At 38.1% G+C, this 498383-nt stretch overlaps 5 protein-coding genes and 1 long non-coding RNA gene across 11 annotated transcripts; 4 read left to right on the top strand and 2 right to left on the bottom strand.

Moving 5' to 3' along the window:
* Nucleotides 1–18095: 18095 nt before the first annotated feature.
* Nucleotides 18096–167959, bottom strand: LOC133101528 (uncharacterized). Its single transcript, XR_009702654.1, has 4 exons — nt 167800–167959; nt 149293–149457; nt 50188–50282; nt 18096–18151 (listed from the first exon to the last, which is right to left on the bottom strand). It is a non-coding gene; the product is annotated as an uncharacterized LOC133101528 (long non-coding RNA).
* Nucleotides 167308–289399, top strand: LGR5 (leucine rich repeat containing G protein-coupled receptor 5). Of its 5 annotated transcripts, none has more exons than XM_061206411.1 (18): nt 167308–167801; nt 225166–225237; nt 240841–240912; nt 248301–248372; nt 263540–263755; nt 265529–265600; nt 268390–268458; nt 269842–269913; nt 273495–273566; nt 273715–273783; nt 273925–273996; nt 277373–277438; nt 278601–278672; nt 281613–281684; nt 282511–282636; nt 283655–283800; nt 285502–285585; nt 286798–289398. In XM_061206411.1, exons 1-18 carry the CDS (start codon nt 167590–167592, stop codon nt 287883–287885), a joined length of 2724 nt encoding a protein of 907 aa, XP_061062394.1. In that variant the 5' UTR covers nt 167308–167589; the 3' UTR covers nt 287886–289398. The 5 variants fall into 5 exon arrangements, with proteins under 5 accessions (XP_061062394.1, XP_061062393.1, XP_061062396.1 ...); XM_061206410.1 differs by having other exon boundaries at nt 273925–274002; XM_061206413.1 differs by lacking the exon at nt 240841–240912 and having other exon boundaries at nt 273925–274002.
* A 14589-nt stretch (nt 289400–303988) lies between these two features.
* Nucleotides 303989–357484, bottom strand: ZFC3H1 (zinc finger C3H1-type containing). The gene is made up of 35 exons (XM_061205524.1): nt 356634–357484; nt 352487–352903; nt 346036–346100; nt 343297–343495; nt 342824–343047; nt 341302–341425; nt 339071–339168; nt 337570–337779; nt 337205–337369; nt 336140–336277; nt 335404–335525; nt 334843–334992; nt 332887–333061; nt 332514–332645; nt 331595–332137; nt 331400–331509; nt 330409–330540; nt 330181–330302; nt 329113–329214; nt 328789–328908; nt 327699–327882; nt 326056–326242; nt 324512–324700; nt 323632–323869; nt 321217–321322; nt 320935–321133; nt 320255–320349; nt 310201–310311; nt 309827–309931; nt 309530–309695; nt 308305–308405; nt 306010–306111; nt 305334–305373; nt 305007–305069; nt 303989–304877 (listed from the first exon to the last, which is right to left on the bottom strand). Exons 1-35 carry the CDS (start codon nt 357229–357231, stop codon nt 304740–304742), a joined length of 5970 nt encoding a protein of 1989 aa, XP_061061507.1. The 5' UTR covers nt 357232–357484; the 3' UTR covers nt 303989–304739.
* A 158-nt stretch (nt 357485–357642) lies between these two features.
* On the top strand, nt 357643–367402 carry THAP2 (THAP domain containing 2). Of its 2 annotated transcripts, XM_061205449.1 has the most exons (4): nt 357643–357682; nt 357999–358193; nt 364027–364222; nt 367006–367402. In XM_061205449.1, the coding sequence occupies exons 2-4, from the start codon at nt 358123–358125 to the stop codon at nt 367393–367395; spliced, it is 657 nt and encodes a 218-aa protein (XP_061061432.1). In that variant the 5' UTR covers nt 357643–357682; nt 357999–358122; the 3' UTR covers nt 367396–367402. The 2 variants fall into 2 exon arrangements, with proteins under 2 accessions (XP_061061432.1, XP_061061431.1); XM_061205448.1 differs by lacking the exon at nt 357643–357682 and having other exon boundaries at nt 357696–358193.
* A 6680-nt stretch (nt 367403–374082) lies between these two features.
* TMEM19 (transmembrane protein 19) lies at nt 374083–389692 on the top strand. Its single transcript, XM_061205065.1, has 6 exons — nt 374083–374774; nt 376590–376703; nt 384048–384185; nt 384572–384826; nt 385680–385889; nt 387872–389692. Exons 1-6 carry the CDS (start codon nt 374582–374584, stop codon nt 388036–388038), a joined length of 1077 nt encoding a protein of 358 aa, XP_061061048.1. The 5' UTR covers nt 374083–374581; the 3' UTR covers nt 388039–389692.
* Nucleotides 389693–419224: 29532 nt separating this feature from the next.
* On the top strand, nt 419225–449446 carry RAB21 (RAB21, member RAS oncogene family). The gene is made up of 7 exons (XM_061205066.1): nt 419225–419646; nt 432210–432269; nt 433022–433129; nt 436360–436423; nt 442718–442772; nt 443279–443367; nt 446155–449446. The coding sequence occupies exons 1-7, from the start codon at nt 419494–419496 to the stop codon at nt 446295–446297; spliced, it is 672 nt and encodes a 223-aa protein (XP_061061049.1). The 5' UTR covers nt 419225–419493; the 3' UTR covers nt 446298–449446.
* Nucleotides 449447–498383: the final 48937 nt, after the last annotated feature.

Here is a 498383-nt window from a genome sequence, read left to right as displayed (position 1 = left end):
CTTTTGATATCATTAACAGAGACTAGACTGAGAAATGTGTGTATGTATGTGTCTATATGCTCATTTATAAAAAGCATACTCATTTATTTAGCACCTACTGTGTGTCTAGAATAGTGCTTGCCATGTAGTAAATGTCCATAAATATTTTTTTTAAATGAATGAAGACTAAACCCTCAAAGCACCATCATAATTTGTTCCTAGGTGCTTAGTGATGATGCCCTGCTTTCCAAGGAAGGAGTATGGGTATCTGTTATCACTGACTTATTCACCCCTGAAAAACAACTAGAAGTGTCCTGTCTACCTTCCAGCTTGCCAACACAGGCTTCTTCTACATCTAACCACCTCTCATTCCCTCTTTCCCTCCCTCCATAAAACCTTCCTGAAGCTGTCCAGTATTTCACCACAACTGAAAAATAAAATTCCTATTGCTGCAGGTGTCCATGTGTTTGGGGCAAAACGAGCCACTGCTTGACAATTGTAAAGAAAGAGAGAACAGCTGTTTGCATCTGGATATGGGGTAAGAAAGAGAGAACAGCTGTGGCAGATAAGAAAGTGAGCAAGTGAGCAGCTGCTGGTAATTCAGAATCTACCAGACTGCCCAGAATAATTGAAATCCAGAAGAAGCATGCAAGACTCGACTTAACTGCTTTACTGTATCTTGCTCTTCATTAGATCCTACTTGTCCTTCGTTAGAGACATTGCCCTGAGAGCCACAGGAGGGCTCCCAGCAGGAATATCAACCCCCAGCTCCCCATCCATAACCCTTTGGAGAATCAAAGCAAGAGGGTTAAAATGGCACAGACTTTTCTTCCAGTAAGTCCATACTTACTTTTACGAGAAGAAAAGTCTATGGTTGGCAAGGGAAAGAATACTAACCGATGATGGATCTATCACAAAATGGTGCGAAAAGAATTCTTTGTGTATTACAAGAGGTTGTGGTCATTTTGATGATGATCTCACATTTTAGAATTCAGTAGGCTAACAAAAATATGTGATAACTTAAGTATAATTTATACTTCAAGAAAAATATTTTAAAACCCTGTCAATAGTTTCAATGTTTCTTTTTCTGTGTATATATAATCCTATGAATGTGTATACATAGAAACCTTTCCCTCTACTTTCTTTTTTATTTTTAATAAAATGAAGAGGATAACATCTTTGTATCATGCATTGGGTAACAAAATGTTGAGTTTGGTTTTCTGCTTCACACTGGTTCTTCTAGTCAGCTGCGATTCTAGGACAAATTGAGTGACCCAAAAGTATGTCAGTCTATTTCTCACCTTCCTCAACACAGAAGAAAAGCATCTCACCACTCCAGTTTGTAGAATTTCAACTCTTTAGTTTCTGAAAGGCACAGTTCAAGAGAAGAAAAAAGCTACTGCACAATGTTATTTATTACTGAATTATATACAACTACATGCCCCAAGTAAAAGAATAAACAAATTATATGGCAATCTATACATATTTAAAGAAATCATTTTGAAGATAGTGATGGAGAAAATGTTTGTGATATAACATTCATGGAGAAGACTCTGCTAAGATGATTCATAAGTGAAAAGTTGAATGCAAAATGTACACTGTGATTACAACTAAGGTATCAGGAGGGACCTTCAAGATGGTGGAGGAGCAAGACATGGAAATCAACTTCCTCCCCACAGATACATCAAAAATACATCTACATGTGGAACAACTCCTACAGCACACCTACTGAACGCTGGCAGAAGACCTCAGACTTCCCAAAAGGCAAGAAACTCCCCACATACCTGGGTAGAGCAAAAGAAAAAAGAAAATACACAGACAAAAGAATAGGGATGGGACCCGCACCAGTGGGAGGGAGCTGTGAAGGAGGAAAGGTTTCCACACACTAGGAAGGCCCTTCGCGGGCAGAGACCGCGGGTGGCGGAGGGGGAAGCTTCGGAGCCTCGGAGGAGAGCGCAGCCACAGGGGTGCAGAGGGCAAAGCGGAGAGATTCCCATACAGAGGATCGGTGCCGACCAGCACTCACCAGCCCGAGAGGCTTGTCTGCTCCCCCGCCGGGGCGGGCGGGGGCTGGGAGCTGAGGCTCAGGCTTCGGTCGGATCGCAGGGAGAGGACTGGGGTTGGCGGCGTGAACACAGCCTGAAGGGGGCTAGTGCACCACGGCTAGCCGGGAGGGAGTCCGGGAAAAAGTCTGGACCTACCGAAGAGGAAAGAGACCATGGTTTCGGGGTGCGCGAGGAGAGGGGATTCAGAGCTCCGCCTAAATGAGCTCCAGAGACAGGCACGAGCCACGGCTATCAGTGCGGACACCAGAGACGGGCACGAAATGCTAAGGCTGCTGCTGCCGCCACCAAGAAGCCTGTGAGCAAGCACAGGTCACTCTCCACACTGCCCCTCCCGGGAGCCTGTGCAGCCCGCCACTGCCAGGGTCCCGTGATCCAGGGACAACTTCCCCAGGACAACACACGGCGCGCCTCGGGCTGTTGCAATGTCACGTGGGCCTCTGCCACCGCAGGCTTACCCCGCTTTCCAATTATGACTATGATACCCTCCCCCCCACCCCACCCCCACTCTTGAGCGAGCAAGAGCCCCCTAATCAGCCGCGGCTTTAACCCCCTCCTGTTTGGGTGGGGAACAGAAGCCTGAGGGCAACCTACACGCAGAGGCAGGTCCAAATCCAAAGCTGAACCCCAGGAGCTGTGAGAACAAAGAAGAGAAAGGGAAATTTCTCCCAGCAGCCTCAGGAGCAGCAGGTTAAATCCCCACAATCAACTTGATGTACCCTGCATCTGTGGGATACCTAAAGAGACAATGAATCATCCCAAAATTGAGGCAGTGGACTTTGGGAGAAACAGTAGAATTGGGGTTTGCTGTCTGCGACTGATTAAGTTTCTGATTTTTTTTTTCAGTCTTTATTGTATTTGTTACAATATCGCTTCTGTCTTATGTTTTGTTCTTTTGGCCGCGAGGCATGTGGGATCTTAGCTCCCCGACCAGGGATCGAACCCACACCCGCTGCATTGGAGGTGAAATCTCAACCACTGGACGGCCAGGGAAGTCCCTCTGATTTTTATGTTTATCTTAGTTTAGATTTTAGCACTTGTTATCATTGGTGGATTTGTTTATTGGTTTGGTTGTTCTCTTCGTTCATTTATTTATTTATTTATTTTTAACAAAAAAAATTTTTTTTTATTTATTAAAAAAAATTTTTTTTTCTTTCTTTTTTTCTCCCTTTTCTTCTGAGCTGTGTGGCTGACAGGGTCTTTGTGCTTCTGCCGGGTGTCAGGCCTGAGCCTCCGAGGTGGGAGAGCCAAGTTCAGGACATTGGACCACCAGAGACCTCCCAACCCCTCGTAATATCAATCGGCAAGAACTCTCCCAGAGATCTCCATCTCAACGCTAAGACCCAGCTCCACTCAATGACCAGCAAGCTCCAGTGCTGGATGCCCCATGTCAAACAACTAGCAAGACAGGAACACAACCCCACCCATTAGCAGAGAGGGTGCCTTAAATCATAATAAGTTCACAGACACCCTAAAACACACCACTGGATGTGGTCCTGTCCACCAGAAAGACAAGATCCAGCCTCATCGGCCAGAACACAGGCACCAGTCCCCTCCACCAGGAAGCCTACACAGCCCACTGAACCAACCTTACCCATTGAGGGCAGACACCAAAGATAATGGGAACTACGAACCTGCAGCCTGTGAAAAGGAGACCCCAAATACAGTAAGTTAAGCAAAATGAGAAGACAGAGAAATATGCAGCAGATGAAGGAGCAAGGTAAAAACCCACCAGACCAAACAAATGAAGAGGAAATAGGCAGTATACCTGAAAAAGAATTCAGAGTAATGATAGTAAAGATGATCCAAAATCTTGGAAATAGAATGGAGAAAATACAAGAAACGTTTAACAACGATCTAGAAGAACTAAAGAGCAAACAAACAATGATGAACAACACAATAAATTAAATTAAAAATTCTCTAGAAGGAATTAATAGCAGAATAACTGAGGCAGAAGAACGGATAAGTGACCTGGAAGATAAAATAGTGGAAATAACTACCACAGAACAGAATAAAGAAAAAAGAATGAAAAGAATTGAGGACAGTATCAGAGACCTCTGGGACAACATTAAATGAACCAACATTCCAATTACAGGGGTCCCAGAAGAAGAAGAGAAAAAGAAAAGGACTGAGAAAATATTTGAAGAGATTATAGTTGAAAACTTCCCTAATATGGGAAAGGAAATAGTCAGTTAAGTCCAGGAAGCACAGAGAGTCCCATACAGGATAAATCCAAGGAGAAACACGCCAAGACACATATTAATCAAACTATCAAAAATTAAATACAAAGGAAAAATATTAAAAGCAGCAAGGGAAAAACAACAAATAACACACAAGGGAAACCCCATAAGGTTAACAGCTGATCTTTCAGCAGAAACTCTGCAAGCCAGAAGGGAGTGGCAGGACATTTTTAAAGTGATGAAAGGGAAAAACCTACGACCAAGATTACTCTACCCAGCAAGGATCTCATTCAGATTTGACAGAGAAATTAAAACCTTTACAGAGAAGCAAAAGCTAAGAGAATTCAGCACCACCAAACCAGCTTTACAACAAATGCTAAAGGAACTTCTCTAGGCAAGAAACACAAGAGAAGGAAAAGACCTACAATAACAAGCCCAAAACCATTAAGAAAAGGGTAATAGGAACATACATATCGATAATTACCTTACATGTAAATGGATTAATGCTCCAACCAAAAGACAGAGACTGGCTGAATGGATACAAAAACAAGACCCGTATATATGCTGTCTACAAGAGACCCACTTCAGACCTAGGGACACATACAGACTGAAAGTGAGGGGATGGAAAAAGATATTCCATGCAAATGGAAATCAAAAGAAAGCTGGAGTAGCAATTCTCAAATCAGACAAAATGGACTTTAAAATAAAGACTATTACAAGAGACAAAGAAGGACACTACACAATGATCAAGGGATCAATCCAAGAAAAAGATATAACAATTGTAAATATTTATGCACCCAACATAGGAGCACCTCAGTACATAAGGCAAATGCTAACAATCATAAAAGGGGAAATCGACAGTAACACAATCATAGTAGGGGACTTTAACACCCCACTTTCACCAATGGACAGATCATCCAAAATGAAAATAAATAAGGAAACGCAAGCTTTAAATGACACATTAAACAAGATGGACTTAATTGATATTTATAGGACATTCTATCTAAAAACAACAGAACACATTCTTCTCAAGTGTTCATGGAACATTCTCCAGGATAGATCATATCTTGGGTCACAAATCAAGCCTTGGTAAATTTAAGAAAATTGAAACCGTATCACGTTTCTTTTCTGACCGCAACGCTATAAGACTAGATATCAATTATAGGAAAAAATCTGTACAAAACACAAACACATGGAGGCTAAACAATACACTACTAAATAACCAAGAGAGCACTGAAGAAATCAAAGAGGAAATCAAAAAATACCTAGAAAGAAATGACAATGAAAACACAAGGACCCAAAACCTGTGGGATGCAGCAAAAGCAGTTCTAAGAGGGAAGTTTATAGCAATACAATCCTACCTCAAGAAACAAGAAACATCTCAAATAAACAACCTAACCATACACCTAAAGCAACTAGAGAAGGAAGAACAAAAAAACCCCAAAGGTAGCAGAAGGAAAAAAATCATAAAGATCAGATCAGAAATAAATGACAAAGAAATGAAGAAAACAATAGCAAAGATCAATACACCTAAGAGCTGGTCTTTTGAGAATATAAACAAAATTGATAAACCATTAGCCAGACTCATTGAGAAAAAAAGGGAGAAGACTCAAATCAATAAAATTAGAAATGAAAAAGGAGAAGTAACAACTGACACTGCAGCAATTGAGAGATTACTACAAGCAATTATACGCCACTAAAATGGACAACCTGAAAGAAATGGACAAATTCTTAGAAAAGCACAACCTTCTGAGACTGAGCCAGGAAGAAATAGAAAATATGAAAAGACCAATCACAAGCACTGAAATTGAAACTGTGATTAAAAATCTTCCAACAAACAAATGCCCAGGACCAGATGGTTTCACAGGCGAATTCTATCAAACATTTAGAGAAGAGCTAACACCTATCCTTCTCAAACTCTTCCAAAATATAGCAGAGGGAGGAACACTCCCAAACTCATTCTACGAGGCCACCATCACCCTGATACCAAAACCAGACAAAGATGTCACAAAAAAAGAAAACTAGAGGCCAATATCATTGATGAACATAGATGCAAAAATCCTCAACAAAATACTAGCAAACAGAATCCAACAGCACATTAAAAGGATCATGTACCATGATCAAGTGGGGTTTATCCCAGGAATGCAAGGATTCTTCAATATACACAAATCAATCAATGTGATACAGCATATTAACAAATTGAAGGAGAAAAACCATATGATCATCTCAATAGATGCAGAAAAAGCTTTCAACAAAATTCAACACCCATTTATGATAAAAACCTTCCAGAAAGTAAGCATAGAGGAAACTTACCTCAACATAATAAAAGCCATATATGACAAACCCACAGCCAACATCGTTCTCAATGGTGAAAAACTGAAACCATTTCCACTAAGATCAGGAACAAGACAAGGTTGCCCACTCTCACCACTATTATTCAACACAGTTTTGGAAGTTTTAGCCACAGCAATCAGAGAAGAAAAAGAAACAAAAGGAATCCAAATAGGAAAAGGAGAAGTAAAACTATCATTGTTTGCATATGACATGATATTATACATAGAGAATCCTAAATATGCTACGAGAAAACTATTAGAGCTAATCAATGAATTTGGTAAAGTAGCAGGATTCAAATTAATGCACAGTAATCTCTTGCATTCCTATACACTAATGATGAAAAATCTGAAAGAGAAATTAACAAAACACTCCCATTTACCATTGCAACAAAAAATAAAATACCTCGGTATAAACCTACCTAAGGAGACAAAAGACCTGTATGTAGAAAACTATAAGACATGATGAAAGAAATTAAAGATGATACAAACAGATGGAGAGCTATACCATGTTCTTCGATTGGAAGAATCAACATTGTGTAAATGACTATACTACCCAAAGCAATCTACAGATTCAGTGCAATCCCTATCAAACTACCAATGGCATTTTTCACAGAACTGGAACAAAAAATTTCACAATTTGTATGGAAACACAAAAGACCCCAAATAGCCAAAGCAATTTTGAGAAAGAAAAATGGAGCTGGAGGAATCAGGCTCCCGGACTTCAGACTATACTACAAAGCCACAGTAATCAAGACAGTATGGTACTGGCACAAAAACAGAAATATAGATCAATCAAACAGAATAGAAAGCCCAGAGATAAACCCACGAACACATGGCCACCTTATCTTTGATAAAGGAGGCAAGAATATACAATGGAGAAAAGACAGCCTCTTCAATAAGTGTTGCTGGGAAAACTGGACACCTACATGTAAAAGAATGAAATTAGAACACTCCTTAACACCATACACAAAAATAAACTCAAAATGGATTAAGGATCTGAATGTAAGGCTAGATACTATAAAACTTCTTAGAGGAAAACATAGGCAGAACACTCTGTGACATAAATCACAGCAAGATCCTTTTTGACCCACCTCCTAGAGAAAGGGAAATAAAAACAAAAATAAACAAATGGGACCTAATGAAACTTAAAAGTTTTTGCACATCAAAGGAAACCATAAACAAGACGAAAAGACAACCCTCAGAATGGGATAAAATATTTGCAAACAAAGCAGCTGACAAAGGATTAAACTCCAAAATATACAAGCAGCTCATGCAGCTCAATATCAAGAAACACAAGCAACCCAATCGAAAAATGGGCAGAAGACCTAAACAGACATTTCTCCAAAGAAGATATACAGATTGCCAACAAACACATGAGAGGATGCTAAACATCACTAATCATTAGAGAAATGCAAATCAAAACTACAATGAGGTATCACCTCACACCGGTCAGAATGGCCAGCATCGAAAAGTCTACAAACAATAAATGCTGGAGAGGATGTGGAGAAAAGGGAACTCTCTTGCACTGTTGGTGGGAATGTAAATTGATATAGCCACTATGGAGAACAGTATGGAGGTTCCTTAAAAAGTTAAAAATAGTACTACCATACGACCCAGCAATCCCACTACTGGGCATATACCCTAAGAAAACCATAATTCAAAAAGAGTCATGTACCACTATGTTCATTGCAGCACTATTTACAATAGCCAGGACATGGAAGCAACCTAAGTGTTCATCGACAGATGAATGGATAAAGAAGATGTGGCACATATATACAATGGAATATTACTCAGCCATAAAAAGAAACAAAATTGAGTTATTTGTAGTGAGGTGGATGGACCTAGACTCTCTCATACAGAATGAAGTAAGTCAGAAAGAGGAAAACAAATACCATATGCTAACACATATATATGGAATCTAAAAAAAAAAAAAAAAAAAAAGGTTCTGAAGAACCTAGGGGCAGGATAGGAATAAAGACCCAGACGTAGAGAATGGACTTGAGGGCACAGGGAGGGGGAAGGGTAAGCTGGGACGAAGTGAGAGAGTGGCATGGACATATATACACTACCAAATGTAAAATAGATAGCTAGTGGGAAGCAGCCACATGGCACAGGGAGATCAGCTTGGTTCTTTGTGTGCACCTACAGAGGTGGAATAGGGAGGGTGGGAGGGAGACATAAGTGGGAGGGGATATGGGGATATATGTATACTTGTAGCTGATTCACTTTGTTATACAGCAGAAACTAACACACCATTGTAAAGCAATTATATTCCGATAAAGATGTTAAAAAAAAAAACAAAACTTCCTTTTGTATTGTTGTCCTATGTGTACCTTTTTATTGATATCTTAGTTTTTTTTTTAAACATCATTATTGGAATATAATTGCTTTACAATGGTGTGTTAGTTTCTGCTTTATAACAAAGTAAATCAGTTATACATATACATATGTCCCAATATCTCTTCCCTCTTGCGTCTCCCTCCCTCCCACCCTCCCTATCCCAACCCTCTAGGTGGTCACAAAGCACCGAGCTGATCTCCCTGTTCCACGCGGCTGCTTCCCACCAGCTATCTATTTTACGTTTGGTAGTGTATATATGTCCATGCCACTCTCTCACTTTGTCCCAGCTTACCCTTCCCCCTCCCTGTATCCTCAAGTCCATTCTCTAGTAGGTCTGTGTCTTTATTCCCGTCTTGCCCCTAGGTTCTTCATGACCATTTTTTTTTTAGACTCCATATATTTGTGTTAGCATACGGTATTTGTTTTTCTCTTTCTGACTTACTTCACTTGTATGACAGACTCTAGGTCCATCCACCTCACTACAAATAATTCAATTTCATTTCTTTTTATGGCTGAGTAATACTCCATTGTATATATGTGCCCTGGCAAAAGGGAGTTTTTTAAACAGAGGAAGTCAAAAGAGAATACCAGAGAGGGAATTTTTTATTTCATTTCTGTTATTTTTCTCTTTATGCTATTACATTTTATATAATATAAAAGATCTAAATAATAATTAAATTATTATAAAAATTACTAATAAAATCACTTAATTATAAGCTCCATAACAACCTGGTCCTTCCCTGTTTTTGATCACTTTTTATCTCCAATGCCTGCCACAGTGCCTAAACATGAATAAGTATTTGTTAAGTGAAGAAGTAAATGAAATGAGTGAATCAGCTACATTTTTAAACCATGGTTGTAGAAGAAAGAATGAAATCACTTCTACCAATAGCACATATGCGACTGAGAAAAGAAGGCCTGCTCTACTCTAAGGATCAATTAGAAACATCTCAAAAGGCATGCACTCACAGTGTTTTGAAACTGGCTCTTCCTTGGTGATATATGTGGCCCTGAGTTCCCACATTCTGAATTGGAAGAGACAGAGAAATTAGCCAGTCTCTAAATATGCCTCCAACTCTTAAGATATGATTCTGCGACCTGGATTAGGAGAAAAGTGAGAGAGAGTAATCGCCAAAGGACTAGTGTCCCAAGCACCTGGCCCTTGATTTACCAACCAAGAATGGCCTGTGACAAAGTTCCCAGATGTTTTGCGATCCAGGTAAGTAGCTTTCCTCAAAGCAAATTAGATTAATGTTTCTATCCACAGCTCACCTCACAGGTCCAGGCTTTGTTCCCTGGTCTGGCACTGAAAGAAGTCCTTGAGCTTTAAACAAGGTGGAAAAAACATGAGACGTCGTCCACTCTTGATTTTCCCGTCGCGTACTCCTGCAACAGTAGACTCCAAGGTTTAAAGACTTTTTACTATATCAAAGTTGCCTCTGAATCAGCCTCGTGTATTCAGCTGTTCCCTGGGGACATTGTGATAGGCTCGTCATTACAGTATGAACATTTTTATACAAAGTCTGTTTTCCGGATATTTTGAAACTTCCCCAAGCCCTGCTTATGTAAAGTGTGAATGTTCCATATTAACATAAGGTACTCCTGCTCTCTGAGCATGGAGTAACTCAAGACCCTGACAAACTTGTATGTTTTCCAAAATATGTTTGCAGCATTTCCCTCTTGCCTATAAAATAGCATTAAAGGAAATGTCTCGCTCCATAAATATAACTGTCAAGTACTTAAGTGACTTGCACTTCATCATCATCATCACCAAAATAGTAAAGTGCCTTTTTTGTCCAGGGCTAGGATCATAGTGTACTGGGCATATTCCACAGATATTTGAGTAACACATTGAGAAGATGCAGCCACTGGGTTTTTATCAAACTTTTCTAAAGGGACCACAACATCCAGTTGTTTCCAGATATAATTTCTATATTTTAAGTGTGATGGCTAATTTTATGTGTCAACTTGACTGGACCATGGGATGCCCAGGTGTTTGGTCAAACGTTATCCAGTGTTTCTGTGGGGTGTTTCTGAATGAGATTAACATTTAAATTGGTAGACTGAGCAAAACAGATTGCCCTCCATAATATGAGTGTGCCTCATCCAGTCAGTTGAAGGCCTGAATAGAATAAAAAGTCTGACCCCCCGCCAAAGTGAGGATTCTTCCTGCCTGATGGCCTACATACCAGTATATTGACTTTTTCCTGCCTTTGAACTTGAACTGAAACATTGGCCCTTTCCGAGTCGTGAGCCTACTGGCCTTCAGACTGGAACTACACCATTAGCTCTACTGGGTCTCCAGCTTCACCCACTCATCCTGCAGATCTTGAAACTTGCCAGCCTCCATAATTACACAAGCCAATTCCTTACAGTAAATCTCTATCTCTTTACATACACATTCTATTGGTTTTCCTTCTCTTGAGAACACTGACTAATAGAACACATAAGAATCAACATATTGTTCAACATGGAAGATTCTGTCCACTGACAGAGGATTCTGGGAAGATAGTGGAGTAGGGAGCACCAGGAATCCGTCTCCCCATGCAAACAACAATTGGCAGAATCTCTCTGATGTACTTGGAACTCTGGAATCTGTTGAAGGCTTGCAATTTCTAGGGAAAGCCTTGGATGGTAAATTGCAGTTAATTTTAGTCAATTTCAGCTCTTAGCACAGTAGCAGCTATCCATCCCCCACTCCCAGCCCCATGGCAGGCAGCTGTACTGATGTTCCTGGAGCAGCTTGCACACAGCTTGTGGGAGCCAGGGCAGGCAAAAAGGATCCTGTCCTCTAAATATTGGAAACCTATGCACTGCTCACTGATTGCTGTTTCTGATCACAGAGGTGCAGACAATAAGGCAGGCAGCCATTGTTACTCCTCCACACATTGTTGCAAGCCCTTCCAGCTGAAATGAATTCCAGGGAATTTAAAGGGCCAGCCTTCTGCCCCTACCCCCTTCATTTTTCACTTTTCCCTCTTCCAGAAGCCAGACATTAAAGATTAGGACATTCAAAAACAACTACATATATGGGGAAAATTAGAAAGTGACCATGCATGACCAGGGAAAGGCTCAGAAAAGAGCTGATAAGACCTTAAGTTTACAACTCAGCCTGACCCTCAGCATAAAGACACCTGACACAATTAAAAACAAACATATAAACAAACAAAAACAAAAAACAAGAATAATGGCAAAACCCAGCAAATCCTGGGGAAGAGGGAGAATCTGATTTCCAGAGTTACCACATTATTAGATTCAAATGTCCAGTGTGCAAAAAAAGCACATGGCATACAAAGAAACAGGAAAGTACAGCTCACTTAAAGGCAAAAAATAAATCAACAGAAACTCTCTCTGTAAAGACCTAATGGCAGATCTCCAAGACAGACTTAAAACAACTGTCTTAAAAATGCTCAAAGAATTAAAGGAAGATATAGAAAAACTCAAGAAGATGATGTGTGAACAAAATGGAAATATTATTAAAGAGATAGAAGATCTAAAAAGAAATCAAAAGGAAATTCTGGAGCTGAAAAGTACAGAAACTGAAATGAAAAAATTCACTACAGGTAAAGGCAGGTTTGAGCAATCAGAAGAAAGTATTGGCAAATTTTAAGATAGGAAAATGGAAATTATTAAGTATGAGGAACAGAAAGAAAAATGATTAAAGGAAAGCAAACGAATCTATGTTATTGCAAATGGCAAAATTTCATTCTTTTTATAGCTGAGTAGTATTCCATTGTGTATATGTACCACATCTTCTTTATCCATTCAGCTATCGATGGACATTCAGGCTGCTTCCATATCTTGGCTATTGTAAATAAGGCTGTAGTGAATGTGGAGGTACAGGTAACTTTTCAAGTTAGTGTTTTCATTTTTCTTTGGATAAATACCCAGAAGTGAGTTGATGAATCCTATGGTAGTTCTATTTTTAATTTTTTGAGGAACCTCCATACTGTTCTCCATAGTGGCTGTATCAATTTACATTCCCACCAACAATGTAGGAGGGTTCCCTTTTCTCCACAGTTTCTCCAACACTTATTTCTGTACAGCACAGGGAATATAGTCAATATTTTATAATAACTTTGTATGGAGTATAATCTATAAAAATATCAAATTAGTGCATTTTACAACTGAAACAATATAATATTGTAAGTCAACTATATTTCAATAAAATAATAATAATAATAAAATAAAATATAACCATCACCAATTAAAAGAAAACAAGTGAACAAGGCCCAAGGAACCTGTGGGACACCATAAATCTAATCCAGTAAAACTAAGATGTGCAAAAAAAATATATAACATCTTTATTTTCTTATCCTTATAACTCAATCTCTTCCAGATTAAACAATCTATGTCTGGTAAATGCTCAGTCTTTCAAACTTCCTCTTTGCTCCTACAGGAAGTGTCATCTTGGGGTACATAGGCACTGATGTGACTTCATTATGGCAAGTGTTGGGAGGATGGGGGATCTTGGATCCCATTCACCATCTGAGTTCTTGCTGGTTCCTGCTGTGGGACTATATCTAGGTCCTGAACTGATATCTGCTGAAGTGAAAATGGACTTATCTGTCTTTGGGGCATTGTGCTGGCATTCGCTGCTGAAGTCAATAAGAGCAGCCAATTATCTCTGGTCTTGAACTCTTTCCTATCCCCCATTATGTTCTTTGACTAGTCCTCAGACCTCCATACAATCTAGTCCCACTCCATTACCTCTCTGGCCTCTTCTTTGTCACTCTTCCCTTTGCCTAGCCTTCCCCAAGCACATTAATCTCCTTGCTGTTCCTTAATGCACCTGGCATGTTTCTACGTCAGGGTCTCTGTACCACTGTTCCCTCTGTTTGGAAGTCATGGCTTGCTCCCTCGCTGTATTCAAGCCTTTGCTCCAATGTCGTCTTCTCTTTACACATTCCTTAACCATCTTATTTAAAACTGAACATGACTCCTGAGCTCCCACACTCCCTTCTTGCTTTATTTTATCCATGACAATCAACACTATCAAATATATCATATGCTTTGCTTATTTGTTTGATTTATTATCTGTTTCCCTCCTCATGAATGTAGGTTCACTGTAAAGATTAGGGCTGATAAATAGTGCAGAGGACTCAGAATTGATATGGTATCTGCTCCATGACTTTGGGATTCAATGAAGTGCATCAATGCCTTAAGTAAGGATGAGCACTGAATGGTACAATAAACACCTCATATGATTTGGGGTGGGATCAAGTCAGTATCAGGCCACCCCACATCCATTCATGTCCTCCACTTTTCAGATTTCCATAACTGTCCTCTTCTCAGCCTCTACTGGCTTTTATTTTAAAACTCCAAAGGTACTAACAAATGACAAAGATATCTTATTTTTTTATCAAAAATTTATTGAGGGCATACATACTTAAATTTTTGTGTTAGTGAAGGTAATTCTAGCTGCTATAACAAAAACATTTCAACCAAATAGAACCTATTTCTCACTGAGATGATCAACCCAGGGTGGCTGGTGGGTGGGGTTTTACCCACAGAGGGATTTAAGAGCCCAGGCATGTCCCATCTTATGGCTCCACCCTCCCTGTCAGTTACTCAGCATCCAGTTAGGAGAGGAAACAGAGGAAACAGAGGATGAAAGAGACAGAGCAGTTGCCTAACCACCTTGACCACACACATCACTTCTGCTCACATACCATTGGTTAGAACTAGATCATGGAACAACTGGACGCAAGAAGCCATGGAAATTGCCGTCTCTGCCTGGGCAACTCTTTCTCTGTCCCAATTCTATGCCATAGAAGGAAAAGCACAGATCTTGGGCAGTTAGCTATTTCTACCACATGTGTTGCATGATATGTAAGCATTTTCACATACATTGCTTCATTAATTCTTTCAACATCTTCATAAATTACTAAGATCATTCCTACTATACAGAGAAGGAGACTGATACCCAGAGATAAAAACTGAGGCTTTAGAATGTGACTCCATTTTTGGAGATTTGCATTTTTAATATAGTCTTTATGGAGATATAATTCACATACCATACAATTCACTAATTTAAAATGTACAAAGCAATGGTTTGTAGTATGTTCACAGAGTTGTGCAACCATCACCATGATCAATTTTAGAATATTTTAATCACCCCAAAAAGAAACTTTGTACTCTTTAGCATTTCCTTCCCATTTTCTCCTCAGCCCCTTCAGCCCTAAGCAACCACTAATCTACCTCCTGTCTCTATAGATTTGCATATTCTGGACATTTAATATAAAGGAAATCAGGGGTTTCCCTGGTGGCACAGTGGTTGGGAGTCTGCCTGCCAATGCAGGGGACACGGGCTCGAGCCCTCATCTGGGAAGATCCCGCGTGCCGCGGAGCAACTAGGCCCGTGAGCCACAATTACTGAGCCTGCGCGTCTGGAGCCTGTGCTCCGCAACGAGAGAGGCCGCGATAGTGAGAGGCCCGCGCACCGCGATGAAGAGTGGCCCCCGCTTGCCACAACTAGAGAAAGCCCTCGCACAGAAACGAAGACCCAACACAGCCATAAATAAATAAATAAATAAATAAATAAAAATTGAAATAAAAAAAATATAAAGGAAATCATACAATGTGTGGTCCTTTGTGACTGGCTTCTTTCACTCACTTTCATGATTTCAAGGTTCATTTATGTTGTAGCATGGATCATTCCTTTATCTCTTTTTATTGCCCCAAAATATGGCACTGAATGGATAAAGCACAAATTTGTTTATCCATTCATCACGTGATCGACACTTGGATTGTTTCCATTTTGCCTATCATGGATAATGCTGCTATGAACATTTGTAAACAAGTTTTTATGTGAACATATGTTTTTATTTTTCTTGGGTATATACCTAGGAACAGAATTGCTGGGTCATATGGTAATCCATGTGTAACCTTTTTGAGGAACTGCCAGACTCTTTTCCAAAGTGGCTGTGTCCTTTTACAATCTCCCTAGCAGTGTAGAGGGTTCCCATTTCTCCACATCCTCCCCCCACACTTGTTATTATTCCTCTTTTTTATAGTGGGATTTGCATTTTGAGAGATGACTACTTCGGTCAACTTCAAGACTTAGAATTATGGTTCAGTTCCCTCAGTAAGAAACTAGATAAGGAGAGAGGGGCTTAGGAAACATTTGAAAGGGTCTGTCTTCTGTGCTCTTTCTCCTAGGTACACATACCTTATCCTGCCATCTGGATGCCCAGGAACCTAAAGTGGTGGCACTCCATGAATGCTTGCCCTTCTTGGGTTTACCCCACGTTCCAGACTTTTCCTGACCACTCCTTTCTTGACACCCCACAATAAATAATTGGATGCAGAAAGTTTTAAGCCTTTTTGTTTTGACCTATCCATGTCGACCCTGTGGACTTTCTGATCTGAGAATATTTTGACCCCTGTGTTTGGGAGTTAAAACTTTACATTAAAATTCCACATACATAGATTAAAATACTCATTAAGAAAGTATTTTTAGAGCCATAGTAATTTCTATTAAGCTACTATAATTCCTTGATAAAATTTTTATTCCCAGGCATTAAGATATTTCTAATTTTTTCCATTTTAATTTTTAATTTACTGAAATTCTTTTCATTGGAATCAATTATTTTCCACATAAGGTTTAAATGAAAATGTTATTCCATGTGGTTTTTCTCCTTATTGCTCATATCAAATTTTTACTGATTATAGTTTCTGCAAGTGCAGCTTTTCTTTTATAGCCATTATTTGTACCAAATCCAATTGTCTCAGGTCAAATTATTCATACCTAAACTTAGTCAAAAAACTGGATTCTTCTGTCTATTTTTAGGCAATAATAAATTTTAACATGTGCCAGTGTAGTTGTTGGCAGTTTTATTTAGTGTTGATTACTTCTGCCAAGTCTAATTTTTCCCTGTTTAACGTTTGCATGTTCCAATGTGAGCATCAAGGCACGATTCTTCAGATTTTCATCTCTAACAAATTTTATCATGTGCAGTTTTCACCACTGTCATTTTCTTTTGTACTGATTATTCCTGCCAATAATATTTAGTAGGAAATGGATAAAGGACTGATAGTTGGAAATTTTTTTCTTTTTAGCTAATTAATGAGAAAACTGTGAGAAGTTTCCCTCAGCTATTTCAAAGTTGTTCTGCTGTCTGGAATGTCTCTGTATTGATGACTTAATTCTTTAACATATTTCCAATCAAGTTGGGTATTCTGTACTAACCACTCATGTGGATGGCAGAGCAATGAGCAAATGGTGGGATTATCATATCCTTGGGTCAAACGTCCCTGGATCGATATAATCCTGGGTCACAAAATTAACCTGTTCAATGTGTTCTATACCTGATTCATCATTGGAATCAGCTGGGGAACTTCTTTTAAACATACAGGTTCCTAACCCACCTCTTCCATCCCTATCTGCCCCAAGTCAGCAAAGTCTCACTTTACATGTCTGAGATAGGCTCCCAGCAGCTATTTAATTTTTTCTTAATTCCTCTAATGATTCTCATGTCTATCCATGGGAGTCTTCTGGGCTAAGCCATACCCAGAAGGGGGCTGTCCCCATGAGCCTATGTCAGAATACTTTTATAACTTACCAAAAAAGAGAAAAAGGACATTAAGGAGGAAAAGGAAACTGCTGGTGACCAAGAAACAGTGGATGGCTGTGCTCACTGGAAGGTCCTGGTAAAGATATAAGAGGCATACAGGCAGTGGTCGTCAATTTGGAGGTCAAGAGAAGGAGATGGAAGTAAAGCAGCAGCGTTCAGAGTCTAAGTTCTCAAACCTTAGGCACTATTGAGTGTTCCCTCTTTTCTGGTCCTTGTTCTGCTTTGCTTGGTTTGGGGGAGACTTTTAAGGCTGGGCAAGATGGTGCCCTGTTCAGTGACTAAATTGTCAGTAACCTGATAGAGCAGATGTGAATCTCAGTCTACAACTCAAGGTGGGAAAGAAATAGAAGTTCATTTTCTGTGATTCAACTTATTTTCTATTTTTGAGATGCCCATTCATTGCAGGAAGGAAAATAAGTTCAGTCAGTTCAAGGTTTTCCTTCTCTTACCCCAAGGTGGGTCAAAAGTAGGGTAGTGGACCAGTAGTTTTAGTGCCAATGTGTTTTGAATGGAAGGCTACCATGTCACCTGCAGAGGCAGATGGATCCACACCCAAAGTTTGGTTCAGATGTTGCTACTAATGCTGCCACACATACACACCAAAATGGTATAAAAAGGTTTATTACTTACATAATTGGTGTCTGTGTCTGGGGTGAGCAGGATAGGCTTCTTAAGCAAGTCTGAAATAAAAAAGCAAGGAAATGAGACTGGCCTGGGTTTTTATTGTGGTTAGGGTTTGGGGCTGGGCATGAGAGTCCCCATGCAGCAACGTCTTGTGGTTTGGCTGGTGCCAAAATGGTGAGCACCCAGGCTTTTTTATCAGCTTGTCCAGATGTGGGGCAGAAAGGGAAGAGGAAGAGGTAAGGCTTAGAAGGTGTCAGCAGTCAAATATCAAAATATGAAATCAGATTCTTCATTAGAAGGGCATTTGTCTTTGATTTCCCTTGTCCACACAGAAATCCTCTAAAGCAACCAGCATCTCGTCTGATCCTTGGTATTTAAGAATAATTATTATTACAGTTATATTTATTGATTATTTACAAAGTCCCAGGAACTCTTGTGTCTTACATGTACACTTCATTTAATCCTGACTGCAATCTTATGAGACAAGTACTATTATTATCCCAATTAAAGATGAGGAGAGTGAGGCACAGAAGTAATGGCATCTGGGACTTCCCTGGCTGTCCAGTGGTTAAGTTTCTGTGCTTCCACTGCAGGGGGCGTGGGTTCGGTCCCTGGTTGGGGAACTAAGATCCCGCATGCCGAGTGGTGTGGCCAAAATAATAATAATAAATAAATAAATAAATAAATGTTAAAAAAATAAAAAAAGATGTAATGGCATCTGCCTGCTGCTGGACTCAGGCTGTCTGGCTTCAGACTCTGTGCTCTAACCTCTGCATTATACCTCTCTTTCTTGTCTTCCTGGTCCCTCTCATCCTACCACTACATGATAAAACTGAGCTGCTTTGGTGCACAGGAAGTTCCAAGAGGCTGTCTCTACCTCTAGAGCTTCCTGCTTCCATGTGAATCTAATCCTGGAAGCAGGGCTCTAATCCCACTCTCCAGAAATGGGTCAGCCAGGATCCGGGCAGAAATCAAATGGCACTTTCAAATTGGGTAATTTAAGGAGAACTCATAAAGGAACTGTTTACAAAAATGTGGGAAGAGTTTAGGAAAAGCAACAGAGAATGGGACAGGGATCCATCACCACCCTACACCCCAGCCTGAATAAATGAGGGGAGGAAGTGGTTACAGGAACCAAGAAAGTGAGTTGTGGGGAGGAGGCCATCTGAGAGGACCTGTGGCCTTTAGTTGAGGAGCACAGCTGGGAAGACGAAGGAATAAATATCTTGACCTTACTTTCCTCCTGCTCTCCAGATCTCTTGCCAATGTCTTCTACTAGTCAAACCCAATGGAAGAATGGAGGGAAAGGAAATTGTTGATGCAGTCCATATGGACAGCCACCCAGGGCACCAGGCAGGATGAAGGATGGGAAGTGGATCTGGGGGGTAAAATGGAAAATGTCCATCATAGGCTTACCGATATCTATGCTTTTATCACTCCTCCTCCCTCTCTTCTCTCCCCAGTCCAGGTAAAAAACAAACAGACAAATATATATATATATATTCAGGAAGCTGGCAGGAGCAGAAAGGAAGCTCTTTTCTCTCTCTCTCAATTTCTCTCTCTCTCTCCCTTTGCTCACCCTCTCCATTTCTTAGAAACCCATTCAACTGCCAATATTAGAGGGTCTGCCATATATTGGCTTAAATGCAAAAAGGTTTACGTGGTTCACATAAGTAGTTTTATGACCCAATGAGCCACCGAGAACCCATCTTTCAGCTCTACCATCATTGACATTTTCGCTTTCATCCTCACTCTGGTTGTCTTATGGTTCTAAGATGGCTGTTACTGCTCCAAGTATCACATCGGTACATCTGTGTAGTAGGCAGAAAGAAGGACAAAGGAAAAAGAGGAAGAAAAAGCCCCCCAGAAATGCATCATTTATATCTCACTGGCCAGATTGTGTCATATAACCACCTTGAACCCTTGGACTACAAGAGAATGTGTCCAGCAATTGTCTTTAGTTGGGAGAATTCGAGTTCTCTTCAAAAGGATGGAAAGAAAATAGATACTGGGTAGGCAGCTATTGGTGCCTGACATACTTAACATTCATCTACATTAGAAATCTGCTCTGCTCCCATAACTCTTTAGGCCATTGGAAATCAAATGTAGGAAGAGACTTATAGACACTCAGAGAGAGAAAGAGAGAGAGAGGGAGAGGTGGATAAATAGATGGATAGATAGTTAGAGAGATATAAAATTGAGCACATGACTGCTCAGCTAGTACACATTTCTTAGACCTTCCTGCAGCTAGATGTGAATGTTTGCCTATCTTCTCACCAACTGAATGTGAGTAGAAGAGGTATGTTCCCCTGTGTTTAGGCCTTAAGACACAGGACATGTGTTCCTATGCAGCTTCTTCCCCTTCCTACAGTCTAAAAGCTAGTGCCTGTGACCAGCTTCTGCTACGCTCTAGGGGATAATGGACCAACAAGATGGCATATCTCTAAATGTCTACATGGATCAGAGACATGGCCAAACCTGGACTGTTAAATCCAAGGCTGTTATGAGAAAGAGATAAGAGCTTCTTCGTTCTATAAAGCTACTTCTTTTTGAGGTCTCTATGTCACAGCCACAAATACCTTCTGTTCTAAACATGATTCTCCAGGATGGTTACTACCTCATGCAAAGCTGTGCCTGGGTTTATTTGTGATATTTTCCCAGACTCCCCAACGCAGAATTCAGATGGGAAGAAGGGGGATTATTCTTGTGGATTAGCAGCCATTCTTTGGGCAGTCTGGATGTTCTCAAGAAGGATGAAGACAAACAGGAGCTAAAGTTATGCATAAGAGGGGTACAGAGGAACAGCTAAAGGAGACCAGGACATAAGAAGGCCACAGTGGAAAATTCTCACAGTCCTTCCTCTAGGTCAGTGGGGAGACTGAGTCTCATTCAACCAAATCTTGATTTGTTCAGTTTTCTAGGTCTATATCACTTGAGGCAGTTATAGTCACAGACTCATTGGTAATGATGCCATTGGGGTTTTTCTTAACATTGTACCTCTTTTTCCTGTCTTCCTGGTAAATTTTGCCTGTGTGATTGAATTTTAATCATTTGTCAAGTGAGTGGCTGAAGTATTTAAAATTCTAGAGAGAATATAGCAAATGACTGTGGAGACAAGTATTGACATGAGAATCATTAGAAGGCCTTGGACAATGCCTCTTAGCCAAGATCCTGCCCCATCTGGGATTATCCAGGAAAACAAATCCCATCTCCACCCTGAGTCTAGAGCGAAGGGAGGTTTGACCTAAATAGGTTTGTATAATACTTGTTCATCCTCCTGATTTATCCAGAGAAACAAAACTATGGAAAGAAAGTTTAAGAATCTCACAGATGGTTATGAAAAGAAGGAGATGAAGGAGGATGTGGTAGTTTGTTACTTTTAGGGTACATGAGGTCTTGAACTGAAGATCTTGGATAGAAGCTATCCATTTTGAGCAGCCTGCTGCTTTGTCCAAAGATCTTGGAAAAGCTATCACCTTCTTGATGTCATCTTCTGGAAGATTCCAAGGGATTCTGTTTTGGATCTCCTGTTGATATAGAAGTCTAGGAAATAAATGTATGATAACTTTTTTACTGGAAACAAGGATCCAAGGGTTGATTCCCTAGAGTTTTACTGCAGTGTTTATGGCTAACAACACTTGATATGATCCTTTCCAATGAAGTTTGAGAAGAGTCTTATGTTGTTGTTGTTTCCTGTAATCCAAGACTTGAGGCTGAAGGTCATGCAGGGGTTCCTGTGCTTTATCATTGAGAGAAGCTGCTTGGACCTTTTGATTATGAAATTGAATATGCTGCATTCATTTTCTACAGTATTTGCCATGTTGGACTGTAAAAGAGCAGTCAAGAGAGGGGGTGAGAACCCTATAGGCAATGGGCATCTAGTGACAAGTTCATATGGGGACAGTCTATGAGTTCCTGTTAGACTGGCCCTAATGGCCATGAGAACTAAGGGCAAAGCCTTTGGCCTTGGCAACTAAAGTTCTTCAGATAGCTTTACAAGTCTCAGTACCTCAATCACTAGATAAATAGGTGGGTATTGCCAAATGGAAAAAACAAAGTCTAAAAGTTTCTTTGCTACTATCAAAGGAGTTGCTTTATGGCAATGAAAGACTTCTAGAAGACCAGGAAACACAAAACACATTAGTAAGGACATATTCATAACCACATGAAGTGAGTAACTGAATGAAGTCCATTTGTAGATAGATTTCCAAAAGGTCCTAAAGGTTTTGGCTTGTCTTTATGCCTCAGCTTTACAATTCTCTCAAGATAGTAGGTTTGACAGATGGGAAATACATCAGAGATGTACTTTGAGATCTTATTGAAATGTCCCTACCAACGTTTATTTTTGATGTTTTTTAAAATTTGCCTTTCCATAGTGGGTCACAACATGTAACACTTTTTGAGAAGATTCATTTCAGCATCTTGGGGCAGACCAAGAGATCATCTTGGTGCCACTATAGCTTTCTGGGAGAAGAAAACAATTTGACTTTTTTCAATACACTTTTTCAGAATCAAATGCTTAATATTGGAGTTAACTCAAGACCTGATGCCAATAGTTAGGAGTCAGTTTTGCCTTTGACTCTTGGACTTGCTGGACAGCTTGGAGGTGTTAAAGCAGCTCATTTAGTGTAGTAACCTGCTAAAGCATTACCCTTTGCTCCCTGAGTCTGCTTTTTACTGTGGGGCTCAACCCTAATATAGCCAATTCCTTTGGCAAAACAAGGCATCTAATAGGACTTTTATGTGACTGCCATGTTTAATTGGAAAACCAGATGCAGTTAAGAAGCCATAGTGCTTCCAAAGCATATCAAAATCATGAATTACTCCACACACATATTTGTTAATGTATAGATATTTGCTCTCTTATCTCTACCTAACAGGCAGGCTGCAATTGTAAGTGCTGCAATTTCAGCAACTTGTATAGATTTTGCCTCTGGGAAAAGACAATATTCACATAAGTCTGAGTGGGCTGCAATCACACACTAAGCTTGATAGCCTCTTCGTTCAGTTCTCAAATGGGCTCCTTCCAAAAACAGTTCTAAATCTGGGTTGTCTAAAAGTGTTTCGAGGAGATCAGAGTGAGGCAAGGAAAATTCCTGAATACGTGCATCACAGTGGTGAGGTTTTCCTTCTTTTGAGAGAGGAAAAAAGTTGGAGGGCTTTGGGGACTACAGCAATGGATAGAAATATGTGTGAATGAGAAGAGGAGGATTTCATAGAAGGTCAGTCTAGAAACAGAAAAGCACTGAGTGTTTTCAATAAAGAGTAAGATCTGCATGACATGAAGGACCATAAGGTTAAGTGGAGATCTTAAGACTAAGTCAGTAGAAGCCTCAGTTAACTTTGCTGCTGCTGCCACTGAACACAAACAAAGAGGGTAGGCTTTTGGTGTAGGGTAAAATGAGAGGCTGTTTAAGTGATGGGTGTTTGAAACCCATTGTGCTGTTGAGTTAGAACCCTCAAAGCTTGTCTTTGGATCTTTTGTATACAAACAGAAAGAAAGGTCTATGGTAATTGGGGAGTAGAAGCATAGGAGCTTCTGAAAGGCATTTTTAAAGTTACACAAGGCTCTAGGTGAGTCTATCCCAGACAGGGGCTCAGGTACTGGAAAATCAATCTGTACCAACACCAAATGATTCTTGTCTTCTATAGAATTCCAGAAAGACGTGGTCCAGCCATGGCACATTTAAGAGTGGCACCACATTAGCAAAGTAGCTTTCACTCCAACAGATTCACCATATTCATTCAACAGATTCATTACCCAGAAGAGAATGCTGATTAGTGAGAGGAATATCTGAGATTCCTACCACTGAAATGTTTTGGTTACTCCAAGGAAGGAATGATGGAAAGCTGGGTTGATGGTAGAAATGTGTACGTCTGGTATCAAAAAAGGAAGATCCTAGATTTTTTTCATGATTGCATGGAAATTTCTTCTTTTTGTTTTAAGGGCAATTTTAGAAAACCAGAGAATCTACTTACTCAAAGAGGAGTCATTGTGTTAGACAAAGTTGGTACTTTGTCACTTTAGAGTCTGTCTTTCAATGAAAGTTAAGGCAAAGCAAGTGTTTTTCAGGGTCCTTTTTCCTTATGATATCCACATGTATCTTTGTCTAGACTAGCCATAGAGATGTTTTTGTTCCTGGATTTATCTAAGTGCTTAATCTGAAAAGTTATTAAGTTAATCTGTAATTTTTTTTTTTCTGAGCCAAAGTATCTTCAAAGCGCTCACCAAGCTCTTATAATTCAGAGGGAAAGCAGTCTACAATCCTATATTCTGTTTTCTAACTAAATCTGTCACATCAGGTTTAAGACCATCAACAAAGAGGTAGTTAAGGCAGCTGTGATATCTTCATTCCTATTGAGAAAAGAATGTTCTAGAATGTGGTAGTTAAGCTGTTTCTGAAATCAGGGATGGATCTATTTCTCTCCCTCCTTACATAACTGGATTTTTCACCAATGAATTTTGACAGGAAATACCTCAGGAATAGCTGCTAAGAGATCTGATCCTATTTTTATACTTTTTATATTCATTTACAGTTAAAATTTGTCCCTTTTTTTTTTTTGTATCATTTTGGTAATCAATCCATCCTGCTTTTCAAATGAAGTTCTACCATCTCTGGTTTCCCACAAAGAGATGAACTAACTGATAGAGATCAGGGAAGCTCAGACTCTAAATTCCTAAGACAATGCTTAAAATCTTCAACTTACTTCCATTTTTCCCTAGGAGGAGTCAGAAAGTCCCTTGCTACATTATGAAAATCTGATCTTGACCAAGATTTAAAGCTGCAGAATCATTTCCATCTACATTAAAAGATACTATGAGGAGACATTCTCCAGTGAGAGGACTATATTTAGGAATGGGCAGTGGAGGATAGAGAAGGGGGTTGAGAGATGGTGCAAGAGAAGGAGGGAAGGAGCAGAGCAGGGACAGGAGGAAATTGAGATACAGGGGGCCAGGAGGAAAGCCAATCCAAAGATGGAGCAGAAGTGGAAAAAGAGAGCTTAAGTTTGGATTTTTAGATCCTTCACATTTTTATTAGATTTTCCTAAGGAGTCCTTAAGAGAAGTAATTTTATAACTTTGCTGTCTTTTAGAGGTTTTTTTGTCTTTAAATGTCCTCTTCATACCAGTTAAAATTTTGTTGACCATTGAATATTTGGAATCTTTGAATCTTTTCATGCTAAGGTGCCATACAAAGGCATTGTCTTACTCATATCCCAAGTTCCCCAGGGTGGTCTCTGAAGTTCTAAACTACTCCCAAAGCTTCCAATGTTTACTGCTATTGGCTTTATAATGTTAAACCTATATTCAAGTGGCCTGAACAAACTAACGAAACCTCCTTGGCACTATGGCCCCCCCATGACTATGAGAACCTCTATTAGTAGAATGAATCAAACCAAGAGATGTATACCAAAGAGAATAAAGAGGAGGAATAAAGGCTTAGGCAGTGCTTCAACACCAAGAGAGCTGGGCACTGGTGTGGTCCATAGAAGGACTTGCTCCTCTATGAAGTGGCCTGGGCTGAGCAGCAAAGGGGCCAATCCTGCCTGAATCTCAGCAGCAAAACTGTGGAAGAAATCAACTAGAGAGCCATTAGCATAAGGCTCTGAAGGAAGGCTCCAAAGAAGCATTCTACTTGAAGAAGGACAACGGAAAATTTTGCATGGCTTTAGCAGGAGGGGGTTGGCTGAAGTTCAGCTAGACCTAGCAGGATAAGGGGTTGGCTGAAGTCCAGCTAGTTTTGGAAATGGGAATAGAGGGATTGTTCTTGCGGAATAAGAGTCATTGTTCGGGCAGGCTGGATTTTACTGAGCGAGGTAAAAAGGAAGAATTAGGGGTTAAAGTCACATGTAAGAGGGGATGGGAAGGAACAGCTGTGGGGTGAGAGTGGGGATACAAGGACTTGTAAAGGCCAAAGTGGAAAATTCTCCAGTCTCAATTTGTTTGCGTCTCTTACATACAAAAGCAGTAAAATTTGTTTTCACGGGGGCCTTCAATGCCTTCATTCAAAGTGATTTCCAACAACGTGACCATGTCAGTGGGGACAATGTCTTGTAGCAGAACTCCCTTGACTAAGTTTCTTTAAGCTTCTGGACTAGGCTGTGGATTGGGGGATTCTGGGAAAATAAGAGGAACATTTCCTTTGATGGCCTCTTCTTTTCACAGAGGATAATTCAGATTTGTCAGGAATTTTGCAGGGTAGGATTCAAATGGAAAAAAGGTAAATCCAATGGATAAATTCCTCCACATTATTGCATGTACAGATAAATGTGAAAACCTTTTAGAATTCAGCAGTGTTCTTTTATTCTGTCAAGATCCCAGAATAATGAAACATAATTTTGAGGAAGAGAATTCAAAGTACTTGGATGTTTGCTTATTTTGGTTCAGGGGAATGCTGGCACCCTTAGAAGACTAGCCCTTAAGTATGCGATATTGGAATGGAAGTCAAGTAGGAAAAAGCATTGGTTCTTCTTACATAAACTTCAGCTGAATATAACTTTCTCATGACATTTCAGCCTTTTTTCCCCTCCCATCTTGGATAGAAATAAGTGAAAAGATAGAACCAAAAGAAGGGACAATATTAAAGAGATTTTCCAGATGTTTTAAAACCCTGGAAAGCATTCAATTCTGGTTTGATGTGGGGTATAAGTTAGCCCACTTATTTTTTTTCTCTGAATCATACAACTGGTTCCTGAACTGAATGTTCATCTGTGCCCTTGTGAACAAGTTCCACCACAGTCAGAGGTGAAAATATTGGAGAGGCTTCCACAAATCTGAGTCACTGAAGGGAAACCGTGTGACTTTTGTCCTCCTCTTCATGATTAAACAAATTGTAATAAAAGCATTGTTTTTGCCATAATTTCAAAGGAGGTCATAAAATTGATGGATCTTGCCAGAAGTGGATCATTTAAGTAACTATTTATTCCAACTTTGCCACAGATGTAGAGTAACATGCTGTAGGTGTTACTTGCCTGTACTTGAGTCTCATGAAATATAAAACCCATTCATTATTAAATTTGTCTTGTTTGAGGTTTATTTGAACTTGTTTTTTCAATGTGCATGGAATGTATAAAAATTGACTTTGTCCAAACCATTCATTTAATTGCTTTTGACTGCTTGGTGAACGTACCATATACCAGGCGTTGACAGTGTTTTGTGCTAAGAAAGTGTAATTCTGAAATAGCAGAAAACCAAGGATACTGTTGTCATAGTTTAATATAAAACCCATCAGGGCCAGGACACTGATGTTCATTATTTCATTCGTGTATCCCTGAAAAGCCTTAACGATGAATCATGTTGGTTCTTTCAGAATATGTATTTTCGGGCTTCCCTGGTGGCGCAGTGGTTGAGAATCTGCCTGCCAATGCAGGGGACACGGGTTCGGGCCCTGGTCTGGGAAGATCCCACATGCCGCAGAGCAACTGGGCCCGTGAGCCACAATTACTGAGCCTGCGCGTCTGGAGCCTGTGCTCCGCAACAAGAGAGGCCGCGACAGTGAGAGGTCCACGCGCCGCGATGAAGAGTGGTCCCCGCTTGCCGCAACTAGAGAAAGCCCTCGCACAGAAACGAAGACCCAACACAGTCATAAATAAATAAATAAAACTTAAAAAAAAAAAAAAGAATCACCAACAATTGTTAAATAATCACAATTAAAAAAAAAAAGAATATGTATTTTCTTCTCTTCCATTTGCCGTTCAACTACTACATTCTGCTAAAGGCAGTGTTTAGAACATTTTTCAATTGTTTCAAGAACATATACTGTAGATATTCTATAATTTTTAGTGCTATGCTTTAAAATTTTTCGGAAAAAGATAACTTTTTTCCTGTACCTAAAAGGAAGGGTCTGCTTAAGGAAATTCAATTTAATAAGCTTATGTCAAATTAAGTGACTGGCATTGTGGTAAATCCTGTAAATATACTTTTTTTCAAAGATAAGATTTGTATATTTGCCTATGAGTACAGGGATATTTAGAAAAAAGATATACAAGAAATTAGAAAACAAAATAAAACTTTACAAGTGTTTCAAATTAGGGGTTCAGGTAAATCTTTGGGTAAAATTGTTACATAAGTAAGTTTTGTCTTCCTTTGCTCTCCTTATCCTTCTTAATGCTATTTTCTCTCAGTTGTGTATGCACTTTTTCAATCAGTTGTATAAATTAATTCACACTAGAGTAATTTTGATTGAAATCTCTAAATATTTGTTGGACATCTCCCCATGGATCAAACTCTGTACTTGGGACTACAGGCGTTGTTTTTTTGATCTTCAGACTATCTCCTAAAGCATCAGTATTACCTGCAACCCTGTTAGAAATGCAGAATCTCAGACCAACTAAACTGAAACCTGCATTTTAACATAATCTCCAAGTGATTTGTAAACACATTAAAATTTGAGACAGTGGTCTGGAGCAAAGGTTCTCAAACTTTAGCTTAATCACATTCATCTGGGCGGCTTGTTATGAGGTCTACATTTGAAGAACCTCTGGTTTAGAGGATATAAAAGAAATCCTTGCCTTTAAGCATTTTATAACAGCTGGGAAGCAAATTGATCATGCATTGAATAATTAGAGAACAGTTGAGTGCTAATCTATGTGATTTTGAGTTTAATGCAGTGGAGTTTTGAGAAGGGAAAGATTAATGTGGAGTTGAGTTGTCAGGAAAAGTTCTATTGCCTGGGAAAGGTGGTAACACTGATGAAATTGAGAAAGGCAGAAAGTATGGCCAATTTGTAAGAAAAGATGATATGTTTCATCACAGATATACTGAGCTAGATGGACTGATGGACCAAAAGAAAGTTCATATCACTGACACTTGGAAATGCATGATTTTAGTGCAGCTCAAGCTAAGGATCAAAAGACCATTTGCATTGTGAGGGCAGGAACTCTCCCTTATTCTTCCATCCTCAGTGCTCGTGGTATACCTGACACACAGGAGGTGTTCAGTAGCTTTTTGCTGACTTAATGAATAAATGAATATAGATTTAGATTCCCTAAAGCCATGACCCTTCACAAATTTTCCCACTTAGATGCATTTAGTCTTTGAAAGAAGACAACAGGAATAACCAAAAAGCTTAAGCCAAAACTATAAATCTTTAATAGTGGATTTTCCAGCCCTGAGGAAGCCAGAAGAAAAATATTTTTGGTGGGAAACATTGAACTTTCTACATTACCTATGAATAAGGCTATTATATAGGGAACTCTATATACATTCATTCTATTTTTTTTAATGTTTGTCATGCGTTTTGCTAGGAGAAAAATTGTTAGCAATCTTAAACACTCTCAGAAAAGTTTTAAAATTAATTTGAACCTTATGATTTTCCCATTATCATTACTGGAAAGCATTGGGTGTTACTGCCTGCAGAATCTCCTCCGAGCCAAGAAAAACCTGCATATTGTGAGAAGTCTTATAGAGAGAAATGTAGTTTCTAGCCAATTCTTCTATAACCATCCATCACATCTCTTGATTTCCAGTCTTTCTCCTTATATAAACAAGATTGAATTTGCTTTACTGCTACTAGGCACAACTGAAGTTGGTGTCAGGGGGTTGGTATGTTCCATCGCTGTTAAACTAATTCTTCGATCTTAAGGTAATATTTACTGACTTGGGGAGCTTGGGACGTGATGTGACATTACATCCGGGTCATTCAACGTGACTAAAAAATGATTAAATGTGTGATCCAGTTTTCAACAGAGTAGAAAAGGGGATAGAAGAAAGAGAGAATCATAGCACCCTCTCCCCCACTGAAACATGTTGGATGAATTGCACATACAAAGAGATAGCTTTTATGTTGAGTTTTAATCAAACGTATCATGCTTTATTATTTTATAAGCATGTTGTAGTATATAAAATACTTATGTAACAAATCAGTTAAACTTAAACCTCTTTGTAGGGGTTTCTGATTTGGTAAACAGCTTTCCCCTTTACTCTGTTATGATGTATGATGTCATACTTACATACAGTTGCCATACTTACAAACACATGCCATATATTTCACCCATACATAGAAATGACTATCCCACCCATGCCCTACCTTCTAAACCAGAATCCCCCTCAACTACTGCTTTGGAGTCATTATGAAAAAAAAGCTGTGGCTTTTAAATACCTTATGGGAAAAAGTGGAGAAAAAAATAAATAAAACCAGCTTAGGGGAGCTGACCCTAACTGTTTTCCTCATCGGAATGACATTAATCCTAGATTCATTCAGGTTAGAAAATCACCTTCTCTTTAAACTGTAAATACCATTTTGAAGGTTACTATCTTCCAATTACATTTTAGAATGATTTGCTTGACCCAGTTGCTTTCCTCTTAATCATGGGTTGAGTGAATTGGGCTCAGGATTGGGGATAAAGGAAGGCAGATAACCATGGCATATGGAGCCATTGGTGGGGGGAAAAGGGATCAAATATTAATAGCATGTTGCAGTGGAGCACTGAGGGTAACATAGAAGTACTAAGGATTGAGACTAGATGGCAGGAAAGAGCTATAGAAAGCAAGGTGAGGCAATGTCAAAATTAAATTTCATGTGCTTCAAAATTTTGTTTTGCTAATCCAAAATTAGGAAGAGAAACTGTTTTGTCCTTCTTCACATATCCCAAAGATCCTTTCTCTTGGGATCCAGAATTCTGGTTAGTATTGATTAATAAAAAGGGTTTTTGTCTTGCCCATCTTTGGTTGGTAACCTTTTAAGTACACAAACAATCATTTCGAGTTTCTGTTTCTTGACAACATGCCTGTTTCCTACCTCAACTACCTTAAGTGCAAAAAGCTCCCTCTCCACAGTATTTACAGTTCAATTATGAAATCATATACATAAAGGTAGGGAAGATAATTGTTTGGATGCAAACACAAACTTAGAAACTTCAAACCATCAATGACACTATCACGATTCTGATTACAAAGTTGCTGAGAATAGATTCTATCATGAGTTTTCTATCACTTCCCAAAAGGTCACCAGAAGAGTGTGCTGTTTTCAGTCTAAGCACTGAAATAACATAAAGAAGCAAAATTCCAAGAAAGATTAAAATCAGTTGCATTGCTAAATTAAAAACTAATTCAACAGGAGCCAATTGCACATGAGACAAGGTTCCTCCCCACCACTCTACCCTACCCCAACCCCTGAAACATAATGAACAAGTCATTTGGCTCAAGAAGTCATGGTACTATTCACAATTGCCTTATCACCAGGGAAAAACTAGGGACAAACTTTGTTCTTCTAAAAATCAGAAGTCCGTTTTGTACCATGTTAGAAGACCTCACTATACCCTGCAGAATGGATTGCCCATGGCTTATTGCCCATTGCCTATTGAGTTGAGTTAAGCTGAAAAAACTGGGCAAACCCACTGTTGCATTATTTTACAGTTAAACAGAAAGAAAACTAAGAGCTTCAAAGAACCTTAGTGTTCAGAAAATTAGTTGCAACATATATATTATGAACATATATTCATATATATTATGTATGTATATAGTATAAATTTGTATAGTATAAATGAATATAATATATATTAAAAATCAGGTTAATAAATACAATTCAATTTCCTGTCTTTAAGGCATGATTTCTGGTTTGACCATGCAGCCTTCAAACCAGATGTACTAGTCACGTAATTACTTTAGCCAGCCGGTAATCTGGGTTGTCCATGTGATGGAAAACAAATGCTTCGTATATAAGCCTTTTCTAGTTTTGACAGGACAGACCAAATAATTTTTTTAGAGAAATGTTTCATTGTGGGCTATGGTCAGGCAATAAGAACCCTGCCAGTCACCCACATTCACTGGCATGCTCTATGCCCTTTCCAAAGCCATTTGTTTGCTTTTATGAAAGCACAGACTGAAAACAGGCTGAATATTAAATCCAAAGAATATTAAATTATTATTTAATGAGGATGTTTGTGGGACATAAAATTAAACCATAGCAGTATTCTACAAGACTACATGATTACAGAGAGAACGAGAGAGAGAGCGAGAGAGAGGGAGGGAGAGAAATGATCGAGCTAGTTTACCACTGTTGGAGTTTAAAGTTATCACAACCAGTTTCAGAAGCATACGGTATGCTTGAGGGTCTAGTGTACCTGAGAACATGATACTCCCAACAGGAATTTATTTAGCTTCCAAATGATCCATTAAGAAAGTTATAAAGTACAAGAAATGTTCCCAACTACTGTTTAGCAAACAAAATTTTTAGTACTTGTAGGTGAGCCCAAAAGACACTAGTGTATAACTATAATAAAAGTTTTGTGTTCCAGAACCTTTTGCCAAGATCATTTATGTCTTATTTTGTTAACCATACTTTTCAGAATTGCCCGGGTTCTTTGCTTTCTGCACTTACTTTTCCCCTCCAAAAAAAAAATGGAGACAAACATGCCCTCCAAGAAAGAAACTTTCTCCCCTCCAACAAAGAGGCTAACATCTTATGCATACATATATTCTCTTCCACCTAATTCTAAAGATGTGTAAGAATGGAACATAAACTCATTTATCTGCTAGGGGTCACTATGTTTAAAAGATAGTAAAGATGTTTCAAACTGGCAACATTTAAAATCATCTCTGTGTCATCTATTTATGTGTATCCCTTGGAGATAATAAGTAATTGTTTGTTCTTTTAAAACATCTTTCTCATGATTATCAACTAAATCTTGAAACTCACTTTAGGGCTGTTAGAATTGCATAACTAGACCCAACCGTTTTTCATCCATCTGGGGAATCCCAATGGATAACCTAACTTCTTGTTATTTAGAATGACTGAAATTTCTCTCCTAAAGCAAATCACAAATCTCCATTTAACTAAGGCCAAAAAAAAATTCAAAAATTTACTTAAAATAAAGATGGCAATGATTTGATTAGCATTACATAACAACAAATTGCCAAGAATGTTATTATATGAATATACAGCATTTAAAAATCTATAACTGATTCCTTCCTGCCAGCTAGTTTCTGCAAAAAATGGCATCTTCACTTTAGCTACTCAAGTCAGAAGTCTGGGAGTCTGCCATCTCCCTTTGCTGCCCACATCTCATTCCCAGGTCCTTTGGATTCTATCCCCTAAATACTTCTGGAATGTGTTCACTGATACAATGCCCATCCAGGCCATCACTGGCCCTTATCTGTGTTATTCCACCAGGTCTGTGTCCAGGCTTGCTCTCCTTTAAGCCATTCTCCACACAGCAGCCAGAATGATCTTTCTAAAATAAGTATCGTCATGTTTCTCTTCTACTGAACAACCATTAAATTACCTCCCATAGTCCTTGTAATAAAAGCCAGACTCCTTAACATGGCTTAAAACCCTCCAACTTTACCTTCTTCTGCCCTTTCCAGTCTCATCTGCTGGCTCCATTCTCCCATTTCCACCTATTTATCCAGCTACAATTCCTTGATCTCTCTGTTGAGTTAGATGGCCTGTAAAGAACACCAATAGCTCCCTGTTATCTGATTCCCTAATCTAGCACATATCATATATTTTTGATAACTGCTTGTTTAATTTTCCGTTATTCCTGATATGCTGTAGAAGCTACAAGAGAGCATGGATTGTGTCTGTCTTTGTTTAAAATTGAATCCTCAGCTTCCAGTACTGAGCCTAACAAAACCTAAGTGCTCAGTAGATGCTTATTGAGCATTAAGAATGAATAAGGCGGGCTTCCCTGGTGGCGCAGTGGTTGAGAATCCGCCTGCCAATGCAGGGGACACGGGTTCGAGCCCTGGTCTGGGAAGATCCCACATGCCGCGGAGCAACTAGGCCTGTGAGCCACAATTACTGAGCCTGCGCGTCTGGAGCCTGTGCTCTGCAACAAGAGAGGCCGCGATAGTGAGAGGCCCGCGCACCGCGATGAAGAGTGGCTCCCGCTCGCCGCAACTAGAGAAAGCCCTCGCACAGAAACGAAGACCCAACACAGTCAAAAATTAATTAATTAATTAATTTAAAAAAAAAAAAAAAAGAATGAATAAGGCTATGGACACCAAGGAGGGAAAATGGCGGGGGTGGGGGGTGGGGGGTGATGAACTGGGAGATTGGGATTGACATATATACACTAATATGTATAAAATGGATAACTAATAAGAACCTGCTGTATAAAAAAATTAATTAAATTAAATTAAAAAAAAAGAATGAATAAGGCAAAACACAAAGAAACAGAAAAGAAGGTACAACCAATTGGGGGGAAATATTTGATGCCAATATCATAGATCAAGAGTAATTTCTTTATTAGCTGAAGGCTCATACAAATAAGGAAAATGCTCAATGTATAAATGTGTAATAGTTCACAAAAGTGTAAATAGGGCTCAATAATAAACATATAGGCAACTATTTAACCACACTTCAGTGAAATATCCACTTTTCCATGCAAACTGACTTGGAGATTTTGTTTTCTAATGCTAGCATCCTAGCAAGGGTGTGATGAAAGGAATAATCTCATATAATTTCTGTGGGAGGTATAAATTGATCCAAATGTTTTTGAAACAAATTAGTTAATGTGTAACTTTAATGGGTACACCCTTAGGAATTCATCCTAAACAATTATAAATATGAGAGATTTATAAAACTACACAAAGCAGCATTATTTTCAGCAGTAAAAAATTAGAAGCAAATTAAATATTCAATAAGATAGACAATGTAAGACATGACGTATCCTCTAGTTAGATTATTATATAATTTTGTGAGAATGATTAAGAAGCAATAGAAAAATAGCTTATGATATAAGTGAAAAAATAAGAAATATAAAATTTTAAGTACAGTATGATTAAGTACATAAAAACTATGTATAATAAAAGGGCTGAAAATATTTCATTTAACTAGCAGTCATAATTATTCTGCTAATTCAGTGAAAACAGAACTTGTGCCCTAATTAGCCTTAAATTTCCACTTTACTTTGTTCATGTGAGCTGGTCTACTAATTACATCTTTGTTAAAAAGAAATAAAAAATACTTTCCATTGGTTTTGCTTTTGCTATTTTGATGGGTGTCCTGGGAGGAATAAGAGAAAGAAATAGTCACAATGACGCGAAACCATGCCACTTATGCATGTTTCCTTTGTTTGCATGTTATCCTTATTATTCTTAGGAGGATAGTTACTCAAGTTCTTTTGAAATAGTATCATAAAAAGCGTCAGATGTGTTCCTGACAAACCATTCTTATAATTCTTAAAGAAAATATTTAACAGTTGAAAATGTCTGTATTGTTATATGGTATAAAATAGGTTATTGCTTATGCCCACGTAAATGGATACTACAGATTGATAGGGAAACTTAGCTACCAAATTACAAAACCATAGAAAAATCTCACAATGTATTCTCAAAGGGATTGTCCTTCAAAAAGGTATTGTGTAAAAGCAGATGTCAAGATGGGATTAGTTATGCAAAAGATTTAATGGAGGAAACATCTATGAGGGAAAATGATGAAGGGCTCCAGGGGAGGCTCAGAGAACTGTCAGACCATAATGCAAGTCTGACCCCTGTGAAGGAAAGAGGAAAAGATGTGGGGTTGGGTAAAAAGCATCTGAGACTGCAATGCAATTTGAAGGAAGTTCAGCGAGGTTGCTGGGAAGTCCTTGAGACAAAGTCTCCCACCAGAGGAGTCCTTTCTGTTCAAGAAATGGCCCTCTCTTAGTAATCCTACCGTATTCAATCACAGACTTGAAGCAGCCCGTGGTAAGTGTGGCTTCCATGTGACAGCAGTGGGGGATTTAGAGTGAGGCAGCTGGGACCATCTGTTAATTATGCCTTCTGCAATAGGAGCTCTGAGAGGCTCTTTTTCATGGCTGCACAGGTAGTATTTAATCACACTCAAAATAGAGCATCTTATTTTATAACAGAGCATCTATTTCAGTGTTTGCTCAAAGTAGCCACCTAGTTATTTGGTGGCATTTTTTGATGTAAAATGACCATGAGTTTCTCATGACAACAGCCTGGGAGATAATTAGGAAAGCGTATATCTCTATTGTTTTGGTGGGGAAACTGAGGCATGGAGAAGCAAGAGGACTTACCAAAGTTCAAAATAAGTAACAAACCAGAACCCAAATCACTGTTATTTTAGTATAAGAAGGCCCCTTCTCTTTTATATTCATATATGTAGAAATATAATAAAAATTTCAGAATGTTAGCATAGATAACATGTAAATATCCAAGACCACATGGCTCTCTAGTTCACTGTTATATAAGAAAGGAGATTTCACAGTTAAGTACATTTATTTCAGAATGAAATCAAAGGGCTCAGTGTCTATTTACAAACTTTCCTGAGAGAAATGATTTTTCACCTATTACTTTTTTTTCTGAGTCATCAAATTAGGGAGAAATATTAATATTTTCCTAAATAAGTCTTGAGAGTACATACTCAATTCTGAAATTCAACCAAAGGAAAAGAACCTAACATGTCCTTCTGGCCATCGGGCACAAAGAAATTAATTAAGACCTTTAAAACAACTCCTAGCTCCAAATATTCCGATCCACATAGAAAACAGGTTTCTCTTTTAATTCTATGCATGTAAAGACCCAAATTAACCTTAAAAATAAATGTTTTACTCTGCCCAACTGTTATGAGAATGGTCCCTTGTACTTTATTAAGCCAAATTTTGAAGTGAGCAAAATGAGGACGTTAGAAAGCTGAATTAAATCATTAATGCAAAATAGCTATATCTTTCTTTATGATGGTCTATTTGTCAAAAAGAATTTGTTTATGCTCAAGGGGTAGTTTATTGATGTGAGATGCTTATATCACTTCAAATCCCATAAACATCTTGAAGAAAGAATTTTACTTTCCAAACATCAAGAACATATCTGTCCCAACATATGAGTCTCATCAGAACCAGCTCTAACCTTATCATCCCTATTGGTGGCTGCTTTTAGTTCCAAATGTTAGGATTTAAATATCTCCCAGGATCTTCTGAACATTACGTAACAGGTTTTGGGGCAAGGAGGGGGATGTATGTTAAACTTACTAAAAACATCATTTCCAAGGCATCACTTGAATGATATCCAAGGTTGGTTTGTCTTGGATTTTTTATCTTTTCTTCAACAATCCGTAAGTTTTATGAGGCAGCGACATGGATTCAAAATGATGAGCGACATTAGTAATCTCCACTCAGGTACATTATTTTAAAAATAAAATTCATTGCCATAGAAATTTTCTCTTTCCCCGGACTTTGAAAAATGAAATCCTCTGCTTATTTATAACAACAGTTACAGCAGTCCAAGTTTTAGGGACCATCATTGCCAGATTTTAAATTGAGCCTGAAACAGCCTACCTCAAAGACCTCTCTTGGGCAGCTTAGTAACTTTATCTTTTTTTACTCTAGCCATCTACATAGTTAAACAGAGCAAACTCACATCATTTATTTTGCACATTTGACTCCACTCCCTTGGGGCAAATTCATTCTCTGGATGAAATGGAATTGCAAGGGGTGTTAGTGACACTTGATCATTTAGAAGGAAATAGAACATACACTCCCTGGTCAATATACATTAGGTCATCGGTATTTTTGCATAATGATTTCATAAAAATATAACCATGTGCATGCCTGAACATAAATTTAAGTTCCACTCAGTAAAAAAAAAAAAAAAAAAAAAAGCATTCAAGGAAGTAATTCCAAAAGCTTAAAACAATGATTTGCCTTTTTCAAGTCAAAATTACTCAAACATACTCAAATTCCAAATCAACTAGGGGCAAAATAATCAGAGAATTTTGGAGCTTGAAAGACCTAAGAGGTTGTTTTAATTCAGGTACAGCTTTACATGTGTGTAATAGAGACCCAAATTAAAATTGGCTTAAACAAGATAGAAGTTAATTTTTCTCTCATGTAACACTACTGAAGTAGTGAACTGCTAATAGGGATACTCTGCTCTATAGAGTCATCTAGGGACCCAGGATTCTTCCATAATGTTGTTCTGTCATTTCTAGCGTGATATCTTTGTCCACATGGTCCTAGATGGCTCATCACCAAATTCCTATTTCAGGCACAACCTGAATTTTGTACACATCACTCTGCTCCTATCCCATTGGCTAGAAATCAGTCACATGGCTATACCTAGATGCAAAGGATGCTGGGAGCGGTAGTGTTTATTCTTAACATTCACATGCTCAGCTAAAATTCAATTACTATGGAAGGACAGAAGATATTTGAGAGGATTAGCTAAAAGTCTGTGCCCCAGAGGTCATTTTCGATCCTAATATATAAAACAAATAAAAACTGAACTCTTTGCTTAAAGGTGGTGAGAGGTTGGACCCCTGTTCCCAGCCTCTTGATTCCTCATAAGGTTCCTTTAATGACTAGGGCTCTGTAAGACACATTTAGAAACCATTGCTCTAGACAAGGGGTGGAAAACTAAAATGTCTAAAAAGGTCAGGTGGGTAAAGTAAATAAATGTAGTGAGTTGAATGGGTCCAGTGGCTGGCAATGGGACAGCCTAAAGAGAACATTCCCAATTAGATCAAAAGGTATCTGATGCACTCAGTACCAGCATATTTTTGCTCCATAAAACTGTGGGTCCTGAGTTACCAGACCTTCCAATTTTTCAAGAGAAGCCAGAAATCTATGTTTTAGTGAAATGTCCTGCTTTTTTAATATTGGTTACTAGTTAACACATCTTGTGATACTGCAAAGGCCAAAAGTACATCTGCAAGCCAGATTTACCCAAGGGCCACTCAATACAATTTATAATCATCTAGGCCAATCACATCATTTTCTAGACAGGGAAACAGAGGCTTCGAGTGCTTAAGTAACTAGCCCACGGTCACGTAGCTAACCACACCTGGTCAGGTTTTTAGTCTTTGAATTTAGTACTCCTTACACTATACCATCATAAAATGCCACAGTGAAGTTCAGAATAAGCAAATAAGAAAAAAATTTCTTTAAAAGTAACAATTCTATGCTACAATTTAGTGTTCGGCTTTGAAATAAAATATTTGACAGCAGATCAAATGTGTGTTCTATGTCCCATTGCCTCTCAACCCCATAATTGAAAGTAAAATCTGTTCTGTTTTCTACCTTCCTGGCCTGGGTTTGCCAGATCCCTGGCTGCCTGATCAGGAACACATGAAGCCAAGAAGCGTCAAAGGATACCACTGGCATCCACCCAGTAGCCAATCTTTCCTTTCTCCAGCATGGCCCATTTAATTGCACACTCATATCATATCAGTGGCAGATTCATTGCAAAACACATTTTTTACTTTTGTGTGTATTTTTTTTTCTGTATGCTGTAAAGTTATATGGCTAAAATAGTTTTGGCTGAAAATTTTAAATATATAGAAATGGATAACATTTACCTTCTAAATGCCTGAGTGGAACTAAATTGTTCATGGATTAGTTATATGGTACTTACATAAGCTGTTTTATGAATATTTCTATTCTTTAGAAGCTTCTTGCAGAAGAATCTTATACTAAAAGTGTGTGTCAAGCATGAAAAAGTCCCTCATACATTATTTCTACCTTATGGTGGGGTCTTTTAGTCCAAAACTTAGATGAAAGGATGTGCTTATTTTCTGCTTTTATTCCTAGAACTTTTGTTTTGCTCAATCTTTCCAACACTTAAATTAGATTTTTTTGGGTGTGGTGAATGTTATCCTAAATGTATAACAAGAGGAAAGGTTAGAAATATAAGTAGTCTATACCCAATAATAATTCAAAAAGTTATTTAGTTCTCAAATTTGAATTTTCTTTAATTTAAAATCATTAGGGCTCTTTTTTTTAATCTGAGGTTTTCGTGGCTTCTGTGATGCTAGCAGTTGGTAAAAGTAAGGTCTATAGGGGGCCAACCTCAGAAAATAAGAGCTAAGGGCTGGGTTTGGTTTGGCTGGAAAATACATTATTTTTCCATTCCCTATTTCTAATGTCTTAAATCATCAGATTTTATTAATAGAATAAATAGAACCACATGGAGCAATTCCAACAACTATTAGAAAAACACAGACATAAATGCACAAACAAAACTACTCTATTTCCTGGTCACTTTCTGCAGTCTTACTTTTTTATTTTTTTTTTAATCTTCTAGCTTTCTTTATTCTTCATTCTCTTTCTCTCTTCTATTTATTTGCATTAACTTCAACCTAAATAGTAAAGCATTACATTTTCACTACATTTAGGGTAAAAGCTTATTTTCTTTTTTAAAAGTGGACTGTTTTGCTTCCTGTGCTAAAGAGAACAGCCTGGCTAGTGTACAGGTGGCAGCTTTCATTACATTAAACGGGGAGCAAAGGTAGGAATGTGATAGATAAAATCCCAAGCAATGAGAGTCAGAGAGGAAAGCTTACGTAGCAATGAGGCGAGAAGGAAGATGATTCAAGAAGCACAGAGAAGGGCAAAAGCAGTTTTAAAGTGGTTCAGGGTGAATCACTTCATACACATGACACTGAATCAGTCATAAGTCAATGGGTTTAACTAAATCACTAATGATTGAACATTCATTAGTGAATGTTCTGGGTCCTTCCTTGCCTCAATGTCACTTACCACCTTCTTCAGTGACAAGGAGGATGTCTAAGGTAAGAAGTAAAGGAGATAAGAAGAACTTATCAACAAGTCCACAACTTGGCAAAGACTTTTCTGGTTTGATCTCACTTGTCTTACTGCAGTACTCTTCCCTTTTTAAGAATACAAAGAAACTGAGGTAGTTATATTTAGGAGAAGGAAGCAAAGGAAAAACTATTGAGCGTAGTTGCAAGGGCAGAGTTGGGCAAAGGAAACAAAAAGTAGAGCAAAGATGGGAAGTAAGCAACAGGAGGGATTCTCTCTCTCTCTCTCTCTCCCCTATCCCCCTCTCTCCCTCCCTCTCTCTTCCTCCCCACGCCTCCCTCCCTCTTTTTTCCCTCCCTCCCTCCCTCCCTTCCTCTCATCTTCCATTTGCTTGATCTCTTCATCTCCTTTGAAGCTTCCAAGCATCTATCCTCCACTTAATAACCTAGATCCTTAGGCTGTTCTTGTTCATTCTTCTGCTATTTTCACACTTTATTTATGACTCAGAGTGCTTTGGAACTAAGGAAGGGGGAGATGGATGGTTTTTCAAAACCATAACGTTTCATCTAAATTCCTATAATTCCTAACTGATCTCTCTGCCACCAAGCTGGCCTCTCACTAATCTGTCTGCCACACCTCTGCCAGAAAGTTCTTCCTAAAGTGCAAATAAATCACATTGTTACTACACTGGAAGCCTTTTGAAATGATTCCTGAAGGTGTAAAGAATGCTGTCACCTTAATCAACTGAGCATGAAGACCACCAACTATCCCCAAATACTTATTATTCCCCAAACGTGTCATGCAGGGTTTCGTGCTGGGTGTCTTTGCACACACAGATCCCTTTGCTTCTGGTTATTTCCTACCCATCCTTAAAAATTCACCTCGAGCAGTCCTTCAGCAGGAAGTTTTCCCTTACCCATATGATTTCGTTTGCTCTACATGTATCACAGCAAATTTTGTATGGAATTATAAGTGGTAGATTTATTTGTCTGTCCCCTGCTCTACAAGACCCTAAGCAAGGAAGCAAAGTATCAGCAATAAGGGAGGTGTTTGGTAGTGGGAGGTGCTCTCACGTAGCTCCGATCCCATCACATAGAAGTGATAAAGAGGTTATGAGTCCGGAGGTCACACCATTTACCTTCCTGAATTGACCTCAATTTCATCATCAATTTCAGGATTCATCTAAAACTGAAAAAGCCCGGCTAACAGTAAACACTCCGAAACATGATAGGGACTTCCCTGGTGGCGCAGTGGTTAGTACTCCGCGCTCCCAATGCAGGGGCCTCGGGTTCAATTCCTGGTCAGGGAACTAGATTCCACAGGCATACCAAAACTAAGAGTTTGCATGCCACAACTAAGGAGCCCGCCTGCCACAACTAAGACCCGGTGCAACCAAATAATAAAAAAAAATTACAAAATATGATGATAGTTTTGAATATCTGTATCTGTTTATATCTGTAGCTATAGCTACATGTAAATCTGTGTATCTGCCTAGGGTATTAGCAGAGTCTAAACCCTGTTGTCACTCTTCCTGCAGGCGTGTCTAAAGGCTGCTCCCTCATGTAGGCTGGATTCTTTTAGAAATGTGCTCTAGAAACCAGTGTTAGACAAATGTATCAAATACTCTTAAGACTAAATATGTTCAATGGATACATAAAATGTTACAGATTTGAAAAAGACTCCAAGCCAAACTTTTAATTTTATTCAGCCAGTACACACATTACTCTTTATTTATGACTGGAGTGACCATACCTCCAAGTTTGCTTGGGATGGCCCCTGTTTATGCCTCTCATTCTGGCATAATTTTTAATATGCTCATTTCACCCTCCACCGTGTCCTGATTTGGACAGTTAATTATATGGCTTCTCTACTTGTGGCTCATGAACCTTCTGATTGATTACAGTGTTTTTTCTAATTGGTCAGTGCCCATGCCATACCAGTTGTTAAATATTTTTAGTATCAGATATGCTTATGAGGTAATTAAAGCATAGAACAGTGACATGATTTCTTCTCCTATACGTTGAATTAAATACAAATACATTAAGTCCCTAGAATAAGAAAAGTGAGAAGAAACACAAGACAGGAGAGCACGTAATTCACCCCCCAAGGACTGACCTAAAAAGGGAAGGAAACCTGAGCCATTCCGAGTCCCACTGGTGATGCTTTCTTCGGTTGCATTCCACCCTCTCCAGCCTCCCTCTCCCACCTGGACCTTCTCTCTTTCCTGTGTTTTTGTTTTTTCAGTTTCAGTCACTGTTGAGAAGAAAAATTAGTTTCTTCCCTTTCTAATCCCATAAAAATTTAAGATGCTAACCTGGTCATGCCCAGTTGTCACAGACCATTTTTGTTCAAAAGTAGAAATTCTAGCTATTGTCCCTCTTTATATGAGCATCCTCCACTGATTCGCAGATGACTTAGTTAGAAATGTCTTCTACTTGGCTATAGAATTTCTTCAAAGAGTACATTTCCTTGAAAGGCAGAGTAGGGAAATTGAGTTCTGTAGTTAAGAAAGCATTATCCTTACCATATCCAGAAGGCTGACCTCATTAGACTAAAAAGATGATGAGAATCGTACCATTCGATCATTTGGCAATGAGGAAAGATTTTCTACGGCAGAATTTCTAATGGAATTAATGCCAATTGAATTCATATGGAAAGAAAAGTTGTGCATACAGTCAGAATAAGTGCTTCCCAAGAATAATATGATCTTGAAATAGAGCATTTTAACCCTCACTAGAAAGTTGAAAGAGTTATGGGATCTAGAGCAGTGAGTAGCTATTGGTGTTTATTCCATGGTTTTCTACAGATAAAGATAGAAGTGTAGTGGTTCAGGTTGGGGCTTAGCTAAGTAATTTTAGCAGTAATAAAGATTTTCCTTAAAGGTTTACGCAGGTCTGTCCATTTATTTCCATCCATACAAAATGCATTCTGATAAACACAGTAGAATCTGGGGGATGGGGGTCGAATAGTGTTGAACTAACCCAAGTTCAAATAAGAATAATAGCTGCCATATATTTAGCACTTACTACATGTATTGGCAAACCATGTAATTCGATCTCCACTCTGAAACTGAAGCCGAATCTACGTGTAAAACAACTGCTTTGTGGTATGCAAAGTTTGCTGTCAGACAAATGGCATACTAAGAAGCATGTAATGAAAAGTTTTTATTTTGCTTTCAAGTAAACAAAATGTCAGACACTGCTGTGATTACAGAAGTCTGTGAAACCAAATCATGTGTAATAATTTTTCACTATCATGCTTCCAAGTGAGGTAGTTAAGGGATTCCTTAAAAGAAGATTTCTCGGGCTTCCCTGGTGGTGCAGTGGTTAAGAATCTGCCTGCCAACGCAGGGGACACGGGTTCGAGCCCTGGTCTGGGAAGATCCCACATGCCGCGGAGCAACAGGGCCCGTGAGCCGCAACTACTGAGCCTGCGCATCTGGAGCCTGTGCTCCACAACAAGAGAGGCCACGATAGTGAGAGGCCCGCGCACCGCGATGAAGAGTGGCCCCCGCTCGCCGCAACTGGAGAAAGCCCTCGCACAGAAATGAAGACCCAACACAGCCAAAAATAAATATAAATAAATAAATTTATAAAAAAAAAAGATTTCTCAATAGTCCCAGTCAATAATGACAGGTTTAAATTTCAAAATGGAATCAACAATTGAATGCTTATCTCCCAGTGCATCTGTCTCAGAATTACACTTCGGGATGTATCTCTTAGATCGGTGCTTCTTAAGGTGACAGTATACAAACTCTTTGCTACCAGTCCGTCATGAGATAAAGAGCTTACACCAGAAAATAAATCATCATACTGCTTCATTGATTGAGAACATCTTGCAACCCCCCCAAAAAAATTAGTTGAACAGTGTGTTTAGTGACGAAATTGGTCTATATTCTGGCACTAGTTTCTGATTTTATTGCCACTGCTAGCAAAGTCAAGGACTGACAGTAGCTTACACAACACAGTTCGAGTATCACGTTGTGAGATGTAAAGTTTTGTGTCAGTTAGAAATTGTATTCAGCTGCTGATAAAAGACCCAACTACAGAAACTTAAGTGAATTAAGAGATTCTTCTCTCACAGAAGACATGTGACAGACTATATGGGACATGCATGTCCACCACAAGCTGAGTTCTACCAGACCCACCAAACCATAAGGTCGGGTGGGCCCAGCAGCATCCCATAAGATACAAATGGTACATTTGGGATCAGGTGTAAATAAGCTGCATAGCAGCTGCCCCAGACCCTCGTGTTATCTACCACCATCACACCAGTACCTCTCTCCCAGCTCATATCTATGGCTCCATGGGGAGTCCACTATGATCAGCTAATGGAGGAGGGAAATGGCCAAGTTTGTTTCACAGCCTGATCAACTCCATATGTGAGTATAAGCCGAAAATAGATGGTTGCCGCTGTACAGCCCAATTCAGAGCAGCCCTGAAAGGAAGTGGGGAGGGAAATCCTCTCAATACATAGGGCTTTAGGCAGTCCACCTGGTTATCCACTTTGTGTGGAAAGAGAAGGGTATGAGTCAAGAATAAATACGGCTTAAAGAATAAATCGTAAGATTGAAGACACAAATGTCTGGAAAGGCATATATGGAGGCACCTGTGAGAGTGGGGAAATGTACTGCATTTTATCCATCAGAGAACACCTATCGCAGAGAAGACAATAAACAAGAAGTAGACAGAATGACTGCCAGGGGCCATCAGCAGCCTCTGTCCCGTCTTGGCACAATGTGGACATGAACAGGACAGCCACGGTGATCCGGACGGGGGCATGAGCCTAACTGCATGGGCTCCCACTCTCCAGAGCTGATTTCAATTTTGCTTCTGCTGAACGTCCAAACCTGCCAGCAACAGAGAGAAATTCTGAGCAGCCAATATGGCACCAGCTCTCCAGACCAACTTGGTGTCAAGTTGATTACACTAGACTCTTTTCACCCTGGAATATGCAGTAATTTATCTAGACTGAAATCCACACATATTCCTAATATGGGTTTGCCTTTCTTGCCTGCACTGTTCTCCACAGGCTTACGGAATCTGTGACCTACTGACTTGGGATCCCACATAACACTGAAGGGGACAAAATGACACACTTAAAGGGAAGGAAGTTAGACAGGAAGCACACGATCATGGGATCTTCTCTCTAAATACAAAGATGCTTAAACTTTCTACTCCCCACCGGACCGATACACATTGGGGTATCAAATAAGACTTGACACATTCTCTATGACTTCTCTAATTTTCGAAAGCCTTTCTCTGACGATTTGGGCCTCAGCCAGAGCACTTTCCCCAGTGCTCCACTCTACTTTCATTGTTCTCTTCTGAACATGGTTATGGTGTCCGTTTTCATTATTCCTCTCTTCTTTTCCTATCCTATCTTACTCTCACACAATCTTGCCCTTACTCTATATAGTACAGTTCTTGGAATTTATGTCCCAACATAATGTTGCCAGCAGTGTTGAATTATAGCAATGTCCTTTTGGTTCTTCTAACAGCTAAAAATAAAATTAAAAAGTAAAAGCATGTTAAGCAGATAGTACCTTCTAACAGGTTAGTGGTCACAAAATAAGAATCAGGTTGATGCATCACACAGGGAAATTTTTTCCTATACCTTCTGTTCTCCAATCCCTCTGAATAAGTGTTCTCTCTTTAATTAATAAAAATATTTTCTTTTTCCCTCAAGAGATCTTTTCTCTGCTTCTACAAAATACAGGCAGGATCAAATCTGGTTACCTCTAATTTTTTCATCTTCTCTTTATCTTATGTTTTCTATTCAAATACGTTAAAAGCCTAGAAAAAATATGTTCCTCCTCAAATCAAGATTTTTTATCTCTTCATTAAATGCAACTTTCCCTGTCTGACTTGACATGTACACATTACTATATTTAAAATAGATAACCAACAAGGACCTACTGTATAGCACAGGGAACTCTACTCAATATTCTGTAATAACCTAAATGGGAAAACAATTTGAAAAAGAATGGATACATGTATATGTATATAACTGAATCACTTTGCTGTACACCTGAAACTAACACAACATTCTTAGTCAACTATGCTACAATATAAAATTTAAAAAAAATTTTAAATGCAACTTTCCCAGTATTCTAACCATGTGAGCAAAAGTCAACCAACTCCTCAAAATTCACACGTTCATTTATAAGGCAGGTTCACAGTGGTTTCATTTATCAACATGAACTTCTCTCTGCTCCCAGAAAAAATATTTGTACATCTGGCTTTTTCTAGCCCCCATTTCTATGCCACCTATTCATATTTCCATTGTCATCTTCTATTTTATTCATCCAGCTTAAAACATCACAGTGCCTTTTTACCCACGCAACATTGTCTTCTCGTTTCTGTAATATGCAATTTTTCTCTTTTAATAAAATCTTGGTCTGCTTAGCTGTATTCCTGGAACATCAAGCCAGAAGTTCTTGTTATTTTTTTCCAGTTATTTCTTCCAAAATATATCACACATTACTTTACTCTTGAAGCTTACATCATCCTCTTTTATCCCTAGCAAGGAATGACTACAAATATGCCTCTTGGAGTAAATCTTAGTTATTTGATAATCAAAATTCCCATAACATAATCCCCAGGCAGCCCATACAGATTTATCTTTTGAATCTTTTTCTGACAATAAAACATTGCTGAAACAATTCAGTAATGTCTGTGTTTTCATGGCTTCAAATAGGTTTCCCTTTCCCATTTGGGCTTCCCCTTTCTTTACTTAGATCTCAAGAGGAATAGTAGGGATCTGAAAGAATATAAACCCTTAAGTCCCAATAACAGATGAGCCTTAAATAGTCCAGCAATAAACCGGATATTTTTTAAAAGACCACACATTCACAGATAAAGCATTAAGCATTTGAAAAATACTAGGCATATGGAGTGTAAAATATGTGTGAAATTAGCATCCAGCTAAATTGGACAGATAAATCCTTATGAAAAGGTGGAAAGACTATAACAAAACTAAAACTTTGAAAAAAATCTTCCATAATTCATCAATTTCGACATATTGACTTTTTGGAAATTTATTTTTAGAGAATTGTCCTGAGAAATTGTTTGGAGAAATGTCTAGCCTCAGTTGCTTACACATTCTTCTTCTATCAAGGTTCCAGGTTTGTGTATGGGCAACACAGCTGGTTTCTGATCCAAGACCTTAGTCTATACCTTAATGCTATCCTACCTGGTGTTGCTTTTTCTTGTGTCTTTCTCTCAAGATTTTAAGTTCTATGAAGGTTGGGAATATACATCACATCTCATGCCTCTTTATGTTCCTAGTACTTTGCACACATATATTTGGTAGCCAGCATGTTAGCTATTGAGTGATCAGGTGAGACCAGGGCACCAATCCAATTACCTCACCTTTGAGGGGGTGGTTAGGGGAACCCTCAAAAGATATTCCCTCTTAATGGTGGTTCAAAAGTTTCATCTTTCTATATGAAAGACATATTATTATTACAACTAAATTGAGAGTATTCTGGAGGAGAATAAAGTTTTCCTGCCCTATTCTAACCCCATCTAATGTGACTAAAGTCTGTTCCTTTTCTTAAGTGGAAATTGGGAAAAGGAACCATATGTTATCCTACCAATTATTGTATAATTTTCATATAATAAACTTTGAATTGCAAGAGATTTCTGTTATTGAGACTTCCTTTTAGTAGGAATTTGAATTATTTTAATAACCTGTTATTTCTATTTCGCAATGATGCAAAGCCTAACCAGAAAGCAGAGCTTCTCAAGCTATGAATCTGGGCTTCTGGCTATTTTATTATATTAGACATGCCTCCACCATTCCCCCAGATATTATAACCGCTGTCTGACCTGCCTCCACCTCTGACCCTCAGGGAGAAAGGTCTACCCATATCTGCTCGTGAGACTCCTCTCTTATATTTCAGATGTCCTGAGCTATCCTGTAATTACCTCCTGCATGTCTCCTTGATTCTCAGCTAGGGAAGTCTCTCGTCTGGTCCAGCTTGGTGCTGTTTCCTGAAACTCGTTTATTAGGTTGTTATTAAAGCCTAAATTTACCATCTTGTGAAATCTGATTAATGCCCATTATTCTAAGGTATATCTTGTTTATATGCTACCATAGCATTTTTCATATTATATTTTAATTATACTCACATCTGACGTCTTCACTATTTTCTGAACATTCATTTTTCCCCTTATCCTCAAACAGACAGTTCTCTCATAATATATGCTTTCATACTAAGAAGAGCCACCTTTTCTGCATATAAAATGACTAGATTCCCAAATTTCCTAGAATATAGTCTAATCAAATCCAAAACTTCTAGAACATAAGCTCCATGAGAGCAGGGAGCTTCCCTGTGTTCATCACCATAGCCTGCTTTACAGAACACAGCCTGGCAATGGTCAGTTCTAGTGTCAACAATGTTTGTGGTACAAAACAGTACTTGGTTAATATGCAACATTATGAAGGGAACCGTGTTATATCAGTTTCTTTAGATACTTGTCAATCATAAAGACTCTCATAATCCTTTCATATCCTACAGACAGAACATTGTCTAGGATTTTAAATTTTTCCATCGCTGATATTTTACATTCTTGTGGTTTCACAAGAACACTCTTATTTCAATACTCAAATAATTGTCATTTTTTAAAGCTTTACAGGTTCTGGGCTTTCTGCTTATAAAGTGACTGCCATATCCACCTAGAAACTCAAGCAGCTGATATTATCTTGGGTACAAAGAGCGGTCCTTCAGGATGACTTGAAGAAGCAGGCCACCCCACCCCTAGATGCCTCCTGTGTGCTCCAAGCAGGTCAGACTGTTTCCTGACATGGAATGGCCAGGGACCCTACTCTGCATAGGCCCCGGAGCTCTGTAGGAAAGAACTGAAACCTGACCAGCAATTGGAGTTTGGACATGTGCCCATTATATGGTACAAGGGTTCCCTGAAAGAAACCAGACTGAGGGAAGAGAAAGTCCAGCATTGAAAACAAAAACAAAAACAAAAATTGCCCAAATGGAGACAACAGCCTGACCAAGTGGGCAGATGGAGCTTCAAGGAAGATGGGTTCCAGGGACTGTGTTCGATCTGGGTCCACGCCTGGGTCTGAGCCTAGCGGGAGGGGAGCAGAGTGCCTAAAGGTTAGCAGCAAATGGGCAATGAGGGCGGCAGCAGGTCTGTGACTCACTGAAACAAAAGGTTCGTGGAACGGCAATGCAAAAGCAGACAGCATCAGATGGAGAGGCCACAGCTCTAATTATGTGTGAGACTCTGTCAGACTTCTTGGGAAAAACCCAATGAGGTGAGAGAGACTGGATTTCCTACCAAACAAGGCTCAGACCATTGTTCCCACCCACTACCTCCAGCTAGAGGAAAGAAACGTGGCATGAGTAAGAAGCATTAAGCTGAAAGGAAAGGAAAAAAACTTTTCAAAGTTTAAGTCATGTCACCAGTTCAGCTCCTAGCAGCTTTTTCAACAAAAATGTACATTCGTGTAGAAAGGAAAACAACGTATATTTGAAAGTCTCTGTGTCATAACACCTTGCGAAGGAAGATGAATGGATGCAGATGGTCTAGACAAGATGGAAATAGAAGTGTGGCACCAGGAAGGTGCGCTCACCATCAGGCTCATTCAGCATGAGTGTCTTAAAGGGAAATACCTCTGAAAGGAGCGATGTAGCAACTCACCAGCACCTTGGCAAGAGCTGGAGTATCCAGGTTCCGAGACGGCAGAGAGTGCAGGGACCAGAGTGCACAATGCCTGGAGTGAGGGCACGAGGAACCTGAAATAACAAAAACAACTTACTACTGGCTGGGTATGTTCTGTGTTCTCTGCATATTCTCATTTATTCATTTAGTCCTCAAGACAGCCCTATGAGGTAGGGACTATTATTATACCCTCATTTTACAGATCAGGGAATTGAAGCACAGAAAGGCTGAGTAACTTGCCCAAAGTCACATACAGGTACCAAGTAGCACAGTTGAGATTCACACCGAGACAGTCTGGTTTCTTACCCTAATGCTCCCAGAGCTCAGAAGATACTTCTCCAGCACTTACTCTGTGCCTCATTCCCTTCCAAGCACTTTGCACAGGTTAACACATTTGAGGTTGCAAGTCACGATAAAGACAGTGGAAGATAAAATTTACCTAGGGCTTCCCCTGTCATGGAGTAACTTAAAAAAAGAAAATTACTGGGATTCACTAATCTTCACTACTGCAGAATGCAACCTGAGAAGGAAAGGAACTAATCTTAAGAAAATACAAAGGCATCGCTACAGTAAAGATTCTGAATTTTAAAATCATAGGGTTCTAATGTTGAAAACAGAAAGTGAAGTTGTGTCATTAAGTCATAGAATACTGTAGAACAATGAAAGTGAATGAAAAAGAAATAGTGCTAAATGTATCAACCTGAGGAGATCCCCAAAAATAAAAATATTGAGTGAAAAAATCAAGTTGCAGAATGATACATGCAGTGTGATATCATTTCTATAGTTTTCTAACAGCTTTATTGAGGTATAATTGCTATATAAAAAGCTGCACATGGGAGTTCCCTGGTTGCCTAGTGGTTAGGATTCCGGGCTTTGACTGCTGCAGCCTGGGGTTCAATCTCTGGTGGGGGGACTGAGATCCCACAAGCCACGTGGCAAGGCCAAAAACAAAAAGCTGCACATATTTAATGTGTATATTTTAATGAGTTTGGACATATGCACACACCTGTGAAACTATCACCACATCAAAGTAATAGATATGTCCCTACTTCCAAAAGTTTCCATCTGCCTTCCTTCCTTCCTTTTGTGGTAAGAAAGAACACAACACAAAATCTACCCTCTTAACAAATATTTAAGTGCACAATACAATCTTGTTAACTGTAGGTACTATGCTGTACAGCAGATCTCTAGAACTTATTCATCCTGCATAACTGAGACGATAAACCAATTCAACAATAATTCTATAAATTTGGGGGTAGGTAAAAATATATGGTAACATTTCTAGACATGAATGAGAATGATAACCACCAGATTCCAGATGCTGGTTACCTCTGTGGAGGTGGAAGGGAAAGTGAATGAGGAGAATACCCAAGGGGCTTCCATCTGTTTTTCTTAATGTGTTATTTATTAGGCTGGATGATAGGTATATGACTGTGCTCTCTATATAAACCTTCTTATATAGGTCTGAAATAATTCTTAAAATGAAAAAATCGTTAAGTAGCCTCAGAATAGGTGGCAATGTTATAGAGAGAGATATTTCCATTCAAATAAATACCCTATGTCTCTCTTTTCATGTATGTCTTTTAGAAATCCTTTCCTTCAGTGGACCAAAAGAGAAATCTTTTGAAAGAAAGCTACAGTTGTATATAATCTTCCATTCCACTTGCCATATTTCTGCACCCTGCTCTGTGATTTTGGAGTCTGACCTGGACCAACCACATCAACAGGATTTCCCCATCCTCTGGGTTCTGGTTGGGCTCAATCAATGGTGAGCACCCAAGAAATCAAATGGAAGGGGTAAATTTAGGTCAAAATATTTATTCCTTTACCTCCCTTCTGCTAGGTTGCCTTGAATTGGCCTGCCCATCCACCAAAGTTCATTGGTCTGCTCAACACAACTCAAGATAATTCTCTCTCCTTTGTGGTTCTTTCTAATTCCAATAACTGCTCTCTGCTTCATCTCTTTGTGCCTATGAGTGGTAAGAATTGAGCTGATATTAGCCCTTAGTCCCTGTGCTATCCCTTGTAAATAGTTCATTTTTTAAATAAACTCTCCTTGAGTTGTCCTTTATAGAAATCATCAGTTTTATTCTCCTACCCTTATTTATACCTTAACTAGTTTTCCACTCCCTCAAAAACAATAAGAATCTAACGTATCTTTATATGTTCATGCAACATTTATTTAACAAGTATTTAGAATATGCTAATAGGGTTCCTAAAGATAAATAATTTTTAAAAATTGTTATTATCATGAGGCCACAGGTAATCTTCAAAGATGCCATAATAAATTAGGAAGACAAAGTCACAATCAACTGATTCTTATTTATATTATCATATTATTATATATTATATTATCCTTAAATTCTATATCATAGTATATGCAAAATGATATGAAACTATAGAGAAGGGAGTACTAAATTTGAACCTTTTATTAAAGTCTTCTTGAGAAGTGCTCCTTAAAATAAGTCAATACACTGTTTCCTTCATCAGGAAAGTCTTATTACAGTAATAATAACTAGTGAACTAATTCTGTATGCTTAATGATGTACTTGATTTGCCTTCTGATGTAAGTGTCTTATCTTCTAATGGACACATAATAGTTTGTAGCCCAGGAATGGACCACTTTTTTCATAAAATACAATAAAATCAAAAGTGAGACAAATGTCTGCCTTAAAAGTTTATCAATAACTTCTTATATACACACATTTACAAACTGGTTGACAATCCTTTTATACAATAATTCTGATGAGCTCCTATAATAAGACATGTGGCCACAAAAGGTAGAAATTAATATGGCTCTTAATAGTCTTTTTTCTCCCAACTTTATTGCCCTTCAGATAAGGGGAAAAAAGAACTCCATATTTGTGCAGTATAAAAGATTTTACCAGTTGCTGGAAGTTCAATCCAAGAATGTAGTGACAGGAGCGGGGCACTGGCACACACACAGGAACAGCACAAGAAGACTGTGATTCTTTTCACTTTAGCTTTATAGTCACTTGCTTTGGCGTGCGTGTAGTTGTACCATAAATATCTCCATTGCCATAAAGATCTGACACCATCCTGTCTGGGTACCATCACCTTAAAGGAAATAAGCTCTAGTTTCTGGACTAGAGAAAAACTTTCATAAACTGTATCAGTCAGTGTCCAGTCAGGATAAGAGAAACCACTCTGTGCATTTCAAACAGAGAGAATTTAATACAGGAAACCAGTCACAAAAATGCTGGAAGAGCTCCATGAGCCAGAAGAGAGAAGTTCACTCCAAAATCGTAACTGCAGGGAGCCACTAGGACCAGAGGAGTGAAAGAGGAAATGGTATTCCCAGAACCAAGAGTGTGGGCATCTGAGGCTGCTGAGAACCCCTACTAGCAATGCTCCACTGGGGCTCCTGGTGCCAGTGCCTCTTCAAACACCCACCGTAGCTGCCATTGGAGCAAGAATCCAGAGCCCACGCTGTCTAGTGACGTCTATCTACTGCCAGACGCAGCTGCCAGATGCCAGGAGGAAGAACACGGCTCCTGCCCTCTTCCCAACTCCTAATCACTTGCCAGTGTCTCCCATTAGCAGAACTTAATAGGAAGGCAACTGACCAGGGAATCCAGGGAAAGTGGTGTGCAGGCTTTCAGCCCCCAAAATGGAGAGGAGGATAGAGAAGGGCAGGGGTGAAACTGAGAGGTCAGATACTCTCAGCAACTAACTAAAGCATATTTTACATTTTCAAGAGGAGTTCAATTGCCTTCTCAGAAATGAAGAAAAGGAACAATTAGTTCAAAACTATATTCAATTTTTTAGGTTTTTTCTCCTGGAAATATATTTTCCGACTTTACTGAGATATAACTGACACAAAGCATTGTGTAAGTTTAAGGTGTACAACACGTTCATTTGATACATTTATAAATTGCAACATAAATTACACTTATAAATTTACAGGCCAGGGAGGGGCAAGATGGCGGAAGAGTAAGACGTGGAGATCACCTTCCTTCCCACAGATACATGAGAAATACATCTACACGTGGAACTGCTCCTACAGAACACCCACTGAACGCTGGCAGAAGACGTCAGACCTCCCAAAAGGCAAGAAAATCCCCACGTACTTGGGTAGGGCAAAAGAAAAAAGAAATAACAGAGACAAAAGAATAGAGACGAGACCTGCACCAGTGGGAGGGAGCTGTGAAGGAGGAAAGGTTTCCACACACTAGGAAGCCCCTTCGTGGGCAGAGACTGCGGGTAGCAGAGGGGGGAAGCTTCAGAGCCACGGAGGAGAGCGCAGCCACAGGGGTGCGAAGGGCAAAGCGGAGAGATTCCCGCACAGAGGAGCAGTGCCGACCAGCACTCACCAGCCCGAGAGGCTTGTCTGCTCAGCCGCCGGGGCGGGCGGGGGCTGGGAGCTGGGGCTCGGGCTTCGGTGCTAGCCGGGAGGGAGTCCGGGAAAAAGACTGTAGCTGCCAAAGAGGCAAGAGACTTTTTCTTGCCTCTTTGTTTCGCGGCGCGCAAGGAGAGGGGATTCAGAGCGCCGCCTAAACGAGCTCCAGAGACGGGCGCGAGCCGCGGCTATCAGCGCGGACACCACAGCAACAGGGCTGCAGAGGGAAAAACGGAGAGATTCCCGCACAGAAGCTCGGCGCCGAGCAGCACTCACCAGCCCGAGAGGCTTGTCTGCTCACCCGCCGGGGCGGGCGGGGGCTGGGAGCTGAGGCGCGGGCTTCGGTCGGATCGCAGGGAGAGGACTGGGGTTGGCTGCGTGAACACAGCCTGAAGGGGCTAGCACACCACAGCTGGCTGGGAGGGAGCCCGAGAGAAAGTCTGCAGCTGCTGAAGAGGCAAGAGACTTTTTCTTGCCTCTTTGTTTCGCGGCGTGCAAGGAGAGGGGATTCAGAGCGCCGCTTAAACGAACTCCAGAGACGGGCGCGAGCCGCGGCTATCAGCGCGGACCCCAGAGACGGGCATGAGACGCTGAGGCTGCTGCTGCCGCCACCAAAAAGCCTGTGGGCGAGCACAGGTCACTCTCCACACCGCCCCTCCCGGGAGCCTGTGCAGCCCGCCACGGCCAGGCTCCCGTAATCTGGGGACAACTTCCCCGGGAGAGCGCACGGCGCGCCTCAGGCTGCTGCAACGTCACGCCCGCTTCTGCCGCCGCAGGCTCGCCCCACCTCCTCCGTACCGCTCCCTCCCCCCTGGCCTGACTGAGCCAGAGCCCCCGAATCAGCTGCTCCTTTAACCCCGTTCTGTCTGGGGGGGAACAGACGCCCTCAGGCGACCTACATGTAGAGGCGGGTCCAAATCCAAAGCTGAACCCCGGGAGCTGTACGAACAAAGAAGAGAAAGGGAAATCTCTCCCAGCAGCCTCAGAAGCAGCGGATTAAAGCTCCACAAACAACTTGATGTGCCTGCATCTGTTGAATACCTGAATAGACAACGAATCATCCCAAATTTAGGAGGTGGACTTTGGGAGCAGGATATATTAACTTTTCCCCTTTTCCTTTTTTTGTGAGTGTATATGTGTATGCTTCTGGGTGAGATTTTGTCTGTATAGCTTTGCTCTCACCGTTAGTCCTAGGGTTAGGTCCGTCCGTTTTTTTTTTTTTTTTTTTTTTTTGCTTAAAAAAATTTTTTTCCCCTAATGTCTTCTTAATAATTTTTTCCTTATTTTCTATTTTTTAAAAATTAAAAAAAAATTTTTAAATAAGTTTTTTCATATTTTTTATTTTAAAAAATTAAAAAAATTTTTTTCTTAATTTTTTCCTAATAAATTTTTTCTTATTTTTAGTATAAAAAAATTAATAAATCTATTTTTAAAAATTAAAAAAAAATTTATTCTTAATAAATTTATTCTTAATAATTTTTTTTCTTATTTTTTATTATAATTGCTTTATTTTATTTTATTTTATCCTCTTTCTTTCTTTCTTTCCATTTTTTCTCCCTTTTATTCTGAGCCGTGTGGATGAAAGGCTCTTGGTGCTCCAGCCAGGCATCAGGGCTGTGCCTCTGAGGTGGGAGAGCCAACCTCAGGACACTGGTCCACAAGAGACCTCCCAGCTCCACGTAATACCAAATGGCGAAAATCTCTCAGAGATCTCCATCTCAACATCAAGACCCAGCTTCACTCAACGACCAGCAAGCTACAGTGCTGGACACCCTATGCCAAACAACTAGCAAGACAGGAACACAGCCCCATCCATTAACAGAGAGGCTGCCTAAAATCATAATAAGGCCAGACACCCCAAAACACACCACCAGACGTGGACGAGCCCACCAGAAAGACAACATCCAGCCTCATCCACCAGAACACAGGCACTAGTTCCCTCCACCAGGAAACCTACACAACCCACTGAACCAACCTTAGCCACTGGGGACAGATACCAAAAACAACGGGAACTACGAACCTGCAGCCTGTGAAAAGGAGACCCCAAACACAGTAAGATAAGCAAAATGAGAAGACAGAAAAACACACAGCAGATGAAGGAGCAGGGTCAAAACACACCAGACCTAACAAATGAAGAGGAAATAGGTAGTCTACCTGAAAAAGAATTCAGAATAATGATAGTAAGGATGATCCAAAATCTTGGAAATAGAATAGACAAAATGCAAGAAACATTTAACAAGGACGTAGAAGAACTAAAGAGGAACCAAGCAACGATGAAAAGCACAATAAATGAAATTAAAAATACTCTAGATGGGATCAATAGCAGAATAACTGAGGCAGAAGAACGGATAAGTGACCTGGAAGATAAAATGGTGGAAATAACTACTGCAGAGCAGAATAAAGAAAAAAGAATGAAAAGAACTGAGGACAGTCTCAGAGACCTCTGGGACAACATTAAATGCACCAACATTCGAATTATAGGGGTCCCAGAAGAAGAAGAGAAAAAGAAAGGGACTGAGAAAATATTTGAAGAGATTATAGTTGAAAGTCCCATACAGAGAGTCCCATACAGGATAAATCCAAGGAGAAACACACCAAGACACATATTAATCAAACTATCAAAAATTAAATATAAAGAAAACATATTAAAAGCAGCAAGGGAAAAACAACAAATAACACACAAGGGCATCCCCATAAGGTTAACAGCTGATCTTTCAGCAGAAACTCTGCAAGCCAGAAGGGAGTGGCAGGATATACTTAAAGTGATGAAGGAGAAAAACCTACAACCAAGATTACTCTACCCAGCAAGGATCTCATTCAGATTTGATGGAGAAATTAAAACCTTTACAGACAAGCAAAAGCTGAGAGAGTTCAGCACCACCAAACCAGCTTTACAACAAATGCTAAAGGAACTTCTCTAGGCAAGAAACACAAGAGAAGGAAAACACCTACAATAACAAACCCAAAACATTTAAGAAAATGGGAATAGGAACATACATATCGATAATTACCTTAAACGTAAATGGATTAAATGCTCCCACCAAAAGACACAGACTGGCTGAATGGATACAAAAACAAGACCCATATATGTGCTGTCTACAAGAGACCCACTTCAGACCTAGAGACACATCCAGACTGAAAGTGAGGGGATGGAAAAAGATATTCCATGCAAATGGAAATCAAAAGAAAGCTGGAGTAGCAATTCTCATATCAGACAAAATAGACTTTAAAATAAAGACTATTACAAGAGACAAAGAAGGACACTATATAATGATCAAGGGATCGATCCAAGAGGAAGGTATAACAATTGTAAATATTTATGCACCCAACATAGGAGCACCTCAATACATAAGGCAAATACTAACAGCCATAAAAGGGGAAATCGACAGTAACACAATCATAGTAGGGGACTTTAACACCCCACTTTCACCAATGGACAGATCATCCAAAATGAAAATAAATAAGGAAACACGAGCTTTAAATGATACATTAAACAAGATGGACTTAATTGATATTTATAGGACATTCCACCCAAAAACAACAGAATACACATTTTTCTCAAGTGCTCATGGAACATTCTCCAGGATAGATCATATCTTGGGTCACAAATCAAGCCTTGGTAAATTTAAAAAAATTGAAATCGTATCAAGTATCTTTTCCGACCACAACGCTATGAGACTAGATATCAATTACAGGAAAAGATCTGTAAAAAATACAAACACATGGAGGCTACACAATACACTACTTAATAACGAAGTGATCACTGAAGAAATCAAAGGGGAAATCAAAAAATACCTAGAATCAAATGACAATGGAGACACGACGACCCAAAACCTATGGGATGCAGCAAAAGCAGTTCTAAGAGGGAAGTTTATAGCAATACAAGCCTACATCAAGAAACAGGAAACATCTCGAATAAACAACCTAACCTTGCACCTAAAGCAATTAGAGAAAGAAGAACAAAAAAACCCCAAAGCTAGCAGAAGGAAAGAAATCATAAAGATCAGATCAGAAATAAATGAAAAAGAAATGAAGGAAACAATAGCAAAAATCAATGAAACTAAAAGCTGGTTCTTTGACAAGATAAACAAAATTGATAAACCATTAGCCAGACTCATCAGAAGAAAAAGGGAGAAGACTCAAATTAATAGAATTAGAAATGAAAAAGGAGAAGTAACCACTGACACTGCAGAAATACAAACGATCATGAGAGATTACTACAAGCAACTCTATGCCAATAAAATGGACAACCTGGAACAAATGGACAGATTCTTAGAAATGCACAACCTGCCAAGACTGAACCAGGAAGAAATAGAAAATATGAACAGACCAATCACAAGCACTGAAATTGAAACTGTGATTAAAAATCTTCCAACACACAAAAGCCCAGGACCAGATGGCTTCACAGGCGAATTCTATCAAACATTTAGAGAAGAGCTAACACCTATCCTTCTCAAACTCTTCCAAAATATTGCAGAGGGAGGAACACTCCCAAACTCATTCTACGAGGCCACCATCACCCTGATACCAAAACCAGACAAAGATGTCACAAAGAAAGAAAACTACAGGCCAATATCACTGATGAACATAGATGCAAAAATCCTCAACAAAATACTAGCAAACAGAATCCAACAGCACATTAAAAGGATTATACACCATGATCAAGTGGGGTTTATTCCAGGAATTCAAGGATTCTTCAATATACGCAAATCAATCAACGTGATACATCATATTAACAAATTGAAGGAGAAAAACCATATGATCATCTCAATAGATGCAGAGAAAGCTTTTGACAAAATTCAACACCTATTTATGATAAAAGTCCTGCAGAAAGTAGGTATAGAGGGAACTTTCCTCAACATAATAAAGGCTGTATATGACAAACCCACAGCCAACATTGTCCTCAATGGTGAAAAACTGAAACCATTTCCACTAAGATCAGGAAGAAGACAAGGTTGCCCACTCTCACCACTATTATTCAACATAGTTTTGGAAGTGTTGGCCACAGCAATCAGAGAAGAAAAAGAAATAAAAGGAATCCAAATCGGAAAAGAAGAAGTAAAGCTGTCACTGTTTGCAGATGACATGATACTATACATAGAGAATCCAAAAGATGCTACCAGAAAACTACTAGAGCTAATCAATGAATTTGGTAAAGTAGCAGGATACAAAATTAATGCACAGAAATCTCTTGCATTCCTGTATACTAATGATGAAAAATCTGAAAGTGAAATTAAGAAAACACTCCCGTTTACCACTGCAACAAAAAGAATAAAATATCTAGGAATAAACCTACCTAAGGAGACAAAAGATCTGTATGCAGAAAATTATAGGACACTGATGAAAGAAATTAAAGATGATACAAATAGATGGAGAGATATACCATGTTCTTGGATTGGAAGAATCAACATTGTGAAAATGACTCTGCTACCCAAAGCAATCTACAGATTCAATGCAATCCCTATCAAACTACCAATGGCATTTTTCACAGAACTAGAACAAAAAATTTCACAATTTGTATGGAAACACAAAAGACCCCGAATAGCCAAAGCAATCTTGAGAACGAAAAATGGAGCTGGAGGAATCAGGCTCCCTGACTTCAGACTATATTACAAAGCTACAGTAATCAAGACAGTTTGGTACTGGCACAAAAACAGAAATATAGATCAATGGAACAGGATAGAAAGCCCAGAGATAAGCCCACGCACATATGGTCACCTTATCTTTGATAAAGGAGGCAAGCATATACAGTGGAGAAAAGACAGCCTCTTCAATAAGTGGTGCTGGGAAAATTGGACAGGTACATGTAAAAGTATGAAATTAGAACACTCCCTGACACCATACACAAAAATAAACTCAAAATGGATTAAAGACCTAAGTGTAAGGCCAGACACTAACAAACTCTTAGAGGAAAACATAGGCAGAACACTCTATGACATAAATCACAGCAAGATCCTTTTTGACCCAGGTCCTAGAGAAATGGAAATAAAAACACAAATAAACAAATGGGACCTAATGAAACTTAAAAGCTTTTGCACAGCAAAGGAAACCATAAACAAGACCAAAAGACAACCCTCAGAATGGGAGAAAATATTTGCAAATGAAGCAACTGACAAAGGATTAATCTCCAAGATTTACAAGCAGCTCATGCAGCTCAATAACAAAAAAACGAACAACCCAATCCAAAAATGGGCAGAAGACCTAAATAGACATTTCTCCAAAGAAGATATACAGATTGCCAACAGACACATGAAAGAATGCTCAACCTCATTAATCATTAGAGAAATGCAAATCAAAACTACAATGAGGTATCATCTCACACCGGTCAGAATGGCCATCATCAAAAAATCTAGAAACAATAAATGCTGGAGAGGGTGTGGAGAAAAGGGAACACTCTTGCACTGTTGGTGGGAATGTAAATTGATACAGCCACTATGGAGAACAGTATGGAGGTTCCTTAAAAAACTAAAAATAGAACTACCATACGACCCAGCAATCCTACTACTGGGCATATACCCTGAGAAAACCATAATTCAGAAAGAGTCATGTACCAAAATATTCATTGCAGCTCTGTTTACAATAGCCAGGACATGGAAGCAACCTAGGTGTCCATCATCGGATGAATGGATAAAGAAGATGTGGCACATATATACAATGGAATATTACTCAGCCATAAAAAGAAATGAAATGGAGGTATTTGTAATGAGGTGGATGGAGTTAGAGTCTGTCATACAGAGTGAAGTAAGTCAGAAAGAGAAAAAGAAATACAGTATGCTAACACATATATATGGAATCTAAGGAAAAAAAATATTAAAAAAAAGGTCATGAAGAACCTAGTGGCAAGATGGGAATAAAGACACACACCTACTAGAGAATGGACTTGAGGATATGGGGAGGGGGAGGGGTGAGATGTGACAGGGTGAGAGAGTGTCATGGACATATATACACTACCAAATGTAAAATAGATAGCTAGTGGGAAGCAGCCGCATAGCACAGGGAGATCAGCTCGGTGCTTTGTGACCACCTAGAGGGGTGGGATAGGGAGGGTGGGAGGGAGGGAGATGCAAGCGGAAAGAGATATGGGAACATATGTATATGTATAACTGATTCACTTTGTTATAAAGCAGAAGCTAACACACCATTGTAAAGCAATTATACTTCAATAAAGATGTTTAAAAATAAATAAATAAATAAAGGCAAAAATTTGAAAAAAAAAAAAAAAAATTTACAAGTTACCACCATGGTATTAACTATCACCTCCATTCTATCACATATCTTTTTTTTTTTTTTTTTTTTTTTGGTGAGAACATCTAAGATCTACTGTCTTAGCAACATTCATACAGTATTATTAGCTATAATCACTATCCTGTATATTAGATCCCCAAGCTTGTTAATCTTATAGCTGGAAGTCTGTATCCTTTAACCAAATATCTCCCCATTTTCCCCACCCCATAACCCCTGATAACCAGCACTCTACTCTCTGTTTCCAGGACTTTGTTTTTTTTTGGATTCCACACATAAATGAGATCATACAGTATTTGTCTTTCTCTGTCTGACTTATTCTACTTAGCATAATGTCCTCAAAGTCCATCCATGTTGTCACAAGTGGCAGGATTTCCTTCTTATGGTTGAATAATTCCATTGTGCATGCGTGTGCGTGTGTCTGTGTGTATCACATTAGCTTGATTTGTTCCATCTGTTGACAGACACTTAGGTTGTTTCTATATCTTGGCTATCGTGAGTAACACTGCAATGAACATGGGAGTGCAGATATCTCTACGAGATCCTGATTTCAATTTCTTTGGAGATATACACAGAAGTGGGATTGCTGGAACATATGGTAGGTCTGTTTTTAATCTTTCGAGGAACCTCCATACTATTTTTCATAGTGGCTATATCAATTTAGATCCCCAAGAACAGTACAAAAGTGTTCCCTTTTCTCTACACCCTCACCAACACTTGTTATCTCTTGTTTTTTTGATGATAGCAATTCTAACTGGTGTGAGGTGATATCTCATTGTGGTTTTGATTTGCATTTCTCTGATGATTAGTGATGTTGAGCAATTTTTAATTACCAGTTAACATATGGTTTAGTTGAGAACTAGATTTTCTACTTTCCTCTACCTTCCACCTAATCATGGAACTAAAAAATATCAATATATGCGTATTTATCCACATATTCTCTTTTATCCAAGACTAAATCAGGGTCAGAGATAGTGTAATTTATTATCCTACTTATTACCCTGAATTCTCAAGGCCAGGCCAGAAAGTTGATGTATAGTGTCAAAATTTTTACTCTTACAAATAAATATTGCTCAAGTAATTATATGAACAACAAAGTATAAATATTTAAGAATGCTAAAGAAAATTTCCTCCAACTACGTAAATCATTAAAATAAGATATTTCCAAATTTTAAAATCTTAGCTTTAGTAGAGACTTTTACAAATTTCTAACATTATTATTAAATGGCAGAACCTTTTTAAGACCTCTTATTGACACTTTAATTTTTTATTCAAGGGTGTTTTCATCAAGTCTGAACTGACATATGGCATTTTCTTCCTAAATAATTTTGGAAATGACATATGTTTTATTTTCTCTTTTACTTGTAGTAAAGGCCTAAAACACCCATAACAAGGGGTAATTAAGGAGTAACTCTTCAAAGACTTAGTCCCTTGCATTGAACGCAGCCAGGAAGTTGAAAAAGATAAAGATAAGGACTGAGAATTGTTAGATTTGGAAACAAATAGCCATTGGTGACCTGCCCAGTTTCAGTGGAATAGCAGATTGTGACAGTGAGAATGTAAGTTCTGAGGTCAGACTACCAGAGTTTGAAATGTCTTCAATTTTGTTCAAGTTACTTGTTTCTCTGTGTCTCATTTTCCTTATGTATAGAGATAATACTACCTAACTCAGGGTACATTAAATACAATAATACATTTAAAGCTCTTAGCACAAAATACGGCAAATAGTAAGCAGTCATTTAATGTTTATTGTCATCAGTACTAATGCAGTGGGTTACCGAATAGTCATACACTGCTGTTGGAAGTCCCAAAATAGTAACACTCAGTGGAGATCAATTTGGCATCCACTTGTTAATTTAGTAATCCTGACTCTGGGAATTTGTCCAACAGATAAACCTGCTCACACACAGCATGGTGTGTACAATATTGGTAATTGCCTCATTGTTTGAAAAAGATAAAGATTAAAAAAAACACAGGGGACTAATTATATGCACCAGCCTACATCACCAAAGGAATACTAAGTTACTTACAAAAAAACTGAGGAGGTCTTCAGTGTTCTGAGATAGACAATCTCCAAGATATACGATGAAGTGTAAAAAGCAAGAGGCAAACAGCCATGTATCATATGCTTCCTTTTTGTTTAATAAAAGAGAAAAGGAAAAAAAAAGAATCGTTCTTCAAGGGATTTGTTATCCCATCATGGAAGTCATTCAATGATAGAATAAATTCTCCCATACCAGTGTTTAGAGGAATTAAACTATAGACCATGACATTGGCATCTGCCTGAGACAACAGTTAATTATTCCCACCATGAACACAGCTTTCTTCTACTGGTCTCCTGTTACTCCATCAATCTTACTTCCTTCCAGGTCACCCTTCCCTTTCCATCCTTTCCTTTTCTGCTGTGTTCTCTTAACTCTTATTTTCCTGCTTTTTCCTTTGCCCCCACTTGTTCCTCGTACCCACAGGCATTCCCAAGCCGCACAGGCAGCACGCAGGACCAGATACCTAATTATCTGTACTAGAGCATCTCATCCTGTAAATATCACAACAGAACCCTGGTTTTAACTTTCCACATTTATTACTTTCACATCAAATCTCTAAACAACTCTTCAGCATTTTCATCTTAAAAGCCAAAACCTGGAAGATCATCTGGCCGACAGCAACACCATCTAGTTCAACATCATTTGAAGTTCAATAACTGTGTTATAATTTTAGCTCCATTACTTATCACCTCCAATTAGCTGAAAACTCACTCCGGAGATTAAGGGCCACAGGAAAAGGTGTTATTTGCACGTTATGCTCATTTCTGTGCTGAACAGACTTCTCTGTTTCCAAAGTTGGTAGAAGAACTAGTTTCAAAGAACAAGTTTTACAGATGAAATGTAACAAATCTTGAAAGAAAAGCCACATTGCCCCTTAGCATTTGCTAAAACCTGTTAGTACACCCAGGGAGTAATACAAGGCACAGACAATACCAGTACCCAACAGGATTTTTCTTAGCCCAGGTCCAGATAGACATTTACCAGGAATAATGTTTGCTCATCTCTATCTTATCAATTCAATTTTTCATGCTCTTTTTCTAGAGGATTATAGAAAGAATTATATTCAAATTAATGGGGAGACAGTCAAAGGTAGTGTCTGATAATATAGGTTTTGAAATCAGACTTACCGGCTGCATGATTATATGAAAGCTACATAACTTCCTTGAGATTCAGTTTCATCTCAAAATGGTGATGAAAATGATTTTCATATCCATAGGGTTGTTGTGAAGATTATATGAAAAATAGGTCAAGTACTTGGCACAGAACCTGACACATAGTGGACACATAAAATTAGCTATTAATAGTATTACTACTTTTTATAACCCAGATTGGTGACTATGTCCTTATCACTGGTGATCTGCAATATGTAAAATATTTACATGGTCAACCAAAACTCATCTCTAGGGTAGAACTGTATGCCCTGACGACTCAAAAGTGCTCATTTCACCACGGCTTACATCAGAATAGGTATCTTATTCTGTGTGCTCATCGGATGGCAAACTACTGCTAGAACTATCCAGGAAACAGAGCAGCCCTCCTCTCAAAATAAGTTTTTAAAAAATTATCAAACTTATAATATACAATTCTCATTTTAAAAAATACAATCATCCCTGATGTCATCATTAAGTCTTGTTCCTCACTGTCAGACTAGCTCTTCTGTTAATATTTAAAAGATTAAATTGTAACAATTTTTAAAAAGAGCAAAACAAAATAGTAGGGGGGGAAAAAGCAAAGCCAAAGAGGACTGAGAGCAAGAGAATGAGAACAAGAGCGTAAATCAATTTAAAATGTCAAAACTGGGAAATAAAAGGAAAAGCAGCTCTGCTGAATATAGTCCAGACCTGTAAGAGCATTATAGCAAGGAGGAAAAAGATAAACCCCTCAATCAAGCTCCAATCATGCTCTAGCCCTGGCCAGATGCTATGGTCCGGGATGTGTTTACAAGAAATGTACAAGTCTGCGTTAGTTCCTAATTAGGTTAGGATGGCTGCCAAAGAAAGTAGTAGTGTTTTCAAATGTAAGGTTATGGTTACAAATGGATATCAAAAGCCTTGACACTTAAGTGGCCATGACAATAGCCACCAACTGAATCTACATAATTGGTCCTCCAAGGTTGAGCCAGCGACTTGTGTTTCATTCTCATGGGGGCCGTCCCTCAAAGAATCACAGCATCTAGAAAGTGGTACAATGTTGACTCATTAAATTAATTGACATTATTAACTTGGGTTAGGATAAAGGCAAAGAGTAATTGATTTAAAATAATTGTAGGTTTTATTATGCTATTTACCTCTACCACTCACCTGGTAAGAGGGTCCTTTGACAGTAGTTTCTTTAAAAATCTCTGAGGTGGATTTGGGAACGAAAAAAAAAAAATTAACTATTTCTATACAAAATGTGGACCATTTTTCCTTCCACACAAACCACTCTAAGACATAAAATAATTGACTGAATTCTCCAAATCAAGTTAAACTATTCTTTCAGTTTAATTCGCTTTTATTAGCCAGGTAAATAAATAATAAAAGTAGACCATTTGGAATCATCATCAGTGGCACTGTCTCCAGTGAATGGTACAGATGGAATTCTTGCAGATCACAAATCTAAATGCAATATGTCTTAGAATCTAAAAAAATGTCATCGAGAGGCTCACAGAATCCATTTTTATACTGCACTGCCAAGGAAAAAATGGGCAAAGTTCAAAGTGTCTGGAGAGCAGAGAAGTCCTGTTGAACCACTCTTGCCAATTAGCACATTAATTTTATGTGAATAATATTTTTCTGCCATCTCCTTTTCTTAGTTCAGTGTTTTGCCTTTAATGAGTCATAAAAATATTTATTGAAAACGGCATTTATTGTTAATGAAAATTTCTTCTTTCCTCCTGCAGAATTCAGTGCTGGATCAAAAGTAGCAAGTGAAATAACCTGAAAATGCAATGGGGCTTCCCTGGTGGCGCAGTGGTTGAGAATCTGCCTGCCAATGCAGGGGACACGGGTTCGAGCCCTGGTCTGGGAAGATCCCACATGCCGCGGAGCAACTAGGCCCATGAGCCACAATTGCTGAGCCTGCGCGTCTGGAGCCTGTGCTCCGCAACAAGAGAGGCCGCGATAGTGAGATGCCCGCGCACCGCGATGAAGAGTGGCCCCTGCTTGCCACAACTAGAGAAAGCCCTCGCACAGAAAAAAAACGAAGACCCAACACAGCCATAAATAAATAAATAAATAAAAAATGCACTGTTATTCTCCACTCCAGAACTATACCAGGAAGCCCACTGGAGTGGTACATGTGTGTCAGATAGGTACATTGTCAGCAATATGAAAACATGAATATTATTTCTAAAGAACACACCTAATGAAATGTTACAGAGATCCACTCCGCCAAAGCCAAACTCAATTTCACAGCTCTCAGGAAAGACAATGGGAACTATGTGATCCTACAGCTGAAGAAAGTGACTTTTGATCATTCTTTGCCTAGAACAGTGGTTCTCAACCAGGGGCTATTTGTCTCTCAAAGGACATTTTGGTAATGTCAGAAAACATTTTTGGTTGTCGCACTGGGGGTGGGGTGCAACTGGCACCTAGTGGGTAGAGACCAGGAATGCTGGTAAACATTCTACAATGCACACCATAGCACCAACACCCCCAAAGGAAAAAAAAGAAAAAATCATCTGGTCCGACATATCAATACTAGTTCAGAGAACAAAATCCCCGAGACAATGTTAGAAACATCCTAGAACTATCGTACTCTAGTTATGGGAATCCAATAATTTCACTTTTATTTTTTCAGTTTCATCATCCAGATCTTCAAAGCATTATCTTAAGATCAACAACAAAATAGCTCACATTTACTGAGCAGTCTCTTTATACCATGTGCCTTCCTAAGCATTTTCACATATTGTTTAATCTTCCCGACAGCCCAATGAGCGAGAAACTCTTGTCACCATTTCACGGTCAAGAAAATTGAGGCATAGGGAGGATGTGACCCACCCAGGACACACAGCTACAAAGGAATGAGATGCAAACCCAAGTCCATCTGACTCCAGAAGCAAATCCTTAATCCACAACACCCCACAAAATAGCCACAGAAATAGAAACCAGAGGAGAGAACTTAAAGACAATTCCCTGAAAGAGAAAAAAACAAGATTTTTTTTAATGAGCTGCTGGGTGAAACTAAATTGTACTTAATCAGCTCTACCTCCCCCACCCACCATTACCAGCACTCAATCCAAAGGAGCCCAGCACCTCCTCCCCTTTTTTTTACAGATGGGAATGACTAGAAATGGCCCAAGTTACAAATACTGAATTAGTCCAGTTTCCATCTGGGTGGCTCTCCAAATCTCTCTAGCTTCATTTTATGCTTTAAAAAAAAAAAAAGAAAAAACTATTTCTAAACTAATTCAGAGCTGACTTGTATATATAAAAATAACTAATATTTTCCATGGAATCTTGAGGCAAGGTTTTTGGCCTGAATGATGTTGAATGGGTGAGGAGCAAGCTAGCTGTTCCTCTAACTATTTTGCTTTGTGTGGGAGACCCGATTAGAAGCACTCTAAAGCAGCTGTGGCATTCTACCCCAACTTAGGTTAAACACGACTAGAGCAACTATCATTTAAATACACACACAAACACAAGTGTAACTGGAAATGGAAACTGCTAATTGTTGCCATCTGTGACTAAGTGAAGTCACCTTAGTCATGGGTATGGGTCAGAATCGGGGGTCGGGGGAGCATAGATAAGTTATGTAAAAGGAAAAGGGTCAAAAATAGTCTTCACAGAGAGCAGTAAGTGGTTGTTCTCATCTATCTGGTAAAGAGCATCCAGACAAGATAAAGAGTTCACTACCACACCATTGCTGGGCCTTCAACTTAATGGCCAATAAACCCACAATGGTGGCAATTTTTTAAATGTTGCATAAGAGTGACAAAAAGGGTTCGTAAGATTGGAACTACCTGAGACAAGTGTTTCTAAACTATGTAGGTCTACTTGACCCCAAATGGATTTTCATCATTCTATGATTATTCTACCCAAGTCCTGATTCTACCTGCATATCTCGTGCATCTTTCTAGTATTGATTTGTCTATTAATGTGTTAGTCTTCTTCCTTAGGCTGTGAGCCTCTTGATAGCAGGGATAAGCAGTTCATAATTTATCCTTAGGACATGTGTCATTTGGTATATAATAGGTACCTAAGAGAATATTGACAAGTGCAGCAATGTCATCTAGAAGGGAGATCCTAGGGAAATGCACAAGCCTATTACTGTTAAATATTTTCTATTAGTGACTTGGATGAGGGTATAGAAAGCTTGGTAATATTTTTAAATGGCACAGGGATGGCAGGGTTAGCTAAATATATTGTATGACAGAAATAAAATTTTAAAATACCTCTAGAGGCATGACTATTGGGCCAAAACTAACAAGAAGCAATTTAGCAGAGACAAATGTAAAATCCTGCACTTGGGTTCAAGCACTCAATTGCACAACTACAAGCCAAATTTTTCTCAGTTTAGTAGTACTTTATGTGACAAAAAACTTCAGGGATTTCACTGACAGAATTTTTCGTATGAGCCAAGTGCATGCTTTGGCGGCTAGAAAAGCTAGTGTGAGTGTAGGCTGCCTTAGCAGAAGTGAGTTATTTATGATATAAGCCCATTTAATTAGGAAATAGTTTGGTGTGGCCATTAGTTAGGGTGTCACACATAAAATAAGAGAATTAGAGGGCCTGTTGCACTCACTATGGTCATGCCACATCAGTGCCCTGTGTTCAGCTCTGAGTACCACATTTTAAGAGGGATATTGACAAACCCAAGTGTCTGAAGATGCTGCCAATTGGAAAGGGCTCCAGAAAACAGATCTTATGCTCCAATGCTGGACAGCAGAAAAAACTCAGAATTTTTTAAGCTGGAGAAGGAAAGGCTTCCCTTGAATATTTTGATGATTGAAATGTGCCCTGTTCTCTGTCTTGCGATCTCCACAAGATCTCCACCTGGCACCATTTTTATTCACTCATTAAATACCTCTAATGTGCACTATGTGGAAACATGAATCCTGTCTCTACTAAGGGAAAACTTAAAGAACCCTGATTTAGCAACTCACTTGTTTCAGAGTCAAGTAAAATTATTGGTGACTCCACAATGACTTTTTGGACTCTTATCCTGTGACCAAACTATAACCCCATTCCCCATTTCAGCATCTGAGTCCTTGGTGTTCTGTATGCTTTGATCATCTTCCTGATGATGTTATCACCTGTCTGCCTCCCTCCCTGGATTTCTGTGTTTGATCCATGCACAGGTTCCCTGTCACTGTGCTGGGATAGACATCACCTTGAGGACCTCCTCCTTAGGGAACTGTTGACTCTGGAGACTGTTCCACCTGTCAGACTTGTAAACATATCTCATCCCCAGGTCCCATATGCTCCCACAATGGCTTTCCCATTGCCTTCCTCGCCGATAATCTTCGTGACTCAGAAGACTGAATAGGTCAGATGTAGAGAAAATAAGGTGAAGATGTTTTTCATTCAATTACAAAGATGATGTTTCTAATAATCCAAGCCTTTTTAAAAACAAGTTGGGCTTCCTTTTGTGAGAGGAAGCTCGCCATCCTCAGGAACTCCCAAGAAGCCTGGGAATGACTGGAGTAATGCCATGAAAGGATTTCTGCATTGTTAGCAAACTGGGCTGCATTCATTCTAAGGTAGAGTCTCCCAAGCTTTGGTGTGTTAGAAATCAGCCAAGAAGCATGTTTTTAAAAGGTAGAATTCCCAGAATCCAGTAGGTCCAGATTGGAGTCCAAGAATCAGCATTTCTGACAAACCTACCCCCCACCCCAGGTGATTTCAATACATGTGAACGTGGGTCACATTTTTAAAAACACTCTTCAAAGGAGAGTAGCCAACATTTATTGAACATCCACTCTGTGTTAATGGCTTTGTGTGGTTTTTCTTAATTAAACCTCAACATAGTTCTCTGGGAGCTATGGCATAATTACTAAGGACTTGGTTTCAAGAACAAGGCTATTAAGGTTCAAATTCTGACTTCTCCACTTCCTAAAATTTTCCCCATCTCAATTTCCTTTTCTGCAAAATGGGGTTCATATTAGTAACGACCCCATAGAGTTATAAAGATTAAATCATTCAATTCATACAAAGTGCTTAGAACAGCGCTGGGCACATAGTAAGCACTTAACATTACGATTCCTTTGAGGTAGTATGATACTTCCCCCATTTACACATAAGGAAATTGAGACTCAAGGAAATGAAGTCAGTTGCCTCAGATCCTTCAGCTAGTAGTGACTTCAGTTTATCTGTTTTCAAAGATTATCCATTATATTGCTCCTCCCAACTCTAAGAGTCTATGATCTTACCAGCCAAAGACATCACCATTAATAGGACTGGGTGGGAAACATTCTAAATACGGCCCTATTCCTATAGGGAATAGACAGACACCTATCTTAAATTCCACCACGAATGATTTTACAAATGAAGAAACTGAGGCTAAGAGAGTGAAGTGATGTTGACAAGGGCTCACTCAAGAAAGTGGCAGAGTCTAAATCTGAACCCATGTTTCTTCTGCCACCTACCCTGTGATTCTAACCTACAGTGAGTCACTGCCTGGAAAATTCTTCTCATCCTAGTAAACACAAATGTTTTAAAACCAAAGGCAGGAAACAAAAGTGGAATTCAGGGGCTTCCGTGCTCGCGCAGTGGTTGAGACTCTGCCTGCCAATGCAGGGGACACGGGTTCGAGCCCTGGTCTGGGAAGATCCCACATGCCGCGGAGCAACTAGGCCCGTGAGCCGCAATTACTGAGCCTGCGCGTCTGGAGCCTGTGCTCCGCAACAAGAGAGGCCGCGATAGTAAGAGGCCCGCGCACCGCGATGAAGAGTGGTCCCCGCTTGCCACAACTAGAGAAAGCCCTCGCACAGAAACGAAGACCTAACACAGCCATAAATAAATAAATAAAAATTTTTGTAAAAAGTGGAATTCAGGGTGAAACTAGTTCTTATATAAAGACACTGCCACCCACAAACATGGAAACAGCATACTTCCAGAAAAATATTTATTTTCTATCCCATAGCCACAGCTTAGAAAACTTAGCTAACAACTGACATCTCAAAAGTAACCTCAAAAGACAGCACTGCGGGGAGAGAATCTGTCTTAAAAACAAGGCAAACTTAGTAAACTGGCACAGAAAGAATTGGTTCTTGGAAACACGCAACCTTGTTTGAAGCCTTGCCTCTGCCACTTACTAGCAGTTTACTTGACTTTACTGAAATTCTGTTTCCTCATTTACAAGGAGGTGATCATGCCTACCTTGCAGCATGTGAGATTTCAAATGGCATCATTTAAGCAAAGCCCCTGGCCACAAATCTGGACCTCTAAAACTGTCATGATAGGGAAGCACAGTGCTTATCTCCAGAGAGCAGGGAACTTGTGTAACCATGTGGCAAGAGAAAAGGAGGTCCGGGATGCTGGCATAGAGGGTGGAGAGAAAAGTTCACAGTCTGCACGCATTGCATCAAACCTTGGGATAGAGCTCTTCTTAGGAAAGAATTTGGAGGACCTAAAGTTACTATGGTTCTCTGCCCAATTCGGTATTTTTTTTGTAAAAATTTTTAGTATGACTGTCTAAATAACATGCAATCGTTTCATATAATCTTCTCTAGGACAAAGAACTTGTCCTACACATCTCTCTATTCCTAATCCTGGTTCAGCATCCGTACTCAATAAAGGTTTTATTGAATGAAAGAATAAAAGAATAAATGAATTAATTAATGTCATTCAGGCTTCCACAAAAGAAACAAAACATAAACAAGTCCTCACAGCAAATACACTAAGGAATTTTCTAATCCAGAGGACAGCAAACTTTCTCTGTAAAGGACCATACCATAACTATTTTAAACTTTGAGGAATATACAGTCTCTGTCATATATACTCAACTTTCCCATTGTAGCATAAAAGCAGCCATAGACAATGCAAGAACGAAGGGTCTGTGTGATTTATGGATACCGAAATTTAAATTTCCTATCATTTTCATGTGTCATAACATATTCTTTTTAAAAATATTTTTCAATCAATCATTTTAAATGTAAGGACCATTCTTAGCTCGTGGTCAGTACAAAAACAGGCAGGCTGTCCTAGACTCTAGTCATTTCCACAAGCATCGGTAAATGTTTCCATGCAAAGCTGTTTCCAATTAGGAAAAAGGGGCTGAATTTAAAGCCATCTCTCCAACGTGCCTAAGTATTTTTTTATATGGGACCAAACTCAAAATGCGTACAAATGGTAACTTTATTTTAGTTTTCAACCTCGAATGGTTGACCTGATATGCCTGCATCATGATATAGACACATGAGGGTCTTTACTATAAATATAAGTAGAAAAAATATACTCTGTTAAGAGATATATTGCCTTAAATGTAAACATTTCTTCTTCTAAATGATCGTTTATAGGGAAAATCAAAGGTTGTTCCATGAATATAAGGGTACCCATTAGGATCTTCTTGAGGGAGCCTAAGCTTCATTATATATTTTTTGTTCATTTTAAACTCATGCACAGAATCTAAATGAATTAACCATATATGTTTACAGAGTTCAGATAAGCATCCACGTCGTTACTTATACTGCATTTCTGTTATCTCTGGCTCTATCTCCTCTAAAATGTCACTGCAGGAAAAAAACAGGAACAGGATATCTGTGAGATTTAAATCTCTACTAATCTAGTCAGTTTATATATTGGTTATAGAAAGCAAACTGAAAACCAAAACTATGAATAATGAGACAACCTTTAGGTATTTTAAAACTCAAGCAAGTACAGTCTTATCACGTGTTCATTTTTATGTTAAAGCAGCATTATTTATGGCTTGCTGGGGGGAAAGGCATAATCTTACAAGGACTTATCTTAGTACCTAAAATTTAGAAGGAGAGGGAGAATTTTATTTAAAATGATTGTCTGGGGCCCATCTCAACTTCACCACTGACTCACCTGAACATTGGCAAGTTAGAACCTCCTGAATCACAATTTCCTCATTGTTAACTTCTCGTGATAATTATTTTGGTTAACTTATTGTGATTCAGAGAATACTTTATTTATTTTTAATAAATTAATTTATTTACTTTTGGCTGAGTTGGATCTCCATTGCTGCGCATGGGCTTTCTCTAGTTGCGGCGAGCAGGGGCTACTCTTCGTTGCGGTGCACGGGCTCTAGGCATGCAGGCTTCAGTAGTTGTGGCACGTGGGCTCAGTAGTTGTGGTGCACGGGTTTAGTTGCTCCGCGGCATGTGGGATCTTCCCAGACCAGGGCTCGAACCCGTGTCCCCTGCATTGGCAGGCAGATTCTTAACCACTGCACCACAAGGGGAGTCCTCAGAGAATACTTTAAATACCATATCTGTATACAGACGGCAAAGCTGGATGAGAACCAAGAGAACCAGAGGTTGTGTTTTTGACACAAGACTCAGGACTGATAATTCCAGATCCCCACCATTAGATAAATCTCCAACAGTCAGTCTTCAATGTTCTTTCTTGCCTGTTGCTTGCTTTTTTATATATACTAATTCAAGTTGGTCATGAATACATAGATGTAGGATATAATAACTAATACCTAATAACTAGTTACCTAGTGTTATAACAATGTTAGAGCTATGGTTTATAGGAAGTCCAAAAATACATAGGATTTTTATCATCTCTCTTCATTCCCTTGGTTCCTGAAATGCCTTTAGTGTACCTGTTTCATTTGTATGATTTATTCTTTTACTTAGATTTCCTAACTTTCTAAGAGGTCTAACATCTTAAAATGCTTTACATGATCTATTTGTCTATGAATAAATATCCATTTTGCTTGTTTTTTACTATTCTAATTATTTGAAGTAGTATGTGCTCATTTAAAAAAGTAAACAATAGAGAGGTAGTAAAAAGAAAAATTAATAATCTCCATTAACCACAATCAATCCCATCTCAAGAGATTACCAATGTCATCTGTGTGTTATCTAATCTTGTCTCTATACTCATTAAGGTATATACCAACATATATGTCCATATATTGAATTTTGCTTACTTCATATTTTTAAAAATTCAGATTGTTCTTTATATATTACTCTGCAACTTGTTTTATTTCACTTAAAAATGTATCTTGGACATGCCTGTAGATGAATATACATATTATATACACATATATATAATTGAGTTGACTTGCATCATATTCCACAAAGTGGATTTATTAAATTAAATATTTTCAGTAATTCTTTAAACTGATAGATGTTCAGGGTTTGTTTCCAGGTGTTTCTACTACAAACATCCATATACAGTTGACCCTTGAACAACATAGGGTTTGCGGCGCTGACCCACCTCGCAGAAGAAAATCTACATATAACTTATAGTCGGTCCTCTATATACGTGGTTCCTCCCTATTCTCAGCCACTGGTGGATAGTGCAGTATTGTAGTATTTACTTTTTTTTTTTTACTATATAATATTCTAAATTTTTTTTAAGTTTTATTTTATATTGGAGTATAGTTGATTAACAATGTTGTGTTAGTTTCAGGTGTACAGCAGAGTGATTCAACTATACATATACATATATCTATTCTTTTTCAAATTCTTTTCCCATTTAGGTTATTACAAAGCACTGAGCTGAGTTCCCCCATGTTTAAGTGGACCCGTGCAGTTCAAACCTGTAGTGTTCAAGGGTCAACTGTACATGTTTCCTTATGCAGTTGGGCAAGTATTTCTCTTGGATGTAGTCCCAAAAGAGGAACTTGCTGACAAATAACTTTCCTGAAGATTAAATGAGCTCACTCCAGGTAAATATGAATATTAATGTTATCAAGCTCTTTAATGTTTTCCAATATAATGGGTGAAAGTTATGTTTCATTATTGCTTTATGATGTATTTTCTTGACTACTAGTAAGTTTGATCACATTTTCAAATATTTATTGGACATTTGACTTTATTTTTTTTCTACTAGGCTTTTTGTCTTTTTGCTAATCAATGTGTAGCAATACTTTAAATGTTTGCAACAGTAACCATTTATTTGTTATTAGTATTGAAAACATTTTCTCCGAATTTGTCATTTGACTTTTTTAATGATGTAGTTCCACATATAGAGAAATTTAATTGTTTTCTATAGTCATCCATCTATTTATTTCTTTGTGTTCCTTCTGTCTTAATTTTTTTTCCTTTTTTTTCACTTTTATTTTCTTCCAGTTTTATTGAGATATAACTGACATACAGCCCTGTATAAGTTGAAGGTGTACAGCATAATGATTTCACTTACATTCATCATGAAATGATGATCACAATAAGTTTAGTGAACATCCATCATCTCATATAGATATAAAATTTTTAAAAATAGAAAAAAATTGTTTTCTTGTGATGAGAACTCTTAGGATTTATTCTCAACAACTTTCCTATATAACATACAGCAGTGTTAACTATACTTATCATGTTGTACATTACATCCCTAGTACTTATTTATCTTATAACTGGAAGTTTGTACTTTTTGACTGCCCTCATTGACTGACTTATTTTAATATATGACAACCGATAAGAATCTAACTTTGTGTTTCCCAAATAAATTGTCTTTCTGCCAGCACCATTTATTAAACATATCATTTTTCCCACTGAACTGAAATGTCACCTTCATAATATATTAGGCTCTACTATACACATGTACTCTCTATTTGGTTCTACTCGTCTACTCATCTGCTTCTGTGCCAAACTGTACAGGTTTGATTATAGATAACAGCTTTATGATAAGCTTTGATATCTGGTAATGAAAGAATCCCACCACTAATATTGTCCCAAGAATTGTTGGCAATTCTACAATATATATTCTTCCAGATGAATTAAAAATTTTTTTTCCTATTTTAAAAATTACATGTGAAAATTCTGATTGAATGTATATAACTTGATTTTATATATTCATTTTTGAGTAATTGATAGTTTCATAATATTAACTCATTCAATTCAGGAACAGGGCGTGTCTCTTCATTTATTTAGAACCTTCAATAATGTCTTATAGTTTTGTCCACACAAATCCTTAAATGTTCTTTTAAATGCATTCCTTCCATTCTAGCTGTTTACTAATATGAAGAAGAACAATCAACTTGTTTTTACAGTAATCTTACATCCAGCCACTCTACCAAACTCTAATACCTTTAGTAGAATCACTTGAATTACATGCAATTAAGGATATATGTCTCTTTTGGGACTTCCCTGGTGGCACAGTGATTAAGAATCCGCCTGCCATTGCAGGGGACACAGGTTTGATCCCTGGTCCAGGAAGATCTCACATGCCGCGGAGCAACTAAGCCCACGTGCCACAACTACTGAACCTGCACTCTAGAGCCCGCGAGCCACAACTACTGAGCCCATGCACCACAATTACTGAAGCCCACACACCACAACTACTGAAGCCTGTGTGCCCTAGAGCCTGCGCACCACAACTACTGAGCCCACGTGTCACAATTACTGAAGCCCGTGAGCTCTAGGGTCTGTGTGCCACAACTACTGAGCTCACATGCTGGAACTACTGAAGCCCACATGCCTAAAGCCTGTGCTCTGCAACAAGAGAAGCCACCGTGATGAGAAAGCTGCACACCACAATGGAGAGCAGCCCCTGCTCACCGCAACTAGAGAAAGCCCGAGTGTAGCAATGAGGACCCAACACAGCCAGTAAATAAATAAATAAGGATATTTGTCCCTTTTAATATTTATACCACTCCTTTGTTCTCCTGTCTCATTGCTTTATCTAGAACCTCCAAAACAGCATTTAATAATGAGGAAAACAGTGAGTATCCTAGCATTAGTCTTACTCTAAATGAGAATAACGCTAATATTTTATTGTTTACTTTGAGGCTTGCTGTCAAACTTTTTGATAAGTGGCTTTATTGTGTTGTGATAATTTCCTCTGTCACTATTTTTCTTAGTGTTATTTATTATAAATGCAGTTAATTTTAAATTTAATTTAATCTGCTTTTTAAAGACTATTGGTAGAATGATACTGGTTTTTTTTTTCTTTCATTTGATAATGAAATTAGTTATGTTGCTCGCCTTTTTTAATTGAACCATCCTTGCATTCCTGGAACAAAACTTACTTGATGTATTATTCTTTTAATACACTGCTAAATGTTATTTGCCTATACATTTCTAGATCTATAATTTTTATACTGTCAGTATTGAGTTTGATATTAAGGTTATGCTAGCTTTGTAAATGGTATTTGTAGTTTTTCTGTGATCCTGAATTATTGTATTATGCACGAATTATTTCTTTTCGAATGTTACTTAGAACACAGTTGTAAAACCACCTGGGCCTCATATGTTTAAAAATACTGAGTGTTCTGTAACATTTTATAACAACATTTCTAATTTCTTTTACAGCAACTAGTCTACTTAGGTTTTTTATCTTTTTTAGGGCAAAATCTGGTATTTATATTTTGCTTGTTAAATTACCTAATAAACTATGTGATAAATTTTCCAATTTATACCAGACAGTTCCATATAACATTTATAAAATTTTATTAATCTTATTAATATTTAGAGTTATATTTCCTTTACCATACTTAATATTATATAATTTTTCTTTTTTTGTTCTTAACTCAGACCTGCCATGAAATTGTCTATTTTATTTTTTATTAAACACAGCAAAAAATGACTGGGGAAATAAGTAATAACTCTCCTAAAGATGAGCTAGATAGCTTGGTGTAGTCATCAAAAATATTTGTTTCCTCACTAACAAATCAGCTCAGGCAATGAGGGCACAATAAGCCAATTCAATTCCTTAATCCAATACAATAGCCTTGGATTTTCTTTATTTGTGTGTGTATTTGTTTGTTTACTTATTATTTATTTACTTATTTACTTTGGTCAACTAGGAGGATTCTACACCATTGTTTCCACTTCATGTTATACCTGGATTAATGCTACAGGTGAGATGGAATGATATATATTTAAGCTAAAAGAAAAAGTATTCTTTCTAAATTAGACTCCAGGAATTCTTATTTTCCTGACCAGGCCTGAGAAATCTTGAGTCATGGTTCCAGAGTGTCTTCTAGGCCCTTTTTTTAACACTTCTAGTTATACTTGTTTATGCCACAGTTATTCAATATTTGTTATTCACTGTCTTAAATGATTCTGCACAGCCACTGTCCAAACAGATGATTTAACAAATAATTAAAAAATGAAAACATGTTAATCAAAGATGAAATCTCATCTTCCTGAGAATAAACAACAGTAGTATATATCTTGGCAATCTTCCTGCAGCTTTATGTGGATAAGGACCAAAATGGGAGAGTGCAAACAAAGATATTCTCACAATCTTAGGACAAAGAATGATTGTTCTACAGCTACGGTAGCAAGTAGCCATCAGAACCACTTTTACATTTATTCAATTGATCAATGACAATTTTGCTTCAATTAACATGCTTTTGCAAGCCAACCAATCAATAACAGCTCTTCGCTTCAAAAAGTCAGCCAATGAGAAACAAACTCACTCTAAGAAAAATGCCTCTGAATGCCAACCAATCAGCAACAATCTCACTTGAGCAATCATGCTTAAACAGATGATGTCAACCTACTTATGCCTCTCAAAGTAGGCCAATCCCTGAACCCCATGCGGTTCAAAAACCCTATATAACATCACCAGTCTACTCTTCTCAGGGAGACTTCTCAGGCGTAGTTCTCGCTTATAAACAAATTCAGTGCTGTCTTTTTATTTCAAATATTAAGTAGTGATCTCACCACCCTCTGACATCAATAAAGATTTATTTAATGCTAACTATGGGATTAAAGGAAAAGACAGTAAGGCAAGTTGGCTGCTCCTCTGTGAATTCAGAATAAAATGTACACTATTTCCAAGTGTGTTTAATGTCTCTAAATATCCTGAAAAGCAGTGAGGAAAGGCATAAGAAAGATACAGAAAATTCTCTGAATTGATGCATAGCTGAAATAATTCTAGTTTACCATCCATGCAAATTACTTATCGCTCATAATACCTATGATTCTAATAATGCTGACTTCTAGTACACCTTTAAATCCATTTGGGGACTAGACATATGAGGAAGAAACGGAAGGGAGAAAGAGGATAGAAAAGTGAAAAATCAGTAAAGGAGAAAGAACAAAAGGAAGAGAAAATAAGTTCTGAAAAATTATTTATAAGAAAGACAAACCTCAGTGAATCTGTGAATTGAACAAAGGGTTTCCTTTGTGCTTTCTTTCATATCCCATGTCCTCACTCCTGGCTTCTGAGATACTCTCTATTTGCTCCCAGTCTTAACTGAGGACCTAACTTACTCTCACTTAGCTGTCAACTAATCCCCATAAGAAGGTAATAAAAATTCCATTTAAAAACATTTATTGGGCATTCACTGTATGTCAGACCCAATACTGGGTGTCATTTCTCCCAGAAAGATTCTCAGTGACCCAAAGCCACTTGAAACCCAAAATAATAAATCCACTGGTGAAATTTTAAGCACTAGGATATCTGGTAGTGCTTGTATTTGGGAGCAGGGAACCACACAAATAGCCATGATAGTATTTGTGAACTTTGGTAAATCCTATAAGCCTTATTTTTTTTAATTTTTATTTTATATTGGAGTATAGTTGATTAACAATGTTGTGTTAGTTTCAGGTGTACAGCAAAGTGATTCACTTATATACATATACATGTATCCATTCTTTTTCATATTCTTTTCCCATTTAGGGTATTACAGAATATTGAGTAGAGTTCCCTGTGCTATACAGTAGGCCCTTGTTGATTCTCTATTTTAAATATACCAGTGTATACATGTCAATCCCAAACTCCCAATCTACCCCTCCCCCCTTCCCTGCTGGTAACCATAAGTTCATTCTCTGAGCCTTATTAAATTTCAACTTATTTCCACCTTTCCCATCTTCAGGATGAGGCAAGTTATGCCTTTCATATTTCTGTGTCTGTATATGGAGGGAGGGGTTAGGGAGAAGGGGGGCTTTCATTTAAAAGTTTACCATAGCCATCGCAGAAAGCAATGGATTTGGTTAATCTATCTCTTGGTCACTATCAGAAACAGAAGCATAGGCAGAATGGATCTCTGTGGTCTCTTATTTTGTGTTTTATGACTGTCATAATTCTCAGTGTAGAAGAAGAGGTATGGCAGTTATATCCGTTTTGACTTCAACTTTCTTTGCATAAAGATTTAAAAATTTATGATTATGTTAATACTGACACAGTTTTCTAATTCTATTTGCTAAGCTACTGCTGAATTTAATATCTATATGATGGTAAAGCTTTCTTCACCATGAAAATGTCAGTTGTCATTGAATTTAGTACTAAACCAGTCCTAAAATGTGTTTATCTTTTAAACTGGAAATCATTCAAAACTGCATGGGCGGGGCTTCCCTGGTGGCGCAGTGGTTGAGAATCTGCCTGCCAATACAGGGCACACGGGTTCGAGCCCTCGTCTGGGAAGATCCCACATGCCGTGGAGCAACTAGGCCCGTGAGCCGCAATTACTGAGCCTGCGCGTCTGGAGCCTGTGCTCCGCAACAAGAGAGGCCGCGATGGTGTGAGGCCCGCGCACCGCGATGAGGAGTGGCCCCCGCTTGCCGCAACTAGAGAAAGCCCTCGCACAGAAACGAAGACCCAACACAGCCATAAATAAATAAATAAATAACTTAAAAAAAAAAAAAGAAAACTGTATGGGATAGAATTAAATTTGTTTAAATATATTTAACATCTTCTGAGTAGTTAAAATTGATCTCCTTATTAAAAAACATTTGTTTTCTTAGACTATATTTACTAAGTAAATGAATTTTTTATGTTTTCCCCTAATTATTCAGCAAAATAGGATGTATAATTTCTTAAAAGAGAAAGTGATCTCCTGAATTCCAAATCTTCCAGCAGTTTTGCCCCTACTTCTTAAGTTTTCATAGGCCAGAAATTAAGGTCCAAAAAGAATCTCAGGCATTGCCTGGCATCCTTTTTTTTCCCTTTAATTTTCTCCTTTTCTTTATTTTTGAAGCATTGAAAGAACTGGTATAATTTCTCCTCTTATAAAACTGAACCACAGAAAACACTTGTGTGTGTTGTTTATTTACATATTTTTATTACTTTTTTTAATGGAGATAATTTCACTGTAATGGTTATCTAAAACTAGAAATTGCCATCTTACCAAGTAAATAAGCTGTTAACATAATGAGGTTGTTTCAAGAGGAACCAAGTTGGAGTATTTTTTGACAATTCATTATCCTGAGCTCTCATTAGTGATATGGCTCTAGGCAATCACTGAGGTTCCACTTGTCTCAGTTTCTCCATCTGTAAAAAGGAGATAATAATTCCTCTATGCAAAGTGTAATTCTTAGGAACAAATGGGATCCAACACAACAATGTAGCAAAAGCACTTTGTAGATGTTAAAAAAAATTAAACACAAATATTATTTTCCAGCACACATATGGCAAGCTTTGGCACAGCGAGTATATAGAAGGGGGATTAAAAAAAAAATTTAAGACTAAACAAATGCACAGTAGCTTCTCTCCTAGGCAGCCTGGAAAATTAGTTATACAGCTACTACTTTGTGAATGGTATTAGTGAGGAAGAATTCAGACAAGAATCCTATCAACAACAATTTTCATCAGGTCAATTTGTTACTCCAGACAGATATGCACTGAGAATTTCAGGAAATATACATCCTGTATTCTTGGATTTCTGATTAAGAGACATTATAACTCATTTTACACATCCTTCTCACCAGTAAGTATTTTCTTATTTTTACTTCATTTTACTTCTGTTTCAAATTTATTCTCATACCAAATGCACCTTTATCAAACTCTTCCTGCAAAATTCCATGATGTCTGTCTCAGCTTCCACTGCATGTTTTTACAGTTAAGTCGATGTCTACATCAGCTCTTCTACTGTGCATTTGTTTTGTAGGAGTTTAAACTCATCCATAAAAATTAACTAAGGCTGAAACTTGGCAGAGAGTTTAGAAGCACATTTTGTTTCTACCAACCTTCAAGAAAATCCATATGGCTGTTTCTAAATTCCTGTATATCAGGTTCAAATAAAATATATCCTGGCCAACACAAGACACTTATTTAAACTAATTCACATCAAAAACAGGTTTTTTTTTTTTTAATGCAACTATTCCATGCCTAGCTCTCATCTCTTCTCCAAGTCCTTCATCCAACACCCTGGATGGATGCCTGGTCACCCTGGTGGCTGGCGTGGCTGACACCTGCAGCCCAACCTTCTAACCATGAGATGCATAGTTAATGTTTCATGTTGTCATAGGACTGTGAAGTTTTCTGGAAGCTGCCAACTGAATTGACACATCAGAGGTTTCCTTGGCTCAGCCCTGTTCCTCCTCTGTCCCACCCAAAGACATGCCCCTTTTAGTACTGTGGTCACATCCAAAAGTCCCAGAAGGCAGCATTTGAAAAAACTACTTTTCACCCCTATAAGCAGAGCTGTCTCTAATCTGATGAATCAGCCCATGGCTTTGAACTGTTGGAAAAGAATTCTCCACCGGTCTCTCTTGTTTCTGCACGTCTTGCAAACGAGGCACTGAGTGCTTTTTGTTCCAGACCACCTTTTTCAGGATGTTTATATAGTGAACAGCTTTGGAAGGCAGAGACAGGGTCTCCCTCTAGGGAAAAGGGCAGGCATGCTTACTTTCCAGCATAATAAAAGATAATGTCTCTCTCCAAAATAAAGGCCAGGCATGCTTACTGCCCATTATTGTGGATTCAGGCTCCTAAACTACTAAACAGGAGCGGTCCTCTCCTGCCCTTGCAGGTATCATCTGGCCCTCTTCACATGCACCTGAGGGAAGTGGGCGTTGAGGAACTTGCACGTAAATGCTGACTCTCCAGCAACTGCTATTACTCTGAGTAATAAAATGACCTTTATCTCTGATCCAGGTGCCTCATCTCTTCTAACAGCATTCGTGAAACTCCGGCAGGCTAACTTGTTAGCTTGCAAATAGGATGAAACTCAGACTCTTGCAAGGAGGATAAAACTGAGAACATATAGGCTGTTTCTGTCACTAGAATGTAAGCTCCTTCCAAGATGAGACGATGTCTACTTTACTTATCACTGTATCCCCAGCACTTAGTCCAGTACCTAGCAAATAGACGGTGCTCGATAAATATTTGTGGAACAAGTGTGTGGTAGAGATCTAAATTCAAAAGTGAGGGGGAGCGATCCCTGGGGACTCCTTGGTGACAAAGGTTTAATGAAGGAAGTGACATTTAAGGTGTGAACTCTGATTACTCCTCTAGTCTCCTCTCGACTCTGCTGTGAGAATTTGAAAATATCATTCAGAGAAAAAGCCTCTCCAGAAACACTTTTGTCTTTTAGATTGCTAGTAGAAACACATCTTATGTCTTTACTTCTTTGCCTCTAGTGGGTCAAGGAATGTAGCCTCAGAGATTCTGTGTCCTCTGTGGGTTCTTTCCTCTTGAATCTCAGCTTCTTAAAAGTTTCTGCCCTCCCTCCCCAAATGGCAGAATTGGAGCAGCAGAGTGAATGACAGATCATTTACAGCTTATCTTAAAAACAGATCTGTCAAGGGATAATCAGGGTGTATCCCCTTAAAATACTGAAATTAATTTTTCCTGAATCTCTTTTCTCCCAAAACTTAAAAATGTTCCTCCCTGTTGGTTCTTTGATCTGACTTCATGACAATGTGTAATTTTATTTTCAGAGAAAGTTTTTTCCTAATAAGAACTTAGGAGGTTTGAGGCTAATTTGGAGACAATTTTAAAACTGAAAGGGCCAGCATGCTTATGTTCAGGAGCAGCTGCCAAGCTGGGCAGAGACAAGAGAGGGTGGAGGGGTGGATGCCGTCCACGAAAGAAAAGGACAGAAAGTGAGGACCTGCCTGGGCTGGAGCAGGGGCCCTGGTGTGGTGCAGCAGAAAAGCCGATGAGGAAACTTTATATCTTAAATATAAAACCTTGCGAGATTCCTATTGTCATCGGATCAAGACGTTCCTTAGGATTCATGGCGCAGAAAGAGCAGAATTTGTCAGTATCTCCCCACCCTATAGCACTGATAATCCTTTGTTTCCCTTAAAGCTGTTTCAAAAGGCTTCCACTCTTCACATTATTTTTACAGTCTCAGATGGAAAACCTTAAACACTCACACCTTACTTCCAATCCACAAAAAAAAAAAAAGCAAATAAAACCACCAACCATAACACACGAATGGCTAGGGAGTACCCTGGTGAGATAAAAACAAAATGTTTCAAAAATAGCACCCCATCGCAGTTAACAGTTTTACTTACAATCGGTCTCAGGTTTTAACCCTTTGCCAATGCCAACTTCAGAAGAGCAAATACCTAATGAATTCGTTTTAAGATAAAAAAAAGTTTGACATGGATTTCATGTTCATGACAGAGAAGGATTAATAGCGCTTGGCCTGAAGCACGCACACGTCCAGGCAGGTGGCAGGCAGAGCCAGCCCACCTCAGCCGGGTCCTGTTTACCCAACCCCTGGCCTCCCCTTCAACAGACACTGCCAGTTGGAGCAAACCAAGCCAGATGATGTGATGGTTTTCTAATGAGGCTAAGCGGGGAGAGAATGAACCAAGGAAGTTTTTTCTTGTGGCCAAAGCAAGGCTGAGTTATAAACTCAGACCTCCAGAGGTGAGAGGCTTGTGTACTCACCAGCTGCCACTTCTGCCTTTCACACGAAGCCTCGGAATGTGGCCACGCACTCCGTTCTCTTAAAACGGATGCCAGGAGTTCCCTTGAAAATGGCTTTTCATTCCAGGCAGTGAAGCAACCTCTGGGTGTGAAGTCACGTCTGAGGTTTACAAGCTATTACTGACATCGATAAAATGCGACCCTTGTTATTCTCCTTTCGGTGTCCTGCAAGCATACTGGCACTCATTAAATGCTTCCTAAAAATATCATTTGGGGGGCTTACCTGGTGGCACAGTGGTTGAGAATCTGCCTGCCAATGCAGGGGACACGGGTTCGAGCCCTGGTCTGGGAAGATCCCGCATGCCGCGGAGCAACTGGGCTCGTGAGCCACAACTACTGAGCCTGCGCGTCTGGAGCCTGTGCTCCACAACAGGAGAGGCCACGATGGTGAGAGGCCCGTGCACCGCGATGAAGAGGGGCCCCCACTTGCCACAACTAGAGAAAGCCCTAGCACAGAAACGAAGACCCAACATAGCAATCAATCAATCAATCAATCAATCTTTAAAAAAAAAAAAAATCATTTGGCAAACATTCTTGTTTTGTTCATAAAGGCTTATGTACATCATTGAGAGCGTCATCTTAGAAAGCTGCTGTAAAAATGTATGTGCATTCATTAAATCAAGCTTGTTTCATTTTAATTAATATGCAGAATTCTTTCTCTCTGCCCAAAAGCACAGCTTATGTTCCAAAGAACTGCTTTTGGAGCCCCCCTGTACTTCTAGGGGACTGCATACCTCTTTCAAATGGAGCCAAGTTTGCAGGTCTCGGTGTCAGGTTTCCTCAAATAATGTTTGAAATCATAAAGGGCAAACCATTTAAGAATTCTTCAGCAGGATGCTTCACCAATTAATTTGTCAGTTAGATGTGCTTGCCTACACATGCCCATCTGGTCTCATGAGGCTCCAAAACTGTCTTCTCCGGGTATAAGTAGAAAATGAAAATTGACCAGACGTGCTATTTCAACCAGGCTGAAAGGAAAGCTAATGACCACCTTTATTTAACTGGGGCCAAAAATACACTAAGGAACATTGCATTACAAGCCTAGGGATCCTCAAGAGAAAACATCAGTGGAATAGAAGAATTCCTCATTGCTGAGCTCTCTTTCCAGCCCCGTCCCAACCCAGACAGCCGACAGAGAGCAGAAGTAGGAGTAAACAGAGAGTGAGAGGAAGAAGAAAGAAGGAGAGAAAACAGGGTGATGGGTTGAAGAACTGTTTGCAGTATGCCTGCATTGAGTGACTGCCCCACTCCTTCCTGTGCAGCAGGGTCATATGCACCCAAGCTGAAGCAGAAAATTATGCTGTGAAGAAATTGAGCTATCTGCCTTAAAAGAATTAAGGCTTCCAAGTCAGGGGCTGGAGACACATAGCAGAGCCCTCATTATTTTGGCAAGTCTTGGGGGGTTAGAGTGGAGAATTTTGCTTTCCTGTTCCAAGCCTATACAGCCTGGAGTGAGATCAACAGTCAACAAGCTGTTCACGTTACACAGAGCTCAGTCACCTCTCTCATTCAGGACACAGGCTAGTAAAGTCAGGTGGACAGCAAAGCACTTATCTGTATGAGTCAAACCTCACTCTTCATTCACAAATATAAATAGAAAACCGAGGTCATCAGACACGTAGGGAAGACCAGCAAAGCCAAGGAAAAGGATCAAGCTGAATAAATAGAACTGACCCAAGAGGAAACAAAAATAATTCAGATCCAATCAAGAGAATTTTTAATTAATGTTGTCAATGACATCAAGGAAGGTTTTAATAACACATAAAGAAAAGGCTTAAAAAGGAGTAATAAGAAAGAGCGAGCTCTTGGAAAATAATAATCTGATAGCCAAGATAAATTTTCACTAGAAATCTGGAAGAAAAAGTTAAGGTAATGCACAAGTAAAGAAAAAAGATGTAATTATTTAAAATATGAGAGAAAAATGACAAAAAGATAGAGAATCAATCAAGGATATCCAATTTCCACTTAATAAGAGTTCCAGAGACAAACATAAAATCAAGAGAAAGAGATAATGAAAGAAATAATAGAATAAAACTTGTCAGAACCAAAAACAGAAGTCTTCAAATTAAACTGTCTCACTGGCTGCAGAGCAGGATAAACGAAATCACACCCATACCTAAGCGCATACTTATAAAACTTCAGCATAGCAAGACAAACAAAATGACCAAAAAGTACCCACAGGAAGAAAGAAGTTACCTACCAGGAAGAAAAAACAGATTAGTATCACATTTCTCATCAGACACACTGACTCTTGGAAACTAAGGAAACAATGCCTTCACAGATAAAACAGGAAATTATTTTCAACTTAGAATTCTGTACCTAGCCAAATTTTCAATCAAACTGTAAAGAGGTTATGAAAACATTTTTGTACCTACAGATAATCAGTAGGTGTATTTCCCTTTCTGTGAAAAAAAAACATTACTTGAAGATACACTACAGTTAAATTAAGAAGGAAACCAAAAAAAAAGGAAGAAATAAGATCCAAGAGAACCCAGAATAATGCCTCTACAGCAGGCCTAGGACACATACTGGTGTATCTAACAAATAGCATAACTAAGAAACTGAATTATCTTAGGAATATAGTTTTTTAAGGCACAAGTTTTTTTCTGAAAAAAACAAAAAATACAAAAGGCATTTAGAAACTCCAAAAAGAATTTAAAACTGTAGAAGAAATTTACAATGCAAGTAGGAAGCATATTAAAATGTCATTGTTTGGGAATTTCCTAGCAGTCCAGTGGTTAGGACTCTGCATTTTCACTGCCGGGAACCTAGGTTTGATCCCTGGTTGGGGAATTAGGATCCCACAAGCCACATGGCCAAAAAAAAAAAAAAAAGTCATTGTTTGGGGCAATAGACATCTGAGAAAGACAACCTGCTTGACTTTTATGCTTAGAGCATCTTCTTCCAAACTGTACAGATTTAGGGATGTAAGATTCTGTTTCTTTTTCTTTTAACCATTTATAAAATGTATTTGTATTTTTAAATTACTCAAGTAATACATGAATATAAACATTACAAGCATTCATAAACATTGCAAATACAGAAATAAATATTTTTTTAAAAAAGAGATAGTGCTTCTCACCCACCACGTAAATGCCACTCTCTTCTGATTCTGTTTCTTTTTCCATGGATTTTTACACATACAAATATTTACATAATCATCATATTTTAAATGCTTCTTATTAGTTTCCATTTCAAATTCAATTTACAGAAATGACATGAAAGCTCTGTTTATAACAATGGCAAAGAATTCAAGCTATAAAACTTGACCATGTAAAGTACTGGTACATGTAAAGTCCTAGTACAGTTGGCAGATTTTGAAAAGAGAAAGGAAAAGAAGAAATGGAGAAGGGGACCAAAGTGTTCATCTTATATAATTGGAAGGAAAGAGAAGTGTCTAACAATTATCAGGAGACAATTTAAGGAGGGGGAGCGATCAGATACAAATTTAACTAAAAAGTAAACAACTAGAGGTGTAAGCATAATATTTAACATTAATACTTAATAATCAGAAAAGACAAATCCAGAAATGGTCCAAAATAGTTTTGTTGGAGAAAGTGATTCTCCAAATATAGCCCAGGACCAAGTGAGTCCACAGACCCTTTTCAGGGGATCCACGGGTCAAAACTGTTTTCCTGATAATACCAAAATGTTATTTTCCTTTTTCAATCTTACTTTGACATCATTGTACAGTGGAGTTCTCTAGAGGCTACATGATGAATAATATTACAACAGATTGAACACAGAAGCAGAGATGAGAATCCTCTTGCCTTGTATTAATCCAGACATTAAAGAGATGTACAAAAACAAACAATACTATTCTTCTCACTATCATGGAAAATCTTTTTCATTATTTTTTCCTTAAATGGCATTTTTTAATGTTAATATGTAATGGGTTTATCATTATTATTTTTAAATGAATTAATAAATAAATATTTTATAATTTTCTCAGTTTCTAATGTGATAAATATTGATAGATTAGCAAACACTCTTTGGGGTCTTTAATAATTTCTAAGAGTCTAAAAGGGTCCTGAGATCAAAAAGTTTTCTCTGAGGAGTAAGACAAGGGTGAGGAAAGGGAAAATTTCCTGTTTCCATGGGCACACCTCTATCCTGTTTTAACTATTTGCATGCACATACATTACTATTTTTTATTGAGATATAATTGCCATATAACATTATATGAGTTTCAGGTGTACAACATAATGATTCAAAATATGTATATATTGTGAAATGATCACTACAGTAAGTCTAGTCACTCTTTAATAGCAATTTTTAAGTGCACATGCAAATAAGACAGTTGTGTTCAGATAAGAGAGGCACAAAAATAGTAGCCTCACACCAATGATGACTAGATTTTCAGGAAATGGAAGCATTTTTCCCAGGAAAGATTATTACACATTGGGATCAACCAACAGGTTTTACCTGTGGAAAGCCTTTAGATGAACCCAGAGAAGCCATTTCCTTGTAGACCTTAAGTATATTTCTGGGCAGAGGAGAGGACTTGGCTAGACAACTCTGGGGATTCCTTAGAGACTCCAGGATACAGTGTTCCTTGGAGTGCTAATCTGATAAACTTCATGTTCAATAACTTCAATTTAATATCTCTTTCTAAATTCTTTTACAGCATATAGATAGATGCCACATAAACACATATGCAGATAATAACTCTGTGTTTGTAATGCCAGTTTTCTTTCATGAAGCTTAAACTGCCTTACAGACACCACCTCAGCCCAATTTCTTGTCCAAACATTATACTTGTCCAGAGCCAGAATATATACTTCTCTCATGATTCCTTCTCTCTCTCTCCCTCCCTCTTTCTCTCCCTCTCTTTCTTCCTAGGTTTAAATATAGTCTTTTAGAGACTGTTAAAAAAAAAATCATGATTCTTTTGGAAATGTCAAAATTTCCTAAGTAAAATCTATTATACTATTTATTGCCAAAGTCAGGGAAGCCAATTAAACTGCAATTTTACTTTTGGCTTTAAGATGCCAGAAACTGTAGCCAAGATTATATTTCAGCAATCTAAATTAATTTAGCTTTAAATGGCTGTTCAAAAGGAAAGTAAAAAGGACAATCTTGGTGACTCCAGTGTGCTATCTTTGTAATCCACATCAGGTTACAATTGTTTTGTTTTCATATCATTGATGAGCATTGTTTATGCCATGAATAATGTTTATACTTATTTGTCTTGCTTTTTCAAAAGACCATAGACAAAAGACAAGAATGACAAGAAGCATATCAAGAAATTATACCATCAAAGACGTTGTATCATGAGACACATCTGTTTCCGAAGACATAAAGGAGTTACATGGGAGGTGTGCTCTCCAGCTAACATTTGATGTGAAGATATCTTTGGACTGGACATAACTATTTAGAAGCTTGAAATAAGTTGTTTTTACTGAAAACCTACTATGTGCTAGACACTGTGCTAAGTATTTATATACTTATATTAGTATTTCATCAGTCCTAACAACCACCCTACATTAGATATTCTTATCTAATATTATTATGCCCCATTTGTATGTAAATAAATTGAAGCTTACAAGAGGTTAGTAATTTGCCCAAGGCTTCAGGACTAGTATATGGCAAAGCCAGGACTCAACCCCAGATCTGCTTCATTCTATAGCCCACATCTTAACCACTTTGCCAAACGTGAAGAGCTTATGAATGGCATCCTACGAATATGAGACAATGAATCTTCCATAGTTTATCAGCCATCACTTAGAATGGGCACTTTACTATGAGCCCAAGACATACAACAGAGGTCATTTTAAGGAACATTTATTGAATGTCTACTATAGTCAAGACACTATACTAGAAGATGCTAAGAAGGGAATCAGAGAGACAGGTCAGGCAGCTGATCTGAATGGGGACTGCAGTCTAGTGAGGGAGAAAGCCATCCTAACACAAGGTAGAATTAAATAAATGGAGAGACATGAGCTCTCAAAGTGCAAAGGGAGGCTTCATAGTAGACGTTTAAACAGCATCTCAAAGAGTGAATGGGATTTTTTTATATGTAAAGAATCAAGGAAAGGCACATAAACTGAGACCAGGGTGTGCTTAAAGGCACAGAGGAGATAGACCCGGGGACACCCAAGGGGCACAAACGATCTACTGTGGCTGGGTGTGTTGAGACTATGAGCACGTGAAGCTAGAAAGATATTTGGGACCAGATTTCAGGAGAATTTCTACACCTTCATAAAGAAATTGGAAATCTCTTCTGGGGAAAAAAAAAAAAAAGCAAGGAGTTTGCAGGAAAGGGAAATGATGATATCAGAAGCCATGTTGGTTACTATATTAGTCAACATAGGAAATGATGAAAGTCTAAGTTTCAGAGTGACTGAGAAAAAGATAAGGAGGAGAAAAACAAAAGACAGCAAGTGAGATGTGGGATAAGAAGTAGATAGCTCCTTAGTTGACTAGAAAATATCCATAACATGTTATAGGAAAACCGAACGAACTTTTTGGCCAGCCCAATAAAATGAGAAAAGTAGAAGAAACGATATAACATATTTGGTTTGACACATCATAATCTTGAGGTACCAAAAGGAAAATCTATGCAAAGATATCAAGTAACAGTTGGAAATTCGAGCCTGGGAACCGAAAGAAATGTTGATGCTAGAGGCATATGTTAAGGAATTATCATCAGCATGAAGATGACTGGGGAGGCTATTAGGCAGGATTTGAATGAGAAGAGGACAGAGGGCAGAATTCTAGTGAACACCAATTTTTAAGGGGTAGACGAAGGAAGAGGAGCTGGTTAAGATAACAGGGCAGTAGACAAACATCAGGAAACTATCTTCATAGAAGGCAAGAGGGAGGAATATTTTCAAGAAGTAGTGAGTTATCAGTGCCATATGCTCTTGGGTGATTAACTAAAATGAGGCTGGGAAGAGACTTAGAGCCAATATGGCCCCATAATCTTTACGCCCTTTCTCATGCTCGTTCTCATGTGCAGTCACCACCTGCTTCTTCCTTGCTGCCTGTAGGTACCGTCAGAAGAGAGGCAGGTACAGTTTCACTGGTCAAAAAGCATGTGTTCCTGGGGGGATGATGCTGATGTTGATTGCCTGCAGAGGAAGCATATCCAGGATCTTCTTCTGATTTAGATCTTAAGAGTAATTTTTTTTCCCAGTCGGACCTTTGTTCCAATACAACTCACCATCTAGTGTCTATTATAAGTAATTTACAATTTCTCACCTGATCTTGGCATATGTTAAAGCCAGAAACAGATTCTTTGTGCTTCTTACTTGAAAAATTAGTATTTCCTCCTTATGGTAAAAGAGCTAATATATGACATTTTCTATTTTACCCTAAATTCAATCACTCATTCACCAACAAGCATTTATCAAGCACCTGAAGTATATATGGCTGGGGGTGCAGTCATAAGCTAGACAAACCTCCAGCCCGCGTGGAACTTACATTCTAGGGGCTGAGACAGATACTAAATGAGTGAGTGAATACAGCTGTGCAGTCTCAGACTCTCTGTCATAAGTGTTCTAGTGGAAACAGTAAAGCAGATAGCGTGGTCTACAAGGCAAGCCTTCCCTGAGAAGACACTTGAGCTGAGACTGGAATGAAGAGGGTGAAAGATCCACTCTGAGATTTGGAGAAGGAGCATTCCTGGCAGAGAGGACAGCAAATGCAAAGTCTCTGAGGCTTAGCATGGGATCTTGGCAAGTTCAAAGAATAGTATTTCCTTTGGATACGTACCCAGCAGTGAATGGCTGGATCATATGGTAGTTCTATTTTTAGTTTTTGGAGGACCCTCCATAATGTTTTCCATAGTGACTGCGCTAATCTACATTCCCACCAATAGTGCACAAGGGTTCCCTTTTCTCCACATCCTCGCCAACGTGTGTTATCTCTAGTCTTCTTGATGATAGCCATTCTAACAGGTGTGAGGTGATATTTCATTGTAGTTTTGATTTGCATGTTCCTCATAATTAGTGATGTTGAGCACCTTTTCATCTACCAGTTGGCCATTTGTATGTCATCTTTGAAAAATACCTATACAGGTCCTTTGGCCATTTTTCAATCAAATTATTTGGGTTTTTTTGTTTGTTTGTTTTGTTTTTGCTATTTGAGTTGTATGAGTTCCTTATATATTTTGGATATTAACCCCTTATCAGATATATGTTTTGCAAATATTTTCTCCCATTCCGTAGATGAGTGTAGTTAATAATACTGTATTGTGTATTTGGAATTTGCTAAGACAGTAGATCCTAAGAAATTTGAAATTGTGTATTTGAAATTTGCTAAGACTCTACACACATACACACACACACACACACACACACGCACACAAATGGTAACTGTGTGAGTTAATGGATGTGTTAATTAACTTCACTGTGGCAATTATTCTACAATGTATACATATATTAAATCATCACATTGTACACCTCAAAAAATCATGTTGTACAACATGAATACATACAATTTTTATTTGTCAGAGAACAGCAGGTTCTTCTGCAACCTCAGTAAAAAGTTGAGAAGACATGAAAGACTCAGAACTTATCAGGTCCCACTTCCTCCAGCATTGCTCTCGTGGACTTCACTAGCTCTCCTTTCACCAAGATGTCAAATTCCTCAGATTTTCTTCCCCAATAGAAATTCTGAAAGACAGAGATTCTTAGAGATCTCTCATGTCTAATTCATTTATCTAAACAAAGTAAGGGAGAAAGACTCAGAATACTTTTCTTTGGGCCCCACAAGTACAGGATGGTTAATTTGCTTCAGTATTAAAGTCTGGTGAAGAACAATTACCCTTTCCTTGGAAACAGTATGCCTGACAAAAGATGCCATCAGAAGGAAATGCCATGTTTATTTATTTCCTTTTTAGCCCCTCAGCTTACTTTTGCACAGCCCTGACGCCTAATTACTTCTGGCACTCTGCCCTTGTTCATGGGTACTTAGCTACAGATACTGTATATTTATGACTGTCCAGAGAACAGCTAACCATTGACCACTTCAGGCTTCCTCCATGGCTCCATTTGAGAAACTACTGACAGGTGGGAATGAATAATTTAGTACACGTGGTTAAAGAACAATTTGCTGGAGAGGAAAACCCAGAAGATGTTCTAATTCTGAATAAAGATAATGTATGATTTACATTTCTTAGGATGTAGATAGCTTGCTATACATTGCTTAGGACTATAAGGAAGACTATTAACCATTAAAAAAAAGAATGACCTGGAAGCAAAATCTTAAGCGTGGTCATTAGGGGTTAAAATTCACATTTCCTGGTTTTCCCATTACTACCCAAAGAGAGAAACACAAATTTACTCTTCAAAAGTCAAAAACAAGGGACTTCCCTGGTGGCGCAGTGGTTAAGAATACACCTGCCAATCCGGGGGACACGGGTTCAATCCCTGGTCCAGGAAGATCCCACATGCCGCGGAGCAACTAAGCCTGTGCGCCACAACTACTGAAGCCCACGCGCCTAGAGCCTGTGCTCTGCAACAAGAGAAGCCACCGTGATGAGAACCCCGTGCACCGCAACAAAGAGTCGCGCCCGCTCGCCACAACTAGAGAAACCCCGCGCGCAGCAACGAAGACCCAACTCAGCCAAAAATAAATTAATTAATTAATTTTAAAAAATAAATAATAAAAAAAAGTCAAAAACAAGTAACATTTCTTGTGCAACTGTCAGGTAGAAATCCTGAATAGGCGACTGAATTACTGCAGTAGGAAAAGGCATCATGAAATACTGCTGAGTTAGTATGCAGCTTTATTCCCTTACAGAAGATTACCTATCTATCTGTTTATCTATCCATCTATCTTTCTACCTATCTATCTATATCTATTTTAGACTCAAGGAATATATCTATAGCCAGATCTGTAGGTATAAATTAGTGTCGTGAAAAGCTATTTGTGAGGTGATACCTCATTGTAGTTTTGATCTGCATTTCTCTAAGAATTAGTGATGTTGAGCATCTTTTCATATGCCTCTTGGCCATCTGTATGTCTTCTTTGGATAAATGTCTATTTAGGTCTTCCACCCATTTTTTGATTGGGTTGTTTGTTTTTTTGATATTGAGCTGCATGAGCTGTTTATATATTTTGGAGATTAATCCCTTGTCAGTTGCTTCGTTGGCAAATATTTTCTCCCATTCTGAGGATTGTCTTTTGTCTTGTTTATGGTTTTCCTTGGTGTGCAAAAGCTTTTAAGTTTAATTAGGTCTCATTTGTTTATTTTTGGTTTTATTTTCATTACTCTAGGAGGTGGGTCAAAAAAGATCTTGCTGTGATTTATGTCAAACAGTGTTCTGCCTATGTTTTCCTCTAAGAGTTTTATAGTGTCTAGAGTTTGTCATACAGAGTGAAGTGTCAGAAAAAGAAAAACAAATATCATATATTAATGCATATATGTGGAATCTAGAAAAATGGTACAGATGAACCTATTTGTAGGGCAGGAATAGAGACGCAGACATAGAGAACAGATGTGTGGACACAGAGGGGGAAGAGGGGGTGGGATAAATTGGGAGATTGGGATTGACATAAATACACTACCATGTGTAAAACAGATAGCTAGTGGGAGCCTGCTGTATAGCACAGGGAGCTCAGCTCAGTTCTCTGTGGTGACCTAGATGGGTGGGATGGGGGCAGCTGAGAGGGAGGTCCAAGAGGGAGGGGATATATGTATACATATAGCTGATTCACTTTGCTGTACAGCAGAAGCTAACATAACATTGTAAAGCAATTATACACCATTTTTTAAAAAAAAGCTATTTGTGATATAATTAAAATCTGTCTTTTATCATTGGAAAAATATATAATATGAATATTAAAAATATTAAATATACTAAAAACAAAAATATTTAAAATATAATTAAATAACATTAAAATATTTAAAGTATAATTATATATAATTATATAATTAAAATATAATTATAAAATATATATATACTGAGAGATTGATCCTACGTAGGACCTACAAAGGAAATGATACTAGTTCTTCCTGAAAGCGGGATTTCACCTGACACTAGGTATGGCATGCAGTTCAACTCTTTGCCTTTTTTTTTTTTTTTTAGTAATTATATCTCTTCCATTTTTATTGCCTTTGCCCTTTTTTGTATTAGGGTCTGCTCACTATTAAAGAATGAAGAGGAGAAGAAGACCACAGAGGGCAGTTGAGGCCTTGATCGTGTGCAGTATGGCAAAACAGCCCATGAACTACAAAAGAAAGGAAAACGTGGTTACAACTAATTCTATCATTTAATATGGCCATCTCCTGACATATAATATTAGAACATCTATTTCCATAAGTTCCTAAAGAAGGGGACCTTCTATTTCCTCTCACTTTCTTTGTTGACCAAAACAAACAAAAGAAACCCACAAAAAACAAAAATAAAACAAAACAAAAACACACAGAAGCCTGCACATAAAGAGTCTTATTTGGAGTCTTAAGAATTGCAATTCGGGAGACACGGATATGGGTAAAACTGAAAGAATGTTCTGGGGAAAAGAAAGAGTCAGGTGCTTATAAAGGGAAAGCCATGAGGCTGTACTCTGACACAAGAAAAGAAATACTTGTCCTTAAGGAATAGGCTGTCATGAGTTATTTAGGGTAAGCGTTTGATAAGTATCTTGCATTTCTGGAACTTTGGACAGATCTGGATGCCTACGTTAAGACAGTAAGTGGTCAAAGGTCAGATTTCATCTGGGCTGAGATGTGCATGAGTCGCACTTCCTCAGTGGCCCCCTGGCTCCATTTTAGAGAGCTCTCTTAGCAATACCAACTCCATTTTTATTTTCCTTTCACACCTTCAGGAATGAAATGGGCATTCAACGCATTTGTCATTCCATGTCCAATCAGCAGGAATAAATGGACCAGATAGGTATGCCCATACAATGCAACTATTAGTTATAACCAGAGTGAATTAATGAGCTTTTGTAACCTTTTATGTTCAATATTATGACCCACTTTACTCCTGCAGGTTAAAATTGATTCTTTGCAACTCTGAAAGAAGGAAAGCCCTTCAGATTAAAGTTTAAGAAAGGAGAGTCTTTTTTTCTAAGATGGTTCCTCCAAGCTCAAAGTCTCCAGAAATCTGCTAGGTATTCTTTGTCTCATATGCTATGTCTCACTGAAATAAATCTTAAAATATTCAATATTTGGGATAATTCAAGCTCTTTGGAGTTTTGGATTACAACATTTCACGAGAGGGAGCAGAGTTATCTATAAGAGAAAGCCAACACACATCAAGCCTGTTTCACAAACCAGAGCTCTGAGAAAAGAAAAAGGAGTAAGGAGTGTTGACAAGAGATTTATTTTTCAGACATGTAAAACCTGAGTGTCTGAATCTCAGCAAAAACAGTACATGGGGAACTTCATAATTACTCTGCTCAGACTCACAAAGAAGTAGAAATATGTTTAGTGACCTCTAAAAGTAAATATCTCAACACAGAAAATAAGCAACTGGAAAAGAAATTAATAAAAAATATTTCTTAATGAGGTTCTTGGTCAGTAATTTCTTATGTTTTATTGAATGAAAACTAAGAAATAATGTAAAAGGTTTACAGCAAATTCTGTATTTTTAACATAGTAAAATCTAGGCTAAATATAGATATCTATAAATAACTAAATTTTATTTTTTTTAAAGTCAGAAATATTCAATTATCTCCTTGTTAAGATGATCAATAATTAAATAAGTAATATTTCAAAGAATTAGTTAAATCCTAATGGCAATCCCCCAAAAACTGAAGACCTGCTTGGGATATATATTTCATAATTAATGTTATGCTATTGAGTTAGGTATTTTTCATATAATTTTTAATGTACATTATTAATACACTAGGATGACTGTTCAAGTTTTCAGAGAACTGTCCCATGACCCAGGAAACTCCTCAGTCCTGAGCAAACAGGGATGGTTGTTTACCTACCACTAAAATCTGTATTATAGTATCTCTATATGATCTCAACAATAACTTTTATAAGGCTCCATCAGAAAACTAGGTTAAGCAAATATTTGGGGCCTGCATCCCTCTCCTGGTAAATATGTAGGCTATAGCTATGATTGGATAACAGAACTAATTTAGGTTGACAGGAGTTTAAGGTAAACTAGGAGAATAAGAAGATAGATAATGTAGACTAAGGAAAACAAATGAATTTCCACAGTAACATTCTTTCCATCAGTATTCATAAACTATATTTTAAACTGAGAAAATGTTAGTCCCAGATTCTTTAGCATGGGAATCACTAATCTTAATAATATGGAAAGAGCAATGAAAGCATGGAAATTTCCATAGGAATATCAAATTTTCCTCAATCATATTGATTTATTGAAATGCTTAACAATGGACTTCTAAAATATATTCTTACCACAGGAGATTCCCTAAAGGGAATTACTTAGAGATCAAGGTTATTCATTTTAAGTGAATTTGACAATAATAAACTGTTTAGTAGTTTTATGGTTAACATAGACAATAATTTCCAGAGAATTTTTGGACCCCCAGCTAAGAAGCATAGCCAATTTTTTGAGAAGTCTAAATAATGTGCAATTTCTTCAGTACCTGATGCCAGGGAATCTATTATTTCTCAGTTTAAAGGCTTTGTTGTATCTGCTTTTCATTTAAGCTCAGGAGAAAACATTTTGTTTCTGGAATTGTTTCTTGGAAAAGGGAGTAAGCCATTCAGTGCATTACCAAAACCTAAAGCTTTATTGCCTTCTCTTGCTACAGCACCATATACTGCTGCCTGAAAATACCCCACACATGTGGTCCCGTCATTTGGCAATAAAAGCATCGGATCCTGCAGTGACGAAAGATTCATGTTTGAAGGAAAGCAATCCAAGATAATTTCACTGCTAGCACTTAGAGAGGGTCCAAATAAACTCGACAACACATCCAATATACAAGGTACATTAACAAGGAGAATACTCAATACCACAGGGCACATTCCAACCAAGCACTTTTCAAAATGAGAAGCTTATGCCAATGAAAGTAATGAGCCCTTTCTTGCACAGAACCGAAGGGAAATCAGACGTTGATGGGAAGGACACTTACTCAGACACTAATCTGGTTTTGATTATTAACGTGTTGCTCCTTCTAAGGCAGATACGGCAACATTCAGAAAGGAAGAAAAAAGACTTCCAAACTTGAATTCTGTTTTTCTCAAATAAATTATCTGAAAGATTATTCATTCTGTGGTTTTTAACTTTTTCTGGTCCTTCTGTTGTTCTTTATATCCTTCTTTTAAGTACTTGCTGAATGCATTTCCATGTGACTCTGTGACATGCTCAGAAAACAGGATGACTCTGGGACCTAAGCAAGGATGAGCACAAAAGTTTTACTGAGGTTCAACTTCCCTCATGTTGCAAGGGGAAAAGACATATGATTCAGTTTTATCACCCATATGTAATATAAAGTCTGTACTAAAGCCAAACAGTTGTGGGAAAATAAATGTTTTAAATACAGTCTCCTGAACTCTACACATTTAATTCCAGTAGTGGTACTAGTATCTTACGTTACAGTTTCACAAAGCACTCATGTATATATTATTTCATTTGATCATCATAGAATCCTTTTAAGTAAATGGAATAATAGTATTCTTATTTTATAAATAAGGAAAATTGAGACTCACAGATTCCATACTAGGGACACATTTTAACACTTAATTCAACATCCATTCCACTACCCCATGCTACCCCTTTAACTAGAGTAGCATATATTTTCTGAGTGTCTACCATGCACTAGATACTGTGCCAGGGAGCTGTGAATACAGTGGTAAATAAGAAAACCTCAGACCCTGTCCTCAAAAGAATTTTAATAAAAATTATTATTTGATAATTTACACGAAATCAGTTATATAGTAACTAAGGTCATTGAATGGATAGAAAATTTACTGACTAGGCTGGAAAATGTGACACCAGAAAATAATTAAGATAAGAGAAGTTTCTATATAAGTATAATTTGAAACGTATTTACAAGGCTCCATTAATCCCCAAATTTCAGTTTTTTAACACAATATGTTTTTCTCTCATGCACGTAAAGCCAGTCTGTAGACTAGAGAACGTGGGGGAGGGAAGGCAGCTCTGTTCCATGCAGTCATTCATGAGCTGTATTGGCAGAAGTTCAGCTGTCTTCAACAGGGGCTTCCAGGGTTGCCTTGGACATTGGTGTCCAACTGGCTGACTAGGAAAAAGAAAGAGTGGAGAAAATCAAGTGGTTTCTGTGGGTCCAGTTATCCATCTATGTTCCATTGTCCAGAATTGTGTCTCATGCCTAACTTAACTGCGAGAGAGGTTGGAAAATGTAGATCAACTGTGCCCAGGATGAAAAAGAAACTGATTTTCTCAACAGCTATCCATTACCTGTCACAACCAATCTCTAGTTGGGTAACCTAAAAGAAATTATTTAATCTCTACAGTTGCCTCTGAAAAATGGAGATACTGTATCTCATTGCATCCAAAACACCATCTTTTTTTAAGCTGTGCTATTATTTTATGTGCCACTAAGTAAAAGAAAAAACAGTACCACCAACTAAACTAGATTCGTACATACCATCAATTCCAAAAGACATTCTGACTTAGCGATGTTAAAATATGAGGGGAAGAGAGGATGCAATGAATTGAGGAAATATAGTAATAATATCTGCCTCTTTGGATTATTGGAAAATTAAATAAAGCAGTGTGCTAAAAAATAGGTCATGTTGCAGAATCACCACAGAGTTCTAAGTTATTAGCTAAAACAACAGTCACATACAACCAAATCAAACAAAACCTACACAAAAACAAATCTTGGCTTGGAAATACACAGCAGGTATTGAGGCATTCTTGCAACTGTCAAGCAGAGTCACTACAGGGCAAACCCTGAGTGCCGTCCACCCCCTTTCCAATCTTTCCTATGACCATTACTCCCTGTTGAACCTCCTAGGCTCAGAGAGAGGAAAGGAAAGCAACAGACGGAAGCAGACAGCAGTTTCCCTTCTTGGAATGTTCCCTGGTATTGATACAGATGTTTCAAAGTCCTTCTTTGAGGCAGAACAATATAATGACTGAGATGTGCCTCTCACTCAAATTATTCAGATTTGAATTGCAGATCCTCCAAATTAACTACTCCTCATGCATGGTATGGGGATAATGACAGTATACATCTCTGGCTGTTAAATGAGATCATCTGTGTGAAGTCCTTAGCACTGCACACGGCTTATAGTAAGTACTTAATAAGCATAGCAGTTATTTGAACCTATGATTTTTACCCTACCCTCTTGTGCCTTTTCTGAGTCATTACCCATCAGAAACCACACGAGGAGCTTGCAAGGAGCCATAAAAAAACAAAACCCTATCCTCATTTTTCTCCACTCCTTCTTCCTGAAGCCAGCAACTAGAATAACAGTACTGCTTTCTCTGTAGTACTGGGTCCACCATAACTTTACCCCTATAGCCTTTCCTCAGAACTGCTGGGAAGGAGAGCCTATGTTCCTGTATTTTGTCTCATCAGCATCCTAAATCATGACAATATTGCCTCATTCCTCACACCAAAGTAAAGACCTTGAAAATAACCACTAAGTAAAAAAACACCCTAGAAATTATAGATCAGTCACTATAATTTTTGCTTTTGTTTGTTTTCCACTTTAAAACCATTACTGACACCATTTATAAACGAAGGATACAAAGAGATCTAGATCTGGATCTAGACATAGATATAATGTCATGCAAGGTCACCACAAAGTTCTAAGTAGTCACTCAACCTAAAAAGATAAAGTCATCCATCAACTAAAATCATGCATATACATGCACATTCTATATGTATAGAGTAATAATATACAACCTAATGATGTAGAATGAAGAAGGAACACAAGGGAATGTAGTTCTGTTGACCAATATCATTCATGTTGATCAGCAGAAACATCATTTCACAGAATATAGTATAGCAAGATTAGGTCATTTCCCTGAGTAAATAAATTCCGTCCCATAATTGTTGATGACATAAGTCATCATAAGTAGTTTACTAACTAGTTTATTAGTGCTTTTATTAGTAACTAACCTCACAAAGAAACTAATCCACCTCTTAATTAACCTAAGGTGTGAATCCTGCTTCAGGTAAGGAAAAATATTACGTGAAAATCAGGTGATCATTGCTAATTCATATCCATTTTAATGGATCAGTGTTTGATCTTATCTGACACAACCAACATAATGCTACAAGTAGACAGTCACATCCCCTGGTGAACTATCCGGTTATCTTTTCTGCACAGGGCAAATTCACAAAATACTGCTGCCAGTACTTCATTACTAGTGAACCTACTACAGAAGAAGTATTTCTTTAAAACACAGTACTGTTCTATTACAAATATTCTATCTCAATTTTTCTTGCTTCATTACTAGTGAACCTACCACAGAAGAAGTATTTCTTTAAAACACAGTACTGTTCTATTACAAGCATTCTATCTCAATTTTTCTGATGATTAAAGGGGATTTTAATTATACAATCAATGAGAAAATAGATAGAAACCATCTGGACATTCTTCTGTTTTCTGCCAAAGAATTTTCTTTTGTTTTACATATCAATGACTTAAGCTAACAAAGGAATTTCAGTGCCAGTCATTTGTCCTTGGAAGGGCTGGATCTTTTTTATGTTATGAAAGATCTTTTAAATTTACTGATTGAGAGTCAAATTATCCCACACGGTCAGTGAATTAACCTCAACATTTTCCTACACATAAAACTAAGAACAAAGGGTATTTTTTAATTACTTGATCTTTAAAGCATACAAACTTTAAATCATTTTGTGCTTCAATGTTTTTACTAATCAGGGTGGTCAAAACTCAAAAACACTTTCTCTTTTTTGAGATGCTGATGGAAAATGCTTAAGCAGTAGGGTACTTAAAAAAAAAAAGTACTATTGGTTTTAAATGAAATAAAAGAATGGAGAAGGACATGGCATGAAAGAAACAGAGAGCCTTCCAAAAGTTATATTGCTATAATACTGGGCGGCCAGTCTGCACGAAGTAAACCTTTAGGAAACTCTAGCAGAGAAGGTTCCTGGGGACAGACTGCCCAGGAGTCTAGCTGCAAGTATGAGGACCTAGAGGGGTGGGATAGGGAGGGTGGGAGGGAGACGCAAGAGGGAGGAGGTATGGGGATATAGGTATATGTATAGCTGATTCACTTTGTTATAAAGCAGAAACTTAACACACCATTGTAAAGCAATTATACTCCAATAAAGATGTTTAAAAAAAAAAAAAGAACAAAGGGGAAGGGAGTAGGGATAAATTAGGAGGTTGGGATTAACATACAAATACTACTATATATAAAATAGATAATCAACAAGGACCTACTTTATAGCACTGGGAACTCTATTTAATACTCTGGGGAAAGAACCTGAAAAAGAATAGATATATGTATGTGTATAACTGAATCACTTTGCTGTACACCTGAAACTGACACAACATTGCAAATCAACTATACTCCAATATAAAATAAAAATTAAAAAAAAAAAAAGTGAACTACCTGAAAAAGCAAATCAACTATTAGGTCAGAAACTAAAATTCACTTCTGCCATTGCTCCTAGAATGGAAGAAAAAGTGGCATGTTGGCCATGGACTTTGCCACATTTCTCTGGTAAGCACCATGATTTTGACTTTGAAAGGTGAGTTTTGCTTCTTAAATCTACTTTTTGTAGGGAATTGCACAAAATAGAAGGTAGCTCGTTCCATGGAGCAACGAAGCAATAAGATTTTTTTCAGTATTCTCTAGAGGCATCTCTGTAATAAGCAAGATTTGTTGATTTGATAGATGGGTATAAAAAACCAGTAGCGTCTGGGACTTGGAAATTTAGTGTCCAAAGAATACTAAAGAATTACATTACCATTTACAGTAGGGAAAAGAAGGCACTGATTTGAAAGTTTGATCCACAGCTATATATTTTAGAGATAATCTGCGGGACTAACACACAAAAGTTTTTCAAAGATATCTTAAAGATTTCTTTGGAGGAAAGGAAAGAACCGGAAATTGTTATAAGATTTATTAAACTGTCCACAGTTCTGAAAGGAAAGAATTTGACCAAGAAACATTTTCTCCCTTGGACACCTCTTTAAAACAACAACAACAATGATCTGTTTGGGGTTAGAAGTACTATGAAAATTCACAGGGAAAAAAAATCAAGGAGAGAAAATTACCTTTTATCTGTTACTAAGCTGACATTAGTTTACTATCCTCATTTTTTGAAAAACTTCACAATTTATTATAGTCAGATGAACTTCTTTGATTGTTATTACTTTCAAGAGGTGATTCTCCAAGGTGATTCTCTTAACTCCATTACTGAAAGTTAGGGGAACACAGAATTTAATGACTCAGTATGTGAGGTCGAAAAAACTGATCTCAACCTAAAGATATATTTTTATCATACTGTAAGGATTTTTGATGAAAAAATTTTAAATTAAATTTGTGAGCTTCCAACAAACATAATGAAATTATTTTGTCTTCACCTTAATATTTATAGATCCTTGATGATTACCAGACTTTAACTTGTATAACTCCCTGTAAATTAAATACAGTGTATTAAAAGGGATGATGTAGGTATTTTTAAATAAAATAAACACAGTTTCAAAAAGCTACGTGGTAAGCTGTATTTTAGAGATATCTGCAGAGGGAACACTAGAAATAGTCATATCGGAAACTGTAAATGGAAAGGAGATGATGCGGGCAAAGAAGAGATATAGCAGTGTTGGGGGAGGGCCATGGCCTTTGGCCATAAACTGCTTGGCATTGGAAACATGGCCCTGGCTTTTGCTACCTTTAGCAAGTTACTCTATAAACTTCAGTTTCTTCCTACTTCTTAGAACTGTTTTGAGGATTGTCGGGGAGGAGGAAATTTTCCTCTACCCTTCTAGGTTCTCCTGGATGATCTAAGAATTAAATTGACATGAGACAGATTAACGGGAGAAAATTAAACAAAAGTTTAATAACACATATACATGGAAGAGACCCAGGAAAACTGAATAACTCACCAAAATGGCTGAAACCTTCACCTTAAATATCACCTTCAGCTAAAGACAACAGAGGATGTTGGGAGTAGTGATTTGGAACTTCGAAGAGGAGGAAAGCAATTGACATGAAGATAGAAAAGCAAACGTTTGGTAAATAAATGTTTGCTGGGCCCTGCAGAGACAGTGGGACACAGAGAGGAATTTTAACAAGCAGACTTCGCTAGACTCCACCTTGTCTACTATACCTAGTTCATACTATAGTGAACTATGGTGATAGCTCCCTTTCTGGAATGGTCCTCCATTTAAATTCCTTAGGCAACCAAGGGGGAAGTAAAAAGAAAGACTTCCTGACTCTTCGGTTCCTTAAAAATAATCAACTTAATTGAAACCTCAGGCCAAAGAGACACATTTTGGGGTGGCAAATTTTGCTCCCTCACAGGGTTAAATAAGACTGCATATGTCATATGCCTTACATAACATATATAACTATATAAGTGCTACATACCACCACAGTACCAGGTACACAAAAGATACTCAGTAAACATGAATGCTCTGTCCCCTAGACTGAAGGAGTGAGGTAGGAGAAGGAAGCAGTGAAGGGACAGTGAAGGATGCAAGTGGATGATGAGCTAACCTGGGACAACAGAGATGCAGTGGATGCTGTGGTGTGCTGCCGGAGCCCCACTTCCTACAGCCACCAACAGTGTTGCCTGCTGACAGGTCACAGCAGAGTCCCTTTCAGGGAATGGCCTGAATGGAGATGTCTCTCCCAAAGCCATACCCCGTCCCGGAGGCAGCTGCATTCAATGGCTGGAGGAAAAGGCATCCAAAGGCTCAACTCAGGACATTCATAAAGTGCTGTCCCAGCTTCAGAGTGCCGGATGGGATCCATTGGGACTTCTGCTGCAAATGCAGCACAGATCAACTTCTCCCACTGCCCAGCACAGCTTCCCTCCTCCCTTTACAGGTACTGTTCCTGCAAACACTCCCAAATAAATCTCCCGCCTGCAAATTTCCATCTCAGAGTCTATCTCCCTAGGATAAAAGGTAATATAAGTGGGGGAGAGGGTGGTATAGTTCAACATGAAGAAGCAGGGATTTTCTGAGATTATGAATGATTAATATTATAATTATGCTAGATCATTTGCATAGTTTGTCTCTTCAACTACATGTGCAATTATCCCCATTCGACAGATTAAGAGAGGTTAAGTGATTTGCCTAATATCACAGAGCCACCAATTAACTGAAAAACTTTCAGCCCAAGTTTATCCATCACTGAAGTCTGGACTCTTTCTACTGCATCATGCTGTCTCCCAAACACATCACTTTATTTATTTTTTTTAATATCTTTGTTGGAGTATAATTGCTTTACAATGTTGTGTTAGTTTCTGCTGTACAACAAAGTGAATCAGCTATAAGTATACATATATCCCCATATCCCCTCCCTCTTGCTTCTCCCTCCCACCCTCCCTATCCCACCCCTCTAGGTGGTCACAAAGCATCAAGCTGATGTCCCTGTGCTATGCAGCAGCTTCCCACTAGCTATCTATTTTACATTTGGTAGTGTATATATGTCCATGCCACTCTCTCACTTCGTCCCAGCTTCCCCTTCCCCCCGCCATGTCCTCAAGTCCAGTCTCTACATCTGCATCTTTATTCCTGCCCTACCACTAGTTTCATCAGTACCGTTTTTTTAGATTCCATATATGTGCGTTAGCATACGGTATTTGTTTTTCTCTTTCTGACTTACTTCACTCTGTATGACAGACTCTAGGTCCATCCACCTCATTACAAATAACTCAATTTCGTTCCTTTTTGTGGCTGAGTAATATTCCATTGTATATATGTGCCACATCTTCTTTATCCATTCGTCTGTCAATGGACACTTAGGTTGCTTCCATGTCCTGGCTATTGTAAATAGGGCTGCAATGAACATTGGGGTGCATGTATCTTTTTGAATTATGGTTTTCTCAGGGTATATGCCCAGGAGTGGGATTGCTGGGTCATATGGTAGTTCTATTTTTAGTTTTGTAAGGAACCTCCATACTGTTCTCCATAGTGGCTGTATCCGTTTACATTCCTACCAACAGTGCAAGAGGGCTCCCTTTTCTCCAGCCACATCATTCTAAATGAGAGGTGTGTGAGATGCAGTATGAAGGGTTGAAGGCACAGTGGCCCAGATCAATTTCCCATTCACAAACCCCAGCTTTTGTTAACATGGCTCAGCCTCTGTTTTCAATTTCTTGTGCCCTGAGCTTTTGGTTTTTCCTTTAAGGCTATTTCTCAACCCCAAAAACGCCAGGTATTTAGTATATGAATTTTCTCTGTGTGTGTTTCTGTCTTTTTGTCCAAACATCCTATTTTAAAGGAAGACGGTATTTTATAATTAAAAGTTAAAATAAAAGAACATGAACTTTAGAGTCTGAGAACTGAATTTTAATCCCAGCTCTGCTATTTACTCGCTATGCATCTCAGAAGAATGGCTTAACCTCTTGTAGCCTCTTTTTTATCATCTGTGTACGGGAGTAATAATAGCCACCTCATATGGTTGTTGTGAGGTTCCCATGAAATAACCCACATTAAGCACATAGCACAGTGGGCATTCCATATATCCTCAATCCAATGATCTCACTCTTTTCTAAAAAACTCCCTGATGGTTCTGCTCATGCAACCACTCCATTGTCATCAAAGCAAATCACAGTGAGTAAGTGAATAATTTGCCTTCCCAGACTGCGTCACATCTCCTTTACAATATACCTATTCTGACTCACAATACACATACACATTCCAGAAGCGATATCTAGCCTCTCTAGGTCTTTATCATCATGCCTCTTACCCAGGTCCTAGACATAATGTAAAACCCATCTTGAATGGTTAGAACATCTAAGCCACACTCTCTTTTCCTGGGAAGATGAGGGCTCCTCACTTCCTCTTTGTTCAGCCCTGATGCTCAAGACAAAGCATCCCATCACACCCAAAGGATCTGGGTCTTCAGAGGAACAGAAATTATTCCTGCTCAGAAAAATAGGCTGGATTCTCCTGAATTAAATATTTAGAATCTCATATGGAGACTTAAACCCACACTCTGATTTCCAGCAAGGGACACACCCCCCTCAATCACAATCACTGTTTGGGTAGGGAAATGTTTGCCACATTTTATTTTGGACTTTGAAATACAATAATTAATATCTATTTAACACTTACTATGTGCCAGACACTCTGCTAAGTGTTTTTCTGCATTGTGTTATTAAGCCTTATGAGAAACCTAGTTAGTTATTATAATAATCCCAATTTTATAAAAGAAGGAAAACAGTGTCAAAGAAAGTATCCTTCCCCCTGATTCTAGGAGGAATGGAAAGTTGGGGCCACCCTAGTTATCAGCTCAACCAGATTGAACAGGGAGCTGAAGGACGTAAGAACTAGAGGGAACCACCAATAAGAATAAGCTTATAAGAAGAGGAAGGAGAAAAAAAAAAAAACCTTTTCATATTGTGAAAGGAAAATCCAAATGGAGCTGGTATTGCTAAGAGAGCTCTCTAAAAAGGAACCTGGAGGCCATAGAGGAAGTGTGACTTATGCACATCTCAGCCTGGATGGAATCTGAATTTTTGAGCACTTATTGTCCTAACGAAGACATCCAGAACATCAGCCAGAAACTCAAGATACTTATCAGACCCTTACCCTAAAATAACTTGTGACAGCCTATCTATTATCAGACCCTTTACCTAAAACAACTCATAACAGCCTATCCCTTAAGGAGAAGTATTTCCTTTCTGTGTCAGGGTACAGCCTTGTGGCCTTTGCCTTTACAAGCTCCTGACTCTTTCTCTTCCCCGGAACACTCTTTCAGTTTTATCCAAATCTGTGTCTCCCAAATCGCAATTCTTAAGACCCCAAATAAAGCTCTTTGTTCTTTGCAGCCTCTATATTGATTATTGTTCAACAGTGCTTATATACATCAGCTTATATTTGCACTTTTCAACTACCTATTAAGCAGTATTGATTTTACTATGGAGATATTTTCTAGGAAAGTAACGGAGTTTCCCAAAATTCCAGTTCCGTTTTTATGTAGAAGAAGAAAATGGAGAGAGTTATACAATACATTTAGTCAATCGGGATGTTTGATTTTGTTAAAAACAAAAACAAAACAAAAAACCTCTGAAGACAAACCAAAGGCAGGAAGCTAACTTAAAGTGACACAGCAAGGAATTCACTAGGCCAAGATTAAAGGCCAAAGTCCTGAAACCAGATAGTCTGCCTAATTCACCAAGCTCGATCTTTTTAAATAAATTTACTCTGCTGGGATGTTATTCCTTTCTCTCTCTAGGGCTTCTACTGAGTATTGACTAGATTTTTCCTGGATCAAGTGAAGTCATTTGCTTGAATTGGTCACCCCTATTTACTAAAAATCAGACAATTTATATGTTTGACCAAGTTTGATATCATAAGTCAAATTATGAACAAGTAAAGCTAATTTAATTGAAGAAAATGAGATCTTGCATTCTTTGATGATTCAGTGAAGTTGAATTGTTCATTATCTCACTTTCTCTCCCAACCCAAAGCATCGCATTGAGGTCATTTATCCAAGCCACTTTAAAATCAATTATTAGGCTTTTTTTTTTTAACATCTTTATTGGAGTATAATTGCTTTACAATGGTGTATTAGTTTCTGCTTTATAACAAAGTGAATCAGCTCTACATATACATACATCCCCATATCTCTTCCCTCTTGAGTCTCCCTCCCTCCCACCCTCCCTATCCCACCCCAGGCATTTTGCATATACAGTAAGCTTAGCCTCTGTCTGTGACATAAGGAAGTCAGGAATATCTTTAGCCCCGATTTCCCAGAGCTGGGAGAACCCCAGTGTTCCTCCTCCTCTAGTAGAGCAATGCAGTGAAAAGCTAGTCGCTTCCTCTGTACCCTTGCAGGGTTGTCAGGCTTCAATAGATGCACAGTCATGGCAGCATGGAGTTGGTGATGGATTCACCTTCGTAGGCAGACAAGAAATTCAGTAATGTCTACATCCTCCCTAGTGACCCTTCTACTTTACAGCCCAAAATTAGAAGCAGGCTTTCTCCATGTGGTTCAAGGTTACAGGGGCAATACTGGAGATTCTTAAACTCATTACTTTTCCTCAACACTTTTTTCTCAGTTTAACCTGCAAAGACACTATAAGCCCATCACTGGAAAGGGATATGCTTTAAGTTATTTGTTCTGCCATGTTGGAAATTTTGCATTGATTAAGTCACATGCTTTCAACCTCTCACCCTTATCACCAGCACCGTTAATGTGCAGCACACTTCACTGGCATTGATAGTTAAGTCTGTGTTCATAGTCTAGATGGTAATACCTAGAGGAAAGGTAACTGTCCCTTATGAGGATCAATAATATGGTCTTGGACTTGTTAACATGCTGTTATAACTATTCGAGCTAGCCAGGAAAAGATATTTCTTATCCAACTAAAAACTTTTTTAGTACCTATGTACTATATGTATGGCACAGTGATTTTTAAAAAATATACAGCCCTGGTGTTTTTGTGTCTTGTCTTTACTTTCCCCATCCTAGATTTACTGCTTTAGAAAGAACCTAGTCCTGGGTCAGCAAACATTTTTTGAGAAAGTCAGATAGTAAGTATTTTAGGCAAGGACCATACAGCCCCTCTGTCACCAGTACTCACTCTGCCATTGTAACGTGAAAGCAGTCCTGATCAATATGTAAACAAATGAATGTGTCTGTGTCTCAATAAAACTTATTTACCAAAACAGGTGACAGGCCAGATGTAGCCATAGTTTGATGATCATGATCTAAACCAAAAGGTTGATGAGGGCAAGAAATGATCTCTTTTTGTGTCCCTAGCACCTAGCACACTGTGGATATTCAAATCTGTTAACTAAATGAATAAAAACAAATTTCAAAGGACCAAGAAACTATCCTAGATCAATCATAATAGCAAATGTATAGTGTTTCACACCTGTCAGTGTGGAACAAAGTAACTTGTCAGTAGAGAAACATTTGCTGAATAACTGAAACTCCATTTTATTTTGCACCCATGATTAATCTCTGTCTTTTATTCTTGACTTATGCACTGGATTATCTTTTGGGAATTTATTCTTGGTTCAAAACATCATTAGAAGATGCATTAGGGCTTCCCTGGTGGCACAGTGGTTAAGAATCTGCCTGCCAGTGCAGCAGACACGGGTTCGAGCCCTGGTCCGGGAAGATCCCACGTGCCGCGGAACAACTAAGCCTGTGTGCCACAACTACTGAGCCCGTGCGCCTAGAGCCCGTGCTCCGCAACAAGAGAAGCCAACACAATGAGAAGGCCGCACACCACAACGAAGAGTAGCACCCGCTCACCAGAACTACAGAAAGCCTGTGCACAGCAACTAAGACCCAACGCAGCCAAAAATAAATAAAAATAATAAATTAATTTTTTTAAAAAAGATGCATTAAACTTGGTCTGTGGCCTTGCATATATATTTGCTCCTTTAAAAAGTGCTCCAAGTAGAAACAGTCAGATTGAAGAGCTGCTTCTTTTTCGTGTGTTCCCATTCACATGTTGTTTTAATTTTTCAGCTTCATCAGGCAGGTAGGCTGCCATCTGGTTGATTCTTGACAGTTCTCAGCGGTTTTAGCTAAAACTTTGGCAGTTGATTTTTTTTTTTTTTGTAATGAAGGCAGCCAATGTTTTGACAAAATTCAACCCTCTGTCCCTAGAGAAATTATTCAGTTTTTAGAACTTGTTTTCAGACCAACTTTTCCCAGAAAGGCTTCATATCTTCCCTCTCTTCCAGGAATTCTCCCTTTTTGCAGTCAACTGTCACAGCTGATAGCTTACTGGCTATAAAAAGAGTTTTTAACTTTCAGTACAAAGTAAACAAGGTGACATTGCAAATAAGCCTTATGAATCGATAAGCATACTATTTTTTAAGGCATTTGCACAATATCCCCTATCATAAGATGCTCAGGCAAAAGAAAGGAAATTAGAATTATAATCACCCAAAATAAATGATTTGTCCTCTGGTTAAATAGAGAAATGTCAGTATTAAGGTTTATAACAAAAATTCATCATAAGAAGAGACCTGTATAGTTTCTTTTTTTTCTGCTTAGCTTTTTTTTTAATGTTTTTCTTCCAGCTCTATTGAGTTAGGGTTGACAAATAAAAATTGCATATATTTAAGGTCTACAACATGATAATTTGATATATGTATACACTGTGAAATGACTACCACTATCAAGCTAATTAACATATCCATCAACTCACATAGTTGCCCTATTTTTGTGTGTGGTGAGGACCCTTAAGACCTACTCTCAGCAAAATTCATGTATATAATACATTATTATTTACTATAGCCACCACGCTGTACATTAGAGCTCCAGAACTTACTCATTTTTTTTTCATGGAAAGGCATTTTATTTTAAATATATTGTAGTAGTGTGTACATGTCAATCCCAAACTCCCAATCTATCCCTCCCCCCCACTCTTCCCCACTGGTAACCATAAGTTCCTTCTCTAAGTCTGTGAGTCTATTTCTGGAGAACTTATTCATCTTATAACTGGAAGTTTGTACACTTGACCAACATCTCCCCATTTCCTCTACCCCCAGCTCCTGGTAACCACTATTCTGCTGTGTCTATGAGTTCAACATTTTTAGGTTCTACTGGCAGAGGCTTATATAGTTTCTCAACCAAAAAAATCTCAATATTCAGGATAGAAAAAAATATACCTGACTTCCATTCCTTTTTCTGATCTATTTTTTCAAAAAAGTCTTACTATAATGTCTTTCTTTTCTTCAAAAAATTGTATCTAGAGGCTTCAGAAAATTAGCACTGGGAAAACTAGCACTGCCCTAAAAAAAAAATTAAAAGTTTGTAGCTACCTTATCCTATACTAGAGCCCATATATGCCTGGTTATTGAAATTATCTGGTCAGTCTTTAAAGCATACAGAGGACTGGGCCCCACTAAAGGGTCTGGCTGAGGACTCTCTTAGTTTTGATTGGGGTACTCTTCAGATGGTCCTCACGGCATTACAGATTCGGGAACCCCTGCACCAGAAGACTCTCCCAGCAAGACTGCTGCATCTAGTCGACACTTTAATGATGATTCAAGAGGCCCCAGATTCCTTTTCTCGGCAGTGAGTAGATTTTATTTTCATCCTTTTGATCTTCACCAAAAATTAGGTGCCAGCCACAAAATCCTATTTACTCTTACAGTAAGCCCAGCATCTGTCTTAACAACCACAGACCCTCTTTCATTTTGTAGCTATTCCAATCTTTGAAAACAGAGGCTGATGTTCACACACAGAAGTGTACTTTTCATAAAGCCACAAAATAAAGTGACTGTTTCTAGTTCTGACTGAAGAAAAACCATGTGTCAGTTTAGATATCTTCTGCCCTGATTACACACATCAGTATGTGAAAATATTTACAGAAGCTAAGTATGGAATTCAACGCAACAATGTGGAATTCCACCCACCACACTTGTGAAATTCAGACACACAGCACCAATGATTAAAATACAGAAAAACAACAACAACAAATATTTGCTTAGTGTCTATATGTGCCAGGCAATGGACAGATAAACAAAAACTTTCATTAAAAAAAATAGCGTTTTAGTGACTTCAGTGCCATGACTGATGAATTCCTTCATTAATATTTTCCAGCAAGTATTTAAGTTTCCCCAAAGAAATGATGTTTCAGCAAAGAAAATTATTTAGATGTGGTAACAATTGGTTTTTCTTTCCTGTATTGCTGAGATTTTGAAGATTTTTTTTTTGGCAGATTCAACAAAACTGTTGACTTGGGTTCATAGTGTATGTAGCTGATCTTATATTCTTTTGATAGTTTGATCAAGTGTCCAAAAATGATACGTTTCTTTTCTCTATGGAAAGTTTAGCATGGGCTCTTGTCTTTCAGAGCCTCCAGCCTTAGCTTATGGGAGAATTTATATATTAAGAGAGCTCAGTTAGAAACTTAATGCAACTTTTCTGAAGCGAAGTTAAGGCTGAAACTAAGATAGCAGCAGTAAAAGGGGCAGCGAGGCAGTGGAGAAGAGAAAGCGTATCAAGTGTGTCTCCAGGATTGTTTCTAGTTGGCAACCTGGAAGAATTGTGATACTATATCTACCAAGATGGGAAATACATAAGGAGCAGCTCTGGTGTGATGCAGAGGGGGAGAAATGATGACATCAATCATAAATACATTGCATGTGCAATGCCCACAGGACCAAGTACTTTCAGGTAAGCTATTGGATTGGTAGAAGAAAATAACACCCCTAGCTGAATTCTCAAGAGTAAGAGCCAAACAAGGTAGGTACAATGTTCTAAAGGATTATGTACCAGCTATCTATTTGCCACAAGGATGCTGCACAACATAACAAACAACTACATAATTCAATGGCTTTAAATAATAAGCAATTATTTAGTTCTAGATTCTGCTGGTGATTGAATGGTTCTTCTGGTCCCAGCTAGACTCACTCATGCTTTTGTAGTCAGGTACCAGCTTTCTTGGCTGGGTTTAAAGTTTTGGCTGTGACAACTGGGCTGACTCAGCACTGCGCAGCATAATCTCTCATCCTCCAACAGGCTCATTCTCAAGACAGTGGCAAGGTTCAGCCAGGGAGCGTGAAAGCTCACAAGGCCTATTGAGGCCTGGCTCGGAACTGGGCACAGCTTCACCTCTGCACATTCTACCAGCCAGAGCAAGTCAAAGGCCAACTCAGATTCTAGGAGTAGAGAAATAGATTCTACCTTTTAATGGGAAGAAATTCAAAGTCACATGGCAATGGGTACAAATCAGGGAGGGGTGGAAAATTGGGGCCATTTCTGCAATCAATGTATCATAGATCAGAATCAGATTTTTCTGATACAATCTGTTTCCTCACCTTAGGAAAGGAGAATCAGAGATGTGTAAAATTTTAGAGCTGAAAGGGAATTGAGTGATTACGCTCTCAAATCCTTTCATTTACTCTATGTGGAAGCGCAAGGAGGTTTGCTCACTTATAATCAAATAGCTAAAGAGTTACAAAGCCAAGATAAAAAGATAGATTTTCTGGAACTGTGCCCTTCCATCGCACCATGCCCTTAGTTCCCTAGAGTGTTCAGCCTCTTTAAATAATGTGGTAGTAGAAACTTTTTCATCAGGATGCACTTTTTTTTCAGAACAATATTTGGAAATGTGTAGTGTTTTAATACAAATAGTGAAATCTTCATTTGCAGAAAATATTATGAACACAAAGCAACTTTTTACAAATGACTCTATCCATCATTATCCATCATTAAGAAATATAAACATAATAGTGATTAAATACAATGCCTAAATACTATTGAAAGAAAACTATATAAATGGGTTTATTGTGATTTATAAGTTTGACTCTGTGCCACTTGAATTAATAATTTCTTAAAAGAGCAGAACATAAACCATGCTAATCACTTATTTAAGGTTTCTCAAAACACTTCCTGATCCATAAAAGGTACTCTCATGCTATTTGGTTTTTCCAGGTTTTTTTTCTTTACTAGTAATTAAGGAATTCTTAGTTAGGAGTAAAATTTAAGTTAATAGATGGCTGACTTCTCGTGCATAGAAAACTAACTTAAGAATATAGAATTTTGGTCTTTTCTATTTGAAGTACACTTTACTATATTTCATAATCAGCTTTGATAAACAGGGCTTGATGTGAATGAAATATGTTTAGAGTAGCTTTTTTTAAACTAAAAATGTGAAAATAATTAAACAGTAAATTCAGGGAAATGGTTAAATAAATTCTGGATCTTCCATACCAAAAAAAAAAATCAAATCAGTGACAAGTGAAAATGCTTTAAAGATAATGTTACAATCAAAAAGAAAGAATAGGGCTTCCCTGGCGGTGCAGTGGTTGAGAGTCTGCCTGCCAATGCAGGGGACACGGGTTCGAGCCCTGGTCTGGGAAGATCCCACATGCCGCGGAGCAACTGGGCCCGTGAGCCACAATTACTGAGCCTGCGCGTCTGGAGCCTGTGCTCCGCAACAAGAGGGGCCGCGATAGTGAGAGGCCCGCGCACCGCGATGAAGAGTGGCCCCCGCTTGCCGCAACTAGAGAAAGCCCTCGCACAGAAACGAAGACCCAACACAGCCATAAATAAATAAATAAATTAAAAAAAAAAAAAAAGAAAGAATAAAAGAAAGAAAGAGAAAGAGAAAATGTTTACATAGAACACAATTCCAATTTTTAAAATATGTACAATAAAAATACTGAAAAGACCTATAACAAAATATGAAGTGTTTTCTTCCTTTTGGTAAAAACACTCTAAGTGATTTATATTTTTTTCTTTATACTTTTATGTATTTTTAAATCAAATCAAAATAAGTAAAAAATTACATTATTTAAAAGGTTAGTAATTGAAAAACAAGAAAAGAAACTAAGCCACAATATTAAAGTGATTGCAAATGTTTAAAATGCAACCTTTTGAAGATAATATATATGAGTAGAATAAATACTAGACAAAACATTTTAAATGAATATCATATTTTTTAGTCCTCCTGCATTCATAATGAGTCTTGAAACCATAAAATTAGAATGCACAATCTAACAATCCCATCTCACAGATAAGAACTTGATTCATGCCCAGAAAGATTAAGTGACTGATTTATCCAATAATATATAGCCAGTCCACTTTAGAATCAAGACTCACAATATAGCCATCCTCTATTTTATCATTTTGCCTCTCTAAAAATACTAAAAAAGTTAATAAATTAAAATGTTGAAATTTAACATATAGTGTAGTACCATGTTTTTCAAATATGTGATTGTCTTGTTCATCTTCTCTCATTTATGAGTTCATCTCTAGAAAGAGTAGTAGCTGTTTTATCTTAAAACATTCTCACATTTTCAGATTTGCATATGGGTAAGACTTCTGATATATTTTTAATTTTTATTATTTTATTATCTTCATCTCATTTCAGATATTTCTGCTCTTGATAACAAATCACAATTTTCTTCAATGATCTTAGTTTAGGAAGAGAAAGTAATACAGAAAGTAAAAACTGAAACATCTATTCCTTACTTACTAGTAAGTAAAAGACAGTAAGCACCACAGGCCAAGTCTTGTCATTAGTGAATTTCTAGCCTATTGAGATAAAAAGATGCATATGACATGGTGCCTGATTTCAAAGAGCTTAGAGTAGAGACAGACAGATACACAAGCAACTAAGCAATACAGGGTTGTAGTTACTATAGAAATGTCTTTACAAGTTTAAAAGAGGGATTAATTATTTCTACCTTGGGGCATATGAGGTAAGGTTGTCAGGAAATGCTCTGTAAAGTCAAATTTGAGCTGAAAATTCTTCAATAAATTTCAAGTTATTAAAAAAAAAAAACTAGCAACCAAGTTTGATGACTTTACCATTCAAATGACTGCCCTATGTATTAAGAAGACAGCAAGAGATATTTCGTAGAAGATGATTTCCCTCAAAACAACGTTCAATCATCTTATCTGATATACACAATTTTATAAACATATATGCTTATGAATTGAAAAGAATGTGATCAGCCCTAGATTAAGTGTTATGGTAGGTACAAAAATTTATGAGACACATTGCCAGCCTGTGAAGGACATGCAATATTATTATAGAGTCAGTATATGAACACATGGGAATCAGACAGTGTATTAGTTAGAGAAATACTAGCATATATAATACACACAAATACCAGCAATACTATAACGAATATACCCCAAAATTCTGCTGGCCTAACCCAATAAAAGTCTATTTCGTATTCATGTAAGAGTCTATTGTGCATGTTCCTTGTTTGAAGGGGGCTGCCCTCCATTTGATGATTATATAATATCGCTGCATTGGCGTACGTTTTGTGTGGCTAAGTAGCCTGTGGGGGGCCTTAAAGTGCCACTAGCCCCTCCCTCAAGCACATGCATTAGATAACAGCCCATAGAGTTGCAAGTAGATGTAAGTTCCTGATATGCTCCCCCAACCAACTTGTGATAAGCATTCTCACCCACTCTTGGTTTGAACTGACCAATCTGGTCTTAGCCAAGGAATCCCAAACTACTCTACCCAGAGACCCTAATAAAGGCATGTGCCCCAAGTTCTGCTGTCTCTCTTCCTGTACTCTTTCTTGGCCTCCCCACAAGGTCCTTGAGGCATACCATGTACCTCCTCCAGGACCTCTGAGTAACAAGCTTCTCTATTTCAATTCCCTTGTGGCCTTTTGTTGAATCAGAGCTCATTATCCAACACCCCAGACTCTACGTAGCAAAGGTTAATTCTTAAAAATCACAACAACAACGATGCAGCAATACAGGCTCTTTCCACCTTGTTTCTCTGTCACTTGCTGGAATTCTTGTAGTCCTCTGATGCTAGCTGGTGGATGGGGAAAGATAGAATAAAGAAGGTATGCCACTTCTTAACCTCCTTAGTCCAGAAGTGAAATAACTCACCTTCCCTATTACCCACTGGTGGGAACAATGACATAGCCCCACCGACACCTGGAGGGCTGGCTAGGCAGCTGCTTCCCAGCAACAACTCAACACTAGAGAGGGTGGAGCACAGATCTCTGGGGGACACCTGGCCATTCCTGCCATAGATTTCATTTGTGGATGGGGAGGGGAATTGGCTTTTTTTTTTCCTACCACATTTAAAAAATATCTGATTGCGGATCTCATCTATGATTCTGAGTGTTAAACTTGTTCTTCACAAATACTTCTCTTCAAATCTTAGATTTCCTACCAAAATGTGTATGCTTTTGAAACTAGAATTCCTTCAAGCCATCAATTCAAATAAATTATGTTTACATTTTGTTTCTTAGAACTACTTCATAGTTGACACCTCCTTGTGTGAAACCATTTTGGCACATGAATAAATTGACACTCTTTGGGGGGCTTATTCATTCATTCAACAAACATTCATGGAACATCTACCATGTTCTAGGACACACAATACTCAGGAAACAAAGCCAAGAGAAGATCTCCAGGATGGCTAGAGAGAGAAGCTGAATTCTGTAATTAAACTGAGATTCTAGGGAGTAACTAAAACAATATATTTTTAAAAACCTGTTGCAAATTTTTAGATTTGAGGCCCAAAACCAGGAAATTACTTAGACTATCCAACATGGACAAGCAAAAGCTGTGTGACAAAGAGGGGCAGAGAGTGAGGCTGGCCCTGGGAAAGAAAAAGGCAGACTTCACAGTTATTCCAGATGTAGATTTAACAAGATTCTATGATCAAAATGATGACTCAAAGGTATCAAGATGGAAAACTGGGTGGGTGACAGTGCTCTTAATGGAACTGGAGAAGCCCCACAAATGATAGAGTTTTAAAAGAGAATATAAAGGGCTTCCCTGGTGGCGCAGTGGTTGGGAGTCTGCCTGCCAGTGCAGGGGACACGGGTTCGAGCCCTGGTCTGGGAAGATCCCACATGCCGCGGAGCAACTAAGCCCGTGCGCCGCAACTACTGAGCCTGCGCGTCTGGAGCCTGTGCTCCGCAACAAGAGAGGCCGCGATACTGAGGCCCGCGCACCGCGATGAAGAGTGGCCCCCGCTTGCCGCAACTAGAGAAAGCCCACGCACAGAAACGGAGACCCAACACAGCCAAAAATGAATAAATAAATAAATAAAGAAGCTTTCATTTAAAAAAAAAAAAAAAAAAGAGAATATAAGTTTCATTAGAGTGTGTTGAGTTTGAAATAACTGTAGATATCTATGTAAAAATTCATCTGGATGTGAGGGAAGTTACCCATGCACAAGCAATTAAATGCAGTCTAAATTCAGGTCTTACTCTATTTTTTGAGTTTTCTTAAATTAGTGTGCAGGGGAAAAAAAGAAAAGAAAGAAAAGGGAAAAAGAAAAGACAAACACAGGTAGATAATATCATTGTGTCTTTATAATATTAGATTTGGCAAGATTTAGTCCTCTTTTTCAGAGATCTTAACTGCATTTTGCAAATCAACACAATTTTTTTTATAACAAAATCACCTGGCCTGGTCTTAGTTCAAACATTGAAGCTTCATCAGACATTTTGAAACACTTACCAAAAGCCATACTGTCTTTTAGGAACAACCTACTCTTTAAAACTAAACAAAACAAAACAAAGGTGCCAGCTTAAAGCAAACCTGGATTCATTTTAGGTTTGGTATGAAAACTGTAATGCAGTGGTTCTGCTCTATTTCATCGCCTGGAATTTACACTCTGAGTTCAACTGTGCATTGTTTTCAGTTATTCAAACCCATATACCAGGATCAAAATTCAAGGTGGGGAAGGAAGTAGCCTATATTAATGACATTTTTTTAAAGAGCGTAATTTAAACTTTTCTTAACTTAGGCAGTCACGTTTGCATTGGTTTATTTTGTAATCATTCATAACAGCAATAAACACCCACGTGGAGCTTACAATGCTGGGCACTGTTCTAACGCTTCACACATATTAACTCATGGAAACTTCACAACAGCCCCTGAGGTGAGGACTCTAATAATCACCATGTTAAAGATGAAGAAACTGAGGCACAGAAAGGTTAAGTAATTTGCAAAGGGTTCCACAGCGGGCAAGTGGCAGAGGTGGAATTTAAAGCCCGGCGGTCTGGCTTTGGAACCCGTTCTCACAACTCTTCTGCTGTATTGTCTGTCCACTTTACAAATAGTATTTCTCTTTTACCATCTCTTGTATTTGAAGATTTGCTCTGAGACCCCTGGGGCGAGGCAAGACTCCACCTCACAGCTGTTTCCTTCCTTCTTTCCTGTAGCGCTAAGTAGTTAATGACTGCCTGTCAGAGGAAGGTAAAGAGAAGGAGAGGAAGGCTGGGCAGTCACCATGCTGGCAGCTTCATGCTAAGAATATATAATTATCACCTTTCACAGAGAGAAATCTGGCTCAGAGTGGATAAATAACTTGCCCAAGATAAAGGAGTCAGAATTTAAACCCAGCTCTCACTCCAAAGCCCAGGCATGTTCTTTCCACACTGTGAAGAAGCAAGCTCAGACGGGAGAGGACAATTCCCCTGATGATATCTGTACATTTCACTGGGTCTTAACATTTCTTCTATAAAAATGACATATTGAGTAATTTTCAACATTGGTTCCTGGGTTGGTATTGTAACCGAAAGTGGGGTCCGGCGGCTCCCCGCTCAAAAGCCAATAAAGAGGCAAGGTTAGTGGAAAGGAAAGTTTGCTTTATTTTGGATGCCAGCAACCGGTGTGGGGTGGAGGGGGGACTTCTGTCCAAAGGCCGACTCCCCCCAGCTGACGGTCAGTGGGCAAGAGCTGTTATAGGTGGAGGGAGGGGCTACGTGCAGAAACGATTGTCGGCTCTGACAGTCATCTTGAAATTGGTCATCGGTGGTCTGACCAGCGTCATCTTGATTATTTTAAGTACAGTTAATCTTCAGCTCCGGGTCGGTTTTTTCCCATTTCCTTGAGGCCAGTTCTCAGAATTGTGGCATCTTATGACAGTCTGGTCATCATGTAGTTAACTTTGTCCACCTGGTGGGGATTTCAGTATCTATAAGACAGCTCATAGGATATGGCTCAGAATATTATCTATAGCCCTTGAGAAGGAACTAAAGGTCCTTGACTATGCTTACTGACTAAACTATTATTGTTTTGTCCTGTTTGACTGCTTTTCTTTGCTTCTGCATTTTCTCACGTCTCTGATTAAACTTATTCTTTGGCTAAAGTTTTTCCACAGAAAAAAGGCAGCCTGAGGACATGGGGGGCAAGGACCATAGGGTCCTGCTCCGCTTCAGTATTACTACTAAATACTTAGTATGCATTATTGCAATTCATAGCTTGCAAAATATTGAGAAGTGGCTTTATGAAGTAATCTCTAGGGAACATAAAGTAAGCAAAAATCAGGATAGTGATATAGCAATAATAGTCATGTTTTATTAACTGCCTATATTGACCTGGAATTCTTTTTTTTAATTGTCTCTCAATTAAATGAACCTATGTACTTGCTTGACCGATATTTTCATTTAAAATAGTTACTTAAAATTTGAAATACCTATGCTTATTTTCTCCAGATTAATATAAATGGGTCTTTCCAACTCTTTGCTGGAAATACTTCCTAAGAAAAAACAAGCAAATAAAAAGCATCAATTTTTAAATTTAGCAAAAGGTCTGCATAGGGTTGTTGTGAAAATAAATGGAATAATATGTTTAAAGAGCATTTAGGAGATGCCTCATGGGTTATAAATGACCAATAAGTGGTAGAGATTTTTATTAGAAAACACCACAAAATTAAAATATTAAAAAATTCAGAGCTCTACTGACCACCAAATTTATTGCTTCTTAAAATGTTTTCATAATATTTTAACCAATTTAAATTATGTTTTAACTACTTTATGTAAATAGCACACTAACAGTACTTTTCCATTTATTTTTATACACAAATACATAAAGTATTTTTCAAATATTTTTATTGAATATATAAAATAAATGTTTTTTATTTGTCATTGGTACACAAAAGTGATAGCAAACAATTCCAACTGGTCTTCTTCAGAATAATATATCCTCACTTTCTACATTTTTAAAAAACATTTGCAGAGATTCCAAAGACATCTTTCTATTGCTTTCTCCTGTTCTCCAAGGCTATTAATATTTAGAAAATGCTGGTTTTAAAAGTAAGGTTCTGAACATATTTGTAAGCAAACTTATCCTTGTAATGCAATCATTAGAATCACAAGAATTACAGTGACCACACACATGCATCAAAACCATTGTGGTTTGTGGGCTGTCAAAATCACTCTTGAAGAGAAGAGAAGGAAACAAGATTCTGTTGCATTTGTGACCTCTAGAGGCCAACATGAATGTGATATATTTTATTCATTCAACAGTGCCTCAAAGTACAATCTTCAAGAGTTTAAGATTTATAGGCTTTAGAAAATAGAGCAAATTCAAGAGAAGAGAGGTTCCATTTTAGGTGGATATGTTGCCTTGAACTAACAACCACAAACCACAAATTGAAGTTTTAAATAATAATTTGAAAAAGCCTCAGACTCTTGGAGAAGCTTCATGGAAAATGAAAACCTTGCCTACTTCATGGTGGAGCTGTCCAGACTAATTACTTATTGTGAGTAATCATCATATTGAGGATGAACCTGGTAAAATGCACCCATTGGACTTTGGAGGCAAAACTGGATTCTAGTATTTGCTAGTTATATGATCTGGAAAAATCATTAACCTCTGAGTCTCAATGTCCTTATTTGTAAATTAAGTAGTCATAATAAAACCTGCCTTACAGTAATGCTTATAGATTAAATGAGGGAACATATATTTGGAATATATCTTGAAAACTGCCAGGTACTAAATCTGTAACACAAATTTCATCATGATTTTATCACTATTTGTTCAGATGCTTCCTTTTGTCTCTAAATGATAATACTTTTTTCACCACGGTGATAAAACCGAAACAAAATATTAGTCTGATAAAGACTTCTTTACAGGGCTTCCCTGGTGGCCCAGTGGTTAAGAATCTGCCTGCCATTGCAGGGAACACGGGTTTGAGCCCTGGTCCGGGAAGATCCCATATGCCGCGGAGCAACTAAGCCCGTGTGCCACAGCTACCGAGCCTGTGCTCTACAGCCCACGAGTCACAACTACTGAGCCCATGTGCCACAACTACTGAAGCCCCCGTGCTTAGAGCCCGTGCTCCGCAGCAAGAGAAGCCACCGCAATGAAAAGCCCGTGCAGCACAACGAAGAGTAGCCCCCGCTCGGCGCAACTAGAGGAAGCCCGTGCGCAGCAATGAAGACCCAGCACAGACAAAAATAAATAAATTTTTTTAAAAAACTTCTTTACATTAAAAAAAAGTTTGAAGTAGGGCTTGCTGCATTCTCCATACGTTGTGTTACTTACACAAAAGTCCTAATAACTCTGAATAGAATTTAAGCATGGAGCAGCAGTGAGTTACCTGCCCTGTTAGATTTATTTCCCTTTGTCTTAAAGATGGTAATAATGGTATAAACTATGAAATGTTAGGACATTTCTTCACTTCTCAACATGTTCAGAAGTGGTACCCACCCATTTCCCCACACACTCTGCCACTGTGTTCAGGAGCTTTCTTCAAGGGCTAAATCTTCCAAGCTGGTTCCTTTCACAGTTGGAGAGAAGTCTGAATTGTTGCATTTTGGCATGTTTGTGTAGTCCACCTACCATATAGAAAATGTCGAATTGACAGTACCTAAGTCCCCTGGTCCCTTATTTATTCCCATAAAGCATAAGTCTAGTCATTGATCCTTTACTGCGAACCTTCTTCCATTCCACAGAACACTACAAGAGGAATTCACTTGACTATTATAATTATGTAGTCTCTAATCTCAATGCCACTCCCAAACCCTTATTTATTAGCTCTCTCTCATGCCTCACAACTTTTTGTTAAATCTTCACTATCTACCTTAAACCTCAAACCTGCTCTACTAAAATCTCTCTTCTGCTGTTTTCAACAACTAATTTCTACATTTAACTTACAGAGAAAATCAGTGCCTTAAGACAGGAACTCCTAAACTTCCTACCATCTACTTAGCAGTGCATCTATATTCACAACCATTATTCCATCCTTCCCTCCCATTTCAGTGAATTAGGTTATCTTCTGCTTGAACTGAGCCTAATTTTCACACCATGCTCTAGATCTATCTATGTTCAGTCACAATTAAGTTCAACTACAAGGGAAGGAAATACACAAAATGTATTTCCCTTTTGTAAAAATTAAGACCTTACGTAAGCAAATCAGGGCTAATATAATACCTCCACAATCATCAGAGATATGGTTCCTTTTGACATGTGTCTCCATTATTCTCAACACACGGCTTCCACCTCATGGTCCAAGATAACTACTGAGCTCCAGCCAATGTGTATGCATTCCAGTCAACAAACAATGCATCAGCTTCCCTCTTGTTGGCCAGAACTTAATCATAAGGCCCACATAGCTGCAAAAGAAGCTAGGAAATTTATTCTTAATATGAACAATTAAATGAACATAGCTAAAAATGAAGGGAAGCAGAGAGAGGAAGAATGGATACTGAGGGGGAAGTAACAGTGTCAACCACAGTCCTCTCCTGCCTTCTCGTGTTCTTCAATATATTCATGTTTTCTCTCTCCTGTATCTTTTCATTTTCCCTCTAGTGCATCTTCCTCTTAGCCCTTCACACATCTCCCTAAACCCTGTCTCTCTCTCTAACTACTGCTCTACTTCTCTCCTTCTCCTCACTACCAAGATTTTTGAAGATTTTATTGTCTTTACTTACTTGCAGCATTCACTTCTCAGCCCCCTGCAACCTGACTTTGGCCCCCATTGTGGGTTAATTGTGTCCTCCCAAAAAGATATGTTGAAATCCTACCCCCCCCCCCAGTACCTGTAAATATGACCTCATTTGGACATAGGGTTTTTGCAGATGAGATTAAGTTAAGATGCAGTCATACTGGATTACAGTGGGCCCTAAATCCAATAACTGGTGTCCTTATAAGAAGGCCATATGGAAGCATAGCAACACTGAGGCACACCTAAAGAACACCATGTGAGAATGGAAGCAGGGATTGGAGTGATATATCAACAAGCCAAGGAACACCAAGGATTGCTGGCAACCACCAACAGCTAGGAAGAGGCAAGGAAGGATCCTCCGCTCCAGTCCGCATGGCCCTGCTGACACTCTGATTTCAGACCTCTAGCTTCTAGACTTCTGATTTATTCTCTACAGTGAGAGAATAAAGTTCTGTTATTTTAAGTCACTGAGTTTGTGGTACTTTGTTATGGCAGCCCTAGCAAATTAATACAGCTCCCAGCCACTGCACTGAAACAGTGTCATAATGGGCTCTTTGGAATCCAGAGGGCAATTTTTAAGACTTTTTAAATTGGATGTCTCGCTATAGCATTTGGCAAAATTTTTTACTCCCTGCCATTGAAATCCTCCTGCTCTGGACTTTTGGGCACCACTCTCTACAGGTTTCTTCATGGCTCTTAGGCTCCTCTATCTCAGCCTTCCCTTCTAAATTTTCTTTGTTTCATACCCTAAATATTCCTGTTACCTACTTCCAATTTAATATGTTAACTGAGCCAAGATACATTTAATTCCCCCCATCCTGCTCCCAAATTCCCAGTGAAATGAATAGATCAATATAACATTTTAAAAATCTATTTCATTTATGTATTCAGCAAATATCACGTTTCAAACACTGTGCCAGTATGGGAGATACAGAGATAGATGAAGAGGCAGACTAAGTATCTGACCTCACGGAGCTTTCATCCTTGTGGGGATGGATAATAAATAACCGAAGAAATACATAAGACAATTACAAGTGTGATACACAGCATAAAGGAGACAAACAGGATGATGAGATAGAGCAGGTGTAAGAGAATTTTTTCTGTTGAAGGGCCATACAGTAAATGTTTTAGGCTTTGCAGACCAAATGGCCTCTGTTGCAACGACTCAACTCTGCTATCGCAGCACAAAAGGCGCTACAGGCGAAACATACATGAATGGTGTGACTGTGTTCCAAAAAAATGTCATTTACAAAACCAGGCAGTGTGCCAGAGTTAGCCTGTGGACTGTAGTTTGCCAACCCTTGAGAGGGAGAAAAATTGCGATAGATCATTTTTGATAAAAGGGTCAATGATGGTCTCTCTGAAGAGGTGGCATTAGAATTGAAACCTGAAAGGGACAAGGCGCCAAACCTCCTTTCCTCCACCCACCAGCCTCTGAACTAGTAATGACAACAAACAAGTGTTTTATTCTTTTGTTAGCATCTAAAGGATTTGAATGGCAATCCACATAATCTACAAAATTCATAACTCCAAATGGTGGGGAAACATCAACCCCTGCATCCCCAGTGTGGGAATTTGCAAAAAAGAGAAAGATCACTCAACTTAAGACATTATTTAGTAGTTTGAAAGAGGGTTAGGGATCTGAAGCACTAGGTAAACATTTCCCTCTAAACAGACTTTTGTGAAAGAAATGGGAGACAGCATTACAAATGTTTTACCTGTATTCCAAGCAAGAGTTGAAAATACACTGTATCTATGAAAAAGGAATAACCTAAAGTATATAAATATTGTTTTATTCATAATCATTATTACCATAAGATATCAATTTTTATATGAGGTTACTATAGAAAATTGAATCTGTAAACTTGTTTTTTTAAAGATGCAAAAATAAGAGATATGGAGAACAAATCCACAAAGTAGAATTTGCTTATAATAGGAACTCTGTGTAGAAGTAGAACATATCAAGTAAATCATTACTTTATCATAGAAATTAGAAATTATGGAACAAGTTTTCCTTATGAGAAGGTTTGTTTCTTCAGCCCAAATGGATTAATGAATGACAGGTCAAATTTATGTAGAAAGAAATAAACCTAGATATTTACTGATAAAATCAATGAATTTGAGGCCTTTAGGAAAAGAAAACTACATATACCCAGACCAGACAGGGAATGGGAGGTGAGAAGAGAAGAGAAAATGCATGAAGAGAAAAATGTTTAGAAACAGACATCTCCTCTACAACACTACATGCTTTGGATGCTTTTAAAGACAAAGACTGTGCTCCAAGGATTCTGAATTCATTCACATCCAAGGACAAAAAGTTTTATAAAGATTCAGGAAGTATATCAGTTCTGTGAAATAATTACGCTAAGAAGTATTCCAACCGAGACTTGAATCAAAGTATTTTAAGGATGGAAAAAGCATAACAAAAGAATAAATGAACAACTGTGATAAGTTTTGAAAGACAGCTGCAACATTATCTCCCTTCCCACAAACTCTTCAGTGATGTGGCCTTGCTGCTCCCCGGTGATGAGGTAGAATCTATTTCTCCACAATCATGTCTCTGGGTTAGACCTGTGACTTTTGCAGCCAGTAGAACACTATAAACACGACACTATGCTCGGTCCAGACAAAGTCCTTAACTGACCTGGCAGCTTCTGCTTCCTTCCTCTGGGAGCTCTGAGTTCCCTGTCGGAAGGACCAGCAGTTCTGCTAGAGAGAGGGGCCGCATAGAGGGGCATGAGGTGCCCCAGACATCTAGCCCAGTTGAGCCTTCAAATGACTCCAATCTCAGCCTCTACCTAACTGTAAACACATGAGAGACCTCAAGCGAGAACCACCCAAACGAGCCCCATCAGCCCAGAAAACTCTGAGAGGTAATAACAAATTGCTGTTTTTTAAGACACGAACTTTTGGAGTGGTTTGTTACATAGCAATAGATCCTGAAATGAAATATAATGTATTACCTAATTGTTGTTAATATTGCCATAAAACTGTTCAAAAGTAAAAAATATGTATCTTAAAAGATATGATACAGGATGCTAAAAAACATTAGTAATAATATTCTGGATCTAAAAATCCCAGATTCTTTTGACAAAACTCAAAAGTGGGATGAGATAGGAGAAGGAATTGAAAGTGTAATACATTCCTCAACTTATATGGAGGATGAAAATAGTTACTATTTCATTCTTTACATTGTTAGAGAAATTAATACGCAATTTATTTTCAAAAGGAAAAAGGTTTATTGTGTTTCTGATTAAAAATCAGTAAATACTAGTTATAAAAGATTTACTTGATACAGAAAGGTATAAAGAAAAAAAATAAACATTAGCAATCTCATTTTCCAGAGATACAAGCCATATCCATTTGGTCCATAATCTTATTTTGTATACATATATTAGCTAAGATCCTGTTTAACATGACATTAGATGGTATATTTAAAAATGTCTCCACAAATACTCCATTTCTATTTAAAGAAATTCTCAACTTGGTAGTACCTTTCTAAAGCATAATCATCCCCATAATTGCTACAGCTCTCAGAACTAAATGGTCTCTTCACTCTCCACCTTAGATAATCGGAGAGAGAGATGGCAAACTCTGTTACTATGATTGAGAGTTTAGCAAACTCTCAAACTATGATAAATTACATTTGGTATGGTTTAAATGCTGCACAAGTCTAGAGCACTTTTACTGAGCACAATTCTATTTTGTACTAAATAGATCATTTTATGCCAGACAAGCTGATCTTATTTGATAGTGATGTAGAAATGTACTTACGCTCATTGACATTCTAATTGGGCACGACCTTAAATTTAAGAACTACTCACTAGAACCATATGGAGATTCCTTAAAAAACTAAAAATAGAACTATCATATGACCCAGAAATCCCACTACTGGGCATATACCCAGAGAAAACCATAATTCAAAAAGACACATGCGCCCCAATGTTCATTGCAGCACTATTTACAACAGCCAGGACATGGAAGCAAGCTAAATGTCCATCGACAGAGGAATGCATAAAAAAGATGTGGTACATATATACAATGGAATATTACTCAGCCATAAAAAGGAACAAAATTGGGTCATTTGTAGAGACATGGATGGACCTAGAGACTGTCATGCAGAGTGAAGTCAGAAAGAAAAACAAATTAATGCATATATGTGGAATCTGAAAAAATTGGTATAGACGATCTTATTTACAAAGCAGAAATAGAGACACAGACATAGAGAACAAATGTATGGAATACCAAGGAGGAAAGGGGGGATGGGATGAATTGGGAGATTGGGATTGACATATATACACTATTGATACTATGTATAAAATAGATAACTAATGAGAACCTACTGTATAGCACAGGGAGCTCTACTCAATGCTCTGTGGTGACCTAAATGAGAAGGAAATCCAAAAAAGAGGGGATATATGTATACATATAGCTGATTCACTTTGCTGTACAGTATAAACTAACACAATATTGTAAAGCAGCTATACTCCAATAAAAATTTTTTAAAAATTAAAAAAAAAGAACTATTCACTAAAATCACTGTTTCCCTAGTGTTTGCTACGGAATTCCAGTCCAATTAGATGTTCTAAGAGTAAAAGAAGTAGGTATTCAACAAGTTTAGAAAATTCTATCACAAACAATACTGAAAAGATTATTCTCATCCATGTCTCCTTGTTCCCCTGTGCAAGATTTCCTCTGGGGGGTATATCCAGTCACAGAAGTGTTATGGCAATGGGTTTGTACACATGCCATGTCCCTAAATCCTCCTTATGTCCCTAAATCTTCAGAATGGCTGCACAAACGTATATCCATCCAGCAGTGATGAAGGGTTCTTGATTCCCACAGCCTTGGCAGTACTTGATATTATCCAACTCTCTTTATCATTGCCATTCTCGTGTGCAGTTTTAATTTGCAGTTATCCAATCGAGCTTCTTTTCATTTGCTTTTTAGGTATTTTAGTTTTCCCCTTCTGTGAATTGTCACTTTATATTATGTTTTAATCCTTTATTGGTTGTTCACATCCCAAACATCTTCTCCCATTGTGTTGATAGTTTCTTACACAAAACATGAAATCGTTAATTTTCATGTCATCAATTACACCATTTTTTTATGGTCTGTGCTTTTTTTTTCACCTCATTTAAGAAATCCTTTCCCACTGTTTTTACAAAGACTTTCTCCAACATTACCTTATAATAGCTTTATAGTTTTGTCTTTTACTGTTCGATCTTTATTCCAATGGGAGATTATTTTTGTATGATGTTGTGGTGTGAGTTTTGGGGCTGTTTTTTCTCCAAATATTTTGTCAGTTTTCAAAATCCTGTTTCTCCCATTTCCTCAATGATCTACCAACAACTCTTCAAGTTCCCATACACACATGGATTTGTCTTAGATCATATCCTATTCTTTATCTATTTGGCATTTCTAGAACCAGTATCACACTGAATTACTATAGCTTGATAACATGTATTAATATCTGGTAAGATATTCTCCACATTGTTCTTCTTTCTAAGAATTGGTTTGGCTGTGTGTGGATTTGTATGTGCACAATTCACTGCTGATGGGGTTTTTTATTTTTATGTGTTTTTTTTGTTTTTGTTTTTGTTTCATTGAGATACAATTGACATACAACATTAGTTTTTCCTACTCCAGTCTACTTTTGTGTCCTTTAAAAAAGTTTTCAAATATTATCCATAACAACTTTTGCATCTTTAAGTCTGTTCCTATATATTTTATTTATTTCCTTTTGACAATTGTAAATATCATATTATGGTCTACTACTTTTTCTAACTGGCTATTGGTGTAAAAGGATTCTATCGGTTTTTGCTTATTGATTTGTGCTCAAGCAACCATGCTGAACTCTCTTTTTAGCGTTAATAGCTTGTCTGTTGATTCTCTTCAGTTTTCTATATAAATAATTAAATCATCTACACATATTGACAGTTTTGTCTCTACCTTTCTAGTCTTATCCCTTATTTCTCTTACTTCTCATCTTTCATTGGTCAGGACATGCAGTCCTTTGTTGAACAGAAAGGGTCATAGCAGGCGTCCTTGTTTGTTACTGACCTTAAAGGGAAGGCTTCTAAGGTTTCTCTGTTAAGTGTGATGTTTGAACATTTCTACCGGATCTGCTACTTAGGCAACACAATGTCTAATGGTGTTTTTATTAATAAAGAAATCGAAAACTTTATTTTGGGAGATAGAATTTCTTGCCAATATAACACTAAGCTCCAAACTAAACTAAAAATTTGAACACATTTTCCAACTTAAAATGGTTTTAATTGTGCTTTTACCTCCTGGGTTTTCTCATTTCCCTTTGCCAAATTTTGACCAGGGGGATAGAGAAACAGTATTATAGTCATCTGAAAAAGGGCTAAAATAATTTATGCTTTGAACTATAGATACACAAGTTCTATACCACTGTATACGAGGTGTGTAACTAGTGGAACTGGTTTTTACTATCACATATTAAGTTTTCACATTCATATTTTCAAGGAAGATCCACAACGACTGAGCCCACGAGCCACAACTACTGAAGCCCGCGTGCCTAGAGCCCGTGCTCTGCAACGAGAAGCCACCGCAATGAGAAGCCCACACACCACAACGAAGAGTAGCCCCTGCTCACCACAACTAGAGAAAGCCCACGCGCGGCAACGAAGACCCAACGCAGTCAAAAGTAAATAAATTAAATAAATAAATAAATAAATTTAAATAAATAAATTAAAATTCTGTATACATCATTTTTAAAGAGTTTTTAACAGGTAAATAAAGATAAATAAATGTTCACAGGTGGCCTTGAGCTTACCATTTTGGGTTCAAAAATCTGTGAGCTTGGAACTTATAAACCTGGCACTCAGAATATCTTTTCCAATTGTAATAATTTTCTACTTTATTTTCTGGTTCCTTGCATATACATCATCTCCCACTTGAAATTATAAACCCTTAGAAATCAAGGTCCATGTCAAATTCCTTATATTTCCTCACAAGACCTAGCACACTCAACTATACTCTACTATAAAATACAGTGTATTTTATAGTTGATGTCAGGTATCAACTATAAAAATAAGTGAATAGGTGAATTAATTAATAAACTAGCAAAAGAAACTGATTAATGATGATGAGATTTCTAGCCCAGCCCAACTTAATTCCCCAGTTAAATTCAATGAGTATTTACTGATCAACTGCTCTGAGCCAGGCAGTTAAACCTTGTAAAAATACAAGACCTACAGTGTAAAACCAAATAATCTAATCAGCATTGACTATGGGTTTGCTTGTTTTTTAATACATTTTGAGTCCCCACATCTTTGGAGTGGAAAAACATCCTTGTCAATTCCATATTTGATATTCAATATTTGCATAAAAGAAAGCAACTTTCCACATCTTCAGAACACACATCCCTCTCTGTCTCTGTCTCTCTCTGTCTCTGTCTCTCTCTCTCTCACACACACACACACACACAGAATACTAAGCAAAAAGATAACAATACAAAAAGGCATCTATTGGTTAATCATACCTAAATTTGATGTTGATTAGTTCACTGCTCAGATCTTTGTTTATCTGGCCATGACTTCACTCTCAATAAATAAAAAATAGTTTCCAATCGTATTTAAAACAGGAGGGAAAGCTCTTCCAGGAAATTTAATGCCCTTTTCACCTACCTCCAAAAGCCAGTTTAAAAAAGCAGGCATCTGCCAACCAAACCAACCAGGAACTGTAACAGAGACCACAGCACCATGTGGTCAGACATCTGAAATGCTGCTGACAACTCTTCCATTAAGACAGGTTACACTGCCATCATTAGCAAGTCATCAGTCAATCTGCTGAGAGTCATTTTCTATATCATTTCCTCTCTGAAGGCATGAAGGTCACATAGCACCATTGTGTTAAACAGCTCTGGGAAATCTGAAAAATGTTTAGGATGGAGAATATGACTTGGTGTATAATTTCCCACTTACAGTTTTATGCTATCAGACTAGCACACATGGTATTCTCATCACTAGCATCAAAAGTTCCATAAACGTATCATAAGTAATATAAGGCTCTGTGGTTGTGATTTGCTTACAATCACATCAAAAACAAAAGTTAATAGTAGCTACCTAGTTCCAGGAGTCATTTATTCTCATTAGAAAACCAAAGCCAGCAATGATATAAGCAGAGCTGACAATCACTGCTTGGGAGAAACTCAGAAAAATTGGGATGTCATTTGGCTGACTGTTAGTGGATATTGGGGTGGAAATTAGCTCAGACTTAGCTTATCCAGGTGCATCGTTTAAGTTTATTCCAGCTAAATCCTAACTTTTAGGGTGAGATTTAAAGAGAAACTCCCTACTCTCTCTAAAAGTTGAGGGATTTCTAAACACACGGCCTGTTCGTTCGTGTGGAATTACAAGACTTTTTTAAAACCTCTATTTGATGCTGTATGGATTTCAGATATTTTTCTTGGGTCTCTAGTTCTATAATCTGTTTCCTGAGAAGCTTACCACGGCCAATTTTCTCATGAGAGAAGCTCAGTTTCAGGGACTAACAAAGCCCAAGTATCAAATTGAAGTCCAAAGTAAGCAGTCACCATAAAAGAATATTGATTAATAGATCCTTAGTCATTTCAAAATTATTAGTGATAGAATTTGTTGACCACTTTTGTAATAGCCACCAGTTCTCTAGTTGTAGTCCTGGAAAAACAGTATTAATGCAGCTGTTTATAAACTTTTTAAGAACCTTAAAAGTGATTTTATGTTAAAATAAATTAAACACAAAATAAATATTTAGCATTGTTATAACGCCTCATAGGACTCTAACATGGCTTTCAGGGTAGCAATGCTACTGCTTTCCCTCTTACTTCGTAGATTCCTCCTTCGCCATTACCTTTGCAGGTTCCTCCTCAACTTCTTGATCTCTTAACACTTAACTGGAATATTGCAGCACTTCTTCTTCAGTCGTCTCTATATACATAGATCACTTCAACTTTCAGGGCTTTAAAGACCATCAAAAAGCCAGGGATGCCGAAATTTATAACACTAGTTCTAAACTCCAGACTCATACACCCAACTGCTTACTCAACATCTCCATTAGACTGAGCGCCTGACAGTTTAAACTCCCTGCCCCCCAACCCACTCCCCTCACAGTTTTCCTCATCTCTGTGAATAGCAACTTCTAGTTTCTCAGGCCAGGAACCTTGGGATCATCTTGATTCTCCTCTTTCCCTCACATCCTACATCCAATCCAACAGAAATTTTTCTTGGCTTCACTCTCCCAACTTAGCCAATAGAAAACTACTTGGCAATGAAAAAGGGCACACACACACACACACACACACACACGCATGCACACACACATACTGCAAGCACACAGGGATGAGTTTCAAAAATATTACTTTGAGCCAAAGAAGTTAGACACAAAAGAGTATATACAGTGGAGTTCATTTATGTGAAATTCAAGAACTGGCCAACCTAATCTATGGTGATAAAGATCAGAATAATCATTGCCTCTGGGAAGTTGCCGAAGGAATTGCTGAAACAACACCAAAGAAGGTTAGGAAAATTAAAATGTTCTATAGTGTGATCTGGGCGGTTACAAGGATGCATATACATGCTAAAATCCATCAAACTGTTTACTTAAAATTTATAAATTTTATTGAATGTTAATCATACCTCAAATAAGTATTCATATGTGTGTAATATGTATTGCTAGTTCTTAGAAGGGTCAAAATGTTGGAGTATTTTGAAAAATGTAAATATGTAGATCATAGATCCTCCCCAGCCAGCTCAACAAAAGCCAAAAATAAGGATGGGATTATCTAGGAAAGACCTGTGGAAGAACCTCTTGTTTCATGGAATAAATTCCAACACATACACGAGAGGCCCACAAGATTCTTGAGAATTTTATACAAACAGAACCAATCTGGACAAGCAGAACCAGTTTGGACAGAGAGAGGACAAATGAAAGAAGGTTTTCCACAAGCAGAAAACAGACTGACAAAACTATGCAGTTCCAAGTACATGCTACCCTTCATGAAAAAAATGACAGCTCCAGAGGTGGAGGCCCAAGTCCAGAGCGTGGAACCAGAAACCACACTGGATTTTTCCAAGGCCTTAGAACATAATGTCACCTGCCCTCCTGGATTCAAAATTGCTTGGGACTGGTGACCCCTTTTTTTCTTCCATTTTTCTCCCTTTTTGAGCGAGAAGGTCTGTAACTTTTATCCCATGCCTGTCTCACAACTGTATTTTAGCACCAGCTAATTGTTTCTCGAGTTTCACAGGTTCATAAATAGAGAGAAATTGTGCCTCAGGATGGATTAGAGATGAGTATCTCACATATCTGGTTAGATTATGAGATCTGGGACTTTGAGCTAATGAGAGTTAGATGAGATTAGATTATTTGGACTTCAAGTTGCTGCTATAATACATTGAGACTTTGGGGAATGTTGGGATTGGGTGAATGAAACTCTGTACCCATTAAACACTAACTCCCCTTCCTCACCCCTGCAGCCCCTGGGAGCCACCATTCTATTTTCTGTCTCTGTGAATTTGACTACTCTAGGTACCTCATGTAAGTGAAGTCGTACAATGTTTATCCTTTTGTAACTGGCTTATTTCACTTAGCATAATGTCCTCAAGGCTCATCCATGTTGTCACATGTGTCAGAATTTCCCTCCCTTTTAATGCTGAATAATATTCCATCTTATGTATGTGTCCTATTTTGCTTCTCCATTCAACCATCAGTGGCCACTCAGGTTGCTTCCATCTTTTGGCTATTGTGAATAATGCTGCTATAAAAATGGGTGCACAAATATCTGTTCCACTCCCTGCTTTCATTTCTTTTGTGTGTATACCCAGAATTGGAATTCTAGATCATATGGTAATTCTATGTTTAATTTTTTGAGGAATTTCCGTACTGTTCTCTACAGCAGCTATACCATTTTATATTCTCACCCATAACACACAAAGGTTCTAATTTCTCCACACTCTTGTCAACACTTATTATTTCTGTTTGGTTGGTTCTTTTAATAATAGTCATCTTAATGTGTGTAAAGTGGCATTTCACTGTGGTTTTGATTTGCATTTCCCTAGTGATTAGTGATGCTGAACATCTTTTCATGTGCTTATTGGCCATTTGTATATCTTCCTTGGAGAGATGTCTATTCAAGTCCTTTGACCATTTTTTAATTGGGTTATTTTGTTGTTGTTGAACTGTAGAAGATCTTCGCATATTCAGGATATTAATCCCTTATCAGATATATGATTTGCAAAAATTTCTCCCATTCCAAGGATTGCCTTTTCACTCTGTTGATAATTTCCTTGGATGCACAAAACTTTTTAATTTTGATGAAGTCCAACTTATTACTTTTTCTTTCATCTCCTATGGCTTTGATGTCATATCCAAGAAATTATTGCCAAATCCAATGTCATGAGGTTTTGCCCTATGTTTTCTTCTAAGAGTTTTAGAGTTTTAGCTCTCACATTTAGGTCTTTGATCCATTTCAAGTTATTTTTATATATGGTGTAAGGTAAGGGTTCAATTTTATTATTTCACATGTGAATATACAGTTTTCCCAACATCATTTTTTGAAAAGACTGTCCTTTTCCCATTGGATGGCCTTAGCATGCTATTTATGTCATTTTAATTAACTCACCTTATAATAAATTCTATTATAAGTATTGAATAATAAAACTGCAGTCTATTACCTGGAATAATAAATTCACTTCTTCTTTTGAGTGGATACAGGCCGTACCCACTTCTATCAACAGAGCAGAAAATCATTATACTATGCTGCTTCATGGATTTACTTTTCTAATTATTTGACTCTAAAAGGCACAGTGCACTTTGTTATAGATCACCTATACTCAATTAATATAGAAAACTTTTGAATATTATAATAAAATAGAACAAATGTTTAAAGAAATGTCCTTAAGTTTCATACAGGAGAAATAAAAACTACCTAAAATAGGGAGAATAAAAAGTATTACAAGTCAGTTGTCTGGATTCCTAGAGGAGTTAGACTCATTTCCTTAAGGTCAGCCCAAGAGTTATCCTGATTTTGTGTTTTCCTTCTTAAATTTTCCTTGCTCTACCATTCACCCCCATACTTTACCCGTACTATCCTCAGAGATCTCACTAACCTTATCAATCATAATTTGATACATTTTAGTCACTAAGTTATCTAAAGGGAAGTAGAGGGCCTCATTGTGCTCATAAAAATAAAGCTATAGTGATGAAAGTAGATCCCTATTATTTGTAATTTTTAATTGCTGCTCAAAATCTGTATATGATTTGACCAAAACTACAGATAAAAGTAATGGTGGTAACAGAAATGGTAGTAGAAGTAGAGGACGCTAACACCCTTTGACTTACAATGTGCTAAGAACTTAATATTAAATGTCATTTAATCCTCAAAATAACCCTATGATATAGGTACTGTTATCAACCCATTCTAGAGTTGAGGAGACCAGGCCTTAGAGAGAATTTCATGCCCACGTACCTCACGGATGAAATGGAAGAGACAGTATTCAAGTCCAAAGGCTGTGCCCTTACACAATTACATCAATGTTTCACAAGCTTTTATCAGTCAGATATGAGTTTCACATGGTTGAAATATTTGTAGACAATCTGTATTTCTGTATTATTATTCACTTATATTTTTCTTTAAAATCAACTCTTAAAAAAAAACTTTATTTTTAAAGGTTTAAAAAAGAACAAGAAGAAGTCTTTAATGCTACATAAATACCTGCAAAGACTGAGTGTGAGACCTAGTCCCCCTCTTCAAATGAGGGATTCAAAGTGTTAGACGTTGTAAGTGTGATTAATGCCAAACTAAGCCTTTCTTTTGAACTAATTAGAAGAATCGAAAGAAAACTCAAAAGGAATGATTTACTCACTATCTGTTTTTAAGTTCATTATAGCTTATGATCATATCAAACAGACTAAGGAGTCCTGTACATGTACCTCTTCATGGTACCTGCCCCTCACCTTGGGAAACAATCCATTACCCTCTGTTGTGCTTGGATGTGCCGTTATACCAACAGCAAGTTAACTCTCTTACCAAACAACTAGTGAGGTGTTTGAAACAGGAAGCTTCTCCAAACCCTCTTGTCTACTAAAGACAACAACAGTTAAGGAAAGAGTCTGGTGGAGGAAAGAGACAAGTTGACTTGCAAAGCCATGTAATAAGTGGTGATAAATAGGTGTAACAGAAGGCCTAGGCCTTTAAAAACAAGTGGAATTAAGAATTAAGGTAAAATAATGTCCCACCTCATGCCTGAATTTAAAAGAAAAATATATAAGATCTATTGTAATAGGTTCCTATAGATTTCATAAATTATAAATATATTAAAAATTTATACTTTTATCTTCACAAAGTATCCCAATTAATAATTTCATAGACACCATATCTTCAAGCACTCTAAGTATAAATCTATGCTACAATTTCTAACAAAGGGAAGGTAGTTCATTTGAAAAACCTAGCTCAGTACTGGCATCAATAGCTGAGAATTTCCTTCCTCCAGGCTGACCCAGCTGCAAAGCTAGAAGAGCATGGCTGCCCTCCATCCTGCCCCTGGGTCTCCTCACATCTTCACCCACTGAAGTGACACAGGACTTCTATTGTCATGCTGTCCTCTCTACCCTATGACTGTGTGGCAAGCATATTTAAGAACCTGTAAATTAAATTGTCTATTATCCAGAAAAACTTTGTATTTCTTGTTTAAATTTGTCCTGTTGAATTTTAACTATGAATAATTAATCAACTTCATCATTTAAGGGCATTTTAAGCACCCATATGTGTTGAAGATTTTGTTTTAAAAAAAAGATTTTTTAAAAATTATACTAACTAATATCGATATGAACAAACCTAAACTTACTTATAAAAAAAAGGAACAATAAAACAAACACTAGCCGATGCTAGAATTTTTTTTCTAATAGTTAAATTATTATGATTACTCAAGAGCAGAGGAATGAGTGAAAACCATAATTCATTTTAACTAAATGTAGAACACAGGCAGTTACCTGAAGCAGATGTGCCAATGGGGAGATGGGACATTTAGCCTAACTAGAAAGTACAATATTTGGAGCATTACCTGCAGAATAGGTACCCTGGGTGAAAAGGGGAAGGCCATAAAGGGCTGAGGGAGCCCATACTGAGATTTGGAAGACAACTCCGACATGGGGGCCACCCTGAAACAAAGATAAGACCCCAACATGGCCTCTAGGAGTTTACGACACAGAACTGGAGCAGTAGCCAGACGTAAAAGTAGCCTCTTTTCTGAGGCCATAAAACATGGTGCTGCCTGAAGACTTAAGCTCCGTGAAGGCAGTTGCTGTCCTGAAGTATGTACATAGTCTGCAAAGTGTCCTCTAGTGTCCAAAAGCTCTCACTGCATGTAAAAATAGAAACCTTTCTCCAGTCACAAGATCAAGGATCAGCTCTCCCTGCCCACAGCCTGATACTTGGTAGTCAATCTGGTGACTATTTTTCAAGTTTCCACATGGTTTTCCACTTAGTCTTGATAATCAGTCAACAAAGCAAACAATGTAATTTAAAGCATCCTGATTTAGTGGCCAAAAGGAGGCGACAGAGCGTCTAAGAATATGGTCTGGAGTCTGACAGCTTGGGAGGGTAAAACCTTGCACTGCCTCTTGCTGGCTTTGTGACCATGAATGAATGAATTAATTTTCTTGCTTTCAGCTGACACATCTGTAAAGTAGGGATAATAACATTATCACCTCATAGAATAACCATAATAATCCTAGGAGGTAATAAATATTAACCAAACCTGGAGCCAACCTACCTCAGAATCTTTTTTCTTATGTTATAGTAAATTTCCCCTATTCTTAAAGCTACTTTCAGTGTGTGCTTTCCACTATTATTTGCAGCCATTGCCAACCCACTGATAACACTGACTATTGTAAATGAGTATTTCAAATTACATTCTATAGTCTTCCCGTGGGCTGGATTTTAGCGTACTACAGACTGTTCAATTATACAGATCATCTAACTCACTAGTTATACAAATGAGAAAACCAAGGCCCAAAGATATTAAGTGTCTTATTCCAGGTCACACAGCTGCCAGAGCTGGGACTGTCTAAAACTCAATATGCCTGGCTTCCGGTCCGGTGCCCTTTTATCACATAATTCATTTCATTCCTCTTCTCCATCCATAAAAGTCAACACAAATCACACTCCAAATCAGAGGCAGCAGAGAAAGCAACTATTTCTGCAACACATTTTCAAGATGTGACAACAACTAACCACTTTTTAAAGGCAGGTAATGGATTAACGTGATATTATAATGAAAAGATATCGGAAGAACTACTGTGAAAGCAAAAGATCAGTCAGCTCAATAATGTTTGAAATATCACTGATCAGACCTTGATATACAGAAAAATATAAACAAATGGAGGAACCATTTTAATGTGCTTACTCACAACCAACCCATGATACTACTACCTCTACCTGCTTCCCTGCCCTCGGTCCAGCCCTGAGGTTAAACTCACTAGCCCTATTACTAGTTCTTTAATTAGAACCTGGCTATCATTCTGCCTTCCCTCCAGTTTACATCCTGCTATCTCTTCTTCTTGAGTCTGGGGGAGTGAGGAATAGAAAGATGATATTTACATTTGCTATTGCTCTGGAACTATCTTTACATAGACCTTCACATGTAAAGTTCACTGTCATTCAGGTCTCAGCTGAAATGTCACCTCCTCCTCAGATGGGTCCTTTCTCATGACAGCCTAAAGCAGCCCACTCTTATCTCCTTATCACATTACCCAGTTTTATTTTATCACAGTACTAGTTACTACCTGCTGTTTTCTTTTTTTCCATTAATTTTTGTATTTATTTCTTTGCATTTCCTCCAGCTAAAATGCATACTATTAGATACCCTGACTGTCAGCAGCATTGTAACTCCAGGAGGTAAAGCAGTGACTGAGAATAAGTACTCAATAAATGTTAGCTGAGCATTGCCTAAATTTACACTGTTAGTTCCAGAGGCAAGATTAAAATTCAGATGTCTAGCCACCAATTCTTTTCACTGCATTCTGACTTCTACATGACTTTATCTTGGAATATAATAAATTTTTAAAAATATCTTTATTGGAGTATAATTGCTTTACAATGGTGTGTTAGTTTCTGCTTTATAACAAAGTGAATCAGCTATACATATACATGTATCCCCATATCACCTCCCTCTTGCGTCTCCCTCCCACCCTTCCTATCCCACCCCTCTAGGTGGTCACAAAGCACTGAGCTGATCTCCCTGTGCTATGCGGCTGCTTCCCACTAGCTATCTATTTTACATTTGGTAGTGTATATATGTCCATGCCACTCTCTCACTTCGTCCCAGCTTACCCTTCCCCCTCCCCGTGTCCTCAAGTCCATCCTCTACGTCTGCGTCTTTATTCCTGTCCTGCCCCTAGGTTCTTCATAACCTTTTTTTTTTTTTTAGCTTCCATATATATGTGTTAGCATGCGGTATTTGTTTTTCTCTTTCTGACTTCCTTCACTCTGTATGACAGACTCTAGGTCCATCCACCTCACTACAAATAACTCAATTTCGTTTCTTTTTATGGCTGAGTAATATCCCATTGTATATATGTGCCACATCTTCTTTATTCATTCATCTGTCGATGGACACTTGTTCTGGCTATTGTAAATAGAGCTGCAATGAACATTGTGGTACATGTCTCTTTTTGAATTATGGTTTTCTCAGGGTGTATGCCCAGGAGTGGGATTGCTGGGTCGTATGGTAGTTCTATTTTTGGTTTTTTAAGGAACCTCCATACTGTTCTCCATAGTGGCTGTATCAATTTACATTCCCACCGAATATAATAAATTTTAACATGTGCTACTTACTTTACCTATATTGACCTCTACCTACCACCTTCTTTAAATTAAAAGTATACTTACCTTTTAAGGCCTGTTTTATTTTCACCATGGTGCTTTTTTCTTAAATCACACAATCAAATTTAATCAATCCTTTCTCAGTATTAGTATAACATCTTTATTATATTTCATTTTTGAAACTTAACTTACCTTGTTTTTTATCTGGCTCTCCTGACTCTTAGCTTACCTTCTTTTTTATCTAGACTATAAATTGTCTGAAGATAGTGATGGTGTCTAATTCTTTTTCATTTCTCCCTATGCCTATCAGACTGCCTTAAATATAGAAGTTATTCAATAAATTCTTGCTGAATTAAATTAAATTAAATTAATTAATTAAATTTTCTCTCTACGCAAAGATCTTGTTGATTTCCAGAGACGCTGGGTGGTCAAAATACAATAAAAAGCACTCAAGGAGGCAGAACAACCTGTTTGTTGACAATAATGATATTTCCAGGGAATATATCGGAACAACTAAGGTTCAAGGCAATATTCCACACATTCTAGAATGAATTCCATGGAGGAATAAATTGCATCTCACTGACTCAGAACCTATAAATATTTTTCAAGTAATATCTACACAGGATATTGAATTCCAAACAACTTTTGAAAACCACTAATCATTTACATTCTTCCCCAAATGTCACACAGTGTAAAACTGATGGATCTTTTGTGACCTGATGACATTTCTCTCCATTTCTGAAGGCATTATAATGGAAATGTGGTCTTCTATCATCCTGCTACAGTTGGTATAAATCCACTAGATACTTTTTAAAAATATTTTGGGAACACACAGTCATGCAAACCAATGTCTGCCTGTCCCAGCAGGGGATAGTAAAAGACTTTACAAACACCAGATGGGATTTAACAGCATTAGTAAAACATAAAATGCTCCAAGAGTGCTAAGTCACTTCACGAACAACTCAAAGCAAATATATTTGATTTCCATTATACATATTTTTCTTTCTTAAGAAATTCTAAAATTTTCCAATAAAAGTTTTATCATAGTCCTCTGACACTTAATTTCTCTTAAAATTAAATTATAATTATTTACCCTTTGGACACTATGCACAGATTATTACTCGTGGATATATTAACAACTTTCTAATTTTACCACAAGTATAGAACATACGGAGTTCTAAATAAGCATTCACCTGATTTCAATATTTAAATGCTTGCTTCACCAGAAATCCAACAGTCTAAGGTGACTTTTTATTCTTGTCATATCTAACTTTAACCTTGTAACTATGCAGGAGTTGATATTTTGACAAATATTTTACAAAATAGTAATTGCAAATCATTTAATAAAATATGACCTAGAAAGACATTACTACCTAATTTTTTTAAAAAATATGATTTTCTTGGACTTTTCTGGGAATATAATATTGTCATAAAATGGAGTCAATTTTCTATTCAAGGCGAGCAGAAGCTCAGATAACCCTCCCCACTCCAAAAAAATTACTCATGCAATTGTATTTTATTGTGTATTTTACTCAAATAACAAGCAGCCAGGTTGAGGGTAAGAAGAGACAGGATGTCTACAAATGTTCTTTACTATTGTTTTACTTAGATTAACATTAGAAAATGATTCTCTTTGCCTAACCACCTCTCAGAAATGGTTGCAATCCAGAAGAAAGCAGTTGAAAGTCAATCTGAGATTAAATTTTAGCTGCATATAATATAGTAAGTATATAATCCACAAACAAGGCAACTCAAGAAAAAAAGGGGAATTCCCTGGCGGTACAGTGGTCAGGACTTGGCACTCTCACTGCCAGGGGCCAGGGCTCAATCCCTGGTCGGGGAACTAAGATCCTACATGCGGCACAGTCAAAAAAGAAAAGAAAAAAAATGTATTTGGGTGGCCCACCCCATGGACCACAGCCACGTCTGCGAGCAGAGATGCAGCCTTCCATCCTCTGAACCACCACACTTATCTCAGATAAGAAACAATTCAAAGCAATAAAATGCTGTAACAGCAGTCAGAGCGGCGGGAGTCAAACACCTGTTAGCTCACTTGATGACAGTCCCCAAACCGAAGAGGTCAAGGTTATGAATTTGCTCAAACATGAGGTCAAGAAAGGGTCTCTGTTCGCAGACAGTATCCTTTTTTTTTTTGACCGCACCGCGCAGCATGTAGGATCTTAGGCATCAAACCCATGCCTCCTGCATTGGAAGTGTGGAGTCCTAACCACTGGACCTCCAGGGAAGTCCTGACAGACAGTATCTTTAATCTCAAAGAGAATGAACTTCACAAAAAAGCAAATCTAATTATGTCAATCTCCTATTTAAAACTCTTCAACAGCTACCCTCTGACCTCAGGAGAAAGTTCGAACTCCCTAGCATGCCATCCAAAGCCTTCAGGACCTGGGTCAGCTTATTTCTCTGGCTTGTCTCTCAGCCTTTCCCCTCCCCGCATCAAGGCTGCTCAGCAACACGCAGTTCCCCACGAACATGCTAATCCTTCAATCTAGCACCCCCTTCCCTCAGCTTCTCCTGACTTATTTCCATCCATAGCCCAGGGGTCCACTTAGAGGGCAGCTTCTCCAGGAGTCCTGCATCCCCAAAGTCTTGGGAGAGCAGAAAATCCTCCCACAAGCTACTCTCAGTGCTCTAATCCATATCCCATGGATCTCACTGTATTCAAATTGTAAGGCAGTTTGTTTGCCTCCACTGCTGGCCTGTGTTATTTAATCCTTCTGAAAACCAATGAGGTAGGCCTTACTGTGCCATTTTACAGATTAAGAAACAAAGACTCAGAGATAACTTACTTGAGGTCACTTATTTCATGGTGGGAGAAGAACTAAAACCCTGTACCTTCCCTTAACTATCATACTATGCAGCCACCCAGGGTAGAGCCTTAATCCAAGCATTATGAATTGTTATTATATTAAACAAGATTATATAGAGAGAAAATGCTTAGCATAGGACCTGTGACATATACTATGTGCTCAATAAATATTAGCCATCACCATCATCATCATCATCGCCATCATCATCATTATTAGCATTAGCTTTATCACTGTTTGGTCAAAGTTCATCTCTTTCAACGCAAAACTCCAGGAATCCTGCCAAATCCAGGATCTTTCCAAACAATGAGATCAATCATTAAGTGATGGTTTTCTCAAACTACTTCCCCTCCTTTTTTTCCTTAGAGGTCTTTAAAACCAACCTGTATTATGCTTCTAAAAAAGACAAAAAGAGGTTGCTCTCAAATGAAATCCCTTTTCACTTCCTTCCACCAGCACTCATTCCTTGGTTATTGAGGGCTACATTAAAGAGTCTAAAAAGTATGTGTTTCACATCTTTGGTGTCGTTATTCTATCACTGTTTTAGCGTGATATCCATCTTGATCCTTTTGGCTTGACCTAAGCCCATTATATGTGAGGCCAAGGTAGAGTGAATTTTTACAAAACTCTTTATTTCTTTAGGGATGTGAAACTGAACCTTGTCCCAATGGCAGCAGCATCTATTTAAAGACAATCTGATTTTGTAGGAACTTAGATGGAAAACAATGAAAACAGGAACTGTCTGCTATTAAATATGTTTCCTGTAACCCAAGCTCAGTAAATTGAGTCTCTTGGTTTTGCTGTTGCTCCACCTCTGGGAGTCCTGTTTAAATCAACAGGGTTCTGTGAGTACAGATCAATGGCAGGATTTTCAGTTTCACAGAGAAACAAAGCTTTCCAGGAGAAAGAATCGGCCAGTGCACAGCAAGTACAGTGTCTTAATTGCAAATGCTCTTTCAAGCTCTGAAAAATTGTGTTAGTTCATTGAATCTGGGATTTGTTCCTCCACACTGAAAGCTAAGTGCACAATTTAACATACTTGGCATTTTCTTTTTAAGGGCGATCCAAACTTTGAAATGCCTCTTGCATTACAGGTCCAAAGAGCCCTCATGAAAAAATAAAATAAAACCTTTGGTTATCAACGTATTCACAGTAGCAGATTGGAGTTGCAGTTTATAACTTTCAATTTCCTGAGAGTAAATGTAAGATATTTAGCCAAAAAAATTCCAATTTATAAATGATCATAAAACTTTTTCTATCAGCTCCCATATTGGAGATTCAGCCTCTTGATTTAGAATTCAGAGTTTTATTTTAAATTTATGGGTAAAAGAGTGAAGAGTGAAAACTTGGCCACATCTCCGGACACTAGACACTAGACAGTGGATCCAACGAGAGCTCCTGGTTATAGGAAGGGTAAGTCTTGCATTGTGCACACAGGGCTGGAAACTGGGCAGGAGAAAAGCAAGCAGAGAAGAATTGAGGAGGTAATAGAATGGCAGTCCAAGAGGAGGGTGGAACAGAGGAGAAATCTTGAGGTGCCATCTTCATCTACCAGCATCTATGTAAGGATGAAAAAAGTGCCTCATTCCATATCTAATCTCAACCCTATATTGCAAGTTCTAGAGATAAAGTGGGAACTTCTCAGCCATCAAGGAACGAACCCCAAAACACTAGGCACTCTCCACCTCCTCTATCCTCATAGTCTCTGAGAATCTGACAGAGCTCCAAGATCTGGGAGATGATTTTGGACTATCCCCAGATCTCCAGGCCTCTGGAAACCTCAGAAGGGACCAGAGTCCCACTCAGTGCTGCCTTCCCATCCATCCCAATGTGGAGAAAAGGCATCACATTCTCCATTCTACTCTCTTACCTTCATGTACAAAATGGTCAAGGCTCTCATAACACAGGCTTAGTATCCCAGAGTTGAGCTCAAAAATCTTTACATACATGGAAGCCATGCATTTTTCTCTGAGTATCATTTTTGTCTCTATTGTACCAAGAACTTAAGATTCATAGTATCTTTCCCTAAATCCCATGAGTATAATTTTTTAAAGTATGGGCGGGAAACGGATTGACCATTTTAATGGTGTAAGCACGGGATTTACATGCATTTTTCCAAGTTTTCTGAGAAGAATGGGAATAAATATTTTTCAAAGTAAAAAAGAATTTCAGAATGCCTAAAGGAAGCTACATAAATAAATAATCTTTTATGTCTAATGCAGCGCTTATTAACATGGACTCCTATGGCCTTCAATGCTTCAGTACACGACTACCCGGAAAGTTTATGCAAATTTAGGGTGCATACACATTTTAGTATTTTACGTAGATAGGGCTCACTGCTTTTATAAAATTTTAAATATGGTAGATGGCCCCCCAAAACAAGTTTTAGAGGAGTTAAATTAACAAGAAGTGCAAATTTTCTATTTCATACTATTTTTCAGCCCTTCAATGCCACAAAATTTTTGCCATGGTTGAGCACTTTGCATCTGAAGACAGAGGTATAGATTGAAGATTCTGCTGATTGAAGACATTGATAAAATAGCAGCCGTCTTGATTGTTTACCCTGTTCTCTTCCTGCTTTCTACAGGAGCCCCAAATTAATGAAATACCCATTCCAGGAGCAATCTCTACACCTACAGACCTATTTGTAGTTCCAGTGCCAGGTTCAGAGAGCTGAGAGTAAGATAGACTCAATAATAGCCAGTATTTACTGAGAGCTCCCGATATATGTACCAGGCACTCTGTGAAGCATTTTTTCTCACTCGGTCTCCATAACAATCCCATTAGATTACTACTGCTGGTATTCCCATTTCATGCATGAGAGTTAGAAAATTAAGTCTTTGCCCAAGGTTATGCAATGAGAAAGTGGTAAGACCAAAAATCTAAACCCAGATGGTCTGACTCCAGAATCAACAGTCTAAGTAAGCCACTGTGATATGCTTCTCCAGAAGTTTTCCAGGAATATCATTGAGGAAGCAGGCAATCAAGACAGCACTTTCGTTTTTCATCCTGACCTAATATTTCTGAGCTGAGCAAGTACTTGGACATCATCCCATCACCCATCTTTACAGGGGAGAAAACTAGAGAGATTTCACAGTACTAATGAAGAAGAGATAGATGTAGCAAACAATAAAAAAGCAAATGGGGACAATGCAAAAATACACAAGTATAATAGAAGAATGTGTAATTGATAAAGCGCATTTATTAAATTGAAGTTATCTTTATCTGAAGTACTACTTTTAAAATCTATCCAAGAGAGCATTGTGTAAGAAGGTAAAAAGGTACACCCATTTTGGAAAACATTTGACAGTCCCTCAAAATGTTAAACAGATATGACCCAACAATTCTACTCAAGTATACACCCAAGAGAATTGAAAACACATGTCCACATAAAAACGTGTACGCTAATGTTTAATGTTCATAGCAACATTGTTCATATGCCAAAAAATAGAAATCCAAATGTCCAGCAATTAATAAATAGATAAATGAAGTGTGGTATATCTATACAGTGGGAGACTATCTGCCAATAAAAAGCAATGAAACATTGGTACATGCTACAATATGGGTGAACCTCAAAAACACTATGCTAAGTGAAGTAAGGCAATCACAAAAGACCACATATTGTATGATCCCATTTACACAAAATGTCCAAAATAGGTAAGTGACAGAGACAGAAAGATTAGTTAGTGGTTGCCAGGTGCTAAGGGCAGAGGAGAATGGAGTGAGAAATAAGGAATAATAGCTAATGGATAGAAGTTTTATTTGGAGGGTGATGAAAATGTTCTATAATTAGATTATGGTGATGGTTGCACAGCTCTGTAAATATACTAAAAACTACTGAACTGTAAATTTTAAGCGGGTGAACTTTATGGCATGTAAATTATATCTCAACATGGCTGTTAAAAATTGTTTTAAAATTAGCATGTGTGCTTCCTACCTTTACCATGGGGAGTGTAACAGCGACGGTAAAGGTGTTTCATCCCCACCTTTCGGCCATACTGCCTGCACTCTCTTCATCTGTCTTCTGGTAAAAGTATCACTCACGACCAGCAGAGGGAGCTCAAACGATAGCTTTATCCGTTCTGCTCCCAATCACAAACCGCTGAGGACAGAAAAAGAATATTTTCAAATTTAGAGAAAATGAAAGATAGTTGAGTTTTATCCTTACTTATCCCCACCAAAAGGATTGAAAAGTTGATATGAGCATTCATCTCTTTAAAACAAACCCACATCGATCCTCCTACACATCTCAGCTTTTCAATTACATTATATTCTCCATAACACAAGAATATCTAGATTATAATAGGATAGAATATGATGTTTGACCGAATACTTCTGTGCTCTTTCCCTATAAATTGCTTTTAAAACAGTCAATGAAATCCAGCAGAAGAACAAAAAGTTAGCATCCTATCCATAGATTGTCTTTATCATTACACGCTACCTAGTTGCACCTCCCATCTTTGCTCCAGCTCTGGGATCAACTGATTTGTAATATTATCACAGTGCTTAGGATTTTAGTGCAAAATAGATGTTAGCTATTTTTGTTGCATTCCAGGCTGAGAAACAGCTTTTGAAAGGGCATTTATTTATTCAAGAAATTTTATTGAATATCTACTATAAGCTAGTCAGTGGTGGGGAAAAAGCAGGTATAGAAACTGTCCTCATGGCTTATACTCAGGTGGGGGAAAGGTGATATTAAACAAACATATAAATAAGATGTAATCTTAAATTATAATAAGTACATTGAAGGAAAAGCACAAGGTAATTAGAGAAATGATAACAGGAGTGTCTAATTTAGATTGGGCGGTCAGGGAAAGTCTCTGAGGAGTTAGCAATTACACTGACAATGGAAGACAGAATGTTCTAGGCAGAGGAAACAGTACTGTGTGCATCTTGAGTCAGGAAAAGACTTGAAGGAGCTTCAAGAAGGCTTGGGCTGGAGCCTAATGAGCACAGGGAACATGGTGCTAGAAGAGGTTAGAGGGTAGGGTGAGTGCCAGGTCATGTAAGGCCCTGTGGGCTCTAGGAAGGGGGTTGTATTTTACTTTAAATGTAACGGGGAGCCACTGAAGAATTGTAAGCACACAAGTGGGTTGTCAGAGTTGCATTTTTACCAGACCACTCTGGTCATAAAGTGGAAACTTGATTAAAGAGTCTCAAAAGCAGAAGTGGGAAGGGGCATGCTAGTTGAAAGAAACCATCCATTGTGTTGTGAATGAAATGTGAGGTTCAGGGGCGGTGGGAAGTTATAAGAGTCATTCTAGAAAAACGATGACATACTCCCAGGCCCATTTCATGGCAGGCTCCAGAATCCATGGCATAATCTGTGTTTACCCTAGTTCTCTACCAACACCAATCCTAGCCACATCTTCAAAAAGAATCAGCAACTATGAAAAGCATACCCAAGCAAACAGTAACGCTGCTTTTCCCTCTCTGAAGTTATGTAGAGCCATTCTTAATATAGGGGGGAAAAAAATCAATGTACACACGTTTCCCAGAGAAAACACGTCTAATTTAACAATGTATACATGCTTCCTAAAATTGCGACCCCTCGTTGCACCAGCTGTTAGAATTACAATGGTGCATCAAATGAGGGTAATCAATTTTACACAGATGAGGAAAGATATAATATTTCAAGCCAAGCTTTGGAATTAACTAAATTTACATGCATGTTGTAGTGGAAAGAGCATGGACTGTAATTTCAGAGGACGTGGGGTCAATCCTTACTCCACCACTTACAAGTCGTATCTTTGGGCAATTTACTTGACTTCCCCAAACATCTGGTTCCGTGAGTGTAAAATGTAGATAATAATAATGTCCACCTCATGGAGAGGTCGTGAACATGAAATGAGCATGTTCAATGCTCAGTGGCTTTCAATATCATTACTTTAAGAATGTATAAACTATTAGGTGTAAAATAAGCTACAAGGATATATTGTACAACACATGTAATATAGGAAATATTTTATAATAACTGTAAATCGAATATAACCTTTAAAATTGTGAATCATTATATTGTATACCTGTAGCTTATATAATATTGTATATCAACTATCCTTCAATCAAAAAAAGAATGTACTTCCAAAAATTTAATCAAGTTCCTCAAAATAAAACTTCTGTACAAAAAATAGAAATCATTCTAGAAAATTACCTTCTCTTCAATAACATTTTTTTGGCTTGTTTTACTTATTTTTTTTAAGTTTTTATTGGAGTATAGTTATTTACTATGTTGTGTTAATTTCAGGTGTACAGCAAAGTGAATCAGTTATACTTATACACATATCCACTCTTTTTTTAGATTCTTTTCCCATATAGGTCTTTGATAACATTTTAACATGATTGACCACGTCAATCAAATTCAATAAATTGAAACATTTTGAGGTTCAATTCTCTGCATCAAAAAAAAAAAATCAAACAACTATCAAAGAAACTGGTTATAAATTTTCAATATTGCAGAAGTGCTAGATATTGGGAAAATAAAGATATATGAAATAAATGGAATGAACAAAATGAAAGAATAATAGTTTCTAAAGAATGAGGTTGTTAATTTCCAAAAAAAAATCAATAGATATAACTTAGAAACAAAATCATTGGTCAGTTTAAGGGTATTATGAAAATACTTCCAACACCTCAGCTCTATCACTTACTCGTGACATGACTTTAGAAAAGCCCCTTAAACTTGGCAAACTTGAATTTCCTCACTTATAAAATGAACATAATAGCACCTAATTCATAGATTTATTGTGAAAGATAAAATCGCGCCTCTAAAGCACTTTTGCATAGTACCTGGCACAAGTAGGTGCTGAATAAATGTCAGTTGTTATTTTTTGTTTCAGTATCTGAAAGCCTGTTTTAGGTCTTTTGAACATAGAATATTTTTGACTGTTTTATTTATCTCAGACATTCTCTAATAGATTAAATAACTTCTATTTCTGTTTCAAATAGGTTAAATGAATGCACTCCAAGTAGACTGACTGTTCCCATCACTCCATCAGAATTGCTCTTGCTAAGATTTATTAATGACCGGCACTACGCTAAACCCAATAGACAATTCTCCCTCTTCATCTTAAATCTGTTAGGAGCATATTTCACTGTTGATCACTCATTCCCACTTGAAGTATTTTCTTCCCATGGCCTCCAGAACACCGTTTTCTCCTGATTTTCCTCCTCCCACACTGGCCATTCTCCTTCCTAACCTTTGCTGGTAATGCTTCAGTGCCCCAACCTCTACTGTAGACTTTTTATAGGGTAGTTTCAGAGTATTTCAGGCTTGGTCTTCAGATCTTTTCTCTTTTCTATCTGCACTCACTCCCTTAATGATCTCAAAAAGTCATTTCAAAGTGCTTGTTGCTTTTATTTTATTTTATTTTATTTATTTATTTATTCTTTTTTTGGAAAAGGTAGTCTTTTTAATAACTGCTTTTGTCACCAGGTTAAGTCATGCAGTTACAAAGTAGTTAGAAATTTCTGAAAGGATATTATTGTTAAAAAAAAGAAAAGCTCATTTTTAATGCCTCCTGTGTTCCGACAATTATCAACCTTAAATTGCCAGCCTGGTGTTCTCCTCTGAATGCCAGACATACATATTCAACTACAAACTCAGTGTTTCCATTCAGGCATACAATATGCTCTCAAAATGAACATGTCCAATTCCAACCTTCTTTTCTTTCCCCCAGAGCTTTCCTTCCTGCAGTCTTCCCCATCTCAATTAATGGCAACTTCAGTCCTTCCAGTTGCTCAGGTCAAAAACCTTGAATTCTTCCTTGATTCCTCCCTCCCTCTCACAAACCCCACATCCAATCCATCAGCAAATTCTGTCAGCTCTATTTTCAGAACATCTCCAGAATCTAACCCCTAAACCAGCCAATTGTCATCACTTCCACTGCTACTACCCTGGCCCAAACCATTACCCGGATTACAGTAGCCTTGCCTTCTGTCTTTGGGGCACTCAAGCTGCACTGGTCTCCCCTCTGTCCTTCAAACATGGCAGTCCTGCCCCTGCCACTCAGAGGCCTTGCATTTGCTATTTCTTCTTCCCAGAAAGGTCCTCTGCACCGACGCCTGCACGACGCACTCTCTTACTTCCTTCAGGTCTTATCCAGATGTCACCTCTCATTGAACCCTACCCTGGTCATTCTACTTAAAACTGCAATTCACACTGCCTGCCCTCACACTCCCTACCTCCCCATTCCTGCTTTACTTTTGCTAATTACCACCTGACATTCTATGTATTTTAATTATCAGTTTGTTCATTGTGTGCCTGTCTAGAATGTACACTCGCTCTGGAATGTAAAGGGCAAGAATTTGTGTCTATTTTGTTTGGTTGCTGTGTCTCCAGAACCAAGAACGCCATCTTGCCATAGCAAGTACTCAATAAATATTTGTTGAACAAGTGAAAATGATGAAGGGATAGTTTTCCTAGGCCAAGAATAGAATATTAATTAACCTCATAAATATAATTAAAGCCTTAAGGCTTTTGGCATTTAAGTTGATCAATTTTAAATTTTAAAAACTTGCTTATGAAACAAATTCTATTATATAGCACGCAAAATAGTTGGTCCCTTAACATCCTCTGTTTGTGTATATACTCTGTGTATATATTTATATATATATATGTATATTTACTCATAGATAAATATAAACTACAGGCAAACACATTCCTTTTATAGCACCACACTAAGTTTAGTTTATACATCAAACCAGAACTTAAACCTCAGTCATATGCTGCTCTTTTTCCTCTAAGGATTTCCATTCTTGTTTCTCTTTGGGGGTAACTACATAATATGTGTTTTGCAAAACAGCACTTTGGGGGAATTATAGTTAATATACATAAGAATTTAAATTAGAAGTCAGGAAGCAGTTCCCCTTTTTCCTAAGAGTTTTCAATAACATGAAAAGAATCCATTTCTTCATCCTAGAACCTGGAACCTTAAGTGAAACAGCCAACAGGGGAAGAAATCACAGGACATGTGAAATTCCATCACAAGTTTTTTGTTAACCACATTTTTTGGGTTTTAGTGTTTGGTTTTTGTTTTTACTATCCTCTAGTATGTCAAGAAATCCTGATTCTTATAAAAAGCCATCCTAGAGCTATGGCCCGTAAATTGACCTAAGAACTGAAGTTCTACCACCCAGAGATGGTAACTAAATATTATTATTAGAATAAATGTTTTCCTTTACTATTCTAAATTTACCATCTAAGGAATTACTCTTTTTAATACTCTTCCACCATAGACTTTTTATAACTTTTTTAAAATTCCCTTTGTCTTACCCACATTATGTAAAATAAACAAAAACTTTACTTTTAAAGGACTTTTAGTGAAAAAAAGTTGCCTATCTTGACAGTTTCTAAAGAAAGACAAGTTAATTTTAGAAATCATATTATATTTTCCATTTATACCTCAGAATAAGCTGTTCTTTTTTTTTTTTTTTCAAGATGGCCTCTTCTTTTAGCTTTTCTCCATTTCCAAAGTCTGTGATATTCACTTTTTCTTTCTTTGTAACTAATACACCTCTTCCTCTGAAAAAGATTTGCCAGATTTTTGCCACATGTTCTGTCCTGGGCTATGAGTACAAGCTCAGTGTGAAGGTTGAAAAGCATTTGGAAATGAAATGAAAAGCACATTCTCAAAGGTTTTGAATTTCCTGGAAAAACAACACCTCTTCTGACATTTCATATACAGACAAACCAACAACTCAAGCCAACATTGGAAGTCAACATTAATGTCGATCAACAATTGACTGTCCACAGTGACTTGGCACTGAAGTGGTCACGCAAGAAATTTTTTAACACTGTAGAAAACATTGATCTCTCTTTCAAGAGATTTCAACCAAGTAAGTATTTGAGGAAGTTCAGCTACTTAGTATAGCCACCTGTCCCCTTGCTGGAGATGACACACACACCTTTACAACACTCAAAGCAACCTCAAAATTGAAGTGTTAAAACTCTTATTAATACGATTCCTCCTCCATTGTCTTCACTTGCCTGCCACTAGCATGAACCTGCAAACCAATGAGCTGCCACCACAATTATACAGTTTTACAAGCAAAGGAAAAATAGAGAGAGATAAACAATGCCCAAAGGAAAAGGATGAATGAAATTAAAAGTGTAAAACTCAATTGAGTAAAACTCAATTACTCGCACTAATAGAGAAGGATAATAATTTTATTAGTGTTTGGAATACTGTTTACTTCATCTATCTATTAAAAGAGAGATTACTAAACAAATTAATGGTATAAACATCATTCTAGGCAATGCCACTCATTTTTGCATGTCATTTTTTTTTATTCTCTCATTGGTAAGTCTTGTTTCCCAAAACGATCATTCATGGCACTCAGATCAGTTTGTAAACAAGTACTTATTTGTGGTGTGTCTGTTTTTAATCAATGTCTATCACTCCCACTAGACCAGAAGCTCCAGGAGATCAGGGACCATTTCCATTTTACTCACCATTCTATCCTCAATACCAAACACAGTGCCAAACCAAGTAAGTTCTCAGTAAATATTTATTCCATAAATAAGTAAATATCCCTTTTACAGCACTCTTTGTGCCTGGCACAGCTTAAATCTGTAATAGTGGTCAATAAATTCTTATTGAATTAAATTAAGAGGATAGCCTTAAGGAAGGTGGTTCTGGAACTACAAATTTACTCATAAAACCACTGAAATAATAATTGTAAGTCATTTGTAACTTTCCTTCAGGCATGTGCTTTATTTGACGCAATTCTGTTAAACCCAATTCCAGGAGTAGTTTTCTTTTTTGTTCATACTCTAAATTAGTAAACATATTTCTTTTCAGCAAAAAGCATATGAGTCAGACTTTTCTCTCCCTCAAATGAGTTATTCCCCCAGCTATTCAAAATTATTAGTGGGTGAGGTTACGTCAGATTTCCATTAATAAGTGATTAGTCCTGGTATTGAAAACTAAGAATATGTAAATGTAGATATAGACCATGATCAACCAACCAGGTACCAGTTGCTTAATAACCATACTTCTTCTGAATATTCTTCCTGGCTAAGTAACTGAACAAAACCTTGTTTCAAACCACAAAGATGCAGCCTTAGTGTTTCACTGACACCTGCTTCATACCCACAATGATGTGCCTTTCAACAGATGTGCCTATAGTGTTTGACACTGTGCCTACCCATCCTCCTGGTGACAGCCTCTCTGGGCTTCCTTCCAATGCCCTTTTGTAACTGTTCCTTTTTGGTCTCTGCTGACTCCTCTTCCTGATTTCTCCTCGAAGTGTTGAGATTTCTCAGATTTGTCTTCTCTCTCTCTTCTCCTTGGGAAGCAGAAAGGAGAGCCTGACAACATAGGTTTAGAGTCAGCCTGCTTGAGGTCAAATCCCAGATCTAACATTCTCCAGCTGTGTGATCCTGGGCCTCAGTCTCCTCATCTATACAGTCATATCTCGTTGTATTGCACTTTGCAGATACTGCATTTTTTACAACTGAAGGTTTGTGGCAACCCTGTGACAAGCAAGTCTATCAGCGCCATTTTTCCAACAGCATTTGCTCACTTTGTGTCTCTGTGTCACATTTTGGTAATTCTTGCAACATTTCAAGCTTTCTCATTATTATTATATTTGTTATGGCGATCTTTAATTAGAGATCTTTAATGTTACTACTCTCATTGTTTTGGGTGCATGAACTGTACCCATATGAGAAGGTGAATTTAATCGATTGTTAACAAAGGATTTAGAATATTACATAAATCTAGGTGTCGAAGCAGCAGCAGGATTTGAGAAGATTGACTCCAATTTTGAAAGAAGTTCTGCTTGTAGGTAAATGTTCTCAAACAGCATTACACGCTACAGAGAAATTGTTCGTGACAGGAAGAGTCAATCAATGCAGCAAGCTTCATTGTTGTCTTAATTTAAGAAACGTCCACAGCCACTCCAACCTTTAGCAACCACCACCCTGAAAAGTCAGCAGCCATCAGTATCAAGGCAAGACCCTCCACTAGCAAAAAAGATTATGAATTACTGAAGTTTCAAATGACGGGTACCATTTTTTAGCAATAAAGTATTTTTTAAGATATGTACATCGGTTTCTTAGACATACTGCTATTGCACACTTAATAGACTACAGCATAGTATAAACATAATTTTTACATAGTGGGAAGCCAAAAAATTTGTGTGGCTTGCTTTATTGCAGTCATCTGGAAGCAAACCCATATCTCTAGGTAAAATGGGGGTATCTACAAAGTGGGGAAGTAAATAATAACTACCTCATGGGGTTGTTTTGAGGATTAAATAATACCTGTAAAATGCTTAGAACAGTGCCTGATGAATAGTCAGTAAATGTAAGATATTTATCTACAATCCCTTCCTCCACAATTCCACCAGTTCCCACACTTACATCCATCACCTCTCAATATCAGTATCAACCATGACCACCTCATCAGCTAGAATTCCCAAACATGTGGACGTCTATACCTCCCCTCTCTCTGAAGAACCAGCCTGAATATCCAGTTGAGTCCTGGGCCACCCAAACTCAACGTACCCAAATCTGGACTTTTCTTTCCCACATCTGCTCTTTTTTTAATAGCACCACCTTTCTCTCAACCAGCCAGCTTGGAAACTTTGTCTGTTGTATTGTTCTAGCTGGTATACCCAGAATATAATAGTGCCCAATAAGTATACACTGAATCAGTAGTCTTTCTGCCACCTTCTCCCTTCAATCAGCCCCAGGCCCCAATGCCAAAGTTAGGCTCCTAAGGCATAATTCCTTTCCTATCCATCCATCTACAAAGTATCTGAAATTAATTCAGTCTTCTCCTAACTTTCAATTTTATAGCTTTGCACACAAAAACTTTTTAAAAGCCCAAAAGTCAACCAAGTTTGAATTAAACACAATTTCCCAAATAGGTTCCAAGCTTTCCTGCCATCATCCCTTTGTTCATACTGTTCCCTGCTCTTAAATATCTTTCTCCAATGTCAAATTACTGCCCTTGCTTTAAGATGCATCTCAGATGCAGTCTGCTCCATAAAGCCTTCCTTAATTCTACCAGCAGGACATACTCCCTTCTGCCTCCAAACTCCTATAACCTCTGAACTTCTCCTAACGAACTTCCCATACCCTGCATTCTAGCATGGTCATTTCTCTAAATCTTGAATTCTCCTTGCCAAATTGAGAGGTCACATAGTGTATAGAACGGGGTCAAATCTGCTTCATACTTTGGGAAGTTTTTCAAGTTCTTTGAGCCCCAATTTCCTCATCTGTGGGATAGGGAGAATAAACCATCATGAAGACATAAAAAAACTGGTATTTATAAATACTATTAATGAGTGATAATATTTTCCCATTATAAGTGGAAAACTACCACAATTGGGTAAAATATATATATGTACTAAGAACACTGAAATGAAATAGGTGAAATGTTAACAGCTCTTATGTTCAAGTGGCGGGGTTGCGCATGATTTTAATTTTATTCTACAATTGTTTATTTTCAATATTTCTACAACTAGCTTGTATTCATTCCTCTTGTAACTGACTTATCAAAGATACATTTATAAAATGCCTTCAGAAACTACATTATGGCCAGCTGAAACAGAAAGATGAAGAAAAATGACAGTTTATAAGAGGAAAAAAGTTTTAATTACTTGGGTAATATCATTCATAAAAGGGGGAAAAGTCTTTTATGTCTTCAAAATGCATTAAATTTCAGCCATTATGTGACTGGAAAAAGCTCAAGTAGAATAAAGCACCTTAGAAATCACTTGCCAAAAATATTTGCCATCATAATTGCTTAGGACATTGTCACAGCTCCTGAATTTTGGGTTTTCTGAGCCTTGCATGTGATCTACCATTGGGAGAGAGCAACACAAACACAGAGGCCATTGCATCAAGCCTGCGATCAAGAATTTATGTCTGGCTTAAATCAAAGAGTCCACAAGAAAGATCTGAAGCTGTAAAATTCCATGTTATAGTCAGCAGCTTAAGTGATTTTTGAAAACTTTTTTCAACTGCAAACTTGACGTGTCCAAAGTTAAATTTACTATCTTTTTTTCAAAGCCTGATCCTCTTCTGGGGCTTAAAAGTGTGGTTTTGGAGTCCTATCGGACCACAGATTCAATGTCAACTTCGCCACTTATTGGAAAAGCAACTTTGGAAAGTTATTTAATTTCTCTGAGCCTCACTTTCCTTATTTGTTTAAAAGAGGATAATTATATTTCCCCTACAAGTTGTTGACAGGGATAATTTTTTTAAAAGATGCATTTAAGTCACCTAGCACAGCACCTAGCACAAATAAGGACTCAAAAATGGTAACAACAACAACAACAACAAAAATGGTAACAACATTTTTCAGTAAATAATCATCATCTACCCAGCCTCCCAGGCTAAAGGCAACAAAGACATTACAACCATTCTGTTCCTTGTAGGTATCATAGGCACGAAGTTGTGCCAATTCCACCCCTGAAATATCTCAGGAATCTAACACCTACTACCTCGCCATGGCCAGTGCTACATACATTTCTCACCTCTTGCTCAAATATGCATATACTGAAATCAGTGATAACTCCTGACTCCTGCTCCCACAGTGCCCCATGCTGACACTGAAGTCCTCTTTTCCCAAAGAAAAAATGTGACATCATTCCCCTGCTTAAGATGCCCTGGCCCCCTATTGCACCCAGGATCAAGCCCAAGCTTAATAAGACGGCATGTAACACCCTTTTCACAATCCTTCTGCCTTAGTGTATCTCTCCAGCTTCTCCTTATGCCATTTTCCCAAGATTCACACATGTTCACCCTGAGCTAGCACCATGCTAATCATTGTCTAAAAATTACCTTTGTCCTCATCACACTCCCAGGGATGGCCTTCCACTTCTCTTCCCTTAACAAACTCGTGCTGAGCCTTCAAGAACTTGCTCCAAATATCACCTTTTCTGTGAAGCCTTTCTGTGAGGCTGAGTTAGTTCTTCCCTCCTTTTTACCCTAGCAGCATTTTTTTTATCTCTGTTATTATCCTGCATTTTAATTTTCTGTTTTTCATGTCTGTCTTCTCAACTCAGTGGTAAATTACTTGAAAGCAGGCGCCATATGTATTTATCCCCACGTTTCCAGTGCTTGGCATCTACTGAATGTGCAATATATGTCTTTGGATAGATACATTTTAATTAAAACTGGGAATTGAGGCTTTACTAAAACTGGAAACCGAGGCCTGATAAATGTAACTCAGACGGTTTCACTAGCAAATGTTCCTGACCAAGGTGATCTCAAAATTTTGTGAAACACTCTACCTTCATGTGAAACCACAGTAAATGTTCAAAGTACCATGTCATTAGCGAAAGAAAAAGGTGAAAGAAAAAAGTGAAAGTCTCTATAGAGTTGAATAGACTTTCTCAAGGAAAAAAATTCAAGAAAAGAATGGAAGGTCCTTTATTACTACCATATATTAAGTGCTTACTGCATGGAAGTCCCTGTAACACATTAGGTCTTGTTCTGCTAATGGCTCTACAAAGTTGGTACAATTGTCCTCATCGTGCACATGAGGAAATTGGGCCTCACAGATGAAGTTCCTCCAAGTCCCACAACTTGTAAATGACAGAGCAGAGATTTGAACCCTGGTCTGTGAGAACCCAAAACCTGTACTGTGCTGCTATGTCATGCTGTCCTTCTCATAGGTGACCAAGCCAATGACCCTCACACCATTCCACACTCTCCCAGCCATCCCCACGGGAAGTTAGGGAGAAAATGGGAGGGGGAAAAACAGAGAGAATGTGAACAAAGGAGAGTGAAGGATGGGAAGAAAAGGAGAGGGATCGCCTCTTAGAAAATGTATTTAGAATATCTATATATTTTTAAAGCTGCAATGAGCTTTCTTTCTACTAAATACAATCTAAAATCTATGCAAAAGAAGAAAAATCTATGAAACTTAAAATAAAAATGTTAGTCCTTGTTAAAGAAAAATTAAAACAAACAGGCTCATTTTATTAATCCATAAACCTAACAACACTCAACAAAAAGCTTCTGTAAATTTTAATTGCAGCAATCTGGACAATGTTTTATTATGACTCATTGACTTGAGCCACAATGTTTGCACAATATATTTTGCCCTGCTTTATGAGACTGCACTTGCAGTGAAATGCTACTATGCATACTCAATGAAAATACACCAGACTTATCAAAATAAAGCATTTGGGGAAATAGCGTGCTCTGTATTTGTTTACTTTCCTTTATAAATCCTGCATGTCCATGGAATAAAATCCATAAATTTGTTCTTCTAAGTGAGCTGTACAATTCCTTCCCCTTACTTTTACTATTACTATCTGCTCAACACCTCTGGTTTTTCTTTCCGGAAATATGCTTATCAATGGTTATTTATTCTCTAGTGTTTGAGATAGAGCTCGTTCCTAACATACAGAATGGTTTCTACTAGCTACTCTACAGATATGTCTCCAGAAGAAGAGACAGGAAGTTCTGCCCTGTACTCTGCAAAGGAGAATGTGTCCAATGATGGCCGCTCACTCACCTGAGCTGACCACTTCCTTTCTCCTCTCTCTGGGTTGTGCTTTCGAAGGTACTTCCCTCTCTTTCCTCATCCAACAAGTTCTAACGCTCCTTTTTTCTGTCTTTCTTCTGAAAATTGTTTACGAGATGAATATTCCAAAGTTTGCTGATGTTTATAGGTTCATAATCCCTTTGCCAAAAATGTCAAGGTCACAGATGCTGCAAATGCAGAATTTTGGAGGATTTGAAAAATAGACTATATTGGGAATGATATCCCATATATTATATAAAACCCCCAGTGGAGTCTGAGGAAGCACCCTGCAATCAAACACATCAACATTTCTGTGGCAAACTGAGCGAATATTAACACGAAACGAGAAAAAGACTATAAACAGATTCATGTCCGTTCAGTTCACATTGTGCCACCAAGTTTGTTTCAGAAACCTTTCCTTTTTCAGAGCTCTTAGGATTTCAGAATTGCAGTTGAGAGATTGTAGATCTGAATATACTCTAGCAATGGGCCTTGGGAGAAGCATCCCTGCCAATGGGAACCTGTTAGCCTCTCAACATTTTGGAGCAAGGTGTGTGGTCTGTCTGAACCCTGACATTTAAATATGAGCATGTGGACACGATAGATGGTCAAAAATCCTAAAAAAGTGTAGTTCTAAAAAAAACCATAAAAAGATCCACCAAAATGGGCATATGGAAGAGTTTGTCTGGATACTAAGGTGATATTTGGCAGAATTTTTAAAACATGGGAATGAGCAGGAAGATCATTTAATTTTAAGTGTTTTATTATTTTTTTTCTCATTAATCTTATTCTTAGTTTGAAAAGAAAACCTCTCCCTGGTTTACATGTGAATTTGATTGGACACATGTTCCCAGGAAGCAGGCTGCATACCAGTAGAATCATGTTCATTATCATACATGAAATAAAACAAGGAGATCAAAATGAGCTAAAGAATTAATAATATCATGTACCACTGTCCTTTCTCTTAGCATGTTGTGAACATGTGGATATATTTAAAGGTTTCCTTTGTGTTGGATAATATCAAAGACAGATCCGATTGATATTATATAATAAGCTATTTCAAAGTAATGAATTAGCTGAACTAATGCTTTCTTGCTAAATAAATAATTCTGAAAGAAAATAGATCTTTATTCTTAAATCCTCCTCCTTTCTCAATTAATTAGACTTTGTAGGTAAAAGGAAGTTAAGAAATTCAGCATAAGCCTGATTATATCATGAATGTAAAATGAGCAGGGCACATAATGGGCTCTATACTCTTTCAAACAAGTTCAATAAGTCCGTAATGGCCCACCAGTTGTGTAAACACTATTTTCACTATACTTGTAAAAGAACTATTGACTTACCTGTTAACTTAAATTATCCTGGCATGCTTCAACTAAGCTTATTAGTAATTCATGCGGTGTACACAAATGTTTTTAGTTGTGGACTTTTATCAAAGATTAAAGAATTAGGAAAGCATCCGTTTAGCAAGCCCAGAAATACAAACTAGACTGTACTTTACCAGAACTGATTTTAGGAACTTGCAAAGAGTCTAAGAAGTAAAAAGGGATTTCAATCCTGGCATGAGATATTCCCATTACACACCAGCTCATTAACAGTCAAATACCTTTCAAAACCATAAATAATATGAACATCTCACCCAGACATAATACCAAATGAATCTACTTTAGCCTACTAACCTTACCATCACATGTAAGGGGTGGAGCTGTTTTGCTCTGACATCTCACCGCTATGTATTCCTGTGGGTAACTGGTTGTCGAAAGAAACTAGAAATATATATACTTAAGGGGGAAAACGTTGAATATATACTTGTCCTTTCTGTCACAGGAAAAAACCACCATTCTCTGCTCCAAATGGTTCCACTGCAGTCCAAAAAGACTACACTTTTTTTTTCTTTACCAAAATATGTGAATTTCTTTCTCAGTAAAACAATAGTAAACCCAAGATACTATCCAGTTTAACTCTCTGTATGTCTAGAATTCCCAAGGGATTTGGGAAAGGGTAAAGAACTTAAAGTCAAAAGACTCAGGTTAGAATTTGGTTGCATCACTGACTTGTTAGTCACCATTAGGAAAATGACTTGCATTTCTTATCCTTAAATTTGGGGTAAGAATAATGCTGACCTCATAAGGTTGGTATGAGGTGAGGACTGAGTGCGAACATGTAAATGTATAAAGGGCTGAGTCAATGCTTATGGTCCTTATCATGCAATTTGATAACTTGATCTTATAAATTAAATGTTATTTGCCATAAAACAGAGAGACCACTACTCAGAGCCCTTACTAGAGCTTTCTTTCTTTTCTTTTTCTTTGTAGTGCACAAGGAATCTGGTTTGCTGTATTTTCTTCTTTATTAACTAAGATAAAGTAATTAGCATATATGCATTCAGACAATAAAATCACTATTAGAAGAACCATTCTTATTTTCAACCCATATGATTTTCTATGTTTTAAGGTCTACAAGACCTTGAATTTCATCAGGTCTCACTCACGTATTCATGCTTCCTGGACTTGCAGGTTTTTACTGAGCATCCTTGATTGCAAGTGATCACAGATAAATCCTTACTCATTACCTTAAGCAACAAGACAAAACAAAATTGATTGTTCACCCAGTTGGGAAGTGATGGAGTAGAAACAGCTTTAGATCCAGATGTTTAAAAGAGGACCTTAGGATTTTGCTTTTCTCCTCACTAATGCTTATATTCAGTTCCTGGTGAGCTCTCTCCACAAGGGAGAATGACAGCTCCCTTGAGCTCCAGCTTTCCTTGTCCTTAGAACTCATGAAGCCAGAAAAGAGCCTCTCACCCCAGAGTCCATGACAATCCCCCAGATGGATTCTGATTGCTCTGCTTGGGTCATATACTTACCCCAGGGGCAGGGAAGTGGGGCTACATGATTGACAGCTCTACCAGAGTCACCTAAGGTTTGGGAGGTAGTTTCCCAAAGGAAAAGTGTGGAGTGCTCTTACCAAAAAGAAAGAGGAGAAATGTTGGGCATGTGAAAAAACAAAAAATAAGTAACAGATGTTCATTACACCTGGCTTCATCCAGCATAGCTGTCTTTCTTCCTTGTAATTGAATCAGAAATCCCTCTGCTTTACATGAATTTGTTAACAAGCTTCAATTCCTGAACAGAAGAGGAAAGGCACTAACACAGGTTGAAAATTTACTCTGCTCTAAGCCAAGTTCCAGAGATTTTCACATTTAGAACTACCTAGGTAAATGATAATCCTCCTTCACAGAGACTTAGATAGGCTCATTCTGTGCTTCTGATCAAATGCCTAAAACTGTCAAAACCTAGATTCAAATCCAGTTCTGCCTGATTCATTCCACAACCAAAGTGCTATGCTCTTTTTGGAACCCTGAAATCATAGAAACTGTTGACAAAAGCCCTCAGTAAGATGATGGACACAACCATATTTGGATGCCTGTGTTGATAAATCAGTCAGTCAATAAATATTTGTTAAGTTTCCACTACCATGAGTCCATTGTATGAGTCCTACAGGTAAAGACAAGTGGCCTACTCCCTGTCTCCAAAGCTATCACAATAAAGTTGGGAAAACAAAACACATCAGCATTCAAGAAAACTTCAGTGCTCAATTATGTGGTATTTATAACATACACTTTCAGTGAGATTCCTGGGATTCCTGTGCAGAGTCTGTGCTCCTCTTAGATTGCAAGCTCCATGAAGAGAGGTAACTTGCCTCCCTAGGTCACTGCTGTATCACGATTGTAGCTATTCTACAAAGATTTGTTGCCTGCTGATTAATTAGACTACAGTTACAGGAGGTTTTACAGAAAGAGTAAGTCTTGAACTGCTTACTTACAAAATAAGTAATCTGGGGATAGGTTTTTTAAAAAAGGGAAGGAAAATAGGTAATCAGTAGGCATTCTATAAATGTGGAAGGAATGGCTGGGAGAAGCAAGAATAACATGAGAATAAGCAAAGGGATGGTAATGGATGTGATGTTTAAAGGGACAAGTGAAGGACCAGGACAGAATTAGGCACTGCACTGATATCCAGAAATCAGGGTTAACTCACAGTTTTCAGCAGCCACTGTCAAATTTTCCAAAATCTCTGGGCTGCAGGATCTTTATTTGCAAAATGAAGAGAATGGAGTATATAAAGCTTAGCCACTTTCTCCTTCCATCCAGTCCAAAGAATCACAAGCTTGCTAATGATGGGATTATCCATAAAAAGGAACATGTTCAGAATACCGACTTAGGTCCAGGAATCTATATATTTTCTAAAGTTCCACAGGTGGTTAGCCAGCTTTGGGGATCACTTCTTAAATGAAGGAGAGTAAATACACACAAAGAAAAAAATCTTCCCAACTGTAAAATTCAGAAATTTATATGGGAAACTCAGCAGGATGGAAGAAGATTGAGAGGCCTTAAAAGCCATAAGGGTTCTCCACCTTCATGAAGCAAGGAGACATTGTGCCTGGAGTGAAAACTGTACATTTTTGTGAGTTGAAGTGGCAGGCTTGGGCCTTAACTTCTTTCAGCCACTCACTCAGGTCTGCAGACGTCGACTTGCTCCTCACCGAGGCCTTTTCTCCAAGAAAGCCCTGAGTCCTTTTCCTCCTTTCTCCTGCGGGTTCCCTGCAGGACACTTTTGAAGAGTGTGAGAACACGCATTTTGCACGGGCAATGGTTCTCACACCTGGGTGGGACTGCACGCACTTAGAAAACCCTGGGACACTTAGGATGAAAAGGCCGCCGAACAAAAGCAAACACCCATCTATCTGTCTGTCCCGCATTGCTTTACTAAAGGTGACTGACTTCCAGAGGATCCTAAATCACTTTAAAAAAACAGTCACTTCTACTTCTTACCCCGTGGATTAGACAGAATTGGAGTGCTTGCTCACGAGCTGTATTTACTTAGCGATTAGCCCAGCGTTTCGATTTTAGGGTAAAAGCGAGCCAGACAGGGCGGCTTGAGGTAAGGATCAAAAAGGCCACCCATCCTTCGCCTGGGGACGCCTGGCTCCTTACCCTGTTAGTGTAACTGTTTTTCTGGATTGAATTGTAGTCTTTTTTTTTTTTTCTAAGCACTCCATGTAGTCCCTCCATTATTTGAAGTGTTCTTAGAGGAAGCGTGCCGCATCCCTCGGCCCCTGCGCGTCTGTCTGCGTCCGTCTGAAGCAGGTCCCTTTCGGCTCTCTGACCTGGGTTGCCAGGACGCGGGAGGGAGTGGGGGTGGGGATGGGGGTCCTCTGCCCCTCCTGCGGTGCTGAGCGCCGGAATCCGCGCCCCTGAGGCAAAGCCCGAGCGCTGAGAACTCGCCTGCACCTCGCGCCGCCAGCCGCCTCTAAGCCGCGGAGTCGGGAAAGGAGGGAGGGGGTCGGAGGAGGGAAAGTGGGGCCAGGCGGGGGGTGCCTGGGAAGCCGGGCTGCGCTGACGTCACTGGGCGCGCGATTCGGGCCGGAGCGCTTTAAAAAACGAGCGTGCGAGCGGAGATGCTGCTCCACACCGAGCAGGCCGCCTGCAGCAGCAGCGCGCACGGCCCCCGCAGCGGCTGCAGCCAGGGCTGCTCCCGAGGCCCGCGTGGCGGCAGGGGCACGGCCGGGCCCCGCAGCTCTTCTCCTCGGCGCCCCCGCCGGGGGCCAGGAGCGCGGCGCCCCGTGCTGTAGGCGCCCGCGGAGCCGCAGAAGCCCGCCGAGCTGCGCCTGGCGCGCCACCTTCCGCCGCAAGCCCGACGCTGCCCTCCCGCCGCGCCCCGCTCGCGGCCCCCTGCCCGGGCACCATGGACACCTCCTCGGCCGGCTTGCTCCTGGCCTTGCCCGTCCTGCTCCAGCTGGCGGCCGGGAGCGGCTCGCCGAGGCCGGGCGCGCTGCTGCGGGGGTGCCCCGCGCACTGTCAGTGCGAGCCGGACGGCAGGATGCTGCTCAGGGTGGACTGCTCCGACCTGGGGCTTTCGGAGCTGCCCTCCAACCTCAGTGTCTTCACCTCCTACCTGTAAGTGCGCCTTTACTCCGCTCCGGAAAGGGGGCAGAGGGAGGAAAGGAGGCGGGCCCTAGGCCAGGCTGGGGGCTCCTCGGCTCCCGCCTGCTCTGGAGGGGGCGGGCGAGTTTGCAAAGGGCGTCTTGGCCAGGCGTGTTTGGGCCCCTGGGAAGTGCACGTGTCTCGGGGTAGCACGCCCGCACTTTCTGGGCCCGCAGAGAAGCGCCTTCAAGTGCAACCCGGGAAAGCGCTGGTGCGCTGCAGCTTTGCGGTCCAGCTCTAGGCAGGTCGCCGCGCGAATTCCTCCGACTGGAGGCATTTGCCTGCAGTGTGGACATTTGTGCCCCTGAGCCTGGAACCCAAGGGCAGGCTGCCCAGTTGGTCCCTGCCCCAACCTCCCCTCCTTGTCCTGTCGCGTTCCACGAAGAGATGGGCTGTAAAAATTTCCCCAAAGGAGAACTCCAACTCGTCCAGCTCCAAAGGAATTTACTCTGCATCCCTTGCACAGTCGCGTGATGTAACCTTTTTCTTTTCTTTTCTTTTCTTTCTTTTTCTTTCTCTCCCACCCCCCCCCTTTTTTTTTTTAAATGAAGTGATTATAATGTGGCAACCACAAGCCCGATAAGAGCTGCCAGAATGTTATCTTTACCTTTGGCTGCCCGAGCCGGCCTTTGAAGTGCCCGCGGCCACGGTGTAATCTTTAACCATCTCCTCCTCCGGGGGAGGAAAGGGAAGTGGGCTGAAGGCGGCGGGGCGGGTAAACAGCGGCGCAGACACCCAAGTGGAGACCTGAAGCTCTCTGTCATCCCTCGGGGATCCTCGCAGCCCGTCATCCCCCGACCACAGACTCCAAACCCCAACTGCGGAGACGAGGCAGCGGCTCATTTCATAATCTTGTCTCTGGAAAATCCAGGCCCGGAGGGTAACAGGTGGTTGGGTGGAGAGGTGACCCAGGAGGAACCCGATTCTTGGGAACCAAGTCGACAACTCTCCATCGCCCTGGGGAGAATTTGGGGCTCGCTTCCTTCGCGCAGAGAGACCAGGGGTCGGGACCACTCGGGAAAAGGGGCACTCGTGGCCACAAGGTTACATGTTTAGGTTTGAACTCGAGGCACTGCGGTGAGCCCACCCCAAACCCTGGCAATCCCAGTTTCGGCTTCTCTGATGTACCTTGGCAGGAGCGAGTTGGGATGTTTGTGAACTCGGTCCTTCCTCTGTTTAGTTGTTTTCTGGAGGGAAGAAACATGAAGAGGCTTGCACAACGCTTTACACTAGATAGTGATTCTTTTTCTAGAGACAGAGTGAGGAAGAAAAAAAATTCTTTTTTACTTGCTTTGATTTTGCGTTGAAAGGGAGGGATTATCCTGCTAGATTTTAGTGTTAGTAGATGGCAGTCCCTTCCTCACCTACCATAAAACTATTTTGGCTGCTTTCCCTATCTGAAAAGTTTATAAAATTAATTTATTTCCCCACCAGGTTTCCCTTCAGTGGCACTTAATTGCATGGTGTAGTGATATTTTTACAGTGTTGGAAATCTGCTCCCCTAAGTGATCATTCTCTAAGAAGTCACATTTCCTCCTCCTAAACAACTATCTGTACTACGAAACTGTCTGTACTATTCATCTCCAGTCTCTGGGTTTAACTGCTAAACTCAGTGTTTCAAGAATCACGTATTCTCCTGTATAGTGAATTTCTGAGAGTGGTTGGCAGTTGCACTTAAGAGCCTAGAACTATTCTTCCCCATCACCCTGAAGAAACTGGCCATATACAAGGGAGTTGTGCAATCCTCCCAAACATTTACCTATTTAAGTAATACACTTGTTAGAAAACTTGTTTAAGGATACAGAAAATAAATGTCACGACTTTTTTTCTCTCACTCATTTGTTAGGCTTCTGTTACTTGAAGTTGGCATAAAATACTGCTTCAAATCATTTCCCACATACCTCAAATGCAGTTAACTGCATCCTCCATGTGCTGGGGAGATCTGACTGCCACTGTTCCCTGTCTATCATTATGGATAACCCCTTGGAGTTAAGATACCATTAGGAAGTTAATTGTCAGCTTTTTCTCGTGCTACTTGATGACAGCCTGTGTCCTGGCCTAAGGGGAAATTTTCTCATTGTCCTATAAAATATTAAACTCAGAGTGTCTGTGAAAAGCGTCACAGTGAAATGTCAAATACTTGCATCTAATGGTTAACATTTCAGGGAATATGAGTGCTAAATGTAGAAATCAGTCCTGAAGTAAATAACCAAACTGATGTTCTTCGTGATGGGCAATTTCAGAATTGGTCTCCTTATAGAGTACAAAATGCCAGAGGCCATCGGATGCCCTGCCTTGGTGGGTTGAAGGGTTTGAGGTTGGGGGGTTTGTTTTGACAACCTCAGGAACTCTGTGCCGACATTAAGGGTAGATGGTGCCCTCTTTTGGTTACACCTAGAATTAAGTGACCATTTCTCCTTCACTTGTGCACTCACAACCTGAAAGAGAAATCTTTATTTACTCATATTCGAATAAATACGCATGTGTTTTACTGGTTGTATTATTTTAAGAGATAGCTTCTTTTTGCTCTTAAATGGGAACACGAAGTTACAGCCCCGCTCCACTGGGGCCCAGTGGTAATTAAGCTTTGATGAGAAAGTTGCAGTGTGCAAAGACTGATGTGGGTGAAAGACCAGACTACTATCTTTTATTGTTTGTAATAAGTTACCACCATCTCTTTGAGTGAAAATGTTATCTCTTAATCTTCCTCCTCTCCCCAGAAAAGAACAAGCATTTCATTTTCTTCAGATTGATGGTGGCAAGTTCCAGCTGTACACGTTTGGCAAATAGATTTGCCACAATCTGATAACTGGCTAGTCCAACTCGTATGTAAAGAAAGTTTCTTCAGTCTCTTCATAGAAGGTTAGAGCTGTTTATGTACAGCTTTAGAATCTTTCTTCCCCAGAAAAGCTAAGTCTTAAGCCAGTCCAAACATTAATATTAACTCTCTTTTCTTACTGAACTGCATTCTCCAGTGGATCTGTAATTGGACCACTGAACATGCATGGTATAAACACTGGAAATTTTCAATCTTAATCTTCCTCTCTCTCTCTCTCTCTCTCTCTCTCTCTCTCTCTCCCTCTCCCTCTCTCTCTCTGTCTCTCTGTCTCTCTGTCTCTCTGTTTCTCTCTGCCAGTGATTATGGGCTCTGATTTTACAACAGGGGCTGATAAAGCTCACTCAGCAGAAAACAAGGAACACACCAAGGTTAAGACATAAAAGCAGACAATAGTTATTTCCAACGTTTAGTACATCTCAACCTAGCAGTAGTGATCTGTCAGAAATAAAGTAGTGCTAGCATCTAATCTTATTATAGGTAAGTTATTTTAATGCATCAAATGTGGACATTTTTGCTAATAGGGTCTTAAAAGTAAGCTCCCTATACTACTTTGATGTATCTTTCATCCAGTTAGTGTGGCATCCAAATAGAAAATTAAATCCTAATGAACATCTTAATATAGTAAATATACTTTTCTTTATTGATCTAGAACAGCCATTTTATTTTTAAACGAAAACTGAGTTTTTCCCTGCTATTGCTTAAAGACATGAACATTTCATCCACAGGCAAATTTATGTCACATAAACTAAAGGAACCAAGAGAAAGATTTTTTTTTTTAATTTTATGTAGTTTGGTTACTTTTTCGTATGTAACTTTGTAACAAAATTTAATTTTACACATAACTGGTAAAACTAGTTTTAATTTAAAAAACCAATCAAAAATCTCAATTATAACTAATTAAGGATGCCCTGGTGTCATACATGTGTTCTAAGCATTTAAGATACGGTTTCAAAATTAAAGAAACTTTTCAGAATCTTCCTTGAAAATTATTTAATATATTTCTACTTCCCTTCAAGCAAAGAAAACTATTTTAAATGAAGGAAAATTTTGTACTATAGAGATGGTTACAAAAGCCTTAATTGTTACAGCAGTCTTAAAATTTAGGTTAGTTGCAAAATTCATAGTTTGCTCTACAACCTACTTGCAAAATTCGTTAAAAATATAATGATATCAGTGACTTTTCTGCGTTTTAATGAAGTTCTTTCTTTTTCTTCAGGATGCCCGGGTTTTCTTAGTAGTGTTTTTGTTATGGGGCAATTATTGAAACTAATTGACTGAGTTAGTCTGAGTGATTTCTTTTTTAAGTAGTGGCTCTGATTCAGACAATTTTGTGGTGTAGATTTAGAATAAATATTTTACTGAATATGTTCAACATGTGCATGGCAGAGTTTTTGTGACAATAATGAATTTTTACATATAGTAAGCATGATCCTCAATCAGATCTTCGATCTTTTTTCCCTTTACACATTTTCTTCGAAGTAAAGGCGGAGTTCTGATCTGCAGCGAAAGGTGGCAGTCACAAATGAGTTAGAAGATTGGAATAAAAAAAAACCTTTGTAATTAAATAAAATTATATTTTAATAATGAAACCATTTCCATTTGGATGTGCTTTAAAAAGTTCAGAAACACAAAACTAGTGTATAATTTCTCAAAGTCAAGTTTTTAACTGAACTGTTTGTTTTTAATTTCCAAAACATGTAACTGTCAAAAGCATAGACATAATAACCAAGTAAACAATTAACTATCAAAAAATTAAAGACATTGCGGAATATTTATAGTTTTACAACTGATACCTAATATCTACTTACCTTAATAAAGCATTTTTTATATTTCTTCTATTGAATGTATACATTTAAGTCATTTTAGCTATAAATTTAAGTATGTTTCCAATTAAACCAAATCATATGCCATAATATAGAAATGAAAAACAGTAGTGAGTGCTGCATTGAGCAATTTTGTGAAGTAATTCTTTTGGTTTTGTTCAGTTATTTATATAAATTTAGAATAATGCTAAATGGCACATTTCCTTGTAAACACCCACAAGTGGATATTTCTGGTAAATTGAATTCTTCATGAGAAGGCAAATTCCTTCCTATGAGATTCAACCTCCTCACTCCTGGTGCAGTGTTTTCCTTTATACAGTCTCATTTTGTAGTAGAAAAATGAATCAGACTGGCATTAGAGCCACCACTGATATATTACTTACCAAGCTGATAATTTAGTCCTATTGCTATTTTTGATGTATCTTAGGGTTTCATTTGTTAAACTACCCATGAGTTCCAGCCTACTACAACTCTTTTATTCCCAGATCTGTCAGCTTCGATATACAGTTTTATTCAGTCATTATAGACGCCAACTACATGCTCAGTTTCACCCATGGAACTCCTTAGCTATGGGAAAAGGAGACATTGCATAGGCTGTGTGGTGGAATTTTTTATAAAAATTTTCATAATTCAAAATTAATTTGGTTCTCCATAGGTGACATGGTAGGAAGCAGGCTCATTCTTGAAATCTCTGGCGTTTTCTCCCACCTTTTCAAGTTAATTTTTTTTTTTTTTTACACTGATTGAGCCCAGTGGAAATGCCTTATTTGAAAGTGGTAGGTAGAAGAACGTTGATCATTTGATTTCACAATATGGAATAATGTTATCTAGTAGTAATGCTAAAAGACGGTTAGCAAGGTGTTCAAATTAGTAGGTTAACTTTTTTTTCCCTTTTTTTAATTAAAAAATATTTAATTTTAATTGAGATATAATTGATGTATAACGTTAGTGTCAGGTGTACACATAAAGATACAATATTTGTATCGAAAATGATAGCCACGATAAGTCTAGTTAACATCCATTAACCACACATTGGGTTAGCTATTTTTAAAATGCTTCGTAAGCAGGAGTCCTTCCTCATACCCTCATTCTCAATGTTTAAATCTGGGATTGGAAAAGCTGGAATTCACTTTAAAAGTATGCAAAAGAACCAACCATTGTCCATGAAACCATCTTCCTTAAAATCAGATGGAATAATTCTCCAGGAGGTAATGATGGGCTGTCTTTCCTTCAGGGTTTATCTTCCTCACTAGACTGTGAGCTCCGCCAGGCTAGGAAATTTTCTACTTTATTTCCCAAGTGCCCACACCAGTGCCTGGCACTTAAGAGATGTTCAGTAAATACTTGTAACGTTGAATTGAATAGAATTGGCTGAACCAGCTGCTGAAATCCCAGTGGCTAAAAGAGCCCAGAGAAAGACAGATGAGAACTACTTGTCTGCAAGTAAGAGAACAACACAAGGCTACTGGTATCCCACAATTATGGCTCAGCCCCTTTGGAAATACAATTAAATTGTATTTTGCTTAAATGATGCCATGAGTTGTTTAACAAACACACCAGAATTTACATGTCTAAATTACTTTATTATTGTAATGACACTAATTATAACAGCTGACGTTTATACTGTTCTTCCTGAGTGCCAGGCATTATGCTACTACTTTACTCAATCCCACATCCCACAACAACCTTTTGACACAGGTACTATTATCATCCCTATCTTGGGGGGCCCGTTAGCTTATTGCAAGGCTATTTCCATTGCTCAAAACGTTTGGGGGGGCCTCTTTGAAATTATCTTCAGGGTCAGTTTACCAGAAACACAAGAAAACAAGCCTTCTAATGTTTAGCTATGCCTCATAGTAATTGTAATTGGTGCTGAAATACTTCTTCTTAGGAACACAGTTTATGAAGCCCTAATACCACAAATATTTCTTCAAGGAATCCTGGGAAATGCAGTTCTTAGTTTTCAGTAAAATGAGAATAATATTATATAGCTTAGGGCCAATCTTTCAAGATTAGTAGATACCTTTTCATATATCCATTTTCTTACTACCACAAAAACTATTTCTCTTGTTTCCAAGTCGAAGATAAATTGTGGTAGTGCCCAAGTATTATAAAGAGTGATCAGCTGACTAATAACTTCCAAGTTAAAAATGAAACTTCTTTTTTTTTCTATGACCAGATCTATGTGTCAAATAAAGTAGCTGAATTCTTTGGAACTATTTGTCAATTCAAAGAGACATGAACTTTCTTAATAGGCTAATTTTATTTAAGTTTGTATTTACCTTTAAAACTGATGAGATAAGATGAATTGACACATCATTTATTTGATTCAGAATGGAGAATTATTTCAAAGTTTTATCTACTTATCGATCACTCTGTAAGCTCTGCACGGTTTAACAATTAAGCCAGTGATACAGACTTCTGTGTAAATAAGAAATCTGGATAAGTCAGAGAAAAGTCCCTTCCTTCAAACAAAGAAGAACTTTTCCTGAACTATCCATTTAGTTTCTTCAGTCCTTCAGTTCATTTGCTGCTGTAAACCTATGTGTTAATCATTTATTGTATTACAAAGTCGACATGAAAAACCAATAGCTGACCAATTAATTATGAAGCATATTCAATGTAAAGAGCACTTCCTCAAGGAAGAACTGATGTTTAGAAAATTTAGGTTACATTGGGATATAATCTCTAAAAGCTCTTACAACAGTACACTCAACTGTAGTTTTCTGTGAACATTAATAATTTAAAATTATAGCAGATACAAACTATTCAATACTATATATAAAATAGATAAACAACAAGGTCCTACTGTATAACACAGGGAATTATATTCAGTATCTTGTAATAAACCATAATGGAAAAGAATATGAAAAGGAATATATATGTAAAAAAATTATTCAGCAATCCCTAATTTTCAAGTGTCTCATTTTTAACATATGCACATTTTTTCCATGTTCATTTTGCCCTTCTTGGCTTCAGAAGTTTGATTTCATCTTCCAACAAAGACTGTGATGGTCAAGGGGAAAGAAAGCCATCTCATGCACACACTAACACACACACAGCAACACACTGATAAGAAACAGTTTCCTTTGTGCCGCTTGCTCGGTGGAAATGATACATAACATTGACATGGCATGGCAGCGGAGAGCCAACCCTTTTAAGGGGAGACACCGAGGAGCTGGCTGTGAAGGCACCTTCAGTTAGCTTCAGAAGCTGAAATGCAGAAGACAATTGTTCTGGCAATGGGAGCCCAACTCCAGCTGGGAACGCGTGCACCGAGCTGACCTTCCTCGTCAGCCTGCCAGCTGAGATTAAGCTTTCCACAAGTGGTCCCTTGTTAGCCCAGCCTTTTCCCCAGTGTTGCTCATCTTTCACAACTGGAAGCCAAGTGTTTCAAACTGTTACTCAATTTTGCAGCCAAATTCCTTTATTTCCTCCTTCCACCCCCTTTTCTGCCTCTCTCTCTCTGTGTCTGTCTGTCTCTCTGTCTGTCTGTCTCTCTCTCTCTCTCTCTCTCACACACACACACACACACAATGATGACTAACCTTACATGCACGCCTTCCTTTCCAAAGTCCACACGAAGAAGAGAATCTAAGAATTTTTATGTTTCGCTAAAAAACTAGTAAACACTCTTGTGCTCCTTTTTCTTCTTGAAACCTTGATTAAGTAGAACAGGGACCTCTGCAAAAGATGTCTCTTTGCAAAAATAACCTTCCTTTGATCAAAAAAGCCACAGAAGTGTACTTCTCGGGAAAGTAGAAAACCACACATGATCTCAAGTGGAAAAAATATAAAGAATTTGCTGAATTTTTAACCTTAGCACGTAACAAAGATATTATTTTAAAGTTGGTTGGTTAATGTGGGCTGTGTTAGAACTTTCATTGTATTGTGTTTGGGTTTACCCAATGTTATTTTAATGAGCTTATTGGTTCGACACACAAAATACCACATGGCGCTGGAAGTTTTTAGGTTATAAATTTTCTTGTGAGGCACTTATTTGAAGGAACTGTGTTACATAATCAATTGGTCTTTAAATCTATCAGCACAAAAATAACCTTTTACTTTTTGTATACATATACGGTGAAGATTATTTGATTATAAAAATTTCCATGGAAGGAGCTACATTGCTTAATCATCTATTATGTGTATATATTAAGATGTTCACAGTAAACATTTATTTCACAATGTTCGTTGAATGAATCTACAGAATGAGTTTGGAGTCTTCTAGTAAAGACTGAAATAAGAAATCTTCCTCTTTATTTTCTCTTCATACTTCTTGTCCTGAAGGGACCCTTAGCAGACCTGCTTGCATTTAGCCATAGTTGTACTCTATAATTAGTAGTGTTGTCTGCCCAATAGAGTAAAGCCTAGGAAAATATGGCAAGAGAGATGGAAAGGGTGTGTGGAAATCTGCCACCTAAGAAATAGCACAGGCAGAACAGAGAGACGGTGAGACCTCCGCAAGGCATTCAGCCCCGGTTGGTACATTTCTCCTGTGTCTCTCCTTATCCTTCTCCATCCCTGTCTTCCAAATAGTATCAGAGGAGGACCGGAAGAATGCATTTTCCTTATCTCAGACACTCTACCCCCCAGGGCTTCAATCTACAAGAAGAAGGGAAGTTTAGAAAGAAGAGTCTTGGGGATTAAAGTTAGCAACTCTTAAACGCACTGAAATCGGGGTCTTTGATTTTAACGTGGGGAAGCCACCATCCCTGTGGTGGGAGACCTGAACTCACTGAAGCCCCCATCCCCCAGCAGCTGTTATTCTCCGGGGCTCAGTGCAGCGGAGTACAGGAGGAAGTTCAAGATCTTTTTTCATTGAGTCTTCAAGCTCGGGTAGCAAAAGGAAATCCTAGTTAAACCAGATTCTCCCAGGGTGTAAGCCTATCACATTTGAAGATCTCAGAAGTTTTAGCAGCATGATTAACTGAGAGCAAGGATCCACCTTCCATCTTACAGCTGCTGGCTTGAGCATAAAGTCCACTGCCCCAGGGTCTTGTAATCGTGAGAAGTGATAGGTGGATATGGTCTGGTCCTGAATGACTATTACAGAGTAATTTGAAGCCCTCTTTGCCTTAGCTGTAGAAACTCCTCAGAACATAGTTAATTGTATAATGGGAAGAGAAAGGCTAATTTTGGTAGATTTATGTTAATTACAGTAAAACCAATTCAGAGCTCGCACTAATAGCTAACTACATTTAGAGTAAGCTCTACTGTAAAGAACTAAAAGGATAATCTTTTATCCACAAATTACCAGAATGACTAAGCTGTATACCTGAGGTCACATTACACAGTGCAAAACTGAAATTTAATCATGATTGCTAGAGCATTACCCTAATTGCGCAAATAAGCGGAATTAAAATCACTTAGATGGGTTGCAGAGGTTTTTGATGAGTCAAAAGCTATGTCTACCCACAGGCTTTAGAATAGAAAAGACCTTGGAGATGACCTAATCCAACACCTTCATTTTCACAGATGATGAAATTCATGCTTGTAAGAGGTAAACAACATACCCAAAAATCACATAACTGGCAAGGATGGAATTGGAACCCAAGTCTCCCAAAAACCCCGGTTAAATGCTCCTTCTTTCCATCTTTTTGCTCCAGTGCCAGATACTCAAGTGAATTCTAAAACTCCCAGTTACTTTTCTAGATGTTACCAAGTATCCTGTTGCTTATGCATATTATATGTTCATATCTAGGTATGTGCCTGAATCTCAACCTGGTAAGATTTTGGCCCACTGTAGATACAGATAAAGTGTCTCTGTATCACCTAAAAAATCTGTAAGGCAGAAAGAAGCAATCAGTTTTAGTTTGAGGAATAAATAGTTAACTTCCCAAATTTCAGTTCATAGTCTTTAAACATGTCTTTACTGTAATTTAAATTTCACTTGGGACTTTAATTTGACCAAATTCAGGTAGCCTTCTTGTCTCTTGTGTCTGTTCCCTTTCGCCCCTAGCACTGAAATTGCATTAATTCTGGCTCTCCTCCCTTTTTGCCTGGATAACTGTGGCAGTCTCCTATATTGGTTTGCATAGACCCCCAAGACACACACACTCCCTGCCACCCCACGAGTTTGTCCAAGATGAAATTCTGCTCACGTCTCTCGTACATTCAGTCCTTCAGTGGTTTCCTGTGGCTTTCACGGTAGAGTTTAACTCCTTAGTTTAACCCACAAAATCAACTTGTCTTGCCTCATCCCTCACTCGCAAACCCTGTTGCCAATCCCTCCTCCCCAACCCCCCACGTTCTCTCCTCTCCAGCCATATCAAACCACATCCTGCAGTTTCCATGTCTCAGGCCTCCCCAGGTGTTCACATGTGTTGGTCTCTGCTTGGAATGCCTTTCTTCTTTTTCATCTTTCCAACTTCTGTGAGTCTTTCCATACTCAGTTCAAACATCACCTCCTCCAGAAAGCTTTCTGTGACACACCATTTTCGAAACCTGTCTGATGCTCCCACATCGTCCTGAGCCCAGACTGTCCCAGCACTCACCACCTGTGATCACCATGTATATGTATGATCAGAGAGTGATGTATAACAGAGAGTGTATAACAGAGAGTGAGATAAGCTGATAGAATGTATAACAGAGAGTGAGATAAGCTGATAGACTCTCCGGTATAATCTTATAATGTGGTGACCAAGAGGCCCTTCCCTCTGAACTTGGCAGACTGCGTTGTTTGTAAACTCCCCTTGAATTGTAGATTTTCTTGGACCAAAGAAGAAAGGAGTCTCACTGGATTAGAACACAGAATCCCTAGGTATCAATCATGGTTTTCATTTTCTGTACTTTATGATGCTTTGCTATCTTGGGGCCTTGCTTACCCAGGAGGGACTGCCTCGCCCAGGGCTATCCCTGGAGATAGCAGTGACTCCCCCTGCAAGTGCACCTTTCAAGTGCAAACCAAGCAACCCAAAGCCCACACCCCCAACCTCCTTCTTTATCAGGCTCTTGCAAGACTCTTACACGCTAGGTCAATATTTCCTGCCCTAATCACCCCAGGGCCAGGTACCAGATAACTCAGGGCAACACCTACACCCCAAGCCTGATGACATTATTCAAACTAGCCAATTCTAAGTCTGCTTGTCCCGCCCATTCCTTCCCATGGAAACCACAGTAAAGGCTCTTGCCCCTGCTTTCTTCCCTCTCCTTCTTCTACCCACCAAGTGGTCCTGCATGGCTGGATGTGCCCCCCTGCTCTTGGCAACTGTGAATGACAAACCATCTTTTCACTAGCAGTCATCTTGTGCTCTATAGGCAATACTATATCTGAATAACTTTAACACCTACATCTTCAAACACCCTTTACCCCTGCACGCCTGTGCCTGGGCAACTTCAAAAGCTGTTATGGCCGGGGTGCACTTAAGGGACAGCCAACACCATTTTCCCTCTCTAGGGGACACTCCCTGTTCCCCTAAACTCTACGTAAGACTCGCACATCATCCACGCCTAAGATACAAGGTGCCACCAAATGTATAACAGAGAGTGAGATAAGCTGATAGAATCTCCGGTATAATCTTATAATGTGATGACCAAGAGGCCCTTCCCTCTGAACTTGGCAGACTGCATTGTTTGTAAACTCCCAAAACAGAAAAAAAAAAAAATCAAAAAGTGCTTTTTAACACTTTTACCCCTAATTTCTCATTTGAGTCTCATAAAATAGTTATGAGTACCCCTACTTTAGAAATGAGAACATCTTTTGACAAAGCTCACAGCCCTGTCTTGAATAATCTTAGCAAGTTACTCCGCATCTCAGTTTTCTCATCAGTAAAATGGCAATAATAATGACATTTACCTCACTGGATTGTTGTGAAGATCGGTAAGATAACGTATGTAAAGAACTTTGCATAGTACCTCATATGTGGAGCATGCATGAAATGTTAAATGTTATTGGTTTTGTCGGCCATGGTGTTACAGTTGCTATAACACTAAACCCATGTTTTTCAAATACACAGTGTTGCCTCCTGTTGTTATCCCCCCAAAACAGTTAAATCAATTGCCCTAAAATTTTACAAGTGTAAATGCAATTTTCATTAAACAAGATTTTTTAATGTTAAAAATGAGGGGAGAACAAGATGCCTACTAGGTACAAGAGTAGGGGAAGGAAGAAAGGGAAGTTTGAAGTGAGTAAGCCATCACCCAGTACCTGTTCAAGTAAAAAAAAAATTAGCCTTCGTCTCTGATCCTCAGTACCAAACAGATAAAAGATTCTGTGTATTGAATGAAGTACCACATTCTCACGTGTGTGTATAGCGTTGTGTAGACGCTGCACACGTCTCCAGGGTGGCTGACACTGAGTGAAGGCTTTGTCACAGATTGTGGGCTGGTGGCCCAATGCTAGGGGTACACTCCTCAGACATGATTTCATGAATGGCCCACCATTTGTGGTCCTGGGCTTGAATTGTTTTTATCCTCTCATTTTTCATCTTACCCATCCCCACAATTCTTCCTGAGTATGTGGCGAAAATTCAGTTTGGTAACTTCTTGGGCTCTTAGAAGCTTCCGTCTCAGCAGTTGACTTGCTATAGCAGCAGCCGAGAAATGATGGATTTAGGGGGACTAAGAGGGAGATAGGGAACCCAACCTTTCCTCAGAGCCAAAGATGCACTCAGGGAAAGAAACAAAATTTCAACAAAATTAAAATGTGGTGTTTTTTTAATATTAACCACTGAAAAAATAATTATACTCTAAGGAAAAAAACTGATTTAAGGAATAGGCTATGTCTATCTGAAAATACATTCAAAAGAGTTGAACTTTCATGAGGAATTTCAGTAGCTGTTTTCAGTAAATAAGCAGTTGGTTCTATGCAATTACAGGAAGGATGTTTGCAGTCAGTGATGACAATGAGGCTAAAATTATTTCCTGAGGAATCATAGATACCAGTGACTTGAATCTGGGAGTGGGGGAGGGATTCAAAGTTAAATAGGAGGTCAGAGTACCACTCGGCTTATATTTAAGCAGGAGGCCTCTGGAATTAGGTCCAGTGGATCCCCAGCAGAGAGGGGAGATGGGTGGGTGGTTATTGGACCGGACAGTCTTTTAACTCTGCTGGATCAGCCCGTGTCACCATCTCTACAGATTCTCGGCACCCCTCTGCAGAAGAAGCAAGCTGCTTTACCCATGACCAACAAAATCAAGAGAGCAGGTCTGAAAAGGACAAGGGAAATCTCCCCCATAGGAACACTTTTCTCTCTTACTAAATGTGAAAAGATGATTCTGGAATTCTCAAGTGCCTACTGAATTACTAAAGTAGGAAGCTGATCTATTTTGCAACCCTAAGGCCAGAATTAAAGAAACTTTCAGACAGACATTATGTGTTATCCAGCAGCACAGACTGGAGAAAAGGGATCTATCAGCCTGGCTTTAGAAAGCAGTCTAAATAATCACTAAACCAAGGGGGATCGAAGGCAGCAAAAGTTGAACAACTTCAAATGAAGAGTCAGAAGGGTCTGTCTCTCAGGCAAAGCAAAGTTCTTTAGGTGGAAGGGGAGTAAGAGGAAAGTGACTATCCCGAGGAGACTGTGACACATAAGGAAGGGATTTCAGAAGTGTCGAGAGACTCAAAGGTGAGGTGAACTGAAGGATCAAAAGAAGAGTGAGGCTAGAGGACAAGCTGTCAAGTGTGGCACAGACCCTGGCTACTGTCTCTGCTGTGGGGTTGGCTCACCCAAAGGATAGAGTTCAGTCCTTCAAAGATCTACACACACACACACACACACACACACGCGCGGGCACATCTCTGCATTTACACAATGGAAACTCCTTTTGGAAACAACCTCAAAATCCTGAAATACATGTATCTACTCTATCTACAAGGCAACTGGCACACTGCTAGGAGCTGGGAAATCATTACTATTATGGTGCAGCAAAACCAAAGAAAACCAAAACATGCAAAGGAGCAGTGCCCTAGATTAGAAGTCTAGATCCATGGTTCTCAAGCTTGTCAGCATCTCAGCTCCATTTGAGACCTAATGTGAACCATCTCCAGGCCCAGATCACACACCAAACCAACTAAATCAGAACCTCTGGGGGAAGAAGCTAGGCATCAGAATGATTTTTCACTCCCCAAGGCAAACGCAATGTGCAGTCAAGTTTTGAGAACCCCTGAACTAGGTCTAGCTACCCCACTAATATCAGCCGTAGACTCTCCATAAGATGCAGCGCCTCCCTGCCTCAATTTCACATCTGTAAAGTAAGAGAGGTGAGCACATGCTCTGAGATAGCTCCTAAATCGTTCATTCTATGAATCCATCAGCTTGACGTGTGGGTATTGTCCTAGGGCAGGTGTGGCAGGATTGTAGAAAATGGGAGGTTTCCACACACCCACAGTCAAACCCATTTTGTGCAGCAATTCTGGGAGCATTGTTTACCCTCCTGCAGTGAGCGTTACTTAAAATGACTTTATTTGTTTTACAGTTTAGAGGGCCTCTGTAGGTAGCCTCAGGAGCCCATTCATTTCATTAACATTAAATCAACAAGCAGACCTTCTTTCTGCCTCTCTCAAGCAGGATTAATGGATTTTGGCATGATTTGTGCATCTAGCAGCAAAACCTCGTGCTGAGAAAGCTAGCAGGCTTGACTAATTCCCAGCAGTGCTAACTTCATAAACTTACTTTAAGCTTTTAACTTTGACTGAAGATTAAAGGTAATGACTTCACGCTGTTACATTTGAATGCATGATACTCAAGACGCATTCAAGAAACTATACAAAATGACAAACTATTTGATAAATTAACATATATGTTTGCATGTGTGTGTATAAATATATGGTTTATATGCTTATGAAAATACTCAATTTTGTGATGTAAAAAATGGATCCTCTAAAACACTGAGATTCACCTAATAAGTGATCATTACACTAAATATGGTATTGGCAGATGCATATGCAAAGTGTAAGCATGAGAACCTATAGTCTGAATATTGTAAATACGCTAATAGGAGGCCCAGTGTTGTGTGAAGCTGTAACATGATGGACTGTTGAATATGAATAATTTTCTAAGAAGCAAAATGATTCTACTCTCTGAGACCAGTTAACACCTATAAAGAATCCTCCATGCGACCATGCTTACCCTTTTTTCTTCCAGACAGTCTTAAATTCAAAATTCAGAGAAGTCTGCATGAAGAAGAGAGAGAAAAGGGAAAAATACAATATTTCCAGCCCATCTGACAAGACTACATAAAAAGCTTTTGATCAAAGGGTCTTAAGTACACTTTACTGGTGTGACAAACAACATTTTTATCCCTTTATTAGATTTATTTTCTTCTGAAAACTGCAGTGACCAGGGTATGGTTTGTGAAAGAAAGCTGGCAGGGTTGTGTTCTTTGATTCCTAATTAACACCTTCAGTCTCAAAAGAGAACCAACAGAAATACCATAAAATGTTGCAGCTGCATTGTGATTCCGCTTGGTTGGTTTGCTAAAAGTCGGCTGGGCATTGGCAGCTGCAATAAAGAGAAAGCTCAATGGATGTTTTGTATTGTGCCCACTGAAGTGAAAGAAGGCAACCATTTTAATTTTCAAATGGGCAGCTGCAGAGGGAGGTTTAAATGGAGCTAAATACAAGATTTACTGTTAATTTATAGTAAATAAAGGAAATAAAACCTAACTTTCAAGTTTTTACGGTCACATAGAAATTTTAGTGAGAAATTATGAAGGACAATAATTTGGGAGCCTTTTAGCTACTGATTGGAGGAATTTGGCAGCAAGGAATCACATTCATTATTAAAATCAAAATAGGCTTTTGGAAAGAGCTGAGTAAGCCAAAGCTTTAGAAATTGACATTTCCACTTTGAGAGGTAAAGGTCTATCTTTCCTGTCTTTGGTAATATAACTCCCTCATCCCACTTTATTGAAACCCTAAAATTCATTCAGATCAGAATTGAGTAAGATTCCCTACACACACAGCCCCACCTCACTTTTTTTAAGAGCATGGAGTTGAATTTTGCCTTGAGTAGGGGAATAAAGAAGGCATTTAACTCTGGTCAGATAAATCTCACTCACATTCAAAAATGCAATTAAGGAAATATGTAAATCTAGATGTTTCATCAAATGCTAGCTAAGGGGTGACTAGTTCTTTTCGAACACAATGACTGAACTAAAGAACTTTAGTGTGTGTGTAAGAACCATTGTCCAAGCTGCAGTCCCTGTTGGAAACAGAGTCCGGCCTGGCCGTGGGAAATACCTACATATTTGACACAGGCCTTATTTCTGAGAGAAAGGGGATGGGAGAGAAAGTATGGCGATTTTACTGTTGCATTCTAATCAGCCATGATCTGCCTAATTTGCTTTGATCAGGAAGATAAACTAATTTTTCTATGGGCTGGATAAAAGTAATTAGCAAGCCAAAGCTTTCATGTTATTTCAAAAGAGCTAAAGTAAAGAGGATCAGAAATTGTAATGGTGGGAGCTAAATACATCTTTTCGGCTCATCTGAGAGCATTGTTAGTTCAAAATAGAATACTGACACAGAAGAGGAGCTCCAGCTAAAGATAGTTTCCTGGGCTGCACAGCCATTGTAAATCCTGGGACCTACAATGCTATGTAACTAAATAGAATTACAAAGGGTGACTTATAATTGGTATCTGTCATATAGCCCTGTCCTTTTGTGGGGAGACCTTTACCTTCATGTGAAAAGGTACGATTATTGCCTCGTCCTAAAAACACTGTTGGTTTTTCCAAAAGCTCTGCATTTAAGTTGCTTAAGTGGTTGGCGTAGTTGGATGTGTCTTTTTGAATCCTAAAGCACTACTTCTCTAAAGCACACAGGCACAGCCAGCTTGGGATTCTACAATCTTAGATATACTAGAGTGAGATCTGAGATCAACCTGAAAAAGCTAGTCAGGAACCTGACTCTCCAGATGCTTAAATTTCACAGGCTGGTTCACCGGCTTTTGTGCCAGTTACCAACTTCACTAATGCCACGTCCTCCTCTCCCGTTTTTTTCCTAAACACCCAAACACATGTAGTTATTAGATGAGAAGGAAAGATTTTGGAATATAGGATTTTGTTTCTTTAAAAAATCCACTATTTAGTGTACCTTTTTTTCTTGTTGATATGACCTTTGCATTACTACCTTTTCCAAGCTGCTGTACTAGATATGGTATCTGTAACCCTACTGTAAACTTAATTGCTTTTTTGACTACTAATCTCTTTTGCTAGGGTTCTTAGTTACCAAAGTGTGCATTTCATGTCAGACTCATTGTGTCTTATAAAATAAGTAGATCTTTTAAAAGGATCTCTCCCTGAGGTTGGAGCTCACCAAGTTTCAAAGTTATATAGAAACTATTGTTGCAGAATACGGTAATTCCAAAGGAAACTAGAAAATAAGAGCGCTATTCTACCTTGTTTTTAAAATTACTCAAAATCATTTGATTTACTTTTTCTCATATCTTCCCCTTAGTTTGGACAACTACAGTCAACAAACATTTTAACTCTTAAAAGTTCTTAGTAATAGAAGTGTTTAAAAATGCAAATAAGTCTGTTTTCACTTTGTGGCTAAGTCTCATAAGGTCTAGAAAAGATGCCAACTATAAGGACCAAGAAGTCAATCTATGGCTGTGGAGGAGATCTTAATAGTGTTCAACTTCAGGTTCTCCATATTCATTCATCCATTCACAAAATTCATCGATTGCCTATTTTGTGCTAGATGATAAGAGTATTGCAGTGCCCAAGATGGACACAATCCCTGCCTTTGCAGAGGAAACAGACATTAAGAAAATGCTTATTTAAATGTATATTATTAAGATTATGAAATAGCTCTGATGGAGAATGCGAGTGCACGAAAAGAGAACCTGCCGGTCTTGGTGGTCAGGGAAGATTTCCATTAGGAAGTGACATTTAATCTGAGACTTGGAGGACGAGTTGGAGTTGGCCAGAAGAAAGAGAGGGAAAGACCATTCTAGACAGACTTTCCTGTTTAAGTCTGAGCACTGGCTGAGTTCTTCTGTATGCCTTCTGCAACTGTAACATAAAGTATGATGCCAAGGACCAGTAAGTACCTTGTACTTCGGGAGGTCTTCACACAGTTACTCCTAGGGAGCAGTATCCTCCTGTGAGATCTGACCTATCATTACTAGGAACCCTCTCCTAGGAATATATTACAAAGAGCTGTATGGCAAGGGGCTCTATAGTTGTATTCTCGTTTCGTAAGTATACTTTCTGCTTTACTAGCGTTTAGTTTACTGGGCATACAAATTCATTTTTAGTGCTGCTGAAACACAATTATGAACTCATTTATTTGCACCCCTAATAATAACCTGAAGAGAGTAGGTGGTAACATGTTGAATGTTACCATATATGTGTTGTATGCAGGTGGTAACCTGTATGTTTCTCCTGGATTCGGGAAGCCAAGAAGTAGAAGGCAAGATTTGCCCTCTGTCCTTCTCTCATTTGCAGTAAATTCTTCCAATTTTTGTTCACAAGGGGGAACTAGTCAGACCTAAGTGTGCACATTTATTCGTTCTTTCAATTATTCATCTAACATTTACTGGGCACTTACTGTCAGGCAGTTCTAGACTAAGCCTAAGAAACAGAGATGAATTAGGGAGCAGCCTCTGCTCGCTGGAGTTTACAGTTTGCTTGAGGAAGACAGACATGTAAACCAAAGCAGTAGAGTAGTTAAGAGCCTCATTCTGGGGTCAGGGGCTCTTTGTTGGAATCCTGGCACTGCCGCTTATGACCTTGAGCAAATCATTCAACTCCTGCGGCTTCAGTTTCCTCATCTGTGAAACAGAACATTTCTCCTAGGGTTGTTCATGAGGGTTATTATTTGCAGAGCACTTAGAACAGTGCCTGGCAGATAGTAAATACAAGGTGAGGTTAGTTATAAATAAATATTACAGAAGTCAGTATAAAGTCCCATGGAAACATAGAGAAGGAAACCACTCATTCCACCCGGAGTTGAAAATACTTCCCAGAGAGGGTCATGTTTGCCCTGCTCTTAAAGGATGGGGAGGATTTTACCACATGGATGGGGCATGTCCTTCAGAATGTGGGAACCCCATCAGCAGAGGCACAGGAGTGGGAAAGCTCACGGAAGGAAATTTTCCGGTTTGCTGGATGTGAGGCAACAGCAACTGGGAGTGAGAAGACCTTTGAAGAGAGAGAGAGTACAGAAAGTATCTGAGTGGCCCCAAGAAGTCACAAGAAGAGACTGCGTTTAGCATAGAGAAACTTGGTAAAGTACAGTTCTAATCATGACTGATGTCTGCCAAATAAAGTCTTGGGTCTACACATGACTGGGCCCTCCACAGGAGACCAACCCTTTAAGGCCTGGGGTTGTGATCTTGCCCTACAATTGATTAATCATATGACTGAGGGCTACCCTTTACCCTTTCTGATCTGTGTGTCATCTGCTAAATGAGAGAATCCATCCAGTGTCCATTTTAGTGCAAATATTACCCTGGATTAACTTTATGTATAGCCCGGAATGCTTGACTTGCAAATTAATGCCCCCATCCATGCACAGGCATTGCAAGTCCACAGCCCCGTGGAAAAGTAGAAGTGAAATAAGACTGGGGGCTTTCTCCACACCAGCTTCTTTTCTCAGGAGTCATCCTCCTGCCTTACATAGTGGCTTTCATTCCAAGCTGCCTTAGACTCCACTTCCATTTCCAAAAGAAGGTTAATTTTCTTCCTTCTCCACATCTTTTCCCACCCTCTGAAATAAGAATAGAGGAATGAATGATTTCTGGATGGCGCTCTCAACTCTGCTGTATCTTGAAACTCAATCCCACCTACTTCTGAGGCCATTGTTGCCTCTGCTGAAAACAGGATGATGACAGATCTGCCCCAGGAACTGCTCCTTATCAATTCTCATTTGGGGGCTGTAATCTCAACTCATGCAGCTTTTCTGGCCGTGAGCACTGCAGCTGGAATCCACAGTTTAGCTTTATCTAGACCTCCAGGCTTCTGGTGACCTATGAGTCCTCTGCACCCCACCTCCCTCTCCCTCATGTCTCAGAAGGGACATGTCCTGTCTCTTTTCCAAAGCTACCCCCAACTTGGATTTCCCTCTTATCTCCTGGGACCCATGGGTTATTTATTGAGCAGACATTTATTGAGAGTGTGCCATGCAAGGTGCTTTGGGAGGACACAAAGATAAAGACAATATCAGGTCATTTTCTTCTGGAAGCTTGAAATCGAAACGGTTGGTCTTATTCCATACTATATTAAATTTGGTAACCTGGCATGTTACCCCATAGGATTTCCACTTAAAGGTAGTTATTATGATGGCATCCGCTATTGCTCCCTCTATAGGCTATTTATCATCATGTTCCGCACGGCCTAGCACAGTGCCTGGCACCTATACGTGTTATATAAATATTTTCTATGGGTGGAATGAGGGGTTCCTCCCTCTGCTCTGCTATTTCCTCAAATTATTTTCCCTTCTTTCTGCTTCCTCTCACTGCCAGAATTCTTGAATGAGGAGGCTATATTCACTGCCACCATTTCATTACCACCCACTCACCCTTTCATTCCTTTTGAAATCAGCCTGCTACCCCCACCATTCAACTGAAATCACCCTCTTAGACACCACCACGGACCTCCTACTGCCAGATCCAAATGGTCTTTTCTCAGCCCTCCATCTTCCCAACCAGTCTGCTGGAGTCAACTCTGCCAACCATCCCCTCCTCCTTCCCTCAGCGGGGTAAGTCCTCCACAGTTCCAGCCTCCGAATGCACACACATTTTGGAATCTGCCAGGCCTGGGTTTGGCCACAGTCCAAAGCTCAGTTTCCTTATCTGTGAAACGGGGCTAATAAAGCCTATTATCTATGTCTGGCCCACACACGGATAGCCTCTTAATTGTTCTCCTTACTTCCTCTCATCTCACACATGCACTGCTGCCAAATTCATCTTCCTAAACTTCCCTGTTCAGAAAACTCCAGCCACACCCAGAGACTGGAAAGCTCCAATTCCATCGCCCCACACACAAGGTCTCCACGACCAGCTCAAATCATGCCCAGCTGTGCTGCAACAACAGCAGGGACCCTGCAGGACCAAGCAGCTGGAGAGGGTTCCCTGGTGTCAGATTGGCCTCCTTCTAGTTGTCATTTAATTTAATATTTCTTTGTCACTGGTGTCTTCATTAGCAAATTGAGACATTAGATTAATTTAAAGCTAAAGCTCCTCTTAGCTCTATAATTCTATGATTTTACCTTTTTGGCCTTGATTTTCCACACTTTCCCATTATTTCCAGGCAAATTGGACCAGACCCCATTTTCCTAACTTGCTCCTTTGCTTTCCTGCCTCTGTACCTCTGTTCATACCACTCTCTCTGGCTGGACTGCTGTTTTTCCATCTCCATGTGTGAAAATCCTTCCTTCAGGCCCTTCTTAAGCGCTGTGTCCGGTTCCATGGCCAGGAGTAATTGTCCCGCACTATGGATGCCAGTCATTCTCTTTTATGATGCATTCATGTTAAGTCCTGTTTGGACCGCTGCAGTTTTCTCCTCACACTTTCCCCTGCCCCACCGGCTCACCTTTGCACTTTGGCTAATCCTCTTCCTCTTGCCAGCTTTGGCTGTGCCACTCCTTACTTTAAAGATCCACCTTCCCTTAACATTGTCCAGTGCCTCAAACCCAACATCTTTAGCCAAGGCTTCAAAACACTTCACTAAAATGTCCCAGATAACTTTAATTCTCTCATCTGTCAACCACTCTTCAAGGCAAACTTAAGCCAATGTAGCTGAGGTCGTATGTGGAGGCCAACGTGCTGTAAGGGGCTTGAATTTTTAATATTAATTGTGTCATGGACTAGGATTATGCATTTACACATTAGTATAAAATCAGCAAATAAACAAAATTGTACTTAAAAAGACATCAACTGTGGTGATATTTTATTAAAAATCCGGTCACAGTATTATGGTGGTAGTGCACTTAATTTAGCCACTTAAAAACAGATGAGATAAAATTCCATAAATATTTGAATGTGTTTATACTCTAGTTCAATAGTTCATATCTGGGGCAAAAATTAGAATCACTCATGGAGATTTTTTTAAGTCCACATTCCTGGTACCACCCCAGAGACTGTGATTTGGTAGATCTGGAAATGAACCTGGGCATCTTTTTTGAACAGTGCCACAGGTGATCAAAATCACTGGATCACACAACTCCAGGAATTGTGCAGTGCACGGCTGCACAGCGCTAGGCAGCAACCTAGAGTAGTTCTGACTGCATATTCTCTTAGCCTCAGTCAAGAGTTTTATCCAGACTTTAATATCAAAAACATTTAGGTTAGGGATAAATTAGGAGTTTGGGATTAACAGATATACACTACTATATATAAAATAGATAAACAACAAGGACCTACTGTATAGCACAGGAAACCATATTCAATATCTTGTAATAACCTATAATGGAAAAGAATATGAAAAAGAATATACATATATATTGCACACACACACACACACCATTGTAAATCAACTATACTTCAACTAAAAGAAATAGAGAAAAAAATTTCGGTTAGGATCTTAGCTTTGTCACTTAGATGTGTGCCTGAGCAAATTACTTTTTCTCAAAGCCTCAGTTTCTACATCTGTATACAATACTGGTAGTCACTCTAGAGGAAGATAAAAATAGACTGAGTCAACAAAGCACTCAGGACAGCACCTAACTTATGGAAAGCAGTCAATAAATGTCAACTGTGATGATGACAATGATGATTTTTAAGTCTCTCTCTTCAAATCTCTAATTGGCTGAGTAGCTTCAAGACTAATTCACATAGTACTGAAGGAAATATTAACACAAGTTAATTGATTACTCAACTTGAAAAGATTACTATCTTTCTTACATTTCTTATTATTTCTCTGTAGGTTATTAGAATACATTTTAGCATATATGAATTGTATTTTGTGTATGTAATATACACGCACGTGTGTGTGCGTGCGTGTGTGTGTGTGCATGTGTGTAATCTCCAGTATATCATGTAACCATATAAAATTTGGGGCCTTGTCTGGCTTTTAAGCCAAAAGTGTTTGGAGGCCTTTGCTGACATAGGTAAAAACAAAGCACTGTGTCAGAGGTTACTTGATGTGTGAATCCTTGGCCAAAGTGATATAGAAGCCTCTGCCAGAATATATTACTATGTAGCGGACTTAAATACTAGTTTTAAAAAGATTATTCATATCATGGTTTTGTGTCAAAATATCTTATTTTGCTTCACATTTACAATTGTAATTAAATATTATTTGCATTATGATTAGTTTAATGTCTGTTTCCATGACAAATATCTCAATGTCAGACTCTAGAAAGACAGGAACTATGTCTGCGTTGTTTACTGTAGAATCCTGTGAGCCTAGCACAGTACCTGCCACAACTACTGAGCCTGCGCTCTATGTCAGACTCTAGAAAGACAGGAACTATGTCTGCGTTGTTTACTGTAGAATCCTGTGAGCCTAGCACAGTACCTGCCACATAGAAAGTGCCAGTACGGACTTGTTGAGTGAGAGGAAGAAAGGAAGACGGGAGAAAGGGAGAGGTGAATCTATATACTCCCGCATGGAGTGGTTATTACAGAACCAGGAGCAGTGCACAGAATAAACTTTGAACTGCTTGTGAAGTACAAAAAAGACTAAGACAACCTCAACCCACCAAAGTTTACAGTCTAGCTAGGGGCATCTGACATATTCAGAAATATGTACCGTCCAGTACTCTTAATAAATGTTTTAGGAAGAAGATGATGAATGTCCAGAAGGGTTAACATAAATAGAGGAGAGATAGGACTCCGGAGTAAAAGAGACAGAAAAATGAACAACCAAATTAAGAAAAATCAGAATTATATCCCATAAGCTACAATTATAGCCCTCAAGTAGACGGGCAGGAAATTGTCCTAAGTCCTATTAAAGTGAGTTTCAACAGGCTAGACAGCGTGAGGATATGTATGTTGTTTAAGTACATTCAATATCATAATTGTTTTGATTTATTCTAGTAGTGATATTTAATTTGAAATTCTCTGAGCATGAAAAATTGGCATGAGTTTTGGTTTCTTTTTTTTTTGGCTGCAGTGTGTCTTCTTTACTGCGCGCGGGCTTTCTCTGGTTGTGGCGAGCAAGGGCTACTCTTCATTGTGGTATGCGGGTTTCTCATTGCAATGGCTTCTCTTGTTGCAGAGCATGGGCTCTAAGGGCGTGGGCTTCAGTAGATGTGGCGCTCGGGCTTCAGTAGTGTGGCTCGTGGGCTTCAGTAGTTGTGGCTCACGGGCTTCAGTAGTTGTGGCTTGTGGGCTCTAGAGCGCAGGCTCAGTAGTTGTGGCGCATGGGCTTAGTTGCTCCATGGCGTGCGGGATCTTCCCGGACCGGGGCTCGAACCCGTGTCCCCTGCATTGGCAGGCGGATTCTTAACCACTGCGCCACCGGGGAAGCCCGGCATGAGACTTTTATGTTCAGAAAACAGAAGTGTAGGTTAGAAAAGAAAAGACTTCCTGGGAAGCAGGCTCAGAGTTGGAGATTTGAGTACAGAAAGTTTCCTGGGGCATGCCCTCGGGATCACACCTGTAGGGAGAGAGGGAAGTGAAGGAGGCAGGATTGGGCAGAGGAAGAAGCTGAACTTCTGGATGAGGTTGCAGCAAAGTCCTCAGCCAAGCCTCCAGGGAGCGCTACCATGGGGGTGGCCCTTCTGAAGTGTCCCTTCATGCCTCACACTGACCAGTTATCAGATGTAGGCTTCTCCCTTCCACACCCTCCCCGCCCCCCATCCCCCCACCCAGACTGTGACCTTGAGCAAGGAGGCTCACTTTAATTGCTCAGCAGGGCGACTCCCCTGGAGCTCTAGCTGGCTGGAGGAGCAACTCAGTCCTGAAGGGGGGGCATCTGAGAGGCATACCATAACATCCCCTACCACTGGTCAAGAAAGATTTAGTCTGGAAGAGGGAGGGAACCAGCCAGAGTGCCATGTTTCTTAGGAAAGTAATCACAGTTGACTTAACCACAGTGAGGCAGTGCCACTCTGAGAGTGACCAGACCTCAACAGGATCTTGGAAATTATTTCAGACTTTAATTCTCCTCCTCCTTCTCCATTTTCTTTCTCTTCTCTTCCACAGATTCCTTTAACTTTCTAGCGAGTTCCTTTCCTGTCTTAATCACATGTATTTATGTTTGTGCGTTTCTCCTGTCCCAAAGAATGTTTATGCTCTTTGGCTTTTCTCCACCTGTCTTTTAAACAAAACTCTGTCTCCTAGGATTCCTCGGAGAGTTACAAAAGAGTCTCAAAATACTACCAGACTAGCCCAACTTCATCTCCCAACCAGCTGCATAAACTTCCTCTCTTCCTCCATTTATATTCTCCTGGTCCATTGGGTAAGCCTCCTGCCACTTAACACCTGACAAAAGTATGTTTCTCAGTTCCTCTATTAGAAACTTACCTCGGAAACCCCTTTTCAGGTAACATAAACTGATTAACTGAAAATGAGAAAACAAGCAGTCTCTGATAATCCACAGCACAGAGGTTATCAAATGGCCACTTCCTAACCTCTCAGAAAAATCTAAATAAAAATAATTCAGTGAAACAACAGCAGCAAAGATGTTTTGTTGGTCTTCAACTCTGAACTCTTGAAAGGCAGTAATTACACCTGTTCCGTGGTCCTTTTCATTGCACAATGTCTAGCACACTGTTAGAAGTCAATAGAATGAGATAATTTTTTATCCAACACTGCACCTGGGAACACTGGCAGGCTGCCACCAACTAGATGGCTGGTGTACTTGAGTCATTCCTGCGCCTTTATGTAGAAGTAGAAAGTCATGAATTACAGCACCTAGACAGACTGCTATAAGGATTATCCATTGAACAGAACAGTTTTTTGTTTGTATTTTTTTAATGAGAACAAAATATACTGGTATAATCCTTCTTTATGAATCAAGGGGAGAATTGAAGGAGCAAGGAGGATTATGAAATTATGTTACTTCTGTATCATCAACCCTGAAAGGGCTTAACATTCATGTATTTCATTTTAGCAATGTTTTTCTTTTATGAAATAGAGTTTTTAAACGTTTAATTGTTCTTACTAAGCTTGCAGTAATTCAGGACTTCTTGATCGGTAAAATATTAGATGGTGTGGAATTGAGGGTATCATGCAAAGAAAAATCATCTTGCACTGACACCTTTAAAGTAAAAGGGAAGATGTAGAACCTGCTGTATAAAAAAATAAATAAAATTAAATTAAAACAAAAATGAAAAAATAAAGTAAAAAGGGAAGATGATGAAGAAATGGAAAGTAAATGTAGCAGATTAAAATTTTAAATCATCCATTTGTTTGGGGGATAAAAAGAAAGTAATACAAAAGATGTTCTGCATCTATGATTCTTCATCATGATACTATTTTGCATTTGGGTTACCTGCCAAGAAAAAACAAAATAGATTCTACATATGATTAATAGTTTCCTCTCTCTGCCTTGACCTTCTATGGGTAGTATCTGAGGAAGATCTGGCAAATTATAAGGAATTGAAAAATTAAAGGACTTTCTTGGGTATCTAAGATCTGGTTGTCATTTTCAGATTTTCCAAATTTAAGGAAACTGAGGAGATAGGAACATAACTATGGCTCTTTGGGGAGCTATTATTTAGTGAAATTGGAAATACGTCCTCCTTGGAATTAAGGAGAATGCAACTGAGTTTAACATTGCAGTGAATTTTGAGTGATAATGAGAGTCACCAAAATAGTTATTTGAGGCAGGGTCTGAATACTTGGAGGATGAGGAAAGAGAAAAGGAAAATAATGTAGACCAGATATTTTTTTAACAAAAATAGCCACCATTTATGATGTGCCAGACTGCCCATATGTTATCTTAATTACTCGTGATATTAAACCAGTGAGATTTGTTATTTCTATTCCATAAGTAAAGAAATCAAAATAGTTAAAGAATTTTCTGAGGTCACAAGCCTAATAAATAGTGGAGAGAGGGAACTTGAAAAGAGGCCTGTATGATTCCAAAGCCTATGCTTTCCCCAGGACTCCAAGAAGAATTTCCAAATATGAATTTTGCCTTAGTAAGATCATCTGTGATGAAGATTTTAACTTGCTTTCAGAAGGCTGAAGTTTTAATTAACAAAAGTTACTTTAAAAGGTGGTGAAGGTAATTGTATATTTGAGAGGAATTGTTCAAGGTTTCACTGGTGTGGCAGTACCTTTGGAGTGAATTTGGCCTGAAGAAATGGTGGCACAATAAATGCCAGGGGACTCAGTACGGAAGAATCTGTACACTCCCCATTTGTTGTCATTTTTAACATCTGCATCAGGAATGGCTAGTTGTCATTTCAACTGTGTCTCCAATTATCGTGATCTTTCCTGAGGTAATCAAAGTGGTTTTGTTTGTTTGCCAGTTAATGGTGCTGTTTCCTAAGGAGAGTGTTATCTGCATGTAACTTCAGTGTAATTAGTAATATCAAAAAATATTTGGAATGACGATAGAGATCAAAGCTGATATTTTCTGTTGGACCTGAAAGAATAGACCTGCCACTAATTTGGCAGGTTGCGTGAAAATGATGTGGACAGAAATTTTAGTTGCCATAATTCTGAATATTGTGCCTATAAACTACTTATTCTGTTCATGCCATTTCCACGACAATGCTGTAAGTTCTAGAGATGAACCTCAGGTGAAATCCCTAATTAGGTGTACTTTAACCTCATGAAAATCCAAAGAAGTATTTTATTGTTTAAACTTGTATAGCACCACTGCATCCAAAGATCTCCCAGAGCCTTATCTGAATTCTTATTAATTCTCACAGTATTTCTATAAAACTGAGATACTTGTAAAAATATTATATAGACTAAGGGACATTATGTAATAGTAATGTGTGATAAGCAGATTAATTTTCACTAGACATTATTAATTTTTTAAAATGATAATCAAATATTGTTCATGCTTTAGCCTTCATCTATTTTAATTTGTTTCTATGTTTACTTGCCAGAAGCTGTGCTATAAATGATGAACTGGTAAGTAAGGCAGTACCGAGACAGGTACATGAAGTTTGAGCAGGACCACGGGTGCACGTGGAAAAAAAGAACAAAACGTTGTCTGTTTTAAATAGTAACAATTGTAAAGTTGTCAGTCTAAGGCTCCTATTTTAACTGATTGCACTTGATAAAAAATAACAAGCTGTGATAAACAGAAGGGCAAGATTTCAGTAATTCACTAAAGAATGTCTCTACTCAAAGCTTTGTGGCAAAAACGTCTTGTTTGGGGCACAATTGCAGAGTTGCAATAACAACGCATGAATACCCTGGAGAAATGAGTATGTACCCAAGGTGAATGCTGAAGCCTTCCGTCCTGAATGAGCCTTTTAATCAAGGCATTATCTAGGCTCTGAAAAAGTCTTCAGTGGTCCCACCTAAAGATTAATGGGAAAAGCCTAAACTGAGTTGGCCTATTTGCAGAAACAATTTTAAAGATTTACTGATGGTTGACAAATGCCATTTAAGCTTTCAAAGCCAGCCATATGCTTTTGAAAAGGATTTAAAGGAAATCCTCCCACCATAGAAGACGACTTTGAAGGATCTCTGTGGTAGCCTCTGGTTTTTAGGTGTGTGGACATGCCGTTGAGTTTTCTCTTTCCTGCCTTTTTTTTTCTACATCTTTGCTGAATTCCTACATGTGGCCCAGAAAACGAAGAGAGTAAGCCTTCCTCTAATATATTCCTGTGTTCAGAAGATACCTATATATATATGTTTTTTGTCAGTGAGCATTAGACAAACTCTTACCAGGCAATTGTTCATATAGAGTATCTTTCTCAGTTACCTTTCTATTAATATAGGGCTGTGAATAGCACCCCAGTATTGAAAGTTTAGTGCAACATCGTTCAAATACACAATTAAAGGCTTTGAAAGGTGTTTAGATTTTTCTTTTTTTTAGTTTTTATGTCAATATATAGATTACTTTAGACTTCTAGAATGTCACAGACACATACATATTACAAATCAGATTTTAACGAATATGGGCATCATTGTTTTTCCACCTTCATTCTTTTGTGCATCTTGCCATTGGTTTTATGGCCCAGGTAAAATGTATTCAGCCGAAAGAGTAACCCATTACCAAGGAGATTATATTCAAAACGTTTCTCTATAGGGTAAAAACCTGCGTGCAATTTTAAAGTATTAGCCAGTCACAATGTGGATGAGAACTGGCCCCACTTTATACTTTGTCCTCCTTCTTGTACTCACTTCAGTGAGATCTTGAGGCGATTTCACAGGCAGGAAGGCTCCTCCTAGCTTTTGACGGATCCCCAGAGAGCTGGATGAGTCACTTTAGGGCGGGGTGCGGCCTGGCAGACTCCGGTCGGTCGCTCTGGTGCTGCCCGGGGCGCCAGCGGGTTCAGGAACAGCACGCTCTGGCCTTGTTTGCCCATTTCCCCAGGTCGCTGACAGTGATCTGACAGAAAGTGACACTGACACAAAGAAGCTGAGAGGGGCAGGAGATGGGGGTGAGGTCAAAGCGGAGAAACAGAAACTCCAGTGAAGTAGAAGCTGAAAGGATAAACACATGAAGGCTTAGAGCCGGTTTGTTGGCTCACTTCAGTGGGCCACACCCGCCCCCAGCCCAGGGAGAAATGCTGCCACTTAACTGCCTTGGCAACAATTAAAGGCCGGGTGCCGTGAAGGATGGGTTTGGACACATGAGCCTCCAGTCCCTCCCTGCAATAGCTAGAAAGCCTAGTAGTCAGCTTCCTGCTCTTTCTTTTAGAAGCTAGAACCTAATAAAGGCTCACCCATAACCAGGGTAGCATCGCAGGACACACATACCAGCTTTTCTTCCCTGGACTCTTGGAATGGCCCCCTCTGAGCTGACCGTCCTCCAGTTCATTCTGTAGGCCACCACCAGAGCAATCTTTCCAGAAATGTCATCTTAATGCCTTAAGTGTTTCTGCCAAAAATCCTTCAGTGACTTCCCAGGGGTATCCATACCACCGGCAGCACCTGAGTAGTGGTACTTGGTCTCATCATATAGTGGGAAAGTTACTCCCTTTTCATTCCCTTTCAGCCCTTCTGGCTTCATCAACAAGAAAGTCTCAATGAGGGCTAGTTTGTCTTCAACTCCTCTCTTACACCCACTAAACTCCCTTCTTATCACAGGGAAGACAGGCTTCAGGCTTAGCTTGACTTGGCAAATCTAACTAAGAATCTATCTAGGATTTAATAACATCATTTGGTTTTCACTGTGTATACTTTAACAATGTCCTTCTATTTATGACAGGTGATACTGGTTTTCTATTTATAGGTAGTAATAGAAATTTTTCATTTTTATTAAATTTACCTAGGTAATCTGAGTCAATATCTATACATCTATAGGTACATCTCTATATACATATATATATATACAATATATAGATATATAAAAGAGTATTAGAAAAAATAAAATAATAGTTCAGTTACTGCCCTTATATGGCAAAATAATGCCTGCATAGTTTGGGAGAAACACAGAGTTATGAAATAAAGCCCAAACTCCTTGTATGACCTGTAAGTCCCACTACAGTCTTACTCCCACCCCTATTTCCAGGCGGGCTTAGCTCCCTCCACAGCCTTATGTGCACCTAGTAACAAACCATAATAAGCATGTGTAGTATACGCTGGGCTTCCTGTAGAGCATGTGCTGTCCCTGTTGCCTAGATGGTCTTCCACGCTCTTCTCCACCTAGATAATTGCTACTCACCCCTCAAGACTCAGCACTAGGCCACCCTCCAGGAAGGCTTCCTGCACCATGATCTCACCCACCCTGCCTGTACTCCCCTTGGCTGAACAGGTCGCTTCCACTGAGTCCCACAGCATCTTGGTTATATCTTCATTAAAACACTTACCACTTCTGTAACTCTTTAATTATTTATCTCTCCTCCTATTCTATAAACCCCATGAGGACAGCAATTTTGTTTCAGTCCCTGACATACCCATCTGGAATAAAATATTTGTTTAATAAATGTTTTATGAATTAACAAATTCTTTTTACCTGGAAGGCAAACAAGCAGAATATCTAATAACCAAAACTTTAATAATAGTACAGTAAACAATTTCTAAATAATGGAGCCTACCTTAACTGGTAAGAATGTTGGCTTTACCAAAAATTAGGAACAACCCAAATGTCCATCAACTGATGGATGGATAAATACAATGTGGTATATCCATACAATGGAACATTATTCAACAATAAACAGGAATGAAGTAGTGATAAATGACATAGCATGAATAAACCTTGTGTATGATTCCATTTATAGGAAATGTCCAGAATAAGCAAGTCTATAGAGACAGAAAATAGAATGGTTAGTGACTGCTAGTGGATATAGAATTTCTTTTCTAGGTGAGGAAAATGTTCTAAAATTAGATTTTGGTGATGATTGCACAACTCTCTGGATATAATAAAACTCACTGAATTGTGTATTTTAGATGGGAGAATTGTATGGTATTATATCTCAACACAGTTGTGGGTTTTTTTAAGTGAGATCTCTAAATCAGATTGCCTAGCTTTGAATCCTTCACAATTTACCAGCTAGTGATCACAGGCAAGGTATTTAGTTTCTCTGTAACCCAGTCTCTTTTCTATCAACAGTGCGTACCACAAAAGATCATTGTGAAGACTGCATATGCCTAGCCCAGTGTCTGTGAAATAGTAGCACTCAATAAATATTAGCTACCATTATTTTTTTAAAGGAAATTTATGTATTTATTTATTTATTTTTTGGCCGCGCCACATGCGGGATCTTAGTTCCCTGATCAGGGATTGAACCCGTGCCCCCTGCAGTGGAAGCGCAGAGTCTTAACTACTGGACCACCAGGGAAGTCCATAGCTACCATTATTGCTAAAGGATTACATAGTGGATTCTGAATCAGGGGGGAAAATACGACATATGTTAACGTACTTGTAATATTAACTGTCTTAGTTCTTTCACAAATGGTGATATGCCTATAACATATATAATATTCTTGGTTGATAAGCCATCCTATGTATATTATGAACAATTCATAATAAAATGCATGCATATACACACATTATGTTGCAGTTTAATCCACAGAACAACCCTATGAGATAACTGTCATTATTCCCATTTTATAGACAAAGAAAGGGATACAGAGAGAGGGTAAGTTGCTTTTTTTTTTTTAATTTTTATTAGAGTGTAGTTGATTTACAATGTTTTGTTGGTCTCAGGTGTACAGCAAAGTGAATCAGTTATATGTATACATATATCCACTCTTTTTTCGATTCTTTTCCCATATAGGCCATTACAGAGTATTGAGTAGAGTTTCCTGTGCTATATAGTAGGTCCTTATTAGTTATCTACTTTATATATAGTAGTGTGTATATGTCAATCCCAATCTTCCAATTTACCTCTCCCCCCTTACCCCCTGGTAGCCATAAGTTTGTTTTCTACATCTGTGACTCTCTGTTTTGTAGATAAGTTCATTTGTACCCTTTTTGTAGATTCCACATATAAGCGATATCATATGATATTTGTCTTTCTCTGTCTGACTTACTTCGCTCAGTATGACAATCTCTAGGTCCATCCATGTTACTGCAAATGGCATTATTTTGTTCTTTTTTATGGCTGAGGGTAACTTGCTTATAAGTGGCAGAATGGAAGGCATCTGACCCCCAGGTCAGTGCCCTTTCTGGTACGCCAGGCTCTCCTGCAAGTGTGCCCACATATACATACCCCACAAGTAGGGTAATGGGCCATAGACAGAACTGCCTGAATGGATATGACAGGCTCCACAATGCTTTCCTTATTTAAACACATCTCCCACATCAAACTGCCACAACAAGCCCTCCTGTCTTGTCTGAGATTTTACAATAAGAAATATTCTTTTGAAATGGAAAATAGGCAGAGCTTTTGTCTCAAGAATGCTGCTAAACAAATATAACCTGAGAAAGGATAGGCCTGGGGGGTCTGTACCACACAGGCGAGATCCTTGTCTCTCAACACCAGCATTATGACACTATTAAGAATACTGGCTAAACAAGTGCTTATAACATCTGACTTCAATCATTGTAGTCAGTAGCAAAAAATGTGTTACACATGGCATATGCATACCGCAGCATGAGTTGATTGTATGAAGCACATCCTATGATCAAAAAGGACAATGCAAAACTAATCTTAAGTGGATAGCAGAATTCACTTGGAACATCTGGGAGCAAACTTTATGACTTCGGGTTAAATTCTCTCTCTCACTGAGTATTCAATGAATCCATTGGTCGAGGCTTCAGCCCAAATATACTATATTATAAATAATTCATATGTGAGCATAATCATATTTTAGTATTTAATTCTCACTAAATCGCTGCTTTCAAAGAGATTAACAATCCAGGTGGGAAAATTTTAACAGTGTCCATGTGTTACTGCATTCCCAGCACTTTTCATGGGCCTGGCACATAAAAGGTTCTCAATAAATGTTGGTTGAGTCAAAAAATGAATGCATGAGTGAATGAATTATGACTTGGGAGGAAATTACATAATGTGTTTATAAATTAACATTTATTCAACACTTTTTAAAAATGTTCATTATTAATTTGTTGAATGATAAATGAATGAACTTTAAATGAATTAATATAAGCTGAGACCGAAAAGTCAATAAGGTTTCCATTAATTTCCACTGTCCTGTCTAATTCACTTTTAAATGTTTTTAAGATATGATTAAAAAGAAGAGTAAATTTAGGATAGTAACCTAAGTCACCCTTAGTTTTCAGAGTATGATGATTATTCACTTTATCAGATTACTGGTGTTATTGTATGCAACAAATGAATTATAAAATAGTTATGCATGTCTTCAGACCCCAAAGTGATACACTTTGTGTTCATCTGCACCCATTAAAGAATCGGAGTCATACCAGCCAGATGAATAAGGCCTCCCTTTCCCAGAGGTCAGCCTTCTAGCAACTTCAGCCTCTTAAAACAGAGCCAAGAAATGTAATTGGACTCTGAGTGTCAAATATTACTGTATAAATCCCATACACTAAAGCCTCTTTTAAAAAGGAGCCTTTGACTCTCTTTCATATCCTGTTTGTTTTCTTTTACATATAATCTTGATAAGCTTGATTATTTAGCTTCTGAATGCATGCTGAGTATAAATTACAATTACATAAAAGCTAAACACCAAGACATTTTCCGCTTTTCACTGGTAACTGCAAGATTTATCAACTGATAATCCAATCAATAGCAGAAAGTAGACTCCCAAATTGGCCCAAATTAGACCCCCAAAATAAAACCAACTTATCTGCCATCATTTGGTATCCAGACAAGGAATCCTACAGACCTCACTCAATAGTCAAAAGATATTCCAGCGCAGGTACTGCCATTAAGATGGCAACCATGAATATCAAGAAAAATTTTAATTCTTCTTAAGAGGGCATTATAGTATTTTAAAAATTTAAGATTTATATGTGAAATTTTAACATTTAAAAAAGTTAGGCAGGGCTTCCCTGGTGGCGCAGTGGTTGAGAATCTGCCTGCTAATGCAGGGGACACGGGTTCGAGCCCTGGTCTGGGAAGATCCCACATGCCGCGGAGCAACTGGGCCCGTGAGCCACAACTACTGAGCCTGCGCGTCTGGAGCCTGTGCCCCGCAACAAGAGAGGCCGCGATAGTGAGAGGCCCGCGCACCGCGATGAAGAGTGGCCCCCGCTTGCCACAACTAGAGAAAGCCCTCGCACAGAAACGAAGACCCAACACAGCCCAAAAAAATTAATTAATTAATTTAAAAAAAAAAAAAAAAGGAGAGATGGAAAAGTGTTAAAAGAATATTTCCTAGTCACGGATTACAGGCTTATAAAAAAAAAAAAGTTAGGCATTTTAAAGGGTAAGATTCAACTTAGGTGGGAAACTCACATCTATGAAATATATATTCTAAAACACATCCAGTAAGTGGGGAGAAGTTGCTCGTTTTTGCATTGAAGGCTTATAAATGAGTGGTTTACTTCCAAGATCTTTTAAAATAGTGAATTAATAAAAATATTACAAAGCAACATACGTTAACACACTCTAGATTATGTCCTTGACTATGCTCAGTTCTACATGACAATGTGTGGAAAAATCAATTTACTTAACTTTAAGCTTTTCTTTTAGATGATGTTAAAACTATAAACAATGTGGCAACTGACCATGTACAAGAATAAGGCTGATAAAAAGTGAATTATATAATACTTGAACTTGGAAAAGGAGGAAAAATACATCATAGCATAGAATTACTTTAAAGCTTTAATGTTGGCCAAGGGAGATTAAATTGCCTTTGGGGTGTGCAGATGTAGAAGATTCCGTTGGTGTGATTTTCAAAGCAAAGACAGATGATATTAGGAAATAAAGCATGAGGGCTTCTGCTTTAATCTGTCCACATTAATGTTTTGATCTACGACTAATTGGAATTGCAATTAAGGTTCAAGAAGATTCTTACAGCCTGTCTGAGGCTAGCAGACATGTAAGGCTTTTAAAAATACATCTAGGAAGATTTCTTGACCACAAAAGAAAGAAAGTGTGAAGAATTGTTCTAATTGAAGCCTGTTAGTGTGTCTAATTCGAAATTAATATGGAATATGCACAAAAAATGACAAAATATTCAATGCTCGCTCTCAAGAAATAGAGAAAATATACTACACAATCTCCGAAAACAAAACATCACTCCCCTTTTAAAGTCTTTAAATAAAAGAAAAAGAACTACCACCCAAGAGAATTACTAAATCCAAAGATGATGTCATTTCTCTGCTTAAAATCCTGCAGTGGCTCTCAGAGCCTCCAGGATACTCTGAGCTTCTCAACATGACATAGGCGGCCAGCTTGGTCTGGTTCTGGCCCTTGACGCTTTTCAGGTCTTATGTTGAGTCATGTTGCAACACAAGCACTTCCACTCAACTATGCCAGCCTATTTGTAATTTCTGGAGAGCAGCCTGCTCTCTTACGCCCTGGTGCTTGCGTGCATGCTGTCCTCCCTGAGACCGCTCTTTCCTCTCACACTTCCCCTTATCCCAGCCAATACATCTCTCTAAGACTCAGTTTAAGTGTAGGATACCTCTTAGGACTGTGATAGTAGAAACATAATTACCTGTTTAATGTAAGCAAAAAGAAAGTTCTTTGAGAGTTTGGTGAAGGAAGAGATTAATTCCCAACCAGTTAAGATCTGGGAGGGATTTTATGGGGAGATTGGTCTTAGATTCATAGGACTATGAAACTTTTATTACCATTTTTATTTTACTTAAAAAAAAAGGCTTTTATTCTGTACATCTCATGTCCCCCTTGGTCATTTTACTCCTACCTTGGGACTTTGAGAGTTAGCTTGGAGATGCTTATAGGATAGAAAAAGATCACTAATATGTCGATGATTGAAACATAGGATTCCTCTATTGAAGGAGGTTGTTTTCTTTGAGCAGTCAGATGGGACTCACATATTAATGAGGGAAGAATAGGACACTGTCCAGCCACCCAGATCAGTAGGTGGACAGCAAAGTTACACAGACCCACCCATTGGAACTCCAACCACTCCCTCTGAACGCCCACCTTACCTTACTATTCTTCTAACACTAAAAAAAGCTACTGAAACCTCATCTCCTTCAAGAAGCCCTCCCAACTAATGGAAAGTGTGTTGACAGCTTTCTGGACAGGCAGTAATTAAAGACATGTTCTTTAGAGGCATACAGGCTTTTAAGTGGGATCACTCTGGGAAGGTTACTTCACTTGGGCTCAAGCTGTATCTACTCTGGGATTCAAGAATAACTGAGGAAGGGTTTATTTACATGGAGGACCCAAGACCCTTGTAGGAAGGATGTAAAAGGAGCTGTGCCCACCTGCAAAAGTCAAGAGCAGTGGCATCAGCAGTGGTGGTGGCATTGGTGATGATGGTACCAATAGCGCCCTGGATACTTTTTAGTCTCAGGTAGAAAATGCCTGGGTTGAGCATCTGGAGCCCAGCTGACTGATCACGGACAGCATTTTCACACATCACCATAGCAAGTCAGGGCAGAAGAAGGGGTAAACATAGATACCATGCTGTGGTCAAAAGAACTAGTTCTCGTCATCGCAGCCAAGGCTGGAACTTCCAGAATGATTTGGGAAGAAAATGTGTTGGGGACTAAAGTTCCTTAGTATGACTAGGAGAAAAGCCATGTATATCATGACTATTTTTAATCAGGCTGTTATGGATTGGAAAAGTAAAACATTATACCTGAAACAAGTAATATTCGAATAATCGGTATGTGGTTTCAGCTTAAGAAGAATGTCAGAAACACAAAGCAGATTAAACAGACGTTTATCTCAGTGGCAGAAAAGTAATTTAAAAAGCATAAACCTACAAAAACTAAGAGAACAGGAGAGAAAATTATAATAGGCAGGATGTGTTAACAACTTCGTGAAATGACTTAGCAGAGAAATGGCATGAACTAAGTCAAGAAGCAAGCCAATTCTTGTGTAAAATCCTAGAAAAGGGTTCTTTTGAAGGTCAAGGATTATTGAAAATAGGGAGATTCATTGAAAAGTTTAATAATAAGCAACTAAACATCTCCTTAGCTCACACAGTCAGACAACTGTCTCCTCACCAACCAAACTCCCACTACAAACAATAACCCTGATAGAAGACTGGAAATTTACAGTCTGAAGAGAGTGACCCTTGAGACATTCTGGACTATGAGATGCAAATGGTTGCCTCCGAGAAGTGGGAATCAGGGATGGAAAGGGCCACAGGGGCCTGGTGACTTTGTGTTTGTTTTTTCATTATAAGGCTTGTAGTTGTTTGATATATATATATGTACTTAGGTAGGTACAAATGTGTGTGTGTGTGTGTGTGTGTGTATAATCACTTTGACCTAAAATAAAATTTAAATTTAATTATAATTTAAAGAAGTAAAATAAAAGAATAAAAAGTTTCATATTCATGAAAACACATTTAAAACTACACACTATTGTATTAATTCTTAAAATCCTTATCTTGTTACTGATCATTTATTCCACAGGCAGCCCTGGGGATTTTCTTTTTAATAATGGCCTCCTTTCATGACACTGAACTGCCAGGGACCTAGTAAGTAGGCCTGCCACACACAGTCACACAAGCTGTGTATGCCCCAACTCCAGGGCAACTGGAATTGGCAGTGTGACAACTAATGGTAAGTTTCCATGAGTGTTAGAACTCTACTTCGTACTGTTTAATTTGTAGTGAGATTTGTAAACTCACTTGCTCGTGGTTCGTACAGTTCCTTACCTGTGTTGCTCTTTTAGCTTCATCATCAATACGCAATCATTGAGTTCCCACATCTGACTCAGTTCCCTTAACAAGATTCATTGTAAAAATACAAGCACAGATTTTACCTTTTTAAGGTTTCCCTGTTTTTTTCTCTTCCATTTTTTTCTCAGTTAATAACTGTACATTTGATATAGCTTACACTGACATTTTGAATTTCTGACTGTATATGTAGTCAGACTTGGTCTAAAAGGCTCTAAATGTTACACTTATTTTTACATTTTCTCAAGCTCTGCAACTCATTAACCAATAACAATGAATGATTACACCTTTGGTTGTTTTCAAAAGTTCATCAGTGACTTATTGGCTCTTGAGGCACTTAGAAGCATATAAATGAATGTTCCATGGCAGTAGTCAAGGAAAGGCAGACAATTGCTTTTTATGACAGCAATACTTTGGAAGGTAGATAGATAAGCCAAGTTATTGGTAGCTAAAATTAAGTCTTATGTATTTCTCAAATTAATTCAGCCCTTGACCTTTTCCTTGTTGAGTGCCTGAACTTTGAAAGTCTCTCTTCTCTAATTGTTGACTCTGCTCCCTCTACTGGAATCTTGGTTAAATTAAATGGAAAAACAGTTTATCTGAAAGTGAATAGTGTCTCTTTAGAGTTGGTCTATCAGCCCCAGATTGAAATGAAGACAAACATTAAGCTAGGATATTATTCCCCTGGCATAATTGAAAAGTTCCACTGCAACACGGAGAAACTTTTGTCTCTCATCTTTCTAATGCAAGTCAGTGTTTAGGAACACCTTAGTAAAGGAATGTTTAAATCAAACTCTTGGGTAGTTTAATTTAATTCAAATATTGTAGCATTCTGGCTTTTGGGGGAATTACATTTCTGTTTTTACTAATTTGTTTTGAGTTTTAAATGCCCTAAAGCATTGCAAAAATAACAAGAGTTCATTAAGTATATGGTAGGCACTTCAAAGGATCTCAGAATACGTTTTATAAACATTGAATTCACATTCTCCATACCGCTGAGGTAAGAACAGTAAAGACTGTTCCGTTTAATGGGAGAAAAAAATTCATTTTAGAGAAAAGTGTATGTGTCTATGCAGGCTCATAAACTGTTCAAAAGCAAAATAGGTATAGAATGTATGCCCTCTCTATTTGATTTTGAAATACAATCATGTTTCTACATCTCTCATATTCAACCAGAAACTAACTCAAAAATTAGTGAGACTTATTGGGTTTCTTTTTCTTTTTTTAATCTATTTTTCATCAATACCTTTTTGATAAATAGATTAGCACTTATAGTAGAGTTATTTTTTTAAAGTACACTTTAGCCAGCTGTCTAAAGGAAAGACAAGGTAGAGTATTCTTTAATCTGCATGCTATGCTATCCTCTGAGACTCAAAACATCCTTAGTAAAAATAATCCTCCTAGAAATAAGAAAGGAAGGGAATAATGCCAGAGAATGTGACAGGCATTCAGCTCGTCAGTCACTCAACAAGTGTGTTTATTGATTGTCAACCATGTGCCAGACACTGCACTAAAAGCTGGTGATTTAGCAGCCCCCTGCCCTCATGGCATTCAAGAAAGGAGGACAGGAAAGTAAATACACTACCAGATGTAAAATAGATAGCTAGTGGGAAGCAGCCACATAGCACAGGTAGATCAGCTTGGTGCTTTGTGTCCACCTAGAGGGGTGGGATAGGGAGGGTGGGAGGGAGACGCAAGAGGGAGGAGATATGGGGATATATGTGTATGTATAGCTGATTCACTTTGTTATAAAGTAGAAACTAACACATCATTGTAAAGCAATTATACTCCAATAAAGATGTTAAAAAAAATAAAAATAAAAAATAAAGATGTGACCAAAAACTATTCTTAAGGGAAAAGAGTGATGGTGGGAGGTGGCGGGGTGGGTGGGAGGGGAGTAGAGGGAGGCAGGAAGAAGAGCAAGGCGATACGGGAAAGGACCTATTCTAGATTAGAAGGTCAAGAAGACTTATCTGAAAAAGCGATATTTAAGAACAAAGAGGAACAGCCTTTGGAAGGGAGGGTGAGGTGCAGATGAGTGTCATGGGCCTGGAGAAGACTTGAGAAGGGAAAGCACTCGGGGTCTAGGAGGAACCACCCAGTGGCAGGTATAACCTGAGTGGGTGAGTGAGGGGACGGTGAGTCGGGTTGAGGAAGAGGAGACCTTCTTAAGAAAGTGAATATCCAGAGATTCCTGCCCAGTTTAATACTGTTGATGGTGTAAGGGAGTAGTCAAACTATTCTCAGAAGACACTTCATAACCAGTTCTGATAATTTGGAAGAACTGTCTGTTGCTGGCAGGCTGTCTTAGAGCCAACCAGCCAGGGCACTTTGAACGAGACCTTTCTTAAAGTGGGTCTTTTTTTTTTTTTAAACGGGACCTTTCTGACCAAGTGGTTCACAGACTAGACCTTTCTTGTCCTCCTGGTAGATTTTTTGACTCAAGACTGTAGGGCTCAGACAATGAGCCCGTGCATCAGATCCTTCAGTACTTTGGTGAAAGTCTCCCGGGCTAGTAGGTTTTCTGTCTGAAAGAGTGGAATTATGTTTCCAATGAGACAGTTTAATGACCTCATCCTTTTTTAATTTCTCATCTGCCAATTGTGTGTTGTGGATGGTTTTCAGACGCAGATGGCCGGACACAGCTTCTGCTTTTACTGACTCAGAACCTTATCCATTTGTATCAGAGCTTGGATGCTAGTGCTAGTGGTGATGTCACCGCTACCTGCTTAGGAGATAATGAAACCAATCTTGGATGCTGTTTCTACTAGGTGTGCTGTCTGAGAGAGGAGAAATAGCCTGGGTCTTGGGTCTAAGGTCTTGGCTTCAAAGATAAGCAGCTTATGGTAGGCAGGTTCTCAAATTTCACATCCAGCTATACCGTTGTCCTTTTAGGTATCATCTGCACCCAGCTGGGATTCACGGCAGACCATCTGGGCTACCTCAGGGTCCCCACTCATGCACTGGGCTCAGTTGAGTTTGATGGAATGTCCTCTGCTGGCCTCACATCCACAGTATGTTGGCATGGAACTTAAGCTCTGCTTGTTCTGAGGTTTCACTTCCATTTGTTTTATTGGCGCAGAATGGACCTCTTAGCTGGCCCCCAAAAGGTAATATCTTCACTGGTATTTTGGGTCACTCTAGAACCTTTCTTCACATTGTTTTTTACAGGACCCATGACTGATTAGCCTCTGTCTTCTATTGTAGAAGGAGTTAGGAGTAAAAAGATCTTTGTGGTAAATAAAAATTTCAAGGTGAACTTGAAACCAAAGATACCATTACTTACAGAAAAAGGCACACTCAGTAAACTCAAATATAAAATAATTTTTTATTAACGGTTATGGTAAATTTATATTGTACACAAATAGACTGTTTAGAATGGTTCTTAAAAATTATAAGGGAAATGCACATACAGTACAAAAATTTTATAATTGCCATACTTCTGTTTGGGGACTGGGAAATGTATTTTTACATTGCTTATAGCCAATCATTTTTGTATTTAATAATTTTAAATCCTGTGGGTCTTTTATATCTCTCTCAATGTCAAATTTTGTAGTCTTCTTTTTAAATAAACCCACTTTATTGTTCACACACACACAAAAAATGTCATGCTAAGGCATTTGGATTTAACCTAAGAGCAAACAGGAATCCACTGGGGGAATTTCAGGCCATGCCAGGGAATTAGCTAGTTCTGTTTAGAAGGGCTACGTTTGGTCACCACGTGGAGCATCTGCAGAGGATCCAGGAGTAGAAGCAGGAAGTGAAAGAGCACTTAGGAATGAAGACTGAGTGGGACACAGGCGGGCAGATGTGACTACGAGGAGATGACAGCTGCTTCCTCAGGATGGAGCCTTGTGCCAGGCACTTGACATGCAGTTTCTCTAGTCTGTGTGACTCCAACAAAGCCTGAGCACAGAAAGCCACAGGATAAGATGCTCCAAATCCCTTCCCTTGAACACAAGGTTCACAGGAAATATATCTTGTGTCCATCTAAAGGGTAAAACCTCAGGACACCTTGGGAGAATAAAAGGCAATCTGGTGTGACTGGAATATAGACTGTTTGGAAGAGTTTAGAGGGAGGTTAACCTAATCCAGTGGATCCGGACTGGACCATGGAGACTTCAGCCAACAACCAGTAAAGCCCTTTCAAGTGCCAGATGCTGAGCTAAGGGCATGTGCCTACATTATCTCATTTAATCCTCAGCATGGCAGCATGAAATAGGTGTTACAGTACCTACTAGGAAGTTAAGACCAGAAAAGCATAAAACTGACAATAAGCAAGTTGGTGGCAGAACCATCTTTTGAGACCCTGACCTCGTTTTCAAAACTGTAACCCATTTTGCTATCCTCATACCACAGCTAGAGAACAACATGGGATCCATTTTGCAGATGATGGGCAACAAGTAAAGGCCTTTTGAACCCATGGGATGAGGTAGGATGATGGGTCAGATCTGCCTTTTTTAATAATAACTCAGAGCCTTTGTGTGTGCTTCAGGATATTAGAAGGAATGTGGATGGGAGAGAAAGATTTCGTCCTGTTGGCATGGAAGGATCCCATGGTCACACCATGTTAACTGCAAGATATTTCAGTGTCTTACTTATTGCACAGGGCAGGGAAAACAATGGGCATTTCTGCCTGGGTGAAATAAAATAGATCTAGCTCCTTTCATGAAAGCTTTTGGAAGATTTTCTTTGAAATATTGCCTTGGGGGTCCTTTCTGGGTAATTATTATGGAAACATTCGGTGCAGCCACAGCTCCAGAATTGTTTAAAAGACTCAATGACACAGCCTCAGAGTCACTCCTTGGGTTATACATGAACCATATCTTATAGTCTTTGGCTCTGCTCTTTGTTTTATATTTTCGTTGTTCAATAATAAAGTAACGAAATTTTCTGCTATAAGGAATTTATGATGTGAAAGAGGAGTAGGGAGGGAAGGTTTTTCTAAATTCCCTCTTTCAAAGAAAAAAGGTCATTGGAAACTTACTTTTCCTGTCATCGCAAAAGGCAAAATTAATAGTTTTTTCTTGTGTGTAATTCATGTGTACTGGTTAACTGATTCTCAACCAGGGGCAATTTGACCTTAGGGGACATTTATTTGGCAGTGTCTGTGCATTCGTTTCCTAGGGCTGCCGTAACAAAGTACCACAGGCTGTGGCTTAAAAAACAGCAATTTATTTTCTCATGGTTCTGGAGGCTGGAAGTCCCAAGACCCAGGTGTCAGCACGGTTGGTTTCTTCTGAGGCCTCTCTCCTTGGCTTGTTGATGGCCATCTTCTCCCTGTGTCTTCACATGGTCTTCCCTCTGTATCTGTCTGTGTCCAAATTTCCTCTTCTGATAGTAACACCAATCATATCAGAATAGGGTCCACCCTAATGACCTCCTTTTAACTCAGTTACCTCTTTAAAATTCCTATTTCCAAATGCAATCACATTCTGAGTTACTGAGGGTTAGGACTTCAACATAAAAATTTGGGAGGAGGGGAGAATATAATTTAGCCCATAACAGTCAAGTTCTTGGTTGTCATCACTGGGGGAGGGTTGCTCCTGGTATCTAGCGGGTAGAGCCATGGATGCTACTCAACACCCTCCAATGCACAGGACAGCCCCCCACTATAAAGTATTATCAAGCCCCAAATGGCAATAGAGTCAAGACTGAGAAACCCTGTTCTAGTTCCAAAGCCAGTTGCTTGATTTTTTTTTCAAGCATAAAGAAAATCAATATATTCCTCAAGTGAACATTAGTATTGTGAATTATAGTACAGTCTTAGTTTGGACTCTGCAAATATTCATGTTCCAATACCTCATACAAAGACAAATTTGTGGGCATGAAAGAGCTTTGTAAACTGTACAGTTCTAGACAAATAAATGGAGTTATTGTTAAAAGAAAAATGAAACACAATATAAAATATTAGCTCCTTTATCCTTCAGGAAAAAAATGAAGATAATTCCAGATGGACTGGGAAGGAGGGAAGAATGAAGGTAGAGAGGACCATTAAGGTCCCATTGAAATTGCTTGACCTCCCCCCACCAGATGAGTGTGAAACCCAGAGTTATGACTGGAATTCTGAGATCTGGGGATGGAAGAGAGATGGACCAGGGGCTACAGACCAGGAAGCCAAGAAGGACCCAAAAGATGATGTCCAAAGGCTAAGTGGAAGCAGAGTCGGTAGTACAGAGAGGTCTGAATTGTCACTCCAAAAGTGCTGGCCAAGAGGTAAAAGCAGCCAGAAATGCCACCAACCTGTGACCAGGTTCAGAAAAGTGAGGAGCAAACTTTCCCTGAGCTATCTCCTTACATGCGTGGTAATTCTTAAGAGTGAGAAAGGTGATACAAGTATTAGGACCAGAACTTAAGCTATGGCAGCCAAAAATGGAAATGAGAACTTGGATTCTAGTATATAGTGTAGCTGAAAAGGGCTGATCACAACAGCTTTGGAGTCAGACAGATCAGGTTCAGACCCTGGCTCTGCCACTTACTGCCAGTGTCATCTTGGGAAAGCTAAAGTTCTGTGTGTCCCTGTTTCTTCATCTATAAAATGGGTTGTTATCTGAAGATTCATTAGACTGTGTGTGTGTATGTGTCAGATAAATGTTAGTTATTATTCCAGGAACATTTCAGAGATATAATCAATAGGGTTAATGACCATTTGGTCGATGAATGATAGGATGACGTAAAAAAAAAACAATAAACCTGAGGTTTCCAGCTTGGTTGCTTAAGAGAACAGTGATGCATTACTCAAGATGAGGAAACACAAGGAGAAAAGCTGGTCTGGGAAAAAGAGAGAAAACAATGAGTCCAATTTGAAATGTGTCGGGCTGTAGGTGACTGGTCAGTTAACCACATGGAGAAGTTCAAATATAAAGCTGTTAGAAATAAAGATCTGTAGTGCAGGTGCAAGTTCAAGTCTAGAAATTGTTCACAGAGAATAGAGAGAAGTAGAAAAGATAGAACCTTAGTGTATTCTTAGATTCTTAAACTTTTCTGATGATTTTTGATGATTATTCCATCCTTTAGAACATATAAAGCTCTACACTGTCTTGTGGGAGGTGCAGGGAAATTGGTTCCAAATTGGGTGGGAAGCTTTTGGAATATCTAGAACTATTACACTAGATGAATAAAGATCTATGTGTTTGATGATAATGATGATTTTAGTTCTTAAATCTGCTTTCCCACATCATTGCCAACTTTGTTGAGTCTGCCTCCCATGAGTAATTTGCTACCATGGATTTCAAAACCAAACCAAACAAACAACAAGATTGCCCAAATAAAGAATACTTCCTTTCTGATTGGGACCTTTTCCTCTGAGAAAAGTACATAAACATTCACGACTGGCTCTGTGGGCTTCTTATTCTGACTGTTCAAAAAAGGTTTGGTTTGCTATTGCTATTTTTTCCTTTGTTCATTTGTTTTGTTTTATTTTGTTGTCTGCTTGCTTATTTTTCTATTTTGGGGTGTGTTCTGAGTACATGAGGTTTTTAGATAAGTGATCTCCTCACAAAAACTGCATCTATCTCTTCCCTTATTATTGACAGAGCTTTGAGGCTCTGTCTTTTCAAAGTTTCCATTAAAAAATAATATTAATAAAGCAAAGGGACCAGTAAAACATAAGCCTACTGTCTCTAAACATTTTAAAAATTATCCTGTAACTTTTTTTTCAGGATAACCATAAATATCAGTAAGCTAACATTTCTCTGCTCTTGATACATCTGTATAGGTAAGAGTTTTAATTTGTAAAAACATAAAAGAGATTCTATTTTATAATAATAATGATAGCAAATATGTAGTGCTTATAACGTGCCAGATACTGTTTTAGGTACTTTACATACATTAGCTCAATTATTTCTCACAACAATTCTATAAAGCAGATACTATTATTAAGTCCATTTCACAGATTAGGTAACTGAGGCACAGAGATACTAAATAACTTGCTCAAGGTTACTCAGTTCAGAAATAGCAAAGCCAGGACTTGAACTAAGGCAAAATAGCTCCAGAATACATGCTCCTAACTATTACACCTCAACTATCTCAAAGAACAACTTTGAAACCTCAGAAAGAATAATACTATTAGAAGAGGCGTAAGGAGATTATTAGCTTTTTCTTTACATATCAATGTATAGCTTCACTTTTTACAACAAGTAAGTTTTAATTTGAAGGTCATCAAATAAAATATTCTTCTGGCACTTCACGAAAAAGGGTATCCTGCTGGTCAAAGTCATATGAAAAGGCACTCAACTCTCTTAGACATGAGGGAAATGCAAATTAAAACCATAGTGAGATACCATTGTGCATACATTTAGCTGAAACAACCAAGATTTCAAGAAAAATAATACGAATTTTGGCTATAACAAATGGAAACCAGTGGAATTCTAATACACTACCGGTGGGAGTATGAATCAATATAGCCACTTTAGCAAACTATTTGGCAGGATTTATTAAAGCTGAACATACGATACATATATACCTAGACCCAGCCATTCCACTCCTAGATATATACCCAACAGACATGCACTTATATACACATTCAATGAAAGGCATATTTAAGAATGTTGATAGCAGCATCATTCATAATAGCCCCAAACTGAAAAGAACTCAAATGTTCAATAGTTCAGCAGATAAATAAATTGTAGTATAACAACAAAATGAGACACATATTGCATTGAGAAGGAATTAACTATTGCTACGTGCAACACATGGATAAATCTCATAAATGAGGGAAAGAAGCTAGAAAAACACAAAAAGCTATTCTCTGTACTACTAAGTGAAAGAAGCCAATCTGAAAAGGCTACATACTGTATGAGTCTAACTATATGACATTCTGGAAAATGCAAAACTATGGAGACAGTAAAAAGATCAGTGATTGTGCGGGCCAGGGGTGGAGGGAGGAACAGACGGAGTGCAGAGGATTTTTAGGGCTGTGAAAATACTCTGTATGATACTATAATGGTGGATACATGTCATTATACATTTGTCCAAACCTATAGAATGTACAACACCAAGAGTGAGCCCTAATGTAAACTACAGACTTTGGGTGATTATGGTGTATCAGTAGGTTCATCAGTTATAACGAATGTACCACTCTGGTGGGGAATGATGATAAGGCGGGAGACTATACATGTGGGGAGGGGGAAGGGGTATATAGGGAATATCTGTACTTTCCTCTCAATTTTGCTGTGAACCTAAAAATGCTCTTAAAAATAGTCTTTAAAAAAAAAAAAAACCATGCGCTTTATGATTCCATTTATAGAAAGATCAAAATCAAGCAAAATTAATATAAAATGTTAGGAGTCAGCAGACTGGTTCCTTTCGGGGGTAGTAGTGAGTTAAGGAGCTTCTGAGGTGGTAGCAGTGATTTGTGCTGGTTTACAAGGGTGAGTTCACATTGTGAAAATTCAGTGGGTTGGACAGTTAGGATTTATTCCTTTTCCCATATATGTTATACTTCAGTAAAAAGTATTTTTCAAAGATACATTGTTTTGGAGTTAAAAACAATAACATGAGAAAAGTATCCGGACATACATTATTCATGCTGTCATAAAATGCTACTCAAGCCTGCACCTTTCCTTTTGAAGTTCACAGGAGGGCTTATCTCTAGAAATGTATTTAAAAAGTGATCAATTAAAAAGTGCTGGAATGTCTCCATCCTGGATCCATTGTTAACAAAGGTGTCTGGAAAAAAGCTAAATGCTATTGGATCTCCCAAGACAAATTTAACATGACTGTACTTAGAAGAAATAGGAATTGCACGGTGCTGCTAAAGAAGAAAATATTTGTCTTCAACTGTGGCGGAGATTAAAGAACCTTTGTTGTTGTTGCTTTCTTTGTTTAATAATCACACTATAAGGAATGGCCTCTCTGTTCACTGATTCACGTATCAAGTCTCAAATAGAGACAGTATGGCCGGATTTTAAGATGGTGGACTAAATACTTACTGCAGTCATGCCTCTCCCACAAGAAATCCATAGAAATGATAAGAAAGGTAGATATTTTTGCAGGAGAGGAGGAGAAAAGGAAAAGTAGAAGGAAAGAAGAAGAGGGAAAATTGGGAGCTTGGGATTGACATATACACACTACTATATATAAAATAGAGAACTAATAAGGCCCTACTGTATAGCACAGGGAACTCTACTCTATACCTCTGTAATGACCTATATGGGAAAAGAATCTTAAAAAGAGTGGATATATTTATATGTATAACTGATTCACTTTGCTGTACACCTGAAACTAACACAACACTGTAAATCAACTACACTCCAGTAAAAAAATTTTAAAAAAGAAGAAGAAGGGGGAAGGAGGAAGAGGAATAAAAAGAAGGAGGAAGAACAGGAGGGGGGATAGGGAGGAGCAGAAGGGTAGAAGGAGTGGGGGAGGTGGGGGAGGAGAAGCATCAGCATGAATGTACTTGACCATGAGGGTAGAAGGCGACTTTCAATGGAGGAGAATCTCTAAGGAATCCCTAGGACAGAAAACAAATAGGATTGACTGAAAAGAGAAACCACAGCCCTAATTGTGAGCAAAAGTCATTGTGGAAGGTGGGCACGACACAAAGTGTGTTTTGTTCCCAAAAGTGTTTTATACCAGAAGGATTACATGCCTCACAGTTAGGATTATGTAGCCATTTGATGAGAAACCTGGTTTTTTAAAATAGATTGGGTAAGATCATCTGCTCACTCATAGGACAGAGGCAGTAGAAGAGGGTTCAATTCAACATTCGCTGAGTATCTTCTATATGCAAACATGTGGCTAGACACTAGGAGTACTATGATGAAAAAATGGCCACTGATCATGAGGAATACATCCTACTGCAGGAGACAGACACATGAACACATCATTTCAATATGATGTCATTAAATGTATGGGGTGATACAGGAGGACAGAGAGCACATCACTTGTGCAAATGTGATAAGGCTTCCTGGAGGAGATGACATCCACCCAACCTGAGTCTTGAAGGATGAATTAGAATCAATATGCCAGAGTGACAAAGGGTTGGTGTGCTACCCAGTGGAGCTTGTATGCAATACTAACAAATGGGGATTTCATCTGGAAGGTGATAGGAATTGAGAAGTTTTAAGTAGGGTGGCTAATTCTGCATTTTTGGATAGATCACTCTAGTTGCCATTCGGAGGGTGGGCCTCAAAGGATAAGAAGCAGGAAGCTTCTGGAAGCAGGCAGCCACAGAGTTGGGAGGCAGTTTCAGATGACTGGGTCAGAGATAGTGAGGACAGAGTTAGGAGAGAGAAAAAGGGATAGAGAGGATAAAAAAAAAAAATAGGAAGACTTGAATAGTATCTAAGATTTGGGCTTTTTGACAGGAAGATGGTGGTGACATTAACTAGAAACTGGCCCCACAGAAAAAGAAATGAGTTCGGAATAGAAAATAATTATTTCCATTTTAGACACAGTGCGTTCCTGCAAGATTGGTAAATGGACATATCCAGAAGGAAATTAGATAAATGATTCTGAAGGAGAAACATTAAGACTAGGAATATGGCTTTGGGGGGTAATGGGCATCTAAGTGATACTTAAACCCATGAGAGTAAGTAACAGTCACCAAGAAGAAAAGGGCAGAGATTGCAGAACACTAGGCCAAGGGTAGAGCTCCAGAGAATACTGCCATATAAGGGGTAGATAGAAGACGATCCCACAAAGAGTCTATAGAAAGTTGGGAAAGAATCCTGAGAGAATGATGCCTTGGAAACTATAAAGTATAGAGCTTCCAGAAAGAGAGAGTCTGGTGTAGGAGAGAGGTCCAGTAAGTCATGTGTTCATTAGATTTGACAACATGGAGGTCATTGTTTCTGTGGAAAGAGCAGTTTCATTGGAGTGTAGGGATGGAAGCCTGTGTGTTGTGGGTTGAGAAGGGAATAGGAGGTGGAGACTACAACTGGAGACTAGAAACAACCCCAAAGGGAATGAGAAAGATTAGGTAACAGGTAGAGGAAGACATGAGATCGAAAGATCTGGTTTTTCGTTTGTTTTACTCATGGAAAAGACTTGACTACATTGATACATTGAAAGGGAAGAGAAAGAAATTGCAAATGCAGGAAATAGAAGGAATTGTTCATGAAATCATGTGCTGTAGCATCCTGGGGGTGGGGAGATGGGACCCACGAGCAAGAGAAAACTGTGGGTATCTTAAGCAAGGGACAAAAGAGAACAAAAATTTGGCCTATGTAGTGTTTGATCTAAAGAATCCCAGTTATTTCCACGAAGTCAGAGGGAAGGTGCCCATGATGGGAGTGGCTGTCCATTAAGAGGTCTGAGGCAAGCGGTGAAGGTTGGCAGCAGTTCCTGCAGGAGTAAACTGAGCCATAACAAATAACAGGACTGTGCAGCAGTGTAGAGAGCCCACAAAGACCATGAATTCATAGTAACTAATCTGCACATTTGTGAGTTTTTCTTTTCTAGTGGCACTCAGTCCACTGAGATAGTAAAAGAGAAGATGAATTATGGTTTTCTCCCAGAGCTGGGGTTTTGCCAGTAGAGGGAAACAAAAGACAGTTCAGGGTGGTGGTGAGATAGTGATTGATCCAGGAGATCAATGTATGATCTTAGGCTAAGACAAGGCTTTGATCCTGCAAGTATCCAAGGACTAGAGGTGGAAATAGAGAACAACTAAGCTGGAAAGAGAAGAGTTTGTGTCTGAAACACGGGGGTCTGTTAAGCACTGGAGTAGTCATTTGGAAATAGAGAGGATAATGCATTCTAGGGAAAGAGAATCACATGGGTAAAGACAGATGCAAAGAGGAACAGAAAGAATTTCAGTGTAACTGGAACACATGTTGCAGAGAGGAAGGTGGCGTAAGATCAAGGTGGAAACATGCTTTAGGCCAGGTTGTGAAGAGCCTACGAAGGTAGGGACCTTGGTTCCTCTAAGAGGCCTGAAGTCCGCCCAAGTTCTCAGACAGGGGGGTCCAAGCTGGGTATGGTTGTGCAGGCTGTGCCTGGCACTGGAGCGCTCCGTGGGGGGCTGAACTCCAAGCCAAGCTCTCTTTGCCAACCCACTCACTCTGCTCCCTGGCTGCTTCTGCAGAAGGCAAATGACCTTTTCTTTAATTTACCACCCTCCCCTCCCAGAGGGGAAGCGCTTCTCCAAATCATCTGAGGGGATGCCTTTCTTATTGGCTAGCAATGTCTCTGAGTGCAGTGACACGATTGGATGGACTTTTCAGGGTGACCTCTCTGGCCATGGTGTAGAAGATGACCTAGAATGAGGAGGCACAGTAAACTGGAGAGTAGAACAGTTATCAACAGAGCAGGGACCTGACCAAAAGTAGCAGCCAAGAAGGAAGAAGTGAGGCCAGATCCAGAAGCAAGCTTTGTAGCAGAATTAACGCTGGGTGCCTTAGGGACATAGGGACAGCAGGAAAGGGAAAAGTTGAAGATGACTCAGATTTCTTCTCCACTGTATTCCTAGACCTGACCACAATTAATGCTCAATTAATATTTTGTCAAATGAAGAAAAAAAAATAATAGAGTTGCAAGCAACAAAGACACTTTCAAGAGAAAGATACTATCTGCTTGGGTGGAACTCTCTACCCAGAGGAAACAGTATCTTTAGTTAGCCTCTTAAATTTTGAGTGAGTTGTAGAACTCAGAGCACCCATCTAGAAATTTAGAAAGAGTTATTCCTAAGCACTGTTCACAGCCTTGGCTGAACATTCAAATAACCTGAGAAGTTTTTTAAAATCCCAATGCCTATACTGGACCAACTGACTCAGAAACTCTGGGGATGGGACCCAGGCATCTATATTTTTTAAAGCTCCTGCAATGATTCCAATAGACAGTCAGCTGCTCCCATGGAACTTTGCAAATCCTATTCCAGATTTTAGATGCGGTCATTAACACAGTGTAGACAAGAGCTGGGTCAGAGACAGGGAAGAATGGTTTAACATATTTGACCATCTTGTCACAATGAATCCTCCATTTCTGATGAAATCCTTTTACCTAGTGACCAGTTCTTCAAAATTAATTTCAACATCTTGGCAAAAGATGAAAAAAATTAAAGAAATGCATTACATTGCTTCACTGATTTTAGGAAACTGAACCATGGGCCAAATGTGGTGCAAAATAGGGACTTTTTTAAAATGATAGTTTAAAAAGTAAGTAATGCACAGATTTGGAAACTATTTTAAGATCCCTTCATTCTGCTAAGGTTGTATGTGTTCCAGGGGTCAGAAAGACCAAATACTATAGAAGAAAAAATGGAAAAGTTTAAAAAATAATTTAAGAGTGAGAATGAGGATGTTCTTGTACAGAGTGGAAAATTTGTTGGAAAAAAGGAAAAGCCAAAAACCTAGGGCAAGTAGGGCTCTAGGCTCCAGCCCAGGGGCTTTCCCACTGAATTCTGCACTGTGACTTGGAGACCTCTCACCTCCGTGAACCTCATTTTCTTCCTTCTTAAGTGGGCGTCCTCGCCCTGGTGAGGGCCAGTCCTCTCTAGCAGCCAAGCATTCTCATTCTATCATGTTTTACTCAAAGTTGAACTGGCTAAAAGTAATTTTAAGTCTTGCCCTTCTTGACACGAAGGCAAGAACAGCATTGCTCAGCAAAAGGCATGGTCTGAGGACCCCTCCCAGGCCAGGGTTATTTTTTACTAATCCACAACAGATAAGGATTTGAGAGTAAAGGTTTAGAAACTTTCACAGAAATTGAATAATCTGTCAAATCACATAACAAAATATTGAGGCTTGTATTTTGTATATTGTTGTGTTATTTCACTTTTCTATTAATTAATTTTATAAAAATATAAGTCCACGGCAAAGTAGAACTTTTTTTTCATTGGTCTTTTACCATGGACAGCTTGGGAAGCACTGAGCTAGACCGGTGTTACATTTGAACGTCAATGCAAAAGGTGCACACAGACGAGAAAAGGTGAATGCGACTAATTTTTACCTTACCCACTTCGGATTCATGTTTTAAAAGTCTATTTCATTTTACTTTAGATTGTTATTATTAAGTTATTTTGTGCCATAGGTTTATCTGCATTGTTAGCAGCTCTTTAAAAGAAAACCGCCTTCACAACATTGTAAATTAACAATACTTCAATTAAAAAAAAAAAGAAAAAGAAAGTAAACAGTCTATATTAGAAAACAAGTCGTAAAGGGTCGGTTTAGCAATACAGCTGTCCCTCGGTGTGACTGGGGGATTGGTCCCAGGAGCCCCCGCGGATACCAGAGTCTGAGGATGCTCAAGTCCCTTATATAAAATGGTGTAGTTCAATGAATACAGTCAGCTTTCTGAATCTGGGATGCGAAACCCACGGTTATGGAGGGCCGAATGTACGAGCTCATTTTCTGGGAGGAACCGCAATGTCAGGTAACAGGGAGAGGTGATTAATTTCCTGTTGGGAAAGGGAGGTACTCTCCTTTTCAAGAAGCAAATTAAGTCTCTCCCTCCTGACTGGAAACAGCTATCATAGGGTATGAAACTATTAATGCAGGAACACCCTTGTTTAAATACGAGGAGGCCTGAACAGGGAAGTTCATTTTCCCAAGATCATGCAGCTAGTACATGGGGAGGCCAGGATTCAAACCCAAGACACTGTACACTAACAATGCCTGCACCCTTTCTGCTGCTCCAGCATAAAAATGCTCCAGGGGGAACCCTGAGAGTGAATGCTGATGTAAGCTTCACTTCCAGGTGCCTGAAATAGGGTAATAAATAGTAAAATAATGTGGAGTGCTTATGAATCTCCTTAAACATAAATTTCCTTGTTCTATTTAGAGCTTTCTGCAATAGACAAGATCGGTGTTTGTCCCAGACTGATTTGCACATCACACAGGGAAATACGAGAGGAGAGGAATGTCAGTGCTATCCACACCAGCTGTCTTGAGACTGGTTTGATCTAAGTTACTAATAAACATGCTCCAGAAGCAAACCACCCAGTCCTTTTAGGAAATAAGTGGGATATCAGTTAAAAGTAAGTGAATATGCCTTAGAAATATCAAGTCTTTGCAGAGATTATATAGTCACTGTAAGGAATCCAGAGACTGTATTGTTTAGTTTAATATATGCCTGTTCAGTGAACTAAACAACCTTGCTACTTCAGAGAAATATCTGCACAGGGAACTAAAATTGCGAATCAATTATCTGGCTCTCTTATCTAAACAGTGCCAGGAAAAAAAAATCAGATTTTGAATATATGGACAATACAAATTTTTTTAGTCTATATTTTTAGCATTGTTTAGTTTTAGCTTGAGAATATAGCATTTTACTCAGCTACATCATTGTCTACCAACAATGATATTAAAATTAATAATTAAAATTAATAAATATTAAAATTAATAACTGTGGGGGGTTTGCCATACTCTAAAACATTTAGCAAAATATTTTATCTTCCCTGTACATGCTCGTGACTTTTTAAAGGCACAGAGTGAATGATCCCTTAGTTCTTGGCACCACTGATTAAAAGTTAATATTTGATAAAGGTATCAAGCTATCAATACTGAAATCTGCTGGTTAGGTGCAATGGTTGTGGCCACTTCAATAATAAGAATAATCCGGATTTTTTTAAAAGCTCCTGGGTGACACTACTTGGCATATACACTGAGAAAACCATAATTCAAAAAGAGTCATGTACCACAACGTTCATTGCAGCTCTATTTACAATAGCCAGGACATGGAAGCAACCTAAGTGTCCATCGACAGATGAATGGATAAAGAAGATGTGGCACATATATACAATGGAATATTACTCAGCCATAAAAAGAAATGAAATTGAGCTATTTGTAGTGAGGTGGACGGACCTAGAGTCTGTCATACAGAGTGAAGTAAGTCAGAAAGAGAAAAACAAATACCGTATGCTAACACATATATATGGAATCTAAAAGAAAAAAAGAAAGAAAGAAAATGGTACTGATGAACCTAGGGGCAGGACAGGAATAAAGACGCAGACGTAGAGAATGGACTTGAGGACACGGGGAGGGGGAAGGGTAAGCTGGGACAAAGTGAGAGAGTAGCACTGACATATATACATTACCAAATGTAAAATAGATAGCTAGTGCGAAGCAGCCGCATAGCACAGGGAGATCAGCTTGGTGCTTTGTGACCACCTAGAGGGGTAGGATAGGGAGGGTGGGAGGGAGACGCAAGAGAGAGGGGATATGGGGATATAGGTATATGTATAGCTGATTCACTTTGTTATACAGCGGAAACTAACACAAGAATGTAAAGCAATTATACTCCAATAAAGATGTTAAAAAAATAAAATAAAAGCTCCTGGGTGAAATTGGCATAGGTGGTCAAAAGACACAAATTTCCAGTTATGCGAGAAATAAGTCCTGGGAATGTAATGTACAGCATAGTGACTGCAGTTATAATACAATATTGTATATTTGAAAGTTGCTAAAGAGAGTAAATATTAAAAATTCTCATCACAAGAAAACAAATTTTGTAACTCTGTGGTGATGAATGTCAACTAAACTTACTGTGGTAATCATTTCACAATATATACATATATCACTATGTTGTACACCTAAAGCTAATACCATGTTATATGTCAACTGAATCATTTTTTTAAAATAAATAAAAATAAGCTCCTTATCTTATCTCAACATAAATTTTAAGTATGTAGACCCGCTCTGAGATTATAATGGCATTAGTTCTGAGTCTTCACGTTTGAGCACGTCATTTTTTAAGTCAACCTTCAGCTGACTGTTATGTGGTCTTAGTTGGTCTTGAGTAGACTCTGCCTATCAGTTGGTCTTTTGGCCTCTGAGATACAGACAGCATATACCAGTGATGCTGTAGGATTATGTGGGAGACAGTAAAGAAATAGAAAAGTAAAAACAATAAAATCTAATTACACGGAGTTTCGCTTAAAACAAAAATTGATTGAGTTCTGCCCAAAGTGGCTTGTTGTTTCCTGTGCCAGGAACTACTGTGCAGGCCCAGCAGGAAGTGTGCTACAGAGCAGGATCGCATTACACCCTTGTTTTATGGTTCATTTCACTTATTTAATGCAATCCGAGAACCTGCAAAAAGAACATGTTCGAAGGAGGGAATAGGCTTTTTGTCTTGTTTTGTTTTGTTTTTTTAAGTTTCTTTGAATCAAAACATTTGTTTTTACAAGGTGCTTATAGTCCCAGAGAAACAGGACTTCCAGAGTTGCATGGTGAAGACATTTCTCTTTGCCACAAAATTTAAAGCAGGACCCGACATTGAGTTATGTCTAGGGTGGTTGAGTTATGTCTGTTCCCTTTGCTGGTCTACTCTGGTCATTTTAAACATGAAGAATTACAACCGTGCCCATGAATGGTCTAAATCATTTTGAATTCCATATCAGCTCCTCCTAGGGTCTCTGATTTGATTGAGAGCCCATGATGTTGAGGGGGGGGCATGGGAGGAAAGGAATATATTTAACGTGCAAAAGAGCGATTCATTTGTCAAGCAACAGAACGAGTTCCTTTGGCTGTATTGCTTGCAAATGTGTGAACTGAACAGCTGGACTGCCTTGTGGTGGCAGACGCCGCTCCTCACACACTGCCTCTCTTCCTCTCCAGAGACCTGAGTATGAACAACATCAGTCAGCTTCCCCCGAATCCTCTGCACGGTCTCCGCTTCCTGGAGGAGCTGTAAGTATCAGCGGAGTCGTGCCGCATCCAGTCAACGCTGGACACGTTCTTGTATTTGTCTCTCGTCCTTACTGTGGGAACCAGATAAAACAAGGCAGGAAAGCTGTCAGCACCAACGATTTGGGCACATGAGGAAACACTTAGCTGGGAGGGGAAAAGCAAGAATCGCTTAGGATTCTGGAAATCAACTTATAAAAGGGTTTACCATGAAGCTACAACTTCCTAAGGTGAGGCTGAGCCAAACAAATTAAGAGTTTAAAACAAAAGCTGTTTAAAAGAGCTGGATAGCTCTTTGCAAATAGTTAAGCAGCAGGATATTAGAAGTTTGAATACTGGTTCATGTTTATTAAAATTGCAAGTAAAGCCATAATCAAAACCAAAAATTGCCTCTTGGTTTGGCTTATGACAGGGAGAATTGAGTGCTCATTTCATAGCACCAAAACTTCTTGTCCTAATCACTTTTAATTACTGTTTTCCTACTTTTAAATTGAGCTTCCCTGAAGGCTTGAACCGAAAACCATGAAATCCACAGAGGACTTAAAACTGGTCTCTCCCAAACTCACTGTAAAAAAATAAAATTCAATTTTTTTAAAAAGGAGGAAGCTAAAATTAGCTAATGATACACAGAGGAATCTTGATTAAGTCTGGTAATCACTTTCCAGAAGATGAAAAAGAACTCTATAAACCAAAATCTGCATTTAAAAATTCATTTGATCCTCTTACTCTTTTGAGGGACGGGGACTTAGGGGAGGGATGCACCGTCGTCATAGTCTTCATGAAGAAGGTTTGGCACCATCAGCTAAATCAATCCTCTGACTGTTGATTAAAGGAATTGTTTAGACAATGACCTCTTTTGAAAATACCCCTTTATAATTCCTAGAGTCAGGGTCCTATTTGGGGAGTAATTTAAATTGTTGATGCACTGCACGATCCACCTTGGGAGGTGAAAAGAACCATCCATCACAACCAAATTACACTACATTGATCATTTTTTTTCAAGAGGATAATATTCTCAAATTTCTCCCCTTTAGAGTTGGATCTATATTTATTTTTGATGGCGTTAGCTTTCTCACAAATGTTATTATTTTACTACTGAAATCAGCTGAACATGCCCAGATTGTTATCGAGGAGTATGGTAAAAAAGCTTAGATTACTAGATTATACAGCAAGTTTTTATTATTCAAAAAATGAATTTTCACTTTGGGTTGTCCAGGCTCCTCTTTTTCCTCTTCTCTTTCCTCTCTGGCCATTTCTGTTGCTAAAAGATTAACCCTCATCAGGACTGGGACCATGTCTGTCCTAGTCTTGGCTGGTATGTAATGAATAATCAATACATTTTTGATGAATGAATGAATGAACTAATGAGAAAGCAAAACATGTAAAAGGAGCTTCTTATACTTGTTCACTACTTTAGAAAAAAGTAACAGATTTAGTTGACATTAGCCAATATTTTTAGATTATTTTTAGTAAATTTCAAACATCAGCATTTTTTTCTTGTTTACATTCTTCTCATCTGCCCTCTCTCACCATAATTAATATACAATACTTAGTCCTGTTTATCCCCATATTTCTAAAATATGCATTCCCAGTGCTTTTCTCTTTAATTTCCTTATAATATGCAATGGCAAAAGGCTTCCATTCTCCTTCAACATACACCTCAGCTTTAGACCACAAACCAAATCAATAAATAATTCACTTCCCCAAGGACTTTGTTTAATAGAGTTCCTCCCTTGGTGACCCAATTCATTCAGAATAACTCCTCTTTCTTCATGAGGTGAATGTTAATTTTCATCCAAGATCAGTTCTTCAAAAGATAATCGAGAGAAGAAACGGGGGAAAGAAGGGGAGGGAACTACCATTTGAAAAGCCTATTTTTACAAATTACCTTATTTTTATGTCTCTGGAAACTCCATCAAGTATCTTGACCATGGAATCATAGAATTCAGAAGTAGATGGGACCCTTTAAAGACTATTCGTTCCACTTTCTCCTTCTGTTCTGAAATTCCCTCTGCTGAGCTGGCCAACTTGCTGAATTTAAAAGCAAGACCACTTTCCCATATATAATTCTGTGCTGCATCTAACTGATGTTTTGAAGACATCATTATTCATTTAGTGGCAAAAGGGGATAATATTTATAGAACCTGGAAAAATGATCAACTCTGCTTGGTCTATTCCTTTCTTCCCAAGGCTAAATCTAGGGTGTTGTGGGTTTAAACACACACACCCATTTAGCAGAGCATTTTGATCATGCCTTTGTTATGTGCTGATTGTTTCCATTAGACTCAGCTATGTTTAAGTCTGTATTCTCTTCTGGAGTATAAGATCTTCGAAATAATAATATAATTATAATGACAACAGTAATAGCTTACTCTGTGACAGGCACTGTTCAAAATTTTTTGCACACGTTATCCCACTGAATCCTCTTAACAACCCCATAAAAGTAGATATTATTATTATTCTCACTTCAAGATTATAAAAAAAAAAAATGTACAGAGAAAACAAGGAACTTACCCAAGATAATGGAGTACATAAGTGTCAGAACTAAGATTCAAATTCACTTTCAAAGCCATACTCAGAAAGCAGAAGGAGGCTTTGGAATTGTACTTCATTCATCTGTGCTTTTCTTTTCCCCGATAGTACCTAGTATAGTGGTTTGCACAGCTGAACACTTTAAACTCTTGTTAAACTGAGCTTCGTAATGATAGGTGTGTTCATCTGTCTGTGGCTGGGAATATGTGAGGGAATGAAAAAGAGAGAGTGAGACAGAAAGCAAGAAAGAGCTGTCTACCCAGCAGGGAGAGATTGGATATTTAGGTTATTCGTTCACTACCCTCATATATTGGCTCTGAGAAAAGTATCATCATAATTTTCAGGTGCAGAATTTCACCAATTTCACATTACTCCACAGGAACAAAACCTTAGTTATTATTTTTACATATGCATAAACACACTTAAGCAGCATGTTTTATATAGTATTCTATTGGGTTGGCCAAAAAGTTCATCCGGGTTTTTCCATAAGATATTATGATAAATAAATGACCTAATAATAAATAAATGAACTAATAGATGACCATCCATACAGCTAGAAAGACATTTAGATATCTGTTATTGTGTGTGTTACATCTGTTATTGTATCTGTGTGTGTATCTTTTGTTATGACAAACTGTTAAAATGTTAAACTGTTCTGAAAGTATTCTTTTGTTCAGTTTACTCAGCTCATCTCTATACTTTATTCTTTATCCATTCATTCAGAACCTGCTACTGATATTCTCAATGATATTAATAAAATTCCCACCACAAAATTCAATTTTTAAAAAACACTATTAATGAAGCCAAGTTACCACTCTTCCCCTTAGCTCTAATTGCCCAATTATCATCTCCCTAGTTTAAACCATCAATGTCATAAGCTGTGTAGACAGTCATGATTCATCTCTCATCCATCACTGGTGCCATATTTCAAAATCCTCTAAGAATCAATAAAGCCCTAGAGGTATCACTAATGTATTTTTTAAATATATTGTAACCCTGGAGAAAGTGACTATGTGAAGCAAATATTTAAGAAGAATTAAAGCCATCACGATTAATGGTCTTCTTCTCTTCCTCCTGACATTCTGGAACACTTACTACCTGTGTCACATGTCTTGGTACATTCAAGTCTTGTTTGTTATTTGTTATTTATGTTTTATGACTCCGCAAGGTGACCAGGCATGCACAGGCCAAACGCCCTGCTGGTGCAGCGTGATAGCACAAGGAAGAGAGAGAGCCTTTTTCCTAAAAAAAAAAAAAAAATCTGAGTGTGGTTAGGCTGTGTGCTGTGTAGAGAGGAGAACACAGTACCTAGAAGCAGAAGCAAGGCCAGGACTCCTGTCCTGACTCTGCCACTTACTAGCTGATAATCCACTTGACCTCCCTGGGCCTCAGGGCATGATGGTGAAAGCCGCCCTTGCCTGTTTTGAGATTCTGAGGATCAAATGAAATGATGATGAAAGAACTTTGGTAAGCTATAATTTACATATTGAGTTGTGTTAGCGAAATGAAAACACTTTCAAGAGGATTCTCACTTCCTTCTTTCCTATTTCATGAGCTTGATTTTGGAGTAATCCCAGGGATCCAGGATTTGTGAAGGAAAAACTGTTTCCAACCATGAGGTTGAACGGATATAGGCAACCAGTGCAGATAGTTTTTACCAAGTTTGAACATCCTGAGCAATAATTGCATTTCTCTCCAACAGTATCTCTCCCAGTTCTGTTTCTTCAGTTCTACTAAGGACTTCATGTTGATGTTTGCGATTTGGACAAATAATAAATCCTACATTTGGTCCATCAGAGTGTGGTTCAGATGTTAGGAACTAAAAGATTGTGCCTAATGCTGACATGCTCAAGTTCCTTTAAACTTAGATTGGTAGCTTGATTAAACCAGAGGGAAAAATGAATTGTTACCATTTTAAACAGTCGAAGTTAAAGGCCTTTGTTTCCCAGTACTATCTTAAAATCTTCCCAGATTCTAATGCTATTGGAATCAAATACTCGATTTAGGAAGGAAACCTGAGATGCTCTAGGGAGGTTTGTTTTTAAGTTACTATTGTTCCCTGGAACTGTCTGCTCGTATTATGGTTGGCCTTAAAGAATCTCTATATAAATAGTAGATATCTATTATTTCAGATGAAATTAGTAATGAGAAATACCACCAAACTTCCTGAAGGTACAGTCTATGCTTGTTACTTCTACTTCCTCATCATGTTGCTAAAAATAGTGAGAGCTGTCCTGCCTGTCTTTTGAGATTTTTGTCTGAGGATCAAATGAATTGATGATGAAAGAACTTTGGTAAACTCTAATTCACCTACTGGATTGCGTTAGTGAAATGAAAACACCTTCTTGCCCATAAATAATCTCCCCGGCCCTTGGCCTTGTCAGAGTGCTCTGTCTCTCCTTTTCATAGATCTGGTAATTGATTATAAATGCTGCCTCTTTACCTTTAAAATCTGTATTAAAATTTTTTAAAGAATTAATTTAAAATATAAGAAAAGAAAAAATGCTGCCTCTTTGAAACTTTTTTTTCTCTAGTGTTATTTTATGTTCTCTTCCAAATGTCTGTTCATACAGCTGGATATAGAGATTTAGATATCTGTCCTTGTGTATGTATGTGTATCTACATATATGTGTGTATGTATATATATGTGTGTGTATCTACATATATGTGTGTGTATATATATGTGTGTATATGTATATATGTGTGTGTATGTGCATGTGTTTGTGTGTGCATGTGTGTGTACGTGTGTGTGTGTATATTATATATATATATACATACATATAATATATACAATTGTAATGGCGATTAGGGCACTGTTCTTAAAGTGCCTTACCTCTCTGCCTCCTCTTCTTTTTCTCCTTAGCCTTCTTTTCTCCTCTACCCCTAACTCCTGTAACATATAGACATTCCCTAGATTGCCTCCTTTCTCAGTTCTCTTCAGTTATTCATTCAACGTGTATTTATTTAGCCAGTGGGGACATAAGAATGAAAATGACTTGCTACGTTTCATTCATTCAGTCAACAAGTCCCCACTCCAGGGGAACTTACAATCTAGAGGGGGAGACAGATGATAAGCAAGGAAACAAACACGGATGATATTTGCTGATTATGACAAGGGTGATAAAGAACACAAACATGGTTAAGTAGAGAATAAATAACAAGGGATGACAAGGAGGGAAAGTGTCTCAAAGAAGCTGACATCTGAACTGAGATCAGGAGGATGAAGGGCAGTTGGTGGTCTGCAGAGCTAGGGTAGAGTGTATCTGGTAGGGGAATAGTGTGAGCAGAGGCCCTTAGGTAGGAAAGAAAGTGATATGTTTGTGGATCTGAAAGAAGATCAGGGTGGCCAGAGCAGAGTGAGAGGGAGGGGAGGTGACAGGGGATGGGGTTGCAGAGAAAGGCAGAGGCCAGTTCATGCAGGAACAATCAGGCTATGTATAGAATTCAAATAAGAGCAATGGGAAGCCGTGGAGGATTGTATGCAGCTAGTGCAATAAATAGGGTTTATGATTTATAAAGATTTCTCTGATTTTTGTATGCAAAATAGATTGGGGTATTACAGAAGCAGAGAGACCTGTTAGGAGGCTACAAACTCATTAGGAGACAACTACCGTTGTCTGGGAAAGAAAGTCAACATTTGAACTACCTCTGTTATGTAGATGACCCCCAAATCCATATTTCTAGTTGAGATCTCTTTTGTCTTTGACTGCTAGACCAGTGGTTCTCAAAGTGTGGTCCCTGGACCAGCAGCATTGGCACCACACGTGAGCTTGTGAGAAATGCAAACCCCAACCCATGTGCCCCACCCCAACCTAATGAATCAGAAACTCTGAGCTCAGGACACTGCCTTTAACAAGCTCTCCTGGTGATTCTGATGCATGATGAAGTTTAAGGACTGCTACTCTAGGCCAGTTCTCGAATTTTAGTGACATCAGAATCGCCTACAGTGCTTGTGAAACTGCACATTGCTGGACCCCGCCACAGAGTTTCTTCAGCAGGTTGAAGGTGGAAGGGGAGGATGTCAAGAATTTGCACTTATAACAGATTCTCTGGTGATACCAATACTGCAAATCTAGGGACCACACTTTGAGAATCCTCCACTACCCAAGTGACACCTCCACCTACCCCACCAATACTTTAAAACTCAGCAAGTGCAGAACCGGATTCATTCATGAACACACACACCATCCTCCACAACAAGATTTTTCTCCTGCCTTTGCTTCTCACCATCAGCATTCTTATTATCCAAACTTATGATCACTGTGTCTGTCACTGCTTTTGCATCTGTCATTCTTTCTCACCTCCTGTGTCAGCCAGTTTCCAAGTCTTAAAGCTCATAATTCCGCATTGTCTTTCCCATTTGTTCACTCTATTTCATCACCACCTAGTTCAGGTTCTTACTGTCTCCTCTGGATAACTGTTCAAATTTGTTGACTAATCACCTCTCCTGATTCTCCCAATAATTAACAATTGAATCATTGTCTCCGGGGATGGAGACCATGAAGGTCTCTAGGTGATCTTATCAGTATGAAACCGTGAGGACTATTTCAGAGTTTCCCACCTTGCATAGGCATTAGAATCACCCAGAGAATTTTTAAAACTACTAATTACCACGGCCTATTTCCAGAGATTCTGATTTAATGGGTCTTATTGGAGACCCAGACATCATTCTTTCAAAGCTCTACTGGGGGCTGAGACCCACTGGGATATATGGAAGCTTTACAGCAGAGGAAGAGAGTCAGGCACTCATCGTTGACTGGATCTAGGGACTGAAAGGAAGTCTGAAGGTGCAAGATGACTCTGAGTAAGGTTATAACATTAGGTGCTAGGAGACAGGTGAGGCACTGTCAATAGAAACAGGGAATTCAAGGGGAATAACTGATATTTTGGAGGCAAGAGGATGTCTGGTTCTGGGTTTACTAAGTGCAAGGTGCCAACAGGACATCCAAATGGAAATGTCACTAACAAAGTTGGAATGTGAGTCTGGAGTGTGATGATTCTGTTCTAGAGATAATGATTGGAAAGTTATTTACAAAGAGGTGATTGCGGAAGGTGCTGGAGCAGATGAGGACTTAGAGAGAGGGTAGAGGCTCTGTTTCCCAGTATGGATCTCTACCCATATTAAAATCACCTGGGCTGCTTATTAAAATGCAGATTCCTGAGTCGTTTCCCCCAGAAACTCTAAGTCACTAAACCTGAGTTGGGGCCTGCCTGGGGATCTGAATTTTTGATGACTCCTAAGGCAATGGCAATGCACACTAAACTTTGAGTGCCACTAGATAAAGGAAAAAAGACAGGTGTGAGGACAGAAACTTGAAGAACATCTATGTTTGGAAGATGAGCATTAAAAGAGGGGTGAACACAGAGAAAGACAAAAATCATATAGTATCACTTATGTGTGGAACCTTAAAAAAACAATACAAATGAACTTATATACAAAACAGAAATAGACTCACAGACATAGAAAACAAACTTATGGTTACCACAGGGGAAAGGGGGGAGAGGGATAAATTAGGAGTTTGGGATTAACAGATACACACTACTATATATAAAATAGATAACCAGTAAGGACCTACTGTATAGCACAGGGAACTATAGTCAATATTTTGTAATAACCTATAAGGGAAAAGAACCTGAAAAGAATGTATATGTGATATATATGCATGTATACGTATAACTAAATCACTTTGCTGTACATCTGAAACTAACACAATGTTGTAAATCAACTATACTCCAAAAAAAAAAAAAGAGGGGCTAGAAAGAAGACAGGGAAACAACCAGCCATAGTCATGAGAGCAGAAAGATTGTACAGGATCCGGAAGGCAATGGGAGGACTTTGAATATGAGGCAGTGAGCAGGGCTTCCCTGATGGCACAGTGGTTAAGGATCCACCTGCCAATGCAGGGGACACGGGTTCAAGCCCTGGTCCGGGAAGATCCCACATGCTGCGGAGCAACTAAGCCCGTGCACCGCAACTACTGAGCCTGCGCTCTAGGGCCCGCAAGCCACACTACTGAGCCCATGTGCCACAACTACTGAAGGCTGCGCACCTAGATCCTGCGCACCGCAAGGAAGAGTAGCCCCCGCTCGCCACAACTAGAGAAAGCCCACGTGCAGCAACAAAGACCCAATGCAGCCAAAAATAAAAATAAATAAATAAATAAATAAAAATTTAAAAATAAAAAGTAGATTGTAAAATAATATTAAAAAAAAAAAAAGGCAGTGAGCAACAATTTTCTTATGGCCAGTACCTCAAGTGATGCAGTCATTTGCGTCCTTGGGTTTTTCCTGTTTCAGATTGGTTGCTCCTGATAACCCAAGCTCCAGACCAACCTACTTTTGACCAAAGTTATGTTTTTTTGTTTTTTTGGTTTTTTTAAATTAATTAATTAATTAATTTTTTATTTATTTATTTTTTGGCTGTGTTGGGTCCTCGTTTCTGTGCGAGGGCTTTCTCCAGTTGCGGCAAGCGGGGACCACTCTTCATCGCGGTGCGCGGGCCTCCCACTATCGCAGCCTCTCTTGTTGCAGAGCACAGGCTCCAGACGCACAGTTGGAGTTGCTCCAGTTGCTCCGCGGCATGTGGGATCCTCCCAGACCAGGGCTCGAACCCGTGTCCCCTGCACTGGCAGGCAGATTCTCAACCACTGCGCCACCAGGGAAGCTCCCCAAAGTTATGTTTAAAACCTCAAATATTGGAGCCCAAATGCTATGGTTGAACCAAATTCTCTTGTGTAAACTTTTCTACGTAAGCATGAGCAAATAGGCTCAGTTTCCTTGTAAGGGGAATGAATAATCATGTCACTTGTTTAATATGATTTTTAAAATAACTAGATAACACAATGTATATAAAGTACTTCACATTGTGCCTAGAACTTGTAAGTTGTTTTACAAAAAGTACATACTATTTTTGTGACCCAAAGGGACTGTACATGGCATATTGAAAGTGCTCAAATAAATTGCTGAGTTTAAATTTGATGCATAATGAAGAAGGAATATTCTTCAGCTGTTTCTGACCTGTTTATGTAACGGCTAGCCAGCGATCTTGCAATAGTTAGGCCAGACCTGAAGCAACTCTAGCACTATGGCCAACTGTCTTTGTAAACAAGATCAAATGATCCATCAGTACATATTAATTCAGCTCCCTGCTCTAGGCAGACAATAAGATTCTTGACCTTAGGAGTATATAATCAAATCAAGTAGACTACATATAGAATGGTAGAAAATGAACCTTTATAGACAGCATTGTTTAGAATATAACCTATAGGAAAGTTGACTGTGGACTGAGGTAATTAGGAGTACTTCACAAAGGAGTTGAAAATTGAACTTCATTAGTCTGTGGTTGAAGAAACCATAGGGCCGTATAACCACTAAAGGATCTCCCTGTTGACCTGAAGAGTTCACTTATTCAGGCCAGTGGTCTTAGCCCTTAAACATTGAAATCTGATGTTTTTGATCTTATGTAATAACGAAAACAAAACGGACAGTTCATAAATACACAGTTTAAGAAGGAATGATTTGGGGCTGGATTTGACCAATTAGATATGCTTAACTTATTGGGGGAGAAAGGGTTTTTTAAAATCGCAGTTTCTTGCATATTAAGAAAGACACTTTTTTCTACACTGAGAACATCTGTGGATTGTCATAATCCTTGTATTCAAGCTTGCTGAATAGGCTTCAGCAAACCTTACCAAAGATGAATGTCAGAGGGTTAAACGCTAAGTATCTGGGCCCTTCCAACTAGCACAGGCATCTTATGAAAGAAAACCTACCATGGTGAACTTAGTCAGTTACAGTGATGAGGCATTACTGCCAGTGGAGGCAAGATTAAGAGACTACATCAGATTATGAGTTTCATCCTATTTGTGTCTAACATTTCAATGACCCAAACTCTTGGCTCCTGTATGCAGGAACCCAGAGCCAAGCTTTAGTCAATAGAATTGAATTATGAATAGTCAATCTGAATGGACTAGTATATTTACTCTCATCACTTTGTCTTTTGAAAGTCATTAATTACAATATTAGTATGGTTTATGCTAACTTTATTTTAGGAGAATTTTTCTTCAAGTGGGAACATTTTGACATTTCAGAAATTTTATGTTTAAGTGATAGTTTAACTACAATTATTCAGGTAATTATAAATCAGAAGAGTAAAAAGAAATTCAGAAATAGGAACAGAGACACTGAAATTAATATTGGAAACCACGAGACAGAAAATAGTACCAGAAAACTGGAAACAGGCAGATCTTAAGAATGGGAAAAGGGGGAAAACTACTACCGTTAAGCCTGATGTTAGCCCTTACCAAATTTCTGATACAAATTAATTTAACATGTATAGAATGTGTGCCCTCTAGATCTCATGTATTTTGTAAAAGTTGGAAAATAAAGCAGTAATTACTAGAAGCCAGCATGAAATTGCTAAGTAGTCTGAAATGTCTTCTTTTAAATCATAGGGGCTGTCATATTCAAGTTCATTTTGCTCTGATTATTTAAGTAGCACCACTGTTAGATAGCTTCCATGCTCCATAAGGAAGGACTAGATTACACTTACGTGAAATCAGGAAAGAGATGATGTTTTTCATTTTACATATAGCTTTTCTGAACTTTGGTGTCTGTATCTTCAAAATATGGGCATAATAACCTCTGATCTACCTCCTGATATAAAGTATGAGAAAGTGATTTTAAAATGTTGGTGACATGTAAAAAAGAAATCTTAATAAACAAGAAGAATAAGATGGGTGGAGGGAGGATAAGGGAGAAAAGAATGAAGGTAAGGAGGAAATGCATGTGTAACAAAAACAATCGTAGGGCAGAAAAAGACTTTAGTGGAAGAACCCTATCATTTTTTAAAAGTAAGTGAAATAAGGGAATTCCCTGGCAGTCCAGTGGTTAGGACTCAGCACCTTCACTGTGGTGGCCCAGGTTCAATCCCTGGTTGGGGAACTAAGATCCCGCAAGCTGCACAGCGTGGCCAAAAATAATAATAATAAGTGAAATAAGGTCCAGAGAAGTTAAATGACTTGTGTGAAGTCTTGCAGCAAGTTAATAGTGAGAAAAAGGTAAGCCAAAAAGGGAAAGGAAAAAAAAACCTAAGAGTTAAAAGACAAATGGGTTCTTGGAAGACATGACCTGGAAAGCCTATTAAAACTCACCAGGCCCTTTCACTTACCTCTGAAAATACTACTCAGCCAAGGGGAGCGATGTTGGACCATGGTTCCCTGCACAGTAATCTTCCCGAGGGTCCCAATCAGAGAACAGGGTCGAATACCTCTTCCACTCTCAGTGCTCATCCCATTTTGTTCACTCACCTCTCTCCCTCCAGACCAATGTCCAGAGAGGAGAAATCAGGGCCCACACCTGAGTGCTTTGCTCTCATCCCGCCATTTTACAAAACGAAGCTACCAAAAACAAATAAAAAATACCTTGGATTCCTTTAGAGATTCAAATTACTGTAGAGATTCAAAGAAACATACATTCTCAAAAATATTTTAGTTGGTTGTTACAACACCCAAACCTCTGCTTATCTGATTTATCTGAAGAGGAATGTGTCTACTGTAACTTACTGATTTTTTTTTTTTTTTTTTTTTACTTTTTATGGCAGTTAAGTCAGTAAAACTAACAATGATAGGACAATTTGAGTCTTATATATGGAGAGGTATCTTTTTTTTTTTTTTTTTTAGTTAATTAATTAATTTATTTATTTTTGGCTGTGTTGGGTCTTCGTTTCTGTGCGAGGGCTTTCTCCAATTGCGGCGAGCGGGGGCCACTTTTCATCGCGGTGCGCGGGCCTCTCACTATCGCGGCCTTTCCCGTTGCGGAGCACAGGCTCCAGACGCGCAGGCTCAGTAGTTGTGGCTCACGGGCTTAGTTGCTCCGTGGCATGTGGGATCTTCCCAGACCAGGGCTCGAACCCGTGTCCCCTGCATTGGCAGGCAGATTCTTAACCACTGCGCCACCAGGGAAGCCCGAGAGGTATCTTTAAGGATAAAAAAAAATTTATATGATATAAAAAGATATAAAAGTTTTTCCTATTAAGTTGTATCTTATTATAGAAATGAAGATGATGAAAGAGACATTTCTGTGAAATAATTTTAGAAACAGAGAGAAAAACAAAAAACAAAACCTTCCAGCCAAATGGTATGTGGGTCTCAAGGGTTGGAACATAGTTGCCCAGAGATTTGTTAGTTCAAATCTTCACAGGAAAGATTTGTGTGCAGTTCTCACTATTTGTGTACTCATTTATATAAAAGTCTTTTTTCCCTATAGTTTATATGTATTTAATTTTTTAACTGCTAAAACCATCCCACGTGGTAAAGAAATGAGGGGAAGGATGCAATGATTTCCTTAAATTGTGGTTTTGGACAATGAGATATATCTTCCACCAGCACAACAAATAACTAATAGCCCGTCATACATTCCTTTGTTTTAAGACAAATTCCCCTGATAACACAGGTCAGTGGTTATACAGATTAGTTCTGAATATAGTCTGCGGCTCTGAAAGTCCTTGACCAGAAAAGAAAAACAATTCATGTGAAGTGAGCTATGATTCAGGAAATGTAACAGAAAGGTATTTACCCTAACAATAATTTAAACTAATAAAATAAATAAATAGAATGTTTTTACTTTCTCCTTTTCATTTCCAAAGTCAATGACTCAGAAACCATCAAGCTACTCGATCACATGGCAGCAGTAAGAGTCGATAAGCCCCCATTTTCAGGCTAGGTTCTAGAACTCAAAAAATGTACTATTGAAGTCATGACTATGAACAGGATAGTTAAGGACATTTTGGCTGAAATAACAGTTCCTGGTCAGTTTAGTCTGATCAGTTAAGCCACCTGTGATCGTCAACCAAGTCTGAGTCTGTCTTAATTCAATAAGCAACTCTTTTATAGCACGGTCCTATGCAAACCATGTCCTTCAGTTTACTTATAGTACTTTGGATAACTAATCAAATGCATGTGGGTTATATAGAATATAACCATAAATATGAAATGTTGGCTACCTACGTTTCACCTTGACACAAATGGTTTGCCAGGTGGGATTTTTCTTTCTTCTCCACCGTATTCCACCACTTACCTCCTCCATCACAACTGTGTTACACCAGCAGCTCCTGTTTGAACTGCTCTAGTCGCCTCCTGTGCTTCCACTTTTGCCCCCAAAGTCTATTCCCCCTTTAAAAAGGTCCTGTCAGGGACTTCCCTGGTGGCACAGTGGTTGAGAATCCGCCTGCCAACTCAGGGGACACAGGTTTGAGCCCTGGTCCGGGAAGATCCCACATGCTGCAGAGCAACGAAGCTTGTGCGCCACAACTACTGAGCCCGCGAGCCACAACTACTGAGCCCACACGCCACAACTACTGAAGCCGGCACACCTAGAGCCCGTGCTCCGCAACAAGAGAAGCCGCCGCAAAGAGAAGCCCGCGCACCACAACGAAGAGTAGCGCCTGCTCACCGCAACTAAAGAAAGCCCACGCACAGCAATGAAGACCCAACGCAGCCAAAAATAAATAAATGAATGAATAAATAAATACATTTATTTTTTAAAAAAGGGTCCTGTCAGAAGGACCCTTTTTATTTTATTTATTTATTTATTTATTTTTTGTTAGAAGGAATGTTATCTTTTTTTTTTTTTTTTAATTTATTTTTGGCTGTGTTGGGTCTTCGTTTCTGTGCGAGGGCTTTCTCTAGTTGCGGCAAGCGGGGGCCACTCCTCATCGTGGTGCGCGGGCCTCTCACTGTCGTGGCCTCTCTTGTTGCGGAGCACAGGCTCCAGACACGCAGGCTCAGTAATTGTGGCTTATGGGCCTAGTTGCTCCGCGGCATGTGGGATCTTCCCAGACCAGGGCTCGAACCCGTGTCCCCTGCATTGGCAGGCAGATTCTCAACCACTGCGCCACCAGGGAAGCCCAGAAGGACCCTTTTAAAACACAGAACTGATCACATCACTCCCCTGCTCGAAGTCCCCACTGTGGCCTCCAGAGCCCTGTGTGGAGTGACTCTGGACACTGCTCCAACCTCACCTGCTGTCACTCTCCCCTTGGTCATTCCACTCCAGCCATGCTGGTCTTCTTGCAGTTTCTGGACCACGCCAGGCACACTCCCTCCTCAGGCCTTTTGTACCACTGTTCCTTTCACATAGGTCCCTGCATGGCTCAGTCCTCTGCTGAAATGCCCTCTCAGCAGAGGGGTTTCCCCGACCATCAACCGTCGTACCTGTAAATAATAGCCCATTGCCCTCACAACCACCGCCCATGGCTCCCTCTCTATTCCCTTGCCTACTTTTTGTATAAAAAAATTTTTTTAAAGGAGAGTTTTATTTTTTTAATTTTTTTAATATTGGAGTATAGCTGATTTACAATGTTGTGTTAGTTTCAGGTGTACAGCAAAATGATTCAGTTATACATATATGTATATCCATTCTTTTTCAGATTCTTTTCCCCTATAGGTTATTACAGAATATTGAGTAGAGTTCCCTGCGCTATATAGTATATCCGTGTTGGTTATCTATTTTATATATAGTAGTGTGTATGTGTTAATCCCAAATTCCTCATTTATCCCTCCCCCCCACCTTTCCCTTTTGGTAACCATAAGTTTGTTTTCTATGTCTGTGACTCTGTTTCTGTTTTGAACAGTATGGAGTTTCCTTAAAAAACTAAAAATAGAACTACCATATGATCCAGCAATTCTACTCCTTGGCATATATCCGGAGAAAACCATAATTCGAAAAGATACATGCACCCCAGTGTTCATTGCAGCACTATATACAATAGCCAAGACATGAAAGCAACCTAAATGTCCATCAACAGATGAACAGGTAGAGAGTTCTATATACATACTGTAAGCTATTAAGTGATTTATTGTAAAATAGGTAATTTATTATATTTCTTCTTAGACCCTTCTTTTGCCAGCTTTTTGATTAAAGAAATTTTTTGCAAAATATAACAAAACAAGGTTCTTTAGAGTTGCTTTTGGCATTCGTGGTCTGCACATAATTGTATTGCATTTTTAACAACTAAATGAATTCCACATGAAGAGAGCTATGCTTACTCTCTCTCCTCTCCCTTGAAACCCGCAGACGTCTTGCCGGAAACGCTTTGACATACATTCCCAAGGGAGCATTTGCTGGTCTTTACAGTCTTAAAGTTCTGTAAGTAAACCGGGTATTGTTTGTTATAATTCTGATTTTAGTGTCAAGTGGATGCTAATTAACTTGTAAAGATTGAGTTCCTCCAATAAACTATTTAGAGTCATGGGATAATTCATCTAAATTCCAGTCTGCCTTCCTTGATACCACAGAAACATGTGATACCTGGCTGGATTTGTGTGTGAAAAAACTTCATCTCTCCTTTTCTAACCTTAATGTCAAAACTTTGTTTGCCCCTAAATAACCAACTTAACAACTCAAACTTGTGAAAACGTATTTCCTTTCCTTTTGTGCTATGAAGTTGGGGGGAGTTTTTTGAGTCATTTTGATTCAAGTGAATAAACCACTATTATGCTGACATAATGAGATCACAGCCTCAAACCATTTGCAGAATTTGTTTCCTTGTGATGCGCTGAATAAGGATCAGGTAAAAAAAAAAAAAAAAATCAAGTTTATGTTCCACTTGTGAATAGATGTAGAAAAGCCTAGTGCATAGTAGATACAATGAGCAGTTGTTTAATTGAGAAATGTTAATTCATTGAGACTTGTAAAAAATGGGCTTTCTTACTATTTAATGTCCAACTTCCTAATTTTCTATCAGAAAACTCATTATTACTGATACCTCCTTCTTCTAGTACCCATTGTTTAATTTTCTTTCAGTTTATTCTTTGTAGAAAAGAAAGGGACCTTGGCAGAGAAAATAGATAACACAAGTTGAAATTCATACCAGGAAAGTTTTATCTCAGGGAAAACAACCTGATTTTATCTCCTTTGAGATAAAAGTTATAAATTCTAAAAAGGCATTTGATGTATTTCTGCTTAATAGAAATTGCATTTCATTGACCTGAGGGATACATAGGCTATTTTAAAAAGCAATTTTATTTAAATTTAATATTTTGTTAAAAGGTAAATTCAAAAGCAGAACTGTGATTTGGTCTTGGTCTACTTAGGTGATTGGGTTTGATCTCCCTACCCTTGAGTTATTTTTACTATTAGGTAGCAATATTTTTAGGTTGTCATACTTCCAAATCCTAATGTTAATCCATTATGTGGCGAAATTCTAGGCTGTAGCACCAATTCTAATGTGCCTATATTTCCACGAATCCAGCAAAATATTTGGAACCATTCAAAATGCATCACGTAAATCAAGTTTAGATGAGACACCTAAGATGTTTTCCCTGTGTCAAGATAGGTACCACTAAGTATTTTGGAAACTTGTTAAATAAATTATATTGGAATGAATTATTTTAATTCACTTGACAAAATGTATATTGGATATACTGAACTAGACTGTGTGTGTGTGTGTGCACGTGCTCATGTATGCACACACACCACTCAAAGTGGCATTGAACAAATTATTGCTGGAAAGACAAAGATCAATAAGTATGGCCATGCCCTTGAAGAGCTTATAATCTAGTGGTAGATTGTGGGATCAAGATAATGTGACCAAGACAGATGAACAGATCACTCTGATTCTGTGGAACTACAGAGGTTGGGAAGGACTCTGTCCAGTCTGATGGTTCAAATTCGACTTCCTAGGAGAGATGTTTCTCCAAAGAGTTGACCTAGAAGCCAAACCTTGAACCAACCATCCACATAAGGTAGCCGACTGAGGGGGCACTATACATAGAGACACAGAGGCAGGAGGAACCTGGGATGAACAGACAGCCCTACGCAGGTGGTACTTGAGCATTCAGGAGAAGGTGGAGAGTATCTGGAGAAGAGCCTGGAGAGATTGAAAAGGTCCTGGTCATCGGGATCCTGTATGTCATGTCAAAAAAGCATAGACATTATTATGTCCTAAGCATGATGAGAAGCCAAGAAAAAGATGTAAGCAAGAAAATGACACTTTCAGACTTTGCACTTCAGCTGGATCATTATCAATGTGAGGGGGATTCAAAAGGAGCAAGACCCCTGCCAGGAGTAGTATTCACTCTTCTCTTTATTTTGCTGACTTAAAGACTAGTATTCAATGAGCAAATCCAATTGTCAAATATTTGGAAAGTATTTAGTGTTAGAGCAATGCTTCTCAACCATGGTCATCAGGCCTGCCACAGAATGTTCTGGAAATTTGTGGAGACATCTTTGGTTTTCCAGGTGATTGGCATGTAGTAACTTGTCCTGTGATAAGCTGCTCAGCCCAGCATAAAGAATCCCCCTGCATCCCTCTTGACTTCTGACTGTCCCTCCACACCAAACTTCAATCAATAATACTTTCATACGTAATCACACTGAAAGGTTTTACATGAAGTTCTGCATAAGCCTAATAATCTGTACAGGAAAAATTAAATGGTATAAATATAGTCTCTCAAAATCACTGACTAGTTAACGCAGATTGTGCATCCTGTGATTTCTACCCACATATTTATTTGAAAATGATATTAGTGCAGTAGAAGAATTCCCTCAGAAACCACAAAACAAATTAAAGCTATGTAACTGTGAAGTTATAAAACGTCTTCTTAAAAATAACTATCATTAAATTAGCAGAGAAACATGAAACACAGGGCTCTCATTGAATCTCATTAACAAAGTCTGCTTTATAAATATTTCGTATATGGCCTTTTAAAATGTTGGGAGCACAATCATACAAAATCTGTGCTGAGATAACTATATAATGATTTATTTATTTGGGGGTAGCCTGTTGCATTTTTAATATTACTCTTCCACTATCCGGCAGGGTCTACCACCCAACTTCTATGCAGGTGGTATCATGACTATTTCTTTTTCCAGTTTAGCCTCAATTCCCTGTTACCTATGGCGGGATGTGCTCCCAAGGGCCTCTTGAAGTACTGGAGAACAGATGATCACCTCAGCATGCAATTTAACTTTGAGATAGGATGGATGTTCTCTGTGGTATTTCAGTCTTATCTCGTAAAAGAGAGAGAATTATTTTGACATCACTCTTATCTATAAGGAACACTCATTTGTGAGAATGTAACACTTTCTTATTTTCTCCACTGCAACATCTATAATATGTCTTGGTATGTTATCTTTGTTTTAATAAAAGTTATTTCCTTCTTTCCCATAAAACATTATATAAAATAAGTATAATCTGTTATATGTCTTAACTGTAGATCTTATTCTAGTATCCATTTAGACCTCTACTCTCATTTCCCTCTTCTTGCACAGAATAACTTCTGATCATGTTACTTTTCTCATACCCAACCTTATTCATTAAAAGTGGAGGCAAACATCTGACTCTTTCATAGAAATACCTCCTAGGATAGTCATATCTGAGCATCACATATATAATAATACATATATCCCTTTATTATAAATTACTTCTCTTTCTCCTTTGTCATACAGTTAGGGCAGTACATTATGTTGATTTTTTTTCTTTAAAATGATGTGTGTAAATGGCTACATTTTTATGAATTTTATCTTAATATAACGGATGAAGCATTACAAAATATTTGGTATTAAAGGGAGAATTGGGTCCAATAGGGTTGAGAACCACAGTGCTAGAGGTAAAATGCTGAACAAGACAGGCCTGGTCCTACCATTGTGGAAAGTGACTCAAATGTTTTATAAAGTCCAAAAGTCATTGGAAGAAAGAAATAACTGATTATATTGTAGCATGGTGAGAAAGATAATATACAAGTAATATTCATCTGGAGCCCTGATCATATAAGGAGGGTAAGAAAGGCATCTGGTAAAAGAAGAGAAAGATAAGAGTAATCCAGCCCTAGAAGATGGGAAATGAAGATAGCAACAGCCCTCCTTGGTGAGGACTGTTTTATATCAGAAATCTTATTACTGTGAGCTCTGGAAGATCACTAAAATTTAAGATGATTATCCCTGTAAATACTGGCCTTCATAAAAATTAGGTACTGGCTTAGTGTTGCAAAATACCCAGTCCCATGGAATTCTGAACCAGGCTATCCTCAACAAAGGTTCATTTTCTTGTGTAGGCCATTCAGTCGAGGAATGGCTTATCCTCTTGCCACCAGCACCAGAACCAAAGCCACATGGAGGTGATGGATAAAACTAACCATAGGAAAGTCACAACTAAAATTCTCTCCTTCCCAGAAAAGAGCCTGGATAGCTACTTGTTATCTAAACACAGGACAGGTAGGCAGAGGAAATACCTCAGGATCAAGCCATTGTTACAGAGTCCTCTTTCAACGTATAATTTCCTCTCACCTGCTTCACTGTACCTGTACTTGACCTTATTTAGTCCTGTTGGCCAAAAAAAAAAAAGATAACCAAAAAATGTATTGTTAAAGTAGCTTGGGGACACTGTATGTAGTTGTGAATATTTTACAGTTTTAAAACTCCTCAGGGAAAGAAATTAAGAAAATATGAAGTCATCCTTTGCCTCTAGAGATAGTGTTTCATTTTCTTTTCTCACCCATATGTGAATGATAAAAATGAAGTTGTAAGTGCCTAACCCATATTCAGTTCGTGGTACATTCTGCTTGTATTTGTTGCATTGAATAAAGGATTATTTATAAAAGAAATCTGCAACCATGTTGTGAATGCTCGGTTTTAATTGCACTCCATAGTGCTATAAATCCTTTAATTGTTTTGTTTCCCACTGGAATATCTTAAACAAAAACAGAATTTTCTAATTAGCTCACTGGAGACCTATAAGGTTATAATGGAGATAATTTGCTCTTGTTTTGTCACTTGAAAGTAATTAAAAGTTCTTTATTTAAGGAGAGATCAGGACTTAAGTGATTTTCTTTAATTATATTTTTGGTATTTAACTGGTAGAAGTGGTTGAAAATTAAATTGCTGGGAGGTAGCTCAGGGGTAGCTTTAAAAGGTATCATTAGTAAAGCTTGTTTAAGTTCCATTTTCTGAAGGTAGATATATAGAACTACTGAGAAACTTTGCAACTATTCAATGAAGAAAAGCCATTTAAATATCTCTTATCCTCTACTCCAGTTTTCCAATATTCTAGAAAGACCACGTTATAAGAGTCTCACTGTCTGGTTAGCAAAGCATAGGAGGACAATTCGATACACACTTTGAGCCAGTAATATATTACCTACAAAGTTTACGCATCAATTAAGTCTATTATCTGTATCTTATCATTTAAATTTATCACACAATTAGTGAGTGACTGAAAACATTTCTGTCAAGTTAAAATTATATCATATATTACAACTGCTTGGAAAGGTTTAAAATAACATATAAACGTAAACTTTTAATATTTAGGTAAATTATGCAAAATACGGCATTCAAGCTACAATTTTCCCAATTACCTAACCAGTAATTGAAGTGTGAAGTCTCTCTAAATCTTGACTTTGTTCATAAGGAACCAATATATTTTGAGACTTCTGATTTATGAAATGTTAATTGAATCCAAGTTTAAAATAATGAAATTACTTGTTTAAAACTGTTGGATTACAAGTGACAGAATTATGATCCTTAGAAAACAGAATCTCAACCATGGTGAGAAGAGCATAAATTTTATGATCTCCAAATATTTTTCATGTCTTATTTGATACGAGCTCATATTTGCATCTATGAAAGTATAATAAATGCCTTCATATTGTAATCTGCAAACAACTTATCAATCAGATGATATTATTCTATTCCCATCACACAGATAAAAGACCAACGGTCAAGAAGGGTAAATGGTTTGCTTGCCAAGACTCAAAACTTAGACCTTATCTCCAATCTCAATGTAGCCTCAAGTTCAGGTGAAAATATTCTTAGAAATACTTAGCAGAACATAGGGTGGTTCTCAGTGTGTGGTGCCTTCCCCAGCAGCACCAAGATCACCTGAGAGTTTGTTAAAAATGCAAATTCTCTGGCCCCTACCCAGATCTACTGAACCAGGAACTTTGAGGGTGGAACCCAGCAAACAGTGTTCTAACAAGCCTTCCAGGGAATTCTGATGACCCCTAAAGTTTGAGAACCACTGGCATAGAGATTTTTTTTTTTTTGGCCGATTTTATTTTCTCATTAATTAAAATGTCACTATATCATTAGTTTTGAGAAGAGGACTTATCAATTTATACAGAAAGGGCCAACCTTTATTGAATGCTTACCAGGCAGCAGGTATTGTGCTATGTACTTTCACTCATTAGATCATCACAATAAGCCCTGGGGGTGGATATTATTACTGATCACTGAGACGTGGAGAGATTGAATGATTTCCCTGAGGCCACGGGGCTACTGGCAGGGAAGAGGTAGTCAGATCCGAGAACCCATGCTCTTAATCATACTGTGAAAGGCGTACAACCTGAGAATTTGTCCAATTATTCCTCAAGAGAATGCTGCAAGGGGCAGTGGAAAGTACCTCAAGCTTTGGAGTCAGACATACCTGGCGTTGAATCCCAGGTAGTCATCTAATGAAAAGAGACTTCAATTGTGGAGATGAGAGAACCAGGCAAATTGTTTCTGAAAATCCAAGTATAAATTTGTGACCTAATAAGTAGAAATATTTCTTTAAAATGTCTTTTAAAAATGCTTTCCTAAAATAGTTTCCTGCCTTTGGCTTACATAGACCATGAAATACTGGCTGGGGGTTGGGGGCAGTGGCTGTGAAATTATTGCGCTATAAACATTTATGAATGAGGTAGCAAAATATAAGAAATCTAGTGGGAATTTTTCCATACTATTTCCCACGAGCAATGATATATTTTATTTCACTGTTGCCAGGTGTCTCCATTCTGTAGTCCCCATGTTCTGATCAGAACTGTTGAACCTAGGTGGGCAAAAGTGCAATTGTTCACAAGAAGCATTAATTTATATCAGAATATGATCATGCACAAGAAGGGGGAAGATCTTTAATATCCTCCTACTCTTATCCTTATCTCCATTTTGTCTAATCTAATTGTCATCACAGTGATCCTTTTAAAACATAAATAAGATCACATCATTCCCCCCACTTAAACCCTTCAACAAGAGTTTATCACCGCATTTAAAATAAAGCCTGCAAGTCCTTCATGAGATGTCCTTAGGTTGTCTCCCAATCTCTTGCTCTCAGTTGCTCCTCCTCAGTCACAGTGACCCTTTGCTCCTCCTTTAACAAGTCAAGCAAGCTCCGACCTCAGGGCCTTTGCATTTGCTCTTCCCTCTTCCTCAGTAACTTTCCAGATGTTCCCATGTTTTGTTCCATGACGCCATTCTGGTCTCTACTCAAATATCACCTCCTAAGAGAGATCTTCTCTGACCACCTTTAGAATAAAATTCTCACCACTTGTTACCATCTATCCCAAATCCATGTTTTGTTTTCTGTTCATAGTACCTATCACTTGTCTCAAGTTATATACTCATTTGTTAATTTTAAATTATCTGTCACTCCTCACAGGCCAAGGTTGTGCCTGATGCTCAGCTGTTTCCCTGATACCTAGAACAGTGCCTGACACTGCTAGGCCAGTTATTGTTAATTATTGCTGTCTTTAACTTTTTTTTCCATTTGTTTCAATGCGCAGTATGCTGCAGAATAATCACCTAAGACAGGTACCCACAGAAGCTCTACAGAATTTGCGAAGCCTTCAATCACTGTAAGTATAGTTGAAATTCCAACTTGTTCTCAGGATCAGTTTGGGAAGGAGCATTGAAATGTCCAAATGACCATTTTAGTAAATTCCTTGGCTGGGGACCATACCTAAATAAGTTGCCAGTGAGAGTTTCCATTAGAGCAACTATTCTTTGCATCCTCATTAAACAATATGTATGAGAGAGACCAGTGTTGGGGTTTGAGGTTTCAGGGCAGAGACTTAATCAGAAAACATGCAATGAAAAGCCTCTTGTATATGTTGGTATCACAGGACAAAAATCCAGGATCTTGTCCTATACCCCCCTATACAGTATTTTAGCTCCTGAATTCAAATCAGGAATAATACTTTCTCCTTTTATCTAGAAAAATGAGAGTCAAAATCTAGACCTCTTGGCTTGTAATGCAATTTTGCTGAATCAAATAAAGGCTTAATTTTGTGAGTTCTGTATGCACACCAGGGGTCCTCAATTCAGGAAGCTAAGATCTAATGGCATCTCTTAAAGTCATACTGGGCAGGTCTACTAACCAGGAGCTTCCTCACCGCCACACACAGACTTACAAACATATTCACAAACGGTCCCACAGATGTACACACACATACCTCAGATTCACACACCACACACAGACACACACAGCAGTGGTGTTGGTGTTCCTTACTCTGAATCCACAAATTTTCCATCAGGAGTTTCCACCCTCCTCTGATTTAAAACCTCTGAATGAATAAAAATTAGTTATTCCTCACACAAAGAACTTTCTTACCAGCTAGATGTTTTGGAGCTTGGGTTGTAAGTAGTGGTTCACAGTGATTATTTGGCAACACTACGCCATGAGTTCTTGATCAGTATCTGCATCTCGTCAGAATGTATAAGTGTATTGGAAATGTTGCATGATTTCCAATATCCACATGTGTGATATATGTTTTCATCTTACTTACACTGGAGGTCCTCATCTGTCAAACAAAATACTGGTTTCTGGTCTAGAATGATGTGGGAGATAAATGCATAAAAAAGGCAAATAAATATTGCAGACTCGAGTTGAACATCATTGTAAAGAATACATCGGTTAACAATTACACATAGTTTGCTTAATGTCTTTTACTGAGGTGATACAAGAGAAGGAGGAACGTGAGATCTGGAGATGCTACTTTCTTCCTTTGATCTTTTTTCTTCTTTTTAATGAAAGCAAATCTGTGCTTGAGACCATTTTAAGCTTTTTATTCCAGTCGAACAAAGTGACTTCCTAGGTTCTCACCAGCCTAGAGATAAACAAGCCCACAAGAGCCCCTTTGTGGCAGGGGATGGGTCTGCTGCATTTTCAGGAGCTCTGTAATGACATCACAGTATCACTCCCCCTTTGTGGCACAAGCCTTTCCCTGAAGGAAAGAACCAGCCAGAGCAGTAAAACACTCTGGAGTTGGGTTGTCTGTGTCAGGGCACGGGGTCTAATGGCTGAATTGAAAAACGAGATAATAGCAGTGGCCAATAGGATCTTTAAACAGCTGTGAGGCAGGCGGAAGATAGAAGGATAAGAGTTTGTAACCAAAAGCCACTATCAGCTGAAAGAAGATCACAAACAGAACACCCACAGAAGTGAACCCTTTGAGAAAGCGAAAACCATGAATCTTTTGTTCGCTCGAACTGGGTGGTGCCTCTCTGATCAAGGTGTTCAGATTTAGTTTCTTACCGTCTAGATATTTACTGTTCACCAGGTGTCTCTTGCATTTGGTGTCTGGTTCACAAAAACAATGACTTTTGAAACCTTATAAATATGTGTTCCCTGTGAAAAAGCCAAGGGTTAACTTTCTAGCAGGATGCTTATCGCATCCAAACTGAGGCATCGAGATAGATCTTCAGCCCCCCAGTGCACTCTGGATTGTATCGGCCAGTTATGTAATGTTTGTCCGGGGTCCCTTTGCCCAGAGCACGGCAGACCATGTGAGGTGCTGAATGTTGGCAGTGTGTGCAGCTATGACACTTTGTCTCACTTACACTTTTTGTGCTACTTTGATACAAGCATTAAGATATGACTCAAAAAAACATACACTTAACCACCAACCACACAGAAACTGTATTGTACCAACCAAAGGAGTCCCCTACCCACTTTGGAGGTTTGGGCTACTGTGAGCCCTTTTAAAGTTTTACTGTTGTCCCAGATGCAAGGTGCTTAATAGTATTTCTCCCGCTTCCTTCAAGCAGTTCCAAAAATAAAAACAGTTTTGAGTCTAATGGTCATTGCAAACGTGCATTCCTTATCCATTCATTTTGCATGCGTACTTCAGCCTCCGTGCTACTTTCATATCAATACAGATAACAAAGAGGGTGAAACCTGTCTCATCCATGACACCTGGGAGCCTTCCGTTCAGCTACCTATCCAGCTCTTCTTGGACTACAGTCAACCCTTAGACCTCCACTTAGCCCTTTTTCTAATGGTTCCTCTTTTCTCTTTCTTGAATTCACTCTATTTTTCTCCACTTTATTCTTTTCCTTGTATTATTCATTCACTCTCTAAGAAGCACTCTGCATTCCCCAGGGGCTGGGAGCGCATCACCCATATGCATGCCTGGCTTTGCAACTTCTAAAGCGGGGCTTCTCAATTCCGGCTGCAAAGAAGAATCATCTGGAGAGTCCAGAAGCCTAGGCTGCACCCCAGACCGATGAAAATCAGAACCTCTGAGTAGGAGACCCAAACATCAGTGTTTTCTAACTGGTTTAATGATATAGATAAGTGCTTCTTAAATGAAGATTGGGAAAATGAGTGTCCTAAGATGATTTGCAAATATCCTGCTGAACTCTTTTCAAACTTGAAATAATAACAAAGTCCATATTTTGCATTCCAGTATAAACTAATATGAAATGAAAGTAATGGGCCTTTTATTCAAAAAGTTGCCGTGTTTGTGCTTAATTGAAATAGCTCACATCTACCTATTAGTTCTACTGACCATCTGGGGCAGATAAAGTTAGGAGGCCGCATGCTGTATTATCCTGCTATTCGCATGTGTCCATGGACCGACAACATGAGCACCTCCCGAGACCTGCAGAACCTTGGGCCCCATCTCTGTGTAGCTTGATCAAAAGCTTCATTTTAACAAAATCCTCAGGGGATTTATATACATGGTGCATTTGAGAATTAAAATTTTTAGTGTCTATGACATGAACAAAGCAGTCTACAAACCAAAAATGGTCGAGAACTACTGAAATAGATCATGGGTATACTTTGCCCTGCCCATACAGACTTGGCTTCATTGAATAAACTTTAAGAAACTTGATTTATATTGAAATTGGTAACCTTGCTCTGAGGAAGAAACAAATTGTACTTATATTTCAAGGGACGTAATTTTCATTGATTCCATGTAAACAGCAAATATTTTGCTTTGTTCATAATGAAAACGCATAGGTACATTTGTGTTCTTTGAACTCTCTGCTGATGCTTACAAACTGCTCAGCTAAAGAATAAGAGGGCTTGTCCATGTGCCAGAGCCCAGTAGCCCAGAGCCTGCCCCTGTACAATATGTACGTTAGGTTTCTGACAAGGCAATGACAGCCCAGACACCAGTTGGCCTTTTGTAATGTAATCAAATATAACTTAATTTCCTTTCTGTTTTTTGGAAAGGAATGGGAAATGTAATCAGAATTCACAGTGAGTTGGATTTCACCAAAAAACTTTTGGCATTGTAGTCATTTGAGGACTAGGATCAGATTACAGTGATTTGATGGAAACTCAAAACTTAACCCGCCCATAACCTCACACCTTTGTATTAATAGTTAAGAAATCGATCTATGAAAAAACATCGTTGCTTCACTTGTTGATTGTCATTAATGATGTTCAAGCAACTCACTGTCATTAGTGGAAGTTCAAGGTGATCAAAGAGAATGACACATTCATGTTTGTCCCGTTAACCAGGATATGACTTAATACATGTTGATTTTCATGCCGTCTGCACTAGCGAAACTAATTGTGGAAAATGCACAATCACAAAAATAATGAGTTGGTAAATAGAAAATGAAGGGAGAATTAGACATGTCTTTAGCATCCTCTCTATTGTCCAACTAGCTAATAATCTTCTTTAGAGTACAAGACATTATTTTAAAAGCCGAGAAGAATATATAACTCCTGCCTGGAACAAGATCTGCCTGAGCATCTTATTGCGACATCAGCTTAAGGGCTACAGACACACCCCCTCCTTGGACCCTGTGAAATGTCAATAACTTCACCTCAACTCTTGATAGTAGGGTTTTGCTACTAATAATCCAAAAAGAGAATAAGCAGGAGGAGGAGGTGGGGAGGAAGAGGCAGGGCTCGCAGTGCCGAGCAGAAAGTAAGGCAAGCCTGGAACCAGCAGCAGTTCTCCACTATTCATGTCCAGGAGCCTATTGGGTTTTAGACCCAGGATAAAGAGTGGGAAGGAAGTAACAGAAGACAAGGAGCAGAAGAAAAGAAAGCAAAGGGAGGTAACCGAGAGGATAAGATTAAAAGATCAAAAGGGCTAAAAAAAACCAAAGCAATGGTTTTAGTATTAGTGACATTATTCCTTCCACTATAATAGTGTCCAGAAAGAGAAATTTTAAGTTTACATAACAAAAATACACCATGGTCTTGGTGTATTTTGTTTTTCACAGAAGTGCCATCATATTAGGTACGTCTAGGGATAGAGGCGCACTGAGAAGTTCTAGAGGCCAAAGCTTTTGTCTGTTGCACTCTTTGGAGTTCATTTCACACACCATGTGCAAACCAGCACTCAGTGAATTGTTCTGAGGAGGAGTTTTGCCTTGTCCCCCTCCCCCCATTTAAACATTAGGAGAAAGTTATTTTCAAAGGCGAAAAAGCCGTTTTTCCACAAGAAGACAGAGCTCAAATTGGAGCACAGTCTTCAGAATCCGATGAAAAAGAAATGTGAATACTTTAAGCAAGACCCAGGCATGAAATATTGTGACATCAGGTTATCTGCCCGTGCTATGATAAATCACAGACATGACAGTCATATCAGATAGATAACCAAAAGAGAACATGGATGGTATGGAATGAGAAGTAAAATGAACTTTTTTTAGTCTTGTGTGAAATAAAGGTTAACTTTGGAAAGTAGGTTGAACTCGGGAGAAGCTAAAAGAATGACGGCTATGGGAAGGCACATTGTGAATGGGGCAAAGTGTTTCCCCCTCTTCAGGATAGATGGGGTCTTGATGAATTGTGAAAAGGCACATAAAGAAGCAGTAAAGGGGCTTCCCTGGTAGCGCAGTGGTTGAGAATCCGCCTGCCAATGCAGGGGACACGGGTTCGATCCCTGGTCCGGGAAGATCCCACATGCCGCGGAGCCGCTAAGCCCGCGAGCCACAACTACCGAAGCCCGCACACCTAGAGCCCCTGCTCCGCAACTAGAGAAAGCCCGCGCGCAGCAACAAAGACCCAACACAGCCATAAATAAATAAATTTATTTTAAAAAAAAAAGAAGCAGCAAAGTATAGGAACAGGACAAGGACAAAATCAAAAACACCCACGGTTGTAAAAGCAGGAGCCGTCGATATTTATTGAAACTCTTACCTGCATCACCTCACTTCACCCTCAAAGAAACCTCATGAGGTGGGAGCCAAGATTTTCCCTTCCTTAGTGATGAGGAGGGAGAAAACTCAGGTTAATTGACCTTCTCAAGGTCATTTGGCTTTAATAGAGTCAGGCTAGAGGTAAGTCTGGGATAAAAATTCTGGTCTTTCTGGCTCCAAAATCTGCCAATTTTACCACTACACTATCGTGCTTCCCTGAGCGAATCCACTACAGAGAATGGGCACGCAACAGAATGCGCTAATGTGAGGGGAAGGAGCCTGACAGAAACAAATAGTACCTCTAGGTATATGATTACGGAGGTTTACAAAAAGGAGGAAAAGTAGTAATGCTTCAGGACAGAAATAAAGAACTTGAGGAAGGGAAGAGAACAATATTTATTCATGTGTGGACCAGTCAGACTTTTTTAGTGTTTCCCTATGCATTTGGTTGTCTATTCCCTCATTACCTGGGAGATGGAGCTTGTCTCCACTTTCCTGATGAGGAAACTATAGGTGAGAAAAGGGTATCTTGTTCATATTGCAAAGGTAAGAGTTGATTAGACAAAGAGAAGAGGGAAGAACTTTCCAGACAAAGGGAACTACATGTGCAAAACCTTGTAGTGATGGTGGGGGGAGAGGGGAGCTGGTACATCAAGGATCAGAAACAAGATCAGTGTGGCCAAAGCAGGAAGCATGAGGCGGGAAAAGTGCAAGAAGAGCCTAGTGAGGCAGGTGGGGTCCAGACCCCTTGAAAGCTCTTTGGGACATGTCACGAATTTTAGTCTTTATTGTAAAAGCAGTGAGAATCCACTGGAAGATTTTGAATAGGAAAGGGCATGATTGGATCTGTGTTACTGAAATAGTCTAGGAGAGAAAGGAGAACTTTGTCAGGATGGGGGCAGTGGAGATGGAGAAAGGGAAATGGATTTGAGAAATTTTTAGATGAAATTAGCAGTATTTGGTAATGAATTGGCTACAAAGAATGAAGGAGAAAGAGGTATGGAGGATGATTCCTAAGTTCCTGGTTTATATAATCACATATTTACTGAAGCCCATCACTGAGATAAGAAATGCTGGTAGGGCATGACATTTGGGGAGATAATGAGTTTGGTCTTGAACATTTTCAAAACCAAATGTCTTGTTTAAGGAAGAACAACTCAGTAGAGATGTCACATAGGCAGCTTGAAATCCAGATCTAGATCTCAAAGAAAAGTGAAACTTAGGTTAGGTCCTTCTACCATGCATTTCCTGTTACCTAACACTTCATTGTAATGATTTGACTGACTCCCCTTTAGAAAACATGCTCTATAAACCATGTCTGCCTGGTTTACTGCTAGATCTCCAGCACCAGGTACTGTACCTGCAAAGAAAGCACCCAAGAAATACTTGTGGAACTGAACCGAAGCATCAAACTCTAAATGATGTTCTAAACAGCTGCTCAAGATCAGCTAATCTCCCCCGCTTTGATTGTAGCCTGCATTCACTGATCTCCCTGGCTCCCAACTCTTATCTCTGTACCCTGGTTTTTCCTCCCTGCCCTCCCTGATCTGAGAGTTGGGTCCCAGTGTTTCCTTGAGGGACTTTGCAGTTGATCTGTCTACAAGATTTAGCTTTCCCATTGGCTTAGCTGAGGACTCCCCACTTCAAGAATAGGGTTGAGAGAGGAACCATAATATTGTCTCAGGTTGATGAGATTCAGATTAGGCAGGAGTGAGAGGATGTTCCTGAACACAAGGCTCAGAGGTACTGTGGGATGAAGCTACAAAAGGGACTTGACTGGGACACAGAAATAAGAGAAAAGTTTAGCTAGATAAGGTGGATGAGCTTTGAATATAAGAATGGAAAATTTAGATTTGAAAGTAATGGTAACATGGGAGAACTGTGGATTCGTAACGGGCATGACATAGAGCCCAGTTGTAGGGAGACTCGTCTGGCAGCAGCCTGCAGGATTAATTGAAGAGATAAGAGATCAGAAGCAGTGATGCAGGTGTGAAGCAGGTGTGAAGAGATACAAGACTTAATAGGCAGTGGAAGTCGACACTCTTGGAGATGAAGGTAAATGGAGAGACCTTGGTGAATGTTAGTCTGAACAGCAATGGAAGATGCAAAAATGACTCCCGGATTTCAAACCCTGGTGGTAGCTGGGAGACTAACGGTGCTCCTGACAAAAAGGAGGTCTTTGTTTTCTATGGAGAAAAATGAAGCTAAAGAAGTTCAATGCTCGGGCTTCCCTGGTGGCACAGTGGTTAAGAATCCGCCTGCCAATGCAGGGAACACGGGTTCGAGCCCTGGTCCAGGAAGATCCCACATGCCGCGGAGCAACTAAGCCTGTGTGCCACAACTACTGAGCCTGTGCTCTAGAGCCCGTGAGCCGCAACTACTGAGCCCATGTGCCACAACTACTGAAGCCCGGGCGCCTAGAGCCCGTGCTGCACAACAAGACAAGCCACTGCAATGAGAAGCCCGCACACCGCAACGAAGAGTAGCCCCGCTCGCCACAACTAGAGAAAGCCCGCACGCAGCAACAAAGACCCAGTGCAGCCAAAAATAAATAAATAAATAAAATAAATTTAAAAAAAAAAAAGTCAATCCTCATGTTACTTTGGCTGTAGATCATCTCCCTGTTAAAAAATTCACAGCCATGGTGACCTCTGAGAAACTGAGCAACTCCATGTAAATTGACTTTAAAATATATTTCTCATTGGAGTCTTGTACTTCCCAGTGATGCCAGAGAGGCAGAGGTTTGGTTCTGTTAGACACTTCATCCGGCTACTAGTCGAGCCAGCTGACTAGTCTCTAAATTTTTTTTTTTTTGTAACTAAATATATTTTTTAATCCTGAAAAAACTCCTGGTAATCATCCGAGAGAAAGAATAAATGATATGACTATTAGTTCTGACAGGAGCGTATCTGACCCTCCCCAAGAAAAGTTATAATTAGAACTCCAGGGTTTGTTTTTTGGTGAAAGAAGTTGACCTCAATCACCATTAGTGGATTTGTCCATCTGTAGGTAAGTACAGAAACTAGAGTTGGGACTAGTCTCTAAGTTACTACACTTCAATGAACCTATAGAGTTTCCCTCTCCCCAAGCTGCAAAGATGGAAAAAACTTTTTTACCTTTTCAGAGATAAGTCTAAAGCAATAATTTTTCTTCCTGGTTTACATTAAGTTTACCAGTAAATAAGATGGAGAATAGAAAGATGGAAGAAGAAATTCCCATATAAGCTATCATGGTGTTTATATGAATTCATATGCTTAGTATCTTCCTAGGTTATAGATGGGAAATTTCATTAGAAGGTGGAATCCCACATTATCATGATTTCATAAATATTAAAAAACAATACTAACAATAAAAATGATTCATATTATTAGGAAGAATTCATATAAATCAACACGAATTCAATCTGTAAGAGTTCATACAGATAAAATTCTATCCCGATAGTATTATTATAATGATCTGACAAATTCAATTCCAATGATCCACTGGTTTCAGTGCAATAAAATTCAGTAAAATTTCACCATAACAAAGACTTTAGGGAATTAGTCAAATTGTGTTATATACAAGCTTGGAACTACATGCTTTTCATTTCATAGTAAAAGTTAGATAATAATTGAAACTGCTTTCATTTCTTAAAATTTTATAAATGAACTAAATCACTGTGCTCATTTGACTCTTCAGGAATTGTTCAAAATAGTCTCATAAAATGTACAAATGCGTGTAGAAGAGAGTTGAGCATTTGTTTAAGACTTATGAAGAAAAATGCTCACCCAAATATAAAATAGCTGTGTCAAATGCTGTGCTTCATAGTTCTGTTTATTGTAAGAGTCCCCATAAGCTGTATTATACCTGCAGCTGCAGCATTCTTCACACCTTTGCCTTTTTTTTTCTCGAGTCATCCATGTTAATAATTGACAATATTACAGTCATCTCAGATGGGAATTAGCCAATATCAATGGGTTATCTTTTGACTAACGCTTTCTTCCTTGTAGTTAATGGCTCATCAAAGACATTCTCAAACAAAGATATAAGTTTGTGTGATACATTGGCAAGGTAGCATATACAAGATATATGTAAAGGGCTATTTTCTGGAGAAACAATAGCAAGAATGACCTCGCAGTTTCTCTAATCCCTACCATAATGCCATCTATAAAGCAAAAATTCCTTTCAGGAGTGTGGAGCAGATTGGCAAAATGTTTCTTTTAAAAGAGAAAATTTGTAAAATTAAGCTTTTATGCATGAAAACATTAGGGAAAAACTTCAGAGAGAGAAGTTAAGAAAATAAGCACTTTTTTTTTGCCATTGCCTGACATAAAAAATTGATTATTTTTTTTTTTTGCCTGTTACGTTCCAGCTCTTCCTCACGTAAGATACACTGATATTACAGAACTGTATTCACAGTGAACATGCAGTTCTGTTTTATCTTTATTTTGTATAATACTGGGTAACGTTCATCCCTGCATGGTTCCCTCCACCCAGTTGCCCAGAACACTGAGCCACCATAGCTTCTTTGTCTTCCCTTCTGGTCACATCTAGCAAATCACCATGTTTGGTCAGACCCACTTATTTAACATCCTTCATACCAGGCCTTCCTCCACATTCCCATACTTCTTTAAAGCACTCCTCCTTTCTCACCCTGATGACTGCAACTGCCTCGATCACTTCCTGCCCCCCCAGCCCCTCTTGCACACAGCTATCAGAGTGACCTTTCCACAGCACATCCATTATTAGGATGTTCACTCTGGAGACAACACGACACCCCCCATCCCAGAGAAATAGTTTTATGCAGATCTTGAAGATCACTTGGGGGAAGGTGAGACGTTTCTCATAGGTTTAGTAATCCAGAAACTTTCTGGGAGTGAAGTTATTCAGACTCCACAAACACTTACCTTGGATACGCAAGGTTGTTGAGGCCTGTCAGGGTGAAGTGGATGGTCCTGACCAGGTGCCAGTGGTGAGGAGAGACAACCCAGAGTCCCTGAGAAACAGCCCCCTTGGCCTAGCAGGTTGTGAGGTAGAATCCCTTTTGGCAATGGTAGAGCCCTCCGACCTCCAGGCTTCCCTACAGAGAAGGAGTTTCAATGTATGCCCAAAAGGCATGACGAATCCATCTCTCATCACTTGTGGTCCTCTAAGTGACACTGCAGAGGCTCATAGTTAATAAAAATTCTGTTCTTGCACTAGATGATATCATATTTTTCCTCAGCCATTTTTGCCTCTGGGGACTTTTTGGACCTTTGCTGGAGAAACACAAAAGATGTGTGCATCTCCTTTTCTCTGTGAAGGAAGCCTTCCTATAACACCAATCAAAACATGCAGTGCTGGACACATGTTTGTTTGTTTTTTTAATTTTTTTTTGGCTGTGTTGGGTCTTCGTTTCTGTGCAAGGGCTTTCTCCAGCTGCGGCGAGCGGGGGCCACTCTTCATCGTGGTGCGCGGGCCTCTCACTGTCGCGGCCTCTCGTGTTGCGGAGCACAGGCTCCAGAGGCGCAGGCTCAGTAGTTGTGGCTCACAGGCCTAGTTGCTCCGCGGCATGTGGGATCTTCCCAGACCAGGGCTCGAACCCGTGTCCCCTGCATTGGCAGGCAGATTCTCAACCACTGAGCCACCAGGGAAGCCCCGGACATATGTATTAAGGATGTACAGTGAGTAGAAAATCAGCCATCCTACCAGTCCATATGACCAAAAAAAAAAAACAAAAATGGCAATCTCCGATAGAGAGATTTGAAATTACAAAGGATTAAGATGCTTCAGAGCAAACAAAAGAAACTTCAGGGCAGGGGGAATGATACTACTTCCTAAATGTGAAGATTTTTCTCCAGTAATAAGCCTATCATTTGTAGAGTGCTTTACTGTTAGCAAAACCCTTCTGCATGTATTTTTCTCATTTAATTCCCATAGCAATTGTGTGACGTGTTGTGATTCTGCTTTACAGGTATGAAAACTGACCCTCAGAGAAATTAATCAGAATGTCCCTAATCTCAGAATTTAATAAGTGACAGAGTCTTGACTTAAATTTGTATCTTAATTCTCCTAACTCAGTGCACTTTCCAGTTTACCATATGCTCATTATGTAGGTGGTTGCATGTGACATAGGAAGCAGGGTAACATTTTATTTTATCTATCATTTTCTGGAGAAAAGTTATAAGTAACATACAGAGCATAAAATGGGTGCCATTTCCCATATAGTGATTACTTTCCAGATTGCATTTCAAGATCATAATTAAGAGGTTTGTTTGTCCAGAAGAAGGTGAGGCCACTCCCTTTGTTAAAGTGTTTCATTTTGCTACACCTAACTGCACCGCAGGCTTTATGCTACCTCTGCCCCATTATTGATGGATACTTAAATGCCAAGATCACTGCTAGGAACTTTTTCTGAGAATGTGCCATCTATCACATGTCACCACTTCTTCTTTGCCTTCAGAGTGAAGATGTACTCTTCAGTAATGTATCAGGAACACAACTATTTGCCCTTTGTGATACTGAGATATAGATAGACAGATGGATAGATAGATAGATAGGTATAGATATAGATATACACACACACACACATACACACACATACGCATAATGATAATACTGAAGGCTGAAAAGTAAGGGTGTCTAATCGCAGGCACCTCTTCATCATTTCTGTTATGAGGGATGAAAGAAGTAGTCTGCATATCTCAGAACTGAAATTCACTGACAAGCTGGCACTCATTTTAACCAACTTTTGACTAAGGGAAAATTTTAATTGACTTCTTTTTTTTCTGACTGGTTTCTATGGTCAAAAGACAAAAATGCAAACTGTTAACCCACTTCAAGCAGTAATAATTTAAAAATCATTAAGGTGCTTTATAGTTTACAAAGTCTTGTTGTATTATTTTCTTTAGTAAGATAGAGTTACCCCCAATTTACAGACGTGAAAGCTAGTCTGTTGACTTGGCCATGGTCATACAGCTGCTGTCTGACTTGGACCCAAAATTTCTCATCCCAAACCTCTGCACTGATTCACAGATTCTGAGCTGACTGCGCGCACACACACACACACACACCTTTGTGACTTGCAGGAAATAGAAATGAAAACCAAAAAACCCTTAAAAGGTGGAGCCATATAATGTAGTTATTCTTGTTGCTCCTGATAATATTATAGAACCACATTTCTACGTGTGTTTTCATGTACTGTGTTCTCGCATTTTACTTACACTCCAGTGCTTAACGATTGCATTTTCAAGCATATGAATAAAAACTGCCCAGCTGCCCCACCAGACCAGGTTGACATAATATGAGCTTTCTGTTTACTCACTGAATAGGCACAACTCGTGCCCTGCCAGCTGCTTTGTCCACCGTCTTAACCTTGCTCTGTAAGAACCACCTGTATGAGTGGCTGGATGATGAATTCTATACTCTGGTTTGCCTTGGGATCTTCTGTTAAGATTGACTCAGATAATACCTCTGAGCGTGAACAATATACCACTTTCTGAAATAGGTTTGGACCACTGCAGCCAGGTGGACATGGATTTCAAAACACCGCATTGAGAAGGAATATCATTTGTGGGGAGCTTCTTGGATGAAGAAACTGTTGAGAAAGAGAAACGTTTAATGCTGCACTCAGGATACCTGAGTACTGGGTCAGGGTGTATTAGTATTTGGAGTATTAGGACTGTGAAGAATTGCCCTGTCCTACTCACTTTAGATAGCAAATTGCTCTAAGATCACGGTGTAGAAGCCAGATTACATCCTTTTTACTGGAGGTGGGAGATGATTCATAAAAGACATCTATCCAGAGAAATGGACTTTTTCACATTGCAAACTGATACCAGGGTCACTTCAAGATCCAGCAGAAACTTTGGTAGTAACTTAAATAGCGAAAAAGACAAGCCTGTGACTCAATGCAGAGAAAGCCTTTTCTGTACATGTAACCTAATGGCTACACTGAACCTGAATGTCAGTCCTTTTCAGGACTTAGAAGCACTTGTAGTTTCAGTGCATAAGCAACTAGCAATCATCAGTACGTCAACTAAAACTCAGAAATTCATATTATTTAAATAAAATCTTCATGCTTTAATCAGTGCAGTCATTAAGGAGAGTTTACATATGTGCTTTACTCTTAGTCAAACAAAAACAAGCACCACCTCATGCCCCGATGACATTATACCTTATTTGAACATGGGCCAAGCATGTTGTTGCTGGAATACGGGGAAGAGACGGTGTTGAGTTCGTCTAAACCTTTGCAGTTCCATTTGTAGACAGAACCTTGAGATATTTGGAAGCTGCGTTTCTGCTGCCTGCAATGATAGTTGTTCTACTGGAAATTTAATTGTGAGTGGGCTGTGACACCGGACTTGTTTGTTCCAAGTGACCTTATCTCAGTATCAAAACTTGGCCCAGGGCCTTGAGGTCATCCCTCCCCATTCAGTCAGGAGAAGCAGGAGCCAGAGCATGAGTGGAGTGACACGTGTGACCAAAAGTGAGGAAGCCGCTTTCCATTGAGATTAGCTCCCTACCACAGAGAACTCTCTCTATTTCTAAACTGTTTAAATTTGGTCTGCAGGGGATTATTTTGTGATCCTGGTGTGCTTCCTGCATCTGTTTAGTCTTAAGTGCTTCCTAAAACATTTTTCAAAATCCACTCGTGATTTTCTAATCCTTCCTAATACATGTGCTGCTTAAAATGCAACTCTTCTCTTTCTTTAATCCTAGCTTTGAAAATGCAAACAAATGTGTGAGCCTTGAGAACAGACTGGAAAAAATGAATGAGGGCTGTTGGATGCATAGCTGAATGTCGATGGTTCTGTTGTTCATGCACCTTACAGGAAATTTCAATTTGTGTCTGTCTGGTCACTTCAATATGAAAAGTTAAGGCATTGTCATTACAGCCATTGTTTATGTTGGATTAGGGTGAAATAAATGTGTTGCACTCCCTCTGCTGGCTCTGAAGCTGCAACAGCTTATTAACTAGAGCTATTTTTAGATGTATTTCCCCATTTTTAAAAAAGATGATGTGTAGAAAAAGCAAGCAAAAACTGGGAAAGCTGTTAATGTTATTATTCATTTAAAATGTCAAGAAAAACAAACATCTGCTCAATGCCTTTGGTTCGGATGAGCAAGAAAGCCTGCAGGTTTAGGCTTTTCAGCACAATAGTAAGAAAAAGGGGGGGGCACCTCCCTTCTCCCTGAGGCATGCCTCTGACAGCCTTGTAAAAATTACTTCGTTCCTTTCAAATACTGAAATAATCTTTTCCCAGAGCTAGTCAATAAGTATGTTTTGTATGTTCAAAAGAGTCCAGGAAAGTAACAGCATTTGTTTGTCTTGGGGTGGGAAGGAGGAGAGAAGGTGTCTTTCTCCTGGTGTCAGAAAGGGAAGCTAAAAGATCACGCTGAAACGTTATACCCCAGGGGAGGCCACTTCCTTGCTGGAAAGCATGTTATCCACAAGGCTGGAAGAGAATCACGGCATCGTGGAATTTTACAGCAGTGGTTCTACTCATGAGTGAGAAGAGGCTACCAGGAGAGCAGAATGCTCCAGATGTCAGGGGGTCCTGAGGGCCCCGAGCCCTGTCTCACTCCTATTAATCAGCATACTGAGGTTTTCCTGCAAGGCGCATCTTGTGCCTGGGCTTCGCTCTCTTCTTCTGTTCTTGCTTGCTCTCTTCCCCAGGCGTCTGGATGCCAACCACATCAGCTCCGTGCCCCCCAGCTGTTTCAGTGGCCTGTATTCTCTGAGGCACCTGTGGCTGGATGACAACGCTCTGACAGAAATCCCTGTCCAGGCTTTGAGGAGTTTATCAGCACTGCAGGCCATGACCTTGGCCCTGAACAAAATACACCACATACCAGACTACGCCTTTAGAAACCTCTCCAGCTTGGTGGTTCTGTAAGTTTTATTGATTTTTTTCCTCTCTCTTTTAACAGTTTCTAAATTCACTGCAACACCTTGTAATTCACTGTAAGACCTTGACCTTAAACAGATAGCCCTTCAGACTTTGAATAGGGACATTTTAAGGAAGGGAAAACCCCCCAAAATGACTCATAAATGTTCTAATGGTGTAAAAGAATTAAACAGCATTTATCGAGCACCTGCCAAGGGCCAAGCACTGCTAGGCATTCAAAGATAACAAAATATGACCTCTGTCTTAGGGAAGCCATTGTGTATTGTACAGGTAATCACCACACTGTATGGTTAGTCCTGTGACCGAAGTTAATAAAAAAATCCCTTATTTCTGATAATAATTTATAATGCAGGTCAAATTGAAATATGCCCTTCTTATTATTTAATAAGAACTTCTTGAACCCCTTCCAAGGGAACAGAAGCAAGGAATGAACCCTTGACAGCCAGCTATGCATTTGTATGGCTTTTTTCCTTTGAGGTCCAGATTTCACTATTTCAAGTAAATCAAAAAGATTCTCAAGTAATAGTTTGAAAAATAATCAGTTCAAGAGTGTAGAAGGATGCCCCACGTGTATAACATAATAGTCAATCAATCCTGATATAGGACAACAGTAGCTGCTTGACAGCCTCTAAGAGCAGTTTGAATGGTGACTTTGTGCAAGGCGTCTTCTACACTATTTCTGGCTTTGCTCCATGCCCCCCACCAGCCCATCGCTGTCTTCAATCATTCCACTTTTCCTGATGACATGTCAGTCTCTTGCACTGCAGTATATACTCCTTTGAGGGCTGGCCAGCATCTCATCCATCTTTTTAGGCTCCCCTCAACCCTCTTTCCTCATGTGTTGCATGTAAAAGATCCTCAGTAAATGTCACAAAGATCTCACATGAAACCAACATATATTTATTAGAATGAAAACCTTAGTCTGAAAGGATAGGACATGTGGGGTGATAGTAACAAATTTCTATACTGAATTTCACATACAAAGGTGATGCTTCTATCCCACCAGAAGCTGGGTAGGTGCTTTAATTTTTCCCTCCACTAGAGGGAATGGATTTACAGAGATCCAGCTATTCTTTTTCCCCCTGTCCTTAAGCCCATTTTCCAAAAACCCCTTTGGGACTTGGTCCGGTTTTCAGTTATGCACCCAGCTGTTCTCACTGGCCCTGACCTAACCGACTTAACCATTGAGCCAAAGATGATAATTAGAGCCATTTATACTATGTCAAGATAACTACTCTCCTCGGGCAGCCAAAAAATCTGATCCCCATTGTCTGTGGCTGAGATTGTTGTTTCCTCTTAACCTGTAGCCCCACCCTGGGAATGTAGCCATGATAAGCCATCGGCTTTAATGGAAAATGTGCTTAGTACACCTAGGACCTTCCTTCCATCCTCCATTTGTCAGTGTTGGTCAGAATCTCTATTTAGTATCCTACATCCCAAAGCCATACTGAACAACCTGAATTTACTTTTATCAGTCTCGTTGCTCACTCCGTGATTACTATACACTCCATGCTATCTCAAACCCAAAAGGTAAAACTGTGACTGCCTATTAAATTCTGGGGTATGGGATCATCTGTGGTAAGAGTGAATGGGGCAGATAGCCTTTAAAACAAACAAAAACGTTAAACAAAGCATTTCTTATATATAATCAGTGCATTATTTAGCATAAGTTTCTTTGGATTTCAGCAATCAAAATGTTGTGCCTAAGTTTCCATGTGCAGTGTGCCTTCATGACTGTCAGTAATGTTCTCCTGCAGGCATCTCCATAACAATAGAATCCACTCCCTGGGAAAGAAATGCTTTGATGGGCTCCACAGCCTGGAGACTTTGTGAGTTGACCTTTTATTTGTTTCCCTTTTTTCAGTGTTTTCATGACTATTCTGAAGGAATCAAAATAACCTTAAAGTCAGACTTGCTATTTGGTTTGGTTAATTGCCTGAGCTTTAAACAGATATTTACAGTGGCTTCATCTTACCCACACGCACACACCCTACAGAGCTGAACAATAAAACTGAGATTTTATTTTAATCTATCAAGAGTGATAAATTAGTTAGAATCATTATAAGCTAAATGAGATGTCCTCTACTGAGCAGTGACTGTTTGCTTAGGAATGTGTACTCTGTCAAGGATCAGTTCCGTATTGTCACTCGGGCTCACTATTCATGAGTCTGGTCCAACCCCCCGAATGAGAGGATGCAGAGTAGCAAACGCCAAACTCTGTCCAATCCAAAAGGAACAGGCTTCTCATTAGCGAATGGTGAAGGTTCCTGCTGAAGCAACTCAAAAGTATAAAAAGTAGTAACAGTAGTACGTTTATTGAGTGTATCTCTAACCAATACTGTACTGAGCGCTCAGCATACATTGTTTCAGTCACTCCTACAAGCATCCCATGAGAGCAGGTGCTACCATACCATTCTAGGCTCCAGTAAGGTTAAGTTACTTTATCAACACGACATAGCCAGTCAACAGCATAACTGGGATTTGCTTCCTTCTCTAGTTTGACTCCAAAATCCATGCTTACCACTATACCCTACTTCCAAAGAGTGGGTCAAAACCTCAGCTCTGAGTTGCTATCTGTAATAAAAACACATAGAGTCCAGCCAGCTGACCACCCGGAGCCACGGCGAGAACAGTTCTTACGGGCCTCCCTCCCCAGGGCTGAGCTGCTTCCTAGGGGAGGGGCTGCTCTTCATCACCCTGTTGAGTAAGAGGCCTAACGAGGGTGCCGTGACAGGCAGTGGGGACACTGTGTGTGCTGGGAGAGGAAGTGGTTCCAGCTGCGCCCTCCTCACCTCCAGGTTTTTAACACTCAAGTGTCATAAGCCACACAGCGCCGCTGAATCTACAACCCTGGCTCTGACCAGGACTGCAGAAGGACATGACCAAAGACCACACCTCCTATGGCTTTGGAGCCCTTGTTCATTTGCATACAGAGCTTAGCACTTTGTACCTGGTCAATTTAGCTTCTAACCAGATCTGGGTCCACTCATTTCCTGCGGGACCTAACAGCTGTCCTTCCAGGGTTACTTAAGTCACTCTGTGCTTCCTCTTAGAAAGGAGGAATCAGCCTCATAAGGAGATGCCAAAGGTGAACTTGTCCAGGCAGGACTTTGAAGTCAACTTAAAGGCACAGGCAAGCTGTTCCCATCAGCGGCTTGGAAAAATTAGAACGTCTCCCTTATTTACACCAAGGCTGGGCGGGGGAATATTAGCAATGGATAGCACCTTCCAGTCCTTTTCAACACAACGGGAACAAAAAAACAAGATGGGCTTTGATAGGTATTTCCATAAATAGTCTTCCCCAACCCCCCTACCCCAGCGCTTGATGTAAGGACCCAGGATTGCAAATTCATGCAATACATGCATTCAGGGCAAATTCATGTGAGTCTCAATGTCCCCTCTTCCCTCGCCTTGCCCAGGGCTACAGAGACTCAGTAGATCGGTTATTCCCAACCTCTTCCTTTCCCTCACTAGAAATCTAAGTAATTTATAAGGACCCAATCCTCGTTTAATCAAAACAGAGCATCTGGAGAGATTTACAAACAGGAAGAAAATTTATGTCCACAAAAGACACAAGTTTCCTGCCTGCTGTATAGCTTAAGGATGGTTTGTGCCAGACAAGTAGGAATCTTGATTCATGTTTAACTTGGTCAAATTATCTCTCTCTTAAAATTAAATAGCAATTCTTCCCCACAGAGGAAGATCTAACCACATCTGATTGCCTGACCAAAAGGTTTTTCTGCGTCATCTGGGAAATCTGCCGTTCCCAGAGACAAGGAGGCAATTACTTTTTCATATGGAGATGTAGATAAATGGTGGAGTTAAGTCTATAAAGCGCTTGTGAGTAATGGAACTGAAAAGCCATTTGTGTCATAACAGATAGAGAAACAAATGATTTGAGATTGTTCGGCCATTCCGTCTCTATGCTGGAAAGATGATAGAGAGCTTTGCCTCACAGACCAAGGAAAACGTCACCCTTCGGATCTGAATCTTTATTTGTGACCGTGTGGAAATTCTAGACCTGAGGTCCTTCCTGAGAGTGCCCTGTACCACATAAGCCCCTCCAAAAGCAGGCTATCATCCTGGACCTCAGGCTGGGAGAAAGACAGGAACTGTACCGGAGTCAGGAACAAAGCACTCTCCTAGATGTCCTCTCAGGAGAGACTCTGAAAAGCAGTGGGACAAAGTCAGAGAATGGAGGAGGGGACCGGAAAGTGGGTGTGGTTCAGGAGCCCCGAGGAGGGCACAGACTAGCTGGCAGCTTGGTGAGCGGGGTTCAGGTGAAGAGCTACAGCAGCCAGCCGCCAACACCTGGCCAAGTGTCCCTCCCACTTGGACATTCACACTGCTGTATGTCCCCTCCCTTCTTTTAATGCCCAGTGCCATTGAGCCGTGACTCTTTGAAATTTCTCGTGACCTGTCTAATGACCATTTTAATGCAGATACTTGTGGAATGATGGTGGTCACCCAACCAACAAAATCTCTCTTCATCAAGAAAAGGAATGAGAATTGTTATCAATGATACCGGTCCATGGGAAAAGCATGTTAACGTTCCTTGTAAATGTAATATATATGAATTTTAAGTGAAAAACTGAACATATTATTTATTTATTTTCAGAGATTTAAATTATAATAATCTTGATGAATTCCCCACTGCAATCAGGACACTGTCCAACCTTAAAGAACTGTAAGTAGGACAAATTTAGTGGGAGAACTATTCTTTGTGAATTTATATTAGAATATGTTTGACTATTGCACCTAATACGACTTACTAGAAAAATTTAAAAGGTCATGTAAATAATGATTAACTACATCCAAAATATATTTTAATTTGCTTCTATCACCAACAAACGGCAGATAATCTTTTCTTAATTTATAATGGATTTCTCTAATATATATATATTAGAAAAAAAGGATACATATTTCTTTAAGCCATACTCTTTTCCTAAGCCACATTTTCCCAACATTTATGTACGTTATAGGTTTGTAGAGAACTCTATCGGAATTCAGTTATTTGCTGAGCATTTTGAAAGACAAACTTTCCTAGGTTGCATAGGACTGGATGAACACAATATATGTGCCTAGTATAGTGCTAGATGCCTTCATATACATTATTTCATATTTTTTAATGTTTCATAAATCTTATTTAATTTTTAAAGAAACCCACTATTTTACTACAGTAAAGCGAACTTTCAGCTATTAGGTTGCATATATTGTCTTTTATATATTATAATTTAATTACTTTTCTTTGTACCTAAAAATATGAATAACCTATGTAATGTTCTAACACTTGGAAAGGAAAATAAACACAGAGCCTATTCTCTTGGCAAAGAGAAATAAGACACACAGCTAAAGGAGGTAGACAGCAGGGCTTGTTTATAAGAAAAAGCCTCTATGTGGTTCTGCCTCAGGAAACCCCACACGGGGCTTAGCTGGGAAGTCATCATTGTCCGGGTCAGGCAGCCCCAAGACTGCCGTTCACCTCATTCAGCCACAGACCCACATAGACCAAAGACCATTGACTCTGCCCCTCTGCCAGTCAGACAACATTAGCACCGACAGATGAGAATCAATTTGTTATTACAGACTCACTGGGCTGGGGCACCTTTCTTCAGCTCAGGAAATTTTGTCCTCATAAGGAGATTACTTAAATCTCTACTTGACTGCAGCTTAAGTCAATTTTCTCTTCTCCTGGCTTCAAATGGGGTGAGGAGGAGTGATCATAATCCTCTCTCCAAAGATGGTTTCCTCGGTCTCAAGTTGTTATACCATGATGCTCTATTGGATATTAACAGATGGATTTTCTTTTTATAGCATTAGGTTGAAGTTTCCATAAAGCACAGTTATTATTTTCAGATTCTTTATTCCTCTTTCACGATGACAGCTTGTGATATCTTTTTCTCCTAGAGAGTAGGTGAGGGCACAAACATTTCAAAATGCATAGAGGAATTTAACCTTATCCTCTAGTTACTAAAATTGCTGATTATTGCCACGGGTTTGGTGAGGGGACTATTAAATGATTTTACGCCACAGGTTATTTTCTATAAATTATCTTTTCCTCTCTTTCTAGAGGATTTCATAGCAACAATATCAAGTCGATACCTGAGAAAGCCTTTGTAGGCAACCCTTCTCTTATTACAATGTAAGTAGCCATAGTTCTTTTCGATTTTTCTATCCTGCAATAGAGCATGCATTGCACTTTTAAACATAATACAATAAATGTTCCATATTTGCCCAAGTTTTGTCTCGGTCACTGTAGTGTATATGGAGATGTTTTGCTAAGTTTTAGCCAAATGCTGAAGCAATATTAGAGATTCTTTTTCTTAGGACCTACAATGTGCATTGCCTTACGCTTGGTATCTTCAAATGCCTTGTCTCACTTCACAATAATCTTATGAAATGCTTTTTTGCTTATCTCTATTTTCTAAGGAATAAAACTGATTTTTAGAGCATCAATGTCAAGGTCACCTAGTCATTCAGAACTTGAACCCAAGTATACTAAAAACATAAATTATTATGTTAAATGTTCTCACCCCCAAAAAGATAAATATGTGATAAATAGTTAATTATCTAGGTTGGGGGAATCCATTCACAATGTATACGTATATCAAATCACCACACTGTAAGCTTTAAATGTATGATTTTATATGTCAGTTATACCTCAATAAAGCTGAAATATAAATACATACATACACACATTATTATATATGATAGAGGTCCTTTACTGCAAGGAGGGGGAGATGAAGAGACTACTCTTTTATGCTAAGTCTCTATACCCATTCATTTTCGAGTCCAAACACTGAGTTACATTTATACAAACTAGGATGTAATTCTAGAAAGGTTCATATATTCTAGAAAGGTGTATATGAGGATTTATATGCCATAATGGCATAAGATAGAGTTACAACTTCAAAGTAGGATTAATTCTATGTCTATGTTTCATATTCAGCACAAACAGAAATTTGATCCTGTGTAGGTACATGTAGGAAGGTGAAAATATGTAAGTAATAGGCTGGCTCTTAATTAAAAGACAACTGGCAGGTTTGGGACATAGTATTGGCCTAAGGTCATGGGTGAGGGGTCTGAAATATGGAGGAGGAGAGTAAGGACGACTTCTGAAAAGGACTCTAGGGCACTTCTTGGCAGATTTTCGGCATCCTGTGCCGACTTGATTGAGAGGCTTTCTGGAACCGTGTAGCATTTGTCACAAATGAGCTGGAATCCCAATTAGCCCTGACAACTGAGAAAAAAAAATACCATTCATCATTTCTGAAACGTTCTGACAGTATGTTGGCAAACTAAGGGGGTTAAAGTTTGTTGCCAGTAAACATTAGTTCTCATTAGAGAGTATTTACATACTGAGAAGTTGGCAGATTGCATTGCCTTTCTTTGCCCCTTTTTTCCTTGAAGCCACAGGACTGGTTTTCTTAATCACCCTTTTGATATGTTAATACCCCTTGAAGAGGACTAACAGCCCCCAATATTTATTAGCACTTCTCTCCACTCTTTGCTGGCCTTGACTGTTTTCTCCCAGAAGCTCTTCTCTCCTTGCTTCTGCCTCCATGTCTATCTCTGTCACTACCACCCTCCCATACTCCCTCTGACTCATATTTCTTTGCTTTCCTTGTGCATTGGCTACCCAGGCCTCATTTCTACCTCTGTAGTCCCCATCCTATCCATAACTTCTTTCCATCCCCTCTGCCACCAGCCCCTCTGCTAGCCATTACCTCTAGATTTCTACCAGTCCAAGGCTCACCCCCCTGCCTCTACCACTAGCAGAGTGCTCACCCTGGAAGCACAGCATCCGTGTTGTCATTCTCGTGCTGTGAGACATACAGTCAAGGTTGTCTGTGTACATTAAACACCAACTCCTTTCCCTGACAGTCTCAGCTTTCCACATGGCCCAAGCCAACCCTCCTGACCCATTCCTCAATTACCCTACGCCATAACCCAGACCAACTAAGCTACATTCATAGAGCAAATCCCTTCCTTTATTTCCTTTGCTCCTATGATTCCATCCCCTCACTATGCTTGTCGAAATTCTATTTTCCAGCGTCTATTTCAAATGGCATTTTCATGAAGTTTTTCTTGACCTCATGAGAGAACTCCCTCCTGAGAACCCTATAGCTCCGCCTTTGTGTTTGTGATACTTATGCCTTATGTACATAAGCATGTGTATTCATAGCTACCCATTGTACTTACATGCATGCAGGTATATGAACATAATTACATACAAACAAGCATAGAGCGTAGATAAGGGATAATGTAATATTCTGAGGACAACTCCATTTTTAAATCGTAAGATGTATAGTCCTCCTATAATGGAAGAGAATGTAAAAAAAGAATATATGTGTATATATATATATGCCTGAACCACTTTGCTGTACACCTGAAACTAACACGACATTGTAAATCAACTATATTTCAATAAAAATATTCTAGAAAAAGATTTATAATAAAAAGATGTACAAGACAAGACAAACAAAAAAGACCTATAGTCCAGCTCTAGCCCTTTCTCTTACCAGTTGTCTAATCGAAGGGAAAAGAAGAAGTCAGAGGGTGGGAGTGCGGAAGGGGATTTGGGCATGTTGAGTGACAACTATATCCCAGGTCCTGTGCCAGATGTTACATGTGCATTAGCTCTTTTAATGTGTACACAAACCCTACTACTAAGTATTATTACATTAGTTTAACAGATTAGAAAGTTGAAGCTCTGGGAGATAATGAACTTACCAAAGTATCTGAGCCTCAGCTTCTTCCTCCAAAAATGAGGGAAATAGTACCTAAGTGTCTATGCCATGGATCTTATAAAGTTGGCAGGTGGATTAATTGAGCTCTAGATGTGAAAATGCTTTGTCAACCAGAGAGTCATATCCCCTTATTTATTTGTTTTATCCCAACTGATTCGAAGCTTCTTTAGGGCAGGGACACCTTATCATTCTTATTCACATCCCCAGCATCTAGCATAATGCCAGGCACATAGTAGATAGCCAATGACAGCCTCCTTAATAAATCAGTCTTTAAATGCAAGCAGTACCTGCCCTCATGCTTTGAGCATAAGAGACACCAATAAATATTTGTTGAATTTAATTGAACTGGAAGGATGTCTCAGCTAAGAACTGTTTGTGGGACTCCATTGACCAGGCAGTTCAAATACCATTACACTGAAAACATCTGTAAAACAGAATATTTTTGAAGTTCTAATAATGTCTTACCTTTTAGAGCAATCATTGGTTTTTTAAAATCTAATGTTACGAAAACCCAGAGTAGCAAATTTCCTCTCAAATAATTTGAAGGATCCTTTGTGTGTGTGTCATAAGATTTGACCGAGGATATGACCCTCATGTAACTATATAGAACTTCATCTTTCTTTAGCTAATGATATAACTGCCAGAACCTTGAACTATCTTTTGCCACTCAATGGATAGTCCACAGATATTGGAGGCAGAGGAAGAGCTTTAAGATAACTATAGTCAGTTCACTTGCTTTTCTCCATAGGAGCTGACATTCATATCTGCCTTGCTGTCAGAAATTTTCAATTTTATGTAGTATGGATTTCTCACCAAAAGTCTCATAATATGAATGAAAATACTTTTGAGGTTTACCTGAAACCAAGTAATCAAAATTACATAAGTACATTGAAGGCATTTGTTGAAATTCTGAACAGGTATCCATTTGTCATTCAAGTTTTATACTAAGACGTTGGTCTTTGGATTTTTTCAGACATTTCTATGACAACCCTATCCAGGTTGTTGGGAGATCTGCTTTTCAACATTTACCTGAGCTAAGAACACTGTAAGTGTTTATTTCTCTTACAGATCATTTTCCCTTTGCAAGGTTGCTGTGAAGACCAAATGAACATTTCAAGTGCTTTGAAATGGCCATAAAAATGACCCCTTCCTAGAATCTTCTCCCAGTAATACTCATGTACTCCTCCTTCTAGGACTTTGAATGGTGCTTCACAAATAACTGAATTTCCTGATTTAACTGGTACCGCGAGCCTGGAGAGTCTGTAAGTACTTGAGTAGGCTCTTGACTTTGCCCAGAACTTGCACTAGCCTTCAAGCCTGACCAGTCTTAACATCAGTGAATCAAAATATGTCACTGTGTGATGCTTAAATACAAGAATGATATATGGTTTGTGTTTCAACAGGACTTTAACTGGAGCACAGATCTCATCTCTTCCTCAAACTGTCTGCGATCAGTTACCGAATCTCCAAGCGCTGTGCGTGTCAGTAAAGCAATAATGTTGTGTAAACGGGGGTAAAATGACATACATTATTTCAATAATCCTTTAAAAGAGGAGAAAGTTCTTTCCTTGCAGGTTTTCAGGAGGTCAGGCCTCCTTTGCCTGCTTGGGGCCAGGGAAGTGGCTCTCGGATGTGACCCTGGTAATAATGGCAACGTACCCCTTGTTTCCAAGTCCCAAACAGTCTCCCATTAGAGTTTCAACTAGCACACATTTCCCTTCAGAAAATGGATATGAACAAGCCAAAATAACTTCATTGCCCCCAGCCCCAAATCCTCTGCAGAGCAGGAAAAAAAAAAAGAAAATCATGGATCAAAAACCCAATATGGATGCCAAAATAAAATTATCAGACCCACACAGACCTTGATAAAGGCAACCAAACATTCTTCCGGTATAGTTTCGGGTGCCATGTTCTAACGTTTCATCTAATGGCTAAACAGCTTGCATATGTTATTTCTGTTGACTTGGGGCTTTTTTCCTCTGCCCTTCCCACATTTTACAAAAAGTAGTTTGTAGGAATTGGAAGAGCCTTGTTCTGACCTTCCATGTTCAGCCTCCCCCCTCAACGCCCTGTGATCATCTTCTCAAGCACTGCTGGGATGTAGTGAAAGCACCCTTAGTCTCTCGCACGGCTCTGTTCTCACATGGCAGACTTCTGCGGCAGTCGAACACCTGTGATTCCACCACAAGCTTTCCGGCGTAGCAGAACTACAAGCAGCTCTACAAATGTTAAGCGGAAGAATGGGAACGTTCTTCGGTGATTCTGCCTTCCCCTAGCCCCAGCCCACTACGTCACTTTCAGGCCGCAGTTGCTCAGTGATAGGAGTTGCAATAAACCCCATAACAGCCTTAAAGTCAGTCATTCACGTATAAAGGAAGGCAGAGCAAGTCTCCTCTTCTTCACCTCATATCTCCCTAGAAGGTATAGATACAGGTGAGGAAAGAGAGAATTAGGGAAGTAAAGTACATCTGTCAAAATCACACTGCAAGAAAGTAGCAGAGTTCGAATTCAAATGCAGATGGTTTGATTGAATAAGTGGGAGAACAAGCATAGACACCAGGTGGTGGAAATCTCAGGAGCCACATTTGAATTCTGCCCACCACACCCAGAATAAGTATAATTATCCTCATTTCTTCGGGAAGCTGACCCAGTAACATGACCAGGATTTCACATACTGTAACTAATAAGTAGGGAGCCAGTATTTAAATCGCATCTGTCTCCAGTATGTCACACAGCGAATGGTAAACCACCCGGGTCTAAAGCTGCATACGCGGAGGCTGACTGGCAAACTGATTAAGAGCAAAAGCTCTGGGGTCTAGTTTTCTGGTTCAAATCCTGCCTCTATGCTATCACAGTATCTTGAGCGAGTTATTTATCCCTTCCGGGGCTCCATTTCCCAACCTATAAAATAAGAGATGTAGCCACTTCCTACAGGGGATCGTCATGAGGATTCAATAAGTTACTACACGTCAAACACTTATACCAGCACCTGGAGCACTATAAACTCTTGGACCATGTTAGCTCTTATCATCGTCTTTCTCACTTCCTTTACACCATTATTCTTTCCTGGAGTGGAAACCTAGAAAGGCCTGAAAGACGGCAACTACATTAATGGCAGTATCCGGCCATTCTCAAAGCACGTCAACCTGTAGTGTTGATTTGTTCTTCACAACAACCCTGCAAGATCAGCAAAGCAAGTATCTTCTCATTTAAGAAGAGAATTGAAAAAGACATCAATGCTTCGTCCAGCATATCAACGAAGTAGAATTAAAGTTGAGAGTAGAACCCCGGGTCGTGACTTTTACTCCACTCTGCTTTATGTTCTGGAAGTACAGGTCTGAACGCTCTCTTCCTTTGGCTGCGTCATCCACTGAGTAGCTGTAACATGAGGCGATGTCACTGTACATGAGTGATTTTGCCTCCAAGTTGCTTCTTCTCCATGGGAATGACTTGACTGTGTGTGGCTTTCCCCACTTACTAGCTGGTGATCTTAGTCTTTGCTTTGTATGGGAATCAACACAAATGTTTCCTTCATAAGGTGACCACAAGGATTAAATGAAATAATTCTGGTCAAGCTGTAAACATAGTGTCTATATATAAGAAGTGCTTGATCAATGTTAGCCATGAAAATCATTAGGTAATAGGTAGGAAGGTGGTGACACTGTGTCTTTATGTAGAAGAAGGTTTCATGTACCCTCTACTAAGAACTACACAGGAAGGATTGTTCCCCTTGCTGTCTGTGGAAATGAGTGAACCAAATTATCAGCTTTGATAATATGTGTGTCCATTTGATCACATTCACTACTTTCCAAAAATACATACCATATTGTTAATCAGCTGTATTTGTGCATAGGTGTGGGGCATTTTTGTTTTGTTTTGGTTTGGTTTGGTTTGGTCTTTCAAATCTCTAGTGTAAACTACAAATTTGTGTTTGCACACAGCTTTATCTGAATTATTCATGTGTAGTAAATTGAACTGTATTTCTACTTAAGTTCTATTTATTCAATAAATGTAAGATAAAGTGATCAATTTCAAAAATAAAGTAATTTAAAATCCTCTCAGAAAACAGTATGGATTTTTCAGTTGCATAGTGGTGATCTGGTTTTAAGAATTAGAATCAGGCATGAAAGTGAGTTAGTTGATTAGCTGATAACTTTTAAAACATGAGGCAAAATTTTATATATATATATATATATGTGTGTGTGTATATATATATATACACATATATATATCTCTCTGTTACTTTATCTACCAGCTTTCTTTTTTTAAGCTTTCTGCAAATTACCATGGCTTGTTTTAGATTAGTTATATTATACTATAAATATGTCCAGATGTTTTTGTTATTCCGTAATTTGTTGAGTTTTGGCTGAAGACTTTCTTAGATTCTTTTTTCCCCCCTTGTAATGATTGATTTCAAAGTTAGTGCTATGTTTCGAATTGTTGTTGGGATTCTTTTTCCGTTGATTAGAAAAGAACCAACAGTGATTCTCTTAGCTGCAGAGATATAGCAGCTCTTAGAAACAGAGGCACAATTATTTAATTTAATTTGTACTCATTTCTGTAAGATAATAGCTAGAACATTGTAGATCATCACTAACAAAACATAAATAAATTCATTAAGTAAATTATTTAAATCAATTAAAGAAGTATAACAGTTACATTTCAGTTGACATCTGAATCTACTGCTTAATCTAATAATGCCTATGACTACCTGCTGCACATCAGGGCTGGGGAAAAGTTCATAGTCTGCCTTTGGGAGCTAGATCACCATGGAGGGGAAAAGAGAGCAAAGCATGTTTCCTTACAATTAATATGTAACAGATTTTCCCTTTTGTACCTTCTGTTTTTCAGAGATCTATCTTATAACCTGCTAGAAGATTTACCCAGTTTTTCAGTCTGCCAAAAGCTTCAGAAAATGTATGTCTGTAAGAGTCTCTAAGTCACCTAGCGAAAACCAAGAGCCAAAACTCACATTTCCAGGGGTCATTGGTTTGCTTACCCTGTGGTTCACTGGGGAGACATGTGATGCTTTCCCTTCTTACACACAGGAGCTGTGACTGTATAGGATGTCTGTAAAGTTGGGAGACAGAGACGATATTATTTTACCATGCATTATACTATAAGTAAAGCATTTATTATGTTTTGCTTTTTTTTTCCTAACCTGGTATAGTAATGAACTGGGTTTATTTGAGCTTTGGAATGTTTTTAACTTACACATCCAATGAGTGGCATTATTTTTGTTTTGTTTTGTTTTTTTCCTGAACACAAGTGAAGCTCATATGCATGGCATTATGTTTTAATATGGGGGTACTTGAGTTTGTTGGTATGTTTGCTTCACAATAGTAACCTTCACAGAAATTCCCTGGCAGTCCAGTGGTTAGGACTTGGCACTTTCACTGCGGGGGGCCCAGGTTTGATCCCTCGACTGGGAACTAAGATCCGGCAAGCCGTGCGTGCTGCCAAAAAAAAAAAAAAATTCTATTCTAAACCACAATAGTAACCTTCAGAAGAGGTGCCATATTAGTCATATTTCAGGTGCCATTGATGCTACTTATGCATGAAACATTTTAGAATTCCTCTCTTAAAATTGCCTTCTCCATAAAACATCAGCCTTGTTGCTTTATAGTCATGCTTTGGTTTTGGTCAAAACAATATTAACCATCTATCCTTTTCTGCTTAATCTTTCTCCGAATGCCTTTGGGCAAGGAAGGGAGGAGAAAAAAATCCACTTTGAAAGGTAAAGACTTGACACTCCTGAAGACCCTCCAAGAATATAAGAAAGGCTCAGAAGGCAGAGAGAGGCATCCTCAAGGTGTTTGAATGATGTTGGCATTTGGAATATAGCTTCAGATTCACCCAAAGGGAATAGCTGCTTTGAAAGAGAGGCAATACTTGTTTATGTGGATACATTGCAAGTGTTCTTTTTTAAACAAAGAGAAATTTTTCTCGCTGTCACTTGGTAGCCGTAGTTCATGTGTTCCTGTGACTGAGGGCAGGTAACCCCTCTGTAAAAGTCCTCTGAAGACTAATCTTTGAAACCCGTGGCTCCGAAATGAATCTTTGGAACCTGTCATTTCAGAGACCTGCGACATAATGAAATGTGTGAAATTCGAGCCAACACCTTCCAGCAGTTGTTTAGCCTCCGCTCTCTGTGAGTACTGTCTCTCAGCAGCTTCCCCAACATCGAGCACTTTTTATCTCTTTCGGGTCTTCCCCTAATATTTTCTTTTCACTGTATACTTGTATTGTTGGGCCTTTGTGCATGTATCTGCTAGGAGAAGGCAAATATTTTGCTCATGATCATTTCCAGGAACAGGTTCAAAAGCAGTAAATTTGCCATCTGCTGTCTGCCAGTCAGCAGACATGAAACTCTGATAAAGAGGAAGGAGGCCAAGCTATTGAACAGCCTATAAAATGTGTTTCTGTTCCTAGCCGGGAATTGGCAGAGATTGTTCTGCCTGCAAAACTGGGGTCACCACACAGTTCTTCCTGCCTGGTTTTCTTTCCTGGTCAAACAGTTTTTCAATGTGAGTCTCTCTAAGTGCTTAAGAATCACCTGGAGGTGACTGTAAAAAATGCAGTCCAGGTTCTCACCTGCCTCACGAGTTAGACCCTCTGGAGTAGAGCCTGAGAATCGGTATTTTAACAAGTACACTAAGGTTTAAGCACAACTGTCCTGGAAAATGCTTCTGTTGTTCAGACGACTAAGATTTGTAAATATTAAATTCCATTTTATGATTGAAAATACCATATATTTGAAATATATTATATATATTAATATATTATATATAAATGTATAATATATTATATATTAATATATACTATAATAGATTATTATATATATTAATACATATTGAAAATACCATAAATACCGCTCCACTCTGATGTGCTTTGCACATTCTCTGCTACAGGACTCAACACTCAGCACTGCCATCAGGTAGACCACACATTACCTGAAAATACCATATATTAACCATAAGTTTAAAAAAACCGGTAACAGATTTTTTGTGCGTGACAGATTTTTTTCCATCCCGAAACTGGATTTCAGTGTAATTTTGGTGAACGATGACAATAGGTAATGTTTAAACTGCAGGATGTTGTTAAAAACCCTTTCTTTCCTAAAGTTTTTCTTAACATTTAAGAGACTATACCTTCATAAAATAATACCATTCCTCAAAAACATTTTAAATTCACCTTGGAGAATCACTTTCTCCCAAAAATTCACTGTGAAAACCATCTTGCTCTGAATTTAATTGTGTTGCCCTTTCCTTACTTTTGGTCTAAAATCGGCTTGTGAAGTTCCTTAACTTTTTAAAATAAATGTGAAACAAAGATATTGTACATTACCTACTTTTATTACCTGCCTTATTCACCAGGTTGGAGTTCTGGCTGTTTCCAAAAGTTAGTTCTTTTTCAAATATATCAAAGGTTGATATATTTGATAACACTGTGTTGTACAATTGAAATTTGCTGAGAGTAGAACTTAAATATTCTTCACCAAAGACCCATGGAATCACTCTCCTAGATCACTGTCATCACCCTCTTTACCGGACTTTCCACCATCAGTCTTTACCCATTCATCTCATTCTCCAAAGAGAATCTTTCTTAAGTAGAAATTGAATCATGTTACTTCCCTGCTTCAAAAATCTTCTGTTATTCCCCTATTGGCTTCAATACCAAAACCAAACTTCCAAGCACCGTGCTTCAGAATCTGATTCCAACCCCCTGGAACACCTTCATCTCTCACCCACCAGTTCCCAGTCCCTTGACACATGGACCATTGTTTCTCCTGGTCCTGTCGCCCACTGGATTCCTCCCCACTCTTAACTTGCCCCTGTCCATCCCATAAGAACAAGATCTCCTGTCTCTGAGCCCTCTCCACTCTGATGTGCTTTGCACATTCTCTGCTACAGGACTCAGCACTCAGCACCGCCATCAGGTACACCACGCCCTACCTGAAAACGACGAGAATTTTTTCACCTTCTTATCCCCAGCATCTAGTGCAGATGGCAGGGCTTGCAACCCTCACTGGACACGTATTTGATGAGCAGCTCAACAGAAAACAGTCTCCTACTCAATTCCCATTTGTGGCTTTCCCACTCCTTCCATGCCATTCCTTCCCCTCATTAGCTGGAATTTTCTTTTGTTCTGCGATCGATGAAAGGAGCAAACTAAAAAGCCTTCCAGTTTCCCCCAGTTCGGGGGCCTTTCAAATGAGAATGTAAATGTTCTGTGAATACCATTTATCCTAGGTAACTCAGGGGGCCCAACACCATGAATAAATTACTTACCTGTGCTAGAGAAAAGTTGACGGTGATCACTTTCAGTTTCCTCAAATGTCTACACTTTAGTTCCCTTATGAGTTATGCATTTTAAAAATACAAATTTTAAGTCCATTGCTCTTTTTTTAAAATGTGGAAGTTCTTATTCCTGTAAAATTATCTACATTTCATTACATATATGTCTGTGGAGGGAAGGGGTGAGTGAATTTTATTTCTCAATAAATTGTAGATTTTGTTATCAAAGGCTTTTATTTCCAACATATGCTAGCCCCTCTGTTCTTCATTTCCCAGTTAAGAATTAAATGTCCATTCTCTTTACTGGGAATTTTTTTGAAAGTATCTCTGTGTTTCTCTTAAGACCTGACATACATGGACAATGTACACAAATTTTTGTTGAGTTTCATTACATATCCTGGGGCATTTTATAACTTAAAATTTACTTGCCTGTCAGAGGAAGAGCCTCAGAAGTTCCTGTCTCTTCCAACTCCCTGACCCCCACTCATTTTAGAAATGCCCTAATAAAATTTTACAACCATGTTAAAGTCAACTTTTTAGCAAGAAGAGAGTAAAATCTAAAATATCCACCTGAAGGATTTTCCTGGATTGATTTAAACAAGGTTGCTTTAAAATTCTCTCTTTCATCATTTTATACTATTAATATCTGCATCTGAAAGATGATTTGATGAGTTAATTGCTCCTGTCCTGAATGGAAACTACATTTTGTTAGAAGAATGAATATATATGGTAAAACTTCACACAGTCTTTTATATAATCCTCTCACTTGCCTTTTTTTTTTTTTTTTTTAATAGGAATTTAGCTTGGAACAAAATTGCCATGATTCACCCCAATGCATTTTCCACTTTGCCATCTCTAAGAAAGCTGTGAGTATTTCATGACTTGTTTGTGGCGTGTCTTTTAATAATTGGGCCCCATCTGATTAATCAAAAATGTTGCTTTTGCTGAAAAAGCCTGCAGTGCACAGAATGCCCAGCCCTCAGTGTCTCCTGCACTGGAGCTGGCTCACACCAGAAAGAAGCATCCCACTTCCCACCCCCCGCCCCTCCAAGGCCATGTGCGTCCTTACGTGGATAAATGATGATCTGGGTGACAGCTGGTTCTGGTTATTGAGGTGAAATTTTCCATTTTTGCTGAGACATCAGGTGGAATGGACTAAGACATCAGTTCAGTTCTAAAGGTCTTTCATTTTACAGTTTGCCATCTTGACTAACAGAAAATCTTCCTGTCCATTTTTTCCCTCCCTTTCCACCTCTTGCTCCTTCCTCTCCCCCTCTCCCGTGTCTCAGAGAGAAAGAAGGAATTGGTCAGACAGAAGTTATGGCGAGAAGGAAGAAAATAAACTCCCAACAATGTTTTCCCCCTCACCCCTAACTTGATCTAGTCAGCACTACTTTTCAAATTACATGTAGCACCCTCCACTTGATTTTCAATGTCCCCATCTGGCAAAATTAAGCTGAATGTAGAAATTACAATTTGGGTGTGATTAAAACATTATTCCTCCTGCAATTCTGATTGTAAATAGAAGAGTTGTCAGGAGCTAAAACCAAAATGGTTCCTTTTACCATTAAGAGGAAGGACCCTGCTTAGAAGTTTTTATGGAGCAGTTTAATCATCTTTAGGTTGCTTTTTTAACATAATCGTTTTATGCTAACACAGACTAAAAGCCAATTGTTGTTTGATGTTTTGCAGGGACCTATCATCCAACCGCCTGTCGTCTTTTCCTGTAACTGGGTTACATGGTTTAACTCACTTAAAATTAACAGGAAATCATGCCTTACAGAGCTTGATATCATCTGAAAACTTTCCAGAACTCAAGTGAGTTTGTCATTAAAACTAATAAGATACATTTGTGGTCATGTGAAACAATAGACGTGTTATAGTGGTTTTCAAAATTTATGGGACTCTTTTGAATTGCATTTCATGCCTTCAAGTCCCCCACCCCTGGGGCATTGTTAGGACAAGCCCTGGAGTGGGAGAGAGTGTCTTCCTGACCGCACTTCCTTCCTTCTTCAAAGATGCCTCCTGGAACCACAGAGTTCATGGAAAGAGTTTGAAAACCATGGATCCATGAGATACAAACTAGGACATGTAATTAAATAACATCATAACATAATTGTACTCCTGTTGACATGTTTAAATTCGTCTTGCTTATGTATATGTTCTAATAAAATGTACTAAATTAATATTTGTTTGAGGAAGTAATGCTCTTTCAAACCTGTTACACTTATTAGCGATAAAGTCCCTTGAAAGATTTTATATATATATATGTATAGACACATATATTTTTTCTATATATATATTAAACCACAGTACTTTTTACATACTTTAAAACCATAACCCCAAAAGAGAGTTTAGAAAATAAAAGAGAGGAAAAAAAGTCTACAAATACCCTTAAAGTTTTATGTTATTTCCTTCCAGATTTTGTTTCCAATGTATTTTTAATTGTTAGAATCACAGTACGTGTACAAACTTATATCAAGTTTTTGTCACTCTACGTTATGTCATACCATAAGCACTTTTTAATGGTGTTACAATTTTCCTAACGGTCATTTTTTAATGTTTTTATTATGGAAATTTTCAAACGCAAAAGTAGAGAAAATAATATATCCATCACTCAACCTCAGCAACTGTCAACATTTCATGGCAATAATTTTTAATAACTCCATTGTTATGAATAGCACTGTAATCAACATCTTTATGTACATAGTTAATATTTTAGATTATTAATTAAGGCTAAAATCCACAGGCAGAATTATTGAGTGAAAGATAAGCACTGTATTTAACAATCTATTTCTTTAAGTGTGTGTTTTTGTTTGGTTTTGTTCATTCAAAGGGTTATAGAAATGCCTTATGCATATCAGTGCTGTGCATTTGGAGTATGTGAGAATGTCTATAAAATTTCTAATCAATGGACTAAAGGCGACAACAGCAGTGCAGATGACCTTCATAAGAAAGATGCTGGAATGTTTCAAGTTCAAGGTAAGAGCTGCTATGTCACTGTGATGAAACTGTGTCTGAAAGGGGCTTGAAAAGTCATCGAGCAGATCATCTGAACTCCAAACAAGTCCCTATGTAATCACCCCAGCAAGTTGAGAATCAATCCCACTTTTTAAAGATTCTTAAAGAAAGAGAAAACTCCTTTAGGATTCATTCTAAAAAGTCATCTTTTCTCTAAGGGATTTCTTAATACTTATATTTACAATTAGATCCCTTTTAGCACATATTGTCCTCAGGGGTAAATATTAAAATTGATTATCAATATTTTCATAAACTTTTATGAGGGCCTTATCCCTGTGGATAACTTTTTCAAACATGCTTCTGCGCTTTTTTCTCCAGAAAATACAATCTATTTTTATTCTTAAACCCCAGTGGGGAGTGGAGGATATAGACATTTTAGATGCCTCCATATTTCAGCAGAAGGGCTTAGGAATCCAACTTCTTATCCAACTAATCCTAAAACATTCTCCCCACCTACCCCCCACAAGGCTAGCTGTCAGGAAAGTGAAATGAGATAATGTCTGTAAAGCACTTGGCTTTCCTTGAAGCAAGACCTGACTTAAATAGACAACAATGTACCTCAAACCACACCTGTGGTAACGAGGCAGTGCTCTGGGCAGTCCCCAATTTCCTTTCCCTGCCAACCTTGCAAGTTTGCACAGAGTCTAAATAGACTGGCTTTTCTTCCTTTGGGTCTTAATGATTTGTTGATTCCCAAGCAAGTATGATTCAGTCTGTCTGCACATTATCTTAACTTTTCTTCCTGCACACAGATCTGATTAAGGAGCTGACATTATAGCCCTTGGCTTTTTTATTTTAGGCTACAGCATATGTCTTGCTCTTGTTCTTGCTTTCATTTTTGCTTTTTCTGCCTCACCCACCCTAATTTCTACTGTATTTATTCACCCCCCCCAAAAAAAAAAAATAAACAATTAGAGTGTCTACTGTGTGCCAGGCACTGTTCTATGCCCTAGAGGCACACAATGAACAAGAGAGACAAGGTTCTTCGTGGAGTTTATTTTCAAGGACAATGATTCGCAACCCTGGTCCATATATTGTAATCACACAGAAGCTTTTAAAAAACACTGGTGCCCAAACCTCACACCAGACCAATTAAATCAGTAAGTGTGTTAGATCACAAAACTCCTGTTTCATGGATAGCTAATCCAAGCACCAAGCAGTTACCTGATTTGTCCTCTGTTAAGCAGAATTCCCCAGAAAGATAGAAACTTACTAATTCTCCCTCCTGTACTCAGAGAACACAGCTCAGAACATTTGCACTATAGCCATCTAAGTGTTAGAAAATTGGATAAAGTGGTTCTTCCACTGAATGGAGAGGCCCACGCTCTCTCTCTAATTTAGGTCAGTGCAATTTGGGGCCATCGTGAGCTCCAGGGAACAAGAACAGAATGAGAGAGCTTCGACATATGACAGGGAGTCCAGGGTTACTATCCCTTGCCCCCAGTTCTGCTGAAATAGTGTCATATAGTAGCTTGAGTAGAACATCCCAAAGCAATTTTATAATAGACTTGCAAGAAAGCCCAGGGAAAAGTGGGATGTCTGACCCTCAGTTCCCTTTGTGACATTTCATGTCTCCAGGGCAATCCAGGGCTCTCCTCCCTGGAAGTTGGTCCCTGAAAAGAGAGACAGAACTAATCATTCCAGAACTTCTCATTCCTGCAGATGAGCGTGATCTTGAAGATTTCCTGCTTGATTTTGAGGAAGACCTGAAAGCCCTTCATTCGGTGCAATGCTCACCTTCCCCAGGTGAGAAAGGCATCAGAACTGCTCAGCAGCAGTACTCACCCTTAACTCTGAGGCCATCAGGGACATTTGGCTACACTTCAAGGCAAAATCTGTGCCACCTTTGCATCTCATCAATATCCCACCCCATGGGGACCTTTAAAATACAAATGTTCGTTCCCTGGAGTTGGTCTCCATTCATAAATAGGATTTTTTTTGTAGGAGACTTTTGATTCAGATTAATGGAAATTAAAGAACCAATCTTATAGTTAGAAGTATATGTAATTTTTTAAATAATATTAGCAATTTAGTCTGGTATGCAACAGTCTTGCTTCATGTAATCACTGATTTTTGACCGTGATTTCTTGTAAGTCTTCTCTAAATAGCTATTTGGTTAAAGCAAATGATAGTTTTAGAGATAAGTAAAAACTATATATATTATTCACTTAATTGTTTGTCCCATTCCCTGAAATAGGATAGACCAGTTGAAAAAAAAAAAGACAGCTTGGGAGGGTTGATATTTTATTTTCAACAATTTGATGGTTCCTTGCTCCTAAATGTCAAATGTCAATCTAAACCTAAGATGACATTCTCATGAAATGCACCTTCATACTTCCTCTTCTAACATCACTGGGTATTTCCCTAGGATTCTCCTTCCCTGTTTACAGAACCTTTTTTGAAGCATTCTGGACAAATGTCATAAAAAGCCCAGGGGGGACTTCCCTGGTGGTCCAGTGGTTAAGACTTCACCTTCCAATGCAGGGGGGTGCGGGTTCAATCCCTGGTCAGGGAGAAAAGATCCCACATGCCTCCAGACCAAAAAAACAAAACATAAAAAAAACAGAAGCAATATTGTAACAAATTCAATAAAGACTTTAAATATGGTCCACATCAAAAAAAAAAACAACTTTATTTTTAAAAAAAAGACAAAAAACAGAGATCTGACTTGTTACCTGGCCCTCACACTGCTGTATTTGGGTGACCTGAATCCAGTGATTTAAACTCCCTGGCTCCATTTCTCTGGGCATAGCTTGAAAATCTGGGCACCCGGTATACTCACCTTTACATTAAATAGTGGTTTAATAAAGTGGAGTGTGCCATAAGGGAACTGTGTGTTACCATGGCTGTTACTGGTCTCTATCTCTTGGTGTCCTAATAAGAGAAACAAAGAGGTAATTTGGCAAAAGTTGTGAACCCTAATTTGATACCCAGCCTTTTTCTTCCTTGGACTTCTAGGCCCTTTCAAACTCTGCGAATACCTGTTCGGTAGCTGGCTGATCCGCATTGGAGTGTGGACCATAGCAGTTTTGGCACTGACGTGTAATGCCCTGGTGACCTCAACCGTGTTCAGAGCCCCTCTGTACATTTCCTCCGTAAAACTGTTAATTGGGTTAATAGCCGTGGTGAACATGCTCACGGGGGTCTCCAGTGCTGTGCTGGCTGGCGTGGATGCCTTTACTTTTGGCAGCTTTGCGCAGCACGGTGCGTGGTGGGAGCAGGGGGTCGGCTGCCAGGTCGTCGGGTTTTTGTCCATTTTTGCTTCGGAATCCTCGGTTTTCCTGCTTACCCTGGCAGCCCTGGAGCGTGGGTTCTCTGTGAAATGCTCTGCGAAATTCGAAACGAAAACTCCTTTTTCCAGTCTGAAAGCAATCGTTGTGCTCTGCGCCGTGCTGGCCGTGACCATCGCCGCGGTTCCCCTGCTAGGCGGCAGCGAGTACAGCGCCTCCCCGCTCTGCCTGCCGCTGCCCTTTGGGGAGCCCAGCGCCACAGGCTACATGGTGGCCCTCGTCTTGCTCAATTCCCTTTGCTTCCTCGTGATGACCATTGCCTACACCAAGCTCTACTGCAATTTAGAAAAGGGAGACCTGGAGAATATTTGGGACTGTTCTATGGTGAAGCACATTGCTTTGTTGCTCTTCACCAACTGTATCCTTTACTGCCCGGTGGCTTTCTTGTCCTTCTCCTCTTTACTGAACCTCACATTCATCAGCCCTGAAGTAATTAAGTTTATCCTTCTGGTGATTGTCCCCCTTCCTGCATGTCTCAATCCCCTTCTCTACATCCTCTTCAATCCCCATTTTAAGGAGGATCTGGGGAGCCTGGGAAAGCAAACCCACTTCTGGACAAGAGCGAAACACACAAGCCTGATGTCTATTAACTCTGATGATGTTGAGAAACAGTCCTGTGACTCAACCCAGGCCTTGGTAACCTTCACCAGTGCCAGCAGAGCCTATGACCTGCCTTCCAATTCTGGGTCACCACCAGCTTATCCGATGACCGAAAGCTGTCATCTTTCATCTGTGGCATTTGTCCCATGTCTCTAATTAATATGTGAGAGAAAGTTTTCAAAAATTGAAAACCCAAAAATGTGAGGTTGAGTATATCAGAGCAGTAACTAAAAAGAGCTGAGTTGAAACTTGATTTAGAAAAAAAAAAAACCTCTCAGTGTCAAAAAGCTGATAATTATTGATACAAGAGAGTGAAAAATAAGTCTAAATGCTGCTTATATAACTGGTTCAGCTACATAACTCAGTCACACTATTCAGGTAAGCCTAAAATATATATAAATATTTAAAAAACAGATTGAAATGTTCAAAAAATTCTCCATGATTTCAATTGAATTCTTTTTCAACTCACTTGCTTGCGAAAGGGGTTTTAAACCAGAAAACCCCTTCATATATGGTTGGAGGTATTAGGAAAATAAGAGTTTTTAAATGGCCTACATTACTAAGTAATGGTTGTGACCAATAGGATTTCATTTTAATGACCATGTGGAGATGTTTTAGTACTGCTTCACCTTTCCTCAGAAAGGATCCTTCCAGGTCACCACTACCCCTGTGAATGGATAACATAAGGCACTATTAATTCATTCACAGTCACATCATTTTTAGGGATGCTAGATTTTATGTATCAGCACTAGATGGTTCCACCCTCAGTGGAATAAAACTGCTTACAAATATTTTGAAAGGAAAATGAACTTAAATTCATAAATTGCCATGAAGGCAATGACGTACAGATGAGGTTCTCTTGTCTAATTCATTTTTAACTCCTTGGTGCCCAGAGGTTCGAAGAAAACTCCATTGCCGGCAATGGACATACGCAGAAAAGACGGTAAGCAACCTGGGATTATTTTCCCCCTGGGTGAGTGCACGTTTTTCACAGGAGGTTTTATCACTTGATTCAAACTGATGTGCATCATAAGGTAACAATCAAATGCAGACACAGCATAAACTAAATCCACTGGCATAACTTCTCACATGTATCTCTAGTAGCTTTAGCAACAATGTCTGAAACCACTTTTGACTCAACAGAAACTTGGTAATATATTATCCTGTTTATTTAGCTTGGTTTTAGCTATGTTGTCTTTGGATCAACCCACCTGATGTCAAGAACATGACTTCTCTGCTTATCCCATACTTAATACATGTGTTAGGTATTGTACAAGGCAAAATTATTAAATACTAAAGGTCAAAGGATTAATTCATAATTTCTATTATACTACATTAGCTTCAATACATCCAAACCAAAAGACTGTTAGGTAGATTTATTTTTATATAAGCATGTTTATTTTGATCAGATGTTTTAACTTGGAATTGAGAAAAATACATTTATGAGATGTTTTATAAGATGTGTAAATATAGAACTGTATTTATTACTACAGTAAAGATTCAGTAATACTAAGGACCATGATAATAAACCATGTACAGTGGCATATTCTTCCATATATATTGTGTTTCTCTGCCCATTTTCTTTAAATTCATTAACTGTATGTAATATATGTAAATGTATATAGTACTTGTAAATAGACTCCAAACTTGCTTTTCTATTAGGTACAAAATAAAAGAAATTTGTAATAAAATGTGTGACTATAAAACAAAATATTTTCAAGTGTTTTATTGAGCCCATAGGCAAATACATGGTCTCCTAAATGTTTTTGAGTTTTGAGGTTTAAATACATTTGCTATCTAAGTATTTGCACTTCAGTATTTTAAGTATTTTGGACTTGTCTTAAGAAGTAAATCTTTCACAAGAACAAATCAAAATATCTTTACCAACTCCTAGATTGTTTCAACTATGACTGATAAGCCATTTTTGTCATGACAAATGACTTGGTGAAGTTCATTTTCCCCAGTGATAGTTTGGACTTCATAGCCAGAAGCTACTTCTTTTGCAATGTAAAAAGAAAAAAACACAATTAGAAAGAAATGTATAAATAACAAATCAACCCTAAAATCATTCAACATGAACATGAGTTTTCCATAAATTTTTCCTTTAAAGAAAACATATTTTATGACCATGTCAAGGCCAAAAGATAAACACATGTGATTCTCGGGGCACAAAGAAATACACTATTCCCCTTTAGTTCTCATCCCCCAAAACATAAGAAATGAAATGATTTCTCTAAACACCTAGTGCCAGACCCTCCCAGCTTCGATGATGATTCCTGCTCTGCCCGTACAAATTGTAAAATGAAACCATCAAGTAGTAGTTGGAGCCTCAGCATTATTGCTAAGATGAACCCATATCGACTGAGCACCTCCAGGGTACCTGGCACTGAGTTTCCCACCCATCTATCAGATATAATCACATGCTTCAACCTAACCTACTTAACAGGCATCCAGTGGGATCCTACTATGCAGTCTACACTTTGTTTGTCTTCAGCTGAAACAAGGGCCATGACATAATCTCACCGCTCTTAACCTCATACCTCTTAGCGCAGGCAGCTGATACGAAAGTTGCCTCAGAAGCGGTGGATCTCAGTCTCTCTTCTCCACATACTTGCTCTTGGGTGCCCAAAGTTAGGAACGTCCCGGAAGCCCATCCTTCCCTTTCCCACTCAAGAAAATGCAAGTCAGTGGTGTGACTTTTTTAAAGGAAAAAAAACCCCACTCTGACTTATTTCTTTAAAAATCCACGAACTCTATTACTTTATTAGCAAAACCTAGTTATAATACACCTCACACCAAACACTGCTCTGTGAAGTATCTGATAAATGCTCTCCGCTATAATACACTAAATCAGAATGACTGGAATCACATCCAAATAAATAAATCCACAGTGGACGGAGAAGATATAATAAACTGTTGACAGGCTGAACAACAGCGAAAACAAAAACAAAACAAAACACAAACTGGTGGGCTAGCCTAGAGTAAATGGTTAACAATTTTATGATTTCAAAACGGATTCATTCATTCAGCAGGTATCATGTGCTTACTATATGCAGTGTTCTATGCACGGGGATAATAAAATATGGTCTGGAGTTTACATTTCAGTAGAGCAGAGATAGACAATGAGCAAACATAAACAAGGAAATATATGATAGGAACATGAATGAAGGAAATGAAGCTGAACAGCATGACAGGAGTGACTGGCAAGTTACTTTAGATGCAGAGCCCAAGGAAACTCTCTCTGGAAAGACACATCTTAAACTTAAAGATCTTGGGCTTCCCTGGTAGGGCAGTGGTTAAGAATCCGCCTGCCAGTGCAGGGGACATGGGTTCAAGCCCTGGTCCGGGAAGATCCCACATGCCACGTAGCAACTAAGCCCGTGCGCCACAACTACTGAGCCTGCGCTCTAGAGCCCGCGAGCCACGACTACTGAAGCCCATGCACCAGAGCCCGTGCTCCTCAACAAGAGAAGCCACTGCAATGAGACGCCCGTGCACCGCAACGAAGAGTAGCCCCTGCTCACTGCAACTAGAGAAAGCCCGCGCACAGCAACGAAAACCCAACGCAGCCAAAAATAAAATAAATAAATTAAAAAAAAAAAAAAGAACAAAAAAACTTAAAGATCTTACTCAAAAGAGGAACTACCTTTGCTTTAGCGTTCAACAATTTACATCAATAAAACTCATTATTTTCAGCTCCTCTATTCATATGCCATCTACTACAAACTGTTTTGAATGACACTTTAATATAAAAATATATTACGTGGTTGTTATTGCACATAACTTTTTCTCACAACTGTTACTGGAGAAAATCATTCTTACATGAAATAGAAAACATCTTTTCATTTTGTTTTGGCCAAAAGTAGAAAGGCCAGGTAGTAAAAGGTAATAAAATTCACAACACCTTTTTCATTTTGAACCAGAAAACTCTAACATTTGAAAAAATAACAATGTTTTGCTTTCCTTATTAATCTTATCATTGCATTTAGCTCAGGGGCCCATTGGCCAACAAGAGAATAAGCCCTAGATAAATAAATGGGGCTCCTTGTGATGACATAAGCTCCATTCTTGCTCTTCAGCATTTGGAAATTTTATTTTACAGTTTAACTATGTAGTTAAGAGGGTCTATGTTCTTCCAATTCACTGAACACTGACAACTTTCTCTCTCAGGACAGAGGCCCTAAAATACACTAAGTTTATGGTAGGTTTTCCTTGCAAGTGAAGTGGTCAGGGGCTCTGTCACGACACCCCCATTTCAATATCCTCCTTATGGACATTTCTTAAGATGTTGAACTCAGATTCTACACTGATTCATTCATTTCAGACACAAGTCCCAGCATGTTTGACCCTTGCAGCCTATTGAGTAGGATGATAACAAAGCTTTAGCTTGTCTGGGTTCAGAAACAGGTAGAACATACATGTTATGAGCTGGAGAAGCATTGTGGAATGTTGTTCCTAACTCTAGCCACATTAGGACATCACTTCCCATTCTAGTTAGGATATATTAAGTGGGAACCTTAAAAACATGCTACTCCATGAGGACAGTGAATCTAATGATATGGGCTGGGGAAATGATAGTTCTTCAAGGAATAACTGAAAAAAATGAGAATGTTTCACCCAGAGAAAAGGCTAAAGGAAATCATTTGAAATATTTGAATAACTGAAATTTATGAAGTGCTTTCTTTCATAGCAGGCCAAAGAGTAAAATGATTAAGTCCAGGAATTTGCTGCCAGACAGAACTGTGTTCAAATCCTAGTCCTATGACTCTGTAGTAGTGGGCAAGCTATTTAATTTTTCTCAGTCTCAACTTTCTCCTCAGTAAAATGGGAATAATACCACCAGCCTCATAGGATTAGGAGTATTAATAACTCAGTGTATAAAGTTCTCATTAGTACCTAGAACATAGTAAATATTTAATAAATGGTTACTGTTACTTTCCCAACAACCCTATGACATGAACAAAGTAGGACTTGCCATTTTGCAGTTGAAGAAACAGTGAGTCAGAGTATTTAAGTCACTCCCTAAGGTCAAAGATGAGGACCTAGTATTAAAACTTGCATTTTTATTTAATAGCACTTGAAAGGCAGTCATAGAGTAAGCTGAACTACTCTTTCAGAGAACAAGAACCAATTGGTGAATAATTCAGGGAGACAGAGTTGGGTTTAATCTAAGTAAGATTCATTTGTCAGATGTCTTGGATACCAAAGAAAATCCATTATATTGAAGGAGAAGTTAAATCAAATAATGGCTAACTTTTCAATTCTCAATGTTTTAGCTGAATTCTTGTGTTAGTCTTCTTAGAAGGTGTGATATTGTGATTTATAATAAGAAATATATAGTCGGTCTTGTTCCCCATTCCTGGCACTTAGCTCCTAAAACTCTTGGAATTTCCTAAGTGAGGAGAGCCCTGAAGGTGTCTTTTGTTATGTTAATGAGGTGGCTTTGGGGAAGTCCCTACTAATCTAAGGATGGGGGCCAGTTGCTGTGGGAACCAACCCTGTGATTAGAGGGTTGGAACTTTCAGTCCCACCCCCACCCCACCCCCAGTCACCCCCTTACCCTGTCCCCAACCTCCTGGGAAGGGAGAGAGGCTAGAGATTGAGTTCAATCACCAATGGCCAGTGATTTAATCAATCAGCCTGTGTAATGAAGCTTCCATAAAAATCCAAAAGGGTGGGGTTCAGAGAGCTTCCAGGTTGGTGAACATGTGGAGATCTGGGGAGAGGGTCTGGAGAGGGCATGCAAGCTCAGAGCCCTTTCCACATACCTTGCCCTATGCATCTCTTCCACCTGGCTGTTTCTGAGTTATATCCTTTTATAATAAACCAGTCATCTAGTAAGTAAAATGTTTCTTTGGGTTCTGTTAGTCGCTCAAGCAAATGTATTGAACTCCAGGAGAGGGTCTTTGGAACATTCCACCCATAGCCAATTTGTCAGAAGCACAGGTAACAACTTGCATATGTACCACATCTTCTTTATCCATTCATTTGTTGATGGGCTCTTAGATTGTCTCCATATCTTGGCTATTGTAATTAATGCTGCAGTGAACATAAGGGTGTATATATCTTTTCAAATCAGTGTTTTTGTTTTCTTTGAATAAATACCCAGAAGTGGAATTGCTGGATTATATAGTAGTTCTATTTTTAATATTTTGGGGAACTTTCACAGTGGCTGCACCAATTTACATTCCCACTAACAGCGCATGAGGGTTCCCTTTTGTCCACATCCTCGCCAACACTTATCTCTTGTTTATTCTAAAGGTGTGAGGTGATATCTCATTGTGGTTTTAATTTGCATCTCCCTGATGATTAGTGATGTTGATGATCAGTGATGTATTCAGAGTTTTTCCTCTGAATACCTCTGTAACGAAGAAGAAAAATTTAAAAAAAAATTTTTTTTTTTTTTGGCTATGCCACATGGTATGCAGGATCTTAGATCCTTGGTCGAACCCGCACCCCTTGCAGTGGAAGCACAAAGTCTTAACCACTGGACTGCCAGGGAAGTCCCTAAATATTTTTTATATAGGAACTGGAGGTATCTATCCCAGCCAAAATTCCATGGAGATGGGCAACAATAGCTCTTCTATACAATTTTTTTCAGTTTTAATAGTTTATATAGACAATGGGATGTAAAGTGGGTTGGGTTCATCATATGCCTGGTTCAGTGTGAGAGATTGCATAAAGAAAGATGCACAGAGCTGATCAAGAAGCATATGGCATCACCTGAAGCAGAATCTGCAGGCCTGTTGATAAGAGGAGTTGCAAAAGTTTTCCCAACATTTGGTTATATTCATCATTCATTGTGGCCAACCTTTGATGTAGGAAGGTTAGTATGCGGGCAAGTATGGCCTGTTTAGAGGAGTCGGTTTGGAATATAAAGGCAATCTCAAGTGAATAGGTGTTCTTTGCTTCCATAGTCCCCTCTTTTCCCCACCAATTAGGACTAAAATCCACTTCTGCTTGGATCAGTAGCTCTTGAAGTTTAAATGTGGGTATGAGATCTGCAAGCCATCCATTGTTTCAGTACCCTCCTCTCCATAGAGACTGAAGACACTCCCAGCTATACAAGCTGCACCTGGAGTCGCCAGGCTCCAAGATGGCCTGTCAATGACCTCCACCTGCTGATATTCACACCCTTGTGTAATCCCCTACCATATTGTACCAAGGTTGGTCTGTGAGACCAACATATGGCAAAAGTGATGGTGTGTCATTTCCATTGTTAGATTATAAAAGGCTGCAACTTCCATTTTTAGCGCCCCCTCTCTCTTTCCGCCTGTCTCTGTCTCTCTCCCCTGGCGCACTCGCTCTGGGAAAGCCAGCTGCCATCCCATGAAGCCACTCATGCAGTCTATGGAGACATACATGTGGTGAGAAACTGAGGCCTGCAAACAACTATGTGAGCAAGCTTGAAAGTAGATCCTTCAGCCCTAGTGAAGCCTCAGATGACTGACTGCAGCCTCTGTCAATAGCTTGATACAGCTTCATAAGAAATTCTGAGCCAAACCACCCAGCTAAGCCACTCCTGGATTCCTGACCCACAGAGACAGTGATAGAATAGTTTGTTGCTTTAAGCTGCTTAGTTTTGGGGTAATGTGTTATACAGCAATACATAACTAATCCAACTCTCCTTTATTCACAATAAACAAGGAGTTATCATTCACTAAAATTTCAAGACCACTTAAAGATTTAAAACTTGGGGAGCCAGAATTACTCCTTAGCATCAGTTTTAGTGTAAAGAACATTGATAGGATGTAGATCAATGGTTAGTGCTACGTTTCTGTGCCTGGTAGGCACACACCTCAAATGAGACAGAGCCTGAAGAAAATTATGCGACGTGCAGCCACTGTATTCCCAACATTTAGATGTTCCAGTGATTTGGGACCACATTCCTGCATTCTTTTGTATTTCAAACAATGAAATCCATGCATTTTTCTCTAGCCTTGACCAGTGCTTCCCAAATTTTAATGTGCGTAAAATCATACAGGGATCTTATCAAAACGTAGACTCCAATTCAGTAGGTCTGGAGTGGGGCCTGAGATTCTGCATGTCTAACAAGCTTCCAGATGTTCCTGATGCTGTAGATCTAGAATCACACTGAGGAGAAAAGGCCTAGATCATTGTAATCTCTTTAATACACTTCCCACAGTAGGGAATTTCCAACTTTTTAAAAAGCCATAGTTTCCTTTCATCTCTTTGCTAGTGCTATCCCCATCTGTCGGCACCATTTTGTTTCCAAACCTTCAATGGAACTTTATTTGCCAAATATAGGTCCAAACTAGCTTGATATTTTTATATATATATCTCATAACTTACTTGATTACTCCACTTTCGTCCCAACTTGTTCTTCAGGTCTTAATTACTCTCGGGAATTGAAAGTAATTAGACCCCCCAACCACAAGCCTTCTCTAGTTATACTGAAATGCTGCCCTAACCCACATTTCTGAGGCTTCTTCCCTCAAACTGCTTCTATAATCTCACATCTGCTATGGAAGGCTAACGCCATTGAGTATTTAGTGTTCCAGGCACTGGCCTAAGCCCTTAACCTGTATGATCATATTATCCTCACAACCCCAAATAAGATATATAAATGCTAGTTTTAATCTCCTCTTACACAAGAAATGTTGGCTTAGAGGGGTGAACTTTCCCAAGGTTTATGTAGCCAGGCGTTGAACGCAAATTAAAGAGACCTTAAGCATTATTGCGATAGTTGTCTCTGAATTTTCAGTCTTCTCTTCTCAGCCCCACCCCCTACATTTCTAAATATGCAACTTTCTTGCTTTCCATTCTTCCATACCTCTCAACAAGTTACTACTTAAGTTGCTTAATTCATGTAGCTCTAAGAACATACTCCATCTTCTGTCTTTAGTGTCTTAATCAGTGATGCAACTTAATGATCTTCAGACATAGGTCCACAAATGTTAACTGAATTTGGTTAACTTACTGTGTTGTCAGAAGACAACTCTACTGAATCTCAGAAGCTCAATTTAAAAAAAAGGTATGTGGGGCAGGTGGAGGTAGTGATGAGAATAAAAAATTTTAAATACCTGAAAAATCTAGGGGTATCTGATTTCAGACACAGTGAATCCTGCTAGCACCAGAATATCTCTTTCCCCATCTCAGTTCCGCATTCCTCCTGGACCTCATTCCCAATGGGCTTTCACATTGCTTCTGAAGTAGTTCCAGGCTGCCACAGTTCCAGGCTTACGTTCTACTAGTTTAGTAACAACAACAACAACAAAGAGCCTCCTTCTCAATAATTCCCCCAAAGGCCCCAGGACTGCTTCTCAGTGAACCAACTTAAGTCACTTTAGAGGTTGTAGGTTTCCAACTAAGGGCATGCACTCAGAAGTCACCTTCCCAGGTTTGTCATTTACTGTGTCTCAGTTGAGTTACTTAACCTCTTGTGACTCAGTTTATCATCTATAAAATGGGGATTTTAACAATATCTCATTGGGCTGATATAAGAATTTAAATAAGTTAATCAACCTCAAGCACTTAGAACAGTGTCTGATATAGACTAAGGCCTCAACTAAGTATTAGTTATTAAATGCCCATCCCTGAACCTACTTTAATCAGCTAAGTCTGGGAAATGTGCTTTCTGTTTTCCTATTCCAAACTAAAGATTTATAGAGTAGGATTATAAAACTGGAAGGGATTTTAGTGGTTCACCATTAGTTTTATTTAGAGATCAGAACTAGGTTCAAGCCACTAACCTCATTCTATAGTCTGTTTACTCTAATTTGATGGTGTGGGAGAGATGTTTAGCTGTCCCCAAATATGTATTCTATGCTTCATCCTTGAATTTTTGCTGTCCGCATAGCCACCTAAATAAAGACTACATTCCCCAGCCCCCCTTGCAGTGGCCAAATGTCTGAAGAATGGGACAAAAGTAGATATGGTTATATTTAACTTCTATGAAGTACTCTTAAGAGAGGAGGTTTGTCTTTCTCCTTCTTTTTCCTTCCTGCTAAACAGAACATGAACAAAAGGCCTGGGACTGGAAAAGCCATCTTGAACCATCAGGACCACCACACTGCTGTGTGCAATTCAGAAAAAGGCCCACCCTCCCCATAGAACTTGGGGTCCAGGTGGTCCCTTTTTGTGAATTAGAAAAAGACCCTCCTTCCTCCAGACCGACTCAACCAGTGCCCTAGGATGCTTGATAAGCTAGCTGATCATGGGCTTTGACAATGTGCAGGACATGACAAGCAGAACCATATGTGGCAGCTCTCTTGGGAATGGTGATCACACAAGACAGCAACAAGACAGAAGGTGCCTAGGCCCTCTATCACCAGGGAGTGCCACATTGCCTGGATTTTTACTTAAGAAGCTTTTCTTCCTTCCTTCCTTCCTCCCTCTCTCCCTTCTTGCCACATCGCCTGGATTTTTACTTGAGAAATTTTCTTCCTTCCTTCCTTTTCTCTTCCTTCCTCCCTTCCTTTCTTTCCTCATTTCTTTCTTCCTTCCTCTTTATCTTTCTTTCTTTTTTGTATTTATAGCCAATTTTAAATTTTATTTTTATTTTTTTGCATAATTTTATTTTTTTAATAGTTGATTTACAATGCTGTGTTAGTTTCAGGTGTATAGCACAGTGATTCAGTTAAATATCTATACATATACATATTCTTTTTCAGATTCTTTTCCCTTATAGGTTATTACAAAATATTGAGTACAGTTCCCTATATTATACAGTAGGTCCTTGTTGGTTATCTAGGCCACTGCTATTTTCATTTGCCAGTCCTAACATAGGAGGCTCATTTACAATATACTGGAAGCCCTGGATTTTACTCTTTTACTCTTGGCTATTTCTACTCAGACTCTCCTCTCCCACACCCCCGCTAGATCACATTGCTTTTATTCAGTACTGCATTAATCAGTCACCAAAAGTCAATGCTGCCAATTACCTCCTGCTTTATGTTCTGTGATTTTTATCTCTTTCCACCACTGGGACCAGAGCTCCCACCAGATTTGGCCTCATTACAATAAAAAGTAAAATCATAGTTAAAAATAAGGCAATTCTCTACTCTTAAGATTATGTTCCTGGAGGGCTGTCTTCCAGCTTGGGGATCATGCAAACTTTATGCAATTTCTCTTGCCTCTTTAGGTCATTTTATTACTTCTGCCTGGAAGCATAAGTAAGCTTAAACTGGTCAATACTGCCATGCCCTTCATAAGCAATTCCAATAAAAAGTATGGAAAGTGGCTTGGATTACTGGCTACTCTTTGCACTTACAGAGCAATGAATGCTCTTTCTAGACCCATCAGCAAGGGAACACTGAGTCCCGAATTAAGGAGTGGTCTTTATCCTCCATTACACCATAAAAAGAGCCCACTCAACATGCTGAGAATCCTCAGAATTGAAAAATAGTCTTCATATTGACCCTTTTGACTTAAAGTTAAGACCATCTGCTAATGGATTGTCTTACCTGTTATTTTAGGCAATAACACCAGGAATGAACCACTGAATTTAGATGGCAGTGATCTCTGTTGTGTTTTTTAATTAGACAGCAATTAACTCATGCTTGACTATTGGTAGAGTCATATGCTCCAACTGATGGCAATGAAATTATGTCCAAAAAAAGCAAATTGTTATTTTATAGCATCTCTTTGCCCTCAAAATTTTGGAAAATGATTCCAAACTCAAAATATTAATTTTTTTAAAGATAATTTCTATTATATGATCTCTCAACACCCCTGAGGTAAGTACTCATATTTCCATATTTTGTATATGTAGAAACAGACAAGAAGCAATGAAATGTCCTGTCATGATTACACAGCTAGTGGGAGCTAAATCTAATATCCAGATCTTTTAGATATGCTTTTTTCATTACTCACAATGGTTCACACTCCTTTCTTTGTAGCTCCATTTCAACCAGCATAAAGTGCCAAATATATCCACAGGCAGTCTCATCATTTCGACTGTAGGATGTGCCAAGCTGAGTGTCTGTTTTGGCCTTGGCAGGAGATGTCCTGATTACCTCCATTAATGCAAACAGCTCACCAACTCTCTATCACCCTTCCTAATTGGTTCAGCTCCCTCAGGCTGCTGGCTGTTATTCTCTTTCATAAGTCTTAACATCACTAGGTAAGAACATTTGCAAGATTTAATTTGCTTGACAGATCAAACATTGTAAACCCACCTTTTGATTTTGGCTGAATTGATATTCAACCTTGAAGCTTTAAAATGACCAAGTAAAGGACAAAGGCAGTATATTCTCTTTTAGAACAGCTGTGCAAATAGCTTTCATGTTTGGATTCAGGCTTTTACTTAATTCATTGAAGATGCCCTTGAAGAATCGTATTTGGTTCTGTTTTGGGTGGGCTCCAAAACTTACTAAAAAGCTTTGCATAAAAGCAAAATATTCATAATTCTATGTGGTAGCTGTGATACAACAGACTCATATTCTTAACAGTCTATTCACTGTCTTCTATGCAGTTGTGTCTTTAAACTGGAGGAAAAAATTCAGACCCACCAGCACTCGCCATAAAGTCACATCACTTAAGACCAATCAAATTGGCCTTGAATATTTCAGATCTTCTGCTTTCTTGTTGAAAACAGGAAGCATATATTCCTTCTAAGTTCATGCAAAATTTTTTGCTCCCCAAGTGAATTATTTTATTCCTGGCATTACTGAGTTCCACGTCAATTGAAACATTTTTGGAATTGGGCTAAAATATGTCATTTGGAAAAATCAGTTTAAAGCACTGAAGACTGGGCCATCTCCACGTAGTTCTTCTATATAAATGGAAAAATAACCATGATTCGTAACAGAGTCACAGAATATACCTTATAGCCTTGGCTGGGAATGAAACAGGGCTCTGCAAGTTGCAGATACCAGTAAATGTTCAAAGTAGCATTTTATTCATACATTACCCAAAGTTAGGGAAAAAAGAAAGGAAAAAACTAGTAGCAGCAGTTGTAACTCCAATTTGACTTTCTATGTCAAGGCTTTTTAAATTGGGCCTGATAAGATTGACTCCTACTCAATCATGCTCATATGGATTTAGAAGCACAATATGCCTCAAGAGGTCTCTCTTCTGGACCCATGTGGCTGCTATGGAGTTTCACATGTCTTACATGTCATCATGTCTAACAAATTGTCAGTTGTGCATGAATTAGCACAAAGCCAGAGAAGCTTTTTAGAAGGTTTTTAGGAGAGGAGCTTCAAGACGGCGGAAGAGTAAGACGTCAAGATCACCCTCCTCCCCACAAATACATTAGAAGGTTTTTAAAAATCCACAGGTTTTTAAACAGTGCAAATCATCCTACATTATTTAGGTGTAAGTACCACATACTTTTTGAAAATAGTATTACCTGCCTTAAGTTTTCATCCTTCTATTTTATGACTTAGCCAATAATCCACTTCTATCCGGGAAGACTTTCCCAACCTCCAACCCCAAATTTGGAGCCCCCTTGGAAATGCTTCCTTGGCATATACTCTGCTGTTCTGTTAGACTATGGGACCTCTATTCATCCTTGCTGAGAGTGTCTTAGCACAGTGCTCAAATTGATTCTGGAATGAAAAAATGCCCGACTCTCCATTGTGGGGCCTCTGAAAACATGTTGTTGGGTCCCTCTTGTCAAGGTCACTGAATAAAAAGTGGAGACAAATTCAATAGCCGTTTCACCATCTACGAAAGACAGACACAGCTTTCTATTATCTACCTCAAAGATGTCAGAGAGAAAAAAATGAAAAGCTCTTTGCACATTCAATGCAGGTATCTCAATCAAGTAGTACTCAAAAAGTATCACCTAACGATTACTGAGGAAGGCTATGTGAGTGGTGGTGGAAGATGGGAATGACAGTAGGGTGGGGCCACACACCCTTAGGTGGCTGTTCACTGGCCCCTGAAACAGTGAGCACACAACTGAAGAACACCTGCAGAAAGTGAGGGCATTTTTTGGTGGTATAGGGAATAGAGCCCTAAAAGAATTTCTTTTAATTAAAAAAAAAACCTCTTTTTCAGCTCAGCTCTATGACCTACATTAAAAAGTACCATGACTTGGAAAGATAGAGACTCAATTGTGAAGGACAAAAAAAAATATAAAAAATGTTCCTTAGAAGCCTACCTTTTCTTGAAAAGCTCTTGTTCCAAAATGCTCTGTATGATGACTGTTAATTTGTACTGAGGGGCAATGATACATTTGCAGGCATAATCCCCAAACCTGCAAGGTCACTAAAATCGTATTTCCCCATTCTTCCCTCGCACTACTGTTAACAGAGAGATATGAAAGCAGACTTAAGGAAATTATGACCTATCTGTGAAAACATGACAGCTTTAAGCAAGAATATTGGTCCTGCTTTGTATTATAGCCACATGTTCCTACTTTTTCAACAACCTTGAAAAATAAATATTTAAACTCCAATCTTCAATAAAGTCCCTCTACATTTGTTGTCAGCTTTTGCTTGTCTGCTTAGTGCCTTTAGTTCTTAGATGTTGCACCTGGAGATTCTTGCTTGCTTTATGATGTAGGTTTATATGGCCTTTAATTGAAAGCAAACCGCCTTAGATAAGGCAGTGACAACAATGTTACAAGGTCCACTTTCCGTTAAAAGGCAAATAGAAATATTAGGCTGTTCTCTAAAATGAAGAAAAACACATAAAAATACACCGCAATCTGCCACACCACTTCCTTTATTGAGATAAAACCCCATAGCCTAAAATGCCTCTTTTGTGTTTTTCCCCCCCTGACAGGAGTGGGAGAGTGTAAGGAACTGCAGTTCTCAATGACTAACCTTTTCTCACTGTATAACATTTCTTTGCCCAAAGAAAGACGTTCTCATAATGTTAAGTATTATATTCATGTTACTACAATAACTATCAACTTTCACCCCAAGTTTTGTTTAATATTCTAATTATTACTTGTTCAAAGCACTTCATTAAAAAGAAAGTAAAAGTGAATATGGAAGGATGACAGGAACATATACCTCACTCGTAAGCAGTGTTTGCTATTCTTTTGTGGAGGTTAAAGTGAGTCTGTAAAATGACAGGAAGAAAAAGTGACATTATCTTTAAGGCAATATAATTTCTATAAGATAGCTTCATGATTTTAAGTAGCAATACGACAACTGATCAAAAAGGAAACAGCTGGTTAACATATGCTAAGGCCTCTGCCTGCATGACTGTGAGTGTGTGAACTGGGACCTCTGGAGTTGTTACAATGTACAGCCTGCATGGCTGGATCTTGCAGTTGCATTCTTTTTTTTAAAAAGAGACAAATGTTACTGCTGATGGAACTGTTAATGCAACAAATGGTAGGTTTTAGAATTTACAGAAGTTCAAAATTCAGCAGTCTCCAAAAAACTACTGAGACATTTCAATTAATACCAAAAATATTACACTATGGGGAGACAGACTGGAAATATTTTTCCAAGCACCTAACAGTGGTTTTCAAATAATCAGGGAAGGAAAAGCTTTCAAGGTTGAATAGTTAAATGCATACAATGGAGGAATACCCCTTTGGGATTACTATCTTCCACCCAAGTTTCTTTGGTTTTAGATAAAAACCGTATAGCCTCTTTTTGGTTTAATGAAAGACCCTAGACAAATGGGTTCTGTTCCTGACCTCACCAAACAGCACTTACTAGCCAAATACGCACTGTCTGGTAGGCACATTAGTAGAGCATCAAAACATGGCTTTATTTTAACTAAGCATTATAAAAATGTACAGATGTACAAATTTGCCTAGTATATCATGGGGCTGTTGCTCTGCCTTCAACAATTAGATTGCATTGTAGCTGTAAGACCAGATTTGTGGCAGCGTGTGTGTCATTAACAATTTTTCTACCAAGCGCAAATAACCCACTACAGACTGAAAACAAAACAAAACAAAGCAAAACAAAAACAAAGTCACCTTTACATTTGGTCATATTGATATTCAACGTAAGACCGCATGTCACTAAGCAAATCATTCAAACTATAGTTGGGAGATACTTTCTAAACACCGTGGTCTTAAGAACAAGGAATTTAATGGTAGTGCAAGCCTATCTGTTCATCGTCCTCAAAATAGAACAGGACCCATCTTCTCGTGAATTTAAAAAGACACTGGAATGTTTTTATGGGAAAGCAGGTTCAAAATAAGAAGTACTGATAAAGTTATAGTGAATATCCATATCTCCTACTTCAACCCTTTCCCACCGGAATGTGAAAAGTGAATAAAGACAGCAACATTTTTCAAAAAGTTAACTTATATTAAAAATATTTTTATAAACAATTTTAATACTACAAAGTAGTATTGCAATACAAAGCAGTTCAAATATTAACTGTTCTTTAAACTGTTAAACTTTATTATAAATTAAAATTTCTTTACAAAAAAAATTGCACATAATATTTGACCACTCTTAGGTTCTGATGCACTGGCATTTGCAATAGTTTCTTTAATCTTCAAGTTAAACAGTCTCGGCAAGGAGTCCAGAACGTAGAAAGGGCAATAAACAACCCTGTTAGAGCATTCAAGTGCAACTAGCAGACTTGTGGCCATGGCAGTTACACTTTCCTTAAGATGGACTGCTTAAGTTTTAAATCCTGAAATGAAGAATCTCAAAAGGTTTAAAGAGGAAAAACTAAAAGGGACTGCCGGCTTTTTACTGTAAACACAGCCCTGGAAATTAAATCCCAAACAAGAATCTCTCAGGCATCAGAGAGTGTCAAGTGAATCAGGAATAGCACAACATAAAGGAAGGGGGAAAAGTAAAAAATAAAAACAAAAACAAAGCAAAATGAAAATAAATGTCAGTCACTTTGAGGAACTATACTTACGTACATGATGTTATGAGAATCTGGCAGGGCCTAGAAGCAGGCCAAACAGGAAGTTCATTTATCCAAGCGAAGAGGGTCATGTTCATTGCTTCCGGTTTTGAGGATAGGATATTGTAGGGGACTTGATATGATCAGTAATGCTTGTCTGCCTTACACAGACCTTAGCCAGGGATCAGCCTAATCTTGAAGGATCATTCAAATAATTTTTGGCAATTATTATAAGGACTTAGAACTGACTGCACCCAGTGTTCAGTGATTCTTGCTTTCTGTTTTGTAACTGTTTAAATTTAAGAGCTCATTTAGGCTGACTCCAATCTCTTGGCACTTGGAAACTAGTTTTCTCAGGTTATCAGTTTTACCTCCTTCTGATGCTTCAAACAAGAGTTGCTGTAAAAGACAGGGAAGCACAGAAGTAAGACTTAGCTAGATTTTGAGCATTACCACATCAATGGATATGGCACATGCAGAAAATTTATAGGAAAACTTCAAGATGAAATAAAAGATAAAAAGCATTACATCTTTCCACAGTGATGCACAAAGAGGTAACTTCTGTAAGGCTCTCTGATATAAACGGTGGACCTATAAGATAGATATATATACAATTCCATCAGGAAATGTGGTGGAAAACACCTTCATAATCCTAACTATTTGAATGGTACTGCATAATATAATAACATTCAAGACAACATGGTTATGCTGGATTTTGGAGTTTCCAAACATTTAGAGTTCTTAGGATGTTAACTTCTATGCTTTAATCCTTTTAAATTGAGAAGTCAACAAAAAGGGCAGAATAGCTATTAAAAAAAAAAAAAGCAACCCATCTGATAGTCAATCATGGCTTACCTCTCTTTGTCCCTTTAGAACAATCTCAGCAGCAATGGCTCTAAGAAAAAAAAAAGGAATATAGAAAAGGGAAAAGAAAAATTTATATATCTTTGAACAAAATGAGATACTACCACTGGCAGAATACTGACTGTGGGAATCTGAGTACAAAACTTCCTGAAAGTAACAGGCTAAATTTCCAAGGAGGGTAACCTATAGTGAAAAGAAAAATTCAACAATTTTTATCAACTTTACAATAATAAAGCAGACCAGTGTTTTGAACATAAATAACGTTCATGAAAAATACTCATAATTACTAGTAAAAAAAAAATACTTGGCACTAACACCTTTAAAAGAAAGAAGACATCAGATTATAATAGGGGGAAAACCCCGCATTTCAAAAGAGATAGTCTTAATATGTGTATAGCAGATCTGTTTGTTTGATAACAGTATTGTTATCTATACGTTCTCCTTCAAGGAAAATTAAAACTATCCATTTTGCTTTTAGAGGCAATTGTTAATGAGCATTCCTTCACTCTTGGTATAAAACCTCAGCAAGTGCCAAAAACAAATCTAAATTAGAAGAGAGATCTCTCCGGGGGGAAAAAATAGATGTCATTTCAGATTTACCTGTCTGGAGCAAACCTTATAAATAAAAGCAATAGCTATAAAAACATGTACATGATTGTTGCATTACATTTTCCAGGTGGCCAGGCATGTTGGGATATTATATGTAAACATCTTGGCTTGAAGTTTCAGAATCTGAACATTGCTTTCTTCCCATTCATGTTGAAGTAGCCTGTAAAGTACATTCAGGAAAATGAACAAAAGCATTGCAAGTATAGGGAACTCCAAATGAGCTCTATGAGCAGAATGTTTGATGAAGGATAATTTTTGGTCAGTTAAATTCTATCAAGGCTATTCAGCAAGTATTTGTAGAATGCCTCTTACAAAAATTACCCTGGGAAAGAAACATGCAAACTAGCAAAAGGTCCAGTCAAGACCCATACCATCTTCAACAAACTAAAATAAGGCTGATGTATTCCTATAGGATACTAAAGCATTCTCTCCAAATTACACTCCACATTCTCCCTCCCTGTAAATTTTCTAAAATAATGAATTGATATATTAGTGCAATTTCTTGGTATTTTTCTTTCTTTATTAAACACAGTATACTTAATTGTGAATGTTTCTTGAGCTAAAATGTAGTAAGTACGGTGACTAATTATTAAGTTCTCTATTCTGAAAAAAAAAAGGACAAGGATGACTTTAAGGAAATAAGAAGTATCAAAAGTGGAACTTTACCAACAAAACCAACAATTAAACTACCTATATTCCAAAATGCCTATCATTATAGAAACTACTCAAAACATCAGCACATTTTCTATTTCACATGTTTTATCAAAGGTGATGTTTTATAATACAAATTTCTATAATTAACTTTAGCAGATTAGCATGCTTACTAAGAATTTTTATTATAAAACACTATGGCGGGCTTCCCTAGTGGCGCAGTGGTTGAGAATCTGCCTGCCAATGCAGGGGACACGGGTTCGAGCCCTGGTCTGGGAAGATCCCACATGCCGCGGAGCAACAACGCCCGTGCGCCACAACTACTGAGCTTGCGCGTCTGGAGCCTGTGCTCCGCAACAAGAGAGGCCGTGATAGTGAGAGGCCCGCGCACCGCGATGAAGAGTGGCCCCCGCTTGCCGCAACTAGAGAAAGCCCTCGCAGAGAAACGAAGACCCAACACAGCCAAAAAAAATAAAATAAATAAATAAAATTTAAAAAAAAACACTATGGCGTTATTTTGTTACTCTTATCACAGTCTTAGGCCTTTGTTTTTCAATCTCTTATATCATTTTCCTACAGACATGCTAAGTGGAATGTAAATGCTCTAGAACACAAAGGAATATTTGATAACTATTTTAGGTACCTTATAATCCATAAAACAAGCTTAGAAACATGAGACACAACTGATGCAGTGGAAATGACAGCACAAGTAGAAGCCAAAGCTTTAGTATGCAGTGTACCTTTTTGAATCAAAAAGCACAATTCCTGAGGGTTGAAATGGGTTTTACTCTATCAGCGCAGAAAAACTACAAAGAAATGCTCTAAAAAAATCTTCTAATTGAATGTATGAAATCCCTGGATAAGTGTTTCTCAAATGTGGTCTGACGGCTCTAGCTCAGGAATCTGCATTTTAAATAACCATCCCATGAGATTCTGATGCATGCTAGTATTTGAGAATGACTGACGTATATGAAAAGAAGTCATAGTAGGACTTCCCTGGTGGCGCCTGCCAATGCAGGGGAAACGGGTTCGAGCCCTGGTCCGGGAAGATCCCACATGCCGCGGAGCAACTAAGCCCATGCGCCACAGCCACTGAGCCTGCACTCTAGAGCCCGCGAGGCACAACTACTGAGCCCGCGTGCCACAACTACTGAAGCCCGCGCGCCTAGAGCCCATGCTCTGCAACAAGAGAAGCCACCGCAATGAGAAGCCCGCACACCGCAAGGAAGAGTAGCCCCTGATCGCCGCAACTAGAGAAACCCCACGCACAGCAATGACGACCCAATGCAGCCAAGAATAAATAAAAAATAAAATAAGTTAATTAAAAAAAAAAGTCATAGTAACCAAAATATACATGGGTGGCTGCTTATCTCTTTAACACTTAAAAACCTCTTAAGTAATACTCCTTTGCTGCATAAAACATGCTTTGTGCTTATAATGCATGTACTACGGACAGATGGTATGTACTTAGGGGACACAGGTGAACTTTACTTGAATTATATGCCTCCTTATAATCTGCAGTTTTCTGAAGTGACCAGATCTCCACATTGACTTTTACATGAATAGTTACATATTGCTTAACAACTCTGAAATTAAAGTGGAAATGAGGCAATAGCCAAAGAGCAGACTATTAGCAAGTTTTCAAGAATAATTTTATATGAAGAGCCTATACAATTGAGCTGAGAATTTTATTTTTTCTTACCTCAGTGCAAGTCCAGAATTAGACGGCATAACTGAGCAAAACCGTTCCAAGGTTTTGGAATGCTGGATCTTTGGAATACAGCTCAAATAAAAGAAAATAACCTGTGAAGGTTGGGGAGGTGGGGAAAGGAATACAACAAAATGTGAAATCCAGTTACCTATGTGTTTTAATGAGAAAACCAAAATGGTCTTTAAGACATGAATGTATAAATTATAACAATGTATGATGCTGTGCGTTACAGTTCCTACCATTAATTATATTAGTGACTTTCCAAATATGAATTAGGAAATATGGTCTAGTGATGAGAGCCATGGACTGAGAACACTGACAAGAAGCCAGGAGTCCGGGTTTTCATTCCTGAGTCTACCTTTACTTGTTGTATAGCTGGGCAAGTCATAGGGCTAATAATACCTGCCACATCTTGCTCATGGAATGCCCGTGTGTAAATGACTTAATGTCCATAAAGTGGTTTGAGATCCTGGGATAAAGAATGGCATAGAAGTACAAAGCATAATAATTGGTTATCCCGGTAACAACAAAACCACCCCACCAAAAAAATAAATAAATAAAACACAGAGATGTTTTAGTCTATACTGAGCTTTAGCAGGAGCTTTTAGCTTACACGCACTGAATAAAAGGGGTCTCTGAAAATAAACCAATTTTTTAAAAACCCTTTGCTTCACTGCCTATAAGAAGATGACCTTATAAATATATCAATATCCAGATTCTACTCTTAAAATTCCAAACAGCATCTGATTTCAGCTTTCTCATGTCCTATGTATAGCTATATCTGCTTGACAAAATACTGATAAAAAGAGCAGCTACAACATGTAAGCACATTCTTACTTATTTTGAAGTTATGGAATTTTTCATTCAGTAAAATTTCCAATTACTCAAGCAAAACATTACTGACATTATTACAATTACTTCTCTTGATCTCTCTTCTTTAATACGTATTAAAACCTTAACATCTCTTCACTTTTGCTTCAATGTTAAATTTTCTTAAATAGAAGATAATCAATATGCACATTTTATCTTAACTGAACTTTAAAGGGCTCTGTGCCTAGATTTTGAAGAGATAAATAGAAAACATGGTCAAGAACAACAGTAAATGCTAGTAAAGTGGTCCTAGGAAAATCTATCGATATTAAACAGGAGTTTTGCTATCATTTAAGTCCCCTACTTTTGTATAAATATCTAAAGAAAATAAGCTTTAAATTCTTACCCTATTATGAAATTCATAGTTGGACCAGTAATCAGCACTGCTAAAAGGAATGGGGTATCGGGCAGGGACTGTAACCAAACATCTATTCACTAAATCAGTAAAAAATCTGAATTCCTGGACTTTGTTTCTGGATCCAGCAGCTCTATTATTGGCAAAGACAAGATAACTGCCAAAAGAAAAACATCATAATTTAGAATAATTAAGCCAGTAATTCTCTAACAAGAAAGCTCATCACCCTTTCCCCAACCATACCCCCTTATTTCAAATCCCATTCTTACTAAGAGGAATTAAACTTACTCCATCCAAATCTTCTGCACTATATCAGACTTCATGGCCACCCCTAACGCTGCCTCATATGCCTCCACTGTCTCTTTAATACTTGATTGAAGAGGATGACAAAGGCTGTTTAAAAAATGAAGGAAAACATTGTATGTCTACAGCTCAATTCGATCAGGTAAAGGAATGACAAAGTATAAACATTACAGATATTACTACAATAGAATCCTTCTTTTGATCTTTCTTTTTTTAATAACGTATAAACCTTAGCATCCTTTAAATTCTGCTTCAATGACTTCAGCAACAGGTTAATTTTAACACAGTGTAATTCAGTAATAAATAACAAATGCAAGCCTAGTATGCAACATTTCTCTCCACAGTAGATAACGTCTCACCAGTATATCAGCCACAAATAAGGAACTTGGTGGTTAAACATTTCATCATCAAAATTTCCTTTACATAAACGGGCTGGAATATCAAGTGGTCCTGGGATATTTAAGAGATACCTGAGGAAAAAAATCATGTTTGTAATTATGCCTATGTACACATGGATTACTAATGCTTTTTTTAAAAAAAATCCTGTTTCAACTAAAACTTCCTTGAAATATTTTTATACGGTAATGAGACTTTATTTTCATGTGTATACCACACCACTTTGGTCACATCTCCAGCATCATATATTTATTATCTTATACCTACTTGAATAACTCCTCTTCTAAAATGAATTTTTAAAATTTTATAGCCCAAATCAAACAAACCACCATAATCATCTAATGAAATCTAATTAAAAACAGAGAAGAACAAATGAGACTACCAAGTATCTAAAATTTTCCCACAAAATCTGTACTTTCTTGAAAAAAAATAATTCTTTGAGTTATAAAACTTGATATCTGAAAACAATTTCTCCCTCACATACACACATACACACAAATACCACTCTACATTTAATTTTAGACATGATATAAAAGCATATTCTATAACATATTGGCCCATAAGGCACTTGTCAAAAAGAGGTCTATGATCAAGTAAGATTGAGAAATACCGCAAATTAAAGCCCCCTCTTAAAAAGCCACAACAGGGAGATTAACCAAGATGGCGGAGTAGAAGGACGTGCTCTCACTCCCTCTTGCGAGAGCACCAGAATCACAACTGGCTGCTGGACAATCATCGACAGGAAGACACTGGACTTCACCAAGGAGGATACCCCACGTCCAAGGACAGAGGAGAAGCCACAGTGAGACGGTAGGAGGGGCGCAATCAGAGTAAAATCAAATCCCATAACTGCTGGGTGGGTGACTCACAGACTGGCGAGCACTTATACCACAGAAGTCCACCCACTGGAGTGAAAGTTCTGAGCCCCACGTCAGGCTTCCCAACCTGGGGGTCCGGCAACGGGAGGAGGAATTCATAGAGAATCAGACTTTGAAGCCTAGTGGGAATTGATTGCAGGACTTCGACAGGACTGGGGGAAACAGAGAACCCACTCTTGGAGGGCGTACACAAAATAGTGTGTGCATCGGGACCCAGGGGAAGGAGCAGTGACCCTGGGGGAGACTGAACCAGACATAACTGCTGGTGTTGGGGGGTCTCCTGCAGAGGCGGGGGCTGGCTCTGTTTCACCGTGGGGACAAGGACACTGGCAGCGGAGGTTCTGGGAAGTACTCCTTGGCGTGAGCCCTCCCAGAGTCTGCCATTAGCCCCACCAAAGAGCCCGGGTAGGCTCCAGTGTTGGGTTGCCTCAGGCAAAACAACCAACAGGGAGGGAACCCAGCCCCACCCAGCAACAGTCAAGTGGATTAAAGTTTTACAGAGCTCTGACCGCCACAGCAACAGTCAGCTCTACCCACCTCCAGAGCCTCCCATCAAGCCTCTTAGATAGCCTCAACCACCAGAGGGCAGACAGCAGAAGCAAGAAAAACTACAGTCCTGCAGCCTGTGGAACAGAAACCACATTTACAGAAAGATAGACAAGATGAAAAGGCAGAGGGCTATATACCAGATGAAGGAACAAAAAAAAACCCCAGAAAAACAACTAAATGAAGTGGAGATAGGCAACCTTCCAGAAAAAGAATTCAGAATAATGATAGTGAAGATGATCCAGGACCTTGGAATAAGAATGGAGGCAAAGATTGAGAAGATGCAAGAAATGATTAACAAAGACCTAGAAGAATTAAAGAACAAACAAACAGAGATGACCAATACAATAACTGAAATGAAAACTACACTAGAAGGAATCAATAGTAGAATAACTGAGGCAGAAGAACGGATAAGTGACCTGGAAGACAGAATGGTGGAATTCACTGCTGCGGAACAGACTAAAGAAAAAAGAATGAAAAGAAATGAAGACAGCCTAAGAGACCTCTGGGACAACATTAAACGCAACAACATTCGCATTATAGGGGTCCCAGAAGGAGAAGAGAGAGAGAAAGGACCAGAGAAAATATTTGAAGAGATTATAGTCGAAAACTTCCCTAACATGGGAAAGGAAATAGCCACCCAAGTCCAGGAAGCGCAGAGAGTCCCATACAGGATAAACCCAAGGAGAAGCACGCCGAGACACATAGTAATCAAAGTGGCAAAAATTAAAGACAAAGAAAAATTATTGAAAGCAGCAAGGGAAAAACGACAAATAACATACAAGGGAACTCCCATAAGGTTAACAGCTGATTTGTCAGCAGAAACTCTACAAGCCAGAAGGGAGTGGCATGATATACTTCAAGTGAAGAAAGGGAAGAACCTACAACCAAGATTACTCTACCCAGCAAGGATCTCATTTAGATTTGATGGAGAAATCAAAAGCTTTACAGACAAGCAAAAGCTAAGAGAATTCAGCACCACCAAACCAGCTCTACAACAAATGTTAAAGGAACTTCTCTAAGTGGGAAACACAAGAGAAGAAAAGGACCTACAAAAACAAACCCAAAACAATTAAGAAAATGGTCATAGGAACATACATATCGATAATTACCTTAAACGTGAATGGATTAAATGCTCCAGCCAAAAGACACAGGCTTGCTGAATGGATACAAAAACAAGACCCATATATATGCTATCTACAAGAGACCCACTTTAGACCTAGGGACACATACAGACTGAAAGTGAGGGGATGGAAAAAGATATTCCATGCAAATGGAAATCAAAAGAAAGCTGGAGTAGCTATACTCATATCAGATAAAATAGACTTTAAAATAAAGAATGTTACAAGAGACAAGGAAGGACACTACATAATGATCAAGGGATCAATCGAAGAAGAAGATATAACAATTATAAATATATATGCACCCAACATAGGAGCACCTCATTACATAAGGCAATTGCTAACAGCTATAAAAGAGGAAATTGATAGTAACACAATAATAGTGGGGGACTTTAACACCTCACTTACACCAATGGACAGATCATCCAAAAGAAAATAAATAAGGAAACAGAAGCTTTAAATGACACAATAGACCAGACAGATTTAATTGATATTTATAGGACATTCCATCCAAAAACAGCAGATTACACGTTCTTCTCAAGTGCGCACGGAACATTCTCCAGGATAGATCACATCTTGGGTCACAAATCAAGCCTCAGTAAATTTAAGAAAATTGAAATCATATCAAGCATCTTTTCTGACCACAACGCTATGAGATTAGAAATGAATTACAGGGGAAAAAGCATAAAAAACACAAACACATGGAGGCTAAACAATACGTTACTAAATAACCAAGAGATTACTGAAGAAATCAAAGAGGAAATCAAAAAATACCTAGAGACAAATGACAATGAAAACACGACAACCCAAAACCTATGGGATGCTGCAAAAGCAGTTCTAAGAGGGAAGTTTATAGCTATACAAGCCTACCTAAAGAAACAAGAAAAATCTCAAGTAAACAATCTAACCTTACACCTAAAGAAACTAGAGAAAGAAGAACAAACAAAACCCAAAGTTAGCAGAAGGAAAGAAATCATAAAGATCAGAGCAGAAATAAATAAAATAGAAACAAAGAAAACAACAGCAAAGATCAATAAAACTAAAAGCTGGTTCTTTGAGAAGATAAACAAAATTGATAAGCCATTAGCCAGACTCATCAAGAAAAAGAGGGAGAGGACTCAAATCAATAAAATCAGAAATGAAAAAGGAGAAGTTACAACAGACACCGCAGAAATACAAAGCATCCTAAGAGACTACTACAAGCAACTTTATGCCAATAAAATGGACAACCTGGAAGAAATGGACAAATTCTTAGAAAGGTATAACCTTCCAAGACTGAACCAGGAAGAAGCAGAAAATATGAACAGACCAATCACAAGTAATGAAATTGAAACTGTGATTAAAAATCTTCCAACAAACAAAAGTCCAGGACCAGATGGCTTCACAGGTGAATTCTATCAAACATTTAGAGAAGAGCTAACACCTATCCTTCTCAAATTCTTCCAAAAAATTGCAGAGGAAGGAACACTCCCAAACTCATTCTATGAGGCCACCATCACCCTGATACCAAAACCAGACAAAGACACTACAAAAAAAGAAAATTACAGACCAATATCACTGATGAATATAGATGCAAAAATCCTCAACAAAATACTAGCAAACAGAATCCAACAACACATTAAAAGGATCATACACCACGATCAAGTGGGATTTATCCCAGGGATGCAAGGATTCTTCAATATATGCAAATCAATCAATGTGATACACCATATTAACAAATTGAAGAATAAAAACCATATGATCATCTCAATAGATGCAGAAAAAGCTTTTGACAAAATTCGACACCCATTTATGATAAAAACTCTCCAGAAAGTAGGCATAGAGGGAACCTACCTCAACATAATAAAGGCCATATATGACAAACCCACAGCAAACATCATTCTCAACGGTGAAAAACTGAAAGCATTTCCTCTAAGATCAGGAACAAGACAAGGATGTCCACTCTCACCACTATTATTCAACATAGTTCTGGAAGTCCTAGCCACGGCAATCAGAGAAGAAAAAGAAATAAAAGGAATACAAATTGGAAAAGAAGAAGTAAAACTGTCACTGTTTGCAGATGACATGATACTATACATAGAGAATCCTAAAACTGCCACCAGAAAACTGCTAGAGCTAATTAATGAATATGGTAAAGTTGCAGGATACAAAATTAATGCACAGAAATCTCTTGCATTCCTATACACTAATGATGAAAAATCTGAAAGAGAAATTATGGAAACACTCCCATTTACCATTGCAACAAAAAGAATAAAATACCTAGGAATAAACCTACCTAGGGAGACAAAAGACCTGTATGCAGAAAACTATAAGACACTGATGAAAGAAATTAAAGATGATACCAACAGATGGAGAGATATACCATGTTCTTGGATTGGAAGAATCAACATTGTGAAAATGACTATACTACCCAAAGCAATCTACAGATTCAATGCAATCCCTATCAAATTACCAATGGCATTTTTTACGGAGCTAGAAAAAATCATCTTAAAATTTGTATGGAGACACAAAAGACCCCGAATAGCCAAAGCAGTCTTGAGGGAAAAAAACGGAGCTGGAGGAATCAGACTCCCTGACTTCAGACTATACTACAAAGCTACAGTAATCAAGACAATATGGTACTGGCACAAAAACAGAAACATAGATCAATGGAACAAGATAGAAAGCCCAGAGATAAACCCACGCACCTATGGTCAACTAATCTATGACAAAGGAGGCAAAGATATACGATGGAGAAAAGACAGTCTCTTCAATAAGTGGTGCTGGGAAAACTGGACAGCTACATGTAAAAGAATGAAATTAGAATACTCCCTAACACCATATACAAAAATAAACTCAAAATGGATTACAGACCTAAATGTAAGACTGGACACTATAAAACTCTTAGAGGAAAACATAGGAAGAACACTCTTTGACATAAATCACAGCAAGATCTTTTTTGATCCACCTCCTAGAGTAATGGAAATAAAAACAAAAATAAACAAATGGGACCTAATGAAACTTCAAAGCTTTTGCACAGCAAAGGAAACCATAAACAAGACGAAAAGACAACCCTCAGAATGGGAGAAAATATTTGCAAACGAATCAACGGACAAAGGATTAATCTCCAAAATATATAAACAGCTCATTCAGCTCAATATTAAAGAAACAAACACCCCAATCCAAAAATGGGCAGAAGACCTAAATAGACATTTCTCCAAAGAAGACATACAGATGGCCAAGAAGCACATGAAAAGATGCTCAACATCACTAATTATTAGAGAAATGCAAATCAAAACTACACTGAGGTATCACCTCACACCAATTAGAATGGGCATCATCAGAAAATCTACAAACAACAAATGCTGGAGAGGGTGTGGAGAAAAGGGAACCCTCTTGCACTGTTGGTGGGAATGTAAATTGATACAGCCACTATGGAGAACAGTATGGAGGTTCCTTAAAAAACTAAAAATAGAATTACCATATGACCCAGCAATCCCACTACTGGGCATATACCCTGAGAAAACCGTAATTCAAAAAGACACATGCACCCGAATGTTCATTGCAGCACTATTTACAATAGCCAGGTCATGGAAGCAACCTAAATGCCCATCAACAGACGAATGGATAAAGAAGTTGTGGTACATATATACAATGGAATATTACTCAGCCATAAAAAGGAACGAAATTGAGTCATTTGTTGAGACGTGGATGGATCTAGAGACTGTCATACAGAGTGAAGTAAGTCAGAAAGAGAAAAACAAATATTGTATATTAACGCATGTATGTGGAACCTAGAAAAATGGTACAGATGAGCTGGTTTGCAGGGCAGAAGTTGAGACACAGATGTAGAGAACAGACATATGGACACCAAGGGGGGAAAACTGCGGTGGGGTGGGGATAGTGGTGTGCTGAATTGGGCGATTGGGATTGACATGTATACACTGATGTGTATAAAATTGATGACTAATAAGAACCTGCAGTATAAACAAACAAACAAAACAACTAATACTAAACTTTCATTGGGTTATTTGTATGGAAATATGTTAATATAAATGTTTCAGACATTACATGAAATTTCTAAAAATCTTATATGTTCTGGTATAATATTATAAGTCATAATCCTAGTTATTACTTTAAAATGTATATCTCAGAAATAACTAATTTTCTTGTCAACTGCATTATTATGAACTTTCATCAAATCTTTAACCGTGGTCATTTTTAAGTCTTTTGTCATTTACAGACAGTTCTGGGTGTACTCTGATGCTTTTGTAAATATGTTCCTATAAAAGGGTTTCATCTTCAGGAAATTCATGGAAAAGACTCTGACAAGTACAGGTTTCTGGTACCTGACTGTACTGCTGAACTGAATGAATAAGCATTTTCAGAACTCTAATGAAAAACTGATGAGCTCATAAAAGTGCTAACAAAAGATCAAGATGAAAAAAAAAAAAATTAATTACATGGGACTGAGTGAACTGATGAGGATGAGTATAATTTTTGTGACTTTCTGGTTGAATTTAAAAAAAGAAAAAATCCCACAAGAACTCAGAGGCAAAGAATATACAAATCAATTTTCACTGCAAAGTAAAGGAGCTGTTGCAGTGGAGGATTACTGGACTGAATGTCAATATTATGACATAGTATGAGTGTGTTTCATGTTTGGTAATTGCAATCATTGTTGCTTTTGTTGTGGTCATCCATGTACAATGCTTGGAGTCAGTCTATTTATCTCTTGTAAAAATAAAATACAGTGTGTGTGAAAAAAAAAAAAAAAAAAAAAAAAAAAAAAAAAAGCCACAACACATATTAGGATATTAAAGGCTCTAAGAAGCCAATCAGTAAAAAAATCTATTTTACTTTGGTAATTCAGGTTTCCCCCCAATATATTTGAATCTGTGTGTATAACATTACCAGCATCTTCAGGAACAATGTTTTTAAAGGAAGTACGTTGATTTCGACAATGACAACCTAGTATAACTGTTCACAGTGAATTTAGCAATTATTTCAAGGAACTAAGTTTTAATGGATTAGAGAGGCTGTATGGCGGCTGGGGTGGGGGAGGTTGTGTGCTGGGGGCCGTAAGAAAGGGAAGAAATGGTACTTCTAGAAGTCAGATTATCATCCCGACTTGGCCGTAACTAGCTGTATTACCATGAGTTAATCACTTAACTTCTAAGAATACTGACTTTTCCCAATTGAAAACTGCAGTAAGTAAGAAGAGATAACTTTAAATCTAATCTATGTAAGACTATCCCTACGCCAACTTCAGTAAGGTGAATGAAATCCCCAAGTTAACTTTTATGGTTATCTACTAATCTTCAAATTGATTTGAAACACAGGAAAATTACCCCATCTAGATCTTTCTGTCTGTCTTTATACTAAATTTTACACATAAAATTTTCCAGTATAAAATTTATACTAAATGTTATATAGAAAGAGAAATGACAGACTCTAATTCTAAATAAATATTACAGTTCTACATACTTTGTTTTACAATTTCTACTCATGAAATAAAAAAGTATTTTGAACTTATTAAGAGCACTGACTTCTCCTATTAATAAGCTTCGGCTCTTTTATAAATTTTAAAAATTTCTATCAATACCAAGTAAGTATGGCAATGCTGAAAACTCTCTCACTTACTGCCGTTCTCTTAATATTTGACTCAAAGATTTCCTAAGTTAATAGAAATGCACACTGTGTAAATAAGGACTTCAAACTGTCTAAATAAACTAAGCACAGGATACCTTTTCCTCATAATTCTTGGTGAATTATGAATTACAACTTTACACAAAAAAATTAATAAAGCAAGATGACTTAGCAAATAATGAGAAGATTATTTGGAGGTAGCCCACTTTCACATTTTTATTGTCACTTATTTATTCTGCTTCATTAAGCTGACATCAAGAAGATCTGAAGATCTTTGACCATGGCACAAACTGGCAGCATCTTCTTCAAAGCTAAAACAATTACCTCCATGCTGAAGGGAAGATCAGAACCAGCAAGTCTTTAAAAGTCTGGTTCAGCCTTGAATTTATCCTGTGCTTAAGTCTGAGATGTTAAAGCAATCTAATTTAACCAGGGAGAAAGTCAGCATGGGGAAGCTAAACAATCTCTAAATTTCTCACACAATAGTTAAATTTTTCTCTATTAATTTGCATTTCAAATTATTCTTTTGTAATTAATTATAAGATGTTAATCTATATGTAGCAAAGCAGAAAGACTTTCAGGAAGAGTACTAAAATCACTATGTCAATAAACTGGCTACCTACCGTAAGAGGACAGATGTAAAGACTCAAGTCTGGTAAAGAATGGTGACCCCAAACTTTCTGCCAAAACTCAAATAAAACTGCATGTTCACAAAATATTCTAGGGTGGATAGACCACTGACTTAACAAAATGTGGGTTATTTTTTAAAATATTTTTTTATATAACACTGCTATACTGTGGGTGGGTGCAGGGAGGGAGCACCTAAGGAAAGAAAAATATATGCAAGCATTAGACTTGCATATATAAATCCAAGACTCTATCTTCACTTAGTATTTTCCACAAGAATATTTTTTTAGGAGATATCCAGCTTAGACCTTTCTTCTCTCAGTTCTTCCTAACATACAATAAAAAAGTATGTCATGACAAATATTTTCCTTTTGATGCTGTTTTACTTAGGATCAGCAAACTACACCTATCTTCATAAATAAACTTTTATTGGAACACAGCCATGCCTATTCATTTATATATTGTCTATGGCTGCTTTCTTGCTACAAAAGCAAGGTTGACTAGTAGTGACAGGCCATATGGCTTGCAAGCCTAAAATATTTACTATCTGGCCCTTAAGGAAAAAAGTTCACTGATCCCTACAGAGAGAGGAGGAGGAAGAAGGAAAGAGAACTTTAAAAGCCTCCAAAAAAACCCCACTCTTTACGATCTTCTGTGGCCTCTTATTGTTGTTAGAACAAGAACTCACAGGGAAGCAAATAAAGGTAGTAAATACAGAACTCTATATAAGCTACTGAGAAAGTGATGGTTGAGAAAAGAATTCTCCAAAGTTTCTTAACAACCTTTCAGAAGTTAAAGCGGTTCTCTTCAGAATTTTTTTTTTTAAAAGGCATATTATTTACATTCACTTTAAAATCACCAATCCAATAAATTAAAACTCATTTTTTTGAAAATCACTGAGATTGTCTCAGGATAATTTGTTGCTACAGTATTAATTGCTAAAATTAACAATGACAGTAATTAAAAGAAGCATGGATCACCATGGTGTTAACATAAATTTAGTGTTCTTAATCCAAAGAATGCAAAACATTTTACATCTTGTGTCCATTTTTATTAAATTCTACTGCCCTTATAACCGTTCTGTAAGAGGGTATTCAAGTGTCTTAAAAAAAAAAAATCAGTCTAAAATATAATCAATCCACCAAGAAATTGGTAATCTTTCCACTGAGCTACACTATTTCTCATTCCTCTACAAACCAAGAGTTCTACAAACTTACCGAAACAGATCCAAGTTACTATACTTCTCAAACCCAGGTTTAAAGAAGGATGCGATAAATTTCCGCAAAAATGGAAGAAGATTATCTCCTCGATTCTATTTTTAAAAGAGAGAGGAGGGATACACATTAGGCTTACAATGTTTAATTAAAATCTTTCAAGGGAGGAAAAGCCCCCAGCCCCCCCAAACACTGGTTAAATTAGGTTTTTTTGAGTAGGTGGAGGTAGAGATGACTTTTGTATTCTGATCTCCAAATTGAACTAAACATTAAACAGTTTAACACCCAATATACCACAAGCTCAAGGTTCACTCACCAATTTCACCAATTAGCCATTAAGCTCTATTTACATGTTTGGCACTGTGCTAGGTGTTGGGAGTAGGGGAGCTCTAAATCAGAATAAGACATGGTCCCTGCCCTCTAGGAGTTCTTAGAATAGTATATAAAGTAGCTGTAAGCAAAATTACAATGTAATGTAATTAAGTGCAATGGTAGAACTATGCATGAGGTATTATGGCAGAAAGAGAAGGAATACCTAACAGTATTGCAAAGGGCAAAAGGATCAGTAAAAGCATCCTGGAGAGGCTGGTGCCTGAAACATCTTAAAGGATGAATAAACGTGAAACATAAAAATATCATATTTAAGAATTATGAAAAAAAAAGAATTGAGTCTTTTTTTTTACCTGCGAGATGAAGAATTTGCACGTATGATAAAAAACCTCTGCATTTTGAAGATTTTTTTCAAATGCAGTAAGCCACACTGCCCTAGCTTTGTCATGCTGATTTGTTTCCAAATATAAAGCAACAAGGGATTCCAACAACTGGCAGTTCATGGGACATGATTCCAATAAATATTTACAAAGCTTCACTGCAGCCTCATACCTTCACAAGAAAAACACACATTTAAACACATGAAAAAAATCAATTTTTAATATGAGGTTAACTGCTTGTCAATTAAGTTTTACCTCCCAAGAAGCTGGTGCAGAACAATCATGTTTGTGTAAAGTGGAACACAAGCCTCTACTCTTTCCTCAACAGTAAGGCTCTCATCTGTGCAAGCTTTCACCGCATCTATCCAAAAACACCACAATAACATGAATCAAACATAAAATGAATTATGTGACTGTGTTATTTAAACTCTAAGGTAGCCTATTCTTTTGTTTGACTATATCTTATTCACCTTTACTAAACTCCTGGTTTTCACCCAAAGGAGGTATTTCAGATATCTCCAAACTCCTAAAATTGAATCTTTCACCCTCACTTTCCTGTTAAGAATAAAACACCCAATATGAGCTCTTGCATCTTTGCATTTATACTAAATTCCTGAAAAATTATGTCAAAGAAATTAAAGAATGAATTATCTTTTCATCTTTCTCCAACCCACTTCAAGAGGCCTTGCTCTGCTGATCTACAGCCATTTAAACGTCTCCCCCTAAACGAGATCTTTTCCTTACTCCTTCAAAACACTTTTCCCTTTGTAAAGAGTCCTTTACTCGATCTTGCTACTTCTTAGAGAAAAGTCCTCCACTGTTTCACTTTGCACAACTGTCACCATTTCCTCCTTGCCCAAGGTGGTATGACTTCCCAGAACTGCTGAGTTTAAAAATGAATGCCATTCTGAAACAGCACTTTTGAAGTTCACTTATAAGGATCCTATCTAAACAAATCTATCTCTACATTCATTTTATCTGATTAGCATTTGATAATGTTCTTCCTCTTCTTTTTAATTTCTTCTTGCCTCTGCTTCCAAGAGATTGTTTATATTTTCTCTTGGTCTCATTCACTGACTCAATTCTCCCTTTTACCCCTTACTGCTATACTTTAAAATCTCCATTTCCTCAAAGAAAGTATCTCATAGCTTCAGCTGGTGAATAACTTACTGGGAGTGCACATTAAAAACTGTAAAGCACTATATAATATAATAATTTCTATGTTGATAACTTTCAAATCCATTTCTCTATCTATAATTGTCCATTTAAGGTGCACTTCCTTATTTCCTTCTGCCAACAAGCATTTCCACTTGGGTGACCAATTATCATTCACAAATACCACTCCTACTACCAAAATCAGTCTTCCCAATTCACCAGTTTTCTATTAGTACCCTTTCCTTTTCCTGGTCTCAAAACCCTGAAATCAGCTTTGACTACTTTTTCTCTTCTTCCCTGACATTTAATCTGTCCCTAATCTCTATATGGTAACTTAAAATGTCTCCAATAAATACTCTCTGTTTCCCAGGTTACTTTTTTTAATGCCTCACTTATGGCTGTCAGCTTCTGGTTGGTTTTCCTACCTTTGGTATCATTTCTCTCCAGCATATTCTTTCTTTCTTAAAGAATCTCTATTGCCATCAAGCCTACCAGACTTAAAAGTTCTTGAAAATCTGGTATCATTTCCACTTATCAAGCTGAATTCCTACTGTTCTCCAGCACAAAAAGTCTCACTTTGATAAGGACTCTCCCTTCTTCTAATTTCCCTTTAAATCCACTGCACCAATTCCTATCTACTTGTTGCTTTTTGTTTACTTAGCTCCTCTAACAGGAATGTCCTTTTACTTCCTTTCTTCCCTAGTTTATTCAATGAACATTTACTAAGCGCTCAGTACACTGCCAGACATTATAGGCCCTTGAGAAATATAAAAATAAGACAAGAGTCCCATCTTTGAGGAGGAGGCCCACCATGTCAGTCACATTACAGGCAAGCTTCAAAGTCCAGCTCCAAGTCCTAATTCATCTATGAAGACATACTTGATCATGCCAACCTGCAACAATCTCTTCCCTTCAGGTTTATGGCCTGTACCATGTAATTCTCTAAATCACAGATCCCAGTCTCTTCTCTAAGCACAGAATTTAGACTATATACTAATAGACAGTTATGCGGCCTCATATGTTCATTAATTATGTCAGATGTATAGATTTTATCTTCTGACTAGGCTATATACTTCTTATTAGAAGGGAACAGGCTTTATATCTTATATATGTTCCAAAGCAGATACCTCGGTTAGTACATAGAGGAATCAAACTCACTGGTTGATGGAGAAAATATTAATTACTTGAAAAAATAAGATATTATCTTTTAACTTTCACCTTGATAGATTGCTTTACAAAAATTTACCTGGTTCTATGATTCAATCAACTCATTAAACCTATGTAAATATGCTATATTATGTACATACTTAGCTGATATCCTTTGCCATAATCAGAAAAACGTGGCTTTCATAGATGCCAATGCCCATCTTATCTGATTCAATCCTTAATTTTTTAAGCATTTATATAATAAAGTGTAAAACCACAACTTGCAATACATTTGTTTCATTTAATTTCGAAGAATCAGAATAAGCAATAAGTTGATGTTCTAAATAATTTATAAACATTTATACTTACCTTCAAATACTGCTAACAACATGTCAGGATTAGTCTTTATATCTTGAACTGCTTGCCACGGCATTACAAATGGTTCTATATTAACAATTCTTGAAGGATTGGCATTAGACGGATCATAAAATTTTGAAGGGAGAACGTTGAATTCAATAAGATGTATGTAGGCCAGCCATGCCAAACATCGATCACTTGTTTTAAGGTATTCAGCTACTATTCCATCATTAGCCAATTTCAATGCATTCTAGGTAAAATGGAAAAATAATCTGAAGGTGTTTTTAAAAATATTCCTAATAAGATTCAACTGTGAAGGCAAAGAAGATTAAAAGTGTTTTATTTCTTTGGCATGGTTCTTAAATACCTAAGTCAAAATTCTGATACTCACCAATTTTTTTAATGGAAAAACTCTTTAGAGATATCAATACCAGATTAACATAATTTTTACTATGCTAAGGTTTATGACATAATTAATGAAAAGGTTAAATTTATTTGTACATTTTAAGTATCTTGATATTCAAAATCTAGTAAGATAAAGAGAAAAGAGTAAAATAAACAAAAAACCTCACACCCATATAGAAGATTTTCACTATGGACTAATTTTTTCCCCTTTTGGTTTGAATATTGAAGTTTATCTGGTGGGTACTCAGCAAATATTATTTTCATTTAAACCTCATCAACACTCTAAATAAGGTATTATCCTTACTAAATAAGCAAAGGAGGAAACAGATGTAAACTTACCCAAATTCACACAACTTACCAGTAAGTGGCAAACAAAGATTAAAATCTAAAGCCTGTGTCCTTATCTTTCAACAATGCTACCTGTACTGTTTTAAACCTTTAAAAAATTCTCTACAGAATGTCATTAAATGCTATAATAAATGTTTACCTGTAAAACTGCAAGTGCACTTTGGCATCTTCCAGTAAATATGTGTAGCTGAACTCTAAACAAAAGAGCCTCTAAAAGCTGAAAGGACAGAATATCTGATGCTTCCCGCTTGGCTGCTCCCATCAGGAACTCCACCATTCTCTCACATACGTAATCCTTTTCTTCAAAGGTGCTTTCTAGGTGCAGAAACTGCCCAAAGGGATTTCATATGATTACTCCTGCTTCATAAGAATAATCTAAAACTACAGACTTTTCACATTTCATTAAGAAACTATCACATATTAAAAATTCAATTTCTATAAAAAGGATAATTATAAATATGTATAAACCCATCGTACAGTACTATAACCTAGATTTCCCCTTCTACCACAAGTTGGAAAGTGGAATCAGATGAAAACTAAAACAATACAGATATACTCTCAGAATTATCACTAAAGCAATTTCACATCTCCTTTCCTTGAATCAATAAATGGCAGCAAGACCATGATGGATCTCCAAAAGCTCACATGTTTATGATCACATACAATCTGAATTGCTCAGGTGTGTGACTGTATAAAAATTTTGAGAATAGCATTCATATAAGAAATATGTGACAAAATAATTAAAAGATTTAATCTTTTAAAGAAATTAAGAGGTCCTTTAAAGACAAAACAACTTAAGGAAAAACATTACACCCTATAATTTGTGGTGATCAATAGCATTAACTTTGGTACAAGGCTGCAGGTTAAAAGTCAAGCATTTTTCGTTATCTAAATCTATTCAGTGAATTAGGAGAGTAAGAAAGTGGCAAGTTCATTCATTAAGAGATACCATGTTATCCAAATCTATCTGTTTTGAATTTCAGTTAGCAAGTAAATGACAGATCTGGTAGTAACAGTTTATATGAAAGTTTATCTGAATCTAATAATTCCTGAGTTCAGCTGGTAAAAGTTCACATATTAATGAATATTTATTTTATAAGTGAATTAATCATAATTTTAAGTTTAAGCCTGGGTAAGAAACACCCCATTTTCTCAGAGAATGAGGAAAAAATCCACTTTTTCACCAAATCTTTTAAACTTAGCAAGGTTTGATATTAGTATGATTTACAGATAAAGTTTTTTCCGTAAGTAACGAGGGCATATAATAAAAAGACCAAATTATTTCCTGGCTTTCATGAAAATGTTATATAAGCATAAAAAATTTTTTTAAAAATTATTTTCAGGTGCTTAGCAAAAAATTCATTTAACTTTGCCCAAATCAAAACTGCTTAAGAATAGGTTAGTGTAAAATGTTTTAAAATGTTTATGTTTCCTCACTACCAATAAAGTAAACAACAACAACAAAAATCACCTCTTCACTAAATACTGTCTTGTTTAGTCTAAATTAATCCTGACCCAGAGAAGTGGTTTTGAGGTTACTGGACAGTGAAAGTAAGGTTATTATTATATCTGTATGCAGACAAAACATATGATCTATTAACCTACACATCAATATTTAAGATGACCTAAAGAATTATTGATAACACACACATACACACACACAACTTTATCTTTTCTACTCACAGTCCAAAAACTTTGATAATCAGGAGCATATTCAACAGCTGTTTCACACATTTCCTGCACCTCCTCCTTGGTTCCTCTTTTTGAGAACAATCTGAGGTAATGACACCAAATTTCTGGATTGTCTTTGTTGCTTTCCAAAGCTCGAGCCAGAACATTTAAAGCAGAATCCAAGGACTCGGAACATAGCCTACATGTTTGAAAGAAAAAGCAGGACCATTTTTCTTAACACTTGAAAATACTTTTTAAATCAGTCTAGTTCTAATAAGTCAACTTTTTAATTCCATTTTCTATTAGAACCTACCAAGAAGCTAGAACCACCAATGACAAAGGGAGGTAGATTAAGATTTTAAATCACATCCATCCAGAACAGGTCCCGATTTCCCACTGACCCAACAATTCCCTTTTAAGTGGATGTTCAATGCGCATTTACCAGATAAAAACACAGTGTTATAAAACCACTAGATTATCAGCTTCAAGTGTGCTTTATGTCCATATTCAGCAATACCTTTTATGATTTACACTGGTCTGGGAATGGGAAAAGTTAAACAATTCTCCCTCAAGGCCAGCTACTACCAGCACAAAATAATCAAAGCTTTCAATATAATAGTTCTTTTCAACAGTCAAGGGCTTGCTATCTCTTGGAGAAGAAAACTGTCTCTCATGATCCTATTCATAAAATAATGTACAGTTTTTTGGCCTTCACTCAGTAAATGAGTCAGAAAAGAAAACACTGTAACTTATCCTATTAACATGAAAATGACACACAAGGCAAGTTAAATAAGCACCATATTCAGGTATGTGTGATGTATTAGCATTCTGCAGTGCTACCTTAAAAAAGTTTTTATACCAAGTTTTAAGACAGAGCAGCCTGTTTAAAAAAAAGAAAACCTTACTATTGTAATTCTAAAATTACAGTAATAAATATTACTCCTGGTAATACGAGATTATTCCTGGCAATCCTATCAACAAGTAGGAGTCAAAAAACACAATTATGTAATAGGAGCTGTCATTTTTGAGGTAAATTACTATTTATCTTATTTGAATACACATAATATAACACCACACACAGAAAAAAGTCAATTCACCAGAATTTAGAGGTTCTTAGACAAGCTTTAAATCTCCAAATTAAAATTAACATAAAATTTAACTTATTCCACTGTGACTTTATCACAATTTTATTGAGACCATGACTACCTGACTTATTAAAAAACCCAATGATTAATTCTTGGACGCTTGGTAGTGTATATATGTCCATGCCACTCTCTCACTTTGTCACAGCTTACCCTTCCCCCTCCCCATATCCTCAAGTCCATGCTCTAGTAGGTCTGTGTCTTTATTCCCGTCTTACCCCTAGGTTCTTCATGACCTTTTTTTTTTTTCCTTCTTAGATTCCATATATATGTGTTAGCATACGGTATTTGTTTTTCTCTTTCTGACTTACTTCACTCTGTATGACAGACTCTAGGTCCATCCACCTCACTACTTCTAATAGCTTTTAAACAATTAAGTGCTTTTGGCTTTGTCAAAAAACAAAGACTCCATTGATAGTAGCAAGGAAATCTGATTACCAGAGATAATTTTTTTACTTCAAACATAAAAATATAAATGTGCAACAGTTTACACAAAGATAGAAGGGGACATACCCCTCATTATGATTCAAGTACTTGTATGCAAGCTTGAGCCAAAGTTGTACATGAGAAGGATTTTCAAGTACACTTGCTTCTAAATTAGCAATGTCATCAGTCTCATTTGTAAAGTATCTGACATCATCTGGAGTGACAACTGTATCCAAAGCTGGAACATTTATTCGGTTCTCTGGCTGGAAGGCTATAAGAAAAAGCACTATTAGCTTCACAATTTCTCTAAATCCACAAACCCAAGAAAAAACGATTGGCCTTATCTTTAAAATAATCTAAAAATCTAAAGCTCATAGCTTTAAGGTAGAGCAATCATATAGTTTATTGTCCAAACCAGGACACTTCTAAGAGTAAAAAGGGATGTTAATAACAATTACACCAGGATGACAGGTATAAACTAGGACTCTGCTGGGCAAACCAGAAGTATGACCTCTCTACTCTAAGGGTAAACGACATCAACTGATAATTAACATTCATTAAGTTTTAAGAGAAAGTTATAATAATTTATGAAGATGATTTATTCCATATTCCACTACATCTAAATTAGAGAAAAAGTGTTAATGTAAATAAGTACAGGAGAGCATATTTGCTAATCCACAAAGAGTAGGCAATTAAATTATGCAAACTTGAGAATATAATGTAAGATGTACTCGACAATAATGCACTCATTTATACATTACTTTGTTCACTCATTTAATTCATTCATTCTGTGAGCCTACTGCATGTCAGAAAACACAGACTCAAAGATACAACAAAATAGAACTCCTGCTCTCAAGAAGGACACAGGCCAGGCAGCAGTTCTCAAATGGGAGCAGCACTGCTCCCCTCTCCCAACTCAAGTAATATTTAAAGCTGTCACATTTACTAAAGGGTGATCCATGCACTTACTGGGCAGGGGTCATGAAAACAAAACATCCTGCAATATAAGGCACAGTCTTGCCCAAGGAAGAACTAATTGCCTTAAATGCCAAGCAGCATCACTTTTTTCAAAACAGAAACTTTTAAAAGGCTAGTAGATTACACCAAAAGATTAGCAAAGTGTTAGCAAAGTGTAACACCACAATTTAATGATTCTGGATCTTAAATTACTTCTTACCATACTTAATAGGTCCTGTAGACTGTTCCTCATCACTACTGAAATTATTCTCTGAAATAGGTTTTCTCCAAAACTTTGGCTTCCACTTTCTTTTATCTTTGTAGGTTGTAAATGGAGGTGCTAAAGTAGACAGGAGAAGACTGCTGGTTAACAGAACAAGTCTTTTATAGTTTTGAAGGATACCCAAATAGTACTCAAAAAGAGCTAAATTTATTCCATCATGTTACTCAGACATGATATATATATATTTTTACATAATGCCAAAAAATTTGTTCTCATAAACTCTAAGGTCCTTTTGTGCAAGAGAAAGATACATATACTCACTATGGCCTTTACTTTCATTGATATTGCTCACAAGGAGAACAGCCATCTGGTCCATTGACATTCGATCTTTGTTTACTCCAAAAAGTTTCTCAACATATTTTTCTGAAATTAGAGCAATGATATCTTCACAAGAAGTATAAAAAACATGGATTACAGAGATGAGGCTAATTAAAGAGTATGAAGTAAAGAATAGTTTAAAAATTAAAGGTACTAGTCAAAAACACCTATGGCCTTCTAAAGGGCAGGGTCTACATTATCTTAACTACTACAGCAAATCCTACCATATCATGCACCCCAATTTGGACTGAAAAAAAGTTATTTCCTAAAACAACCTAAGCAAGTGAAAATTAAAGTCCCTAATTAGGAATGACTAAATAGATTCAGTGATGTTACAATCACTCTGAGTTGTGATAATACTGAATTTAACAAACACTAATTCCCCTACTTCGAAAAGACTTGTAGTTTAAGGTTTAATATTTGGCACTAAATCTGGGGAAAAGCTTAACAACATTTATTCACAATGTCTGGCAGTAATCTATGCTTTCTACAGTGTCAAAGTGTATAAAGTCCTTTTTTATTTCATTGTAGAATCTGAAACTATAGTCACCTCAACTTCTAATCCCCCGCTATTTTTGAAAATAGTAAATAAAAATAGGGTCTATTTTTAAATCATTGGTAATATTTCTATACTATGTTAACATATTCTTCTAAATAAAGTGAAATATTTAGATGAGCTCCGTCAAAAGAACTGTCTGCAATAATGGAAATGTCTTACATCTGCACTGTCTTACCGGTAAGCACTTACCAATACTGAGCTCAATAGTGCCTACTGAGCACCTGAAATGTGGCTAGTGTGACTGAGGAAGCAAATTTTTATTTTAATTAACTTAGATTTAAATAGCAACACATGACTAGTGACTACTGTACTGGACAGAGCAGATCTAGATAAAGTGTCATAGATGAATGTATTGAATTATTAAGGCTATTTAAAGATGTCAACAACTGAATATAAAACTTTTAAATTGCCTAAATTCAATTTTCACTTGGGAAACAAGAGGTGTTTAAAACCTGCTGCAGCAGCAATTTCTTCATCAGTGCTTGTCTCTGAACAACCAATCAAAGACAGATTATATGACAGAATGTCCTGGAATAGCTGTTTTCGGCTAAGCGTATAGTCTTGTGTATGCTGCCTAAAATAAAATAACAACACAGAAAAGATAATCATGTATATATCAAAGCTACATAACCAAGACTGCCTTTTAAATTATAAAATGTTAACAAATAAAAACTACTCACCACTGACAATCATCATCATTACATGTTCCTGTTAAATCAAAACGGCAGAAACACTGATCTGGTTCGATCATATTACTATATGATACTGAGCTTAGGGGAAGTTTTTCCTTGGTTCGATAGTATGGACTAAATCTAAGAAGAGAGGCAGAGAGGCACATTACGATGCTCCATAAACATTCCTCAGAAATTTTTAAATTTTTTCATTTTTTCTTTCTCAATTAAAGTTTCTATATTTTGAGCTTACTATTTATCTAATTACTTAATACCAAAATTAACTCTAGAAAACAACCAGAATATCAAGTCATAGGGACAAACTACTTTTATACCCAGACATAAAATATCTGAAATAGAAAACAAAGAACAAAAATATCCTGTATTCTAAACGTAGTGTTTTCCTACCACATAATAAAATGCTGTATAACGCTGGTATTTCTTCCACACATCACCAGCCAACCAAAAAACTAGAGAAAAAGTCTATACTACCTGGTAGGTGTTTTACGATTTTATGATTAAATCATACCAATTTAATAGTCTCACAGCTTCTAAAGAGTCTTTAAAAAAAAAGAGACAACCTCCCAAAGTTAATCATCTGAAAATGTCAAATCAATTTTATGAAAGCTAGCCAATGCATTCCTTAGAGTAACAAGAAAATTAAAAAGCAAAAATTTTAAATTCTCATAAGACTCCAGTTATTTTTCCTAAAATTCTTAACAGATATAGTAATTCAGAATTCTCCACAATTTCACCAGTAGCCAGAAATTAGGATTTGATAAGAATTAGTAAACCTAAGTGTGAGTTAAATCTTACTTCCTGTTTGGTTCAAGTATGACAACAAGGCACTTAAATTTTTATATTCCCTAAAAGGACAAGTTCATTTCTGAGCAGCCATGATTCAATTTTTTTTCATGGTCATCACACATTCAAGATTAAGATATCACTAAGAACGAGGAGCAATCCTGAACCTCAAGTTTAGTGAATCTTTCTTCTATACCTGTAAGACTTAAAAACTAGAAGGGGACTATGGTAGGGTCTAAACGGACATGGCTTCACTTCTGTTGTTTTACTCTGTCCTGTCACGAAATCCACATCCACAGAAATCTCCTGCAAAAGAAAAGAGAAATTTCATAAGGTAATAAAGGCTAGGGTGAATTCTAGATTTTATAAAGAATATGAAATGTTCAGTTACCTGACCATGCAAAACCTTGTCTATAATGCCTGTGGTAGTTTTTAAAATCAGTTGTTTTAAGCTATCAGCTTTTGAATATAATTTCTGCAATTCACCAATTTTTAACCCTAGAAAAAGTTCTGGTTTTTCTACTGTATTCTTAGTAGGTTTGTTTATACATTCTTTGTTAGGTGTATCAGTGTGCTTAAGGTTAGGTTTAGTAAAAGAATTGGATTCTAAGAAGGATCTTCTTCTTTCTCTGTTTGACCCAGACAAAATCTCATCATCAACATCATTTTCCTCAGTGTCCAGACTTAATTTATCTTGAGTCAGATCGTGAAGTGAGGGTTGAGGCAAAGAAAATTCAGGTTCCTCTTCCACAAGTGGACCAATATTTTGCTGTTCCTTTGCTTTAAGGGCCCTGGCTTCTTTTAGTTTTTGAATTTTCAGGGCATATTCATATTCTAGCTTTTGCAATCGTCTTTTTTCCATAGCAATTAGTTCTGCTGAATGCTTTCTTGGACTTGATATTGGAGAATTGTCCAGTCTCATCATTTTGTTAGGCTGGGGGGAAAAATGATATCAATATTTTATACTGCTATGACTTTATAAACAATTTTTGGTAAGATAATTGTGCTATCCCTACAATACAATGCCAACATTATAAAACTAAGTCAATAACGAGAATAAAACAGCTTTACAAAAGCCTCCAACAGATTTGCTAGTTAATCTATGAGGTACAAAAAACAAACAAAAAAAGTCAAAATAAATAAAAAAATGAGTTTCCAAATATGTGGGTGCCATTTAAAAACAAAACTTTAATCTTATTCTCTTTGAATCTGCAGGGAAAAGCTTGAACTTTTTATGCATCTCTTACCCTCAAAAGAATAATTAAAACCTTCTCCTTTTCAAACATTAAATATTTCTACAAACAACTTACTCCAAGGCGATCTTGTTCCAGTTTACGTTTTCCTATTTCTTTACTAGCCACTGCTTTTGCACGAGCAAGTTCTTCTCCATACTTCAGAGTCAAAGCTTTCTTAACTGTAACACGTTGTTGAACTTTGTGAATCTGAAATATAGGGTAATTCTGAAAATGTAAATCTTAGGAGAGGACATACCTTCTTAAACATAATTTCTTTAGGGTATTCAACTGAAAATTTAAAATATGCTAATATTACATCTCAATGGAGAACAATGTATAGGTTACACATTTTGATGGCTTTGGTTTATGGTTTTATTAAAAATTTGGCCCATAAAAATGTGTAGTAAACATGGGACTACAATATTTGAATTTAAGAAAAGAACATTACTTGTTCCTGAAGCTTCTTCAAAAACATTCTGTTGACACTGAGAATTTTCTCTGTTGCCTGAAGCTGCTCTGTAAGTTTTGTAATTTTTGTTTCAGCATTTCGAACAGATTCTTTCTTCTTAGCTTCTTGCTGTACTAGATTCTTTAAAACAGATTCATCTTTCATCAAGAGAATCCTAATTGGGAAATAACAAAAGTCTTATGAACATTTTTCTAAACTAGCGGACTGACACCATCAGAATAAAAAACTTACAAAGTAATAGCTCATTTTTAAAAATGTTTATGCTACACAGAGGTGAATATTTAGAATAAAATAAGTATTCAGAGAGACACTGTTAAATTTTATGAAAGCAAATATGGGTTGGTCGTTTTTTTTTTTGGCGGCACCATGCAGCTTGTGGGATCTTAGTTCCCCGACCAGATACTGAATCCAGGCCCTCAGCAATGAAAGCGCAGAGTCCTAACGACTGGACCACCAGAGAATTCCCTGGGTCTGATCTTTAAAAAAAAAAAAAAAAAAATGCGTCTGAGTAATGTGAATTACAGTTGAAAAGCTATTAATAGTAAACTTCAATGTAGCCCTAAATAACTCCTGAAAAATGAGGACTTAAGAGGGCTTCCCAGGTGGCACAGTAGTTAAGAATCTGCCTGCCAATGCAGGGGTCACAGGTTCAAGCTCTGGTCCGGGAAGATCCCAAAGGCCGTGGAGCAACCAAACCCGTGCACCACAACTACTGAGCCTGCGCTATAGAGTCCATGAGCCACAACTACTGAAGCCCGTGCGCCACAACTACTGAAGCCCACGCGCCACAACTACTGAAGCCCACATGCCACAATGAAGAGTAGCCCCGCTCACCGCAACTAAAGAAAGCCCGTGTGCAGCAACGAAGACCCAACACCCCCCCCCAAAAAAATTAAAAACATAAAAAATAAAAAAACCCTCAAATAAAAAAAGAAAAATGAGGACTTAGGACAGAAAATCGCTATGTTTAGTTTCATTTATAATGCTCCTAATAAACACACAAATAAACATCTAATAAACATAATCAAGCACATTTAATTAATTTACAAACCTCTAACTCATTTTATCTAAAGCAAAGCAAAGGAGAGAAAAAGAAGTCTAATTTTTAAACAATAGACAGATGTAAAGTCTGGAACTGAGAAGTAAAAATCAGGACAAAAAGACAAATTTACAGATACAGATTTTCATCTTTTCAACTACTGAATATTATGATTAAAAAAAAAAATGAAGCATCTTTCCCAGAAAGATACCATATTTCAAACAGTCACAACACATGACATCTAGAATGAATCATAAAAACAGAGAATATGTGATAAAGAGAATGGGGAATAGAAAGACAAAGAGTTTTTTAAAATCTTTTCATTTGTTATAAAAGTTATTAAAGAAATGGAATCTATATGAATTTATTTTACTTTCTTTTAAAACATACACAGTACCATTTCTCGTTGATAATTTTGGAGATTTATGGTCACCACAATATTTCATCTATGAGTAACATTTTTCAGATTTCTAATATCAGGGTACATCTTAATGTTACTGCATATCATAGTTTTTGTAATAACACAATATTTGACCATGTGTCTTACTGAACAGACTAAGTAATGACTATTTCCAACAATCAAGTCTACCAATTTTAACAATAAAATATGCTTCCAATAAAGGTCTTTAAAAAACATGCCAGAGGTTTTAAGCAGTACATAAATCTGAAGGGGAAAACTTTCTTTTGAAGTCTTGATATTTTTATTTAAACATTAATACTATTACTTCACGTAGATGTACAATTCAACAAAATGATAGCCTTCTCTAGGCCTATCAAGTATGAAAGAATTAGTAATCACACAGTATACTTATTATTGACATACACCACAAAAATACATCCCTCTAATATAGGAACACTTAGATACATGCAGTATTTAATCAGATAATGAGACTCACCTATGTTTTTTAAGTTTTGCTTCTGCATCTGTAACCTGCTTAGTAACCACTGCTATCCTGCCAATCCCATCAATTTCTACATCAGAGTTTGCTGGGGACGATGAACTTGTCTTCAGCTGATCTGATTTAATCAAACGCTGTTTCTCACGACTAAAATAATCAATAAAGATTAATAAATTACACCAAAAAATAAACTGAAATTAGTTTTTAAAGATGTATTCTATTTCATAAAATACAAATATTAACTAAGTGACTAACATATTGACTAATAACAATGATGACCAACATGCATGACCCAAGTTGGCATTCAAAGCTGATAGTGTAGTTCTCCTTTGTAACAGCTTTTATCTTTTTCTAAGCTGTTTATACCTCGGTGCATCACTGCCTTCAAGTTTATAGATGATCATCTGGCTCCCCCTCCTGTGCAAGTTCTAAAAACATTAACTCTTCATCTTGGATAAAAATCAACATCTTCATTTCCCAATGCCAATAAACTGTATACAGATTAAGCACCGAAAACAGCACACACCTTTAAAGCTAATTACATAAAATGCCACTTACTTGGCAATCTCTTCCTTTAACAATCTATATTCAATCTTCTTTTCTTCAGGCAAAGCTTCAGGTGTTCGCATGGGATCATTTTCTTTTTCAGATTTTGGAGGTACTTTCGGTTTTGAAGCTTGCTAGAAAACATTTGAAGTCAACCAGATCAAAAGCTTTTATAATCCCACACTAAGATCTGTATTTTACATTATCCAGTGCACATTTACATATTTAGAAATAAATAAATATCTTCATCATTTTCTATTCCATTTAAAAAAACACAATGCTGGCCGTTAACCACCAATAATTGTACAATCCCAGTAAGCAGTCAAGACTTATGGTTTGAAAATAATTGAACTATTTCATATCTAAGCAACTGTTGCAATTAGGAATAGGGATAAAAGTTGTATTTAGGTGATACACTTTAATAAAAAAACTATTTTCTGGTAATGTAACAAAATTCCAAAACAATAAATTTCCTTAGTACAGAGGACAATTATCCACACAATTTTACTATTTTGAAAAAAGGGACAGTCAACTGGAAACAAAAATAAAAGGGTTTTTTTAATAGTTAAATCTATCTAAATTTATACACACTTCATTATATAAACTCCTAATAATACAAATACTTAAAATATTTCCGTAATTCGATATATTAAAAATCTAAACCTCTAAGGTCTAATTTCCAGGAAAAACAAACAAACTTTAATGATTGTCAATAAATCTTCTTTTCATCTTTCATTACTGCACTTACCTCAGCAGTTCGTCTTGCTTCTTTAATCATGGACTCCAATCCACCAAAAACACTATTGGTTGACTTGGATGCCTCTCCATCAGATTCACTATCATCGGAATCATTTAGGGTTACAACCACTGATTTATGCTTTGGAAGCTGCAAAGACAATATATTTGTTATTCCTGATAACAAAAGTATCTCTATCCTTTTCTTGGCTCTACCACAATTAGCTTCATGACCTTGAACAAGTCGCTTTATCTGTATGAATTTAAATTCATAAAAATAATGGGTTTCAAGCAGACAGTCTATGGTTCCTCCTGTTTATATTGTATTAATTGACTTACTTTGTCCCACTCCACAGATACTGGTTATATCCAAAAACATAAAAATATTCTATTGATTATATTCTCAGTCTCTCTAGATACTACTATCATCATTTTCTTCATTAAGTCTTATTTTCTCCAACTTTCTATAAAGAACCATAATGCAGTCTAAATTAACCTTTTAAAGCCAAAGAAAAAATTAATAATTCTACATTATTATTAACAAAACTTTTTGGCTTTTGTGCTTATATATGGAGGATAAGTTTACCGAACAGAGGCAAGATTTCAACTTGGCTTTGCTTTTATTTTACTTTAAAGCCATTAGAAAACAAGGTAGAAATAAATTGTCATTTCAATCTCCTTAATAAACATTGAAAAACATCATAAGTTCTTCCATTATAGTATAGTCATTAATTGAAAAATTACGAGCAAAGATGGGAGAAATAAAAAATATATATAATTTGCTAAAACTGACTAGACAGAAAATCTAAATGGACCAATTTATATGGAACAAAAACTGAGGAAATGGCAAAAAATACCACTCTGAGGAAAATAATGCTTCCCCAAAAATATTATCATGAACTCTACCAGTTTTCAAGTGAAGAAGCTGCTCCCATTTCACTATTAATAAACAAAAAATAATACATATATGTTTGTATATAATAAACTAGGAGTTAGGGAATAGGACAGCAAAACAGCAGACAAATTTCTCACAAGCTGTTTAAATAACAATAAGACTAATTATTTTGTTTGTTTTTACCGAGATCACAGTTCGTGGAAGACGAGGTCCTCTGTGAAACTTTGGGTTCTGTATCCTAGGCTGAGATACTGTATTAATACTGACTATCGATAGATTGCTTCTTGGCACAGGCTGTGAACTGTTCAGAACTGGAGGTGAAGGCGGGTCACTATTACTGGATGTTTCCTAAAGAAGAAAGAGACAGATATGAAGCAATTTTAAATGAAAAGAAATTTCTGTCACCTTTAAAGGTCTTGAGCAAAGTAGTATCAGACTTATCCCCACTTTACTGAAAAGCCCAATGAATCCCAAACTAGCAGAGAAAAGTAGGGCTACCTAAAACTAAGCTCAATAGCACCACCTAGAGGTTCAGGTACCTAAATTACCTCTGGCTTGAAAGCTCTTTTATTCGCTAGAGATTTAAGTAGCTCTTCTCGAAGCAGCATTTCTTCCTCTTCTTCCTCATCTGCAAAAGGTGGTTTTGGAGGCTGTTCTGGATCTTCAGGTGGAAGAGGTGGTAAAGGTGGTAGAGGAGGTAGAGGTTCAAGAGAAACACACAAGCCTTCCACATAAGGCTGGCTCAAAGGTGGTATTGACTAGTTGTTTTTAAAAAAGAAGAAATAATAATTACTATGCAAATTTTACCCATTCCAAGTGTTTATCTTTAGAGTAACATTAAATTAGACAAAGGTAAACAGGTTATTACTTTACTGTAAGCATAAGTGAACTAAGAATACTGGAAATCTCAAAACTAACCAAATCCAATATTCAGCCATGAAAAAGTATAATTTTTACAAAAAAATAAAAATCAACAATATTTGAAACATTTAATTTATAAACTTCAAGATAGAGAAATCAAACTTTACAGTGTCTATCTCCCTAGATGACTACCTGAAACAAACAGATAAGAAAAAATCAGATACATACGACACTTAAGTAAAAATCAAAACTTAGGAACCAAAGGGATTCTGGGTGGGAGTAGTCTAAAGTATCTCAAGAATTAATTGTAAAGAAGAGTCACCACTACCCTCATAAAATCCTTGTGAAATGGCTTCTTAGAGATTATCTATAAAGACAATTTTACCCAAATCCCAGAATTTGCACATATTTTTGCTTCAAAGACCTTCCAGTATTTCCCTTGGCATATAAAACAATTCAAAGAAGAAAGAAAAAATGTTTCTCTCTCACTCTCTGCTCTAATATTCCCCTCATCTTCAACTTCCTAGCAGGACACCGTATATCTACCTAGGAACTGTGAAATGGCAAGGTCCCCACTAACCTATTAAGAGAGATCCAGTGTGACCTCTAGGTTCTCTCATCTGAAATAACTTCAGAAATTTTACTTTGTGATCCCCCACTTCTTTTTTTTCTTTCTTTTTTTTAACAGGGGACTGACAGTTCTTTCAAAAGGGAGGGAAAAGAAATTAAGTTGCATAGACAACGCTTTTCTTTTACTGAATTTTCAAATTAAAAGTAACTATTTAATCAAAAGAGGAGAAAGGAAAAAAGTTTCTAGAAGCACCTTAATGCACTTAAATCCCAATTCCCCCTAAAAAAATCCAAAACAATAGATAATTCTTACTCTGCCTTGGAATACATTTTCTGAGGAACAAAGAGAAGAAAGAAGGAAACATACTAAGTACTGAAAGAAAGTCAACATGAGCTTAAAAATTAGCTACGAAAAAATCTACCAAATGGATAGCCTGCCAATAACTAATCAACTGTTTATTCCATAGATTTCATAGCTATTAATTCTGATAAGCAATTTTGATTTTATGCTCTCTTCAAACTTAACTATTAATTAATTACATGCCAGCTTTTCAAAACAAATTAGAAAAGACATAAGGCTACAAAATTTTCGTAGAAATCATATCAATTCTCACTTACAGAAACCTGAGGTGGCGGAGGCAAAGAAACAGATGGTGCCGGAGAAAAATACCCCAACGAACATTCAGAGAAGAATGGTGGTTGCACTGGTGAAGGAGCTGTAAAAAAATTTTTTACAAGAGTTTAATAATAGATATATTTCAACAGGAATAAATTAAATTTATGATATTTTTGAAGAAATACAATTGCATCTAAGTAGAGTACAAGTGAGATTTTATTAATCTCCAATAAAATATTTAACCTCCATGAGACCACCTCCATCTATTTAAAATTGTCCTTATATCATTACAAAATCAGCCATCCACTTAAGCTGATATTTAGTCCCTCAGAACTCTCTACTTTGTTCTACTTTTCACCTAGTGGTGGTAACAGGGAATACAGCAGGAAAGGCTAGAAACACACTTTTTTTGGGGGGGGAAATAAACATACTTTTTAAGAAATAATAAAACAAAAAATTCCCCTGAATCTGCCAAAGTGTCCTAACCAAAGGAAAACAGTGATGTGGTGACTCCATTCCTCCCTTCATGTGGAGAAAAGTGAAGAAATGGACTATTTAAATTGGATAGAAAGCAAACAGGACTAGGAATGAAAAGAATTACCCATTGTATTTAATTATTAAAGTGTACACTTTTTCACATTTTAATAATTCTGGGGACTTCCCTGGTGGTCCAGCGGCTAAGACTCCCAATGCAGGGGGCCCGGGTTTGATCCCTGGTCAGGGAACTAGATCCCACATGCCACAACGAAGAGTTTGCATGCCGCAACTAGACGATCCCACGTGCCGCAACTAAGACCCGACGCAGCCAAATAAATAAATAAATAAATATTAATAATTCTGAAATAGTTACGGATGCATCTCAGTTAAATTGTTAGCATTTCTTCCTTGGCAGCAGCTAAAAATATTGATAATTGCACATTTACTGTCAGTGGTTTCTTTAGACTCACTGAAATCTGGCAGATTCAAAGACTACTCTTGCTACTCAATAACCATACAACCTTAGGGAAAACTAACATTTCTTTGTCCCCGTTGTCTCTCAAGTCAATATGGATATTAGCCACATGCCTTATACGGGGCTGATTTGTGGCCCAAATGATGCCATTTGACTATACACTGACCTTTAGAACACTTTACTTCTTAAAAACATAAATATTGGTAATGAATATGGCAAAAAGTTAAAATTTACAAAACTGAGTAGAGTACATTCTCTGTATAATAATTTCTTATAAAATTCTTTTAAGAGGGTAGATCATAAGATTATTTTATAGAAAGAGTAATAATAATATTGTCAATACTTGGAAACTACAATGAATCATCTCCAAGAACCTGGAAATATGAAAATTAAAGATTGACCAAAGAGAATTAAACTATGAAATCAAAATATAAGATTATTAAATATGAACCAAAACATAGTAACCTGAAAATGAGCACTTTTATTAACATTACCAAATCATACAGATTTGCCTTCTCTCTAGGCACACTAAAGTAGAATTCTAGTTTAATTTGGTCTCACAATATGACCACTGGAAGAAAAACACTGATCATGTGGCCTTGCAGGTAAGTATTCTATTCCTAGAACACCAACTGCATTTGGTTGTCTGCCTCAGTCTTATGTGTGTTAATTAGTAAGAGAACAGGTCTCTCACAGCTGATCACCACTGAATATCAACTAAAGCAAGCCTCTAGCCCGCAAGGACGGTCATACCCTAAAATGTGCAATCTAACTGAGGTACAGCCCTAACAGTTCTAACCAGTTGATCCTAAGACACCACTAGTATAGTATCACTTTCCATCTCCCTATTCCTACAGAGTATCATCAGTGGAAGGAGGAAGGAAGTCTAAAATCAAGAAAGATCCCCCCCCCCTTTTTTTAACTAAAGCGAAGAATGCCTTAGATACAAAGATACTTAAGAAAGCAAAGGTTTATTTGTTTTTTAAACAGTGTTCTCACCTTTCCCACAATCTTCACTTTTTAGATCACATAGTTAACAGTAGAACACTGCCTTCTTATTAAAATGCTATATAGAAAGAAATACTTAGAAATATAGGTTAATATTACACATTTGAGGTTTGCTCTTGAAGTATTTATAACACCAAATAATGTCTATGGTTGTACAACCCACCAGCAAATCTCACTTTCATTACACATTTCTTTCAAGGTTTAGGGTAGCTTTGTGACCATTTTCTACTTAATAATTGTGAATATGCAAATGTTTTAAGGTTTAGCTCATACCTGGAGAATTGGTTTCACTATCTGTATCCATAGCAACTTCTTCATAGTTATCATATTGATAAATGCCTCCTCCACTATCAGTAGGTTGCTTATCTAAGGATCGTCTCAGGTCAGGATCTGAAGACTAATTACACAAGATTTTTTTTTAGTTTCACAACATTTTCTGTCTTAAGCTTTTCTTAGGCTAGAAATTACAAAACAATTAATAGTTATCTTTTATGTAGAACAGTATCAAAAATCATGATTATCCAGTTAGAACTGCCTATCACATCTGATTGGGGAAATTCAATATACATGACAGGTACACTGTGGTTGACATTTTACAACTGTCAGAAAATGAAACTGGCAAGTACTATATATACAGATGAAATCTCCCAGAGTGAGCTGAGCCACTAAATAATCAGCTAGTCCTCTAGAAAATAAGATGACCCCAAGCTCATAAATACTAATGGCCTCTCTCTGTAAGCTAAGAAATCAGATAAATGAATTCAAGTTTTATGTAATCAAAACTATATTTAGAATATTGCCCAAATAATCCATTAACATTTTAGTTATGAATAAACTAATGATAACTGAAAACTAAAAACTCTTGGTCATATGCTCATATGTTTTCTTTTCTTTTCTTTTTTTTACTTCTTACAATGTTCCACTTGGAGACAGTTTATAACAAATTGAAAACTAGCAAAAACTATCCAGATGGATATAAGAGTAACATACAACTATCAATACAATACTTCTCTAAAAAAAGATTCTATCAAAGTGCTTTCTGGAAGTTCAAAGTATGAATACTTACATATTCCTTACTTAAGCAAACCTAACTCTTGACTTCCTACAATTAAAGAGCTCTTATTCTTTAATATCCCTCTATTCTTTAATAATACACTCACGAGTGTATGAGACTACACTCGTGAGTGTATTATTAAAGCTCAGAATTCTGAAATTTGTCACTGCTAATAGCACTAGATCAGTATTAAATCTCCAGCTTACTTCCTAACACCATCCATAAAAGACAATGACTCAGTCATTATCAATGACTTATACATAATAAAGGCTCACAAATGCTTGATAACTAAAGTCACATGCACTAACGCTATTACTATATGACGATTTAACTTTCTTTAAAATAGTCCATATCATTAATCATGACACATTTCTAATTCTACATTACTAAAAAATGGAAAACTAATAGGGAACAGTCATTTTAAGAATAAGTCCTCACTACAACTCAGTAATGCTACTTTCTTCTAAACAGAAAATGACAAAAAAAGTCAAAAGGAAGCTTTTCTAACCATAATATTATATTAGCCTTTCATTTCTTCTATTTCTAATATCTATAACTATAAAAATGACTCATTCTCAATTATAACCTACCTTCCCTTCTTCCCAAGAGTTATTTATATAATGAGCTCTATCAAACAAAAGAACTTAATACTTTTTCTTAGTTGACTGAATTTATGAAATAAGACTATAAGGACAGTTAAATTTGAGTAATATTTTGATTTTGTATTTTTGAACTCCTTACTTTACTCCTTGATCTCCTCTTTCCACCAACCAATTTCATGAATCGATTGTATTGCTCTTCCTGATTTGAGAGATCTCGAATTTTTCTGATTTCTTCTTCTCTTTTCCTTCTCTCTTCTTCTTCAGCTTGTTTCCGTTGATCCTCTTCTTTCTGTCTTTCCTGTTCTTTTTGTTGTTGTAGTTTCTTCCATGCCTTTGTTTGCTGCTTCCTCAATGCTTGTTTAGCTTTAAATAAAAAATACAGAAACATCAGTATCTATTAGAGTTAGAATTTTCTAGAAGATAAAAGAAAATAAGAGCTTTAACAATTTTTTTTCATTATTAAGTCATATATACAGCTGCTCCTCTAAGTTCATTTATATAGGATTATCCTTTAGTCAGGATATAATTCTCAGCTCAAAACTTTCTGAATTAAAATCTAAAAACCATACTGATATAGGAAATCAATTAAAAGAATTTAACAGAAATGATCACCTGTAGTGCTAACTTTTTTGGCCGAATGTGTTTTTGTACTGGTTTTAACTTTTTGCTGTACGGTTTTCATCTTAGTCAGCTTTTCTTTGCTTTCTTTCATCACCTGCTGTTCTTTTTGCTGCCATTTTTTACTGGCTGACTGAAGAGCCAAAAGACGAAGCTGCAATTCAGATAGCTCCTCTTCATCTTCACCAAGCTTCTTTAAAAAAGAAACAGTTGCCATTTAAAAATTCTATTATTTGACTTTAAACATATTACCAAGTCAAATCTTTTATAAGATCAGTTAGTTAGTTTTAAGGCAAATACTTAAATGGTAAATATTAATACAAATAAAATAAGGAAACTGAATAACTTACCATAGCCCTATACTCTAATTCAGTCCCTGTAATACAAACAGAAGATCAATCTGTAGAGGGTGTATGTGTATATGTAAGTGTGAAGGGTTAGAAGGGGAGGGTACAACTGATGATGAAAAAAAAAAGTTAAGGGTTAGAGATTGGCATTTAACTGCCTCCCAAACAGGAGTAGAAATCTCATGGCAGTGAATGCAAGAAGAAATCAACCCAGGGGAGGTAAGGAATGAAGAACGAAGTGGTTCCATAATCATGTGAGGTTACTAGCCTTACAAGTACTACACAGAACAGGCACAGTGAATGTCAAGATTCAAATTTACAAACTTTTAAAAATATATATTTTATAAATCTTTAAATCAGTTTTAAAGGAAGAAATATGTAAAGATTTGCTTATATTTGAGCATTCCATGTTCTAAAGCTACAGATATTTATCTGAATATTGAAAATATTTTGAACACCCAAGACTTCTTCAGGGAAGCTAAAACAGGAAAACAGGTTAGGAACAAATGTTTGAGAACTTTTTTCCAATTGAAGTAACTTCTTAATTTTTTCACTCTACTTTTTTTGAGTTAATTTTTAAAATTATTCTATTCTGTACATTTTAGCTAAAATATAACTGAAAATGTCAGGCAACCTAAGCAGAGGTTCTAAATTGGAGTCCATGAGATTTTAGTGGGAGGGAAATAAGGGGTCCTTTGGCATCCCCACTCCTTGAAGTTAAACACAAAGCTGTATACGTTTTTCCTTTATGTGTGTATATGGAAAAGGAGGGGCGACTCAAAGGATGCTAAGACTCAAAAAGGTTAAGGCTCGCTTATCCAGTAACTTTCCCTTATAGGTGAATTGTAATTACATTTTTTAAATCCAATAAATTATTTAATTCTCAAACATAAAAAAAAAAAACAGTGGATCCTACCTAGTAGTTTAACCTTATATAGACTATTATAAATCTCTAATTAAACTACCAACACATATTTCAGTACTTCAGTTTACCCAAGCCAGGATATAGTTACCCTTTCCTTTTTTTGGGAAATATATGTAACAAATGAGCTTAAAAATTATCATGAGTCTTTTTTACTCCAAATCACTTAAACATATCAAATTCTACTGCTTGGTACTGAAGACCTACAGCCATGCTATCCAAAAATGGGACCAACAAGCCATGTATGGCTATTTAAATTTAACTAAAATTGAATAACAACTTTATTTCCTCAGCCACACTAGTCACATTCCAAGTGCTTAATAGCCACATGTGGCTAATAGCTACCATATTGGAGAGTGCAGGTATAGAACATTTCCATTATTGTAGAAAATTCTATTGGACAGTGCTGATCCAGAGCTTAAGTAAAATAAAGCTATCATTACTGTTCCACTGAGACTTAAAAGTCTTTGATTATCTTTTGCTACTAACCCTTTCGGAATGAAAGAGACCACTGATGCTGTCATTCAACTATATGCTACTTAAAGCAGCTACTTGATCAGCAAGAGCACTGAGCCTCATTCAAACTCCTTGTTCTGATGCCTAAGTCCTATGTAACTTTAGGCAAATCACTTAATCTATGCACATGAATCTTAGTTCATCTGTAAGAGAGATGTCAACCTACCTTACGGAGTTATGGTTATGATATTCAAAACCATACACATATAAACGCACGCACGTGTGTGTGCACATGCGTGTGTATCTATTATATTATTATCCTTAAATTCAGGACCCTCTCTTTCCGAAAGCTTCTAGGCTCTTTGCATCATTTCAGTTTACCCATAAAAAGCAACTGAAATCTTAACAGAAGAAACTGCAGATATTTCAGGTCTCTAATTCAACAAACAAAAGGCTTGGGCCAGTGAGTACCTATTACACGTCGAACACAGTGCTTGATGCTCTTGTACTTTATTCTGCTGAACCTCACAACAACCCAGAGAACAGATGACATTAAACTCATTTTGTAGAAAAGAAAACAGAGGCAAGCAAAGGCTAAACAGCTTACACAAGGATCACTCAGCTAATAAGAGGAGCTAGAATTGGATACCACGTCAAGGTTTGTCTAACTCCAAAGCTTTCTCACACAGCATAATCCCCCAAAATTAGGAAAAGAAAGTCTGTGGAGGAAAATTAGAAGTTTCAAAAACCAAAAAAGCAAAAACATTATCTATAGATACATATAACATTTAAATTAAATGTAATCTAATTGAACCCAGTGGAGATACTCCAAGATGTCTCTCCAGATTTTCTTATCTTTAAGGCTTATATCCAAATGAAGGTATAGCAATGATGAAAAAAAAAAAATGAGTGAAAAACAAGACAGAATTTCCCTTTCAAAAGAACAGAGTAAAGCAGTGCAAGAATCAGTCTTACAGAGATATCCAATCTCACAAAGCAATATCTTACCTTTTCAGATAGAATATCTGAGGCACTAATTCTTCTCGTTAAATTTTGTTCCTTATCTTCTAATCCTTTAAAATAAAACAGCATACTTTGAATATTTTAAAAGATTGCCACAATCAATTTAAAATAAAATGCTACATGATATTTACTAGTATTTATTTTAAACGGTCTCATTAAAGGGTCTCATTTTCTCAATCTCTCAACCAAAAGGAAAGAATGTTGTTAGAGAGAATGAAAATCTGAACAAACTTTCCACATCAGCCTCATTTCTGAAAGTTACAATGCAAAAACAATTCAAAATATTAAATTATAAATTAAAACTGCACTATGGTAAGAATGACTTCTGAACTAAAAATAATTATTTCAAATAAGAACAGAATTTATAGAATAGATAGACAAGAAACAAAGCTTCATTACTGAATAGATAATACACAGAAAAGAATATGTGATGATTAATTCAGACCTCAAAAGTTGAAATGAATTCAACATTTAGAGATTGTATTGGATTTATTCATTAAAGAAATGTCTTCGGGACTTGGCCAAAAAGTAGAAAAAAGAAAAAAAAAAGAAATGTCCTCCATTTATTCAGAAAAGCATCAGCAGAAGTAGGTTAAGTATCAACCAAATTAAGTCCTTCCACACATTTTCCAGAATTCTAGCCTTGGGCCCAGATTTCTAATTAAGCTATTACAAAATTTTATTTATATATTATGTAATCTATGACAGCTCTACAAATTACACAATAAAGTTATAGTACATATATAAGAGTACTGAGAGAGGCACTTTCATAGCTAAAACAGATTAAGTTAAAAACTAAGAAAATCTTTCCCCAAGATGACACAAGTGAATTTGCAAAGCTAGGATTCAAACTAAGTCTAAACTCCAAGCCTAGTTATTTTTTTCCATAATACCACTGCCAGTATTCCAAATATCTTAATTTGATTGCTCAAGAAGACCTACTGGTAAAAGAATAGCCAACTTATTCAATACATAGAAAAATTATTATATCAAGTACCCTAGAAAAAGTAAATGGAAGGCAATCACCAAACTTTGAGTTAGGTCAGTTCTGCCATAAGGCTTGTTTTGGAAATATGAATTTGTTGCAACATGATTGATATATTAGAAAATAATCTGAGGACAACACAAACTTCACATTTGCTTACGTACAATTTGCGTCCAAGAAACACTAAGAGAACGCAGAAAGCTGCACCCAGGTGATCCATGTAGGAATATACAAATCCCACACATGGTGATCAATTTACCAGCTACTTCAGTTCACTGTGTATGCACACCCATCCCCATCTGGTGTTGCAACTTACTGTTCAATTTCAAATAACCTTCCTTGCTCTACTTCACAGTAACTCATAAGCTGCAGATCTACTTCCACAAGCACGTTTTAGGTCTTTTCCAAGGTAAAGTGACATATTTATTGTAGTATTTCAAGCATTTTTACCCATTTAATGTGTAAACCTGCATTACCGTTTTTATTAGATTCCAATCTTTTTTCATGTACCACTGACAAGATTTTTGAGTGCTGTTTTCCCTAACACCATTTGCCCCTAAGCCCTGTGCTTTTTATTGTGCAATTCTGCAGTGTAGTGATTTCCAGGAATGCATATGTCACCTTATAACAAAACTGACCATACTTCAAAGAATAAGAGAATAGTAATAACTATTAGACAAAAATGAACAAGGAAAAAAAACAAAGACAGACTTTCCACAATAAATGTAGAAAGAACTTTTCTCCTATACTATGAGTCATTAGTCATGAGAGACTATTAGTTAACGAGGCTCTCTTTCGTCTATAAAAGGTGGCAGCACCTCCCTTTAAGGGAGCATAGAGGCAACTATCCACTAAGCTGGCAGATACCTAATGAGCACAATGTAACCTGAAAAACAAGCACAAACCATAAATTTCAGACCATAAATCTAACTTTACACAAAGATTAATAAAAGCAGGTTATGATTTAATTGACCAAACATGTAGTTTGGTCCTTCTGTCCTACCACTGTCATGGATCTCTATAAAAATATTTCTATTTCAATTCTTACTCAATACTTCCAAAATGAAAATTGGTCTTGTGCAGTCATGCAGTTTTTTTAAAATTATTACCTGAAATTCTAAACTGAGCTAGAGACAGGATATAAGTGGTAGCTAAAACCATAATAACTGAGAACACCCAAGGAGAAGAGAACAGTGAGGACATCAACAGTTAAGAAGTTACAAAGGAAAAGTATTTTTTAAAAAAAAAAAGGAAAATCAGAAAATTGTAAGAAACTACTGATGTGTACAGTAGCACAGAAATCCCAAAATTTCAGGATTAGTGAGAAAAACATCACTGAATATAACAGATGTGTCTACTCCCTACAGGATACTCTCAACATAGCAGCAGTGATCCTTTGAGAATTTAAAACGAATTATGCCAATCCTTTGCTCAAAACCCTGCAACAGCTCCTATTTCACTCAGAATAAAAACCATCTTACAAAATACTACATGATCTGTCCCAACCCGTTATCTCTGACCTCTTCTCTCCCACTACTCATTCCCCATCACTCTCTCTTCTTTAGTGGCACTGGTTTCCCTGTTATTCCACAAATATGCCAGTACCCTTCTGCCTAAGGGTCATTACTCTAGTTCAGTGATTCTCAAACTTCATCAGGTATCAGAATCAACAAGAGGGCTTCTTAAATACAGATTGCTGGGCCCCATTTCCAGAGTTTCCAATTTAGTAGATCTGGGGTAGGGCCTAAGAATTTGCATTTCTATCAAGTTCCCAGGTAAAGAAGGTCCAAGGACCACAGTCAGAAAATCAATGCTCTAGCTATTTATTCTCTTTGCCTAGAAACCTCTTTCCCCCATTTGGCTATTCCCCCACCATCTTCAAAGCCTTTGTTTAAATCTCACCTTCAAATTCAGGCCTCTCCTGATCACCCATTAATACTGCGGCCTGTACCCACTATCTCCATCCTAACTTACTTACTGCTATGCTTTTTCTCTCTCTACAACTGTTATTTACTCATATTTACTGTTTCCTCTTCTTAAAATGCAAGCCCATGAAGGCATAAATGACTGTCTATTTTCCACTGATGTACTTCCAAGAGTCTGGAATAAAGTGCTCAACTAAATTTTGAATAAATGGAAGAATGAAATAAAAAATGAATGAAAATGAAAAATGAATTTTGCAATTAGGTCAAAGTAACCGTGCCATGAGTAGTTTCAGTATTCTGGTAGGGTCAGAAAAGCAAACTACATTGAGTTAAGAAGGAATGAGAGGTGAAGCGAAAGGAATCAGCGTAGATTAGCCTTTCCGGAAGTCTGGTTGAAAAGACAGAAGTTGGGCTTCCCTGGTGGCGCAGTGGTTAAGAATCCACCTGCCAATGCAGGGGACACGGGTTCAATCCCTGGTCTGGGAAGATCCCATATGCCGCAGAGCAACTAAGCCGGTGCACCACAACTACTGAGCCTGCGTTCTAGAGCCCACAAGCCACAACTACTGAGCCCACGTGCTGCAACTACTGAAGCCACGCGCCTAGAGCCCGTGTTCTGCAACAAGAGAAGCCACCGCAAGGAGAAGCCCGCGCACTGCAACGAAGAGTAGCCCCCACTCGCCAACTAGAGAAAGCCTGCGCGCAGCAACGAAGACCCAACGCAGCCAAAAATAAATAAATAATTTTATTTTTAAAAAAATGTTTTATTAAAAAAAAAAGACTGATAGCTGACTTTTCAAAATCAACAATGGAAGCCAGAAAATATCTTCAATATACTGAGAATATAATTAACTAATCTAGAATTCTAAACCTAGGAAAATTGTCTTTAAAATAGGGTAAACAGAAATATGTTTTTCATATAGCAGACACAAACTAAAGGAAATTCTTAAAAATGTATTTTAAGCATAAGTGATTCTAGACATAGAAGGAAGAGTGAGCCAAGAAAGTGTTAAATACATGGGCAAAGGTAGGCAAATACTGGTCCTTGTATATCAGGGAGAGGGTAAATAACTTGATTAACTTTAAACATTGATAAGAATTCATGTTACAATTCCTAAAGGAATCAATGAGACCAAAAAATTTGTATCTAACTTCCAAATGAGTAAAAGAAAAAAAAAAAAAAGGTGTATTTAAAAAAAAAAAGTCAAAAGAGGCAAGACAGAAAAAAAAGAACAAAAGGAAATAAATACAAATATCAGTAATCATGAAAAAATGTGAACAAACTATATGTTCTTGTTAAAAGACAAAGATTGTCAGGTTAAAGTACAAATGAAATCCAGCTCCATACAATGTACAAATAACATCTGGGACATGAAGATACAGAAAGACTGAAAGGATGGAAAGTGGTATACAAAGCATATATACTTATCAAGAGAAAGATGGTGTGGCTATTAACATAAGACAAAATAGTCTTTTAGGCAAAAACATTACTAGAGATAGAGATCACTACATAATAATGAGAATAATAAGTCAATTCCCCAGCCTCAAAGTATTTAAAGCAAAAACTGAAAACCAGAAATCCACTACCATACTGGCAGATTTTAGCAAGCCTCTCAGCAATTGACAGATCCAGCAGATCAAAAAATGTTCATATCTTAGAAGGAAGATATGAACATAAAAGCTTGATCTAACAATCCAAACATTCCTTTCAAACACACAAAGAACAGTTACAAAAAATCAATCACATACTAGACAATAAAGCAAGTCTCTACAAATATTTCAAAAGATTGCTACCATATAGATCTCATTCTCTGACAATGTGATTGACTTAGAATTCAATGACAAAAAACACACCTAAAAAACCTACGTGTTTTGGAAGTTAAGAAACACACTTCTAAACAGCCTACAGCCAAAGAATAACAAAAATTAGAAAATACTTAGAACTGAATGAAAAAAATTTACAAATGACAAACTGAGATGCAGCTTAAGTAGAAGTTTCATAGCCCCAAATGATGTAAATAGTAGAGAGGCTAAAAATTAATGAGTTTTAAAAGCTGTGGACTTATTTCTGGGGAAATTTTTAAAAGATGATGGGAGACACAATTAATAACTGCTGCGGATAATAAAAAGGTAAGATTCTTCAGAATAACTTAGTATAAACTGTACAACTTACAGGAAACGAGCACATTACAAGAAAAATAGTTTACCTAAACTGCCTTAACCAGAAATAGAAAACATAAACAGTCAGTAGTTTAAAACCTTCCCAGAAAAAAAGCCATGCTGGCCCAGATAATTTTACCAGCAAGATCTACCAAATATCCCAGGAATGATTCCAACCTTAAAACTATCCCAGAGAACAAAGAGGAAACCACTCCCCAACTCATTCTGAGCATCATAACCTTATACTAAAACTTGTAAGGAAAAAGAAGGAACAAAACTACAGACTATGAACCTACGTGAAAAATCCTAAACAAAACATTAGCAAACCTTTATCTATGAAGGTTTTGTAACTGCCCCAAACTGGAAGAACCAAATGTCCCTGAAGTGGGAAATGGATAAACAAACTGTAGCATAGTCATACAACGGGACATTCAGCAATAAAACAGAATGAACTACTGACATATGCAACCACATGGATCAATCTCAAATACACTATGCTAAGGGAAAGAAGCTAGGGTTAAAAGGCAATGTTCTACAAGACTCCATTTATATGACATTCTGGAAAAGGCAAAAGTATAGGGTCAGAAAACAGACCAGTGGTTACCAAGTAGGGTTGGTGGCATGAGGGAATCGGTGGGAGTTAATGAAACTGTTCTATAATAGTGATGGCTGGCAATGGTTACCCAACTGCTTGCATTTGTCAAAACTCAAAGAACTATACAGTTAAATGGGTAAATTTTTACTGTATATAAATCATACGTTCATAAAAGAGAGGAAAAGAAAAAATTAACAAACCAAATCCATGATGTATAAAAATGATATATTATGAACTAACTGGATTTATCCCAATCATACAAGGGTGGTTTAACACTACAAAAATCAATTAATATAATCCATTTACACTAATAAATTAAAGGAGAAAAATTAGATGCTCTTCTCCATAAATGAAGAAAAAAGATTTGACAAACTTCAACATCCATTCATGCTGAAAATTTCAAACAAGGAACGGGGGTTGGGGTGGGGGTGAACACCTCCTTTACCCAATAAAGGACTCTTACAAAAAACTTAGCCAACATCATATCTAAAAGTATCCCCTGTAAGTTAGGGAACAAAGGTGCCCACTACCACTTATGTTAAAAACTGTATTATTAGTCCTGACCAGCACTTAAGGCCAAAAGTGGTGAAAGATCAGAATGAAACAAAACTTGTCATCACCCAACAATACGACTATCTACGTAGAAAGTGCAAAAAGAATTCACAGATAAAACACCAGAATCATTTCAATGAAGTACACTACCAAAATAACTAGTTACCCCTTTAGAGGAAGAAGAATATCATCACTAATTGAAATTTTAAATTCCATTACCTTGACTAGATTCAGTAGTGTCAGATTTCAGGGAAAGCTGTTTTGTTCCATCTTTAACTTTTTTCAACCGGTTCTTATCTCCTGGTAAAGTCAATTTTTGCCTGAGTGGTTTTAATTCAAATGCCTGAAAAGTTTTGACCTGTGTTTTCTCCTCAGGAGCTACTTCTTTACTTGAGTCCTTTATAATACTGACATTATCAGTGCTTGTTTGGTCCTCAAAGTTCAGTGTTTTAGGATCTTCTTGCACATTCTCCTCTTTGCTACTCAAAGCTAGTTTTTCATCCTTATTGATGCACTCTAGTTCCAACTGTATTTGCTTATACTTCAAAAGTAAATCTTCAAAAGTTTCTTCCCCACAGTTTTCACTTTTTGATGAATAATTCTGTTTTCTTGATGGAGATCTTCCAAAACTTTTAGCTGAACAGCATATTAAGGAAACCAGTTTCCAAAAATTTTCCGGTTAATTTAACAAAAACACATTAGGCTATAGATGAATTGTCTCCCTTTTTCATGTTTTTCAAGGAAGATGAATTGATATTTTAAAATTACTAAATGCCATTTAACATATGTGCTGCTAATGCCCACTTTCATTATGTGCCCATACTTCAAAATTAACAAGTATGCATATAAATAGTCCACTTACAAAATCACTAGTGTCACTTATTACCTGCTGTATCCACAGGCATTACACCTAGTTAGGTTATAGCATCCTTCCTTCTGCAGGTTATCAGGAAAGCCCATAATGAGCTGGATGTTAGAGATTCCTTTCTGAAGGAAGAGGGGAGAAACTGAAAGGTTTGTCACAGATGTGGATAATTTACACTTCAGATAATCAGAAGAAAATGTTTCTTCTTTTTAATTAGTTTCTTGTCATGTCTCAAATTTTTAAAAAGAGATAAAAAATGAACACTGACAATTAATAGTTAAGACTAAGTTATGAATAAGAAACACTGTATTAAAAACCTAACAGATAACAATTGTAGAGCTCATCAAGTATACTAACATCCAACATATATACAACTAAGACAATGAAGGCAGTTAAATAATAAAAAAAAAACTTAAGTTGTATTCAAAATGTATCTTCTAAACTAATTTTCCCCTGAGGAAAAGGATATCTAAAACCAATTACTTTTGTTTTTTTTTCTTCTCTAACATAGTAATACATAAAACTTAACTTCTTGGTTGGAAATGGCTACAAAGTTCCAAACTACAATTTTTATTCAAATTAATTCATACATATGAGAACTGTTCCACCTCACTTCTCCAGCCTAGAAATTAACAAAAGACAAGTACTTTACCCTGGTTTTAATACAATATGTCATTTATAGATCATTAAATTGGCTAGGATATAACATTACAGTTCCCTAAATAGTTTCTTCTCTGTGTAACAACTTACCGGACAAGCAATCTACAAAGATTTTTAAACTTCCCTAATGACCAATTTAAGAATGGGAATTACCACCAAATATTTTAGAAACTAAATGAGCACTACAACTGAAAATCTTTAACAGTTCTGCAGCAAAACTGTTCTAGTAAATCTGGTTTTCTGATCTCCTCTTCAGAGCTCAGTTTCTTGAAACAACACTAGTTTCTCATTACCTGTCTTACTCCTCCACCAAATGGAATCTGGCTTCTGCTGGCTGAGTTTATCCACCCTGACTTCTCTGCAGCATTAAACACTGTAAACTACTTCTCTCTTGGCTTCCATAACTCTACTCTCCCCTTGTTTCCTTTTTTTTTTGCCTATAAGTCTTCATGACTCCTTTCTCTTCCAACTCCTGCAAAAATGGTGCTCGCCAGTGAGCTCTACTTAGTCTCTCTTTCAATTTTGAGCGTTCTAATGCACTCCCATAGTTTTGGCTGGTGATAGCCATTTAGGGTTCTATCTCCCACAAGCCATCCTCCATTCTATTGGTAGACTAATCTTTCTAGAACACAAATCTGATCAGATCTCATCCCTTGTTTTAATCTAAGAATAGAGTCCAAAATCCTTATAATGGCATATAATGCTTTCATGATTCCTTTCCAATCTCACCTCTTCCATGTTTATCACAATTTATGCATAGCTTTGTGTCTAGGTTCTTCTGTTCTTCAAATTGACCCCAATTCAAATGCCACCCACTATGTGAAGTCGGGTAATTACTTGCTCCCCCACCCCACCATTACATACTCTCTGTACATAAACTATGTAACTATCTGCATTTACATCTCACTTTTCCAATGTAGCTACAGTAACTTAAAAAGAAATATGACTAGAGTCCTTGGAAACATTCATAAAGGGAAAAGATTCAATACACTAACAAAAAAATAACTAAAGGACAGAAAAATGAGAAGCAACTGAGTTATGACTAATTAATCTCCTTCAAGGCTAAATGAAATCTCCTACTTCTGTCTATACAGAACAGCTAGGATGAAACCAGCACTTAAAAGATTTAATTTGAAATTGGTCAAGATGCAATTTCTAACTGAAACCTGGTTTAAAAAAAGAACTGCCATTCAACCTTTACAACTGCAGGTGAAAATGGAATGACTTTCTACTGATGAGACACTGGTCTCATTATGTTAGCTCTGATCAGATTTGAAAGTTTAAAACAGCAGCCATCCAAAGGAGACATATGCTAAGATTGATTGACAAAGTGTCTCTAAGGAAAATTAAAAATGAATGAGAGAAAAAAAAAAATGAAAAAGAAGAAAAAAAAATGAATGAGAATGAAAATAACTACTGCAATAGAATCTATTTGGTTTATTAGATTCTGATAGAATCTAATATCTAAATAGAATATGAATCTAAATAGAATCTAAATAGAAGAATGGTTTATTCTATTTCTTTAAAGCTGCATCTAGCATACCTTAATTATTACAGGAAAAAAAAAAGTTTTAAAAAACAAAAACCCACCTGCACTCATGCTACTTCACTTCTAGATTATGGAAGTGAGTCACAGAATAACCCTTATTCTTTCTTAATGCAATATTTGTAAAATGTCATTATTACAATCATACAGTGGAAATATGAATTAAACTTAGTACAATCATGGTATTAAAGGAATTTGAATTAACAAAATTTTGTATTACAAATTTTGTTTGCTCACATTACACAAAGTGGCTGGGAGCTATGTTTTCCTTCACAAATTCTTATAAAGAATACCACCTCTAGGATGGATTAGTGATACTTCACAAGGAAAACAATGAGCAGAAGATCAAAACAATCATCCTTAAGTGCAGCATCTGTGAAAAGAAAAACAGCAAGAAAGTTCATTTCTGATAAGTTACTACAGAAATCAGACTGGATATTTTCCCATACTTGTTTCACAACATCATGTGCCTGTTCATTAATACGAACATATAAGATTAACAATTAATAAAGGTATGTGGTAGAGGTACTGAATGAATGGACAGAAAGAAGGCAAAGGCAGGAGGTAGGCAAGTCCACGTACCACTTCCTTCTCTAATATAAAATAAACTAAGAAAAAACTTTAAGCTCCCATAGTACTTTTTACATACCTCAATTTGAACTTTTTACACTGAACTATAATTATTTACATTTGCCTCTCCAACACAAATTAGAAGTTACATCTTCGTATTCTTAAAAAATTTACATATTCGTACTTGAATAGCCTTTCTGTTTTTAGGCTCAGAATTGACAACTAACAAATTCTTGGTTAAAAAATTATCTTGGGCAGAGGTTTTCTAACTTTATTGAAAGAGCATCCCTCTTTTCAAAAATTAAATACCTACGTGATTTTTTCCTGAAACAATCCTGGAGTGCTCCTAACCCAACTTTTGACTGTAGAAGTTTTTTCAGAGCACTAGCACCAGAAGCTCCTACTTCTTACCTAAACCTACATTTCTGGTCCCCTTCCTATCCTGACATCTGATTTTACACTGCCTGAGATTCCACTAGTTTGGCCCCCATCCATAACACGCTCATGTTAAAAAGCAATACACCCAATAAAGCAATTTTAAGAAATAACGCTACAGTTTGACACATGGGTGGGGATTACCAAAGAACCGCCTACGTTAAGTATATTGACACAGTGAAAATAAGCGGTTCTGACGGTTCCGAAAAGTTACTCATCGCATAGACCTGATAAGACGCTCAAGGGAACTTCAGTGACACACCCAGGGCAGACCGCCACGTTAAGGATACAACTCTTCCGAGGTGGAGAGGGCTCTCGCCAGCTCTGACTGCCGCCGAATCCGGATCCCGCTCCTCCTCCCAGAGGAGGTCTGCCCCCCGGCTTGCCTCCTCGCTCACCCCCTCCTCGCCCCCGACTCCAGCGACTCCCACCCCGGTAAGGCCTGCCTCGAAAGCGGAAACGGTCCAAGGCGATGTGGCTCCGTTCCCAAAAGGACGGCCGGGGGCTGCTTTCGGACAGCGAGCTCGAAGGCATCCGCACGGAGGGCGGATGAGACCGGAACGGCTCTTTGGGTCGGTAGCTGCTGTGTCCCCTGAGGTGGCCCCGCTCCGACACGTGCCGCGAGCGTGAAAAATTCCTCAGCTGCTGCTGAGAAGAGGACGATGACGAGGAGGAGCCACCGCCTCCGCCGGATCCACCTCCCCGGGCCGGGTGAGGAGGCCTTCGCCGCGGGTACGGTAACAGCCCGCCGCCACTGCTGCTGCTGCTGCTCCGGCTCCGTACCTGGCTGTTATTATCGTCGTCGCTGATCTCCCCATCTTCGAGCTCCCCTTCTTCCTTGGGCGAGAGGCCACTGGAGGCCGGGGCCGGAGTATCTGCGGTCGCCATCCCGGGAGCAGCGCCTTCCACACAACCTTAGCGCTCTGTCCGGGGATCCGCCCGTCAACTGCCTGCCTGCTCAGTTTCCTTCTTTCTCAACGGACCCGGTCGGTGCGGCCTTACCCTACTTGCTCACCTAGCGGGCTCTGCTCTCCAACTTCCCCGCACCCCAGCTCTTTCTCGCCGGACCGTCGCAACCCACTTCCCTGGCCTAGCGCCCCCTTACTCCTCCGCGATCGGGACTCTTCCGCCTCGCGAGAAAGGAGCCCTGGAAGTGGCTCTGCTTGTGACGTCACTTCCTACGGCACACAGGAAACAAGACTACCAGTTCACGCGATAATAATTAGGACAACGCGATTCTCACTGGGAGTTGTAGTCTTTTTTTTTTGCCTGTCGCTTAGGGTTCGTCCTTCCAGTCTGAGGCCCATCCCCACTCCAGACGCCGCTTTGGGGTTTCTGGGTGCGTGGCGGGGTAGGCGGGCCCGTTCATAATCTCGGCCGCGAGAGTTTCAGAGTAATGGGGGGATGGGAGGGACACACGTCTTTTTTTTAATTGCTCGGAGGACAGCTGCTGAAGAGAAGCAGTAGTCCCACTCCCTTTTGGGAGCCAGGGAGAGGACGGGGTGCGTCCGCCATGTTGGTGAAGGCAAACGAAGGGGATTGGAGCTCCAGGACTGTCGGCTCCTGTGGCTCAAGTCCGCCATATTAATAAAGAGAAAGGGAAGGCTGACACTCCCCTCCCCGCACAGATACGTACACCCTTTCTTCCCACCTAGCTCCCGCAGCTTAGCTGGGTGGGCCCTTCCCCAGCCTCGCTTGCCCAGTCTGTTCCCGAAGGAAGCGTAGCAGCCCGCGCCTCAGATTAGCCTTAAGACAGCGCCGAATGAGGGCGAAAGGGAAATGCCGACCAATTGCGCCGCGGCGGGTTGTGCTACTACCTACAACAAGCACATTAACATCAGCTTCCACAGGTAACCTGGGCAGGGAGTGGGGGTGACGGAAACGGGAGTTCCTAGACTGGGTATCGCTTGTGTGGAAAGAACAGGATTCTACTAATTCTAATAACTTCGCTAGCTAGCTAGCTAGTAGCAGGGACGCATCATTTTTGCCCTTTGTGTGTGTTTCTCAAATCTGTCCAATTTTTCGCTCCCTTCGGGGAAGGTTTACTCACTTTGTAAAAGAGAGCCAAGTTCTCTCCGTAATTACTCCTTCCCTAGAAAATGACAGGAGGATACCTTAATTTTCTACTCTTTTACTCCCTGTGTATTAGACCAGGTTTTGATATTAATGACGCCATAAGAGGAAGCGAGATCTGCCTTTTCAAGTCAGCAATCACCTAAAAAGCCTGCTGTGTTCGTTCCCGTATAATTAGTCAATTCTCACTAGCTGGATTGACATGGGAAGCATTTAAATTTCAAATAGTCACGCACAGTAACTCTGCGGAGGAATTGAGTCATCATCATTAGTAGCCGTGGAATTAAGCGATGTTAATGAAAGTGGAAAAGATAAGCTTTCTATTCTTACTAGAACAGAGTAGTATAAAAAGAACCCAGGTTATGTTTTGCCTTCGTTTGTTGGAAGAGCAATCAAAATTCTTTATTTCTGTCAAATCAGAACTCTGGAAAGCGCTTTGAACCCTACATGAAACATAATAAGTACTTGGTAAATGTTTACCTTCTCTGCAAGTGCCTGCCATATGCCTGAAGAAAAGAAGCATTCAAAAAGTTAAGTACCAACAGTTCTGATTTTATATACCTCACAACTTAATAAGATCTTAGAATGTAGAAAATGATATCTTTGACCTTTATTCCTACTTCATTATGACAAAATGTACCCACTTATTAAAAGTTACCACTTAAAAAAAAAATCCTTGTGGTGTTTCTGTTTTTCATCTACTTCATGCAAATGTAGTGCTTTATTCATTCATCCATCAAATGTGTACCAAGCTCTTATTTGCCCGACATGGTGCTAGGGATCCAGAAAAGTCTTAACCTTCCTGGAGTTGGAATGAGAAAGACCAACATAAATAATTGTGGTCAAGTGCCAAAGAAGAGACCTTCAGGGTCTCTAACTTAGCCTTGGAAAGTCAAAGAACACTTCTCAAAGGATGTGAAATTTCAGATGAGACCAAAAGATGACATAGATTTGGTCCTGTACGATACTGTAAGGATTTTCTGTTTTATCCAATGAGTACTTGAGAAGCCATGGAGGGCTTAAAAAGAATGGCGTGATTAGATTTGTATATTAAAAAGCCTTCAGGCTGCAGTGCAGAGAATTACAGTGTTACTTAAAGTGCTGGTCAAGCATCAGCAAGAGATGAATTTGACAGGAGCTTATTACAGAATGTTAATGCACCTGCTATTTCACAGGGATATCCTGCTACAGCGTCAACTGAACTAAATGTACTTCTGTTGCTGGCACAATCAGCACTAGATTAGAAGTGGTGAGCGTTGATAGAGAAAAAAGTTAGGAACCTGTAGTAAAGCAATGGAGAATCCACCCAGTGGCCTAGACTACAGTGATACTGACAGTAGAGATGGAAAGAAGTGGACAGACTTGAGAAATGTTTGAGGAGAAACTACCATATATGGTCATTTGATTTGGAAGATGAGGGGGAGGGAGGATTCAAGGTACCAATAATGAATGTTTAGGAGATGCACGGTGGTACACTAACATACATACCTCCTTTCCGTGTTTGACTGTTTGCTTGCTATGAAATTAACATTTTCATGTGTAACCCCAGAAGTTTAGGTCTTAAAATAACATTATAATAAAATTAATCCCTATTTCATAATTAACACTATCCACTCCTTTCCTAGGACATTGGTAGACTTCTTTACCCCCATGTACAGCTTATATTGCCTAAACTTACTGTCACCATTTTTCTTATCTCTTAGCCCATTCCAGTCTAAGTGTCGCCAATAATAATCTTTTGAAACTGTTCTTGCTAACATAAGTTGTCACTCCAACGTCCTTTTTTCATGGCATGTGATCATTTCCTCCTTGAAATGCTCTCTACTTTGAATTATTTGACACTAATTTTGTGATTTTCATCTTACTTTTTTGGCCTAACTTCAGTCTCCTCTGCCATTCCACCCCCTGACCAAGGTCTTCCCACTCTTATCAAAAGGATTGCAACGGTTCCTGTGGTCTTGGTTAACATTTACCTGTTAATGCCTCCCAAATCAATACCTCTGGTCCAACTCTCTCTAATGAGTTTTAGACCTATCGGTAAAGTGTCTCAGTTATTTCCCTGGTCTCTTCAGTTCCTCACATTCAGTGTACTAAAACTGTACTACTGAACTTGCCCTTCCCCCAAACCTACACCACTTCCCATTTTCCCTTTCTCAGTAAATGGAAACACCATCCACCCAGAAACTGGGAGGTCATCCTCCCTTGACTTCTCACCATTGCCTCTCAGTTGGATTATTACAACAACCTTTTAACTGGTTCACTGCTTCCATTCATGCACTCCTAACTGCTCTTCTATAATCAATAGTGTGTTGCTAAATTTTTAACAACAGGATTTCCAGGAAAGGGGGAAAGCCCTGATTTGTAGTGTTTGTCCAATTTCCATGATATAAATACTCCCACCATAACTGGTTATAAGCTACCAATATGACATCACTGATCATGGAGTTGGGAAGAAATGTGCAATACTACCCTATTCTATAGCATTTATTCCATACAGGTGTAACAGACATAAGTAACCTGAAGAGTATAGACAACAGTAAAATAATTAGGAAGTGATGGGTTTTTAGTACTTATTACCTTTGTTTTTAATTTATTTAAATGCAAACTTACATAATTTAATTTTTAATAATGGCTGTGTTTAACAACCAGTTAAAACATTTTCTGTTGACAGCTCTAAATTAGGCCTCTTAATGGCTTACCAATGCCATTTTGGATAAAGTTCAAAAGTACTCTTTAACTTGGAAAGTCCTCCATCTTCGTTTCTTGTCATAACACTCTTCCTGTCCCCAAGATACTCTTTAACACTCTTCACTACTACCATCCTAATTTCCCTAGCTAATTCGTACTGTCTTAAGGCCTCTTGACGAGATTAGCTCTTCCTGTTTTATGGTTCCATGCAATCCTGTACTTACCCTTTTATAAACTCATGACACTTGTAATTACTTTTATAATAATAATAAACAGCATTTATTTAGTATTTACCACGTACTACGCATTGGGCTAAGCATTTACTCACAATGTCTCATTTAATCCCTAGAACCACACTAGGTACCGTTATTACTCCACTTTATGGATGATGAAACTGAGGCCTAAAAAGGTTAAACAACATTCTTAAAGTCACCCAGCTATTACGTGAAGGAGCTGGGATTGATACCTGGTTTGATTACAGAGACTTCTCAGCCACTCTTTTCTACTACATCAAGCTATTTGATTCTCTACCTTCGACATTACAGTATACCCACATAGAAGGTAGATATCATAAAGGTAGATCAATTTTGTTTACCACTATGTCTTTAGTGCCTAGGACAGTGCTTGGAATGTAAGAGGCATTCAGCTATTAAAGACCCAAGCAAAATAGCATTGTTAAAATACTGAGTGATTTTCCAAAACATCTAATGTTTCTGAAAGCCTGGTTCTGTTATTGTGTAAACAAGAATATATCCATCTATTAACACCACGTTATTTTTTTAAATTAATATTTGCATGATTTATTATTACTTAAATTCAGCTTATGGGCTGCTGCTTCCACCCTTTAAATTTGCTGAGAAAAATCCAAACAACACGTGCAAAAACATGATTAAGGTTAATACTGTATAAAACATTATCTAAAATCAAATATAAAATTATTGATTATTCTTATTTTATTTCAACACAGATCATCTAAAGATTATTTAGTAATGCCAAACTAACTCCATTACTTTGTATATTCATTGATTCACTCAAAAAGTTCATTGAATGCTTACTAACAGGAAAAAGTAGTGAAAAAACAGCTCCTAACCAGGAGAAACCTGTGATCTAGTGGTGGAAATAGAAAAGTAAACAATTAGAATACAGTTATATTAGTGCTCTATGATATAGGAACATCTAACCAAGTCTTCTGATCATAAAAAAACTTGTTAGGAACATGGGATTCCTAAACTGAGTCTTAAAAGAAAGAAGTAGAATTTGATCACGTTAAGGTCCAATTGGAGATGTTGGTTTTATAATTTAGAACATTTTTTTAGTTTAAAAAAGAGCTAAAAGGGGAGGGGGTGAAAGATAATGTTTGAAAGAAAGTCTTCACATATCTGAAGAGTCTTATACAAATAGTACTGCTAATACAATAGTACTGATAGTACTTATTTGTTCTTGAGGTCCCAGGAAGAAGTTTGCTTATAAACTAAAGCTTAATTTTTAGTTTAGTCCTCAGGAAACATTTTCAGATCACTAAATATTGGAACAGAGAGCTTTGAGATGAGAATACATTATTATTAAGAGGTGAGGGCCAGGCCGAGTAGATAAAGTCTCCATTAGAGAGACTTGTATTTCTAGTGAAATGCAAAAAAACGTACATATATGAAAACATGTGAACTGCAGAGTGACACACGAATGTTATCCTCAGGTGAGGGTGTGTTTGGGGCAGTGGGGGCGGGGACATGAGACGGCAGGGTGTCTAAGTAAGTCTGGGCCTTCACCTCTGTGGCCCTCCCTGCTGGTAATTTGAGCAAGCCTAGTATATCTGACACAGCCAAAGCTGTTACCTAATGAAGCTTCAGTTGGGGGCTTTTGAGCCACATGATCTTCTAACATAAATTTAATGGTTCTTTTTAGGTACTAGTGAGTTCATAATTAATACTTAAAGGATAAGGTAGTCAAACTAAAGAAGAGTTCAGTTCAAACTTATTACATGTGAATGTTGATTCCTCTATTTGCAAGTCAGTCAACACAGTTACCATTCGAACTTTTAGTCCCTTATATTTTTCTCTTCCTTAACAGGTGTACACTGGGTGCATATCAGTATATTTTATATCTGAAATAAATATAAAAGGAAAAACATTCCTGCTGGGCTTGTCATCAGCATTTTACTTTTAATTAATTAAAAGTAATTAATTATGCCTTCTACTGTACTACATAGCTTAAGAGGTCATTTTTTAAAAATATATGCAGTTTAACTTCATGGAAGTAATATAGTGAATTATAAATTCATATATTCTGTATTTATATTAATTAAGCAAATTTTTGTTGAGTCCCAGCTGTTTGCAAGGCACTACGTAAGTGTTAAAGATAGATAAAAAGATAAAATGATCCATATCCTCAAGAAACTTGTAATCTTCTTTGATTTCACTGGAAGTTTATTAAAATGGAAAATTACAAAGCAATGTAGTAAGTATCATAATGAACACAGAGGAAGGAATACCAGAATCTGTCTTGATAAAATTTAATCTGTAGATGATCTGCTTTGTCTTGACCACATACATGAGCAGCAGATCAAAGCACTGTGAAATTATTCCTGCTTATAATGGATCTACATAAATTTGATGTAGATCAGTTTAGTCTTGTTTATTTTACTGCCCTTGTTAAGGACTAGTTTGGGAAGAAAGGTCTCTTTTTAAAACCCTGAAAAATTAAACCACTTAAGTTAGTTTTTTATTAACTTTTTTACAACTTATAAAAATGAGCATGAATTGGTTTCTGTTCCAGTATCTGGATGCTGGAAATTTTTAAATTTTTATGTAAATGGAAGACATTTTAAATTGTTACCTTTCAGAATTTCTTTTAACCATTTAGGTACAACCAGAAGTGTGATAGTTGGAATTTGAGTTGCCTTTTTTTTTTTTTTTTTTTTTAAAGGTTTCCTTTGGATCCTAAAAGAAGAAAAGAATGGGTTCGCCTGGTTAGGCGCAAAAATTTTGTGCCAGGAAAACATACTTTTCTTTGTTCAAAGCACTTTGAAGCCTCCTGCTTTGACCTAACAGGACAAACTAGACGACTTAAAATGGATGCTGTTCCAACCATTTTTGATTTTTGTACCCACATAAAGTCCATGGTAAGTAATACTACTTTTACGCCATTTTAACCATTTTTAGAATCCATCCCTTTTTGTTTGTAACATGGAACAATTAAGAATATATTGAAATTCATATATAATGCTGTGCCTCAAGAAAACTGCAAAACTGCAGTAAAGATAAGGCTAGAATTAGTGCTCAGCGCTCCTGACTCCAATATTCTTTCCCCAACCTAAACTGTTTTATTATATTGGAATTTTACATCATTGTTAACTATTATCAATAATTGACCCATTGGTAAAACTGAGAAATCATAATGAAACCTCCAGCATCACCGTGCTGTGATTTTAAGATTATATGCAAATAATGTGTGTTAAGTGCTTTCAGGGCAGCACACCCAAAGAATACCAGAGTTACACCAAAGAATATAAGTTCAGAGGGAGGCATAACAGAAAACCTCATAGAGCTCAGGCATTTCAGCTGGGCTAGAGCTTGGAGTTTGGAACGTAGCAGAGGGTTCTTTGCACAGCGCAGCTGCAATAGCATGATGAGAACAAAAGATAATGAGTTGAGGAGTGAATGGAAAATAAGTGTTAGCAAGTGATATTTAAAAGGAAGGAGAAATTTAAGGTATAGTATGAATGTATTAAAACAATGTTTTATCTAGTTAGGGAAGATCTGATCAGAGGGTAAAAAGCTAGATGAGAAAGACAGGGTCACTGAAAGGTTCAGAAGGGGTGGAATGAACAAAAATAAAGTGTTTAGCTTTGAAAAGAAGGATAGACATCTTTTCCTCTCAGAGAGGAAAAATGACTGCTTTTCTTGAGTTATTTTTGACAGTTAAATTTGTAAATCTACATGAGTTACTATCTGAATGGAAGAGAAGGGAGAGGAGATTGTGGTAAACCAGTTATCACAGATACTAGAAAAGCTCCAGGAGGGCAAGCATTTCATTTCTGAATCCTCAGAACCTCAAATAGTGCCTGGTACATAGTACACACTCATATATTTATTGAATTTGAAGTATACCTTGTTTTGACATTTTGATCATTTGTTCATTCAACAGATGTTTACTAAACTTTACATTATGTCAAAATCCAAGTTAGATGCTGGGAATATACAGATCAAAAAAGAGTCCCTGCCAATTCCCCTAGACAGAAGGAATGCCAGTTGTAGGTTTCATGAAGACAGGAACCATATTTATCTTACTTGTTCACTGTTGTGTCCCCAGGAATTCATAAATGAATTCCTGTGTTTCAATAAATGTTTGTTGAATGAATGAAAGACACAAAGCTATGAAATTAATCAAATAATCTGGGAACTATAATTGGTTTAATATTATTGGAGTAAAAATTAAGATGGTGAATGGCAGCACTTCCCTGGTGGTGCAGTGGTTAAGAATCCGCCTGCCTGCCAATGCAGGGGACACGGGTTCGAGCCTTGGTCTGGGAAGATCCCACATGCTGTGGAGCAACTAAGCCTGTGTGCCACAACTACTGAGCCTGCGCTCTAGAGCCCGCACGCCACAATTACTGAAGCCCGCACGCCTAGAGCCTGTGCTCCGCAACAAGAGAAGCCACCGCAATGAGAAGCCCGCGCACCGCAACAAAGAGTAACCCCCACTCGCCGCAACTAGAGAAAGCCCATACACAGCAATGAAGACCCAACGCAGCCAAAAATTAATTTATTAATTAATTAATTTTAAAAAAGATGGTGAATGGCAGAATGGGGTGAGATCCTAAATGGTACAGTATGCCATGTAAAGATAATTTTTTTTCTTTAGATAATAGGGAGGCAAAGAAGAATTTAGCCAGTATTAAATCATCAAATCTGTTAGAAAATTATTCTGTGGCAGAAAATAGACTAGTGAGGATCAAAATGAGCCAGAGATCAATAAAGAAGTTTTTAATATATTCAAGCCAGACATGAATGATATGGGCCTGATATGGGTAGTAGCATTAAGAATGATGGAGAGGAGGGACTTCCTGGTGGTTCAGTGGTTAAGATGCCGCGATTCCACTGCAGGGGGCGTGGATTTGATCCCTGGTCGGGGAAGATCCCACATGACGCACAGTGTTGCAAAATAAATAAATAAAAATAAAAACCTTTAAAAAAAAAAAAAAAGAAATGAAGAGAGTGAAAAAAAAGAATGATGGAGAGGAGAGGATTTGTGATACAGATATTTAGGAGATAGAATTAATAGGACTTGATGACTAATTGAATGAAAGAGATAAAGGGAAAAAAGGGTCCTCAGGTTTCTGATCTGGAAAGAAAGTTTCTAGCCAGATTTTAAAACCTTGAATGTATCAATAAGATATAACTGTGCATAATTAATAGGTAAATCTATTCAGGAGCTTGATACTTTGGAATATGTTTGTATTAAGTAGGACCACAGGTCTGAACTATTAATCAAATTGAGAGGATAGTATTTACCTAAAAGAGAGATCAAATCAGTATCACAAATTAACCAAATGTCTAAATGCATTCTATATGGGCCTTAGAATATTGCAAAGAATTTTTTTAAGTCTCTACAGAATCATATTCAATAATTTGGAAGAGACCTAGGAAGTCCATTCTCTATTTCCAGACCAATGCTTTTATCTCTCTGGAGAGAAAAGACAAAAAGAAATAGGTGGCTGGAGTTAATTCAACCAGTTGAGAAACTTGAATCCATGACTACATGAGTTGGGCTGCTGATGTTTCCTATCAGATTTTTAAAATCAGTTTTTAAAAGAGCAGTTTAAATACTGTTATCTAAAACAAAATTTACTTATTTGTGATATTCCATAATTTATGTTCAACCTTCTAATTTTATTCTGCTCAGAAACTCAAGTCAAGGAATCTTCTGAAGAAAAACAGCAGTTGTACTCCAAACGGACCATCTAATTTAAAATCAAACATTAGTAGTCAGCAAGTACTACTTGAACACAGTTATGCCTTTAGGAATCCTATGGAAGCAAAAAAGAGGATAATTAAACTGGAAAAGGAAATAGCAAGTTTAAGAAGGAAAATGAAAACTTGCCTACAGAAAGAACGCAGAGCAACTCGAAGATGGATCAAAGCCACGTGCTTGGTGAAGAATCTAGAAGCAAATAATATATTACTTAAGGGCACATCAGAACACATTTTACCAACTGCCTTAAACAGTCTTCCTTTGGAAGATTTCAAGATTCTTGAACAAGATCAACAAGGTAAAACGTTACCAATTCTCTAAATCCAAAACAGACTAAAAGTACATTCAATTAAGATTTGATGCTTGAACTTCATTCTGTTCAAAGGTAAAGATATTTAAGGAAATTATTCCAAAATTGGGTATTTAATAAAGTTTTACCTTAAGTAACAACATTACTGCATAATTTATTTGATTACAAAAAAAAATGGAGAACTTCTTATGAAACTTATTTGAATGAGAATGGAAGTGCCTTATGTGAGAATTATGTACTTAAAATTTTTTCTAGGAAATTGTATGTTTATAAAGTGTTTTGTGTTTTTGTCTTTTTAAACTTCTTTTAAAGAACAGTCTGTCACAAGTAATGTTTTTAATTTATATTATAAAAAATTTTTTTCCTGTACCAAAGTTGGGATATTACATTCTAAGTAATTTGCCTAGTAGGAGTTAACCAACATGAAATAAAACTTTAAAACTGCTGGATTTTGTATTAATTAAATTATTATTATTGGCACTGTGATTGGGAAAAATTTTAGGAAAAAACCTGAAGTACAGGGCAAGTTCTTTTATTTAAACTTTTCATATCTTTTTGTCAGTAAAACTGAGCTAATCATGGCCTCCCTCATAACAAAATTAGCTTTTGCAATAGCTTGTAAAATATTTTGAAAATAGTATTTTCAAATGTGAAGTACCCTTGCATCATCCAAGTAATTCAGACTACTAAAAACAGGTAGCTGATTATATTCACCTTCTAAGAAAATATGTTATGAAATAACAGAGATTGAGATCTAGCTTTTACTTTAAACAAAAAGATAAATGTATACCACATTTATTCTCATAATAAAAATATTACATTTTCAATTTCAAAACTGATACATTAATAAGCAAACATGCTACACAGTTCCATGTTAGGAATACTCCCTCTGTCCCCATGTGTGTTGATACCAAAATTCTTAAGCTTTCTTTTTTTTCCATAAACCCACAATAGAATTGAATTATAGAAAAGTACTTACCATATTATATCTTTACAACTTATAACCTAAAATGAAGTCAATTTATCTTACACATCAGCTTGCTTTTTATCTCCTCTTTTAGTGAGAGTCAAATAGAGCAACCATACTGCATAAGGGAAATGGAATGTAGATCTCTATAAAAATACATGTCTCTGATAAAGCTATGCAAGTGCTAATTAATTTACAAAATAGAATATCAGAACTATTCTTATAGTTTCCACTTGAACAATTAAAGGGTTTGCCTTATTTTACCAGATAAATGTTTAATAAGAACCCTTTCCTTCAAACAGCTTTGGTCAAATCATGTAAAAATTTATTAATGTACAATCAGGTTACCCAGGCCTGATTTGAGCTTCTGACACCGCCATATGAAAGTAGCATATACATAATCACATATTACTGTAAATCCTTCCCATAAGGTAATGGCTACTTGGTGATAAAAAAATTTTTTTATAACATTTGCTGAGATCCTAGCAAAAAGTCTTTTTACATTATTACCACCCTTTCTTTTAATAAGGAATGCCTCCCAAGCAACTAGATGCACAAAGGCAAAGGTAGGAAACGTCTCTTTTAGTTATCATCAGGCACTTAAAATAAATATTTATGAAAATTCTTTTGTGTATAATGTAAACCTTGTTAGTCATGTTATCTTTTTTTTTTTTTAAGTCATGTTATTTTTAATATTGGATGTAGCTCCTTGGCATTGTCATTACATGTTTTCAACTAACTTTATATGGTTTGAAACATAAACATCAGCAAACACTTACTGACCATTTCTATTTTATACCTCAAAATAAGTTGGGCAAATAATCATTTAAACATAAACTATGTTTCCCAAGTATAAACTCTCATGTGGTTCACCGCCCCTCCCCAGTACAAAACAAAACACTAATGCAGGCTGATTCCCATCTACAATAATACTCTGATATCTTAATATAACATTTTTTAAATCACAAAAATAAAGCATCATAAAATACAACAAGCTTTTGGCAAAGTTACTTAGACTTCATTTATTAATATTTGAGAGCACTGAATAAACTACCACTCAGTAATTCTAAAGTAAAAATTTTTGCTGGTTTTTTTTCCATGTCATTTTCATGTTACTGTTCCGATAACATGCTCCAAACTCTCCCTGCATCAAATTATTTTAACATACATCTGTCTACCTTAAAACTACTTTCATTCATAGAGAAAAACGTAAAAGGAATCTTTTAAAATTCTGTTTTCAGTCTGTTGATAAACTTATCACTTAGCTCGTAGACCATAAAACTAATCAAAATTATAACAGTTCTTTGTCCTCTGCTTTGACACAACACATATCCTCTGTTCTATGCCTGTCATTCATTCTATGTCTACCAGGCACTAACCCCTACAAAGAACCAGCCAAAGGCTAGAATTTGATATAAAGATTAATATGACATGGTTTCCTGCCCTTAAGTTGCTCAAAGTCTCTTGCGAGAAACAAATATTATTCATAATACAATATGATAAATGCTATGAAAGAAGTATGTGTGAAGCGCTTTGGTAAATGCTGTTGAATTGGAATTTAATGAGAACGTGTAGACTTTAGACCTTTTTACAATAAACCAGTTTTCTTTTGAAACAAACAGATTTTCTTCTTATAATGACTTACCAAAGGAGATTTTGTAGAAGAACATGGGTGTTGACCTGAATTACATACAGTGTTTATTTAATGAATTGTAAGACTTCTTTTTCCTGTTAAAATGAACACTGAACAAATTTGTTGTTAATGATATCTTGTTAAAAGGAAAACATAAGTAAGTAAAATATTATATCAAAGCCAAGACTGGAGTTTGACATTTGATATTTTTACTAAACAACAAACCCTACTATCACGAATTTTTTTAAATAATTTTAACTCAGAGTCTTAAAGTGAACAAAGCACTGTGGCACCAATTAGTTCTCTTACTTGTTCTCCACATATATTCTGTGTGGTAGGTGGTATTATCTCAATTTATAGATGAAGAAATCCTTGTTAATGTAATTTATTTATTCATTCAGACATTTATAATGTGTCAGCTGGCACAAGGGATAGAAATGCAGTAATCTAGGAAATCTAAGGTTACATTATAACCTTCTGTTAAATATATGAATCAATAGGACAGGTTATGTGTCTCAAAAAACTAAAATAAAAAATATTGTGTGTATATATACAGTAGAGACAGTCTGTGAAGTCATTGTTGATCTCTTCTAGGTAGACTTTATAATGTTGGGTTTTTCTAATCTCATTTCTCAATGTTAGAATACGGGTAAATTTTAATTTTGGTATAATATAGAAAGTGGTTCCTCTTTATGTCAGAATATGGGATTCTTTTAGTATTTAGACAGTTGGAAACTTCATAAAATTAATGATTTTATAATGTATATTAAACAATTGTATATTGTTTTCACAAAAAAATGTATTCTGAGTATGTTGATATTAAAAACTTTTCCAAGGAAATTAGTGTCATGCCTATTATTTCTAAAATATGTACATAAACATTTCTGTGGAAATCCATCCCCTAAATTGACCCCCTAAAATACTTCTGTAGAAGTCCGCCTCCTTAAACTGAAGCAAACTGTAAGCAAAATAAAGATATGTAAAGCCTAGAAGAGGAATTAATCATTTTCATTTTATGGCTCAAATTATATCTAAACATACATCATAGTTTATTTGCACTGTTTTAAATACTGGCTATACAATCTACACCAGATATATGAAGGGCTATAAAAATGTTCTGTCTACCCTGACAATAATTTGAGGCTTACACAAAGATTTATTTGTAGATATGCTTACCAAAGCATTATTTTAATAGCAAGGAAATAAGATATGATTTTTTCTTATTAATTTTTTCTAAGTATTAAAATATCATTTAGTACTTTAATTTAAAAAACACTTTTAACGTTCACTAAGAGACACTGAGCAAACTAGAATGAACCAGATGGCAATGGTTCCTGTCCTCAAGTCTACCAGGAAAAAAAAAATTCCATTTGTTTATTCCTGCCCTCACTACTCCCTACCGTCTTCCTAATGCCCTTTCAGAATAAGTTGAATCTAAAACAACATACCAGTCTTCAAATTGCTGCCTAGGCTTTTAAAATCTGTGCTCCAAAAGCTTAAAAAAATAAGAACTTTGGGTTCAGTGCCAAGAAAGCAGATATGGGCCTATTTCTCAGATGAATTTTCAGTTTAGTTATTTAGCTAGTATTTCAGACCTTGTTATGTCTAAATCCTCCATTCTCATGAATTTCTATTTTCACTCTCTTAACCACCAAATCTTTACATATTGCCCTTACTTTAGCTTGGTCATTTAGCAATCTCCCTGTCATCTTTTAAGTATTAGCTCTGATGCTCTCTCTCTGTGACACTTTTCCTTAACGTACCAAAGTGACATAAGTGCTTCTCTCCTTGAGTCCTGTTTTATACATAACTTGGATAAAGTCATCATCTCATTATAATGTTATCATCTACACATCTGTCTTCATTTTCTGTGTTCCTTCAAGGCAGTGTGTGTTTGTGTGTATGTTTTTTTCTTTTTGGGACTCAGGGGTCTGACATGTATATATTAGCCATTCTAATATTAGCACATTTCTCTTTAGATTTCACAAAATCTAAATCACTCCTTTGGCTTAGATTCAAAGTGACTGTACATAGAACCCACTGATATTTTCCTAGCATCAGTAAGTGCTTTTTGCCATTGGGATGATTTGTACAATTGGTATTATGTATCAAATGTCTATCCCAGAAAATGTTTATGTCAAAGAACACTTAAACATAAATAGGTATTTATATTGTGAAATTTAAAGATTATTACTCCAACAATGAACTTTCAGTCTGTTGCTCTGATTACAATAACAATTCTCAAACTGTAATGTTGTCTAAGGGAAAGTAATCTGTGGTAAAACAATTAACTCTGTTGGAAAGATTTAACAAAAGTGTTCAAAGTTTCTTAACTTCTCAGAGCCTTTAGTGCACTCTCACAGTCCTATGAGGAAACAAAATTTCTGAACCTTAAATTTGATCAGAGGTATTTTGGAGGGGAGGTGGTTGTGGAGGGTAGCGTACCTACTAACATCTCGAGGAATATAGTTTAGAAAATGCTTAACCATAAAATTCTCTGTTGCTAGAAAATGGCTTTTAAAGCAAATAGAAAAAGACTTTGTTGAAATGTTTTCAGATTGTCTCTAAACATTATCAGATTGTAAAATCATTGTTTCTTTTTAAAGAATATTTTAACTACGTTAATTCCCCCAAATTGTTTCAGCCTTAAGCTAGAATAACTTGTTTTATGAAGAACAACAGCAATAATTGGACACCGGGAAAAAATGGAAGAGAAATATTCATTTGAAGAGTCAGTCACCAACACTGTTATTATTTAATATGCAATTTTAGCTACATATTCATGAGAGAGAAAATCATCCCTGACATTCAGGAACTAGCCAGACAAAGCTAGCCTTCATTGTTGTTAGAAGATGGCCTGCACAGGCCATGGTTTCCTATTAGACATAAAAATCTCATAGAACACCAAAATCAGGCAAGATAACCCTGTAACTGTACTAAAGTAAAGGGGGGGAAAAAAGCAATACAAGTTCATAATTTTGTCTAAGTAAAGACAAAAACAAGGTCACTGTGCAAACCACAAAAATATTAGGTTTTATTAATAATAACTATGCCTAATTGTCTAGTATCACTAATATTGGCCAGTCAGCTTTCTAAGGTAATCCAATTATTTGCCTGTGCTGAACAAACCCAGACAAAACTTAAGTGGGCACATAATTTCTGCATAAAGACTACATATGCATATAGTGAGAGAAGTCCACTACTATTTAGTCCTACTTCACAAATTTGGTTCTCAGGTAATTAATTGGATGCCTTACCAAAGGAAAGGGCTTTAAATAGTCTTGGCATATAATACAGTGTGAGTTTTCAAAAAGTAATTACTCTTAGCCAGTTAAAACACATTTGGGTACTATGTCTGAAAGTGAGTTGCTTCCTCTTTTTACACTGTCAGCAATTAACTGAAAAAGTTCAGAATATAATGTAATTATCAATTAGTTACTGTTAACCCAGCAAACAAAAATTAATTTCAATTAAAACGTGAAATCAGCCACAAGATTCAGATGTTTAAGGTGACAAGCCGTTCTGCTTTCTAAGTGAATTCACTGAATGCACAGACTTTAAATAGGAGAGGTGCGGGAACAATTTCCACAATGTTCTACATAATAATTACTTGAGAATTCAGCAGTAGGAACTATGTCGAGCTGTCTTTACATCTCCAGCGGCTAACAGTGTCCAGCACCTTACAGGTGCTGTTTTTAAGTTATCTTCTCAGTCATAAAATTCCCTTTCTACAGCCCAATATATCCCCCACCCCTAAAAAGTCCATAATATTGTATGCCATGAACTGTTCACAGATGAAAAAGCATTCGAATCTGATGCTTGACATGGTCTACTGGGTCTAAGTTCACTTTGTTTCATTCCTCTATTCTGTTACTGCCTTGGTGGTGGTTTCACTTTTCAGCGTTTGGGTATGTCCTCAAACACAAGACTTTTGTAGGTGTTCCAAGGGTCCAGACTCTAAGGAGCATCACAAACGTACAAAGCCCTGCCGACAGCAGTCCTCATTTGGTCCTCTAGTCCTTGGAGCCGCCCTTTAAACGCTCACGTAAGCGAGGCGACGCCCACGGGTGGCCGCGGCGCAGGCGCGCAGGAGGCGAGCCACGGGACGCTGACAAGCGGCGAGGAGCGAGCTGAGCTCCAGGGCCGTCGGCCCTGGCCGCCTGGACCCGGACTCTAGGGCTGCGCGGGCGGCCGTCGAGAGTGACCGCACTCCGTCACTCGGGGCTCGCCGCCGGGACACCCCAAATTCCGACCCCGCGCCTCACCTCTCTGCATCGCCGAGCCCCAGCGTCGGCGCGTGGGCGGGCGGTGGGGGCGGAGCTCGCCCTCCCGGGCCGCTGATTGGCTGTCTCCGCTTCCCTTTCACTTCCCCGGCTGCAAAGTTCAGATGTGAAGGGACCGCGGTCTGCGAGCCCGCTGCTGTCTGAGAGGTTGCGGTTTGCTCTCCCAGGGAGGCCTTAACCTCGCCCAGGCTTCTGCGGCAGCGCCCCACCAGCCCAGTTTCCGGAAATAGTTTGGGTTTATATTATTTTCTCGGACGGTGGAAGATGTTGGCATTTATGTTCGCCTCTACACGAATGTTTTGCTGGCAACTTAAATGACTATTTTTCTCAGAAACGCGAGATATTTTCTCTCCCAGGTGTTCATACTGTTATTTTTCATGACAGATCTTGACCACAATACATACAAAAAATACATGGAGACGATAACTAATATAGTTACATTGAGTCTGATCATTTGCATTTCTTTAGCTTTCTGGATTATGTCTATGACTGCAAGCACCTATTATGGTGAGTATAAATGTTCTAAATTGTCTTTCTATAATCTAATCGGTGAAATTTAGGAGATACCATTGTGAAAGCCAAAACTCATATCCTCTGAATGGTTATAAACTGTTGTGTTTACTTAATTTCCACGGCCTGATTTGCATTTACTAACATGGAAATATGCAGTGCCTTGAACGTTTTAAAGCTTTTAGTAAATGCTGCTTGTCATAATACTAGTTATACCTGTTCCAAAATATGTCTTATATTTCATGTAATTATTACATCTAGCTTGGTGAAAAATAAGTGAGGTTAAACATAATTTTGCAAAGCAATTGCAGTGATGCTTTTAATAAGAATATTAGTAAGGTAGTTTATCAGTTTCATGTGTCCTGTAAAAAGTAAAAAGTAAAAATAAATGATGATACAATGTTTACATTTGGAGATTTGGAAGATTTGTCTGCTGTTTGGTCACTGCAAAAGAACAGACTTGTTTTAAAGGCTGAAGCCAATTTGCATAAATACGAGGTACTCTGAACTCAAATCTTTAAGATTTTGAAACTGCCTTAGAGCATAAGTATGCCTTTGTACAAACTTCCTTGGTACCCCTTTATAAAAACAGAATACCGTTCAGTTCAAAGGAAAAGTGAAAAACAGAGTGAGAAAGTGAACTCTTATAAATGGTTTTATCATAAATGATTACCTTTTTAGACCTTAGTCCTTTTGCAAAGAAACGTGAATAATCGAGTGCGTGTTCTCCAAGGTACACGTGCTTTCAGGGCTGTTCATTCATAGTGATTCCCGGTAGGGGATGAGGGCTCGGGGAGGAGAGGTATGTGAGAAGATTTTCCTTAATGCCAGTATTAACTATGACTTGAACTACATAGAATAAATCAGGATTTGTAAATTGAAGTGACCGCCTGGGGCCAGGCACCTGATGCAGGTAAGTGAAGCCGTCCAAGGCTTTACTTTGCATATTAAACACATGGGAACAGTGTACACTTCTAGAAATAGGATTTTCCCAATTTTTTTTTTTTTAACATTTCATCGTCTTTGTCTTGCATTTTCCAATTTTTGATAGAAACTTGGGCACAAGCAATAGTTCACACTTTTCTTTACTATAATCACTCAGCCTTGGTGTTTAGGAGTCTGTCAGGAATGGCGGGGACTTTCAATGGGAAAGCCATGACCTGTCTAAAGGAGGTGGCTTCTCTTCACCTGTAGTCAATTCTGCCACGTGGGCCTGAACTTCCAGTTTTTAAAACAGAAAACAAGAATCTGGATTTTTATATGAAATTTCCTAATCTTTAAATATTGATTCAAATTGAAAAATATTATGCTAGCTAAACAAAGCATCTGTGAGCTGGATGCAACCTTTGGAAAAATCAGTTGCTAACCTTTGAGTCCTGAGGTGTGTAGCCTGTGGGAGTGTTACCTTTTTAAAAAAAATCTCTGTGAAAGGTAGAGAGAGGAATAATTGGATCCTGTTAAGAAAGGTGTTTGTTCTATACAGTTGTTGAGAATGAATACATGCCTCCTTTCCAAAAAAATAAAGAACCAGAGCTTCATTTCAAATCTCCAAATATGTATCAAATACCCATTATTATAAATAGTTGTAAATGGTTCTCTAAACTTGGACAGGACTTATTTGGTCATTCCCCACTAGGATTGTCTCTCTGAAAATATATAATTCTCAACATAAATATTTTACTTTGGTGGCTTTATCTCAGTTTCTGTACTTACCACAGTATTTTAATCCAGAATGCAGTTATCAAAGCTTGCAGCCAAGGCTAACCTGTGCAGGCTTCATACAATTTATGCTCTATGTTTATAATTTTTCAGGTAACTTACAGCCTATTTCTCCTTGGCGTTGGCTGTTTTCTGTTGTTGTTCCTGTTTTGATCGTCTCTAATGGCTTTAAAAAGAAAAGTCTAAATCATACTGGGGCTTTAGGAGGTATGTTTTTCTTTTGAATGTTTAACCATATAGTAAGTGCTTGCTTATATAATTTAAACTCATGTTTCTAAATTCTGAATATATGAGCCTATAAATCACAATGTTACATATTTTAGACAATGATAAAGTTATGCATTACTCAACTTGACTATTCTGTCAAAATTTCAGATACTAACATACCCTTTTAGTGTGATGTACAAATTGAACCTTGTAATTGGTAACAACTAGATTGGTAGGATAGACTTTTGAGGACCTTGGTTATTCTGCTCCTGAGTTGGATTAAATTTTCTGCTAGCAGTAACATTGGAACATTTTTCCTCGAGGTAAAATAGAGGAGCCATTGAGAAGAATAGCACTTGGAAATTGCTATTAGTAGCCTCAGGCAGAGTAGTCCCAACTGAGTATTCTTGATTCATTCTTCAGAATTGAGATGGGGACAGGCCATTTATTTATTCTTCTAGCAAATATTTGTTGAGCAATTACTGTGTGCCACTCTTCTAGAAACTGGGGATATAGCTGATTTCAGATTTTATGGAACTTTTATTCTTTAGTACAGATAGATAATAAACAAATAAAATACATAAAACTTTTAATATAATGATAAAGTTAATGAGGAAAAAATTAAAGATAATAAAGTGCGTATATTGGGGAATGTGGGGCATTCTTCTGTGGATAGGGTCTGGATTAACCTTTCTTCTAAAGAGGTAGTTTTGAACTGGGACCTGAAGAAGTCAGAAATGAGAAGATCTGAGAGAAGCATGTTCCGCTGACAGAACAAGTAGAAAGGCCCTGACATGTTCAAGCCTGGCTTGTTCAGTAGTGAGAATAAGGCTCATTTGACTGGAAAATAGGAAGAAAAGGAAAAGTAGAGTAAGATAAGGTTGAAGAAATAGGTAAGGGCCAGATAATACGGGGCTTATCAGGACATAGTAAAGATTTTATCCCAAACTAGAATCCCCCCTGCCTCGAACCAGGGGATTAATGGGATCTGATCTGACTTTGGGATTTTCATATCCTACCAGTGTTATAAGCCCCAAGACATGAGGATTTCCCCCCCACCAAATACTTCCTGTAGGCTGAGATCACTACAGGATAAGGCTTATTTAGAACTGGCAGGTCTTGAAGCCACCTACTCAGCCTTCAAAATGCTGATGATCATTAGCCCTAATGCACCGTAGAGACACCCTATCCCCTCTGTGTTCACATACAGCAGATGTTTCATAAAGTTTTATAGACTAGAGCAGGCCTTCACGAAGGCAAGATAGCCTGATAGGTAAAAGAACAAGCACTAGAATCAGGCAGGATGAGTTTGAGTAATAGTTCTGGCTTTGGAAAAGTCACGTAACCTCTCTGTACCTCAGTTTTCTCTTCAGAGAAATGGGTTTTTAATATCTAACCTAGAAATTAACGCAACATTGTAAATCAACTATACTTCAATTTTTAAAAATTTCAAAAAATAAATAAATGCTTCCTGTGCATAAAAAAAAAAATCTAACCTAGAGAAGGACAAACCATGAAAGTAATAAAGCTAAACTTCATGGCATTTCATTTGCAATGGTACCTTTCAAGGTTCTAGGAAGAGCCCTAGCAATGTGCTCTCATGGTCTTCTTGTTTTGTAAATTTTACAGAGGTGAAAGATATTTTTGTGCTTTTTTTAAAAAGAGGGACCCCAATTTATAAGCTTCAGGACCCACAAAATCTTGATCCACCCCTGATTTCATTCTTAGGATTGCAGTAAGAATTAAATGAGATAATCAATATAAAGTTTTTAGCTCAGAGCCTAGCACATAGCCAACATGTATAGGGTGCTTGTTATTATTAGGCACAGTTCTTCAGAATCATGCTCATTTTCTTTCTTCATAATTGAGATACACTGTTCAAGTTCTGTTGAGAAATTGAGAAATCTGTTGTTAGCACTTTGAAAGTAATTGCTCATTTATAGCAAATAATTTGAGCAATCTCTGCTTGAATATAATAATATAGAGTTATGCTTTGCTAAAAATGTCCTTTCTCAGGTAGCCTTGCATGGTTTTCATCATTCTTGACCTGTGGGAAGAAGCGTCAAGTTCTTCTTGAAGTACTGTCTTCCTTTGGCGTCCATGCCGTATATGATCCTGTTTCTCCTCTTACTTTTCTGATCTCCACTTTTTTTCTTTCCTACCTCCATTTCCTTTTCTGCCTCCTAGCCCTTGGGCCTCTACTCCTCTCCTACCTGGCTTGATTTAGAATTAGAAGATATCGGGACTTCCCTGGCGGTCCAGTGGTTAAGACTGCGCCTTCTAGTGCGGGGGGAGCGGGTTGGATCCCTGGTTGGGGAGCTAAGATCCCACATGCCTTGTGGCCAAAAAACCAAAACATAAAACAGAAGCAATATTATAGCAAATTCAATAAAGACTTTAAAAAAAAAAGAATTAAAAGATATATATTTGAATTGTAGCATTGCCACCTGCTATCTTTGTGAACTTGGCCATGTCACGTAACTCCTCAGAGACTCACTTTCTTCATCTCCTATGAAATAGGTCCTTATGGGCTTATTGGTGAGGCTCAAACAAGATAATGTGTGGGACAACATATCTTTTTAAACTATAAAGTATTATACAATAAACTCCCCAAAGACACAGAGTGTATCATATGCTTCTGTGTCCCATGCTTTTTTGAATAGTGCTACACACTGTTATAATAGTGCTTAGGAAATATATGTAGATTAATTTTAAAACCACTACCCTTTTCCTAATCATTGCATTCTGTGGAATTTTGGTATCTTTTTTGTTTGGAGCTTTTTTTTTTTCCTTAAGGACAAAAAGCTGTACTGTTGCATCAAAGTATATCATAGTACTTGGGAATACTGTCCTGAAGTATGACTGCAAGTCACTTAAACTTTGTGTTATAATTTTCCCACCCATAAAATTAGAGGGAATAATATTATCTATAGCATTGACTTACCATGAGGAGTCATACATGTAAAATGCTTAGCACAGGACCTGGCACTCATAAAATAATAACATGCATTTTATAAATGTTAGTATTGTTTTCCTTCCACAACTACTATCACAGTCATAGGAATTTTACTAAGGTTTGCCCTATCATGTCTTTAGTGTGCTTGGGATTGAGAAGAGTTTCAGAACTTCCTCAGGATCTGGGTATTGAGAGTCCTCCATGACACAGGAGCATATACCTCAGTGTTGAAGGAAGAGGGGAGGGGTTGAGGCAGTGCTTAGGGTGGACACTGAAGTGGAGGGCTCTTGTCTCCTTGAGAGAAAGAATGCTTCTAGAATAAGGAGAGGATCACATGAGGGGTTATGTGAGAATGTACTTGTAAACTGTAAAGCACTGTGCAGGTGATTTGCTCCAAGAAAGTGTTATCTAGTCTAGTTATTCAGTGTGTTCCTTTGAACATGTCTGTGTGGACAGTTTGTCATCAGTCTCTTGGCTTGACAAGTTTAAATTTAATTTCACTTGCCAAGACGCTTAGGCTTAATGGTTTCCCTTTTTTTTTTATTCATTCATTCATTCAACAAATATTTAGTAAGGGTCCCCTATATGCCAGACATTGTTCTGGGCACTTAAGACTTAGTAATGAACAAAATAGATAAAAATCCCACTGTCAGAGGATACAGATGATAAGTAAGGTGGGTTTGAGGCATTTAATCCCCAGAAGGAGATGCTGTAAGTGTAATGGAAGTGCACAGCCAATGAGGTGTTGTCAGGAAGGGCCAGTGGTTTTGCTCTGTGTGGTCTCACAAGGATGGCCTTACCTCTTTGGTTATCATAATTTGGGTCTGGCGTTCAGTCTTTTGAAATAGAAACCTCATTCTATCAGGTACCCAGAGTTGATTAGAGCCAAGAAAACTGGTTTATGTTGCCACTGTTATAAGAGACTAATATATGAGCCAGAATGCTACTTTATTAATCTGATAAAATGTAGAACTACTGGGCCAACTGGAATACAAACATCAGTGTTCAGACACGTCCAATTCTTGCAGTCAGACCACTTGAGAAGTCAGATTGTAATGAGAAGGTTGCTTTGGCGGAGTACAGAGTCTGAGAAACAGTCAGTAATGCAAATCCACAGGTCAAACAGTCCTGTCCCTTATATAGTATTTAAGTCTGCCAACCTCTGGTTCTCTTGGCCTTCATATTCTATATTTTGGGCTAAACAGCCTTCTTTTGATTCCCATAGTCTTTCTCTAGGCAAATTACTTATGATATAATTGATTAAGTTTGAGTTTATTAAGTTATAAAATTCCAGTCCTACCTTTCCCTTTCCTGTCTCCCAGATATTATTCCCAGGTCCCCTTGGTTGGAATTTTGGGTAACTCTACTCCCACTATCAGAGACATTTGTAGACAATGTTGTTTTACTTCCCTAGATGGCATCTGCCAGTTATAGAATTTACCTGTTTTAAGCTCAGAAGGCAGCCATATTTCTTGAGTCTTCACAGTCTTTGGGAGCATCCTATTGTTATGCAAATTAAGTCCTTAACACGGACAATTAAAGATGATAGATGTGGGTTGAAGAGGTGGAAAAGACACCAACTGGAGTTAGCAGTTACTAATCTAAAAGTTGTCATAACTGGGAGATGCAAAAAGTTCTAAGATATTTTTTAAACTACATAAAAGAAATCATTACTTCAAAGCACATTAACTTCAATTTATTTCCTCATTCCGAACCTGTCATCAACTTGAACACTGATCACTTCGTGTGATATTTTGAGGTGTTTGAAGTAAAAAGGATGTAGATGCCTTTTGGTAGCATATCAGTGTAGGTTTTTTTAGGGCCATCTCACTTTGGGTGTGCTTAAGACTGTGGAACAAATTGTTAACAGTGACTGTCCATGGATAAGGGATGGGAGTGGCGGTGGTGAGGGAGAGAGGCACTTTGACTTCTGTATGTTTTGGCTTTCCCCTCCAATACCCATGCAGTAATTTTGTAATATATTTTAAAACAGTTGAAAAAACTTAAAGGTTGGGTAACATAATAATATTCATCCTTATTATTATAATAATAACACATAATTGCAATAATAATGATGTTCTTATTGAGGTTTTGCCACTGTAACTGCCATTATTGCCAATGATATTAGTTAACATTTATTACGGGCCCCTTACGTGCTGGGTTTATAATAAGCATATTATAAAAATTATCTCATTTAACTTTTCACATCAAACCAGTGAGGTAGGAATTATTATTCTTCTTGATACACCAATAAGAAATTGAAGCTTAAAGTTAGGTAACATCTAGTCATGCAGAATTAAGTGGAAGAGTCAAGATTTTAACTCAAGACTGTTCAACTCCAGAGCTGAAGCACTTTATTTTACTCTATACAGCATTATAGTGATTTCTTGCACTCTCAGTAAAAAAGTACTAAACATAAGTAAAATGCCAATAACTGAGTATCTCTGGATGGATCAATCAGTCAGGATGGAGCTAACCAATAGAAAATTTCCTATTGCTACAGAAATAGGAACCTGGTCCCTTGTTCTATTATTTAATACTTATTTATTAAATACATGGTAACTTATTTAATAATTATTTAATATCTATTCTGTTACTTAGTAGAACTTTGCTTATTGTGTTATTTAATAAAAATCTTCATATAGCAAAACTCAATCTATTTATCTTAAGAGTTACAGAGAGCAGAAATTGTCAACCATGAACCCCGTGGTTGCCACTCTTGGGTGCCACTGATCTGTGTACTCAGTGGGAGACTAGCACATTCTCTCCCTGAAAGAAGGAAGATAAAATTGTCAAAAGTGTGCTTGAAAGTTCCAAATCGCATATAGAGAATGCTACCTTTTGTGTAAGGAAGACGGAAAAATAAGAAAACATGCATATATCTGCTTATCTTCATAAAAGAAAACACAGGAATGATAAACTGGAGAACAATGGTGTTGAATACATACGAAGAATGGAAAGAGAACAAAATATAGAGGGAGGGGCAGAAGGGACATGGGAGGAAGTGACACCTCTCTAAATACACCTTTTTGTATAAGTGTGACTTCTAAAAGCATGTTTAAGAATATCAGTGAAGTTGGGAAGGGGGAGATCTAAAACTGAAAGCAAACTAAAACAGATGAACCCAACTGTATTTTAAATGAATACTATAAGCACACTGAAGGGAGAAAAAGAAAAAGAGTAACTTATGGACCCAGTATTTAACTATATTCTTTATTCCTTCAGTCTGGGGTTACAGGAAGGGGAGAATTACAAAGAAATCTTAAACTATTTTTAGTAGGTTTGTTTTTGTTGTAGTATGGGTGAAGCAATTCTAAAACAGTTTTTTAGATGTAATAGAGGATTGAGTAGATGAGTGAAATTGTCATTGTTGTTTGAGGCCAGAGTTCTAACTAAGGAAAAAGGCGTACAAATATGGAATGGGGAAAAGCAAGAGAGAACCTGTGGAGATAGATTGGAATTGGAGTTACTGGTGTGATCTTGTGATTTCCAAAATATTTATGTGTATGTGTATATACATGTATATGTGCCCATATATAAACATGCATATATATGCATGTGTGTATATTTGTATGTGTGTGTATTCACTTGCTTTGTCCACAAAAAGCAAATATACCCCAGTAGCAATGAACACACCATGAGCCTAGATTTTGACCTCTACTCTCCATTCCCCACTGTAATGAACCAGAGCTCCTCAGAGAAATGGCTGCTTCCAGGGCTGGGGCAAGGTAGGTCTAAGATGAGCCTCGAGCATTTTGTTATGCCCAAAAGAAAAGAAATGCTAAAAAAAAAAAAAAGAGAGAGAGAGGGAGATCATGTGACATGAATACTGTATTGAGCTTGTCTATTTTGTCTGGTATTAGTATAGCCACCGCTGCTCTCTTTTGGTCACTTATTTGCATGGATTATCTTTTTCGATCCTTTTACTTTCAAACTATTTGTGTCTTTGGATTTAAAGTGAGTCTCTTGTAGACAGCATATAGTTGAACCACGTATTTTTATCCATTTTGCCAATCTCCGTCTTTTGATTGGATCATTTAACCCATTTACATTTAAAATAATTACTAATAAGGAGAGACTTACTTCTGTCATGTTGGAATTTGTTTTCTATATGCCTCTCTCTCTCAGATTTACTCTTGGTTGCTCTATTTATTGAATTTTCCTTGTAAAGTAGAAAAAAATCCCAGGCTATGGGGGAAAAATGTAAAAAATAGAAACTTGAAAGACCCTATACTGTTTGGTAATATCTTAGTTGGTAAAAATGTAAATGTATGGGAAATGAACATTTCCAGTTATAATATGAAAATAACTGAAAAAAATCATTCTTTTTTTCACAGCATTAATGTATGGACTAAGTGTAATTTTGTGTATATATGTGTTTCTTTCAGGGCTCGTGGTTGGATTTATCCTAACCATTGCAAATTTCAGCTTTTTCACCTCTTTGCTGATGTTTTTTCTTTCTTCCTCAAGACTCACTAAATGGAAGGGAGAAACAAAGAAACGTCTAGATTCAGAATACAAGGAAGGTAGAATGAATTATGTTTAATGTTACTTAAAATAGTAACCTTTATTTCATCTTAACATATCATAAGCTTTTAATCAGAACATGTTTAGACTATTGAAACATAAATTTTATATGAGAATTACTTTAGTAGTAGCCTGATATAGTTTATTATTACTTTACCACAATAGCAAATAACAGCAGAATTTTAGAACTACTGAAGTCTATCATTAATTATTCTAAAACAATATAGAAGGTGGGCAAAGTTACCATCCCACTTTTAGTCATTTTTGAAATTTTAGTCATTTTTCTTTTCTTAAGTTTTGAAATGTAAGTTCCTATAAATGCATGATTTTCCTCCTGAGGAGAAAACATTTTTTTTGTCCTTTTCATTCCCTTGTTTGTTCCTAGGTGGGCAGAGGAATTGGATTCAGGTATTCTGTAATGGAGCTGTGCCCACAGAGCTGGCCCTGCTATACATGATAGAAAATGGCCCTGGGGAAATCCCAATAGATTTTTCCAAGCAGCACACTGCTTCTTGGATGTGTTTGTCTCTCTTGGCTGCACTGGCCAGCTCTGCTGGAGACACATGGGCTTCAGAAGTTGGCACCGTTCTGAGTAAAAGCCCACCGAGGCTGATAACAACCTGGGAGAAAGTTCCAGTAGGTGAGTCTTTATTTAAGTTTCTTTAAAAAGCAAAACTGAACAAAAAACCTCTTGATTTATTGTGTTTCTTATTTAAAAGCCTTTTAAGAATTTCAGTTTGTCTCCTTAATTGGAAAATCGCTATAGGATATTAAATCGGTGATAATAAATAATATTTGCAGGAAGTGTTAGTAATTCCTAGATAAACAATATAGAAACATAGAGACTGGCCCACAGGCTTATCAGTGGGAAAGGAAAAGGAAGGAAATAATACAGTATTTCTTGGGGGCCTGTTATGTGGTTAGTGCTTCAATGTATATCTCATTTCCCCATTACCATTATCAACTACTACTACTACTAGTACTGCTACTAGTACTTTATCATTGTCTCCTCCTCCTTCCTCTCATTTTCCTTCTTTTTTCCCCTTCATCATTATCGTCATCATCATAACAGTTAACATATTTGAGTACCTACTATGTGCAAAGCAGTGTTCTAACTGCTCTCCATGGATTACTGTTTACTCTTAATAATCATGTGAATTGGTCCTTTTACTGTTTACATCTTACAAATGAGTAAACTAAGGCATAGAGAAGTTAGGTAACTTCACCACAGTAACCAGACTTGGAAATGACAGGACTAAGATTGAAACCAGGCAGTCTAGCTCTACTAAACTATTCCACATCACTGCTTAGAATGTCAGGAGTTACTGAGGAGAAAAGCCTGTTTTCTAAGTAGGATGGTCTTTGGATTGCATCAAAGTGAACCCTTTCTTTAAATTAGTCTTGATTAGATAGGTACCAAAATATTTTGCTTTTTTTGACTTTATGTGTTTGCTGATTGTTAACCAGATGTTTTTATCCATGTTCTTCTTTAGGGACCAACGGAGGAGTTACGATGGTGGGCATTGCCTCCAGTCTCCTTGGTGGGACCTTTGTGGGCATTGCATACTTCCTCACGCAGTTGGTTTTTGTTAATGATTTAGACATTTCTGCTCCTCAGTGGCCAATTATTGCATTTGGGGGTCTGGCTGGATTACTAGGATCAATTGTGGATTCGTATTTAGGAGCTACCATGCAATTTAGTGGTAAGAACATTACCTTATTGTTGTAACTTATTGGTGTATTAAAGAAATGGGAACTCAGCCATGCACAGTGGTGGCAGGGCCTAGCTGCTACAAAGAAGATATGTTTTAGACAACACTCATGTTTATGGGCAAAAAATTCGAGGACTGTATTTTTGACTAATTGTATAACAAGTTATTTTAGTTTCTTTTCTGTGGAAAGTGTAGAGCATTACAACAAGGATTTTTGATGTAGGGTTGTTTTTTTCACCCATGCTGTTGATTGTTAAATGCAGTAGTCTGATCATGACACTGAATAAATGTGTCCTTAAAAAAAAAGGGGGGGACTTCCCTGGCGGTCCAGTGGTAAAGAATCTGCCTTCCAGTGCAAGGGATGCAGGTTCAATCCCTGGTCAGGGAACTAAGATCCCACGTGCCGCGGGGCAACTAAGCCCACGTGCCATGACTACTGAGCTCGCACGCCTCAACTCGAGAGGCTGCGTGCCACAAACTACAGAGCCCTAGCGCCCTGGAGCCTGCACGCCACAACTAGAGAAGAGAAAACCCACACGCCGCAACTAGAGAGAAGCCCGCGCACCACAACGAAGAGCCCGCATGCTGCAACTAAGTCCCTACGCAGCCAAAAATAAATAAATAAATAAATCTTTAAAAAAAGAAAGAAATGGGGAAGAAATATGGAAAAGGAAAAAAAAGAGATACGATAATAAAAACAATTGCCAAGACACAGGTTGTTGGGGGACCCAGAATGAAAGAGCACAAGTCTCCTCTACCATTTTGAATGTCTCATTCTTTTGTGTTAAATTGATTGAAAGAGAATTACTCCTACAGAGCAATGAGTAGAAGCTATGCAGGGAAGATAGGATAGTGCAGGAGACAGATGCTTTTGCTTATGGGACTTTACCTAATCCCACGGAAGCAGAATTTTGGAGTCAGATCATTATAATGCCCCTCCTTCCATTTATTTTCCAAGTCCATTTGAGAAATAATTATTCTAATAATCTGACTATACACATATGATGTACTTTTCTCCTGTGACATCATGTTTGCTATCCTCCCCACTGAGTTTTTAGTCCCACTCAAGATATATGGGAGAGTCAGTTTTCTCCAGAATTTTCTGTGCTTTGCATCTAAGGCTGTCCTGTCATATCAGTGTACTGACATGTTCTGTTAGGTGTGTATTTGCTCCACCCTCTAACCAACCACGTTTTCTCCTTTGATTCATACAGTGAAGAGGCTAGCCGTCTGGAGAATGGTCCCCTGAATACAGTGCTCCCAGTTCTGTTCATGTGCCAAGATAATCGACTTGTCCTTCCACCCCCCTTTCCACCATCAGAACATTTGTTCTCTCAGGTTCCTTAGTCTTATCTAGGCGCTGAGGAGGAAGCAATCTGATTTTAATTTATACTAAAGGGTTAGTAACCATATATGCACACGTGTGCGCGCACACACACACACACACCCATTACACGTTTTTTTAAAGAGCCTAGGTTTTATTCTAAACTGGGCTCTAACTGGGAAGTTTCTGATCATATTGAGTGGGTTGGGGAAAAAAATGTGGGCTGGGGAGCAGATTAGATTCATCTCTGTGTGCCTTCTTTGTGTAAGCACCTTGCTACTCCTGGGTATCCATTGTAGGGGCTCCTATTCTCAGGAGTCTCACAGGTTGGTCTTAGGGGGGAGCCACTGGGAAGGCAAGCCCTGTCTGCCAGTTTCATGCCATCTCTGCTTTTCAGTTTCTCCCTTCTGCTTTGGAAAGAACTCCAGCATTGTTGAGAGAGCAGTATTGAGGTGTATTGAAACCCATTTATTCAAAGAGACCTTTTGTAATCATGGGTTCCGTATCACTCACCATATACATTATCCTCTAAAGTCATTTTACGAATGGCTGAGAATCTTTGAAAGATTATCTCCTTTGGAGGAGAAAGCTAATTTTTTTTTTCAAGTCATTTGGATTTTCCACCTCACTTGCTTCTTTTTCATTCCAGGTTTGGATGAAAGCACTGGCATGGTGGTCAGCAGCCCAGCGAATGAGGTGAAGTACATAGCAGGGAAACCCATTCTTGATAACAATGCCGTGAATCTGTTTTCTTCTGTCCTTGTCGCCCTCTTGCTCCCAACAGCAGCTGCTTGGGGTTTTTGGCCCAGACTGTGAATTTTATTTCATTTACAAAAGTTAAAACTTCGGTAAATTCAGCTAAATTTGCAATTCCAAGTTTCATCTCAAGAAGAGTAATTGTAATGACAAAGCAGAAATGCCAGCTTCTCCTCTGTTCCGTTACAGTGGAACTCCACGTTTTTCCTCTCTCTAACTCCATTGTAACAACTAATATCTTTTTGGTGAAAGACAAGGCTCATAGAATTTATGCATATTTTTCTTCTGCTGAATGGAACTTGAGGAATGAAACTATAATGTCCCTATATATTGAACTGAAAGTTCCTGCATGGTAGATATAAATTTTGTTTTGTTTGTTTAAATCAGTAAAAGGACTAAAAGTGATAAAATTTTTAAATGGCTCAGTTGTGGCAGAGAAATGTCACCATGCCAATTATCCAACTGTTGTATCTGTTTTAAGTATTTAAACCGATGTGTGTGGAAGCCTGAATAAGTGTAGTATCCTGGACTTCTCCCATTACTTGCCATTTATTATTGTAAAAAGTGTGGAGTTTGGTTCCTGGTGAACTGCGAGGTCTACTCCACGTTTGTTCTTCCTTCCTCAGGGTTAGTGATGAAAAAAAAGTAAATGTTGTTTTCATGTGACCATTAGAATGCATGAAAAAAATTTATTTTTAGGTAAAGGAAAAGAGATATATCTTATGTCTAAAAAATATGCACCTTACTATATGTTTTAGTTGGTCTCTGAGCAGAAATTATCTTGAATTTAATATTTTTAATGTATTTTCTAGCTTTCTTTGAAATTTGTCTAGGAATCTGATTTATATTGGCATCTTGACCAGTTAAAGAGTCACTGGAAAATTATTGCAATTATTTCATTTGCTGTCCTAGAATTCACTGGAAAATGCTATGATTTCCTATTATGTACCTTCTAAGTTGTGCTCTCCTTTACATATAGCCTCAACCAAAGTGAATTCTACTTTTCAGTTTTGTTCTTCACTTTGATGTATGTACTAAAGGGGTTTAACATAGTATAGATTATTGTGCTAAAGTATTTTGAAATATTTCACATGTGATTTCCATACCTTTCTTCCCCTTCCCCTTTTGCATTCATAGAAAAATTGAGGAGAGATTCCATGAATAAGCCACTATCAGAGTGGAGAAAGCTTTATTTTCTTTGTTGGTGACCCTGCTACAGTGATTATCTAGAAATGACTTGGTTCAGGAAGAATTTTTTAAAAAACAGTTGACACACTTAAGCCTTAAGCCAAGAAACTCAGTGGGTCTCAACCCATCTGCTTTGTGTATACATTGGCATCACCTGAGCATCTTTAAGAAAAATACTTGTGTCTGGGCTTCACCCAAAGATTGTGTCTGGTCTGGGGTACAGCCTGGGTACTGGGACTTTTTAAAGCTCTGGCTGCCCGTTAGAGTCATGTAGGGAGTTTTTTAAAACACTGTTGTCAAGGCTCCTTTCTAGACCAAGTAAATCAGAATGTCTGAAAGTGAGACCCATGCATGGGTCATTTTTAGAAAGCTCCCTTCCTGGGATAGTCTAATGTTTAAACAGGTTGAGAACTACTAAGTAAGAATATCCTTACACAAATGTCAAATCATTGTGTTGTACACCTGAAACTAATGTTGTATGTCAATAAAAAAAGATAAAAAAGAAAAGAATATCCTATACCTAAAAGTCTCAAAAGAGTGGGAATTTTCATTTTTATGCAGACAACTATTAGCAGCAGTGCCGTGTGCTGTCTTTATGGATGGATAGCTTCTGGTAATTATACAGTCTTACAGCTACATCACTTACCAAGTCATTCCTGTGGCAGTTTTTTGTGCAGCCTGTTTATTCCTACAGCTGTTCTAACATGCCTCTTTTCTCTTTTCCTGGAGATTCATCCTCATGACATACTTCGGGGCAAAAATACTCATTGGAGCCATTTGGGGTTTGGTAGAATCACCACATCAGTAACAGTTTGGGGACATACTGCTTCACAATCCTTTGTTTGAAAACCTAGGGCTAGTTGTGTTTTGGAATCAAAATTTTTCAGATTTTAGAAAAGTGATAGGGTACATATAAAATATTTTACTTAAAAATCCCAAGAGTCTAGGATGGCACCCATTATCAAATACACTAATATTTCTGTGGTGAGTATATGAATACCACCAATAAGTGTGTTAACTAAAGACTATGAGAGCCTCAGATCAGGTCAGATCAGTTTTTGTTGTAGAATTTAGGAAGAAACTTTCTGTTTTCAGAGCATTTTTGGATATGATAATTGTAGATTTTTTTAAATGAAGCACTTTTAAAAAAAACTTATATGTATCTTACTGAAACAGTAAACAGTTTGTGTAAAAAAACACTTTTCATGGAAAGAGCTCCATGTAGCCATATGATAAAATAATATGTACTACTGCCTACCTAGGCAGCTTACAGGCATATATACTACTTCTTGCCATACTGTCACACAGTAGAAAAGAGCAAGGTGTATGTGGCTCAGGGCAGCTCCCGAAGGAGACCTGAAGACTTTAAGGAGTGTTATTTGTAGACTTGTCAAATGGAGCCAACAGAACAGTGAACTGCTACAACAGGTCATTCCATTCCTAGCTTTTCTCGTTCCTTGAGTTATCTATGCCTCAGCCTAGGGGCATATGTCTCTTTCTTATTTCTAGCTGCTTTACATGTAGGATGCTGGCTTCAGAAATGTCAACCTCATCCCAATTAGGTATAGGCCTAGTATAGAGAAAAATCATGTGCGGTGACATATTGTAAACTTTGCCACATGCCTGCAATATGAACAGCTGCCTCATGTTTGCACAGTGGGTGACCTGAAGCCCCCATCATCTCATGTTCCTGATGCCATTGCAACGAGAAAAGACTGTACTTAGCTACCAAATCCCAGGTGGCTTGCACGTGGTTTAAACATGAAAACACAATTATGCAGCTTAACTATGGAGTACTGTTGCTATAACTCCAAGTGGAACATTTGGAAACTGAACTGAACATTTTTAAAATATGTAAGTGTTTAATATATGTTTGTTAAGTTGTTCGACGCTAATCAGTTCTCCCTTTAAGAATCACTGAAAGTTGATAATCAGGAACATATTTCTGGAAGAAAATTAAAAATGAAAAAAACAGTTTAGCTACCTGAATTTCAGAGGACTGAGATGACGGCAATATTTCTCAATCGTGATGCAGTTTTTTGTTTGTTTGTTTTTTTTAACTTTTTTTGGGTTTATTTATTTATTTATTTATTTATTTATTTATTTATGGCTGTGTTGGGTCTTCATTTCTGTGCGAGGGCTTTCTCTAGTTGCGGCAAGTGGGGGCCACTCTTCATCGCGGTGCGCGGGCCTCTCATTATCGCGGCCTCTCTTGTTGTGGAGCACAGGCTCCAGACGCGCAGGCTCAGCAGTGATGCAGTTTTAATGGCTTTGGAACTAAGGAGTCAGGAAATGATTGTAGAAGGAGTGAGGGTGATGCCAGGTTAGCAGGGCAAGGCTCCTGAAATTATTTTGCCTGCCAAGACTAGACATGTTAATTCTTTTTCGTTTATCATAACCACGCCCTTCAAAACTTATTTTATACATGTGACAACTCTTTTTTTAATGTTTGGATTTTTTTCTCTTTTTTTTTAATGCATAGTTAATACCCAGAATCTATCCTTCTTTTTAAAAAATTACAACATTAGAGGTAAAACTAAAATATGCTTTGCCTCCACTCCTCAGCAAACCTAGCTTGCTCCCACCTTCCCCAAGATAACTACTGCTAGAAATTTGAGATATTTTCCACATAACATTTGTTTTGAGTGTACTTTAACATATATTCTTCTTAATCAGTGAAATGTTGTTATAATTTGTACTATCATTTTGCTGCTTCAAGTCAGGTACTTACACCTGAGAAAAACCTGTTTAGGAAAAAAGATTAGAAGGATGTATACCAAAACATTAATGTGTTATCTGTTAAGATTACAGATGATTTTTATTTTTGTTAAAATAAATAATTTTAAGTTTATGGTATATGAATTATATCTCAATAAAACTGCTATTAAAATACTTATACAAAAATAATTTTAAATACTTTCCTAAAAAGTCTACAGTCAAATATGTTTCTTCTACAAATCAAAAAATGCTCAAAGTAAACAAAATAACCTCTGGGAGTAACCCCTCTTCCCCACTACCCTTCCCCATTGTTATTTTAAATGCTATTCCTTCTCTTTATAAAAGACCTTATTAGCAATGAATTTAAAAGTAAAATGGGGTTTAGCGCAACATAAATCCAGTGCAACATTCTCTTGGTGTCTCTATGCCTTAGGCACTGCGTCTGAAGCTGGTGAATCACAGATGAATGAGACAAGGACTGTGCATCCATGTGCGATAAGAGTGGGGAAGACAAATGTGTGTAACTAGCATGTTGAACAAATATGACATGTGGTCTGTGATTTTTTAAAGTGACTTTATTTTTGTCTTCTGCTGGCCCTTTAAACTTCCCATAACCTTGTATGAAAACTCCAGCAAGCTGTGAACATTTCTTCTTATTCTTAGAAACAGGTAGGAGAACAGGTGAACTGTGAAAGAGCAGAGAACCGTGTTCCCCTTTCCCACGGCAGGCTTCCAGCTAAAGCAGGTCCAAGGTGAGGGTTGGGATTTGGTTTTTTTTGGTTTTGGGTTTGGGTTTTTTTGGCTTTTGTTTTTTAACCCAGGTTTGGCTATTCTAAATGCTGAATTGAGACTCTTAATAAACTAAAATTTTGCTGATGCTGGTTGACTGTTTGCCCCCAAAATTCATATGTTGAAATCCTAACCCCCCAATGTGATGGTGTTAGGAGATGGGGGCCTTTGGGAGGTGATCAGGTCATGAGGTGGAGCCCTCATGAATGGGATCAGTGCTTTATAAGAGAAACCCCAGAGAGCTCTCTTGTCCTCTCCACCACGTGAGGACACTTGAGAAAATGGCCATCTGCAACCCAGAAGAGGACCCTCACAGAATCTGACCTTGCTAGCACCCTGATCTGGGACTTCTAGCCTCCAGAACTGTGAGAAATAAATTTCTGTTGCTTATAAGTCACCCAGTCTCTGGTATTTTTGTTGTAGCAGTCAGAACAGACTAAGACACTGCTGTAGAAGTGGGAAGGGAGATAGAGGCAGGAAGAAGATAAATCTGTAATGATACTTTTGCCTGTCCAGGCATGGCAGATGGCAAAAGCTGCTGTTATTGGATGAGTCTGGTAGAGAAGGTTAAAATTGGTATTAGCTTGGGGGGTGCTTTTGTGGGCTATTTGGAGGTTTCCTGCTGAGCCCCTCTTTTACAGTTCTTCTTACACCAGCAGATGCATCTCTAGTTCAAATGGTTGCTTGCATCAGTTATCTATTAACTCAGACCACCCCAAAACTTAGTGGCTTACAGCAAAAACCATTTATTTTCTCACAGTTTGTGGCTGGCTGTTTGGGTTGGGCTCAGCTGGGCAATTCGATTTTAAGTGATGTCAGCTGGGCTCACTCACGCATGTTTGCAGTCAGTTGACAGGTCAGCTGGGGGGCTAGTTTTGATGGCCTCATTTGTATGACTGGCACCTTGATGCGGACTCTTGGCTGGGCTTACGTGACCTATCTGTCATCCTCCAGTAGGCTTCTTTACTTGATGACACAGGCGTTCCGAGAAAGATAAAGTAGGAGCTGCAGGTTCTCTCAAGGACTAGCCTTAGAAGTCTCATGATATCATTTCTGCTGCAATTATTGGTCCAAAAAGTTAAAAGCCTACTTAGATTCAAGGGGTGGGGAAATGTACTCCACCTCATCATGGAAAGAGTAGTAGAGTCACATTGTAAAGGAGAAAGGTGACAGATGTGATGCATTGGGGGCCATTATTCTAACAAACTACCACTGTTACTTCTCAGATCCTGGGCATCTAGCCTCTTTCCGCTATGGTGTTCTCACCTCTCAGGTAACCGTATTGGATAGGATTCAAGACAACCTCATGATAAGGTTTCACCAGGTGAACTTCATGTGCTCCATGGGGAAAATCCCTTGCTTTGACAACCCCTGAAAGTGCTAGCCAATCTCAGTGCAATCTCTGGCTTTACCATCAAAGAGGAGTCAGGCACTTTCTTGCCCCCTGGAGTCCCAGGCAGGAGTCAGCCCCCAGGATGAATGTTGGCTTTAACTTTCTCAGGCATGAGTCAGGCACGGGCCATCTCTCTCTCTCTCAACTAAAGGAAACACTCTCCAAAGGTGCACTTGAAGTTTCGTCCCCAGGTTGGGGACTCACAGCCCGGCTACCACTCCCTCTAAAGAAACTGTTCACTACTCTCCTCACAGAAGCTTTCTCTTCTCTGGCCCCAGTTTATAACTCTGGTCTGGCTGAGGAGTCTAGGAGTTACGCAACAGGTTGTCAGGTTCTCTATGGAAGGGTGTGTGTGTTATCCTCACTTTAGTCTCCTGATGTCAATCATAGTAGCATCTCCATCGAAGCCAGGCAGTTAGAATCATTTGCATCCTAACACCATGTGTTCACATATGTTATGATGTGTGGCTAGTGTATAGCAAGAGTATGACAAAGGCAGTGAGAACCCTGCCACTAGCTGCTTGGGTGATATGGGAACACCTGGCAGAGAACATTAAGTGGGACATTACAAGATGAGTAAAAGTTTGCCAAGTCAAGATGGTGGGGACTCCCTCCCAGAGGGTATGACAACACATCCAAATACTGAATTGCAAAGGGTGTGACATTTTTGAGGGGAAAAGTTCACTGCGACTAGAGATTAGGTAGAGGGAAGTTGTATGAAATGAGACTAGAGAGGTAGTTTGAGATCCATTTGTAGAGGGCCCTAATACTAGCTATAGGACCTTGGGGCAAAACATAGTCTGTCTGTATGGAAAATGGGGTTAATAGGCATACTTCAGTTTCACATGTCAGTTGATATCAAATCAGTCAATGTGAGTGAAAAGCCTTTGAAGCAACCATGTGTTGTAGGCAGAATAATGGTCCCCAGAAGATGTCCATGTCCCAATCTTTGGAGCTTGTGACAACCATACCTGGCAAAGGAGGCTTGCAGACGTGATTAAGCTTAAAAGCCTTGAGGTCGGGAGATTATCCTGGATTATCCAGGTGGATCCAGTCTCCTCACATGCGTCCTCAAAAGTGGAAAACCTTTCCTGGCTATCATCAGAGAAAGAGATGTGACAACAGAAGGAGGGTCAGAGAGATGCCGCTTTTGAAGATGGATGAAGGGGGCCACAAGCCAAGGAATGTGGGCAGCCTCTAGAAGCTGGAAAAGGCAAGGAAATGTGTTCTTCCCTAGAGCCTCCAGAAAGGAAGGTAGCCCTGCTGACGCCTTGGTTTTAGGACTTCTGACCTTCGGAACCGTAAGGTAATAAATCTGTGTTGTTTTAAGTCACTAAGTTTGTGATCATTTTTTCAGCAGCCACAGAACTAATAGACCATGTCAGCTTTGAAAGACAGCATAATGCAGCACAGGCTCGGAGCTAGACTGCCTGGGTTCAAACCCTAGCTCTGCCACTCACTAGCTGCATGACCCTGTTTACTTAACCTCTCTGTGTCTCAGATTCTTCATCCATAAAATGGGGCTACTGTTGCTGTGAGGGTCAAATGAGTTGTCTTCTGACATACCTGGCACAGTCTCTAGCATATAATGTGCAGTCCGTAAATGTTATCATTACTATTTGACACATCTAAAGTGCCATGCAAATGCAAGTTGCGTCTACTTTTATATTTGGTATTATTGTTATTATTCTATGAAAAAGATAACTCCCAATATTATATGAATGAACTGGGTTCATGTAATTCATTTTGCAAGAGAGAAGAAAAGTATAATTTTTTACATCAAAATATATTAACCAAAACCTCATTCTTGAACTTTTGGGATGATTTTTCTCCTAATGAGATAATGGGTGCCTAATAGTAAGTACAAGTCTCCCTATGCTGTTTAGACTTATGAATGGTTATTTCCCTACTCATGCTTCATGCATCCGGGCCATCTGGACTATTAATAGTCCCAGAATATATCCTATGCTTTTCGATATCTCCATGTTATTGCACAGATTCTTTTTTTTTTTTTTTTTTAATATTTCAGCTTACTTTTTTTTTTTTAAACTTTGGGTTTATTTATTTTATTTATTTATTTATTTATGGCTGTGTTGGGTCTTCGTTTTTGTGCGAGGGTTTTCTCCAGCTGTGACAAGTGGAGGCCACTCTTCATCGCGGTGCGCGGGCCTCTCACCGTCGCGGCCTCTCTTGTTGCGGAGCACAGGCTCCAGACGCGCAGGCTCAGTAGTTGTGGCTCACGGGCCTAGTTGCTCCGCGGCATGTGGGATCTTCCCAGACCAGGGCTCGAACCCGTGTCCCCTGCATTGGCAGGCAGATTCTCAACCACTGCGCCACCAGGGAAGCCCCACACATTCTTACTAGAGGGTTCTTGCTTCTGTTCTGGCAGGAAGTTCACTGGCATCTGTGAGAAGACATATGTACTTCCACATGATAAATTAGATCCTTGAGTGATAGGATTATGGAAAATAACCTCTGTGTCCACTTTCCAAATTCCTTTACTCTTAATTTCCACCTCATATTCCCACCCCCAAATTCCTACCTTTAGAGCCTTTGAGGGAAGAAACAAGAGCTATTACAAAAAGTAGGAGGTGCTGTCTAAATATCCAGATCACCATGGTCCCTGCTGGGCTTCCATCTGGTAGAAGAAGAGAAAAATCAACTGGCTTGAGAGGAAATGTCTTTGAGCCATCTTTGTGTCATACTTGCTCTCCCACTTTCCCTAAGAACTGGACGGCTCTCACCAATTTTTACATAATGACAGGTTAAAATGTGCCCCTGGAAGATTTTTCTCACTGCCCACCTCCCACCACCAGATTTTTGTGTTCCCAGTTATAATCAGGGTTGCTAAGATGACTTAGTGTGCAATTCATAATGCAGCCTTCACACGACACAAATGCTCTTATAATTAGCACTGTAAAACGAAGCGATAAACTTTTACACAAAGGAATTGGAAGCTTATTACACGAAACATTTTGGTTTTAGTTTTTCAACTTCTAAGTTTGGGATTTTCAAACACATACAAAGTAAACAGAATAATATAATGAGCCCTGCTATATCCATCTCCCAGCTTCAACAATTATTGACATTCTACCATTCTTGTTTCATCTATACTGCCACTCACTCCCAGTCTTCGCCTGATTTTTTTCTTATGGTTCTATTGTTTGAAGTAAGTCTTTCTACATTGGAACACAAATATTTTTAACTGTATAACTTTGACAAATGATACACCCATGTGAAGCACACCCTTTCAAGATGTAGAACATTTCCATCACCCCAGAAATTCCCTTGTGTCATTTCCTGTCAATTCTTCCTCTTCCCAGGGGTAATAACCATAAAGTAGTTTTGCCTGTTCTAGAACATCATACAAATCACATACAGTGTGTACTCTTGTGTCTGGCTTTTTTTTTTTTTCATTATAATGTCTGAGGTTTATCTATATGGTTACATGTGTATGTAATTTCTTTTCATTGCTAAAAAGTATTCCATTGTATGATATCATAAACAACCTCTAAGATGGCCCCTGGTTTAGTCCCCTTTCATATTGAATAGAGTTGGCCTGTATTATCAATAGAATATGGAAGAAATGACTTCTGAGGCTAGTTCATAAAAGACATCACAGCTTCTACCTTGCTTTCTTTTGGATCACTCATTTCTGGGGAAAGCCAGCCTTCATGTCACAAAAACACTTAAGCAAGCAGTGGAGAAGCCCACGTGGAGAGAAATTGAGAGCTCTTGTCAACAACCAGCACCATGTGAAGTAAATCCTCCAGTACTCTTCAAGCCTTCAGCCTGGCCAAAATTTTGGCTGCAATTTCATAGGGACTCCACCTAACTAAGATGCTCCTGAATTCCTGACCCACAGAAACTATGTTCTTGAGAGATGTTGGTCTGTAGTTTTCCTTTCTGGTTTGGTATTAGGGTAATGCTACCCTCATCGAGTAAGCTAGGAAGTGTTTCCTCTGCTATTTTTTTGTAACAGATTATAGAAAACTGGTATCTTTTGTTCCTTAAATGCTTGGTAAAGTTCACCAGTGAAACCGTCTGGGCCTGGTGCTTTCTATTTTGGAAGATTATTAATTATTGATTCAATTTCCTAAATAGATGACCTATTCAGATTATTTCTCCTTGTGTGAGTTTTAGTAGATTGTGTCTTACAAGGAATTGGTCCACTTCATCTAAGTTATCAAATTTGTGGAAATAAGAGTTGTTTATAATATTCCTCTATTATCCTTTTAGTGTCTATGAGATTGGTAGTGATGGCACCTCTTTCCTTTCTGTGATTAGTAAAAGTCTTTCCCCATGTCAAAAGCTGGAGGAGGCTGGAGTTGGGTATTTCCCCATCCCCAGGAGGGTTAGGCTTGGTGAAATCACAGTCACTTAGGCTCTAGTAAAATAGTTTTCCTTGAGGGACAACCTTGGTAAGGAGTACTGAAAGCTCTGGGCATATTTTAAATGGTTACTTTTCTCCTCCCCCTGGAGGGATTTTCTCTGATCTTTACAGTGAGAATTTGGTATGGCTCTTGGAGGTAAAATTCAGGAAAGTATGGGGCTTCCCTAATCCGGGGCCCCCTAGGAGTTTTTAACTCTCAAGGCAGTCTACACTGAGCTTCCAGCAGTTTGGTAATTACAGTTTAAAGTTTTTCTATTTATATTGGCTCCGGCTGCTGGCTTTTGCTCCTGGGGTGCTGCTCCCTGTTAGCTGTGATTCTCTGTATCCACCTGTCTGTCTCTCCAGTTTTGGGGGAAGCAGTTTGCCCTGTGACCTTGGTTCTCTGATAAATCAAAGAAGAGTTGTAGATTCTGTTTGTTCAGCTTTTTCCTTGTTGTCAGATGAGAAACTGGAATCCACCAATGTGGTTTTAACCCTTATGTTAACCATTTACAAACTGTGTGATAAGCCTGATTTTCTTTTTTAACAAATTTATTTATTTATTTTTGGCTGCATTGGGTCTCTGTTGCCGCGTGCGGGCTTTCTCTAGTTAGGGTGAGCGGGGGCTACTCTTCGTTGTGGTGCGTGGGCTTCTCATTGCGGTGGCATCTCTTGTTGCGGAGCATGGGCTCTAGGCGCACGGGCTTCAGTAATTGTGGCACGTGGGCTCAGTAGTTGTGGCTTACGGGCTCTAGAGCACAGGCTCAGTTGCTCCGCGGCATGTGGGATCTTCCCGGACCAGGGCTCGAACCCGTATCCCCTGAATTGGCAGGCGGATTCTTAACCACTACGCCACCAGGGAAGCCCAAGCCTAATTTTCATATCTGTGAATAGTAATAGTTACTTTGCAAAGTTGCAAAGAGATTTGGAGTTCATGTATGCAAATCACTTGTAGGGGAATTTAATGACTGGTAGCTTTATTATTGATTGATGGTACACTTTTCTGAGGAACTGAGCACGTTCCAAATAGTAATCCAGTCTGAACTAAAGATTAACAGACTTTCAAAACAGTTAAATTAAGCCTTTAGTCACTTCTGCTTTCACTTGAAAACTGAAACTCCGTTCAGTTTCCAGTATCTTCTAGTACTCACTTTACATTATTGTACAGTAAAAATTGTTTTTCTGAATGATGACTGAATTAAACTTTCATTCATTCCATATATCTAAATTATTTTCTTGATCCTCTTGTTTTATATCCGCAGCAGCAAATCACTTAATGCTAGAAAGTTCACTGGACTGAGAAATGGGAGAAATGAGACCAAATCCTAATTCTAGCACTAATTAGCTGAATGATTTTGGGCAAGTCACTTAAATGCTTGAGTGTCAATTTCTTTATCCAAACCACAACCTATTCAAAATGGACGATCAAAAACTCCTTTCAGGACTAAATTTCATTTATTCATTTATTAAATATTTATTCATGAGCTATTGGTTGTACAGATCTTCCTTGACTTATGATGGGGTTACATCCTGATATACCCAATGAATACTGAAAATATCATAAGTTAAAATGCATTTAATAAACCTAACCTACCAAACATCATAGCTTAGCCTGGCTTACCTTAAACGTGCTCAGAACACTGACATCAACCTACAGTTGGGCAAAATCATCTAACACAAAGCCTATTTAATAATAAAGTGTTGAATAGCTCATGTAATTTATTGAATACTGTACTGAAAGTGAAAAAACAGAATGGTTATCTGGGTACAGAATGGCTGTAAGTGTCGGTTGTCTACCCTCACAGTCGTGTAGCTGACTGGGAGCTTCAGCTCACTGCCACTGCGCAGCAACACGAAAGAGTATCCTACTTCATATCGCTAGCCTGGGAAAAGATCACAATTCAAGATTCGAAGTATGACTTCTACAGAATGTGTATCACTTTTGCACCATCGTAAAGTAGAAAAATTGTAAGTTGAACCATTGTAAATCAGGGACCGTCTGTATTGTACAGTATTAAGCATAAAGCATTGAGACAAGGAAGTAGGACGAAATACACATAAAGCTTGTAGTCTAGCTAGGAGTTTAGGCATTAAGCCAATAATCCCACCAGTAAATACATAATTACACATTGTGATAGATGTTGTGAAGGAAACTATAATGTTGGTGAATGATTACAACAACGGGACTTAGAAGGACTGATTGTATTGGAAAGTCAAGAAATATTTTTCTGAGGAAATGCTATTAGGCAATGGCCAGGTTAAAGAAAAGGCGGGGGCAGGGTGGGGAGTAGAGAGCATTCCTGGAACAAGAAACAGCCGGCAGAAAAGAGCTTGGCCTGTTAAAGGAGGACAAAGGTGTCTGGCCTGGCTGGAACATAGTGAACAGTGGGGAGAATGATTCAAGGAGGATGGGTCGAGCCCCCGGCAGACAGAGACTGGACCTCCATAGAGCCTTGCCTTGTCAGACTTTGGATTCTATCTCAATGCAATGGAAAATGACTGCAAAGTTTTTCCAAATTTCTGTGATTCTGAAATTTAGCCTTACTCTGTAGTCCTCTCTCTAAGATCTGTATTCTGCAGAGCAAAAGAATCTGAGGAAACTCATTTGCAATGACTAATACATGAGGAGATCAACCTACAAACACTGAATTTTCTTTGGTGTAGGAGTTAAGGCAATGTTTTCAGTGTTGGCTGCAGAGTGAAATCACCTGGGAAGTTTTGAAAACTCCTATTGCCTTGTTTCTCCTATGGAGAGATTTGATCTAACTAGCCTGGGGTACAGCAAGAGAGTTTCTAAAAGATTCTCTGTGATTCAGATGTGCAGCCAAAACTGAGAACAATTGAGAGGGAAAGCTAGAAAGCTCGAAGTTTTAACAGTTCTTGTTCACCACATATGCATCTATTTTCAGAAGGAATTTTTAAAAACAGCCCATGTGCTTGCCAGGAACTGTTCTCAGTACTTCACAAAAGTAGATTCATGATTCTCACAATAAACCCATAAGAATACTCATAATTTTCCCCATTGTATAAATAAGGAAATTGAAACATAGAGTGTGAATAATTTGCCCAAGACCACAGCACTAGTAAACAGCAGAGCTGGTATTTGAGCTGAGGCAGTCTGGCTTCATAGTACACATTCTTATCTGCTTTGTTGTAAGACCTCTGTGAAGTAAGAGAGGTGACAACCTGCCTGCTTTCTACACCACCAGTGTCAACTGAAAGAAAAACACACAACTTAAAAGTTGTAGGTTAAGTTTTATTCAGGGCCTCACTGAGGACTATAGACTGGGAAATAGTCTCTCAGTAGCTCTGAGAAATTACTCCAAAGAGGTAGGGAAGTATATATATATATATACATACATATACATATATATATGTGTATGTGTGTGTGTGTATGTGTATATATATATATATGAATTTTTTTGGCTGGGAAATATATGTGGTTACACATAATAAGATTACTGCTAATCACAAAGAACTCTCAAGTTCTAGATAGAGGAAAAGAAACACATTCAAGAGAGCAAAAAGACCGAATTTTGTAAATTAAAAAGGCTCCCAGAATTCCAGGGCAGGCTGAATTGATAGAAAAGACACATGCACAATCTGGTAAAATTCCTGAACTCTAAAGAACAAATATTATTTGCTACCATTTAGAAAGAACAAGCTGCTGAAAAAAAGAATCACCTTTGCATTGGACTCCTTATCTGTAACACTAGTAGCTTCAAGGCAGTAGATTAGCATCTTTAGAGAGAGAAAAGGCAAGATTCTTTACCTAGCTATGATACAATTAAGCTGTCAAGTGAAAGAACGATCTTTGAGAATGTGCAATAACTCAGAGAGTAGATCATTCCCATGCCTCATCTAGAAAAATATTAAAGAAAAGACAACAAATTAATGTGCACAAATGCTTCAAAATAGAAACAGAGTGAGCGATACACATTGCTATGTATATGCACAGCTACATGTAAATAGATAAGGATAGATTGGGCATGTGTAAAGTAAACTTGTAATAGAAATAGAAAAACTTGAAAGGAAACTCTAAGAACCTAGAAGTAAAAATATGAAACTCTCAAAATCTAAGAGGGTTAGTGGAAGAAGAGAGGAATTAAAAACTTCTAAGACCCCATGGACAGAGGGAAGAAGGAGGAGAGTGAAATTATTCTTAAGACCTTAACATATTGGTAAAGAGAAGTAGAGGAGAAACAGAGAACCAATTTAGCTCCACTGCTAAGATGGAACCTCTGAGATCTCTACTGAATGACCCATTTATTCAGTGAGGTGTGTTCACTCTGTCTGATGGGCACTAGAACGATCCCAAGTCTTGTGTGAGCTGTAGGAATTTTCTTGCATCACAGCTCCTCTGTAAATATTCCCTCCTCAGCAGTTGTTCTTTGCCCCACCTCATGGAGTTTTACCTTTCCCACACAAGACTGGAATTTAGTCTGAGAGAATCAAGAAGGGACATCTGTGAAAAAATTCTGGAGTTCTTTTTCTAGTACCTTTCTCTCCTATTCACTGTCCCACAAATGTTAGCTGTCTTGGCATCCCTGAACTTTAATCTCTATCTTCTCATCTTAATAAGACTTTCCTGCACTGTGATGAAAATTGTCCTTAGGGAGAAAGCCAGGGCATTCCTAGTGCTCACCTACTTCATTTCCCTTTGCTGAAAGATCACAGTCCTGTGCCGCCTGTTATCCAGTTGTTTCATATTTCCCCCCCTACTTTTTTTATCCCTACTTTTCTAGTTGTTTACAGTTAGGGGAAGGGGAGTCCCAGAGCAGCAGAAAGCTAACCTTGACTTAATAATCAGACTCTTTGTAACAGTCCCTCTGTTCTTAAAACTTAACAGTTACAACATCTGAAAATGGTTGATGAAATTTCCTTTGCTCCTAAATGTGGAAAAAGCACATGAGGATGGAAGCAGTAAAGACGCTATTAATGCTGTCAAGTCCATGGTTTACGGCAAGGTGTTTTTTAATGAAAACCACTCTGGGGGCTATTATAGGTATATATAGGTACATAAAGAAGACAAATCTTGTTAATTTCTTTTTCTACAGAGCATCCTAAGGGATCCCACTGGGGAAGAGAAGAATAGCTTCACCTCCTTCTTAATCAATCATAATAACTAATGTAGCTCATAAAAAATCTGTGCCTTTGAGAGTTTTTTGTTTGCCTGTGTAGAGGTGACAACAAATAACATACTCGTTATCAGTAAATGGTTTTCAATTATTCATTGATTTAACAAAATATTTTAAAATGCCTACAGTGTGCCAGGCACTACAGTAGACACTGGGCATACAAAGATAAATAAGAAACCGTCTCTGATGTCAGGGGGCTTATGAGATAGTGTGTAGACAAACTCCTGAACATTTAATTATGGTTCATTATATAACCACAAAAATGAGAATGTATACAGGGCATCACAGGGGCACAGAGAAGAGATACCTAATCCAGTGTAGAGGGGAGTGGTTAATAAAGTCAAATGCAGCAGAGAAGGCCAGACAGTTAATTGAGAAATGTCTACGGGATTTTGCAATATGGAGATCATTGTCAATTATACCCAAGGAGTGCTATAGAAGCAGCTGGAGTGGTTTGAGTACTGAAAAAGTGGAGACAATACATGAAGACATCTTACTGAAAATGTGGATTTGAAATAGAAGACTCGTTTAAAGATAGAAAGGCAATATACTGTGAGATTAATATCTGGAGCCATACTGCTTGCATTTGGAAGCAGGCTCTAATTTTCTTTGTGTAATCTTGGTCAAGTTACTTAACCTCTCCGTACCTTGGTTTTTCTTCTCTGTACATTGAGTATAATACTAATAGTAGCCACCTCATAGCATTGTTATTGGGATTAAATTAGTTAGTAAGTGTAAATAGAAGTCTGGTACATAGAAAGTACTGAATAATTGTAGCCATTCCCATTATTATTAAGTAGGAGTGTTGGAAGTTGAGGAAGAACATAGCCGTTGAGCTAGTTTTTAGTGATCTAGAAGGCAAAGTCATTTACTGAGAGTACCTGTTGTAGGTTTCATTAGAACCAGGAATGCCAATTAAAAGACAGAGATTGTCAGACTAGATTTTTCTTAAAAAGCAAGACTTAACTATTCACTCTATAAGAAACCCATAGACATAGATTAAAAGTAGAAGGATGGAAAAAGATATACCATGCAAACACTAATTAAAAGAATTTTGTAAGAGCTATATTAATATCAGACACAGTAGACTTCAAAGCAAGGAATAATATCAAGAATAAAGAGGGATATTACATAATAACAAAGAGGTCAATTCTTCAAGAAGACATAACAGTCCTAAATGCGTATGCACCTAACAACAGAGCTTCTAAATACATGAAACAAAAACTGATAGAACTGAAAGGAGAATTAGACAAATCCACAACTGGAGTTGGAGATTTCAACATAGAAGTAGTAGACAGAAAATCAATAAAGATAGAGAAGATCAAAATAACCCTACCAATTCACTTGACCGAGTTGACATTTATTAAAAACTTGACCCAGCAATAGCAGAATACACATTCCTTTCAAATACACATAGAATGTTCACTGTTGACCAGATTCTTGGTCATGAGACAGATTTAAACAAATTTAAGGAATAAAATCGTACAAAGTATGTTCTGAAACCATAATAGTTAAGTTTATAAATCAGTAGCAGAAAGATATATGGCAAATCCTCAAATATTTGGAAATTAAATGACATTTATAAATAACTGTATCCATTTTCTATTGCTGCTATAACAAATTATCACAATTTTATTGGCTTAAAATGAAACAAATTCATTATCTTACAGTTCTATAGGTTAAGACATCCAACATAGGTCTCACTGGGCTAAAATCAAGGTGCTGAAAGGGCTATATCCTTTCTAGAGGATCTAGGGAAGAGTGTGCTTCTTTGCTTTTTCTGGCTTCCAGAGGCCACCTGCATTCCCTAGTTCATGATTCCCTTCCTACATCTTCAGAGTTGGTAATGGTGGATCACATCACCCTGACCTTGTTTTTGTCATCACATCCTTTCTGTTTCCTGCTTGCACTTTTAAGGATTGTTGTGGTTACATTGGGCCCCCCTGGATAATCCAGGATAATCTCACTATTTTAAGGTCAGATGATTAGCAACCTTAATTCCATAGGCAACCTTGATTCCCCTTTGTCATGTAACCTAACATATTCACAGGTTCCTGGAATTAGGATATAGACATTTTGGGGTTGAAGAGAGGGAGAAGAGGGACATAATTGTGCCTTCCACAATGACCCATGGGTCAAAGAAGAAATCCCAAGGGAAACGAAAAAATACATATAGATATATATTTTTTAACAGAATGAAAATGAAAATATTCAGTGTTAAAATTTATGGATGCAGCTATTATAAACACTTAAATAGAAAAGAATAAATATCTCAAACCAGTAATCTAAGCTTCTACCATAAGAAGCTGGAGAAAAATAGAGCACATTAAACCCAAGCCAGCAAAAGGCAGGAAATAACAAAGATAAGAACTCAGTGAAGTTAAGAACTGAAAAATAATTGAGAAAATCAATGAAATCAAAGCTGATTCTTAGAAAAATAAATAAATAAAATTGATAAATTTCTTGCCAGACTGACCAAGAAAAAAACACAGAGAATATATAATAACCAATATCAGGGATAAAAGAGGAGAAATCACTATTTATGCACAGAGACTAAAAGGATAATAAGGAGATACTATGAACAATTTAAATTAAGACCAGAAGTAGACTGAGGAAAGTTTGTAATAGTGATAAAAGGGGGTGGGAGGAAGCTGAAGCCAGAAAAGTAAAAGAACTGACAGGTAGCCCAAGAACGAAGTTGATGACTATGATTCTGTATTGATGCACATAATCTAGGTGGCTCAGAATAACTTTCCAGAAGTTTACTTGAAGGTTAGTGTTCTGTGATGATGCAGTAGAAATATAAGGATATAAGAGAATCAAGAATGCTGGTAAGAGAGAGTTTAGATGCTCAGTAAGGAGTCCAAACATAGTGAAGGAGGAGAGTGGGGATATGAGGGAGCTAGAAGTAGGGGGGATAGAGAGACCAAGAGAAAGCTGATAGATGCACTGGGAAATGGAGGTGAATTTTCTGCATTACAGCTCCTCTGTAAATGTTCCTTCCTCAGCATTGTTCTTTGCCCTGCCTCATGGAATTCCACCCTTCACACACAAGACTGGAATTTCATCAAAAAGATTCAAGAGAGAGACATCTATGCAAATGGAGGTTGGGAGTTGGTGACAGATGGAAGTCCAAGGAATTGGAGGTTTGTACAAAGGCAAAAAAACCTTACTGAAAATAAAGGCCTAAGAGAGCTGGTATTTGGGAGGTTTGGTCAATTTTTTTGTATCTCCCATGTTCCAGGCATTATTCTGGACACAGGATCTAATGGAGAGCAAGGCAGACAGATCTTTACTACCATAGAGCCTACAGCTTTAGTACTGATAAATAAATAGGTAATTGTAATATTCAATGATACATGCTATGAAGTATTTAGAAAGTTGTATAGAGGAATGGTAAGATTTTAAATGAGACCATACAAGGCAGGAATGAATAGCCAAAGAAGAAAACACGCAAGCAAATGGTACTGAGTGCTATAATCCTCAGTATTTATGTGTACTACTTACAAATTTCCCATTAGACCATCCACAGCTATCCAAAAGCTCTCCATTCTCAACATCACAAATCTCCCATTAGAACCCTCAACCAAATTATTTCACCAGGGCAAAACAATTTTTCTAAGAGGCTTTTCCGTCTTCACACTGATGTATTTCTCAAGAAGATGGAAAAGGACAGTCATTCAGACCTAGTTTAAGGGGACAAATCTCTTCGGAATTTCCAGTTCCATTTAACTACTGACATCTAGTTTTAAAAAGTGAGACTGACTCAAACTGCTTGCTACCTTTCTAAACGGAACTTTTTAGTAGGGTACTTTGGTACACACTGCTGGTACACAATTCTATTGCCAAGTATGTCAAACGTACACTTGCATCTGATACAACCTCATGCTCTGGTTATTTTAAAATACACGTACAATTTATAAATAGTAATATAAAATGCACATTACATTTAAACTCTTTGGCTTCTTTGTTTGCCTTCCCTTTTTAACTCTTGAGGTTGTATATTTTTAGTATAAATTGGTAAGTTCTGAGAATCTGCAAGTTTGGCTTAAATTCCTTCTTTGACAAGAATATGTAAAGTTTCTTGAGACACTTTTTTTTTTTTATACAGTAAGATACATGTTTAATAAAGATTAGGTACAGGGTATTAAAAGACATCTAACAAGTCTTGGGCTGGGAATAGGAGGGAAAGCTCCAGGTTGGTTTCTTTTCTTTTTTTTTTTTTTAAACATCTTTATTGGAGTATAATTGTTTTACAATGGTGTGTTAGTTTCTGCTTTATAACTAAGTGAATCAGCTATACTTATACATATATCCCCATATCTCCTCCCTCTTGCATCTCCCTCCCACCCTCCCTATCCCACCCCTCTAGGTGGTCACAAAGCACCGAGCTGATCTCCCTGTGTTATGCGGCTGCTTCCCACTAGCTATCTATTTTACATTTGGTAGTGTATATATGTCCATGCCGCTCTCTCACTTTGTCCCAGTTTACCCTTCCCCCTCCCCGTGTCCTCAAGTCCGTTCTCTACATCTGAGTATTTATTCCTGTCTTGAGACACTTTTAGTTAACATTGACGCCTTAAGGATAAATGGCTCCCCTCCCTAGCCTATATGTCCCTTGGAATATTCTTGTTTTCTACAACTCAGAAGAAAATCTACCTCTAAGTCATAGTCTTGAATGTACTCTGGCCAACCTGGTAAATTTCATCGAGCTGCTTGTGCCCCTTTGTGGCCAGTGCTTACAATTACAGCTCGGTTTTGTTTGCCAGGGAGAAGCATTTGAATTGCTGCTTCACATGCATGAACAGTGGCCTCTAAAAGCTACAAAGAACCACAGGGAGATGAGATCAGAACCAACCGGAAGCTAGGGGCACATGGGCTGCACAGGAGAGAGTAGGTGAGCAAGGACCAGATTCTGATTGAAAGGAGAAGGAATTGTGGATGCTGGGATGGCCACTACACCTTATTGTAATTGTTTCTGTGTTGCCTCCCACACTAGAATATGAGCTCCGTGAAGGCAGAAATATCTTGCCTGGCATTCAACAAAGGTTGCTGAACAACTGAGCAAATAAAGGAACGAATGGGTTTAGTTCACAGAAGTTTCACAGTAGATGATAGCTATTTTTCTTTCTATTGTTAATTATTCTTATTAGATGCTTAAGATGGAAAATGCTTTGATGATTTTATTTAACAAAGCCCCCTATGTCCAAGAGCATTGCTCAAACCTCAGTATTTTATAGGCTTAGCTTTATTTATTCACTTGTTTTTAATTAATAAATATGAACTGAGCACTACATTCCAGGATCTGGAGATACAAAAATGTGACAGACACAGTTCTAGCCCCCAGTGGAAAGTACATCAGACTATTATATTGAAAATCCCTGTCTTGCTGCCAAGCACCAAATTTCAGCTCCCTTTGCTCTGGCAGCTGCAGGAATAATATCTTTAGTTTTGTTTCCTCTATTTCCTTTATCTCTCTTATTGTATCCCTGTTTTTTCCTCCACTTTATCTCCTAATACTCAATATATTATTTTTCAAATGATTGCATATTATAGTATATTAACCCCAAACTTTCTTTTTAAGTTTTTTTTTATAAGTTTATTTATTTTATTTATTTATTTTTGGCTGTGTTGGGTCTTCGTTGCTGCTCGCGGGCTTTCTCTAGCTGCGGCAAGCGGGGGTTACTCTTCGTTGCGGTGCACAGGCTTCTCATTGTGGTGGCCTCTCTTGTTGTAGAGCATGGGCTCTAGGTGCACAGGCTTCAGTAGTGGTGGCACGTGGGCTCAGTAGATGTGGCTCACGGGCTCTAGAGCGCAGGCTCAGTAGTTGTGGCGCACGGGCTCAGCTGCTCCGCGGCATGTAGGATCCTCCCGGACCAGGGCTCGAACCCATGTCTCCTGCACTGGCAGGCATATTCCCAACCACTGCGCCACCAGGGAAGCCCAAACCCAAACTTTCTGTATTTGTAGAAAAGCTATACAGAACCAATGCATCTATAGTAGAATTTTCTATTGATATAAGTAGGTATAGTGGTATTTTTGAATTCCTTTTTTGTCCCTAAGGAGAAACCTAATTAGAATAAGAATGTATTCCCTGTAACAGTTGCTAAAGGAAGGAATGTTCATGGAGGATTATAAATGCCTTGGGGATACAAGATGATTCTACATGAAGAAATGGAGCTGAGAAAACACTTAAATGACTGTTTAAAAGATAAACATAGATAATAGTGGCAAAGTTGGAAATAGCTTCCTGAGCTCTTGAGTTTCTCATTCTTTTACTACTTGTTCAGCCATGCTTTCTGTTGGCCTCAATAATATAATACACCTAGGGGATTTATAATTATGATGGGCTGCAAAAGTATACATACTTTATTAGGCTAAAGCAGGGTTTCTCAACCTTGGCATTTTGATATTTGGGGCAGGATAATTCTTCTTTGGGGCGGGGAGGGGAGTTGTCCTGTGCGTTATTATAGAATGTTTAGCCTCATTTCTAGCCTCTTCCCACTAAATGCCAGTACCTAAAATGTTACCAGATGTTGCCAAATGTCCCCTGGAGAGCATAATTACCTCTGGTTGAGAACCACTGAACTAAATCAACTATTTTCAGTTAGTTCCTAAGCATTACAAGTTTAATTCAACCCCTACCTATTAAAACTGTTAAACCAAGATCTCTAATGACTACATTGTAGCTAAACCAGTAGGCACTCACAGGTCCTTATTTAACTTGATTTCTCCAAAGCATTTCATGATTCTTTCTTTTTTAAGACATTCTCTTCTCCTTAACATTGACTTCTCCTAGTTTTCCCTTTACTTCTTTGGGTAGCCCTTGCAGTTCCTCTTTCTTTGCCCATCCCTTGAAAGTCAGTACTTTCAGGGTTCTGTCCTAGGCCCTGGGGCGGCTTACTTTTACACACTTTCTCTGTGTAATCTCATCCACTCGTGTGGAGTCGACTTCCCTGTCTATGTTGATGACTCTCTCATCCTTGCCTCAAGCCCAGATCTCTCTCCTATGCTGTCAGCCCATATAGCCAGGTATAAATACTAGGTATTTCTATTTGGGAATGTCTCAGGGCTTCAAAATAAAATTGCCCCAAACCAAAAGAACAGAACCAATTTTTTTTTCTTCTACTGTGTTTCTTATTTCAGTGAAAGGCATCACCATTTACCAGTTGCCTAAGCCAGAAATGCAGGGCTCCAATTCCTCTCTCTCGCTTTACTTAACCATGTCTCCTAAATCAGTGCTTTACAAACTTTAGTGTGAATAAGAATCACAAGGAGGTTTTGTTAAAACTCAGATTCCTGGATCCTGCCCCCATTCTGATTTAAGGGGGAGGGTGAGAGTGGGGACTGAAAATCTGCATTTCTAACAAGCTTCCAGCTGGTGCTGGTGGTCTGCAGACCACACTTTGTGTCACACTGTCCTAAAGGACTTCTCACTGTTTTTATGATAAAGCCCCAAATTTTTAGCATGACTTTCAAGGTTCTACATGATTTCATTTACTTCCTTACATTCATTTCTCACCATGCTCATCTCATTCCTGTTGCTTGTTTAATGGCATGCTGTGTCCTGAAATCTGGATGTTTATCTCTTTGCTTGGCTGATTGCTACTCTTCCTCCAATGTTTAGATCATTTATTTATTCTATAGAAGGTACATGATCTTTGTCCACAAACAAGAAATTTAATTTTGCTAAAACTGAACTTATTTGACTTCTACTAGGTAATAGAAACTAAATCTCAATGTGGGTAATCTTAGTCAATTCAGAGTGTCCTTCACATCTTGCCCAGGTCGTATCAGTATTTGACCTACTATTACCGAATCGGTTGACCGTACCCACACCGGGGTCCTAGCCTGGGCTGAGACCCATTGTCTTGGCTTCTTTTTCTGCTCAGATTTGTACAGCCAATAAAGAAATTGATGCTGAGACTGGAACCGAACAAGCTTTATTCAATAGCCAAAGAATGGAGAAGCAGGAACTTCATTCGCAAATCAACTTCTCTACCCGATTTGGGCAGAGACACCATATATATAGGAGGGTTGAGGTAAAAGGGAGGGAATTGGAAAGAGAGGGAGAAATATTCATAACTTATCCAAGAACAGGGGTGTGATTTGGACCCGAAGCTGATGCAACACTCCTTTTCAGTCCTTGTATGGGCTTTTCTGGTTGCTGTCATGACAATTGTCAACTGTCATGGTGCTGGTGGGTGTGTCATTTAGCATGCTAATGTATTACAGTGAGCGTATAATGAGGCTCAAGGTCTACTGGAAGTCAAATCTTCTGATATCTTAGGCATACTTGGTTCTAACCAGTTCTTATTTTTCTCTTTGCAACTTCCTCCTGAAATTTAGATAAGAGTAATTGGTTTCCATTCAAGGGAGGGGCAGGGGTACGATTCTGGGGCAACAAACTTGGTAACACTATGAAATTTGGAGATGCTGGGCATCGGGGTCTCAGTTATCATCATCCAAACATGCTGGCATCTGTCATCTCTTGCATTCTCATAGCCACTTGGCCCTCAAGTACTGCTGTGTCCTCCTTGTCTTAGCCACAAAATCTCTTCAAGTAGGGTGACCAAGAGTTCTGGTTTGTCCAGGAATGAGGGGTTTCCCAGGATGTGGGACTCTCAGTGCTCAAATCAGGACAGTCTTAGGCAAACTGGGATGATAGATCACCCTATCTCCAAGTCCAACTCTATCAGTTTTCCTCTGTAGCTTGTAGAAACATTTGAAGACTCTCTTAATGCTGGCATTGAGGAAGCTCTGTAAGTTTATTTCAGGCTTTCTCTCTAGACACTCGATGCAGCCACCGCTACTCTATAGCTCCATGCCCATCTTAGATACAGGTGAACTTTACAAAGCTTGTTACCTTCTCAGGCTTTGTTGAGGAAGAGAGAAATTTGTTTCCTTCGGTCATGGATTCCCCAAAACTATCTGGGATGCTATCATTATGAATATATTGGGCTGCAAATAACAGATAATCATACTACAGTGGATTATATAAATTAGGTATTTGTGGATTAGGATGTCTATTCAAGACTATTTCTAGGGGTTTCCCTGGTGGCACAGTGGTTAAGAATCCTCCTACCAATGCAGTGGACATGGGTTCGAGCCCTGGTCCGGGAAGATGCCACATGCTGCAGAGCAACTAAGCCTGTGTGCCACGACTACTGAAGCCCGTGTGCCTAGAGCCCGTGTTCCACAGCAAGAGAAGCCACCGCAATGAGAAGCCTGTGCACCACAACGAAGAGTAGCCCCCGCTTGACGCAACTAGAGAAAGCCCGTGCACAGCAACGAAGACCCAACACAGCTAAAACTAAATAAAATTAAAAATTAATTAAAAAAAAAAGACTACTTCTAACTTACTGCTCTGCCATTTTTAGTACATGATTTTGATCCTCAGAGTTGTAATATAACCCATAACTCAAAGACTATTAATTCGAGTGTTTCTCTTCTTATCTCTGTAGTAGAGGAAGACAAGGCAGAAGGGGTTGGAATGTTGGAGAAACATCAGTATCTGCCGCAGGAATACTCACCAATGTCTAACTCCCTTGCTTTTCCTCTAACTCTCCTTGACTAATACTTATTAATCAAGCAGTGACTCTGATTGCTTATACATTCTATTTAAAAAAAACAACAACAACAATTTTAAATACCAGTGGCTTGGGCTTCTAAAAATAAAAATGTAAAAATTAAAATCTTTGTTGTACTGTGTTCTGCTGTCCCTATCTTTCCTTGGTACATAGGAAGCCTCATGGCTTATGGAAATACTAGGGGGAAATTCCCATAGGTTAAAATATCAAGATATTATCCTACCTCAATCCATGCAACAAATGTTTATTGAGTGACCATTATATGCTGGGCACAGTGCTAGGCCCTGGAGACTCAATGGTATTCCAGTCATCAAGGTATCTGTTCTCATGGAGCTTATAAACATGGAAACAAATAAATGTTAGTAGTATGACAAAAGTATTGAAACTGAGCAGGACCCTGTGGGGCCCTCCTGGGTACAAATCCTTTCCGTGTCCCCTGTTTCTTGTTTGCAGGAAAAAGGCTTCAGTCTCCTACACCTTCCTTGAGTTCCAAAGAGCATATTCAAACAGTTACTAATCAGGGAAGTGAGAGAATGCAGAAGCAAGGGAGGAGCAGTCAAGAAAAAATAATGCAGCATGGGGCGAGGTCCTGGTTCTTCCTCAAGGGATATATATAACAATATCTTTGAGTTCTTCTGCAGGAACTAAGGCCCCCATCCAGGTGGAGGATGGCAACTTCAGGCTGAGGACAAGATTCCTAGAGCACCCCCCTGTTACCTCACCACCAACCAATCAGAAGAAACTCACACACCCTGCAGCCCTCACCCCAAATTTTGCCTATAAAAACTTCCCTGAAATTGGAGAGTTTGGGGTTTTTTTAGTGTGAGCCACCCATTCTCCTTGCTTGGCCCTGCAATACACCTTTCTCTGCTCCAAACAAGAGCCGAGAGGCAAGTAAGGACTAGGCCTATAAGACGATCAGAATGGAAGCATGTAAGACAGGAGCATAATGATAGGAAGAGAAGGTGGTATGAGATGAAGGTGGAAAGTCAGGCAACATCCTGATTATGTAGGGACTTTATAGGTCATGGTAAGGAATTTGAGTTTGTTTATTTTAAAAATTACTCTGGCAGCTGTTTGAAGAATAGATTGCAGTGGGTAATAGGGCAAAAGTAGAGGCAGGGAGACATGTTAGAAGCCTATTGTCGTAGCCTAAGAAAAAGTTGATTGTGGGTTGGACTAGGGTGGTAGAGATGGAGAACTGATAGATTCAAGATCTGTTTTAGAGGTACAGTTGACTAGATATGGTAGTGGATTGGATGTGAAGAGTAAGAGAAAACAAAAAGATATCAGCTAGGTTTTAGCTCTAGCAAATAGATGTATAATAGAACTCTTTACCAAGACAGGAAAAACCAGGGGAGGAACAACTTTTGGAGAGAAATTGAGGGATCCATTTTAAACTATCGTGTTTGATATGTCTATTTGACATTTGAGTGATGATGTTAAATGGGAGTTGCCTATACATATCTGGTGCACAGGGGAGTGATCAGGAGTGAAAGATGTACATTTAGGAGTAATGAATATGTAACAGATATTTCATGCCAAAGGACTGGGTGTGATCACTTAGAGAGAGAGTTTTATTGGAGACAACTGAGTCTGGAAGCCCACTAACATTTAGAGGTTGGGAACAGGTGGAGAAGCAAGCAAAGAGATGGAAAAGAAGCAGCCAATAAAGTAGGGGAAGACTGGAAGATTGTGATGACCCAGAAGCCAAGGGAGGCACACATGCGACAAAAGAGAGAGTGGCCAGCTGAGTCAAATCTGCCCAAATACTGAGAAAATTGAAGATAAAGGAATGTGTCCATTTGATCTGATTTATCTTGTGGAACAGCTGGGTTAGTTGCTATTCCTATGTGGTTCCATAGCTCCTTGTACCTGCCCTATAGACCATTTACCATACTTTATTGTAACTTTTAATTATTTGTGGTGCCCATTAGATTATAAATTCCATAAGGGCAGAAGTCATGTCTGACAGGATTACATTTGTAGTATAGTATCTGACACATAGTAAATGCTAAATAAATACTTGTTCAATGATGAATGAATGAACAAAGAATGAATGAAACAAGGATGTACAAAAGGCCATCGACAGTCACCCTTCCTCCCAAATGAACAAATAAGCATTACCTGACTCTTCAATACTGGATAGTTCATCAAAATTCAACAATTGAGAGCCCCAGGTAGTCACACTAGAGACCATGAGGTTGGTCTTAATCCACAATATAGTATAAGAACAGGGAGAGAAAGAAGGGGCCATTAAAAAAACTAGGACTTACAGACTTTAAAAGTAGTCCATAAACCCAAACTGATAACCACCATAAAACTGGTGGGATGATTCTTCCCCTCTTACAGAAGCTATTAGAGCTACACATTACCTTTCTGTGGCAACTTTTCCCATATGATACTGTGCTACACATTCATGGTTAAGTAGATTTCACCTGTATAATTATGCTTGGGGTTTGGGGGGGTTTTTGGGTGGGTGGGAGAGGAAGGCAGGAAGACGATTGTTTTTGGTGAAAAGGAGCTATATGCTTTGGAATTTGCACCCTACCATGCCTCAGCCCTCACCAATCAGGAATCTATTTTGAGTTATCTACTGACTGAGTCCTCACATTTTTGTAGCTCCCATCTATGAAGGAACTAGAGTTCCAGTTTTTTGTGGCATCTTCTATCAAGTTTATACAGACCAATCACAGTTGACTCCAAAACTGATCTAAGTTCTTATGAGCACACAAGCTATCCCAGAATTAGCCTGAATTTCTTTCAATGCATAGACTAATATAAGCCACTTGTGTAGCTCCAGTATACTTATGTATTAGTTTCCTATGGCTTCTGTAACAAATTATCACAAACTTAGTGGCATAAAACAACATATATTTAGTCTCTTCCAGTTCTGGAGTTCAGGAGTCCAAAATCAGTTTCACTAGGTTGAAATGATTGTGTTGGCAGGGCTGTACTCCCTCCAGAGACTCTGGGGGGAAATCTATTCATCTCTTTTAGCTTCTGGTGGCTGTCAGCTTTCCTTGGCTTGTGGCTGCATCACTCTAATCTCTGTCTCCATGGTCACATTGCCTTCTCTTGTGTGTGTGTAGCATCTCCTTCTGCTTTCCTCTTATAAGGATATGTGTGATTGCCTTTGGGCCCACCCAGATAATCCAAAAAAATTTCTCCATCTCAAGATCCTAAATGTAATCACATCTGAAAAGACCCATTTTCCAAATAAGGTAACATTTACAGGCACAAGGTATTCAAATCTGATGTCTTTGAGGGGCCATTACCAATCTGCCACAACTTACATCTATATTTACCCACTCTGTGCTCAAAATCATGCCAAACTGATTTATTATAATCTGTGAACATTTGCAACACATTCCTTAAATCCCAGTGTAAGCTAAACCTGGAAAATTATTTTAACTTTAAACTTACTTTATTTTACAATAAAAAATTTTGCATTGTTTTTCAGTGATAAATACAAAGTACTGCATGCAGATTCTAAGATGATCAAGCTATTAAATGATCTGGGATCCATATCATTTGAACAGTGGTTGAGAGCATTGGCTATATTGAAAAGAGAAGGGAAGAAAAAAGAAGGCTTAAAGGAAGATCATACAGCTTTCTTCATATGTATAAAGATGTTTCACAAAGAATAGAGATTAGATACATGTTGTGTAGGTTGAATGAGGAACAATTAATTGCAGGCAGAGAGAGGCAAATTTCAATCCAATATTAAGAATTCAGAATGGATAATGGAAAGGGCCTCCTTCAAAATGAAGTTTCTTCCTTATTCTGGAAGAATTCATGAATATGCAAAGACCCTGAGAGGACGAATGCAGAGAGAAGTAGAGGATATTTTTTTTAAAAAACATAAGGTCTCTTTAATGGATGATTCTAAATAAATTGAAGTGGTATTATCCTTCTCCAATCCATTTTTCAAATTACAGCCAGAGCGATCTTTTAAAAGTCAAATCTGATTATATCAGCCCCTTTAATTAAAACCCTTCGTTTGCTGAAAGGTCCTTTCAGTATTGATTCCTGGTTTCCATGCCAGTCTCATCTGAAGCTCTCCGTGTTCTTCTCGCACTTGTTTCTCATCTTCAGATGCTCCTTCCTACCTCAAGGCTGTAGGACATGCTATTCTCTCTGCTGGCAAAGCTCTCCTTCCTTCTTGCCTAGGTTACTCCTACCCAAATGTAGCATTGGGCATATCAAAGGTAGCATACCAGGAGCTTTCCCTAGTATGCTAAACCAGTTGGGTCCCCATGTACATTTGCAAAATACCCTGAACTGCTTTATCAAGATGAAAGCATTCTATCATATAATGGCCGTGTCTGTCTTTCCTGCTAAAGAGTAAGTTCTTGATGACAAAGACATTGTATCTTTTTTTTTAACGTCTTTATTGGAGTATAATTGCTTTACAATGTTGTGTTAGTTTCTGCTGTATAACAAAGTGAATGAGCTATACATATACATATATCCCCATATCCCCTCCCTCTTGCGTCTCCCTCCCACCCTCCCTATCCCACCGCTCTAGGTGGTCACAAAGCACCGAGCTGATCTCCCTGTGCTATGCAGCTGCTTCCCACTAGCTATCTATTTTACATTTGGTAGTGTATATATGTCCATGCCACTCTCTCACTTAGTCCCAGCTTCCCCTTCCCCTTCCCATGTCCTCAAGTCCATTCTCTATGTCTGCGTCTTTATTCCTGTCCTGCCCCTAGGTTCTTCAGAACTTTTTTTTTTTAGATTCCATATATATGTGTTATCATACGGTATTTGTTTTTCTCTTTCTGACTTACTTCACTCTGTATGACAGACTCTAGGTCCATCCATCTCACTACAAATAACTCAATTTCGTTTCATGTATGGCTGAGTAATATTCCATTGTATATAGGTGCCACATCTTCTTTATCCATTCATCTGTCAATGGACACTTAGGTTGCTTCCTTGTCCTGGCTATTGTAAATAGTGCTGCAGTGAAAGACATTGTATCTTGTTCAGCACAGTGCCTGGCACGTGGTGGGCACCTTCAAATATTTGTTGAATGAATGAATGGACTATCTGGCTTGACATGGAAAAGGAGTCTCATGAGAAAGAATATGTTTACCTAACTGACACCATATTTCTAGTTGCAAACTTTTAGAAACACTAGTATGGTTTCTTGGAAGAGTGCATTTCATGAAAGAAAGGGGAGGCAGATGAGGAAATATAAGTGATCATCAAACAAGCCAGGTCTGTCAAGGTGGAGTCAATATGGAAGGTCAGAAGTTTAATGGTGGGGGAGCGGGAAGCTTCATGGAAGACAAAAACTGGGAAACCAAGGCATAATGGCTTAAGATGTATTGTTTACTCATTCATTCCCAAATATTTATAGAATGCCTCTTATGTGCCTGGCACTTGGAGTCAGAAAGTCAAAGCACGTCTCACCTAGTTCTTGTCCTTAACAAATCTACAGCCTAATAAGGAAAGACAAATATTCAGCAAAGTAATTTCCACGAAGCGTGGTAAGCGCCGCTAGACTAGGTATACCAGTGTTATGAAATACCTAACTTGGGTGGGGAGAGTGATGGAAGGACAGAGGGAGAAGGATGGGTGGTCAGGGAAGCCTTTCCTGTTTAAGCTGAGACCTGAAAGATGAGGAGGAGTCCAGGTGGTCTGGGGAACTGAAAGAAGTTCAATACCTAGGATTTGGGATCCCCCAGAGAAACACTGTCAAGATACTGAAAGACACCTTGGCAGGTTTGGTTTACGGGGACCCCGGATGGGAGAGGTCATTAGCCTTGTGGACATCCCCTGGGCAAGAACGAGAACATTCTGCACTTCAATATTCCACCTGAGCTGGGTTTGCCTCTAATTATTCATTCCTTATTCCCGCAGGTTCCCACCAACTGCAGAGTGGTGGTGGCCCGCAGACGGCCTAGCTCCGCGGGAGACGGCCCAGACGAGATGCCCTCGCGTCCAGCTCGCCCCCGGGAGGAGGCGCAGAAGCCCCGCCCACGTCCAGGCACGTTCTCCTGGGCCGAGTCCCAGGGGCCGCGGCGGTCATGTGACCCGAAGTGTGACGTAGGAGGAAGGAGACGCCATTAGAGGGAGGCGGAGAGGGAGTGCTGTTCGCCTTTCCTCGGGTGCCTGACGTGGTGGCTGGGGCCCTTCATTCTCGGACTTTCCCTCGGCCTTTCCAGGCCTCGCCCGGAGGCGGGAGTGGAGACGGCGCCCGGGGTTAGCAGCTCCGGTGCGGAGGGGCTGCTCGGGCCGCGGCTGTGAAGGCGCTGCGGCGGCTGTGGAGAGCTCGGCGCGGCTCTAGGGCTCCGGCGGCGGGGACGCGACGGGATGGCTGCGGCCGGCGGCGGCGGCGGGGCGGCGGCCGGGCGAGCCTACTCGTTCAAGGTGGTGCTGCTGGGGGAAGGCTGCGTGGGAAAGACGTCGCTGGTGCTGCGCTACTGCGAGAACAAGTTCAACGACAAGCACATCACCACTCTGCAGGTGCGGGCCCCGGGGAGCGGGAGGTGGCGCCTCGGGGCCCCTACTCCTCCGGGGCTCTGAGGACTTTGCTGCCACCGTCGTCTGGGTCTGGGCTCTCAGATCTCAGGCCTGTCACCTCCGCGTTCGGATTGCCTTTCCGAATTCGCCCTGGGAACACGCGTTGTCGGGGCAGCCCGGAGACGTAAGGACAGGCTGTTGGGAGGGGAGTGGAAGGGCCCTGAAAAGTCCCCAGTGTGGCTGCGCGTGTCGTGGAATCCCCATCGGTGGGCTAGTGTTTCCCCTTTGATTTGCTTCCGCTTGGGCCCTAGGTGCCTTCACCCTACAGTCAGTCAACCGAGCGTCAGCCCTTTTTCTTTCTTTCGGAATTAGGAATTTAGCTGCGGGTTTGATTTTGCTAACTAGGTGATTTGTAACTTCAGCGCTTACTGATGACTAAGTGTTTGTGCAAGTTCCATTTTGTCCTGTCTTCGAGTAACGTGCTGATTGGCAAGACATCCCTCTCCGGAGGGTTTTTGAAATGACCGCTTGCCCGAGTGGGTTACGCAGTTCCATTGCTGCCTGCGTGGGTCTGACTTGTGGGTCACATATTCGGCGATGTGGGTCGACCCATATTCACATGGAAACGTCATGTGAATACTGGCCAACAGTTGGTCCTCAAACTAACAGCTTAGCTGCTGCTGCTATTTATTTTCTTTGCTTGTAATGTAGGGCCGGCTTTCATCTGCAGGTAACGTGATTGTTAGTCAGAAAAGTGTTAAAATGTAATCATTAATTGGGCGTGAAGTCAGGCCTTTGAGGTCGTTGGAGTCTCCCCCGCTTCCAAAGAAATCAGTTTTCACGTATTAGAAGAAGAATATCCAGCGAATCTGCCTTGATCAATTCAGTCAGAGGCAGTCAAGTCTAATGAATTTTTGAGCCTGATTGTGTAGGTTCATATCACACCTCCATCCGTTTAAACTAGCTGTGTGATCTTGGACAAGTTAATTAACCTGTCTGTGCCTAAGTTTCTTCATCTGTTAAAATGGCCATAATAATAGTATCTAGTTCATTGGGTTGTCAGGACAAATATACATAAAAGCACTTACGAGCTGGTGCAGTGTAAGCTCTCCATCTTTATTATTATTACCCCAAATTGCACAATAGATCTTAATTAGTGATTGTGTAGTGTGTAAGTACATGGACACTATTTAATAGAATGCACAGTCTCCTAATTGTTGTGACATTTGATGTTTGATGCTATTATTAAACCACTGAGTCTAGAATTTACAAAGATGCTCTGGTTCTGATTCCATGTTCTATTTTTACACCTCTGTTTTTACTCCTATATAAAGCATACTATCTGAAAAGGTGAATGTCAGGAACCTGCATTTTTCCCCTACAGTCTTATACAAGGTCACAACACAATTTTGATAATTACAGTTGAGTGTTATTAGTGAGATCAAGGAAATTCTTAGGGTAAATACCTATGCTCAGTTGGAAATTTAGAAATTCATTTAGGTAAAGTAATAACAATAGCTAACATTTAGTGAGTTCTTACTGAGTATTTTACTTTTTTTCTATCTTTTAGTTCCTATGACAGCCTTTGAGGTGGATAGTTTTATTAGCCTCATTTTACAGGTGATGAACAGGCATGGTTGAGTTGAGTAATTTCCTGGTTATCTTACTGCCACAAGTCTTGGTGCCCAAGCTGAAATTTGAATCTAGTTATGACTTCAGATTTTGAGCAATAAGTCACACTATCTCTGGATATTGGTAAACCACCCCTTAGTGGTTTCTTTTGTGCTACAGACCTTAGAGAAAAGAGAAGACCATTGTAATTGAGCTCTTAATTTTTTTAAAGATAATTTAACCCTTCAACCGAAAAATTACACTTTCATTATACATTCCAAAAACATCCTCGAAGCTAAAAGCTGGCTAAAGATTTTAAATATCTGAGAGGAAACCACTGAAATCTACTGATACATAGGAGAGAATGAAGTTATGGTAGATCTCTAGTATCAAAAGCATAGCATGTAACTGTCATCACAAACGATATCTGGATTATGTTCCAGAATTGAGGATTTTGCTGCGTACCAATGTATGGAAACAGCATTATATTCAATCTCCTTCTCTTAGATATCAGTTCATTTCATCTTTTTAAATAATGTTTTCAGAGAAATTTGACTTCCATGAGACCTATAAGACACAGTCTTGTATGCCTTTCATTTCCAGATGGAGAGGAGCTAATGCATCATAAGATATGAGGGGAAGAGTTTCCCTTTTTTCTTGTCGACGGAACTACCTACTACCTATCTTTGTAAAATATTTTATGCTTTGCAAAGTACACTCTCATGCATTCCTATTTTAAAGACTGAGAGGAACCCAAGATAATTTATGGTTCACTAATTCAGTCTTTTGTTTAATATTTCAGTCAAGTGATTGTCTACTTTAGTCTGAACATCTTGGAGGTGAGATGAACCGTTATAGAAGGTGGAAAACTCTATGTCCTGAGGTGGCACATTTCATTTTTGGACAGGTCTACTTTCCAATTCATTTTTCTGTGTCTAGAGACAAAATCTCTTTCCCTGCTCTCTGAATCTTAGTCACACATGGCGTCCCTTCTGATAGTTGAAGATGGCTATTACGTCCCCTTGAGTCTTGTCTTCTTTTGGGTAAACAGCTCTGGTTCCTTTTAGTGGATCTCCTATAACATTGTTCTAAATCATATCACTATTTTGACATCTTTTCTAGACACTCACTAATCATTGTTCACTTTTCTTAAAATATGATGCCTTGAGCTGTAGAAATGATTCCAAGTGTGGTTTAAACTGTGCAAAGAAGTGCAGGCTATCACCTCCCCTGTGGAGAATCCTTTTCTAATACTGAAGCATTACAGAAAAGATTATTTGAGCTTTTGGGCAGCTGTCCCGTTGATTAATATTGGGCCTGCTGTCTTAGACTTATTTGCTGAAAAAAAGAGACGGAGGGAGGGAGGGAGGGAGGAAAGAAGAAAGAAAGACTTTACATTTGTTCATTTTCTTTTGATTTTGTAGTTAAATCTTTTTTTCCCTAATGAATTTGATCCATTAAAGTTGGCTTTGATAAACTTGCTCCAGTGGTTAGTGTCTGTTAATATCCTTTTGAATTTTGATTTTGTAATTCAAGAAACATTGATGGAGCTCCTGTGGGTCAGCCACTAGGTTGGGTCCTGGACATGCAAAGAAAAATAAGGCATGGTCTCTACTGCTGCATTAGCTACTCATTTTAACTTTGTCATCTGAGGATTTGGTAAGAATGTCTTCAGTGTTATCATCAGTCATTAACAGACTCTGAAAGAAAGGGGAGAGAGAGGGCCAAGTACAAAGCTCTTCACAAGTCTCACTATAGTCCAGTGACACGTGACCAGAGGTATATTTCTCTTTAAATATGCAGAATCTTAGGGTGGGACTTTTTCCAGACCATGCACAGGCCACAGTCCTCTTTCCTCTTGACTGAGAAACAGTTATGAATGGAGTGTTATACATATTAATGGTAATGGAAACAGGAAACAAGACTGACTGCTGTGGGCTACTACTACCTAGTGGACAAGAAGCCTTTAATGAAAATGGCTACTCCAGCGTTACAAATCTCCTAACGTTTTTTGCCCTAGCTACATCAGTCTTGCCCATAGGGGATATCATGAGATACTTTGTCAAATGCTTGCAGAAGAACAAGATACATTGTTTTTTCTGCATTAGGAGGCCATATGATGTAGTAAAAAGGGACAGGACTTTGAAGTTAGTTTGAGTTTTTGGCTCCTGCTTTTTAGCCATCATGATTTTGGCAGATTATTTTACTGTTTGTAGCTGGCTCTTTATCCATGAAATGGGAGACTCTCACTCATAGGATTTTTATGTGGATTAGAGAGCCATAGTATTTAAACCTCCTGGCACAGTGTTTGTTTAAGGAATGTCTGCTGTTGGATGAATAGTTGGTGCTCAATTTGTGTTGGTTTCTTTCATAGTAACCCAGTCAAAAAGGTAATGGGGTTAATTTGACATGAATTATTTTGAGAATGCATGTGGTCTGAGGGACTGCTACATTTTATATTTTTATGCATACATATGTATTTGTTTGTTATCCATTCTAGAGTTTTGTCTGGGATTGACATTTATGGAAAATCACTTCTTTTTTGAAAATTGTGACACTTGCTATGCTTTGGTGTTTTAGTACTGCTCCCTTTTTGCAGACCTCCTCCTAGGTTACTGATAATTATGAAGTAATGTTGTAGGTGAGCTCTCCGAGAACTCAAGATCCTTTACCTTGCTTACAAAGAAAACTTGATCTTGTATAGAGTCCTCAAAGCTTTCTTATGTGATTTTCTCATTGGTTTGGGGTTATGTTAAACTTGACAGAGACAAGAAAGACAGTTGGAGTGAGGGGCTTACTGCTCTTTCTCTAGAATTAGCTGCTGAACCTAAGCAGTCAAATTCAAGAATTTATTTCATACCTGTTACATGTCAAACATTGTGCCAACGGGGGAATATAAAGATGAGTAAGGTACTTTAACCAGCTGTTAGCTTTCTTCTTTATTCTTAAATGCTTGTGCCATTTTGATTGTCTTTGGTTTATCTCTCTATATTTGTGCTCCTGGGTAATCACTTCCTTTTCTTTAGCTGAATCCTCTTTTTCCTCTTATTGTAAGATTATGCACTCTAATTTAAATGTCTTCTATCACTTTCAACTAGTGTCCTGTGTAAAAGTAACATTCTTTATAATCAGAACCATAAATCATCTTCCCTTTTAGAATTCTAACTGGAGTTCCACCTATCTGCCTCCTGAAGTCTAGGGTAGGTGCCTGTCATTGATTAGCAAAGCAGTGCTGTAAAGTTGGCTGGGAATACAGATAGTATGCTAACAGTTTGGCAAATGAGGAAACTGAGACTTGGATTAGATTTCTGAGGTCCCACATATAGTAATGGTGTACCATTTTTTCTTAAGCTAGGTCAACTACTTTTTTTTTCTTCCATACACCTTAACCTCCTGAGAAACACTTGGCATTCAGGTTCTAGCAGCTGGTTTTATACTTGGTGTCACAGTCCTTTGGTCTAGGAATCTTAATTTCCTTATTTGTAAGATTAATGTTTTGAATGTCTGAAGTATCTTCTAAGTAGTTCTTGAAGCCACTTTATTGTTGATTCAGCCAGTTTGTTTACAATATCTTTATAAAATACAGTAGTTGAAATCTTTCCCTTTTCCCTTAGTACTTTACTAGAGTATGTGGGCTATAGAAGGGTGGATGATTTTTTTTTTTAAGAAGAGTTTTTCTGAATTATGGCTTTGAACTCCTAATATATAAATATTCCATATCTGACTGCTGTTTTCTGCTTTGTGTTTTGAGCTAGTCCTTAGACGTGACTTTTTGACTCTCCTTTTCAAAGTATTTACTTGGACTTTAAACTGATTATAATATCTCTTTTTAGAAACAAAGGACAAGAAATGAAGTATTCAAGCACCCAGCTTAGTTTTCTTTCTTTCTTTTTTTAATTAAAATATATTTGAAGTATGACATTGTATAAACTTAAGGTGTACAATATGTTAATTTGTTACATTTATATATTGTAATGTGATTTTGCCATTGTAGCAATTCATCTTAGTTTTTTGTCAGCTAATTTTTATTGCCTTACTACAGAGGACTAATTTTATGAATTATCTTGCTGAATCCTTTCATGTCCATGTCTTAAGTTGAAAGTAGTTAATAGATGCTTTTTTTTTTTTTTTTCCTGCTTGCGGGATCTTAGTTCCCCAACCAGGGATTGAAGCCGGGCCACGGCAGGGAAAGCGCCGAGTTCTAACCATTGGACCGCTAGGGAACTCCCAATAGATACTTTAAATACTTAAGCCTGAAACAGTGTTAGTAACTGTAGCAAAAATAATATAACTGTTTAAGTATATACACACATATTATTTTATTTATTTATTTTTTTATACTGCAGGTTCTTATTAGTCATCAATTTTATACACATCAATGTATACATGTCAATCCCAATCACCCAATTCAGCACACCACCATCCCCACCCCACCGCGGTTTTCCCCCCTTGGTGTCCATACGTCTGTTCTCTACATCTGTGTCTCAACTTCTGTCCTGCAAACCGGCTCATCCGTACCACTTTTCTAGGTTCCACATACATGTGTTAATATACGATATTTGTTTTTCTCTTTCTGACTTACTTCACTCTGTATGACAGTCTCTAGATCCATCCACGTCTCAACAAATGACTCAATTTCATTCCTTTTTATGGCTGAGTAATATTCCATTGTATATATGTACCACATCTTCTTTATCCATTCGTCTGTCGATGGGCATTTAGGTTGCTTCCAGGACCTGCCTATTGTAAATAGTGCTGCAGTGAACATTGGGGTGCATGTGTCTTTTTGTATGGTTTTCTCAGGGTATATGCCCAGTAGTGGGATTGCTGGGTTGTATGGTAGTTCTATTTTTAGTTTTTTAAGGAACCTCCATACTGTTCTCCATAGTGGTTGTATCAATTTACATTCCCACCAGCAGTGCAAGAGGGTTCCCTTTTCTCCACACCCTCTCCAGCATTTGTTGTTTGTAGATTTTCTGATGATGCCCATTTTAAGTGGTGTGAGGTGATACCTCATTGTAGTTTTGATTTGCATTTCTCTAATAATTAGTGATGTTGAGCAGCTTTTCATGTGCTTCTTGGCCATCTCTATGTCTTCTTTGGAGAAATGTCTATTTAGGTCTTTTGCCCATTTTCTGATTGGGTTGTTTGTTTCTTTAATATTGAGCTGCATGAGCTGTTTATATATTTTGGAGATTAATCCTTTGTCCGTTGATTCCTTTGCAAATATTTTCTCCCATTCTGAGGGTTGTCTTTTTGTCTTGTTTATGGTTTCCTTTGCTGTGCAAAAGCTTTGAAGTTTCATTAGGTCCCATTTGTTTATTTTTGTTTTTATTTCCATTACTCTAGGAGGTGGATCAAAAAAGATCTTGCTGTGATTTATGTCAAAGAGTGTTCTTCCTATGTTTTCCTCTAAGAGTTATACACACATATTATTAATGAAAGTCTATTGAACTTAGATAAAGACAGGAAAGTATTGGTCCACAGTCAGTTACTGTGCTGCATTAGGTATTTTGCTTTGCCAGTGATTAGCAAGAACAAGTGATCTGGCTAACAAAAACAGACAAAAAAACATTAAAACATTAATGAAACAAGTTATGAAAAGACTTTCATTTGGCAAATGTACTTTGTTCTTATTTTATCTCTCCTATAATCTTATTTTTTTAAATAGAGATTAAAAAAATATCCACTATGATTTCAGATAAGATGTTGGGTAAATAAGCATCAGGTGCAGATGACAGATGTCTAATGAGATTGTTAAGTCTGTCAGTACTCCTGAAGTTTGGAAGATGAAATCATTGGAATTAGAAGAAATAGTGGTGCTGTAACTCCGGGTTTGGAGGAGTAAGGTGGGAAATGTACCATTACTTTGATCCTCATTACTTTGTGCCTACCCTGAGAATATTTTGGGAGATGAGTTGGTGTCCAGGAACACTTAGTGTCCAAGTGGAGGAGTGCCAAGTTAAGAATGTGTGTATGTTCTGGAATAGGCAGCTTTGTGCAATGGAAAAAGCACTGTGGAGTCAGACAGGCTTCCACCCACTGCAGTACCTGACTGAGTTGGCTGACCTTGGGTGAGTCACTGTATTTCTTTAAATCTCAGGTTCACAACTGTAAATAGGGCTAATTACCTACTTCACAGGGTTGTTACAAAGAATAAGTGAGAAAGCCAAAGCATGGTGGCACACAGTATGTACTATTTTTTTTTCCTTCCCATATTCCTAGAACCTTTGAATTGACGTTTATGCCACTCTCCCCTGCTCTTTCTAGATGGGGTTCTTCACGGAGATATTGCCAGGGATTTAGAAATCCCTTGGGAAAGTGTGTGAAAAAAAATTTTATATGTGCATATGAGCAGTTTTCTTGAGAGTGAGTGGGTTCATAGCTTTCATCAGATTCTCAAAGAAGTCTATGATCATGCCTTCCTCCCACTCTTACTACCATGTAACAGAATTAAGAACCTCTGCCCCAGAGTAAGTATTATATAACCATGAATGGTATCTCAGTAGTCTGGCCAAATTAAGTATGCGTCGTAGAGGTAGTAGGAAAAAAAGACCAAAACAGATTTCAACCATTTGATCGTTCGCTGCTGTCTTGATGTTACATAAAATCTTGCAGCTTTATTCTCAAATATAATTGTTTTTGTTTTTAAAACAGATGTTTGTTCTTTAAGAAAATATTTATAAAATATTAAAAACTTAGGGTGTATGTAAAATGAGATGATTTGTATTACAGAAGGACTCTTTCCATAGAGTGGGACTTAAGTTTTTTTATGAAGGAAAGAAAAGGTACAGTGGGGACCCTGTGGTAATGTGCTTTACTAATGCATCAGATATTTGAGTTAAAATAATTTGGTTTATAAGGAAACTTTTAGGAACACATCTTTTATGTAAATTGAGTTATACCAGTCACATTGTGGATATATTTATCTACAGTAACAACATTTGCAAGTCCGCTGCGGGCAGCACTATGGTTCCCCCTGCCCCCTCTGTTAGAGAAGAAGTGTTAGCTCACATCTCATTCTGGGAGGTACCATAGCATAGTGGTTATGAGTCATGTCTGGAGCCAGACTGCCTTCATTTCAAATCCTACTCTGTCACTTGCTGTGTGACCTTGGACAATATACTTACCATTCCTTTGTCTCTGTTGCCACATCTGTAATATTTGGATAATAATTATATCTAATCACAGAGTGTTAGGAGAAGTGAATTAATATGGAAAAGCTTTTAGAACACTGCCCATTTCATTATAAGCACTGTGAAAGTGTTAAATAAATAAAAATATGTACTCTAGTTAACAGAAGACTTATACCCATGAAAAGTTAACTTAAAATACAAGGTGGTATATGCTGTATATTACAAGATTAGGCTCCCTAAAGTTCTTCTGCATAGAGAAATTCACTGTGGGTTGTCTGGGTGGTATGAGAAAGCTTAAAAATTCAAGGAAGAAGAGTGTAGGTCATGAACTGGTCTTGATAGGTGAGATCCAGATAGAGAAAGAATAGGCCCAAATTAGAGAGGAATTTTATGAACAAACAGAATTGGAGGGAATGTATAATATAGACTATATGAGTTTCCAAGTAAGTAGAGAAATACTGGAAGCTTTCTTGGGAAGATAGATGTGGACAAATGGTGGAGGTCCTTGGATACAAAGATAGGCTTTGAGACTTTTATTTGTAGATTAGGGCTCCCTGACTTTTATAAAGGAGAAGCTTATGAATGATTTTGTAAAAAGTGCATAGCACAGTACTTGGTGGAAGGTAAGCATTCAAATAACTGTTAGCTAGTATTAGCAATAGTGGTGGAAATGACTGCGTAGTGTCTCACTGTATGGATGGACTATATTTGTATATTTTTTAAAAATAGCCTATTCATGGACACTTAGGTTATTTCTTTTCTTTTTCTTCTTCTTTCTTTTTCTCTCTCTTTTTTTTTTTTTTAATAATCGTCGCTGTAATGAGCACTCTTTGCATAAATTTGTTTTATACATCCGTAGTTCCTTAGGAGACACTTAACACTGTCTCTGAACTTACCATGGGAGAGTGATGGTAAGTTTCAGAGGGAATAGTAGAAAGGAAATGATGGAGATTTATCAGCTATAATTCACTCCCGTCTGCTGAGAAATCCCCACAAAACTCATGACAAAAAGGCTATTATGGTATTAGCTGCCAGCAGGGATGTAGTGCAAGCATACTTATTAAAAATGATAACTTATTAGAGAGCTCAGCTATGGATATGATAATGGTTTTTTTGTTTGTTTTTAATCATGGAGGCTTTGGGAGGATAATTTAGCATGTAGACCAGAGAACCAGAGTGTGAGGTGAGACCAAAGGTATTTATATTATGACATAATATGAGACTGGTGGTCATAGAACTACAGAGGAAATATAAAGACAAGGCTTGGTAGGTTTTTTTAGAATATGGGATGACAGGGGAGGAAGAATATTCAGTGATGATATTCCTAAGATTCTAAACCTCAGTGACTTGGAGAATGTGATCAAAATACTAATGTTGGAATGGAAAGCCGATTTTGGAGGGAAGATCAGTTTAACTTTAAATATGTTTGAAAGAAGAGAGGGAGGCATTTAAGTTTACTTACCTATTAAATATTAGGATAGGAGTCAGGTTTTGAGTTTCTTTATATAACATTGATATTGAAACAGAACAAATAGTTGAGTTCAAATAAATTATACAGCTAATAAGTGGCAAAGCCGAGATTCAAATCCAGAGTTCTGCTTCATTTGATATTCTTCACCCTTATGCTATGAGTGGGAAATAGTCCTTTATTCAAATTAATTGTCATAACATGTATTTGGTCTTCTCATATTCCAAGTTATTTCTTTGTCGTTTTGCCATTGAATTTATTTTATACCCTTTTCTATATAACCTGTGTTTTGTTTTGTTTTTTTTTTGAATAAATGTATTTATTCTATTTATTTATTTTTTTTTTTGGCTGCGTTGGGTCTTTATTGTACGCGGGCTTTCTCTAATTGCCGTGAGCGGGGGCTACTCTTCGTTGCGGTGCGTGGGCTTCTCGTTGGGTGGCTTCTCTTGTTGTGGAGCACGTGCTCTAGGCGCGCGGGCTTCAGTAGTTGTGGCTCGCGGGCCTAGAGCACAGGCTCAGTAGCTGTGGTGCACGGGCTAAGTTGCTCCGCGGCATGTGGGATCTTCCTGGACCAGGGCTCGAACCCTTGCCCCCTGCATTAGCAGGCGGATTCTTAACCACTGCACCACCAGGGAAGGCCCCTAACCTGTGTTTTATTTAATAAAATATTTTGAGTGTAGCTTGGGCTCTGAAGGCTGACATTCCTGGATTTGATCTCAGTCTGCCATTTGTGTCTCTGTAGATTCCTTAGTTAATCACTAAATCTAGTGGCCTTTTCTTAGTTTTAATTTTCCTTGGTATACATACAGCAGAAAGTCCTTCCTGAAATCTAGGTTCCTTCTCCTTCAGTAATAATTCACCATCCTAGCCTTTTATCTGTTTTACTTTCCATCTCTGCACTTTCTTCTATATATATACACTTAAATGTGACTGTCTCTGCATAGCTTTGAAGTTGGCTCTTTGTTCCTTTTTTAAACATGTCAACTGACTCTGGTTTCTGATTATATTCCCTCTTCAATTACTTGATTCGATTCTCTCTTTTCTATCCTCATACACTTAGTTCAGGCCCTTTATGTTTTTCTTTCCAACTTTAAAATAGACTCCTGTCTTCCAGGTCTAGTCCTGTTCTTTCTTCCTATCGTAGTCATTCTCTTAAAAATAGATCTTATATGTCCTCACTGCTTAGAAACCCTTCATTGATTATCCATTGTCAACAGTATTATTTCCTAACACTCCTTTGGATGAGTTAGGTGTTTCTTTAGGGAAAAAGAAGTCAAATGAGTTTGGGAAATGCTTGTATAAATGCAGTTAGTCAGCCTTCCTTTTGGCAGAATTTTAGTGTGCTAGTGGGTACTGTGAATGCACAAAGGGGATATAGAGCAATATACAGCAGTCCCCAAATATACCTGACTGTAGTATACATTAAAAAACAAAAAACTTGTCTAGTGTCTTGGAACACATTTTATTGAGACCCACAAGGTAAAGTCCATAGGCTTAGATGTGGAGTCAGGACTTTTTTTTCGATTAATTCAACCTTTGCTTATCTTTGTAGTCTCATCTCTAGCGTCCACCAGACCAACTTGGAGTTTCCTATAGGGTGGGGAGTTATGTGTTTCAGGCTTCGGTGGCTTCACCCATCTGTCAGGAAAAACCCCTACTACTCCTAAAGGGGAGATCATTACCTTCTTTCTGAAGCCTTCTGTGACTTATCCAAGCAGGCTTTACACTTCCTTCCTCAGCATTTTCCTTATAGTATACTTGGCAAGATGGTCCATTTTAACGATTATCACATGGTATTTTAATTCTCTTTATATTTTAATTTCTGCAGTGGACTATAAGCTCCTTGAAAGCTGGAACCGTTTCCTTTCATTTCTGTGGCATCAGTACCTAGGGCAATTATTAGATATAGTTTAAATAATTGAATTATGAAATAATTGCAGGAAAATTTCCAATAATAATGGTATTCACACAGTTAACTATCAGTAAACATTTCTGTTATCTCATCTTAGAAGTCTCTTAGACGCTTTCTGTAATGAGTAGCTAGGTGGCATCAAATTAAATGCGCAGAAAATGCTGTAATGAGGAAAAAACTAAGAAAACATATTTACCCATTTTTTTGTACTTTTCATAACTTGTATTCATAAATCAAAATATCTTTTTCTTAGATTAGAGTAAAAATAATGTTCTGTCTTCAGTGGAAATAGTGTTTAATCATTAATAAAAACTCAGTGATTACTTTTTCTCCCAGATAACTTATTTCATATTGATATGATTCATTCATCTGTAGTTTTGAGAATAAAAAATGTTATTTTATGTGAAACATTGTCTAATGTATATCTCTCTTTTCTTAGGCATCATTCTTAACAAAGAAGTTAAATATTGGTGGGAAAAGAGTAAATCTTGCTATATGGGTAAGTTAACCTTTTCAACTGTATGAGTGAAGGCCTAGAGTACCTATTCCTGGTTCTCTCATAACTAATTGGCTCAAGAATTTCTGGATTTATTTTAGTTAACTGAAGTTTAGCCAAAACCTTTTTTAAATAAACATTTTTTTCTAAAATCTGGCTAAGAATTTTATCTTGCATACAATTGTATACATGAATAGTTCTATCATAACTTTTCAGCTGGAGAAGGGTCAACTCAGAGGGATTCCATGTCAGAAAAAGGGGTGGACAGCCTGCCTGGCCTTTTTTCCCCCATCTCCATATTCTAATCCTCCAAGGGAATGGCCAGTGGAGAGTAGGGCAAGGATAATGCAGTAGTGTACCTGTTGGCAGGTGGTCCTGGTGCATGCTCTTTCTCCTTGTCTCCTCTCTCTGGGGAGAACCTAAATTTAGTGCAAGGCCTGTTCCTGGCTTATAATGCCATTGTGGCCCATTCTGACCCTTTGGCAACTGAAATGGTTTTTTAGTGAGGGTGGGAAGATTGCTGAGGAGGAGGAAGGTTGGGGAGGGGAGAAGTAATCTTTATATAACAGTAAAACATTAAATATTGATTATAACTTGACTTAAAAATTTTATTTGTAACCTGTTTTGTTTCTTTTAACAGTGTTTTGGGATTATCTATAACTTTATACCCCACTTTCCAATTAAAAGTTCACTGTAGTTACAATAACAGATGTATTTTTTCTTCTGATCTAATAAGAGTTTATTGCTTTATTTAGGATACAGCAGGTCAAGAGAGATTCCATGCATTGGGTCCAATTTACTACAGAGATTCAAATGGAGCTATTTTAGTTTATGATATAACAGATGAAGATTCTTTTCAGAAGGTATTCTGTTTACTTATGGGTAGATGACTTAATAGAACAACACTGATTTTTTCAAGTCTGCATTAACATACTTTTGTTTACTAATGTGATTAGCCTTGGCTTTAAAGGTAAAGTATAGTTTGTGCATAAATGATGACCACTCATATTTTTTAATGGAGCATTTAATTCATGTTAACAATATGGATATCATTTATTAATAGTTTATTACATGGCTTTCTCAGATATTAGGAAAGGGAAATAATCTGAAGTAAAGCTTCAGAAAAATATAGAGGTTCTTTTTCTCCCTATTAAAGAAAAATCACATACGTTTTTTTGGTTACATACACACTGGCCACCTGAAAACTTGGTATGGCTGCATGGGCAGGTTCCATAACTGTGGGGAGGAAAACGAAGAACTAAATCAAGTTTAAGCTCTTTCTTCTCACTAAATTTCCTGGAGGATATAATGTAAATTTTAAAAGGACAATCTAGGTAGTGTTCGTTTTAAAGCTCCTCCATTTTTTTTTTAACCCCTCTTTAAACATTCACCAAAAATAAAGAATTTTTATAGTTGTTTGGGACCAAAAATGAGTGACCATTAAACTTAACTCTGAATTCTCATCACAATTAGGATTGTGACTAGTTACTTATTTGACCTTTTCTTTGAAAGCCCTTCTTGGAATAACTTTGTCAAGGATGTTTAACTAAAGGGGGTAATTTCCAAGGTAGAAACTTTTCTTGCCTTGAGTTACAGGTTTGTACTTGTTGAAATTACTTGCCTTTTTAGTTTTTTATTTTTATTTTATTTCCTAGTATTTAACTGATGAAGCAGATGTACAAGTTAGCCCTTGGATTATTAATGCCATGTGGAAAAACTTAGTCCAAGGAGTAGAAAAATGAAGCAATATGTAGCTTTCAGATTTAATGATATTTTAAAAAGTTATATATTTGGGGTGTTGTTTGTTATCCCTTCCTGCCTTTTTGGCATAAAAAGAAATGGTTTAAGTATTTTATTGCTTAAAAGAAGGTGGACTCTATTAGGTTGAAAAGTGACCAGTTATCTCTGGCTGTATAACAAAACCCCCAAAACTTGGTGACTTAAAACAATGATTTATTATTTCTCGTGGTTTTTTGAGGGTTGACTGGGCAAGTCCTCTGCTCCATGTGGTGTCAGTGGAGTCACTCATGCAGCTGCATTGAACTGGGGGTTTGGCTGGGTGGGAACCTGGATCCGGGAGGGCCTGGTTTTCCTCCACATGGCCTCTCACTCCATTTGGTGTCTCATTCTCCAGTACTCTCTCCACATGCTCTCATTATTCCATATTCCAGCCAAAGCTTCTTATGTGACAGCTGGATCCCAAGAGTGTAGCTGCCTCACCTTCTTAAGGCTTTAGTCTGGAATTGGCATGGCATTAGTTCTGCCACATTTTCTTGGTCAAAGCAAGTTACAAGGCTAGCCCAGAGTCAAAGAGAGAGGAAATAGACTCTTGGCAAAGAATTGGTGACCATCTTTAACTCATCACAGAGTGTATGGGGGTAATGAGTAGGATGCCTGTGGAGGGGGATCTGATTGCAGATGAATAACAAATTTTTAAAAAATTGGTTAGATTTAGTAGGTCGTGATACTATATGTACAGGGAGTAGGGTAATACATAATTGGATTCTGGCATGTTTCCTTTGAAGTGATGAGGATGTACATTTTATACCAGTACTGTCAGATTTTTCTTATATGAAATCAACTATGGGTGGAAGTTAAATGCTTCTCTGAACATGGTATACATATATGTGAATGAAACAAAAAGATGGGACTGTACTGAGAAAAGTGTAGTTCAGTGCTATTATAAATTGTTGATTACCTTTGTTTTTATAAAGATTTTGTGTTTACTACAGTTCCTTTGCATTCTTGCAGAGAATAGGCGTGTGAAACTGTTACTTTGTGCATAGGAACATATGCACAGTAAATGCTTACCACACATATCTAATGTAATTTTTGTAATTTGTAGATGTGTGTGTATTTTTTTTAGGAAGGTATATAAGTTCTGTGTCATTTGATTACATACGTACTAAATTCCATTACACAAAAATGAAAGTAGGTATCCCAAGTTGGTTCTTTATCCTGTTTTATTATAATCAGTATATTTAAAATCATGAGTTCAAAAGATTACTTAATTTCAGGGACTTCGCTGGTGGTCCAGTGGTTAAGAATCCACCTTTTAATGCAGGGGACGTGGGTTCAATCCCTGGTCAGGGAACTAAGATCCCACATGCCGCGGGGCAGCTAAACCCGAGCGCTGCAACTACTCAGCCCGCGCACTCTGGAGCCCACGCACCACAACTAGACAGCCCACGCACTGCAACGAAGAGCCTGTGTGCCACAACTGAGACCCAACGCAGCAAAAGAGAGAGAGAGGGAAAGAAAGAAAGGAAGGAAGGAAGGAAGCCCAGCACTTAAAAAAAAAAAAAAAATTACTTAATTTCAGTTTATTCCCAACCGTGCCTGCAGCTCTGCTCCATCCGTAGTGAAGAATCAGTTTGCCACTGGAGTCATTGTGCACCAGTGGCTCTCCACCAGGGGGCAGCAATGTCTAGAGACATCTTTGATTGTCACACCTGGAGGATGGAACTGGTATCTAGTGGGTAGGAAGCCAGGGATAGTGCTAAGCATCATACATTGCACAGGACAGTCCCTCACAACAAAGAACTATCTGAGCCAAAATATCAGTAGCGCTGAACTTGAAGAAACCTATCTTACACCAAAGGATGAAATTTTATTTTACTCTTTTTGGTACCTATGTACATTTTGTTTTTCCTTTAAATGTGTGACACAGAAGCTCCTATGCCCTCTATTTGGGACCCAGTTGGGGTACAAAAGATTTTTAATTCAGCCCATGTTTTTTTAAGTCCAACGTGATTCTCTATAAGCATCTATTACCAGAAGCTGGAACTGACATGCTTTTGCTTTGGTGAACAGCTTTGCTTGGATTTATGGGCAGTTATGAAAGTTTGTAATTAGAGATGCTTCTGTTTATTCTTATGTGTAGATATAGAGAGAAATCTTTCCATTAGATGTTTGTCTGTGTGTGTGGTTTGCGATATAAATGATCCAACAGTGAATCATTCCTAGTAATAACTAAATACATGGACTGTTAGACAAAATTTTGAGGTATTTTGACAGTGTTGAGTTTTGAGGTGTTGTAATGGTAGTCATTGTTACAGGATTTGTTTTAATATTTACTCTTTTGTGTACACAGGTTAAAAACTGGGTCAAAGAATTACGGAAAATGTTGGGAAATGAAATCTGTTTATGTATAGTTGGTAAGCATCATTACTTTTTAAAAATGTCCTTTGTTTCCTTAACACTTTATTAAAGAATAGTAAATAAGTAATTTTCATTTTAAAGTTACATGAGAAAAGAAGACTGGTATTTTAGTATTTAATATTTTAGTATAATTTAGGATTTGGAAGTGATCTTTCAGGAGATTCAGACATCTATACTTCAAGGAATGCCTTTGGGGAGCAAGTGGGAAGCCCTAAACATGTAGGGCTTCAAGTCCCCCAGCCTTGCTTCAACTTGACCTTTGGTTTTTCATCTTAAGATTATTTTAGAAAAGAAGAGTTCATCAACTGCTTTACAGTATAATTAAAATCAATGACTTAAGCTGTGTTCTTGTTCTATATATTTAACTATACACATTTTTGAGTTAAGAACAAATTTGACTCCAAAGGTAAAGGTAGATCATGATATACTAGACTGGAGAAATATCTTAAGAGGTAAAGTAAAACAACTCTAGAACTCACTGTTGGACTTACGGCATTTCTCTTTGGTTTCCTTTTTCTTTAGAGTATTATTTCTATGATATAACAGCTAATTATTGGGCAATAAAGTGTTCCAGACACTGTGCTGTGTACTCAGTGGATATTATCTCATGTAATCTTCACAACCCTATGAGGGCTTTGTAGAGGAAGCTGAGCCCTGGAGATAACATACTTAATAACTTGCTCAGTATCATGCAGCTATCAGAGATGGGATTCAAATTGAAGTCATTCAGACTCCTCTGCTTGAGATATTAATCCTTATGAATAGCCTCAGGCTGTTTTCTCTCTTCATTTTTATATAACTGATAAATGGCTTGGGAGAAACCAGGGTAGTTTTAGTGGAGGACATAGAATGGAGTAGTCACCGTGGGCAAATTCTGCTTTTAGCCTTAAGGATTTTTTTGTTTTAACCTGAGTTTACATTTCTTACATTTTGTCACCATTAGATTGGTAAACTTTACAGGTCCAGATCAGGGTGCAAGTTTTGGGAGAGGAACAGGAGCTAATCTGGCCTGCTTTTTAGTCTAGATGCTAGATGTTAGGCTAGATGGTGGGAATATTTCAAACAAGAACACTGGAGTCGTAGACCACATAGGAGTTTGGGACCAAAGCTGCAGCTAGTCATTAGTGAGTTTGGCCTGCTTTTGTCTGTCTGGTATATCGGACTTACTGGGAGTGGAAGTGGTCACAGTAGGTGAATGACTAAAGATTTGATGATTTGGGATTCTGGTTATCTCTCAGAAGAGAGGAAGGAACTAAAGCATTCTAAGAAACATAGCTAACATATTCTTAAGAAAGTCAAAGAAGGGATTTCCCTGGCAGTCCAGTGGTTAAGACTTCGCCTTCCAATGCAGCGGGTTTGGGTTCCATCCCTGGTTGGGGAGCTAAGATCCCACATGCCTTGGGGCCAAAAAACGAAAACATAAAACAGAGGCAATATTGAAACAAATTCAATAAAGGCTTTAAAAATGGTCCACATCAAAAAAATCTTTAAAAAAAAAAAGAAAGAAAAAAGGAAAGTCAAAGAAGCCTCAAGAACTTGTTACTTGGCCAAGGTTACAAAGTAACATTTAAAAAATTAGCTGGGTGGGAATTCCCTGGTGGTCCAGTGGTTAGTGCTATGCACTTCCACTGCAGGGGGGCTACGGGGACCTAAGATCCCACAAGCCTCGCAGCACGGTCAAAAAAAAAAAAATTTGCTGGGTGAATAAACTTAGGATAATTAAACTTTGTATTCTTCATGTTCATATTCTAAGAAGGTTTAGTAATATTGAATCTGGTAGCTTACTGCCCCCAAGTAGGGTTAGATACGTCTCATTTCATGTTATATAATGTTTATTAATGTTTGGTATAAAGTATAAAAAGCTCTCACTCTCCCTTTTCCATTGGCAAGTGTGACATGGAATTCTGTTTGTAATTCAGAGTTGGACGAATTTTGAGAGCCCATTTACCACAAAAGGAAAATTTCATGAAGTTACCATATCTGTGTAACTAGTACATTAGAAGCCCCACCAGTACATTAGAAGCCCCTTTCTTTTCTTTTTTTTTTTTTTTTTTGTGCTCCTTTCTCATCCCAACACTACCCCAGTTGCCTTCCCCTCACCATCCCCTACCCCCAGACATAATCCTGACTTTTTACTGCATGGATTGGTTTTGTTCTGAATTTCAAATAAATAGGATCATATAGTATGGGAGCTTTTTTGTCTGTTTTTTTGGCTTTACATTATGTTTACAAGATTCCTCTGTGTTCTTGTATATAGTTGTAGTTCATTTTACTCTCTTTGCTATCTAATACTTAATTCTATGCATATTACACAGTTTATCCTTTTGCTGTTGATGGACATCTGCATTATTTTTTCCACGTCTTGATTTTCATTTCATTCTGTATATGTTCAGTGTTTATTTTCTCTCCTGTTTTAAAACTAACTTCAAAATAATACTACCTCGTAGGATTGTGATGAAGACTAATGATTTGGAAAACACTTGGCATAGAGTAGGCATATGACAAATATTTGTTCCTTTCCCTTTACACAATAGTCCTTCAAACATTTGAAGCCTACTTGGATGGTTCACCTAAAATCTTCCCTAGGTTTTCAACTGTTTGGGCTAACTTTCAGACATCCTCATCATCCTGATTATTTTTTCCTAGGTTTATTTCAGTGTATCAGTGTGTCTCCTACACTTGAAATGAATACTAGAATCCAAACATTGTTGAGTCAATGTATACCGTAGCTCTCTCTTTTTTTAAATCTTCTTACTGTCCTTCTACCAGCATTGCCCAAGATTGCATATACTTTTTAGCAGTCATGTCAACTCAGTTTCTCTTTTACATAGATTATGGTTAACAAAAATCAGAATTCCTTTTTTATAAGTATTGCTCTTCTGTCAGGCTTTCCCCATCTTCCTACATAACTAAATTATTTAAACCTAAGTGTAGGAATTTCAACTTGTCATATGTTTCTGAATGTTTATGTTTGATATATAATCTACTAGCTTTTTCATGTGTAAATTAGATGCCGAACCTTCTAGGTCCTTATCTAAATCACTGATAATGTGTAAAGCAGGAAGAGAGAACTCCATACTTCGCTAGCAGAGACTTTTCCCTCTAGTTTTAGTTAATCCATCATTGATCAGCACTCTTGGCTGTGGTTGCTCTGTTTAATAGAGTATTTTGTTTCTAGTCTGTCCTTAACATTTGTATGTTTGTTAAACAAATATTTATTATTACTAATAGTTACCATTTATTGAGTGCCAGGTACTATTCTAAGAATACACACTTATTTCATTTAAGCCTCCTGACAACACGGCAAGAAGGCATTGTTGCCATTTCCATTTTACACATGAGAAAATGGACTTAGAGAGCTTGATACTTCCCAAACTACATAGTATATAGAGATAGACCTGGGATTTTAATTCAGGTCTGTCTGCTACTTCAAGCCCATATACTTAACCAATAATATATATTGCTGGTTATGTACCAGGCTTTGAGAATAATGTAGTGAATAAGTTAAAAAATAGATATGGTCCTTGTCTCCCCAGAGCTTATCATGTAGGGTGAGAGAGAAAAACAGGCTTTTATTGTACATTATGATACATGGTATCAAGGGGTTGGGGGTGTGCTGTGATAGCACAGAAGCAAACCGAACTAAATTGGGGGAGGGGTGGTTAAGGGATTTCCGAAGCCAACCAGGGTTGTGGTAGGAAGTGTGTTAATTATCATGGGTTTAATTCTCTCATAACAGTATTGATATTCCATTTGACCATTCACTGTGATCATTTTCCATTTGATCATTCACTGTGATGGCTGAAAAATACTCTATTGAACACGTCCTATGTGCTAGGCTTTTTACATATATCTTATTTTCACATCAACCTTGCAAAGTTTATTAGCTACATTTGTACAAAGTGAGACTAAGGGGTTAAGTAATTTGCCCCAAATCTTATAGTTTTGAAATGAGCCAGGACTTTAAAACAAGTTTTATCAGATTTAAAAATTTCTTTCCACTAGGCCACACACCATCCAGTCTAAGCAAAATAAAGTTCTAGCTCTTTATTGCTGTTAGGCCGTCTGCCCTTAGCAATGGGTGTATCCCTTCCTTGTTCTTAATTCAAATAGGTATTTTCAAAGAAGATAAAATTTTTAGTATTCTTAGCAGGATAGCCTTTTCCTCTCCAATAGCTTCAGTCAGTTTTCCCCCCTAGCCTTTATTGTACTATACTTTTCAAGTAAGTGCTTACTTTGGTGGTTATTCTTATTTTCAGGTGTTGTAAGCCTATTAGAAAGTTCCCAATGTGGCTGCACAGTAGTATTGAAACAGATATGAGCCTCAACCGCAAGCTTTAAGCTCTCTTGCTTTTAAAAGAACATAGCTAAAAAGGTCTTGAACTTTGGAAAGGTGTCAGTCACTGACAGGCAGTTTTGTGACTTGGTCTGTGCTGTTAATCCATTATGAGCACTTACTGTTCAAAGAAATAGTAGTTATTTAGTAGAGGGATTTTTTTTTGTTTAAAATATTAATTATGTTATTAAAATAGTTAGCCATTTTGATAATAACTGGTTTTAGGGAACGCCCTGGCAGTCCATTGTTTAGGACTTGGCGCTTTCATTGCCGTGGCCCGGGTTCAATCCCTGGCTGGGGAACTAAAATCCCACAAGCCGTGTGGCGTGGCCAAAAGATTAAAAAAAAAAAAAAATACTGGCTTTATTAAAGTTTAGTTAAGTTCAAAATGCTGTTAAATCATAAAGCAGTATCTGAATAATTTTCCCCAAATATTCATTTGAGGCAACAAGGTGATTGTCTACTTTCCCTATCCTCAGTTTTTAAAAATAGATGTTGGTAATTATGGTGGATTTTGAAAAAAGAGACCTTAAGCTCTAACAAACCAACTCATAGGGTTTTAGTTAATTGCAACAGAAGTCTCCTTTGATCTATAGGAGGCTGTTTTACCTTTTTACAGTGGCAGAATCTTGTGCCTCTGTTTGTTGGAGCTGCCTGCCACTAGGTGGTGCTTTTTGCATTCTTCATAGCATAAAACAACTTATTCCACTCGTGACTGTTGGATATATTGGTTGTAATATTTAGCAAATTAAGAATTCTATTGATAAAATATAATGCGGGAAATCAGAACTGATATGTGTCTTCTTGCTGAGGTAGGCTGATAACTGTTCAAAGAAGGAAGAGTTTATTACTGAATTTGTTAGTACCTGCTGAGCTTTAGTATGTCTGCTTCCCTCCCTCAACCTTAGGCTATGGTGTCAGATCATTGCTTAAAGCTGTGCATAATTAGGTGCTCAGATTATTTGAGGTCTTCATATACAGAACCTCTGGGCTTGTACCTCTCAGTTCTAAGCATCGCATCTTTCATTGGGTGCTTACTTCAATGCTTTATCTGAAATTGTCTTCTAGACTCTCTAAGGTCCTGAGAAAAAATGACCTTATTTACAAGGTTTCCTTTTTTACCCCTATAGGTCATAATAGAAGAAATGAAAATATTTGTTTGACGTGTCCTTTATTAGGGTATTTTCCCCCTTTCCTGTATGTTATTTCCATTGCCTTTAGCACTCTGTCCAGCCTACTTACCTTAATCTCTACCCTGTGTATAATAAGGAATCTGCATTTTGCAGTTTCTGCACTTTTGTTCTGGTGGCTTTATGGCATAATCTCAGTTTGGTTCCATTGTTTAAGGAGAGCTAAACTTATTTTCAGTAATTTAAAATCTGCATGATGTTCATATACTAAGTTGTCTCATGTTTTTAAAACAAACAGTAGCTTCTTCCCCTGCAGTGGTGAAGTACTTCAAAAGCCATATATTTTAATGCTTTCTTTAACCAGTTCATATCATCCAGAAAACCAAAATATTCTTAGGATCCAAGAGGCTAGCCTAATATATTTTCATGAACCATAATTATTGATTGGGGACCATTTACACTTGGCTAAGACTCATAGGTTTATCCTTAGAATTCCCTAGTGAATCTTAGTCCCATTTATACCCTAAATCAAAAATAGTGCTTATCTCTTTGGAAAAGTTATTTTCTCTGACAGAGGCTGCAGCTTCAGGAGGGATGTGCATTGAGCCATTTGAGGGAGGTTGAGGCATTCACCTTGACAGTCATGATCAACCCTCATATCCAAATGTCCTGAAACCTTACAGTTTCAGGACATTTAGAAGTCTGGTGGGGATTTGTATTATTTTTCCAGATGATTAAAATGGCAATTGTATATTTAGAAGTGGCTTAATTTCATTATAAAAATGAATCAATATTAAAGACTGGCATTTACATTTTCAAATTAGGTAATAAAATAGACTTGGAGAAGGACAGACATGTTTCCATTCAAGAAGCAGAATCGTAAGTGTTATCCCTTCTCCTCTTCCTTCCTTCAGTCACTCTCTGTAAGAAGTCTTACTGTTTGCACAGTGTACTTTACGATTTAGTTATTACTCAAACCTCTTAATATAGATTGAGCTAGTGGATTCAATGAAGCGTGTTTATACTGGCAATTTCTGGCTTTTAGTGACATTTAAAGTTATTCCACTTTCACTTCTCTTTCTGGTTTCAATAAAAAGTATAAGAATGATGCAAAAGAAAACTGTCATGGCCAAATAGTGAGTCACAAAAACTAAAGTATTTGGGTTGCAAATTAACTTAGAATAAAAGTCTTGTTTTATTCTTATTTAAAAGTTGATTCAATATATAGAGACGTCAAATGGTATATAATCTTAATTTCACTAAACCTGGGTTAATTAGTAATAAGTCACTAAAATTGCTATTGTAAAAAAAGTTCAAATAGCAGTCATGAAAAAAACATAAAACATTTTTTTACGTCAATTACTGATGTTACTTTTTTTTTTAAGGTATGCAGAATCTGTGGGAGCAAAACATTATCATACTTCAGCCAAACAGAACAAAGGAATTGAGGAACTCTTTCTTGACCTTTGTAAAAGTAGGTATATGGCTCTTTTTAAAATATTGGTAATATTTCTGGAGTGATTTTTCGTTTGTTTTTTGTTTTTAATTTATTTTATTTATTTATTTTTGGCTGCGTTGGGTCTTCGTTGCTGCGCGTGGGCTGTCTCTAGTTGCGTCGAGTGGGGGCTACTCTTCATTGCAGTGCACGGGCTTCTCATTGCGGTGGCTTCTCTTGTTGCAGAGCACGGGCTCTAGAGCACAGGCTCAGTAGTTGTGGCACACGGGCTTAGTTGCTCCGCGGCATGTGGGATCTTCCGGGACCAGGGCTCAAACCCGTGTCCGCTGCATTGGCAGGTGGAGTCTTAACCACTGCGCCACCAGGGAAGCCGCTGGGGTGATGTTTTACAGTTTCCATTTTGACCATATTGATGATTTGTCGCATCGACCAGTATTATTATTTACTTAATATCTTTAACTCATTTTTTGAAGCTTAAATACCTTCTTCAGCCCTATTTCAAGTAGTAATCAATGGCTATGAAATCTTATGTGTAGTATTTGCTAAATACATATTAAAATATATGCATTACTATTAAAAATAAAAATGGAAGGGGAATGGACAGAATAAAACAGATTTAAGAGTTGTAACAACCTGTTGCAGTGGATGGACCTTATTTGGATCCTAATTTGACAAACTAATGAAAAAGAACATTTGTGAAACAATTGGGACTATACGAACACTCACTGGATATTGATGATATTAAGAAATTATTGTAAATTTTTTTAGGCGTGGTTATTGTGTAGTGGTTATGCTTAAAAAAAGAATTCTTATTTTTTAAAATGTTTTTATCTTTTAGAAATCATATTAAAATAATTTATGAATAAAATTACATATCTGGAATTTGATTTAAAATAATGGTAAGGATGATCGCCAAGAATGGATGAAATTGTGTGATGGACATACAGATTTTCATTATGCTCTTCTTTCTACTTTTATATATGTTTGAGCTTTTCCATATTAAAAAAAGAGGAAGGAAAATGTTTATTATATACAATCTGAAAGTCATTTCTCATATCACCAATAGAACACACTATACTTAGGAAAACCCTAGTCTGTAGAATAATGGATTGAAATGATTTTGTCAAATTATATTCCTTGTAGTTATAGACCTCAGAATGATGGTTTTTCGCTCTAAAAAAATGTACATATACACAAACTTTGAAGTAAATTTCAGTTTTATGTAAGCCTGAAGATCATTCATAATTCTTCTAGAGCATTAATTCTCTAAATGTGGTCCCGTAATCAGCAGCATTAGCATCACTTGAGAGTATGTTAGAAGTGCAAGTTCTTGGGCCTTACCCCAAACCTACTGAATCAGAATCTCTGGAGGTGGTGCCCAGAATCTGTGTTTTAATCCCTCGTTATGATTCTGATGCATACTAAAATTTGAGAACCACTGCTGTACATATCAGTCACTAGGAGATCTTGTTAAAATGCATAATTTGATAACGTGGGTCTGATGTGGGCCTGAGCTTCTCTTTACTAACAGACACCCAAGCGGTAATGACACTAGTCCTCAGACCATACTTTGAATACTGAGGTTCTAGATCAGTGGCTTATAAATGTTATATATCATATCTTTATATAAAAGAATTGAATATTCTCTATATGTTTATTTTAAAAATTATAGAACATGTACAAGTACTTATGATTTTCCATATTGTAAAATATACATTAAAAAAATAGAAATTTTGAAAGGTTAAGGAAAAATAAATTGAACGTTTTCTAATTTTACCTCAGTGGATTATCCCGTATACCTCAATTTGGAAACCATTGTTCAAGAGCAATCTCTGGACCCAAGTTTAAGAAACCTTATTCTGTTTTAAGGACTCTCTTTTCTTTCCTCATCTTTTCAGATATGTATTTTGCAACTATTTACTCCTAGTCTGTGTCTTATATTCTCATTTTTCTTAACTGTCTCTCAAAGAGCTGAAGTTCTAAATTTTAACGAGGTCTGATTTATCAGGTTTTCTGTATGAGTCATGTTTTTTTGTCTTACATGAGAAACCTTTGCTAACTCAAAGTCATAAAGATTTTCTTCTACAGAGATTTCCTCCTTTGTTTTCTTCTAGAAATTTTGTTTTACATTGAAGTCTGTAATTAATTTTTTGTTAATTTTCACATATGGTGGGCGGTATAGATTGAACTTTTATTTTTTACATGTAAATGTCCAGTTCCAGTACTGTCTCTTGAAAAGATTATGCTGTTTTCATTGAATGAACTTGGCACATATATTAAAAATCAAGTGACCATATGTATGAGGGTCTATTTCTGGACTCTGTTCCATTGATTTCTCCTTTCACCAGTATCTCACTGTCATCATTCAAGCAACTTCTACTGTAATTTTAAATCAGATAGTGTGAGTCCTCCAGCTTTGTTCTTCCTCTTTCATCTTAAACTCTTTTGTTCTTTCAAATGTTATTTGGTTAAAAGTTTACATGACTTATTGAAGAATAAATCTTGTACCCTAAATATTGCTTGTACTTGGAACAATTTGACCTTCTTTGATGTATTTCTAAGTATACTTGGAAAATCTTAAGGATGACACTTGTATACACTCATTTGTTTAAATCAAAAACTTTTTTTCTCTGGTGATGTCACTGTGGCTGTTATACAACTGGACAAGTACACTTGCTATTAATTTTATCTAGTTTCCTTGTTGGTTGAAAGTCAGAAATAGCTATCATGGTGGTAAACTGAAATTATAGAAACAGAAAACGCCGATTGTGGTCCTAAATAATTTCTGCTTTCTCCCTCTCTTAGGGATGATAGAAACGGCACAAGTGGATGAAAGGGCAAAAGGCAATGGCTCCAGTCAACCAGGAGCTGCAAGGCGAGGTGTACAAATTATTGATGATGAACCTCAAGCCCAGAGCGGTGGCGGAGGGTGCTGTTCTTCTGGATAACTGTTCACCCCTAAGGAATAAAAAAACAAATAAACTGTGGATCCTTGCCCTCAACACGAAGACTGCCATATTCCAAGTCACATTATTTTACCAATGGAATTAGAGAGTTAACAGTATTTTAAATTACGTTTATAACACTGCAGAGACCTTAAGTGCTAAACCTAGTGGGGTTCGTGACCAGAGAATTGGCATTTTCTACACATGTTAACAAAGCAATTACCAATGGCCTTTTTACATATTTTTTTTCTTTAACAAGGAGTAATATGCATGTAGAAAAGACCTACTTAAAGGCTTCATTTATATTCTTTTAAATCAGATCTTTATTTAATAACTTATATATGTTGTTGGAATGGTATACATTTTTGCAGTCCTTTGTATTTTGTGGTAGTTTGAATTGTATCACTTCTAAACAGCAAACTGTTTTTGTTTTCTTTTTTTTTTAAATTAGCAGATACCTGAAGTACTATTTTTGCAGGGTTTGCACAGGCCCCTAACTGTCTACTACACTTTGATATAATCTATATTCATCCTGTATGCTGAGCTGATAAAATACATTGTAAATTACATATTAAATATTTTATCTGCTTTTACAAGCGCAAGGTGCAAAAATATATACAGTAGTCTCATTGATGACTGTAAAGTGAATTAACATTTGGTGATAATGTCTAAGCTTTTTGACTCTGATCATAGCTCCCCTTCACTTTTGTCTTAACTTGAAAAGTGGCGTGTTTAAATTTTCTCATATACTTTACTTGAATTATTGCTGTTGTCACATTTTTTGCCTCTAAATCCATCTAATAATTGAGCAACAGCATTTGCCTTTTGGTTTGGGGGGTTTTTTTTTTGTTCTTTTGTGCGGTTTTTTTTTTGTTTATTTTTTGTTTTCTGGTTTTTTTGTTTGGATAAAAGAGATGACTTCTGCTGATTTTGCTTTAGAATGGTTACCTTAGAAGTATTTGAGTGGAGCATGCTGAGTTTCACTGCTGCAAGGCTTTAGTTTTCTCTTAGGCTTTATGTGAGATGGACTCATTGGTATGAGAAGAGAGGAAGAAGTCCCAGATAGTAGCCACTCACCAAGACTTATTCATACAGCATGTTAGTGGTGGTTTCTCCTCCACAGGCAGCACTTTTAGATCCATTGTGAGCAAGCTGTTTCTGGTCACTGCTTGCCAGAGATGAACACAGAAAGCTTTGTTTCATTTTATAAGAGCTATCCTTCTGAGTTTCTTTGAAGGGAAACATTTCATGTAATGAAGTTATAGCGAACACTGGAAAGATTTATTATAAAATTATATTCTTGTATACTGTGTAAATTAGTCTCTCACTAAGTTTTTTTTTTTTTTTTTTTCTTTAAGCATAGGGCTGATAGAATAGAATCAGGCACTGCTCATAGGCGAAACACAAATTGTGGAAATTAACATAAATTGTTCTTGTTCTAATATATATATTTTTCCATTTCTGTCATGCTTGGAAAACTAGTAAATGTTATGTCTAAGATAAAATGGAATGGTCCCTGGATTTACTTCTTATAAGATGCAATAGTATACAATAAAGTTGTTAGCATGAGCAATTAAAAGAATATAATGAGGTTATAGTTACTAAAGAAGTAACTTTCCCAGATGGGTTAAAGTTGAATAAATTGACACCTTGATGCTATGATATTAGAATTTTAACTTAGTATTAAGTATTCTATAAGGCCTCATTTTACCTTCCTTAATTATTGTCCTTGTCAGACTCAACACACTGCTTCTCCACTGTGTGTGTTTAGGGAGGGCGGGGTGGAAAGAGTCTTCAGGAAGATAAGCTAAAATTGTCTGTGTAGTCTCTTGGTTTCCTGTGAAGTTACTGTTTATGCAGGAGGTGGAGGGAGGCAGGGGAAATCTTGAGTACAGATAAAAGAAAAAATTGTTTTTGGCTTCCTGGTTCTTTCAGTGGTAGTAAAGAAGGCCTTGCCATTTCTACTGTTGTAGATGTAGATGGGAAAGAAGCTCTTCTCCACTGGAGTGAAGTATGTTTTTAAAACTAATTAGACATGAAATTGAGCTTTATTCCAAAAAATAAAATCATAAAGCCTGATAATTGGAGAGTTGTACTCTCGATTTTTGACCCTATATTAATGATATAAAGTCCAGATAGAAACCTCTGCTCCAGAGTTGCCAGATAATTATTGGTATGGTACAACCACTCTCGATGTTTTTTTGTTTGTTTTTTTCTTTACTCTTCTTTGGTTTCTATGTACCTTTCTTAACCTCAAGCATTTCATTCTTCTTTTTTTAACCTGTAATTTAAACTAATTCAGTAGCAACAATAGATAATATGGTATACCTGACCTTGCTCTGAAGCCTAGAAGGTCTTTAGATAGGAATAGGGTGAAAGGGTAATGAAAGAGGACCAATCAGTTGCAGCATGTATACAAAGGAAAGATAAAAAAATGATAAACCAAGGCTGAGGAAGTTTTTCTGATACTTTCTTCACCTTTCTAATACCTATCTTTTGTGTTCCTGTCCTTGTAATTGTGCTATTAGGAAGAAGACACAAGTTATGTTGTGTATTAAAAGTAGTAGGTAGGTAGAACCAATATATTTTTCAACTAGTAAGTGTATACTCTTCGTATATATAATTAAAAATTGGTTTAAGATAGTCATTAAAAAGGTATCTGAATATTTAAAGTATACAATCACTGTTTCTGTAATGATGATGGGTATTCTGCTTCTTGTTTTGCGTTGTGATTATAGAGGAAGATTATTGTTTTTAAAAATGTATATTGCAACAATTTGGGGGTAAACAGTAATCTGAAAAGAAACAAGCATCACATTATCATATGAAATATGAGTGTTTGAATTTCTTTTGTTCTGGGGTTATCTCCTGAAAATAGCCTAAAGCTATGGCTGTTACAGCTAAATTGAAATCTTTTAAAAAATATTAGCCATATATTATTAGTGATTACTTTTTATTTGGCATTAAAATAACAGAAGAATGATATTTCATTTTTAGATTTTCAGTAAGCAAAAGTAAAATTTGAGAAATAGAGAAGGAGGGTAGTAAGAAGTAGAATGAAAGGTAGATAGGAAATTCTACAACCTGACAATTTTAAAAATCATTTTAAAAACTACATTACTTTTATCAGATGGTTTCTAAATAAGGCAAGTTATGCATTGTGCCAAATATTTAGAACATTAAAGAAATGAATTGTTATACTGTTTCTTTTAATACATAATTTGCAATTTTCTATATTATAAATGCTACCAGGGGTCTAGATTATTGATCTTATATTATTTTCAGATAATATAACTTGCATTTATAATTACCACTTATGTCTAGAAGGGTTTGACTTGTGCCTTTGACTTTGGAAATTTATCTTTTGACTTCTGTTTGCCATTATAGTTTTCACGGTCTTTTTTTTTATATAGATACAGTGTAACAGAGGGAATACATAATTTGTGACCATTTAAAATGTTGAGATCCTCTAGAAAAGGGTGTAGATAGTAATGACCAGCAAGAGCCTTACAGTAATTTCTAAAGATATAGAGACTAAGTAGATCCTTAAGTATTCTTTTCTAAATTATAAAATGCATTACCTAGATTTTAATAATTAAAAGCTGGGATTCATTGAACATAACACATTTATTTGATTTCATAATAGGCATTGATTCTAGTAAATTGCTGTTCTGTAGTTTTTTATCAACCAAACAGTAATATATTTGGTGTTGTGGACTAAAATTCATGCTACACATACGTCTGACTTTGATGGCTTTTCCCTTTTCAAGAAAACAAATTAATTACAATTCTGAGCAAACTTTCCTAAATGTAAGTATTTTAGTATTAATCATATGTAATGAAAAAAATTTAGAAATACTCTTAAGAGTTTCCAATTTTAAGCAAAAATACTTTGCTTCTAAATAAATATCACTTTGATAGATCTTTAGCACTGCTTGGGCTATCTGGGATTTATATATCATCTCTTTTCTAAGGAAGCTGAGTGTGCTTTTGAGTGTTAACCTTTCTGCAGAAGATAATGAACATGGCATGTTACATGGCCCACCTAGAAAGAATCTTATCTTAAAGCATCTTGTCCTCTCCAGAATACTGCACATATTTCCAAGTACATTGCATTAAAGCCAGAGGATGAGCCTGCGTACTTAAATGAACTTTATTCCCACTGTATCAGTTCTCACTTTGATTTTGATACTTCCTGGCAACTGAATCATTTCTTTATTATCAAATACTCAAGAAAAAGCTAATATGATTTCCTTAAATTTGAACTTACGTAGAGCAATGAGACAAAGGTGAGGGACAGCAGGGATAAAGTATGATGATGTTGAAAAGCAGAACAGTGGTATTTGCTAAACTGTATCTTGAGTGGTAGCAAGCTCTTTTAAGGAAACCATCATATGTAGTACTTCCTAGAAGTATAAATTTCCTCAGTTTGTGTTTAATTACCTAAGTAAGACTATATTCTAGGAAAAAATTAAAAATACAGATTATTATAGAGGTGCCCCTAGTGTACACCCTCCCAAATGGTAACTATTGCTCTATAGTGTATACTCTTCAATCACCTTTTCTTTATGCACTTATATACATATATATTTACCTATAGAAATACATAATTTTGTGCATTTAAAATTTTTACATAAATTGTGTCTTACTATGCATATGTTTTGCAACTTGCTTTTTTTCTTACCAATATGTCTAGGAGCTCTTATGTGAATATATACACTTTCATTTCTCCCAAATCTCTTTGGGTGTATTTTGCCTTTTTATATAACTTCTGATTCTCCATAAAACCTTCCCCAGGGACTTCCCTGGCTGTCCAGTGGTTAGGACTCCATGCTCCCAAGGCAGGGGGCATGGGTTCGCTCCTTGGTGGGGGAACTGGGGTCCCGCATGCCACGTGGCCTAAAAGGAAAAAAAAAAAAAAAAAAGCTTCCCCAAAGGAATCTGGTCAATTAGGTGGAGTTCACTAGAATCGTAGAATTTAAATGCCAGCCAGTGCTTACCTTAGACAGAGCCAGGGTCTCTTTTAAGCATGTGAATCAGGAAATAAGAAAGGCATCTGCCTACAATTCATTTGAAGTATTTTACTTTTGGCCCCCTGTTGACTGATTAATATATAAAATTCAGGAATTTAGCATATTTTTCTTTATTCAGAATAGGTTTTTACTTGAGGGAAGAAGGAAAAAGAGGGAAGGTATAGTTGATAGGAAAAGAGGACAGGGCAAACTAAAACGAGTCTTTATACAACTTCGAGCAGTTACATAACACAAGACTTCATGCTACCAAAAATTAAGACTTGTTTGATCTGTGCCTTTAATATATAATAAAAAATGAAAGTCCCTCTTCAGATGTCTCCCCACCATCTCACATCCCTCTTTAGAGGGATTATTAACAATTTGGTATGTGTCTGTATCTCTTATATATAAATGTTTTAATTTATATTTGGCCTTTATAAAATTTCAATTCCCTGAAAGCAATTTCTACCCTATGTCAAATTCTGTCCTCAGTCAACTGACCAACTTGCCAAGAACAAACCTGAATCATACCTTTTTTTTTATTTAATTAATTTAATGTATGTATTTATTTTTGGCTATGTTGGGTCTTCGTTGCTGCACGCGGGCTTTCTCTAGTTGCGGCGAGCGGGGGCTACTCTTCATTGAGGTGCACAGGCTTCTCGTTGTGGTGGCTTCTGTTGTTGTGGAGCATGGGCTCTAGGCGCATGGGCTTCAGTAGTTGTGGCTCGCGGGCCCTAGAGCGCAGGCTCAGTAGTTATGGCACACGGGCTTAGTTGCTCCGGGGCATGTGGGATCTTCCCGGACCAGGGCCCGAACCTGTGTCCCCTGCATTGACAGGCAGATTCTTAACCACTGCACCACCAGGGAAGCCCAGAATCATACCTTTTTAAAGAAGGTTAAATCAGTGGTGACATTTCTTGAACTAGAAGTTAACTACCTGACTCTTAAGATGTTTTATGTTTATCGTAAATCAAGCTTAAGGAGTAACTGTAGCATTCTGGGGAAGTCAAATCAAATTTTCGGTTTCTGTCCCCTGTGGAAATGGTGCTGGGAAAAAGGGGTGAGCAAGTCCAAAGTCCTTGATACCCATGTAATTCTGGGTTGTCTCATTCTCTTGGCATATTTTCCTGCTTGGGGAGCATTGCAGTGTCCTCAGCAGTTACTTTATGAGTACTTCTCTGCACTGTCAAGGCTGTAGCTTAGCATGTGAGTGCTGTGACACAAAGTTAAATGTATGTGCTCCAGAACAACAAATTTATTCATATTTGACTTTTAATGAAAATAATTCAGAAAGCAGGTTAAGCACAGGTTTACATGATTTTGTTAATTGTTTCCATATGGTATTTTTTAAAATTTAAAAGATGTTCTGCTAATCATGACTGTTCTATCAATTTCATTCATTAATTGAGTGCCCAGAGCATACACGGGGGAACCAGACTTCCTTTACAGTGAGAGCTTGGAGATGGGGAACTGATTACCATTGCCCACAGTCTAGGATGTAGATGGTTTATCTGTGGATATGAGGTCAGCCAAACACACATGTTCACATTCTACCATTGCCCATAGTCTAGGATGTAGATAGTTTATCTGTGGGTATGAGGTCAGCCAAACACACATGTTCACATTCTGTATTTGATCACATAGATATGTACCAGTCAAACTTTTCAGGTGCAGTAATTAGAATGACAGTAGTTGATAGTGAATTTGACGTAAAGCTGACCAGACTGATTTTGAGTATTGCAAAATAATACATTTTCAAGCCAGATTAAAATAGAGTAACTTGTTTTCTAGCCTCAAGTGGCAATTAAATGATCCTCAAGTCCAAATTGCTTTTCCAAATTTTGTTGTAGCACTGAAGAAACAGATGCCTTTTGCTTGTTTACATGGCTGCTTTTTTTTTTAATCTAGAAAAAAATGCATTTAAAAAAGCAACTGTATTTTTTTCTTTGCCTTTGACAGATGTTGCCTTGTTGCCAGATAGTAACCCAGGACACAATCCATTTCTGAGTCATAGTAGGCTCATTTGGGGAGCATAACATGATAAAACATGTATTTCTAAAGGCACTTTCCAATTTGAGAGTATGGGTTGCCTTTTTCCTACCTGAAATTGAAGATATAGGCCAGAAAGATAGCTTAATGAATATCAGGATTTCCTAATAATCTTTCCAGTGCCTTTTAAGAATATTTTTGATATTACAGTGTATTTTTAAAGTTAAATTATCCAGGTCCCTTCTTGGTCCTTTTGGGAAGAAAATAGAGGGAAATCATTGTTTTTTGAAAAAAAACTATTCCATGAACCAGTTATCAAGAAGTAACTTCTATTCATCTGCATTAATTCATCTGCACTAATTCACAAAAGGTGAATACTTTTAATGATCTAGTGACAGCTCTTCAAAATGTAAAAAGCCTGTAAAGGAAAAACTATATAGTAAGAACAAGATGCTTTGAGGACTTTTGGCTGTCTCCTGGGTGACAAAGTTATTCCTCTTGTCCAAAAACTATACAATGTAAGCTCCCCCCTCCCCATATTGAATCCCATATTGCTGTTTTTAAACCTGAAAATGTTCTTTAGCTGAAGAAGTGGCATTTAGTAGTTCCTCCCTGTCAAAGATCTTAAGGCCAACAGTAGTGGCACAAGAAATTTATTTGTTAAGGACATAATCCTGGATGAACTTTATTGAAGATTGTCAGGTATGGCATTGTTAATTTAGTGAGAACCTATCTTTCGTATGTTGCCTTGAGGTTGACATTTGACAGTCCTAATTCCTCAACATTTGGTTCACTGCTTTGTCACAACTACAGCTGTGCTGCTGCCTCTTCCAATCAAAAATTTAAAAAATTAACTGGATGTAGAATTATTTACAAAATAATCACCATATATAAACAGTTCTCATCTATGGAATGTTTAACAAGGTTATAATTCTAAAATAAGGGGGTGGGGGAGGGGGAATTTCCTTAAATGCAGAACTAAGATAAAGTTCAAGATTTGTGGTGTTGATCGAGAGCTTCATTCAATCTGGTAAGTGATTTTTATTTGTCTTTTTCTATAAACAGTGAATGCTAGGAATATGGGTGAGTTTAATTAGAGAAATAAAATTTGGCAAGGTTTGTGATTCAGAATATTAAAAACCAAGAATGCAAAAATAGCCATTTAAAAACATACTATCAAAGAATCACAGTATTTGTAGCAGTGCTTAAAAAAGGGGGGGGGGGGAGAAAAAGCAGCTCTAAGCCAAGTTCTTTTTTTTTTTTTTTTAAAGCTTGTATTTAATAATAATACCGACATCTGGGGATGTTCTTAGCCTAATAATGACTTATGCTGACAATATTTAAAGTCAGTTTTAACATTATTAGGGAAGACTGAGATTGGTTCTACGACCTTTAGTTACCAAGACTAACCAATATCTTTTTTCAGAGTCAGGTCTTCCCTGCACCCCAATTACAGTCTTTCTCTGTGATCATTAAATTACACAGAAGCTTCCAGCTACTTGGCATTTCTGTGATGAATTCTCAGTTCTTCATATGCTGCAAGTTTTGCTAATGCTGTCCTTGAATTTTCTTACCATCTTTGCCCTCCTTTTTTGTTGTTGTTGGTGTTTGTGGTGGTGGTGGGTGTTTTTTGAAGCTGATCATGGCACTGCCTGTTATCTTTCGGAAACACTTGAACTAGAGAACTTTAGCTATGTACCACCATTTTTGCCCTAATGTTGAAAACTGGGTAGAAGTTAGTGTCCCCAAATTCTTAATTTCTGTTAGAAAATTTTTTAATGTTTTCAGCTTCTTCAGTATTTCAAGGTAATTTAGCTGTTTTTGTTTTCTGGTTACTTTGCAATTAAAACTTGCACATGCCAGTTATTTATAATTAATTCAGTACATTTAATGGGATATTTAAAGCAAACCACTACACTTACTATATTAAGTCAAGTGAATTTTTATGCTATTTTAATGTACATACCAAGAAATGCTAAAAGGAAACTTTGCATGTGCCTGATGGGGCACCCCAACTCAGAATTAAACAGCGAATGGACAGGAAAAGAGGCAAAAGGTAAAATAAACTTGAGTCATAATCTCAGGTTGTCACTTACACTGATTAGCTTTGTAGATGGACATTTGTGTACAGGCATACCTTGTTTCAGTGAGTTTTTGCTTTATTGCACTTCGAAGATTTTTTTTTTTTTTACAAATTGGAGTTTGTGGCAACCCTGTGACAAGCAAGTCTATCAGCGCCAGTTTTCCAACAACATTTGCTCACTTTGTGTGTCACATTTTGGTGATTCTCATGATATTTCAAGCTTTTTCATTATTATTGTATTTGTTATGGTGATCTAGGATCAGTGATCTTTGATTTTACTATTGACATTTTTTGGTGTCTTTTATTTTTGAATTTTATTTTATTTATTTTTATACAGCAGGTTCTTATTAGTTATCCATTTAATACATATTAGTGAATATATGTCAATCCCAATCTCCCAATTCATTCCACCACCACCACCCCACCCCACTTCCCCAATTAGTGTCCACTGTTCTCTACATCTGTGTCTCTATTTCTGCCTTGCAAACCAGTTTATCTGTACCATTTTTCTAGATTCCACATATATGTGTTTGGTGTATTTTAAAATTAAGATGTGTACTTTTTTTTTTAGACATAATGCTATTGCTTACTTCATAGACTACAGTATGGCATAAACATAACTTTTATATACACTGGGAAACCAAAAAATTTGTGCGACTTGCTTTATTGCCATATTTGCTTTATTTTGGTGGTCTGGAATGGAACCTGCAATATCTCCAAGGTATGCCTGTATTTAGGCAAATAAGAAATAATTAAAACTAATTGCACTTATTTTATTTGAGTGATGTGGTCAGAATTCATATCCTGGTCTTATGAACTCATTGGTTAGACCTCCAGATCTCAGTTACCTGTCTTTAATGGTCTTTGATGGTAATCTTAAAATACTAGCACGTTTAAAAACATATGCCTTTTTTTTTTTGACATTTTGAAAAATTAATTTATTTTTTGGTTGCATTGGGTTTTTGTTGCTGCGCGTGGGCTTTCTCTAGTTGTGTTGAGTGGGGGCTACTCTTCGTTGCGGTGCACGGGCTTCTCATTGCGGTGGCTTCTCTTGTTGCGGAGCATGGGCTTCTAGGCACGCGGGCTCAGTAGTTGTGGCTCGTGGGCTCTAGAGCTCAGGCTAAGTAGTTGTGGCGCACGGGCTTAGCTGCTCCGAAGCATGTGGGATCTTCCCAGACCAGGGATCGAACCCGTCTACCCTGCATTGGCAGGCGGATTCTTAACCACTGCACCACCAGGGAAGTCCTTTTTAACATCTTTATTGGAGTATAATTGCTTTACAATGTTGTGTTAGTTTCTGCTGTATAACAAAGTGAATCAGCTATACATATACATATATCCCCATATCCCCTCCCTCTTGCGTCTCCCTCCCACCCTCCCTATCCCACCCCTCTAGGTGGTCACAAAGCACCGAGCTGATCTCCCTGTGCTATGTGGCTGCTTCCCACTAGCTATCTATTTTACATTTGGTAGTGTATATATGTCCATGCCACTCTCTCACTTCGCCCCAGCTTACCCTTCCCCCTTCCCGTGTCAAGTCCATCCTCTACGTCTGCGTCTTTATTCTTGTCCTGCCCCTAGGTTCGTCAGAACCATTTTTTTTTTTAGATTCCTTGTTTATGTGTTAGCATACGGTATTTGTTTTTCTCTTTCTGACTTCACTCTGTGTGACAGACTCTAGGTCCATCCACCTCACTACAGATAACTCAATTTCGTTTCTTTTTAATTTATTTATTTATTATTATTTTTTTGAATTTTATTTATTTTTTTATACATCAGGTTCTTATTAGTCATCAGTTTTATCCACATCAGTGTATACATGTCAATCCCAATCACCCAATTCATCACAGCACCCCCCCCCCCCCCGCCACTTTCCCCCCTTGGTGTCCATACGTTTGTTACCTACATCTGTGTCTCAATTTCTGCCCTGCAGACCGGTTCATCTGTACCATTTTTCTAGGTTCCACATATATGCGTTAATATACGATATTTGTTTTTCTCTTTCTGACTTACTTCACTCTGTATGACTGTCTCTAGATCCATCCACGTCTCAACAAATGACCCAATTTTGTTCATTTTTATGGCTGAATAATATGCCATTGTATATATGTACCACATCTTCTTTATCCATTCATCTGTCGATGGGCATTTAGGTTGCTTCCGGGACCTGGCTATTGTAAATAGTGCTGCAATGAACATTGGGATGCATGTGTCTTTTTGAATTATGGTTTTCTCAGGGTATATGCCCAGTAGTGGGATTGCTGGATCATATGGTAATTCTATTTTTAGTTTTTTAAGGAACTTCCATACTGTTCTCCATAGTGGCTGTATCAGTTTACATTCCCATCAACAGTGCAAGAGGATTCCCTTTTCTCCACACCCTCTCCAGCATTTGTTGTTTGTAGATTTTCTGATGATGCCCATTCTAAGTGGTGTGAGGTGATACCTCATTGTAGTTTTGATTTGCATTTCTCTAATAACTAGTGATGTTGAGCAGCTTTTCATGTGCTTCTTGGCCATCTGTATATCTTCTTTGGAGAAATGTCTGTTTAGGTCTTCTGCCCATTTTTGGATTGGGTTTTTTGTTTTTTTAATATTGAGCTGCATGAGCTGTTTATATATTTTGGAGATTAATCCTTTGTCTGTTGATTCGTTTGCAAATATTTTCTCCCATTCTGAGGGTTGTCTTTTCGTCTTGTTTGTAGTTTCCTTTGCTGTGCAAAAGATTTTAAGTTTCATTAAGTCCCATTTGTTTTTTATTCCATTACTGTAGGAGGTGGATCATAAAAGATCTTGCTGTGATTTATGTCAAAGAGTATTCTTCCTATGTTTTCCTCTAAGAGTTTTATAGTGTCCGGTCTTACATTTAGGTCTCTAATCCATTTTGAGTTTATTTTTGTGTATGGTGTTAGGGAGTGTTCTAATTTCATTCTTTTACATGTAGCTGTCCAGTTTTCCCACCACCACTTATTGAAGAGACTGTCTTTTCTCCATTGTTTATCCTTGCCTCCTTTGTCATAGATTACTTGACCATAGGTGTGTAGGTTTATCTCTGGGCTTTCTTTTTTTTTACATCTTTATTGGAGTATAATTGCTTTACAATGGTGTGTTAGTTTCTGCTCTATAACAAAGTGAATCAGCTATACGTATACATATATCCCCATATCCCCTCCCTCTTGCGTCTCCCTCCCACCCTCCCTGTCCCACCCCTCTAGGTGGTCACAAAGCACTGAGCTGATCTCCCTTTGCTATGTGGCTGCTTCCCAGTAGCTATCGATTTTACATTTGGTAGTGTATATATGTCCATGCCACTCTCTCACTTTGTCCCAGCTTACCTTCCCCATCCCCGTGTCCTCAAGTCCTTTCTCTACATCTGTGTCTTTAATCCTGTCCTGCCCCTAGGTTCTTCATAAACTTTTTTTTTTTTTTTGGATTCCATATATATGTGTTAGCATACGGTATTTGTTTTTCTCTTTCTGACTTACTTTACTCTGTATGACAGACTCTAGGTCCATCCACCTCACTACAAATAACTCAGTTTTGTTTCTTTTTATAGCTGAGTAATGTTCCATTGTATATATGTGCCACATCTTCTTTATCCATTCACCTGTCGATGTATGTCTTATTTTTTAGGAGTTGGGAGTGTGGTATATACACAGTCAATATAAGTTCCAAGGGATATAGGTCGAATATAAGATACAAGGAAGAATTAGTTATTGAAGAAGTGAAAGAACCTCACCATGAGGTTTGAAGAGAACATTAGAATTAGGCTGAGGGATAGTGTCTTATGGCCCTGGGAGGAAAATCTACAAATATTTATTCATTTTGGCTGGGCAGTTTTAAAACCTGCTTTTTGGGGGAATTCCCTGGTTAGGATTCTGGGCTTTCACTGCCGTGGCCCACATTCTATCCCTGGTCGGGGAACTGACATCCCGCAAGTCTCAAGGCATGGCTTGAGCAGACCCCACTGCTTTTTGTCTGTACCTTCCTGAATTTTCAACTTATTTCACTGTATCACACAATTGTTGCTAGCTTTACTTCACCTCATGAAAATTTAATTTGGAAGTTAGAATTTTTAACCACATTTGAAAATGGTCTGGGGAAGAAACATTTGCTTTATCAAGTGGAATTTCTGATTTGATGTAGTATTTTTAAGATGGACACATGACTGATTTATCCTTCCGATATCTAGGTAACTGGTGTAGTTTGGAAATATTTTAACAAGATCTCTAACTATAAAGTAAGAAGACTGATTTTCTTGTATATAGAATTTAATCTGTTTCAGGCATGTAAACATCTTTGGTTTAGATCTGATTTTAAGCTTTAATGGCCATTTCCCCCTTCACATTATACGTAATGTGTATAGTTTTTTTTTGCTTTTTTTTTTTTAAGTATAGTTTTTACATGAAATCATACATAGCTTTAGGAGAACTGTTATGGACAATGAATGAATATTATCAAGAATGTTTAAGCAAACCTGAGACTAAAATTTTTATGTTTTGCCTGCAATTTCATATGTAAATCCAAGAAAAAAACGTATAAGCTGAAAGGCTTACTTTGTTGCAAAATACATATGTGACACTTAAAAAAAAATTATTGTGGTAGGAGAAAGGAATTATATGCTATGAATGAACAGAATTGATAAATTTCTTTTTAGAAGAAAATCAGTTTTGGTTTCATTTGTGAGTGAAACCTGAAAAAAGTGGTATGAATGAATGAATGAATCAGACAGATTCAGAATATAGCAAGCACTTCATGTTTTTATTTTCATAATAAGGGTCAGCCATAAACCACTCTACGCAGAGCATTTTACTGGTGTTCTGAAAGGTGTACAAAATGCACTACTATAATTCATGTCCTCAAGGAACTTAAAAACCTAGGGGAAAATTATGTAACAGATGTGAGGGAATTTAGAGACATTAAAAATGGAGGAGGAGGTAAAATTGTAGCAGATAGTACAAGGCTTAAGAGAGTCAACTGAAAGTAGTATCCTAAAACTAATAAAATCACTGGGTATAAAATTAGCCACAGAAATTAAAAGCTTTCATTCATACAATAGTCAGTTCAAAGATGTAATTGAAGAAAAGGCCCCTTTTAAAGTAAGAACAAAGGAGAGAAAATACCTAGAAATAAACAATATGCAAGACCACAAAAAGAAAACTTTATTTTTTTTTTCTGAAAAGAAAGTTGAAGCACATGAAAAGGCATATCATTCTTGGATAGGAAGACTTAACCTCATACGTGCCAGTTCTTTGTAAATTATTCTATAAACTTAATGCAACCCCAAGAGAACTATCAGGATTTTCTACAGCTAGAAAGCTGATTCCAAATTTCCTGTGAAAAAGAAGCAAGACTAGCCAAGAAAACTCTGAAAAAGCAATAAGGGCAGACTAGTCTTACAAATCATTATATTAGAGAACGCCAATAACTGAAAGAATTTGGTACTGGCATATGACTAGTCAGATCATTAGAACAGAATAGAAAGGTCAAAAATAGACCCAGATGTGGTAATTCAGCACAGAGCAAAGATGACATTTCATTTCAGAGGGGGAGAATATGGTTTAACTCATTAAAGGCAGTAAGACACCTGGTAGCTATTTGGAAGAAAAAAAGTTGGATTCATACCTCATATTATATACCAGAATGAAATCCAGTTTTAAATGTGAAACTGAAATGTTTAAAGTACTTGAAGAAATCATGGGGGAATCTTTAAAGATTTTAGTGTGGTGAAGGCCTTTCTGAAGGCCTTTCTAAATTTGATATAAAATCTAGAAACAATAAAAAGGATAGATTTTCACCATAAATTTATAATAGTGATAAATTATACACTATATAAAATAAATTCTTCATGGCAAAAACCACTATAAGCAAAGTAAAGAAAAATGACAAATATAGAAAAAGTATTTGCAAATCATGTCATGCATTGCTTAAAGAACTCCTAGAATTCAATAAGAAAAAGTTCAACAGTCCAAAAGGAAAAAGGTAAACTAAACTGAATTTTCACAGAAAAGGATACAAATGACTTAAACTGAAAAAAAAAAAAGTTCAGCTTCACTATTAAGAGAAATACAAAATAAAACTATACTGAGAAACTAGTTTTTTAACCTATTTGAACAAGATTTTTTTAATGTTTATGAAACACTGTTATATCCTAGATATCATTGGTCAGAAGTGAGGAACAAGTATTTTTGCTGGTAGAGATGTAAATTGGAACAACCACTGAGGATGGTATTCTGGATTTACTCACTCAACCACCAATTTACCTTCCTAGTCAGAGAAGCTGGGAAATAAATACATTTCCCAGATTTTTTTGTGTGCAGCTAGCATTCTGGAAGCTAATTAGGTTTGCTCAGTTAAATGTTATCTGCATGATTTGAAAAGAGAAATGAGGCAAAGGCCATCTTCTTGAGGTTTTTGTATGTTGCAGGGTTGTGGGAAACATGTTTCCATGCAGCAGTAATTAAGTGTCCATCCTCCAACTTCCTGGATATGGAGGAGTAGTGGTGGTGGCAGCAGCTTCTTAGTCTGACACTTTAATTCCTGGATTGTGCTATTAGATCTTTTCCTCCAGTTTCCCAGGAATGAGAGGTTGTGGGGTGACCTCTGGCTTCCGTTATGGCTCCATGTATGGCCCCAGAGACGGTAGCTCCCTTAGTGAATTGGTTCTGTATCATGGTGGGATTCATTCTGGGAGACTCAGCCTAGATTCCTAGACCTTGCTCATTCAGCCCTTCCATTGACTTTGTAAGCACCAAATTCCCTATAACAAGTGCCTTCCTGTTTAAAATATCTAGAATGGTTTCTGTTTGCTGCATTGAAAACTGACTGATCAATTTGATAGCAGCAATCAGAATTGTAAGTATACTTCCTTTTAACCTAGTCTAGGAATATATCCTATAGGTATGCTTGTATATGAAGGAAATGAGTTTGTACAAGGTTTTTCAATGCATTGTTTGTAAACTGTCATCAGTAGAGGAATTGTAAAATCAATTATATTGCATGCATATAATAGAATTTTACAGGTAGCTGTAAAAAAGAATGAGAAGGCTTTGTGTATTTGAAGGAAACAATCAACAGGGCATATTACTTGGAAAAATAAAAGCCAGGGGGCAGAACTGTGTATACTGTTTTAAAAAAATTAATTAGCTTTGTTGAAGTATAATAGACATAAAGTACATATTTAAAGTGTGCAATTTGATACATTTGACCCACGAAACCATCATCACAAAGATAATGAACATATCCATCACGCCCCACCCAAAGTTCACTTATGCATCTTTGTAATCCTTTTCCCCAAATCTCTGCTTTCCTTTACAACACATTAGTTTGAATTTTCTAGAATTTTATATAAATGAAATCATACAGTGTGTATACTTTTGAGTCTGGCTTCTTTCACTCTGCATAATTATGTTAAGGCTCATCCATGTTGTTGTGTTTATTCTTTTTTTTTTTATGCTAAGTAATATCCTTTTGTATGCACATACTACTTTTTGTTTATTCCTTCATTTGTGGATGGACATTCGCGTTGTTTTCCGTTTGTGGCTATTAAAATAAAGCTTCTGTAAACATTAGTGTACAAGTCTTTGTAAACACAGATGCTTTTATTTCTCTTGGGAAACTACCTATGGATAAAATGGCTGGATTATTTGGTAGGTGTATATTTAACTTTTCAAGAAACTGCCAAAGTGTTTTCCAAAGTAATTGTACCATTTTACATTCCTACCAGCAGTATGAGAGTTTCAGTTCCTCCACACCTTGCCAACACTTAATATGGTCAGTCTCTTTATTATAACTTTTCTAATAGGTATGTATATCATTGTGGGTTTTTTTTTTAACATCTTTATCGGAGTATAATTGCTTTACAATGGTGTGTTAGTTTCTGCTTTATAACAAAGTGAATCAGTTATACATATACATATGTCCCCATATCTCTTCCCTCTTCCAGCTCCCTCCCTCCCACCCTCCCTATCCCACCCCTCTAGGTGGTCACAAAGTACTGAGCTGATCTCCCTGTGCTATGCAGCTGCTTCCCACTAGCTATCTATTTTACGTTTGGTAGTGTATATATGTCCATGCCACTCTCTCACTTTGTCCCAGCCTACCCTTCCACATCCCCATATCCTCAAGTCCATTCTCTAGTAGGTCTGCATCTTTATTCTCGTCTTCCCCTAGATTCTTCATGACCATTTTTTTTTTTTTTTTTTTAGATTCCATATACATGTGTTAGCATACGGTATTTGTTTTTCTCTTTCTGACTTACTTCACTCTGTATGACAGACTCTAGGTCCATCCACCTCACTACAAATAACTCAATTTCGTTTCTTTTTATGGCTGAGTAATATTCCATTGTATATATGTGCCACATCTTCTTTATCCATTCATCTGTTGATGGACACTTAGGTTGCTTCCATGTCCTAGCTATTGTAAATAGAGCTGCAATGAACATTTTGGTACATGACTCTTTTTGAATTATGGTTTTCTCAGGGTATATACCCAGTAGTGGGATTGCTGGGTCGTATGGTAGTTCTATTTTTAGTTTTTTAAGGAACCTTCATACTGTTCTCCATAGTGGCTGTATCAATTTACATTCCCACCAACAGTGCAAGAGTGTTCCCTTTTCTCCACACCCTCTCCAGCATTTATTGTTTGTAGATTTTTTGATGATGGCCATTCTGCCCAGTGTGAGATGATATCTCATTGTACTTTTGATTTGCATTTCTCTAATGATTAAGGATGTTGAATATTCTTTCATGTGTTTGTTGGCAATCTGTATATCTTCTTTGGAGAAATGTCTATTTAGGTCTTCTGCCCATTTTTGGATTGGGTTGTTTTTTTGATATTGAGCTGCATGAGCTGCTTGTAAATTTTGGAGATTAATTCTTTGTCATTTGCAGATATTTTCTCCCATTCTGAGGGCTGTCTTTTCATCTTGTTTATGGTTTCCTTTGCTGTGCAAAAGCTTTTAAGTTTCATTAGGTCCCGTTTGTTTATTTTTGTTTTTATTTCCATTTCTCTAGGAGGTGGGTCAAAAAGGATCTTGCTGTGATTTATGTCATAGAGTGTTCTGCCTATGTTTTCCTCTAAGAGTTTGATAGTATCTGGCCTTACATTTAGGTCTTTAATCCATTTTTAGTTTATTTTTGTGTATGGCATTAGGGAGTGTTCTAATTTCATTCTTTTACATGTAGCTGTCCAGTTTTCCCAGCATCACTTATTGAAGAGGCTGTCTTTTCTCCACTGTATATTCTTGCCTCCTTTATCAAAGATAAGGAGACCATACGTGCATGGGTTTATCTCTGGGCTTTCTATCCTGTTCCATTGATCTATATTTCTATTTTTCTGCCAGCACCATACTGTCTTGATTACTGTAGCTTTGTAGTATAGTCTGAAGTCAGGGAGCCTGATTCCTCCAGCTCCGTTTTTCTTTCTCAAGATTGCTTTGGCTATTCGGGGTCCTTTTTTTTTTTTTTTTTTTTTTTTTTTAAAAAACCAGTGCCTGGGCCTCATGCCTAGAAATTCTGTTTTAATTGGTGTGAAGTGGGGTTGGGATCAGCAGGGATTTTTTTTGTTTTTTTTTTCACTGCACATTTTTTATTATTATTTTTTAAATTAATTTATTTATTTTTGGCTGTGTTGGGTCTTTGTTTCTGTGCGAGGGCTTTCTGTAGTTGCGGCAAGCGGGGGCCACTCTTCATTGCGGTGCGCGGGCCTGTCACCATCGCGGCCTCTCCTGTTGTGGAGCACAGGCTCCAGACACGCAGGCTCAGTAGCTGTGGCTCACGGACCCAGTTGCTCCGCGGCACGTGGGATCCTCCCAGACCAGGGCTCGAACCCGTGTCCCCTGCATTGGCAGGCAGATTCTCAACCACTGCGCACCAGGGAAGCCCCTATTCTGGGTCTTTTGTGTTTCCATACAAATTGTGAAATTTTTTATTCTAGTTCTGTGAAAAATGCCCGTGGTAGTTTGATAGGGATTGCATTGAATCTGTAGATTGCTTTGGGTAGTAGAGTCATTTTCACAATGTTGATTCTTCCAATCCAAGAACATGGTATATTCTCCATCTATTTGTATCATCTTTAATTTCTTTCATCAGTGTCTTATAATTTTCTGCATACAGGTCTTTTGTCTCCTTAGGTAGGTTTATTCCTAGATATTTTATTCTTTTTGTTGCAATGGTAAATGGGAGTGTTTTCTTAATTTCACTTTCAGATGTTTCATCATTAGTGTATAGGAATGCTAGAGATCTCTGTGCATTAATTTTGTATCCTGCTACTTTACCAAATTCATTGATTAGCTCTAGTAGTTTTCTGGTAGCATCTTTAGATTTTCTATGTATAGTATCATGTCATCTGCAAGCAGTGACAGCTTTACTTCTTCTTTTCCTATTTGGATTCCTTTTATTTCTTTTTCTTCTCTGATTGCTGTGGCTAAAACTTCCAAAACTATGTTGAATAATAGTGGTGAGAGTGGGCAACCTTGTCTTCTTCCTGATCTTAGTGGAAATGGTTTCAGTTTTTCACCATTGAGAACGATGTTGGCTCTGGGTTTGTCATATATGGCCTTTATTATGTTGAGGAAACTTCCCTCTATGCCTACTTTCTGGAGGGTTTTTATCATAAATGGGTGTTGAATTTTGTCAAAAGCTTTCTCTGCATCTATTGAGATGATCATATGGTTTCTCTTCTTCAATTTGTTAATATGGTGTATGTATCACATTGATTGATTTGTGTATATTGAAGAATCCTTGTATTCCTGGGATAAACCCCACTTGATCATGGTGTATGATCCTTTTAATGTGCTGTTGGATTCTGTTTGCTAGTATTTTGTTGAGGATTTTTGCGTCTATGTTCATCAGTGATATTGGCCTGTAGTTTTCTTTCTTTGTGACGTCTTTGTCTGGTTTTGGTATAAGGGTGATGGTGGCCTCGTAGAATGAGTTTGGGAGTGTTCCTCCCTCTGCTACATTTTGGAAGAGTTTGAGAAGGATAGGTGTTAGCTCTTCTCTAAATGTTTGGTAGAATTCACCTGTGAAGCCATCTGGTCCTGGGCTTTTGTTTGTTGGAAGATTTTTAATCACAGTTTCAATTTCAGTGCTTGTGATTGGTCTGTTTATATTTTCTATTTCTTCCTGGTTCAGTCTCGGAAGGTTGTGCTTTTCTAAGAATTTGTCCATTTCTTCCAGGTTGTCCATTTTATTGGCATATAGTTGCTTGTAGTAATCTCTCATGATCCTTTGTATTTCTGCAGTGTCAGTTGTTACTTCTTTTTCATTTCTAATTCTATTGATTTGAGTGTTCTCCCTTTTTTTCTTGATGAGTCTGGCTAATGGTTTATCAATTATGTTTGTCTTGTCAAAGAACCAGCTTTTTGTTTTATTGATCTTTGCTATCGTTTCCTTTATTTCTTTTTCATTTATTTCTGATCTGATCTTTATGATTTCTTTCCTTCTGCTAAATTTGGGGCGTTTTTTGTTCTTCTTTCTCTAATTGCTTTAGGTGTAAGGTTAGGTTGTTTATTTGAGATGTTTCTTGTTTCTTAAGGTAGGATTGTATTGCTATAAACTTCCCTCTTAGAACTGCTTTCACTGCATCCCATAGGTTTTGGGTCATCGTGTTTTCATTGTCACGTGTTTCTAGGTATTTTTTGATTTCCTCTTTGATTTCTTCAGTGATCTCTTGGTTATTAAGTAGTGTGTTGTTTAGCCTCCATGTGTTTGTATTTTTTACAGATTTTTTCCTGTAATTGATATCTAGTCTCATAGTGTTGTGGTTGGAAAAGATACTTGATATGATTTCAGTTTTCTTAAATTTACCAAGGCTCGATTTGTGACCCCAGATATGACCTATCCTGGAGAATGTTTCATGAGCAGTTGAGAAGAATGTGTATTTTGTTGTTTTTGGAGGAATGTCCTATAAATATCAATTAAGTCCATCTTGTTTAATGTATCATGTAGAGCTTGTGTTTCCTTATTTATTTTCATTTTGGATGATCTGTCCATTGGTGAAAGTGGGGTGTTAAAGTCCCCTACTATGATTGTGTTCCTGTCGATTTCCCCTTTTATGGCTGTTAGTACTTGCCTTATGTATTGAGGTGCTCCTATGTTGGGTGCATAAATATTTACAATTGTTATATCTTCTTCTTGGATTAATCTCTTGATCATTATGTAGGGTCCTTCTTTGTCTCTTGTAATAGTCTTTATTTTAAAGTCTATTTTGTCTGATATGAGAATAGCTACTCCACCTTTCTTTTGATTTCCATTTGCATAGAATATCTTTTTCCATCCTCTCACTTTCAGTCTGTATGTGTCCCTAGGTCTGAAGTGGGTGTCTTGTAGACAGCATATATACGGGTCTTGTTTTTGTATCCATTCAGCCAGTCTATGTCTTTTGGTTGGAGCATTTAATCCATTTACACTGAAGGTAATTATCGATATGTATGTTCCTATTACCATTTTCTCAGTTGTTTTGGGTTTGTTATTGTAGGTCTTTTCCTTCTCTTGTGTTTCCTGCCTAGAGAAGTTCCTTTAGCATTTGTTTTAAAGCTGGTTTGGTGGTGCTGAATTCTCTTAGCTTTTGCTTGTCTGTAAAGGTTTTAATTTCTCCATCAAATCTGAATTGAGACCCTTGCTGGGTAGAGTAATCTTGGTTGTAGGTTTTTGTCCTTCATCACTTTAAATATGTCCTGCCACTCCCTTCTGGCTTGCAGAGTTTCTGCTGAAAGATCAGCTGTTAACCTTATGGGGATTCCCTTGTGTGTTATTTGTTGTTTTTCCCTTGCTGCTTTTAATATTTTTTTCTTTGTATTTAATTTTTGATAGTTTGATTAATATGTGTCTTGGCGTGTTTCTCCTTGGCTTTATCCTGTATGGGACTCTCTGTGCTTCCTGGACTTGATTAACTATTTCCTTTCCCGTATTAGGGACATTTTCAACTATAATCTCTTCCAGTATTTTCTCAGTCCCTTTCTTTTTCTCTTCTTCTTCTGGAACCCCTATAATTCGAACGTTGGTGCATTTAATGTTGTCCCAGAGGTCTCTGAGACTGTCCTCAATTCTTTTCATTCTTTTTTCTTTATTCTGCTCTGCAGTAGTTATTTCCACTATTTTGTCTTCCAGGTCACTTATCCGTTCTTCTGCCTCAGTTATTCTGCTATTGATCCCTTCTAGAGAATTTTTAATTTCATTTATTGTGTTGTTCATCACTGTTTGCTTGCTCTTTCATTATTCTAGGTCCTTGTTAAACGTTTCTTGTATTTTCTCCATTCTATTTCCAAGATTTTGGATCATCTTTACTATCATTATTCTGAATTCTTTTTCAGGTAGACTGCCTATTTCCTCTTCATTTGTTAGGTCTGGTGGGTTTTTGCCTTGCTCCTTCATCCGCTTTGTGTGTCTCTGTCTTCTCATTTTGCTTAACCTACTGTGTTTGGGGTCTCCTTTTCGCAGGCTGCAGGTTCTTAGTTCCCGTTGTTTTTGGTGTCTGTCCCCAGTGGCTACGGTTGTTTCAGTGGGTTGTGTAGGCTTCCTGGTGGAGGGGACTAGTGCCTATGTTCTGGTGGATGAGGCTGGATCTTGTCTTTCTGGTGGGCAGGTCCACGTCTGGTGGTGTGTTTTGGGGTGTCTGTGGCCTTATTATGATTTTAGGCAGCCTCTCTGCTAATGGATGGGGTAGTGTTCCTGTCTTGCTAGTTGTTTGGCATAGGGTGTCCAGCACTGTAGCTTGGTGGTCGTTGAGTGGAGCTGGGTCCTGGAGTTGAGATGGAGATCTCTGGGCGATTTTTGCCGTTTGATATTACGTGGAGCTGGGAGGTCTCTGGTGGACCAGTGTCCTGAACTTGGCTCTCTCACCTCAGAGGCACAGCCCTGACGCCTGGCTGGAGCACCAAGAGCCTGTCATCCACACGGCCAGGTACCTTGGGAGTTTCTTGCCTTTTGGTAGGTCTGAGGTCTTCTGCCAGGGTTCAGTAGGTGTTCTGTAGGAGTTGTTCCACATGTAGATGTATTTCTGATGTATTTGTGGGGAGGAAGGTGACCTCCACGTCTTACTCTTCCGCCATCTTGAAGCTCCTCCCTCTATCCTTGTTTACATAGAAAGTTTTTCTGTCATTGAAATGTATTTTCATAAAGACAATACTAACAAAAACAAGGTACCTGTGACCAAAATTATATAACCTTTGATTAACCGTACTTACCTGCTCATAAGTCAAATGTGGTGAATTTGTTAGCATGCCTCAGGTAGTACCTGTAGCATATATTTATCCTGAATCCACACTGAATCACAGAATTATGGAAAGTTCCCTTGGGAATAATACTACACCAAGAAACTCATATACTCCCTTTTCAAGATACTAAGTTTCACTTTATGAATTTGAAATTGCATTCCAAGAATGAATTTTCTTTTGTACTGAACTGTGCCTTTTATAAAGGTTATTATTCTACATGCAATTATCCAGAATTACTCAATATGCAAGCTTGAAACAAGGCTTAAGTTAGCTGCTTTGTGGTGAAAAATGAACAACAAGGTACCATTGAATAAGAAGAATTAACCTACAATAAGTACCATGACCCCCTAATAGAATTCATGCTCCTCTTTCTAATTTACCGTCTGAAAGTAACATAAAGGTTGAAAGAACTGGTTGATAATTAACCTTTTAGAAAGCTTCAAGGAAGAAGAATTTTTTTTTTTTTTTTTTTTTTTTTTTTTTTTTTTTTAGTTGCTATTAGTGTCCCATAAAGTAACCATTGAGTACTTGGTCTTGCTCTTATGTACCTCAAGTGTCTGGATCCAATTACTAGTCATAACCGCACACACACACACACACACACACACACACAACAGTGACAGGGACTGTCTATGGCTCAGTATTACTAAAGAGGACATTAAGCAACCATTGGGGACATTTTGCTTCTCTCAATAGACGTTCTTTTTCCCTGGTAGCCTTGCCCCATTTCTCAAGGATTACCTATTTCAGTGGTTCTCAACCCTGACTGTACATTAGAATCATCTGAAGAATTCAAAAATATGTCTGTGCTTGGTCCCTAGCCCTGATCAACATTTCTGGGAGTGGGGTCCAGGTATCAATATAGAAACTCCCCAAGTGATCTGAATGGGGATTTAGGCTTGAGAACTATGTCCTCTGTCCTTTCTTTGTACTTCTTTCCTTCCTCTATCTTTGGTTTAAACCTACCATTTTCAAACTTCCTTTAGCAGCAGAACTATTTTCAAGGAATCTTAATAAATAATACAAATTAGGGACTTCCCTGGTGGTCTAGTGGGTAAGACTCCACTCTCCCAGTGCAGGGGGCCCAGGTTTTATCCCTGGTCGGGGAACGAGATCCTGCATGCCGCAACTAAGAGTTCATATGCTGCAACTAAGAAGCCCAAGTGCGGCAACGAAGATCCTGTGTGCCACAACTAAGACCCAGCGCAGCCAAAATAAATAAATAAATAAATATTTAAAAAATAAATAATACAAATTAAAGGGATAAACAGCATGATGGTTAATTTTATTCATCAGTTACCTGGATAAAACATTGTTTCTGAGCGTGTCTGTGAGGGTGTTTCTGGATGAGATTAGCATTTGCTTTGATGGACTCAGTAAAGTAGATGGTCCTCCCCCACTGAAGCTGGGCATCATCCAAGCCATTAATTGTCTGAATGGAACAAATGGTGGAGGAAGGAAGAATTCCTCTCTTTTCTCCTGTCTCACTGCTTGAACTGGGACTTCTCATCTCATCTTCTGCCCTGGAACTGGAATTTATATAATCAGCTCCCCTGGTTGTCAGGCCTTCAGACTCAAATTGAATTACACCACTGGCTTTCCTGCGTCTCCAGATTGCAGATGGCAGATTGTGGACCTTCTCAGCCTCCATAATCGCATGAGCCAATTCCTCACAATAAATAGATAGATAGATAGATAGACAGATAGTTAGATGATCTCCAATTGGTTCTATTTCTCTGGAGACTGCTGACTAACATAGTTTCTTTAAGCAACTTAAATTTCCATTTCCAACTTAAATTTCCATTTCCATTTACAAAATCCTAGTATCAGCTCATTGGAGGTCTAGGGTTGCAGAATTTAAAAACCACTTTCTTAGGCCGTGGAATATCATCCACAGGCATTTACCAAAAATATTGGTACCACAGTGACTCCTGTACCCTCATTATACTCGCTTTTACCTATGGGTCAGTCTCTGAGCTAATAGGGCTAATAAAGAGACAAAAACAACAGTTCCAATATTCAAAGTAGCTCCTGGTCTAATGTAGAAGACAGGAAAATAGATATCACAATTCAGTGTTCATTCATTCAACACATGTTTAGTGAATACCTATGATGTTCTGGCATTATTCTGGATGCTGGGTATGTAGCAGTAAACAAAGCAGACAAAATTCCTGTCCTTCCTGATTTTACAACCTAACCAAGGAAAACAGATAAAAACAAAATAAGTAAGTAAAAATTATACTATGTTAGACAGAATAAGAGGTGTTAAAGAAGTCATAATTTTCAGGTGGATGGGAAGTCATGGGGTACGATGGGAAAACGCACAAGAAGCATCTTGAAAATAACTGTACTTGATCTTGGTAAAAGTAATTTCGTGGAGTGATGGGGTCAGGTGCAAGACTGCAGTAGGTTAAGGAAAGAAGGGAGAATAGGAGAACATGGAGGCACCAGTGTGGACTTTAAGTAAATTTGATTATAAAACAGGAGAGAAGAGATGCTCACAATTATGGGTGGATTTTAGGTGGGCGGCTCTTGATCATGTTTATAATTCTAGGAAAAGGGCCAGAATGTTCACTATGCTGTGGGAAAAATGAAATCATCTATAAAAAGATCACCAGGTGGGAGGGGGTGGGATACAGTTGGTGAGAAGTATTAGCCTTGGGTGAAATGACACAAGCAAGGTATTCTGCTTGTGCTTAATAGTACATAATTGCTAATATTTATTAAAAACTTAAATGTGTCAGGAGGTTCTAGGCACTTTATAGGTAATAACTCATTTAATATTCTCAGCTACCTTATGAGGTACATACTATTATTATCATCATTTTATCAATGAGGAAGCTGGGGCACAGAAAGTTAACGGCCCAAATCACAAAGGGAAATGCAAAGTGAATTCCAAACCCAGGCACCTGGCCTCAGAGTCTTTGGTCTCAATCCCTATCCTATACTGATAAATGTGAAAGGAGAGGAAGACTGGAGGGCAAGGGGTTTGAGTACAGTAAGTAAGTCCCCTACATACGAAACTTCAAGTTGTGAACTTTCAAAGTTGCAAACATGCATTCACATGTCCAGTCACGTAAATTAGTTCATGTGTCTGGCGTACACTGTCACATGCGTGCATCCTCTACAAGTGATTGTGCTTTTGTGTAGTTTACTGTGCAGAACTGTATCGAGTACAGTAGTACAGTGTCTTTATTTCAAGCCCAGGATGTCTGGAACAAGCATAAAAGCAGCAGTGATGTAGCTGGTACTGCTAAGAAGTGCCAAGCGATAACGATGGAAACAAAAGTGAAAATAATTGTGATAGTGGAGCAAGGCGAAAAGATGGTAGACATCGCTCATTCTTATAACATGAATCTTTCAGCCATCAGCATGATTCTGAAGAACAAGGACAAGATCATGGAACATGTGACGTCTGCTGTGCCGATATGTTAACAATAATATCAAAGAAGCATGGAAAAGTGATGGAGGAGATGGAGAAACTTCTCATTGTGTGGATGCAGGATCAGCATCAGCGTCTAGTTCCACTCAGCTTCATGCTGATTCAAGAGAAAGCTAAAAGCCTTTATGAAGACTTGAAGAAGAAACACAGCAAAGAATCAGAGGGCGCATCTTTTAATGCCAACCATGGCTGGTTTCATCGGTTCAAGGCTAGAGCCAACCTTCACAACGTAAAAGTGGCGAGGCAGTGAGTGCAGATACGGTAGCTGCCAGGGAATTTCCTGAAACACTTTGAGAAGTTATTGATGAAGGCACATATTTACCCAAGCAGGTTTTTAATGTGAATGAGGCAGACTGTACTGGAAGAGGATGCCAGACCGAAGTTACATCAGTAAGGAGGAAAATCTGATGCCAGGCTATAAAGCAGCAAAGGATAGGCTAACTCTGTTGTTTGGTGGCAATGCTCCCAGCAATATGAAGCCGAAGCCTCTCTTAGTTTATCATTCAGAGAATCCAAGAGCCCTTAGAAACATAACCAAAGTTCTCTTTCTGTTGTTTGGAAGAGTAACCCCAAAGCTTGGGTTACACAGGCCATTTTCCAGGACTGGTTTTTCCATCACTTTATCCCGGAGGTAGAGAAATATTGCTTGGAGAAGAATGTCTCATTCAACATTCTTTTGCTGCTCAACAGTGCTCCGGGCCGCCCCCCATTCATGGACGACTTTCATCCCAACGTCAGAGTAATGCATCTGCCACTGAAAACTACTTCGCTCATCCAACCTATGGACCAGGGAGTTATAGCGACTTTCCAGAAATATTATTTACGTCACACTTTTTGTCAGGCAGTAAATGTGAGTGACGAATCAGGAAAAACCTTGCGACAATCTTGGAAGGACTATAACATCTACAAGGCCATAAAAAACATTGACTTTGCTTGGCGTGAGGTTATGGCCATCACCATGAAAGGGGTTTGGAAGAAGCTTTGCCTGCAGTTTGTTCACGATTTTCGTGGATTTGGATGAGGAGTCCAAAGAGGTCTTCAGCAACTTAGTGACCCTCAGCGAGAACCTGGAGCTAGATCTGCAAGAGGACGATTTCACTGAACTCCTTGCTGTGCAACACGAGGAGCTTACTAATGCAGACTTGATGGAATTGGAGGCCCAGAGGAAGGACAAAGAGAGACAAGAAGAAGAAGTAACTAAAGAACCAAAGAAGAATTCTCTGGTGGTGTAATGGTTAAGAATCTACCTGCCAATGCAGGGGACACGGGTTTGAGCTCTGGTCCAGGAAGATCCCACATGCCACGGAGCAACTAAGCCCATGCGCCACAACTACTGAGCCCTCGTGCCACAACTACTGAAGCCCACGCGCCTAGAGCCTGTGCTCCGCAACAAGAGAAGCTACTGCAATGAGAAGCCCGCGCGCACTGCAACAAATAATAGACCCCGCTCTCCGCAACTAGAGAAAGCCCGCGCGCAGCAACGAAGACCCAATGCAGCCAAAAATAAATAAATTTTAAAAAAATTAAAAAAAAAGAACTGAAGAGATTCATGACACAGGAAATGCAAGGGGATTTTCTTTATTTGAGGAGGCACTGTTAGTTTTTGAGGCACAGGACTTGAACATAAAATGGTACACGATGGTTGCAGCAGCCATTCAGAATGCAATCCAGTGTTACTGTGTCATCTATAATGAGAAAAAAAAGAGCTACTAACCAGACATCACTGGATCATTTTTTCAAGAGGGTAGATAGAATTACATGCAGCAAGGAACCAGAACCTGTGCCATCAATGTCAGGTATGAGTGAAATTGCAGCTTGCCCTCCATCTCCTATTGCTGATGATCCTTCAGCTCTACCATCTCCCACCTCCTCTCCCTCCTTCAGTCAGTAACTCTTCTTGCCTGTTCACTCAATGCCAGACCCTGTATGCCAGCTGTTGTACTGTACTACTGTACTTTTCAAGGTACTGTACTGTAAGATTGAAAATGTTTTATTTTTTGTGTTTGTTTTTTATGTATTATTTGTCTGAAAAGTATTATAAACCTATTAGAGTAGAGTACTATATAGCCGATTGTGTTAGTTGGGTACCTAGGCTAACTTTGCAGGACTTACGAACAAGTTGGACTTATGAACGCACTCTCAGAACAGAACTTGTTTGTATGTAGGGGACTTACTGTAATGATTTGAATTTTTAGAGATGGTGTATCTAAGGGTGGGCAAAGGGTTAGGGGTTTTCAGAGTGTCAGACTGAATCTGTAGCCAGAATTTTGAAACAAAAGGGAAAGTGGAGGTTGCTCATTTCCTTGAAGCCCCGAAGTGCCCACTAGATTAAAAGCTCTACCAGAACAGTGATCTTGTACATTTGGTTTACTGCTAGGTACACATGAAACACCCAGCACCGCACCTGGTGAAGAGCAGGCACTCACTAAAAATATCTTGTCAACCGAGTTAAGATAACTGAAGGTAAATATGTGCCTTGGATTGGGTGGGTATTGGGTTGAACCATATGAAATTGCAGTTATGTTAGTCTGAATTCTTCTGCAAAGCCCTCCCTCATCTTACTTTTCCTTCTAATAAATGAGTTCAGCAAAGTTGTAGGATGCAAGTTCAATATAAAAAATCATGTGTTTCTATATGTTAGCAGTGAATAATTAGAATTAAAATTTTAAATATTATTTACATCAAAGCCATGAAATACTTAGAAATACATCTGGCAAAAGACCTGTACACTAAAAATTACAAAAGGTTCCTGAAAGAAATTAAAGAACACATAAATAAATGCAGAGCTATACTATCTTTATGGGTTGAAAGACTCAAAAATTGTTGGATGTCAACTGTTCCCAAATTGATCTGTAGATTCAATGCAATCCCAATCAGAATTCTAGCAGGGTTTAAAAAATATTTTCATAGAAATTAACAAGCTAATTCTAAAATTCATATGGAAATGAACCTAGAAGAGCCAAAAACAGTTTTGTAAAAGAAGAAAGTTGGAGAACTAACACTACTTCATGTCAAGACCAACTATAAAACTACGGTAATCAGTACAGTGCAGTGCTGGCATCAAAACAGACAAATCAGTGTTCAGAAATAGAACCACCCATTTGTGGACAACTGATTTTTCAACAAAGGTGTAAAGGCAATGCAGTGGAACAATGATAGTCTTTTCAACAAATGGTGCTGCAACAAACAAACAAACAAAAAACTTCAATGTTTACCTTGTACCATATACAAAAAATAACTCTAAATGAATCATAGACTAAATTAAAACCTAAACCAATAAAACTTTTGGAAGAATACAAAGGAGAAAATCTTTGCGACCATAAGCTAAGAAAGAGTTCTTAGAAACACCAAAGCACAATCCAGAAAAGAGTTTAAAACTTCTGCTCTTTGAAAGACACTAAAAGAATGAAAAGGTAAGCCAAACCAGGAGGTAAAGTTTGCAAATCATGTATCTGATAAACGGCTTATGTCCAAAATATGTAAAGAACTCTCAAAACTAACTAAATAAAATATGGGCAAAAGATTTGAAGAGACATGTCACCAAGAAGATATACAGAACTCAAATAAGCATACGAAACAATGCTCAACATCATTTGTCATCAGGAAAATGCAAATTAAAACCGCAACGATAGGAGCTTCAAGATGGCCGAAGAGTAAGACGTGGAGATCACCTTCCTCTCCACAAATACATCAGAAATATATCTACATGTGGAACAGCTCCTACAGAACACCTACTGAACGGTGGCAGAAGACCTCAGACCTCCCAAAAAGCAAGAAACTCCCCACGTACCTGGGTAGGGCAAAAGAAAAAAGAAAAAACAGAGACAAAAGAATAGGGACGGAACCCGCACCAGTGGGAGGGAGCCGTGAAGGAGGAAAGGTTTCCACACACTAGGAAGGCCCTTTGTGGGCGGAGACTGCGGATGGCGGAGGGGGGAAGCTTCGGAGCCACGGAGGAGAGCGTAGCAACAGGGGTGCGGAGGGCAAAGCGGAGAGATTCCCGCACGGAGGACCGGTGCCGACCAGCACTCACCAGCCCGAGAGGCTTGTCTGCTCACCCGCCTGGGCGGGCGGGGGCTGGGAGATGAGGCTGGGGCTTTGGTCGGATTGCAGGGAGAGGACTGGGGTTGGCGGCGTGAACACAGCCTGAAGGGGGCTAGTGCACCACAGCTAGCCGGGAAGGGAGTCCGGGAAAAAGTCTGGAACTACCGAAGAGGCAAGAAACCATGGTTTCGGGGTGCGCGAGGAGAGGGGATTCAGAGCACCGCCTAAACGAGCTTCAGGAACGGGCGTGAGCCTCAGCTATCAGCATGGACCCCAGAGATGGGCATGAGACACTAAGGCTGCTGCGGCAGCCACCAAGAAGCCTGTGTGCAAGCACAGGTCACTCTCCACACCCCCCCTCCCGGGAGCCTGTGCAGCCCGCCACTGCCAGGGCCCCGTGATCCAGGGACAACTTCCCCGGGAGAAGGCACGGCGCCCTCAGGCTGGTGAAATGTCATGCTGGTCTCTGCCGCCAGGCTCGCTCCGCATTCCGTACCCCTCCCTCCTCCTGGCCTGAGTGAGCCAGAGCCCCCGAATCAGCTGCTCCATTAACGCCGTCCTGTCTGAGCGAAGAACAGATGCCCTCAGGTGACCTACACGCAGAGGCAGGGCCAAATCCAAAGCTGAACCCCAGGAGCTGTGTGAACAAGGAAGAAAAAGGGAAATCTCTCCCAGCAGCCTCAGGAGCAACGGATTAAATCTCCACAATCAACTTGATGTACCTGAATCTGTGGAATACCTGAATAGACAACAAATCATCCCAAATTGAGGAGGTGGACTTTGGGAGCAACTATATATATATTTTCCCCTTTTCCTCTTTTTGTGAGTGTGTATGTGTATGCTTCTGTGTGGGATTTTGTCTGTATAGCTTTGCTTTTACCATTTTGTCCTAGGGTTCTGTCTGTACGTTATTTTTTTTTTATTACTTAAAAATTTTTTTTTCTTAATAATTATTTTTTATATTAATAACTTTATTTTATTTTATCTTTTCTTTCTTTCTTTCTTTTCTTTCTCCTTTTTATTCTGAGCCGTGTGGATGACAGGCTCTTGGTGCTCCAGCCAGGCATCAGGGCTGTGCCTCTGAGGTGGGAGAGCCATGTTCAGGACACTGGTCCACAAGAGACCTCCCAGCTCCATGTAATATCAAATGGCAAAAATTGCCCAGAGATCTCCATCTCAACGCCAAGACCCAGCTCCACTCAATGACCAGCAAGCTACAGTGCTGGACACCCTATGCCAAACAACTAGCAAGACAGGAACACTACCCCATCCATTAGCAGAGAGGCTGCCTAAAATCATAATAAGGCCACAGACACCCCAAAACACACCACCAGACGTGGACCTGCCCACCAGAAAGACAAGATCAAGCCTCATCCACCAGAACACAGGCACTAGTCCCCTCCACCAGGAAGCCTACACAACCCACTGAAACAACCATAGCCACTGGGGACAGACACCAAAAACAACGGGAATTAAGAACCTGCAGCCTCCGAAAGGAGACCCAAAACACAGTATGTTAAGCAAAATGAGAAGACAGAGACACACAAAGCGGATGAAGGAGCAAGGCAAAAACCCACCAGACCTAACAAATGAAGAGGAAATAGGCAGTCTACCTGAAAAAGAATTCAGAATAATGATAGTAAAGATGATCCAAAATCTTGGAAATAGAATGGAGAAAATACAAGAAACGTTTAACAAGGACCTAGAAGAACTAAAGAGGAAACAAACAGTAATGAACAACACAATAAATGAAATTAAAATTCTCTAGAAGGGATCAATAGCAGAATAACTGAGGCAGAAGAACGGATAAGTGACCTGGAAGACAAAATAGTGGAAATAACTACTGCAGAGCAGAATAAAGAAAAAAGAATGAAAAGAATTGAGGACAGTCTCAGAGACCTCTGGGACAACATTAAATGCACCAACATTCGAATTATAGGGGTTCCAGAAGAAGAAGAGAAAAAGAAAGGGACTGAGAAAATACTGAAAGAGATTATAGTTGAAAATGTCCCTAATACGGGAAAGGAAATGGTTAATCAAGTCCAGGAAGCACAGAGAGTCCCATACAGGATAAATCCAAGGAGAAACACGCCAAGACGCATATTAATCAAACTACCAAAAATTAAATACAAAGAAAAAATATTAAAAGCAGCAAGGGAAAAACAACAAATAACACACAAGGGAATCCCCATAAGGTTAACAGCTGATCTTTCAGCAGAAACTCTGCAAGCCAGAAGGGAGTGGCAGGACATATTTAAAGTGATGAAGGAGAAAAAACTACAACCAAGATTACTCTACCCAGCAAGGGTCTCATTCAGATTTGATGGAGAAATTAAAACCTTTACAGACAAGCAAAAGCTAAGAGAATTCAGCACCACCAAACCAGCTTTAAAACAAATGCTAAAGGAACTTCTCTAGGCAGGAAACACAAGAGAAGGAAAAGACCTACAATAACAAACCCAAAACAATTGAGAAAATGGTAATAGGAACATACATATTGATAATTACCTTAAATGTAAATGGATTAATGCTCCAACCAAAAGACATAGACTGGCTGAATGGATATAAAAACAAGACCCGTATATATGCTGTCTACAAGACACCCACTTCAGACCTAGGGACACATACAGACTGAAAGTGAGAGGATGGAAAAAGATATTCTATGCAAATGGAAATCAAAAGAAAGGTGGAGTAGCTATTCTCATATCAGACAAAATAGACTTTAAAATAAAGACTATTACAAGAGACAAAGAAGGACACTACATAATGATCAAGAGATCAATCCAAGAAGAAGATATAACAATTGTAAATATTTATGCACCCAACATAGGAGCACCTCAATACATAAGGCAAATACTAACAGCCATAAAAGGGGAAATCGACAGGAACACAATCATAGTAGGGGACTTTAACACCCCACTTTCACCAATGGACAGATCATCCAAAATGAAAATAAATAAGGAAACACAAGCTTTACATGATACATTAAACAAGATGGACTTAATTGATATTTATAGGACATTCCTCCAAAAACAACAAAATACACATTCTTCTCAACTGCTCATGGAACATTCTCCAGGATAGGTCATATCTGGGGTCACAAATCGAGCCTTGGTAAATTTAAGAAAACTGAAATCGTATCAAGTATCTTTTCCAACCACAACACTATGAGACTAGATATCAATTACAGGAAAAAATCTGTAAAAAATACAAACACATGGAGGTTAAACAACACACTACTTAATAACCAAGAGATCACTGAAGAAATCAAAGAGGAAATCAAAAAATACCTAGAAACACGTGACAATGAAAACACGACGACCCAAAACCTATGGGATGCAGTGAAAGCAGTTCTAAGAGGGAAGTTTATAGCAATACAATCCTACCTTAAGAAACAAGAAACATCTCAAATAAACAACCTAACCTTACACCTAAAGCAATTAGAGAAAGAAGAACAAAAAACGCCCAAAGTTAGCAGAAGGAAAGAAATCATAAAGATCAGATCAGAAATAAATGAAAAAGAAATGAAGGAAATGATAGCAAAGATCAATAAAACAAAAAGCTGGTTCTTTGACAAGACAAACATAATTGATAAACCATTAGCCAGACTCATCAAGAAAAAAAGGGAGAACACTCAAATCAATAGAATTAAAAATGAAAAAGGAGCAGTAACAACTGACACTGCAGAAATACAAAGGATCATGAGAGATTACTACAAGCAACTATATGCCAATAAAATGGACAACCTGGAAGAAATGGACAAATTCTTAGAAATGCACAACCTTCTGAGACTGAACCAGGAAGAAATAGAAAATATGAACAGACCAATCACAAGCACTGAAATTTAAACTGTGATTAAAAATCTTCCAACAAACAAAAGCCCAGGACCAGATGGCTTCACAGGCAAATTCTATCAAACATTTAGAGAAGAGCTAACACCTATCCTTCTCAAACTCTTCCAAAATGTAGCAGAGGGAGGAACACTCCCAAACTCATTCTACGAGGCCACCATCACCCTTATACCAAAACCAGACAAAGATGTCACAAAGAAAGAAAACTACAGGCCAATATCACTGATGAACATAGACGCAAAAATCCTCAACAAAATCCTAGCAAACAGAATCCAACAGCACATTAAAAGGATCATACACCATGATCAAGTGGGGTTTATCCCAGGAATGCAAGGATTCTTCAATATACACAAATCAATCAATGTGATACATACACCATATTAACAAATTGAAAGAGAAAAACCATATGATCATCTCAATAGATGCAGAGAAAGCTTTTGACAAAATTCAACACCCATTTATGATAAAAACCCTGCAGAAAGTAGGCATAGAGGGAACTTTCCTCAACATAATAAAGGCCATATATGACAAACCCAGAGCCAACATCGTCCTCAATGGTGAAAAACTGAAACCATTTCCACTAAGATCAGGAAGAAGACAAGGTTGCCCACTCTCACCACTATTATTCAACATAGTTTTGGAAGTTTTAGCCACAGCAATCAGAGAAGAAAAAGAAATAAAAGGAATCCAAATAGGAAAAGAAGAAGTAAAGCTGTCACTGTTTGCAGATGACATGATACTATACATAGAGAATCTAAAGATGCTACCAGAAAACTATTAGAGCTAATCAATGAATTTGGTAAAGTAGCAGGATACAAAATTAATGCACAGAGATCTCTAGCATTCCTATACACTAATGATGAAACATCTGAAAGTGAAATTAAGAAAACACTCCCATTTACCATTGCAACAAAAAGAATAAAATATCTAGGAATAAACCTACCTAAGGAGACCAAAGACCTGTATGGAGAAAAATTATAAGATACTGATGAAAGAAATTAAAGATGATACAAATAGATGGAGAGATATACCATGTTCTTGGATTGGAAGAATCAACATTGTGAAAATGACTCTACTACCCAAAGCAGTCTACAGATTCAATGCAATCCCTATCAAACTACCACTGGCATTTTTCACAGAACTAGAATAAAAAATTTCACAATTTGTATGGAAACACAAAAGACCCCAAGTAGCCAAAGCAATCTTGAGAAAGAAAAACGGAGCTGGAGGAATCAGGCTCCCTGACTTCAGACTATACTACAAAGCTACAGTAATCAACACAGTATGGTACTTGCACAAAAACAGAAATATAGATCAATGGAACAGGATAGAAAGCCCAGAGATAAACCCATGCACGTATGGTCACCTTATCTTTGATAAAGGAGGCAAGAATATACAGTGGAGAAAAGATAGCCTCTTCAATAAGTGGTGCTGGGAAAACTGGACAGCTACATGTAAAAGAATGAAATTAGAACACTCCCTAACGCCATACACAAAAATAAACTAAAAATGGATTAAAGACCTAAATGTAAGGCCAGATACTATCAAACTCTTAGAGAAAAACATAGGCAGAACCCTCTATGACATAAATCACAGCAAGATCCTTTTTGACCCACCTCCTAGAGAAATGGAAATAAAAACAAAAATAAACAAATGGGACCTAATGAAACTTAAAAACTTTTGCACAGGGCTTCCCTGGTGGCGCAGTGGTTGAGAATCTGCCTGCTAATGCAGGGGACACGGGTTCGCGCCCTGGTCTGGGAAGATCCCACTTGCGTGGAGCAACTAGGCCCGTAAGCCAAAACTACTGAGCCTGCGCATCTGGAGCCTGTGCTCTGCAACAAGAGAGGCCACAATAGTGAGAGGCCCGCGCACCGCGATGAAGAGTGGCCCCCGCTTGCCACAATTAGAGAAAGCCCTAGCACAGAAACGAAGACCCAACATAGCAATCAATCAATCAATAAATAAATGTAAAAAAAAAAAAAAAAGCTTTTGCACAGCAAAGAAAACCATAAACAAGACAAAAGACAGCCCTCAGAATGGGAGAAAATATTTGCAAATGAAACAACTGACAAAGAATTAATCTGCAAAATTTACAAGCAGCTCATGCAGCTCAATATCAAAAAAACAACCCAATCCAAAAATGGGCAGAAGACCTAAATAGACATTTCTCCAAAGAAGATATACAGATTGCCAACAAACACATGAAAGAATGCTCAACATCATTAATCATTAGAGAAATGCAAATCAAAAGTACAATGAGATATCATCTCACACTGGGCAGAATGGCCATCATCAAAAAATCTACAAACAATAAATGCTGGAGAGGGTGTGGAGAAAAGGGAACACTCTTGCACTGTTGGTGGGAATGTAAATTGATACAGCCACTATGGAGAACAGTATGAAGGTTCCTTAAAAAACTAAAAATAGAACTACCATACGACCCAGCAATCCCACTACTGGGCATATACCCAGAGAAAACCATAATTCAAAAAGAGTCATGTACCAAAATGTTCATTGCAGCTCTATTTACAATAGCCAGGACATGGAAGCAACCTAAGTGTCCATCAACAGATGAATGGATAAAGAAGATGTGGCACATATATACAATGGAATATTACTCAGCCATAAAAAGAAACGAAATTGAGTTATTTGTAGTGAGGTGGATGGACCTAGAATCTGTCATACAGATTGAAGTAAGTCAGAAAGAGAAAAACAAATACCGTATGCTAACACATATATATGGAATCTATAACAAAAAACAAAAAACAACAAAAAACGTTCTGAAGAACGTAGGGGCAAGACGGGAATAAAGACACAGACCTACTAGAGAATGGACTTGAGGATATGGGGATGTGGAAGGGTAGGCTGGGACAAAGTGAGAGAGTGGCGTGGACATATATACACTACCAAACATAAAATAGATAGCTAGTGGGAAGAAGCTGCATAGCACAGGGAGATCAGCTCAGTACTTTCTGTCCACCTAGAGGGGTGGGATAGGGAGGGTGGGAGGGAGGGAGATGCAAGAGGGAAGAGATATGGGGACATATGTATATGTATAACTGATTCACTTTGTTATAAAGTGAAACTGATTCGCTTTGTTATAAAGCAGTAGCCAAGCCTACTGTCCGTGTCTTGGCTGTACACAATTGTAAAGCAATTATACTGCAATAAAGATGTTAAAAAAAATAAAGAAGGATAAGTTATATGTAGTCCTTTCTGAAGAGTAAGCTATTTTCATAAAATATATTAGAAGTTTTTTTTCTTTCAGATTAACTGGTTCTTGTGAGTAAATTTGATGAAATGGTTTATCACAAGAATTGCCTTTTACATTCCAAAACAAAAGCATTAAATGAAAGTTGACTTTAACAGAAATGGATATTGCATTATTTCTTTCTCAAGTGCCTGTACTTTTTATTTTGTAATGATTTGTGTTCCCTGGTATGCTTTATCTCATGCTTGACTGATTACAAGTGTGAAGGGAGGTTAAATGTATTCGCTGTTGGCAATTTAGCATTAATTGTAATACACTGTAATCCAAATTACAATCTGTCATTTCCAGGCGAATTGTGAAGCACTGTAATTGTATTTTAGAGTTCTACTGCCATTGATTATAGCTACCTCATTTGTGTTTTAATATACCATGACAAATTTGTGAATGGAAATACAATCGTGTAACAAGGCAGGAAACAAGTATTGTTCTTCCTATTATAACAGCAATAAAATTATATCTTAACAAATGAAAAGAGAAGGACATTGTAAGAAGTAAAGAGGATTCATTTAAAGATGAAAAGAGAAAAATGACTAATTTTCAAGCAGTGCATAAAAGTAAATGAGCCATGGATTTTTGGAAAACATTTTTAAACAAAACATTACAAAAATATTCTTTAAATTAACATTATTTTAAAAATAATACTAATACTCATACTAATACAAATGCTCTAGTTTATTCATTTGAATTGCCATATAGCATTCCACAGACATTCTCTCCCTGGTGATCATTCAGGTTGTTTACAGGTTTTTACTACTACAAATTATGCTGCAGTGAACATTCTTGCACATGACTCTTCATACACGTGGAGGATTTACTAGGGAATATATTTAGAAGTGGGACTTCTGGGTTGTAGAGTATGCATATCCTCTATTTTACTTTGTATGTGTGTGTGTGTGTGTGTGTGTGTGTGGTAACAACATTTGACATGGGATCTACCCTCTTGACAAATTTTGAAGTATACATTTTTGTTGACTATAAGTACAGTGTTGTATAGTCACATCTCTAGAGCTTATTTCTCTTGCTTGACTGAAACTTTTTGCCCATTGATTAATAACTCCCTGTTTACCCCCCACCCCACCAGTCCCTGGCAACCACTATTCTACTGTTTGATTCTATGAATTTGAGTATTTTAGATACTCATATGAGTAGAATTGTGCAGTATTTGTTTTTCTGTGACTGTCTTACTTCACTTAGAATAATGTTCTCAAAGCTCATCCATGTTGTCACATATTTCAGATTTCCTTCTTTTTTAAGGATGACTAGTATTCATTGTATGTATATGCCACATTTTCTGTATCAACTTATCTATTGATGGACATTTAGTTTGTGTCCGTGTCTTGGCTACTGTGAACAGCACTGCAATGAACACTGGAGTGCCAATATCTATTCAAGATGCTGACTGAAATTCTTTGGATAAATACCCAGTAGTGGGATTTCTGGATCATATGATAATTCTGTTTTGAATTTTTTTAGTACTCTCCATACTGTTTCCCATAGCAGCTGCACCATTTTGCATTCCCAAAAACAGTGTGCAAGAGTTCCAATTTCTCCACCAACATTTGTTGTCTTTTGGTTTTTATTGATAATAGACATCGTGCCAGGTGTGAGGTGATATCTTATTGTGGTTTTAATTTGCATTTCCCTGATGAATAATAACAATGAGCATTTTCTCATATACCTGTTGGACTTTTGTATGTCTTCTTTGGAGGACTGTCTATTCGAGTCCATTAAAAATTTGTTGTCATTAAAAAAAAAATTAAGTTCTAGTATGTATATATTTTGGAGATTAACCTCTTTTCAGATATATGATTCACAAATATTTTCTCCCATCCCATTGGTTGCCTTTTCACTCTGTTGTTTGCATTGCTGTTCAGAAGCTTTTTAGTTTGATGTAGTTCCACTTGTTTATTTTTGTTTGTGTTTCCATGAAAGCGTTGCCAAGACCAATGTCATGAAGCTCTTCCCCTATGCATTCTTCTAAATATGTTAGTTTCAGGTCTATGTCTAAAGTCTTTAATCCATTTTGAGTTAATTTTTGTATATGGTGTAAGATAAGACTACAATTTTGTTCTTTTGCATGTGGATATCCAGTTTTCCCATAACCATTTGTTTAAGAAACTATGTTTTCCCCATTGCATATTTTTGGGACCTTGTTGAAGATAAGTTGATCTTATATGTGTGGATTTATTTCTGAGCTCTCTATTTTGTTCCATTTGTCTATATGTCTATCTTTTTGCCAGTACCATACTGTTTTGATTACTGTAGCTTTGTATTGTAATATATTTTGAAACCGGAAAGTGTGAGGCCTCCAGCTTCATTCTTCTTTCTCAGTATTGATTTGGCTATTTGAAGTCTTTTGTGGTTCCATATGAATTTTAGAATTTTTTTCTATTTCTGTAAAAAAATGCCATTGGAATTTTGATAAGGATTGCATTGAATCTACAGATGGCTTTGGGCAGTATGAACATTTCAACAATATTAAGTATTTCAGTTAATGAACATGGCATAGCTTTCCATTTATTTGTGTCTTGTTTAATTTCTTTCATCAATATTTTGTAGTTTTCAGTATGCAAATCATTCATCTCCTTAGTTTAGTTTATTCCTAGGCATTTTATTCATTTTGATGCTACTGTAAATGTGATTGTCTCCTAATTTTTTTTTCAGACAGTTTGTTGTTAGTGTATAGAAACACAGCTGATTTTTGTGTGTTCATTTTGTATCCTGTAATGTTACTTAATTCATTTAATAGTTCTAAGTTTTTTAATGGAGTGCTTAGAGTTTTCTAAATATAAGATCATATTGTTTGCAAACGGGGACAATTTTACTTTTTCCTTTCCAATGTTGACGACTTTTACTTCTTTTTCTTGCCTATTGCTCTGACTAGAACTTCCAGTACCATGTTGAATAAAAGTGGGCATCCGTACCTTGCGCCTGATCTTAGAGGAAAAGCTTTCAATTTTTTACCATTGTGTATAATGTTATCTTGTGGGCTTCTAATTTATGGCTTTTATTATGTTGATGTAATTTCCTTATTTCTAGTTTGTTGAGAGATTTTATTATGAAAGTGTATTGAATTTTGTTAAATGCTTCTTATTCATCAATTGAGACAATCATGTGATTTTTATCCTTTATTCTGTTACTGTGGTGTATCACATTAACTGATTTTTGTATGTTGAGCCAGTGCTTGATCATGGTGTATGATTCGTTTCATGTACTGGATAGTATTTTGTGGAGGATTTTTGTGTCTATATTCATCAGGGATATTGGCCTGTAGTTTTCTTTTCTTGTGGTTTGTCTGGCTTTGGTATCATGGCCTAATAACATGAGTTTGGAAGTGCTCCCTCTTCTTCAATTTTTTGGAATTGTTTGAGATAGATTGGCATTGTTCTCTTTAAGTATTGGTAGAATTCACCATTGAAGGCATGTGGTTCTAAGCTTTTCTTTGTTGGGAGGTTTTTGATTCAATCTTCTTACTAGTTATAGATCTGTTCAGACTTTCTATTTCTTCAAGATTTAATCTTGGTAGGTTGTATGTTTCTAGGAATTTACTGATTTCTTCTATGTTAACCAATTTTTTGGTATATAATTGTTTATAATTGCCTTATGATCTTTTTATTTCTGAAGCATCAGTTGTAATGTTTCTTCTTTCCTTTTTGATTTTATTTATTTGAGTCTTCTTTCTTTTTTTCTTAGTCTAGCTAAGGGATTGGCTATTTTGTTGGTCTTTTCAAAAAACTATCTCCTAGTTTTGCTCATTTTTTCTATTTTCTATTTTATCTATTTTTGCCCTGATACGTTATTTCTTTCCTTCTACTAACTTTGGGCTTAATTTGTTTTTCTACAAGACTTTGATGAAGAAAATTGAAGGAGATACAAGTAAACGGAAAGACATACTGTGTTCATAGATTGAAAGAATTAACACTGTTAAAATGTCCACACTACCCAAAGCCACCTATAAACTCAATGCAATCCCTATCAAAATCCCAATAGCATTTTTCACAGAAATAGAAAAAACAATCCTAAAATTTTTATGGAACCACAAAAGATCCCAAATAGCCAAAGCAATTCTGAGAAAGAAGAACAAAGCTGGAAGCCTCACACTTCCTGATTACACACTATAGTCTATGACCATACCACCCTGAACGTGCCCGATCTCATCTGATTACAAACTATAATACAAAGCTATAGAAACCAAGATAGTGTGGTACTGGCATAAAAATCAACACGTAGACGAATGGAATAGAATCAGAGAGCCCAGAAATAAACCCACACATATACGGTCAACTAATATTTGACAAGCAAGCCAAGAACACTCAACGGGCAGAGGATAGTCTTTTTAATAAATGATGTTGGGAAAACTGGGTATTCATATGCAAAAGAATGAAATTGAGCCCCTATCTTACACCACTCACAAAAACTAACTTTAAATGGATTAAATATGTAAATATAAGACCTGAAACTATAAAACTCCTAGAAGAAAACATAGGGAAAATCTCCTTGTTATTGGTCTTGGCAAGGATTTTTTGGATATGGCTCCAAGAGTACAAGCAACAAAAGCAAAAATAGACAAGTGGGGACTGCATCAAACTAAAAAGCTTCTGCACAGCAAAGGAAACAATCAACAAAATTCCCAACCTATGGAATGGGAGAAAATATTTGTAAATTATATATTTCATAAGAGGTTAATATCCAAAATATATAAATAACTCATACAACTCTATAGGAAAAAAATCCAATCTGATTAAAAAATGGGCTGAGGAACTAAACGGACATTTTCCAAAGAAAACAAACAGATAGCCAACAAGTACATGAAAAGATGTACAACATCATTGATCAAAAGATGCTCCACACCACCAATCATCAGGAAAATACAAATCAAAAGCACAATGAGATATTGCCTCACACCTGTTAGAATGGCTGTCATCAAAATGACAAGAGATAGCAAGTGTTGGCGAGGATGTGGAGAAAAGGGAACTCTTGTGCACTGCTGTTGGAATGTAAATTGGTACAGCTACTATGGAAAACAGTATGGAGGTTCCTCAAAAAATTAAAAATAAACTACATTTGATCCAGCAATCCCACTTCTGGGTATATCGCCAAAGGAAATGAAATCAGTATCTTGAAGAGATACCTGCACTTCCACGGTTAATGCAGCATTATTCACAATAGGTAAAATTTGGAAACAACCTGTCTATCTAGAGATTAATGGATAAAGAAGATATGGGGATATAAATATACATCCATGAGAAAGAAGGAAATACTGCCATTTGTGACAGCATGGATGGACCTTGAAGACATTATGCCAAGTGAAGTAAGCCAGACAAAGACAAATACTATATGATATCACTTATATGTGGAAACTAAAATAGCCACACTCTTCGAAACAGAGTAGAATGGTTGTTTCTAGGGGCTGGAAGTTGGGGGAATTGGAGAGATTTTTGGTCAACAGCTACAAACTTCCAGTTAAAAGATGGATAAATTTTGGGAATCTAACATGCAATGTGGTGATTATAGTTAACAATACAGTTAACTATAGTTAACACTTCTATATAATTGAAAGTTGCTGAGAAAGTAGATCTTAAATGTTCTCACCACAAAAAAATGGCTACTACATGAGGTGATGTGAGGTATTAACTAATGCTGTCATAATCATTTTGCAATATATATGTATCAAATCAACACATACATCTTAAACTTACACAATGTTATATGTCAATTATATCTAAATAATGCTGGAAGAAAGTATGAATAAAAATAAAATACCCAACAATATGAAAATTTAAAAAACACATGTAAAATAATTATGGGTCAAAGAAGAAATCATATTGTAAACTAAAAAATACTTACAGTTGAGTGATAAATGAAAATACTACATACCAATACTCATGAAATGCAGCAGAAGTGGTTCTTTTAGGAATTTATAGATTTAAGGTTTGTACTAGAAAAGAGAAAAGGCTGAATAGTAATAAGATAAAGTTTTAACTTAAGAAATTAGAAAAGGAACAATAGAATAAATCCCAAAGCGAGTAGAAGGAAGAAGATAAAAAATATAAAAGCAGAATTCAATGAAAGAGAAAACCAAGATACCAGAAAGAGAAAAAACAAGTTCAGAAATTAGTTCTATGAAAATCTTAAAATAGAAAAACTTTTGGAATTTTTTTCAAGGAAAAAGGAAAGCACATATAAGTAATACAATGAATGATAAAATATAACTATAGTTACATTAGAAATATAAAAGATAACAAGAAGATATTATCAATAATTTTATGCCCATAAAGTTGAAATGGATTAAGAATTCAGAATCTGTGAAAATATGACTTAGATAAGATTATAGACCACCTATGTCAAATTGACTTAGCTATTTGAGGAAATTTTGCCTGGAATGGATACTGCTGTAAACAATAAATAATTTCACTTTAGAAAACCCCACAGATCAGTTTATCTGAGACAGTAGACTGCTCACTTCTGCAATTAGCTTTCAAGTATTTACAACAATTTATACTTATGACAAGTGACAAGAATCACTTCAATATCCTCCCTTCTCTTTGTCCACTAAATTTTGAACAATTATATCACAAATTTGCCTGATCCTAATCAGCTCCTTGCCTTGAAAGACCCATTTTAAACCACTTGAACTCAGAATCCAAAGTCCTATAAATATTCCGTTTCTGACTTCCCCCTTCTGACACACTGCTAAGATTCTGTCAGGTAGTGGTCTCCCTTACTGAAGTAACTGCTAGTTATAGCTTTGCTTTGGTAATAGGTCTGGTGGTACTTTGAGGAGTTCAGAAGGATAGGTTTCCTCTTTTTTTTTTTTTAATTTTATTTATTTATTTATTTATTTATTTATTTATTTATTTATTTATTTATTTATTTATTTATTTATTTATGGCTGTGTTGGGTCTTTGTTTCTGTGCGAGGGCTTTCTCTAGTTGTGGCAAGTGGGGGCCACTCTTCATCGCGGTGCGCGGGCCTCTCATTATCGCGGCCTCTCTTTGTTGCGGAGCACAGGCTCCAGACGCGCAGGCTCAGTAGCTGTGGCTCACGGGCCCAGTTGCTCCGCGGCATGTGGGATCTTCCCAGACCAGGGCTCGGACCCGTGTCCCCTGCATTGGCAGGCAGGTTCTCAACCACTGTGCCACCAGGGAAGCCCTCCTTTTTTTGAAACCCTATATACAAAAGATAAATTTCTAGTGCTCTTCGTTCCTTGCCAAAGCAAGTCACAAGGGTAGCTCAGATTCAAGGCGTTAAGGAAATATATTCCACCTTTTGATTCAAGGAGCTGCAAAGACACCTTGTAAAGAGGCATGCACACAGGAAGGGATAGATAATTGTGGGTATTTTTGCAATCTAACACAGGGATGGAGAAATCATCTAACTCAGTCCCTGTGTTTTACTGTAACCCCTAACTTAGAGATTGGTTGATTTGTCAAATGTTACACAACAGTTAAGTGGCGGTACTTCTCTTGAGTCTGTTCCTAAATGATCCTCTTCAGGGCTTCTCCCATGTGTTCTTGATTCCCATGGTTCCTAGCACAGCATATTAACAGAATAGGCACTAAGAAAATATGAGTAGCGAATATCTGAAGAACTAAATCAATTATTCGGAAATTTTTACTATGATATCCAACTCTTCAAGTAAAATATTCAAATTTTTTTTGTATAGAATAAAGGGAGTGAGTGTTTGGGGGCTTGAATTTCTTGATTCTCCTCATTTAAAAAAGATACAGACAGAATCACCAGGCATAGTGTCTTTAAAATATTCTGATTATTTGATGATTTTGAAAGTAATATAGAGCCAGTGTCGTGGAGAGGGGTGGCTTTCTCTGGATTCTCCCAATTCTCCAATGCTATGGGAGCCTGGTGGGGTTCTTACAAGAAGTCAGCAGGAAGATGGTAACCCCCGCCTATGGCTACAGACCCCAGAAGGTTCACACTCTGGAGCTGGTCCATGCTTGGCCTCCAGCAATTCATCCAGATTTCTAGTTTGGACTTCCTACTGGTTTGTGTGGCATCTGGTGGCTCTGCTCCAGTTAAGCTGCAAGGCTTCTGATTCATAGGAACACAAGTTCAGGATCTTATATATCATTGCACTGTCAGATGAAACTACTGACAGGCTGCGGGAACAAATATCAGAAGATTAAATCACTTGCCCAGAGTCATATTGCTGGTAAGGATTTACCCGAGATTGCCTCCATATATTACACTCTTTACCAGCCTCCACTCACACCAGGGAATCCAATTTCAGTATAATACAAGAACTTTCTAACAATGAGGGGAAAAAAATAAACTGACTTTTAAAATTTCAGACAATACAAATTGCTTAAAGTAGAAAGTGGAATTCCTCTTATACTCCTAGGAGTTTGGTGTTTGCTTTAGAATCTGCACTGTAGATCTTTAGGGCTTTTTGTTTTTTCTCTTTTATCCTTTATGCCCTTAACAGGTAAGGAAACCAAATAGTTCACTTAAGTAGTTGGCTTCAAACATTCTTAAATCCCAATAACAGGATTAGAAGGCATGATTCCTGAATCTATCAGCTAATTGAATCAGGTTCCATGTATACTGTATGTCTTTTCTTAATGTTTAATATTGACTCAAGGTTGGGGCATGAAGTAAGAGAAAGTACACTAATTATGCACACACATGCTGTTTGTAGGGAACGTTCACATATAATGCCTTAACACCTTTTGTAGAGAAGCATACCCCCTGGAACTTTGGATGGAATAGTAGACTGTAACAACTGTTATTTTCGAGGGCTCAATTTATGCATATATTTGAATTTGCTAGTTTTGTTTTCCATTAGCTTCATCAGAGTACAAAAGAGAAATGCTGTAGATTCATACCAATATAATTTAAATGATTATTACATTGATATTCCTTTTTCTCCCCAAATAGCTTATAAATTTCCTGTTTTCTTTCTTCATTTTATAAAGTTTTTTTTTTTAAAAAAAGCATTTAACAACATGAAGCTCCATGACACATTAAAGGAGAGAAAAATGTGAGTGGGTAAGCAATGAAGCTGAGAAGGAAACATTTGATACTGGGTAATATGTGCCTTGACAGGAGAAAACAAGAATACCTCCTCAGGCTTCAACAATAACTCCATTTCTCAGTAGTTAGCAATGTTATGATTCTGAAATAAATGGAAACATTTTATGAATAATCAGCAGTTTGGGAAGCTATATTTTATTGTTTGCCTAACAGGTCTTTCATTTCCAAAGTATCATAACATCAGAGAAAAAAATATGGTATGTACAGGCTGTCACTGAGATACAAACAATTGACACTCAAAAACTCCTTATATATAACCATGCCTCGGGTTTGAAGTTTTTGTTTATTAGTTTTTCAATTGCTCTTTATTGCTTTTCTAGCTCCCTCTTACAATTCTATTAGTAGAGACTCTTTTCTCTATCACTGCTATGATGAAGAATTGTGGAGAAGCCTTCCAGGAGAAAGATTGATATCCTCGTTGACTCTTAAAGGATGAGGAGCCATTTCCTAGTTGAAATGCATAGGTTTGGAAATGGAAAGCAAGGGCATGCCAGCCTGAAGGGGCCCCATCAGCAAAGGAAGAAATAGCATAGGGTTCAGAGAACCTAAATAGCTTGGAGTCATTAGAAGTTTAAGAAGATTAAGAAGATTGGGACTTCCCTGGTGGTACAGTGGTTAAGACTCTCCCAATGCAGTGGGCCTGGGTTGAATCCCTGATTGGGGAACTAAGATCCTACATACTGCAACTAAGCCCACGCACTGCAACTACTGAGCCCACGTGCTCTAGAGCCTGCACGCAGCAACTAGAGCCCAGGTGCTGCAACTAGAGAAGCATGCACGCTGCAACGAAGACCCAGCAGTGCAGCCAAAAGAAATAAATAAATAAATAATAAAAAAAGAAGATTAAGAAGATCACTGAGCTTCATTGTGGGGAAAGGATTAGAAGGGAACAATATTTTAGGTAGGGAGTACAAGGCAGTTGTTGCAGTTATTCATGGGGGAGATGACAGTGGCCTTAGATATAATGGATAACTATAGAGCTATTACTTTTCAATTGCCTAAGGGTTAAACAAATTTTTCAACCCCAGCTGTACATATCGTGTTGCAGACATATAGGCTGTCTACCCAACAGCCACTTTTCCCTTTTTCTTTTAAAGGAAACTGCTAACTGGTTGCTAACTGCTTTCTGATATTGAGAGCCGTATATTCAGGGCCCTACTACATTTCCAGAGCCATACAATTTAGGAATGAGAATGAGACGCAATTCTGGCCAATATGGTTTGAGAGAACAACTCCTGAGATCTTTTCATTAGCCTTAAAAAAGGAATCCATGAAAGAAACTTTCTTCTGGCCTTTGCATGTTTTTGTAGAAGGATATGATTAATGGGGCCGCTGTAGCCATTTTGAAATTCAGTGGACAGTTTTAGAACAAAAGCCAACATTCTGAAAATGAAAGAGCAGAAATACAGCAAGAGGCTGGGTCTTTGATGACCAAGTTGGGGTGGTGAGTTAATCAACCCTGATTATCTTTTGAATTTTTGCTATGTAAGACAAAACAAAATCCACTTATTTAATATATTTTTATTTGAATTGTTTGCTACTTGCAGCCAAAGGCATCCTAACTCATATACATGTGAAAATATACAACTGAATTAAAAAATATCTAATATACATATAAACTTGTGAAATTTGCAAAAAAACGTACACGGAATTTCCATATACATTTCACCCACTTTTTCCCAATGATAATATTTTATATAACTGTAGTACAGTATCAGAACTAGGAAATTGACTTTGATACAATCCACAGAATGTACTAGATTTCACCAGTTTTACATGCACATATTTGTATACATGTGTGAATAGTGACTAGAGTATGCAACTTTATCACATGTAGATTCATGTAACTATCACTATGACCAAGATACAGAACTGTTCCATCACCACAAAGCTTCCTTGTGCTATCCCTTTATAGCTACTCCCATCCCTTTTTCCTTCCTCCCTAATCACTAACCCCTGGAAATACTAATCTGTTTTCCATATCTATAATTTTGCTATTTCAAGAATATTATATAGATGGAATCATGTAGCATGTAACCATTTTGGGATTGATTTTTTTTTTATTCAGCATAATTCTCTTGATCCATTCAAGTTGTTGCATATATCAATAGTTCATTCATTTTTATTGCTGTGTAGTATTCCATGGTATGGATATGCCGCAGTTTGTTTAATCATTCATCTGTTAAAGGACACTTGGGATGTTTCCAGCTTTGGCTATTACAAATAAGTCTTCCATGAATATTAATGTACAAGTTTTTAGTGTTTTTTTTAAATTTTATTTTTGGCTGCTTTGGTTCTTTCTTCGTTGCTGTGCGCAGGCTTTCTCTAGTTGCGGCAAGCGGGGGCTACTCTTCATTGCAGTGCGTGGGTTTCTTATTGTGGTGGCCTTTCTCGTTGCTAGCATGGGCTCTAGGCGTGTGGGCTCAGTACTTGTGGCACACAGGCTCTAGAGTGCAGGCTCAGTAGTTGTGTTGCATGGGCTTAGTTGCTCCGCGGCATGTGGGATCTTCCCGGACCAGGGATCGAACCTGTGTCCCCCGCATTGGCAGGTGAATTCTCAACCACTGCGCCACCAGGGAAGTCCAATGTACAAGTTTTCATATGTGCATAGTTTTCATTTCCCTGGGATAAATGCCCAAGGGTACAATTGCTGGGTCATATGGTAAGTGTATGTTTAGTTTTATAAGAAACTGTCAAAGTATTTTCCAGAGTGATTGTACCATTTTATATTCCCACCAGCAATGTATTAGTGATCCAGTTTCTCCACATCCTTATAAGGTTTGGTGTTACCACTATTTTTTATTTTAGCCATTCTAATAAGTATGTAGTGATACCTCATTATGGCTTTAGTTTGCATTTCCCTAATGATTAATGAAGTTGAAAATCTTTTAGGTGCTCATTTTGCCATCTTTATATCTTCTTTAGTGAAATGTCTGTTGATGTGTGTGATAGGAAGAACAACTGCCTCCCAAAGATATGCCACAGTCCCCAGAACCTCAAGAATATGTTACTTTACACAGCGAAGGTACTTTGTTGATGTGATTAAAGGTATGGACCTTGAAATAAGCAAACAGGGGGTTCCCTGGTGGCGCAGTGGTTGAGAGTCTGCCTGCTAATGCAGGGGACACGGGTTCAAGCCCTGGTCTGGGAAGATCCCGCATGCCGCGGAGCAACTAGGCCCGTGAGCCACAGCTGCTGAGCCTGCGCGTCTGGAGCCTGTGCTCCGCAACAAGAGAGGCCGCGATAGTGAGAGGCCCGCGCACCGCGATGAAGAGTGGCCCCCGCTTGCCACAACTGGAGAGAGCCCTCGCGCAGAAACGAAAACCCAACACAGCCAAAAAAAAATTAAAAAAAAAAAAAAAAAGGTATGGACCTTGAGATGGGGAGACTGTCAAGAATTATACAGGTGGGCTTAATCTAATCCCATGAGTCCTTATATGGAGAACCTTTCAGGGGGAGATGTGACTTAGGAAGAAAGATCAGAGATGCAGAGATTGCAGAGATGGAATATTGCTAGCTTTGAAGATGGAATAGGGGGCCATGAGCCAAGGAATATGGGTGACCACTAGAAGCTGGAAAGGCAAGGAAACAGATTCTCCTTTAAGAGCCTCCAGAAAGGGCTGTATTCAGCCTGCTGACACCTTGATCTTAGACTAGTGAGATCTGTGATATCTAACTATAAGAAAATAAAAATGTGTTTTTTTCCAGCAACTATTGTGGTAATTTGTTACAATAGCAATAGAAAAATAATGCAATCTCTTTTACACATTTTCTAATTAGACTGTTTGTTTAATGTCAAGTTTTGGGAGTCCTTTGTATATTCTAGGTATTTGTCCTTTGGGATATGTGGTTTGCAAATGTTTTACTCTGTCTGTAGCTTGTTTCTTCATCCTTTTCACAGAGTCTTTTACAGAGCAAAAGTTTAAAATTTTGATAAAGTCCAATTTATTGACTTTTTCTTTATGGATCATGATTTTGATGTCAAGTCCAAGAATTCTGTTAACCCTATATCCTGAATTTTTTTCTCCTATTTTTTCTAATTATTTAAAAAATTGTGGTATAAAAAACATAACATAAAATTTATTATTTCAGCCATTTAAAAATGTACAATTCAGTGGCATTAAGTACATTCACATTTCTGTGCAACCATCACCACCGTCCATCTCATCATCCCAAACTGAAACACTGCACCAATTAAACAATGATTCTTATTCTCCCTCACCAGCCCCCCAGCCCTAGACCACTATGCTACCTTCTGTAACTATAAATCTGACTATTCTAGGTACCGCATGTAAGTAGAATCATACAGTATTTGCCATTTTGTGGCTGGCTTGTTTCACTTAGCATAATATTTTCAAGGTTTATCCATGTTGTAGTATGTATCAGAATTTCATTCCTTTTTAAGACTAATATTCCATTGTATGTATACATGACATTTTGTTTATCCATTCACCTGTTGATGAATTTTTAGGTTGTTTCAACCTTTTGGCTATTGTGAATAATGCTGCTATGAATATTGGTGTGCAAATACCTGTCTCTGCTTTCAATTATTCTGAAAATATATCTAGAAGTGAAATTGCTGGGTCATATGGCAATTCTGCTTAATTTTTTAAGGAACTGCCATACAGTTTTCTACAGTAGCTGTACCATTTCACATTCCCAACAGAAATGTCCTCTTTTGCATTATACCCCTGTGTTTGTTTCCTGTTTTCGAGATTCCATGTTGCTCTCTTGTAATTAACTGCCTTGTTTTGGTGTGACACAGCCTCCATTTGCTTTCTGAGAAAGAGTGTGTAAGAGATAAAATTTTTTTGAACTTGTGTGTCTGAAAATGAACTGTTTTGCTCTCACACTTGATTTGGTTGAGTATAACATTCTAGGTTAAAAATATTTTCAAATCGTTTACTCCATTGTCCTACAGCTTCCAGTGCTTTTACTGGCAAGTTCAAAGATATATTTATTCTTGTCCTTTTCATGCAACATGGTTCCCCCTCTGCCCCACCCCGTGCAAGTTTTTACGATCTTCTTTTGATTCCCATTGTTCTGAAATGTCACAATTATGTCCCTTGCTGTTGGTCTTTCTTTTCCACTATGCTGGGCACTTAGTGCGCTGATACAGTTT

This window comes from Eubalaena glacialis, chromosome 11, assembly GCF_028564815.1.
Source record: "Eubalaena glacialis isolate mEubGla1 chromosome 11, mEubGla1.1.hap2.+ XY, whole genome shotgun sequence".
NCBI lineage: Eukaryota > Metazoa > Chordata > Mammalia > Artiodactyla > Balaenidae > Eubalaena > Eubalaena glacialis.
The sequence above is the reverse complement of the archived record's forward strand: the minus strand, read 5'-3'. Positions and strand labels throughout refer to the sequence as shown.

Bases quoted from the DNA above. Each gene is read 5' to 3' on its own strand.
- RAB21 (XM_061205066.1), top strand. From the start codon at position 419,494: ATGGCTGCGGCCGGCGGCGGCGGCGGGGCGGCGGCCGGGCGAGCCTAC. The intron at 419,647-432,209 runs GTGCGGGCCCCG...CTCTTTTCTTAG, and splicing joins AGCACATCACCACTCTGCAG to GCATCATTCTTAACAAAGAA. The intron at 432,270-433,021 runs GTAAGTTAACCT...TGCTTTATTTAG, and splicing joins GAGTAAATCTTGCTATATGG to GATACAGCAGGTCAAGAGAG.
- THAP2 (XM_061205449.1), top strand. From the start codon at position 358,123: ATGCCGACCAATTGCGCCGCGGCGGGTTGTGCTACTACCTACAACAAG. The intron at 358,194-364,026 runs GTAACCTGGGCA...TTTTTTTTAAAG, and splicing joins ATTAACATCAGCTTCCACAG to GTTTCCTTTGGATCCTAAAA. The intron at 364,223-367,005 runs GTAAGTAATACT...TATTCTGCTCAG, and splicing joins GTACCCACATAAAGTCCATG to AAACTCAAGTCAAGGAATCT.
- ZFC3H1 (XM_061205524.1), bottom strand. From the start codon at position 357,231: ATGGCGACCGCAGATACTCCGGCCCCGGCCTCCAGTGGCCTCTCGCCC. The intron at 332,646-332,886 runs GTAATGTTCTTT...CCTATATTTCAG, and splicing joins TGAAGAAGCTTCAGGAACAA to ATTCACAAAGTTCAACAACG. The intron at 330,303-330,408 runs GTGAGTAGTTTT...ATTTTATTTTAG, and splicing joins AATGATGATGATTGTCAGTG to GCAGCATACACAAGACTATA.
- LGR5 (XM_061206410.1), top strand. From the start codon at position 167,590: ATGGACACCTCCTCGGCCGGCTTGCTCCTGGCCTTGCCCGTCCTGCTC. The intron at 282,637-283,654 runs GTGAGTTTGTCA...GTTCATTCAAAG, and splicing joins GAAAACTTTCCAGAACTCAA to GGTTATAGAAATGCCTTATG. The intron at 285,586-286,797 runs GTGAGAAAGGCA...TTGGACTTCTAG, and splicing joins GCAATGCTCACCTTCCCCAG to GCCCTTTCAAACTCTGCGAA.
- TMEM19 (XM_061205065.1), top strand. From the start codon at position 374,582: ATGACTATTTTTCTCAGAAACGCGAGATATTTTCTCTCCCAGGTGTTC. The intron at 384,186-384,571 runs GTAGAATGAATT...GTTTGTTCCTAG, and splicing joins AGATTCAGAATACAAGGAAG to GTGGGCAGAGGAATTGGATT. The intron at 385,890-387,871 runs GTAAGAACATTA...TTTTCATTCCAG, and splicing joins AGCTACCATGCAATTTAGTG to GTTTGGATGAAAGCACTGGC.